Genomic DNA, 525,000 nt, shown 5'->3' with positions numbered 1-525,000 from the left:
ATTTTGTTTTCATCACCCGCATTATTTTCTGCTCTGTCCCATCAGTAATGGTTGGATAGTTGTCCTGAAAAGGTCTTTAACCCTAAACAAACAGATGAAAAGACACGAGGGGAGGAAGAGTCCTTTGAAGCAGATATGAGTGGAGCTGTCAGCAAGGCAAATTTCACTCAGCATGCCCAGCAGATTTATGAGTTTGTGATTGTAATGCATTATCTGGTGAAGGCAGCCAACATGACGATTGCAAGCAGCAGACAGTGTCCCATTATCATGGGAAATCCAGAGGAGCACATGAGAGTCAGACTGGGCAAGGAGACACAACTAGAATGCACACTATACAGAAATTCACACACAGAAAGACATGTGACTGCAGCCACTGGTAAGCATGGAGTTTATACATTATGAGTCATCTTATTCTCTACACAAGCTACATTTGCAATAAGATGTTCCTGTCTGGTGTAGGGGTCAGCAACTTTTACTATCCAAAGAGCCATTTTTAAGCCATTTCTGATAAAGAAAAAAACTGGATGGAATCTCAAAACATATTTAGTAGGGATGTAAGAAAATATCAATACATTGAAATATCGCGATATTTCGTGCAATGATACTGAATCGATATTCAAAATCAGTGTTATCAATTTTTTTTAATTGAAAAATTACATGCATTTACTGTTTATTTCTTTTGTATGTTGCAATTCAAACTCCGGCCACTTGTTTGCAGTTTTTACCGCCTTTACTATGATGGAAAAATGAGGTCTCACGATAACTGTAGAAGCGTCTAGTTTGCCAAAATCAACGAAGTAGAACAGTGGATGTGTGGCCAATTGTGCTAACTAACTGATGACTGAAGAGGAGAGGATACAGCCGGCCCCAGCAGCTTTCAAAGCTGATGTGTGAACTTATTTTGGATTTAGGACAAAAGAAGGCAGTAAAGACTATGACAAGAGCTATGCAGTCTGTAAAATCTGCACCGCCATAGTCAAATCTCATGTACTACAAACCCAAGCCATGCATGACAGTCACACAGGTGAACACACTGCAGCGTTACTAACTGACGCTGTGGCTGAATGGGGATTGAACGCAAAGGACCTTGTTGTTGTTATCGATAATGCACCAAACATGGCTCTCGCGGCTAGACTTGCAGGCATGAAGCACATACAATGTTTTGCACACAGTCTGAATCTCGCCTCACAGAAAGCACTGAAAATACAATACGTGGTGCAACTTCTCGGGAGGATCAGACGTGTAACAGCCTTTTTCAGGCGCAGCACCACAGCCAGCAATCAGTTGAAGCAGAAACAGTGCCTCCTTCAGCTACCAGCTCACAGATTGATCACGGACATAATTACAAGATGGAACAGCTCCTATGATATGATAAAACGATTTTTAGAACAGCAACCAGGCATGTGTGCAGCTCTGCTTTCTGCAGAAGTTAGGAAGAGTGAAAAAGAAATTTTCACATTAAGTGAGTCTGACATCACATGTGCAGAAGAAGTTGTCAGGGCACGCAAGCCTATGAAGGACGCCACCCTGGTGATGTCAGAGGAGAGCATGCCAACCATGTCCATCATTGCTCCTATTCATGCCAATCTTGTGATGGGTGCACAAGAAAGTTTTGATGATACACCGACAGTAAGGGACATTAAGACTGCCATAGCAGAAGATCTGGGAAAGAGATATGTAAATGAGAGGGAGACACTATGGATGGCATCAACTGTTGATCCTCGGTTTAACCTCCTAAGACCCGAACTCTTTCATGGCATGCATTTTTAATTTTTCTTTGGTATTTGGGCTGATTGGGACCTGATGAATAATTAATTTGAATTGAATAAATAATTTTGATTGGACTAGCATACTATCCTATGATGACACTAATAAATGTTGTGATCTATTATAGTCTGCTATTAAAGGGGTCTTGTCACAGTTTAAGAAAGAGAGCCATTTAAAGAAACAAGTTTATTCCTTGCCTTGGATTAATATTGAGTGTAAACAGCTTATGAGACTCAGAGACGAGTTACTTAAAAAATTGTTACAATCTGGATTAAATACCGATCGATTAAATTTTATATCTGCATGGAATAAAGTCACACAAACTTTGAGAATGGCAAAAGCAAATTTTTTCATGACTGTAATTAATAGTGCCAAAGGAAATTGTAAGCTAATTTGGGAAAATATTAACAAACTCCTTGGTAACAGTAAGCATAATGCTGATAAAGACCTTGAACTTAAATCTGCCAATGAACTGGTATCAGAGCCTCTCAGCCTAGCTACTAAATTATATGATTTTTTCCAAAGTACCATTAATGAAACTGCACAATTGTTTTCTAATTCTTGTGACCCTCAACAAAATATTGGGAATACCGACACCAAAGAGGATGTTTCTTCTCAAGATTCAAAGTTCAATATTCAGAAAATTACAGAAAATGAAGTAGAAAATATAATCTCTAAATTAAGAAGTTCTAAAGCAAGGGATGAGTTTGGATTTGATACCAATTTCTTGAAGCATTATAAATCTTGTCTTTTGGTGCCTGTGACCCATCTTATTAATTTATCAATCACGCAGGCAGTCATTCCTCTGAGTTGGAAGGTGGCAAAAGTTACACCAATTTATAAATCGGGTGATAAATCAGACCCTGCTAATTATCGACCTATTAGCATACTCCCTATCTTTTCAAAGATAGCAGAAAAGTGGGTTGCTAATTCTATCATCGAACATCTTAATGACTCCAATCCGGGTTTGCACCCTATGCAATTCGGATTTTGCACTCTTCATTCAACTGAAACGGGTGTCTGTGTTTTTGTTGAGAGAGTGAAATCTTACTTAGACAAGAGCAGTTATGTTGCAGCTGTTTTTCTTGATTTCAAGCGTGTGTTTGACACTGTGAATCATCTTAAGCTCTTGTCTAAACTGTCAACATTTAACTTTAGTAATCACACCGTTAAATGGATACAGTCTTATCTATCAGATAGAAAACAATGCGAGCAAATAAAGAATAGTAAGTCACCCTATCTTTACTGTACGTAAGGTGTCCCTCAGGGTTCAATTCTAGGCCCCCTGTTATTTTCACTTTATGTAAATTACTTGCCCAATGTGTGCAAAAATGTGGACACGATTATGCATGCTGATGATACGGTAATTTTTACACAAGTCAAAACTGCTGATGATGCAGCCCATCAGCTTTCATTGGCATTACATGATTTACAAAAATGGCTGAATGACTCATGCCTGTGCCTTAATGTTAAAAAGACTGTATGAATGTTTTTTAGTAAACCTAAAACAACCATGGCTGCAGTAAAAGTTTGCTTGGGTGCACAAGAACTAATTAATGTTGAGGAATTTAAGTATTTGGGAGTGCTACTAGACTCAAAATTATCCTTTAAAAAACATGTTAAAAAAGTAGTGAAAACTGTAAATGTTAATATACAGAACTTTAGACATATCCGCACATCATTAACAGACAGCAGCGATTACATTCCTGCACTCTATGATACTGGCTCATATTGAATACTGTATTACAAGTTGGTCCTATACAAGCTTTGTTGCTATTGGGCCAATCGAAGTATGCTACAAAAGAGCATTGAAAATATTAGATAAAAAACCTTTTTCATATCACCTTTGTCAAATTTTAGATAAATACAAGTTTCTAAATTTTACTAATTTCAAATTATTTAAATCTGCCTGTCTAATATACAAAGTTATACATGGTCCGGCGCCTCCACCAATGAGTGATTTTATTAAAAAAGTCTAGCAGTGTTGCCGGGTCTCGACTGACTCGAGCCACTGTTAGAGGTAATTGTGAATTGACATTTAGACGGACCATCTTTTCACAGAATGCTCTGTCATATCAGGGAGTGAGCTTCTGGAATAGTCTTTCACTGTCAGTGAGGGAAAGTACAAGTCTACCCATCTTTAAGAGTCACTTAAAAGGGCGGCTGAGGGACACACAAACATGTGATCATGTTTAATAATCATGCTTTATATTGGACGTGAAAAAGAGTTAGTGTATTACAAAAAGGGAAATAACTATTAGTGTAATGGGTCAGTGCAATATCAGGACAGTCGGGGCATGTCCAATACTGGGGTTTGTGCAATATAATTGATGTGTTTCCGTTATTGTTATCTATATTGTCCTCTGTGTCCACTCTTCTTGTCATTGTTTGTTCTAGTATAATGTGATCACTGTTTTTGTCCTTGTCACATGACCTGTAAATAGTGTCTCTGTATGTTTTTACTAACTTGTGTTTAACACCAACCTGTCAGAGGGTCTGCAGATGGAAATTAGCCCAAGGCTATAATCTGGCATATTTACATTTGTTAAAATGTTCATTAACCTCTTAAGCCCCAAGCCTAACTGATCTCCTGCCTTTTGCCCCCGTATCAGGGGGCGTTGGGGCTTAAGAGGTTAATATGTATTGCCCCTCTTTCTAAATAAAATAAAATAAAAAACAAATACATCCTTTCTATTTACCTAAAGTTTTAAACTGATATTATTTTTTAACTTAATCCTTGTGAACTGACTATTCACAGAAATAACCTGAAGGAGAAGCTCTCACACACATCACGTCTTCCAGTCATACATACTATAATCAAAGTGTCTACTGAGAGACACACTGAGTCAATGCAGAGCAGGGTAAAAGAGGCAATGCCGCACTGAGGAGTGAGCAAGCAGACTTCTCAAGGGGGATAAAGTCAATTAAATACTCATCAAACCAAAGAATAGCATAAATTTGATTCTGGCAAGGTAGTAATGTCTCTCTTCCTCTTACCCTCTGCATGTGTGTACTGATGATAATCAATGGGATGGATAAGCTGGAGCAAGTGCTAGAGAAGATACAGTCAAGCTGCTGATGCAGTTGAAATTTCCTGATATGCACAAATAGCAGAGTCAGGACCTACAACAATGAGCTATGAATCAATGGGAGTCTGACTGTGGTGTGTAAACAGTGCCGAACTGGACATTTATAGACGTAAATAACACAACAACACAGAACAAAAGAAAGCTCATTCATAACTGTGCAAAGGACATTAGCCAGGTTGTGACAAACAAATTTTCAGTCGGGTGTGTATCTGATTTTGGAGTTCAGCCCCAAAGCCATGCATTCTTTCTCTGGAGGAAATATAGAGCCTGCAGCCAGAATTGCTCCCCTGCCACACTGTTGTACCTTAATTAGCACAGGGCTGAGTTAAAGCATGGTGTGCTAACCTCCTACAGCAAAAAGGGGAATAACATCTGTGCCAAAGAATCAATTTTTCAACCCACTGCCCCTGTGTTTTCCGCTGATTAGAATTTTGTTAATCAAGCCTGCTCTGGAGACTATTGCAGCTGGACAACAAAGACAGGGGGAGTGTTGATCTCAGATAGACCAAAAATGCCATTTAACATTGATCAAAGCCAATGCAACTACTTAACACAAATTCACATCAAATCATTGATAAACAATGAAACTATGTAGCTTTCTCTCTAAATTTTCTGGAATAAATTCCAGATTTGGCAGTTCTAGCTTTTAATTGTTCCAGCTGATTTCTAAGTTTTTATATAGCTTTTAATTAAATGTTATTGAACTCAAAATACTGAAGGGTGTCTCAGTGGATTCCTTTGTTTAAAGCTTTACATAAGGAAATTACTTAAACATATTTTACTACAGCAGCATTATATTCATTGTTCCTGCGTGACGAGCCCTGTTTTTTGAGTTGCTTTGAAGTATTTGGGTTAAGAGCTTTCTGTTCATTTTTTCCTCACAGTTTTTCATTATTGTAAGGTTGACACTGTCGTGGTCTCCTGTCCTGGCTCACAATATTCTCTTTTTCTCCTTCTTGCTTATATCTCTCTCTATCTCAGTTGTCCTCTTTCCTCTCAGCCTGAAAGTCTGTGTGACAAACCACCAGATAACACCAGCATTTTGTTTCAGGGGCAGGGTCTGTTCCAGGGTTTCATGCCCTCTGATTTTACGCACCTGGGGATAATGATAACACCTGCTTGTAATCACTCGTCACCAGCTATTTAAGTTGGAGGAATTTCTTCAGCTGGTCCCTGAGTGTTGAACTAACCACATTAGTGAATGCCTGCCTCGTTGTGCACTGCAGTTTAGCGCTTGTGTTGCATGGGATGTCAGATGTCTCATGTTTGAGTCCCACCTCACCCACTGGTTGTGCCAGATGTTCTGATTGCTGTTTTAATTGTATTATCATCCTAGTAATCTTGAGTATTTAAGTTCTAGTATTCAAGTTCCTGATTTAATGCCTTCATTGTCCTAATACAGAGTTCAATTTTATTGCTTTATTGTCCAGTCTTTGTCTTTTTACTTTACTTTGTATTTCAGTTCAATTCAGTTTTATTCTTTTAGTGCCAAATCACAACATCAGTTGCTACAAGAGCTTAATTTTTATAAGGTCTGGTTTGTTATTTTAGTATGTTGAGCTTTAGTTTTATCTTAATATTTGATTTCTGATAACTATGTAGTTTTCTGACAGTTTCATAAGCCCATTTTAATACTGTACACCACTAATGCAAGTTTTGTATTTCTGGTCATTAGTGTAGTGATTTACACATTCACCTAACAAGTTAAGGACTCCTTGTTCAATCCTGGGAGGACACAAATTCCCTTACGGTTTGTGTTAAAGAAGGACATCTGTTGAGAAAATCTGGCAAATCAAATGTGTGGAGCTACCTTCTGCGGTGAATAAGGAAGCAGCCAAAAGCAGTAGCTTCGAGTTTATTTGTTCTCTGCTGTTACCTGGTCTCTGTGGTGTTAGTGTAAGTCTTCTTTTATCCATGTTTAATTATGTGTTCTTTGGGTTGTTTCCTAATTTACTTTTCATGGATGGGTTGGCTAGTGTCTTGCTTCGTGTCTGTCTCTTCCTGATTGTCTGCACTTGTGTCTCGTTCCTCCAGGTGTGCCTTATCCCACCAATCCTTCCTCTCTTCCTTGTAATGGTTTCTCTTGTGTAATCCTCGGTGTATCCTCTTATGCTCCTTCACATTTCCTAGTTCACTGGATTTTAGTTTTGTTGGAGTTTTATATGAAGTTTGGTCTTTATCAGCCTCCTATAAACACACACCTTTTGTGGAATATTCTGCCTGGAGTTTTCTGTATTTGGGTCTGCCACATCCACACTATAATCTATACAACAATGAATTTATCATCAAGTTCTGCCACTTATTGGCAAGTTATTACATAAGATGGAAAATACAGCAGTAGTTTACATCATCTCATTTAATTAGCTGTGTTCTTGGCATTGAAGTTTGTTTTGTCAATGACTGCATGGTGCATTTCATTGTCATGGAATTGCATTTTTTTTCCTTAACAAAAATCATGTCTATGTTCAATTTATGAAATGTTATTTTCAGTATAGAAACATGAACAGAAGTTGTGAAAATGGCAGTCGTTCCCATGCTATCAGTTTTTTTTTTTCACTGTTTTTTTTGGGGGGTTTTTTTTCCATGTATTTGGTCATTGAATTTTTCATCGTCACTGAACAAAAAGTCATAGTAACGCTTCCATCTTTTCTGTCAGCAGCCGAGAGTCAGTTTCTTCCCTCTGAAGTCAGTGTAGTATCTCTGGGATTTTGGACTATAGCTGATATCAAAGCTGACTGATAAAATGATATAAACCTTCTACTCGCTTCCATGTATGAGCACACACATACAAACACTCTCTCAAATGCACCAAAATATTTCCTGCCTTAGGCATTAGTCTCAAGCTCACCACACATACCACACAGACCCACAAGTTCAACTTATGTCTTTTTATAAATCTTTTAAATGGTCAACCTTGACAAGCCTCCTGTTTTATAGAAGAGCCCTGTCAGTGGTAAGACATTATGAAAACACATTGAAAGAATACAAAGACAGTCAGAGTTAGTTCGCAGCGCTACGTGCACGGGTGAGTGATCGGATACTCACACCGAGGCGTTGTAGTCAGCTTTATTTATACTCAAGCATGTTTACGTCACAGACACATGTAGGAAGAGATAACATATAACTCACGTTCAACTGTCAGTAAGGAACTGGTCAAGCCTATCTTAAGGGAAACAGAAGCCAGTTGGTTCCTGTTCCCAACGGCAGACTCAGCAAACTCAGCAAAGGTGAGGTTCCCTGTGGCAACCTCCTTATGCCAGTCATTTTCTTAGAAGTCAGCAAGGCTCACGTGCATGTGTAGTGACAAGATACATGTAGTATAAAATATATGAACATCATTGTACATTCACAAGTCTGTTTGGGGAAAACATTAAACAGTTGATTAAATAAAATCTCTTAACATTCCCTGCTGTTGTTCAAATATTTTCTACCTACTTCAACTTCTAGTCACTTGTGTATACATTTTCAACCAGAGTATCATTTAGTAAAATTTATATGATCAACATTTAGGTTTGTTTTCACTTTGTTGACAATAATTAAAAATTGTCTTCTTCTTCAAAGTCTGTGTTTCGGTCCTGATGTGTAAGCAACATCATCGTCTCTTGGTGGAACGTAACATGTGGTGTGATGGCAGTGGCTATGAGTCTGTTAATTAATGCTCTAATGCAGGGAATACAACAACATCCACATAGAGTGAGTATTGCAGCAAATACAGCCATGGACACTAGAACTGATGACACCAAAGTACGGTACTTCCCGAACATGTCCATCCAGCTGTCCCACATCGAAGTATCGATTCCCGAATGTTCTTTCATTTTTTCATTTAGGGTCTTTAAACCTTCCAGGGCTCTGGTGAGGCTTCCATCCGCCGCTGTATTGTTGGGTATGAATGTACAGCATTGTTCTCCAAACATTGAACATACCCCATTCTTTTCACTCAGAAGCATGTCCAGTGCGATCCTTTTCTGAAACGATATTAGGGATGTGGCTCTCAGTTGCTCAGCTACTGCGTGGAGGCCGTTTCGTTACAGGGGTTCAATCCTTTCACCTGGCTCTTGATGGCCACCAACCACAAGAGTGTACATAGTACTGTGATGACAGGTGTCATTGTAGCACTTTTATTGTCTTTAAATATTCTTTTGTTTTGTGAGTGAGTTTCTTCTTGACCCCTTGTCACTCCCAGGGCCCCTGGTGAGTAGACCTCAGCCAGAGGAGTGGGATCCCAAGTGTTGCCACTGATCACCCTACTCCCCACCGAGCGAACACCAGAGGTTAGGGAGGACTGGAATCTAGGCTGTTGCTCACTTTAGTCTGACGTCGATGAATCCTGGAGTAGTTCGACCTTCTTCATGTGGCTTTGGTGGATCCAGGAGGACTTGGTAGGGTCCTTCCCACCTCGGGGAACTCCAATTTTTCTTCTGGAGCACTTTTATCAGGATCCAATCACCTGCCTTCAACCTGGAAAATACTGGAGAAGAGTCACACAGCAGTTTGTTGTTCAACACAGTTTCTGTATTTTCTAGCAACTTTGCCATCCACTCTACTAGAGTAGTCTCTCTAGCTGATTTGTTTACTGGTTTAGTAGTGGGAAAAGGTCTTCCATGAATTATTTCAAATGGCGTCAATTTTTGTAAGCCTGCCATTCAGGCCATGGTCTCCCTGTTACTTCCATGCATTTCCTCAGTCTCTGTTTTATCGTGCCGTTAGTTCTTTCCACTAGTCCGGCACTTTGTGGGTGGTAAGCACAGTGGTGTTTGATGCTGAATCCTAGTGCTTCAGAGACCTTGCTGATTACTTCATTTACAAAGTGTGTTCCATTGTCTCATCTTATTAGGGACGGTATACCATATGTTGGAACAAAATGGTTGCATAGGCATTTTGCTACAGAGATTGCATCTGCCTTTTTCACAGGATAAATTTCCTGGCCATTTTGAGAACACATCTATAATCACTAGAGCGTCTTTTGAACCTTGGCTTCATTTAGCTCAATAAAATCCATGTGAATGGTATGAAATGGGTGAGGTGGTGTGGGAAAGGATGTGGCGGCGTTGGGAAATGGCCTCTCTTTGGCCTTAAATTTCCCTGTGCATATCATGCATGTTCTTATATATGCTTTGGCTGAGTTTTCAAAAATTTTTTGAGTAGAATTGAATTGTTTAGAAAGAATATCTATCTACCCTCCCTGCTGTTGACAAATGGCAATGCCCATGTGTCACTAATGCCGCTGTTTTATGTAGGGATTTAGGTAGAATAGGTTTCCCATTACACGTCATAATATCATCTTTCAGAATTGCGCCATCTTTTAACCACGAGGATTTTTCATTTTGTGGGGCCGCCTTTTGTTCGTCTTTGAGGACTTCTATCGGTATCAGGGAGCACGAGGTTAATGTGAGAACATTTGTTTCTTGCCGTGCAGCCTCTTTTGCTGCGTAATCTGCAAAGTTATTTCCTTTAGTGATGTAAGAGTCATCTTTTTGATGTGCAGCACATTTGCATAGTGCTAACTGTTTTGGCAATGTTATCACTTCCAACAGTGCCTTTAAAAGATTTCCGTGTTGCACTGGATTGCCAGTAGAAGTAATCATACCTCTATTCTGCCAAATTCTTGCAAAATGATGTACTGCTGAAAAAACATACTGACTGTCTGTGTGTCTCTCTGCCTGTCTGCGTCCTTGACACAGTCAGCTCCTTTTATGGGCATGTAGTTCCTGTTACACACACGATTTCCTGTCACAGACATAACACAGGCTCTAGACTAACCAAACTCTTTGTTGAACTTTCCATATAGCGACAATAAGTTTCCAACATTTGAGAGTTGTCTCACATGTGTCAGGTAAGACAAATTGGCTGGGATTTAAAATTGAAGTCACTGCATGGGGCACTTTGATGATTAAGTGTCTCCTAAAACATTGTCAGCTGACTTTTTACTGCCTCTGCTGCGGCTACACCGGTTCGCACACATGTGGGCAGGCCTGACGCAACAGAGTCTAATTTACAGAAGTAAAATGCAAGCATACGTTGTTTTTCTCCAAATGCCTGTGTTAAAACAGCTTTCATGTAACCTGCACTTCCATCTACATGTAAATAGAAAGGCTATTTCCAAGTTACTGAATGCTTCTTCTTTTTTCCCTTTGTAGATACAGCACTACATATTACTTAAGGCATTTTAGACAATTTCTATTTTGTTTTAAAAGAATTCATGTATCTCATACATGTTACATATGTCAAACTTCTAAGTTGGGAAAAACTTTGCATTGCTTACAGCTCATAGCTCACAGCTCTAAAACTAGGCATCAGTAAATCATGTGCCTAATCATTTCGTGTCACTGTGATCCACAAGTATGATCACAAATTTGTTTTTCAAACCAACAAAACAAACAAACAAAAAGAAAAAGAACTGCTGTCAGAAACAAAGCAGAAGTGTGAGGAAAAAACTGAGCTCACAGACTGCTGCATGTGTGAGCTTTAATATCATGCAGCTTCTGCTCTGAAAAACAAAAAATTAATACAATATAAAAAGTGTGTAACTTTGCTCATTAGCTTGGTAGTGTCCACATATCTAATTCAACTTCTCAAACCTGTAGCTTTAGCTTTTGTATACAGGGTTTGGCTTATTAGTTGTTAGTATAGGTTTGCTCTTCATCTTAACAAAATCTCATATATCATTATACTGAGTTTGAGCAAACCTTAAGCTTGAATCAGACTACTTTCAACAATTATCCACCTCACATCATAACTGAATAGGATGCTTCTTCTCATTAATATTATGTCATTATTAATATTATTATTAATAATTATTTTCTCTTATTTCTATATAACATCAATAGTATATTACAATATACTACTATACTACAAATATACAATAGTCTATTATAATATTTCATATATATTTTATTATGTATCCATCGAGGGCTGGGGGTGATCTGCAGTTTCACCCCCACCCAAGCCGGAGACACACTTTCCTTAGCTGAACAATGACACAGCCATAATATACCTTATGGATCTCTCTTTTTTTATTTGATATACTTTCGTGTGAATTATCTGGATTTATGCATTCTATTCATTCTAGGCACGTTCGTCATGCCAACTATATTTCATTGTTAATACCAGTTTACAGGTTGTTATCCTTCCTATCATTAGTTTGAATACATCAGATAAGCTCTAATTTAATTTAACCTTTCGTTTATTCCACTTCATTCCTCTTTACAAATTTTAAAATATTACAGCTCTTATGTACTCTTTGGTTTCTTTTAGGATTATTTTCAGTATTTATTTCCGCTTGGAGGGTTTCTGTTAATTTAGTCAATGCGGAGGGGCTACATTGTCCCTCCCATGTAGGACATTTAGTTTTCTTTTGGATTTCTCCATCTACATGCACTAATTTGTCCGGCGCCTGGACATTTTTTCTCTAACCACTGCTCGTCAGCAGTGAGTTTTGAAGCTTCGTTACCCATTTTAATTTTATTTAGTCGATACAATATTTATATTTTATTTATTAATACAATTTTATTGATTTATTAATACTGCCAGCACACACTGTGAGACGTTCTGGCACTAGAGTCAGAGGAGGTTTATTAAGTCAGCCTTCTACCCTGAACTAAATTCAGGGCGGACTTAATTTTATGCGTTGATGCGCAACCTTTCTCTTCCTCACCATTCAGTACTCACAGGAAAACACTAGGAGTAGTGCAGGAGCCTAGAGTTCCTATTCAATGAAGCACTTACTCCTCAACAAACATACAGCGCGCTTAGAAAAATCCTATTTTTATTTGACACTCTCGTTACCTTTCACTCCCGGAGTGAAATGAAACCACGAGCTACCAACCTTTACTTTTGTTGCGGAATGGGCCCACACAAGGCGAATTATCCCGTCTTACACAGGCGAGCGTTTATGTGCGGGTCCACACAAGGCCCGGTCCACACAGGACGTTTTACAATAGGACACGTCTGTCCTTTTGGTCCACAAAGGACCCTTCTACTTTGAGCAGTGTCAAGCTAAAAATCGATTATTCAACGCAAAGTGTTTCTGGCTGCTTTATATTCACCTTCAATGTTGCGCTGTGTTCTTTTTTCCGGCGTCACCGAGTCCTGGCGTCGTGAACCTGTATAAGACACTGGCTAGTAGGCGAATTTACGACTCTGGGCTTTTCCTCGCTTCGCTGGAAGCGGTGGTTGCAGTGCAGGTACTCACGACGTCAGGATCTGGTGGCTCCGTCTATGAATAGTTAGATGATATAATAATATCAATCAACTATCCGGCTCGAAGGACCAATTAAATGTCAGTGGTAAGACATTATGAAAACACATTGAAAGAATACAAAGACAGTCAGAGTTAGTTCGCAGCGCTACGTGCACGGGTGAGTGATCGGATACTCACACCGAGGCGTTGTAGTCAGCTTTATTTATACTCAAGCATGTTTACGTCACAGACACATGTAGGAAGAGATAACATATAACTCACGTTCAACTGTCAGTAAGGAACTGGTCAAGCCTATCTTAAGGGAAACAGAAGCCAGTTGGTTCCTGTTCCCAACGGCAGACTCAGCAAACTCAGCAAAGGTGAGGTTCCCTGTGGCAACCTCCTTATGCCAGTCATTTTCTTAGAAGTCAGCAAGGCTCACGTGCATGTGTAGTGACAAGATACATGTAGTATAAAATATATGAACATCATTGTACATTCACAAGTCTGTTTGGGGAAAACATTAAACAGTTGATTAAATAAAATCTCTTAACAAGCCCCCTCTTAGCTTTACAGTTTTCTTTCTTTTTTCAAAAATACAGAGTACTTCCCAGATGGTTTATGATGAGGAAGTTTTGAATCCTTCGTTCTGACCTTGACTGGTTGAAACACACTAGGGTTTTTGTTTGTAGGGGAGCTCTCAATCAGTGCTGGATGGTGTATGAGTTCAATTTCAGTTTGTGGGCTGAATTATGTCAGTGTAGTTTCAAATTTGCCGTTGATTGATTTCTTTTTTTGTTAACCATCCTTTAAGCCACATTAACTTTATTACTGTGCTATACCTTCATTTAAAATATTTTTTTAACTGATATATTTATTTTGGCATAAAATAATGAGCATCTAATTTCTTTCATTTCATTTGACTGCTGTAAAAGGCTGGTAAAAAGAGAGGAATTGAGGGTTGATGAGGACTTATTACCAGCCATTCATTATCTTTCATGAGTGTCAAAACTACTAATTTGGTACATTCTAGTTGGCCATCTTATCAACTTAGGCAAAAATTCTAACCGGAAGACTAAAGATTACAACTGGAGGTCTTCCATGCTGACAGCAGTCAGATTGTACAATAAACACATGCTACATAACTCTTTATGTACATATGTAAAATTCTCTGTGTGCATTTACTGAATGTCAATTTGGTGAAATGAATAAAGAATTAAGAAAGAAAACTAGCTTATAATAAAAAAAAATACAAAGCAAAGCAAAACAAATACAAAATCTGGACATGGTCAGCAACAACACTAAGGTATTGTGTGCCAAAGTGTGCCAAGAAAATCTCCCACGCACCATTACTTCACATCCAGCATACTGTCGCTACAAGAAAGGATGAATCCACGCTTTCATGTTGCACATGTCAAATTTTGGCCCTATCATCTGAATGTTGCAGCAGAAATCAAGACCCATCAGACCAGGTAAGGGTTTTCCCATTTTTATTTTCCAATTTTGGTGTGCCCCTGCAAATTGTAGCTTCAGTTTGCTGCTCTTAGCTGATGAGTGGTTATTTGAGTTACTGTTACCTTCCTATCAGCTCTGAAATGTGGTATCAACAAGGCATTTTCCTCCAGAGAACTGCCGCTCACTAGATATTTGATCTTTTTTAGTAAACTCTAGAGATGGTTGTGTGTAAAAATCCCAGTAGATCACCAGCTTCCAAATACTTAAGCGACAACCATTCGATGTTTAAAGCCACAATTTTCTTTGCCAAGTTTAAACATCTGCTGGTTGTCCTGACTATGTCTACATAGCTACATGCATTTAGTGGCTGCAATGAGATTTTATAGATGTTTCACCACAATAGTACATACAAAGTTTAAGAAGAAGTTGCACACCTTTTGGGGGCAAATTAGTTGACACATACTGCACATAGTTTACAGAAGACCAAACATCTGCCCCAAAATGTCCCGAACAGTTCCTTAAACAACTAAAAAGTCAGGCTGACTTTATACAGAGAACAGCGAGAGCAGGTGACTTTATTCCTTCTCAAGTTATTGATTACTATTGATTACTATTGGAGTCCTACTAACAGACTGACCCCTGTGTTTGTGTTGTCCATAAAACATCATTATTGATGGTGTGAAAATGCTACTATTGGTTCAATAAAGACGCACAGTGTTGAGTTCTTTAACTGAAAAGCCATTCAATGGGCTAGCCTTATTGGATGTGTGTTTGCTTTTTTTTAAAGTACAAAATTTTGGGAGAATATTTAAATAAGTCATACAAAAATGATTCACTGAGGTTTGAGGGAAGCGGTGTAATGCTGAATTTCATACTGAAAACAGCATATATTATTGTGATCATGACAGTTAATGGGATTTGTGATAGTTGGAGTGTTCATTTACGGCATGTTTAGAGCTGAGTTGCTTTCTTCCTCTCAATAATAACACCAGTATTTTATTGAAACCAAGCAGAACCAAACTTAACTGAACTGTGTTTCAGGTTTTTAGTCACATTCCTACATGGAAAATGGTACATAATTAAAACGTCTGTGCACACAGAGAGATTTTCATGCAGTTTCTCTTTTTCTTTGCTCTTTCAGAGCCATACACATGTAGGAATGTTTGATGGGTTATGTAATATTGAGTTTAATAAGTACCTCCTGCCTCACACAGCTTACTTTGGGTTGTCTTTGGCTGAAGGTAACTATATAAACATATGGAGCTCAGGATCTGATGGTAAATAATGTTTGTTGTTCTACTGCACATCATACAGGTGAGCTGTTACAAACAGATTTCTTGGTTATGGTGTTGGAATAATAATGCAGCTCTCCTCTGGATAAGCCCTGCACTCCAGCTGAGTCTCAGTCCTCAGGACTACACACAGTCTCCAGCAATTTCAATCAGAAGAGATTTGAAAAGCACATTGATTCTCATTCAGTCACCTCTCATTTATCTTAATTGCTCCACTGTTTTCAGAAAGAAACACATGCAGAACCTGAGCTTCCACTGTATTATTTTTTGTTAGGATATCACTCGCTCCCTTGCTCTCCTTCATCAGGTGTTTTAGTTTTTATGCAACTAATCTACATTGCTCTTGGTAGATAATTACTGAAATGAACAGACTGCATATTCGTATATAAATTAACATGTTGTTAGTAGATCACACAAAGAACTTTTCACTTTCATCATGTTAATTTGTCCCGCAGCTTTCTGTCACAAAACTGACACTGTGGACCATTACTACATCTGTCCCTAAATGTCATGACAACAGCTTGGACCACTCTTTTTTTTTTTTTTCCTTTGGCTTACTTGTACGAAAATTGGTTAAAGTGACAACTGAATTTCAACCACTTACGCCACCTGTAAATATTTTATTTCCTTCCTTGGAACAAAAATTATGGCGTGTCACTCTACACCTCTGTATTTAGTTGAATAGATGTGGAATAGATATGCCTAGGAAAGTGGTCAGTAAATGTAATTTTTAAAATGTAAATACAATAATATAGGCCAACGTGAATTGGTTTTTAGTAATGTTGTTTTATGCACAACATTACTATGAATGATTCTGTATTGAGACTGAAGGTTGAATGTATTTTCTTGGTTTCCATTGTGTGCTTAATACCACGCTTGAAGGAACATGTTTAAACAGCCAGCTGATCCCAACTCTTTGAGGACAATTATTGATTAAGACATTGGCTTAGATTTAGTTCAGCTGATTTTGTTGCTGGATGTGTAAAATAAGAATTTATTGATTAGAAAACACATTGCTGGAACAGCAATTTGTGGGCTGCTTGAGATCAATAATAAAAGATGCTTATGCGCTTCATATCTGCTTTAGTACCTCTGATGTTATTATGTATTGGAAAGGGGAGTGGATTAGGATTGATCGCAAGTATAAGAGGGTAGATAGATGCACCTTTTATGTATTAGTGATAATTTGATCCTGTACAAAGCTTTCTCGTCATCTTCTCTTTAACTGTCAACACTTTAGGTTTACTGATGAAACAGGGGATTTCTTACTCAGAGTAATCATCTGATTAAAATGCCACCACTGCTTAACTGGAAAACACACATAATAGATGTTTATTCTTTTATCAGCTTGAAAAAGATGCATCATTTGCATCCAGTCTGATATTGGACAATTTCTGTGGCCACGGGAATGAAAACAGTGGTAATGTTCAATACTTAATTTGCTGGACATTAAATTGGTGCTATCACGTTATCTTCCCGGAGGCAGTCTCTGTTATTTCATCCCTTTATCATTCCTCTCTGACATCACTGGCTCCAGCGTTTCTCAGTGAAGGAGACTTTATCTCCTCCTGGTCTGGTATTCTTTGAGGTTTTTCATTCTCTCTCTTTTAGTTCTTTTCCATTTTGTCTAGCCTCCAAGGTAAAAGAAAAGAAAAGACAGTTTTAATTTGTTTATAAAGCTCTGAAAGTGATGCTAATTTCATTTAAAAAAAACAAAAAACAGAAATATGTCCTTTGGTAATGGTGGTTAAACCACCTATTTATTTATGTTTGTTCAGTTGTTCTTTTAATCTTTATTTAATTAGACACTTTAATTAACATTAAAGTCTATTTTTCAAGAGCAGACTGAGAATCACAAAAACACAATTAGTACACTAAAACAACAAAACCGTAGATTAAACAAGGAATTAATGAACACAGTTGATTTAAGGCTATTTAAAGAAGCATGCTGTATGAAAGCAATATGCAGTGAAATGTTCATTTGAACCCAGTTCCACCAACTAGTTTCAGGAATTTGCTGTGTGGAGGTTTGGTACAGCAAGAAAGAAGAAACATAAATAGAAGCAAACTAACGACTGCCAAAATTACTTGGAATTACGATAATGGCTTTACTCTGAATGTTTTTTTACTCCTATTTTAAGGCTAAAAGTGTAATCTGTACATGTATGCAAAAAAAAAAAAAAAAAAAAAAGATTTGTTGGTTCTATGACACACTTTTTATCTTTATTATGATTGCAGTTTCCAGGAAGTGAAAAATATTTCACTTTTAAATTTTCTTGTAATTAATTTTTTAAGCTTGTGTTGCTTTTTTTATTATTATTATTTATAGTTTCTGCTGGAAGCCTAATTCATAGTGTTGTTGTCACTAAAAGCAGTAAGCAGTTTTTTAACACTTTAATTCAGAGACAAACAATTGCACTTCTAGCTAAATCACTGCCAGTAATGAGTGTCATCCACATTGCATTGCATTATGATATTATTTAATACCTAAGGTGAAAAAAAAATCTAATTGTAATTACTTTTTTATTCCTTGCCATATAGAAATATTGCATGAATGGCAGATTCAAGAATAATATGTTGAACGGGGTCCGCTGCTTAACGTCAGCAAAAATAAATAATCAAGCAGAAAGCCCCTGAACAACAAAAATAATAATTTGAAAAATAGCAGTTATTGCATGCTGGTATTTTTGTTTGCGTTGCGGTTTGGTGAAGCTGAACAAAATTCCTATCAAATATACTTGATGCCGTTTTTCTTTTCTGCTGTCACTGTGTGTAGTTCTGTTGTCAGCGCTCTACACTTTAGCTAAAATCTATCTCTATATTCCTTCATGTTACTCTGTAAATGTGACCAGTACAATAAGTGAATGCACAGGCCCGCAACTGCTACGCTCCAAGTAAAATCTCCTAGATTACTGAAAGAGACAGTTATAATGCTCCCATAATGCAGGATCTAATTAGTTGCTGGTACTGAAGAAGAAAAAATGCAAACTTGTTGCCTTAGAAAAACTAAGTACAGTTTACAATATAGTTTACAGTTTGCAATATAGAATAATTAGTTCAACTGACATAAACATTTAAATTTCATCTTAATTAAAATATATAATTTGTGGTAACTTTATTTAAATTTTGTTTGATTAAAAATTCTATGCAATTTAATCATCACATTACATTTTGTCATCCTTGAATTTAGAGATTTCTAAATTCTAGTTCAATAACACAAATGTATTAAGTATAATGAAAATAAAAGTAAAATTAATAATTAGAATGTTTCTTGGGCTGATTTAACAACTTTTATTTTCGAATGCAAACAAGTGCTTCCTTATGTAAACCAATACTTGATACTGATCTCATCTGTATAACACTGCATTATAATGTCATGCTAAAAAAGGATTTCAGAACAGCAATAGAAAAAAGAGAAATCCTTGGAATTCTGAAAGTTCAGCGGACTGACAGAATAACAAACAATCACTGAGCTTCTCAGTTTTTGACGTAAAGCATATCACTTCCTGTCAAACATGGTTTTACTATAGCTTGGGTGTGTATGGCTGCCAATGGAAGCAGCATACTGACATGTATTAATGATTTCAAAGCTAACAGCAGCAGCAGGATAAATGTGGGGGTATAGTGGAACATACTGTGTGCACAGATTGAAAATGTATCAGAAAGCACTGGATGGCACTCCCATGGTTCTAGGTCTTAAACCCAAGTTTGGGGGGAGGGGGGGGGGGGTGTTTTTTGGTTTTTTGCTTTTAAATTCTGGTTATTCCAATGTTCACATTTTCATAGTGTTTTTAGTTCTAACTTATGTTAGTAATTTTATTTGTTTCCTCTGTCTCATCCTTCTGTGCCTTTCCCCTTGTCAAGTTTACCCATGTGTCTGTATCTTCCTATTTATTGTTTCTCACTTCGTTTTGTTGTCTCCTGAGTCAAGTTTTACTTTTCTCCTCCTGTATTGTTGTCTTGATTTTTAACATCTGTGTCATTATCCTCTTATTTCCCTGATTAATTTCATGTGTAATAAATATTCTGATTAAACTCCTGTGTATAAATAGTCCTGTCCTATTAAGATAAAGAGGTGGGATATCTTCAAATGAGTCAATTATTTGATCTCAGTCTGACTGAGTGTTGGTTCACCTGTGCACCAGAGAGATCTCCCGTCATATAAAAGTTGAATGTGCCTGCAGTAAAGGCCTGTAAGGGAATCACCATTAAATGAAAATACAATGTGCCCTCCATTAGCTATTGCTCAAAAACTTTAGGCAATCACTGACTGTAAAGGATTTAATATGAAGGCTGTGATAAGCACTTACTATATTACTTTAACTGTAGAGTAGCCACATACTTAGCGGTATCAGCACTATGAGTACAAATAAAAAGTCTACCTTAGTTGGTTCAATCCTGGTGGCAATGGAAACCTTAAAGCTGGAAGCGTATTAATTTAAGGTAATATCCATTTTTCTATTTTACGTTGAATATGCTGACACACAGAGATTAGAAGATCACAAAACCTTTAACAACCCAAGTATTTTCTGTTCCAGGATGAATGGAAAAGGAGTGAAGTGTGGAATTACTGAAAGTGTACGGTAGCAGATCATTGGAGTGATCCTTGCATTACAATTGATTGGTTAATTACCAAGTCAGTGCTGCTCACTTTAGTTCAGAATTGATCAAACTCTTTGCTTCTGTCATTCTTCAAAGGCTCTACTTCCATTTCCTTTGCCCTTTCACTACACTTTCTTTCTACTTCTTTCTTCTTCTCTTCTGACCTCTCCTGTCATCTTCTTTCCTCGTCAGTTGCTGCATCTTTCTTCACATCTCACTTTTGTGATTAAGTCATGCAGTCATTTCTCCTCTCAGCTTTCTTCACTTTTCCTTTATTCAGAGTAACTCTATAATTCAGTCTGAGGCGTAAGATGACATTTTGCATTCGGAATTTTCTGACTCTCTTTTGATTATTTTGGTATTTGTTTCTGAGCAGGTGTGAGTTGATGCATGCCCATCTTAAATTGCCTTTAAATGTGATACTTATCCTCTCATTCCTCTTTTATTTTCTTGCAGGGAAAGAGATGTTGGTCAGATTACATTGAGCACTGAGCTAAAGAGCTATAGACCTAAATTCATAAAAGTTTTTTAAAAATGTGATTTGAGTTTTCACTGTATGCCACAAAAAGATTTCAGCATTTCAGCATTATTGGTGATTTTAAAAAGGCTTTGACAACAAATATGTGTCTCTAATTTTTACTTTTTGTATCTATTCAGCAGTATCTGCTGCCCAGATACAAACACTCTACTACTGAGTAAAAAGCTGTAATTTAAAAACATTATTCATGTGCAGGCTTTTGTTCAGCGATGCATGTTAATTACTTCCACTGAGGAGGTTACGTGATTGGTTTGGTGTCTGTTTGTTTATTTTCTCTTTTAGCTAAATAACTCAAGAAAATACAAAAAATGAATGTGAACTTGAACAATGATGGCGTTTGATCAAACTTAGAAGTAATAAACTTCTGGAATTGATTAATCAGGAAGCATTTTTTTATCACCACAAAATATTTTGCAACAAATCCTCACAAATGCATGTCACAATTCAAATAAGAAAAAATAGGATCCATCATAGGCAGACCAGATCCAGATGCATTTATGGATCCAGGGAATAAATTTATCCATGATGTACATTTTCATTTTTTTCAGATTTATGCAGACTTGGACTGCTGTCGTCTATTTATACTTCATGTGTCATTTCGTCAGGGTTAGAGTTCAAAGATTAAGAAAAAGGGCAACAAGGGATGATGTGATTATTCTGCATGATCAGAAAGAAAATATGTACACTTCTGTAGGAGTAACTTAGCATGTACACAACTGCACAAGGTGTGATCAGGTCAGGGATTAGTTGATGTTTGCATCAGACACCAGCTGTGGTTCAAAAACAACCCATTAGGCACCTAATGGAGACAGGGCTGCTCTCTTTTTCCAAAGTTACCAGCCACATGCTAATGATCTGTACACAGCAACTTAATCTCTAAGTAAGCAACCAAGAAGAACCTTACAGTCAAAAACATGGCTATTTTCTGAGGGTTTTTCCAGTAAAGTGAACATTGTTTTGTGACAGTTTACACCACTGTGCTAATATATAGGGCTGTACCTTGGCTTCCTCTCTGGTAAGCCGATAGTACATCTTACTCTATGGTCTTGTAGCTATTATACATTGGATTTGTGCACCGTTAACAACTACATTTCTGTTTCATCCCCAATCTCGTTGCCGTTTTACAGCAGTTCTTTTCTTCTAAAAGTTCTCTCACCTTCATTTGTTTACTGTATGCCACCTGAGAGTGGGTTTGTGTTGTTAGTCTAGTGAAGGCACAGCAAAATGTGCTGTGCCTCAGTGCCAGATTGAGAAACTTGTGGCGATTTCTGTGGAGGAACATATGTGGAGGTGCTTTAAACAAAATCCTGTAGTTTTATATAATGAAAATAAAAAATAGGGGAAAAAGTTGTTAGTTTGTTAAGGATCAACCAGATGAAAAAATTCTTTAAAAAGTATAACACAGCTAACATGGGACCATGTAATCAAGAGTCTATGTGGGATTTGGAGGGAGAAGAATATGACACACAACAAAGATCACCATGTGGAAATGCATGAATGAATGAATGAATGAACTGGGTAAATCCTTAGGTGTTTGTTTATGAGAATATGAACAAAAAAATACTTATTATGTGTCTCAATTTGGTCTTTGCTATCCCTCTCTAGTATTTAGTCAGACGCATGCCTTTGTAATGTGTAAAATAGTATTAGTTACTGGTAAAACTTGTGAGCATGAATTCACTACCAAAATCTACATAATCAATCTCATCCTCCTTCCTTGAATGTAAATAGGGTTTTTTTTTGCACTGCATATGAGCTACAGTGAATAATAGCATGTCACTGGGCATCTCCGTGTCAAATGATGTGTCTATATGCCTGCATAATGGACGCATCTGTTTATAAAAATACAATCCTATCAATCTTTCTCTTGCCCTTATTCTATGAGGACTTCCCTTTGTATACAGTTTTTATAATGTACATATTAAGATTCGATCCATGGTGTTGCATATTTTTATGCTTAAAGTTAGACTACAGAGTTTGCTTTCTGTAAAAACAGTCTCATGAAGGATTGCATTCATACAATACAAGCCAGTACATACTTTTGTTAAAAAAAAATGTTGTTTCATTTGGATGGAGGTATTTTTGTTTTTTACATTTGTACTATTAACCTAACCATATCCTTATTTAAATACAGCTATTATCCATTACCAGACATGATATGTCTGTATTTATACATATTTGCATGCGTGTATGTGTGTGCAGCTGTTCTTGAACACACCTAATGTAGTGGAAACTCTGTAGATGGGGTTTTGAATACTTTGACATAAACCTGTTTATCTGTTAGCATATTTTGTCAATGAAATCTCACCCATGCAATCATGAAACTCTGCATATGTGTAGTTTGCATTAAAATGAACACTGCGTTCATTAAGCTCATCGCAACCTGGTCTCTAGCTTAAGTGTGATTCTGAAAGCTCAGCATTTGAGCTATTTTACAGTGCAGCTGACTTAAGATCAGTAACTTTGTTTTACAATTCTTCTTTTTTTTTTTCCTTTTTTTTTTTACAAACTGAGCCATTTAAATCAAGTACTCATTCATTAATTAGTTTTTTAGCTTGACTGTCTAAATGCTTCTGGAGATTATTCATAGTGTCATTAGCAGTTGAATAGATCTTTTACTATCTGAATGAACAGATTGGGCTCATATATAGGTAGTTACAACCAAAATCGGTTTGACTTGACTATGTCTGTGCCATAGCTTTATTTAAGTCAGTGGTTCAACCCACTGACCTAATGTGCCCTGCAACTGGTGGACCCCACTAGCAGGGCACAAAGCCAGCGCAGGTGGGGTGGAGTCCAAGTGGTGGAGCAGGTTGTCTACTAAGTGGAAAGACCAGTCAACTGATCCACGACTCCTCCAGTCCATTTAGAGTAGATACTGAACCCCAAGTTGCCCCTGATGCATCCATTGGAGTGTAAGTGTTTGTGAGTGTGAATGTATCATTTAGTTATAGATAAAAACACTGTATGCATGTGTGTTTGAATGAGTGTATAAGATTTATAGTAGAAAGTGCTTTGAGTGCTCAACTTTTAACTAAAATTCAATTTGCCCTCTGTTTTTTATTGCTAATGATAAATAAAAGAAAGAAAAGAAATTAGGTATGTGGAGGATTAACTTTTTTCAGCTTCCATGTGAGTCAACACAGAGTTCTCAAAAGTGATCAAAACCAACATGAGTCAGGTTGTGTCAGTGACTGAGCTGCGTAACATGTTTTCTTTGCTTTGTTTGATGTGATTCTTTATAAACTCAAGTAAACAAAACTGTAAGAAAGAGAAGAGACAGGGGAGTGAGGAAGGTGGAGAGAAGAGAGAAGAAAAGGCAGGAGGGTAATTCCACACTATGATCCAGTGTTTGATATTTAACTTGTGGCTAAAATCAATACTTTATGTTTGATGAGAAACACACAGCCTTCCAGCTTGACTATTTACTACAGCTTCCTCCTAGCTGCCACACAAACAATGACTAAAGACATATTTACTACTCAGTCCAATAAACAGTCTATAAAATTGGCTCTGTAAGTATTTGGTTAGTGATATCATTTCCATAACTTTGCCTCTATTCATCACTACAGTATAAATTAAGCCATCCAGATGGCTTCAGATTTACTTTAATTAAAAATACTGTCCTCACAATTTATTAATCACAGCAACTGTACACATGTAGCCTTGACATTTTCATAGGCTCAAATTTAAATGAACAATTAATGGATGAGTAGCTTCATGGCCAGGTGTTACCTGCTTGTCTTTTGATTTCATGGCACAGCTCCTCAATGAATGCTTCCTTATGAAACATAATTGATGTCAACCATGTAATGTTAGCAACAAAAATTTCTGGCACAACTTCACTTTCTTCCAAGGTGCATGGAGAGGATGAGAAACTAACAACACAGGAAATGACGAAATGCAATATCCCAGAATCCTTTTCATCCAAAACTCAAACGAGGCAGTGGCGGAGAAAAACAGAGTGTCGGAGTTTGATATATTACTCTTTCTGGGTCACAAAATAAACTTTTACGATATTTTCATGCGAGAATGGTGCTGTGTAAACTTCAAATATCTGCTCGATTTATCAAGACTGGTATGCCCAATGGCCAGTCCAGCTATGCGGTCAGCTAGTGGGTAACAGGCATCTCCGATATCGTTAGAGCACTTTTGCAAATATGTGATGTCTTGATAAATCGAGCAGATATTTGAAGTTTACACAGCACCATTCTCGCTTTAAAATATCTTAAAAGTTTATTTTGGTGTACAGAAAGAGTTGAACGCGCACGGGCAGAAATGTTGAGAGTGCAAGCAACACATTGTGAGCAAGCGCAAAAACTGAGCGAGAGGGGTTGCTATTGTGTGTGTGTATGGATAATAGCAAACACTGAAATACATTTTTTGCACACAGCAATGAATTTTGTTCACTCAAATTTAGCATTTCTTCGCTCAAAATAAATTTCTCCTCAAAATGCAACACTTGCACCTGCAATTTTTTTTTACGTGCGCTCAAAATTCTTTCACATGCGCTCAGAATAGTAGCACAAAAATAACGCCATAAAATGGCTATACCTAAGGCCTAAGACCTTACACTATCTGTCATTTTTAGACAATCTGATGCCTTGATTATATAAAGAAAATCACAAAGAGACAGGAGGAGGTGATGACACTGAAGCAAAGGGACCAGGGAGCACTCAAACATGGGCCAGTGCAGTAAGGACTGGGCCTCAGCATAAGAATTTTGCAATCTGCAATCAGAGCCATACAATATTATATATATTCAACATCAAAGTGTTTAGGAAGAGTCGGCAGAAAAGCAGACTTACAGAAACTGTGAATTAATGGCCCAGAGTGCCTTTGTGTACTAGAGGCTGTTTCACTGTCAAGCTTTTAAGCCCTCATGGATATGGGTGTCTGTGAGTGTGGACATTAGAAATGGGACATTGTCTGAAACAGTTTTGTTGATATCACAAAAATCCTGTAGATGTCACTCTTTCTACTGTTGCAATAAAAAAAAAAACAACAGATCAATAAGCATAGCTGGGATCAGATTCATTACTCTGTATATCTATTGTTTAAATATCCCTGCCTCTTTTTCCTCTTCCTCTATAGCTCTACTGCTCCATGCCATCGTCCCCTCTCCTTTTTCTGCTGCATGCTTATTTTTCACAGTGACACTTCTGTGTAAAGGGCAGATGGATGACCTACACATCTTGACTGTAAAGATGAATCACCAGCCTTACCAAATCACTCTTGTCCCATTTTATGAAAGCGCCTTCAAATACAATGTTTTCTCTCTTTTGTCTTTTGTTTTACTGTCAGCACAGTAAAGCTTTCAGAGTGCTTAAGGTTATCAGGCAATATATATGAAAGGTTTACTAAGATTTCACTCTTTCACATAGATGCAAGTAAAACACAGCAAAAAATAATAAAATCAAAGATTTAGTGGCATTAAGTCCTGTCGCTCTTAAATCTATTTTCACCTGTTTAGCAGGTGGAGCTTTGCCTGGTGCTGCAGCGGTCATGTCAGTGGGGGGATCCGAGGGTTTCTCTGTGAATTTCACATTCCCATGGCAGCATACTAGGTGCTTGCTCAGATTTGAAGTTTAATTTTTCACTGTAGAAAGAAGTTTTTTACCCACGCAAAATGTACAGAGGACGCTAATGTTTTTGTCACTTTTCACAAAATCAAACTCAAAGTAATGTCAGTACTTCCAAGCTTTAAATGCTGCATGGTCGTACTCGCTCGCACACTCCATATTGTCCGTTGTTGTTCTACACAGGTGTCTGTTGCTGCCACGGACATCGCACACTCTTACGTCATTGTCATGAGACACTCTCACAAACAAAATTACGGTTTAGTAACACAGTAAGGCAGCGTGCTTACGGGAAAGCAACAGTAATCTAGTTACTTTTTTGCAATAGTAATCCCTTACTTTACTCGTTACTTGAAAAAAGTAATCTGATTACAGTAACACGTTAATTGTAACGAGCTACTGCACATCTCTGAACATAACACACATCTGTTAAGAGTTGAGGATGAAGCCTGAGTATCCAGAGGAAACCCAAACAAGGACAGGAAATGTCCACACATAAAAACAGAAAAGCTCCAGACAATTAGGTTTAAACCAGGACCCTTCTTGCTGTGAGTGCTAAAACACAGTGCCATACTTTTTTAGGGTAAATGAAATATATCATGTGATGCACAATGCTCACATCATTTACAAAAAGGAGAACTGAAAAGCCAGCAGCTTTAAGGAACATTATCAGTGATGGCCCGATCCATAATTAACCTCCTAGGACCTGGCGTCCACATATGTGAACATCACATTTGGGGTTATTTAGACCAAAGTACTTAATTTTGCTCTACAAGGGCCTGATATCCACTTACGAGGACATTATACTGCTACTGTTCTATCGAAATTTTAAACGAATATCCTCATATGTGGTTCTCATTTTGTTAGAAACAAAAATCAGGTAAAAAAAAAAAAAATCTGGTAATTCTTTGTTTTTACATTCATCGGGTCCCAATATGCCCAAATATCAAAGAGAAATTAAAAATGCATGCCGTGGAAGAGTTCCGGTCTTAGGAGGTTAAGTCTATGGTATGGATTTACAAAAATATGTCTTGTCTTTGCTCTGTCCATTCAGAGAATGAGATCAGCTAGAGTGCCTCAAGATGACTTCAGCTTGATAAATGCCTATTTTCACAGGGGTGTCTACTGAAGGAAATCACTAAGCTCCTTGTGCTCTGAAAGTACAAGTGTTCTCTATGTATTCCCGGCAGAGTAACATCAACATTTGTTATGTGTCTGGCTCATCCTTAAGTGGACCTGAGTCTGTAGTGTTTCTGAAACAAACAGTTAACAGGACATTTTGTCTCCTCATATTGTGTTGGTTTGTGTGCATTTCAGAGTGCAACAGTCTTTTCGCTCCAGCTTTCTTATTCACTGCCAAGCAAAATCACTTCCATCACAGGCAGCAGCATTGTCTCTGTCCACAACAATTTGGGTCACAACAAGTGAAACAGGAAAAAAAAAGGCTTTTTTTAGACTCATCAGCCACAGTGCAAAGCCAAAAAAGGACAGAGGCAAAAATGGAGAGAGGCAGGAAATAGCTGAGAATGAGACAAGGAAAGACTAGAGTGCAGAAGTGAACAACTTCTGTTAGTTCTCAAACACCTAAGACCGTCAAAGCAAGAGACTAAAAAAATAAAATGAAAGAGAATTTTAAAGTGAAGACAGACACCAGTCTTTGATCAGAAAGTTGAGTGCACGACTGTACACTTCTGTACACTTATGGTTGCTATCTTGGCTACCTTACAGAAAGGGGGGACCACTAAAACGTTCTGCCAGTAAAATGAGGAAATGGCATTAGTATTTATGATGATACCAGTAATAGCAAAATAAGAACAAGAGATTTTTTCCGACAAACTGAAGATACTTCCGCACACTTTTTATGTGTTGTGATGTTGTTTTGTTTACAATTTACAGTAAGTGTGTGTTTGCTTACCCTTATCTTTTCCCCATTATTATGGGTATTAGTTTACATCTTTTTATGTATACTGTTAGTGTGTATGTAGGAATAAATATGTGGCCCCAGGTGATTATTTGTCTGTATGTTTTATGGCCACTTACCTTGTGTGAAACAATGTTATTATAGTTAACTAAAACTAAAATAAAACCTAAAGGTAGATGTGACAAAAAACATCTTTTTAGTTAGTTTTTTTTTATTTATTTAGTTAACCAATGTAAACGATTTTAAAGAAAACAAAAATATAAAAGAAATATCCTTAGTCTTTGCGTTGGTTAGTTTGGTATCTGTGGTTTTGTGTGTGTGTGTGTGTGTGTGTGTGAGAGAGAGAGAGAGAGAGAGATGCCGCTTGCCTGATGACTCAGTGGTGGATGTGTTAACTGACACTATGGATGTTTGCAAATACTTGCTAACTACTAGCCGAGCAGTCATAAAATTTGAAAAACTGCAATGTAAACTGGATATAATAATAATAATAATGGATTGCATTTATATAGCGCTTTTCGGGACCCCTCAAAGCGCTTTACGATACCACTATTCATTCACTCTCACATTCATACACTGGTGAAGGCAAGCTACAGTTGTAGCCACAGCTGCCCTGGGGCAGACTGACAGAGGCGAGGCTGCCATATCGCGCCATCGGCCCCTCTGGCCATCACCAGTAGGCAGTAGGTGAAGTGTCTTGCCCAAGGACACAACGACCGAGGCTGTCCGATATGGAGAAGGTTTGCTTCAGTGCTGCAGCCAACGTCTTTTATAAGTCACAGTTTTTAAGCATCTTTTACTTTCAAGGTAAACAGTTTCCATTTCCAGTTGCAGTTTGTGTTGCATGCTTTCTCTACCACTACCTGCCTCCAGAGTAGCTAGACAGTGTTTGTAGAAAGGTTAATCACTTCCATTCCAAGTGGGAGGGCAGCAATGTACTTCAACGAAAGCAATCACAAGCAGGTTTTTGCCTGCCAGTTAGAGAATACAGATTTATCCCTAGCAACAGGTGGTTTCCAGGGGATCATTGGCTGCTATGTGACTTTCCCAGCAACTACCAACAACCTCATTTTTCTGTCACAATCGGTGGTTCCCAGATGATCAGGAATGGTCTCTGGATAGGCACTATCTGATATCCTCATGATGGTGTTTTTCCTACATCATCATAACAATCGGGGCTCAACATTGCAGCTTACCAGTTATGTTGTCAGATCATTCAGTTAGCATTAGCCAAAAAGCTAGCCAAATGATCAAATGATCACTTGGCCAAAATAATTTGCCCAAAAAAATGATCTCAAGCAAACCAACATGAGTAACCTAAATTTGATTAACAAACCTAACATATAGCCTAATATAATATTTTTTATATTATATGAATTAATAAAGAAAACACTTGAAACGCATGTGCAAACATTGTCCCCCCCCGACAATAACCTGTACAATTTCCATTGTGTTACAGACACACACATACACACATATTGTGTTTGAGAGAGAGAGACCTCAATTGTGTTCCTATGGTAACATTCAAGACTTTGTATGGGTTTTCTGTTGACAGATTGAGCAGCTGGGTTAGTCCAGTCACATTTAGGAGCAGTTATGTGATAAAGCAAAATAGGGAAAATGGAAAATATTGAAAATGTTTTTCTGGTGAATCTCTTACACAAATGCATTGTTCTCTTGTGGTATGGAGATTGACTTGATGGAAACAAAACAGTCTGAAGTCAATAATGTAGGTAATGCAGAACTGTCCCTTTTGGAAAACAAAAGCTTATTGCATTTTATTGTTATTTGTTCCTTCAGCCTTAATTTGGGCTCGATAAAATGTCATTTTAGAGAGCAGAATAATCAGTTGGGCTTCCTGCAAAAAGCACAAAAGCACAATTGCAGCCCTTAATATGTTTTTTTTTAATCTGATATTGGCAGCTAACCCATTTGAAGTGCCATTACCTAAACAACTATGGGCATAAAGACCTTTAACGCTTGTCACTCTTTCCAGGATGAAAAGCTGTCAACAACAAGGTGTGCTTGCTAATGCTTCTAGAAGCAAGGGGTGTAAGAAAAGAATTTGTTTTCAAAAGCCTGATTAATCTGACAGAGGGAATGATAAAGTTAGGGGTGAACAGATAAGATTTTGCCCAAAACTCAACTTGGGCTCTTTTGTACATCCTAAAATCATCAAAAATTAGGTCTGTGGACTTGGTAGATTTGGTTTAACTGCCTCCCACAGCAGTTAAATCAAATCTACAGATGCAGAAAGAGTTATGGTAAAAAGGGAGAGAAATATACAATTAAAAGAGAGTGAGGAAAGCAAGGCAAACAGGAATGAAACCAGATAATTATACCAGGTTAGTATAATACATTTCATTTGTGTGTAGAATTATAAAAGGCTAACAAAAATGTCTGGTATATCTCCAGTACTAAGCATGCTTCATTGCACCTTCCCTCTTGGTGCTGAGAGAATATAAGTCCCAATGGGTGTCTCTATAGCTTTCCATGGTGTCATTGTGTGTATGTAGAACTTAGCTTGTGTGCAGTGGCGTGTCCAGCGGGGTGGCCTGGGGGGGGCAAAGGCCACCCCGAAGCTAAAACAATAAAATTCAATCAAATATCAAATGTACGATCACGTTTTCACAGTGAAGCTCAGACATCCAAGTGTAAGTGAATCCAGCATCGGCTTCTGTACTATGAGCATCACGTTAGCAAAGGTAGGAGAAAGACGGCACCGCAGAAAACAATTTTTCGGTGAAAGAAAATGAGGAGAGAATAAATGTCCCGGTAAGTAATATTAAGTTTGTTGAGTTTAGTAAACTTCGGTGATTTAGAATACCAAGGAAAAAATAACACTTAAAGAATTATTGCAACCGTCGAATATTTCAGACAGTAGGCTACTGGGGGGAGCTAGCATAAGAGTTATGAGTTATAAGATATAATCCAAGTTGTAACATTGCTGTATGGAGCTGCAGATTTTACTTTTACCAGCATGTCTCGTGTCCAACGAGGGGGGATCGAATTTTGGATCACTGCTACACACCATACAAGCAGGGCTACAAAGCTGTCTCACACCCGGCTTTTGGGAAGTCTGACCACAACGCCATCTTCCTCATTCCCCAGTATAAACAAAACATACGGAGGGAAGAAGTAACCACGAGGGAGGTGAAACGGTGGTCTGCCCAATCAGAAGCTACGCTACAGGACGCACTCGACGACGTCGACTGGGACATGTTCAGAGCATGCGCAGTCGACATCAACGAGTTTACGGAAGTAGCAGTATGCTTCGTCAATATGCTAGCGGAGGTGATTATCCCCACTGCGAGAGTCACCACATTCCCAAACCAGAAACCGTGGATGGACAGATCGATCCGCGCTGCAGTAAACGCCAGGACCGCCACCTACAACGCGGGTCTCGCCACTGGCGATATGAGCGCCTACAAAGCGGCCTCATACGGCGTGCGGTGAGAGATGCTAAACGCCGGTACCGGGAGCGTGTGGAGTCCCGCTTCCTCCAGGGCGACACACGGAGTATGTGGCACGGACTACGCACCATTACGGACTACAAACCCAGGGACACTGCGCCGATCAACGCCGACTCTGCATTCACCAATGAGCTGAACCAGTTCTACGCCCGTTTCGAGGTTAGCCAGGCGGCTAATGCCATCTACCGCCTGACTACCGAGGACAGTGACATCATCAGCGAGAGACCGGTGACCAGCACCGCGGAGCATGACGTCCGAGCGGCATTGAGGAGAGTGAACACAAGGAAAGCGGCGGGGCCAGACGGCATCACCGGCCGTCTGCTGCGCTGCTGTGCTGACCAGCTAGCAGGTGTGTTCACTTACATCTTCAACGAGTCCCTGGCGAAGTCTGTGGTCCCCACATGCTTCAAAAGATCCACCATCATCCCAGTGCCCAAGAACAGCAAACCCTCATCCCTGAACGATTACCGGCCAGTTGCGCTGACCTCGGTAGTAATGAAGGTGTTTGAGAGGCTGCTGAAGAACATCATCTCCTCCTCCATCCCAGACACCACAGATCCGCTCCAGTTCGCCTACCGACCCAACAGATCCACTGAGGACGCCATCGCCCACGTCCTGCACACCACCCTCAGCCACGTGGACAAGAAACAGGGTAACTATGTGAGAATGCTGTTTGTTGATTACAGTTCAGCGTTTAACACAATAGTGCCCTGCAGACTGTTCACAAAGCTGAGGGATCTGGGACTCAACAGCCGTCTGTGTGCGTGGGTGTTGGACTTCCTCACTGGCAGAACTCAGGTGGTGAGGGTGGGTAGGTGTGTCTCCGACAGCATCACCATCAACACAGGAGCACCACAGGGGTGTGTCCTCTCGCCACTGCTCTACTCCCTCTACACTTCAGACTGTGTGGCCACCCACGGCTCCAACACCATTGTGAAGTTTGCTGACGACACAGTGGTGTTGGGTGCCATCTCCAACAGCGATGAGGCGGCCTACATGGACGAAGTGAAGAATCTGGCATCATGGTGCCAGGACAACCACCTCCAGCTGAACGTCGGCAAGACCAAGGAGCTGGTGGTGGACTTCAGAAGGAGTCAGCACAGAGACTACAAGCCCATTATCATTAATGGAGCTCCAGTAGAGAGGGTGCAGTCCTTTAAGTATCTTGGCGTCCACATCTCCTCAGACCTGACATGGGCTGCCCACATTCAGGCCCAGACCAAAAAGGCTAGGCAGCGCCTGTATCACCTACGACAACTGAGGAAGTTCAGGGTCTCTCCAAAGATCCTCAGGATCTTCTATACAGGCGCTGTGGAGAGCATCCTCACACAGAACATGACATCGTGGTTTGGAAACAGCTGTGTGAAGGACCAAAAAGCTCTCCAGAGAGGGATCCGTACAGCGAACGCTGCTGCAGGATTGCTCTCCCCCCGCTTCAGGACACCTACACCAGGAGATACCGGACTAGAGCAACGCAGATACTGAAGGACCCGTCCCATCCTGGCAACAAACTGTTCCAACTTCTACAATCTGGTAGAAGGTTCCGCATCATCCGGGCAAGGACAGAGAGACTCAAGAGGAGCTTCTATCCTCAAGCCATCCGGGCCCTAAACCAACCCCCCCCCCCCCCCCCCCCCCCACACACACACACACACACACACCCGCCCTCTCACATCATCTATAATTGACTGAGACTCTCCTCCAGACACTCAATTCCTTTAACTTTAAATATTTTTATATTGTCCATTCTGTAAAATAGTCAGATGTCTATTCATATTAATGTACAGAATTCACCTGCTTGCTGCTACTACTGCACATTCACCCAATGTGTATACTATATATATATATATATATATTTATAATGTTATTCCTCTACCCCCCCCCCCCCTTTTTTTTTGCACATGTTGAGGAGCGTGTCAGGATACATTTCACTGTGTGTTATACTTGTATAACTATGCATGTGACAAATAAAGAACCTTGAACCTTGAACCTTGAGATTTGGTTGCAGGTTAACATAGCTGGACTGGCCATCGGGCATACCGGGCATTTGCCCGGTGGGCTGATGACTTATTTATTTATTTATTTTGTAACAGCATGAACAATGAGAGGTGGTGGATTGGCCAGATGCTGGCCGATGTGTAAAAATAACTCAGTTGTTTGGTGGTGGCTATGGCGGAGCTTCCACAGAGGCCAGCAGGTGGATGAGGGAAGGGGAGGCAGGAGGAGGAGAGACCCGTCTATCTGGGTCAGATATAAACCAAGTTTAGGTATAGTTTATTTTCGTTGTGCTGACTTTTTACCGTCAGTTACAATAACTCGTACTGTGTACTAGCTAGCGTGACGGAGTTTATATACAGCTGGGCGGGTGCTATGATGTTACTGATAGTGAACTTTATTTTATTCATAAGGTTAGTTAGTAGAGTTGCCAACGGCTCCTTAAAAAATGGAATGGTCCCTCATTCAGAGAAAATATTACGCGTTTCGTATTGAGCTGAGAAGGAACACAGTTTGTCCCGTACTTTAGCTAGAATGGAAAAAGACACAAAGCTGGATTTATTCTGTGTGTTTACGCCGCACAGCTGCCTCTTCTCTCATTCTCTCTCTCTCCCTCTCCTGTTGCTACTTCAATCATGAAACTGATCGATGATCAGCTGATCGGCTTTTCTCTCTTGTTTATTTATCGCCCACTTTGCGCCAGAAAGAGGAAACCAGCGGATGTCAGCTGTTGTTAGAATTTATTTAATATTAATTTCTAGTATCATCTGATGTTTGCTGGAGCCACAGCTGTAAAGCTGCTGGTCATGATGTCAGTTTGGATATCCTGGTGAGAGGGGAACATGAAGATAAAACCAGGAGATGTCCTTTATTGAATCATCAGAGCTGAAAAGGTGATGGAGAAACAGTTTTACCTTTTAGGTGACATGAATGAGTTGAAGGGACGTTATGAACTGTTTCTGAGAGACAAATAACACCAGGATCCTTTTCTATGTAGCTGACAGCTGGTAACTGTGCAGGGGCGGGTCTAGGAAAGTTTTGCCAGGGGGCCAGGTAGGGCATTAACAGGGAAAGGGGGGGACAAAAAATACTCTTCTTTCTTATTCTCATTTAAAATATCTAGCTTTTATTAAATAATTATCTGAATCTTGCGAACAAAGTTGTTATCTGACGTAAAATGTATAGAAATCATACATATACCAACAAGACAGTGTACATCACTGTCTCAACAGCGTTTGTTTTCATTCAAAGGCTTTATGGCTTTAATACCTAGTGGGCCGGTCTCTAGTCAAAATGCCCGGGCCGATTTTTTGTCCCAGTCCAGCCCTGCAGGTTAATACTGGCAGTGTCACCATGCCAGCTGACTGTATTTCATCATCAGCCAGGGTTGTTCTTTATAGATCAGTATTACCAAAGTTTATCATAAGGCAGCATAGAAAGTATTTACTTGCTTTCAGGTTTCATTCAAATGTTAGTCTTTTCATTTGTTTCCCCTCTTGTTTCCTGTTTCACAATCAAACACCAGTTTGTGAGAAGATTATCTTCTTTTTTTAATAGGCAGATAAAGTTTTGCATTGGCATTGGCTAATTTGCCAGTTGTATGTTAAAAATGTTCGTATAGGGACAACAACGTCACATTAGAAAGGTATAGTAATCATCCACAACTATTTTCAGTTGCAGATGGGGTGGCTGTAGCTCAGGTGGCAGAGCAGGTCAGCCACTAACCAGAAGGTTGGTGGTTCGATCCCAGGCTGCTCCAGGCTGCATGCCAAATATCTTTGGGCAAGATACTAACCCCATGTTTGCCTACTGGTGGTGGCCAGTGGGCCTGGTGGCGCCAGGGTCCGGCAGCCTCGCCTCTGTCAGTGCGCCCCAGGGCACTAGCTACAATGTAGCTTGTGCCCTGGGGTGTGAATGGGTGAATGACTGAATGTAATATGAAGCGCTTTGGGGTCCTTAAAGCGCTATACAAATGCAGGCCATTTACCATGATAAAGGATTCAGAAAGTTTATTCATGCAGGCCTATATGACAGAGAATGTGCATCTTCTTTTTGTTTTAAATATTTTAATTTATATTTAATTTGTTGTGGTTTGCAGTAGTGATGTGTCGGTCGCGAACGAAGCGGCTCTTAGAGCCGACTCTTTGAAGTGAACGACGCGAGCCGGCTCGTTATTGGGAGCCGTGGGTTTTTTTTTTTCTTCTTTCTCTCACCCTCTCTCTCGCACTTTTTTTCGCTTCACTCCGCACGCGAGCCTTGTGCTTTGCGCTGGGAAGAGGGGCGGTAGTTACACTGTAGTGATGGGATTTCCGGCTCTTTTTAGAGAACCAGCTCTTTTGGCTCGGCTCACTAAAAAGAGCAAGCTCTTTCAGCTCCCAACCAGCTCTTCAGGTTGTTTTTGTTGCTTTAATTAATTTATTATTAACAACAATATAAAATTATGCACAAAAGGAATTACTAATGTAAAAAAAAACGTTTTTATTTATATATGTTTATATATATATATATATATATTTATATATGTTTATATATAAATATATACAGCGGCCCCTAGAGACAAAGCACGTACAAATTCCAAAGCATGTACAAACTCCAAAACACATTTCTAGCGTTAACTGAACTTCCAAAACAGAGCTACCTAGATCACTTAAATTACACAATTGAAAGCATATGTGTATTGTTTGTGTATTTATACACAAGCACTCATATATATTCAAATAATTTAAAAAAAAATGTTCATTTACCTGTTGCTACCACACACCAAATCCGGTCGTTGGTACTTCCTGGCTTGTGTAGCCACTAGGTAACAAAAGCTCAACACTGCTCCTAGCATCCTGGAGCACTTCTGTTGTCTTTTGTACGTGCTTCGGGGTTTGTACGTGCTTCGGAGTTTGCACGTGCTTTGTCTCTAGGGGCCACCGTAAATATACTTTTATTTATTCACTCCACATAAAATGTAATAAATAAATCATATAATACAAAAAACAACTATTTACATTTCAACTTTTAACTATTTAAATTTTCAGCTTTTCCCTTTTAAAGCAATTTAAAGTGAAACAACACAAAACACTGCAAACCACAACACAATTAAATATAAATTAAAATATGAAAACAAAAAGATGTACATTCTCTTTCCCTCCTGCTCTGTTCCTGTGCTACTGTGAGTGTAACTACCGCCCCTCCCCCCTCTTCCCAGACAGAGAAAGAGAGCCAGGGACAACAATGTTACATTAGAAAGGTATAGTAATCATCCACAACTATTTTCAGTTGCGGATGATAAAGGATTCATAAAGTTTATTCATGCAGGCCCATATGACAGAGAATGTTAAAAGTTGAAATGTGAATGTGAATAGTTGATTTTTGTATTATATGATTTATTTATTACATTTTATGTGGAGTGAATAAATAAAAGTATATTTACGGTGGCCCCAAGAGACGGAATATGGTACAAACTACATTTTGGGGCATGTATTCTGTAATCTGTAGTGGAATACATTTTAAAAGTAACCTTCCCAACACTGGATGATAAGCAGCGTCTCCATCGTAGTTTCACATGTTACCATGCTAGTGTTTCCATATTAGCTCTAAACGAGTTCATTTTATCCTTAACCAATGTTTGTAACTTTCAACAAGTGCAAAATAAACTCCCCTAGAAAGAGAGGAATCTGTCATATCTTACCTATTACCCCACTTAAAACTGAAGAGGAAATGGACATGGACTTGGTCTTTTCTGTCACTTTTATAAATATTTTTTTTTCCATTTTGGTTGTGTATCATGGACAAATCTTCTGGTATTAGTCAAAGCCATAAATGTTCACTTTCTGTCCAGATAGTTATAAATATTGTATGTTTCTTCCAGGAAGCCCAGATGCTGATTTATATTGGCTGTCTTTCCATGAGAAATTCACTCTATATTTCAACATTGGGCTTCTAGGGTTTCACAGTAGTGTTGATCTTGGCCCCTATTTCCTCAGCAATTATGTATTTTTTTTCTTCCAGTGCACTGCCTGCTAGCATAGGTGACACTCAGTGTTGGGGAGTACATGAATACATGTACCAGCGTTACATATTTAAAATACAAAATATGAGTAACTGTATTCCGTTACAGTTGCCGTTTAAAAAGTGGGTATTCAGAATACAGTTACTTTGTTGAAATAAATGGATTACACGGCGGTCTTTTCCTGTTTGATATGTTCGGCTATGCCCTCTCTATTGTTGGTAATTCCACGCTGACGGAAACCCAAACAAAACACGTATTAAGAGGCTCTAATGCCTGTGTCTCAATCTCGCGGGCCATGTCACCTCTACTTGCATATTGAAGAAATATTTCTAAAAAATTATTATTCAAAAAGTTATTTAATATGAAGGCAATAGGCAGAGTGTTACAGGAATAGCCCTAAAGAATGTAGCCTCATGCACAGTGTAGTCCGTGCTGCAGGGAGAATGGACTGCCATACCCGTTATGTGTCTGTGAGCGCAAGGGAGGGAGAATCGAAAAGTACGAGTTGTCACCGACCAGAAACGTGCCTGACGAGCCCAGTTGTAAGTAAGCTATTAAGACTCGACTGCACACTGTGTTCGTGTTTTCCTCCGAAACACTAAGTTCAGTTGGAGCAGCCTTTCAACGCCTCTCTCTGTCTCTTGCTAGCAAAGTTGACCCAGACAACAAAGTAAAGCTATTTTTCGGCTACGAGGCCCAACACGGAACCCGACGTATTAGCCAGAGGTCCCTTTAGGGTTTTACGGCTTTGCGGTTCTGAGCCGCGGATGTGTTTTATAAACGCATGGAATAATTTTCTATATGATATCGCTGCAAAAAGTGCAGCCTTACCTAATGTCCACCCTACTGTTACTCATTTTATATTAAGATTTAAAAATCTAGTTGGTATTCATATGGCGGGTAACCTTCAGTAATACTAATAAATCACACAGCAATAGCACATTCATGTAGTTGTAAAAAGCATGATAATATATTAAGTAATCCAAAGTATTCAGAATACGTTACTCTCATTGAGTAACTTAACGGAATACATTACAAAATACATTTTGGGGCCTGTATTCTGTAATCTGTAGTGGAATACATTTTAAAAGTAAGCGTCCCAACACTGGTGATACTACAGTTTTGATACAGTCCTGCATTTGGGAATTTCTCATACATATACTTTGCTTCAGCTATCTGCTCCTGCTCCGCACAGTAGATGTCTTAACAATTCATCTTTGATTCCTGTATGAACAGATGCAAAGACCTTCATTTAGTAGTTACGTCTAACAACTGTCTTTATGTTCTCTTCTAAAAATTCTAATTCTGACATCTTTTTCTTTGACGTCATCTGCTGGGATGCATAGTGGTGGAAGCATCATGACATTTCCTAGTGTCCTGACGATTTTGGCCTTCCAACTATTAAATTCAGCCGGACCAGGCGTGATTCTAGGTTAAAACTTTTAGGAGGGCTCAGCTCCCAATCATAGTGTCATGCATGCATTGCTTGCAATTAATATTAATGGAATATGCTGTTTGCAAATGTAGTCAACCCTTTTCACATTTGCAAACCTAAAATCAATTGATTAAACATTACAATGTTACCTTCAAAAGCAAGCTAATTAATAATTCTAGAATCTAGAATTTTTCTAGAATGTTAGAATCAGAACAGGAACAGGACTTTTTTTTTTTACAAACTAAAATAATAATATACATCATTTCCTTGGCTGGCAACGCCCAGCAGACTAGTGGATCAGAAGGTGAAAATTAGCTAATAATCTCAAGTGATTCAAGCCACATTAGCTAACATTTTCAGCTGTTTAGAGAACAAATACAAATAAGCAGACACTTTATAAGTCACAGCAATGTCCCCACATTATCAGAACAGTTTGACCTTTTGCTATATTTCAGTAAAGTGTGTTTCAAATCTGCATCACTGATTTGTGCCATGAAATGACCTCTTTAATAACAGTTTAGGCTAGTGATGACAAACCACACTCTGTGTGAGCGGACCGTAACATGACACAAACAACACTGGGCATACAACCTGTTTTCATTCTATCCTTTACTGTCATCAGTAGAAATGTTAGAAAAAATAACATTTGAAGATAATTCAGGAAAATAATAAAATACGCTATTATTATTAATATCAATAGTTATTTTTGGGGTGCTCTGAAAAGGGTCTAAACTCGCCTATGAGCTGGACTATTATAAAAAGCAAGAATGAGTTGGCAAAACAGAATAGCTGCATCACCCTGTATGCTCTCAACACAGTATCCATCGGGCATGAGTGCACACCCCAGAATACACACATCTGAGCAGGCAGTCAGCCCCACTCTACCTGCTTTACTCCACATAATGTTAGACAAGTCGCTAATAAATGATCAAAAGATAAATATCCAAGGGAGAGAAATCAGTTGCAAAATAAACAAAAGAAAAAAGGCACACTTAACTTATTAATATTGTTGTAAGTTCAATTTTTTTGATACTTTTGCTTGCTGCAGGAATATAAAGATAGCCATATGAACATTTTATGTTCCATCTAATTCTTTGTTTAAAAAGCTAATCTAATGGCTGTTTATGTAGTTTGTCTTATGCAGAAAAAAAAATCCAGCATAACTATGCCGATTACATAGAAAATAACACACTATGTCAGACTCATTTCATGCATATAATATTTTGCTTGTCATACATTAAATGACATGCCAAAAGGGTGATTTTTTTAAAAAAAAAACTGGAGGTGTGGCGTGTGCTAGGTGCTGTTGTGTGCACTCTAACAGCATGCTGGACATTCCAAAACAGTAACCTAAACATACTCACCAGTCAGCTTCACGTGGATGCTGTCTGTAGAAAAATTCACCAGCTAATGCGCTTCATTTGCAAAAGTTGAGGTTTCTACACTGACAGCACCTTTATATTGTCTTCCTGTTTTGTTAAATCTGTCCACAACTCTCTTTTGTCAGCCTTACCTGAAATATAATAACAGATTAAAAAGTGTGGCTAGAGTGTTTAAAAAATTGACATGTTTGACCTTGAAAGACTTTTCTTATCTGTGTTGGTTATGACAGATAAGTCTTTCCTAGATGATCCTAGCCACCCCTTGTCTAAGGACTTTAAGTTGTTGCCATCTCACCAAGGACACATTTTGCCAAATATGCTTGATATTTGACTATCTATTAAATTAAGTTTAAGGATCCCAATTTTGGCACACACGGTGAGCCAAAGAATTTCAGACATACGAGGTACAGTGTTATTAAGTATAATGGCACAATATTTAGCCTAACAATATTGTTTCAGTACAGGGACACTAAATATCATTATTTAAATATATAAATTACAAATACAGATTTAACCTTTTAGTATTAGAATAATAAAATATGCTACTTTTTCAGTCCATCAGATGGTGCTGTTGAGTCTTTTTGTTTGTTTTTTCTAGTGAGGTCACAAGAGGTGATGGTCAACATGGAGGAGGAAGTTAGTAACACAAAGATTGAGACGTTGGGGAAGAAATCTAAAGAGACTTCCATATTTAAATGAAACAGTTGGGCATATTTCCAATTTGAATATGAGAGAAAGGGTGTGATACATGGGATTTCCGAGCAGTATCATATGAATACTATGAACACGATGGTTCATCTGAGCTAACTTAACCAACGATGGAAAAGTTAGCAGCTAGCCTCAGTCAAAAAAATCCAACCAACATTGGATACACTTAGCTTGACAAAGCTACCCCCCAATTCAGAGTGACCTAAGAGCGACCTAACACAATCCATCACCTATTTTGTGTGCAAAGACCTGCATCCATACAATGTTGTGGAAAATTCGGTACGTGCCACTGCAATGTATTTTAACAGAAAAAGCTGTACCCAGGCTCAGCAGAGTAGTGAAATATAAAGTACAACAGAAGCAACTGCATTAACCTGCAATGTGTAGACATTGCAAGTAAGCACTGCAAGTTATAATCATACGTGATGACAACACAGCTCATGATCTAGCGACTGATATCTCACATTCAGAATATCTGTAATGGTATAGTAGTCCACACATGTCTGCAATCAGTTAAGCTAGATTAGAATGTAATATTAACTGTTTGCCCAGTTTGTCAGGTTCATGCAACTGTAATGATTGGCTTTAGTGACAATATTGGTCAGTTTGTCTGTTACACAATGACAGTTTCCACCAATAAGACGACTTAAGAATTACCTGCAAACTTATTTTCATCTACAGGCCCTGGGTGGGTCAAACAGCAACTGCAAAATCACATCATCAGGGAACAAGTTATGCTAATACAAATGCAGATAGGCAACCAACATAATAGGCTAAGCGCTTTAAATAAAATTGCGCGCTTTAAATAAAATTGCTTTAAAACTTAACAGACTCTAACAGCACCCCAGTCATATGTAGCAACTACATCACAGATAAATATAATACAGCATAATAATAATAATAATACATATTATTACAAATATAATATATGTCATAAAATATAAAATAAACATAAGAATTTAAAAGTGGTAGGTGATTAATGTTGGCAGGTATGATTTTGCAAAATCTGCCTTTTAATATTGTGTGAGGAAAAATGAAAAGATGTGTTAGTTTTTAAATATTCGCGAAACCTGTTCTATTGCCTTATAGCTTTATAATATTACATAAAACAAATACTGAAAATGTTTACCTTTGAGGACATAATTTACAGCTGATAAAAGCTGACAAATTGCATTATTTGTTATTGTTATACTAACCACAGTAATATAGTATTGTGACTTAAAAAGAGGACACAAAACACTACACTCAACATAAAATATTTCCTCTTTTCCCAAACACAACCAAACAGTTTGCTACATAACACGTTACTACATGCATATCACACCAAAAAAATAACTGTTTCTCACCAAAGACAATTGGAAATCCTAACATCCATCAGTATGTCTGCAGGAAAAAAAATCTCCATGTTACAGTCTCCTTCACTGGTTATGTGAGATGATGCGAGGGAAAAAGGTCTCTAAAAAGTGTTGCATCTCTTCCTCTGAGCTTCCGCTTTGTTTTTTGTCCATCGCACATATCAACCTATTTTTCCTGCAGACATACAGCTAATGAGATTCCCAGTCCTGCTTCTGTAAAAAACGTAGTCTTGTTTGTGGTGTTGTGTAGTTATGTATGTAGTAAACTGTTTCAATGTACTAGGGCAAAGAAAGATTATTTTATTGCATAAAATAGCACTGATCGCATGAGCACTGACTCCAGCCTGCCGGTCTGGTGAACAACCTGTTACCTGACTCAAACAGGCTGTGTACCACACAGTCTTCATTCATAAAGTGTTTTGCAAAGTCGAACTTTACGACTAACAGGTGGATTTTCCTGTTTGAGTCCAGCTAGCCAAACAACAAACAGTCAGTTACTGTTAAAGAGACAGAGAGTGAAAGTGGACAATATATCCTCAGTTTCTTAGCATAAAACTCATTGTTTCAGCCATGGGCAGCACAAAAGTGATCCACTTAACCTGATTTTTAGTTTTAGTGTCCATATTTTCCTTTGAGTTATCGATTCTGCCTGTAGTTAGCAAACATAAACTAAGGTAAGTCTATCCGGTCTTTAAGTGATGATGTATGAGCCCTGCTTCCGGGTCCAAACTACTCTGTGTTTATTAAGTGTGTTGTGTTTTTAATATGTTTTAATGCTTTGTATCTTGTTCTATTTAATCTAAACAATCCCCTAAAAAATTGTCCCTAACCATCTGGAACCTTCATGTTAACTTTGAGTGAGTGGAAAAAAGTTTGCGTTCATCCTCCAGCTTCACTGTGTTTATATTATGCTAACCATAGCTGTGTAGCTAGTGATCACGTAGCACATTATATAGCAGCTAGCCCAACTTCAGTAACTCTACAAACATACAAACATCACTGCTGTCAACTTCTCTGTCTTCATTTATGTCTGAAGTGATAGCAGAGCTGTACGTTTTCATTTTTCAGAAATCCCTCACTCAGAACATGGTATATCATCATTAGATGGAAACTAGTGAGCTAACTCCCTGCTAACTTCTAACTCCGTTAAACTTCATAAATCCTGTTTTCATGGATGCCTGGATGTTAAATTTAATTTTTTTTTATTAGAGAAGAAAGAATTTAGACAGTTTTAACTCTCAGTGATGCTGCAGTGTTTGTTTGACTTTGGACCCGGAAACGGCTAATAAAGTCAGCCTTAAAGACCGGATTACGTTAATACCAACAACCAACCAACCGCATGATGTAACATTTTGTACTGACAGAAGATGGCGCGACACATGTTCTCAAAACTTAAACTTTAAGCACTCATTTCTTAAGTCCAGCTTCACAGACAGTGTTACAGCTATGCCAGTTTTTGAGAGCAGGGCTCCATGATGCAAGTTAGCCTTTATATGTGTAGTGTTTCATGTCTTTATTAAGTATCATGATAATAAATTATGGGATTTTTGGTGATGTTCACCTTTAATTGGCATTCAAGTGATCAAACTGGGATTTCCACTGAGGCTCAAAACAGTAAGTGTCTGGAAGCAGGGCAGAGCTCCACAAAGACATGACCGTGATCAGGGTCACTACACCAGCTACAATTCAAAATGCTACATATCTTGTATGATACAATGAATGCGAGGAATATTTTAGGTAAGATTTGTACCAATAATCTGATACTAAGATGTGTGCATGTTACCCAAACGACATCCACTTTTGATCATTCCCATTATCATCTTTCAAAGTAAGTTTGCCTCATGAGACACGCCTTTGTCTTCATTTAATGCACTATATTAAATCCTTTGAACTGATAATGCCTTTTCTCTAGTCAATTTGATTAATGCAGCTCGAAGAAAATCAATTTTCCACCATCTTTCTGCCCTGTTTCATCCCCTTCCCCCATCTTCCATTCCCTATCAGTCTATCTGTGAGGTTGTCATGGTGGTGGCTCCAGTATAATGATTTCAGACTGGCTTAAAGCTGCACTGCATGAGTGAGGGCATGGATTACTGTATGTACCAAACTCACTGACATGAAAACTTGATTTTCCGGGGGCGTTAGAACCAGGCTTTCACTCTCTGCAACAACCAGGAATGCCGTTACAATAGATAAAAATGGTTATCTTTGTTGTGTGCATAGATCACAAATGTTAAAATAACAATTCAAAATAATTTCACTCTTCTTTATGTATTGTTTTAAGGCATCAAGAAATCTTGGTATATATGCAAATTGCTATGATATTTCTTTTGAACAGCAGATATTTATGCAATAGATGTTCCAAAATAGCTGCATTTGGTGCATGTTTGCAGCCACTAATATGTATTTCAATGAATGTTCACATGAGTATATTAAATTTTCCAAGGTTATATTGCTGGTAAACACTGATATACCATCAGACTGTAGAAAAACTGAAAAATTTATGAGAGGACCTGTAAATCCCTCCTTTGGGAATACTATCCAGGCTTTGTTTGCTCTAGCTATTCCAACTTCCTTTAATATTTATCAGTTTATGTTATAAAAACAAAAATAAGAGTCTAAGTTAAACTACAAAATAATCTAAAATTCTCACTCCCTGAGGTTTGAAAGACTATTGAATTATGCCCTGGGTCAGTGAGTGGTATAGGCAGGCCAACTGGTCCATATTACCTTTGGGCTTAACCCCTTCCCAATACATCATTAAGACTGGCTGTGTGTCCTGGCCTCTAAATTGAGGTTATTGGTCTTAATTCACTGCGCTGATAAACTCCTAATAGCCTACACTGTGTGGACATGAAGCATGTCTTGTCCTATGCCTCAAAAGACCTCATTTATATTTATGACAACCTTGAGTTTCCATTCTCGATTAATCCACTTAATATGAGAACGCAGATCCGTAAATGTCCTTCTTCCTCTTTGGTGGAATGTAAGAGAGCCAAGGATGTGACAAAAATGTCAACTCAGAGATTTGCAAGACCAGAAAAGACATACATGCACCCAAATACCCCTTGTATTGCAATCCCAAATTTTTGCGCTTGTCTCAGAACCAGAAACTCAGAGGCACAGCAGATGGCTGGCAGACACCAACATATATCCTCAAACCCATGCAGCTCTTCCTAAGAAGATTGGTTTAAGTCATAAGCAAGCTATTGAAGTGCTGATGATCATGATCCTCTCTTTCACTATGGAGAACAGAGAAAGAGAGCCTGAGAGACAGACACATACTGAGTCACAGATTAGCTAGTCAGCAGAGAATAAGTGCTGCTTAATTCCCTGTGAAGAGTTCAGAGGTTTCTGTCTGTTGTGAGCTGCAATGCACTCAGTGGACGAGCAAATGTTTTTCTGGGTGGAGAAGCATCAACTCTTTTACATTTCAGTGACAGCAAGGTTACAAGAGTCATAGAAACAGGTGTCATAGCGCTTTGATTTGTTTTATGCTTTTAGAAGTTTCTTTTAAGGCTGATTATGTAACTGCCTGATTTTGATGCATCCCCACTCCTACTGTATTTGCGCCCCACTCACATCTTTTAATGATGACAAAGAAGTCTGTGCCCTTCAATACCACTGAGAGTCCTTCATCCCACCTTCACATTCCTTTTTCCCTTCAATTCAACTTAAGCAGATGGCCACAGATGGGAATTAAAGCCCCAATAAACCTGGTTGCATCTGTTTTAGCCCGCAGTCCTGGTAAAAAGAAAGTACACCCCTTTTCATTTCTAAGGTTTTATGTATCAGGACATAATTGAAAGTCGTCTGCAGTGTTGGGCAAGTTACTTTGAAAAAGTAATTCAATTATAGTTACTAGTTACTTCTTCAAAAAAGTAACTGAGTTAGTAACTGAGTTACAATATCCTAAAAGTAATTAATTACTTGAAAAGTAACTATTGCGTTACTTTAAAAAAAAAGTTTAACCCTCTGGGGTCCAGGGTATAACTGGCCATTTTAACTACTTTTGATTTTCCCTCCACATTTTACCTTTAAAAACTATTTACTTTGCCTTGTTTGGTATCATCCTTTTCAGAACAACCTCACGTGTCTGAATTTACAGTCATGTTTTCATTTTGACATACTGTATTAACACAATTGATCTAAAATCAGACAAAAACCATAAAATCAGAGTAGAAAAAGTTATATTTTTTACTGTAACAACCACAAACATCTTTAATGAATCATATTTCATAACTTTAAATGCAACTATAAATTGTCAATTTTAAAATCCTATGCACAAGTTTACTTTTACCCTTTTTTTAAATAACCATTTCAAACTATTTACAGAACAATCAGCTGTTCTGCATTCAATATGATGCCACACAAATTATTTGTACCACTCCAAATATTTCTGTCCACTATAAAGGAGAACATCACAGCCTGATACCTGCAGGTCTGACAGCAGCAGGTGTATCACTCCTTTTTCTACCTGGAGACAGCAGTCACCTTATTGTTCTGACACACAACACAAAACTATCCACAACACTACACACTAACTACACAAGACAACATATTAACTACACACTCCAAACACGCTAAACGTCACAAATCTCTCACATCTCAAAACTCGCTCTCTCTCTTTTTCTGCTCTTTCTCTCTCTATCTCGCCGTCACTCCTAAAACTTCCGCTGTTTTTTTTGTTTTGGTCATAAGCAGAGAGTGCTTGCTAGTGCTGTCCTTAGACAGTAAACGTGACGAAACTATTGAGGAAAAAACGCCGCGTATATATTGTTTATCATGACTCTGGTTTTACGTGGCCTATCAACATAATTTATAAACTGGTATATATCACCTTGTTGCTTTGTCTTTAAGTGGTCGTGTGATTAGCTTACCACGACTACTTTATTCTTCCTCAGTCAAACAGCAGCACTCATGCGATTGTTTTGCCCCCTTAGCTCCAGGTGTTGTGCTAGACAGTGATCGTGATTTTCGCGTCCGCGGGAGTGCGCGCAGCTGCTTAAAGCTGTAGCGTCCAGATCACTTACGTAGTCAGCTACTTCCGTGCTACTGATATAAGATGCGGTAAGCTGAACACAGCTTCAACCGTCTATTTGTTGAAAAATAGTAACGGACCGCGTTTCCTTGTTAGTAACTGTAACAGCGTTGTAACGATAGGAATAGTAATTAGTTAGATTACCGGTACTCGTTACTGAAAAAAGTAACGCCGTTAGTAACGCCGTTACTTGTAACGCCGTTATTCCCATCACTGGTCGTCTGGTCCTCAAAATTAGGTGATTAAAACCTCAGGTCACACCCACATTTATTTAACTATATCTAAGCAAAAATACAGAAGCTTTGTGCAAAAAACTAAGTACACCCATACTGCTTCCAAAGACTTCAGATGGTAAGTAGATGCCAGGTGCTGCTAATCAGATGCACTTGACTGATTAGTCATTAGCAAAACCTTTCTGCTTTCATAAAGTGTGTTAACACAATACCAAGGAGGAAAGACATCAGAAATTATCTTGATGTTGTCCATCAATCTGGGAAAGGTTATAAGGTGTTTTTCTAAACAGTTTATAGTCCATCATCCTGCAATGAGAAAGGTTATTTGCAAGTGGAAAAAACATTTAAGACAGCTGCCAGTCTTCCCAGGAGTGTGTGCACCAGCAAATTCACCCTGCATATTGCAGTGCAATATACTACATTCAAGAACAATATCCTTTGGACAGATTAGACCCAAGTAGAGATATTTTGCCATAATGCATAGCATGATAAACCAAACACCATATCAGCGCAAACACCTCATTCCAGCTGTCCAACACAGTAGTGGAGAAGTGATGATCTGAGGGGTTTTTTTTATAGCCACAGAACCTGCAGTCAGTCAGGTGACCATGAACCCTTTTGTATTCCAAAGTATTCTATTGTCAAATGTGAGGCCAAGAATATCTGTTTAAGAGCTAAAGCTTGGTCAAACAAACAAATTTATTCTACAGTGATGTGAGAGACTGATCAAATCTTAGAGAAAATGATTTCTTCAAGTAATTGCTGGTAAAAAATAGTTATACAAGCTATTGTATAACATCAGGTGTGTTTAGATTCCACACACTGCTTCTGCATTTTGGCTTAGATGTTGTTAAATAAATATTGACACACTGTAAAATGTCATGTGGTGTTGCTTATCAGAAGTTGATTTTAAGACATGCTAAGCACTAGATGATTTTTTTATTAAGTCCTAATGTGTAAAACATATTAAATCCTAATATGTAAAAATGACAGAGGATTTGCATTCTTTTTTACCATGACTGTGACTTATCCAGACTTATGCCTACTTACACTGGTAACTATAGGTCACTAGTACATACACAGATGTCACTATGACAAAACAGACTGTTAGTCTTTCCCTCTATGACATTATTACCTGCATAGGGTAAATCTTGCTTTAAATACATTAACTTAAATGTTTTAATGTCCTGGAACTCTCTGGCTCTATGTGAAAAATGTCCAAGAATCCAAGGTCAGAAAAAGACTCATTATCCATTTTGCTTTAAGTGTCAACTTGGTTTTAATTTACAACATTAAGGCTACATACAGTGTTGTCTGATTTATTTAAGAGAGAACAAATTCTTCATTCAGAATTCGGATTTTAAACTTGATAAAATGTCAGAAAAGACAGCAAAGAAAATTGTTAATTTATCCTTATACTTATAGTAAATGCAGTAAAAAAAAAAAAAAAAAGCATATTTTTCCCCTAAATGTATTATGCTTAATATTTAACACTGTGAAAATTAGCATAATTCTTGATCATATTATTTTGTGTAGTGCACTGTACAACCCAGCTTCAGGGGGGAACACAAGCCAGTGGACTCCTGGTGCCATTCCCAAGCCTACATAAATGGAGTCTGGAAATCAAAGGCATGATGTTGAATGTTGTCAGTATGCATGACCCACAAGTTGGATATAAGTTAGAAAAAGAAAAGGAATTTTAAAGTAAGTTAGATGAAGTGGTGGAAATCAACAGAGACTTCAATCGACATGTAGGGTGAAGGGAACAGGAGTGATGAAGAAGGATGCTGAATAGGCATTTTTATAAAATAGTATTTTGCACATTGCTTTCATACAGTAGGTTATTCTCGGCATATCTGTGCTTATGCTCTTTTATGAAATACACAGAAAACCAAGTAAAATTAATTGATCCATACCATGATATGTTGTTGGGTGTTGATTTATCTTTTAATGATTTCACTGAATTATGAAATAATAAAAATTATTTCAAACAACATGTTTTTGAAATGTTTTTGTTTACTTTTAGTCAGTATGGTGCTTCCCACATCCCTGAAAATCAGAAATACAAACTTATGATTTAAAAATATGAAACAGAATTAGAATCATTAAAACATTAGAGCATGTGTCATGATGTAACTTTCTGACTGGTAAAACCCAATCATAAACCCTGAAAAGTAGAATCACAGGGGAAAAAAAGGTTTCAAAACCTGAATTTGCCACTATTATCATGATTTAAAAAATCTAATTTTTAAACAATTTAGCTAAAGTATAGGGAATCAAAAACCTGTCAGCCTTCTGTCCTCATCTTATCTCCTCATAATGCTCATATGTGATGACCAGGTGAAATAAGGACTAGCTTGCCTGGCCAGGAGAGCTCCCATTCACAGCACAGCAAGCACCATCCATTTCCAAGTGACAGATCATTACAGCTCTGATGGTCGACAGATGGTGATGAATTGGCACTGATACCAGAGCTGGACAATTTTAGAGGCAGTCAGTTGCGCAAACTGCTTTATCACACTTTCTCCATGATGTTGCCATCCAGTGGGTGCCAAATGATGTCGGAAACACCACAAACCTCCTCCCACTCTCCAGGCTCCCAAGAGAGTAATACTGAAGGGATCATCCTTGAGCTTGTTATTTGAAGCACAAACAGATGTTTGATTGGATAGAAACAGTCACAATTCACTAAAGATGCTGAATAACATCCACCATATGGCAACCTAATAACGTCTAACAAATTGCATGCCACACTGATAATACAAACACACAACAAAACCTGACCTCATCCCGCTGAGTAATGCAAAGAAATAGAAGCTCTAATGATCTCATGTAGTTCACCAGTTAAAAGGAATAAGTAAGACGGTGTGGAAGCCATTTATTTATGTATTAACCAATGCTGTCATCTAGTGGTCTAAATCTGTTTAGGCTTGAGTATTCCTTAACTTCTATTTATGTTTTTTTTTCTGTGTAGATCTTGTACTGATGAAGGAAAAACCTCAGATTAACTATCCTGCATCCATTAATGTATTTATATATATGTCATTTAGGATTTCTTTGAGACTTTTATTGCCGCTCAGTTTTCATATATATTGTTTGTAAATACATGGTCTTTTTAGAACAATAGTGATGATGTCACGGTGACACATCATATCTCATTTCTGCTACTGGACTATACAGATTGGATTACTACTACAATACATGCAATACACTGATTGTAGAATTTGTTGTAGAACATATTTTAACACACACACAAACACATGCACACATGAATATGAACTTGCTGGCTCAGTGATTAATCAGTGACTTGACCTAACCACACAATGGTTACTCTGCATTCACACTACAATTTTAGGCTTAAACATAGCTCACCCAGTAGCCTACACCTGCGTCATCAACCGAAACGGCAGAAACAGATGAGGTGACTGACTTGACACACCATTTTTTTAATGACATTATTTGGAAAAACACTTCTGTACTACCACTCACGCTAACTGAAAGCCAATCTCTCTCTGGTGCACGCAATGGGTGTCATTACCTATATGGGTCATTATCCATATGGGACAGCATTGCTGCAAAATTGCTAAGGGAGCCATCTTAAGCCAAAGTGGCAGTTAAACGTAATATCTGGTTGATGAGTATCAACACTAGGACTGAAGACAATGAAAATACTTCTGATGTTCATTAACTGTATTACCTATGTACTTACCAAAGTGACTTACTTAAACACTGATAAACAGCATGTGTGGACAGTCTTTTTATGGAGTATGTGCGGTGTCAAATCATAAACTACCATCTGAATCATGATATTAAGCTTTATAGAAGAAAGTGAATAAAAATGTAATTGTTTTTGTTCCTTTTTGAGTGTAAAATGCAATTAAAAGTCAAAGGACTGCTGTAAGTAGAATACAGTGGCAGTATATAGTAAGAGTTTCAGGATAAAAAAGCCCAACTGAAGAGTACATTTCTTCTTTTTTTGTTAACTCCAAATACAATTCTTCAAACCTAAAGTCATCAGAAGGCTTGTGCTTAGCAAAAGGAAACATTTGATTATAAGGTTTTAGTTGAAAATCTATCCTATCCTTTAAACACCCCAGTCGGAGAGATAAATGTAGGTTAAGTGGCATGTTGTTATGTAATTTTCTGACTGGTAAAATCTAATGATTATGATTAAAGTTGCAATATGTAGACTACCGGACAAGGGGGTCGCTGTTGTTTCGCACCAGTGTGCAGTGGCCACTCTGGATTTGAAGGTTTTGTTTCTTAACCGTAACTGGAAGCAAAACAGGGTGAGGATTATATCTGGTGCTGGACATGGGCAGTTGCAGATACCACAGGCAAGTCCTTATCCCTGTTCTATGCTTAAAGTCAGCCTGAAAGATGGATGCGCCGATGTCCACACAGAGCTTTACACCCACCATCTGCTGATAAAATACACATTATTCGAAACCAAGTGGACACTTACAGATGTGGCAAGTGCTGGTAGGCTAAAATCAGCCACTGTTAATTCTGGTCTTGAAGTAACTAGCCAGAGGGTAAGTCACTCAATGCAGTTATCCACCTACTATACAAAGTGCACCTGTCACCATTTCTCTGCAAACAGGTTAGCAAGGAGAGAGAAGGAGACACATACTGTTTGTAAAAGATAGAGCTAGCCATCAATATATCAACCATTAGCTGGTAAAGTCCCACTATGAAGCTTTAGTCTGAGTGGTTTGACCATCACCATTTGCATTTGGCTGAGAAGATGAGAAAATCTATCCTTGACTTGTGTATCACAAGGTAGATATATTTTAAGCATAACATTTACTTTTGATTGAAAAACCTCTTGCACTCTCTTGCTTTGTACCTTAGTATAACAACTCCTCTGTAGCCACTACACTGCAATAAAACATGTTTCCCCTGTCTTGCAATTTTCTATACTGTCCTGTATTATGTTTTCCTACAAGCTAAATAGTTGAGTTTAATCCTATGACCCATTGTTAACCCAGAAAATATGATTCCTTCCCTTCCTTTTCTCCTTATTGTCTTGAATTGATCATTTTTTCCTGAATACTTTTTGTCCCTGTTTCCCACCTGTGCTGCCATTTCTTTTTAATAATATTAGTGCATTTACTTCCAGTTTACAAAATGCCACCTCCACCTTATCTCATTTAAGTTACTCCTTGGCCAAAGCAGCTGCCATCTGATTTCCCCTAATACCGAAATGTGCCAGTACCCAAATAAATTTAATTTCACTCCCCTCCTCCACTAGGTAGAAATACAGCAGGAGTGCTTCTGTAACAGGCCCTGTTGTTGTGAGCGTGAAGACGGATTACAGTCCTGTAAAACTAGAGAAATAATGAGCAGAGGAGACGTGCCTCCGCTCGCCTGGTCAGTCTTGCCAGAATTTATTACACAGGCACCAGCAAACATCTTTGCTTCCTTTGTTACTTAATTTAACTACAGCTGTCTGGTTTCCATCAGTTTTGTTCACCATCAATCAACAGTACGAACAAAGAAGGCAAATTTGGTTTAAAAAAATCCATCCACTCTCCTCTGCTTATCTGTGTCAAGGTCACAAATACAACAACAAATACAAATACAAAAAGGAACCCACATTATCATGCTAATGGTTTGTTATGAAGGAAGAAATCTACATCCTTATATACTGAACTTTCTAACGTTTCTCATGAAACCTAGAAGAAATGAACCAAGTGCACTGAAACTAAACATTAAATGAACTGAAGCTTTGGATCGTATGGGAGTGACAGTGAATACTAAAGGACAATAGTGTCTGCCATTACCCACACCTATAGTGTACTTACTCAAAGTGGAAGAGCCGACGTAGCCTAGATAAACACAGTGAAATGCACTGCACGTCATAAACTCAGCCTCAATTAACATGAGATAAACTTCACAGTATTCAGTTTCTGAGTGAAGTCACTTGGGTGAGTAATGAAATGTTTCTCCCATCTAAAAGAAGCTGCACAGTTCTGAAAATAAATAAATAAATAAATAAATAAATAAATAATAAAAATCCTTGAACAGAGGAAAACAAGAGTTACTGAAGACAAAACTAAAGGAAGATAGACACACAAACAAGCAGCAATTAAAAGAAGCTGGAGTAAAGGCTTGGCACGAAATAAAGCATTTTGGTGCTGTCCATAGGTTCATCCAGTTATTCAAAACCAGGGGCGATTCTAGGATTAGAGCTTTGGAGCTGCTGAGCACCCAGAGAGCTGCCCAGCCAGGCAAGATAAACTTTACACGTCACAATGAGACTTCTTCCCTGTCTCTGTCAGTCCCTGCATCCCTAAATGTCTCCAGTTGTCCCAAGTTCTCTCTGACTGTCTCCTGGGTGCATTTAAACCCCTGTTCCTCCCTGTCCTCATCGTCTGTTGTCTTCATCTCCGTTATCAGTCATCATAATTTTACCATCTCTGTGCAAGTCTGCAAATTTCTTTCTTAAATAATAAGATTCTTAAATTCATCAAGTCTCTCTGTGCCTGGGTCCTCATCTCGAACATGACATCACTGTTTTGTACATTTTAACACAATTTAATCCCCACATTTGAGAAAGAAAGGCAAAACACTTTTTTTGAAAAGTCTGTAACAAAACCATCAAATCTGATAAAGGTTATTTAAATGCTGCAAAAGAAGAATCAATTGGAATTAAAAAAAAATACATATCCTAATCTTAATTACTGCGGGAGAATAATGAATGATGCTCATAGTAAGTAAGAAGTAAACTGAGTGCATTTGGACAGAGATTCACTTTTAATGTGTATGTATAATATAATACAGATACATAAAAAACACTCCCAAAACAGAATAAATTATTAAAAATAAAAATCTTTACTGCAGATACTAATTTTACTAATTTAATAATACTAATTTTGTGTTGTAAGATTTATGAGTTTCATGCTTTCATAGTGGTACTTGGGAGAGCTTGACATTTTTATCAGGTGGTACACACTGTAAAAAGTTTGAGAAACACTGATAAGTGTATGTGTGCTTTTGGAAAACATTTAAAGCTGCTGTACACAATCTTTGAAACAAGCTAGCTTAAAACACTTTTAGAATATAAACGGAGCACTCTGCTTCTCTTTACAGCTCCTCACTCCACCAGGGCACCGTTTGGCACTTTCTGATACTGTAATGCGGCAGTCATACAGACAACTGGACGGTCCACAAGTTGGCCTACCTATTACTGGCTGAGGTTTTAGTAGAGTTGTGGCTGAACCACATAAAAATATATCATTAATTTTAATCTCCCCAATCAATTATAATGTTATGTTGGAATGTTGTTAAAGACGGTCAAAAATGTTTCAACCCAGTTTGTTTTGCAGATTCTGTATAGCAGCTTTAATATAGGGAGAATGCAACTTCCAGATTGTATAAGTAAAATCAGGTTTTTTCTCTTTGTCAGTTTAACAGTTTCTGTTTTGCCTGTCACTATTCCCTGTCTGTTTTCTTACCTGGTTCTTCCTGACCTTGTACTTTCTCCTCAAGTTCCCCTCTTTCCTCTCTCCCTCTTTGGACTGACAATCATACACAAATAGATTGTATTCAATTAGATGAAAAATTACATTACTCATTGGCCGTTTATCAATGCCCAAGTACGCGAGTACGTACTCGCGTTCTCGGTGAGTACGTACCCGCCGAGAACGCACGGGAGTACGTACCCGCCGAGAACGCGAGCACGGACTCGTGGGCCGTTTCTCAATTCTCAAGTACGCGAGCACGGACTCGTGATTTGTACAGTCGGAACACCAGCGTACGTGATGATGTCACAGGTCCGGAGTTTTTACTGCCGTCCCCTCTTAATTTAACTGTAAGTAACATGTTATGAAGCTTAACTTTAATCACAGCCAAACCAGTTTACTCAGGAACAAATAAAACACTGAAATAAACCAAACATTAACATTTAGAAGTGATCTAAGTGACTTATATATCATTGTTAACCTCAGTAGTGAAACCTCTATTAATAAAAATAGTGTACATGTACATACGTGTACATACCTTAATAAAAACAAGCAGGTGAGATGTTAGAACGCTTTTATTTCTATTCTAGTGGACACTCAATACTATAGACAGCTGCTGGGGTTTCTTTAACCTGAGTAGTGAGAAGTCCGCGAGCGGTTTGGGGGGGGGGGGGGTGTTTGGAAACGATGTGCCGGGAGTCTGCTGTTGAGTTTTGGACGAAATGCATTCTGGGATATTTAGCTGTCCCAAGTCTACACCGATGCATGCTCGATAAAACAGGCGGATCGAGAACACATCCGGGACTTTTTCGCGTTCTCGGCGTGATGCGTACTTTGAATTGGAACAGTACTTGGTCTCCGACTGATGACGTATCACGAGTACACGAGAACGCAAGTACGCACAAGTACGCATATTGATAAACGCCCATTGACTGTAGAAAACATGGACGACGCGACCCCGCCTCCTACCATTGTGCAAAATGAAGCCAAAATACCCCACTTGTGGAGGCTGCCATCTTGCAAATTTGGAGCCAGAGTCTGCGCCGTAGTGACTTGAGGTGGAGCGACTGTGTAACGCTCCCGCCCACATACCCGCTGGACGTGACCGCAAACACGCCCCTCTACACTTTTTACGTAGCCCGGCTGCTCGAGTTTTTTTGCTAGTTTACCGCAACTGACGACTCGTTTAATTAAGGTAAATACAACCATCTCACTGTTATAAAAAAGACACACAGCTTATCATCTTATAGTTCTAAAATCACTTTGTTGTTAATTCGTTAGTTAGATTAGCCGCTAGCATACGCACTGTGTTGGAGGCTTGTTGCTAGCTAGTTAGCGATGCTACACACCTGCTACTCTTAATAGTCTTCAACACTTATGTTTTTTTATCCATTTTTAGACAGCGATGAGATCAGCTGCACACTCTACAGAGGCCCAGATATACTGTTAATATCAAAAATATAATGCTGTCCTTTGAGATTTTAACATAAGACTGTGAGTGTAATGGATCTAAAACTGTTTAAATCTTCAGAGCCCTCTACAGCCTGGTAACATGGAGACTTTAAAAACATCAGCAGAACGTTTCAGTAGTGTGGTCTAATTTGTTCTTTTCATTTAATAATAGAGTCCATATTATATCAACAGCTACATTCACCCTGGAGAGAAACTAGTGAGGGAGACCATCAGGACCAAGCTGGGTTTCCTGGGTCCAGAGGTTTGGAGAAACTTCTTCCCTTTCTTTCATCACAGCTGTCCTGTGCCATAAGTTCTGTTGACCCGCTATAAGAGGCATCATTTAAGAAACACCAGGAAGACTGAAACTCATCGCATTGATCAAGCAGGACTCACGATCTTCACCAGCAGCTCCCTCACAGGGAAATCTTCAGCACTCCTCCTTGGCCCGCCCCAGGAGATGGATAAACCCAGCATTTCATGAACACTGTGATGGAGACCTTTGGTTTGTGTAATGTTATAAATACTCAGATACTCCCCAGAGGCTCCGGACTTTTACATAAAGATATTATATTCAGTCCTGTAGAAAGTTATATATTAAAAAAGATGTGATCCTCTCTGGTTACTCTGGTATGAATAACTCTGCATCACTTTATGGTAAATAACACACTATGTGCAAAAAAAACCTGAAAAAATTCCAGATGACAAGTTTGTAGTTCAACATACAAGTGACGACCTTTGACCTTCATCAGGTTTTATTTAATTGTGTTAGAGAAAATCTCATGTGCTCTTCATGCAGCTGAGTACATCAAGTGTTTAAAACAGAAGCTGTGCAGGTCTGAGATCAGCATCTTTATGAAACACCAAACTGAGGTCCTGGTAATGCTGATATATAGTGACACAGTTACATGAGTGATTAATCCTTTTGTTTTTTTGTCTTTAACTTTATCAATAAAGCTGCAGCTTTCACTACAGCACGTGTGGTACTTTAACCTTTGCACTGTTTTCATCAGCTAATTTTGCAGTTAACATGTGAACATGTTGGATGATCTGTCTGCTGTCACTGGGTGGTGCTGAGGTCTGAATCTGAGGGCAGCTCCTGTAATCACAAAGAGAACAGAACCATCAAACTCAAGTATACATTTTATCCCTCAAAATTGAAATGAAGCTGATTCTTCTGTCCTCACACACTCAGGATCTGAAGTTCTTCTCTTACATTTTTTTCAGTATTACAGTACACTACAGTACTTTAATCCATAGTTCCTGATTAATGAGGAGTTACTGAAGTACAAGCTTTTAAAAAAATGTTACTGTCTTTACAGATGTGGCAAGAGACTGAAAACATGCTGTTGTTTGCATATTTAATATTCAGCTCTGCACAGGAGCTGAAGCTACAGCCTGTTGCTTTTACAGTATAATACTTGTAATAAAAGTACAGTAACAGTAATTAGTGACTGAGTAGCCCGGGGAGTTTCTCTTGGTTTCTTTAGTAAATTCATTCACCTGCACAGATTAGCTAAACGAACCCTGACAGCCGAGTGCTCATTTTAGCTAGCTAGGTCTCAGGAGCTAGCTAAGGACGGTAGTTACGGAGTAGCTTACAAACACGTTTAACTTACCGAAAAAGTGCAGCGGGGCCTCGGGTCCTTCTGTCGTGTAGTCCAGTTTATTGAAGAACACCTCAGGCTGTCAAGTTAAAACACTCGGTCGTGTTTTCGTAACGTAAACGCTGGCCCTCCTCTCAGAGCCTACGCTCTATCTGCTATTCCCGAACAGAGATACGCAAGTTTCTCCGTGACTGCAGCTGCCAGTCAAAGCTGCTATGATGACGTTTCACCCCAATTTAACATCACCGCGGTAGCAATTAGAATCAAACTTATGGGAAAGGAGACCCCTTGGACATCAATCAGTGTGATGAGAACTATTGATAACAAAAGAAAGAATCTTTGGAAAAAAAAATTATCTGAGGAGAATAAATTTATTTTAGTCTGACCCCAGTCCCATCCGCTAACATGTAGGAGGCGGAGTTTATGACCTATACTGCAGCCAGACACCAGTGGGCGATAGAGACGTTTTGGCTTCATTTTTGGGGAGCTGTGGCGTGGTCCATGTTTTCTACAGTCAATGATTTTACTACAGAGCAGGACGGATTGTAGGTTAGCAAACATTGTCGGAAAACATGTTTTCAACACACCAGGTTACCTGGGTGTAAGGTTTTTCAGCTAAAAAGAAACATGTTATGACTCCTACCAAACTATATAAAGAGTAACTGAAGGTTAAATGCAGCTAATATGTCCTATTTTAAGCCAGGCACTTACACCTCCGCTCCGCTGCGTCTCAGCCACCATCTCTCTGGCAGCAACGGACTGAACGGAGCCAGAGCAGCGGAGAGCGAGCTGGAACAAACCATTTTGGGAGGGGGGGGTTATCTATACTTTTGTTGTTAAAATGTTATGTCTCAACCAAGTACTGTATGGTTTTTATAGTTTTAACAGTGTGTCACACAGACAGCAAATATTGTCCAAAAAAAGTAAGAAATCTTTGGGGGTGCTTTGATTCATTTTGGGGGTGCTGAAGCACCCCCTGTTCAAAACTATCCTTATATTTAAAATTATGTCATGTTCATTTACTTTTAAGCCCCTGGAAAAAGAGGGCAGTGTATAACAAATGGTTAGAACTTCTAAACAACAAGAGTCATGTATGGACATATTAGTTTTGCAAAATCAGGTAACTTGTTTTGCAAATCAAGTTCAACTGGCAACTAGAAACTGCAACTGTAGTCTTCGGGTTTTACGACTTTGACTACAAGCCCCATAATCCACCTATTACCAGCTTTGGCGATATTCTTTAGGTTCCGTCCAATTGTTATTGAGATTCTACAATTGACACGGCAGCTAAGGCATGTCATTGGTTTCTAAGTGGTTTCCAGGAAGTGAACGCCACCGATCTAACCACCTCCCACATGTGAGCCCCCGTCGTTAGCACCACGCGCAGCGTGTAGAGGAGAGAGAAACCGGTCGGGAAAGCAACGTCATTCCTCGGACCACCGACTTGACGTAGCGCAGCAGACAGAGAGCGGAGTGGAGCCGCGTTGTCCGAGGCAGGTAAAGTACCATCCAGTATATGCCAATATTCATAGGGTCTAAAAAGCTGGCAGTTGGTTTCCATATTGTTTCCAGGGGAACACGAGGAAAGTAGGTCGTATTAGATAAGAACAGGGTGGACACTAGGGCCTGGTAGACTGTAGGCCTGGTTTCCCCCGCGCTCTGCATTGAGCGACACATCCCGGTTAGAGTCTTTCCTTTACGGTCAGTCCAGCTGCCAGCACTGGCAAGGTGCCTTAACGGACACCGCGCCACTAGTTTGGAGAGGTACACGGTTCAGCGATAGATAAATTAACCTATCCGATAACACTGTAAACGATAGTCAGTTTGTTAACCGGCGGGTTCAGCGCAGATGTTTAGCTCTTCTTTTTCCACGTCTTTCAGGTGCTGAAGCGATCACAGCAGAAAGATGGCGGACGACCCCAGCGCGGCGGATAGGAACGTGGAGATATGGAAAATCAAGAAGCTGATCAAAAGTTTAGAAGCTGCCCGTGGGTAAGTAATACATTTTTGTCGCATTTCGAGGTAATTGTCTGGTCGGCAGTACTTGAGTTTAAGGGTTCGGGTGATTGTGTCAATGTATACCGCAGCAGCAGCTGGAAATGGTATAAATGGGGCCGAATTTGGGAGTGGTTAGCTTAGCATAGCTAACTTAGCTAACCGTTGCTTTTGCTTGTCGCTAGTTAGCCAATTGCTAGGCGCTAACGGATGTCGCATTTAATCTCCCTGGAAGTTGAAAACATGGTTTATTTTGGACAAAACACATTTTGTTTTTGTCAGTGTTTATATGTTGTAGCTGGCATTCTGAAGAATTTTATTCAGTTCAAGCTAGTAAGGTTGATGCTAGTTTTGTTGCTAATGAGAACCGCTAATAGACGTCATCTTTGGAAAGAGGCCGGCATGGGTGTCTTAAACAAAAAAAAAGCAGCACGTTGACGAAAAAGGGAAGGCCGGCTAGCTTGTAGTTACAGTTTCACATGCTGTTATATAGTCCAAATGACGTTCGTCTGCTCTTTTTACACGCAAATCATACGACAGAGCCTCTTAATTTCCTCTAGAGTCCACTAAGTTAGTCACCTCATGGCAGCCGAACTGCTTGACGGTTCATTACAGCGTTACTGGTTTCAAACTGGTCAGGTCAAAAAGAATTCGACATCAGTTGTTGGCCGACAGGGACATTGTGGGCCTCTTGAATTATCAAACAAGGCATGTGAATGTGGGTGTTACTTCACTGGCTTGTAGCTTGCTCTGCGACAGTTTGACGTCTAGTGTTGCGCAGAATTTGCTGTCCTGTGCTCCCCTGCCTGCCATGTTACACACTCAGTTGACTGTTTGCCCTACATCTATCCAGCCTCTTCTACCTGGCTGTGTGCGTGTCAGCCTGTACTTCTGTGATTCATCTGTTGATTGGTTGTAAATGAAAGGACAACAATGCAAAGTAGCAAGACTTAAACTTAGTCCTTGTTTCAAGGACAAAGATTGTGTACTGTGTAACTGAAAGCCCATACCATTTGTCCCTCAACCTGCCAGACCTTGTCAAGGTGATATTTTGCCAAGAACTGTTGTGTATTTACAAAACTAAATTAGAGCAAACAATTACGCTATCTTGGAGGTAATTACATGGCTCAACTGGTTTGGCGTAATCAAAGTTGATTATTATATGGCCTTGATATTAGATGCCAGTTTCACCATGGCATACCTAGGAGTGGCATAATTGTCAGTTATTCAGTCTATTTCATCACTTCTATGGCTTCTTGGCTGTGTACAAATGCTGTTATATGCACTAACATTACATCCTCACTCTCTCTATAGTAATGGCACCAGCATGATCTCTCTGATCATCCCTCCAAAGGACCAGATATCAAGAGTGGCCAAGATGTTGGCTGATGAGTTTGGCACTGCTTCCAACATTAAGAGTCGAGTCAACAGGCTCTCTGTTCTCGGGGCCATCACCTCTGTACAGCAAAGACTAAAACTCTACAACAAGGGTATGCATGTAAAAGAATGCCCATTTTCTTTTGGGAAATGGTAGTGGTTCTTGGGGCCAACAGAAAAGAAATTCATTTTGGCATATCATTGTATTATTGTAATATTTTCAGCTATAATTTTTCCAAGGGTTTTTTTTTTTGAAAAAAGAGACAACTTAAAACATAGGATGTATTTACTTTCAAAACATTCAGCTCCAGTCCTCCTTTGAATATTTATGGTCTCTGGCTTTTTTCTTCCCTTCCCAGTGCCACCCAATGGCTTGGTTGTGTATTGTGGCACAATTGTGACAGAGGAAGGCAAGGAGAAGAAAGTCAATATCGACTTTGAGCCTTTTAAACCAATCAACACCTCCCTGTACCTCTGCGACAACAAGTTCCACACCGAGGTGAGAGAATTTCCTTAGTATTTTGATGCACATGCAAAATATTTTTTTTTTAGAGAAACTCTGTGGTATGTAAACCTCGCCTTGGTCTTTTTATTTTTCTTTCTGTCTTCCACATTCTTATGATCCGTTCTTGCCTCACTAATGTCCCAACACAGGCATTGACAGCCCTGCTGTCTGATGACAGTAAGTTTGGCTTTATTGTGATCGACGGTAGTGGGGCACTCTTTGGCACACTGCAGGGCAACACCAGGGAGGTGCTGCACAAGTTCACTGTGGACCTACCCAAGAAGCACGGTACTGAACTGGAATGTTTAGAAAATACATTTTACGTTGTTTGTTTTGTTTTTGTTTATTTGTTGTTGTTTTTTTTTTTTTATCTTTGCTTTGCTCTTTCAGGCAGAGGAGGACAGTCTGCTCTGCGTTTTGCTCGACTGAGAATGGAGAAGAGACACAACTATGTGAGAAAAGTAGCTGAGACAGCTGTCCAGCTCTTTGTGTCCAATGACAAAGTTAATGTGGCAGGAATGGTCTTGGCTGGCTCTGCTGATTTCAAGACTGAACTCAGCCAGTCTGACATGTTTGATCCAGTAAGTATGATGTATTGAAACAACTTTTTTTTTTTTTTCACAAACTTCTCACTGCAGTGAATAGATGTCCAAAAGAAGGCTGGTGACCTTTTAAGTTTTTGTTCCGAGTTGTATAAATATGTATATTTAATAACTATCTAATATTGTAAGAAATAAACACTGGTATTTGGTAGTAGTGATGAAATAGTGACATAGCGAGTTTATTTTAAACTTGGCACATGATGTGTGCAGCCATACTGTAAATGGAAAGTGCCGCCTTTTATTTGCCAGTAAGCCACTGATTTAGCTAAATCTTATGTCTTTACAACCAATAATGGAATGTGGTTGCACAAACAAAGAAAGAGACAGATATGAAAATCTGCATATCCCACACTTTACTGCAAGCTTTGGTTAGCAGTTAATGAGTTTGAGGGACTTTCCAAGGCTTTGGGGAATATAACCAGCAGCATAGTCTATCATTATTGTCAGCATATTTATTGTGGTAGCTTTCTCCATTTTCTTTATCTTGTCAGCAGGTTTATTTGGTTCCTACTCTGTCTGTAAAAGTTACTAACAACTGTTTGATTTCTACAGAGGTTACAGGCAAAGGTTCTGAAGCTAGTGGACATCTCCTATGGAGGAGAGAATGGTTTCAACCAGGCTATTGAGCTTTCAGCAGAGGTCCTGTCGAATGTGAAGTTCATCCAAGAAAAGAAGCTCATAGGTGAGTGTGTGTGGTTTTCTTTTTTTTTTTTTTTTCTTTTTTTTTTGTTAAAGGTAAAATCTTCAAACTTTTTCCTGATGATTCTTCTGTATTTACAGGGCGGTACTTTGATGAGATCAGTCAGGATACAGGGAAGTACTGCTTTGGTGTAGAGGACACACTGAAAGCCCTTGAAATGGGAGCTGTGGAGATTCTCATAGTCTATGAGAACTTAGACACCATGCGTTATGTTCTTCGTGTGCATGGGGCAGAGAGCAATGGAGCAGAGAATGGTAAACAAACGACTACAGTGTTATCTGCAGTAGCTGAGACAAAAAGCAGTAAATGAATTCTAATTGTGGTCCTACAATTCAAAAGTTTCTTCTTTGTTCTTCAGATGAGAAGACTTTGTACTTAACGCCAGAGCAGGAGAAAGACAAGTCTCACTTCACAGACAAGGAGGTAAGTGCTGCAGAAGAGGAACTGATCTCTGGGAGTTAAGTTGGACCCATTCCCTGTGATGTGATGCCTTACTAACGCTGGTTGTGTTTCTAGACGGGGCAGGAGCATGAGCTGATCGAGAGCATGCCACTGCTGGAGTGGTTTGCGAACAACTACAAGAAATTTGGAGCCACGTTGGAGATAGTAACAGACAAGAGTCAGGAGGGGTCCCAGTTTGTCAAGGGCTTTGGAGGCATTGGGGGTGAGCACACTGTTGTTTAATAACAGTTGAATGTTTGATCAAAATGAAGTTAGGAATATATTTGATATATGTGGTTCAGTGATGATTTCATCATTGGGTTGTTATGATGATCTAGTAATTGTACTCGAGTATAATTCATGTATTATGCACTTGAAGATAGTAGCAGTAGAGAAGACAAACAGTTCCTCTTCTGCTTATTCTGATTCATGCTTCATCTTGGTACAGGTAAGGCCTCATATAGACATTGTTGTACAGTAGAAATTTGTATTATAGAGGGTTTCACCATGTAAAATAGGAGAATTGGGGCAGAGGCACTGTTGAATTGTTAGTTGTATAAAAAGTAGAGATACTTGTGGCAATTTAAATCGGTTTAGTGGTGTAATACATTTTAATGAGGATCTTAAAAGGATTTCAGGACTTTGTGCTTTTCACAATAGAAACACCATCATTCCAGGACCCCTAAAAGCACTTTTTGTTTTGTTTTTTTGAAGAAGTAGTAGTTAAGTTGTTAATTTTCACCTAATATTTTAAATTAGAAGTAATTTTAGACAAAGGAAGCATTTAACTATTAGGGGTTTTATTAGTTACGCAAATGATTTAGGTTATTTAATTATAGGTAATAAACATAAAATATATTTTAGAATTCAGTAATAAACAAATGGTACGAAAATATAATACCCAACACATCTAAATAATTGAATTATTGTAGAAGAAAACTGTTATGGACAAGTTAAAGGAATTTTGAGTAACAGGTTATGGTCGTTATGCTAAAACAAGCATTTATTAGGAAAAGAGCACTATTGTGAAACAATTTGAATTTGACTGACGTCACAGTTGGCTGAAATAAAACAAAACACAATTTCATTAATTATTGTGAAGTTTTATCACAGTGCACCTACACCTCTTATCCATCATCCACACTGTTCCACCTCAGTTTGTAGCTCAGCAGGCCTTGGACTCGTTCATTTTAGGTATTCTGCTCTGGACTTTGCTTTTTATTAGGCCTGAGTAGATCGCCACACTCAGGGTTCTCTGCTCAGTTCAGCAACCCGCCTGGTTCTCCACATTCCACACTTCTCCGGCTCCATATCCCATCCATGACCTGTTCAGCCTGGCAGAAATTCCTCGTCTTCTATCCAACTACAGTCCCCTGTATATCTATCAATGTTATCTAGCCAGCTCTGGCTTATGCAGTCTTCATATCAAAATGAGTGTAAATGATACATGTTGCTAGGCAACCAGGCAGGGTGAGTGGATTTTACATTAATTTCTGTGGGGTCAAAGTGACATGTGGTAAGTATATCTTTTTATTCCACACACTTCTAAATGATAAGTGAATCCATTTTTAGTTAAAGTCATGAAATATTTTTGTCTTTAGAGGTTTTTTTGTTTGTTTGTTTTTTAACCCCAAAATGACCCCCTTGGCACTTCTAATACTAAAGTCTAATACTTTCAGAATTCATGTTTTTCCCTGCCACTGTTTAGCCAAAACAAGTTGCCATCATACCACACTACTTAATCAATCATCTTTTGTATTCCTCAGGTATCTTGCGGTACAGGGTGGATTTCCAGGGCATGGAGTACCAAGGAGAGGACGATGAGTTCTTTGATTTGGATGACTACTAGGTAGTCTTGGACTGATATTGGGAGAAAAAAATGAATGAAGAAATAAGGAAATAAAAATGCCACCTCTCTTGCAGCAAGCGAGAGGTGCAACTGTGTTGACCATATATATATGACAGACACACCTTCCAGTTCACCTGTTGCATACACAAACTTGCACATACTTACACAACAAAATGCATCACACAGGCCGAAGAGGAGTGAGATTTTCTTTCATCCAGAGAGGGAGAAAGCCCTTCCTGAATAAATCCCTGCCTTAGAGTGCTGGTTCCTTCCCCTAGTTGGATTGGACTTGACTCATTTTTGTTCTTTTCTTTTTTTCTTTTGTTTTTCTTCCTCCCCTCGATTTTGAATGAACACAACAGCAAGTTCCCAGATTCCTCGTTGCCGCTGACCCCGGTCCTAAGATGAACTTTGGATTCACTCCTGACATACAGAAAATATATTTTCCTTTAATGCGTCATCATGTCCCTATCCTCTCTCCCTTCCTTCTATGCTTTCTCTCTCTCTCTTTTTTTTTTCTTTTTTCTTTTTTGCATTTCATTTTTTTACTGGTAACTGCTGCTGTTGTATTTTATGAGAGTGGGGGATTTTTTTTACCTGGGTTTCTGTAGAGAAAGGGGGGACAAAGTATTAAATTTCAACTGCTGAAAACCATTGCTACCTCCTCATCTGCTGTGGTCTCACTCCTGTGCCATCTCATTTACTTAAAAGGCTGACCTTTTCCTGACAACAAAATTGATATGTTTTATGAGTGACGCGTGCATGACTTTTACAGAATTTAGTTATCTTATTCAATCGTCAGACTTGCCACATAATGTTGAAATTTTCTACATTTTAAATTGCAAAAGGCAGTAAAATCACATCTTTAATATAGCTATTCATTATAAATCTTGGCCTTTACATGTAGTCATCTCTTTAAATGAACTTCCCTTAAATGAAATATCCCGTGTACACATTGGATTGCATTTGTACATTTATCTGACCGCTTTTATAAATCTAAATTAATTAAAAATCTCAATTTGTCATTGCATTCCTGCCGACAGTTTTTATAGGATGTGTTGGTCTAGAAAGTTGGTTTTGACATTTGCGTGTCGAATAGGGGAACAAAGGTAAGAACAAATGGCCAGGTTCTCATTCATAATGCAAAGAGCAGAATTCGTGAAGACGTGTTCCCTAAAGATTTGTAGAGAATGACCTTGGTAAATTATGCCTTAAATTATAAATATAGCAAGCTGAGGAAGTAAACCTACACTGGTGAATGATGAGTTTTCTGGCTCCAGTTGCTGAGAAGGCAAACAAACTGACCTGCTTATTATGGTATTAAAACAATGATGGCGTAATAGACCAGAGGGTTGGGGATGTGAGTAATTCAAACCCATACACTTCAGTGCCTAAGGAAAGCAACAACAGTTCAGCTAAGGTGAAGTTATCCCAAAGATCCTGGTTTATTGCGTTGTCTGGATTGCTCCGCTTAAAAGACGAAACAAAAAATCTGGACCAGGCTTTCCTGCATCTGTATTGATGGAGTTTCAGGTTTTAAGCTGCAATGCTAATTCATCATTTATTGAACTGGTTTCTGGTTGTTATAATGGTTGTTAGTGGTTCTTGTTACCACTTTTGATTATCTGTCACTACTTAGTTGAATTTGTTTTACCCATGCATAATCCTGAGTTTGCTAAAATGTGTATTTGAAAACTTTAAATTAAGCTTCATAAAGTATCTGTTTCTGTCATGTCGCATATTTAAAATAGCCAACATCCTGCAGCATCTCAGAGAAAAGCTATGCGGATGATTGATTTTGCCTTGGTGTATTCCTCTTCAGGATAGCAACAGCATCTTCATCAGTTTGCCTTTTTGTTTGGGGGAGTCACCGGGGAAGCCTTGGTAGCACGGCAGGCCAATCAATAAAAGGCAAAGAGGCGAAACCACGCCCACTTAGCCAAAATCTATCCAATCGGCGTGTTATTAAAGTCCATGGGCGTTACCATCCCCCCACCCACCCTTTTGACACTGCCCTACCAAAGCTGTGTGGCTGAGCGAAGTGGATGACGTCTCTGAATTTGCGGGCCGCCGACGCAGGGCTGGGTTTCCATTTTCATAGCGAGTTTCGGGGGGGATCGTCAACATGGAGCAGGAGATGGAGGACAAAACGGTGGAACTGGTGGTAAGATCTTTTTCTATATGGCATTATGAACAACCGAATTGATCGCTGTCAGTGTTTTATTGAGGAAATCGCCGAGGCTCTATTCGACGGCGGCAGGAACGGGCTGAAGCGACTTGTCGGGAGAGGTGGAGGAAAAAGGAGGGGGAACCAGAAATCAGAGGGAGGGCCTGAAATTATCGATACATTTTGCTACGAATGCTCCACATACTGGTTGGATTGATTAACAAGTCCCAGACATCTCTCTCTGTTAAATTTAAAACCTGTGTTGGTTTGGGTACAGTTTGTACATAATGGGAAAAATTAAGAGGTTGATGTGCAATCGTCGGTCGAAGGCAGACGAGAATTCTTGGGGTAGCGTTTACTGCGGTGACGCTGCGCCACTTTAACTGGGCCCTGTCTGATTCTTAGCTAGCCGCCATGCTAATACTGACTAGAATGTCGTGAACTACGTAAATTTACGGGCAACGCGATGTTATATCATGTAGTTTTAGGGTAAGACGGCTTACTCGGTAAATGATGTGTCAGTCACATCTTTATATTTTATGTGAACATAGCTAAAATCATAACAATGCGTTGCTTGTGTGTTTATATTTTTTAAAGTGCGTAGAAGGAAGTGTATCGCTTTTTCATTCACACAGCGTTACCTCCACTAGCGAGCATTAGCAATTAGCTTAATAGCTAGCTTGCTAAATACGCTGCTTGACACCAATTTCTACATTAAAAACAAACGGCTGACTATGTCTAGAAAAACTATTTTCGTAACCACAAACATAAATTAAGACGACGGTATTATTTTCATTTTTACTCAATTAGATTTTGCCAAAACTATTGGGTTTATTGTACATTGATTTTCTGCCTCGATAAACTAGCCAGCTAGGCTAATTGTAGCCTACCAACCGCTAACATTTACTCTGTGGGGTCAAAGTGGTCGTAAGGAAGACGTCAATTAATACGAGGATTTGATCTGTTATGTCAGCGAAACTGACCTTTTAAAAGAATTTCAGTTTACACGTGTTTGGAAGATCTATCAGTTTGTGCAAGAAATACAGTGGAACTGTACAAATTAAAGGTTGAAAGCCGGGCCTAGTAAATAATGTCTTGTATTCCTTAATAGAGATGTAAGATGTAGTCCTGTTAAGTTGGGAAAAAAAGTTTCGTAAAAGAGCACCTAATATGTACTTGTACTAAAGAGTCATTTGCTTAAGCATTACAGGTGTCTATAGCCGCTGTCTGCCAAAAAGCGATTCCCCAGATGTTTGCATTCGTTTTTATGTCTAATATACTTGCTAAATGTGATGTAATCAATGAGATTTACGAAGGGGCTATTATAAAATAAAGAAATTGTGTGTTTTGTAAGTGTATATAACTCTACAGTATTGTACCTACTCTTCGTTCTAAATATAGTCAAGCGAGTTCTTTTTTTCCACTTAAAACATATTTCTAGAGCTGGTATGTTGTTTGTTGTAATATCTGTTGCTTTCTTATCCAGATGTCTTAAAAAAACGTTTTGTTAATCTCAATTAGACTTTTTAAAGGAGGGATAAAAATCACAAAATTGATGTCAAAAATATTTCATGAATGATAAACTATATTTTAACATGCCATTCACAACAGTTTGAGAATCCGCAGTATTTATTTATTTTTGGCAAATAATCACTTTTTGGTACAACATCTATGAATGGCCTAAATCATTCCTCAGTAATTAAGAGCGAGTTGTCTTAAATTGGTAATCTCACCAGACATCACTAAGGGACTTAAAAGTTTATCAGGAAAAATTGGAGGTTTAAACTGCAATGTGGGTAAATAAAGTGAAATTTTTGTATGGTTTGAGTAGTAATTTGGCCTTTCAGTTGAAGTAAATGGTAAAATCTAAAACAGATTTTAAGTGCTTGAACAGCCTTAGAATATGTGTCTAGTAATAAAAGCTATTATCATATATTCAGCCCATGGATTTCAATTCAACGCTTGGTCATAATTTTCTTGACCAAGGAAAAAAAGCTTAACATGGGATTAAAGTCATTAAATTACACTAAAGGATAAGACAAAGTGGAGCATAAATTGTTTACCCTACACAGAAAATTGAGAATTTTGTCTGGGTTGTGTTCATGTATTTAATTTAATTTATTTATTTGTCCCAGTGTTATTCACTAACCTCTCATGAGAGTGGGGATGGCAGAACAGTGGGTGGGGCTCATGTCAAAGCGAGAGTGACATTAATTGACGATTAATACCATTGCCCCTCCCTCTCCTCTACCTATCCCCACCCAGTTCATGTCTAATAATGCTTCCGTGTGTATGTTTATCAGTCTGTATCTGTGTGTGACGGGGTGTGTGTTCCTGCGCTCACCGTGCCAATGTGTGTAGCTCTAATACTGGTTTTTCCCCCTCACTATCCCCCACCTCCTCTCTTCCTCCTCTCTCTCCACCTTTGATGGTTACACGCTCACTTCCTCTCAATTTCAAACCAAACCATATTTATTTATCCATTCTTTTTGTCCCGTTACACACATTTACACTTCACTTGTCCTGCTCCTCACTCCCCACCACTTCCATCCATCTATCCATTCATTGATCCATCTATTCACTCACCCTTTTTGGTTTCCAACTTCCCAACATCCCCCCCCCCTTCCTTTACTTCCCACGTCTCTCTTGCTCTTCCCTTTCTCTTCCTCCCTCACCCTGTCCACTTCGTTCTCCTCCTCCCTTCCTCCCTTCCTCTCTCTCTTTCACACAGTGCTCTGTGCCTCGCTCTCTCTGGCTGGGCTGCTCCTCGGTGGCTGAGAGTTTGTGTGCACTCAGGTGCCTGCAGAGCATCCCCTCCACCCGGGCTCACAACCAGGTTCTGCCTCTCTCCTCTTAATTCTGCTGCTCCTCCTCCTTTCCCCTCCTCCCTTGCCATCTCCTCACCCTTTACTTTTTCTTTGCCCACCCCACACAACTCCTCATACCACCTTGGTGCACACAGCACCCACTCACCCCCTCACCCTCCTACCTTCTCACCTTCCGTTGTCCTGTCCTCCCTGTTCGAAGCACTCTTGGGTTCTTCTTTGGTGCCTCCTCAAACACTCTCTGCTTAAAAGTAATTTTATTTATACAAAGTATAACATACTACTTTCAGATCTTTTGAAACAGAACAGTGAAAACGATAAAGTTGCCAGTGCTTTGTCTTGTTTAACCAAAAAAAAAAAAAAAATCTGGATATGCCAAGTTTGAATAGTAAACTATTTCCTGAGTACTTTGGTATGGTAAGAGAAGGGATGCAAGGGTACCAGAGAATAACCATGCACTGAGGAGTATTGTTTTCTCTCCTTCTACCTGGAGGTGTGAGGGACGAGGTGGGGGTCCTCCTTCAAGCTCTGAGAGGCTACATGTTTGCTTGCTTGCCTGCCTAGCTAAACCTGGTGTCTTTTTTGTTTGTGAATTTTATTTCTTTTTGCTTCTTCTTTTCTTCTATGCATGATCATTAACACTAGTAAGACCACCATGGCTTCTTATCCTGTCTGCTTTGGTAATTGAGAAGACCATTATGGCTTCTTATCCCATTTGACTTGGAACTTGAAAAAATCCAAGTACAAAGTCTTGGTATTTGGATCTTTTTGTTTGTGTGGTTGTACTGATTGCAGCCACTCAGTTCTGTTGATTTTGCTCAAGCTCTTCCTGTAGCAGCATCACCAAAAGATGGTTATCTGCACTGAGCAAACTTGCAACAGCTCACACTTGAAGTATAAAAAAAGTAAAATAAACAACAGTGTCTACATGACCGTGCAAGCAGCTTTCAGGATAGAGCTTGTTTATACTGCAAAGAAAACTTTTCAGCTCCTGAAAAAAGCTTTAACAGATGGGCTTTTATAATATATGGACCAACAGGTACACACTGTAGATTTGTTTTACCCCCCCCCTGACATTACTATTTTCAGATGATACCTATGGGGTCATTCATCACCCACACATGTATACAATAGCTCTGACCCTCTCTGAGGTAAACCTCTTTTGTATCCCCAGGTTCCCAAACAGGAAATGTATACATTAAGAAGTATAGCAGTAAACCTATAAATTACATCGATGAATTGGTGTGTTTCAAATGTAGATATGATTTAGATGGTTTTTGCTTTTTTATTTTTGCTGAGTGTACAGTTTGTTGTGAAGGCCTGTTAGTTCAGGAATATGCTCTTTTAAAAAAAAAAAAATAAAAAAATTTAAATTTATTTTTTTTAAACTGTTAATCTTACAGAGTAGAAACAAGCCTCCTAACATCAGCAGTTTGTATTTTTAACAACTCTAAATGATAAACCTAAGAGTACAGTTGGTCTGTGAATTTCCTTTTTTTTTTTTTTTCTTTTGCTGGATGTGTCTAATTAGGAATAACAATTATTGTTGTCTGCCGTTGGCTTCCAAACAAGTATACATACTCTAAGGAGGCTAATAGTTTTAGTTGAATGTACAGAACATGTCAGTACATGAGCTGTGGATAACAATGTTAGTATTAAAGTTTCTATAGCATGTTTGCAGTCCATTTACAAAGGATGCTAGAAATGGCTTAGATCTTATTTTCTTTCTATCATTTGTATCTCTAAGACCAATATCTCTTTTATTACAGTTATACCTGAGCTGAGTACCAGTGACATACCAAGATTTTGCCCTTTAATTTCCTGTCCAGACTATTTGACCCACATCGCAGACAAGCAAGAGGATAGATTCTCTGTTGCAGCGCTTTGTTTTCTCTTTTCTCATTTTTTCTTCTTTCCTCACTTTGTGTGTGTGTGTGTGTGTGTGTATGCAAGGCTGTTTGTGCGTGCACGTCTCAGAAACTTGATGGTTACCCCCTCCTTGGCTGTGTTTGTTGCATTCTTGCGTCAAACGCTATCCACACTGCTGCCCCAGCTCTCAAAGTGCCTTTAAACACAGACTGAGTGAGAATGAAACACTAACCTGTGGCACGTCTTTGTTTTGTTCTTTATCCACAGAACACATCAGGGATGGAGTCACAGAACCTTGTGGACGATCTGTCGCCAAAGAAGAATACAGTTCTCAAGGTGTGCTTTATTACAGTATTTCAAATGTACATACAACATTGGTATGGTTTATTATTTAAGAATTAAATAATAAATAAAGCTTTAACAAAATAACTTTTGTTAAAGCTTCAGCTGACTTTAAAACTATTGCGATTTGGACCTTTTTGGATTCTTAAAATACAGTAACCTTTGATATTTACATTAAAGGTTTTGTTGTCTCCTGCTGCACTTCAAATGAAAACACCACTAATCAGTCTCTCTCTCTTTCTCTCTACTGTGTGTCTGGAACTTTATTGCGTGGCAGTAAAAAATTTATTTTGAACTTTCGGCAGCATTAATCCCCTTCGTTCACGCCTATACATGGGCTTCAATAAGCACAGCAACTTTGAGCTTCAGTGTCTCCCCCACCTTTTTTTCCTCAGTGTATTTATTTTTATTTCTAGACGGGAAAAATAAAATCATTTAGTAACATTAGATTGCATTACTTGAAAAACTACATTTGAGTTCAAATCGTTTTTAATGCCATGGTGTTAGCTGGGAAACTATGCACTGAAGAACTTCAAGTAAGTTCACCAATCCACAGGTGACACTCCCAGTCAGCATTTTCTCTTCATACAAAAATGAGCTGCTGCTCAAAGTTTGGTATACAGTTGAAATGATTTCCTGTGTCACAGCGGGAGCCTAAAAGATTTAACTGACTGGATTTGCGTTATGTGACTATTTATCAACATCTTCTCAGTCTAACACAACTAGACATTTAATCTTCATGTGCTCCTGATATTTACAGCTTAGTAACGGTCCTGTTGTGGGATCTCGTAAACGCCCGTCAGAGGGGAACTATGACAAGGAGAAGGAGCATTGCATCGCCCTGTTTGACCAGTGGTCGGAGGCCGAGCAGGTGGAGTTTGTTGAGCGCCTGATTTCCCGTATGTGCCACTACCAGCACGGCCACATCAATTCCTACCTCAAACCAATGCTGCAGAGGGATTTCATTACTGCGCTGCCAGGTACCAACAGAGATTAGCGGATGTTTGTTACCCACAGGTTTTGCATGACGTACATCTTCCCTAACTGCATCGTAGCTCAACAAAGTTGTGTGGTCAAAAAGTCTTTGACCACCCAACTGTGTGTGTATATGTGTATAAATTTTTAATTTTTTTTTATTTTAAAAGGTAAACAGAAACATAAAACCCTTTTTAACCTTTTATAAGCATTTTAAAGGAATAAACACAACTTGATTTATTGATTGTCTTTGAACAATTCAGAATAAATGAGCTCTGGGGACAGATGAACTAACGAGGTGAGATAATGTCACTGCTTGCACTTGGTCACCTCTGTTCCCCCTCTGTCTAGCCCAAGGCTTGGATCACATAGCGGAGAACATCCTGTCTTTCCTGGATGCACGCTCGCTGTGTGCAGCAGAGCTGGTATGTAAGGAGTGGCAGAGGGTCATCTCTGAGGGTATGCTGTGGAAGAAGCTCATTGAACGCATGGTCCGAACTGATCCGCTCTGGAAAGGCCTGTCCGAGAGACACCAGTGGTAAGAACGAATGCAGGCACTCCCAGATGCAGGTTAATAAGAAAATGATATTGTAATGTGTATTGAAAGAAATCTGTTTAAAATATGGGTAAAAAAATTTAAAAGGTTAATTTTACATACAGGAAAGCTTGAGGATAAAGTGGGAAAGGTTATCCTTGGTTGGGCTTTAGTGTCTGCTTCACATGCAGAAATTCCCAGTGCACAAAGGCGAGTGTCATTCTCTTTTTTTCCCCCCAAGGGAGAAATATCTGTTCAAGAACCGCACCTCAGAAATCCCACCCAACTCCTACTATCACTCCCTCTATCCCAAGATCATTCAAGATATAGAGGTAAGTCATAACGCCTAATGTGATTACATTCTCATTATTTTTATGACTTTCGATTTTTTTTAATTAATTTATTTATTTTTTATCAGTTTGTATTATTGCACCAGATATCATTTGTCATCATGATTTTAAAAAATGGACTTAAGTAGGCAAACCATTTATAGGCATAACTGTATAAGTTTGAAAATAACAAAATTAGTTACTGAGCTTCACATGGATTATTATTTTGGATTCAGCAAAGAGCAATGTGAATGTAATTATCCTCTCGAATGATTAACGTCTAAAGTTTTATTTTCATGTTCACATTTTGCTACACTCGTACAAATACTTCTTGATTATGAGTAATAAATGAAAAGATGATTATTGTTTTCGTGTTAAATTATCATCACAATAATGCTGAAACCATTTTGTAGCCTGGTAGATGTTGCATCTGTTACAGACCTCTTTGTTTCTCTTTCCATCTAGACTATTGAGGCTAATTGGCGATGTGGCAGACACAACTTGCAGAGGATTCAGTGTCGCTCAGAAAACAGTAAAGGGGTTTACTGTCTCCAGTACGATGACGACAAGATCATCAGTGGCCTTAGGGACAATTCCATCAAGGTAACCGAGACTTGGTTATAAATAAAACATTATTTTTGTGTTTTGTTTTTTTTTTTCTCTTTATGGCTTACCATCTTACTGTGTGTGGTGTTGGTCTGAACCAGCAGAGAGTGAGACAGAGAACAAGTGAATTATAGGAAAGAAAGTCTTAACTCCAGACATGCTGTGTGTTCCACTTATCTGTCTGCCTGTGAGGGGCCTGCGAGAAGATGAGGATGAAGAGAAGGGGTGGATAGAGGGAGGAGAATAGCAGATTTGTCATCTTATTGTTATGTAGGAGGCTGACGCACAGCAAGGGAACAGCTGAATGGCTCTTACGCACATCAGTGCAGCAGTAGGGAAATGGGGCATGAACAGTGCATGAACGCTGCTGTGAGACTGGGCCATTCTTAGCATGACCCAAATCTGCATTCTTTTAAAAACCATTTCTTTCTTTGTCTAAATCTTCCTGTGCTTCACTCATCTCTTCAATTTTATTTTATTTTTTTTTTGCTCCTTTTAGATCTGGGATAAACAGACTCTGGAGTGTCTGAAGATACTGACCGGTCACACAGGCTCAGTATTGTGTCTCCAGTATGATGAGAGAGTCATTGTGACCGGGTCTTCTGACTCAACTGTCAGGTACAGCGCATCTTTTTCCAGAAATAACACAGGGTGTTTTTGGAGTAGGTCAAAGCTATGTCAGCAAGATGAACAAATGGTTCAAGTTACTGAAGAGAAAGTTGTGGAAGTCTGAATAAAGCAGAGGATACCACTCGGTATGAATATATCGTATCACTATATTTACTTCTGCTTTTGCTACATTTGCATTTTCATTTTCAACACTCATAACTTTAACATTTTAAAAACTGTCTCAAAATGCAGGCAAGTATCTGAAAATATCCATGTCAGGGGATTGTAAAAAAAAAAAGGTTATCTATGTAGATAATTGGAAGTTGGTTTAAAGCCATAGGAGATCCTATGTGGTACAAGGATTTTTTTTTTTTTTTTTTTTTTTTTTTTTGTCTGCATTTTCTTTTAGATCTCTTAGACTGGTTACTGATGCATCCAAAGTAAAACGTAAAATTCAACAAAGTGTAAGAACATGACCTAGAACCTGGACTTTTTTCCAGCAAAGAGCTCCAGTTGGATTAGAAAGAAAAAGCAACCACTCAGAATCCTTTACACTGTTCTCCCATCTACACAGCAGTTTATGCTATGAGCTTGAAATGCTTGTCTCATATCCACACTTACAGCCAGGTTAATATTGCCAGCTAACATAACTTGCATGTCTTTGGACTGCAAGAGGAAATGAGAGCACCTGGAGATTTTTAGTAGTCTTATTTATGTATTTATTTATTTTTATTTTTTTTACATTTGACATCATTTAGTAATATGTTTGGTAAATTTGCTTTTCTAACAGCATCCCATCCGTCTTGTAAAAGCTTATAATGCTCAAAATACTTTATGCATGTTTTGAGGAATCCTAATGTGTGATTGTTTCACAGCTGGTCATGACTACAGCCGGTGTTGTGCATTTAAGAAACTGAATATAAAAACGTTAGCATATATCCTATCAAAATGAATTAGATTTACTGTCATTATTGGAGATAGTTGGATGCATTTCATTGCAGATATTGAACATCTTGGCTTGTTGTGTATAGGTTAACGCTTGTTTGGCTACTGCACACAGAAGCTCAACATTATTTCTCTTATTACTTCACACTTCAGGCGTACTCACTGGGCAGTATCCAAGGAAAATGTGACTTCACTTCCTTAGCAACAGTTTGACAGGCACTTTGTTTGTGGGTTTGGTTGTCAGCTTTTCCAGAGTGTTGTGCGTTTGACTCTTGGCGCCTTAGTACAGCTCACTGTGTGTACATGTATGAAGTGTGAGATACTCTCTATTACAAATCTAGAAAAAAAATAAAATCTCTTGTGTCTCTATTGTTTTTCATTTTCCTTTGTTTTACTTCCATGTCCTTTCCATCTCCTTTTTGACCTCTCTTCCTGTTGCCCCCATCTCATTTTTCTTTCCTTCAATCATTTTCCACTGTGTCATTTCTTCTTTCTTTGTTTTTACACCCCGTCCCTTGACATGTCTGTTTTTCCTTTTTGCCATGTTCTGTTTTCTTCCTCTTTCTGTCACCTTTGCCTTTAACATTCGACCCTGCTGACATCTCCCTCCACTCTACAGGGTGTGGGAGGTAACGACGGGTGAGGTGCTGAACACATTGATCCACCACAATGAGGCAGTTCTTCATCTGCGTTTTGCAAATGGGTTGATGGTCACCTGCTCCAAGGACCGTTCAATTGCAGTCTGGGATATGGCCTCGCCTACTGACATCAGTCTACGCCGCGTCCTGGTGGGACATCGGGCTGCCGTCAATGTGGTTGACTTTGACGACAAATACATTGTGTCTGCCTCAGGGGACCGCACTATAAAGGTGACGACAGTTAGAGAAATGTTCCTTTACAGATCATTTCATTTTTTTTTTCTTTTCCAGAAATATTATCCATCTGATAAAATTTGGATTAATTTGATGTCAGAGTTTTAGTTTTATTTATCAGTAGAACAGATGTACATGATTAAAAACCCTCTGACTAAAAATTTCCTTAAATGTTGTAAACTTTCTGTGTTGTCCCCCTGTGTAGGTATGGAGCACCAGCACCTGTGAGTTTGTTCGTACTCTAAATGGTCACAAGCGGGGAATTGCCTGTCTACAATACAGAGATCGTTTGGTGGTTAGTGGCTCATCTGACAACACAATTCGGTATGTGTGTGTGAAATTCATGGCTAAACTAGCAAACATATGTCCTCAAATTTAAAATTCAGTAGTCAGTTAAAACCATAGTCTTTGTTAGCAGATAAAGTCATGCTATGTAATACAGGCAAGCAAAGTAATTTTGGATTATGTAGAATACCTGTCAATGTTTCACTATTAAACACCTCTTAAATAAATGAAATGTCTGGCTAACGTGTTCAGCCTCCTGATGGGGCAAGATTACAGTAGCTGAGTTTATGATTGATTGAATATGCAAAAAAGAATATCTAATATGTTTGTTCAGTTATGTTTACATCTTCTTTTATTTGTATTCACCATCAAATGACAGCATAAGTGTAGAGGGCAGCCAGTGTAGTAAAGATGCCAGAGATGGCTTGCTTATGCTCAGTTTTGGCAACAGACATATTTGTTAAATACTTCGATGTGGCGTCATTCTGTGAGCAGCCATCAGCATTATTATTTTTGTGGTGTACATAAGTGGATATCTTAGGTACCTCTTGGAGATGTGCCCCCAATCACCTGACTCTTACCTGCAACCTGTCACCTAACAGCTCAGTCTAGTCGCTGTGTCTTATTTGAATCCCTGCAGTACTACAAACTGATTGCAGTTGAAAAATCTTTGAAGCTTTGTTCTGTTATTTTGATGGATTTTTGATGTACAGTAGAATTTGGTTCCAAAGCTCAATGTCAATAATGTGTTGCATTTCTATTTCTCAACTTGCAGTTTTCACAGGTAAGATTTTTACGTGAAGGCGCAGCGAAAGGAAATGCAATTGCATCAGCATAATACACAATCAGCAGACACGTTAGGGCAAATGGATAAATATTGAGTCTTTGGTCTTAGCAGTCACTTTATTTGGCAACTAGATTGTGCCTTTGTGACTGACTTAATCATAAGGAGTTATGCACAACTGTTAGTTGTCTGTTTAAAGTCTGTCAGTTTCAAAGGTTGTAATATTTTAGCTGAATTTAACATGAACACTTTTTATTTACAAGCATTTGCAGTTTCTTTTTCTCTCAACAAATGAGCTGAAAGTTTAAAAGTCCCACTTTGACTTGTCAGTGTTTTGGAATGATATTTTGGCACAGATTGCTGTGTAAACACTGCAGGGTCTGGATCTTGGTGTTTGTTTACAAAGGCTTCTCTTTCTGCAGGTTATGGGACATAGAGTGCGGGGCATGCTTGCGAGTGTTGGAAGGTCACGAGGAGTTGGTGCGCTGCATTCGCTTTGACAACAAAAGGATTGTCAGCGGCGCCTACGACGGGTAAGTCATGTAAATACACAGTTTTGTGCACAGACTTTTGTTTTGGGTTTGTTTTGTGACATTTTGATTTGCCGTGCAGGAAAATTAAGGTATGGGACCTGCAGGCAGCCCTGGACCCACGAGCCCCAGCCAGCACATTATGTCTGCGCACTCTAGTGGTGAGTAACAGTGATTTAGCATCCCCAAGTGTCTGACTAATGAAGTGAGTGCAGCGTCTCTGGGGGAGGGGAAAAAATGTGGATGTTTGCTTTTTTCTTACTAAAAATACAAGGAAATTTTAATTTTGATCGTTTTAACTACCAGTAGTCACTACATTTAATGTGCACATTTGTTGATATTCAACGTAATCACCATCCAGATATTAGCTTGTACATTCACCTAAAACAAACAAAAAACATTATGAATGCTCTTGAAAATACTCTCCACTAAATCTTATTGCTCTTTATTAAATAATTGTGTATATAGAGCACTGGGCATGGATGATTCATTACAAATTAACTGTGTGACTCTGGTGGAAAACCCATTGTTTGAACTTCTAGTCAGGCCTCTTTAATTTATGGAAACAGTAGTTCTTTTAATAATCTAGTTCTGTGTGCTGATTATGTAAAAATTATTTCCTAATTTGTTGTGTTTTCAGGAGCACTCTGGTCGCGTGTTCCGTCTGCAGTTTGATGAGTTTCAGATCATCAGCAGTTCTCACGACGACACCATTCTGATATGGGACTTCCTGAACGTCTCAACCAACGGCCAGTCAGAGGGACGGTCTCCTTCGCGTACCTACACGTATATTTCTAGATAGCAGGTACCTAGATACACCTGGCACTGTAAAACCTTTCTATAAAAATCCAGCATTCTATGTTTACCCTTGTGGTGCAGACCCACCTGTGTGACACTCTGGCTTTCTCACCCAGGTGTCACCATCAACTGTACCCTTTCTTGGAGGAACCCAGGGCTGATTGGTTGATGGGTGCTTCCGTCATGGAAAGGAGCCCATCTCTTCTCGTTCCTCCTTGTCATCTCTCTGTCCATCTCCCACTCAGACCCCACCACCTCCTCCTCTCTGCCAGTTCTGACAGACTCTAAGCTTGTGCCCATTGCCTGCCAGTAAAGCGACATATACACACACAGGTCAACACTGATGAGGATTCCCTACTACAAAACCAATGCAGCGCTCCCAAGAAGCTCACTTTCTACTACTAATTTATGTTTTATAAAGTACACTAATGACAGTATTAACTTAGACCTTATATAAGTCACAAGCTTCCCCCCCTTTTTTTTTTTTAATTTTTTTTTTTTTTTTGTCCCCTTGATACAAACTTAAAGCAGCTTCTTCTCCTCAGTTTTCAGTCCCAGCCAAAACTGGTTTCCACTGATATGGAATCGCTTATAGATATATATTTATAAATATATATATTACATAGACACACACGCGCACACACAGACACACATATGTACACGCACAGTGGCACAGTTGGACAGAGGATGACCGGAGCTGTGATGCGGGAGACAGAGACTCTTTACTCAGCTCTAGGAAAGAGGGGAAGGATGGGAGCTGGAGGGAGTGAATTGGGGAGGGAGAAGTGTTTGGGATTGCATCCCTTCCTCCCTTTCACTCTCTCTTATGTCTCCCTGTTTCTCTCTTTCTCTCCACCCACCCCACCCTTCCTACGCTCCCTCTCCCCCAACCTCCAGAGATGCACACTCGTTTGGAATATGGGGGTGCGCGCGCATACACACTCAAAGTTTGCAAGAGTGTGTGTGTGTATGTGGACTTGTGAAATGGCAGAACGGAGCAGAAGCGTCACAGACATGCATGTGAGGGTGCCTTGGATACAGCATCCTGGCACACCTCTGCTCTTTTTTTTTTTTTTTTTTTTTTTTTTTTTTTTTTTTTTTTTTTTTCTTAAACTCTTCTCTTTTCTTTTTTTATTACTGTTATTTTCTAATTTTATTTGAGTATTTTTGGTTCTTAGTACAAAAAAAAAAATCATACTAAGCGTAGTCCTTTCTTCCCACCCTCTTGCTCTTTCTCTGTCTTCTTCCTCATTCTTTCTTCTAATCTTGACCTCTTGTCCATCTGTCCCTTTCACACCATCTTTCTCTCCTTACATCATCATCATCATCGTGCTTGCTTTGGTTATGAGAGAAGCTGGAATTCAAGAGCTCAAATTTAGCTGTAAACGGAGTTGTCTTGTCAAAAATTGTGTTGTATATTAAAAATGATTTTTTAAAGAAGAAAATGAACTTATTGTGAATAAAGTACTTGACAGTGGTGGAGTGTTGAGCCAACTGTAACATGAATGAGTGTCTAGTTGTCTATCTGTTCTCGTCTGTGTGGATGGTACGTGTGGTGTATGTGTGTGTTGCACTGCCTCTCCATCTGACTGAAAGTTCATTAGGCCTTTATCTGAAGTATATTGTAAACAGGCTAGATGGGAAGGAAGTAGCTGTTGTTACCTACAAGAAAACAGTTGGACCGAAAATACCCTTACACACGACACTTAATGTATTCTATCAGATTGCTTGCAGACACACATTGTTTGGAGTACATGCAAATCTGAAAGAATGCTGCATGTAAATGCTGTCTGTCAACATGGAACATAGCCCGTTGGCAGGTACTTATCTTTTACCCTATTGCGTTTTCTAAATAGAAATGGCGGGTTTTTTTTTTTTTTGTTTGTTTGTTTTTTTTCACGTTATTTTAAAAATTAAAAAGGATGGCAAGCATTATAAGAGCACACCTTGTCCTGAACATGTACATTAGGACCTGCACAAAATTTGAGTACAAAATGTTTAACATAAAATCCATGGGGAAATTATCAGTTCTCCCTACTAGTGATCATCAATTTCAGTCTCCGATTAATGAATACGTTCAGAAAATGAGTGCCAGTGGCTGAGAGTTTGAATTTAACGGAAGCCAGTTTGCATCTTGGCCTCAATCGTGAACTATGAGATAGAGATATATACACACATATATGAGAGACAGATATAGATTTTTTTTGTTTTGTTTTGTTTTGTTTTGTTAAAGAAAGGAATACATGCTGGTGAGGTTGTATTCCCTGTTGCTACTGTTCAAGTATTGAATGCAGCCACCAGGTGGGGGTATAAACTCAGCTTTCTCCTACAGGCCGATCTGTTTATGAGTCTGTGCCTCTCTGACTGTTGGGTAGCCAGGTTTGGAGTCTAAACAACCTGTTACAGCAGATCACATGCCCACTGTTGTAAACACTAACTGTGAAGGAGGGATGTATACTTTAAAATGCTTACAGTGGAGGACTTCTAGCAAAGCTCTGGGTAGTGTAGTTGAGTTCTATAATACATTTGTTATTGTGCAGTGTGTTTTCTCTAGGAGGAAGAGAAGGAGGGGAGGTGGCCTGCTGAGGGGGTTGGTTTTCTTCATTTCTGGGTTTAGTTCAGTATAGTAGAATGTTTCAAATTCTGGGAATAAGTTATGTGGGATGGATTTGTGCTTGGTGGAGCACCATTAATATATGATGTGTGTATGTGTTGGATATGGGTGTGTGTGCTTCCTCTGGGTCTGTGGGATTTTGGCCCATGATTCCTGCAGCTCTCAGGTCACAGCTCCGTTCTCACGCACATATTTGGCATTCCTTCCTCGACATGATTACCATACACCTTCCACTCCGGGTTTGGCTATGCGGAATATTTCCATCATTCCCGAGTGGAACTGGAGCAACGTTCCAAAAATGAACAGCTCGCCCCACCGCCACCACCCCCTACTCACTTGTCTTTATCCTATCCCTCCCACCTCACTGTCTCCTCCTTGTACAGCCCCCCAGTACAGATTCCTGCTGCTTTGCAACAGGAATCCTCTGGTACAACCCTTTCCCCCCCTGAGTCAGCTGTTTGTGTCTGCAGACATGATTGGGTCATTTGGCAGTGACATCTTTTCACTGACCTCCTGCTAGGATAGGGAAGGAAGGGGAGGGATGGGGGATAAGATGAGCAAAGAAGCAACTATGAAACTGTATCTCACTACTGCTTGTTGTCTGATCCTCCATGATGGAAATTGACTGCAAAACTTTACAGCAGGGAAGTGACTGCTGGTTTCTGCACAGCAACTAATGCTCAGTATTTTTTTTGAGTATTTTCAAAGGGTTCCTGTGTTAGGCTGGTAAATCTTAGAGATGTATTTTCCATGCATTTTAATGTCTGCGCTACAGTGACTAATTCAGCCCATACTGACTATGAAAACTTGAGAACCTGTTCTGCCAAGGTCCCCTGCACCTTGACTCCATTAGAAATCTGCTGGTAAAAGAACTTCTAGTTTGGACGGTGTATTTTTGTTGCTGTATTTCAACTTCCATTTCAACTTCACAGTACCTCCCAAACCTGGCTGGTGAAAAAGAGGCAGGTTTTTGCCATTACTCAGCATTCCTGTGGTATTTGCTCAGAAACCGTTTCAAAACTTTTATACAGTTTAACAAAAAATGAATAAAATAATGTGCTATCAACAAATTTTAATTTGCACCCAGTATCTTGTTATTAATGCAAAAAGTAAGCCTCATACAAATGGGCAAAATTGGTTGTTGTAAGTTATAATTTTATATCAAAATACTCAATACTGTTACTGTGATATTTATCTCCTGCATGCTTAAAATATTAAGTTAGATACTGCAAACCCTGCTTGTCTCAGATTTACAGCATTAGATCACGAATTCTCCCACAAACATAAAAAAGAGATTAAACCTGCGACTACTAGTGGTTTACACATTTGCCTAATAAATGAAAGATAGCTGGTTTGATTCTGGTAGGACACACAAATCCCTTGAGGGTTGCAAAAAGCAGGGCATCTTACATAAAAAACAAGCATAAGGATTGATCTGATCGTAGCTTATGGAGCTCAAACCTAATGCCTTCTAAAGCTTTTCAATCAAAGGTGATGTCTTGAGATTTAGTTTTTTCAATCAGTCCAAAAACCAAACAGTGATGAATCTGCTATTTAAATCAATTATTTTATCACAGTTTTATTTAGACCATTTTGTCTTTGTGTGTGTGTGTGTGGGTGTCATGGTGTGAATATTCATCTATAAAGAACAGAGCTCTTACTCAAATTGTTAAATTGTCTCAGAGGCTGATTGGTGACCCACAGTTGAACCCAGATACCTGTAGATGTGGCCTAGACAGTTACAGCGGTTAGCTGGGTACTGGTGTTACTTAACCAGTTTGCATAGTGAGTTTCTCTTCCTCTTGTTGAAAGGCTTCTAATGCCAAAGCGTAGAACAACAAAAAACAGCTTTATTCCAGCAGCTACCACTCAGAAGTCACAATTTTGCAATCCTACATGATGCTGCATAAGTTCTATTATAATTTATCTATCTCAGTGTGTTGTATTTAGCTTATCTTTTGTCTGCTTGTTCAGAAGATCTGCATGTGAGGACCCTTAATGCAGACCAAATCTACGTAGAGGTGAGCCTGAACCTGAAAAAACAAGTTCTAAATGATATAAAACACAGAAAGCTATCGACCCATTGTATTACAGTAGCTAGAACTTACAAAACTTTTAATATTTGGCCAAATAAATTACTTCGACATTTAATCTTTAAATTAAAACAAAAAGGCTGCCAAGTGATAGGTTTTTGAACAACGTATTAATCACTAGAAGGTCAGATCAGGTGTGTCTGTGAAAGTGCCCCTTTAAACAGAACGGAGCAGGTGAAGAAGTTGAATGAGGACGGGAGACAAAGAAAATGTTTCTGTAAGGTTTACTGAGTCGAGAAAGACTGCTGCACACAGAGCTGAAATAAATAAATGAAATAATTTTATCATAATAATTATAGTAACCATCATAGTAAGATTGCTTATTTAGGGTTTCTGTCTTCTTTTATATATATAATATATATATAGAACTTTCAATAAATTGTTCCCTTTAATATTTTTTTCTCCTGTGTTTATGCATGAGACTTTGGTTTGTTCCACTGAATGTCCTGGTAGCAGCACTCTGTATCCACGGTATCGCACAGGAGCATCATCCCCTGGGTCGTTTCCATAGCGATGCTAAAAGAAAAGGCACCCTCCCCGGCGGGCTCGGCCCCAGCACTCATCATCCTCTGTGCCTAAAGGCTGAGGATGTCATGTCCTGTTGGGGGGGAGGATTCATGAAGAAGGTTGTCTTCCAGTTGTCTTTGGTCAGTTGTTAGTTTGGTTTTGCTGTGATTTTGCTGGCTGTTTTTGGTGCAGCTTGTTTTTTTTGTGTGTGTATTTTTTTCTTATACATTCCAGTTCCTAAAGCTTCAGTCCCTGCGGTGAGTTGTCACAGGTTCATGCAGGGACTACATGGTCCCTTTCCAGAGTCCCCCGTGATCCAGCTTCACTCATGGTTGTTGCACTCGCTCACTCACTGACACACACACTCTAACATACATTTTCTCATTGACTTCTTGCAAACATGCAATTATTCAGTAAGCCACTCACTCGAACATTCCCTCATTCACCCTGCCATTCACCCAATAGCCTCACAGGATGGTACTAATTTAGCAGTGAGACAAATAAGTGCGACACATGTCAACAGTCCATCACTGGTCCATTTGATCTGAGCAGATCACTATATCCCTTTTGTCCATTCCACCATTTTCATGTCTTCTCCATCATTCTTTCCCTTTTTCTGCAGGCTAAGCACCCACTCTCTTGTTCAGTCAGTCTTTCTCACCCTTGTCTGTTTTGCATGGTCCAGTTGTAATCCCATACTTGACATTGTCCAGCTGGTACAGAACAGGAGACACAAAGGCCTTGTGGTTTTTGTGGTTGTGAACTAAAGGCCTTTGTAGACCCCAGGGACTCTGGCTGCCCTTCAGGTTCACTGTCAGTGTATCTAGAAAATGAAGGGAAGCATACCAGGTCCAAAGAGCTTCCAGCATTGGACCAATTATTGGTCTCGTTGGTCCAGTAAGGGGAACTTAAACTGAGAGGAATGATCATTAACTAGGGAGGCTGTAGTGGCAAATCAGGTGTAGAGCTAAACCCCATGAATGATTCATTAATATTCTGGTCAATGTTTTTCCCAACAAAGGGAAGTGTTCAGTCATGTGTGACAGAAGGAATGAAAGGGTTAGCTATTGGCAGGCTCAGGTCAAGGCTTTGGATGACAAGACAGTGGGTGCTAGAGTTAGCCACAACTAGCGGGGCCCAGTAGCGCGAACCCTCTTGCCCCGCTTGCTGACGGTGGTGAAGCGAAATGGAGTGGTGAGGTCAGGCTGCTCTCCCGGTGGGAAGCGTTTCATGAAGTGTACATCCTGCTGGTTGGGAAGCGTCTGCGGACCACGGCGAGGACGCCCTTTTTTAGTAAAGCCAACATACCAGCCCGTGTAGCGCGCTGACATTAGAGCTGTGTAGTGGTTTTCTAGGACCTTTTCCACAAAGACACAGTCTGCACTTCGATTACTGGCCTTCTGAGAGAGCAGAAAAACCACAGGTATACACACACACACACACACACAGAGGGAGAGAGAGAGAAAAAAAGGCTGGTCAGAAACAAGTAAGAAGATAGTCTGGATTAACATGTGTCTAAAAGAAGAAGTCTCACCTTTCCTACCAGCTTCCCACGGCGGTTCATGCACAGGTAGAAATTAGTTTCTTTGCCACGGATTCTCACCTGGCTACCAAAGGTATCAGCCTCCACTACAAGCTGGGCTTGTGAAGGGACATACAAAGGAACATACAGACATTAGAGCCATAGGTAGTGTGGACACATTATATACTTGTATATAGTCAAGATTTAAAGACTTTCACCCCACAAATAACAAGACAGAAAGCTAACGGCGTCCTAAATTTAGGGCTTGTTTAGTTTTGCATATCGGCCTAGCCAAGAACAACATTCAAACTGACACTGACAGACCTTTTGTTGAGCACCGTAGATTACTGACTGCTGTTAAATCTAAACCAGCCCTTTAAAGCAGATAAGGCATTCATACTGAATCACAGTTGTAGGATTCATAGTTGCTATTAAACACACTGATAAATCACAGACAGATGTAAATGTCTCTGGTTGGACAGATGGTTGTCAGATAAGCCTGGTCACACACATGGATGTGAGGCCGCTGACCAGAAATGGGCCTTGTAAAAAAGATAAGAGCCAAGACTAGATGGAGCACCGTGAGCAGAGAGGAGCGGGAAAACACTCAGACTGAATGTCTGTGATATTGTTGTTTTAAGATGTGTGCATGTGCGCTTCTGCCTCTGTGAGTGTGTGCAGGTGCATGTGTGTTTATCCTTCATCCTTCCAGGCAACAGCGCTTCACTAACTACACATCTTTAAAGAGCGTTTGTGCCTGTTTAAAAATAAAATCCCTAAAACGGTTCCTACATGACCTTAGTCAACAAAGGGGTCAAGAGAAATCAATACCTCCCTCCCTCTTGCCCCCTTCGCCTCTCTTCCCCCAACTCTCTTCTCATCTCCCTTCTGTTCTTTCACTTAATGTTTAGACTTTCGTGCACTTGCTTTATATCTTCTCTCTCTGCGCTTGGTTCCCATGTGTAATGCCTCGATGCCACAGTTGGTCGGATTTAGGTGGATTTGCTGTCTTTACGGGTAGTATTTGTCCAAAAAAAAAAATCCTCCCTATCTCTTGCATCTGGAGTCTAGTTCCTAGCTTGACATGGTGTGTTTGTGACCTGGCACCCTTATCAATGCAAAGGATGTGCTGCTGAGCCACATGCAGAAATGTGAACTCCACTTTTATGGCTTGGCTTTCTTCTTCCCATTGATTCAGGGGGGGGTTAAGAATGGGTTAGCCATCATTACAGACAGAGGAGGAAGTGGGGGATGGACAGGGACAGTGTTAGAGGATGGATGGAAGAAGAAGGGGGGTGGGTGGGGGTGGGGGGGGGGGGGGGGGTTTCCTGCTGTTTTAAATCCAGAGGAGATAACAGTGAGGATGCAAAATCAATGGAGGGATCGATGAAGGAGATGAGTTTCTAACACTCAGCCAGTCACTCTACCTGGCAGGCTTCTCCATCTAACTCACACTTTATTTCACACACCAACTTCTCTCTCTCTTTCACTCTCTCCCTCTCTCTCTCTCTAACTTTCTTTTTCTCTCTGGTGAATCATTGAGTCAGCAGCCAGTCGATGAGGTCTTTGTACTCCCAAGACAAGCTCCACTGCCCCTCTGCCAAAGCCTGGGGAGATGTGTGTGTGCTTTTGTGAGTGTGGCTGCACAGTTGCATTCTGTCTCCATTCATGCATGCACTTGGTCAACCTTTAAGTCTTTGTACTTGCAGCTGTTAGATAGTGTGAGTGTGCACTTCGGTGCGAGTAAGCATCTTTCTCAGCGTGCATACACACATAACATTTAAGCTTGTCCACGTTACACCGTACCCACATGTTTGTGTGTGTGTATTACCATATTTGTCTCCATCTTCACCCCGGGCACTGATTTTGCGTCCCAGCACCTGGACGTGCTTGCCGCTGGTTCGGCTGTAGAGCTGGTATACTCTGTGGTGTCGCCGACTCATAGTGTCTCGCACCTGTGTCTGGTTCTCCACATGCACACTGAAGTTGACTCCATCCATACCAAGTACCTGCTGGAACACCCACACCCACCCACGAGTAAAGATCAATATACAACTTTCATGCCGCACAATCACTCTTTGTCATGCCTGCTGTTTCTCACCTGTAATGGATTGCACATCACCAGCAACATCTGGATACATCTGAAATAATATAAAACAGATGAGCTTAGAAGAATGTAAGCAACACTGAATGCTGGAAGAGTCAAGCATGACACCATCATTTCCATCTCTTTCTTCTCTGCCGTTCTTTCTGTTCAACATCTCATTTCCTTATTGGGTCATTACTCACAGTGCTGGGTGTGCTGCTGGCGCAGCAACTTGACATAAAGACAGGCAGATGTCCAAGGATCAGCAGACAGACAACACCCAGAGCAGTGTTTATTGTAACGCTACCAGCCTTCTGCCCGAACCCAATTTCTGACCCGTCTGTGACTTTTGCCACACCAAAATCTGGCCTGCAAATGACCTGATTGGAGCATAGCAAAAAATGGCAAACATACCAAGACAGCTAGAACATGTTTTGGTTTGGACATCTAAGGGAGTGGGCTGGCATATTTGGCTGCTCTGCATATGTAGACAGCTGAGTTGGACTACAGGTGTACATTCTACTGTGATGTGGCTTTTAAGAGCTGTGGACTGTGGTTAAATTTAGAAATGAATAGACGAGAGCAAGAGCTACTGAAACACGTGGAAAGATAATTTATGAAGGAATTGACTGGTGGTGATGCAGCAGGCAGAAATAATAAATACTGCACAGGTAGAAGTATACTTTTGTGTGTTATTTCTTATTTGTTATCGCTCTCTAGCTAAACATTTAAATTATGTTTAGATTTAAACACTTAGTTACAGTTACAATTATAATTTTTCTCACTTCATCACATTGCCTAATTGAAGCCTGGACCTTGACCTTGGATATATTGAATGTTATTTACAGCCTCAGAAAGGGAGTGATTGTGTTGCGCAAAGCCTACTTTGGCAGTTCTTGAACTGCTCTAAATTAGTGGCTGAAGACTTGATGAAGTTCAGAACCCAGTGTGTGGGCTGAAAAGCAATTCTACGAATTTTGTCTTTCCCCACCTCATCTTATGCTATCTCTCTGTGTGCCTCTTCTCTCTTTCTGCTCCGCTCTTTTTCTCTCCTCCCTATCTCTCTTCAAACTTCATGGTTTCTCTGCGAACTCTACCTATTCCTATCCATGCCTGCCTCCTATCTTCCTTTATGTTTAGAGTTAGCGAGGTGACTCCTCCACACTATCATGGGCATGCACACAGATGTGCAGATGTGTGCATGGTGTATGTGTGTGTACAGGAGAAGCAGGCAGCTGACAGCTGGGCTAAAGCAAAAGGCATACACTCTGCTGAGAGAGGAAGAGAGCAAGGAGATGAGAGAAGTGCACGACGACAGAGGAAGGGAGGAAGGTGAACTGAGAAAAGAGAAAGAGAGACAAAGTCAAAGAAGGCTGACAGAGAATAAAAGAGGTGGGAGATAAAATCAGAAAGAACAGGCAAATGCGCAGATGTGAGGTGGAGGAGACACGCTGAAAAAAACAACACAAGGTTATGCATCTCAAAATGAGAGACAGACGTGTAACCACAGTGTAGACTGATGTGAGAAGTAGACAAAAAGATAAATAACAGGAAAGAGAAGAGGTGTTCAGCTCATGCCCATGGTAACACGCTACTGCCTCCTGTCACACACACATGTATAAACAAAACGTCATCACAATCCTTTTGTTTCCTTTCTCTTTTCCTTCTTTCTCAGTATTGCCTTGCATTGGCTTCTAAATCGTTCTAATAGATGCAGACATCCCGGGAAATGCAGTAGAGCATTGGCCCTCACATTTTGCCTGCGCAGGCGAAAAAACCTGAGCGCCTGTGCATTGTGAGGACTCTCAGCTGTTAAAACACCACGGCTGCACTGCTGCCGAGGACACTGTAGGAAAAGTGCCTCAGCACTGGATTCTCCCGCTCCCACAAAAACCACAGACACTCCATATTATGCCAGCCACAGAGAGAAAAAGAAGCAGAGAGGAAAGAGGGAGACAGGATCAGCCAGGAGTGGGGGGAGGGATGAGAATAGGAGAGAGTAAAAGTTGGGGAGAGTAAAGACAGAAGGAGGTATGGAGAGAGGGAAAGCCCGGTACACCTTGGCCAGTTGCCAAAGCAAGCAATGATCTGACATCATAAATGTGCGTCCCAGCAGATCTACCATATGGAGTCTGTGGTTAGACGAGCAGGCCTCAGTATCGAGGACTGGGCACCGGTGTGGAGTGAGAGTGGTCGACCTGGTGGGACTTAGCACAGAGCAGCGGTTTCAGCTGTGTGTAGCAGTGGTTAACGTGGTAGGCCAACGCTGGAGCAGTGGGCTTCAGCACAGTGCAAAGAGTTTCAGATGTTCTGCGGCAGGCCTTCGTTAAGAATACTGGTTCAGCGAGTGGGTGTGTGAGTGGTATTGGCAGTAACAGGGCTTACAGCGCAACATTTGTGAGAAAACCAGAGGGCTTAGACATTGTTCTGTGGCTTTAGCAGAAGAACAGTAACAGGTTGTTGTGGCTAAAGGCCCTTGGTTCTTCTCACTGGCTGAAGAATTATGATGAAGTTGGTTAAACAGTATGTGGATGAATAAATGGAGCTGTGGTAAAAATGATAGGTGAGGCAGAGATGAGTGGAGAAATGATTGGCTCAGGGAGACCTAAACTAAAACCAGCAGACTAAACAGTGAGCCTGCTCATCTTCAGACACTGCCAGGGGCGTCATCATTCATCAGTTATTAATTCATACTTTTTTTTTTTTTAACTGAGCAAGTATCTATGGAAAAAGAATTATAGGGAAGAAAGCAAGACAGATGTATGTAGTTAGATGGGTAGGTGGAGAGAGGGTGAGGGAGACACACAAAGAGAAGGAAAATCAGGAAGACACCAGCAGCAGCAGGAGCACACACCCTGTCCAGGTTGTGTGAGGAATGAGAAGTATCTGGAGATGACTGCCATCTGGGAGACACAGCCGACACAAAGAAAGAAAAATAAACTCCGGGCTTTTAGCAAGACACACCTCCAATGGGCAAACTCGAGCCCATATCCTCCTCCCTTAGATTTGCTCTTGGCACTTTATAATTTTCCTATCACACTAGATAAAGCTTGTGTTATTTGACTTCTGAAATATTTTCAATAGGAAAAAACATTTTCTTGGAGATGAGAAATGGTCTTTTCTAAGCCAGCCTGGCCATCCCTGAAGTAAGTGCAGATGGTGATGGAGATGTTTATGGCAGGTTTTATGAGTTACACGGCCCTGACTCTGACCCAGTGACCCTGAACTGTCAGCCAATCAAAACAGGGCTCTATGGCATGTTTTCTATGGGGACTGATTAGGAGTGATGTAATCGCTAGATTCTGCAACCTTTCTCTCCATCATCTTCTCGCCTACCCAGAAACTAGTTTAAACAATTGAAACACAATAGAACCTGAGGAGTGAAGCAATAATATTTGATGATAAAGTGATAGAAGTGACTTACAAGACGGTCAGCGTGGAAAGAAGGGACCACATTGCTTCCCCCCTCCACTATGGAACTTGTCCCAGAGACAGTCTCCTCGCTCGGTTTGAGCCAGTCCGACAGAGTGGCTCAGAGTCCCCCTCTGTGTTTTGAAACCGGTGGATGTTGTGCAGAGTCAAAGAGTGAGCGGACACTCCTGTTGGCATCGGCGGCGTTGTGCCCCGGTTGCCCCGGCGTAAGTAAATGTGCGGGCACGGGCAAGTTGGGGTCTGAAGCTGGGTGAACTGTGCCACTGTGACCGCCGGGCAACCTCTAACAGCTGTCCAGACCGGGGAAGGAACGGATGGGCGGAGGAGCAAAGAGTTAGAATTTTAAACGCTCGCTGCGCGTACCCGACAAGGAGAGGAACAGGTGAAAGCGCGCTCACGCCTTACAGCTAGCCAATTCCAGTCGACCCTGTTGACCCTCAGAGTGATGCTTGGCCGAGTGAACAGATGCGGCGCGTGCGTAATCTTTTGTGTAATCCAATGCGTAACGTTTAAGCGTAACAGCAGGCTCCTGGACACCAAAATGAGTTATGTGGTTGCTGGGATGAGACGGGTTGTTTACCACGCCGCAGACGGGAGCAGGAGGCAGGTTTAGTCCCAGTAGAGCAGGGTCAGATGCTGTTGGAGGTGGGGTACCTGGGCGTGCTGGTGGAGGAAACTGCGACCTGGAGAAGGTTGCTCTGCGGGCCCAGGGTAATGCAAGGCGGGCACGGTCATGTCTGCGTCCCCACGCCGACTCAACTGGTCTGTGGCTCAGGTGACACCGACCAACAGCGTTTGACAAAGTGGGTGATAAGGTCCCGGAGCGGTCCAGCTCAGAGGGGTATATGGAGAGTGCTGAATGAAAATCGGAGGGGAAAATAAAGGGGAAAGAAAGATGAGGAAGGGAGGGGTGGCTGGAGATGATGGGAACAGCTGTGACTGGGTGGCGGACTCAGCCACCCGCGACACGGCGAGGAAATGACAGCCGCACTTTGCACCTGATTTTCCGGACTTCCCCGCTTTCCTCAGCCGCTGGTTACCGCCTGGCTGCAGTAGTCCTCCCTGCGCCCTCTCGACACAATACCTGCCAAAACACAGCACGATGACATCACCTCCAAAATGTTTGAAGGGGGAAAATGCAATCCGATCTTTTTATTTATTTATTTTTTTCAAACGCAGAAAGTTTAAGCAGTTTCTCTGAAGGGGGGAAAACACCAAAGTCTCTTCGTTCCGAGAAAAAACAACTCCGCGGTGGAAGAGGAACGGAGTCGAGTTCACCAGTTTGAGAAGGACTAAAAGTTAACGCGAGCTCGCAGGAAACATGTTTACGCAAAATCTCACTGACAGATCGACTCCCAGTGCAAAACCTGCACAGCTCCTCTTTCCCATATATCTGTTTCTGTTTCCCTGTTTCATTCAGGCACCAGAGGAGGAAACGAAAGAGGGAACGCAAAAAGAATCCAGCAGTGCGCTTTTATCCACTTCACTGGTATTATGTAGATTCTTCTCCCTTTCAAAAATTCCAAGGTTTCTTTTCTTAAAAAAAAAGAAGCTCTTCTTGAGGGGGGCTGCACAGGAGAGGCGCGTCGGCAGGCACAGACCTCACTCCAAGAAAAACCAGAACAAGATTTTAACAGACGCGGATCAATCCTCCCTCCCTCCCTCCCTCCCTCTCTCTCTCTCTCTCTCTCTCTCTCTCTCTCTCTTTCTTGCTCTCCTTCACACACACACACACACACACACACACACACACACACACACACACACACACACACACACACACTTATTGGATCAAAATGGGATTAGTTAGTCGCTCTGCCCTGCCGACCAAAACTTACACTGCACAAATATCCATTTTAACAAGTGCTCCGTTCCATGTGAAAACATCTGGTAATGAGGTGAGATAATTTCAGTTGTTTACAATACAAACCGTCTTGTTTCAATAATTTTCTCGAATCGGGCACTTTTCCTCTGTACTTTGTCTGTCCTGTTACAGCTAATATTTGTTTGTGGCAATTCTTGAATCAAGCTAAATGCATTGGAAACAATTAGAATGATGTCATAGTACCGGGAGTAATTCGCTTTTCACAAAAAAGTCCCTTTCAGAACAAATGGGCTTGTGAAAGTATTTTTGGCCAAAGAGAATGTAAAATAAAAAAGTGCATTTAAAAGAAATCTCACAACACAAACACCTGCCTTAGCCAGGTGAACAAATCTCTGATCACCAAAGCAGACTTCTTGCCCTCCGTTATCTCTCCAAAAGATAACATCACCTCCGTAGCCTCAGTGGCCCCGGATTTTGGATAAAGGTTGTAAGGTGGAGAGGGCAGAGCTCTCTCTCTCTCTCTCTCTCTCTCTTTTATTCTCGCTCAAACACGCGCACGCGTTCACACACCCTTCAGAGTCGCCGCACTTTTAAGTGATGTATTTTGACTCCCAATTTCATAACTTTTAAGTTAAACCTTAAGAAGGAAAAATGAAACGGAGAATGAGAGACAGTCGGGAGGGCGGTATGTAAGCACGGACACGGATCCAAAACGAACATTTCTCAGGGATTTCGGCAGCAACGCCCGCTCTGCGCTCCCAAAACTCCCTCTCACCGCCGCACAACCGCAGACGGTCAGCCAAGCCAACACAACACTCCTGCCATACCTTACACACACACACACACACACACACACACACACACACACACACACACACACACACACACACACACACACACACACACACACACACACACACACTCATAGGGAGATAATAGAGAGACAGAGTAAATTTATCCTTGTGTGTCTGTATCTGTGTGTGTGTAACAGAGGTTGGTGGGTGTTGGCTTTATACATCAGGGACACTTATCTTGGCTCCAAGTGCAGGCTTATTCTTTTCAACATTGTAGGCTACTTTCAAATCACACACACACATGCAGAGACTTCTGCAACTGGACAGAGTTGAGCTGGGCTGGGTAGGGGTTGACTGTGGTTGAATGCCTTTCCAGTCATGCTCCATAGACAAGCCTCTGGCCTTCTTTCCTACTACTGGCTCTCTCTGTCTTTGCACCTGTGTCTGGGCTCTTTTTCACCACTCACCACAATGCTGCAAGGGACACGAGTGTAAATGTTGTGAAGAGGGATTTGAACCACATTTTGGTGATGAGGTATGGGCCTGTCTGGTACTCTTAAGCCCAGATGGAAGGGTTCAAAGCAGGAACTATAGCACATCTTGAAGTAAGAAAAAGAAGGCAGAGTAGCTCAGCTCTGTTCATTTACAGTATAAAAAAAGCCTAAGCGTAGTAAGCCTTTTGGCTTAACAGTAGAAGGAGATTTGTATTTTTTAGTAACAGATTTTTCCAAAGGCTCTCATTGTGAAATGAAATTTATGTTACACAAATGATCTATTGGAAACGAGCAATAATGTATCTTAGGTAATCAGTACAAACTGGGTGCAAAGAGAAAAACAAAAGACAACTAAAAGGCAGTAGAAGGCAAATCTGGGGTATGTTCCCCAGTTTTTTCAGGTTTGATACTTTCACTCATCAAACACTGGGACGATTTCATGTTCTCCTTTCACGTCAGGGACCAAGGGAGATGGAGCTCTGTATGTCTGTATGTTCCCAAACTTTGGACCTGTCACTCTCTTCTGACATCAGAAATGTTGACATAAAAGGACAATTTTAGTCATTACTCAAAATCCGCATTTTAAGACTACTTTGGTGTCCCCCAGAACTTTGCATTGTCTTAATTTCACTTTTATTTACATTGTGTTTCACACAATAGGCTTAAACCTATGTTGATATTGTTAGGAACTTCCTGTATGTTAGGCACTTTAAAAAATATAAAAAAAATAAGGCCAGTCTTCACAATAAGCAGTTACATCAATGCACATTACCTCTGCATGCTGCTGAATAATAATTAAAAAAAACTACATTGACAACCTTTAAAATAACAAAGTTCAAGAAAACGTCACATGAAGCCAACCAGACCTTTTCTTTGCTCGTCTCTCCTTCTGTCACCTTTCTTTTGCCCATTCATTTTCTGCCTGCCCTATCTGTCTCTTTAATCTCTCTGGCTGTTTTTTTTTTTTATCTGCTCGCTCTGTCCCTCCCTCTGTTTGCAGCCAGCATATTGATTGCCCATGTCTTTGCCTCTGCAGCTCCTGCTTATTGATCCTTAACTAAGACACACAAACTTGTATACACTAACATCCTCAGATACATGGATGTACCCTTCCCATTTCCCAATAGCCCAAAAACCATCTTACTTTGCAGCCCAGCTTTGTCACACACATTATTCATACATGTACATGTGCCTGTGCTCCCATGTGCATAAACAGAACCAAAGCAGCACTCACCAGGACACCAGATATTTTTTGCATATACCCTCTGTTGTGTTGAATAGACTTGGCATTGATGGACGTTATGCCTTTGTGCTCCTCTCATGACTCATTAAAGTGAATGAGACCCGTGTGTGTTTGTGTTGGTGTGAGTCTGGGGCCCTGTAGCTGCTGTAGGTCTGGGCCCAGCTCTCTCTTCGTATTTTTCTCTTTCTCTTTGACTGGGCCTGCAGGCTTCTTCCAGGGAGCCTGGTCAATATGGTCATTCTGTCAAGCAATTAACATCGATCAGCGCTCGTCAATACCGTCAGCACCCAGACAAAGACCCAGGGTGCATTGCGTGCGCTCGCCCTTTCTCTATCACAGTCCAACAAATCCCCAAACAGCACTCTCATTATATGAGGGCATTCTGCCCTGACCCCAAGGTCATCATGCAGGATTCAATGTTATGGGTGACTGGAGTACAACCTAATGCAGAGCTCAGAGGGTTCTGAGCCGCAGGCCAGTTGTTGACTCATTATTGCAGTTGTGCATACATGTGTGGAGGTGTGGAGAGGGAGTCAAATAGTTTGGTTTAGATATAGGCAAAGACAAGTTGGCAGGCATGCAATATCGTCCCCCTGCTGTTTATTCCAAAGCGCTAGACATTTTGAAAACTTTGAACAGTATAAATGCAATCCATCATTCTGGTGACATACTGTGCGGACTTGGAAATTTCAGATGTGTCAAGTGCAGTGGATTGTGTCCAGTTAACTTTGTCTATAAGATATGGGCTGTATATGTTAGCATGTGAAGAGGGATCAGGCCTGTGTGTATGCGGGATCTCCAAAGGGAGAAGAAGACTTGTGGCTTTGATTAATACCTGCAGACATGGACCCTAAACTTCACATCAGATGTTGAGATGTCAGCCTAACATTGGTTTCTGGTATAGATATCCCTACTCTGTTAATCATGGGCCAAGTTTAAACTGTTCCCCAATGTGTAAATGTATGAGACACTTAATAAAGGCCCTTTGATGACAGGGGGCCCATGCAAAGTCAAGGAATGTGTACAGTGTGCCTGGCTTTGAAATGAGAACCTGTTCGCCACTTGTCTGCATCTGCAAGATGAGAGAATCGACAGCTGCAACTAAGCAAGAGCAGGAATTAATTAGTGGAGAGCAATAGCGAGCCATGGCTGAGATGAAGAGAAGAGCAAAATATTGTTTTTATTAGCAGCGATGTTGGTGGTGCACAGCCTGCTCCCCTCTCTTGCTTAGGAAGATTAATCCAGTGAATATGAACGTTTACTCTGCTCCATCTCGGAATCCATTGCAGCTGTTGTCTCTATACATAGCCCAGCTGAGGCACTGGAATAACTTTACTTTGACACTTTCAAGTAGGAGGGTTTGATGCTGCTTTGGACTCATGTCAGGGTAATTATTCACACAATCTATCTTGTCACCGTTAGGCCAAGTCCTAGTCCTACAGAGTGAATTGTGCTCAGGTAGTCGAGTTTCTCAGACAACACCTGTATTCTGGTCAGCAGTACAATTTTAATTATGTAAGTTATTTAGTGGTTTATTGTCATTATTCTGAGTGAGGTTTGACAAAGTACGTAATAATACAAAACATCTGTACCTTGATTAACAAAGAGCATAAGGCTGCCTCTACAGTATATCCAGAAACATATCAAATCCAGCAGGGGGACTGTCTCATCTTCTGTGCCATCTGGCAAGACCACTTCTTGAAGTTTGGATATTTTGCACTGATGAAGTGGTATGTGAAAAAAAGCATAAAAAAAACAAAACAAAACAAAACAAATACATAAAGACATCAAACTTGGAAGGCGCCATCTTTATGCACCTGGATCATATATCAATAACATAAGGAACTCATGACAGAAACTCATACCAGAGGCCAACTATTCAAAAACGTTTGACCATCCCAATAGAATTAAACTGGAGGCTGAAATGAATTTCATCAACAACAAGGAACAGCTGAACATTTAAATTGACATTGATGTCCAAAACTAGCGATATATGCTACAAAACTACAAGATAAACTAATAAAAATCAAACGGCGAGATGTAGAGATGTACGACAGGAGTGGCACTGCACTCTGTGACACAGCTGGGGCTGTTTTGTGTGCTCTGCGAGGATGTACAAGTTAATTGCTTTTGACCAATGATGTTTTACATAAATATGCAATGCTCTGCGACTGGGTGGATGTTTGTTTAATTATGGTCCTTGTGGTTGTGTGTGTTTGGTTGAGGGAGTGTGCCATGACCCTCAGTGACAGCCTGTGCACAGCTGAGTGCGTGGGGTTTGTGGCTATAGTGTGAATGGTTACTGGTTATATGAAAAGACTGTGTCAACAGGGGTATGCACAAAGTTGTACGTTCCATGGCTGAAATGTGTGTAAGAGAGTTCTCCTGCTTCCCATTCACTGTGATGTGAATTGCAGCTGTGGTTTGTGTTGGACGCTGATGTGGCGTGGCTGTTTTTTTTCTTCCCGTTTCATGTTCAGATGCTCAGTGATGGAATCCATGAGCATGGTAACCTTCACTCCTGTCATCTTTTTCTGTTCATGTCTTCCACACTCCTCCCTTTTCTCTTCCTCCCCCTTGTTTTCAGTAAGTGCCCTTTACTCTTCCCTTCTCCTCTGCTCTGCTCTCCTTTGTTCTGCTTCAGCTCCTGCTCAGTGGGTCCATTCTGTTTTTTCCCTTTCCCTGCCTCTTTAGCCTTGCCACTGGGCAGAGGAGGAACTGTAATGTTTATGAAACCCTTTAATGTGCTATGTAATTACCCTGGCAACACCTCCCATCATTACTCATGCCAATAAAGCACCTTCAAATTGACATGTCAGAGTCGGAGAGAAAAAGAAAGAGCGAGGGGGCATAGCACACACTTTCCATCATCTGCCCTCTTTTACCATTAATCTCTCTCCTTTTCTGGTCTTTCCGCAGTCTCCATTTGTTCATCTTTGTTTTGTCATTTCTTTCATTCTTTCCATCCACAGTTCCTTCCTCTCTGTCTGCATTGCCTTCACTCTGGCTATCTGTGACTTCTTCCAGATGCCCAGGTGGCGGGCAATTACAGGAATAATTACAGGAATAATAATAATAATAATAATAATGATAAAAAAAAAAACATTCTTAAACTTCCTCCACTGAGTCTGTTTTAAGAATACTTCTCTGCATGTTGGAAAGAGAGTGAATGGGCAAGAAAGGAGAAGAGGAAAGTGCAAATTATAAAAAAGAACACTTAAGGTAGGAGTGTAAATGAGGATGCATAAAACAGGCAGGGAGCTGCTGAAGCAGGCATGAATGATGCATTCCAGAAACTAATTGTTGTGAGTAATGCAGAAATGTTTGTTTATGCTAAAAACTTCCATATGCAATTAACACATAGTCTTACAGCAGTCCCTCCCTTTCCAGTGCACCCACCCATACTAGTCCTCCGGTCACTATACCTCCCACTTAGACAGCTGAGGCCCTAGCCCTTCTTGTGTTAGCACTTATGCTAAGACCCCAAGCTTTTCCCAAACTGTAATGTGAATGCTAAAGCCCCCTTTAAGCTCTTACTCTAATACCCTTTGCACACCTTCTTTTCATTATTGTCTTATTCTTTCTTTGTCCTGGCAAAAATCATCATTTGTAAGACAAATATTATAACAAATTAAACAGCAAAACAATGGGTGGGTGTCTGCCTGACGTCAGCCTGCATTTCATTAGCATTCGCTAGGCTAACACAATCCATATGGAGTAGCCTGCAGGGTAGCCCCCTGCTGCCCAGGCTCAGCCCAGCCCAGCCCAGCATGGCCCAGCTCAACTTGGTTGCCACAATCTGCCCCCACCCTCATTCTCAGTCGGCCCCCAGTTTGGACCCCATCCGGGCCCCCGCCATTATGTCATCTTTAATTTGGACTTGTCACACATCACCTGACACCTACCCCCGTCATGCTGTAACCTTTTGTCCCGTTGGAGCAAAAAAGCACTCCGGAGGATTTCTCCCCTCTCTTTTTCTCTCCCACTTTGCCTGTTGTTTTATTCTCCCTTTTCTTCTCATTCTTCCTCTTTCTCTCACGCTCTCTCCCCTCACTCACACTCTCTCTGTTGCTTCTGTCACTTTCTCCCTTTCTCTCCTCAGCCTCTCACTCCATTTAGGCCCACCTGCCTTTCACCATTCAAACACAGGTCTGATGTGTGCCCATGTGTGTGTTAGAATTGGTGGGAACAATGAAGAAAAATTGAGACAGGATTTTGATGACACATCGGCTCAGTCACCCAGAGCCCTTTTTCCTAGACCCCCGACAAATGAGCTGAATGACGATGATGTATGGGAAGTGACAGTCACAGGAAAGTAAAGTGTTCTGGAGAGAGCTAAATTATAGAGCATGACAGGATTCTGGAGTGAGACGAGTGTGTTGGACAGAGCGGTGGACTTCTGGAGAGCGGCACGGCCATGGAGCTGTCTCCTGTGATGGAAACATGGAATGTGATGGATCTCTGGAATTTGCTTGAGGAAGAACAATAGACAAAAAAAATGCAAAGAAACATAGAAATAAAGAAGAGATGCATGACAATAATCAGGAAGTTATGTGTTTAGTGTGTTCTGAAACAAAGCTGTGCTTATAGCGCATTGTTCTTGGGTCTGCACATACTTATACATACTGAGCATCGCTTGTGTGTGTGTGTGTGTGTGTGTAACCATGTGTGTTCCATAAGGCCCCAGTGCACTAGCGTTGCCTTGCACACACCCATGTGACTTGCTGGGTGTCTCTGGTAGCCATCCCTCATCACTGCTCTGTCCCCTCAGGTTTCTGTTTTGGCTTAAATCTCCAGTTCTGCTGTGCTGCTTTACTCTTTGTGTTAAGCACTATTCTATTGTACTCTAATCTATTCTAGTGTTTAAAGCATAACTACCTGGGGCACTTTGATATAGTTTGTTACAAATGATACGATACGTTTTTTATTATCTTTGACTGCTTTGAAAGGCTAAGAAGGACTGATGGAGGATTAAACTGTAGTGACAATAAACTGAGTTTTTAGAGCTCTATTTTTGTAGCGTGCAAGTCATGGGTTCAATTAGCCTCTGTAATAAAAGGATGAATGAATCAAGTAGTGACAGCTGGTAGACAACCATTAGGTTAAATTATTCTCTTCAGCTCAACAGCCTGTATTCAGCCGCATTGGGGGAAAGTAATTTTTATTATGAAGGAACTATTTTGGACCCTAATGATCCTGTGAGAACTGCGCTGACCCAAGTGAAAGGAAACTTCAGAGGCTATAAATACCCAAACAGCTACACATTGGATTAAATACTGAAAATGGAAAAAGAACAGAGAAACACATAACAAAAACATCAAATTGACTTGTTGTTTTGACGTAATTCTTAGTCTGGCTATCAACCAAAGCCAAAAAATATTCCCACACAGCCACCAAATGCTAAAGAAATCAAATAAATAGATGCTTTCATATAAACCCATGGTTCACAGCATGGAAATCATGGCCTTTATAGGCATGATTTCTTTGAGAGGCTTTTGTGGAATAGGGTAACTTGTTACTACTGAGAAAACAAAAAATGAGAATAACCTGCAAGAAACTGTATACAGGTATGTAAAAAAGAATGTTTTTACTCTACACTTCTTCTGTTAGTTGCTGCTTTTAGAGGTCACCACAGCGGATCATCTGCCACCATCTCATTTTATCCCTCTTCTGCCACACCAACACTCTGCATGTGCTCCATCACTACATCCATAAATCTTCTCTGTGGTCTTCCTCTTTTCCTCGTGCCTGGCAGCTCCATATTCAGTATAATTTGCTCAGTATATCCACTAACCCTGCTCTGCACATATCCAAACCACCTTAACCTGGAAAACTAAGTACATCCCATGATTCAGTAGCTTGCAGAACTGCCTTTAACAGCAGTAAATTTAAGTAATTGGTTTTTGTTTGGCTTTATCAGTCTCTCATATCTTTGTGGAAGAATTTTGGCAAACTACCCTTTACAACATTGCTTCAATTTTTTTTGCAAACATTCATTTATCCACAGCTCTGTTATGGTCCAACCACAGCATTACATTTGTGTTGATATGTAGACTTTGACTAGGCCTGTAGTCAAGTTATTTTTCCTTTTACTGCTGTAGTTGGGATCATTTGACTTCCCAGTTTAGGCCAAGCTTTACCTGCCAGACAGATGGCCTCACATATGATTCTGGAATACTTTGGTATAAAGACAAGTTTATGTTTCACTTAATGGCTGATGGTGTCCACATTCTGTGGCTGCAAAACAAGCCCAAATCATCACCCCTCCACCACCATGCTTTATAGTTGATAGAAGATGTTTGTGTCCTTATTCTGTGAATGGTTTTCTTCAAATGTAGCACTGAGCATTATGGGCACACATCTCGACTTTGGCCTTGATGTCTCCAATGGGCACTGTTCCAGAAGTCTTGAAGTTTGTTCAGATGCAACTTTGCAAACCTAAGCCCTGCTACCCTGTTGTTTTCAGAAGAGTTCTTAAAGGCTCTTTCAAAGGAGATTTTCTCCTTGAACTCCTTCCAAACAAGCCATACTTGTTCAGTCTTTTAATATTTGTGATGTCATGAACTTTAACATTTAACATGCTGAGGCCTGTAGAGTCTTAGATGTAGCTTTTGGCTTTTTTGCAATTTCTCTGAGAAATGCACTGTCTGACACTGGAGCGTATTTGCTGGGACGTCCACTCCTGGGAAGATTGTGGTATTTAGGTGTGCTAACAAACACACCAGGCCAGCACCCTGCCAAAATGTCTGTTTTTATAGGGCTGCTAACACTTGCTGATGATAAGTTAATCAAGTGGTTTTGATTAGCAACACCTGGCTCCCACTGACCTTTTTAATTCCTGTGGAAGCTGTAAGGGTGTGCTTAATTTTTCACAGAACTGCAAAGAATCTTATGAAAAGTTTCTTTTTAAGATGAATGAACAAATGCATAAAAGAGGAATTTAAAACAAATATGTTCCAGCAGTGCAGGCTTTAGAATGTACAGCATAGGTAGGTGGTTACAGACTGGTCCAAAAAAACAACTCTATTGCTAATTTTCTCACTCATGACAACTCATCACACTGGATAGACTTTTATGTTACTCACTTTTTTGAACTGGCTGCTTTGATTGACAGGTGGTATCAATCAAAGCAGCTTGCAAATGTTTACTGAAAACTTAGCAGTTTGCTCTTTTATCCTAAGATGTTTACTTTTGATCCCAGTGATGGCCATGGGGTTTCCAAACTACTGGGTGATATCATGGTGGCTTTTTGCACCTTTTAAAAAAAAAAAAAAATCCTATCATATACCATAAACGGACCCAGGACAACTGCTTTCAATTCACAATTCCAGTATTTGGACTGCAGTACACTGAGTTGTCTTTTCACATAAAATAAGACAATGAATATGAATCTGTTTTTCTTTTTTTGTATCACTAGTTTCTGAGTTCTGTTTTGTCTACATCACACTTCATTTATAGATCTCATATAGATAATACATGAAGGTTTTCACCTTTTTTCTGCAACGAAACAGAGATGTAGCACTGCAGCTGTGTTTCCAACCAAGAACTGTCACATTATGTGAGCTGTACTTTCAGCACACAGCTAAAATCACAATGCTTACGTATTCAAATGCGACTGGCTTATAAAATGACAGTGGTGGAATGGTAAATACCAGAGTGACAACATCAGACGTTTGTTTAGTGAGTTTCGAGTGTCTGGTTGCACAGTACGCTCAGTAGCAGAGTGTTTTCAGTGGCTGTGGTCTGTGTGTGTGTGTGTGAGAACGTACAGTTTGCTCATATGAGTGCACTTTATAATAAGCGTGTGTGTATGTTTGTTAATCGAGTCAGTAGCTTGTTCATCCAGTAGCTGTGTGTGTGTGTGTGTGTGTGTGTGTGTACGTGTGTGTGTGTGTGTGTTGGCTCTCTGTGGGGTTGTCGGTTTTTCATGCTGGTTGGAAGTTTATGATCAGTATTTTCCGGCTTGCATGACTTAGCGTGTGAAAATCCATTCACACCCAACACAAACACACACACACACACACACACATGCCTACACACAAACACCCACACATAGACACACACACAGTAATGGTGTGGATCTTGATGATATTCCATGTTGTGTCCCTTACAGTATGGTAGTCTTGGTAGCGGTGCTTTGTGGGGGGAGTCAGTGCGTGTGTATGTAACTTTGTGTATTTGTGAGTGCAGCTGCATGTCGGTGTGTGTGGAATGAGTGTAAAAGACATCAGACACCGCCGCTAATGGGTTTAATCAATGACAGATGAAATTCTTGTTGTTTTTCTCACCGCAGCACTGTCTGCTCCAATAGGAACAAGGCACAGAATGTGCAGAGAGGTTGATGGGGAGGACTGAGTTTGGAAATCTCACTTATACGTTCAGCCCCTACACATATACTTACAAACACTTGCACACATATTCATAAACCCAGAGAGGAAAGTAGCTCTATTGGCATGAACCTGCTTGCATTTTGCTCTGCCATAGAGTTTACGAACTGCATGAAATATGCATATTACAAATAAACTATGCATAGACTGGTTACTCATATATGTCCACACACACTCACTCACATACACGCACTTGCCAAAGTCTTTTCTGTGCTCCAGCTGGGGACCCAGCTGCAGTGATGTCATTGCTTGCTGCCACTTTGCTGATTGTGACTCTTATTGAAAGCAGAGCAATTTGATTCAGCTTCAAGAGCGGTCACAGTGCAAAGACATGCACATGCATACACACAATGCACCAAAACTAAAATAGATTATACACGTACGCCCCTGTCGGTTCATTCCATCAGCATATTTTGAGTGTGCGCACACACGGACACACAAAGTGCTTTAATGTTGGATCATAGTGGCCACATCACTTTCACAGCACTTTTCCAAAGTAGACAAACAGATTGAATGCTCAGGAGATGAGATGGAAAGCAGGGTTAGAGAGAAGGAAAGAAAAAAAAAATATGCCCTTGAAGACTTGATTTTGACAAAGAGAAAGATAAGAAGAGAGAGAGGTGGGAACGCAGTATTGACAGTTTACTTTGAGAGCTGAGATAAGAGAGATGAATTTACGCAATGAGGGAATGTCTCCTTCTCCTGGCTATCCCCAAATACATCCATCTCCTTCACACATACACGTTTATGCACACAAACAGCTACCACACTGCACACTGACAAATAAAATCTCATAACTGTGTGCAGATTTGCGTACGTACAGGCACACCCCCCAAATAGTTCACCAGAACTTTTTTTAAACGATCAAGCTTTTCTTCAAAACATCATTTTGTTCTTAACCTTCTCATCACACACACACACACACACACACACACACACACACACACACACACACACACACACACACACACACACACACACACACACACACACACACACATTGACAAAATCAGTTACAAGGCTCTCTGAAAGTCCTGCCAGTGTAAAACCTGCAAACATATGAGAACAGGCCTGAACATCTGGAGTTGTCCCAGCAACCCCCCCCCCCCCCCCCCTTTCTGGTCTTTGCACTGTGTCCTCAATGCCAGTGGCACAATTTCAAGTTCTTAACCCTGCATCAGCTCCTCCGTGAGACCTTTCTACCCATTCATGTCCTTTTCGCCTGGTCCCCTTCACCGTCCCCCTTTTGCTGCCACCCCACCCCACCTATCCCCTCCTCCCTCCCTCTGCCTTGTATACACTCGTCTGTTGGCATGTCCTCTGTCTTTCCAACCTTTGAAGGCTTTTCAGGCTGCTAATAAAAGACAGGTCCCCACCACAACAAAAGAGCTCAGCGCTGCCTTTGAATAAACAGTTTATCCCCCCCCCCCCCCCCCCCCCATCAGCCCCCCACCACCTCGCCTCCCATGCACCCTACCCCACCCCTGTGTGTGCTTTTTCACTCTTGGCTAAGGGGGAAATATGTGCACTTGCTATGTTTTTTTTCCATGTGATCACAATGCTCTGGAACAGATTAACAGAGGACGAGGGAGGGAGAGAGCAATGAAAAAGAGCAGAAGAACAGAAAGAGAGAGCAGGTAACTGTGGCAAAGTTGGCTTTTTTGTATGTGTGTATGTCTGTATCTATCAGTCTATCAATTGCATATCGGAACAGATGCTCTCCTCCCATCTCAGCATCTTATCTTCAGAGCATGACAGCACACTCCTACAAGCACCTGTAGTCTGCACTCTGAGGTAAACTCCCTAAACCACATTAGGCCTGTGTACACTGGCAACACCTGGCTTTTCCCAGTGGGATTCAAATAAACATCTAGTTGAAGAGAGACCTGTTTTGTTGGATAAACTGGAACAACCTAGCTTTGAATCTGAGCGTAATCCACCACATCCAGGAGAATCACGTCAAAGTTAAGTTGACAATTTGTGCTGTTTACATGTGTAGAAATATTTCTCTGGCTAGAAGTGACTTGTAAGGCATATTTGAAAAGGCGTATTTTCCCCCAAATGTAAATAAGTTCTCAGTTTGTTGGACCTGGACCGAGTGTGGCCCTGCAAGCTGGAAAGACACTCAGCTACTGAACGGAGCCCCAACAGCTGGGCCAGGAGCAAGCTGGGTAGGACAAAATGCTCACTCCAGCAGACCTGTACAAACATAAATATGATTCAAAATATTTGAACTGCTTGAGGTGAACCTTAATTTGCCTCATCAAGACACTTACAACCTCAACATGGCTGAAAATCACTTGGAAGATAAGTTTATTAAGCACTTGTTATATGTGTTTTTTGAGCAAATTCACCTACTTTTTCCCCCCCTACTCATTGCAGCCCAACCCACACAAGCCACAGCCAGACTGTAATACAACCAAATGCTGCACTGGACCAAACCACAACTCACTACTTAACATCCACCAGCAAACTCTTTCAGTGTCTCATAACCTTTAGCTCTTTAGGGCTCTTTCTTTTCTTGTTTGTCCACTGCTCCTCCCTCTGCCCGCTTCTGTTTTAGCCTACCTTTGGCCTTCCTGTCCTCTCCTCTGGTTCACTCTTTGAGTCTTTCTGTCTTTCTTTATAGGGTTGCACAAGAACACTGCCAGTTTTCCCAAAATAAACTTTTTTTTGGCTATTTTGACACTATAATCAAACCCATAAAGGCTAATGCTCTCAAATAGCCAGATGCATTTCTTCTTTAATGAGCGCAAAAGTTTTCAGCTGTGCTAACATTGCTGAAGAGGGGTTTTCTAATGATCAATTAGCCTTTTAACATGATAAATTTGCATTCGGTAACAGTGTGTGCCATTGGAACACAGAAGCAATGGCTGCTGAAAATGGGCCTTTGCACAGCTACATAGATATTCCATTAAAAATTATAAATGATTTATAAATAATTATGTCATTAATCATTGATTGCCATGTACATGTCTGATCAATTGTATGTTATTTTAATTAAAACCAAATGTGTGTTTCTTTCAAAAACAACAAAATTTCTCAATAAGTAGTTTTCAGTGGTACCATACATACTTATATAAGTATGTGTTCGTGTGTGTGTGTGTGTCTGTATGAGCCACCACAGGCTTGTTGGATCTATTAGAGTGCTGGCTGAGGAGCACAGCATAGAAGCTCCAGATGGGCAACTTGAGGTAGACACATGTAGATTCATATAACACATACACACCGTAAATACACACAAAAGACATACAATGTCCACAGACACACTGTGCATATTAATGATGACAGAGTGACTGGAGGAAAATTAATACCTACAATACACACAAGTTCATAAACAGACTTTGAAATGTATGCAAGCAGTTGATTGCACACACGTTCACTTGCACACAGCTGGTATGCACAGCTGCTGCACACTCGCCCCATGATGCTCGCAGTGAATGATGGACAGAGTGAAAGTGAGGACGGGTGACACAAAAGAGCATCCCTTCATCTCTGTCACTCAGCTAATCCCTCTCCTCTCTCGCCCATTACTTCACTCTACTCCTCGCCAGCGAACCCCCTCCCCCAAAACCCTTGCCCTGTTCTGTGCGTCAGCCGCTAACTCTTTTCCTTTTCTGTTTTCCTACTTTCCTCTCCAACATCTATCTTTTTCACTCTTTTCCTTTTTCCTACTCCTACTTTCCTTTGTTTGGTGCTATATTAAAAAAAAGAAAAAAAAAGAGGGGAAATTTGGCTTAAAACCAAAGTAAAAGCAGTGATGTACTACAATGGTAGTGGGCAACATTTCAATACTGTAACTGCAACATTTTTAGCTACTATTTTATAGAAACATTACATTCAAACTAATTAGCAAATGCAGCTGTCAAATAAGTTAACTTCTATTGAAAGTAAGATCGCTCTTATGAATTTAAAGTATACAGTACAGTACTTGAGCAGATCTCATTTTCCACAATGGGTTACTAGCACCTGCACAGACAGGGATGTTTTGAAATGCTTAAAAATCAGTGTGTTTTTCTCTGTCCTATAATTTGTAACAATTATTTGCCTCTATAACCCAATCTCTTACAGTTGTGCTCTATGATTTGTTGCATAAGGCATTTTTTTTTAAACCAAACGTTTTTGAAAATATGATTCTCTCCACCTTTGTGCTTTACAGCGTTCATTGTGTTGGTGTAAACTTTTTTAACTCAGCTTTTTTACTCTCATTAAAAAAATACTACAGCTCACACTTATTTTTTGCACAGCAGCCTGGTTAGAATTTCATATTTTCCCAGCAACATTCATTTTGCATCTCCCTCTTGGCCAACAGGAATTTACTGCTAGCTCCAGTGTTACCCCTATGGTTCTCCCATTTGTCATCCGTCAGGCCCAGCAAAGTTATTGGAACGTTGCAGTTGCGCTTCCCGTGGCGTGGATGCGGCTGGCGGGCACGTTCTTGGGGTTACAGTAAAACAAGCATCTAATGACACCCCCTGTAACCACAGCAAAGGGGGGGCACGCGTCACCAGTGCTAACCCAGGAAATGCTTTGGTTGGCCACAGGGTAATTGGGACTGTCCCATGTAATTTGGGCAGAGAGGCAGGCAAGTCTGGCCAAAACTCTTGCACTTGTCTCTCCCTGGCTGTTGGTCAACCCCACAGCACCACAGAAATGACAAAGAGATGGAGAGCTGAAGGAGATAGGGTACCGAAAAGAAATTGAAAGAACGAGTTGAGACAGAATACTGAGAGGCTGCATGAAAAGAAATCAGTGAATAGAGCAGAAGGAAAGTGCAGAGATTGACAGACTGGATTAGTAGTGTGTTGATGTGTGTGTGTATGTGTTTAAAGAAGTGTCACAGCAAAGGAAGAGAAAGTGAAGCGTGGCGTGTGTATGGTGGGCATTATTTTTCCCTGTGCAGGTTCCCCTGCGCTGAGGCAGATGGAAAATAGGAAAGGGGAGCAGGGGGAAATTCAGCTTAGTCAGGTCTTCTGCTCCAGCAATGTACTCATCAGTGTGTGTGTGTGTGTGTGTGTGTGTTTTCTCTGTCTGTCAGGTCCTCTTCACAAGCTCCGCTCACTTTAAGTGGGACAGACAGCTCAAAGACTAAAGAGCTCTCTGTGTGCTGGCCTGAAACCACAGGTGTGTGTTTGTGCACAGACACTTGTATCTACTGTATGTGTGTGTAAAAATTTTATGTGCATATATTTCTATTTTCTGTGTGCAGGTTTAAATGTGGTTATTATGCATCTGTGTGTATTTAGACATTTTTTTGTAGTGTGTCTGAGTGTGTATGCCTTCATTTAACACTGTTTAGCTTTGATGTGGCTAGTTATCAGGTGTTTCTGTGTATGTGTGCATAGCTGTCTGCATGTGCACCTACGTATGTGTAGCCTTAAACCTCACTAAACACAGAACTACGTACTAGAGTGTGTGTAATGTCTCTCTCTGTGTTTGTAATGGCTACTGTGTTATACCTGTCTGTCTCCAAAGATCTTTTCGTATTAGTGGAATTAGACGGCTTCTTCCGCATGTTGTCTGCGTGTGTGTGATCTGTCTGTGTTTCTTTAGTTCACTTGTGTATGTGCTTGTGTAGCTAGGGAGCAATATGTCCGCTTACTGCGTATGCATGTGCATGAGTGTGCATATAGAAATGTGTGTTTCAGGCATCGGGGTCACCGACAGGTCCTCATCTGCTCAGACCAGACCAGACAATGAGGAGGGGAGAGGCATGGTGTGGTGCAGAGTACACCGGTGTGTCGTGGAGCAGCCTCCAATCTGGGACATGGCCTTGGGCTGCAACTAAATGAAAAATCAAAGAGCACAGCAGCAGGGCCTTAAATGTTTGCAAATCTGAGACTGACTAAACCGTGCTAAACATAAAAACATACACAGAGGAGACTTTAAGCAGATCTCCCGCAGAACAGCACCCCATGACCTGCTTTCCGGGCCTCGTTTTGGCTCAAGTCCAAACCCGGTCAGGTACACACCGAAGGCAAATTCCCCACTAGCAGGCTCCCTTTATTTACCTTTCCAATGCTGCTTTGTTTTCAAGATTAATCAGAGTGTAGCATTCATAAGAAGAATCCATGACTGTAATTGAATGCATTTTTAACTTCAATAAACAACATATTTAGCAAGTGTTGTTGTTGTTTTTGCCCCAGATGCTTGCGTAACAGTAATATGTTTAACAAAGCACAGATGCTGAATTAGCCTGAAGACATAGGTCTGCATTACAGAGGGAGAAAGACAAGGAGACAAACTTTTTAAGAATGTCCCTACCTTTGCTACAAAACACACTACCTCATCAAGCCAAGGCCAAAGGCTGAGTCTAAAGAAAGAAAACAAACAAACAAACAAACCCCAAAACACCCTGACCTTTCTTGAGATCAGGCTGACCTATTAAACTGGTATCATGTTTTGTTTGTGACATTTGGGCTATGCGCTCCACATGTAGCTCATGGGGGAGGGGGGGGGTATTACAGGAATAGGCTTAAGTGAAAACACAGGGGAGGCGGAGAGAAGGACATGGTGTAAAATGTGATGAAAGAGGAGATGAGAAGGAACACAAAGGGAGAAATATACAGAGTGAGAGTCTAAATGGGTTGGGATGAGGCAAACGTGTTCTGTCATACAGAGGGAGTATGAGGTACTAATAGAATTTTAAGCCTTTTGTGCTGCAGTTGAGGTTTCAATTCAGGAAGGACTCTCCAAAACTGTTCCAGTACTCCTGCACCAGTACAGCAGACAACGCCAAAGCTCTGCACAGCTGGGAAAGTCCAATCTGACTCATTTGTGGACTTCATTCAAATTCTATGCATCTACAGATGGAGAAATAGTGCTGCAGTGCAAATAAGTTTGGAATACTGAAATGCAACGGTGTGCAGCTCACATTTTCTTCTCGTTTATTTTGATGGTTAACCCCGGTGATGTGAAACAAAAGCAGTAGCATCTTTTACTCTTTTTGGTTTTTTTGGCTTGGGTAAAGAATACGAGGAAAACATAAAGGAAGCAAGAGTAATTACTAGAACACACTATATGCTTTGCAGATGAGACTTAGTGATTATGTGGACACATCCATCCATCCATCCATCCATCCATCCATCCATCCATTCATTCTCTTCCATTTCTCCTTTACTCCTCTTTCTACACTCTCTTCCCTCCCTCCTTCTCCCTCATTCACTGTCCTCTTTCATCTCAGGCCAGACATGCCCAACTGCACCCAATTAGCATTTTTCTCCCTCTTTTCTTTCTCCCCCTTATCCCCTCCATTTTTGCCCTCTCTCCTCTCCTCTCTGTTTGTTGTGTAAATTAGATTTGGGGGCTCTAGACAGATTTTGTACTGTTTAAGCTCTCTCTTTCTTCTGCTCTCTCTCTTTCTTAACATGTATAAACCTGCTGGCAATTAAACATTTATAGAACTGGCATGCCCCCATTTATCCCATCTCACTCCGTCTTTTCTCTCTCTCCCGCCCACCCTTCTGAGCCATTCACCTCTAACCTGCTTTTATCTTGCTCTGACACTCTCTCTTTCTTCTTGAATTTTCAGCCTGACACTTGTATTGTGTCCTGCCTCCTCACCTTTCAACACCTGCTATACAGGTCGTGCAGTCCCCACGTTGGTCCGTCCTCATCCTTTAGTTCTCCCCATCGCTCTCTCTCTCTGTGGGTGGAATAGGGGACTGATTAGTGAGAACACATTCAGATTTTCCTTCCATGTGTCGTGCCAGTGAAACGCCTGTGTGCCCGCAGCATTTAGGACAGCTGTGCCAGGGAAGAAGTGGTGTTTGTGTGTGTACGTGTGTATGTGTGTGAATGTGTAGGCAAGCATGATAGTGTGGATCTTAAGCGTTTGAGAAACAAGGGTTAAAAAGCAACAGGGCACTAAAGAGCAGTTGCATAAATGAGGAACTATGTAACTGGTTGTACAATGTGTGTGGTAGCTGAATGTGTGTGCATAAAAACTGTATGTTGCACTGGTGTTTATGGTGGAGGATATGCACATGCTGACTGCTTACACATCACAGATGTTTGTGTACCAATAGTGGTTTATCAAGGTGTTTGTCAATGCATGTGAGTAGGTGTAGGCTACGTGTTTTCAATTGTGGGAACTTTCATTCAGCCCTTGCAGCGCATGTAATGCACGGTACTGTGAAATCTGACCCCCCCCCCTCCACTCGATGCACACACACTCACTTACACACCAACTATAGCAGCCCTTCTCCTTGCTTGTCCTCCAGAGCAGCCCAGAACTCTGCATTAAGACACATGTGGAAACAATTCAGTCAATGCTCTGAGCAGGGTAGCCCTCACACACACAAACAGACATATACACCCCCACCCCCCACACACTGACACAAGAGACACGCTCATTTCACGCTCACCCTTTACATATACTACACGCAGACATACACACACTCAGCATGCGATCACATGTTACTCTTATCTGTTCCTTGTTGAGGTGCTCATTGCTTGGCATTTGACAGTGTGTTAACTCTACTGTGATCCTAAACTGCTATCAGGTTGTCTTCACTCAATCACTGAGTCATGTGTATCCCCAGGATTTCTCAGGGTTTATGGCGGAGGTGAGGAAGAGGTCTACACATTCAGAATCATATGTGCCGAAAGAAAACTATAGATTTTAAACGATGTTCTAACACTGTAATTGTTGCTAGCTATGCTATGCTAGTTTCCTGGGTCATACTGCAGTCTTTGAGATTAGCAAGTTTTCTGCTATGGCAGAAAAGGTATTTCTTTATTGAATATCCACATCATGTGCAGCAGTGTTGTGCCTGAGATCATTTGTTTGAGGGGTGGTCTCATTTTTGGGGTTTCCTTCCTGTTCCAGGCTTCATCATCATCAAAACAGATGATGTCACATTTCTGTGTAATCTCATAATGATCAGTTCCGATAACATAGAATAAACCTCCACTCGCTATGTCATCTATCTTTGCTAATACTCGCATGCTTAAGGTGACAAGCACTGTACTAATAGACAAAACTGCAAGCAACAAAACATTATTCAGAGGAAGCAAGTGGAGATCTAAAGTGGTTTAAAAAAAGGGTTGTGAAATGTTCAAAACTCTGTCATTCTGGTTTGTTATTTTTTCTGTTTTTGTATTTTTAAATTCTGCTGTTTGACTTCAAACTCTATTATTTTACTCTTGTGTCTAATAAGTTTCACTGTGGATGTAATTGCCTAGCCTTCCTGTGTTATGACACTGGATTTATAACTTATGCGATATGCTGAGTTATTGTAGCATGCTGAGTTTTGAAGACATGATCACTAACTACGTGACATTAACTATCCCACCATTGCACGTGTAACAATGTAGACATTGTAACACACAAACCTAGAGAACCTCTACTTTGGTTTGCATCGCACTTTTTTATTACCACTGGCCTAGTAGTTGGCAAATATGGGCAGACACACATGAAAAACTAAAAGCAACCAATGCAAACAGGTTTTTGATGCAGCACTTTCTTTGCAACTGACTTCACCCAGTGACAACCAGCAATCTACATGAATCACTGCCAAGCAACCAGTGATTGTATCATGTTCTATATGTTACTGCCTCAAAAAGTGGCAGTTATGAATTTGATTTGATTTGAATTGATCTGATCTGATCTGACTTTAATTTGATTTAACTGATGGCACCTCCTTTAAACCTGATATAGACACATTCTGGCCATGGTGATTCTAGCGTACACTGTAAAAACTGTGATTGGGGTTAATTAGTATCTAATAGGAAAGTAATAGTAACTATTACTCAGTAAAAACCTGTATGTGTCGTTTTAATTAAATCTAAGCATAATCAAGCATTTTTGAGATTTTCATATATTAAAATTTACACACTTTTGTTTGGGGTAAATTAAGCAATGGTTTGTTGAGCAGATTTAACAAAAACGTATGAGTACCGTGAAAAATTAAGAAATCTAACAGATTTAACTGATGAAAGCATTTTCATTCTAGTCATTGAACACTTCCGCCCATAGTTCGTTGTGCCACATGCAGGACACACACGCTTCAGCAGTGGACAATCTCCAGTTTGTCCGAGGTAAGACAATCTTAATTTGTTCGAATATACCACACGTTTTAAACAATAACGTATAGCAGTTTTGAGTAAAAGTTCTAAACAGTATGATATGTCAAAATTAGATTAATAATGATCACTGTAATGATAGTATTGTATTTTTAAGCAAAATGACACAAAAGACACAGCAGTTAGCTAAAGATATCAACCAGTATCTTTGAAAATAGAATTTCTCGCCTTTCTAGCCTCTAAGCATCAGCCAGCTGCTAACTGCTAGCAAGCCTGCCTGTTAACTAGTTCAGTAGTTTCTTTTGCCCATATTATACTACTGAAATGTATCAATAAAATTTAAAAAATAATTCTTACGATTTTATATTGCTTTATATACTAGCAATGCCGTTAGCCACTAACCATTAGCCCTGAAGCACTTGGAGATTTCTCTGCACAACTGGTTATGCACTTCTTTGCTGGAAATCAAATCTGATTTACACATTAGCATCACATTAGTTGGCATCTCTAGTGTTAATACGCTTATTCTTTTATTATTATTTTTTATAAAGTAACAGAATTCACAAGATGTTTTTTGTTTGTGGATGTTTCTTCTTAATTTCTAGATCACAGATTATTTTGGACTGCTATTGATAACCGCAATAGTTAGCCACGTGGATAATGCTAACAATACTGCACAAAGCAATATCAAATCCCAAGAAAGCCCTTTTAAACTCCAACTACAAATTTCAGTAGTATGGTCATATGAAAATACTAAGCTTTTTTAATGATAGAGCTCATACTACATTTTTCAAGTAACGAGTAAAGTAAGGCATTACTATTGCAAAAAAAGTAATTAGTTACTTTCTCGTAAGTACGCTACGTTACTGCGTTACCAAACCATGATTTTGTTTGTGAGAGTGTCTCATGACAATGACGTACGAGTGTGTGACGTCTGTGGCAGCAACAGACGTGTGTAGATCAATAATAATAGTGGAGTGCGGGAGAGAGTATGACCATGCAGTGTTTAAAGCTTGAAAGTACTTAAATTACTTTGAGTTTGAGTCGGTAAAAAGTGACAAAACATTAGCGTTCGCTGTACACTCTGCGTGGCAAATAAACTTCTTTCTACAGTGAAAAATTAAACTTCAAATCTGAGCAAGCACCTAGCACGCTGCCACAGGAATGTGAAATTCACAGAGAAACCCTCGGATCCCCCCACTGACATGACTGCTGCGGCAACGGGCAAACCTCCAATGGCCCCACTCTTGCTAAACAAGTGAAAATAGATTTAAGAGCGACAGGACTTAGTGCCGCTGAATCTTTGATTTTATGTATTTTTTTGCTGTGTTTTACTTGCATCTATTTGAAAGAGTGAGTGTGAACACAAAAAATCATTTTATTTTATATGCTGGAATATGCAGAAAATAGTTTTAAATGTTAAACAATTTTCTTCAAGTCAGAGAATGTTGCGTATAATTTAATTTTTTGCTTGATGCATAAAGTTAAAAGATTAAAACTAATAAAACAATTTTTAAAAAGAGACTTTTTCATTTGATTCAATTTTATATGGTGGATTATGCAGAAAAAATAGAATTGGGCTGAAAGGTCTACTGCTTTATTACGTGTTCAGGTTTTTAAAAATATTCATAAGTAACTAATTACTTTTGAAAATAAGTAAACAGTAAAGTAAAAGGATTACTTTCCTGGAGAAGTAATCAGTAATTAGTAACAAATTACTATTTTCAAGTAACTTGACCAACACTGCTCATAAATCACAGAGTTGGCATTTTCACTGGCTTTCATTATTGATTTCAAATAGGCTAAACTTATTATAAACTTTCATAATAGGAGCTCTTTTCCAGCATTATTGTCCAAAGCCCTTAAAGTGCACGTCTTTAATACTACTCTACAGTGTTTTTAATGCCCCCCACACTACTGTATTGCTTTCAGTCTGTTCAGTCTGGATGTTCAACCTCTTTATATTTTTCCCAAATTATAGTTTAATTTTGAGCTGAAAAATCAGGAGCTCTGTTGCCAGTACACACATCAATAATTGTGAATGGTGTTGCTGTATCTTTAAAGTTTATTTTTTTTGTCACGGAAACAGTATTATGTCATTGCCATTGCGCCTTTTTAGTTTCGGACAAAATGCATCCTGGGATACTTGGCTGCACCTGTTACACACAAGTCACTACCAATGCATCCTCAATAGAATAGGCGGTGCAACAACACATCTTTTCATTGTGAACATTTTCTGACTTGAATTGGAACTGTACTTAGGTTGTGACTGGTGACATTTCTCAAGTCCATAAGATCACAAGTATGAATTTTGAGAAACCAAAAGGTACCCTGGGTGCGTTGAACTTGTTTTGTAGTAGAGGCCTCTCTTTAGCAGGCAGACATGTTTTGTGACTGATCAGTAGAAATAATGCCAGTTGGCTGTCTGTTTTGAAGCACCTTAAAACCCCAAATTCATCATGTAAATGCTTGTCCCAGATTAACTGTTTCTTTGTCCCATCTTCTTTCACCCTCCCACTTCTCGTTCTTTTGATAAAGCAGCTCTTTTTCTTTGGGGTGGTTGCATTTCTAACAGTAGAACTATTCATGTATCTGTAAAGCAAATTAACTAAAGGTAGCAAATGTACCAGTATCTGTACAATGGACTATCTAGCAGCTTTAAGAAGTAAACTAGCTACAGAGATTTAAAGCCATAACCAGTCACTGTAACAATTAGATAGCCTGACTGTTAACCAACTCTGTAATTTCATATGGCAATAGCATACTGCTGAATTGTATCTGTTGAGTTTAACAGAGAATTATTAGGGTTTTGTGTTGCTTTTTACAGTAGCAAAACTGCTAGCCACTGAGCGCTTGTTAGCTTCGAAGTGCTAGCTAGCCACTAAATGCTTTGAGATTTATTTGTGCACTTGGTGACACTTTCTTCTTTGCCATAAATTACATCTGATATAGTGCAGGGATATTCTAACCTGGCAATCTGATGGCAGCTCTGAGAGAAAGATTTATGGGGAACTAATCTAATGATGTCATTTTTCTGATGATGTCATTTTTCTATGCCGTTTACAAAAACAAACGCCAATAGATTTCATTAAAGACAGGTTTGACAAAAACTGCTACTTAAAGCTTCTTTAAACTGTGGCCTGACTAGGCTGGCCCCACTCCACCTCCAGCTGTCAACAAGATAGTGCCATACTAAGCAGTACTGTGGCACTAACAGTTCGTATAATCATTGTTATTGTAGCCATGAGGGATATCTACCCTTATCTACCTGAATGCATAAACAATTCTATTTGGACTGTAATTCTGTTGTGGCAAAACCTTTTGTGTTACAATCAAGTTTCTGCTTGGCTGGGTCATAGCTATTATAGTCCTGCATATTCACTGTCTTGTCTTATTTGTCTTTTCTTGTAAGTTAAACAGTTATAGCAATTAGTACTCATTATGAGAGACTGGACAGTCTGGAAAGTCTTACCTTTTGAAATGTCCTTGACTTGTGATGTTCATCAATTAGCTGCTTTTGTTAAACATACTGACAGTGACATTGATTTTGGTGCAGAAACAATCACTAAACAAATTTCTATATTATTTTTAGCTTTATTGATGAGTAAAACTATATATTTTTATGTGAAAATTTGTCATGTGTATATTTATTATCATAACCAAAAGAATCTATGTCATAGTACATTATGTATATCTGGAGAATTCTATGTTCCATTGTTATTTTGTTATTGTAGTGTTCACCTTCAAGGCGTGTTACTGTCAGCAAGGGTAAATGAGTGGTTAATCTCTGATGTCTTTAACTTCAGGTAGTGTTCTGGACTTTAACTGACTATGATCCCAGTTATAAGTTTAAAATTTATACTGATTGATTGATACTACTATTAAAATGTATTAAAAGTAAATAATTTGAATAAAAGAATTGTCTTAGACTGCACTTCATAAAATTTTGTGTTATATTTTGCAGTGATAAAATCTATTTAAAACATGAAAAAGGTATTTTAAAAACTTTCAGAAAAGTGCTGAAGGGAAAATATTCCATGTATCAAGAAATCTCTATCTATTTGCATACAGTGCTTTATCTTGCAAACATTGATTGCCCATCTGAGTTAGTTTTGTGGGGTTCACTATCTAACCCAAAGTTTCTGACAGACCTTATGATTAGTGAACAGCCCACTCTCTTGCCAAAGTCACAGCCTTCCCAGGAGGAAGCTAAGTAGCGTAAGGGCAATGTCAAGTTGGTGGTCTCATTTTTGAAATATTCTATTTTTTTGCTAGAAAAAAAGACTTAATTATTAATATAAAGGCTCAACAAGAAAAAAAAAAGGAAATCCACAAAATCTAAAATTATCCTCCTTAGAGTTTCACCGAGTTCATCTGACTTTCCTATTGTTCTGAGCAATGTTCCCTCTAATTTTTCATGTGTCTGAGCGAACACACAAACTCCCTGAGCGGACACTTGGACCACTGTGAGCAACAGCAGACGTGTGCACTGTGGTCACGCCAGCATCGAATCCATCCAAGTTACATGGTTTATTAAAATAATCAAATTACAGCATTTATGTTAGACTACTTTTAATTGCTTTAGCCCACTTACAATGAAAATTTAAAAAAATCTTGTTCATGACCTGTGTAGTATGTTAACACTACTGGAAGTAAAAAAAAATTACTTGAACTCCAATTTTGAAAACACAACTTTCTTTTTTATTTTATTTTATTTTATTTTATGTTTTTTTTTTTTTTTTTTATAAAGCTCTGACTTGTATTATTACTATGAGCCTGTGGTCTGGGAGAGAGTCCTGTAACTCTCTGTCTGTGAAATACAGTATATAATGACCAATGTTGGGCAATTAATTATATAGTTACTTCTTCAAAGAAGTAACTGAATTATGCAAACAACAAAGTTTTTTGCAGCTGTTTACCTAAAAATGCAGCCAAGGCGTTTTTTTTTAAATAAACATTTAAAACTATTTACAGAACAATCAGGTGTTCTGCATCAAATTTGATGCCACACAAATTATTTGTGCCACTCCAAAAAATAATTTCTGTCCACTATGAGATAAAGGAGAACATCACAGCCTGATACCTGCAGGCCTGACAACAGGAGATGTATCACTCCTGTAACACCTGTAACATTCAGTAGTCGCCTCATTGTTCTGACACACACAACAAAACTATTGACTACACTACACACTAACTACACAAGATTTGCGCTAAATGTCGCAAATATCTCACATCTCAAAACACCACCGTCACCCCTAAAACTTCCCTCTTCCTAAACAATAAATGCCATGTTGCCATATCATTTTTTTGTTTGTTCGACACGGTACATTTTTCGACCAATAGGAAAGGGTGGGATTTTTTTGGTTTTGTCTTTGCTCACAGGCAGAGAGTGCTTTCAAGCGCTTTCCTTATAAAACGCCGTTTTTACGGTTTCTTCCCGCAGTAAATATAAACAACGATATTAATCAGGAAGAAAACCAAACATTGTGTATATTTTTATACACATTCATAACTTACGTGGCCTATCAACACAATTTAAAAACTGGTATAAAGTCCACACTTTTTCCGTCAATTGTTCCATCTGTCCTGCTCACATCTCCAATGGTTGTACACGTTGTCATTAACTTCACGCCACATCAGCCACGCCGCTTTGCTAGCTAAAACACCGGTGTCGGCACATAAGGACGCTGTCACAGCCTGTCAACGACATTGATTAGCTGCGTATATATGAATATGAATCGCATTATTGGCTGGACTATGGGATAAGGTGGCATCGTTCTAATCCCATACGGGAGCAGCCAGTCACTTACTGACTAACACTGCAAAACAGAATTGTTAAAGTTTTCATTTTAATTTCAATTCAGGTTAGATTTTTTTTTTTTGTGCGCAACACAGATTTTCTGTGCGCAGAGACCGTGCCAGCAGTGCGCAATTGCGCATGCGTGCACCTTAGAGGGAACATTGGTTCTGAGTATTGGTCAGTTTAATGAGTGCTGTCAAACAAATCCTGCTTATGCTGGCAAAGTTAAACTACTAGCTGTAGTCAATCATGATCGCTAACGAGAAGCTAGCCCTTGGCCCTTTTCAAGTTAAAAGACATTGTATGTATATATTTAAACCTGTATGTATACTTTTGAGCCTGTGTTCATTACAAAAAATCAAATATAAATTCAAACCTGTCCACCCAGTTCTTGTTTTTTAAAGTTATTAAAGGTAAAGGTGTATCATTTGACCCTGGAGAAAGAACTTTTCAAAAAAAATCATTAAAAGCCCTGAATTACCAAGACATCAATACCCATGATACATTTATGTAAATTCCATCCATAACTGTAAATAATATATGAATTAATACATTAATAATGAAGCCTACCCAGACATCACCCTCCATCACTGCAACATTGGCAGTATTCATTCAATCACGCTCCATCCAGCACAGCGCTGTGACATGTTGTAGACATAGCATGTTTGCCCTGTGTGGGTGGTGTTAGCCCCTACATAGCAGTGACATGTGTTTGCTCATTGGGAAGTTTCTACATCACTTAGCACTGCTTTGCCTACATTCTACCTCTCTCTGCATGACCCACATGAAGAGGATTTGGTAGTGCACTCGGTAGCTTGGAGATTGCTTGGAGCTCATAAATACTGTATTTGAAACAACAGATTGGGGTTCGGATCTCAATCAGGGAATCCAACAATGGCTCCCTCCATGTTACCCAAGGGTACTTGGGAATATGAGCAAGAGATAACTAAAGCTTACCAGCTTGGACATCACCCAGATTAACAAGGTTTGTGTCAGGTGTTGAGGAACAAGGATATACAGATGAGAAATGGGCTACTGGAACAAGGCATACATGGAGAGGGGTTATATGTAACACATGTGGGAAGTATGGCTGGATAGATCATTTTTTAATACTGAACAGATGTTTGTAGTAGCCTACACATTGAATTTTAAGATGTAACTGTAAAGTATTTAGGTGTTATATTTCTCTATTTGTCCAATTAATATTTAAAGATTATTACCATTTATGTAGATGGCAGAATATAGGAAAGCTTGATGCATTTTAAAGCATACATTAGACAATAATTTTGGTGAGATACAAGGAAGATCATTGGCTTTTGAATATTACATAGAGAGCAGTAGGAAGTTGCTGTTACATGTTACATCTTTTTAGTGAGAAAACAATGTCAGTGCTACCTGATGCCTCCCTTGTCAGATTGCGCAGGCAGCGTCAGTGAAGCGGAGGTAGGTGACACTGCCCCAACGTCTTGCCCATTAAAAAGATACATTAATGCTACCGAATCTCTCTCTATGTGGGTTGCGCAGAGAGAATTGGAATGTAGACAAAGCAGTGCTAAGAGGTAAAGAAACAACTTCTTTCCAATGAGCAAACACATGTCACTGCCATGTAATTCCTACCACTACCCACATAGCAGATATATGTCAGTAATACATTGTTGTGCTGTCTGGGTAGGCATACTACTTCCATATACGGATCAGTTACAATGGTGGCCTGATGTTGCGGTGGTTGTCTCACAGCAAGAGGGTCCTGGGTTTGAATCCATTGGCTGACTGGGGCTTTTCTTGTGTGGAGTTTTCATGTTCTCCCTATGCCTGTACGTTCTCTCTCTGGGTACTCCTCTTACAAAGACATTTGTAACCGTTGTTCGGTGATTCTAAATTGGCCGTAGGTGTAAATGTGAGTATGAATAGTTTTCTGTCTCTTTGTATTAGCCTACATGACAGCCTGTCCAGGGTTGTCCTCTCTCCTCCTTTGACAGCTGGGATAGGTTCTAGCCCTCTCAAAACCCCTGAATTGGATAAGCAGAAGAAAATGGATGGTTACAAATGAAAGAAAAACCTAGTGAGGGGATGGATCCATTAGCTAGAGTATGCTGTCTGGGATCATTTTTGCTAAAATGGTTTGGGTCCGCTTGTCCCCTTAGAGAGGCAGTTTGAATGGGTTCTTTATCCATGATGAAACTCTTCTCTCCTGATATAAATTCCAGGATAACAATCGATCCACGAACAGGTCACCAGGGGTCAGTGAGCAGTTCACTGAGTGTAAAAATGATGTGAATCATATGCCATGGCCTTCCCAGTAACATCCCAACCCAACTGAACACCTATGAGAGTTTTGGGACTCATGTGTGAGCCAATACTCGCCACTCCCAGCATGTAAGATGATCATCGAAAATGATTAGATGCTGGGGATAATATTCTCAGTGAGGGAATATCTTTGAGAAAAATAGTGCTCAATCTCTCAAGCTGTGTTCCAGAGACCTGGAGAATTAATAACAAGGCTCAGTGAAACTGTTCTGGTGGCACACGGCAGGCCAAAACTTTATGTTGGTTTTTCCTTCAATTTGTCACCTATCCCCATATACAATTTCATCTGAAATGAATTGGCTTGAAACACACAATTTTAGGCCTAACTTTATTTCCAGAACCTCCCAGTTCTGGGAATAAACATGAAGTAAACTTTCAATGATGTTTCATTTCATGTTTTTGTTCCAAACCTGCAACGATGAAATGGTCGTTTGACTTAAGCTTAGTAAGCGCTTACATGGAGCTGGCATTTAGAGGGACTGCATTTCAATATACTTTTTCAACTCCAAAATCCGTGCAATGATTGCTGCTCGTCTCTGATTTTGAGCTATGTCAAATGAAAGCTTGAACACATAGTGATAGCTCTGTTTTCAAACAAATGATAAAGGCCCTGGACACAAGAATTGCTACACTTTGCACTTTTACCTGTGTTGAATAGTCACACATATTTCAAATGTTGTTATCTAAAAGTGTGAATGTGTGTGTGGCAGGTCAAGAAAGAGCAGAGGCTGAGTTGTTTTTTGATGTAGCCAAAGTGCAGAAACAAGCCAATTTCTATAATTTTATATTTCACTGCCTTCACATCTGGAGCTGCATGTAAAAATGGAAAATAGAGGGGTGGGATAAAAGACTGACATGAAGAGAGGGAGGAAGAAAGAGTAGAGAAAAATACACCCGCTTCTCCAGCACACACACCCCTAACCTCCATTCACTCACCACATGCTTGTCTGTGCACACACTTTTCACAGTAACAGAGGATGCATACGTGCTGCATATACTTCTTATATTTCGTTTTTCTTTCCCTCTCTCAATCTCAGTCTGCCTTTTTTTTTTTCTTAGACACACATACACACACCACTCTGGAGTGACTGGTGTTGTAAGTTGGCGTGAGCGTGTAGGTGATCTGGGTGTGATTACTGCTTGGCTCCCCGACAACTCTGATGATGACATTCAGGGCTTTGAGCTCCTCTGGCCTGGGCCTACTCCAAACACAACCGGGCAGAACAGTCTCTCTACCTCACAACCATGCATACATATGGCCTACATACTACTGAAATGCACATTCTCTGTCTGAAAGCTATAACGTTTAGATGTCCTTTCAGGTTTTGGCATGACAGTGTGAAGTTAGGCGGTGACAAAAAGAGGGAACAAAACAAAACAAAATGGCAACAACAACAACGAGAAAAAAAAATCGTGTCACCCTTCTCTGTCTCAAACTTTACTCTCTATGCACATCGCTGTTTTGTTGTTTACTCAAGTTCAACCTGCTCTTGAGTCTGCTGCTGCTCCTCAAATCTCTTCGATCTGTCTGTGTTGTCACCGCCTCTGTCTGTATTTCATTTGCTTCAAGTGTCTGTTTGCCTCATTGAAATGCCAAGCTCAGAGAGCAGCTGTGTGTTGGATCGTTGCTATCAAGACAGAGTCATTATATGTACACACACACACTACTCTCTAAGTTGTAGGGCTTTATGCCCAGATTGTGTTAATCCTCTCTGTCCTCCACACATTTCTCTACACCCATCAACGTCAACGCCGCTTTGATGAAGACACACACGCGCGCACACACACACGTACTACTCTCCATCATTATCATTGTTTCAGCTGGAGAAGAGTCAGCGCTTTTGTTTGTAATTACAGGGGTTTGAAGTGAGAGGGAAGAATTTTCAAGAAGAGAGAAGAGGATGGATGGAAAAGAGAAAAAAAGAAACAGCAGGTCAGAAAAAAACACACACCAGTATGTCTGTGACATATTAGTCACATTTTACCGTAATTGTTGTTCGACCCCATCCCACACTTGTAAAAAGAAGAGAAATACTTTGGGAATGTGCTTTGCAGTGGATGGCTTCCAAGGTTTTGTCTGGTGTGTTTCTGTACAAAGGGCAAAGGAGCTTTGTGGCTGGCTGGTATGGCTTTAAAAACATTACAGCTAAGGGTAGAGGCCTTTTCGCTTCCTAAGCCGAGGGCTTCAGTTAGGATTGACCCCATCAAAGCAGAATAGATTGTACCATTTGTAAAGGTACTAAAGAGTTTTCAGCGTTTGCTTTCCCTAAAATCTAAATGAATCCCTTAGTGCAAAACCCAAGATAAAGGAAACATGAAACCAGCTTGGTTCTTTTCCATCTGGACATGAAGAGATAAGCCAACCTGAGGATCTTGAAGACAGAAAATCCAATTGATTGATGAACAGGGTGATTTTTCAGCAAATCTATTGATTCATCCACAGAAACAGTCTGTTTGGCAGGAGCATGTTTGACTGAGCCACAAAAATGTTCAAAAACAATACTGCTGAATGATGACAGGCACGTGGCACAGTGCAACATCCACACAGCTTGTTGCGATCCCTCAGGGTTCATAAAACACAAGCCTCGTTAAAGCCAGCGCCCCCACTGTGACAAGCAAGCCAAGTTCACAGTTGAGGAATAAGGGTCGCCATGAGTAAAATCAGAGGACAAGGGGGAGACTTACTGTAGTAAACACTACTTGTCAGTCCTACCACTAATCCATCTCTTTGGGATTTTCCTGCTGTGAATATAACATCATGCCAGATTTCTGCACTTGGTGTGCCTTTGCTCTCTTAGATCTTTAGTTTTTTTGGACAGTTTTGCACACTGCTATGCTACATTCATCGTGCAACAATTCGTGCAACATTTTGTAAAATAAGCACCGGTTTCACTTTTTTTTTGCATGAGCACTGTTCTAGAAAGTGTAACGTGTTATGCAAAAGCACAACAACGTACAGCAGAAGCATATGTACAAAATGCATACATTCACACATGCATCTGCTTTCGAACTGGGGAGGTGTGTGACCGATGTACGTCCTCTCCTGACTCCCGATGTTGCCCAACAGGGAGTGTTTGTGTGGTTTCCAAAGGCAACGGTTAGAGAGGGTGGGGGAGGCTGAAGCAGAGAGGCAGGGCTGCAGCCACACGTTCTACTCTGGTTTGTTTGCATGTTTGATTGCTGTATGCATGCATGTGTGCCTGTAGAAGCTGCAGGTGGGCTTTTTGCACGATGTCACTGAATGGCTGTGTTTGTGTATGGTTGTATGTGCATATGTTTCTATGTGCATGTGTGTGTGTGCCTGAGCACAGTGTGGAAAGTGTTGTTGTCTACAAGCTAACTGTTACTGACAAGCACACACTGACTACTGGAGTCAAAAAGTTAAATGCACTCTATGCTCTTTTCTTTCCCCGGAGGCTCCCTCTTTTTGCCTCTCTAACTTTCTCTCCTCCCATTTTTATTTTCTATATTTTTCTCTCTGTCATTCTCTCCTGCTTTTTCTCTCTCCCTGACGATTTCTTTCTTTTCCTCCCTCCCCTCTCCCTCCATCTCTGATGATTTTAGCAGAGGTGTGACTCATTGGGCATCGAGCCACAATGTCAGGTAGTGAGGGGAGGGCGGGAATGAGGTGGCAAAAAAGAAAGAGAAAAAGAAAGAATGGGGGGGGGGGGGGGGGGCAAGTTGTGTTAAGAAGTGGTGAGGTATAGTGGAAGGGGGGGAGTCAGAGATATGCAAAATGGAGTGGAATGTGCAAGAGGAAAAGAGTGAGAGTGAAAGAAAGAGACTGGGGAAAGGGAGGGGTATAGAGTCAGCATAAGGAAAACATAAAAAAGGAGGGAAATGAATAATTTCTGCAAACAGTTTCCATCACAATTGAGTTTTTTCTCCTCCTTGCATGTTTTCTCGATTGCTGTGCATGTTTTGGCCATGCAGCGCACCCTCTGAGCTGACCAACGTGTTTATGTGCAAACCTGTTCATAGCTTAGTCTCCATTCATGACTTTTTTATGTTTTAAAGTAGCTAATTACCATGGGGGTCATTAATATACTCTCAGTAAAGTAGGCCAAGAGGAAGCAGAGAGGTGGTCAAAAGAGTAAGAGGGTAGAAAATGATGGGGACTGGAAAGAGGGGAGCTGGAAGTAGGGACAGGTGGAGTGGAAGCACAAAAGAGGAAAGGTGGTGTGAATACAAGAATTTAATACAGAGAGGTTTACACAGGCACATTCATGTTCATGCGGCTTGTCAATCAACTGTCTTTGTTGCCCCTAAGGCAGGGGCTCTCCACTCTCATCTCTGCCTTGGCACTCACCCACCGACATACACGCACATGCACACCCAAACACAGACACACACACAATCTTGGCTGATGTAACGGACATTCTGGAATTTTCTGTTTTGTAATGAAACATTGTACTGAATGATTTTTTTTAAATAAGTCCTTAAGTTCAGGTCACCCTGAGAACACACACATAAGAGGGAACAAACACACACATACTTAACCTTTGGCTTCTGTCCTCAGTAGACACTGCATTTGTGCCAGCTCTGTGTCTCTGCCTCCTCTCTGTCTCTTCCTTGTTTCCTTCCTCGTGTTTTTCTTCCCTCCCTCCAACCTCAGATCATCTTGTTGACAATCTTGGGAAAAATATAAACATTAAAAGATCAAAGTCGACTGTGTCAACACTGCTGTTTTATTTCACCTATTACACTCCTATTAAGGTATTTGTAAAGTTTCAGGTGTAACCCAACTCAGCTCCCTTTGGGTTCCCTCAACACTGCCCTCTTCAGACAATTTTCTCTCACTGAAAAAAGCTCCCAAGACTCTGATTTACTTTGGCAAGAAAACGCAGGGAAGAGTGGGTAGAAAAACATTAAGCATAGTATAAAAAGAATTCCTTGCCACTTATTTTCATCTTGCTCCACAAAAGCAACATTTTTACTGTGCAATTATTTTGCTGTGGTGCTGTACATATTGGAATAGATATGCATTATGATTAGCATGTTCTGATCCATCCACTGTACTTCAGTGGTGGTGACAGAGGCACGAGGAAGATCAAAGTCATCCTAATAGATTTCTATCACCACTCCCACCTGTTCCCTCCGGAATTTCCTCTCTTCGCAGCATGTGTGCATGCGTGTGCACGTCTGTTATGTCTATCAGACTGTTTGTGTTTCTGCATGTGTGCCTGAGTTTGCATCTGTTACCAAGTGGTTATGGACCTGTATGCCAGTGAGTGTGCATATATCTGTGTGTGTGTGTATGCATGTGTATGTGTGTAGTCTGTTTCAACACGTCTACTACTTGCGGGAATCTTATAATCTGGAACTGGAATATGTGCTCATGTCTGTGTCTGTCTAGCCTTGCTCCACCTCTCTCTTTCTCTTCCTTTCTCTTACTCTCACTCCTTGACAACTCTAATAAGTTTGGTAGATCAGGTTACACCCCTTGATACAACATGCCAGCTTCTCCCTTTTTTCCCCCTGTTTTCTCTAATTTGGTCTTCTTTTTCTTGCCCATTTCATATAACTGCTCTGTCTCAACAACAGACAGTTTCTCACGAACATGAGGAGACACACGCACAGCAGACGCACACAGACACTGACGGGGAGTGAGACAGACTACATGCACACGTCTGTCTCTGTAGGCCTCTCAGGTTGCTGACATTTTCCATTTTTGCGCATATAAAGTAATAATAATAATATTAGTGGGTGTGACAGAGGAAGGGTCCATTCACTACCGCTGCCAGCCTCCTATAAATATCCCCCTTCTTCGGGGGAATCCGAGAAGCAGCAGAGACCTTCAGTTTACACAGCTGAGGAGCATGTGGACGAAAATCTCTATTCTTTCTCTTTCCCTCTTTTTCCTGCCTCTCCTTTCCCCTATCCCTACTCTTCATTTTCCCATCACTTCACTGCTTGGTTATGTGACCATGTGTCTTTAACATTTTTTCTGATCTCTTTGTCCTCGCTTGTCTCTTCTCACCTGTCTCCCTCCCTCATGATTTCATGCTCATATCTCTTAATCTCGCATGACCTCCCACCTTTCCTGTCACCTTTACATCTGCACTTTTCTGTTAGTCTTCGCTGATGGATATTATGGAGAAGCACCAGACAATATACAGCAGGTTATTATGGGAACTGCAGAGTGATGAGGTGAAGCTAACTGCAGGTGGAAGTCATCCTCCCTTTCATCACATCTCTCTATTTTGTCTCCTGACTCACCCACTTCCCTTTGCCCCCCAACACACGTGCCGACACTTGCTGAGCAACATCTGCTTAAGTAATCAAAATAATCTCTCTCTCTCTCTCTCTCTCTCTCTCTCTCTCTCACACACACACACACACACACACACACACACACACACACACACACACACACACACACACACACACACACACACAAGACTTATAGTAAGATGTCCAAATATGATATGTATTGGCCTTATTTCACGTGTGTGTATCAGATTGGGAGACAAAATCTGGAAAATAGACTTCGCAGGTACTTTGTTGGTCTTTGGCTCCTCCTAGTGGATATTTGGTGATAACGTGGCTCTATTGTTTCGTTCACTTTCTGAAAAGGAAGACGTCATTTAAAGCCCACCTGTGAAATTTCATCACTCACGTCCCGGTTTCACCTTTAAAGAAACTAGCAGTAAAGGGGAGTAGAGAAATTAATGAACCATTGTGATACCAGTAAATCAACCGAAACGCTAACTTGTTTGTCTGCGCTCAGTTACGTGATCACCCTAACCCTGGCATTAACCCCGAAAATCAGTTCAAACCAGCCATGACACAGCCCGAGACGTGCTCACACTGATAAAGAAGTTGTAGGGTACTCATAAATCCGTCGCATTCATAAGCCTGACGACAATATTTTTTCATCTCTGTAAGGTTTTTTTTTTTTTTTTTTTTTTGCAGTGCCTAACTTTATATTTTTGTCGTTGAGCTTCTCTTTAAAACTGCACTAAAATTCCTTAAATGTGTAACTTTGTGACGTAAAACACAGATCCTATACAGTTCTCCTTGACAGCGTATATAAATCATTTACACCATGCGTACATCATGCATGACAAAACAGCGTGACACCAGTATAATTAATGATTATAGACATAGAGTGGTTAAAAAATGATACCTAAAAATTTATAAAATTATTCTCTGACACACACAGATTAATGAATCAGACAATAAATAAGATCAAAGGAAAGTAAATCTATAAGGTGTATACAGTTTGGTGCTCTTTTGTTCGTGTTTCTCTGACTGTTATGCTGATGAATATCCGGTAGATGGCCCCCTAGGATCACAGAAAAAAGTCTCAAGCCAGAAAATAATGGCTTCTGGAGCGAAGTGACATGGCTCCAGAAACCTAAGTTCTGTGAGAAGGACACCCATGCAATAACTCTCATGTAATCCTGTTCAATATGATCATTTCACTTAACCTTCAGTGTTGACTAATAGTCACATCCAGCTTCAGCTCGTTGGGTTCCCCAGTGATGGAGAATACAGGCGGAAACACGTTGGTTTCATTAATAAACTCCTTTAGTTAAAACCATGAACTGGTGTTTGCTGAGCCAACTTATTAATGTGGTATTATCTTTATCACCGAAACACAGATTGTTTTGATGATTGAAGCAAATATACTTAAAAGATGATGCTATGCTTTAGTGGAAGGGTGATTTGGGGTCCATTATTACCTAAAACACACAAGATGAATAATTAATGTTTTATGCTTTAGGGTGAAATGTGCAGAATTAATTGTATAGAGTAGATACTGATAAGGGTTCATTTTTAATACATCTAAAGCTATGTGAATAACACTGTGAGCAAATGTGAGCACTTTAAGACTAAACGCATTATGGTCTCCACTAGTAAACTTATGTTCAGTCTTCCTTGTGTTTCTCTTGATTTCCTGTGTGGTGCAGAACTACAGATAACCTTATCCGAGTTAATTTTGTATCAGCAAAAAATTATCCAGTGCTGTTAAAGAGAAGCAACACTTTGGCACACCATAAATTTTAAACCGTTCCATTTATTGCGGTATCGCATATTGTCCAATAGATGGCGCCACAAGATCACGAATGGAAAAGAAATATAGCGTTTTAGGTGCACTTACATGTGGACATTATGAGCCAAATAAAACATAGACTGCACTAAAGTGGAACTGAAAGCGCTTATAGAGAAAACAGCCCCCTTTATTTCAAGTGCATAAAATAACAAATGAGTTTCTAACCACTTTACCATCCTTCATCCACTCACCAGTACTTTTTCATTCTGTGGGGAGGAACGGGTCACGGTCAGATGGCTTCTGAGCGGTAGTTCAGAGAAAGTAGTCATTCTGTCGGACAACTGGGTGAGCGAGGCGATAGGGGCGGATGAGTCCGGCTTAATGCTGCGTGTAATGCATGTTAATGTTACAGGCACCGAGGGACCGCCGGCCCGAGTGCTCTGGGATTATTTATCACAAAACATTTGTATTCTTCCGTCGGAGAACGGTTGATCCCGGATAGCTGCACACTAATCCTTCACTCCGTTAATTAAAAAGAAGGGAAAAGCAATGGAACTGGTGGTGGTGGTGATTTTTTTTCTTTTCCAGAAATGTAATCATTTCTGGAGAAGCTTAACCATCTGCTTGAGGTTAAGTCTACAAGCAGATTGTATTTTCTGCTTATTTAAACCTGGGGATTTTAGTTTTTCCTGAAAAGGGGAGGGAAATGCATGTCAGTGCTGCTTATTGGAGAGATAGAAGTGCACCAACTTTAGTTCTCAAGGGAAGTAAAAGTAATGCTTTTTTTCCTGCGATATCTTCCTCCGGGATGAGGATTTATGGTTTGATAGCATTGCGGTTTTATTCAAAAATAAGTAGTGACCTTTGTTACCTCTCCTTTAAAAACCCAGCTGAATATGAAGAGGGAACGTTATTCTCTCAGTTGCTTAAGAGAGAAATGTCAGAAACAACCACTGTCTTCTAGTGGAAGTATTCCCTTTGGCCCTGTTCGATTTGTTTTGAAAGTGAAAAGATCGCAGCAACATTAGACTTTGTTTCCCTGATCACCCTCAAAGAGGACCAACCATCAACACGATTTTCCACAGAGGTTTCAGTCCTCAGGTTGTTGGGAGCAATTTATAGAAAAATGCAGCGTCTAGTGTAAAAGGAAATGCTGCCCCTAAGAAGCAGAAATGTTTGTTTCTTGTTCTTTCTCTCTCATCTCCTTCTCGCTTCTTTTCCTTTTTAGTTGCTAACAAGCCCAACGCTGCCCGGGGGCCAAGGCTGTGTCGTCAGTCCCATGAAGAGACTTTCAGATTTCCACCATTTTTTTGGCATTAGGATGCTAGTCGTGTCTGTCTGGAGAAGAACCTGAATTCACAAAGGCAGCCTTTGGTCGCACTCTAACTCTGTCTTTAACTGCTCCCTGCCGCTCACTGCTTGTCTAACTGACCAGGATATACAGGAAAGCGATTAGATGTGAACAAACATGCGCGGTGCTCTAAAGAGTTGTTCTCTTTATCTCAAAACTATAATGGCACTCTGATCCAGCCTTTTCTGTTTATGCCAGTCTGTAAACAAATCATCTATGAGATATTTATCTAATCCCAACCACAGTATAATACCTGATTAGAGACAAGTATGATTGAGGCTTTATGACACTGCTTTTACGTTGATTATGTTGATACATGTACAGACCCACTTAAGTGAATTAAAGCCGTGTAATGCGTATTTGTATGGGTCTTTTGTCCGTTTATGATTCTCAAAGTAATCGTTTTAAGTTCCAGAACCTGTAGCTCACACTCATTTAAACACTGATTAAAAATGAATACTCTGACCTATCAAAGATTCTTTTTGTAAAACCCAATTTCGTATGTGATGATTAATGAATGGGACTGTTTTATAGTGTTTGTATTCATCTTCAAAGAGCTCTAATTAAAAAGCATTATGAAGTCCCAGGAGCCTACTGTTAGTGGCCACTGGGCCATTTGAAGCAGAGCGAGTGAGTGCTTAAGCTTGTGTGTTTTGTTTACTGTATTTCAACACGTAGTCATGGGACCTCAGAAGAATAGTTTATTATTTTTCTGAAGGTGCAATGAGGATTGCAATAAAACAATAACACGATGTTGGCTATTACCACGGTCCTGGCGCAGTAAGGCACTGGGAACACCAAGACAAATCCTTACTCATCCTCATCTAGTAAACCCAGCCTAGGAAAGGACACCCGTGACACACTTTGACTCCTAATCCAAATCTGGCTCTGACGTCTGGTATCAAACTTACGCCCTGTCCTCACTTTAATGGGTCAGGCGAACAGACACGCGGATGTGAAAGGGTTAAACGTCTACAGTAATTAGAGTCGCATTTCGCGTCGGCGTCCTCCAATACGGAGCTGCGAGAAGCCACGTCCACCCCCTCCATCTCTCTTTCCATCTCTCTCTCCCTCTCTCTCTCTGTCACACACACACATACACACGCACCTCCCCACCGGCTCCTCCAAGTGCCTAATACACTGTAAAATCAAAGCGCGAGCCTCCCCCGTTCATACCGGTGTTGCGCGTGGAGCACAACACCGAGAGAGGTGCTTTCACTCTGCTCCCGCTCTCTCATTCTAAGTATTCGGCAAAGTTACCCATACAAATAAATGTGACTAACTTCAATCTTAGGACAGGCTCCTTTTCTCTATTATGTACAGCTGAATGTCTTTATAAGGCGAAAGATGTCCGTGTGAGGTGCTTTTACGCACGGGGCTGAAATGGATCACATTCTCTCCAGAGGCAGCTGGGTGCCGGTGACGGGCCTGGTTATATGTCTGCTTCTGTGCGCGTGTGTCGTGGACTTGGTTCTCGCGCAAATTCGCTACTCCATCCCAGAAGAGCTGGAGCATGGAGCTTTTGTGGGCAACATCGCCGAAGACCTGGGTTTGGATGTGGCAAAGCTGTCAGCCCGTCGGTTTCGTATCGTTTCTGGCGCAAAGAAACAGTACTTGGAAGTGAACTTGGAGAACGGGATTCTCTTCGTCAACGAAAAGATAGACAGAGAAGAGCTTTGTGAACGAAGCCCAAACTGTTTTTTGCACTTACAAGTGGTCATAGAAAACCCGTTAGAACTATACAGAGTTGAAGTGGAGATTTTAGACGTGAATGACAACTCCCCCAGTTTCCCGTGGAGCGAGTTTAATCTTGACATCACAGAGTCCGCTGCGCCCGGCTCTCGTTTCCCGTTGGAGAGCGCCCAGGACCAGGACGTTGGCACCAACTCTCTGCGCTCATACCTGCTGAGCGCAAACGAGCACTTCGCACTGAACATTCAGACGCGCAATGATGGAAGCAAGTTTGCTGAGCTCGTGCTGGACACCCCACTGGACCGGGAACAGCAGAAAAAGCACGAAATGGTTCTGACTGCTTATGACGGGGGGTCACCGGAACGCTCCGGGACAGCTCTGATAACTATTACAGTTTTGGATGCCAACGATAACGTGCCTGTGTTTGACCGCGCAGTTTACCGCGCGAGCCTGGTGGAGAACGCACCGAGAGGGACGCTGGTGCTGAAACTGAACGCCACAGACCTGGATGAGGGCTCAAACGGGGAGGTTACTTATGCGTTCAGCGGACACGCACCACTCAAGGTGCGCGAACTGTTCAGCGTGGACCCGTACATGGGTGAAATCCGAGTGAAGGGTATTGTGGACTACGAGAAAGCAAGTGTGTATGAGTTGTATGTGCAAGCGAAAGACAGGGGACCCTCGGCCGTGGCCGTACACGGCAAAGTGCTGGTGGACATCCTGGATGTAAATGACAACGCTCCCGAAGTTATCCTCACATCAGTGTCCACTCCCGTTCAGGAAGATGCGCCAGCAGGTACGGTGATAGCGGTTATCAGTGTTATGGACCGGGACTCGGGAGAGAACGGAAACGTTGACTGCCAAATTCCAAACAATGTTCCCTTTCAGCTCCACTCATCTTTTAAAAACTATTACACTCTAGTGACAAGCGAGTTTCTGGACAGAGAAACCGTGTCCGAATACAACATCACCCTCACAGCACGAGACCTGGGCTCTCCTTCGCTCTCTACCAGGAAAACCATTCTCGTTCAAGTGTCTGACATTAACGACAACCCCCCGCGGTTTTCCCAACCTTCATACACAGTTTATGTGACCGAGAATAATGCCCCAGGCGCTTCCATTTGCTCTGTAACTGCATTCGACCCCGATTCTAACCAGAACGCCTATCTGTCTTATTCTATTCTGGAGGGTCAGATTCAGGGCATGCCCGTGTCCACTTATGTCTCAATCAACTCTGACAACGGCAACATCTACGCACTGCGCTCCTTTGATTACGAACAATTAAGAAACTTTCAGATTCTGGTACAGGCACAGGACGCAGGCTTCCCCCCTCTCGCGAGTAATGTCACAGTTAACGTCTTTGTCTTGGACCAGAACGACAACGCACCTGTTGTCATATCCCCACTGCCGAAAAACGGCACTGTGGCCACAGAGGTGGTTCCGCGGGCAGTAGACGCTGGTTATCTGGTTACCAAAATAACAGCGATAGACGCAGACGCGGGGCAGAACTCCCGCTTGTCCTATCAGGTGTTACAGGCTACAGACCCGGGGCTGTTCAGCGTAGCTCTGTACACGGGAGAAATCAGGACTATTCGTCGAATAGTAGAAAAAGACGCAACAAGACAGAGACTGGTAATATTAGTCAAGGACAACGGGCAGCCACCGCTTTCCGCCACTGTCTCCATTGTCCTCACAGTGGTAGACAGCGTGCCCGAGTCCCTGTCAGATTTCGGGGACCTCACACTCAGCCCGCAGCCCCCTTCAAACCTCGCTCTCTACTTGATCGTGTCCCTGAGCACGATATCCTTAATATTCCTGGTGGCTATCATCGTGCTGGCTGCAGTAAAGTGCTACAAGGATAGCGAGACTCTCAGCGGGTACAACCTGCCCCCCCTATCCTGCTGCTGCTGCGGGGGGTTTCAGCCAGAGCCGCCCCCGGAGATGTTCAAAAAATCCAACCTCAACCTGCAGATTTCATCCGCCGCCAAAGTGCCCACGAACTGCATGGAGGTGAATGGAAATAGCAGTCTCTCTCAATCATATTGTTATAAAGTGTGTCTAACCCCCGAATCAGCCAAAAGTGACTTTATGTTTCTGAAGCCGTGCAGCCCGAGCAGCACACCGAGGAACAACGAGGCAAAGAGCGCGGAAAACTCGTGGAACGCGCAAAGCCGGAGCGCATCTGTGAACAACGGAGCAACTACTCCCAGTGAGGTAGAGTGAAATCAGCATATAGTATAAAACAAAGGAGAGCGAGCTGCTCGTTTAATTCCACCCCATTCCACACACTGACACAATAACAACTATCAACTCAGTTTCCATCAGATGTGAATCTAGACTGTGACATTCTCCCATGAAGGTCAAATCGCGCATGCCATACAGGCTTGTACTCAACTTGAGGAAAACCTTCAGTAAAGTCACTCTTTTCTTCTATCACTCCCTCGTTAGTGTTTTCGCACAGCGTGTCGTCTCCACAGCGTTTTAATATAATTGTGGCAATAATGAATTCTAATTGTGCTGCCCATGTTAATGTTTTGCACCCGGGAAATGAAATGAGACGACGTGAGATTACATTTTAATTGACATGTTAATGAAAGTGTAAAGCCCCATCTTGCGAGGAGCATATGCTGTTCAAAAAACCGTGTCTGCGAACGAAGTGAGATGTCAATTACTGCGCGAGAGGAAGATGAGATGTAGTTCAGGCAGTCTCCTCTGTTCAGTCTTGGTATCAATTCAAGCATTTAATAATAATTCGAGAACTAATTATAGAGATTGTGACCTGCGAGAACAATGTCTACATCATCCAGCGTTGTTGCCACACAGTTTTTATGCAGTGACGTGGCGCCTGCACACACCTGCTTCCAGCGTATCTACCTGAACAAAAAGTCAAGGTTACAAACATGAAGGTGAATGGCAGCTGTTTGGAATTGTCAGCCTTGGGTTCAGGCAATCCATGTCACGGGCACTCGGGTTTGTGAACACGCCTTCTTGTTTTCAAACTAACAATATAGGGCAGATAACCTCACTAACTATGCCTCAAGGGCACAAGGACGACCGAACCATTATACCAGACACAATGTGGCGTATTCGCAAGAGGGGGGTGGCTGTCCATTATTGATGAAAAATGGCAAATGGTCGGTTTTGGGGAGACAGGGGAGGACATCGCGAGGGGAGGGGGCAAGGAGAAGGAGGGGGCGCAAGGACATGGCTGGACTGAGACGTGGACAGCCTGTAGATCGGCCCCAGCACTGTCCTCTGAATGCGAGGAGAGAAAGAGAGATGTGGCTTCATATTTGTCGAGCAAGGGTGGGGAAGAGGAGGGGGTGAAAGGGAAGGAAGGAGAGGGGAGAAAGGAGACGAGGAAGGGGGTAGTTTACAGAGGCAGGGTGTCTACGCCCGTGGTTTTTTTTTTTGGTTTTTTTTTAATAATCTTAATAGACGGAGCAGCAGACCATAAATGTGTGCGTAGTGCCGATTCCGGTATGAATCGGCCCTGACTCTTTGTCCCCTCCGCGCTTTGATTAATAGCGCGGAGGGGACAAAGAGTCAGGGCCTTGATACCAGACTCCACCAGGCTGACTGAGAAATGTCAGCCCGGTCACTGACACATACACCTCTGGCCACAAGAGGGAATTCGAGGTCACAGTGAATGTGCCGCCTGTAGCTAAACTCCTTCAGGAGAAAGTGTCCTTTTTGTTATTAATTGGCTCCACCAAATCACCCGGTGGTGCCCCTCGGCGTGCTCACGTGAGTCACAGTGAGGTTGTCTCTGGCGCGTCAAAGACAAATCACAAGGAATCACAAATACTCGAAGCAAGTGCATAACCGCGCTTAAGTTGACGAATTGAAGGTGAAAAGGGAGATTAAACACACATCGAAGCGTGCACGACACACAGGACAGGTAGGCGAATGTGTGCCACGGTGTGAATGCGTGGCGAGACGTGCTGGGTTGCTCCATTTACAGCTGCGAGGGCCGCAAACTTTTCAAGGCTCTCTGCGAGACTTTTAATTAAAAACCTTGCTCGAGGAGCGTCAGGCAAATATTAATGTAAAATGATGCATAAAATCCACAAAACAATGACGTGTGTAATTTTCTTAATTTCCTCCCTGGCACGGTTCCCTTTGAAGATTAAAATCATGTTTCGTTTCATCCCGGTGGGGTTCTAATTGGTTTTGTGCATAGCTGGCTGAGGAGAGTATTTTGAATACCGATTCTAATAATAGCTTACGTCGCATTCTTCTCGTTAACAACTTTAGGTGAATTAATGGAGCGTGGAATCCATACTATGAGAATCAAACTGGAATAAATATCACTCGGGTGCTCTCTTTCACCCTTCCCGCTGCGCCACGGAGGATAAAAGCAAAACTAAGTGACAGGCGAATCGTAGCTGGAGGCGTCACCACCTCCACTCTTGAAATGAGCATGTTCTGCCAAACATCCACGGGGCGGCAGCCACGATCCATCTGAAAAGAATCGTGTCTTCAATTCAGGAGGGATCCCAAGAAAGTCTACTCCTGTCAGCTATCAGTGACCTCTATCATAACAGACATCGTTTAGATGAAATTAAAAATAGAGCCACACGGAACTGATCGTTAACATGAATACCCTTCCTTTAACTCTGACAATATCTTCCCTCTGCAGCTAAAGCAGCCAAACACAGACTGGACTCTCACGAAGAACCAAAACTCCTCTATTAAAAGGTATAGTTCTGAACTTTGACCTGATTTCTGTAGAGCAGCATTATGCCCCCCCCCCCCCCCCCCCCAAACACACACACACACACACACACACACACACACACACACACACACACACACACACACACACACACAAGTATGTGCTCAATAAAGCTCTAAAGCATACAGTCTGGATAAAAATGCTCATGTCAATATGATTTGCATTTCATAAATATGAGTCAACGGTGAAGTTACACAGACTTATTTCATTTGTAGTTACAATTCCATAAACATGGATGGCACCCTCATGCGAAAAGCCATGCATGCAGACCCAGAAAACTATGTCACCTCAATGGCACCTGGACAATACTGGACCTGGGGTACTCACATGAGAGGCATGAAAGGTGAGAGAGGCTAAATGCATTCCTGCTTATGTATGCATATGGAGTATTTCATCTACACTACTTTAATATTCCACACGCAGCGCATCCTCGTTCTTTATTTTTTGACTTTTTTTTGTTATTCCCTTAACTCACTTGTAGCTGACGGCTTACCTCATCCTCACTAAACTGACCACTAAACAGATCACTGCTCCTTTTACTGCATTTAATCGTTAACAGTCCTTACAGCATTTTTTTTTTAAAAAGCTGTAAGGACATGAGTCAGTATTGAATAATAAGCAGTTGTTTCTTCTCTCCTTTCTCCTCATGTTATAGATTATAAGATGTCTCCTTCACCCAGTGGGATCCCCTCTCGCCCCTGGACTCCTCGGTGTACACCTCCTCCCCAGCAGCAGCAGCCTTCAATCCCCTCCCACCCGCACCCACACCCACCACCCGATTACCACCACAATGTGTACATCCCTGGGACGCCATCAGGCTTTTGCACCCTGAGGCCTGCTGCACAGCGAAGCGACCTAGATGTCCACAATTCATTTTCTACTTTTGGAAAGAAGCGACGTCTCCAGATGTCGCCCCAGGGAGAGACTGCGATCATAAATAATGACCTGTACAATGACTGACTTTTCAATAACTGCCCTAGTGGATGATTAAAAAGATGGATATCCTTATATGAAAACAGAGGTAGAGCCCGGCCAGTACATAAATTAATGAACATATGATTTATAAGTGGTATGAAAATAGAAAGAGAAAGAGAAATAATGAATGGACAATCTGTTTTGAAGAAGGATAATGAAGGTCTGATGGCTATTTATTTGACATGCCACTGCAACATTGTCAGCATATGTGTCTGTTTTTATTATTAGAATTATCATTATTATTATTTAGACAATCAAACTGGAGCAGCAGTTACATCCAAAATAGTTTTCGAAAAAGCATTCGTGGACAATAATTTTGCACATCCTTATATGAATTTATATTTTTTGGTTACATGAAAAAGAAGACGTGCTTTTCCTTTTTGTATCTTTGTTTGCTAACAGAGCTTGTGTGAATATGACAAACAGTAAGTATGTATATGCAAGCTGCACCATGAAGCAGACTACTGTAATGACAGGGGAGGGTTCCTTCCTTTACACATGTACTGTATACATTTATGAAAATAAAGTATTTTTTTCATATGGCCTTCCTCTTTTCTTTCAAGCAAGCATTTGTGACCTGCTATAATTCATAAAACATAATCCCTGCACCAAAATGCAGATTCAGTCGATGTGCACGCATAAATGATTTAGATGTAAGTTTTCCAGATCTATGTTTAATTAGCCTGAGTTAATTATTTTGAGGTGAAAAAGTTCCAGAGCTACTCGTACAAGGGTGAAAAGCTTTTCGCCTTGGTAAGCTGTTTTCCACGGTGAGGAATAAACATAGTAAAATGCTAACATATGCTAATTGGAGTGCTTGCATTTCCATTTGCCCGCAGAGAATAGTGGGGTTCATTAACTGAACAAACAGAACCTCCTCTCTCGAAATATCACTTTAATTAAGACCACGAACAGGAATACAAGGGAGGAAAAGGAAAGGATGGCGTGGGGTGGGGGGCTCTTAACTCCAAATGCCACACCTGAATCTGAGCAAGGGGGCCTGTGGCTTCTCTCTCTCTATGTATGCCCTTTTATTTCTTTCTTCTCTGGGAATTAGTTCACAGCATCAACAGATGGGAGCTGGCCACTGGCCAGAAATGAGCAGGGTAATTAGGTTGTCCTATGGCTCAGATTGAAAATAATGTTGTTAATAAGGAAACGGGTGTCCATGGAGAGCATGGAGGGGAGCAGACTAACCTTCTCTGTAGTAAGGTGATCCACAGGGACAGTGGAAGGGGCAGCCATTTTTAGATCGGCTTGGCTCATTTTCAGGTTTTGATCCTTGAAATAAAGTGGAAGTTGGACATTGTTTTTTTCTTTCTGTTTTAAACACGTTCAGAAACGCCAAATTCATGTATATAAAACAGATCACATACATATCAGCTTCCTTTAAAGTCAGCAACTGGTGAAATTGTAGTGAAATGATAAAATATAGAATCTCAACGTTTCTTCTCTTACAGCATAGCAGGACTTGTAACGCAGACAAACTCGCTTCATTTCCACATCATTTAACCATTACTGTCGGTCGCACTGGGAGCTGTCCATTGTCATAGTGCTGAAACTGCTTTGTCCATTTGTTCCTTTAAATCCAACTGCAACGTTTCCTGTTGTCCACCAGAGGGCGCTTCGAGCACGGTGCAGCAGGCTGGATTTAATGCTTTCACAGCAGCCTCTCACATACATAAATCATGACCTCTTAAAATGTTTTGTTTTTTAATTTTATAAGTAGTGATAAGAAAACAAACTCATGAGGTGTAAATTATGCTCGTAAAATACAAATAAATTACATATCCCCCCTAATGTCAGTGGTAGGTTTATCCAAAAAAACAAAACAAAAAAAAAAAACAACCAATAATGCAACAACATAACATAAGATGAAAACACTGTTACAACAACCTTGCATTCATTAATGTCAAAAATGCACTACTTAGATGAAGCAATTGAATGTTGCAGGTTGTTGTGGTGAAAAGCTTTAAATACTGTTGATTACATTAATCTCTGTTTGTTTGTTTTCTTTAGTTAACCACATCTTACTCTGCAAACTAACTACTACAGTTTCCCCCAAAATATAAATACATAAATAAAGTAGTTGAGTGAAAAACACACAATTACACAAAGAAACATAGATGAAATGTGGTTTAAATACTCAAGTAAAGGACAAAAAAAGGACAAGTGCCTCCAAACACTACTTAGTAAACTGTAAGTTAAGTTATTTATATATTATAGATGTTTAAATTTGATTAATTTATGATCACAACGTTTTCACAGTAAATATACTGACCAGTTTTTCCACAAAATAGTTCCCCGGTAGAGGGCATCATTGAGTAAAAATTATTTTAGTGATCCACTTTTTTAAAACTCTTATCCAACCCAGGGAGAATTGTTCCCCTCCAAACAAAACTTGTTGGACAGAAAATATAACAGAAAATATTTTATTTTGTAAAATTATTAAGTGTGGGGCTGGGCAGGTACAAAGGACTTAAGGTAGAACTATAGCAAAATCAAAATAAAAAACAAAATAAAATCTGGCTAAATGCATTAAGACAGGAGGGTGAGGACACCATGTAATGTACAAACAAAACAAACAAACAAAAACAAAAAATCTGGTCGAATCTCAGTGGGAGTCATACTGTCTGTTGCATGGGCCCCCACTGTTGCTCATTTTTTGTGTCTCTGAAGCCCTTTATGACTCTGTCTGTTTGCTTAGGGTTGTTGTCATATGGGGAGATCAGATTCTTCATGAATGGTCTCATGTGTGATAACATCTGAGCCTATATTGCAAAGTCTAGTGCGTTCTTGTGACAAAGCATAATGAAAAAGTAATTTAAAAAATTGTAATAAAATGTAATAAAACCTTGGAGGTCGAGGATTACTACCAGTACTACCACAGATATTAGTGAGCCACCATTTTATGTGTAAGATGGCTCCATGTACATTTTTAAACTTAATTTTCAATCTTTAAGATAATTAAATAAATGTAACAATCATTTCCATCAAATCTCACTTTTTATATCAGGTGTGCATGGATTTTTTAAATGTAAAGTTGTGGTTTCAGATAATAAAATGTTTTAAATTAAGCATTCCAAACCATGAAGCTACATAAAGTAGTGACTCAGACACATTCACATTCTAGTGACCAGTGCTGTTTCCAAATTAGTTTCATCTTCAACAAATCTAAAATTATTTTGACCAAGACTATTAATTAGAAAAAGTCAGGTTTCACATTTTTAGAGGCATTTTCTAGCCAATCCTTACAGTGTATGTACAAAGGCAATGGCATTTTAAGCAATGATTGATTAGAAAATAATACATGTTGAATTAACACAAAAAACTACAAAAAGTGAAGATTACAGTTGGGTGTGACCTGCTTAAAGCATCCATAGATACAGGCCAGACTCACCTAGTCCACTTGTGGGACCAGAAATAATAGATAATCAGATAACTGAGGTTAGAGTGTTAGAGGCTGTGATGATCACTGGCACTCCTTTTGGCTCTTTTAAACACAGGGTTCTCCTCATCATGACGAACTGTCAGCTTAGGTCTTCAAGGGAAACTTCAAGGATTCAAGGAGCTTTATTGTCATTCGCATCACATGTTTACATGAGGTGGAACGAAATTACGTACACATGGTCCTGGAGCGAAAAGAAACAGAATAACAAAGAAACAGTATTTAAAATAGTGAATAAATTAATAGTTTAAAAAAACAAAAACAAATACCTGCACCAGTCGGGAGTATAGATATAGAAATGTAGGTATAAATATAGGTATAAATACTTTAGCAGCAAAAGGGCATAATGACCAGCATTGATAAAGTGACAGTGTCAGTAAGTGTCTTATTGTAAACTGTGATGTAATCCAGTTGCAGTACAGAAGGTAAACCACAATACCCAGGCCGGTGATGTGTAGCTCTCTCTCTTCTGTGAACATGACGATCCATATACAGTGGAAGTCCCCAGTGAGCTTTTTATTACATTTATCAATCCCATTGTCCTTTGCCTTAAAACTATTGCACAATAACACTTTTCCTTCTACGGGCTTGTCACAAGAGCAGTTATGAGTGTACTTTAATGAGCAGATAATAATTTTATTGCAGCCTGGAAATACTTCCAGGCACTAAGTGTACTGAGTGTATCCTTGACTAGCATAGAGCTCACACTAATTAGAACATTGCATAACATATTTTTTCCATCAGTGAGAGCTGTCTGTGGATCGCAGCTTGTACTCTGGCTTGCAGAGTACAACAGTCAGACTGAAATCAGGAACATAACGGTGCATGATAACTGTGTGCAAACATTTCACATACACAGCCAGTGGTGGGAGGTAAAAAGCTGACCTTAATTCCCCTTTTTGTCAAGAACTTTGACAAAACAGTAATCTAAAAGGAGACGAATTGCATGGTGAGAGATTATGCTAAGGCAGCTGCAGTAAACTCTGACACATGCTCTCTATCTTTCTCTCTCTTTCTCTGCCAGCTGTAAACATCCTTTGATTGAGAGTATCACTCTTTCCTGATTCCAACCAGTCAGATTTTGGCACTACTCTTTGCTGCTGTCAGCTGTCATTTAGGTGTCAGATCAAGGAGGGACGCACGTCTCCTTAACACAATTCACCTCCAGGTTTTATCACAGTGTCCTCTCACTGATTACATCACACCCACCCACATCTTCATCATTGTTCTTCACCCCTACTGCACCTCTCAAATGTGTAGCCTTGTGGAGTATATGTGGTAAAATCTAGTAAACACTATACTCCACTTACACTTCAACTGTTACTTATTGTGGATGTTTACCCTGAAAAACTTTCTGTTACTTAATCCTCCTTAGACTGAATGCTTTTCCCCCCTAAACTACTATAAAGTTAAATGCATACCTTGTGTTTGTTTTAGTCCAATACCTACTTCAACTTCACTACAATTTGGCTGCTATCTTGTAGAGACCAACTACATGCGGATTTCTTGACTGTTTCCATATTACAGGCAAAACAAAACAAAACATGGTTTAAACTTTTAAAAATCAATATAAAAGTGTTAAGAGATTTTGTTTAATGTTTTATTAAATAACATGCTTTCCCTAAATAGGTTTGCGAATGTACAATGATGTTCATATATTTTATACTACATGTATCTTGTCACTACACATTCAGGTGAGCCTTGCTGACTTCTAAGAAAATGACTTGCATAAGGAGGTTGCCACAGGAAACCTCACCCTTGCTGAGTCTGCCGTTGTGAACAGGAACCAACTGGCTTCTGTTTCCCTTAAGATAGGCTTGACCAGTTACTTACTAGCAGTTGAACGTATATGTTTTATGCTTAGTAAGGAGTTGTATGTTATCTCTTCCTACATGTGTCTGTGACGCAAACATGCTTGAGTATAAATAAAGCTGACTGCAAAGCCTCGGTGTGAGTATCACCCGATCACTCACCCGTGCGCACGTAGTTCTCTGAACAAAACTCTGACTGTTTTTGTATTCCTTCAATGTGTTTTATAATGTCTTACCACTGACAAAAAGTAAATGAAAATAAAAGTCACAAACTACAAACTGTAAAGTAGCATCTACCAGCACAGGTCATTTGCCAGCTTAGGTCAGACAGTAGTAGGCTGGCGTCAAGTAGTAACAGCGCCAACAGGCTTGTGTGTGAGAACGTGTTGTATAAAGGCACAGAAAGCTAGAAAGGTTTATGTCTTTATTATACAATCATATACCTCAGTAATGTAGGAGCTGTTATAAATCATCTAGTGGCATGTAAATAAGATAAAGACATGCCAACTTAAGGATAGTAGATTGTTTTATCCTCCATGATTTATTCCCTTGTTATAAAGAGCTTAGACAATAGTTGAAATTAATCCTTTACTATTACAAAACAAACAAACAACTGTCTTTTGAAGACATGCCCAATGAATGAGAGATGTTTTCAGGATAAAGCACACAGTGCTGCTCGTGCGCCTGTGTGTGTGTTTGGGGATGTCCTTCCATGCGTCACTGCCTTGCGAAGCCGCAAAGCTGATTTCAGAGCTGAAGAATTCAATACACTATGTTTAGCGTGTATCACACGGTGTCACTGTTGACCACTAGAGCACACTACCTCTGCTTCTCTGAAGTCATGACACACCCATTTGTAAAGGCAAAGGACACTGCTTTCTTAAATGGGCGCTTATGATTATTTACACACAGAACCTTAATTCATTCATTTCTATTGTTTTTCTGGATTTTTTGCAAAGATATTCTGTGAAATCTTAAGAATCACAGACATAAAACGGCTTTTAGGATCTGGCTTATTTTTTTGCTGCAAAGGAAAGGATGAGATTTTGCATTGCCGTCTTTGTCTTGTGTGCAACATGGCCACCCGCTTTGTCGGTGACACGGTACTCCATACCCGAGGAGAAGGAAAGGGGATCTGTTGTGGCTAATCTGGCTGCAGATCTGGGACTTGAGCCTGGAGGTTTGGCGCAACGAGAGGTAAAACTTGATATTTTTTCCAACAAAAAATACCTGGATTTTAACAAAAAGACGGGCGAACTGTACATCGTAGAAAAAATGGACAGGGAATATCTTTGTCCGGCGAAACCCGCGTCCTGCTTTTTAAAGCTCGATGTGATCATAGAAAGCCCCTTACGTATCTTCAACATCGAGCTTGGAATAACGGACATAAACGATAACGCTCCACATTTCCGACGGGACAGAGTAGAGCTTGACGTTTCAGAATCTGCAACGCCGGGCGAGAGGTTCTCCCTGCCCAACGGCGTGGATCCAGATGTTGGTATAAATACAATTAAAACGTACAAACTCAGTGTTAGCGAACACTTCACAATCGAAATTCAGACAGGTAGCGACGGAACTCAGTATGTAGACTTGGTGTTGACCAAATCGTTGGATAGAGAACAGACTGCTGTTCATAATTTAATACTGACTGCAGTGGATGGCGGTGTCCCAGTGCGCTCTGGCACTGCTAATATTATTGTAAGAGTACAGGACACAAACGATAATCCCCCACGGTTTGATAAGCAGACTTATACAATTAACATGACGGAAAACACCCCAATAGGGACCTTAGTGATGAAGCTAAACGCCTCGGACCTTGACGAGGGTTTGAATTCAGAGATTGTGTACTCATTCACCCTTTACACGTCGGAGAAAACACAAGAAGTATTTTCACTGAATCATAACACTGGAGAGATAACTGTGAAAGGAACTATAGACTATGAAGATATGAAATTCTATGAGATGCACATCGAGGCCAGAGATAAAGGCACGCATCCCTTGCTTGGTCAGTGCAAAGTGGTCGTTAATGTGAAGGACATGAACGATAATTATCCGGAAATCATCATACAGTCTGTTAAAAACACAGTGGAGGAGAACGTAGCAGTAGGGAGTGTTATTGCACTTGTAGATATAAGTGATAGAGACACGGGAGATAACGGAAAAGTAAGCTTAACTATACATCGACCCATGCCCTTTACAATTAATACATCTTCAGATCGACCCATGCATTACAAGCTCATTGTGTCCGAGCCTTTAGATCGCGAAACAGTACCTGAATATGACATTACTCTAATTGTAACAGACGCAGGGATGCCACCTTTATCTGATAATGAAACAATAACTGTCCATCTGCTGGATGTTAATGACAACGCGCCACAGTTCCCCCAGTCATTTTATACTATACGTGTCATGGAGAATAACGCACCTGGGGCCTTGCTCAGCTCACTCACTGCCTTTGACCCCGACCTCCATGAAAACCAGTATCTAGTTTATTTCATAATAGAGAAGGAGATAGCCAACACATCCATGTCCATGCTGTTCTCCATCAATCCAGAGAATGGTAATCTTTACGCACTCAAAACCTTTGATTATGAGATTGAGAAGGAGTTTCTGTTCCACATCGAGGCCAGAGACTCTGGCTCTCCTCCTCTCAGCAGTAACGTGACCGTCCACATCATTATTGTGGACCAGAACGACAATGCTCCAGTTATTGTGTCTCCGTGGCGTGCACAGGGCTCTGTGGTGGAGGAAAAGATCCCCAGATCCACTGATAAAGGATCCCTGGTTGCCAAGGTGATAGCCTTAGACACAGACTCTGTGCACAACTCTCGGATCACCTACCAGTTTCTACAAGTGACTGACGCCACCTTGTTCAGTCTGGACCAATACAATGGAGAGATCCGGACTATGAGGATGTTCAGTTACAGAGATCCACGCCACCAGAGACTTGTTGTTGTTGCCAAGGACAACGGAGAGCCTGCTCTCTCTGCTACAGTCACCATCAAACTGATCACAATGGAGACTGCTGTTAAAGCCTACTCTGACATGACTGAGGAGCCTCTGGAATATGACATCTTCTCAGACATCAACCTGTATTTGGTCATCGGTCTGGGCTCGGTGTCGTTTCTGCTGCTCATCACCATATTGGTCACCATCGTGATCAAGTGTCAGAAACCCAAGCCCAGCAAAGCAGCTCCTCCCTCCAGGAACAGTGTGATCAGTGAGAGGAACTCCACCATTGCAGACTCCACTCTGGTCTCCAACGATGCCTACTGGTACAGTCTGTTTCTAGCAGAGACCAGGAAAGGAAAGTTGGTGGTTAGACAGCCTCTGCCAAAGGGCTCCAGGTACATTGTGTCCAGCATACCGAGAGGGACAGGGCTGACAGACACTAGTGACTCAGCAGCTTCTACTCTGCAGGTGAGAGTTCAGTGTCGATATTTGTATTTATGTTCATGATTTTTTATATTCATTATTCATTCATCATATACAGTAGACTTCTTTCACAATGTAAAATTCAGGAGTGATTTACTGTTATTTAAGCTCATTAATAGTATTATAGTATTTCTAAACGCACCTGTTATTTTTTGTACTCTATCTATCTATCTATCTATCTATCTATCTATCTATCTATCTATCTATCTATCTATCTATCTATCTATCTATCTATATATAGATATATATATTTATACAACAAAAACATTCAAATCTCTGATATAATATTATATATTATCGGTGTCGCTGTTCCGTTAGTAAAAGGTCGAACTACGAGCGTAACCAGCATTCACTGTGGAAGTCGGGATACGACCGGATAGCTCAGTGGTGCTGAAAGTGCAATGCGAAAAGACGTGTGGCCATTTTACTGCGGGAACAACATAGCGGGAAACTTTTTGTGTGAAAATATTTGTAGTCAAATCCGTTACAGGAAATTTTTATATTATTGGAAAGTAAAGAATATCATTTAAAGTGCTGCAAGTCCGTGAACAACAAAGGGTACCTCATAACAATGGAGTCAGAGAAATGGTACGTGCTGTTCATTGCTCTTCTGTTTTCGATTGTGTGTCAGATATCGGGTTCAGTAACTCATTATTCAATGCCCGAAGAAATCAAAGAAGGATCCGTTGTGGCTAATCTCGCCACCGATCTCAGTCTGGATGTTAAATCACTGAATCAGAGGAAGATGCGTCTTGATATCATCGCGAACAAGAAATATCTGGATGTGAACAAAGAGACTGGTGAGCTGTATGTTGTTGAGAAGATTGACAGGGAAAATATCTGCACCACCAAGTCGTCAGCGTCTTGCTATCTTAGACTGGAGGTTATATTAGAAAACCCTTTACGAATATTTAATATTGAAGTAGAAATTCTTGATATGAACGACAACGCCCCGCAATTTCGAAGAGACGCCATACATTTAGATGTATCTGAAGCGACGCCAAAAGGAGAGAGATTTTCTCTGAGTAATGCAGTCGATCCTGATGTAGGGTCCAATTCAGTGAAAACCTATCATTTGAGTGAAAGTGAATATTTTAATATAGAAGTTCAGACCGGACGAGATGGAACGAAATTTGCGGATTTGATCTTAAAAAAGAAATTAGATCGAGAGCAGCAGCCTGTTCATAATTTGATACTTACAGCTGTAGATGGAGGAACACCTGCTCGTTCTGGCACTGCTAGTGTTATTGTTCATGTTCTGGACACAAATGACAATCCACCTGCCTTTGAAAAAGAAAATCTTAGTGTTAAAATATTGGAAAACTCTCCGATTGGAAGTCTTGTTGTTGATCTTAATGCAACAGACTTAGATGAAGGATCAAATTCTGATATAACATATTCGTACAGTTTATATACATCAGAAAAAACGCAGGAGACATTTAATCTGAATCCTGCCACTGGTGAAATTACAGTTAAGGGAATGCTGAACTATGAAGATTTCAGGATTTATGATATGGAAGTTATAGCTGCTGATAAAGGAGCCAGCAGCTTAACAGGACAATGCACCATAAAGATTCTAGTAGAAGACATGAATGATAATCACCCAGAAATATCAATTAAATCATTTCAGAGTCCAGTGACTGAAAACATGGAGTTAGACACAGTGATAGCTGTAGTTAGTGTCAGTGATAAAGATTCAGGTGATAATGGAATAGTTGATCTTCATATTCCAGATAATATGCCTTTCAAACTGAGGGAGTCCTCTGATAACTATTATGAATTAGTAGTGTCGGAGACATTAGACCGTGAGAAGGTGCCAGAATATGACATCACTTTCACTGTGACAGACAGAGGCTCTCCTCCTTTATCTGACAATGAAACTATGACTTTAGAGCTGCTGGATGTAAATGACAATGTCCCGCAGTTCCCCCAGTCATTTTATACTATACGTGTCATGGAGAATAACGCACCTGGGGCCTTGCTCAGCTCACTCACTGCCTTTGACCCCGACCTCCATGAAAACCAGTATCTAGTTTATTTCATAATAGAGAAGGAGATAGCCAACACCTCCATGTCCATGCTGTTCTCCATCAATCCAGAGAATGGTAATCTTTACGCACTCAAAACCTTTGATTATGAGATTGAGAAGGAGTTTCTGTTCCACATCGAGGCCAGAGACTCTGGCTCTCCTCCTCTCAGCAGTAATGTGACCGTCCACATCATTATTGTGGACCAGAACGACAATGCTCCAGTTATTGTGTCTCCGTGGCGTGCACACGGCTCTGTGGTGGAGGAAAAGATCCCCAGATCCACTGATAAAGGATCCCTGGTTGCCAAGGTGATAGCCTTAGATACAGACTCTGTGCACAACTCTCGGATCACCTACCAGTTTCTACAGGTGACTGACGCCACCTTGTTTAGTCTGGACCAATACAACGGAGAGATCCGGACTATGAGGATGTTCAGTTACAGAGATTCACGCCACCAGAGGCTTGTTGTTGTAGCCAAGGACAATGGAGAGCCTGCTCTCTCTGCTACGGTCACCATCAAACTGACCACAATGGAGACTGCTGTTAAAGCCTACTCTGACATGACTGAGGAGCCTCTGGAATATGACATCTTCTCAGACATCAACCTGTATTTGGTCATCGGTCTGGGCTCGGTGTCGTTTCTGCTGCTCATCACCATATTGGTCACCATCGTGATCAAGTGTCAGAAACCCAAGCCCAGCAAAGCAGCTCCTCCCTCCAGGAACAGTGTGATCAGTGAGAGGAACTCCACCATCGCAGACTCCACTCTGGTCTCCAACGATGCCTACTGGTACAGTCTGTTTCTAGCAGAGACCAGGAAAGGAAAGCTGGTGGTTAGACAGCCTCTGCCAAAGGGCTCCAGGTACATTGTGTCCAGCATACCGAGAGGGACAGGACTGACAGACACTAGTGACTCAGCAGCCTCTACTCTGCAGGTAGGAATTTGATATACAGATATGGTATTTTATCTACATAACTAGAACATTTAAATTAATTATGATTATTTTTTCTATTTTCCCCTTTACCTTAATCCACAAAAAAAAAATTCGTTGAATTATTCAAAAATCTCATAAATTATCATGAGGTACCACTATCAAATGCACTACTTAGTACATAACCAACATAGCAATAATCCATCATCATGATTTAGCAGCTTTTAATTGTGTTCAGGTCTTGTCCTCAAATGTCAAGTCTGCAGTTAAAAGAAAAATCTAAAAACCTGCGTTGTAATAGCATTATAAATAATGTATATTTAATAAAAGAAATGCAGTATTCAGGATCCACAAAGCTTAAATTCTTCATGACTTATTCACGTTTATTGATTTTTATATACTTTTTACGTTAGTACTGTTAGCACAGGTTTTTGTCCTCTTATTTAACAATCAGTTTTAGGTGCGCCGTTATCTTCATGTTGTTAGAGTAACTTAATCTCAACTAACTTCTCTGGCTGTGGGCATTCTTTACAGCCATTTCCTCCCTGTTCTTGTTTTTGTGTAAATAAAATGTAATATCATGTATTTTCAATATTTTTCCTGTGCATTCTGTATATGCAATATTGACAACTCGTGCATTTATGATTAATACAATTGAGTACTTTATTATCTCTAATAATTTGTATTTATCAGTGGTAAAGAGCGACTAGATCACTACGTCATCTAAAGTACCATGGTCATAAAGATATGGATACAGAATCATTAGATCTATAATGAGACATTATGCAAAGTTAATGATAACTCGAAGTGCTACCATATTTGAAAATCGTCTGCAGCATTTTAGTGATATCTCGTTTTATACTGTAGAAATCGTGAAGTCATTAAGGTTCATCGTTTTGACTCGTGGATTGTGTCTGAAATTTGATTGTTTTTTCAGCAATAATCAATTTGAACTGATTACGTTTAGTAAACGTCACCTTTTATGTTTTGGGACCACCATTAACGGTACCCAGGTCCGTGTGTATTAAAAACAAAAATATATGCAAAAACCAACGAAAATCAAGAATAATTTGAAGACGTGTGGTGTTCGTTACGGCTCAAAGGCTCTGACAAAATCTCAGGGGTGGCGCTATTCTATCAGTAAATTGCAAAGCAAAGAACATAAAAGCAGAAAAGCGTGATGGTCTTCGCACGTTTAGAAGCAAGCGGACAGCGTCGTGGTGCTGAAACTCCGCTGCGAAAAGCGCTGGCCAAGATTTAGCTTAAATGTGCTTGGGAATTCATACAATGTGTATTTGGCTCAGAAGAAAGAGGGGAATTCTTTTAAATGAAGATTGCTAGAAACAAACATTATATCGTTTGAAGTGTGATGAACTCCCATACAACACGGCTTTCCAGAACAATGGAGTCTTACGAGAGGTACGTGATCCTCGCTATTATTTTTTCTTTTGCTCGGTACACATCGGCCTCCGTGACTCATTATTCAATACCAGAAGAAATGAAAGAAGGATCCGTCGTGGCTAATCTCGCCACCGACCTCGGGCTGGATGTGAAAACACTGAATCAGAGGAAGATGCGTCTTGATATCATCGCGAACAAGAAATATTTAGACCTAAACAAAGACACTGGTGAGCTGTATGTTGTTGAGAAGATTGACAGGGAACATATTTGTCCTTTTAAGTTATCAGCATCTTGCTATCTAAAACTAGAGGTTATACTAGATAACCCAGTAAGAATATTTAATATAGAAGTAGAAATTCTTGATATGAACGACAACGCCCCGCAATTTCGAAGAGACGCCATACATTTAGATGTATCTGAAGCGACGCCAAGAGGAGAGAGATTTTCTCTGAGTAATGCAGTCGATCCTGATGTAGGGTCCAATTCAGTGAAAACATACCATTTGAGTGAAAGTGAATGTTTTAACATAGAAGTTCAGACTGGACGAGATGGATCGAAGTTTGCGGATTTGATCTTGAAAAAGACTTTAGACCGAGAGCAGCAGCCTGTTCATAATTTGATACTCACAGCTGTAGATGGAGGAACACCTGCTCGTTCTGGCACTGCCAGTGTTATTGTACGAGTTTTAGATACAAATGATAACGCACCGGCCTTTGATAAAGACAGTCTGAATGTAAATGTAATGGAAAATTCTCCGATTGGAAGTCTTGTTATTCGTCTCAGTGCGACAGATTTAGATGAAGGGTCAAATTCTGATATAACTTATTCATACAGCTTATATACGTCAGAAAAAACACAGGAGACATTTAATCTGAATCCTGCCACTGGTGAAGTTACAGTTAAGGGAATACTGAACTATGAAGATTTCAGGATTTATGATATGGAAGTTATAGCTGCTGATAAAGGAGCCAGCAGTTTAACAGGACAATGTACCATAAAGATTCTAGTAGAAGACATGAATGATAACCACCCAGAAATATCAATTAAATCATTTCAGAGTCCAGTAACTGAAAACATCGAGTTAGACACAGTGATAGCTGTAGTTAGTGTCAGTGATAAAGATTCAGGTGATAATGGAATAGTTGATCTTCATATTCCAGATAATATGCCTTTCAAACTGAGGGAGTCCTCTGATAACTATTATGAATTAGCAGTGTCAGAGCCATTAGACCGTGAGAAGGTGCCAGAATATGACATCACTTTCACTGTGACAGACAGAGGCTCTCCTCCTTTATCTGACAATGAAACTATGACTTTAGAGCTGCTGGATGTTAATGATAATGTCCCACAGTTCCCCCAGTCATTTTATACTATACGTGTCATGGAGAATAACGCACCTGGGGCCTTGCTCAGCTCACTCACTGCCTTTGACCCTGACCTCCATGAAAACCAGTATCTAGTTTATTTCATAATAGAGAAGGAGATAGCCAACACCTCCATGTCCATGCTGTTCTCCATCAATCCAGAGAATGGTAATCTTTACGCACTCAAAACCTTTGATTATGAGATTGAGAAGGAGTTTCTGTTCCATATCGAGGCCAGAGACTCTGGCTCTCCTCCTCTCAGCAGTAATGTGACTGTCCACATCATTATTGTGGACCAGAACGACAATTCTCCAGTTATTGTGTCTCCGTGGCGTGCACACGGCTCTGTGGTGGAGGAAAAGATCCCCAGATCCACTGATAAAGGCTCCCTGATTGCCAAGGTGATAGCCTTAGATACAGACTCTGTGCACAACTCTCGGATCACCTACCAGTTTCTACAGGTGACTGACGCCACCTTGTTCAGTCTGGACCAATACAATGGAGAGATCCGGACTATGAGGATGTTCAGTTACAGAGATCCACGCCACCAGAGACTGGTTGTTGTAGCCAAGGACAACGGAGATCCTGCTCTCTCTGCTACAGTCACCATCAAACTGACCACAATGGAGACTGCTGTTAAAGCCTACTCTGACATGACTGAGGAGCCTCTGGAATATGACATCTTCTCAGACATCAACCTGTATTTGGTCATCGGTCTGGGCTCGGTGTCGTTTCTGCTGCTCATCACCATATTGGTCACCATCGTGATCAAGTGTCAGAAACCCAAGCCCAGCAAAGCAGCTCCTCCCTCCAGGAACAGTGTGATCAGTGAGAGGAACTCCACCATCGCAGACTCCACTCTGGTCTCCAACGATGCCTACTGGTACAGTCTGTTTCTAGCAGAGACCAGGAAAGGAAAGCTGGTGGTTAGACAGCCTCTGCCAAAGGGCTCCAGGTACATTGTGTCCAGCATACCGAGAGGGACAGGACTGACAGACACTAGTGACTCAGCAGCTTCTACTCTACAGGTAGGAATATAATAAACAGATATGTTTTTCTTCTTCCCCCCCCCCCCCAATTATTGACATTGATGGTTTCTCATTCATTGTTTCTTTTATTTGTGGGGGATAATTAACAAAAATAAGTGAGGTCATGAACAAACTTTTTCATTATCTTAAAAAGCAAATGGAGTCAATCAGTCACACCTGACAATACAAGAAAGACATTGAAATATTTATAATTTATCTTCATGCCAAGCATTTCAAAACACTATAAAATCCAAAAGGTGGCGCTGTTTGGTCAGGAACAGCTCAGACCATAACGTCATGACTGTGTGTCGTCGCCATTATTTCGTATAGTAAGAGAAGCGACAGTTTCCAGGTGCCGAAACACCCCCGTTAAACGCGTCTTGCTCTGGGATATAGCTGGGAGTGAATCGGCTGCATATTTTTTAACCAAGGAGGGAAGCGAAATACTGAAAACTGCTATACACGTACAGTATATCTCTTGAAATGCAGTGAACCCTCAAATAACGGGAAAAACGGGTCCCACGGAACAATGAGGTCATTTAAGAGGTATGTTCTGCTCGCCGTTATTTTTAGTTCTTTTCATAGCGTATGGGCCTCAGTGACTCATTACTCCATACCCGAAGAAATGAAGGAAGGGTCAGTTGTTGCTAACCTTGCTACTGATCTCAGCCTAGACGTTAAATCACTCGGTAAGAGGAAGATGCGGCTTGACCTTATCGCCAACAAAAAATATCTGGATGTGAACAAAGAGACTGGTGAGCTGTATGTTGTTGAGAAAATTGACAGGGAATATCTTTGTACACAAACGCTGACGGTGTGTTACCTAAAAATGGAAGTAATACTAGAAAATCCTTTGAGAATATTTAATATTGAACTGGAAATTTTGGATATAAACGACAACGCCCCACAATTCCGAAGAGACGCCATACACTTGGACATATCTGAATCAACGCCTACAGGAGAAAGATTCTCTTTGAGCAATGCCGTTGATCCCGATGTGGGCAGTAATTTAGTGAAAACGTACCATTTAAGTGAAAGTGAACAATTTACAATTGAAGTTCAAACCGGAAGAGATGGGTCGAAATTTGCGGATTTGATCTTGAAACAAACATTAGATCGTGAGAAGCAGGCTGTTCATAACTTGATACTCACAGCTGTAGATGGAGGAACACCTGCTCGTTCTGGCACTGCCAGTGTTATTGTTCATGTTTTAGACACAAATGACAATCCACCTATATTTGATCAATCAATCTATAATGTTAAAATAATGGAAAATTCTCCGATTGGAAGTCTTGTTATTGATCTTAATGCAACAGATTTAGATGAAGGATTAAATTCTGATATAACATATTCGTACAGTTTATATACGTCAGAAAAAACACAGGACACATTTAATCTGAATCCTGCTACTGGTGAAATTACAGTTAAGGGAATGCTGAACTATGAAGATTTCAGGATTTATGATATGGAAGTTATAGCTGCTGATAAAGGAGCCAGCAGTTTAACAGGACAATGCACCATAAAGATTCTAGTAGAAGATATGAACGATAATCACCCAGAAATATCAATTAAATCATTTCAGAGTCCAGTGACTGAAAACATCGAGTTAGACACAGTGATAGCTGTAGTTAGTGTCAGTGATAAAGATTCAGGTGATAATGGAATAGTTGATCTTCATATTCCAGATAATATGCCTTTCAAACTGAGGGAGTCCTCTGATAACTATTATGAATTAACAGTGTCACAGACATTAGACCGTGAGAAAGTGCCAGAATATGACATCACTTTCACTGTGACAGACAGAGGCTCTCCTCCTTTATCTGACAATGAAACTATGACTTTAGAGCTGCTGGATGTTAATGATAATGTCCCACAGTTCCCCCAGTCATTTTATACTATACGTGTCATGGAGAATAACGCACCTGGGGCCTTGCTGAGCTCACTCACTGCCTTTGACCCCGACCTCCATGAAAACCAGTATCTAGTTTATTTCATAATAGAGAAGGAGATAGCCAACACATCCATGTCCATGCTGTTCTCCATCAATCCAGAGAACGGTAATCTTTACGCACTCAAAACCTTTGATTATGAGATTGAGAAGGAGTTTCTGTTCCACATCGAGGCCAGAGACTCTGGCTCTCCTCCTCTCAGCAGTAACGTGACTGTTCACATCATTATTGTGGACCAGAACGACAATGCTCCAGTTATTGTGTCTCCGTGGCGTGCACACGGCTCTGTGGTGGAGGAACAGATCCCCAGATCCACTGATAAAGGATCCCTGGTTGCCAAGGTGATAGCCTTAGACACTGACTCTGTGCACAACTCTCGGATCACCTACCAGTTTCTACAGGTGACTGACGCCACCTTGTTCAGTCTGGACCAATACAATGGAGAGATCCGGACTATGAGGATGTTCAGTTACAGAGATCCACGCCACCAGAGACTGGTTGTTGTTGCCAAGGACAATGGAGAGCCTGCTCTCTCTGCTACAGTCACCATCAAACTAACCACAATGGAGACGGCTGTTAAAACCTACTCTGACATGACTGAGGAGCCTCTGGAATATGACATCTTCTCAGACATCAACCTGTATTTGGTCATTGGTCTGGGCTCGGTGTCGTTTCTGCTGCTCATCACCATATTGGTCACCATCGTGATCAAGTGTCAGAAACCCAAGCCCAGCAAAGCAGCTCCTCCCTCCAGGAACAGTGTGATCAGTGAGAGGAACTCCACCATCGCAGACTCCACTCTGGTCTCCAACGATGCCTACTGGTACAGTCTGTTTCTAGCAGAGACCAGGAAAGGAAAGTTGGTGGTTAGACAGCCTCTGCCAAAGGGCTCCAGGTACATTGTGTCCAGCATACCGAGAGGGACAGGGCTGACAGACACTAGTGACTCAGCAGCTTCTACTCTGCAGGTAAGAATATAGTAAACAGATATGTTTTTCTTCTTTTTTTCCCCCCAATTACTGACATTGATGGTTTCTCATTCATTGTTTCTTTAATTTGTGGGGGGTAATTAACAAAAATAAGTGAGGTCATGAACAAACTTTTTCATTATCTTAAAAAGCAAATGGAGTCAATCAGTCACACCTGACAATACAAGAAATAAATTAAAATATTTCAAACTTATCTTCATGCCAAGCATTTCAAAACATTATAAAATCCAAAAGGTGGCGCTGTTTGGTCAGGAACAGCTCAGACCAAAACGTCATGACTGTGTGTCGTCGCCATTATTTTGTATCGTAAGAGAAGCGACAGTTTCCAGGTGCCGAAACACCCCCGTTAAACGCGTCTTGCTCTGGGATATAGCTGGGAGTGAATCGGCTGCATATTTTTTAACCAAGGAGGGAAGAGAAATGCTGAAAACTGCTATACACGTACAGTATATCTCTTGAGATGCAGTGAACCCTTAAATAACGAGAAAAACGAGTCCCACGCAACAATGAGGTCATTTAAGAGGTATGTTCTGCTCGCCGTTATTTTTAGTTCTTTTCATAGCGTATGGGCCTCAGTGACTCATTACTCCATACCCGAAGAAATGAAGGAAGGGTCAGTTGTTGCTAACCTTGCTACTGATCTCAGCCTAGACGTTAAATCACTCGGTAAGAGGAAGATGCGGCTTGACCTTATCGCCAACAAAAAATATCTGGATGTGAACAAAGAGACTGGTGAGCTGTATGTTGTTGAGAAGATTGACAGGGAATATCTTTGTACAAAAACGCTGACGGTGTGTTACTTAAAAATGGAAGTAATACTAGAAAATCCTTTGAGAATATTTAATATTGAACTGGAAATTTTGGATATAAACGACAACGCCCCACAATTCCGAAGAGACGCCATACACTTGGACATATCTGAATCAACGCCTACAGGAGAAAGATTCTCTTTGAGCAATGCCGTTGATCCCGATGTGGGCAGTAATTCAGTGAAAACGTACCATTTAAGTGAAAGTGAACAATTTACAATTGAAGTTCAGACCGGAAGAGATGGATCGAAGTTTGCAGATTTGATCTTGAAACAGACATTAGATCGAGAGAAGCAGGCTGTTCATAACTTGATACTCACAGCTGTAGATGGAGGAACACCTGCTCGTTCTGGCACTGCCAGTGTTATTGTACGAGTTTTAGATACAAATGATAACGCACCTGCCTTTGATAAAGACAATCTGAATGTAAAGGTAATGGAAAATTCTCCGATTGGAAGTCTTGTTGTTGATCTTAATGCAACAGATTTAGATGAAGGATTAAATTCTGATATAACATATTCGTACAGTTTATATACGTCAGAAAAAACACAGGACACATTTAATCTGAATCCTGCCACTGGTGAAATTACAGTTAAGGGAATGCTGAACTATGAAGATTTCAGGATTTATGATATGGAAGTTATAGCTGCTGATAAAGGAGCCAGCAGTTTAACAGGACAATGCACCATAAAGATTCTAGTAGAAGATATGAATGATAACCACCCAGAAATATCAATTAAATCATTTCAGAGTCCAGTAACTGAAAACATCGAGTTAGACACAGTGATAGCTGTAGTTAGTGTCAGTGATAAAGATTCAGGTGATAATGGAATAGTTGATCTTCATATTCCAGATAATATGCCTTTCAAACTGAGAGAGTCCTCTGATAACTATTATGAATTAGTAGTGTCACAGACATTAGACCGTGAGAAGGTGCCAGAATATGACATCACTTTCACTGTGACAGACAGAGGCTCTCCTCCTTTATCTGACAATGAAACTATGACTTTAGAGCTGCTGGATGTTAATGATAATGTCCCACAGTTCCCCCAGTCATTTTATACTATACGTGTCATGGAGAATAACGCACCTGGGGCCTTGCTCAGCTCACTCACTGCCTTTGACCCCGACCTCCATGAAAACCAGTATCTAGTATATTTCATAATAGAGAGGGAGATATCCAACACTTCCATGTCCATGCTGTTCTCCATCAATCCAGAGAACGGTAATCTTTACGCACTCAAAACCTTTGATTATGAGATTGAGAAGGAGTTTCTGTTCCACATCGAGGCCAGAGACTCTGGCTCTCCTCCTCTCAGCAGTAATGTGACCGTCCACATCATTATTGTGGACCAGAACGACAATGCTCCAGTCATTGTGTCTCCGTGGCGTGCACACGGCTCTGTGGTGGAGGAAAAGATCCCCAGATCCACTGATAAAGGATCCCTGGTTGCCAAGGTGATAGCCTTAGACAATGACTCTGTGCACAACTCTCGGATCACCTACCAGTTTCTACAAGTGACTGACGCCACCTTGTTCAGTCTGGACCAATACAATGGAGAGATCCGGACTATGAGGATGTTCAGTTACAGAGATCCACGCCACCAGAGACTGGTTGTTGTAGCCAAGGACAACGGAGAGCCTGCTCTCTCTGCTACGGTCACCATCAAACTGACCACAATGGAGACGGCTGTTAAAGCCTACTCTGACATGACTGAGGAGCCTTTGGAATATGACATCTTCTCAGACATCAACCTGTATTTGGTCATCGGTCTGGGCTCGGTGTCGTTTCTGCTGCTCATCACCATATTGGTCACCATCGTGATCAAGTGTCAGAAACCCAAGCCCAGCAAAGCAGCTCCTCCCTCCAGGAACAGTGTGATCAGTGAGAGGAACTCCACCATCGCAGACTCCACTCTGGTCTCCAACGATGCCTACTGGTACAGTCTGTTTCTAGCAGAGACCAGGAAAGGAAAGTTGGTGGTTAGACAGCCTCTGCCAAAAGGCTCCAGGTACATTGTGTCCAGCATACCGAGAGGGACAGGGCTGACAGACACTAGTGACTCAGCAGCTTCTACTCTGCAGGTAGGAAGTTAATGCACAGATATGGTACTTTATTTACACAATAACATATAAATATTAATTTTTATTACATTTTTTCTTTTAACCCTTGACTTCATTTATTAAAACATTCTAGTGAATTATAGGAAAATCTCAGAAATTATCATGAGGTAGTATTTTCAGATGCATTGCAACCCTAATATTTTAACTATTCTACTAATTTTTCTAAATGAATTATTATTATTATTATTATTATTATTATTATTATTATTATTATTATTGTATTAATTCGTGTTCATGCATAACTTAGTTTCAGTGAATTCACATAAACTTTCAAAACCGTCCAGGAGGCACCAGTGTCGCATGCACAACCTACTATACAACGAAGGAATTAATAACTGCAATAAATACGTTTTTTTTATTCATGTTTCTTCAATAGATATGAATAACACTTTTCTAAAAAATATATATTTATTTTTATACTTGGTATTGATTAGTGGTAAGAAAAAAAAGACAAACAAGAAAACAAAACAAAAACAGGAGTGACTCACTGCTTTATCTAAAGGGTCACCAACATGAATAATTAGAAAACCATAGAACACAGAAGAATAAGTGGAAAAGTAAATAATCTGAAGTGAATTATATTTGTAAATAATCTGCACATTTTCAGTGACATGTCGTTTCCACTGTTACATTTTTGAAGCGATTGGATGTAATAATTTGCACGCATAAACTTTGTATTAACTATGAATGTAATTTTCAAAATTACTAAATTTAAGCCCACTGAAAGGGAATAAACGAATTTAACCCAAGTGATCCCGCCTCATTAGTTGTGATATATATATAGCAAGGCCTGGTTGTTTACGGTCCGCACTGCATACATACATGAAAAAAGTATGAATCGAAAATAATTTTTTGGCATATCATGTTCAACGTAGTTAGGAAGACCTTGTAAAATCAAAGGGGTGGCGCTATTCTATAACTAAAAAGCCAACACACAGACGTCATGTAGGAACACCGTGGTGGTCTGAGAAAAGAGATAAACAAGCGGACAGCTCCGTAGTGCTGAAGGTCCCCTCCGTGGGGCGCTGGCATTTTTTTGACAAGGAAAAGGTTGATATTGAAATGCCTGTTTGCCTGTGATGAAAGACAGACTATCAAAATTGAATATTGCTGGAATCATATACTTGATCATTCGAAGAGCAATTAACTCACTTAAAAGACGGGTTTCCAGAACAATGGGGTTCCATAAGAGGTATGTGCTGCTTGTTGTTATTTTCTCTTTTGTTCGATACACATCAGCCTCAGCGACTCATTATTCAATACCAGAAGAATTGAAAGAAGGATCCGTCGTGGCTAATCTCGCCACCGATCTCAGCCTGGATGTTAAAACACTGAATCAGAGGAAGATGCGTCTTGATATCATCGCAAACAAGAAATATCTAGATGTGAACAAAGAGACTGGTGAGCTGTATGTTGTTGAAAAGATCGACAGGGAACATATTTGCAATACCAAGTCCTCAACGTCTTGCTATCTAAGATTAGAGGTAATACTAGAAAGTCCAGTACGAATATTTAACATGGAAGTAGAAATTCTTGACATGAACGACAACGCCCCGCAATTTCGACGAGAGACTATACATTTAGACATATCTGAATCAACGCCTACAGGAGAAAGATTCTCTTTGAGCAATGCCGTTGATCCTGATGTGGGCATTAATTCAGTGAAAACGTACCATTTAAGTGAAAGTGAACAATTTACAATTGAAGTTCAGACCGGAAGAGATGGATCAAAGTTTGCGGATTTGATATTAAAACAGACATTAGATCGAGAGCAGCAGGCTGTTCATAACTTGATACTCACAGCTGTAGATGGAGGAACACCTGCTCGCTCTGGCACTGCCAGTGTTATTGTACGAGTTTTAGATACAAATGATAACGCACCCGCGTTTGAAAAAGAAAATCTTAGTGTTAAAATAATGGAAAACTCTCCGACTGGAAGTCTTGTTGTTGATCTTAATGCAACAGACTTAGATGAAGGATTAAATTCTGATATAACATATTCATACAGTTTATATACGTCAGAAAAAACACAGGACACATTTAATCTGAATCCTGCCACTGGTGAAATTACAGTTAAGGGAATACTGAACTATGAAGATTTCAGGATTTATGATATGGAAGTTATAGCTGCTGATAAAGGAGCCAGCAGTTTAACAGGACAATGCACCATAAAGATTCTAGTAGAAGACATGAATGATAATCACCCAGAAATATCAATTAAATCATTTCAGAGTCCAGTGACTGAAAACATCGAGATAGACACAGTGATAGCTGTAGTTAGTGTCAGTGATAAAGATTCAGGTGATAATGGAATAGTTGATCTTCATATTCCAGATAATATGCCTTTCAAACTGAGGGAGTCCTCTGATAACTATTATGAATTAGTAGTGTCACAGACATTAGACCGTGAGAAGGTGCCGGAATATGACATCACTTTCACTGTGACAGACAGAGGCTCTCCTCCTTTATCTGACAATGAAACTATGACTTTAGAGCTGCTGGATGTTAATGATAATGTTCCACAGTTCCCCCAGTCATTTTATACTATACGTGTCATGGAGAATAACGCACCTGGGGCCTTGCTCAGCTCACTCACTGCCTTTGACCCCGACCTCCATGAAAACCAGTATCTAGTATATTTCATAATAGAGAAGGAGATATCCAACACTTCCATGTCCATGCTGTTCTCCATCAATCCAGAGAACGGTAATCTTTATGCACTCAAAACCTTTGATTATGAGATTGAGAAGGAGTTTCTGTTCCACATCGAGGCCAGAGACTCTGGCTCTCCTCCTCTCAGCAGTAACGTGACTGTTCACATCATTATTGTGGACCAGAACGACAATGCTCCAGTCATTGTGTCTCCGTGGCGTGCACACGGCTCTGTGGTGGAGGAAAAGATCCCCAGATCCACTGATAAAGGATCCCTGGTTGCCAAGGTGATAGCCTTAGACACTGACTCTGTGCACAACTCTCGGATCACCTACCAGTTTCTACAGGTGACTGACGCCACCTTGTTCAGTCTGGACCAATACAATGGAGAGATCCGGACTATGAGGATGTTCAGTTACAGAGATCCACGCCACCAGAGACTGGTTGTTGTAGCCAAGGACAACGGAGAGCCTGCTCTCTCTGCTACAGTCACCATCAAACTGACCACAATGGAGACTGCTGTTAAAGCCTACTCTGACATGACTGAGGAGCCTCTGGAATATGACATCTTCTCAGACATCAACCTGTATTTGGTCATCGGTCTGGGCTCGGTGTCGTTTCTGCTGCTCATCACCATATTGGTCACCATCGTGATCAAGTGTCAGAAACCCAAGCCCAGCAAAGCAGCTCCTCCCTCCAGGAACAGCGTGATCAGTGAGAGGAACTCCACCATCGCAGACTCCACTCTGGTCTCCAACGATGCCTACTGGTACAGTCTGTTTCTGGCAGAGACTAGGAAAGGAAAGCTGGTGGTTAGACAGCCTCTGCCAAAAGGCTCCAGGTACATTGTGTCCAGCATACCGAGAGGGACAGGACTGACAGACACTAGTGACTCAGCAGCCTCTACTCTGCAGGTAGGAATCCAGTGTCCGCCTTTGCAGTAACTTCTGTGCTTTATAAACCTTATTATTTGTATTTGTAACATGTACAAAACAGCGGATTCTCGTTTTACATGCTAGACTTTTTCAGGTAAATAAATATAATTGACGTTGGTAAAAATGCAAAATAAAATTGCTTTATTATCAAAACTAATCTCACGAAATCTAAAATGAATAATTCAATATATGTATATATATACATATATATATATATATATTTTTTTTTTTTACTTTTTCCGCTTCCTTTAACATAGGTAAAATGTGGTGTGATATTTTCGGTGGCGCTGTTCCGTCCATAAAAGCCCAGCCCATCAACGTAGTCACAATGCTAACTACGTCTGAGCGAATCGGAAAAAGACCAAACAGCTCCGTGGCGCTGAAAGTGCGAAAACGCACTCGCAAACTTTACCGCAGCAAAAACGGTGCGATAAAATTATGTTTGAACGTGTTTAGGGTAGAAGAGGTTTCAGCGCAAATTAGTATTGCTAGAAACGTCAAATATTCCGAGTGAAGTAATATGATTCGATAGAAAACCAGGGGTCCTTTTGTAACAATGGAGTCATTGAAAAGGTACGTGCTGCTCAGTCTTTTTCTGTTTTCGATCGCTAATCCACTGTCGGCCTCCGTGACTCATTATTCAATACCAGAAGAATTGAAAGAAGGATCCGTCGTGGCTAATCTAGCCACCGATCTGACCCTGGATCTTAAAACACTGAATCAGAGGAAGATGCGTCTTGATATCATCGCGAACAAGAAATATCTGGATGTGAACAAAGAGACTGGTGAGCTGTATGTTGTTGAAAAGATCGACAGGGAATACATGTGCAATACCAAGTCCTCTTGCTATCTAAAACTAGAGGTAATACTAGAAAGCCCGTTACGAATATTTAATATAGAAATAGAAATTCTTGACATGAACGACAACGCCCCACAATTTCGAAGAGACGCCATACATCTGGATATATCCGAAGTTACAGCAAGAGGAGAGAGATTTTCTCTGAGTAATGCAGTCGATGCTGATGTTGGATCCAATTCAGTGAAAACATACTATCTGAGTGAAAGTGAATATTTTAATATAGAAGTTCAGACCGGAAGAGATGGATCGAAGTTTGCAGAATTAATTCTAACAAGGACATTAGACCGAGAGCAGCAGCCTGTTCATAACTTGATGCTCACAGCTGTAGATGGAGGAACACCCGCTCGTTCTGGCACTGCCAGTGTTATTGTTCATATTCTGGACAATAATGACAATCCACCTGCGTTTGATAAAGAAAATCTGAGTGTAAATTTAATGGAAAACTCTCCGATTGGAAGTCTTGTTGTGCATTTAAATGCAAAAGACTTAGATGAAGGATCAAATTCTGATATAACATATTCATACAGTTTATATACGTCAGAAAAAACACAGGAGACATTTAATCTGAATCCTGCCACTGGTGAAATTACAGTTAAGGGAATGCTGAACTATGAAGATTTCAGGATTTATGATATGGAAGTTATAGCTACTGATAAAGGAGCCAGCAGCTTAACAGGACAATGCACCATAAAGATTCTAATTGAAGACATGAATGATAATCACCCAGAAATATCAATTAAATCATTTCAGAGTCCAGTAACTGAAAACATCGAGTTAGACACAGTGATAGCTGTAGTTAGTGTCAGTGATAAAGATTCAGGTGATAATGGAATAGTTGATCTTCATATTCCAGATAATATGCCTTTCAAACTGAGGGAGTCCTCTGATAACTATTATGAATTAGTAGTGTCGGAGCCTTTAGACCGTGAGAAGGTGCCTGAATATGACATCACTTTCACTGTGACAGACAGAGGCTCTCCTCCTTTAACTGACAATGAAACTATGACTTTAGAGCTGCTGGATGTTAATGATAATGTCCCACAGTTCCCACAGTCATTTTATACTATACGTGTCATGGAGAATAACGCACCTGGGGCCTTGCTCAGCTCACTCACTGCCTTTGACCCCGACCTCCATGAAAACCAGTATCTAGTATATTTCATAATAGAGAAGGAGATATCCAACACCTCCATGTCCATGCTGTTCTCCATCAATCCAGAGAACGGTAATCTTTATGCACTCAAAACCTTTGATTATGAGATTGAGAAGGAGTTTCTGTTCCACATCGAGGCCAGAGACTCTGGCTCTCCTCCTCTCAGCAGTAATGTGACTGTTCACATCATTATTGTGGACCAGAACGACAATGCTCCAGTTATTGTGTCTCCGTGGCGTGCACAGGGCTCTGTGGTGGAGGAAAAGATCCCCAGATCCACTGATAAAGGATCCCTGGTTGCCAAGGTGATAGCCTTAGACAATGACTCTGTGCACAACTCTCGGATCACCTACCAGTTTCTACAGGTGATTGACGCCACCTTGTTCAGTCTGGACCAATACAATGGAGAGATCCGGACTATGAGGATGTTCAGTTACAGAGATCCACGCCACCAGAGGCTTGTTGTTGTTGCCAAGGACAACGGAGATCCTGCTCTCTCTGCTACAGTCACCATCAAACTGACCACAATGGAGACTGCTGTTAAAGCCTACTCTGACATGACTGAGGAGCCTCTGGAATATGACATCTTCTCAGACATCAACCTGTATTTGGTCATCGGTCTGGGCTCGGTGTCGTTTCTGCTGCTCATCACCATATTGGTCACCATCGTGATCAAGTGTCAGAAACCCAAGCCCAGCAAAGCAGCTCCTCCCTCCAGGAACAGCGTGATCAGTGAGAGGAACTCCACCATCGCAGACTCCACTCTGGTCTCCAACGATGCCTACTGGTACAGTCTGTTTCTAGCAGAGACCAGGAAAGGAAAGCTGGTGGTTAGACAGCCTCTGCCAAAGGGCTCCAGGTACATTGTGTCCAGCATACCGAGAGGGACAGGACTGACAGACACTAGTAACTCAGCAGCTTCTACTCTGCAGGTGAGGCAGTTTTTTGAGACACCGTGATTGGGTAGAATATCATTCAGAAAATGTTCATTTTATAACCCAGTACTAGATTAAATAGCTTTATTCCCAAGCATTAATTTTAGAAATGCTCCCTTTGTTTGAGATGCAAATCTTATTAAATGTCATCCTTATTATTCACACTCATGTTACTCTTTTATATGCAGCACAGTTCAGTGATGTCCTATCCTAAAATCTTTATTCGACATTTAGTTCCGTGTAGTTATTTAAAGCAAACTGATGAAACATACTATTTTAGGTGAAACAAACGTTTTCCCTTTTTGCAGTTTATATAAAACATTTTGGAAATGAAACGCGAGGTTTTACAGAAAATGATATGAATATAATTATTCTATGTGGTGCAGCGACCCATTCAAGTGAAAATAAAAAAGTGAAATACTCCCATGAAAACGCATCTTCCACATCAGCCGTGTAAATCATTACCAATAAACTTCCTAAGCATTTATTAGTGTTTAAGTTTAATCTCGGGCAAATTAGTAAATTATTTTTACATTAAAAAGTATTGTGTAATGGCCATTTTATTTCAGGCAGGGGCGCTGTTTCCCAATCTAACTTACTGGACAATAGTGACATCTCGATCGCACCACAGTAAAATTTTAAATAAGAGGAAGAGAACGGAAAACGAGCAGCGCCTGGTGAATTTGGATTTCAAGGATTTCCAGACACTGTACTTGCATTTTGGGGGGAAATTTAACTGACGCCTACCTCTTCTTTAAAGCCCACTTATTTTAAATTGCTTAAGAAAAAAAAGGTCGTAGTAAGAATGAAGGGTTTTGTCTGTTTTGGACACTGGAGAAGGTATGTGCTGATATTCATTCTTTTCGCTTCCAATATAAAGTACACTGCAGCTGTGACACACTACTCTGTTCCCGAGGAACTTGAAGAAGGCTCTGTTGTAGCAAATCTAGTCGGGGATTTGGGAATAGATGTGAAGACACTGGTCGAACGGAAAATGCGTCTAGAGATCATTGCAAATAGAAAATATCTGGACGTGAACAAAGAAACAGGGGAGCTGTACATTGTTGAACGAATTGACAGAGAATCTCTCTGTCCCGCTAAGACTTCATGTTATCTGAAAATGGAGGCAATAATCGAAAATCCCAAAAGAATTTTTTACATAGAATTGGAGATAATGGACATAAACGATAACGCGCCCCACTTCCGAAGAGACACCATAGATTTAGACATTTCAGAAGGGACAGAGGCTGGAGAGCGTTTTTCAGTGAGCAACGCAGTTGATCCCGATGTTGGATCGAACTCCGTGAAAGCCTACCACTTGAGTGAGAGTGATTATTTCACTATCGAAATTCAAACAGGAAGAGATGGATCAAAATTTGCTGATTTGATCCTTACAAAAAAACTAAATCGAGAGGAACGCGCTGCTCATAATTTAATTCTTACGGCCGTAGATGGCGGTATACCGCCTAGTTCAGGAACTGCTACTGTTTTTGTTCACGTTTTAGATACAAATGACAACGCCCCTAAATTTGAAGAAGACAGTTATCAGGTTAGTGTAGTGGAAAATTCTCCAGTTGGAAGTATTGTTATTCATCTTAATGCCACAGATTTAGATGAAGGCTTAAATTCAGAAATAGTATATTCATATAGTCTGTATACATCTGAAAAAACACAGGAAACCTTTAATCTAAACCCTACCACGGGTGAGATTACTGTAAAGGGGGTGTTAAATTATGAAGATTTCAGGATTTATGATATGGAAGTTATAGCTACTGATAAAGGGGTTAGTGCATTATCAGGCCAATGTAAAATTAAAATTATTGTAGAAGACATGAATGATAATCATCCACAAATTTCTATCAAGTCATTTCAAACTCCAGTCACTGAAAACATTGAATTAGACACAGTGATAGCTGTAGTTAGTGTCAGTGATAAAGATTCAGGTGATAATGGAATAGTTGATCTTCATATTCCAGATAATATGCCTTTCAAACTGAGGGAGTCCTCTGATAACTATTATGAATTAGTAGTGTCACAGACATTAGACCGTGAGAAGGTGCCAGAATATGACATCACTTTCACTGTGACAGACAGAGGCTCTCCTCCTTTATCTGACAATGAAACTATGGCTTTAGAGCTGCTGGATGTTAATGATAATGTCCCACAGTTCCCCCAGTCATTTTATACTATACGTGTCATGGAGAATAACGCACCTGGGGCCTTGCTCAGCTCACTCACTGCCTTTGACCCTGACCTCCATGAAAACCAGTATCTAGTTTATTTCATAATAGAGAAGGAGATATCCAACACCTCCATGTCTATGTTGTTCTCCATCAATCCAGAGAACGGTAATCTTTACGCACTCAAAACCTTTGATTATGAGATTGAGAAGGAGTTTCTGTTCCACATCGAGGCCAGAGACTCTGGCTCTCCTCCTCTCAGCAGTAATGTGACCGTCCACATCATTATTGTGGACCAGAACGACAATTCTCCCGTTATTGTGTCTCCGTGGCGTGCACACGGCTCTGTGGTGGAGGAAAAGATCCCCAGATCCACTGATAAAGGATCCCTGGTTGCCAAGGTGATAGCCTTAGATACAGACTCTGTGCACAACTCTCGGATCACCTACCAGTTTCTACAAGTGACTGACGCCACCTTGTTTAGTCTGGATCAATACAATGGAGAGATCCGGACTATGAGGATGTTCAGTTACAGAGATCCACGCCACCAGAGACTGGTTGTTGTAGCCAAGGACAATGGAGAGCCTGCTCTCTCTGCTACGGTCACCATCAAACTGACCACAATGGAGACTGCTGTTAAAGCCTACTCTGACATGACTGAGGAGCCTCTGGAATATGACATCTTCTCAGACATCAACCTGTATTTGGTCATCGGTCTGGGCTCGGTGTCGTTTCTGCTGCTCATCACCATATTGGTCACCATCGTGATCAAGTGTCAGAAACCCAAGCCCAGCAAAGCAGCTCCTCCCTCCAGGAACAGTGTGATCAGTGAGAGGAACTCCACCATCGCAGACTCCACTCTGGTCTCCAACGATGCCTACTGGTACAGTCTGTTTCTAGCAGAGACCAGAAAAGGAAAGCTGGTGGTTAGACAGCCTCTGCCAAAGGGCTCCAGGTACATTGTGTCCAGCATACCGAGAGGGACAGGGCTGACAGACACTAGTGACTCAGCAGCTTCTACTCTGCAGGTATGGAGAAAGAAGGAGTGAGATTTTTACACTTAACATTTCTATGGTTTTACTTCTGTTTCTCTGCTTAGTCAACACCATTAACAGTGTTTATCTATATTTTTTTAAAACCACTCAACCAAATACCAACAAGAAAACAAATTATGTGTTTATTAATGAAATTAATTGTCTTGCTGTGCTTTTGTTGGCATGTAGTAACTGCAGTTGAATGCTACAAATTATCTACATTTTAGTCAAATTAGGAGGACAGCTGTAGGAGCAACGACACTAATAACTATAACAACTACCTTTGTAAAGCATATCAGCATTATACTTTCGAACTCGGTTAATTCAACCGAGAGATAACACAACGCGTCGCTCTTTACCACAAAAAGAAAAATCAGGTCCACGTGACATCACCATCCAGATAACCGAGGAAAGTAACAGAACCTCCATTTTTACATGGCTCTTTCTTCTAGCAGCCCGAGGTCATAGTACATAACCTCTTTGTTGATTTTCATAGAGGTCTGCTTTCTTGGAACCGAGACATCGATTTTGCGCATACAGAGGCGTTTTATTTGTGAACGAGACGAACTAATAATCATGGATTTTAAATTATGTCATCGCTCTGGGATGAGGTACGTGTCGATGCTCATTTTTTTCTGTGTGGCCGTCTCCGTTATATCTGCTGTTACACACTACTCAATCCCCGAAGAGATGGAACAAGGTTCCGTGGTCGCTAATCTAGCATTGGATTTGGGTCTGGACGCAAAATCACTGGGTAGACGCAACATGAGACTGGATGTCATCGCCAATAAGCGATATCTTGAAATCAATAAAGACACAGGAGAGTTATTTGTTTCTGAAAAGATTGACCGTGAATACATATGTAACAGCAAGAATCCATCGTGTTTTCTTAAAATGGATGTAACGATCGAAAATCCAATTCGTCTGTTCAACATTGAGGTTGAAATAATGGACATCAATGACAATGCGCCTTTTTTTCGTAGAGACACGATGCATTTAGATATATCCGAATCGACCTCACCAGGGGAGCGCTTTTCCCTACCTAATGCTGTGGATCCCGATTTCGGTTCAAATTCAGTAAAAAATTACCATCTGAGTGAAAATCAACACTTTGCGCTTGAAATTCAGACCGGGAGAGATGGTTCAAAGTTTGCAGACTTGATTTTGAAAACATCTTTAGACAGGGAGAAGCAGGCTGTTCATAATCTAATACTCACTGCTGTGGACGGTGGAGTCCCCACCCGCACAGGTACAGCCAGCATCATTGTTCGAGTGCTTGATGTCAACGACAACGCCCCTTCTTTTGAAAAAGCAAAATATGTCGTAGATGTGGTGGAAAACTCTCCAACTGGGAGTCTAGTAATTAAACTGAATGCCACTGATTTAGATGAAGGATCCAATTCTGAGATTGTTTATTCATACAGTTTGTATACATCAGAAAGGACCCAAAAGATGTTTAATCTCAATCCAGAAAATGGTGAGATCAGAGTCAAAGAAATGATAAATTATGAAGATTTAAAACTTTATGAAATGGAAGTTATAGCCAGTGATAAGGGACCTAACTCATTATCTGGACAGTGTAAACTTACAATACAGGTGACAGATATGAATGATAATCACCCAGAAATTTCCATTAAGTCATTTCAAAGCCCAATAAAAGAAGACACACCCACAGACACAGTGATAGCTGTAGTTAGTGTCAGTGATAAAGATTCAGGTGATAATGGAATAGTTGATCTTCATATACCAGATAATATGCCTTTCAAACTGAGGGAGTCCTCTGATAACTATTTTGAATTAGTAGTGTCACAGACATTAGACCGTGAGAAGGTGCCAGAATATGACATCACTTTCACTGTGACAGACAGAGGCTCTCCTCCTTTATCTGACAATGAAACTATGGCTTTAGAGCTGCTGGATGTTAATGACAATGTCCCACAGTTCCCCCAGTCATTTTATACTATACGTGTCATGGAGAATAATGCACCTGGGGCCTTGCTCAGCTCACTCACTGCCTTTGACCCAGACCTCCATGAAAACCAGTATCTAGTTTATTTCATAATAGAGAGGGAGATATCCAACACTTCCATGTCTATGCTGTTCTCCATCAATCCAGAGAACGGTAATCTTTACGCACTCAAAACCTTTGATTATGAGATTGAGAAGGAGTTTCTGTTCCACATCGAGGCCAGAGACTCTGGCTCTCCTCCTCTCAGCAGTAACGTGACCGTCCACATCATTATTGTGGACCAGAACGACAATGCTCCAGTTATTGTGTCTCCGTGGCGTGCACAGGGCTCTGTGGTGGAGGAAAAGATCCCCAGATCCACTGATAAAGGATCCCTGATTGCAAAGGTGATAGCCTTAGACACTGACTCTGTGCACAACTCTCGGATCACCTACCAGTTTCTACAAGTGACTGACGCCACCTTGTTTAGCCTTGATCAATACAACGGAGAGATCCGGACTATGAGGATGTTCAGTTACAGAGATTCACGCCACCAGAGACTTGTTGTTGTTGCCAAGGACAATGGAGAGCCTGCTCTCTCTGCTACAGTCACCATCAAACTGACCACAATGGAGACTGCTGTTAAAGCCTACTCTGACATGACTGAGGAGCCTCTGGAATATGACATCTTCTCAGACATCAACCTGTATTTGGTTATCGGTCTGGGCTCGGTGTCATTTCTGCTGCTCATCACCATATTGGTCACCATCGTGATCAAGTGTCAGAAACCCAAGCCCAGCAAAGCAGCTCCTCCCTCCAGGAACAGTGTGATCAGTGAGAGGAACTCCACCATCGCAGACTCCACTCTGGTCTCCAACGATGCCTACTGGTACAGTCTGTTTCTAGCAGAGACCAGGAAAGGAAAGCTGGTGGTTAGACAGCCTCTGCCAAAGGGCTCCAGGTACATTGTGTCCAGCATACCGAGAGGGACAGGGCTGACAGACACTAGTGACTCAGCAGCTTCTACTCTGCAGGTATGACAAAAAAGGCACTTAAAGACACTTTCAGCACATATATATAAATCTTTTGTTGCACTTTTATGAAATATAGGCATTAAGGAACATGTTGAACAGAAAATTTCAGAATTTCATTTCTTTTCTTAAAACTTTGAAATGTTAAAAACCGCAGCTATGTCGTCTTTTTAGCACCCAAAGGTGCATCTATTGTGTATAGAAAAAACTTCCAAAACTTATAGCTTTAAATTTTAGAAATTTGCACTGAGACATACTGTCTTCATTCTGATTCTGGTTAAAGCTGTCATTTAGATATAAGTTGAGCATTATCAAATTTATTTTTAGTAAGAGTTGATATTTATAACCTTTGCATTTTTGGATAGCACTTAAACATGGATGGATTATAATAATTTCTCGAAATTTAACTAAATGAATTCCAGAGGTCCATCACTTACACCAGAAAGTCATATTAAATTGTTTGGATTGTATTTTTCAGAAGTCGCTGATTGAAAGCCTAATACAGAGTCACTTGTTGTGTCTTTATGTTTTACATGATGCAATTTAGCCTAAGTTTAAATAAAATTATATATCATTATAACAAACAGGAAGAATAAAAACTACAGTGAGAAAACAGAATAAAGAGGAAGTATATTCGCAGTATGAAATTCAAATCTTAAAGCAGGCAAAAACATGATTAAAGTATTTCATAATATTATTTTTTTTTGTTTTTATTAAAAATACATTTCTAGTTGGTTACGACTCGGAAAAATTCTCTAAATACTGTTGATGTCGCTGCTCTTCAGTAAAACCTAATCACATGTGACGTCATAATTCTCACGATACTTCATTGTAGGCGTTGTAGACGGCATATTTACACCAGGCTCGGAAGACAGCGGCATAAAGATATTTTCTACAGAAATTACCGTGTTGCCTTTCGTCAGAGATTTGAGGATTATTTCACCTTGTCTGAACATAGAAGAAATTACAAGATTTTAAATACGCATTCTTTTCCTCAATGGCTCACCGTAATCTCAAGTGTTCCCGAAGATGGTATGTCTCAGTATTTCTTTTTCTTTATCCCATCATGAATCCGATATCGACAGTCACCCATTATTCGGTTCCCGAAGAAATGGACGAAGGTTCTGTTGTTGCGAATTTAGCAACAGATTTGGGTTTAGATACAAGAAGTCTGAGTAACAGAAAAATGCGCGTTGACGTTGTAGGCAATAAAAAATATCTTGACATCAAAAAGGACACAGGAGAGCTCTTTATTCTGGAAAGGATAGACAGAGAGTTCTTATGTCCTCTAAAGACCACCACGTCTTGCTTTCTTAAATTAGACGCTTCCGTTGAGAATCCAGTGCGAATGTTTAACATTGAAGTGGAAATCGTGGACATTAATGACAACGCTCCACATTTTCGAAGGGGGACGATGCATTTGGACATTTCTGAATCGAGTCCAGTGGGGGAGAGATTCTCACTGAATAATGCTGCAGACCCAGATGTCGGAACAAATTCTGTGAAAAATTACCATCTGAGCTCAAGTGAACATTTCTCAGTTGAAATTCAGACCGGGAGAGACGGAACAAAGTTTGCAGACTTGATTTTGAAAACATATTTAGACAGGGAGAAGCAGGCTGTTCATAATCTAATACTCACTGCTGTGGACGGTGGAGTTCCCACCCGCACAGGTACAGCCAGCATCATTGTTCGCGTGCTTGATGTCAACGACAACGCCCCTTCTTTTGAAAAAGCAAAATATGTCGTAGATGTGATGGAAAACTCTCCAATTGGGAGTCTAGTAATTAAACTGAATGCCAGTGATTTAGATGAAGGATCCAATTCTGAGATTGTTTATTCATACAGTTTGTATACATCAGAAAGGACCCAAAAGATGTTTAACCTGAATCCAGAAAATGGTGAGATCAGAGTCAAAGAGATGATAAATTATGAAGATTTAAAACTTTATGAAATGGAAATTATAGCAAGTGATAAGGGACCTAACTCATTATCTGGACAGTGTAAACTTACAATACAGGTGACAGATATGAATGATAATCACCCAGAAATTTCCATTAAGTCATTTCAAAGCCCAATAAAAGAAGACACACCCACAGACACAGTGATAGCTGTAGTTAGTGTCAGTGATAAAGATTCAGGTGATAATGGAATAGTTGATCTTCATATTCCAGATAATATGCCTTTCAAACTGAGGGAGTCCTCTGATAACTATTATGAATTAGTAGTGTCGGAGCCATTAGACCGTGAGAAGGTGCCAGAATATGACATCACTTTCACTGTGACAGACAGAGGCTCTCCTCCTTTATCTGACAATGAAACTATGACTTTGGAGCTGCTGGATGTTAATGACAATGTCCCACAGTTCCCCCAGTCATTTTATACTATACGTGTCATGGAGAATAACGCACCTGGGGCCTTGCTCAGCTCACTCACTGCCTTTGACCCCGACCTCCATGAAAACCAGTATCTAGTTTATTTCATAATAGAGAGGGAGATATCCAACACTTCCATGTCTATGCTGTTCTCCATCAATCCAGAGAACGGTAATCTTTACGCACTCAAAACCTTTGATTATGAGATTGAGAAGGAGTTTCTGTTCCACATCGAGGCCAGAGACTCTGGCTCTCCTCCTCTCAGCAGTAACGTGACCGTCCACATCATTATTGTGGACCAGAACGACAATGCTCCAGTTATTGTGTCTCCTTGGCGTGCACACGGCTCTGTGGTGGAGGAAAAGATCCCCAGATCCACTGATAAAGGATCCCTGATTGCAAAGGTGATAGCCTTAGACAATGACTCTGTGCACAACTCTCGGATCACCTACCAGTTTCTACAAGTGACTGACGCCACCTTGTTTAGCCTTGATCAATACAACGGAGAGATCCGGACTATGAGGATGTTCAGTTACAGAGATTCACGCCACCAGAGACTTGTTGTTGTTGCCAAGGACAATGGAGAGCCTGCTCTCTCTGCTACAGTCACCATCAAACTGACCACAATGGAGACTGCTGTTAAAGCCTACTCTGACATGACTGAGGAGCCTCTGGAATATGACATCTTCTCAGACATCAACCTGTATTTGGTCATCGGTCTGGGCTCGGTGTCATTTCTGCTGCTCATCACCATATTGGTCACCATCGTGATCAAGTGTCAGAAACCCAAGCCCAGCAAAGCAGCTCCTCCCTCCAGGAACAGTGTGATCAGTGAGAGGAACTCCACCATCGCAGACTCCACTCTGGTCTCCAACGATGCCTACTGGTACAGTCTGTTTCTAGCAGAGACCAGGAAAGGAAAGCTGGTGGTTAGACAGCCTCTGCCAAAGGGCTCCAGGTACATTGTGTCCAGCATACCGAGAGGGACAGGGCTGACAGACACTAGTGACTCAGCAGCTTCTACTCTGCAGGTATGACAAAAAAGGCACTTAAAGACACTTTCAGCACATATATATAAATCTTTTGTTGCACTTTTATGAAATATAGGCATTAAGGAACATGTTGAACAGAAAATTTCAGAATTTCTTTTCTTTTCTTAAAACTTTGAAATGTTAAAAACCGCAGTTATGTCGTCTTTTTAGCACCCAAAGGTATATCTATTGTGTATAGAAAAAACTTCCAAAACTTATAGCTTTAAATTTTAGAAATTTGCACTGAGACATACTGTCTTCATTCTGATTCTGGTCAAAGCTGTCATTTAGGTATAAATTGAGCATTATCAAATTTATTTTTACTAAGAGTTGATATTTATAACCTTTGCATTTTTTGGATAGCACTTAAATATGGATGGATTATAATAATTTCTCGAAATTTAACTAAATGAATTCCAGAGGTCCATCACTTACACCAGAAAGTCATATTAAATTGTTTGGATTGTATTTTTCAGAAGTCGCTGATTGAAAGCCTAATACAGAGTCACTTGTTGTGTCTTTATGTTTTACATGATGCAATTTAGCCTATGTTTAAATAAAATTATATATCATTATAACAAACAGGAAAAATAAAAACTACAGTGAGAAAACAGAATAAAGAGGAAGTATATTCGCAGTATGAAATTCAAATCTTAAAGCAGGCAAAAACATGATTAAAGTATTTCATAATATTATTGTTTTTTGTTTTTATTAAAAATACATTTCTAGTTGGTTACGACTCGGAAAAATTCTCTAAATACTGTTGATGTCGCTGCTCTTCAGTAAAACCTAATCACATGTGACGTCATAATTCTCACGATACTTCATTGTAGGCGTTGTAGACGGCATATTTACACCAGGCTCGGAAGACAGCGGCATAAAGATATTTTCTACAGAAATTACCGTGTTGCCTTTCGTCAGAGATTTGAGGATTATTTCACCTTGTTTGAACATAGAAGAAATTACAAGATTTTAAATACGCATTCTTTTCCTCAATGGCTCACCGTAATCTCAAGTGTTCCCGAAGATGGTATGTCTCAGTATTTCTTTTTCTTTTTCCCATCATGAATCCGGTATCGACAGTCACCCATTATTCGGTTCCCGAAGAAATGGACGAAGGTTCTGTTGTTGCGAATTTAGCAACAGATTTGGGTTTAGATACAAGAAGTCTGAGTAACAGAAAAATGCGCGTTGACGTTGTAGGCAATAAAAAATATCTTGACATCAAAAAAGACACAGGAGAGCTCTTTATTCTGGAAAGGATAGACAGAGAGTTCTTATGTCCTCTAAAGACCGCCACGTCTTGCTTTCTTAAATTAGACGCTTCCGTTGAGAATCCAGTGCGAATGTTTAACATTGAAGTGGAAATCGTGGACATTAATGACAACGCTCCACATTTTCGAAGGGGGACGATGCATTTGGACATTTCTGAATCGAGTCCAGTGGGGGAGAGATTCTCACTGAATAATGCTGCAGACCCAGATGTCGGAACAAATTCTGTGAAAAATTACCATCTGAGCTCAAGTGAACATTTCTCAGTTGAAATTCAGACCGGGAGAGACGGGACAAAGTTTGCAGACTTGATTTTGAAAACATCTTTAGACAGGGAGAAGCAGGCTGTTCATAATCTAATACTCACTGCTGTGGACGGTGGAGTTCCCACCCGCACAGGTACAGCCAGCATCATTGTTCGCGTGCTTGATGTCAACGACAACGCCCCTTCTTTTGAAAAAGCAAAATATGTCGTAGATGTGATGGAAAACTCTCCAATTGGGAGTCTAGTAATTAAACTGAATGCCACTGATTTAGATGAAGGATCCAATTCTGAGATTGTTTATTCATACAGTTTGTATACATCAGAAAGGACCCAAAAGATGTTTAACCTGAATCCAGAAAATGGTGAGATCAGAGTCAAAGAGATGATAAATTATGAAGATTTAAAACTTTATGAAATGGAAATTATAGCCAGTGATAAGGGACCTAACTCATTATCTGGACAGTGTAAACTTACAATACAGGTGACAGATATGAATGATAATCACCCAGAAATTTCCATTAAGTCATTTCAAAGCCCAATAAAAGAAGACACACCCACAGACACAGTGATAGCTGTAGTTAGTGTCAGTGATAAAGATTCAGGTGATAATGGAATAGTTGATCTTCATATACCAGATAATATGCCTTTCAAACTGAGGGAGTCCTCTGATAACTATTATGAATTAGTAGTGTCACAGACATTAGACCGTGAGAAGGTGCCAGAATATGACATCACTTTCACTGTGACAGACAGAGGCTCTCCTCCTTTATCTGACAATGAAACTATGGCTTTAGAGCTGCTGGATGTTAATGATAATGTCCCACAGTTCCCCCAGTCATTTTATACTATACGTGTCATGGAGAATAACGCACCTGGGGCCTTGCTCAGCTCACTCACTGCCTTTGACCCCGACCTCCATGAAAACCAGTATCTAGTTTATTTCATAATAGAGAGGGAGATATCCAACACTTCCATGTCTATGCTGTTCTCCATCAATCCAGAGAACGGTAATCTTTACGCACTCAAAACCTTTGATTATGAGATTGAGAAGGAGTTTCTGTTCCACATCGAGGCCAGAGACTCTGGCTCTCCTCCTCTCAGCAGTAATGTGACCGTCCACATCATTATTGTGGACCAGAACGACAATGCTCCAGTCATTGTGTCTCCGTGGCGTGCACACGGCTCTGTGGTGGAGGAAAAGATCCCCAGATCCACTGATAAAGGATCCCTGATTGCAAAGGTGATAGCGTTAGATACAGACTCTGTGCACAACTCTCGGATCACCTACCAGTTTCTACAGGTGACTGACGCCACCTTGTTCAGTCTGGACCAATACAATGGAGAGATCCGGACTATGAGGATGTTCAGTTACAGAGATCCACGCCACCAGAGACTGGTTGTTGTAGCCAAGGACAATGGAGAGCCTGCTCTCTCTGCTACAGTCACCATCAAGCTGACCACAATGGAGACTGCTGTTAAAGCCTACTCTGACATGACTGAGGAGCCTCTGGAATATGACATCTTCTCAGACATCAACCTGTATTTGGTCATCGGTCTGGGCTCGGTGTCATTTCTGCTGCTCATCACCATATTGGTCACCATCGTGATCAAGTGTCAGAAACCCAAGCCCAGCAAAGCAGCTCCTCCCTCCAGGAACAGTGTGATCAGTGAGAGGAACTCCACCATCGCAGACTCCACTCTGGTCTCCAACGATGCCTACTGGTACAGTCTGTTTCTAGCAGAGACCAGGAAAGGAAAGCTGGTGGTTAGACAGCCTCTGCCAAAGGGCTCCAGGTACATTGTGTCCAGCATACCAAGAGGGACAGGGCTGACAGACACTAGTGACTCAGCTGCTTCTACTCTGCAGGTATGGGAAAAGTTTACATTCAGCATTTTTTTATACTGATGTACTCTGTCAATGTCCACCCCTCCGCTTACAAGTGATTAGTGTTGGACTAAATCATTAATTCAGTTTTGGAATTTGAATCCATCCCAGTCCAGTCAGTTTACTTAAATCTACCTACCTCTATTTGTTTTTTAATTTCTATATTTGGTGTTTGGGTCAATAAGCAAATCAGAGATTCTCTCCATCGTCATTAATGTGATCAAAGGAATAACTTTGTTAATCTGACTAGATATCTGCTAATGGAATATTTGTTGGGAAGAATGAAAAATAGCTTATTGTTCAACTGTACATTTTGTGTGTTCAGTTTTTTTTAAAGAATTACACCCAAAACATGTAACAAATGAAGATGAGAGAGTAAGAGTATACAAACGTTGTCTAAAAAGAAAAATTAGACATGTTTTGAGGAAATTAAATGTGCCATAAATATGATATTTACATTTTGTTTAAATACTTGAAATATTCTGACCATATAGCAAACACCTCATGGTGAAACCTGTCGACTATGATTTTTGGGAGGAAACTTCTACACAGTATAAATGCAGAACCACAGAGACTTACAAATGAGCCTATGTGAGAACTGAGTTTTTAAGTAGGCTGTGCCAATAGAGGTAAGGTCCAAAACTTAGAAACACTGCAAATAGAGTGCATAAAACCACAGACAGTAACATGCCCTCCCCCCCCCAAAAAAAAAGAAAAGATAAGAAAATATTACATAGTCAGTTCAAGCGTTCAAATAAATATGTTAATAATCGAGCATACACAAACATTTAAGAACGAAAACCTACATAAACTACAAAAATACAGACATGCTTGGTGTGTTTGTTTAGTTTTGTTGACTGGTCTGATCACTAACTGGCACTTACTTTTCTGTACTTGGCTGAAATTATTCTTATTCTTATTTTTATTGTTATTATTATTATTATTATTATTATTATTATTATTATTATTATTATTATCTTAACTCTTTCCATTGTCTCTTTGAGTGCACACTATATCGATTAGCTTGCCTAAATTTTATGTGTAAAGTAGTAGGCAGGCATTGTGTACCTTGCCAATAGCGAGAGCAAACAGTCTTTAGGTGAGTGTGATACAGACCCGGGTGATGCATACAGTTTATTAAATCGCAATAAAGTTTTATGGCACAAAATATGTAATATAATTTTAGCGCCGTTTCAAAAATAGATGTGTCTTGCAATTTAACCGGCCTTTATATCATTCCTTAGGCACTGAAAACAGACAGAAAAGACGGGAAAATCGGTAGCACATCATAACAGAGTAACCGCCATTCGCAATGCGCAGTGATACATTTGATGTCATTACTTGTCCAGTACTGTTTCACGCATCAGCACAGGAAACCTCGCACTTCGCCAGGCAAACGGGATACTGTGTTACAAACTCGCTGTTTTCTTCATGGTAATTGCGTAATAAAGAAAAAAAGTGCATGAAGAAATGGAAATATGCCGAAAACTGGGAAGTACTTCGCGTGCAATCACTAATTCACGTCCCAGTTCGCATCAGCAACTTCTTAAACGGGAATTGAGATGCCCTGATTCTGTTGTTATTTAATGAAAACAACTGTATTTTATTTTTATGTTTTTTTTTTTTTGAAAAAGTTGCACAATTGTTTCCGTCGCTGTTTTGCAGAAAAACACACCCATTAATGAGGTCATCGATTTCACGTAAATTTATTGGAGGAAGGAGAGTAGGTGGTCCCATTTAAAATGTACGTCACTCGTGAGGAAGAAACATTTTCTCTGGTGATGTCCGTTTCGTGTGTTTAGTCAACAAGAGGACGATTTACCTGCGTTTCCGCACATTTCAAGGTGTTTCAGAGTTACGGAAGCTTCACGATGATGCACCATCTCAAACAGTCATGCGGGACAGGGTACGTTTCCCTGAGTTTCTTTCTTTCTGCTATCGTGAATACTGCGTCTTCAATCACCCATTATTCTATTCCTGAAGAAATGGAGGAAGGTTCTGTTGTTGCAAATTTAGCAACCGACCTGAGGTTAGATGTGAAGACGCTGAATGAAAGAAAAATGCGCGTGGACGTAGTAGCTAACAAAAAATACCTCGACATTAACAAGGTAACGGGGGAGCTGTTCATTTTAGAAAGGATTGACCGTGAGTTTTTCTGTCCATCGAAGACAACATCATACTGCGTTCTTAAATTAGACGCTACTATCGAGAATCCAGTGCGAATGTTTAATATTGAGGTGGAAATAACGGACATTAATGACAACGCTCCACATTTTCGGAGGGGGACGATGCATTTGGACATTTCTGAATCGAGTCCAGTGGGGGAGAGATTCTCACTGAATAATGCTGCAGACCCAGATGTCGGAACAAATTCTGTGAAAAATTACCATCTGAGCTCAAGTGAACATTTCTCAGTTGAAATTCAGACCGGGAGAGACGGGACAAAGTTTGCAGACTTGATTTTAAAAAAACCTTTAGATAGGGAGAAGCAGGCTGTTCATAATCTAATACTCACTGCTGTGGACGGTGGAGTTCCCACCCGCACAGGTACAGCCAGCATCATTGTTCGCGTGCTTGATGTCAACGACAACGCCCCTTCTTTTGAAAAAGCAAAATATGTCGTAGATGTGGTGGAAAACTCTCCAATTGGCAGTCTAGTAATTAAACTGAATGCCACTGATTTAGATGAAGGATCCAATTCTGAGATTGTTTATTCATACAGTTTGTATACATCAGAAAGGACCCAAAAGATGTTTAACCTGAATCCAGAAAATGGTGAGATCAGAGTCAAAGAGATGATAAATTATGAAGATTTAAAACTTTATGAAATGGAAATTATAGCCAGTGATAAGGGACCTAACTCATTATCTGGACAGTGTAAACTTACAATACAGGTGACAGATATGAATGATAATCACCCAGAAATATCAATTAAATCATTTCAAAGCCCAATAAAAGAAGACACACCCACGGACACAGTGATAGCTGTAGTTAGTGTCAGTGATAAAGATTCAGGTGATAATGGAATAGTTGATCTTCATATTCCAGATAATATGCCTTTCAAACTGAGGGAGTCCTCTGATAACTATTATGAATTAGTAGTGTCGGAGCCATTAGACCGTGAGAAGGTGCCAGAATATGACATCACTTTCACTGTGACAGACAGAGGCTCTCCTCCTTTATCTGACAATGAAACTATGACTTTAGAGCTGCTGGATGTTAATGACAATGTCCCACAGTTCCCCCAGTCATTTTATACTATACGTGTCATGGAGAATAACGCACCTGGGGCCTTGCTCAGCTCACTCACTGCCTTTGACCCCGACCTCCATGAAAACCAGTATCTAGTTTATTTCATAATAGAGAAGGAGATATCCAACACTTCCATGTCCATGCTGTTCTCCATCAATCCAGAGAACGGTAATCTTTACGCACTCAAAACCTTTGATTATGAGATTGAGAAGGAGTTTCTGTTCCACATTGAGGCCAGAGACTCTGGCTCTCCTCCTCTCAGCAGTAACGTGACCGTCCACATCATTATTGTGGACCAGAACGACAATGCTCCAGTCATTGTGTCTCCGTGGCGTGCACACGGCTCTGTGGTGGAGGAAAAGATCCCCAGATCCACTGATAAAGGATCCCTGATTGCAAAGGTGATAGCGTTAGATACAGACTCTGTGCACAACTCTCGGATCACCTACCAGTTTCTACAGGTGACTGACGCCACCTTGTTTAGTCTGGACCAATACAACGGAGAGATCCGGACTATGAGGATGTTCAGTTACAGAGATCCACGCCACCAGAGACTTGTTGTTGTAGCCAAGGACAATGGAGAGCCTGCTCTCTCTGCTACAGTCACCATCAAGCTGACCACAATGGAGACTGCTGTTAAAGCCTACTCTGACATGACTGAGGAGCCTCTGGAATATGACATCTTCTCAGACATCAACCTGTATTTGGTCATCGGTCTGGGCTCGGTGTCGTTTCTGCTGCTCATCACCATATTGGTCACCATCGTGATCAAGTGTCAGAAACCCAAGCCCAGCAAAGCAGCTCCTCCCTCCAGGAACAGTGTGATCAGTGAGAGGAACTCCACCATCGCAGACTCCACTCTGGTCTCTAACGATGCCTACTGGTACAGTCTGTTTCTAGCAGAGACCAGGAAAGGAAAGCTGGTGGTTAGACAGCCTCTGCCAAAGGGCTCCAGGTACATTGTGTCCAGCATACCGAGAGGGACAGGACTGACAGACACTAGTGACTCAGCAGCTTCTACTCTGCAGGTATAGGTCTTTAATGTTTTTGCATTTTCAACAAACTCTTTTTAAAAAAGGATACCTACTACTTATTACAATTTCTTGTTTAACAAACTTCAAAGTGAAAAAAAACATGTAAACCTTTAATCGCTGGTACATACTTGAAATATCTGCAATGGAAATGTTTTTCTCTTTGCATGAGAGACTTTACAACCGTTAGAAAATGACTACAGATTAAAAAATGCCAACAATAATGTTTCACATGTGTGAAACCCAAATATGTTTTTGCTCTGGTGTCAATGTGTTTAGTTTTATGTTAACTGGTCACAGGCACATGAGCAAAGGCACACGAGTCAAATAAGATTTATTTTAAAACAAACAGGAGAAATGTATTTTGAGATCAGATAGGAGTGTGACTTTGTTTGCAGGTTTAGAAAGAGTTATATTGTCCTTACTATTTTCTTTTGTTTGTTTGTTTTTTGCTGTTGATGACATGACCTTTCAACATGAAGAAGATACAGAATATGAGATTGCTGGTCATCAGAACAACTTCAAACTTAAGTCTGCACTATGTTTGCAGGAAACTATGACCTTAGGGCAGGCACTTCATCTCCAGTAGTTGAGATGAACAGGTTTTGAGAGAAGAAACAGAAATCTCTTAATTTATTGGTTAGAATAAATAACCTAAATATGATACAATTTTGCCATTATTCTATGTCATATCTGTCTGTCTGTCTTTCTTTCTTGGTAAGTATGGTACTCTAAATGTAAAACTGTGTTTTGACCTACTTCTGTAGCACACATTGTAACAGTATTCCCTTCTAAGGTTCACACTAACCACGCTTATTCTGTTAAATTTATAAGTCATAACATTCAGTTTATAGTGCCAACTCTGTGATCACTGGATTCATACACACATACACAAAGAATCCTTCTGTGCTTGTACTGACCTGACCACTGAATTGCTTTTTTTTTCTCCCCACTCTAAAGTACCCTAAATGAAGGAAGTCCGCTCTGCAGTTGGAGGTATGCAGAAGTCTCACTCCCCCGCCCTGGATAACTTTTCTATTAATTATTACAGAACTATTGTTTCAATTGTTTTTGTGTTTGTTTTGTTCTCGGTGGATGTTAGTATTATTCAGTGTCTTGTATTTCATTTTCTTTGAGGAGGAGATGTTTTTTTTAACTGGCTAAAGATCACTTGACTTACTTAACATTACATGCATTTTGCCACTTTTGTGTCAGCTTTAATGCTTACAGTCTCATCCATTAGGCCTAATGAAAGCTTCTTATACAGTCTAACCAGCACAGTGATTAACAGCATGCTAATATATTTGAGTACTATGTTTTCTCCCTTAATACTTTTATATTATTTTGGTGCATAAAACATTACTATCATGACCTTTATTGACCTCAGACAAGAAAAAAGATTAAACAAAAATAATCGTAATGGCTTACAGTCTTGCTTACATTTCAGCGAATACAGTCATCCAAATTAAGTAGTATTAAATTAGTATTCCTGTCATAGTCATTGCTTTTGGTGAACAAAGTGACAATCATGTTGAGAAACTAAACAAAACAAACGAAACCGAAGCAAAACAAAACAAACAAACAAAAAACCCTTCACTTCAGTCAACACTGTTGTCATTTGCTGGCTTAGGTTCTGGCCTTTGCTGTTACAGGTTTTTCTCAGTTGCTTTGGTAGATTTCTCAAAATATTTTCAACACTCTCTGCATTGAAGGTTAATTACCAAGAGCAGCACATGCATGCAGCAAAAAAACAAACAAAAAACAAACCCTACAGTGAAGAGGCTGTAACTCACTCAAAACCTATGTGAAAATTAACTTCACGTGCTAGCAAAAATACCTCTGACATCAACATGAAAAGTGTGAACCAGGGATATTTTGACCGAAGACAGTGGGTTGTTATTTCGAATTTCCTCACTTCTAGTCTTTTCCTCCAATTTATTTCACTTTGTATCAAAGTGAAAATTCTGTGTTTGTAATGAGCCACTTACATTTCCATGTAGTGTGAGGGTAAACTATGTTTTTCCTGCAATTGTCACAATATAAACTATACTAAATGGGGGGGGGGGGGGGGGGGGGACAAAACTCTGGCCCCAGGTTTTCATACTTCACATATTTTTCTGACAGTTCAGCTCCATTTAAAAAAAAAAAAAAAAGTTTAAAGTTTCATATTTGTAACATACACCTATAATAGTTTAAGATTAAAAACTATTCCACGAAGAAAAAGAATAATTTATATTGATGACAAAGACAAATACAACCCATGAACATTCAAATTGTCTAGACCTGCTGAAAGATTTACAAATTTAAAGAATAATGAAAAATTCTCCTTATGCTGTGGATAAGCAACACAGTGCTGTGAATGATTCTGTATATTGTTTTGAGAGCATTAACTCTAATTCAGGAACTGAGCCTAAGCAACTGAGAAAAACTGAAATATATGCCAAAAAAAAAAATGCCCTTAATTCAATCACTATGTTCTCAAAAGAATGATGTGTGTGCATGTCTGTTCATCCCCTAATGATCCATCACTTATATATTAGGACTATTTCCTGTTTTTGAATTTTTGTAAGTGGAATTGGGCTGTGCTGTTAAACCGGTGATTCTACTAAATGTTTCTGACTTCACAGAATGACACGTTTGAACATGAATGACACAATGTCTGTTGTAGACTGAATTGTGACCTAAATCTTTGTGCAGGAGACACGCAAAGAGAAACCGGTCACCCAGTTGCCTAGCAACCACTCTCCTTCACATAATTTTGCAGCACGGTATTCATAGATCTGCCACCTCCCCACTACATGTTCAAGGATCTGCCCAATCCCTCAACCCAGTCTGTCCTCTGCTTGAAGCCCCGTATAAGCGACAGACGTCGGCTGCATGAGATGTGTCAGTTTGCCCAGTCCCAAGTGCTCTTGTTCTTTTCTTGAAATTTGTCTAATTTTCATCTCGTTGGCAGGCATCCACAACCAGCAGCAGCAGTTCCACATAAGACCCCCATCCACCTGCAGCGTACAGGATTAACACTGACAAGAATGGCTTCACAGAGGAAAGAAGAAACCTCTAACCATATATCCCCCTCCAGGTCTGTCCTGCTGAGTCTGTAAAAACATGGCCCAGTGCTTTGTCTTTGAACCCATGAAAAGACAGTCAACAATGCATCCCTGTCCATTCAGTATGCATGATAAGACAGCATGGTTTCAACCACACTTCAACTGTCATATATTAAAAAGAAAATTTCAAGAGGAGATGCAATGAAATGGACTATCTGAAAAACTGTGCCAGTGGATATTAAAAGAAGCCACATCAAAGAGTAAAAAAGTGGACATGGAAATGTTGAAATGCCTTGAAAATACACTCTCTCTCTCTCTCTCTCTCTCTCTCGCTCTCTTCAAAAAATGAAACGCATAAGATATCATATTTTTAACTGCTCTGCTTTGTCTTGGTCCACTACAGCTTTGTTGTATGATAAATAGGGTAACTAAGGCGTGAAATAGCACAATTAACTAAACATCAGAAAAGCACCAACCTACAGTTTCAATGTATGAAATAAGAGAAAATCAGTATTTTGTAAATGTGGTAACTTTGAGTACTTTTATGTTTTGTACTTGACTTTGTGCTTTATATGTGAACTGGGCCTGAAGATACTGTATGACTTAGAGTGCTGAGAGATAAGATCAATAAGTGTACAGAACAGAAAAGATCAAGGCCTTTAGCCATTATGCCTTTAAGTTGTTTTTGCATGGAAGACTTCAAGTACTTTTGACAGCTTTAGTTATTTTATTATATTAAGCAACATTTTTGCAGTTAAGTCTCACTGTTTCACTTGATTTTTCCGAACAATATGGAAAGATTTTAATGGGACAATAATGGCAGTAAATCAGTATAACACCTTTTAATCATGATGTCCTAAGAGGTTTAGAAGATGTCAAAAAAATCTATAAAACAGCACAATGACATTGCTTTGGACTCAGAAAATGATTTAATCAAAGCCTAAATTAAAATGTGCAATGTCGCTTATTATTTATTTTATGTGCTCCTCCAGAATGAGGCTTGGATTTTAAATGCAACGTAAGTGAATACAGTGAGCCTTTAGCACTCTGTACAGTATATGCACCACAAACATGAACATGTACAGTCACCTGTCAATGTCTAGATCCAAGTTCTGGCTGTTCCTTCATTTTGATGTCTTCTGCAGTGTTTAAAACCGAAGAACCAAACATGTTCGTTTAATCCTTACACTTCAGAAACAATGTTGTTATGGTTGATTTCACTCAGTGAAAGCTGTTCTAATGTTTATCACTGACTAACTGTATGTATATGGATATGCATATGCAGCACCTTATCTAGGATACAGATATAATTCATATATAAAGTATCTCATTTGTATGTATCTATGAATATGCCTTTCATTTTCAGTACCAGTGCTTTTGCAACTTTTAATGTGAAAAAAGTGGAACTCCTGTGCCATAAGATTTATGACCCCAACTAGTATGTTTAGCACAGCTCATAAAGCATTACTTTTGAGAAGCTCAAATATCTTAAAAACATATGCAGTAAGGGCCTTTGTACAGTGGTACTTTTATGGTGCAATATATGGTAACTTGTGTAATGTGAGCTAACTGTGATCTGTGGTTTGGTCTGTAAGATTCATTAAATACGAAACAGAATAAACTAAAAGGCATTTAGTACTCATTTTGGATAGCTGGATTATTTAATAATTTTTTCAAATGTAATACATTTTAAGCAACACTCGTCTAACCATCTAACTGGATAGTATCGAGAGAGAGAGACACACACACTCGTCTGTTATAATTAAATGCATTAAAATGCCAAAGTGCAAGTTCCTCTCCCATCTTTGTAAACTTGTCAACCAACTCAGTCAAATTTCTCTACAGTAAAACCTGCTTGTATTAATGTATTAATACTTATTGAATTGACTGTATTAATTTCAGATTTATTTACCTTATTAAGATAATTGCTCTTTCACATTTTATTTTACCATTCTATTAAATTAATTATATATTTGTTGCTTTTTCACTTCTTTAAAAAAAAAATCAGTGGCGTATTAAGACAGGTTTAGTAACAAAACCCCATCTTTTCACAAGACAATGTGGGAGGATATTCTACAGATAAGTTTTGCAGTCATTCTTTCACTGTCTCATTTGCTTGCAGTTCAGTTTCCACAAAAACTATAAAAGCATGGTAAGATTTGCACAAAGTGCTGTTTCTGTTTCTGTAGGCTGTTTGTTTGTTTTTCTTATCCCTAATATGGATGGTGTGAAGAAAAATATCATGAATGTGAGTACCAACAAGACAAACAAAAACTGAAAAATCTCCTAAAGTAAACCATATACATACATTTCCATAGGTGGGGGGGGGGGGCTATCCCAGCTGTCTTAGGGCGAGAGGCAGGGTACACCCTGGACAGTCTGTCGTAGGGCCAACATATAGACAAAGACAACCAATCATATACATATACATACATATATATATGTGGTGGTGATACCTGCACTAGTGCAGCAATGCTTTTTCTACAACAAGCATTGCTGCATAAATAACTGAGAAACATCACTACGGCATATGTTAGTTCAGCTCAACAGTCTTATCCTAAATTTTCTAGGAGCATGTCACGGGGCACAGATGGATGCTACAGATACAGAGCATTTAATTGTATTTCCAGATTGAAAAACCTAAACTATTAAAAAGTTAAATCTGTCTTTAATGGAAAAATGTCACAATGTACTTTGATCTTTTTGCTTTATGGTATTTTTGTACTAAACTAACCAACTTTTCTTGATTTAATCTATCTATCTATCTATCTATCTATCTATCTATCTATCTATCTATCTATATATATATATATATATATATATATATATATATATATATATATATAAAATGCAAACAAACAAAAAACTTTAGATATTTGAAGAATATAACATGTGAAGTGAAAGCAAGAGGGACATTTTGACAGGTAAGTATTTCAGGAAATCTATGAGGGTTCCTGTCTGTGAAGGTTCTCAGTCATCCGGGTCATCGTAGACTAAGGAGCTTGGAAAGAAAAGCGTCTGGACTTCTTGAGTTGCTTGAAGACGTTTCACCTCTCATCCGAGAAGCTTCTTCAGTTCTAAGGGTCAGTGGTGGAGAGTCCCAGATTTAAACCTAGTGGGAGTTTCCCCACCAAAGCGGGACAAAGGACCCCCTGATGATCCTCTACCTCATGTGATTAGGTAGAGGATCATCAGGATCATCATGAAATCTGGGACTCTCCACCACTGACCCTTAGAACTGAAGAAGCTTCTCGGATGAGAGGTGAAACGTCTTCAAGCAACTCAAGAAGTCCAGACGCTTTTCTTTCCAAGCTCCTTAGTCTATGAGGGTTCCTCTGTCATGATGGCAAAGGAAATGGCTCCAGCTATGTGTCTGTACTGTGCTTCCTTCTATGAGCCTATATATGCACGATATGTTATTATATGGCCAAACAAACAATCATAAGAAAAGAGCAATCACATCATGGGTCTTCAGTATATGAATCTTTAAACAAAGCCTTATGAATCGTGATAAATGCCATGAGCTGTGTAATAAATTAAGGGCATATAAAACATTTTGTTACAATGCAAAATGTTTTGTTTATCATGAACACTGCTTTAAAGATAATGAGTGTATTTGTATTTTATTCAGTGGCTGGCTGAAAGCATAAGGCTGTCTCTCTTTGAGACTCTTTGTGTGCAGACATGACCTCATCTCCCCTGAGAGATGAGGTCATGAGGAGGTAATAATAGTATTCAGGCCAACAGCACTAGTTATTTTAGCATCTTCTATTCACACTTTAATTTCAGAATCACATTCTAGCATAACCAAGCAAAACCTTCATATATGTCTGCGTCTATATATGCAAAACAAGAACAAAGGCTTCTAAATTGACTATAGTTATGATTAAACTGTGTTGGAGCAAATTGAAGTAGGAAACAGGATAAGAAAAGAAACATTTCTCTGCCTCTTTCTTCATTCATACGGTTTCTGTTGTCCGCTGCTCTGCTCTACTAACAGACTAGCACAGTGGTGCATGACACAGCAATGCACCAGTGTGTAACAAAAGCGCTGGAACAACAACCAGCTGGCACTAGTAGGTTAACACATGCACACCAAACATCAGTGTTTTTTTATGTATGTCTGGTGTCTCAGTTGCTCTCTCTCTCTCTCTCTCTCTATATATATATATATATCTATACATATATATATATATACATATATATACACACACACACACACACACACACACACACACATGAATTAAGACTATTTAGGTACATGGATGCAGTGTATATTGTCCGCAGAATTCACAGGTTCCGCACCCCTCCCCCTCTCCTTCTCGTGAGGGCGCCTGCTTGCTGTCAGCACCACGGACAGAGACCCACCTAAAAGAGCTGCGTTGCCATGGCGACCTGCTCTGTTCACTGGAGTTGTGAAGGTGCCTGTAATACAATATCCGCAAGACTGCACCACTCCCTCAACTTAAGCATGCACAGCTTCCAGGCTTGGCTGTGAAAATATAACTGCAACCTTCGTTTAGCAGGGGTTTATAATAAAACAGAGAAAATATGTGCTTTGTAACACTCTGCATCACTGCTGCAGCAAGGAGGGGGTGATCGAGGTTGAAAAGGGAGGAAGTGATGCAGAATGCTGCAACACTCGTGCACGCGCACGTATATATTTAGCGTAAATCCAAAACCAATACGTGGGTAGCAAGTGGGAGGGGTGCGAATATCTGAGGCTATATGTAGGTCACTTGCTTTTCTAATTGTTGCAAGGAGGATTGTTGTGTTCTTCTTTCTCTTATAATTCCCCACGCATTTTTCTATGCACTGTGGTAGAGAAGCAAGACTGCTGTAAGGGAAATGTGTTATTATCAGATATGAACAATGTGTTCCACGTGAATGGACTCCTAGCTGTACTTGCAGGTTGATTCCATGCGATGTCACTGCTCACATCTGAAATAGGCTAAAGACTGTGGGTGTGTGCTGGAAGGCCGCATGCAGTGTAAGCAGAGAGAATGTGTTCAGGTTTAACAATAACACACTAAAGTAGTTAAACCTTTGTATTACATATCAGTCTTTGTAGAATGTTTTCCTATTGTTTGCATGGAGATTTCCTCCCCAAAAAAGATGTAGTTTGCCAGAAATCTAGAAGGGAAGAAGAATCTAAAATGAGAAGAAAAGCTCAGATTAAATAGTTCAACTTACTATTTATTGAGAGCAGTTAAATGTAGGGATAACAAGAAAATCTATTGGTTATTCCATGATGGTCAGCTGAAACGCAAGAGGGTGAAATCTGTCAAGGCTATATTCAGGACTTACTGGGAGTAAAACTTTCAATTCTTAAGAACTGGGGCGGGGAGACTTCCTCTCTCGACTCTCTTGAGTTTGTACTTCAGAATGTGCTTGTACACTTTAAAAATAAAAAGGAAATATTCAAAATGTCGGCTCATAATTTCTATTTAGTATTGTGTAAAATGCTGATGTGGGCTAATGTTTGAGCAACAATATTCGGGCTAAACTGAAAGGGATAGGTTATATAGTCAGTGCAGCATCGTTACAGTGACAGCGGGTGGTGCTATCACACTACATATCACCACACTGATGGCGTATGAATGGCCATCTTCTCTTCTATATGTATACTCAGTAACAACCAAAGTGACGGGTTGACAGAACGACCTAACAGACGCCCTGCTGCTAAAATTATGGCTTTCGCAGACTTTTATACTTTATTTTTCATTCGAGGGAATTAAAACTTCCTAAATAGGCTTGTTTAAGGATTTTTTTCCACCACCAATTAAAAAGCTTTTGTCAAACAATGGAGATCACGGACGTGAAAGCACGATGGAAGGATGTGTGGTTTTCCTTTTGTCTGGCGCTGCTGATTCTGACCAAATTAGAGGGAATCTCTGCTCAAATAAGGTACTCCATTCAGGAAGAATTAAAACCGGGGACAGCGGTTGGAAATGTAGCCAAAGACCTCGGACTGGATCTTGGGAGACTGGCTGATAGGAATCTTCGTGTTGTGCAAGGAACAAAGCGAGATCTGTTCGAGGTAAATCCAAGGGATGGAGTTTTGTTAGTGAACCAGAGATTAGACAGAGAGGAGCTGTGTGCAAAAACTGCCCCATGTGTCACGAATTTAAAAGCAGTTGTAGAAAATCCACTCGAAATGCACCAGGTCGTAGTTGAAATCCTCGATGTAAATGACAATTCGCCGAAATTTCCTGAAGAAAATTACACACTGGAGGTGCTGGAGTCTGCCTTAGTGGGGTCTCGATTTCAGCTGGAAGGAGCACACGATTTAGATGTGGGTTTGAATTCATTACATTCATATAAGCTAAATCCGTACCAGTATTTTCGTTTGGAAACAGAGGAATTTGGGGATGACGGGAAAGTTCCGTTCCTAATATTACAAAGACCTTTGGATAGAGAACATACAGCTCAGCATTGGTTGCTGGTAACAGCTACAGATGGAGGAAAACCATCAAAATCTGGAACGATTAATGTCACGGTAATTGTATCAGATGTAAATGACAATCCACCAGTCTGTGAAAAACAAAAGTACACAGTAACAATAAAGGAAAACGCACCCGCTGGAACATTTCTGCTGACGGTAAATGCATCTGACTCAGACGAAGGGCTGAACGGTGAGATTGAATATTCTTTAAAGAGTAAACTTAGAGGACTCTCGTCCGATACGTTTGATTTGGATAGTAAAACTGGAAAACTAGCTGTAAAAGGACGCCTGGACTACGAGGAAACCCAAGTTTACGAGATTAAAGTACTGGCTGCGGACAAAGGTGCTGTGGCTCTGTCCACACTCTGCAGCGTAGTTATTAGAGTGGAAGATGTGAATGATAACCCACCAGAAATAGAAATCACATCTTTTTCGAGTCGCATTCCAGAAGATGCGCCCCCTGGAACCGTGGTGGCATTGATGGGTGTGACGGATCTTGACTCAGGTGTGAACGGACAGGTGGTTTGCAGCGTGCCCCTTCATTTACCTTTTGATTTGAAGCCCTCCCCTGATGGTCAGTCATACTCTTTGGTTACCAAAGATTACCTGGATAAGGAAACAACGCATATGTATACTATTATAGTAACAGCCAAGGATTTAGGAAGCCCAACTCTGTCATCAACGAAGGTAATACAGGTAGAGGTGCAAGATGTTAACGATAACAGGCCTCTTTTCACTGAAAGCCCGTATACCTTTTATGTACTTGAAAATAACAAGGCAGGAATGTCAATTTTCTCAGTCAGTGCTACTGACGCGGATGGAGGTGAAAACGCGGCAGTGACATATTCACTTGTCCGTATGAGCCCGGGCCTCACTATAACCACGTTTTTAAATATAAACGAAGCAAACGGAACGATTTCAGCACTAAAAAGTTTTGACTTTGAAAAGCTGAAAACTTTCCAGTTCCAAGTTGTTGCCTCAGATTCTGGAACTCCGTCACTAAGCAACAACGTCACAGTCAACGTCTTCATCCTGGATCAGAACGACAACGCTCCAGTCATCCTGTATCCACTCAGCTCCAACGGTTCTGCTCAAGGTGTGGAGGAGATTCCCCGAAACGTCAACGCAGGACACTTGGTGGCTAAAGTCAGAGCCTATGACGCTGATATAGGATATAACGGCTGGTTGCTCTTTTCCCTCCAGGAAGTTACTGACCACAGTCTCTTTGCTTTGGACCGCTATACAGGACAGATCAGAACACTTCGCTCATTCACAGAGACAGACGAGACTGAGCATAAACTGCTCATACTGGTCAAAGACAACGGCAACGTTTCTCTCTCAGCAACAGCTGCTGTGATTGTCAAACTTGTGGAGCCCAAAGAGGCTTTTGCAGCTTCTGATGTTAAAAGCGCAGCAAAAGATGATGAGGACAGTAATGTCATATTTTACCTCATGATAACTTTAGGCGCAGTTTCTGTGCTTTTTCTCATAAGTATCATCGTGCTGATTACAATGCAGTGCTCCAAATCCACAGACTATACTTCTAAATATCTGCCAGAGACTAATTATGATGGGACACTGTGTCACAGCATCCAGTACAGATCAGGAGAGAAGCGGTACATGCTAGTTGGACCCAGAATGAGTATAGGATCTACTATAGTACCGGGCAGCCATGCAAATACACTTGTGCTTCCCGACAGAAGAGGTGCTACTGAAGAGGTAAGACCTTAATACCAATCTTATGCACAACCACGTTTATCCTTGCGTTCCTCTAAATTTTTTGCTGTAATGCTGTCTCTGAAACTCTTGTCACAATGTGGTCTTTTAAAGCATGTGTTTCACTTTTGTTCAAATGTTCCAATTATGTAACTGACATATATGTATTGAGGAACATCGGTTAAAGTTAGTTGTAAAAAATTTATATGCTTCCGAAGCCAATCTGTTCTCTTCAAGAAAGTCCCACTGCTTGTCTTTCTTGCTGCTGACAAACATTAATCAGTTTAAGTAAGTGAAGACAGTGTTATTAAAAATAGAAAAACAAAAACGATAAATGCAGTTATCGTTATAGACATTTCCTCTTTTGACTGTGTCAGCGTAACTGCGCTGTCCAATGTGCTGAAATTGTTTGATTCTAGGGAATTCACAATTTAAGACAACAATCACTTCACCGGTCTTTCAAATACCGTTTAGATGTCCATTTCTCTCAGCATTCTTACGCTCGGCTTCTGTGGAACATACAGTATATCTCTCCTGTCTGCCCTGACTTTTAATTATACACTATCAGAAAGTCTGTAGTGGGCGGGATTGCGTGCCCTTTAAGTATTTTCCACTGAAGGCATTATTATTGATCCTATTTACTTTCTAATAAAAGACATTTGACTCACAGTTTTGAGTTTCTGACAGAATACCAGATATGACGGCGACCAGCTGTAGCAGGCAGGCTTCAGTTTCCTCCAAAGCGTTAGACTTCGAAAAGTCAAAAGTAAAGTGGCGGGAAAAGGGAACAGGTGAATTGTAGTGGTTTCGTATCATACTGTAGTGACCACTTGGTGTCAGTATGGCATAGGGAATGGTTGTGCGCTTCATTCTATACACGCCCTGCCCATCTGTGGTTCCTATCTGGTGGAGGTGTACACAGGGAGTGTGCAAAGGAGGCTAGATACAGCGGCTAATTTTCGTCAATGGAATTTCACCATTTAGAGATTCGTGAACATATTCTAATAAGACTGACTCCATAAGCGATGGGATCATTGAGTTTGTATCCGAGAAAGCACTTATATATTTACCTCGGGATGAAGGAAGGAGGACAAAGACACCGTGCGAATTGCTGGTGGGTCGCCGGGATTGTGTTGCTGTGCTTTGCGGAGAGGATTTTGGCCCAGTTAAGATACTCCGTTCCAGAAGAAGTTCAGGTGGGATCCCCTGTTGGAAATGTTGCAAAGGATTTAGGACTAGAGATCAGCAGTTTAACTGGCAGGAAATTTCGCATTGTTTCGGGTCCAAATCGCGATCTGTTTCAGTTAAATCAGAACAATGGAGTGTTGTTTGTTGGAAAAAAGATGGATCGTGAGGAGCTCTGTGATAGAAGCAAGGTTTGTTTGATAAACCTGAAAATTGTTGTTGAAAGCCCACTGGAAATACATTATGTTGGAGTTGAAATAACCGATATTAATGATAATTTACCGACCTTTCCAGAAAGCGAACAGCGACTGAAAATCGCGGAGAATACTCCTCCAGGTAATCGTTTCCAAATTCATGCCGCCCGAGACCCCGATTTTGGTGCACATTCAGTTCGACAATACATACTGAGTCACTCGGATTTATTTGATATTGAAGTCAGAGACAGTGAAGAGGACAAGATGCCGTTTTTAGTGCTAAAAAAGCCTTTGGATAGAGAGCAAAAGGCAGAGCATCGTTTACTGTTAACAGCCGTTGATGGGGGGAGTCCAGCGAAATCAGGAAGCCTTAATTTAACCATCACCGTGCTAGACGCGAATGATAACCGACCTGTGTTCAGCAAAGATGTATATACTGTGTCACTGGATGAAAATGCACCAAAAGGAACATTTGTTGTAAAATTAAACGCTACAGATTTGGATGAAGGTTCCAATGGCAACATTGAATACACCTTTGGTAAAATACAAAAGAAAAAAGTGCACGACACCTTTGAATTGGACAGCATAACCGGTGAGATTCGTGTAAAGGGAAAAGTAGACTTTGAGGAAATTGAGCTTTACAGGCTAGATTTGCAGGCTTCAGATAAAGGTCAGCCACCCTGGACAGCCGAAAGTAGAGTAATGATTGAAATAAAGGACATGAACGACAATAAACCAGACATTGAAGTAACGTCACTGTCCAGTTTAATCCCAGAGGATTCAAAGCCCGGTACTGTCATCGCCCTCATCAGCGTTGTGGACAAAGATTCAGGCGTTAATGGGAAAGTTATTTGTAAAATCTCGCAGAATGTTCCATTTGATCTGACGCCATCACTTGAGGAAAACATGTACTCGCTCGTTACAAAGGGCCGTTTAGACAGAGAAACTGTTTCCCGCTATGATATCACAATAACAGCTACTGACTGCGGTGAACCTCAACTTTCAACAGTAAAAACACTGAGTGTTCAGGTGTCAGATATAAATGACAACAGACCAGTTTTTAGTCAGAATCCATTTGAGTTGTATTTGATAGAAAACAACACTCCGGGCGCACCAATATTTTCTGTGAGGGCAGTTGATGATGATTTGAATGAAAATGCAGTGATTACATATCACATCGTGAGAGGTGATGGTCTACAGGATGCTATTACATCTTTCCTGAATGTACATTCGGATAATGGACAAATCACTGCCCTTAAAAGTTTTGACTTTGAAACGCTGAAAACTTTCCAATTCCAAGTTGTTGCCTCAGATTCTGGAACTCCGCCACTAAGCAATAACGTCACAGTCAACGTCTTCATCCTGGATCAGAACGACAACGCTCCAGTCATCCTGTATCCACTCAGCTCCAACGGCTCTGCTCAAAGTGTGGAGGAGATTCCCCGAAACGTCAACGCAGGACACTTGGTGACTAAAGTCAGAGCCTATGACGCTGATATAGGATATAACGGCTGGTTGCTCTTTTCACTGCAAGAAGTTACTGACCACAGTCTCTTTGCTTTGGACCGCTATACAGGACAGATCAGAACACTTCGCTCATTCACAGAGACTGACGAGGCTGAGCATAAACTGCTCATACTGGTCAAAGACAACGGCAACGTTTCTCTCTCAGCAACAGCTACTGTGATTGTCAAACTTGTGGAGCCCAAAGAGGCTTTTGCAGCTTCTGATGTTAAAAGTGCAGCAAAAGATGACGAGGACAGTAATGTCATATTTTACCTCACGATAACGCTGGGCGCAGTTTCTGTGCTTTTTCTCGTCAGCATCATCGTGCTGATTGCAATGCAGTGCTCCAAATCCACAGACTATACTCCTAAATATTTGCAAGAGACTAATTATGATGGGACACTGTGTCACAGCATCCAGTACAGATCAGGAGAGAAGCGGTACATGCTAGTTGGACCCAGAATGAGTATAGGATCTACTATAGTACCTGGCAGCCATGCAAATACACTCGCACTTCCTGACAGAAGAGGTGCTACTGAAGAGGTAAGACCATGTTTTCAATAAAACTGTTTCGGGAATGAAAAGAAAATTCCCTCCTGGCAACCACGACTCTCTATGGAGATAAAACATGAGACCCATTTTTGCTATGCAAAGCAAATAAGTCTAATCAGTTTTCTGTATGTCCGTATTGAAGTTGTGTAGTGCAGAAAAGTAACATGATATATATATATTGTAGATTTTGTAATGGTATGTTTTAAAAACGGTACATGGGACTGTGTTGTCAATGATGTCAATAGTTTTGCTCGCTGGGTTAAGTAGACGACTCAGGTGCAGTAAGCCCATTGCAGAAGGCCGCGTACGAAGCCCAACTATCTTATCGTACAACCCCCCCCCCCCCCCCCCAAAACAACAAACAACAACAACGATAACAACACAAATCAAACAAAAACCTTCAAATAATGAGAAAAGTCATAATTTAAAAAAATTGAGTCCACGTGGTGTCAGTGTCATATCAGCATCCAGTTTTTGTGTTATAGCACTGGCCCTGCCCCTTCCACAGAGGTTTTGTTCTGGTGAACAGAGAGGAGACGGCATCTTAAACAGACACAAGTGTAGCGGAAATTCTTACGTGGGAAGCTTCGGAATATGGGGTATATTTCTGACTGGATGTTTTGTTTTGATAATTTAATGTTAGTCCATTATCTTGGATGTAAAGACCTGTGAGTGGATGCGCTGTTTGTTGTCTAATCGAAAGATGGAGGCAGGAGGACAAACACGAGGAACGCAGTGTTGGTGGGTTGCTCTCAGCTTTTCTCTGATGCTAAGCTGTGTGGAGCGGGTTTCAGCTCAGATAAAATATTCAATTCCAGAGGAAGTAAAGGTGGGAAGTGTTGTTGGGAATATGGCAAAGGATCTGGGACTGGACATCAGTTCACTGGAGGAACGACGGTTTCGTATTGTCTCTGGAGCTGAAGATGCTCAGTTTGAAGTAAATCCGAACAATGGTCTATTGCAGGTTCATGGAAAAATCGACCGAGAAGAGCTCTGTGAAAACATTTCCCCATGTTTGATAAACCTAAAAATGGTAGCTGATAACCCCATGGAAATACATTATGTAGGAGTGGAAATCATAGATATAAATGATAATTCGCCCACCTTTCCTGATGATGAAAAAGTATTAGAAATTTACGAGTCGACTCTCTCAGGTAAACGATTCCAGTTGCCAGCTGCACACGATGCAGATGTTGTTAGTAATACTGTACGCATGTACAAACTAAACGATAACGATCACTTTAGTTTGCAAATTCGAGACAGGGGAGAGGACAAGATACCATTCTTAGTTTTACAGAAGCCTCTGGATCGGGAAAAGGAGAATGAGCATAAATTGATCCTGACAGCAATTGATGGCGGAAATCCACCGAGATCAGGGACTCTTAATGTCACAGTCATAGTCCTCGATTCAAATGATAACCACCCTTTTTTTAGCGAAGAGGTTTATTCAGTAAAGATACCAGAAAATGTAGAAAGGCACAGAAGTGTAATTGTGATAAAGGCGAATGATCTGGATGAGGGTGTAAACGGAGAAATTGAGTATTTTTTTGGAGGCGAACTTGACCCTAAATTATATGATACATTTAGCTTAGATAAGGACACTGGTGAAATTCAAGTCAAAGGAGAAATTGACTTTGAGAATATGGAGGTATACAAGTTGGACGTCCACGCCACTGACAAAGGACAACCTCCGATGAGTACCGACTGCAGGGTGATCATCAAGGTGCTGGACGTAAATGATAATAAACCTGAGATAGAGGTGACATCTTTGTCAAAGATTGTATCAGAAGATTCCAAACCTGGGACTGTGGTGGCTTTGATCAGTATTACAGACCAAGACGCGGGTTTAAACGGTAAAGTAATATGTAGTCTTTCAGACAATGCCCCATTTGATTTAAAACCGTCATTTCAAGATAACATGTACTCTTTAGTTATTAAACATAAATTAGACCGAGAATCAGTTTCCCATTACGATGTCACAATAACAGCTACAGACTGTGGCGTGCCTCCTCTGTCTACATCCAGAACTTTAAGTATTGATGTGTCAGACGTGAATGATAATGCGCCACAATTTGCACAGAATCCAGTTGAACTTTACCTGGTAGAAAATAACGAGCCTGGGAAGCCGATATTTTCTGTTTCTGCCTCAGATAAAGATTTGAATAAAAACGCGGCTTTAACGTATCGTATAATCAGAGAGGAAAGCAGTCAACAGAAAAACGCAGTATTTTTAAATATTAATTCGGATAATGGACAAATAACTGCCCTGAAAAGTTTTGACTTTGAAACGCTGAAAATTTTCCAGTTCCAAGTTGTTGCCTCAGATTCTGGAACTCCGCCACTAAGCAACAATGTCACAGTCAACGTCTTCATCCTGGATCAGAACGACAACGCTCCAGTCATCCTGTATCCACTCAGCTCCAACGGCTCTGCTCAAGGTGTGGAGGAGATTCCCCGAAACGTCAACGCAGGACACTTGGTGACTAAAGTCAGAGCCTATGACGCTGATATAGGATATAACGGCTGGTTGCTCTTTTCACTGCAAGAAGTTACTGACCACAGTCTCTTTGCTTTGGACCGCTATACAGGACAGATCAGAACACTTCGCTCATTCACAGAGACAGACGAGGCTGAGCACAAACTGCTCATACTGGTCAAAGACAACGGCAACGTTTCTCTCTCAGCAACAGCTACTGTGATTGTCAAACTTGTGGAGCCCAAAGAGGCTTTTGCAGCTTCTGATGTTAAAAGTGCAGCAAAAGATGACGAGGACAGTAATGTCATATTTTACCTCATGATAACTTTAGGCGCAGTTTCTGTACTTTTTCTCGTCAGTATCGTAGTGCTGATTGCAATGCAGTGCTCCAAATCCACAGACTATACTTCTAAATATCTGCCAGAGACTAATTATGATGGGACACTGTGTCACAGCATCCAGTACAGATCAGGAGAGAAGCGGTACATGCTAGTTGGACCCAGAATGAGTATAGGATCTACTATAGTACCGGGCAGCCATGCAAATACACTTGTGCTTCCCGATAGAAGAGGTGCTACTGAAGAGGTAAGGCCTTAATACCAAACTTTTGCACAACCATGTTTATCCTTGTGGTCCTATCAATGTTTTGCTGCAATGTTTTCCCTGAAACTCTTGTCACAATGTATTTTTTAAAGCATGTCTTTGTTCAAATTTTCCTATCTGCAATATGTAACTGAGGTATAAATATTAAGAAACATCGCTTTGGTTAGCTGGATGAAGTTTTCATGCTACCGAAGTCACTCTGTTCCCCTTGATAAAGTCCCATTGCTTGTCTTTTTTTGCTACCGACAAACATTAATCAGTTTAAGTAAGTGAAGAGGTATTGTTTTTAAATTAATTACACGAAGAAAGCTTTCTAATAGTGTTATTAACCTTCCTATCGTGTTCGGGTCAAATCTGACCATTTACAAATTAAAAAAAACCTCACAAATATTTTGTTTTACATCCGATTGCCTCGAGTCCTGATGACATCCTCCACACTATGCACCTGAACATATAAAAGTTAATAGCACCTCTTTCGTTGAATTTTTAGTTTTTTAATCAACTTTGTTACATCTGTGGTGTTCCCGGTCAAAAGTGACTGCCATAGCAAATGAATGGGAATCAGGAGAACTGTTTTGGTTTCGTAACATACTATAGTGACCACTTGGTGTCGGTATGGCATAGGGAATGGTTGTGCGCTTCATTCTGCACAGGCCCTGCCCATCTGTGGTTCCTATCTGGTGGAGGTGTACACAGGGAGTGTGCAGAGCAGGGTAGATATCAAATAAAACGAACAGCGGTTAATTTTCATTGATTGAATTTCATCTTTTGGAGAATCGTGAAAATGTTCTAATGAGACTGACTCCATAAGCGATAGGATAACTGAGTTTGCCTCTGAGAAAGCCCTTATACATTTACCTCGGGATGGGGGAAGGAGGACAAAGACACCGCGTGAACTGCTGGTGGGTCACCGGGATTGTGTTGCTGTGCTTTGCGGAGAGGATTTTGGCCCAGCTAAGATACTCTGTTCCAGAAGAAGTTCAGGTGGGATACCCTGTTGGAAATGTTGCAAAGGATTTAGGACTAGAGATCAGCAGTTTAACTGGCAGGAAATTCCGTATTGTTTCGGGTCCAACTCACGATCTGTTTCAGTTAAATCAGAACAATGGAGTGTTGTATGTTGGGAAAAAAATGGATCGTGAAGAGCTCTGTGATGGAACCAAGGTTTGTTTGATAAACCTGAAAATTGTTGTTGAAAGCCCACTGGAAATACATTATATTGGAGTTGAAATAGCCGATATTAATGATCATTCGCCGACTTTTCCAGAAAGCGAACAGCGACTGGAAATAGCAGAGAATACGCCTCCAGGTACTCGTTTCCAAATTCATGCTGCCCGAGACCCTGATTTTGGGGCACAATCACTTCGAAAATACACACTGAATCCCACGGATTTATTTGATATTGAAGTCAGAGACAGTGAAGAGGACAAGATGCCCTTTTTAGTACTAAAAAAGTCTTTGGATAGAGAGCAAAAGGATGAGCATCGTTTACTGTTAACAGCCGTAGATGGGGGGAGTCCAGCGAAATCAGGAAGCCTCAATTTAACCATCACCGTGCTAGACGCGAATGATAACCGACCTGTGTTCAGCAAAGATGTATATACTGTGTCACTGGATGAAAATGCACCAAAAGGAACATTTGTTATAAAATTAAACGCTACAGATAAGGATGAAGGTTTGAATAGTGAAATTGAATACAACTTTGGAAAAACACAAAAGAAAAAAGTGCACGACACCTTTGAATTGGACAGCATCACCGGTGAGATTCGTGTAAAGGGAAAAGTAGACTTTGAGGAAATTGAGCTGTACAGGCTAGATTTGCAGGCTTCAGATAAAGGTCAGCCACCCTGGAAAGCCGAAAGTAGAGTAATGATTAAAATAAAGGACGTGAACGACAATAAACCAGACATTGAAGTAACGTCACTGTCCAGTTTAATCCCAGAGGATTCAAAGCCCGGTACTGTCATCGCCCTCATCAGCGTTGTGGACAAAGATTCAGGCGTTAATGGGAAAGTTATTTGTAAAATCTCGCAGAATGTTCCATTTGATCTGACGCCATCACTTGAGGAAAACATGTACTCGCTCGTTACAAAGGGCCGTTTAGACAGAGAAACTGTTTCCCGCTATGATATCACAATAACAGCTACTGACTGCGGTGAACCTCAACTTTCAACAGTGAAAACACTGAGTGTTCAGGTGTCAGATGTAAATGACAACACACCAGTTTTTAGTCAGAATCCATTTGAGTTGTATTTGATAGAAAACAACACCCCGGGCGCACCAATATTTTCTGTGAGCGCAGTTGATGATGATTTGAATGAAAATGCAGCGATTACATATAACATCGTGAGAGGTGATGGTCTACGGGATGCTATTACATCTTTCCTGAATGTAAATTCGGATAATGGACAAATCACTGCGCTGAAAAGTTTTGACTTTGAAACGCTGAAAACTTTCCAGTTTCAAGTTGTTGCCTCAGATTCTGGAACTCCGTCACTAAGCAGCAACGTCACAGTCAACGTCTTCATCCTGGATCAGAACGACAACGCTCCAGTCATCCTGTATCCACTCAGCTCCAACGGCTCTGCTCAAGGTGTGGAGGAGATTCCCCGAAACGTCAACGCAGGACACTTGGTGACTAAAGTCAGAGCCTATGACGCTGATATAGGATATAACGGCTGGTTGCTCTTTTCACTGCAAGAAGTTACTGACCACAGTCTCTTTGCTTTGGACCGCTATACAGGACAGATCAGAACACTTCGCTCATTCACAGAGACTGACGAGGCTGAGCATAAACTGGTAATACTGGTCAAAGACAACGGCAACGTTTCTCTCTCAGCAACAGCTACTGTGATTGTCAAACTTGTGGAGCCCAAAGAGGCTTTTGCAGCTTCTGATGTTAAAAGTGCAGCAAAAGATGACGAGGACAGTAATGTCATATTTTACCTCATGATAACTTTGGGCGCAGTTTCTGTGCTTTTTCTCGTCAGCATCATCGTGCTGATTGCAATGCAGTGCTCCAAATCCACAGACTTTACTTCTAAATATTTGCCAGAGACCAATTATGATGGGACACTGTGTCACAGCATCCAGTACAGATCAGGAGAGAAGCGGTACATGCTAGTTGGACCCAGAATGAGTATAGGATCTACTATAGTACCGGGCAGTCATGCAAATACACTAATGCTTCCTGATAGGAAACGTCCTTCTGAAGAGGTAAGACCATGTTTAAGTTTTAACTATCTTACCAGACGTGATTCTCTTTAGAAGTAAAACATATAATGCTCCTGATTTAAAGATAATATTACACCTGAATTGCAGCATATTTGTTAGCACTGTCCATGGTCCTGGCAAGTGGTTAAACTGCTGAAATTTAAATTAGTTTGTTTTCTTCATAATATGAGAATTCGATTTTCTGTGTTGTTGTTTTTTTTTTACTAAACATTTCTCGTGTTTATTTGTGGATTAAATTACACGATTCAGTAGCTATATTAATTTAGGCGTCTATGAGTTTGTTTGTTTTTATTAGAAATCCATAGGTCCCTTATAGTTGATTCTTATTTGTTTTCCTTAGAAAAATGTTGTTAATTGCCTTCAAACCCTGTCATCGTTTCACTTAATCATCATTCAATTTCGTCAAAGTCACACTTTTTTCTTTTAGGGAAATCATCGCACACGAAGCTAAATTGCTTTGATCTAAAGAGAAATACAACACTTGCATATACTAATACAAATATGATGTTCACTAGTACGATTAGGGACGATGATATGAAAGCTTTGAAGTGGGTTAACTGATCAACATACTCTTTTGAAAAAAACTGAAAATTTGCTGCCTTTAATTCGTAGAAGTAAATTGTTATTCGGATGTATTACTTTGAAACACATACGTTACTAGCAAAAATTAGAACAATTTTCTAGACACGAAGCGACAACTTGCAGACGGGCTGATATTGCAGTTTATGTGGTAGTTTTGTTTATGAACATATACTCATGTGTTCAGTCCACAAGATGTCAGTGTCATATCAGCATCACACTGGTATATTTTAGTGCTGGCCCTGCCCCTTCCATGCAGTTTTTGTTCTGGTCGACAGAGAGGAGACGGTACCTTCCACAGAAACAAGTGTAGCCGGGATTAATACATCGGTTGGTTTGGAATATGCAACATATTTCGCACTGGATTTTTTGTTATTTAAACTACTTCCTTTGCTCAAAGGACTTTTAAGTGGGTATATAATTGGAAACATAAAGCGAAACGATGGAACCAGGAGGACAAAGACGAGGAACGCAGTGCTGGTGGCTTGCTCTCCGCTTTTCTCTGATGCTCAGCTGTGTGGAGCGGGTTACAGCTCAGATAAAATATTCAGTTCCAGAGGAAGTAACGGTAGGAAGTGTTGTTGGGAATGTGGCAAAAGATCTGGGACTCGACATCAGTTCACTAGAGGAAAGACAGTTTCGTATTGTCTCTGGAGCTGAAAATAATCAATTTCTAGTAAATCCGAGAAATGGCGTCCTCTCTGTGCAAGAGAACATTGACAGAGAAGAGCTTTGCAAAAACATTTATCCTTGTCTGATAAACCTAAAAATGGTAGCTGAGAATCCCATGGAAGTACATTATGTAGGAGTGGAAATCATAGACGTAAATGATAATTCACCCAGCTTTCAAGAGAAAGAAAGCATACTGGAGATTTCAGAGTCTACTTTCCCAGGTAAACGATTTCAGTTGCCAACTGCACATGATCCAGATGTTGTTACTAATACAGTACGGATGTACAAATTGATCCATAACGATCATTTTACTTTACAAATTCGAGAGAGGGGAGAGGACAAGATACCATTCTTAGTTTTACAGAAGACTCTGGATCGGGAAAAGGAAAATGAACACAAACTGATCCTGACAGCAATTGATGGCGGAAATCCACCGAGATCAGGGACTCTTAATGTCACAGTCATAGTCCTCGATTCAAATGACAATAACCCTACATTTAGTCAAGAAGTGTATTCAGTAACAATACATGAAAATGTAGAGGTGAATACATGTGTAATTACCGTAAATGCAACTGATTTGGATGACAGTTCAAACGGAGAAATAGAGTACGTTTTCGGTGGTCAACTTGACCGAAAGATTTATGAAATGTTTAGCTTAGATAAGGACACTGGTGAAATTCGAGTAAAAGGAAACATTGACTTTGAGACGGTGGATGTTTATAAACTAGATGTACACGCCACAGACAAAGGACAACCTCCGATGAGTACCGACTGCAGGGTGATCATCAAGGTGCTGGACGTAAATGATAATGAACCTGAGATAGAGGTAACATCTTTGTCAAAGATCGTATCAGAAGATTCCAAACCTGGGACTGTGGTGGCTTTGATCAGTATTACAGACCAAGACGCGGGTTTAAACGGTAAAGTAATATGTAGTCTTTCAGACAATGCCCCATTTGATTTAAAACCGTCATTTCAAGATAACATGTACTCCTTAGTTATTAAATATAAATTAGACCGTGAATCAGTTTCCCATTACCACGTCACGATAACAGCTACAGACTGTGGCGTGCCTCCTCTGTCTACATCCAGAACTTTGAGTATTGATGTGTCAGACGTGAACGATAATGCGCCACAGTTTGCACAGAATCCAGTTGAACTTTACCTGGTAGAAAATAACGAGCCTGGGAAGCCGATATTTTCAGTTTCTGCCTCAGATAACGATTTGAATAAAAACGCGGCTTTAACGTATGGTATAATCAGAGAGGAAAGCAGTCAACACAAAAACGCAGTATTTTTAAATATTAATTCGGATAATGGACAAATCACTGCCCTTAAAAGTTTCGACTTTGAAACGCTGAAAACGTTTCAGTTCCAAGTTGTTGCCTCAGATTCTGGAACTCCGTCACTAAGCAACAATGTCACAGTCAACGTCTTCATCCTGGATCAGAACGACAACGCTCCAGTCATCCTGTATCCACTCAGCTCCAACGGTTCTGCTCAAGGTGTGGAGGAGATTCCCCGAAACGTCAACGCAGGACACTTGGTGACTAAAGTCAGAGCCTATGACGCTGATATAGGATATAACGGCTGGTTGCTCTTTTCACTGCAGGAAGTTACTGACCACAGTCTCTTTGCTTTGGACCGCTATACAGGACAGATCAGAACACTTCGCTCATTCACAGAGACAGACGAGGCTGAGCATAAACTGGTAATACTGGTCAAAGACAACGGCAACGTTTCTCTCTCAGCAACAGCTACTGTGATTGTCAAACTTGTGGAGCCCAAAGAGGCTTTTGCAGCTTCTGATGTTAAAAGTGCAGCAAAAGATGATGAGGACAGTAATGTCATATTTTACCTCATGATAACTTTGGGCGCAGTTTCTGTGCTTTTTTTCGTCAGCATCATCGTGCTGATTACAATGCAGTGCTCCAAATCCACAGACTATGCTTCTAAATATCTGCCAGAGACTAATTATGATGGGACACTGTGTCACAGCATCCAGTACAGATCAGGAGAGAAGCGGTACATGCTAGTTGGACCCAGAATGAGTATAGGATCTACTATAGTACCTGGAAGTCATGCAGATACTCTCGTACTCCCTGACAGAAGACGTCCTTCTGAAGAGGTAGGTCCATTGTGCGATTTTAAATCAAGGTTGTTTTGGTTGTCAAGACGAAGTTTCTTTTACGATGTATCATTAACTTTTGAAACATATGAAGTACATGATGTAAATGTGTTTAAGGTTTTTAATCGTTTTATTTCATTCTTCTCTTCTTTTTTTACACACTTTATTTTCAAACAGTATTTTAATTGTTATCACCATCATTTTGAAAGACTGCCCATTATATTCTGTAGTCTTTTGACACTGCACAAATTGCTGGGATATCCACGTATGCATGGGGCGAAGATTATTAGTTTAGAAAAGATAAGTAACTAAATAAAGAAAGGTCAAGCCACTCAGACTGGGAAACTGTGGCAAAACACGTGCATATTCATTAGCGTTGTCCATGGACAGGTGACGTTCAGACATAAACTCGTGGTCTTCACGTTCAAATCTATTTTGTCGTTTCAGACCTTTTTGTATTTAGCGCTAATCCTATGTTTTCTATAACACTTATTAGAAATCATTAATTGTGTTACATATTACTGCGTCGTGGAAATAGTAATATACCTATCCACTGTTCGAATGGGATCCTGTTAATTCATCTGAAACGTAAAACTGAGCAATACAAGCCTGCAAGTCGCGTGTGCTGTGTCCTCGATTATTTTTCATCCAGTCTGCGCGCAGTTTTATCAGAATCGCTTGTGCGTTTGGCTAATCCTGCATCATTACACAGCATTAATGTAATACTGACAAATATCAGAATTCACTGTTGCAATTAGTCATTATGATATACTGTAGGCGTCTATCAGCTAATCATCATATGACGCAAAAACACATGAAATTTGCTGCCTGAGACTCTGAAATATGTGACAAATTAAATCCATCACGGTACAGAAAATTCTTAAGAAAACATTTTTAGATTTGTTTTAATAGTGACTGGGACACATTTGGAAACATACTTGTATATTACATGTAGATGTTTGCTCTGAAAATGAGTCACAAGATGTTCAGTCCACAAGGTGTCAGTGTCATATCTGCATCAAACTAATATGTTTTAGCTCTGGCCCTGCCCCTTCCACAGAGGTTTTGTTCTGGTTGACAGAGAGGAGACGATACCGCAGACAGAAACAAGTGTAACCGTGATTTTTCCATGAATACGAGGGAATATGGGAAGAAGTGTTGATTTAGGCTACTTCCTTTACGGTAGACACCTGTGAGTGGATACAGTATTTATTATCTAAACGAAAACGATGGAGGCAGGAGGACAAAGACGAGGAACGCAGTGTTGGTGGGTTGCTCTCAGCTTTTCTCTGATGCTAAGCTGTGTGGAGCGGGTATCAGCTCAAATAAAATATTCCGTTCCAGAGGAAGTAAAGGTAGGAAGTGTTGTTGGGAATGTGGCAAAGGATCTGGGACTGGATATCAGTTCACTGGAGGAACGACGGTTTCGTATTGTTTCTGGAGCTGAAGATGCTCAGTTTGAAGTAAATCCGAACAATGGCGCTCTGTATGTTCACGGAAATATCGACCGAGAGGAGCTGTGCGAAAGAATACATCCATGTATCAAAAATTTAAAATTGGTAGCTGAGAACCCCATGGAAATACATCATGTGGGCGTGGAAATCGTGGATGTAAATGATAATTCACCCAGTTTTCAAGAATATGAAAAAATTTTGGAAATGTCTGAATCCACTATAACAGGCAGACGATTTCAGTTGCCAACTGCGCGCGATCCAGATGTTGTTACTAATACTGTGCGTATGTACAAATTAAACCATAATGATCATTTTAGTTTACAAATTCGAGAGAGAGGAGAGGACAAGGTACCATTTTTAGTTTTACAAAAGTCTCTGGATCGGGAAAAGGAAAGTGAACACAAACTGATACTAACAGCAATCGACGGCGGAAATCCACCGAGATCAGGGACTCTTAATGTCACAGTCATAGTCCTCGATTCGAATGATAATCACCCTACATTTAGTCAAGAGGTTTATTACGCTACAATACGTGAGAATACAGATGCGGGTGTGTTTGTAATTAAGCTAAATGCGACTGACCTGGATGAGGGACTAAATGGACAAATTGAATACTTTTTCGGTGGAGAACTTAAGGGTAATTTATATGAGATTTTTAATATGGATAAGGACACTGGTGAGCTTCGAATCAATGGGGAAATTGACTTTGAGAAAACTGATATTTTTAAGTTGGACGTCCACGCCACGGACAAAGGACAACCTCCGATGAGTGCGGATTGCACAGCAATCATCAATGTTTTGGACGTAAATGATAATAAACCTGAGATAGAGGTGACATCTTTGTCAAAGATGGTATCAGAAGATTCCAAACCTGGGACTGTGGTGGCTTTGATCAGTATTACAGACCAAGACGCGGGTTTAAACGGTAAAGTAATATGTAGTCTTTCAGACAATGTGCCATTCGATTTAAAACCGTCATTTCAAAATAACATGTACTCCTTAGTTATTAAACATAAATTAGACCGAGAATCAGTTTTCCATTACGACGTCACAATAACAGCTACAGACTGTGGCGTGCCTCCTCTGTCCACATCCAGAATTTTGAGTATTGATGTGTCAGACGTGAACGATAATGCGCCACATTTTGCACAGAATCCAGTTGAACTTTACCTGGTAGAAAATAACGAGCCTGGGAAGCCGATATTTTCTGTTTCTGCCTCAGATAACGATTTGAATGAAAACGCGGCTTTAACGTATCGTATAATCAGAGAGGAAAGCAGTCAACAGAAAAACGCAGCATTTTTAAATATTAATTCAGAAAATGGGCAAATCACCGCGCTGAAAAGTTTTGACTTTGAAGCGCTGAAAACTTTCCAGTTCCAAGTTGCTGCCTCAGATTCTGGAACTCCGTCACTAAGCAACAACGTCACAGTCAGCGTCTTCATCCTGGATCAGAACGACAACGCTCCAGTCATCCTGTATCCACTCAGCTCCAACGGTTCTGCTCAAGGTGTGGAGGAGATTCCCCGAAACGTCAACGCAGGACACTTGGTGACTAAAGTCAGAGCCTATGACGCTGATATAGGATATAACGGCTGGTTGCTCTTTTCACTGCAGGAAGTTACTGACCACAGTCTCTTTGCTTTGGACCGCTATACAGGACAGATCAGAACACTTCGCTCATTCACAGAGACAGACGAGGCTGAGCATAAACTGGTAATACTGGTCAAAGACAACGGCAACGTTTCTCTCTCAGCAACAGCTACTGTGACTGTCAAACTTGTGGAGCCCAAAGAGGCTTTTGCAGCTTCTGATGTTAAAAGTGCAGCAAAAGATGATGAGGACAGTAATGTGATATTTTACCTCATGATAACTTTGGGCGCAGTTTCTGTACTTTTTCTCGTCAGCATCATCGTGCTGATTACAATGCAGTGCTCCAAATCCACAGACTATACTTCTAAATATCTGCCAGAGACTAATTATGATGGGACACTGTGTCACAGCATCCAGTACAGATCAGGAGAGAAGCGGTACATGCTAGTTGGACCCAGAATGAGTATAGGATCTACTATAGTACCTGGAAGTCACGCAAATACTCTCGTACTCCCTGACAGGAGGCGTCCTTCTGAAGAGGTAAGAACATATCTTGAGTTAAATTGAAGGTCTATTTGCTTGTAAAGATTATAAAGATGAAACTTCCTTCTACCAGAATCATTTTTCCTTTTAAACATATAATATGATTAGTGTTTAGAACATGGAAGAAATGTGCTCAAGCTTTTTGATTTGTATTTTTTTTTTTTGGAACTGAAAGTATCCAAGAATTATATTCAGTTACAATACCTGAAAATGTTGATAGGGATACTAGTGTAACTACGGTAAAGGCGACTCTAAAAGTTGTCTCGCGAGGCTAAAAGTTGTCTCGCGAGGCTACCCATTATCATAACTAGTAGCACAAATTTTTGGAATATAAATTGTTAATAAGGCGGAAATTGCTTCATAAAAAAACCTCAATAAATAAAGAAGATAACCCATAAATCGGGAAATTATTCTCAAGCGCTGTCCGTGGTTCTGATAAGAGATCACGTTTAGTCAGCTAGTGGTGGTGTTCAAGTTCAAATCTGATGGTTTCACATTAATTCATTTGCACTGTGAAAGTGATTAACAGAGCCCTTACATTTACTTGAGTCATGCTATCTTTTATTTTCATCCAGTCTGAGTGTAATTTTTTCTAAGTCACATTTTTGTTAAGGAAACAGAGTGCGCATTCGGCAACTACTGCGTTACTAAACAATAATGCCACAATAACAAATAGAGTTCCCTGTTGCAGTTAGCCCTGCATGATATATTAGTATGTTTACTAAATGTCACAAAAATACTAAGATAAACAAAAAGGGCTCCAGAAAATGCAAAAGTACTCCATCATTTGGACATATTGCTGTACAAATAACAAAGAAACAGCAAACAAAAAAAAAGTTCAGTAAGAGAGAATGTTAATTTTTAGTAAGCAGACTACATGTTGAAAACATATTTGTGTAACACATGTAGCTGATTGCTTTAAAAATGAGTCACAAGATGTTCAGTCCACAAGGTGTCAGTGTCATATCTGCATCAAACTAATATGTTACAATAGTGGCCCTACCCCTTCCATAGATGTTTTGTTCTGGTTGCCAGAGAGGAGAGGTATCGTCCAGAGAAACAAGGGTAGCCGTGATTTTTCCATGAATACGAGGGAAAATGGGAAGCATTTCAGACGGGATATTTTGTGATTTATGCTAATTTCTTAACGATAAATACCTGTGAGTAGATACAGTATTTGTTATCTAAACGAAAACGATGGAGGCAGGAGGACAAAGACGAGGAACGCAGTCCTGGTGGGTTGCTATCAGTTTTTCTCTGATGCTCAGCTGTGTGGAGCGGGTATCAGCTCAGATAAAATATTCGATTCCAGAGGAAGTAAAGGTGGGAACTGTTGTTGGGAATGTGGCAAAGGATCTGGGACTGGACATCAGTTTACTGGAGGAACGACGGTTTCGTATTGTTTCTGGAGCTGAAGATGCTCAATTTGAAGTAAATCCGAACAATGGCGTTCTGTATGTTCACGGAAATATCGACCGAGAGGAGCTGTGCGAAAGAATACATCCATGTACGAAAAACTTAAAACTGGTAGCTGAGAACCCCATGGAAATACATTATGTGGGAGTGGAAATCATAGATGTAAATGATAATTCACCCAGCTTTACTGATGAAGAAAAAATAGTAGAAATTCCCGAATCAACTCTTCAAGGAAAACGTTTCCAGTTGCCAGCTGCACGGGATCCAGATGTTGTTAGTAATACTGTACGCATGTACAAATTAAACCATAACGATCATTTTAGTTTACAAATCAGAGAGATGGGAGAGGACAAGGTACCATTTTTAGTTTTACAAAAGCCTCTGGATCGGGAAAAGGAGAATGCACACAAACTGATACTGACAGCAATTGATGGCGGGAATCCACCGAGAACGGGGACTCTTAATGTCACAGTCACAGTCCTCGATTCAAATGATAACCACCCTACATTTAACCAAGAATTATATTCAGTTACAATACCTGAAAATGTTGATAGGGATACTAGTGTAACTACGGTAAAGGCGACTGATCTGGACGAGGGTGTAAACGGAAAGATTGAATACTTTTTTGGTGGTGAACTTAACACTAAATTGTATGATACATTTAGCCTAGATAAGGACACTGGTGAAATTCGAGTGAAAGGCGGAATTGACTTTGAGAATATGGAGGTATACAAGTTGGACGTCCACGCCACTGACAAAGGACAACCTCCGATGAGCACTAACTGCAGGGTGATCATCAAGGTGCTGGACGTAAATGATAATAAACCTGAGATAGAGGTAACATCTTTGTCAAAGATGGTATCAGAAGATTCCAAACCTGGGACTGTGGTGGCTTTGATCAGTATTACAGACCAAGACGCGGGTTTAAACGGTAAAGTAATATGTAGTCTTTCAGACAATGTGCCATTCGATTTAAAACCGTCATTTCAAGATAACATGTACTCTTTAGTTATTAAACATAAATTAGACCGAGAATCAGTTTCCCATTACGACGTCACAATAACAGCTACAGACTGTGGCGTGCCTCCTCTGTCTACATCCAGAACTTTGAGTATTGATGTGTCAGACGTGAACGATAATGCGCCACAATTTGCACAGAATCCAGTTGAACTTTACCTGGTAGAAAATAACGAGCCTGGGAAGCCGATATGTTCAGTTTCTGCCTCAGATAACGATTTGAATGAAAACGCGGCTTTAACTTATCGTATAATCAGAGAGGAAAGCAGTCAACAGAAAAACGCAGCATTTTTAAATATTAATTCAGATAATGGACAAATCACTGCGCTGAAAAGTTTTGACTTTGAAACGCTGAAAACTTTCCAGTTCCAAGTTGCTGCCTCAGATTCTGGAACTCCGCCACTAAGCAACAACGTCACAGTCAACGTCTTCATCCTGGATCAGAACGACAACGCTCCAGTCATCCTGTATCCACTCAGCTCCAATGGTTCTGCTCAAGGTGTGGAGGAGATTCCCCGAAACGTCAACGCAGGACACTTGGTGACTAAAGTCAGAGCCTATGACGCTGATATAGGATATAACGGCTGGTTGCTCTTTTCACTGCATGAAGTGACTGACCACAGTCTCTTTGCTTTGGACCGCTACACAGGACAGATCAGAACACTTCGCTCATTCACAGAGACAGACGAGGCTGAGCATAAACTGCTCATACTGGTCAAAGACAACGGCAACGTTTCTCTCTCAGCAACAGCTACTGTGATTGTCAAACTTGTGGAGCCCAAAGAGGCTTTTGCAGCTTCTGATGTTAAAAGTGCAGCAAAAGATGATCAGGACAGTAATGTGATATTTTACCTCATGATAACTTTGGGCGCAGTTTCTGTGCTTTTTCTCGTCAGCATCATCGTGCTGATTACAATGCAGTGCTCCAAATCCACAGACTATACTTCTAAATATCTGCCAGAGACTAATTATGATGGGACACTGTGTCACAGCATCCAGTACAGATCAGGAGAGAAGCGGTACATGCTAGTTGGACCCAGAATGAGTATAGGATCTACTATAGTACATGGAAGTCACGCAAATACTCTCGTGCTTCCTGATAGGAGACGTCCTTCTGAAGAGGTAAGAGCTTAAAAGTGTGATGTCACATGTTTTTGTGCATTCTTTTCCATCAATTTGACTTTTCATATAATCTAAATTGTCTTTTCTTTTTTGAAATCGCAATTCTAAAGTATCATACCTAAAGACTACAGTGCTCACAATAAAGTTAGTTTCATTGACATTTTGGTCACGATAAATGGTGATTCATAATGCTTCTACTGAATCAAATATGGGTCTAGGTAATGCGGGCGATCCTCATGAAAAACCGTTGGAATTGCACGTTACCAGATATCTTGCATGCTACTTTGCTGAACGGCACTGGCACTTTTTTTCTTAAATCAAATATGTGCTGCTGAATAGTGTTGGTCCGGGCTGATCTTCTTTATTCAGAAGCGGGTTAAATAACATCTTCTGAGATAATCGGCATATGGAACAAAATTTAAAACTCCTGATAACGTGTTTAATTGTTGGAATAACGGTTTATTTTTAAACACTGTAATTTATGACTCTGTACTTCTCCAGTAACCTCTGGGTGTCAGTATTACATTGACAAACTGGAGACCACTTTACCCATCCTCTCACAAAGCTTTTGTTTGCCACTGCTACAAGCAGAGAAGACGATTGAATCGAGCTCGCAATCTTTCCAAATCGCGCTTTATACATTATATACAACAGGCAATGAGCTAGGTAGTCCAAACATTGTTTTTTAATCTGTTGTTTGATTACAATGGAGAACGAAAAACGAAGTCGTGGAAGGAATGGGGTCTGGTTTATTCTCCATGTAGCTTTGCTGCTGTTTGTCGGGAAAGGGGCTTCGGCAGAAATAAGATACTCTGTTGCAGAAGAGGCGAAAGATGGAACTGTTGTCGGAAATGTTGCAAAGGATCTTGGTCTTGATATCAGCTCTTTGACCAGCCGGCGGTTCCGTGTTGTGTCTGAATCCAAGGATGCGTTTTTTGATGTAAACGAGGACAACGGGGATCTATATTTGTTTAAGAAAATCGACAGAGAGGAGCTTTGCCTGGGCAGTGGGGCATGCCTAATGGAGCTAAAAATTATAGCAGAAAGCCCTTTGGAAATACACTACGTAGTTGTAGAAATTATTGATATTAACGATCACTCCCCTGTTTTCCCCGAAAAAGAGCAGAGGTTTGAAATTTCTGAACAAACCATGGCAGGAAGACGATTTCAGCTGCACAGTGCTCGGGACCCCGATTCTGGAATTAACGCAATTCGTACATATACTTTAACCTCAAACGAACATTTTGAAGTAACAATCCGACAGAGCGATGAGGATATAATACCATTTTTAGTGCTGAAGAAATCGTTGGATAGAGAAAAAATCAACAAATACACATTAACTGTCACTGCAGTTGATGGAGGAAAACCTCCGCGATCAGGCACCATAAATGTTACTATAATCGTTCTTGACACAAATGACAACCGTCCAACATTTAGTCAAGAGAGCTACCAAATAGAAATAGATGAAAATGTTCAAGTAGGGACTTCAATATTTAGAATGAATGCGACAGACCCAGATGAAGGTTCCAGTAGTGAAATTGTATACAGCCTTGGAAAAACACTCAAGAAAAAAGTCTATGATATATTTGAACTGGATAAAATAAGTGGGGAAATAAGAATAAAGGGAATAGTGGACTATGAAGAAAACGACGTTTATAAACTGGATATCGAGGCATCAGATAAAGGAACACCTCCATTAACCGGTGAGTGCAGATTAATTATAAAGATAAAAGACATCAATGATAATCCGCCAGAAATTGAAATCACATCGCTTTCAAATACAGTGTCTGAGGATTCAAAGCCCGGCACAATGATTTCACTCATCAGTGTGCGAGATAAAGATGCTGGTGTGAATGGAAAAATTATTCTCAGCCTAACCTCAGACTTACCTTTTGAATTAAAACCATCATATAAAGAGAACGTTTATTCCGTTGTCACTAAAGATCTTTTGGACCGAGAGGAGGTATCTCAATATGAATTGACAATAAAAGCGACAGACTGTGGAGAGCCCCCTTTATCTACTTTTAAAACCTTGAACATCCAGGTAGCAGACGTAAATGACAACAGACCACATTTTCCCATAAATCCACTACACTTTTACCTGTCCGAAAATAACGTTGCTGGGAAATCAATATTCTCCGTAGGCGCAGTGGACAAAGACTTAAGTGACAATGCAGCCATTTCATATCGCATCGTGAAAGAGGGGAGCCAAAATAACATTATGTCATTACTAAGTATAAACAGTGATAACGGACACATTTCCACGCTGAAAAGTTTTGATTTTGAAACGCTGAAAACTTTCCAGTTCCAAGTTGTTGCCTCAGATTCTGGAACTCCGCCACTAAGCAACAATGTCACAGTCAACGTCTTCATCCTGGATCAGAACGACAACGCTCCAGTCATCCTGTATCCACTCAGCTCCAACGGTTCTGCTCAAGGTGTGGAGGAGATTCCCCGAAACGTCAACGCAGGACACTTGGTGACTAAAGTCAGAGCCTATGACGCTGATATAGGATATAACGGCTGGTTGCTCTTTTCACTGCAAGAAGTTACTGACCACAGTCTCTTTGCTTTGGACCGCTACACAGGACAGATCAGAACACTTCGCTCATTCACAGAGACAGACGAGGCTGAACATAAACTGCTCATACTGGTCAAAGACAACGGCAACGTTTCTCTCTCAGCAACAGCTACTGTGATTGTCAAACTTGTGGAGCCCAAAGAGGCTTTTGCAGCTTCTGATGTTAAAAGTACAGCAAAAGATGATGAGGACAGTAATGTGATATTTTACCTCATGATAACTTTGGGCGCAGTTTCTGTACTTTTTCTCATAAGCATCATCGTGCTGATTGCGATGCAATGCTCCAAATCCACAGACTATACTTCTAAGTATTTACAAGAAGCAAATTATGATGGGACACTGTGTCACAGCATCCAGTACAGATCTGGAGACAGGAAGTACATGCTAGTTGGACCCAGAATGAGTATAGGATCTACTATAGTACCTGGAAGTCACGCAAATACTCTCGTACTCCCTGACAGAAGACGGCCATCTGAAGAGGTAGGATAAATTCATGATGATCATTTTAATGCAATTGCCTAATTTTGCTTCACCTATTGGATAACCTTTACGACTCCTTGTCGTTTTTAAGATAACGGAAGTGCTGGCACGTGGTATTGGCGAGGCATCTTAGTAGTTTTGAGTGATGTCCTTCTATTTGTGTTGTAAATGTGTTAGCAATGTTACCACTAAACACATTTTGTATTCCTGCCCACGATACCGACGTGGTTATTGATCATCGAAGAGAGAGAGCATCGAGCACGCTGTTGTTATCAATGTGATTTTAAGACTTTTTCCACTGTCCATGGTGCTGAAAAGCTCTTATTAAAGTATTTAACTATGCTCGGTTATCACAGGACACTGAAGCTCTTTAACTACTACATTACAAAGTCAGTGCTTGTGATGATGCCCTAGGATATTTTTGCCTTGTCACACGGATAGTCATTTGAATAAAAAATTTAATATATTAAATGACAAAAGTTTCTGTTTAGTCGAATCTATTTTTCCCCATTTCCTACTAAATGTAAGCGCTGAATGATCCTGTGGGTGTCAGTGTTACTATAAGGAAGTGCGAAATTCCACTCAGCCCCTTGTAATGTGTGTGTTTCCACCTCGGCCACAAAGAATATCAACGTTTGGGTTTTCGCCTGTGTATTTTTCTTTTCACGAAAACGGATGTCTGGAGTAAAATCTCAGGAAAACTGGATGGTTACTAAGTGGACAAATACGCGTGGATTTTATTACATATGATTTTGCCAAAGGACAAAGAGGCAGAATGATAACCTGTCCGCATCCTCTGGTTTTCGCCGCGCTCTTCTGTTGTGTGGAGGTGATTTTAGCTCAGATTAAATATTCGACTCCAGAGGATGTTAAAGTGGGAGCTATTATTGGAAATGTTGCCAAAGATCTGGGGCTCGATGTCGGTACATTGATAAGCAGGCGTTTTCGTATTGTCTCTGGAGCCCAGGGTACGCTGTTTGAGGTAAACCCGAACAATGGGGCGTTGTATGTTCACGAAAATGTGGACAGGGAACAGCTGTGCGATAGAAATGTTGCCTGTTTATTAGATCTAAAAATTGTTGTTGAAAACCCCCTTGAAGTCCACTATGTTACTGTTGAAATAATAGATACTAACGACAATAGACCCAGTTTTGCTGAGAAAGAAAAGGTAATAGAAATAGCAGAGACCACACTGCCAGGAGCACGATTTCAGTTACCAGGCGCTCGTGACCGAGATGTTGGAGTAAATGCGGTGCAGATTTATAAACTCAGTCAAAACGATCATTTTCATCTTGAAATTCGAGACAGAGGGGAAGATAAAATCCCTTTCCTCGTACTGCAGAGAAACTTGGACAGAGAGCGGAAAACAAACCATAGCTTGATTTTAACCGCTATGGATGGGGGGACGCCGCCAAAATCCGCAAATCTGAGCCTTAATATAAAGGTTCTTGATAACAACGATAACAGACCAGTATTTTCTCAAGAGGTTTATTCCGTTACATTGCAAGAAAATGCCCCATTAGAGAAGACTATAATCAAAGTCCAAGCAACAGATCTAGACGAGAGTATTAACGGGGACGTCGAGTATACTTTTGGGGGTGATATTACTTCCAGTGTGTTGCGACTATTTACTTTAGATAGACTCACGGGAGAAATTCGAGTTATCGGAGAAATTGATTATGAGACAGCCAATGTTTACAATTTAGATGTCCAAGCCTCAGACAAAGGTCAGCCGCCGATGACGACTGACTGTAGAATTATAATAAAGATTCAAGATGTCAATGACAATAAACCAGAAATAGAAGTGACTTCAATATCGAGCATAGTCCCCGAGGACTCAAAACAGGGTACCGTGGTCGCTCTCATTACTGTTACAGATGCTGATTCTGGTTTAAATAGCAAAGTCATATGTCATCTAACAGAAAATGTACCATTTGAATTAAAACCGTCATTTAAAGAAAACATGTACTCGTTAGTAACAAAAGAATCACTAGATAGGGAGACTGTGTCACATTATGACATTTCAATAACAGCTACAGACTGTGGTGAGCCGCCTCTTTCCACCTTTAAAAAGTTGAACATTGATGTGTCAGATGTGAACGATAATTTTCCGGAGTTCTCACATAATCCTCTAGAATTATACTTGACGGAAAATAACGCGGCTGGCGCGTCAATATTCTCTGTCAGTGCATTTGATAAAGACTGCAACGAAAATGCAGCCGTATCCTATCATATACTCAGGGGGGGAGCTGGCCGCAATGTTATAGCATCCTTTGTGAATATACATCCCGACAGCGGACAAATCACTGCGCTGAAAAGTTTTGACTTTGAAACGCTGAAAACTTTCCAGTTCCAAGTTGTTGCCTCAGATTCTGGAACTCCGCCACTAAGCAACAACGTCACAGTCAACGTCTTCATCCTGGATCAGAACGACAACGCTCCAGTCATCCTGTATCCACTCAGCTCTAACGGCTCTGCTCAAGGTGTGGAAGAGATTCCCCGAAACGTCAACGCAGGAAACTTGGTGACTAAAGTCAGAGCCTATGACGCTGATATAGGATATAACGGCTGGTTGCTCTTTTCACTGCAGGAAGTTACTGACCACAGTCTCTTTGCTTTGGACCGCTATACAGGACAGATCAGAACACTTCGCTCATTCACAGAGACAGACGAGGCTGAGCATAAACTGCTCATACTGGTCAAAGACAACGGCAACGTTTCTCTCTCAGCAACAGCTACTGTGACTATCAAACTTGTGGAGCCCAAAGAGGCTTTTGCAGCTTCTGATGTTAAAAGTGCAGCAAAAGATGATGAGGACAGTAATGTCATATTTTACCTCATGATATCTTTGGGCGCAGTTTCTGTACTTTTTCTCGTCAGCATCATCGTACTGATTGCAATGCAGTGCTCCAAATCCACAGACTATACTTCTAAATATTTGCCAGAGACTAATTATGATGGGACACTGTGTCACAGCATCCAGTACAGATCAGGAGAGAAGCGGTACATGCTAGTTGGACCCAGAATGAGTATAGGATCTACTATAGTACCTGGAAGTCATGCAAATACTCTCGTGCTTCCTGATAGGAGACGTCCTTCTGAAGAGGTAAGACATTAACACCCTTTTGTAAAAGCATTTTCCCTTTCCGTTTTCGGCTTGCTTTACAATATCAGTTATAATGGCAGGAAGTAGCATAGTGGTGCAGTGGTTCGCGCTATTACTTCAAAGCAAGAAAGTTTGGGTTCGTCTGGCTGGGTGGAGTTTGTACGCTTCCCGAGCCACTCTGTTCAATGTGCTATGTTTTCCTGCTGTTTGTTTTTAGATCACATTCACCGATAAACTATAAAGCCATACATGTACAAATAATAATAATAATAATAATAATAATAATAATAATAATAATAATAATAATAATAATAATAATAATAATAATAATAATAATAATCCTTTGTAGTTTTGCGAACTATTCGCTGCCCTTGGTGCTGATTGTTTTTTTTCCCTTTCTTTCTTTTTTTTTTTTGTCTTTGAGCATGTGTTGGGAGCCTTTACTGGCTCTCTTGGTAGTTGTTTATATGTCACTTTTTGCAATTAAAGTTCTGTGGGAGAGCCTGTGATCGCTATCCATGCCGCCAAAAACTATCAGGCTATCAGGTGAAGGAATGTTAAAGAAACACAATGATTGATTAATGCCATTATCTGTTGGAGCAAGTTCTCAGCAGGTTTTTATGGGGTAAATCGAGAAAAAGAGGGAAGAGACTAGAAAAATGTTAAAATACTAAATTTCTATTGGTTGTTCGAGATCCAGTCAACTTTAATTCAGTTCTCAAGCCTAAAAGAGGATTCAATCGATGGGAAAAAGAAAAAAAAAGAAAAGAAATAGCATATGAGGTTCTTTCTCAGCACAGCCTCTGGGTGTCACTATGAAATCAGAAAACCTTTAAGAACATTGTCCCTCCCCTTGCAAACCCTTTGTCTGAGCTGAGCAAAGCACTTGGACCAAATATACCAGCCGACAAAACCCTGTTGTTGGTTTTGTAAATATGCGGCGGTAAGCGAGTCGGTTATTGCTCTTGGAATTAACAGCTCCTGTGGATTTATATGCTGTTGAAAAATGATGGAGACTCCAACAAGTCACTACTCCCGGTTTGCCTTTTATTTGGCGTTGATGCTATTTTCCGGAAGAGAAGCTTTGGCTCAAATAAGATATTCTGTTGCAGAGGAGGTGGAAGATGGCACTGTTGTTGGAAATGTTGCGAAGGATCTCGGGCTTGATGTAACCTCTTTGGCTGACCGACGGTTCCGTGTTGTCTCTGGAAGTGAGGACGGTATTTTTGAGGTAAACCAGAATAGTGGGGCATTGTATGTTAGTAATCATATTGATAGAGAGGAGCTCTGTCAGGGCAGCGGTGCTTGCCGCATGGAGGTAAAAATTCTTGTAGAGAACCCTTTGGAAATACACTACATAATCGTAGAAATTACTGACATAAATGATAATTCTCCTAGTTTTCCTGCAAGAGAGCAGACATTTGAAATAGCTGAACAAACACTGCCAGGGAAGAGATTTCAGCTGCACACTGCTCGCGATCCCGATGCTGGATTTAACTCTATTCGTACATATACTATAACCTCAAATGAACATTTTGAAGTAAATATCCGTCAAAGTGATGCAGGAAAGGTACCGTTTTTAGTGCTTAAGAAATCACTAGATAGAGAACAAAATAATGAACACAAGCTAGTGATGACAGCTGTCGATGGAGGAAAACCTCCAAGATCAGGCACATTAAATGTTACCATAACTGTTCTGGACAGTAATGACAATCGTCCAATATTTAGTCAGGAGATTTATCACTTGTCTATAAAAGAAAACATACCCGTCGGTGCATCAGTATTTAGAATGAATGCGACAGATTATGATGAAGGTGCTAATGGAGAAGTTGAATATACTCTCGGAAAAACTTTATGGCAGAAAGTTTATGATATTTTTGAACTGGACAAAATAAGTGGAGAAATTACGGTCAAAGGAGTAGTGGACTATGAAGAAAACAACGTGTATGAACTGGATGTTGAGGTATCGGATAAAGGAACGCCTCCATTGATGGGCGAGTGTAGACTAATTATAAAAGTACTAGATGTCAACGACAACCCGCCTGAAATCGAAGTTACATCGCTTTCAAACACAGTGCCTGAAGATTCAAAGCTTGGCACCGTTATTTCACTTCTTAGTGTGAAAGACAAAGACTTCGGTGTGAATGGAAAAATAATATCAAGCATTACTAATGAAGTGCCTTTTGAATTAAAACCTTCTTATAAGGAAAACACATACTCAGTGGTCACTAAGGATGTTTTGGATCGAGAGGTGGTGTCCCATTATGAAATAACAATAAAAGCCACCGACTGCGGTGAACCTCCACTATCTACTTTTAAAACTCTGCGCATTGAGGTATCAGACGTAAATGACAACAGTCCACATTTCAAACAAAGTCCTTTAGAGTTTTATCTCGTAGAAAACAACGCAGCTGGAAAGTCTATATTTTCTGTGAGCGCTTCAGACAACGACTTGAATGACAATGCAGCAATTTCATACCGCATTGTGAGAGAGGGGAGCCAAAATGACATTATGTCATCCCTAAGTATAAACAATGATAACGGACAAATCACTGCGCTGAAAAGTTTCGACTTTGAAACGCTGAAAACGTTTCAGTTTCAAGTTGTTGCCTCAGATTCTGGAACTCCGTCACTAAGCAACAATGTCACAGTCAACGTCTTCATCCTGGATCAGAACGACAACGCTCCAGTCATCCTGTATCCACTCAGCTCCAACGGTTCTGCTCAAGGTGTGGAGGAGATTCCCCGAAATGTCAACGCAGGAAACTTGGTGACTAAAGTCAGAGCCTATGACGCTGATATAGGATATAACGGCTGGTTGCTCTTTTCACTGCAGGAAGTTACTGACCACAGTCTCTTTGGTTTGGACCGCTACACAGGACAGATCAGAACACTTCGCTCATTCACAGAGACAGACGAGGCTGAGCATAAACTGCTCATACTGGTCAAAGACAACGGCAACGTTTCTCTCTCAGCAACAGCTACTGTGATTGTCAAACTCGTGGAGCCCAAAGAGGCTTTTGCAGCTTCTGATGTTAAAAGTGCAGCAAAAGATGATGAGGACAGTAATGTCATATTTTACCTCATGATAACTTTGGGCGCAGTTTCTGTGCTTTTTCTCGTCAGTATTTTCGTGCTGATTGCAATGCAGTGCTCCAAATCCACAGACTATACTTCTAAATATCTGCCAGAGACTAATTATGATGGGACACTGTGTCACAGCATCCAGTACAGATCAGGAGAGAAGCGGTACATGCTAGTTGGACCCAGAATGAGTATAGGATCTACTATAGTACCTGGAAGCCATGCAAATACACTCGTGCTTCCTGATAGGAGACGTCCTTCTGAAGAGGTAAGACATTGCCCATCATTTTTTAATTCGTTTAATTTTTATTTCACAAACAGACGCCCTGAAACAGTACTTACTGGGGTATTTTAATATCTATACAAATACAAATACACGTTTTCTTTTAATTGTCTTGGTCTTAGCCTTTGAGAAGTTTCCCTTACAAAGTTGAAAAAAAAGTAAAAAAATGTATATTTTTTACGCGTGGGTCTTATACGTTCCCAGCTTTAAATCTAGAATTAGTCAACTTATGGGCAGTATGCATCAGCTTTGTTGTTTTAACACATATCTACTTTCGCTGTGTGAAAGAAACTCTGTATAACTACTTGATGCCCATGGCGATCAAAGTATGTCAAAATGAAATTCATCCCTATAGAATCAATCTGAGTACTATCAGATCCATGTTTCCTAATGCTTCTTCGAGTGCATTAAGTTCTATGGCAGGAAAAAATAGTATAGTCGCTTTAATTTGTAAGGCGGAAAGAAAGCATATAGAGAAGACAAAATATATGTATAATGTGAATCACGTTTTGTAACACATCTCCTCTGGGTGTCACTCTTACATCGGAAGAAAAAAATGACTCCGTCCCTCCTCTTTCAAGGCTTTTGTTTCAGATTGAGGAGGGCAAATTGCGTGTTAAAACCAAACCCACCAGCTGATGGACGGTTGATATTTTGCAAATATGCGATAACTTGCTGTTTGTCGACGCAGGGAGCTTCTGTGTATGTAGGTACTGTTAAATAGTGTCGACACGTCTCCAAGGCACAATAGCTATGAAGATCACTACAGGATCACGAACGATGAAGGGTTACTGGTTTGTTTTTCATGTGGCCGTATTGCTGCTTTTTGGGAAGGAGGTTTTTTCTCAGATACGATATACTGTTCCAGAGGAGGTTGCAGATGGAACTGTAGTTGGAAATATTGCGAAAGATCTGGGCCTTGACATCAATTCTTTGGCTGATCGACGTTTTCGTGTTGTGTCTGGAAATACGGACGCCTTTTTTGAGGTAAACCAGGACAATGGGGCTCTCTATGTTCGCAAGAAAATCGACAGAGAGGTTCTCTGTCAAGGAAGTGGCGCATGCTTACTGGAGCTTAAAATTCTTGTTGAAAACCCACTGGAAATGCATTATGTAGTTGTGGAAATTACTGATGTAAATGATCATTCTCCTATTTTCTCCGAAATAAATCAGAGATTTAAAATAGCCGAACATACACTGCCAGGAAGGCGGTTCCAGCTACACACCGCTCGTGATCCTGATGCGGGACTTAATTCCATTCATACCTACACCTTAACACCAAACGATCATTTTGAATTAGATGTCCGCCAAAGTGACGAGGACAAAATACCATTTTTAGTCCTAAAAAAGTCGCTGGACAGAGAGCAAAAATGCAACCATTCGCTTGTGGTTACAGTAGTTGATGGGGCTAAACCTCCCAGATCGGGAACCCTAAATGTTACCGTTATTGTTCTAGACAGTAATGACAATCGCCCAATGTTTAGTAAGGAAATTTATGAAATTTCAGTCCCAGAAAACGTTTTGGTTGGCACCAAAATATTTAAAATTAATGCGACAGATCCAGATGAAAACTTAAATGGAGCAGTTGAATATAGCCTTGGAAAAACTCTAAAGAAGAAAGTGTATGATATATTTGAACTGGACAAGTTAAGTGGGGAAATTATAGTAGAGGGATTGATTGACTATGAAGAAAATGACGTTTACAAACTTGATATTGAGGCGTCCGATAAAGGAACACCCCCACTGACGGGTGAGTGCAGAGTCATCATAAAAATCACAGATGTTAACGACAATCCACCAGAAATAGAAATCACGTCACTATCAAATTCAGTATCTGAGGACTCCAAGCCTGGCACAGTTATTTCTCTACTCAGTGTAACAGATAGAGATTCCGGAGTGAACGGAAATATTATTACAAGCATAATCTCAGACGTGCCTTTTGAATTAAAGCCTTCGTATAAGGAAAATATATATTCAGTTGTAACCAAGGGACTTTTAGATCGAGAAAAAGTGTCTTATTATGAAATAACAATGAAAGCCACGGATTGTGGTGAGCCTCCACTATCTACTTTTAAAACCCTTAGCATTCAAATATCAGACGTAAACGATAACATCCCACAATTCTCTCAGAATCCACTACAGGTTTACCTGTCAGAAAACAACGTTGCTGGAAAGCCAATATTTTCGGTAAGCGCGACGGATAAAGACTTGAACGACAATGCAGCCATTTCATATCACGTTGTGAGAGAAGGGAGTAAAAATGATATAATGTCTTTCCTAAGTGTGAATTCAGATAATGGACAAATCATTGCGCTGAAAAGTTTTGATTTTGAAACACTGAAAACTTTCCAATTCCAAGTTGTTGCCTCAGATTCTGGAACTCCGTCATTAAGCAACAATGTCACAGTCAACGTCTTCATCCTGGATCAGAACGACAACGCTCCAGTCATCCTGTATCCACTCAGCTCCAACGGCTCTGCTCAAGGTGTGGAGGAGATTCCCCGAAACGTCAACGCAGGACACTTGGTGACTAAAGTCAGAGCCTATGACGCTGATATAGGATATAACGGCTGGTTGCTCTTTTCACTGCAAGAAGTTACTGACCACAGTCTCTTTGCTTTGGACCGCTATACAGGACAGATCAGGACACTTCGCTCATTCACAGAGACTGATGAGGCTGAGCATAAACTGCTCATACTGGTCAAAGACAACGGCAACGTTTCTCTCTCAGCAACAGCTACTGTGATTGTCAAGCTTGTGGAGCCCAAAGAGGCTTTTGCAGCTTCTGATGTTAAAAGTGCAGCAAAAGATGATGAGGACAGTAATGTGATCTTTTACCTCATGATAACTTTGGGCGCAGTTTCTGTGCTTTTTCTCGTCAGCATCATCGTGCTGATTGCAATGCAGTGCTCCAAATCCACAGACTATACTTCTAAATATCTGCCAGAGACTAATTATGATGGGACACTGTGTCACAGCATCCAGTACAGATCAGGGGAGAAGCGGTACATGCTCGTTGGACCCAGAATGAGTATAGGATCTACTATAGTCCCGGGTAGCCATGCAAACACATTAGTTCTACCCGACAGGCGGAGAGCATCTGAAGAGGTAAGACCTCAACACCCTTTTGTAAAAGCATTTTCCCTTTCCGTTTTCGGCTTGCTTTACAATATCAGTTGTAATGGTAGCAAGTACCATAGTGGTGCAGTGGTTCGCGCTATTACTTCAAAGCAAGAAAGTTTGGCTGGGTGGAGTTTGTACGCTTCCCGAGCCACTCTGTTCAATGTGCTAAACACCAGCTGTTTTCCTGCTGTTTCTTTTTAGATCAAATTCACTGATAAATTATAAAGCAATAATAATAATAATAATAATAATAATAATCTTTTGTAGTTTTGCGAACTATTCGCTGCCCTTGGTGCTGATTGTTTTTTTCCCCTTTCTTTTTTTTTTTCTTTGAGCATGTGTTGGGAGCCTTTACTGGCTCTCTTGTTAGTTGTTTATATGCTACTTTTTGCAATTAAAGTTCTGTGGGAGAGCCTGTGATTGCTATCCATGGTGCCAAAAACTATCAGGCTATCAAGTGAAGGAATGTTAAAGAAACACAATGATTGATTAATGCCATTATCTGTTGGAGCAAGTTCTCAGCAGGTTTTTATGGGGTAAATCGAGAAAAAGAGGGAAGAGACTAGAACAATGTTAAAATACTCAATTTCTATTGGTTGTTCGAGATCCAGTCAACTTTAATTCAGTTCTTAGCTTGTAGTTTGTTCTCAGTAGCAGTGTTACTCATCTAGTCACACTCAGGTTATACATTTGCTGCATGTGTTACCGTTTCCTTGAAATCAAACTGCAGCAAAACAGTCATCTTTATGACGCAGTATATTTCCCGCTTTGCATTGTGGTGGTTTTGAAAATGAAGTGCTTTAAAACATGATTAAATTTTCATTTTTCACTGTAGTTACCTTTGAGACGGTTTAATTACCAATACTATTACCAATATTATAGCTAAGCTGCAATAACCAGAATAGTTTCTTGTGAATAGGAGAACAGTTTTTGATATTACTATGTTACATTTTCCGGTTACGTTTGTCAACCTCCGCTTTCTGTTGGTGTTACAATTACAGGTATCTTTGGTAACGAGAGCAGCTATGTTAAGAGCAGCTATCGCTGTCTGTAGTGCTGAACTATACTGTGGCGCGTTGCCGGTTCCATTCAAAGTAGGGTGTCAGATTAATATACTGTTATGTAAAAGCAGAAAAATAAAATCTTTCTTCAGTACTATTAAAAAATGAATACAAAATTCAACTGGTGAAATTCAGGGGAAAGAAATACCTCAAGTATCCTTAAGTAAGTGGATAGAACTCTTTTATCGCTATTGTACTCAGTGACAAATTTTGCACATAAAATACATACCTGTAATGGTCCTTACTTAAAATAATCAGAAATAAACATACAGAGTTGTCCTCTTGGTGTCACTATAACATAAATGACCATAAAAACACAGTCCCTCCCCTAACAAAGCTTTTTGTCTGGTGGTTCACAGCAACGAATGCATAATATCTAAAAACGGGAGTCGGATGAGACCGTGAAGTGATCGTAATCGCAAATATAATTATTATAGAAACAGATTCAGGTGTCATCGTGTACAACTGGACAACAATGAGGAATGGAAGACGGTATCGATGCTGTGAGTGCTTCTGGGTTGCTTTTTATTTGACACTGCTGCTGGTTTTCGGAAAGCGGGCTTTGGCTGATTTGAGATACTCTGTTCCGGAGGAGGTCAAAGAAGGAACTATTGTTGGAAATGTGGCCAAGGATCTTGGTATTGACAAAACCTCTTTGACTGATCGTCGGTTCCGCGTTGTTTCTGGATTTAAGGACGCGTTTTTCGGGGTAAACCCGGACAATGGGGCTTTACAGGTTCGTAAGAAAATCGACAGAGAAAAGCTTTGTCACGGTAGCGGTTCATGCCTTATTGAGCTAAAAATCCTTGTTGAAAATCCCCTGGAAATGCATCATATTGCTGTAGAAATTGCTGATGTAAATGATCATTCCCCCAGCTTTTCTGAAAAGGAACAGACCTTTGAAATGGCCGAGCATACATCTCCGGGAACACGATTCCAGCTTCACGCGGCTCGTGATCCTGATGCTGGAATAAACTCTATCCGCATATACACACTAACGTCAAATGAGCATTTCGATATTGAGATTAGTCAAAGTGATGAGGACAAAATACCATTTCTAGTGCTGAAGAAATCTTTAGACAGAGAACAAAAGAATAAACACTTGCTAACCGTAACAGCAGTTGATGGAGGTAAACCTCCAAAATCAGGCACGCTTAATGTATCCGTTATTGTTCTTGACAGTAATGATAATCGCCCGACATTCAGTCGGGAGACTTACCAAATTGAAATAAAAGAAAATGTCTCTGTTGGTGCTGTTGTTGCAACTGTAGCTGCTATAGACCCAGATGAAGGCACTAACGGGGAAATAGAGTACAGCCTGAGCAAAACATTAGCGCGTAAAGTTTATCAGATATTTGAACTGGATAGTGTAAGTGGACAAATTACGCTAAAAGTAGCATTAGATTTTGAGGATTCTGAGATTTATAAACTAGACGTTGAAGCATCTGATAAAGGACAACCTCCATTAATCGGAAGGTGTAGAGTAATAATAAAGATACAAGACATTAATGATAATGCACCAGAAATAGAAGTCACGTCACTATCAAATATAGTAACCGAAGATTCAAAGCCTGGTACAGTTATTTCACTTATCAGTGTAACGGATAAGGACTCTGGACTTAATGGAAAAATAATTACACACATGACCGACAATGCACCTTTCGAATTAAAACCTTCTTACAAGGAAAACATATATTCCGTGGTCACGAAGGGAGTGTTAGATCGAGAAACTGTACTAGAATACGAAGTAATAATAATAGCTACAGACTGTGGTGAGCCTCCTTTATCCAGTTTTAAAACTCTTAGCATTCAGATAGCAGATGTAAATGACAACAGTCCACAATTTCCCCAAAACCCATTACAGTGTTACCTGACAGAAAATAACTTCGCAGGTGCGCCAATATTTTCTGTAAGTGCAGTAGACCTCGATGCAAATGAAAACGCAGCTATTTCATATCATCTTCTGAGAGAAGGTGGTGAAAATGATGTAATATCTTTTCTAAATGTGAATTCAGATAACGGACAAATCACCGCGCTGAAAAGTTTTGATTTTGAAACACTGAAAACTTTCCAGTTCCAAGTTGTTGCCTCAGATTCTGGAACTCCGCCACTAAGCAGCAACGTCACAGTCAACGTCTTCATCCTGGATCAGAACGACAACACTCCAGTCATCCTGTATCCACTCAGCTCCAACGGCTCTGCTCAAGGTGTGGAGGAGATTCCCCGAAACGTCAACGCAGGACACTTGGTGACTAAAGTCAGAGCCTATGACGCTGATATAGGATATAACGGCTGGTTGCTCTTTTCACTGCAGGAAGTCACTGACCACAGTCTCTTTGGTTTGGACCGCTATACAGGACAGATCAGAACACTTCGCTCATTCACAGAGACTGACGAGGCTGAGCATAAACTGCTCATACGAGTCAAAGACAATGGCAACGTTTCTCTCTCAGCAACAGCTACTGTGATTGTCAAACTTGTGGAGCCCAAAGAGGCTTTTGCAGCTTCTGACGTTAAAAGTGCAGCAAAAGATGATGAGGACAGTAATGTCATATTTTACCTCATGATAACGTTGGGCGCAGTTTCTGTACTTTTTCTCGTCAGTATCATCGTGCTGATTGCAATGCAGTGCTCCAAATCCACAGACTATACTTCTAAATATCTGCCAGAGACTAATTATGATGGGACACTGTGTCACAGCATCCAGTACAGATCAGGAGAGAAGCGGTACATGCTAGTTGGACCCAGAATGAGTATAGGATCTACTATAGTCCCTGGAAGCCATGCAAATACATTGGTGATGCCAGACAGGAGGAGAACATCTGAGGAGGTAAGGCCTTAACATATAGCACATACTGTGCATCCTGCTCAGATGTGTCTCAGCTGTTATTTGGTCTGCAAGATTAAATCTTTTGATAACTCATGATGAATGAAATAATGGGTTCGTTGCTTTTTGTATCCATATCAATACAAAAATGTGTACAAATTCAAAATAATTACCAATACTATAACGTTTTCTTTCATTATCAATATAAAGAAGGCCTATGAGTTTGTTTGTTTTTAGATTTCTTTTAGTAGAAATATCGGAGAAATATATACAACAACAACCGCTACTACTGTTACTAACAGCAACAAAAACAACAACAATAATAATAATGAGAAGAAGAAGAAGAAGAAGAAGAAGAAGAAGAAGAAGCAAACATTGTGCAGCGTTTTGTCTCTGATCCTCCATGTACATCCTTCCGACATGACGTGACGTGTTAAATTGTTACTGTGGCGGAGTTTACTAATATACACCGTTTACGTTTATTTTCTCAATAACACATGAGACTAATAAAAAGTCTCTGACTGTAAAGATGGCGGAGCCCTGCCCTTAGCATATTATAGTGTGTTTGCTGCAACTTGAGTTTATCTGCTGACTTATGTTGAGGAGGCTGTTGTTACTAACGTATAGGAAAACCTTTCAAAGTATAAATCGTCTAAAATGTTGTCCTCTTGGCGTCACTGTTACACCGAGCATTCCATAAAGGAATTAGGTCCTCCCCTAAGAAGGCTTTTGTTTGATACCTCACAGCAAAGCTGATGTGAGTCGGATGAGACGGTGCCATATGTTTTCTTTACATACTTTACGAAAAGCCAAGGATATATAAACTGAGCTTCCTGGAGAAATAGGTTTTATGTGTTAATGTGTTGTTTGAGAAGGATGGCTGAGAGAACACGAAGCAGATCAGGCAACCGCTGTTGCTTTGCTTTTCATTTGTCTTTGCTGCTGATTTTCGGAGAGCAGGCTTTCGCTGAACTGAGATACTCGATTCCAGAGGAGATGAAAGAAGGGACTATTGTTGGAAATGTTGCTAAGGATCTTGGTCTTGACAAAACCTCTTTGGCTGATCGTCTGTTACGTGTTGTATCGGGCTCTAAGGATGCGTTTTTCGAGGTGAATCCGGACAATGGTGTGTTACTGGTTCGTAAGAAAATCGACAGAGAGGAACTGTGCCATGGAAGTGGTGCTTGCATGATAGAGCTAAAAATGCTTGTAGAGAACCCACTGGAAATCCACTATGTAGCTGTAGAAATTACTGATGTTAATGACCATTCCCCGAGTTTTTCTGAAAAACAACAAGCCTTTGAAGTAGCAGAACAATCATCCCCGGGAACACGATTGGAACTGCATGCGGCCCGTGATCCTGATGCTGGCATAAATTCTATCCGCACATATTCATTATCTTCAAATGATCACTTTAATATAGAGATTAGTCAAAGTGATGAGGAAAAAATACCATTTCTAATTCTGAAGAATTCCTTAGACAGAGAAAAAAAACATAAACATTTCCTCTTTGTAACCGCGGTTGATGGAGGTAAACCTCCGCGATCAGGCACGCTTAATGTTTCCATTACTGTTCTTGATACTAATGATAATCGCCCGACGTTTAAACAGGATACTTATCAAATAGAAATATTTGAAAACGTTTCGGTTGGAACGACTGTTGCAAACGTAAATGCAACAGATCCGGATGAAGGGACAAATGGGGAATTAGAGTATAGCCTTAGTAAAACATTAGCGCGTAAAATTTATGAAATATTTGAACTGGATAGTGTAAGCGGAGAAATTACACTGAAAGGAGGTTTGGATTTTGAAGATTCTGAGGTTTATAAACTAGATGTGCAGGCGTCAGACAAAGGAACGCCTCCATTAACAAGCAGGTGTAGAGTGATTGTGAAAATTAAGGACGTCAATGACAATCCACCGGAAATAGAAGTCACGTCACTGTCAAATACAGTAACCGAAGATTCAAAGCCTGGTAAAGTTATTTCACTTATCAGTGTAACGGATAAAGACTCTGGAGTTAATGGGAAAATTATTTCACGTATAACACAGGGCATTCCTTTTGACTTAAAACCATCCTATAAAGAAAATACTTACTCAATTGTTACTAGCGGGTTTCTGGACCGAGAGGTGGTGTCACGTTATGATATTACAATAGAAGCTACAGACTGTGGTGAGCCTACTTTATCCAGTTTTAAAACTCTTAGCATTCAGATAGCAGATGTAAATGACAACAGTCCACAATTCCTGCAAAACCCATTACAGTGTTATCTGTCAGAAAATAACTTCGCAGGTGCGCCAATATTTTCTGTAAGCGCATCGGACAACGATGCAAATGAAAACGCAGCTATTTCATATCATCTTCTGAGAGGAGGTGGTGAAAATGACGTCACAGCTTTCCTAAATGTGAATTCAGATAATGGAAAAATCACTGCGCTGAAAAGTTTTGATTTTGAAACGCTGAAAACGTTCCAGTTCCAAGTTGTTGCCTCAGATTCTGGAACTCCGCCACTAAGCAACAACGTCACAGTCAACGTCTTCATCCTGGATCAGAACGACAATGCTCCAGTCATCCTGTATCCACTCAGCTCCAACGGCTCTGCTCAAGGCGTGGAGGAGATTCCCCGAAACGTCAACGCAGGACACTTGGTGACTAAAGTCAGAGCCTATGACGCTGATATAGGATATAACGGCTGGTTGCTCTTTTCACTGCATGAAGTGACTGACCACAGTCTCTTTGCTTTGGACCGCTATACAGGACAGATCAGAACACTTCGCTCATTCACAGAGACAGACGAGGCTGAGCATAAACTGCTCATACTGGTCAAAGACAACGGCAACGTTTCTCTCTCAGCAACAGCTACTGTGATTGTCAAGCTTGTGGAGCCCAAAGAAGCTTTTTCAGCTTCTGATGTTAAAAGTGCAGCAAAAGATGATGAGGACAGTAATGTCATATTTTACCTCATGATAACTTTGGGCGCAGTTTCTGTGCTTTTTCTCGTCAGCATCATCGTGCTGATTGCGATGCAGTGCTCCAAATCCACAGACTATACTTCTAAATATCTGCCAGAGACTAATTATGATGGGACACTGTGTCACAGCATCCAGTACAGATCAGGAGAGAAGCGGTACATGCTAGTTGGACCCAGAATGAGTATAGGATCTACTATAGTACCTGGCAGCCATGCAAATACTCTCGTGCTTCCTGATAGGAGAAGAACATCTGAAGAGGTAAGATGCCTTAAATGGCCAAAACTCTAGTTTTGCTTTTAGTAGAGATTCAGAACAAACTTGTCTTGATTTGCCATTTAGAGGTGTTGGTGAATGCTGTCAGTGGTGCTGAAACCACGCGCTATTTATCTTCTTCTTTCTTTCCTAACACCATGAAATTTGACATGTCCTTCTTAACACAAGTGCAAGTATTAACTTAAAGATTAGATACTTTAACATGTACTATTATCCGGGGGAAAAAATCTTTGATAGTCACTTGGTGTCACTATCTGAGCAGAAAAGTGTTTAAAGATAAGCTCTTTGTCAGCAGTATGGGACCTCCTATTTGTGGGATGGGTTTCACTCGATGCCTCATCTTCATTTAGAGCATATATTCAGCTTATGTGAACCTGATACTGCACGGTAGCCTGTCTGGTGATATGAATATTTTTTAGTATTTTTCTCAACTCGTGGAAAACTCGGTATTGTAAATCACAGAGGAACATTTTATCTCCTAATTATGGAGCGAAAACGACCTGGAGCATCAAAAGACGAATTGCGGTGTATCGCTTTCATTGTTGTAGTTATTCTAGTGTGGAGCCGCGCTTCGGCGCAGATCAGATATTCCATTGCCGAGGGAGTCAATGAAGGAACTGCTGTTGGAAATATAGCGAAGGATTTGGGATTGGAAAAGAATACATTGAAAGAGAGAGGATGTCGCATTGTTGAGGGTTCATCTGAGTCGTTTTTTCACGTGGACCAAAGCGATGGAATACTATATGTTGACCGTATAATTGACAGAGAGAAGGTTTGTGAGAGAAACATTGCGTGTTTGATCAACCTAAAAACAGTGCTTGAAAACCCTCTTGAAATTCATTATGTGACTGTGGAGATTCAGGATGTGAACGATCATGCTCCTAGCTTTTCAGTTAAACAGTACCGTCTCGAAATTTCGGAGTCAGTTTTACCAGGTTTGCGCCTCCAGCTGCAGGCAGCGCATGACCCCGATGTTGGTCAGTTTTCTGTTCAAGAGTATAAGCTCAGTTCCAATAATCACTTTCGACTAGAAGTTAAAGATCGCGGAAAAGAGGGGAAAATACCGATTTTAGTTTTACTCAAGACGCTAGACAGGGAAACAAAGAAAATTCATAAGCTACTTCTTTCAGCTATTGATGGAGGGAAGCCAAGTAAATCTGGAACAGCTGAAATATTTATTGATGTGTTGGACGTTAATGATAATATGCCAGTTTTCAATGAAGACACGTACTCGGTACTTGTGAACGAAAACACTCCCACCGGTACAACAATAGTAAAAGTAAATGCTTCTGACTTAGACGAGGGATCAAATGGTGAGCTTATCTATTCTTTAGGTAGCAATGTAAACCACAGGATACGCGAACTATTTCGTGTTGATCCAAACACCGGTGAAATTATTATTCAAGATGTGCTAGATTTCGAATCAGAGGAAAGTTATGAAATTGATATACAAGCGTCTGATAAAGGCTCGGCTCCGTTAAGGACAGACAAAAGTGTGTTGGTGAAGATTGTTGATTTGAATGATAATGCCCCTCAGATAGAGGTCACTTCATTTTCAAAGGCAATACCCGAGGATGCAAGACTGGGAACTACTGTGGCATTAATCAGTGTTATCGATAAAGACTCTGGTCTTAACGGGAAAGTAAGTTGCTCATTTAATGAAGAAGTCCCTTTCAAATTGTCACCTTCAACACACGACAACATGTATTCCATAATTACAAAATCGCCCCTGGATAGAGAAAGGCAGGCCATATATGATGTAACAATAGTTGCAAAAGACGCAGGCACACCCTCGCTGACTTCTCTAAAAAGCATTACTATTATTGTATCGGATGTGAATGATAACAGGCCGGAGTTTTCAGCGAACCCTTACACTTTTTATGTTACTGAGAACAATTTACCAGGGGTTTCACTGTTTTCTGTGAGGGCATCAGACCACGACGAGGGTGAAAATGCCCATATTTCATATCATATCCTGAGAGACGAAAAAGAGAATAGTAAACTTTCTTCATACAGTCTTAATATCAATTCTGATAATGGGGAGATTTTAGCGCTGAAAAGTTTTGACTTTGAAACGCTGAAAACCTTCCAGTTCCAAGTTGTTGCCTCAGATTCTGGAACTCCCTCACTAAGCAACAATGTCACAGTCAACGTCTTCATCCTGGATCAGAACGACAATGCTCCAGTGATCCTGTATCCACTCAGCTCCAACGGCTCTGCTCAAGGCGTGGAGGAGATTCCCCGAAACGTCAACGCAGGACACTTGGTGACTAAAGTCAGAGCCTATGACGCTGATATAGGATATAACGGCTGGTTGCTCTTTTCACTGCAGGAAGTGACTGACCACAGTCTCTTTGGTTTGGACCGCTATACAGGACAGATCAGAACATTTCGTTCATTCACAGAGACAGACGAGGCTGAGCATAAACTGGTAATACTGGTCAAAGACAACGGCAACGTTTCTCTCTCAGCAACAGCTACTGTGATTATCAAACTTGTGGAGCCCAAAGAGGCTTTTGCAGCTTCTGATGTTAAAAGTGCGACAAAAGATGATGAGGACAGTAATGTCATATTTTACCTCATGATAACGTTGGGCGCAGTTTCTGTGCTTTTTCTCGTCAGTATCATCGTGCTGATTGCAATGCAGTGCTCCAAATCCACAGACGATACTTCTAAGTATTTACAAAAGGCGGATTATGACGGGACACTGTGTCACAGCATCCAGTACAGATCAGGAGACAGGAAGTACATGCTAGTTGGACCCAGAATGAGTATAGGATCTACTATAGTTTCGGGCAGCCATGCAAATACTCTGGTGATGCCAGACAGAAGACGCCCACCTGAAGAGGTGAGTAATAACTTGTTGCCATGTATTCTACCCCGAGTAATGATTTTTGTCATTATTCTCAATGGTGGTGAAACTGGATTTGGATAGAATTTCGACAATGACCTCAAACACGTCAGTTTAGTGATGCAGTAGCCATAACTATTTGTCAGCTTGATATCATAAAATGTACTATTACACATATTCACAAGGTGGCGGTACCTTGTCAGTATAACGCCTTATAGCGTCTCTGCACGTCATACCCGAGTCCAACCACGCTACATGCAGTCTGGTTTGAGAGCGTTTAGTTGAAAGACTTGCTCTAAGCGTGTGGTGACTATTATTTTATACTGACAAATAATATACGATAAGTGGATTTATTTCTTGCTGCTATGGAGACAAAAATCTAAACATGTGGCGAATGATGGAAGCGTTTGGATTTTTACGTTTACCTCACAGTATGAAACAAAGGCGACGGGAATCATGGCGACAGCGATCACCACTCATCAGCGTTTTTGTTGCGCTTTTTTTTTTCACAATCGCTTCGGGACAGCTGAGGTACTCTATATCAGAAGAGCTAACAGAAGGGAGTGTTGTTGGGAATATCGCTAAGGATTTGGGAATAGATCTGAATATAATGAAGCAGAGGGGATTTCGCATTATATCTGGCTCGACTGAACCTCTTTTCAATGTAAATGAGGATGATGGGGTCCTTTACGCAAACCACAAAATAGACCGTGAGGAAGTGTGTAAGGATAATAATGTTTGTGTAATTAGTCTCAAAACTGTGCTTGAAAACCCACTAGAAATACATTATGTCACAGTGGAAATAGCGGATTTAAACGACCACTCTCCTGCATTTCCCGACAAAGCACAGAAACTAGAGATCTCCGAGTCTGCATTACCAGGAGCACAGTATCAGTTACAAAACGCTCACGATCCGGATAGTGGCACAAACTCTATCCAACAGTATAAAATAAGTCAGAACGACCATTTTCGTTTAGAGATTAAAGATAGAGGCAAAGATGGTAAAACTCCAACTTTAACGTTAGGTAAACAGCTAGACAGAGAGGTTAAAAGTAGCCATAAATTGGTGCTCATGGCTATAGATGGTGGAACACCTCAAAACACGGGCACAGTTGAAATATGCATAGATGTTTTAGACGTTAATGACAACATGCCAGTGTTTATCCAAGACACATATTCAGCAGTACTACAGGAAAACACCCCGGCTGGCACAACAGTCATTCAGGTTAACGCAACCGATTTGGATGATGGTCCCAATGGGGAAGTAGTTTACTCATTTGGCAGTGGCGTAAAAGGTAAAATTCGAGAGCTTTTTGATATAGACTCTGTTACTGGGGAGATAATTGTCAAAGGTCACATAGATTTTGAAGAACAAGACAGCTATCACATTGATATACAAGCCTCTGATAAGGGAAGCATTCCATTTAAAACTTATAAAAGTGTGATAATTAACATTGGAGACATAAATGATAATCCCCCTGAGATAGAAGTGGCATCGCTGTCAAGTGCAGTTTCAGAGGACTCTAGACCAGGAACAACGGTCGCGCTTCTCAGCATTACAGATTCAGACTCTGGGTTAAATGGAAAAATAATCAGCTATATCGCAGGGGACAGCCCTTTTACGCTAACTCCGTCAATACAAGATAACATGTTCGCCGTGGTCACCAAGTCACAGCTGGACAGAGAGCAACAATCAACATATGATTTAACAATAATCGCAAAGGACGCTGGTGAGCCAGCCTTAACATCGGAAAAGACAGTAAACGTGTTTGTGTCAGATACGAATGATAATAGTCCGCAGTTTTCAGCGAGTCCCTATACGTTCTTCATTACCGAAAATAACCCACCGGGAGCTCCTGTGTTTTGTATAACCGCATCCGACGGTGATGAAGGAGATAATGCGATTATCTCATATCATATTCTTAGGAATGCGGGTCATGAAAATAAAGTTACATCATTTCTAAATATTAACTCCGAAAATGGGGAGGTTTCAGCCCTGAAAAGTTTTGACTTTGAAACACTGAAAACTTTCCAGTTCCAAGTTGTTGCCTCAGATTCGGGAACTCCGTCACTAAGCAACAACGTCACAGTCAACGTCTTCATCCTTGATCGAAACGACAATGCTCCAGTCATCCTGTATCCACTCAGCTCCAACGGCTCTGCTCAAGGTGTGGAGGAGATTCCCCGAAACGTCAACGCAGGACACTTGGTGACTAAAGTCAGAGCCTATGACGCTGATATAGGATATAACGGCTGGTTGCTCTTTTCACTGCAAGAAGTTACTGACCACAGTCTCTTTGCTTTGGACCGCTATACAGGACAGATCAGAACACTTCGCTCATTCACAGAGACTGACGAGGCTGAGCATAAACTGCTCATACTGGTCAAAGACAACGGCAACGTTTCTCTCTCAGCAACAGCTACTGTGATTGTCAAACTTGTGGAGCCCAAAGAGGCTTTTGCAGCTTCTGATGTTAAAAGTACAGCAAAAGATGATGAGGACAGTAATGTCATATTTTACCTCATGATAACTTTGGGCGCAGTTTCTGTACTTTTTCTCGTCAGCATCATCGTTCTGACTGCGATGCAGTGCTCCAAATCCACAGACTATACTTCTAAATATCTGCCAGAGACTAATTATGATGGGACACTGTGTCACAGCATCCAGTACAGATCAGGAGAGAAGCGGTACATGCTAGTTGGACCCAGAATGAGTATAGGATCTACTATAGTGCCGGGTAGCCATGCAAATACACTCGTGCTTCCTGACAGGCGGAGGACATCTGATGAGGTAAGATGAACAGTTTACCTCTGTGCTGTATTTTAACAGCTCAAAATGGTGATTTTTACTTTAATGATATGTTCACGGACCAAAAATTAAATCTATTATAATCTAATCATCGTCCTCTAGTTTATATTTTTCGAATTGAAATTATTAAAATCACCTGCCTTCATACAGTTGTTAAAATCTTCTTTGCCACTATATATAGAACTTGTTTCAAATATACAACTTTTTTCTCGTTATATACTATCAATATTGGAACAATGGGTCATGATTATAGGTCCTTTATGTACAACACTTATATTGCTGCTATGTTGTAGCTAGCATTAGCATACATGAGGATCCTAGTCTCGTTAGCTTCACAGCTTCAGCTTATCTGTCCGTTTTATTACCGTCTAAATATGCCAGTGTAAATACTCCTGGTATTTCAGTCGGATTTGTATTTGTTTCGTGTTTGTCTGGAAGTTTACCTTTTGCATTGTCGCTTTCCGCGGTGCTGAAATTTTCTGTGGCAAGTTCGTGTCCCTCTGACTGGAATTGCATTACAACAACAGGCAGCGTAATCATGAACAGCAACAGCACATGCATGGAGTAACGCCAAATGAAATTTGGATAGAACGGTTTTGCTTATCTTTGTTTTAGAATGGTGAAAGTGGAGTAGGGTGAATGTTTTTCTTTTGTTTTTTTCTAAATTTGGTTACAACATTTATTATCTCGACAAGTTTGCTATTTCTAATGCATGCTTCTTTTTGAAGTCTGCAGTGTGATTGTTTGTCACTTGGTGTCAGTGTAAGGACAAATAATGCTTCCACAAGGTTACAATTATATACACAAGAGCCATGCCCTTCCTTTAAAACAGTCGAATGGAGGACGTTTCTGTGTGTGAAGGACTAGACACAATTTAATCGCTAAGAATTTTTATTCTGAGAAACTGTCAGATTGTAATAACGGGTGTGGCGGAACAATCCTATTTGAGTGTATGAGTGTAGCGATTTGAAAGTTGCTTCATTTCGCTGTTTTATCTTTACGCCATGGAACAAAGGCGATGCCTAACGTGGAGAACGAGGACAATATGGATTGTATACATTTTGGTTTTGGTTCTGGTCTGGAAGACCGCTTTGGGACAATTTAGATATTCAATTTCAGAGGAAGTTAGAGAAGGAACTGCTGTTGGAAATATCGCGAAGGATTTAGGTCTCGATAAGGCTACACTGAAAGAGAGGGGGTACCGCATTGTCTCCGGCTCAGCAGAGCCTCCTTTCCGAGTAAACACAGATAATGGGATCTTGTATGTGAACCGAAAAATCGACAGAGAGGAAGTGTGTGACCGAAACAAGATGTGTGTTTTCGACCTAAAAACAGTGTTAGAAAATCCACTCGAGGTGCACTACGTGGCAGTGGAGATTCTGGATGTAAACGACCACGCACCGATCTTTCCTGAAAAAGAAAATACGTTGGAAATTTCTGAATCTGCACTACCAGGAGCACGATTTCAGTTACAAGCAGCCCGTGATGCCGATAGTGGTTCGCTGTCTGTCCAGCAGTACAAGCTGAGTCACAATGAACATTTCCGTTTAGAAGTGAAAGACCGGGGCGAAGACCGTAAAACACCGAGTTTAGTCCTTCAAAAATCACTTGATAGAGAATCTGTTAAAACGCATGTGTTGCTTCTGACAGCCTTTGATGGAGGTAAACCTCCCAGATCTGGTAACATGACAATAATTGTTAATGTTTCCGATGTTAATGACAACCCTCCTGTTTTCAGTAAGGAGGCATATAGTGCGCACCTCAAAGAAAATTCTCCTTTTGGTACGACTGTGATTCAAGTTAATGCGACAGACCTGGATGAAGGATTAAATGGTGAGGTTGTGTATTCATTTGGAAATGACGTGGAAGCACGGGTACGTGAACGTTTTGACTTAAATCCGGTTACTGGAGAAATTATAGTGGCGGAACTCATAGACTTTGAAGAAAGCGGCAGGTATGAAATCGACATTCAAGCATCCGACAAAGGAGCAGCTACAATGACAACAGACAAAATCGTCATTATTAATATAATTGACGTAAATGACAATGCACCAGAGATTGAAGTGACATCTTTTTCTCATGCACTCCCTGAAAATTCAAAACCAGGAACCACAGTGGCGTTAATTAGTGTCAAAGACTCCGATTCTGATTTGAATGGAAAAGTAGTATGTTATGTAAGCAAAGATGCACCCTTTTTGCTCGCACCTTCTTTACAAAGTAACATGTATTCTCTAGTAACGAAACAGGTTTTAGACAGAGAACAACAATCCCAGTATAATGTCCTGATAGTTGCTAAAGACGCAGGCGAACCTTCCTTATCATCGGAGAAAAGTATAAATATTGTTATTTCAGATGTGAATGACAACAGCCCTGAGTTCTTACAAAATCCATATACTTTCTACATAACTGAGAATAACAGCCCAGGGGCGTCGATCTTCTCAGTGGCAGCCCGAGACAATGATGAGGGAAGTAATGCTCTTATTTCATATCTTATCTTAAGAGAAAGGGGGGGAGAAAATACGCTCACCTCTTTTCTAAACATTAATTCTGAAAATGGAGAAATTGTGGCACTGAAAAGTTTTGACTTTGAAATGCTGAAAACTTTCCAGTTCCAAGTTGTTGCCTCAGATTCTGGAACTCCGTCACTAAGCAACAATGTCACAGTCAACGTCTTCATCCTGGATCAGAACGATAATGCCCCAGTCATCCTGTATCCACTCAGCTCCAACGGTTCTGCTCAAGGTGTGGAGGAGATTCCCCGAAACGTCAACGCAGGACACTTGGTGACTAAAGTCAGAGCCTATGACGCTGATATAGGATATAACGGCTGGTTGCTCTTTTCACTGCAGGAAGTGACTGATCACGGTCTCTTTGCTTTGGACCGCTATACAGGACAGATCAGAACACTTCGCTCATTCACAGAGACAGACGAGGCTAAGCATAAACTGCTCATACTGGTCAAAGACAACGGCAACGTTTCTCTCTCAGCAACAGCTACTGTGATTGTCAAACTTGTGGAGCCCAAAGAGGCTTTTGCAGCTTCTGATGTTAAAAGCGCAGCAAAAGATGATGAGGACAGTAATGTCATATTTTACCTCATGATATCTTTGGGCGCAGTTTCTGTACTTTTTCTCGTCAGCATCATCGTGCTGATTGCAATGCAGTGCTTCAAATCTACAGACTATACTTCTAAATATCTGCCAGAGGCTAATTATGATGGGACACTGTGTCACAGCATCCAGTACAGATCAGGAGAGAAGCGGTACATGCTAGTTGGACCCAGAATGAGTATAGGATCTACTATAGTTCCGGGCAGCCATGGAAATACACTCGTACTTCCTGATAGGAGACGGGCACCTGAAGAGGTAGGGATATTTTACATTAGCTAACAGTGGCTTAATGAGTTTTTTGAATGGTATATGGGAGAATTTGATTTCATTTAAAGGGTTTTTAGTTCAATTTTTATTACATTTAACAAGAGTAATACTTTTACCAGTACTCTGTGTTCACTCTCCATGGTGCTGATTTGTTACTGGTGCCACAAATGTCGGGCATTAGTAAACACTGCAAACCGTTTTCCTCTTCCACTTGTGGGTTTTTGGTAAGGTTATTTGTGTGGTATTTTTTGCTGATGTTTTCTACTTAGTATATGCTAACTACACAGTTACAGTAAAGTACAACACATATTGTGTATATTTCCAAATGCATTCGAGTGTCCAGAGTTGGGCTTTGTGCAAAATCCGGTCCTATCGGTCAATAAAGACCTGTTTACGTCAGCGTAAGAATATAACTCATCTGGGGTATTTTAAAAAATTTTTTAACTGTAGTCTGTGTAAATAACAAAACCTAACGCTTGATGTCAGTGTAGTTCAGTGGTTCTCTGTATTTGGCAGTACCTTACGTCACGAGTGGTATTTCAACCGAGCCGATATGCTATTTTTCTCTCAAATAGCAAATTTCAAGGTAAGATCGTGATTCACGGCAACGAGTGTGCTTTATTTTCAGAGCATTCCCCCAAAACAGATCCTGGTTAACGTACAGGATCATCGGACACTGGCTGGCTTTGCAAGCAGGGATTTTATGGACTATTTTCAGTCATCTTTCAGTCATCTTTGTCATGGAACAAAGGGAAGGCAAAGCACGGAAGGACCGGCGGTGTTGGTTCGTCTTCATAATTGTTTTGGTTATTTTATGTAGCGGAGCTTTTGCACAGATCAGATATTCCATATCTGAGGAGGTTCAAGATGGAACCATCGTGGGAAATATAGCTAAGGATTTGGGGCTTGATAAGAGTGCACTCAGAGGCAGAGGATACCGCATTGTAACAGGCTCAACGGAATCACTGTTCCAGGTGAATCAAAACGATGGCATCCTGTATGTGAAAAGAAGGATAGACAGGGAAGAGGTGTGCGAACGAAGCAGTGCATGCACCATCAACCTAAAAACCGTGCTAGAAAACCCACTAGAGATTCACTATGTGGCAGTGGAAATACTAGATATAAATGATCATTCTCCCGTTTTTCCAGAGAAAGAGAAAAGGCTCGAAATTTCCGAGTCGGCTCTACCAGGAGCGAGATTTCAGCTACAGGCCGCGCGTGACCCCGATGTGGGCCAATTCGCAATTCAGCAATATAAACTCAGTCATAATGAATATTTTAGAATAGAAGTAAAGGACCGTGGCAAAGACCAGAAAATACCATTCTTAGTTCTGCAGAAGCAGTTAGACAGAGAAACAAACGAGAAGCACAAGTTACGTTTAACAGCCGTTGATGGAGGGAAACCGGCGAAATCAGGCGATATAGAAATCACTGTGGATGTACTTGATATTAATGACAATTCCCCAGTGTTCACCAAAGAGCTGTATTCTGCTACACTTAAAGAAAACATCCCCACTGGCACTGTCGTCATTCAAGTGAATGCAACAGATTTAGACCAGGGAGCAAACGGTGAAATAATATATTCATTCGGTAACGAAGTCGATCCAAAAATAATGGAGCTTTTTAGTATAGATGCAAACACTGGCGAAATTCATGTAACAGGTAAATTAGATTTCGAGAAAAGTACAAGTTATGAAATTGATATTCAGGCATCTGATAAGGCACATGTTCCATTAAAAACTGGTAAGAGTGTTGTGATAACCGTTGCTGACGTGAATGACAATGCACCTGAGATAGAAGTGACATCATTTTCTAGTTCTATCAAGGAAGATTCAAAGATAGGAACTACAGTGGCCCTCATTAGTGTCACTGATTTAGACTCTGGAATCAATGGTAAGGTCATTTGCGCAATCAAACAAGGAGTCCCGTTTACATTATCTCCATCATTACAAGAAAATATGTACGCTATAGTTACCATCTCCCAGTTAGACAGAGAAATTACTTCTCAATATGATGTCACAATTATTGCAAAGGACTCAGGTGAACCTACCCATTTAACTGAAAAGACTATAAGCGTGGTTATATCAGATGTAAACGACAACAGTCCAGAGTTTTCAACAAGTCCTTACACGTTTTATATCACAGAGAATAACAGTCCAGGAGCCTCCGTATTTGCGGTGAAAGCCTCTGATCGTGATGAAAATGACTGTGCACGCGTTTCCTATCATATCATCAGAGACGGAATCGAAGATAATAAAATCAGTTCATTTCTAAATATAAACTCGGATAATGGGGAGATTTTAGCGCTGAAAAGTTTTGACTTTGAAACGCTGAAAACTTTCCAGTTCCAAGTTGTTGCCTCAGATTCTGGAACTCCGTCACTAAGCAACAACGTCACAGTCAACGTCTTCATCCTGGATCAGAACGACAACACTCCAGTCATCCTGTATCCACTCACCTCCAACGGTTCTACACAAGGTGTGGAGGAGATTCCCCGAAACGTCAACGCAGGACACTTGGTGACTAAAGTCAGAGCCTATGACGCTGATATAGGATATAACGGCTGGTTGCTCTTTTCCCTCCAGGAAGTTACTGACCACAGTCTCTTTGGTTTGGACCGCTATACAGGACAGATCAGAACACTTCGCTCATTCACAGAGACAGACGAGGCTGAGCATAAACTGCTCATACTGGTCAAAGACAACGGCAACGTTTCTCTCTCAGCAACAGCTACTGTGATTGTCAAACTTGTGGAGCCCAAAGAGGCTTTTGCAGCTTCTGATGTTAAAAGTGCAGCAAAAGATGATGAGGACAGTAATGTTATATTTTACCTCATGATAACTTTGGGCGCAGTTTCTGTACTTTTTCTCGTCAGTATCATCGTGCTGATTGCAATGCAGTGCTCCAAATCCACAGACTATACTTCTAAATATCTGCCAGAGACTAATTATGATGGGACACTGTGTCACAGCATCCAGTACAGATCAGGGGAGAAGCGGTACATGCTAGTTGGACCCAGAATGAGTATAGGATCTACTATAGTACCTGGAAGTCATGCAAATACACTCGTGCTTCCTGACAGGAGGAGAACATCTGAGGTAAGGCATACCTTAAAATATGACGTTCTTCCCCTAAGTCCCCTAACTTTAATCACTAGTCATACAAAAATGCATCCCTTTCATCTCCCTCACCTCGATCAGAGCAGCTGTGATATTTTAAAGTGTCTCCTTGGACATGTTGAAATTCCACTGCTGCAATTTGTTGACATGTGATTATATAGTATTACTCTTTTGCTCCATTTATTATAATACCTAGTTATTCTGAAATTATTGAGCAACAAATCAAGGTTGATTTATTTCAGATAAGTGAGTGTTTTTACCAGTCAATTAATGAGATGCAAAAATGTGCGGGACTCACTCAGTGAAAGCAATTTGCAAACTAAGTAACTATCCTTGGTGCTGAAAAGTCCTTTGCTTCGTTTCAAGGTAATTCTGCAGTGACACGATTTGCTTAACTCGTGAGATAACAACAATACAAATTTAAAATACTCGCTGGTACTGCGTGAAATAAAGAGATTATAGTTTTTTAATTTGTGTTGGATTTGTAATCTTCTGATGGACACTAAGTCTCTTCTTCGCTTTTCATAAACCGATCATACTGCTCTAATAATCCAATATGAAGCCAATTTTCTGTAATGACAATAAAACTCGCATGGTGTCAGTGCGATATAGAAAACCTTCCACCCACAAGCTTGTCCATACTGCTTTTTGGTTCCACCTCTTAACTATTTCACATCGACAAGGGGAGCATCGTTTCGCGGATTGTTCTCTGGGTTTACACCAGTTTTTGCATGTACAAATATCACAGGAGTGTTTGCTAGAACGAGGTTGTTATTTTTTGCATTTCCAACAGATTTATAGTCATTGTGATGGATTATTGAAAAATTTCGTTTTCACCATGGAACAAAGAAAACGCCAGTCGGAAATGAGGAGAGGATATCTGGTCGGATGCGTATTTGCTGTGCTTTTGTGGACTGTAGCATCAGCGCAGTTGCGATACTCGATCTCCGAGGAGGTTAACGAAGGAACTGTGGTTGGAAACATAGCAAGAGATCTGGGATTAGATAAAAACACGTTGAAAGACCGGAAGTATCGGATTGTTTCAAGTAATGCGGACCCCCTTTTCTATGTGAATCCAAACGATGGTGTTCTGTATGTGAGCAGAAAGATTGACAGAGAGGAAGTGTGTGCAGAGAGCAGTGCGTGTGTAATAAATGTTAAAACTGTGCTAGAAAACCCACTGGAGGTCCATTATGCTAGAGTAGAAGTGCTGGATATAAATGATCATTCACCCAGCTTCCAAGACAACCAGACAACCCTTGAGATCTCAGAGTCAGTATTACCCGGGACACGATTTCAGCTGAAAGCAGCACGTGACCAAGACAGTGGAGAGTTTTCCGTGCAGCAGTATAAACTTAGCAACAACGATCACTTCCGATTGGAAATTAAGGATAAAGGAGATGATGGAAAAATACCTATTTTAGTTGTTCAAAAATCCTTAGACAGGGAAACTGCAGGAAGCCATGTATTATCACTGACGGCGCTGGATGGGGGTAAACCTCCGAAATCAAGCGAAATGAATATTCTGGTAAATGTTCTTGATATTAATGATAACGCTCCTGCTTTCTCTAAAGATGATTATTCTGTTACACTCAATGAAAATACACCACTTGGTACAATAGTCGTACAAGTAAATGCAATAGACTTAGATGATGGACCTAACGGAGATGTAGTTTATTCATTTGGTAAGAGTATAAATCAAAAAGATTTAAATCTCTTTGCTATCAGTCCATTAACAGGAGAGTTAAGCGTTAAAGGATTGATAAACTATGAGGAGAGGGAAAAATACGAAATAGAAATCCAGGCGTCAGATAAAGGTATGGCTCCTCTAACTACAGAAAAGAGCGTAAAAATAAAGATTGTTGACTTGAATGATAACACACCTGAGATTGAGGTAACATCACTTTCAAGCTCAATACCAGAAGATTCCAGACCTGGAACTACAGTAGCTCTTATTAGTGTAAACGACTTGGATTCTGGTCTTAATGGAAAAGTTATTTGTTTCGTAGGTGACGATGTTCCGTTTGCTTTATCACCATCTTTACAGGATAAGATGTTTTCATTAGTGACCAAATCCCCTCTGGACAGGGAAAAACAGTCACAATATGAGTTGACAATAACGGCAAAAGACGCAGGTCAGCCTCCGTTATCATCTGAAAAGACAATAAGCGTTACGGTGTCCGATGTGAATGACAACAGTCCAGAGTTTTCACTCAGCCCATATACTTTCTATGTTACTGAGGGGAATAATCCAGGAGCTTCAGTGTTTTCTGTTAAAGCCTCTGATCGTGATGAGAATGACAATGCGCGCATTTCCTATCATATTATCAGAGACGGAAGTGAAGATAATAAATTCACTTCATTTCTAAACATAAACTCTGAAAATGGGGAAATTTTAGCGCTGAAAAGTTTTGATTTTGAAACGCTGAAAACTTTCCAGTTCCAAGTTGCTGCCTCAGATTCTGGAACTCCGCCACTAAGCAACAACGTCACAGTCAACGTCTTCATCCTGGATCAGAACGACAATGCTCCAGTCATCCTGTATCCACTCAGCTCCAACGGCTCTGCTCAAGGTGTGGAGGAGATTCCCCGAAACGTCAACGCAGGACACTTAGTGACTAAAGTCAGAGCCTATGACGCTGATATAGGATATAACGGTTGGTTGCTCTTTTCACTGCAAGAAGTTACTGACCACAGTCTCTTTGCTTTGGACCGCTATACAGGACAGATCAGAACACTTCGCTCATTCACAGAGACTGATGAGGCTGAGCATAAACTGCTCATACTGGTCAAAGACAACGGCAACGTTTCTCTCTCAGCAACAGCTACTGTGATTGTCAAACTTGTGGAGCCCAAAGAGGCTTTTGCAGCTTCTGATGTTAAAGGTGCAGCAAAAGATGATGAGGACGACAATAACGTGATATTTTACCTCATGATAACTTTGGGCGCAGTTTCTGTACTGTTTCTCGTCAGCATCATCGTGCTGATTGCAATGCAGTGCTCCAAATCCACAGACTATACTTCTAAATATCTGCCAGAGACTAATTATGATGGGACACTGTGTCACAGCATCCAGTACAGATCAGGAGAGAAGCGGTACATGCTAGTTGGACCCAGAATGAGTATAGGATCTACTATAGTTCCGGGCAGTCATGCAAATACACTAGTGCTTCCTGATAGGAGACGCACATCTGAAGAGGTAAGGAATATTCAACATTTTCCAATTAAATAAATGCACAGTACATTCGCATTCATGCACTGATTATAGTTTGTGGAAATTTGTGTTTACAACTAATACTTATGGAAACAACTTTAGCGATACCCGAGAACATCTGCCAAGATTTTATTTGTAAGAATTATTATTCTCTCTCTGTGTCAGTATAAAATTAAATGAGCTAGGCTTTTCTTTAAAATACGAGAGATAAGTCATTTTAGACATAGAGTATGTTTAATATATTAAATGCCATTCTAAAGTCAAACAACTTTTAAAAAACATCCAGCTGCAAAGACAGATTAAGGAACTAAAACAAATTTTAAAAAATCAGGCTTTTAATTAGGGGTGTTTTTACTTTTTTTTTCTTTATAAAAAATACGAACGATAACAACGCATAATTCAACTGGACCAAGGTGAAGTTTCTGACTATCGCTATCCATGGTGTTGAAAATCCTGTTTCAAGGATGTGTAGTTGTAACTCATATAACGAACCAGGAATCTGAACTTGTTCTTGGCAACAATTGTAACGACACAGAGTAAACATTTAATATTCCTACATGATGAGAATACAACAAAAGAAGCATTGGGTTGGTATTACCCCAGGGTACTCATTTTACTTATTTTTAACTAATGCATTACTAGTGTGTTGTCTGCAGTTAGACTTTTGGTCATGTGGTGTCAGTATAATGGAAGTAAAGTCAGGATTAATCGTTTGTCGTTACTGTGTGTATGTTTTAGATGTTTGGACTCATAATTTAAGCACACAAGAAGGAATAGCCTCAGCCACAGTAGTGTGTGATTGAAGGTGAAGGCTTGTCTCTTTTCAACTATCGATCGCGTTTGGTCAGAGATTTACAGGCAGATACAGAACAGTGTACCATTTAGCTGGTACGCTAATACTTCGTTTCACCGAAGAGAAACACTTGGTCTCATGGTGTCAGTACAATATCACAAATCAGCAGTGTGTGACGTTGTCTCATTGTAATGTGGTTCCTCCTCCTGGTAAGGCTCTCACTTCGACGTTACCGCATTCTCTTCTGTTCTCATTCTTCCCTGTAATTGCGATCATTTTATTCCTATTTTTTTCCTATTTTTTAAGAACAGGATTGTTTACAATAGGGAAAAACACTGTGTTCTATCACGACGTCGCGATGTTTTCTGTGATAGATCTTTGAACATTAAGGATAAGACCATGGAACAAAGAAAACGTGAACGAGAAATAGCGAGAGGATATCTGGTTGGATGTGCAGCTCTTGTGCTTTTGTGGACTGTAGCATCAGCGCAAATACGGTATTCGATCTCTGAAGAAGTTGAAGACGGAACTGTGGTTGGAAACATAGCAAGAGATCTGGGATTAGATAAAAACACGTTGAAAGACCGGAAGTATCGGATTGTTTCAAGTAATGCGGATCCCCTTTTCTATGTGAATCCAAACGACGGTGTTCTGTATGTGAGTCGGAAGATTGACAGAGAGGAGGTGTGTGCGCAGAGCAGTGCGTGTGTAATAAATGTCAAAACAGTGCTAGAAAACCCGCTGGAGGTCCATTATGTGGAAGTGGAGGTTGTAGATATAAATGACCATGAGCCCATTTTCCACGAAAAAGACAAGAAATTGGAGATTTCAGAATCAGTGTTGCCCGGAGCACGAATCCAGCTGAAAGCTGCGCTTGATCGAGACATTGGTCAGTTTTCCGTGCAGCAGTATAAACTTAGCAACAACGACCATTTCCGTTTGGAAGTTAAGGATAAAGGAGACGATGGTAAAATACCTATTTTAGTTGTTCAAAAATCTTTAGACAGAGAAATAGCAGGAAGCCATTCACTAATACTGAGGGCCCTTGATGGGGGCAAACCTCCGAAATCAGGTGACATGAATATCCTGGTAAATGTTTTGGATATTAATGATAACGCACCTGCTTTCCCTAAACATGATTATTCTTTTACACTCAGTGAAAATATTCCCCTCGGCACAATAGTCGTACAAGTAAATGCAACGGATTTGGATGATGGCCCTAACGGAGAGATAGTTTACTCATTTAGCAACAGTATGAATCAAAATATATTAAATCTATTTGACATTAATTCAATGACAGGGGAAATAACGGTTAAAAATGTAATAGATTACGAAGAAAGGGACAAATATGAAATAGAAATCCAGGCATCAGATAAAGGTTTGGCTCCTCTTACCACAGAAAAAAGCGTCATAATCAAGATAGTTGATGTGAATGATAACGCACCTGAGATTGAGGTTACTTCGTTTTCAAATTCCATCCCTGAAGATTCCAGGCCTGGAACTACAGTAGCTCTTATTAGTGTAAATGATTTGGATTCTGGTCTTAATGGAAAAGTCATCTGCAGTGTAAATGAAGATGTACCGTTCATTCTATCAACATCCTTAAAAGACAAAATGTTTTCATTAGTGACCAAATCCCCTCTGGACAGAGAGAAACAGTCACAATATGAGTTGACAATAACGGCAAAAGACGCAGGTCAGCCTCCGTTATCATCTGAAAAGACAATAAGCGTTACGTTGTCAGATGTGAATGACAACAGTCCAGAGTTTTCACTCAGCCCATATACTTTCTATGTCACTGAGGGAAATAATCCAGGAGCTTCAGTGTTTTCTGTTAAAGCCTCTGATCGTGATGAGAATGACAATGCGCGCATTTCCTATCATATTATTAGAGATGGAAGTGAAGATAATAAAGTCACTTCATTTCTAAACATAAACACTGAAAATGGCGGCGTTTTAGCGCTGAAAAGTTTTGACTTTGAAACGATGAAAACTTTCCAGTTCCAAGTTGTTGCCTCAGATTCGGGAACTCCGTCACTAAGCAACAATGTCACAGTCAACGTCTTCATCCTGGATCAGAACGATAATGCTCCAGTCATGCTGTATCCACTCAGCTCCAACGGCTCTGCTCAAGGTGTGGAGGAGATTCCCCGAAACGTCAACGCAGGACACTTGGTGACTAAAGTCAGAGCCTATGACGCTGATATAGGATATAACGGCTGGTTGCTCTTTTCACTGCAAGAAGTTACTGACCACAGTCTCTTTGCTTTGGACCGCTACACAGGACAGATCAGAACACTTCGCTCATTCACAGAGACAGACGAGGCTGAGCATAAACTGGTAATACTGGTCAAAGACAACGGCAACGTTTCTCTCTCAGCAACAGCTACTGTGATTGTCAAACTTGTGGAGCCCAAAGAGGCTTTTGCAGCTTCTGATGTTAAAAGTGCAGCAAAAGATGATGAGGACAGTAATGTCATATTTTACCTCATGATATCTTTGGGCGCAGTTTCTGTACTTTTTCTCGTCAGCATCATCGTGCTGATTGCGATGCAGTGCTCCAAATCCACAGACTATACTTCTAAATATCTGCCAGAGACTAATTATGATGGGACACTGTGTCACAGCATCCAGTACAGATCAGGAGAGAAGCGGTACATGCTAGTTGGACCCAGAATGAGTATAGGATCTACTATAGTTCCGGGCAGTCATGCAAATACTCTAGTGCTGCCTGATAGGAGAAGGACATCTGAAGAGGTAAGAGATATTAAAAGTTTTTATTTTATTTTACGAAATAAGCATATTTCTATTCATGAATTTGTGATGGCTTAAGAAAGCTTACGTATTCATAACCAGACCTCTTACAAAAAACCTTAATGTGTTTCTGGAAACATATGCAGTATTTTATGTCCAGAAACATTTTTCCACGTTTGTCATATTTTGAAGCTTCTTAACCTGACACTTAGCAGTTTATAATATACTTATGTTTATCTAATATATGTAAATATCAATCCTTACGCAACCATCTTAATGGGCCGTAGTTTTCCTTGTGGTTTGTAATTGCTGTCCATGGTGCTGAAAAGGATTCCCATGCTTTCTCTGTTCCTCGAATATTACAAGTACAAAAAGACAAACGTACAGTTTGTAGATAATTTAACGTATTGTTTTGGCTTTAGAAAACAATGTTAGATCATTTTCTGAAAGGCCTTGTTTTTGTTTTTTGTTTTGTTTTTTATTAGGGGAAGCATTGAGATCTCTTATTGACTCTGGACACCACGCCTTTATTTTGTCTTGTGGCTTGACAGTATGAGTTGTAGCCAAGTATAAAACAATTTTGCATTAAACAGATGTGATAAAAACTGGACGAATTCTCTGCTGTGAGACACCTGCTCGCATGGTGTCAGTGCGATAACAAAAATCAGCAGCTCAAGATATTGTCGTCATAACTTTGTAATCCGTCCTCCTCCTCACACCAGTCTCAGTACAACATTAGCGCAGTTTTTCTGTTCTTATTCTAGTCTGCGTTTGCCTCATTTTACCTGTTTAAAAAGGGAGTATTTGTAATCAGGTAACCCCTGGAGTCTTTTTTAAACGTCAAAAAACTATTTGTGATGGATTACTGGTGATTTTGGATAGAACCATGGAACAAAGAAAACGCCAGTCGGAAATGAGGAGAGGATGTCTGGTAGGATGTGTAGCTGCTGTGCTTTTGTGGACTGTAGCCTCAGCGCAATTACGATATTCGATCTCTGAAGAAGTTAAAGACGGAACTATAGTTGGAAACATAGCAAGAGATCTGGGATTAGATAAAAACACGTTGAAAGACCGGAAGTATCGGATTGTTTCAAGTAACGATGATCCCCTTTTCTACGTGAATCCAAACGATGGCGTTCTGTATGTGAGTCGGAAGATTGACAGAGAGGAGGTGTGCGTGCAGAGCAGTGCGTGTGTGATAAATGTGAAAACAGTGCTAGAAAACCCACTGGAGGTCCACTATGTTGAAGTGGAAGTTTTGGATGTAAATGACCATTCACCTACTTTTTCGGAAAATAGTGCTACACTGGAGATTTCAGAATCAGTGTTGCCCGGGACACGATTTCAGCTGAAAGCCGCCCGGGATCGAGACAGTGGTCAGTTTTCAGTGCAGCGATATATAATTAGCAACAACGAACATTTCCGTTTGGAGGTTAAGGATAAACGAGATGACGTAAAAATACCTATTTTAGTTGTTCAAAAATCTTTAGACAGGGAAACTGCAAGAAGCCATTCACTAATAGTGACAGCACTTGATGGGGGTAAACCGCCGAAATCTGGTAACATGAATATTCTCGTAAATGTTTTGGATATCAATGATAACGCGCCTATTTTTTCTAAAGACGTTTATTCAGTGACACTAAATGAAAATGTTCAGGTAGGAACACCAATTATTCAGGTAAATGCAACAGACTTGGATGATGGCCCTAACGGAGATGTGGTTTACTCATTTAGCAACAGTATGCATCAAAACATATTAAGCATTATTGATATTAATTCACTAACAGGACAATTAACTGTTAAAGGTTTAATAGATTATGAGGAGCAGGACGGATATGAAATAGAAATCCAGGCGTCAGATAGAGGCCTGGCTCCTCTAACCACAGAAAAAAGTGTAAATATTAAGATAATTGATGTGAATGATAACGCACCTGAGATTGAGGTAACATCATTTTCAAGCTCAATACCAGAAGATTGCAGGCCTGGAACTACAGTAGCTCTTATAAGTGTAAATGATTTGGATTCTGGTCTTAATGGAAAAGTCATCTGCAGTGTAAATGAAGATGTACCGTTCATTCTATCAACATCCTTAAAAGACAAAATGTTTTCATTAGTGACCAAATCCCCTCTGGACAGAGAGAAACAGTCACAATATGAGTTGACAATAACGGCAAAGGACGCAGGTCAGCCTCCGTTATCATCTGAAAAGACAATAAGCGTTACGGTGTCAGATGTGAATGACAACCGTCCAGAGTTTTCACTCAGCCCATATACTTTCTATGTTACTGAGGGGAATAATCCAGGAGCTTCAGTGTTTTCTGTTAAAGCCTCTGATCGTGATGAGAATGACAATTCGCGCATTTCCTATCATATTATCAGAGACGGAAGTGAAGATAATAAAGTCACTTCATTTCTAAACATAAACACTGAAAATGGCGACGTTTTAGCGTTGAAAAGTTTTGACTTTGAAATGCTGAAAACTTTCCAGTTCCAAGTTGTTGCCTCAGATTCTGGAACTCCCTCACTAAGCAACAATGTCACAGTCAACGTCTTCATCCTGGATCAGAACGATAATGCTCCAGTCATCCTGTATCCACTCAGCTCCAACGGCTCTGCTCAAGGTGTGGAAGAGATTCCCCGAAACGTCAACGCAGGACACTTGGTGACTAAAGTCAGAGCCTATGACGCTGATATAGGATATAACGGTTGGTTGCTCTTTTCACTGCAGGAAGTGACTGATCACAGTCTCTTTGCCTTGGACCGCTATACAGGACAGATCAGAACACTTCGCTCATTCACAGAGACAGACGAGGCTGAGCATAAACTGGTAATACTGGTCAAAGACAACGGCAACGTTTCTCTCTCAGCAACAGCTACTGTGATTGTCAAACTTGTGGAGCCCAAAGAGGCTTTTGCAGCTTCTGATGTTAAAAGTGCAGCAAAAGATGATGAGGACAGTAATGTCATATTTTACCTCGTGATAACGTTGGGCGCAGTTTCTGTACTCTTTCTCGTCAGCATCATCGTGCTGATTGCAATGCAGTGCTCCAAATCCACAGACTTTACTTCTAAATATCTGCCAGAGACTAACTATGATGGGACACTGTGTCACAGCATCCAGTACAGATCAGGGGAGAAGCGGTACATGCTAGTTGGACCCAGAATGAGTATAGGATCTACTATAGTACCTGGCAGCCATGCAAATACACTTGTGCTTCCCGATAGGAGGAGAGTATCCGAGGAGGTAAGACATTTGCATCACATTTCCTGGTCTCAATCCTTTCTTACATTTGTTTTATTAGTAGCTCGTCTGGAATGAAATTAATGGCATGCTTCGTAACGAAATAACCATTTATGACGACGACAAGGTCGTGAATATTTACTATTCTTAAAGTAATCAAAAAACAACTTGTGCAATTTCTCTTTGAACAGTGATGAACGTGGGATTTTTTTTCACAATCTCCACTGTTTCTCTTCTTTTAACAGTTTCCTTCTCTTCTATTCCCAACCTTCTTTTGCTTAAAATACTGGCATAAATGAAATAAGGCGCCTGAGCAATCCAAAAGCCTCAGCATGTGTCAGGCAGCACTGTAGCATTAGCAGTTCTTTATTGGACTCGCTTGATTGAATTTCTATTGAACTGAAATATTCTTTTTTAAACTTACTGATGTTAACGCATCGTGTTGACTCATATCACTTAATTTTGTTGTATAATAACTGTTTCTTGTATATTGTTATGCAGACCCTTCTGATGTTTTTGAGATTTGTGTCACTTTTTTTGTCAAACATGAAAAAATCTGTTATAGTATTTTTCCCTGCAGTGAGAACGCAGATCGCGTGGTGTCAGTGTAATCCAAACAGGAAGCCTTGCACGAGTTTCCCACCAGGGTTTTTGGTTCCATTTCTTTTTTCGCGGCCGTTGTTGAGCTTACTACCGTCTTTCTTTGGCATTATGTCCGTCATTGCAGACGGAAGATGAGTATTTTCATATAAGGAACGTTTGGATTTTGTCGTTATGTTGCAGCAATCGATTATCTGAAGATATATTTGTGATCTAGGGTGTAACCATGGAACAAAGAAGACACGAGAGGCGAAGTGGGAGAGGATCTTTCCTTGGCTGCATGGCTGCTGTGCTTTTGTGTACTGTGGCTTCGGCGCAGATGCGATATTCAGTCTCGGAGGAGGTTAACGAAGGGACTGTGGTAGGAAACATCGCAAAAGATCTGGGAATAGATAAAAGCACGTTAAAAGAGAGAAAGTATCGGATTGTTAATAGTGATGTAGATCCCCTTTTCCATGTAAATCCAAATGACGGCATCCTGTATGTGAGCCGGAAGATTGACAGAGAAGAGGTGTGCGCGGAGAGCACTTCGTGTTTAATAAATCTGAAAACTGTACTAGAAAACCCGCTGGAGATACATTACGTTGCAGTGGAGGTGTTGGATGTAAATGACCACTCTCCTCGTTTTCCACAGGAAGAGAAAACGCTGGAAATTTCAGAGTCTGCGTTACCCGGTGTACGTATACCGTTACAGCCCGCACGAGATCCAGACGGCGGTCCTTTTACCATTCAGCAGTATAAACTTAGCTCAAACGACCACTTTCGGTTAGAAGTAAAGGATAAGGGAGAAGATGGGAAAATACCAATATTAATTGTGCAGAAATCTTTGGATAGGGAAGCAGCGGGAACCCATTCATTAGCACTGACGGCCCTGGATGGGGGCAAACCTGCTAAATCTGGAGAGATGACAATTCTAATATATGTTTTGGACATTAATGATAACGCACCTGTTTTCTCCCAAGATGTTTATTCTGTTACGCTTAATGAAAATGCTCCTGTAGGTACAGTAGTCGTCCAAGTGAATGCAACGGATTTAGATGACAGTCAAAACGGAGATGTCGTTTACTCATTTAGCAGTGTTGTTCATTCTAGGTTATTGAGGCTTTTTAACATAAACCCTGTGACAGGTGAGATAACTGTAAAAGGGCAGATAGACTTTGAGGAGAAGGACAAATATGAAATTGAAATTCAGGCATCAGATAAAGGTCTTGCTCCTCTATCAACACAAAAGAGTGTAAATATTAAGATAGTTGATGTGAATGACAATGCGCCTGAGATTGAAGTTACTTCATTTTCCAGCTCCATTCCAGAAGATTCCAGACCTGGAACTACAGTAGCTCTTATAAGTGTAAATGATTTGGATTCTGGTCTTAATGGAAAAGTCATTTGTTCCTTAGGTGACGATGTTCCGTTTGCATTGTCACCATCTTTACAGGACACAATGTATTCATTAGTGACCAAATCTCCTCTGGACAGAGAGAAACAGTCACAATACGAGTTGACAATAAAAGCAAAAGACGCAGGTCAGCCTCCGTTATCATCTGAAAAGACAATAAGCGTTACGGTGTCAGATGTGAATGACAACCGTCCAGAGTTTTCACTCAGCCCCTATACTTTCTATGTTACTGAGGGGAATAATCCAGGAGCTTCAGTGTTTTCTGTTAAAGCTTCTGATCGTGATGACAATGACAATGCGCGCATTTCCTATCATATTATCAGAGACGGAAGTGAAGATAATAAAGTCACTTCATTTCTAAACATAAACACTGAAAATGGGGACATTTTAGCGCTGAAAAGTTTTGACTTTGAAATGCTGAAAACTTTCCAGTTTCAAGTTGTTGCCTCAGACTCGGGAACTCCGTCACTAAGCAACAATGTCACAGTCAACGTCTTCATCCTGGATCAGAACGATAATGCTCCAGTCATCCTGTATCCACTCAGCTCCAACGGTTCTGCTCAAGGTGTGGAGGAGATTCCCCGAAACGTCAACGCAGGACACTTGGTGACTAAAGTCAGAGCCTATGACGCTGATATAGGATATAACGGCTGGTTGCTCTTTTCACTGCAAGAAGTTACTGACCACAGTCTCTTTGCTTTGGACCGCTATACAGGACAGATCAGAACACTTCGCTCATTCACAGAGACTGACGAGGTTGAGCATAAACTGCTCATACTGGTCAAAGACAACGGCAACGTTTCTCTCTCAGCAACAGCTACTGTGATTGTCAAACTTGTGGAGCCCAAAGAGGCTTTTGCAGCTTCTGATGTTAAAAGTGCAGCAAAAGATGACGAGGACAGTAATGTCATATTTTACCTCGTGATAACTTTGGGCGCGGTTTCTGTGCTTTTCCTCATAAGTATCATCGTGCTGATTGCGATGCAGTGCTCCAAATCCACAGACTATACTTCTAAATATCTGCCAGAGACTAATTATGATGGGACACTGTGTCACAGCATCCAGTACAGATCAGGGGAGAAGCGGTACATGCTAGTTGGACCCAGAATGAGTATAGGATCTACCATAGTACCTGGGAGCCATGCAAATACTCTAGTGCTTCCTGATAGGAGAAAGACATCTGAGGTAAGGCATATTTAAAGAACCTTTTTTCCCAAAACCTACTCTAAATGCATCAATATGCACCAGGCACAAACTGATTTGTTTAGTGTGAACCTTTATTTTATGACAAATGTATGTCAGAAAAAAGACATCATTATTTCAACACAGACTAACAAAAAAAGAAAAAGAAAGAAAGAAAGAAAGAAAAAAAACTTTTTTAAATTTACCTGAATCTATAGGTTTCACTGAGTCTGACTGAGTTGGATAACTTTTTAGTTAAAATGATGACGAGATTGTGATCATGGTAAAACTAAGAATTCTTTTGATGATTTGGCATGACATGGATTTGCTGCTTTTAAGTAAAACTTTGAAAAGTATGCAGAATAGTGTTTATTTCTTTGACAAAGCATACTCTATGGTATATACTTTTCTATGGCCTTAGCATACTTTTAGAAAAAGGGGTGCTCATTTGTTTAACTTGGCAAACTTTGTGTGTTGGTCATTACATTTTTCTTTATGATTAGGAGGTTAGTAGGTCTCAGTTGCTTGAACTGGACAAGAACAAATAGACGAAAGGTCATTGTCTGTCTTTTCATGCTGTCTTGCCACTTTTATGTCCTTTTTCTTGAACATTATCTTTCATAACCCAATATGACCATATTTTGTCTGGTAGTAGCAGATAAGATCAGTCTGCAAACAAAACTGACTGAATGTACTGTAGCAATAGACTACAAAAAGTTAAAATTCCTCTGGTGACTTGTGTAGGAAATGTAATATTGTCACAAAATGTAGCTAGAAATTCTTGAAGTTTATGGCAAGGCTGTCCATGGTCCTGACCATGTTTATGCTCACTTCACAGTAAACAGTCCCAACAGAGCTCTATTAGCTGTAACTGATATGACATATAAATCAAATTTAATGACATGAAGTAATTTAATTTACTGGTGATTTAGAGGGAATCTTCTCCACACTTTCAGATACTTTTTTTCTTTGAGCGTTTTTTCAAGAGTGCACTACCTTATAATTTATTTACAAATACCCCTAAATTTATGTCGAGAACTTCAAAATAAGAATAACACATGGTTTGAACTTTCGATTTAAGTTTCACATAGTTCTGATTTTCTGTAGTGATTGTTTTGCTCACAAGGTGTCAGTATAGTGAAAAGAGGCAGCATTAAATGTGTTTTCTGTCGTTGCATTTTGGTTGAGCCTCTCGATAGCGTCCCGGTTTGGATATTACAGCAGTCGTTTCTGAGCTTGGGAATACGCTGTTCGTGCTTATGCTCGTTTTAGGAAAAGGGTGATTATTCTTTACTCATGGACGATTTGTATTGGATCGCTGCAGTGCTGGATTGATCTTATAAGTGACACTGATGCTTTCGGGTGTAACCATGGAACAAAGAGGACACGAGAAAGGAATGGGGAGACGACGCGATGTCATCTGCATTGTTGTCCTGTTTTTGTGGAGCTTGGCGTCGGCACAATTGAGGTATTCGATCTCAGAGGAAACTAACGAGGGAACGGTTGTTGGAAACATTGCAAAAGATCTAGGATTAGATAAAAGCACACTGAAAACAAGGAAGTACAGGATTGTTTCTAGCGGTGCTGAACCCCTTTTCCACGTAAATCAGAACGATGGTATCCTGTATGTGAGCCGAAAGATCGACAGAGAAGAGGTGTGCGCGAAGAGCAGTACGTGTGTGATAAATGTTAAAACTGTGCTAGAAAACCCACTGGAGGTCCATTATGTAGGAGTAGATGTGCTCGATATAAATGACCATGCTCCAGTTTTTCCAGAGGAAAATAAAATACTGGAGATTTCAGAATCCGTTCTACCTGGAGCACGATTTCAGTTAAAACCTTCACGGGATCTAGACAGTGGTCAGTTTTCTGTGCAGCAGTATAAACTTAACCACAACGACCACTTCCGTTTAGAAGTGAGGGATAAAGGAGATGATGGTAAAATACCTATACTGGTTTTACAAAAAGCACTAGATAGGGAAGCAGCGCACAGTCACTCATTGGTGCTGACCGCACTAGATGGGGGGAAGCCACCAAAATCTGGAGACATGAACATTTTGGTAAATGTTTTGGATGTGAATGATAACACGCCCATTTTCTCAAAAGATCTTTATTCGGTTAAGCTCAATGAAAATGCTCCAGTAGGTACAGAAGTCATACAAGTGAATGCAAGTGATCCAGATCACAGTCAGAACGGAGATGTCGTTTACTCATTTGGCAACAGTGTGAGTAATAATGTGTTTAACCTTTTTGATATTGACCAGTCAACAGGAAAGATAACTGTAAAAGGTCTGCTAGATTATGAGCAAAAGGATAAATATGAGATTGAAATTCAGGCGTCAGATAGAGGTTTGGCTCCGTTAACTACGGAAAAGAGTGTAATTATTAAGATTGTTGATGTAAATGATAACGCACCGGAGATTGAGGTTACTTCATTTTCCAGCTCCATCCCAGAAGATTCGAGACCTGGAACTACAGTAGCTCTTATTAGTGTAAACGACTTTGATTCTGGTCTTAATGGAAAAGTCATTTGTTCCTTAGGTGACGATGTTCCGTTTGCATTGTCACCATCTTTACAGGACAAAATGTATTCATTAGTGACCAAATCCCCTCTGGACAGAGAAAAACAGTCACAATACAAGTTGACAATAACAGCAAAAGACGCAGGTCAGCCTCCGTTATCATCTGAAAAGACAATAAGCGTTACGGTGTCCGATGTGAATGACAACCGTCCAGAGTTTTCACTCAGCCCATATACTTTCTATGTTACTGAGGGGAACAGTCCAGGAGCTTCAGTGTTTTCTGTTAAAGCCTCTGATCGTGATGAGAATGACAATTCGCGCATTTCCTATCATATTATCAGAGATGGAAGTGAAGATAATAAAGTCACTTCATTTCTAAACATAAACACTGAAAATGGGGAAATTTTAGCGCTGAAAAGTTTTGACTTTGAAACGATGAAAACTTTCCAGTTCCAAGTTGTTGCCTCAGATTCTGGAACTCCGCCACTAAGCAATAACGTCACAGTCAACGTCTTCATCCTGGATCAGAACGACAACGCTCCAGTCATCCTGTATCCACTCAGCTCCAATGGCTCGACTAAAGGTGTGGAGGAGATTCCCCGAAACGTCAACGCAGGACACTTGGTGACTAAAGTCAGAGCCTATGACGCTGATATAGGATATAACGGTTGGTTGCTCTTTTCACTGCAGGAGGTTACTGACCACAGTCTCTTTGGTTTGGACCGCTATACAGGACAGATCAGAGCACTTCGCTCATTCACAGAGACTGACGAGGCTGAGCATAAACTGGTAATACTGGTCAAAGACAACGGCAACGTTTCTCTCTCAGCAACAGCTACTGTGATTGTCAAACTTGTGGAGCCCAAAGAGGCTTTTGCAGCTTCTGATGTTAAAAGTGCAGCAAAAGATGATGAGGACAGTAATGTCATATTTTACCTCATGGTAACTTTGGGAGCGGTTTCTGTGCTTTTTTTCATAAGCATCATCGTGCTGATTGCGATGCAGTGCTCCAAATCCACAGACTATACTTCTAAATATCTGCCAGAGACTAATTATGATGGGACACTGTGTCACAGCATCCAGTACAGATCAGGAGAGAAGCGGTACATGCTAGTTGGACCCAGAATGAGTATAGGATCTACTATAGTACCTGGGAGTCATGCAAATACTCTAGTGCTACCTGATCGGAGACGAGCATCTGAAGAGGTAAGACATTTATGTTGGAGAACGGAATAGTTTGCAGTCATGTGATATTACTTCATTTATCTTCTATAACGTCACAGAAAGGCATTTTACCGGCCGTTATTCACTGTCCGTTTTCCTGACATAGTATTCATGTTCCGATTTGAAAATTATTTAAAAAATAAATTTAAATACTATAAATATTTTGTATAAAAATATCAGAGTATTAGTATTTAAAGTTATTATCTGGAAACATCAATCTAATTCTACTGTCTCCACTTAGAACCTTCTAATTAGCTAATGAGGAAAAGTGATTTTCAGATTACTCTAAGCCTGTAAGTCAAAGTAAATAAACATGCTCCTTAGAATTACCTGGAAACAGCTGCAGTATTTTGACTTTCTTGCAATACGCAACGAATTCGCACGGTGTCAGTGTGCTGGCAAAAGACAGACTGTGTCTTGTCGTCATTGCATTAGGGTTCCACCTTTTTGTTATCTTCTCGGTTCCCTACAGACAGAATAAGTTGAATGGGTGCTGCGATCGTTTTACAAATTGTCCGGATTTGTTACGTCTTTTGAAATAAGCATCTCATAGGTATGTGCGTGTTGGACTCTTTTCTTATGACACTGTGACTGAAACCGCGAAGAGTTGGTTAATTTTATTTTAATGATGGGACAAAGAGGATGCGAACGAACGTGGATGAAAGGACGGAGTGTTGTTTGCTTGATCGCTATGCTTCTGTGCGATGTGGCATCGGCTCAATTAAGATATTCCATTTCTGAGGAAGTTGAAGAAGGAACTGTGGTTGGAAATATAGCAAAAGATTTGGGATTAGAGAAAAGCACACTAAAAGGCAGGAAATACCGGATTGTAACCAGTGCCATAGATCCTCTTTTTAATGTGGATCAAAATGACGGGATCCTGTACGCAAGGAGAAAAATCGACCGGGAAGAGGTTTGCGAGCGGAGCAGTACTTGTACAATAAATCTGAAAACGGTGCTAGAAAACCCACTGGAAGTCCATTATGTTGCTATAGAAGTGGTGGATTTAAATGACCATTCTCCCACATTCCCTGAAAAAGAGACAACACTGGAGATTTTTGAGTCTGTGCTACCAGGCGTGCGAATTCCGCTGCAACCCGCACGAGATCCAGACAGTGGCCCCTTCTCTCTTCAGCAGTATAAACTTAGCTCTAATGAACACTTTCGTTTGGAAGTTAAAGACTCAGGAGACGACGGTAAAATACCTGTACTGATTGTTCAAAAATCTTTAGACAGAGAGACTGCAGGAAGCCACACGCTCATACTAACGGCCATGGACGGGGGTAAACCTCCGAAATCGGGTACTATGAATATTCTAGTCAGTGTTTTAGATGTAAATGATAATGGCCCCGTCTTCTCTAAAGATGTTTACACAGTGATGCTTCATGAAAATGCTCGGGTAGATACAACAGTCATTCAGGTAAACGCAACAGATTTAGATGATGGACCCAACGGGGATGTGGTTTATTCGTTTAGCAATGGCGTGAATCGTAAATTCTTTAAGCTTTTTGATATTAATCAGAAAACAGGTGAAATCATTGTAAAAGGTTTAATAGACTATGAGGAGAGAGACAGATACGAAATTGAAATTCAGGCATCAGACAAAGGCCTGCCTCCAATGGCTACACAAAAAAGCGTGATTATTAAGATAGTTGATGTGAATGATAACGCACCTGAGATTGAGGTTACCTCATTTTCCAGCTCTATCCCAGAAGATTCCAGACCTGGAACTACAGTAGCTCTTATCAGTATAAATGATTTGGACTCTGGAGTCAATGGAAAGGTTATTTGTAGTGTAATTGATGATGTCCGTTTTCTTTTATCACCATCTTTACAGGACAAAATGTATTCATTAGTAACCAAGACAACTCTAGACAGAGAGAAACAGTCACAATATATAATAACAGTAGTTGCAAAAGACGGTGGCCAACCATCGTTATCATCTAAAAACACAATAAGTGTTACAGTGTCCGATGTGAATGACAACCGTCCAGAGTTTTCACTCAGCCCATATACTTTCTATGTTACTGAGGGGAACAGTCCAGGAGCTTCAGTGTTTTCTGTTAAAGCTTCTGATCGTGATGAGAATGACAATGCGCGCATTTCCTATCATATTATCAGAGACGGAGTCGAAGATAATAAAGTCACTTCATTTCTAAACATGAACTCTGATAATGGCGAAATATTAGCGCTGAAAAGTTTTGACTTTGAAACACTGAAAACTTTCCAGTTCCAAGTTGTTGCATCAGATTCTGGAACTCCGTCACTAAGCAATAACGTCACAGTCAATGTCTTCATCCTGGATCAGAACGACAACGCTCCAGTCATCCTGTATCCACTCAGCTCCAACGGCTCTGCTCAAGGTGTGGAGGAGATTCCCCGAAACGTCAACGCAGGACACTTGGTGACTAAAGTCAGAGCCTATGACGCTGATATAGGATATAACGGCTGGTTGCTCTTTTCACTGCAGGAGATTACTGACCACAGTCTCTTTGGTTTGGACCGCTATACAGGACAGATCAGAACACTTCGCTCATTCACAGAGACTGACGAGGCTGAGCATAAACTGGTAATACTGGTCAAAGACAACGGCAACGTTTCTCTCTCAGCAACAGCTACTGTGATTGTCAAACTTGTGGAGCCCAAAGAGGCTTTTGCAGCTTCTGATGTTAAAAGTGCAGCAAAAGATGACGAGGACAGTAATGTCATATTTTACCTCATGATAACTTTGGGCGCAGTTTCTGTACTTTTTCTCGTCAGCATCATCGTACTGATTGCGATGCAGTGCTCCAAATCCACAGACTATACTTCTAAATATCTGCCAGAGACTAATTATGATGGGACACTGTGTCACAGCATCCAGTACAGATCGGGAGAGAAGCGGTACATGCTAGTTGGACCCAGAATGAGTATAGGATCTACTATAGTTCCGGGTAGCCATGCAAATACTCTCGTGCTGCCTGATAGGAGACGCACATCTGAAGAGGTAAGAAAGGCTTTATTTAAACAGTTGTTTTGAGAGTAGTTCACAATTCTCAGACATTCCAAAAAATACTGACTCAACATATTTAGAGCTTGAATTCCGCTAAAATGTTCAAAGTGCTGTGTTAAACTTTCTCTTTATAACAGCTGAATAGAAATAGAACAGAAATTTGTAGTGTGTATTCATCACCCAAACTAGCTGTGTGTGTGTGCTAACCCGTTCTCACTCCCAAATCGTAACATTTTACGCTAGGTGACAAATCCTCAACATATTACGTTTTCGGGCACCCAAGGCGTTCCTACGTCACGACATCGGAAAACTGCGGACACATGAGAACCGTTTGGACTCAATCTACACATCTTCGCTTTTTCCCTTAAAATCGCTTTAGAAAACACTATTTCACCTCATTAAAGTGCTGGTTAAGGTTAGGAATAAGGTTATGGTTAGGTTTAGCGATAAGGTTAGGTTTAGGCTTAGGTATACGGTTATGGTTAGGTTTAGGCATAAGGTTATGCTTAGGTTTAGGGATAAGGTTAGGTTTAGGCGTAGGGATACGGTTATGGTTAAGGTTAGGAATAAGGTTATGGTTAGGCATAAGGTTATGGTTAAGGTTAGGCATTTTCCAAATGAGGAAACCACAGTGATGACCTTTTAGAATGATGGGCGTGCTCAGAGCAAATTATGGCGCAATTTCTGACGTTTAAAAGACATTATCGATAATGACACCGTGTTTTAATACATATAATGCTGTCTTATTGTCGTTGAATAGTTAAATCTATAACGTGCATGTTTATTTAGTTCCCATAACATTTATGTGTGCTGAAAGTGTATCAGACTTTGTCGGTGTGGGTCTGCCTGTGGTCGGTAGTGTTGCTGTCCGTGGTGCTGAAAGTTGTTTCAGTACTACAAGCGTTTTTATTAGAAATAATACAGAAATAGCTCATATAGATTTCCAAAGAAGGAACCTTACAAATCACCGATTATATATCTTATTCTTAGCAGAACGTTGTTTTTTTTCCTACAGTTGCCAAATAGTTTTGTTGCTTGAATGTAGTTGATTTTATTTTATTTCTTTGGTTCACGGTGCTGCAATAACGTTATATATCGCATGGTGTCGGTGTAATTACAAATGTTTTCTCTAGTGTCTTTTTGTCGTCACCAGCTGGTCCAACCCTGTATTTTGGCATTTCGTGCATCGAGCTTAAATAAGAAATCAGCTGTTTATCGTTCTTGGTGGTGTGCACAGATAGGTTTAAATTATGGAGAGCAGGTTAAAAAGGAACCCTGCTGCACTTTATTTGTAAACGACACAATAATTGTTCCTGAAGTCATAATTTTATTCTGCACATAATGGAACAAAGAGGACGGCGGACGTGGATCGAGCGATGGAGATGCATAGTCTACGCGGTGGCATTGGTGATGTTTTGGAGCGAAGCCTCGGCTCAGATCAGATATTCCATCTCTGAAGAGGTTAAAGAAGGAAGTGTTGTTGGAAACATTGCGAAAGACGCGGGGATTGATAAGGTTACGCTGAAGGAAAGAAAGTACCGCATTGTTGGCAGTTCAAAGGAACCCCTTTTTCATTTGAATCAAGACGACGGTGTTCTGTATGTGAGCAGGAAAGTGGACAGGGAAGAGATTTGCGAACGAAGACTCGATTGTGTAATAAACCTTAAAACAGTGCTAGAAAATCCTCTGGAAATCCATTATGTGACCGTAGAGGTGGTGGATGTAAACGACCACTCCCCCATCTTTCCAGAGAAAGAGAAACGACTTGAAATATTTGAATCGACGATACCGGGTGCAAGATTTCAGCTCCAACCTGCACGAGACCCAGACGGTAGCCAGTTCTCTGTTCACCAGTATAAACTAAATCACAGTGATCACTTTCGTTTGGAGATAAAAGATAGAGATGATGGTAAAATGCCATTTCTAGTTTTACAGAAGCAGTTAGATAGAGAGGCTGCGAGAGAGCACAAGCTTCTCCTTACCGCTATTGATGGGGGGAGACCGCCAAAGTCTGGGACAACGCAAATACTGATTGAGGTACTTGATGTTAACGACAATGCACCTGTTTTTACACAAGATGTATACTCTGCTATGCTGAATGAAAACGCAGCCCCCGGCACGCTAGTCATTCGGGTGAATGCCACAGATTTAGATGAGGGAGCAAACGGTAAAATTGTTTACTCTTTTGGTAAGGAAGTGGAAATCAAACTGCAAAAACTGTTTTATATAGACTCGAGCACGGGGGAAATTAAAGTGACTGGTGAAATTGATTACGAAGAAAATGAACGCTATGAAATTGATATAAGAGCGTCTGATGAGGGGACTATCCCTTTATCAACAGACAAAAGTGTGATAATAAAGGTAATCGACCTGAACGATAACCCACCCGAGATTGAAGTCACGTCATTTTCTAAGTCAGTTCCCGAAGACTGTAGGATTGGAACAACAGTAGCTTTGATCAGCGTGAATGATTTAGATTCAGGTCCCAGTGGGAAAGTCTCCTGTTTCATACCTGAGGATGTTCCTTTTGCTATATCGCCATCCCTCCAAGATAATATGTACGCCATAGTGACCAACTCACTGCTGGACAGAGAAGAAAGGTATTTTTATGAACTTACAGTTGTTGCAAAGGATGCTGGTGTTCCATCACTCTTAAGTGAAAAGACAATAACTGTGGCGATATCAGACGTGAACGACAACAGGCCTCAGTTTTCAGTCAGTCCTTACATATTTTACATCACTGAAAATAACGATTTAGGTGCACAATTATTTTCAGTAAAGGCGTCCGATTGTGATGATAGTGATAATGCGCGTATTTCATATCACGTTTATCGGGACAACAGCGAAGGCAGTATGGCATTGTTTTTAAATATTAACTCAGAAAGTGGAGATGTTACGGCGCTGAAAAGTTTTGACTTTGAAACGATGAAAACTTTCCAATTCCAAGTTGTTGCCTCAGATTCTGGAACTCCCTCACTAAGCAACAATGTCACAGTCAACGTCTTCATCCTGGATCAGAACGATAATGCTCCAGTCATCCTGTATCCACTCAGCTCCAACGGCTCTGCTCAAGGTGTGGAGGAGATTCCCCGAAATGTCAACGCAGGACACTTGGTGACTAAAGTCAGAGCCTATGACGCTGATATAGGATATAACGGCTGGTTGCTCTTTTCACTGCAAGAAGTTACTGACCACAGTCTCTTTGCTTTGGACCGCTATACAGGACAGATCAGGACACTTCGCTCATTCACAGAGACAGACGAGGCTGAGCATAAACTGGTAATACTGGTCAAAGACAACGGCAACGTTTCTCTCTCAGCAACAGCTACTGTGATTGTCAAACTTGTGGAGCCCAAAGAAGCTTTTGCAGCTTCTGATGTTAAAGGTGCAGCAAAAGATGATGAGGACGACAATAACGTGATATTTTACCTCATGATAACTTTGGGCGCAGTTTCTGTACTTTTTCTCGTCAGTATCATCGTGCTGATTGCGATGCAGTGCTCCAAATCCACAGACTATACTTCTAAATATCTGTCAGAGACTAATTATGATGGGACACTGTGTAACAGCATCCAGTACAGATCGGGAGAGAAGCGGTACATGCTAGTTGGACCCAGATTGAGTATAGGATCTACTATAGTTCCGGGTAGCCATGCAAATACTCTAGTGCTTCCTGATAGGAGACGCACATCTGAAGAGGTAGGAAAGGCTTTATTTTAACAGGTTTTTTTTAGAGTAGTTCACAATTCTCAAACACTCCAACAAATACTGACTCTACATATTTAGAGTTTGAATTCGGTTGATATAAATATGTTCAAAGTGCTGCGTTAAACTTTCTCTTTATAACAGCTGAATAGAAATAGAATACAAATGTGTAGTGTGTATTCATCACCCAAACTGAGTATGAGTATGAGTATAGGATCTACCATAGTTCCGGGTAGCCATGCAAATACACTAATGCTACCTGATCGGAGAGGGACATCTGAAGAGGTAAGAATGTCTCTCTTAATTGGAATATCTCATGAAGTAAAATTAACATTAATATATTTTGGAAGTGCTTGAACGAGATGATTTTATTTATGTTGAAATGATGTCGAGTGCACTTTTCCCGTGTTTTGCTTGACCCCTCGACACGAAGTTGAAGCTTTTAAACACTATTTTTATTTATCTGCATTGTAACGTCAGCTCGCATGGTGTCACTGCTTGTGAAAATTAACGACTCCCAACTGTACGTCTTCTACGTCAGTAGTTTTGCGCTACAGTATTTCTCGACAGGGTGCACTTGCGCTTTGGGGGGCAATGGCTTTAAATCTTTGATACCCTCGGAAACATTATGTTTCGGAATCCTCGAATATTTGGTTTTCATCAGTTCCAGTGTTTCGGTGTAAATTCATATTTCAGTGTTTAACCGTCCTGTTCCTAGTATTTTGCTTATTCTGTGAATTCGCCATGGCACGACGGGGATGCGGAGTATTGTTGGAGCGCCTGGTCGTCTTTATTGTTTCGTTGGCTCTCACTATGAATTCTTCTTCCGCACAGCTGCGATACTCTATTCCCGAAGAGCTAACGGTGGGTTCTGTTGTTGGAAATATCGCTAAAGATTTAGGGATGGATCACAGTGCTTTGCATGCTAGAGGATTTCGCATCGTTTCTGGATCGACTGAACCCCTGTTTCAACTCAACAGCAACGGCATAGTACACGTTAACAGAAAAATAGACCGAGAAGAGGTGTGTGAACGGATAACCACCTGTATTCTGAACATAAAGACTGTACTGGAGAATCCCTTAGAGGTCCACTACGTCGGCATTGAGGTTTTAGATGTAAATGACCATTCTCCCACCTTCACGGACAACCAGACGCATTTAGAGATATCCGAATCTGCTTTACCTGGGGCGCGATTTCAGCTACAAGGCGCCCGTGATCCAGACAGCGACATGTTTTCTGTTCAACAATATAAGCTCAGTCAAAATGACCATTTTCGTTTGGAGGTTAAGGATAGAGAAGAGGATGGCAAAATTCCTGTTTTGTTTTTACATAAAGCGCTGGACAAAGAGGCTGCGCGAAGTCACAGATTGCTTCTGACAGCAGTTGATGGAGGAAAGCCCGCAAGATCAGGGACGATGGAAATTATTGTTAATGTTCTGGATGTGAATGATAATATGCCAGTTTTTGCCAGAGACTCATACACTGCTGTTCTTGATGAAAATTCACCAATTGGCACAACTATCGTACAAGTAAATGCCACAGATTTAGATGATGGTTTAAATGGGGAGGTGGTTTATTCATTTGGGAATAATGTAAATAAGAAATTACGTCAACTTTTTAAAGTCGATAGCAATACAGGTGAAATTATTGTGAAAGGGCCCATAGACTATGAAGAAAAAGACCGATATCAAATTGATATTAAAGCTTCTGATAAAGGGCCAGTCCCCCTGGCAACAGAAAAAAGTGTTAAAATAACTATTGTGGACTTAAATGACAACACACCTGAAATTGAGGTGACATCCTTTTCAAGTGCAGTCCCTGAGGACTCCAAACCAGGAAGGACAGTAGCACTGATAAGTGTGAATGATAAAGATTCAGGTGTAAATGGAAAGGTGATGTGTTCTGTAAGTGAAGGTGTACCTTTCACATTAACGCCTTCATTACAAGAAAATATGTACTCTTTAGTCACCAAGTCACTGCTGGATAGAGAGCATCAACCCAAGTATGACATAAGAATTGTTGCAAAAGATGCTGGTAACCCGCCACTGTCATCTCACAGGATAATAAGTGTGATAATATCAGATGTGAATGACAACAGTCCAGAGTTTTCAACAAACCCATATATGTTTTATGTGACTGAAAACAATGCTGCTGGAGGATCTTTATTTTCTGTCAGTGCTCATGACTGTGATGAGGGTGATAACGCCCATATATCATATAATATTATGAGGAATGCTGATGAAAAATTGACATCATTTCTAAGTATAAACCCTGAAAATGGAGATATTGTGGCACTGAAAAGTTTTGATTTTGAAATGATGAAAACTTTCCAGTTCCAAGTTGTTGCCTCAGATTCTGGAACTCCCTCACTAAGCAACAATGTCACAGTCAACGTCTTCATCCTGGATCAGAACGACAACACTCCAGTCATCCTGTATCCACTCACCTCCAACGGTTCTGCTCAAGGTGTGGAGGAGATTCCCCGAAACGTCAACGCAGGACACTTGGTGACTAAAGTCAGAGCCTATGACGCTGATATAGGATATAACGGCTGGTTGCTCTTTTCACTCCAGGAAGTGACTGACCACAGTCTCTTTGCGTTGGACCGCTATACAGGACAGATCAGAACACTTCGCTCATTCACAGAGACTGATGAGGCTGAGCATAAACTGGTAATACTGGTCAAAGACAACGGCAACGTTTCTCTCTCAGCAACAGCTACTGTGATTGTCAAACTTGTGGAGCCCAAAGAGGCTTTTGCAGCTTCTGATGTTAAAAGTGCGACAAAAGATGATGAGGACAGTAATGTTATATTTTACCTCATGATAACTTTGGGCGCAGTTTCTGTACTTTTTCTCGTCAGCATCATCGTGCTGATTGCAATGCAGTGCTCCAAATCCACAGACTATACTTCTAAATATCTGCCAGAGACTAATTATGATGGGACACTGTGTCACAGCATCCAGTACAGATCGGGAGAGAAGCGGTACATGCTAGTTGGACCCAGAATGAGTATAGGATCTACTTTAGTGCCCGGTAGTCATGCAAATACACTTGTGCTTCCTGATAGGAGACGCACATCTGAAGAGGTAAGAAAGACAATTTTATTTCTAGGCAGTTATGCTATAATTTTTATCAGAAATAAGAAGCTGATCCTACAAAATAATCTACTCAACAGGAACCGTCAAGAAGCATAAAAAAATATTCACTGTGTGAAATAAGTAGGCTGTGTGTTGATAAAACACCTTACATGTGGTTTTCTGGTTGGTTCTCACACAGTCCAAACTGCTAATTCATAAGCAAATTGAACTGTTGCTTCTATGCCGTGTCTATACCATAATATGGTGCTCTGCTTTTGAAGTTTAACATTATTTATAATACTAATATCACCCAAATATCCAGACAAACACTTATTGTGGTTTGCATGTATTTATGTCTGAGTCTGAATGAAAAACTGTGAGCTTTGCGCTGCATACACTTGTTTTTTTTGTTTTGTTTTTTCATCTTTAATTGCATCTATATATCCTTCCTGTCTATGAAGTTTCTTACATGGGCTTAAAGCAACTGAATGACTGGCTATGAGATTTCTTGTGGTTTGTGCTTGCTGATGCTGTTGAGGTGATTCAATGGGCCATGAATGGCTGGAGCTAAGAGAGAGAAGAGCAGAGAGTGCCTGAGGCGAGTGTGCAGTGCATCACAATGTGCAGCAAGTCAGGTGGGGTTGTTTCAGCAGGGATGTGAATTCATTCCAGGAGTGAAAAACAAGCAATATAATTTTACAATTTTTTATTTGATTGGTTTGTTGTGCTTTGGAATTGAGAAATACTGATGTAGAAGACTGTATATTTAGCACACTGCACGCAAGCTTCAGAGTGCATGATCCCCTTTGACTTACTGAAAGTAGGTCACATTCTATGACATGTGTGAAGGTCTGCAAGCTAGAGTCTGAGAGGTGATTCTCTATCGAACATTGTGTGTTGCCCATAGCAACACACTGGGAGATCCACCTCTCAGACTCTACTGGTTTCCACAGACTAGCATGCACTCAACGGTCTTAGCAACAGCAGTGGAAGAGGATGAACGAGGGAGGGATGGAGAAAGCAGTAGAGTAGGGGGAGGGGATGTGGCTTTTGTACAGCTCATCTATAGAAACCTCACAATATTTGATAAGAATTGGTTTATTTCTATATAAACTCGTGGTTTATAATGCCACATTCAGCACTGTAAACTAGGAAGCACATGCTGCAGATAGTAAAGGAATAGCAAAGGCAGGAATATTCTAGCTTTTAATTAGATATTTTATAGTATGGAGGATAATCTATTCACCCAAAAAACTGGGTCAACGTTAGATTCCCTACACAGGAAACTGACAGAAAAAAAAGCATATTTTAAATGATAAACATATATGTCTGTGCTGAAAACTGGTGCTGTATGAGAAGCTACTGAGCAGCATGTGAAATAAAGCAGCAAGCTAAAGCTTGAATACAGGAAGGTAAAGGATCGGTTCAGATTCAGAGTAAGACAGGCTGGCCACACTTTCTCTGCAGTTCATCTGTCCAGATTTATTTAGCTCTGCTAGCAATAACTGCCCCTCTGAGCGTATGTGTGCATGAATGAATATTTTATATGCACGTGTCCATGCGTGAGTGTGAGAGAGATAGAAATCAGGCTTTGTGTGTGTGTGTGTGTGTTGCAGTACAGCAGCAATGCTAAGCTGTGCCTGGACAGCAGATGCCCAGAAAAGATGTGATTAAAAATGAGAGCATCTCATTAAAACTAATAAGTGCTTGGAAATGTCATTGCATCACACAGACTGTGAGTTGATTGCATGTCTTTTAAAGAATTATAGTGTATTTTTATTTATTTTATTCCTGCGCCATCATAGTTTGTTTTTTAATAGTTAGGAAAAAAACAGATGGAAAGAGGAGTGGATGAGCTGCAATTACTTTAATGCAAGCACATGGGATGCACCTTTGTTGTACAGTAAATAAACACTTTTAATATGTATATTACTATTGCAAAAACAGATGAAAAAAATTACTCCTGCATTTTAAACTTGCTGATCTTAATTTAGTTTGATGTAAGAAGATGTAAACTGTTCACAGTTTTCATTCTGTATGCTCTCCTCTGTGGGGGTGTGGCCGCTTGCTCCAGTGGCTTTGTCTGTTTGCTTGGCTGGCTCAGCAGATCTCTGCAACTGTGTTTGCATGCGGTATGTCTACACAAAATGTTATCTACAGTGCAGTTACCTAAGTTTGTCTGTATACATTGCTTTTATTAAATAGGTGGCAGCACGTTCCTCATTAAACTGCATTCATTGCAGTTTGGGAATGTTGTAAGAAGCCAATCATGTACAACAGTAGTGTGTAGTCATTTCAGCAACTTTCCTCCTATTCACCTTTCTTTTTGTGTCTTCTCTTCTGAAGTAACACATAAAATGCTGACAGCTAAACACACTCATATCATGCTTCACTCTACTTGCCTTTGCGTTTTAACTTATTCTGCACGTCATCCCTCTCTCAAATTTTATGAAAAATAACCTGCATTCTTTTTTTTTCACTGTCAATTTGCTGTAAGTTTTATTTTCTGCTTTTATAGCAATGAGTGTTCCACCAATATACTACTCCATGCAGTACTCACTGTTCTGCCTCTGCTCTGAGGACTGCTTATCCTCCCCTTTTTTTGCAGCTTCTCTCTCTCTCACACTCTCTCCCCTTTCATACTGATTTTGCTCTCAGTAGTTCCCTTCCCCCTTCCCACTCTTGGCCTCCTTTTCCCACTTCCTTGTCTCTGTTCTTCCTCTTCTCCTTCATATGGTGCACTTCTTTATTTCCCGGGTGATATCTGACTTGCTTTCTGCAATCTTTCTCTGGTTATGCCACATGCTCTTAAGCTGTGTGCTGCTGCGCCTCATGCCTGTAGGGTCATAGCAGTGGATGCTGAATGTGCTGTTGTATGTCAGTAGGGCACATTCTCCCTTATTGCTCCAGCTTTGTATGAGGATGCCGCCACTCACATTGAGGTCAGCAGCAGTGATGGTAATCTAATTTTGGACACATAGTGCAGTACAGCAAAAACAGCTACCATCTTCATGTTCACACTTCACACATGCACACTTGTCCCCATAGATGCACATGCAATATCACGTCACCGAAATCACATACTGTGTCTAATCCTCTTTATTCAAAGGCACTTTCACAGATAAATTGATTGGTGTGTGTGTGTGTGTGTGTGAAGGGGGGGGGGGGGGTGGTAGTGTGTGTGTGTGTGTGTGTGTGTGTGTGTGTGTTGGGGGGAGGGGGGGTTAGAAACTTAGTGAGTTTCCTTCCAAGTAAGCTTTCATGTTCTTTATTAACTTCCGACTTTTCTCAGGTGCTGCTGTTGTGGAAAGTCATATTACAGCACACAATTCTTTCTTAATAACAGCCTTTATTACAGAAAGGCAAGGTGTGAGTCTTCACCAAGTGCCATTACACTACTTGCGTGTTTTACCCCAAAATGGAAAGGGGGGACAAAACATGATCACAAATGTTTGTTTGTTCAGGAAATAAGAAGGCATGCACAATTTTAATTTTGCTAAAACTGAATTGTGAAGTTGAGTAATGATAAATGTATTTTATGTTTAGCAAAAACTTAGGTACCTGGAACTGTATTTAAAAAAAATCAGGTTAACTTATGACAACTTCGGCCTTTTAAACTGATCAAATGCATCTAATATTTTTGTTTAGTTAGACTTTTCTTGAACTAGTGCAGACAAAACTCTGCGACAATACCTAAAATACAATACAAAAAATAACTTTCATGCTTGTTTATATTTTGTGATGAGCATACTAAGTAGATTCACATTGCTATTGAACTTTTTTTACTTTCACTGGACGTTGATTTTTATTTTTAAGGTGCAATCACTCACTGTTGATTGGAGATTTGTTTTTCACTACAGAAAAACTGATGTGGCTCAGTGGAAGAATTCAAGCAACACACTGACTTTGACAGTCTGGTTTTCATTAGTGTTGAACTGAAGCACGTGATTTGTAGATGTTTCCAAACAAGTTGTTATCTGAGCTGCTATTTACTACGTATCTCTGGTAATAGTGAGTGCTTGTGTTCATATCTGTACTTCCTCTTAGTAAACATTTAGGCAATATGGTGCTGGTTAATCAGGAGATTAATGTCAATATCAACAAGCATTGCAGCAATGCATCTTTTAGTGTTCTTGGTAAATAATCTGTTTGTTGACCTCTGTGTGATGCACTTTGAACACAGAGTGGCAGAGGAGGGCTGAATGAAGATGTGTTTTGTGTCAAGATGTTTTTATGTCAAGTTAAACTCAATTATTTAACTTTACCTTTGAGTCTTGTATATTCAATTTTAAATTTTCCACTTTGTATGTTTAATGCATGACACTCACTGCAGTTTCAACCACATGAACCACTCACACAGTACAGAAAATGCCCTTATTTGATTAAGCTCATTTAAAAAACACAATAAATCAACTAGAAACATGACAAGAAGATGCCCTGGATTTTTTCAGTTGCTTCTGGACTAACAGGGCAAAAATAGAAGTCAATGGGAAAAAAAATTTAATTGCAGGCTGCACTCACATCTGTGGGGCAACACTGCTTGGCACAGCTCCTTTAGCTCTTGTCATTTGCACTAGGACATGACTGATTTAGAGCCATGTGTAGCTTTAATGTCAGCTGGCAAAAGCAAGGCAGTACTCGTCAGTATTTGGGTCAAAATTTCTTTAGTGTTGATAAAGATACAAATAGAATTTATCGGGTGTCAAGCAAAATTTGACACAGCAAATCATAAAGAATAATAGCAAAAAGAAAAAAAAATCTACATAATTCCTATGTCTTTTATTTTTACTGTTTGAAAAGGTCTGACCCTTTGCTATCTCTACCACTTGGTTATATAAGCCATCAGTTTCATTATCTCTCAGTCCATTGACTCATGAGTCCCATAGATTGGTCCTTGCTACTCTTATTTTAGAATCACTCTAGTGCAGCTGAATCAGTCCACAGAGGCCTTTCTCTGGAGCTTTAGCCGGGTCAACTTCTCTAAGCATTAAAAACATTGGACCAAAAAAAGGCATTTGCATACACTATCTCCATGTGTCCCTTTAACTCCTTGATGGATGATATGAGCCTAGCTTAGTGTACTGCATTGTGATGATTTGTTCACTGTCTTTATGTCAAGCTCTCTTTGCAATGCTTTACTTTCCTAACAATAGTCATATTAATAGTATCATAATGCTTAACAGTACTTAAGTCTAGACATATATGTCTGTGTGTTGTAATGCAGAGTGATTGGTAGGTTTGTTAAGTGCATTTAGCCATGTGCAGTGTTTACAAGTTGTTGTTTTTCCTCTTTTTTTCTGAATCAACAGAGATAAGAACAGATGCTGGTCTGTGCTGCTCTTGTTTGGCATCAGTGCTCATACAGCCAGAACATCTGCTGTTGTGCTTAGGTCATCATGCCATGCCCGGAGGATTGAACTGACTGACGGGTCAGGGCAAGGATACACGCAAGACAGCCAGCCATTAAGCAGAAAACTAGTAAAGACACATATGGCTTAAAAAACACTTTTAATTTATCCTGTACCAAAACCTAAAAACAGCATAATGAAGTGTCCTGAGATCTAGATTTAGGAAATAGGAATTTAGTGAATTGTGAGAGAAAGCATGAATGAGTGAGGGAAATTCAGAGTCTGCTGTTTAGATGCTGGGTGTAGCCTTGCTAAGAGGATTGCCTTCTTATCCTTGCACTGCTCACTGCGGGGTAAATGGGGTAAATGAGGTATATGGTCACAAATGACATATACTTGTCTAATTAATACCGTATTTGTTGCCACACATGGATGGAATCAAATGTTGGCCGTTAGAGGGATTGAGTCTGTAGCTGCAGGGTTCCTCTTCCCCGTGTGGCTATTCGGCCTGTCTAGTTCCCCTACTAAACATCTAGAGTAAAGTCAATGCCTTGTTTATTCTTATCTTTCTGAATGTTCCAGCCCAGCTTTCAATGTGCTAATGTTTTATTCAATGTAACCAAATCACAACACTTTTTGTTCCTGCAATGTAGATCTGGCAAAGCTCTGTGTTGCATGTCACACCCCTCTTTCACTCTAAATGTTCTCAATCTAATTTCTTTTAAAATAAAAGTTCTACAATGTTTAATACAACACAAACCACACATTATCCCATTAAAATATGTCTTATTAGTTATATTATTAAAACTTTTCCCAAAGAAAACCAATGAGACAAACTCAAACTAGATTTTTTATTATTATTATTATTATTATATTATTTCTCTTAAAGGTTGAGACTTGAAGGTTCACGTGATATGGAGGAATAGTATGTGTATGTATGCTGCAAACAAAAATACAGCATATACCGCACAGCCTGGGTGGGTACATGTATATCATACATTAATCCATGGTATCTGAAAGGATGCACAGTGTGTATGTGTTTGTGTTTATGTATGATCACATGACACTGATATGGTCATGCAGACACATGAGAAAGCCCATTTTAACAGTGATTAAAGCTACAGTGTAAAAAAGTCTCCTTGTATTCTCTGTGTTCTCTGTGTTAAAATGGACATTCAGCTCCTCCAGGTCATTTTTCTTAGTGTGTGATGCAGTGAGTTTTTCTGTTCAGGACGTGAGTCATCTCATCCCACATGTAGCTTTTCATTTTGCGAAGTTGGTCTGCTGGGTTTATTTCAGGATGAACCATCTGTCATAAAAATGAATCAGGAATGTGGGCATTTAGGGTTGGTGCTAGTATTATTTTAACATGATATCAGAAAGATGATAGGCTATGTCATTCCCTGTAGTACACAGACACACAGACAAGCATACGCACACACAGAGCTGTGTTTTTGTGTTTACATGTCTGTTCATTCCTAGACCTTTCTCTGTGTTTCCCGCCATCCAATCTAGTAGTGTATGAATAAAACAATGACACAAGGGTGTGGAAGACCCGTGATGATGCTGTGGCTCATACCACACGTTCTCCTCCCACTGACTGCTCCCCCCCCACCCCCACCCATCTTTGTTCTCTTGATTACTACCCCACTTTTCTCAGCCTCATGTGCTTTCCTTCTCATCTTCATCTCTCCCTCATTTCCTTGCCATTTCTAGCTCGATTCTTCAATCAGTGTATTTGTCTTCGTATTTCTTCATTTCATTTCTTAAACAAAGAATCTCTTCTCCTCCTCCTCCTACGCATCCTGATTTATTTTTGCTGATACTCTTTCTTATGCCCTCTCCTGTCGCTTTGTGCAACTGCAGGCTCACAGAAAATGGCTGACACATTTTGTAAGCTTGTTTACTCTTTCTTTTGTTATACCCCAGTTCTCTGTTTTTTTGCTCAACCTGGTGTTCGCTTTGGTTTGACTTGGTTGCTAACTGCTATTACAAAGCTTAGTTGAAACTATACAATCCTTCCTTGCCTCTGAAAACATAGGTGGCCTCTTTTCTCAACTCTACCTCCTCTTTCTCTATAAACTGGAGCTATGAGCTGAGTTTGTTAGAAAACCTTTTTCTCTCTCTTCCTTATGGCTGTAGTAGAGACACGTGAAGCATAGCCAAGTCTAGTGTTGTTTTTCAAAGCCAGAGGTCCTAGAGGTAAAATAATAATAATTTTGCCTGCATATGAATCCAAAGTAACAATTTTTCAGCTTGTTGCTGTTGACTTGAGTTAAATACTTCTTATACAGGAGGATGAAGGATGGGATTACATGAACAATGTTCTTAGAATTTGAAGTTGCTATTTTTATGTGGCTATTTGCTGTGGAATTGAAGTAGCATGCTTTCCAAGTGAAATATCCTGCTTGTTAAACATAATATAATACGAAAGATAAGAAAATTAAATAACCCAAGTTTGTTTCTCTCTCTACAGCTACAAATCACTACAAAAAGTGACCTCTGGCATATTGTTATTCAATTTTGTTAGATTTAAGGTAAGGATGGGTATTTTGGTTAATGTTAGGGAATATTTTGGTCACCGCATTATTTCTTCGGTTTGTTCGCGGTCTGCATAAATAATCATTATGCTGTTCACAATTACTATTTTTCCTGTTTTCAGGAAACAATACATTTAACAATAATGTGTTTCAATTATTATTTTGTGGTTCATAAACCTACAGCTATCCCTTATTTGGGGGAAATGGCTATCAGAATTTATTAATTACATTTGTGTCATGCTTTTTCATGCTTGTTGCTATTTACATTTTATCAAAATGATTGGTATAAGTGTTGTGTTCAGTCAGACATTACCTTTCTCATTATTTTGTTTTTAGTCACAAAAGCATGTCACTCATTCAGAGACTATGAGCCTAAGGGCCTTTAAAACATTAATCTCACAAACTGAGCAACAGCAGCTGTACAAGGGCTAGTGCAATGAATTTCTTATTTATATTATATTTTAATTGCAGTACCACATAATTGAGACGTACCATTAGTTTCAAAAAGAGTGTTACTCTGTGTACCTCTGCTTCATTGCTGATAGTGTGTCAAATTATGTTAAGGCTTGATTTTATAGTAGATAGTGAGATCAGGTAGCAAGGGATTTAGCAAACAGATGAACTCAGTCTTCTATACAGACCAAAACTCACAGTAGATACTGGGCCAGATAATCTATGCATCGCATTACAGATAATGAAGTGAGAATCTGCTTAATGGGAATGAGGGGAGCAAAGTTGTGCAGAGACAAAAAATGTGCTAAAAATATGATACCAACATAACAAAAGATGTTTATTCTGCTTGTTAACAGACTGCTATAAATGAGTTGCTCATGATAAGGCTGGAGTGAATTGCTCCCTAAGCCCTTTACTGCCCGATTTTTGTCACTTTGCTTTGTCCTCTAGCAGAGAACTAAAGTAATGAATTATAGTGATAATGCTTCTAATAGAATAATGATAGAAATAGACAGAAAGTGTGAAATGGCATAAAAATTCTCAGTACTTTGTAAGCAGTATATTAGAAACAATCCAGTGTAAACCTGCAACGCATGACCTTTGTGAAAGCATCATGTTAGATCTCCATGCATTATATAAAAAGCTGTACTTTTGGCAGTTTGTCATGCCAAATGTTTAAAAGTGCCAAAATATTGCTGCTGTTCCTTTAGGTGTTTTCAAAAGAGAATTCCTATCCAAGCATTTTTTCATCTGCTATAACTGTCACTATCCCCATTTGTGTTGGATTAGGGCTTCTGTAAAGTATGTAAAGTAATAATTCTACTATGTTGGTCCTCCAATACGATTAGGTGGAATCATCTTAACGATGCCATGAAGAGCAGCTTTGAAAGACAGCAGCGCATAAAGTAACCTAGGATTTCACTCAGCTTTAAACTTCAGGCTAATGGCTAGACAGCATTATTATTATTATTATTATTATTATTCATGCATCCATTCTCTTCCGCTTATCCTTGTCAGGGCTGTGGGGGGCTGGAGCCCATCCCAACTACCATAGGGGGAGATGCAGGGTACACACTGGACAGGTCACCAGTCTGTCACAGGGCTAACACATAGAGATAGACAACCATTCCCACTCACATTTACACCTTTTGGCAATTTAGAATTACCAGTTATGTAATTCTAGCTGTCAGTAGCCTACATCCCCATCTAACCCAACCTCACTAACTGTATGTCTTTGGATGGTGGGAAGAAGCCGGAGTAGCCAGAGAGAACCCGCACAAACACAGGAAGAACATGCAAACTTCACACAGAAAGGCCCTGGCCAGGTGGTGGAATAAAACTCAGACCTTCTTGCTGTGAGGCAACAGTGCTAATCACCATGCCACCATGCTGCCACCATGTTGTTTTCTTTAATTTGTTATGTATTTGCTTTGTCCTTGACTTTAAACTTTGCATTCTTATACCCACTTAAAAAAATCTGTCCTATTAAATTACTTTTTAAAGCTGCATATATTGTATGCTAAACATATGGTATGAGAGGACTGTGAATTCAACTTTACAGTCTGTAAGAAGCTGTAGTTTGTGTTGCTGTTGGATTGTACTAAACAATACGGAGGCATGTTTTTGATATTTAATCTGACAAAAAGGGCCCGACATATTAAAAACACAATAGCCACATATATAAAAAACACAGCTTCAAAAAGGCAACTGAATTGAGTTACACTAAAGCAGAATGCCATAACAATAATGAAGGTGGCATTTATTTCAGCAGTCATGTATCATTGAGTCTTAGACAGAAAACATGTGGGTAAACATTAAACTAGCAACTGGCAATAGGTTTTTCTTCCCTCACTGTTCAACACTCCTCAGCCAAAAACACACATGCATGCAAACTAACATGAACACTCAAACAATATGTGACACTTAGAGCATATCATTTATATCCCTATCATCACACCTTAAGAAGGAACATTATTTTGCTGCTGCACAAGTAGATGTTTAAGTTTTGATGTTAATGAGAGTGGAAATTGGTGTTTGCTATTCTCGGTAAACGAAAGTATAGGAGCCTATGCTTAAACGATTTGTAGGCAAGTTATTATTTTATAAATAGTTATCTTCATTTCTGTGGAAAGTGGAGCAACCTCACAGAACCATCTCAGTCATTTCTCAGTGTCAGATTCTCTGCAGGCCAGCGCTCTCCTCTATAATTCATTCTTTTTTTATGCTCTTCCACCAAAGCTCTGCACTTCGAATGCACCACTGAATGATGCATGTTTCATGCTGCATGGCTATTAAGAATGTAAAAATAGATATTACACAAAGCTGAAATGGTGTGCAGGTGTAATGTGTGTGTAAAATATATATGAGACACTTAAGTATGGATAAATTATGCCTTGCAGCTCTTTGTGTGTAAATTGTGTACAGTAGAAATGTCCAATGCTTGCCATATGTTCTGCATAATCTTTACTTGTTTTAATTTGTAAATGATAGAAGAATTTCTCTGTTTTCTTCTCCCTTTTCTTTGTTTTGATATGTATCAGGCTGGATGAGATTGTGCAGGTATTGTTAGACTCAGTAGCTGACATCGGCATCTTCTTTCCCATCTGGGACAGTTGACATTTTAATTTCCGCAGGCAGAGGAAATGTGTAGTAGAAACACAGCCTGCTAGTGTATCTTTAGCACTGATACAATTTTGGAAGTGTGTGAGAGTGCTAATCTAATTTAAGGCTTTATATCTTTGCCTGCCTCTGATATCAGTGTCTGTCTGTGGATATGGAAACTGCAATGGAGAACAAAGAGAGTGATTTTTTAAAAGGCTCCCCCTTGTGGCAACAAGTGGATACTACCAGCCTGTCTAAATATCAATGCATTCAATTATTTAACGTGTTACCACTCTGCATGTGGTAGTATATTGAATAGTATTTTTTACTGAGTTTCTCATGCAGTATTGATCTGCAGATAGCGGGTCTGTCCCCAATTTCCAGCCAATAACAGTACACTGACCTATTCCCCAGTGAACCGTTTGATTGACAAATCTAGGTTATCCATGCATATAAAGCTAGATTTATTCTTAATCCCACTGAGAATTGTTTGAGTCAAGCTATTTCAGTGTGTGAGTGAGGAAGAAAAAAAGAAAAGAGGAGGAGATGACAGAGACAGACTGTACCAGATGCTTTCTGTGCTCTGTGTTACACTCCATGGTTGAATTTAATGTATCACTGTGGACAGTGTGAAAAAAATATGATTTTTAATCTAACACAATCCATTTTTTTTTAGTTTGTATGGTTGTGTTTAAATGCCTTGTCCTTGGCTTATGCACTGACTGCTCATAAAGAAGGGTGTGGTGGAGGTAGAGGGGGAGGCAGGGTGGGGCATAGACAGGGGCTGCATCTGCGTCACCATGGGTACCAGAAGGGAGATAGTAAATCAATTCTGGGTGCTTTCTATAACACTGCCGTTGTCGCTAGGCACAATACTGAGCCAATCAGAGAGTCCATTTCAGCCACAGTGACCAATCAGATTTCTGTGCTACCTTTGCTGTTACCAAAGCCTGTTGAAGCTCCTGTTTATTGACAGCTTTGATTGATGCTCTGTTTTTGCAAAGTAATCCATGGCTGTTTTACTGCTTGCACAACCAGTTGCTGAATTACACATTTTAAAATTTGAGTCACAATGTTGAACTATATGTGAATGGAATTCATGCTGTCTCTCATACCTTTTATATTTCTCACTCTCACACAAAGCACATAAACCACACAGAGCCTGATCAGCCCTTCATGTATTTGAACTCCAAACTGCAATGTTGCCATTCATGCTGTGCTGATGCTTGTTACTAATTAGATACAGTATCACAGATTCAATAACACATCGTCTTTGATCAGCCCTGCTCTGCACATTAGTGATCATTTCCTAACTGATCAAACTTACGGAGGTTCTTACACTAAATGAAAACATTGCTAGTGTAAATGAATTGTTGAATACATTAAAACATAAAATGAAGAGTGAAGTTTTTTTACATTTTAAAGAAAAATACACTATATGGAAAATGTTTTCTAAATACTAAAGAGTATATGGGATCCCTAATCCTTAGGGATTAATAAAGTATGATGATTATGATTATGTTTAATATTTACTTAGTTGATAGGTCACTATACTGTTTTAATTCCCCAGCTAGTCTGTGATAAATCATGACACAGACAGAAATAATCACACTGTAGCAGTGGCAGGATGTTGCTCCTGTCTGTTGTTTTACAGTAGAGTAACTAATTATGTGATATTTGGGCATTGTGCCATTGTTTTCCAAATGAGTGAACACTGTGTTCTATTGTATTGGTGTGCCTCTCAGGGCTGTGTGCATGCGTATGTTTGGGCATGCTCCATATTGCTGTGTCCCGGTTTTGATCTTGCTCATGTTTCCGCGGACCCGCCCCTGTCCTACTTAGTCCAGAAACCAGTGAAGGCAGGCGCAGATTTGGAAATAAATGATTAAGTGGTAGTTGGTTTTAAAACTAGGAGTGATTCATCTTTTCTTGCATCCTTCCTCTCTTTATTATATTAGTCATAGATTATTTCACAAATTGTGTAAGTAGGTAAACAGCTGATTGCATGCCCAGCTTTCCAGTACATAGATATTATTACAGTTACGCTGATATGCACATAATTGTATGCACAGTTGTCTAGTAAGTGGATATTATTCTATATAATGAATTTGCATCCGCATATGTCAGAGCTAAAATGCCTATAAGATCATTGAAAAGTAATTTTTCCATTATTGTATTATATTACCCTATTGCAATAGTCAAGTGCTGGATAATTCATATCACACCTGCTTTTCTGAGAATAAGCAGACACTGCATATTAAATGGGCCCAGTGCATAAAGTGCACAAAGTGAAAAGGATTTGAAAAGTGAAAAGCATAATATAGTAGTACTAGAAGTACTAAAGACTTATACACAAGGAGTAGGTTGCCCTCTTGTGTCATGATAAGATATATGCCACATAAAAACCCCACTATGACATCAGTATCTCATCATATGAAAAGGATGTAATGTGCAAATGGCAGGAGGGACTATGTGTGTGTGTTTGAGGTCTCCAGAGGCCTGGCACCAAGAAGGTAGGATGTGCATGGCTGAATGCAAAGGTCAGGCTCTCTGAGGGTTTGTGGGGGGTGGAAAGAGAAGCAGACACTGTAAAAGTGCTGTGACAGTGAATGTGCTGCTGCAGTGCTACATTACCTATGTACAACTGCAACCCTGCACAGTCTGGTGAGGTATGCGCAAGAGTATGGTTCGTGTGTGCCTGAGTGAGTTTGTGTGTGTGTGTGTGTGGGGGGGGGGGTTAAGAAACTTAGTGAGTTTCCTTCCAAGTAAGCTTTCATGGGGGGGGGAGGAGGTGGCACAAGCAGATAAAATGTGGAAGTAGATATGAAATCTAATGTTTCATTTTTGTGCTATCTGATGCATTCTGAAAGCTAAACCCACAGGCTACTGCATTAGTGTGTGTCTGTGTGTGTGTGTGCACATATGCATTCATGCCTGTGCCCAAGATGGCGTTGCTATGGAGACGAGAGCTGTGCAGAGGGAGAGAGGAAAAGTGGGGGTAGGACTCGCCTTGAAGCATGTTTAGTTCACACCCTTCCCCTATCTACTCACGCACACAGATCAACAGTACAGTATACATCCTTGGGACACACACACACTTACTCATGAACACGCACACAAAACCGATGGCTATGTGAAGGCATGAGATGCTTAGATGCAGGCAATATAGAAGCTAATGTGGTGGCTGTACTGTATGTGGTAGTATCCCTTTAATAATGCAGTGAACACGCCTAAAACAGTGCTGCTGACTGCTTCCGCCCCTGCAACCCCCTCCCTTCACCTACCTCTCACTGCTTTATCTGACCCTTTCATCACACTGCCAGTGGTGATTCTAGTTTCACCTCTAACATTATCATGTTGTGGGCAAACAACAGACAGAGAAGAAGGTTAAGTACATGTGTACTTAACCACTAGACTTATTTTTAACAGCTCTCATATTTTAGGAAGCAAATACTGTAAATTTTTCTATACAACAGTTTAGTCACTATTAATTATTCAGAAGTTTCAATTATTATACCCAGAGGAAGAGTGACTTTTATCAATGCATGCATGCATCGGTTTTAAAAACAAACGCACATCTCTCTCGCCTATGGGGTGCCACAGCATTCTGTCTTGGGACTGTTACTGTTTCTGTTGTATTTAGTCCCTCTTCTTCAATTTCTTATTTTTCATCTTTTACGGATATTTCGTATCATTGTTACGCAGATGATATTCAGCTATATATCTCTTTTAGGCCACCTGATGTTTCTAAGCTTCAAATCTTGCAGTCCTGCTTAGATTCCAGCAGAGATTGGATGGCTGGTAATTATCTTCAACTAAATGCTGATAAAACTGAAGTCATTGTCTTTGCTCCTGAGAAATTTGTTCCCCTCGTGGTTAAAAATCTAGGCCCTCTTGCTTCTTATATTAAACCCTCCATTAGGAACCTTGGTGTTACATTTGACCCAGCTCTGACGCTGCACACACACATTAAATGTTTGGTTCGCTCTTGTTTTTACCATTTAAGAAATATTGCTAAGCTTAGTCCCATTGTGTCATGTTCCGAATTGGAAATGATTATTTATGCTTTTGTTTCATCTCGTTTAGATTATTGTAATTCCTTGTTTACTTGCTTAAGTAATGCCTCCCTGGAATGACTGCAGGGTGTTCAAAATGCTGCTGCTAGGCTTCTGACAAAGTATCCCAAATACTCCCATGCCACTCCCCTGCTGATTCAACTGCATTGGCTCCCTGTCAAGTTCAGGGTCCATTTAAAGATTATAATCATGACCTATAGGGACCTGCACGGTGTAGCTCCAACTTACATCAGTGATCTTCTTCTTCATTATCGCCCCAGCGGGTCCCTGAGGTCTTGTGACCAGGGCTTGTTGGTTGTCCAGCATACACGGTTAAAAACAAAAGGTGACAGAGTGTTTATATCAGTGGCTCCCAGACTCTGGAACTCACTCCCTTTGAGTTTGAGATCTGTGGACTCAGTCATTTCTTTTAAAAAGCAGTTAAAACTTATCTGTTTAAACTTGCTTTTGGTTGATTTTGTTTGTTTGAGGTTGGTCTAGGTGTATAGGTGTTAAAAATCAATTGTTATTTTTGCATTACTGTTTAAACAACTATGTTTTGATTAACTAAACATTCTGCATGTTTCCCTAAGTAACTCTATGACCGAATGAAGAGGTGTGGATGGCCTTATGGATATGCTCAGTAACCCACCACTAATTCCGGGGTGTATTCAGAGCTGCTGGCTAATATACTGTGTTTCATCTATGTGGAACTAGGTTTTCCATAATTACAGAAACCATGGATTTGTTTCTTTTAAAAATGTATTGTTTGTTTAGAATAAGAAAAAAATTGTTCATCCTCTCACTGGACAGCAAAGAATACCAAGTGTGAAATTTATGCAACATTCATATGTGTTTCATGGTGACTTTAGGAGAATGATAATCCAGACTGAAGTCCTGTAAGGTCAAAGTAGTGTAGTCTGGCCCTAAAATAAACCATGAATAATTGAATTTCATCACGGGTTGCATAATTGCGATGGTGGATATGTATGCATTTGCTTGTGTATGTTAATAAACCGCCAGAGCACTATACTCTCTCTTCTCTACCTACTGTTTTCTATTACATGCATTAGGAAAATGAACACACAGATCATCCTATGTGAGCCATTATTATTATTATTAATATTGTCTATGGGGACTGACAGATGATTGTAGTTGTGGGATAATATTTTCAAATCAAATCATGTTTTCTGAGGAATGGAAATAGGGCAGGAGTTTCTGAATCTAGGGCTTAATCATGGGATTACAAACAACGGAACTTTCATAAGCTCATGACTACTGTCTCTGTGGAAACGTGGAGTAACACTAAAATGCACCAAAAATACAACACGAGACGCAGACACCCCCTCCTGTGCTCATATGTGCAGAAGAATAACTAGGTACGATTAAATATAATTATTGCCCAAAAGGCTGAAAGAGAAAAATTCATTAAAAGATCAATAAAGAAGCCATTGATGTGGGTGCAGAAGAAGAAACTGTACTATTTTTTATGGTTTGGGGAGGGGTTTTTTTGTTTGTTTGTTTGTTTGTTTGTTTTTTTACTGTTTTTTTTACTGTTTTTGTTTGTTTGCTTGCTTGTTTGTTTGTTTTTACGCACTTTTAGGGGAAAAAATACATACAAATTTGTAGACATGATAAAACTTGTGGTGCAATTCACACATTGCTATATAGGCATGGCTGAATGCTAAAAATTTCAGGCAGCCTCCAACTTTTTATTCGTTTATTAAGCTCACATTAGTAGTTAATAGAATCTACAAATAACTCTTAAATTGAATGGAACAAAGAGGTTTAGTGGAAAAAGGTAGAGTAACGTGGGATGCGATGTATTTGATACTATCACTTTATACAAGGACACTCATTCAGGTGTTGTCCATGGAGTTGTTCCGATTTCTGATGTCAGTTAAGCTTTTCAGATACCTTTGGTGTGACCTGATGGCTGCAGGAGAAGCAACTGTTTTCACTGGCCTCTGCATTGCGCTCTTTTCACCACGTGGCGTCGCTGTTGATCCATTAGTTACAGCCCTGCTCTTTAATAGAACTTGGCCCCTCCCGTTTACAAGCGATATGAACAATTTCTGTCTTTGTTATAAGACTCAAACGACGGTGGAACAAACAGAATACTACAGTCAAAAAGCTCCCTGATCGTCCATTCTTTCCAAAATATCTGAATGCCACTGGAGCTCAAATTTATGCTTTGTTCATATTGAACAGAGATGTCGCCCTTTAAATTGAGCTATTTTGGGATGTATTTGTGCCTTTTTCTACTGGATGTTTACTGGCAGACTGTGGCTGGGCAGCTCTCCTATTCCATCTCAGAGGAGGTAAACCCGGGGACTCCTGTTGGGAATATCGCTAAGGATCTAAACCTAAATTCACAAGAGTTGGAATCTCGTATGTTTCAAATCGTTACTGGATCAAAGAGAAAATTTTTCGAGGTAAATCTAAAGACTGGTGTTCTGTATGTCAGTGAGAGAATAGACAGAGAGGAGCTCTGCTCGGAGGAACTAAAATGTCCAGTAAGTGTAGAAGCCGTAATACATAACCCATTGAAGCTTTATCGTATTGATGTAGAGATCTTAGATGTAAACGACAATGCTCCTTTGTTTACAACCAAACTGCAAAATTTATATATTGCAGAGAGCACATTGCCTGGAGTGAAATTTGAATTATCCGAAGCAACTGATGCGGATATGGGGAAAAACGGAGTAAGCACTTACAAATTAAGCCAAAATGAAAATTTTTCGTTGGCCGTGCACAAAGCAGGTGACCGTGTGTCTGCTGAGTTGGTGCTGCAGAAAGCCTTAGACCGAGAAAAGCAGGCAGTCATCACTATGACACTGACGGCTGTAGATGGAGGGACCCCACCGAAATCCGGCACCTCTCAACTCGTTATTAATGTATTAGACAATAATGATAATATTCCGATCTTTAGTGAATCCTTGTATAAAACAAAAATTCCAGAAAACATCCCCCTGGGGTTAAACGTAATCACAGTGAACGCCACTGATGCAGATGAGGGTTTAAACAGTGAGATTGTATATTCGCTGAGAAGCAAAGACCAAGATCACGTACTTGATATATTTGAAATTGAACCTCAGACTGGTGTCATTAAGGTCAAAGGGAAAATAGACTTTGAAGAGAGGGGGGCTTTTGAGGTACGTGTTGTGGCCAGTGATAAAGGGAATCCTCCGATGTCCGCTCACTGTAAAGTGCTGGTAGAAGTGGTGGACTTAAATGATAATGCTCCTGAGATCACGGTGACGTCATTACATAGGAAGGTAAAAGAGGATGCTCCTGTAGGCACCGCAGTTGCACTTGTATCTGTCCTCGATAAAGACGGTGGAAAAAACGGTGATGTGGAGATCCAAATTAAAAACAAAGTGCCATTCAAACTCGAAACTAACTACAAAAATTATTATTCGCTGTTAGTTGATGGACCTCTGGACAGGGAGACATTCTCTATTTACAATGTCAATATAATCGCTAATGACAAAGGGATTCCACCACTTACCAGCACAAGTGTAGTTTCCATACACGTTTCTGATGTCAATGATAATGCACCTCTGTTCACGGAGGCCGTAATTAATATTTATGTGAATGAGAACAGTCCAGTGGGAGCAGTCATTAAAAGAGTGACTGCAACTGATGCAGACATAGACCAAAATAGCCAAATCAGCTATTCATTGTTAAAAATTGGCAATGACCAGCTGCTGTTATCTACAATGATTAATATCAACTCGGAGACAGGAGATATAATAAGCCTGCAGTCTTTTAACTACGAGGAGTTAAAAACATTCCAGTTTAAAGTTCAGGCCACAGACTCGGGTGTTCCTCCGCTCAGCAGCAACGTCACTGTCAACGTTTTAATCCTGGATCAAAATGACAACAGTCCCACGATTCTCGCGCCATATTCTGAGCACGGCTCCGTTAACAGTGAGAGCATCCCCTATTCTGCTGAAGCGGGATACTTTGTGGCAAAGATCAGGGCTGTAGACGCAGACTCTGGATACAATGCGCTGCTTTCTTATCACCTGTCTGAGCCCAAAGGAAACAACTTGTTCAGGATCGGAACCAGCACCGGGGAGATCAGGACTAAGAGGAGAATGAGTGACAATGACCTCAAAACTCACCCCTTGGTGGTCTTGGTCTCTGATAATGGAGAACCCTCCCTGTCAGCGACTGTGTCTGTTGATGTGGTGGTGGTTGAAAGCACGGCTGAAATCCAGACTCAGTTCAGACATGTGCCTGTAAAGGAGGACAGCTTCTCGGATTTGAACCTGTATCTGCTGATCGCCATTGTGTCGGTGTCCGTCATCTTTCTGCTCAGCCTCATCACTTTAATAGCAGTCAGATGTCACAGGACAGACGCCACTTTCAGCAGATACAGCGCCCCCATGATCACCACCCATCCTGACGGGAGCTGGTCTTACTCTAAAGCTACTCAGCAGTATGACGTGTGTTTCAGCTCAGACACGCTCAAGAGTGACGTGGTGGTTTTCCCCGCCCCGTTTCCACCTGTAGATGCAGAACTGATCAGTATTAACGAAGGAGACAATTTTACTAGGACTCAGACTTTACCTACCAAAGAAAAGGTGAGTCCATGAAATTTTAAAATACTTGCATATTGTCATTCCTCGTCATTGCAGATTAAACGGTACCATTTTTTCTTATCTTAGCATGGTGTATCTTCTGATTTAAACTAGATTCCAATTATATATATATATGCTTCATCTTTAAAATGTTTACTTGTGCCAATTTAATAATATCCATCATTTGGACAGCATTACAGTGCGTTTATGTAGCTGTCCATGGTTCTGGTGTAGGCATTCTGGTATAATAGATGTGATCTGAAGGCCGCAATAATTATAAGTCACCTTTCTGATATGTGCATTGCTCTTTGTCTCTGGTTACCCAAAGGATAGACAGATAACACATTAAGCTGATATACGCCTTGACAATTGTCAAGGCGTATATCAGCTTAATATTTGCTCATATTTTCATGTTTTGTGAAAAGGAGATAAGGCAAGGTTTAATTCCATTTGGTTTATATATATTCTACACCTGTCTTTAAATAAATATATGAGGGACCTGGACATTATTTGCCATTACCAGACTGGCATCTTGATGCATTTATCTTGAAGGCTTAAACGAACTTATGAGATTGTTTTGTGATAATGTAGTATTTTTAAATAACCACATGGGGACATTGTAGACCATCACATTTTCATAGTGCTCTTGGTTGTTCGAAGCTCCTCCTAGATTTAGATGATGGTGACGATGATGCTTTGCAGGGCTTTGTTACAAGAGGGGCAGTATGAGAATACATTGTGCGATCATCGCTTTGTCCTTTACTTCTTATATACACGGAAATCTGGATTCTTCCACTCTATTTTCACCTTGAAGACTACGATCCATATGCTGTGCTCGCACAGGATAGAAAATGTCGACAGGGAGGATACGCAGTTCTTTTGGGATTTATGTAGTCGTTGTTCTTTTGGATTGCTACTGGCAAGTGGTGACTGGGCAGCTGTCTTACTCTGTATCAGAGGAGGTAAACCCGGGGACTACTGTGGGAAATCTCGCTAAAGATCTAAATCTTAACGTGCATGACTTGAGGACACGTATGTTTCAGATTGTTAGCGGATCAAAGAGAAATTATTTCGATATAAATTTGAAAACGGGTAGTCTCTATGTCAGTGAAAGAATCGACCGTGAGGAGCTTTGCGCAAAAGCTGCAATATGTACAGTTAGCGTAGAGGCCGTGATCAACAATCCACTGAAGCTTTATCGTTTAGATGTAAATGTAGTCGATATTAATGATAATGTGCCACATTTTCCTGAGAATTTGCAGTATCTTAATATTGCGGAAAGTACTGTGCCAGGGGGGAAATTTGGATTTATAGGGGCGTCGGATCTCGACGTTGGAAAGAATGACGTTAGTTCATACAAGTTGAGTCCAAATGATTACTTTTCTTTAGAAGTCCACAAAGGAAGGGATAGTGTGTCTGCCGAGCTGGTGCTACAGAAAGCTCTAGACCGAGAAGCACAACCTACTGTTAATCTTACCGTGACTGCTGTCGACAGCGGAAACCCACCCAAGTCAGGAACATTGCAAATCATTATAAATGTCTTAGACATTAATGACAACGCTCCGGTTTTCAGTAGCGCTTTGTATAAAACACAGATTCATGAAAATCTACCAATGGGTAAAACAATTATATTTTTAAATGCAACAGACGCAGATGACGGATTAAATGCTGAAACTGAATATTCTTTTAGAAGTAAAGGTCAGGATCATGTTTTAAATGTATTTCAGATAGACTCTAAAACGGGAGCGATTTCAATTAAAGGTAAAATCGATTATGAAGAAAATCCTGCATTTGAGATTCATGCTGAGGCCACTGACAAAGGCCAGCCTCCGATGTCTGCTCATTGTAAAGTGTTGGTAGAAGTGCTGGATCTAAATGACAATGCTCCTGAGATCACGGTAACGTCACTACTAAATACAGTGAAAGAAGACGCGGAAGTAGGTGCAGCCATTGCACTTGTCTCGGTTTTGGATAAAGATAGTGGGAATAACGGGGCAGTGAAAGCTGTGATTGCAAGTAAGACTCCATTTAAACTGGACACAAACTATAGAAATTATTACTCTTTAGTAGTTAATGGTCCGCTTGACAGAGAAACTACAGACGAGTACAATGTTACTATAATAGCAACTGATGAAGGAGCTCCTCCTCTCTCCAGCACCAGCATAATTAGTGTTCATGTCTCTGATGTCAATGACAACTCGCCTCGCTTCTCTGATTCGATACTTAATATTTATGTTAAAGAGAACAGTCCAGTAGGAGCAGTCATTAAAACTCTGACTGCAACTGATGCTGATGTCGAAAAAAATGGTCAAGTGAGCTATTCTTTTTTAAAAAGTAGCAGTGACTCACTACCGTTTCCTACAATGATTAACATAAACTCAGAGACAGGAGATATAATCAGTCTGCAGTCTTTTAACTACGAGGAGTTAAAAACATTCCAGTTTAAAGTTCAGGCCACAGACTCGGGTGTTCCTCCGCTCAGCAGCAACGTCACTGTCAACGTTTTAATCCTGGATGAAAATGACAACAGTCCCACGATTCTCGCGCCATATTCTGAGCATGGCTCCGTTAACAGTGAGAGCATCCCCTACTCTGCTGAAGCGGGATACTTTGTGGCAAAGATCAGGGCTGTAGACGCAGACTCTGGATACAATGCGCTGCTTTCTTATCACCTGTCTGAGCCCAAAGGAAACAACCTGTTCAGGATCGGAACCAGCACCGGGGAGATCAGGACTAAAAGGAGAATGAGTGACAATGACCTCAAAACTCACCCCTTGGAGGTCTTGGTCTCTGATAACGGAGAACCCTCCCTGTCAGCTACTGTGTCGATTGATGTGGTGGTGGTTGAAAGCACGGCTGAAATCCAGACTCAGTTCAGACATGTGCCTGTAAAGGAGGACAGCTTCTCGGATTTGAACCTGTATCTACTGATCGCCATTGTATCGGTGTCCGTCATCTTTCTGCTCAGCCTCATCACTTTAATAGCAGTCAGATGCCATAGGACAGACGGCACTTTCAGCAGGTACAGCGCCCCCATGATCACCACCCACCCTGACGGGAGCTGGTCTTACTCTAAAGCTACTCAGCAGTATGACGTGTGTTTCAGCTCAGACACACTCAAGAGTGACGTAGTGGTTTTCCCCGCCTCGTTTCCACCTGTAGATGCGGAGCTGATCAGTATTAACGGAGGAGACACTTTTACTAGGACTCAGACTTTACCTAGCAAAGAGAAGGTAAGAAATTAGCAAAAACAATGCAATGCATAAATTCATGCCTAAGACCTTAGGTAATTTCCCTGTTTTGTTTGTTTGTTGTTGTTTTTTTAAGTGGAATATGTTAGTAGTAACTTCACAAACTGTTTAAAGATGTGATTTTTTTATCGGTTTGGAGTTGAGTTGAAATGTACAGTTGTTAATAAGCCAAAATAAACAAAGTTCATGAGCCTGTCAAGTTTAGACAGAACGTTATTGTCGTTATCCGTGGTGCTGAAATCAGAAAGGTGCGTGTTGTCGGTCATTTGGAGGGTGCATCAGGGGACTAAATTGGAGCACTTTCGACAAAGACAAGTGTTTTTCCCTGGAAACTTGACATACAATTCATGATAGATCTATTTATTTAGTGGAGAATGGTGTAAAATTTGTTTTTATCACATTTAGGAAGGTTATTCGACCGCTTATCCAATCACCTTCGCTCTCATACTTTTAGAAATTAGGAAAATGTGTTTATTTTATGTCATAATAGTAGTAAGTTCTTGCTGTATCTTTCTGGTGTCGAAATATTTTCAATAAGGTCTGTCAATTCTAACTCGTGTACTTTTAGGCGGGGTATCACCAAGAGGAAACTTATGATTTTCTTTCTTTGTTAACTGAGAATTAATCAGAATGGGAAAAGGGGAAAAAATCCTTTGAAATGCACCATAACATATAAGTTAACAGGGTTATGTTCATAATTAATGAGAAGTTGATCGCCTTGGACGGTTTGGTAGTCATTTAATTGTTGCTGTTCCTAAAGCTTAAATGCAGTTATTTTACATTACCAGATGGCGGCACTGAAGACCATGACATCTAGATGTTATTTCTAAAGGCATAAGACTCCACCCAGAAACAGAGGATGATCTTTCTCTGGGCTTTGTAACAAAGAGGCGCAGAGCGAGAGAGAAAGGGCGAAAAATTTATCAGGCTGACTTGTTGTGGTTGCCTTTGTTTGCGGATATCTGACGGTTGCTGGTGGACACAATGTGTGCCTGATTTCGGTGGATTTAATCATGCATTTCCCAACAAAAATAGATATTTTGCGGGCTTATTCTGTGGCCGTGCTGCTGAATTATTGCTGGGAAGCGGTGTGTGGACAGCTCTCGTACTCTGTATCGGAGGAGGAAAATATTGGGACATCTGTTGGAAATATTGCCAAAGATCTAAATCTCAATGTACATGATTTAGAGTCTCGTAGGTTTCAGATTGTTAGTGGATCACAGAAGAAGTATTTCGATGTGAATTTAAAAACTGGTGTTCTTTATGTCAGCGAAAGAATCGACCGCGAGGAGCTTTGTGGTAGGGCTTCAAAATGTACTGTCAATGTAGAGGCGGTGATCAACGTCCCGCTGAAGCTTTATCGCTTAGAGATAAATATAAAAGATATAAACGACAACGCACCTGTTTTCTCTGAGAAGCTGCAGTCGCTTGATGTTCCAGAAAATACTTTACCGGGAGTCAAATTTGGACTGATAGAGGCATCAGATTTGGATGTCGGTAAGAACGGTGTTAATACATATAAACTTAGTAATAACGATTATTTTACATTAGATATTCATAAAGGAGAAGGCGGCGTGTCTGCTGAGTTAGTACTGCAGAAATCGTTAGATAGAGAGCAGGATTCTGTTATAAAACTCACGCTGACTGCAGTAGACGGAGGAAACCCACCCGAGTCAGGGACATCGCTTATTATCATTTCCGTGATGGATACTAATGACAACCATCCCGTGTTCAGTAAGTCTTTGTACAAAATTAAAATTCCTGAAAACTTGCCCAGTCAGTCGACAGTGGTTACGCTGAATGCAACAGACACAGATGAGGGTTCAAACAGTGAAATTGAATACTCTTTGAGAAAAAAAGGCCAAGATCATATTTTAGATTTATTTGAAATTAATTCAAAAACGGGAGTGATTTCAATTAAGGGTAAAGTCGATTATGAAGAAAATCGTGCATTTGAGATCCATGCGGAGGCAAGTGACAAGGGTCAGCCTCCGATGTCTGCTCATTGTAAAGTGTTGGTTGAAGTACTGGATCTAAATGACAATGCTCCTGAGATCACGGTAACATCACTACTAAATACAGTAAGAGAGGACGCGGAAGTAGGTGCAGCCATTGCACTTGTCTCGGTTTTAGATAAAGATGGTGGGAATAACGGGGCAGTGAAAGCTGTGATTGCAAATAAGACTCCATTTAAACTGGACACAAACTATAGAAATTATTACTCTTTAGTAGTTAATGGTCCGCTTGACAGAGAAACTACAGACGAGTACAATGTTACTATAATAGCAACTGATGAAGGAGCTCCTCCTCTCTCCAGCACCAGCATAATTAGTGTTCATGTTTCTGATGTCAATGACAACTCGCCTCGCTTCTCTGAGCCGATACTTAATATTTATGTTAAAGAGAACAGTCCAGTAGGAGCAGTCATTAAAACTCTGACTGCAACTGATGCTGATGTCGATAAAAATGGTCAAGTGAGCTATTCTTTTTTAAAAAGCAGCAGTGACTCAGTGCCGTTATCTACAATGATTAACATCAACTCAGAGACAGGAGATATAATCAGCCTGCAGTCTTTTAACTACGAGGAGTTAAAAACATTCCAGTTTAAAGTTCAGGCCACAGACTCGGGTGTTCCTCCGCTCAGCAGCAACGTCACTGTCAACGTTTTAATCCTGGATGAAAATGACAACAGTCCCACGATTCTCGCACCATATTCTCAGCACGGCTCCGTTAACAGTGAGAGCATCCCCTATTCTGCTGAAGCGGGATACTTTGTGGCAAAGATCAGGGCTGTAGACGCAGACTCTGGATACAATGCGCTGCTTTCTTATCACCTGTCTGAGCCCAAAGGAAACAACCTGTTCAGGATCGGAACCAGCACCGGGGAGATCAGGACTAAGAGGAGATTGAGTGACAATGACCTCAAAACTCACCCCTTGGTGGTCTTGGTCTCTGATAACGGAGAACCCTCCCTGTCAGCTACTGTGTCGATTGATGTGGTGGTGGTTGAAAGCACGGCTGAAATCCAGACTCAGTTCAGACATGTGCCTGTAAAGGAGGACAGCTTCTCTGATTTGAACCTGTATCTGCTGATCGCCATTGTGTTGGTGTCCGTCATCTTTCTGCTCAGCCTCATCACTTTAATTGCAGTTAGATGCCACAGGACAGACGGCACTTTCAGCAGGTACAGCGCCCCCATGATCACCACCCACCCTGACGGGAGCTGGTCTTACTCTAAAGCTACTCAGCAGTATGACGTGTGTTTCAGCTCAGACACGCTCAAGAGTGACGTAGTGGTCTTCCCCGCCCCGTTTCCACCTGTAGATGGAGAACTGATCAGTATTAACGAAGGAGACACTTTTACCAGGACTCAAACTTTACCTAACAAAGAAAAGGTAAGCGCATATTGGTCTTAAATATTCTGGAATGTTATTTATTGTACAAAACTACGGTCGAGAACCGAGTATGAATCAATAGGGTTTCACCCGAATTAAATTGAAAGAACTTAATTGCCACGGAAAAAATGGGGATAAATCCAGTTCAAGTTACCTAATAAAATAAATCACTTGGATATATTTTGTTAGACTTCTTTTACACATACTCATAGTTTGTGGTATTTACGTCTAGCAAAATATGTGCAGATTTTGAATCATACCCTACACGTTGTTCTTCATAGTACTGAACGGACGATTATGCACGATGCCAACATGCTGGGCAGTTATACTGTACTTTAAATAATGTCTCGCTAAACATGTGTTCGAGTATTCATATCCTGGCTTTGTTAATCTTAACAGGTTGTAACAATGTATATTCAAAACAATTCTGAAAAAAAAAACTATTTTTACTTAGCTTGATTCTGTTAATTTCTGAGTTTTGTATTGTAAATATTTTAATTGTCTGAATCATGTAGAAGGTATCCTTTATTACACTATGTGTCTATGAGAGTTCATTCATAATTTTTATGAATGTATGAATTAAAAAAACACTGAATGAGAACAGTATTCAGAATCATGCCAGAATGGCAGCACGTCATGGTTATTGTTCCGCAAAACACACAACTGTTTAGCTAGATAATTAAGGAAACTTAATTTCCTGATATTGAATGTACTTCTTGAAAATGTCCACACGGGGACATTGTAGACCATCAGATTTGAGTTTCATCTTTGGTGTCTCGGACTCCTCCCAGAGTATATTTCTCTGGAATTCAGACAAAGAGAATCAGAGGGCGAAAGAGAACGGTGCGACAACCATTTTCTGGTTCATGGGAGATGAGTCTAAAGGCATCACTCTCATGTCTTACCATGTTTAATTGCCTGAATTTCTTAATGTACTATGCGGGTTTGAATTAATCCGCTTCCCGGTGAAAGTAAGAATGAATATACTGGGCAAATCGAGCTGTATATGGATATATCTCGTCTTCGTGCTGCTGGATTGTTACTCTGAAACGGTTTCTGGGCAGCTCTCTTACTCCGTCTCAGAGGAGGTGAATCTGGGGACTGTTGTCGGAAATGTCGCGAAAGATCTGAGCATCAATGTCCAGGATTTGGAGCCCCGCATGTTTCAAATCGTTGCTGGATCAAAGAGGAAATATTTCGAGGTAAATCTAAAAACTGGAGCCCTCTATGTTAACGGGAGAATAGATCGAGAGGAGCTTTGTGGTAATGACGCCAAATGCTCACTCAGTGTAGAAGCTGTTATTAATAATCCACTGAAACTGTACCGTATGGAAATTACGATTTTAGATGTAAATGATAATTCCCCTTCATTTGAGAGTACGTTGCAATCAATGAACATTACTGAGAGCACAGCGGCGGGAGCGAAATTTCCTCTGCATCAAGCTCAGGATGCCGACGTGGGTAAAAACACTGTAAACACCTACAAGCTGAGTCAAAATGAACATTTCTCTCTTGATGCACACAAAGTTCAGGGTGTAACTCCTGAGATGGTGCTTCAGAAAGTTTTAGACAGGGAAAAACAGTCTGTGATTACGCTCACATTGACTGCCATCGATGGAGGAACACCTGCTAAATCCGGAAGCATGACAATAATAGTTAATGTATTGGACAGTAATGACAATCCTCCTGTTTTCAGCCAAAGGTTGTATAAAGCCAGAGTCTACGAAAATGTTAAAATAGGCACATCAATAATCACATTAAATGCGACTGATTTAGATGAAGGACAAAATGGAAAAGTGATTTATTCATTTAGTGAAGTTGGTCAGGGGAAACAAACTAATTCATTTGTTATAGATGAGAAAACAGGAACTGTAACGAATAAAAGGAATATTGACTATGAAGAAAGTAATGCTTTTGAACTTCGAGTACAAGCCAATGATGGAGCCTCTTCCCCTCTCACGTCACATGCCAAATTACTGATTGAGGTTTTAGATGCTAATGACAACGCACCTGAAATTTCACTCACATCGCTGTTGAACACTGTTAAAGAGGACGCATCAGTTGAAACAGCCATTGCCCTTGTTTCAGTATTTGATAAAGATGGAGGTAAAAATGGGATGGTGACATGTAAAATTTCTAATAATGTTCCTTTTAAATTGGAGTCAAACTACAAGAATTCATATTCATTAGTTGTGGACGGTCCACTTGACCGAGAGACTGCACCTCAGTACAACATCAGCATCACTGCTACTGATGAGGGCAGCCCACCTCTCTCCAGCACGAGTGTTATAACTGTTCATGTGTCAGATGTAAATGACAACAAACCTCAGTTTTCAGAAGGTGTGATCAACATCTACGTGAAAGAAAACAGTCCAGTAGGAGCAGTTATTAAAACAGTGACAGCAGCTGATGCAGACATTGATCAAAATAGTCAAGTGAGCTATTCCTTTTTACAAAGCAGCAGTGACTCAGTGCCGTTATCTACATTATTAAACATCAACTCAGAGACTGGAGACATAATTACTCTGCAGTCTTTTAACTATGAGGAGTTAAAAACATTCCAGTTTAAAGTTCAGGCCACAGACTCTGGTGTTCCTCCGCTCAGCAGCAACGTCACTGTCAACGTTTTAGTCCTGGATGAAAATGACAACAGTCCCACGATTCTCGCGCCATATTCTCAGCACGGCTCCGTTAACAGTGAGAGCATCCCCTATTCTGCTGAAGCGGGATACTTTGTGGCAAAGATCAGGGCTGTAGACGCAGACTCTGGATACAATGCGCTGCTTTCTTATCACCTGTCTGAGCCCAAAGGAAACAACTTGTTCAGGATCGGAACCAGCACCGGGGAGATCAGGACTAAGAGGAGAATGAGTGACAATGACCTCAAAACTCACCCCTTGGTGGTCTTGGTCTCTGATAACGGAGAGCCCTCCCTGTCAGCTACTGTGTCTGTTGATGTGGTGGTGGTTGAAAGCACGGCTGAAATCCAGACTCAGTTCAGACATGTGCCTGTAAAGGAGGACAGCTTCTCGGATTTGAACCTGTATCTGCTGATCGCCATTGTGTCGGTGTCCGTCATTTTTCTGCTCAGCCTCATCACTTTAATAGCAGTCAGATGCCACAGGACAGACGGCACTTTCAGCAGGTACAGCGCCCCCATGATCACCACCCACCCTGACGGGAGCTGGTCTTACTCGAAAGCTACTCAGCAGTATGACGTGTGTTTCAGCTCAGACACACTCAAGAGTGACGTAGTAGTTTTCCCCGCCCCGTTTCCACCTGTAGATGCAGAACTGATCAGTATTAACGGAGGAGACACTTTTACCAGGACTCAGACTTTACCTAACAAAGAAAAGGTAAGGAAGTACTAAATTTCGTATTCACTGCTGCAATTCTTTGTTTGGAAGTCTTAAAAGCCGAATGTAATTTAGCTTCATATCGTAGTTTTCATCATCTTTAGCAATACATTTACACACTTCTTAGCTGTGACTAAAATAATACAAATGGGAAGAAATCACTGTTGCTGAGTTTACAGCACGACAGGATCTTCTCCAACGCTGTGTTGTTGTTCTCTTTTCTGTTGTAACGTGAATTTTTCATGGCATATTCGCATTATCACGCATTCGTCCTTGTCGGGTTCACGTGCACGGTTATGGATGTGTTTTGGCATATTTAGTCGACGTTAAACAACGTATCACAACATCGATAACGTGTTTAAACATACCCCTATATATTTAACATTTGTGCTCGCTTCTCTCTTCACTTTAAACAAACAAGAGTATTTGCCCAATTATTTTTTAAATTTAGCATTTAAAATATCACATACCTTAATATCTTTCCATAATAAAATGTTAATTGTAATCATCCGTTTAACTGATGAACTATTATTTCTAACCTCTAATCTAGTGATTTATACTACCCTTTTTAAACACTAGGAATATACAGTGCACCATTGTCCGCTGGTTTTGCTGACGTGTAATGTAGTTAGAGCAAGTGACCACGTAGGGACGGTACAGACCGTCACATCTAGACGTTGTGGTCGATGACTTCGGGCCCCTCCCATCCTACATTCAGCAAACGATGCATTTGTGTGCTTTGTTACAAAGAGAGCTCGGACGACAACGAACGGTGGTCTTTATTCGAGAAGATAGAGAAGATTGCTTTGGAATAATAATACATTCATTTCCATTTCTTGGTTGTTGTGACATATTATCTGGAGTTTCGATTGTGCCTTCGCCTGCTGTGTAAATATGCAGTTACCGCATAGAAGAAGCTTTCTGTGGATTAATCTGTTATTCGTGCTGCTGGATTGTTATTGGGAAAAGGTTTCTGGGCAGCTCTCTTACTCCGTCTCAGAGGAGGTGAATCTGGGGACTGTTGTCGGAAATGTCGCGAAAGATCTGAGCATCAATGTCCAGGATTTGGAGCCCCGCATGTTTCAGATCGTTGCTGGATTGAAGAAAAAATATTTCGAGGTAAATCTAAAAACTGGAGCCCTCTATGTTAACGAGAGAATAGATCGAGAGGAGCTGTGTGGTAATGACGCCAAATGTTCACTAATTGCAGAAGCTGTTATTAATAATCCACTGAAACTGTACCGTATAGAAATAAATGTGTTGGATGTGAATGACAATTCACCCTCATTTCTCAGCACATCCCAGACAATTAATATTACCGAGAGCACAGCGGTAGGAACAAAATTTCTGCTGAAACGAGCTCACGATGGAGACGTTGGAAAAGACTCTATAAATGCCTACAAACTGAGTCAAAATGAACATTTCTCTCTAAATACACTTAAAGGGGGTAGCATAACAGTCGAATTGGTGCTTCAGAAAGTTTTAGACAGAGAAAAACAATCTGTGATCAAACTCATACTAATTGCAATTGATGGAGGAACACCTCCTAAATCTGGAAGTATGACCATTAAAGTAAATGTCTTAGACATTAATGATAATCCTCCTGTCTTTAGTCAAATGCTGTATAAAGTCAGCATACATGAGAATGTGAATATTGGGACATCAATAATCACACTGAATGCGACTGATTTAGATGATGGAAAAAATGGGCAAATATCATATTATTTTATGGAAATAGACGAAGGGAAACAAACAGATGTGTTTTCTATAGATGAACAAACAGGGACTGTAACAAATAAAAGGAATATTGATTTTGAAGAAAATAATGCTTTTGAACTTCGAGTACAAGCCAGTGATGGAGCTTCCTCGCCTATGAGTTCACATGCTAAATTACTGATTGAAGTATTAGACGTTAATGACAACGCACCTGAAATTTCAGTCACATCACTGTTGAACACTGTTAAAGAGGACGCATCAGTTGGCACAGCCATTGCCCTTGTTTCAGTATTTGATAAAGACGGGGGTAAAAATGGGATGGTGACATGTAAAATTTCTAATAATGTTCCTTTTAAATTAGAGTCAAATTATAAGAATTCATATTCATTAGTTGTGGACGGTCCACTTGACCGAGAGACTGCACCTCAGTACAACATCAGCATCACTGCTACTGATGAGGGCAGCCCACCTCTCTCCAGCACGAGTGTTATAACTGTTCGTGTGTCTGATGTAAATGACAACAAACCTCAGTTTTCAGAAAGTGTGATCAACATCTACGTGAAAGAAAACAGTCCAGTAGGAGCAGTTATTAAAACAGTGACAGCAGCTGATGCAGACATTGATCAAAATAGTCAAGTGAGTTACTCTTTTTTACAAAGCAGCAGTGACTCAGTATCTACATTATTAAACATCAACTCAGAGACTGGAGACATAGTCAGCCTGCAATCTTTTAATTACGAGGAGTTAAAAACGTTTCAATTTAAAGTTCAGGCCACAGACTCTGGTGTTCCTCCGCTCAGCAGCAACGTCACTGTCAACGTTTTAATCCTGGATGAAAATGACAACAGTCCCACGATTCTCGCGCCATATTCTGAGCACGGCTCCGTTAACAGTGAGAGCATCCCCTATTCTGCTGAAGCGGGATACTTTGTGGCAAAGATCAGGGCTGTAGACGCGGACTCTGGATACAATGCGCTGCTTTCTTATCACCTGTCTGAGCCCAAAGGAAACAACCTGTTCAGGATCGGAACCAGCACCGGGGAGATCAGGACTAAGAGGAGATTGAGTGACAATGACCTCAAAACTCACCCCTTGGTGGTCTTGGTCTCTGATAACGGAGAACCCTCCCTGTCAGCTACTGTGTCTATTGATGTGGTGGTGGTTGAAAGCACAGCTGAAATCCAGACTCAGTTCAGACATGTGCCTGTAAAGGAGGACAGCTTCTCGGATTTGAACCTGTATCTGCTGATCGCCATTGTGTCGGTGTCCGTCATCTTTCTGCTCACCCTCATCACTTTAATAGCAGTCAGATGTCACAGGACAGACGGCACTTTCAGTAGGTACAGCGCCCCCATGATCACCACCCACCCTGACGGGAGCTGGTCTTACTCTAAAGCTACTCAGCAGTATGACGTGTGTTTCAGCTCAGACACGCTCAAGAGTGACGTAGTAGTTTTCCCCGCCCCGTTTCCACCTGTAGATGCAGAACTGATCAGTATTAACGGAGGAGACACTTTTACCAGGACTCAGACTTTACCTAACAAAGAAAAGGTAAGAACACAGTGTTTATAACAGCTTACAGTTTTACACAAAAGAAGCGCGTCATCTTACACTGAACTTGTTTACATGTGGTTAATTTCTCCTGCTTTCAAAGATTACCCTTTACAACTGTCCGCAGCTTTAAGCCAGTCTTTTCCATTTAAATACTCGTTGTATAAATGCCGCAGAAGAGAAGCCAGTATGCGGATAAGGAGCTTTTGGTGGTTTTGTTTAAAATTAATATAATCACTGCATGTGACAACATTTATTTGATTTTCCTTTCAGATTGTTTCATATATATTTGCGCAATTCATGATTGTTTTTGGGTTCGTTTCCTTCTGGTTTGCGTTTTTTTTTTCGTTCATCGTTGCCTTGTTGCTCTTTAACAGTCATTTCAGTCGATGCTGTAATAACTCACATTTTGCTTGTGTCCTTACAATTTCTTTCAATATACCCTTTGCATATACCTAAAAGATAGCGACATTTTGTGAATACGCCGTTTTCGACACACCGCAATGGGTTTCACGCCTTGGGTGGTATATTTCAATTAAAGGCTGAAACAAACGAAAAACAAACAAATATGTTCTAAAATTAAAACAAATAAATAAGACAGTGTTACACACTAACAATATAAACAGTGTTTTCTTTTCCTAACAAATCAACCTGATGTTTTCTGGTGCTGTAAAACTGGACTGATGACATTTATTTTATTTTCCCTTGATTTCTGTTGTAATTGGTGTATAGAGCCATAAGAGGGCGGTGTAGACCATAAATCAGAGACATAAGTCCCGAGGCCCCTCCCAGATTAATAACGTAATGATGTCTTGTTGGGCTTTGACACAAAGAAACACAGGAGCACGGAGAAAAGGCTCGAGCATGATCTGCGCTGAGGACGAAACAGAAGAAAATTGATAACATTTCCTGTCAATATTTGACATAAACGGGACACATTTAAAGTTGGTTTGATGTCCTTTTGGATTATGGCTTCAATTAACACAAGTCCTGTGGTGATATACTTGGTTTTTTTCCTGCTGGATTTTTATTCGGAAACAGTGTCCGGGCAGCTCTCGTACTCGATATCAGAAGAGGTGAATCGAGGGACTTCTGTAGGAAACATAGCCAAGGATCTAAACCTAGATGTCCAGGAGCTGGAGTCTCGCATGTTTCAGATCGTTAGCGGATCAAAGAGAAAATATTTCGAGGTAAATCTAAAGACGGGCGTTCTCTTTGTCAGTGATAGGATAGACAGAGAGGAGCTCTGTGGAAAGGCCACGAAATGCACACAGAGCCTGGAGGCTGTGATAAATGCTCCACTTAAGCTATATCGCTTAGAAATAAATATTCTAGATGTTAATGATAATTATCCAGCTTTCAGTACTGACTCGCAAAGTATTGAAATAGCAGAAATCACATTACCCGGGACTAAATTTCTTGTATTGTCAGCCTTTGATGCCGATGTGGGGAAAAATGGCATGAGTATGTACAAATTAAGTGCAAATGAACACTTTTCATTAGCAGTGAATAAAGGAGAGAGCGTGTCTGCTGAACTAGTCCTCCAGAAACCTTTAGACCGAGAAAAACAACCAGTAATAAGACTCACGCTGACTGCTGTAGACGGCGGAACACCACCGAAATCCGGAACCTCACAGTTAATAATCAATGTCTTAGACAATAATGATAACGTCCCAATATTTACCAAACCACTGTATAAAACAAGTGTCACTGAAAACACACCGCCAGGCACATCAGTGATAACTGTGACGGCGACGGACAGTGATGAAGGGCCAAACGGGGAAATTTCATATTCACTAAGCAGCAAGGACCAAGACCATGTTCTCAATATATTTCAAATTGATGAGCACACGGGATTATTGACAGTTAAGGGGAAGATTGACTTTGAAGAGCACCCGGCTTTTGAAATCCGCGTGCAAGCTTCTGATAAAGGCTCTCCTCAAATGACAGCACAGTGCAAAGTATTAATAGAAGTAGTGGATTTAAATGACAATAGCCCTGAAATATCTGTAACCACCCTCAGTAACACTGTAAAAGAGGATGCAAAAATAGGTACTGCTATTGCACTTGTGTCAGTCGTGGACAGAGATGGGGGTAAAAACGGAATAGTCCACTGTGATATTAAAAGTGAAAGCCCCTTTAAGTTGCAAACGAATTATAAAAATTACTACTCCTTGGTAGTAGATGGTCAGCTAGACAGAGAGAGTCATTCCCAATATAATATCACTATCACAGCTACAGACGATGGAATCCCAGCTCTCACAAGTACGAAGGATTTTAATGTTTATATTTCAGATGTTAATGACAACCCCCCTAAGTTTTCAGACACTGTGTTCAATTTGTATTTAAAAGAAAACAGTCCACTGGGAGCTACTCTGCAACGAGTATCTGCACTGGATGTAGATATTGATCAAAATGGACAGGTAAGCTATTCCATTGTTGAGAGTAAAAGTAACTCCTTGCCAATCTCGACAATGGTAAATGTAAACTCTAAGACTGGAGATATAATCAGTCTGCAGTCTTTTAACTATGAGGAGTTAAAAACTTTCCAGTTTGAAGTTCAGGCCACAGACTCTGGTGTTCCTCCACTCAGCAGCAACGTGACTGTTAACGTTTTAATCCTGGATGAAAATGACAACAGTCCCACGATTCTCGTGCCATATTCTGAGCATGGCTCCGTTAACAGTGAGAATATCCCCTATTCTGCTGAAGCGGGATACTTTGTGGCAAAGATCAGGGCTGTAGACGCAGACTCTGGATACAATGCGCTACTCTCTTATCACCTGTCTGAGCCCAAAGGAAACAACCTGTACAGGATCGGAACTAGCACCGGGGAGATCAGGACTAGGAGGAGAATGAGTGACAATGACCTCAAAACTCACCCCTTGGTGGTCTTGGTCTCTGATAACGGAGAACCCTCCCTGTCAGCTACTGTGTCGATTGATGTGGTGGTGGTTGAAAGCACAGCTGAAATCCAGACTCAGTTCAGACATGTGCCTGTAAAGGAGGACAGCTTCTCGGATTTGAACCTGTATCTGCTGATCGCCATTGTGTCGGTGTCCGTCATTTTTCTGCTCAGCCTCATCACTTTAATAGCAGTCAGATGCCACAGGACAGACGGCACTTTCAGCAGGTACAGCGCCCCCATGATCACCACCCACCCTGACGGGAGCTGGTCTTACTCTAAAGCTACTCAGCAGTATGACGTGTGTTTCAGCTCAGACACGCTCAAGAGCGACGTAGTGGTCTTCCCCGCCTCGTTTCCACCTGTAGACGGAGAACTGATCAGTATTAATGGAGGAGACACTTTTACCAGGACTCAGACTTTACCTAACAAAGAAAAGGTGAGTCCATAAAATCTACAGATCCCTTCTCTTGGTCCTGATTGCATCAGTTTCCATAGCGTGATGCTTTTCAGTTACTGTTTTTAACAGAAAATATTTAACAACTGACATAAGAGTGGTCTTGACTGTTTCATTATTTTTTTAATCACTGTTGTTAGAAATTCTGTACCTTTAAATTCATTTGTGCAACAGAAATGTGTGAAATATTATACCTTTGCTCCATTATTTTGTCTGATTTTATATTTTACTATTAATTTTTCTGTAGCTACTTTCCTTTAGCTACACAGCATGTAGTCTCTTCCATCGAGATGAAAAGTCAAACGGTGCTCTCCGTGGTCCTGAAATGACAACTAGTTTAGTTTTGCGATCATCTCATTGATTGAGCATCTGGGCTTTCTCTGGGTTGTCTCTTTGTACGATGTAATGCAATCTTAACTATCTTTGTATCACAGAAAGAAAAATTATATCAATTTTGTTCTTTTTCATGAGCCAGTAGGTGTGGATAATCACAGTCACCACAAGGAGACGGTATAGACCGTAACACGACAGCTTCCGTTTTGTGTTTAACGCTCCTCCCAGAGACAGTCCACACGGTGTTGTAACAAAGAGAGTAGTAGGTGTGGGTACATTGCGACAGCCACCCGTCTGGTCTGAAAATTGGTGGTATATGTACTACATTTGTTCGAATTTTTTATAGGAATTTCGAATTCGAATGTATGCCGTGTTGTGCTGAACGGAATTATGCCTTTATCGTGTCGCAACTGCTTTTCGTTGATATACTTAATACTTCTGATACTGGATTATTGTTGTAATGAAGCGTCTGGGCAGCTCTCTTACTCCGTCTCAGAGGAGGTAAACTCGGGAACAGTTGTTGGAAATATCGCCAAGGATTTACATTTAAACATACCAGATTTGGAAACCCGTATGTTCAGGATTGTTGGAGGATCTAAAAGAAAATATTTCGAGGTAAATACGAAGACTGGAGTCCTCTACGTGAATGAGAGAATAGACAGAGAGAAGCTCTGCGGGAAAACTGTGAGATGTGCCGTAACTGTCGAGGCTGTGATAAACGAACCTTTAATGCTGTACCGTATAGAGATTAATATTCTTGATGTCAATGACAATTTTCCGCATTTCATTGCAAAATCACAGAATATAGACATTCCCGAAAGCACATTACCCGGGATAAAATTCCCCCTACTGCAGGCCTACGATGCTGATGTTGGAAAGAACGGCATCAACACATACAGGCTGAGCTCGAATGAACATTTTTCATTAGCAATAAGCAAATCAGGAGAGAGTATTTCGACTGAGTTAATGTTACAGAAAGTCTTAGACAGAGAAAAGGAACCTCTGATTAAGCTCACGTTAACAGCCTTAGATGATGGAAGTCCACCGAAGTCTGGAACATCAGATATTATGATTAATGTTTTAGACATTAATGATAACACACCAGTGTTTGCAAACTCGTTGTATAAAGTGCGTGTGTTTGAAAACGTACCGACAGGCACTACAGTCCTGACTTTAAATGCTACAGATGCAGATGAAGGAACAAATAAACAAATCATATATACACTTAGCACAAAGGAGCAGGACCATGTGCTGCAGATTTTTAAAATCGATCCGAACACGGGCACACTGACGGTGGAAGGAAATGTGGATTTTGAAGAACACCCCGTCTTTGAGATTCGTGCACAGGCCAGTGATAAAGGCCAACCTCCGATGTCCGCTCATTGTAAGGTGCTGGTTGAAGTGTTGGACCTAAACGACAATGCGCCTGAGATTTTTGTGACGTCACTACTGAATACTGTGAAGGAGGATGCAAAAGCAGGCACCGCTGTTGCACTTGTTTCGGTGGTAGACAAAGATGGCGGTAAGAACGGTGAAGTGCATTGTATAGTAGATGAAGATGCTCCCTTTAAATTGGAAACAAACTATAAAAATTATTACTCATTAATAGTGGTTGCCCCCCTAGACCGAGAGATGGTCTCTAGCTACGACGTCACCATAATAGCAAGCGATGGCGGTAGTCCCCCGCTCTCTAGCACCAGTATTATCCCTATTCAAGTTTCTGATGTTAATGATAACGCGCCTCAGTTCTCATCACCGATAATTAACATTTATGTTAAAGAAAACTGCCACGTGGGGACAATTCTCAAAACGGTAACCGCCTTTGATGCAGATATGAACAAAAATGGTGAAGTGACTTACAGTTTTTTGGAAAGCAAAATTAACTCAGTCGCACTGTCTACATTATTAAACATCAACTCAGAGACTGGAGATATAATCAGCCTGCAGTCTTTTAACTATGAGGAGTTAAAAACGTTCCAGTTTAAAGTTCAGGCCACAGACTCTGGTGTTCCTCCGCTCAGCAGTAACGTGACTGTCAACATTTTAATCCTGGATGAAAATGACAACAGTCCCACGATTCTCGCGCCATATTCTCAGCACGGCTCCGTTAACAGTGAGAGCATCCCCTATTCTGCTGAAGCGGGATACTTTGTGGCAAAGATCAGGGCTGTAGACGCAGACTCTGGATACAATGCGCTGCTTTCTTATCACCTGTCTGAGCCCAAAGGAAACAACCTGTTCAGGATCGGAACCAGCACCGGGGAGATCAGGACTAAGAGGAGATTGAGTGACAATGACCTTAAAACTCATCCCTTGGTGGTCTTGGTCTCTGATAACGGAGAACCCTCCCTGTCAGCTACTGTGTCGATTGATGTGGTGGTGGTTGAAAGCACGGCTGAAATCCAGACTCAGCTCAGACATGTGCCTGTAAAGGAGGACAGCTTCTCGGATTTGAACCTGTATCTGCTGATCGCCATTGTGTCGGTGTCCGTCATCTTTCTGCTCAGCCTCATCACTTTAATAGCAGTCAGATGCCATAGGACAGACGGCACTTTCAGCAGGTACAGCGCCCCCATGATCACCACCCACCCTGACGGGAGCTGGTCTTACTCTAAAGCTACTCAGCAGTATGACGTGTGTTTCAGCTCAGACACGCTCAAGAGTGACGTGGTAGTTTTCCCCGCCCCGTTTCCACCTGTAGATGCAGAACTGATCAGCATTAACGGAGGAGACACTTTTACCAGGACTCAGACTTTACCTAACAAAGAAAAGGTAAGAATATGGATGAATTAAGTATTTCTAATTGCGCATCTTGTGTGATGGGTGTAAATTAACGGTCAATGGATAAAGTTTTCTTAGCTATCTAATTTTTGGTCTATCCTGCCCAAGTAGGGAAAAAATCTGCAATTTGACTTAAATACAGAAATACTACGAGTGTAGTACCTTGGAATAAAGTGTAACTAGCTCTGGTTTCTTGTGATGCTTTTCCCATCTAAATTAGTGGTGCATGCTGGATCATATTTTTTTCCTTGCAAATTTCAGAACACTTGGGGATTTGGTGCATCCATCTGTCTTGTGGGGTTTGGAACACGGTAGTCTTCAACGTAGCACAGTAGAATAAAACTCTACTTTTAATGTCTCACATTGGATTTTTAAATTGATTTTTGTGTAGCCAGAGTGACGTTCTAACTGAGAACGGTAAGGAGCATCGAGAAATCATGCATGTTACTCCCAGAAACGTGTGGAATACATGTTAATTAATGAAATTTTCAATCAGAAAATAATGAGGCAGATGTGGGGTTTTTTGTATTCATGTAGAGTATTTTCAGATTAAATCGCAATTTTTATATTCAGTATCCCTGGACTTTGTGTGTGATAGGACTCCATAGACGTGAAAAAAGACTGATTTGATGAACCCTGAAAAACGGAAAACAAACGTTTATCGATTTTATTTGTGTCGGAAATTGTCTTCGAATTTCAAAGCTCTTTAGTTACAGGAAAATCGCTCAGCAGTTTCCTGTGTTAGCTTTAGCGTGAAAAGACCTTCCTGAAAAATGAGTGGAATGACATGCGGTCACAATGTTTCCGTGGTGAATGTTTCAGCGTAAAGGCAGTAGGACTGGCATCTAAACTACTGTAGAACTGAAGTGTAATGACATATTGGAAGTTGAGTGCAGTCCTTCCAATTGTCCACACGGGGACATTGTAGACCACCACATTTAAATTCTCTCTGTAGGGTCTCGGGGCTCCTCCCAGATTCAGAGGATGATAATGTCTCTCAGGCGATTCAGACAAAGAGATTTAGAGGGCGAACGAGAACGGGACTGAACACTGATTATGTTTATAGGAAATGTGCCAGAATAAACGTGGGCGCCTTTCGTTGTTTCTGAGGTTTGATTGTTTCATGATAAACGCCGTGACTATTTTATACCTTTTCTTGTTGAATGCAATTATGACTGGACCCGGCAGATCGAGCTGTGTGTGGATATATCTCGTCTTCGTGCTGCTGGATTGTTACTCTGAAACGGTTTCTGGGCAGCTCTCTTACTCCGTCTCAGAGGAGGTGAATCTGGGGACTGTTGTCGGAAATGTCGCGAAAGATCTGAGCATCAATGTCCAGGATTTGGAGCCCCGCATGTTTCAAATCGTTGCTGGATCAAAGAGGAAATATTTCGAGGTAAATCTAAAAACTGGAGCCCTCTATGTTAACGGGAGAATAGATCGAGAGGAGCTTTGCGGTGATGAGCCCAAATGCTCACTCAGTGTAGAAGCTGTTATTAATAACCCTCTGAAACTGTACCGTATTGAAATTATTATTTTAGATGTGAATGATAATTCCCCTTCATTTGAACGCACGTCGCAAGAAATCGACATTTCTGAGAGCACAGCGGCAGGAATGAAATTTCCTCTGCATCAAGCACACGATGCAGACGTTGGAAAAAATTCCGTAAATACCTACAAGCTGAGTCAAAATGAACATTTTTCATTGACTACACATAAAGAAGAGGGTGTAAGTCCTGAGCTGGTGCTTCAGAGAGTTTTAGACAGAGAAAAACAGTCTGTGATTACGCTCACACTGACTGCAATCGATGGAGGAACACCTGCTAAATCCGGAAGTATGACTATAATAATCTATGTATTAGATATTAATGACAATCCTCCGGTTTTCAGCCAAAGGTTGTATAAAGCCAGAGTCTATGAAAATGTTAAAATAGGCACATCAATAATTACACTGAATGCCACTGATTTAGATGAAGGACAAAATGGAAAGGTGATTTATTTATTCAGCAAAGTTGGTCGTGGGAAACAAATAGATGTGTTTTCTATAGATGAACAAACAGGGACTGTAACGAGCAAAAGGAATATTGATTTTGAAGAAAATAATGCTTTTGAACTTCAAGTACAAGCCAGTGATGGAGCTTCCTCGCCTATGAGTTCACATGCTAAATTACTGGTTGAAGTATTAGACGTTAATGACAACGCACCTGAAATTTCAGTCACATCACTGTTGAACACTGTTAAAGAGGACGCATCAGTTGACACAGCCATTGCTCTTGTTTCAGTATTTGATAAAGATGGAGGTAAAAATGGGATGGTGACATGTAAAATTTCCAATAATGTTCCTTTTAAATTGGAGTCAAATTACAAGAATTCATATTCATTAGTTGTGGACGGTCCTCTTGACCGAGAGACTGCACCTCAGTACAACATCAGCATCACTGCTACTGATGAGGGCAGCCCACCTCTCTCCAGCACGAGTGTTGTAACTGTTCATGTGTCGGATGTAAATGACAACAAACCTCAGTTTACAGAAAGTGTGATCAACGTCTACGTGAAAGAAAACAGTCCAGTAGGAGCAGTCATTAAAACAGTGACAGCAGCTGATGCAGACATTGATCAAAATAGTCAAGTGAGCTATTCCTTTTTACAAAGCAGCAGTGACTCAGTGCCGTTATCTACATTATTAAACATCAACTCAGAGACTGGAGACATAATCAGCCTGCAGTCTTTTAACTATGAGGAGTTAAAAACGTTCCAGTTTAAAGTTCAGGCCACAGACTCTGGTGTTCCTCCACTCAGCAGCAACGTGACTGTCAACGTTTTAATCCTGGACGAAAATGACAACAGTCCCACGATTCTCGCGCCATATTCTGAGCACGGCTCCGTTAACAGTGAGAGCATCCCCTATTCTGCTGAAGCGGGATACTTTGTGGCAAAGATCAGGGCTGTAGACGCAGACTCTGGATACAATGCGCTGCTTTCTTATTACCTGTCTGAGCCCAAAGGAAACAACTTGTTCAGGATCGGAACCAGCACCGGGGAGATCAGGACTAAGAGGAGAATGAGTGACAATGACCTCAAAACTCATCCCTTGGTGGTCTTGGTCTCTGATAATGGAGAACCCTCCCTGTCAGCTACTGTGTCTGTTGATGTGGTGGTGGTTGAAAGCACGGCTGAAATCCAGACTCAGTTCAGACATGTGCCTGTAAAGGAGGACAGCTTCTCGGATTTGAACCTGTATCTGCTGATCGCCATTGTGTCGGTGTCCGTCATCTTTCTGCTCAGCCTCATCACTTTAATAGCAGTCAGATGCCACAGGACAGACGGCACTTTCAGCAGGTACAGCGCCCCCATGATCACCACCCACCCTGACGGGAGCTGGTCTTACTCTAAAGCTACTCAGCAGTATGACGTGTGTTTCAGCTCAGACACGCTCAAGAGTGACGTAGTGGTCTTCCCCGCCCCGTTTCCACCTGTAGATGCAGAACTGATCAGTATTAACGGAGGAGACACTTTTACCAGGACTCAGACTTTGCCTAACAAAGAAAAGGTGAGTCCATGAAATTTTTAAATACTTGCTCATTGTCATTGCTCGTCATTGCAGTTTAAATGTTCCATTTTTTTTCTTATCTTAGCCGTGGTGTATCTAGTGATTTAAACTAGAACTGTCAGATGCTGTGTATTTGATGATGAGTTCTCATCTAAATCGCAGCTGTCTATCTGTTAGATATTTCAACGTGTAGTCCACCATTTGTGGTCCTGTTATTTTTCCTTTTTCTTTTTTTCTTGAAGATCTTAGGATATGTGTGTACTTTGACTGATAAATTGATACATATCTTTTGCAGTGTAGAAAAGGTTATCATTGCTCTTCAAGGTTGAATTGTGATTTACATATTCAATTGAGCATTTTGAACAAAAAATTTTCAGTTATTCGATTTAATTAAAGAAAATATAGAGAAAATATTAACAAATACTGAATGTGTATAAAAATGCAACGTTTTTTGTTCGTGTCATTTTTAAAAGGGAGATTATGCTAATGTGGGCTTGCTCCACTTTTATGTCTAAATTAAACTGGTTTTGCAACGTGAAAATCACTCTCCATGTAGCTGTGATGATGCTCTAATAAACACAGAAACATTCAAATTAGCAAAAGAATATAGAAACAAAGTGTTCGGATGATTAATTAATATCCCTCTTTAATTTTTTTTAGTTGTTTGTTTGTTTGTTTTAAATCTCCTTAATCGCAATAAGATGATTCATTTTTTACCTTTACTTCGAAGTTAGCTTCCAACAGAAATAGTATTCATAAAAACACAGAATAGCAGAATGGCATACATAATCATGATGGCAACGTCTTACACTGGGGTTAATATTTGACTGTTCGTTTAGGAGGGTCAAGTGTATTAACACGTTTGATAATGTGTGTAGTTTTCGCAAATGTCCACACGGGGACATTGCAGACTTTTACATTTGAGCTTCCTCTTTGAATGGCTCGGGGCTCCTCCCAGATTCAAATGACGATTATGTTTATCAGGCGATTCAGACAAAGAGAATCAGAGGGCGAAAGAGAACGGTACGAGAAACGCTGATATTCTGCCATAGACCTATTGTTTTTTTTCTATTTATGCCGTTACACACCGTGTCGATTTTTATGCTTTTTCTCCTTGAACATAATTATGACTGGGCCGAGCAGATCGAGCTGTGTGTGGATATATCTCGTCTTCGTGCTGCTGGATTGTTACTGGGAAAAGATTTCTGGGCAGCTCTCTTACTCCGTCTCAGAGGAGGTGAATCTGGGGACTGTTGTCGGAAATGTCGCGAAAGATTTGAGCATTAGTGTCCAGGATTTGGAGCCCCGCATGTTTCAGATCGTTGCTGGATCAAAGAGGAAATATTTCGAGGTAAATCTAAAAACTGGAGCCCTCTATGTTAACGGGAGAATAGATCGAGAGGAGCTTTGCGGTGATGAGCCCAAATGCTCACTCAGTGTAGAAGCTGTTATTAATAACCCTCTGAAACTGTACCGTATTGAACTGTTAATATTAGATGTCAACGATAATTCCCCTTCATTTGAACGCACGTCGCAGGTAATCAACGTAACTGAGAACACGGCAGCAGGGGCGAAATTTCCTCTGCATCAAGCTAACGATGCGGACGTGGGGAAAAATTCCGTAAATACCTACAAGCTGAGTCAAAATGAACATTTTTCATTGACTACACATAAAGAAGAGGGTGTAACTCCTGAGCTGGTACTTCAGAGAGTTTTAGACAGAGAAAAACAGTCTGTGATTACGCTCACACTGACTGCCATCGATGGAGGAACACCTGCTAAATCCGGAAGTATGACTGTAATAATCAATGTGTTAGATATTAATGACAATCCTCCGGTTTTCAGCCAAAGGTTGTATAAAGCCAGAGTCTACGAAAATGTTAAAATAGGCACATCAATAATTACACTGAATGCCACTGATGTAGATGAAGGACAAAATGGAAAAGTGATTTATTCATTCAGTGAAGTCGGTCAGGGGAAAAAAACTGATTTGTTTTCTATAGACGAACAAACAGGAACTGTAACAAGTAAAAGGAATATTGATTTTGAAGAAAATAATGCTTTTGAACTTCGAGTGCAAGCCTTTGACAGCGCAGTTTTTCCCATGAGTTCACATGCTAAATTACTGGTTGAAGTATTAGACGTTAATGACAACGCACCTGAAATTTCAGTCACATCACTGTTGAACACTGTTAAAGAGGACGCATCAGTTGACACAGCCATTGCTCTTGTTTCAGTATTTGATAAAGATGGAGGTAAAAATGGGATGGTGACATGTAAAATTTCCAATAATGTTCCTTTTAAATTAGAGTCAAACTACAAGAATTCATATTCATTAGTTGTGGACGGTCCTCTTGACCGAGAGACTGCACCTCAGTACAACATCAGCATCACTGCTACTGATGAGGGCAGCCCACCTCTCTCCAGCACGAGTGTTATAACTGTTCATGTGTCAGATGTAAATGACAACAAACCTCAGTTTTCAGAAGGTGTGATCAGCGTCTACGTGAAAGAAAACAGTCCAGTAGGAGCAGTTATTAAAACAGTGACAGCAGCTGATGCAGACATTGATCGAAATAGTCAAGTGAGCTATTCCTTTTCACATAGCAGCAGTGACTCAGTGCCATTATCTACATTATTAAACATCAACTCAGAGACTGGAGACATAATCAGCCTGCAGTCTTTTAACTATGAGGAGTTAAAAACGTTCCAGTTTAAAGTTCAGGCCACAGACTCTGGTGTTCCTCCACTCAGCAGCAACGTGACTGTCAACATTTTTATCCTGGATGAAAATGACAACAGTCCCACGATTCTCGCACCATATTCTGAGGACGGCTCTGTTAACAGTGAGAACATCCCCTATTCTGCTGAAGCGGGATACTTTGTGGCAAAGATCAGGGCTGTAGACGCGGACTCTGGATACAATGCGCTGCTCTCTTTTCACATATCTGAGCCCAAAGGAAACAACCTGTTCAGGATCGGAACCAGCACCGGGGAGATCAGGACTAGGAGGAGAATGAGTGACAATGACCTCAAAACTCACCCCTTGGTGGTCTTGGTTTCTGATAATGGAGAACCCTCCCTGTCAGCTACTGTGTCTGTTGATGTGGTGGTGGTTGAAAGCACGGCTGAAATCCAGACTCAGTTCAGACATGTGCCTGTAAAGGAGGACAGCTTCTCGGATTTGAACCTGTATCTGCTGATCGCCATTGTGTCAGTGTCCGTCATCTTTCTGCTCAGCCTCATCACTTTAATAGCAGTCAGATGCCATAGGACAGACGGTACTTTCAGCAGATACAGCGCCCCCATGATCACCACCCACCCTGATGGGAGCTGGTCTTACTCTAAAGCTACTCAGCAATATGATGTGTGTTTCAGCGCAGACACACTTAAGAGTGACGTAGTGGTTTTCCCGGCCCCCTTTCCACCTGTAGATGGAGAACTGATCAGTATTAATGGAGGAGACACTTTTACCAGGACTCAGACTTTACCTAACAAAGAAAAGGTAAGGCTGGACCTTAGATAATGTAAGGTGAGCTGTAACATACAATAAAAATTTCTACTTCATGTTTTGTTCAAAAGTTTTATTTAATTTTCCATTTATTAATTTTATAGTGTATTCATATTTCATAGTTTTTATATCTGTGTTTTATGTCAAAGGGTAAAAAACAGTGTTACTGTAGAAACCTTTACTTTAAAAGCGTAGACATGAGCTATACAATATATTTTGAGGGTTTCTGGAGAAAACAAATAACTTTTAGCTTGTTGTCATTCAAATGGTCTGTAAGGGACTGTTCGCTGACATTTCCCCTGGGCTCTTTTTGCAGTCTTTAGAACATCTAGCCTTTGACATGATAATTTTGCCAACAATCACCAGTCATTTTGAAACAAATCACACAAAAGTGAAATGTATCAAACAGTAACTAAACTCACTGTACCTGAATCAAAATGATCAAGATTTAAAATAAGCACTTCCATTTAACAAAACCTTTTTCCTGGATTAAAGCTGTGGCTAGAAATTAAAAAGGTTGAAAGCATAACAAAAAAAAAATTCACATTTTCAACTATGTCTATTTGTTGACTTATGAAGCCTGTTTATGTTATCATTTGTAATTTGTTTAGAAATAACCAAGGCTCGGTTCTGAAAGTCTTTTAACAGCGTGTCCCTTCGTATAAGGTCAAATAAATAAGGTCTAATGACTGCCTGCATCAACATAATGATACTGTCTCCATGGTTCTGAAATATGTGGCGATTACATTATACTGTACTATTAGGATCTCACGATATAAAGGAAGAAGGTGTGAGTGACTCGATTAAGAACAAGTCTTATTATTTATAACACAACAGCAGGATTTGATTGCATTCATTCCTTAACTGTAGTTACTTAAAATGACCATGGGGAGACAGTCTAGACCGTAATACCGCCGGCTGATCGCTGATGGTTGAAGGCCCCTCCCACAATAGAAGGATAATTTTGTCTGTGCTTTGTTAGAATGAGAGGCAGGACGAAGTGGGGAGGCTTGAGAAAAATGCACTGGCATTTACTTTAGTCTCACAAAATACATTTCGCCGCCAAAAAGCGAAAAACAGATCGACATAAGGATCTATGTTGTATGGAATTATGCATCTGCCGAGAAGAAAGGCGTCCTTCGGGATATATCTAATGCTTGTTGTCTTGGAGTATAACTGGGGAGTGGTATCCACTCAGCTCTCATATTCCGTGTCTGAGGAGGTGAACCTGGGGACTTCCGTTGGAAATCTCGCCAAGGATCTGAACCTAAATGTACAGGATCTGGAGTCACGTATGTTTCAGATTGTTACTGGATCAAAAAGGAAGCATTTCGATGTAAATTTGAAGACAGGTTTTCTCTACGTGAGTGAGAGAATAGACAGGGAAGAGCTCTGCGCTAAAGCTACAAAATGCACAATAAACGTGGAGGCTGTGATAAACAATCCGCTGAAACTTTACCGTATTGAAGTCAATATTCTTGACGTAAACGATAACCCCCCGTCTTTCAGTGCCAAATCTCAAACTATAGACATTGCAGAGAGCGTGTTGCCGGGAGCTACGTTCCCCGTGCTGTCGGCTTACGACGCCGATGTGGGGAAAAATGGTGTTAACACTTACAAGCTGAACCAGAATGAACATTTTTCTTTAGCGGTGCACAAAGGGGACAGTGTTTCAGCAGAGATAGTTCTTCAGAGAGCGTTAGACCGAGAAAAGCAGGCTGTAATTAAACTCACACTGACGGCTATAGATGGAGGGACACCTATTAAATCAGGCACGTCAGAGATCATAATTAATGTGTTGGATATAAATGATAATATCCCAACTTTTAAAAAATCACTGTATAAAACAAGTATAAAAGAAAATGCACCATCAGGCACTACAGTAGTAACAGTGACTGCAACTGATGCTGACGAGGGTGCAAACAAAGACATCGTATATTTACTTAATTCGAAAGATCAGGATCGTGTATTAGAAATCTTTGAAATTGATTTCCAAACAGGAATAATAACAGTTAAAGGAACTATTGACTTTGAAGCAAACCCTGCTTTTGAAATCCGTGTGCAGGCTACGGACAAAGGCCAACCTCCGCTAACAGCACAATGTAAAGTACTCGTAGAGGTGGTGGATCTAAATGACAATGCCCCCGACATCACCGTGACGTCACTGCTCAGTACAGTTAAGGAGGACGCTGAAAGTGGCACTGCTATTGCACTTGTTTCGGTTCTCGACGAAGACGGGGGCAAAAACGGTGAAGTCAAATGCGAGATATTGAATTCGGTCCCCTTTAAATTGGAGACAAATTATAAAAATTATTATTCTTTAGTCATTGGTGGCGTTCTAGACAGGGAACTTATGTCGCACTACAATATCACTATTAAAGCTACTGATGAAGGCAGCCCCCCTCTCTCTAGCACCAGTGTAGTTACTATTCAGGTTTCTGATGTAAATGATAACGCACCTTTGTTTGGAGATACCGTAATTAATATATATGTGGCAGAAAACAGTCCTGTCGGGACTGTTTTAAAAACAGTATGTGCAACTGACGCTGACGCTGGCGAAAACGGGCAGGTGAGATATTCATTAGTCAGTGATAACGCAGGGCCGCTCTCTACAATGATCAGCATTAACTCAGAAACTGGAGGCATAGTCACTCTACAACCTTTTAACTACGAGGAGTTGAAAATGTTTCAATTTAAAGTTCAGGCCACAGACTCTGGTGTTCCTCCGCTCAGCAGCAACGTGACTGTTAAGGTCTTAATTCTGGATGCAAATGATAATAATCCAACAATTCTCGCTCCTTACTCTCAGCACGGCTCCGTTAACAGTGAGAGCATCCCCTATTCTGCTGAAGCGGGATACTTTGTGGCAAAGATCAGGGCTGTAGACGCGGACTCTGGATACAATGCGCTGCTCTCTTATCACCTGTCTGAGCCCAAAGGAAACAACCTGTTCAGGATCGGAACCAGCACCGGGGAGATCAGGACTAAGAGGAGAATGAGTGACAATGACCTCAAAACTCACCCCTTGGTGGTCTTGGTCTCTGATAACGGAGAACCCTCCCTGTCAGCTACTGTGTCGATTGATGTGGTGGTGGTTGAAAGCACAGCTGAAATCCAGACTCAGTTCAGACATGTGCCTGTAAAGGAGGACAGCTTCTCAGATTTGAACCTGTATCTGCTGATCGCCATTGTGTCGGTGTCCGTCATCTTTCTGCTCAGCCTCATCACTTTAATAGCAGTCAGATGCCACAGGAATGACGGCACTTTCAGCAGGTACAGCGCCCCCATGATCACCACCCACCCTGACGGGAGCTGGTCTTACTCTAAAGCTACTCAGCAGTATGACGTGTGTTTCAGCTCAGACACGCTCAAGAGTGACGTAGTGGTTTTCCCCGCCCCGTTTCCACCTGTAGATGCAGAACTAATCAGTATTAACGGTGGAGACACTTTTACCAGGACTCAGACTTTACCTAACAAAGAGAAGGTAAGGCCAATGGCTAATTTACGTTTTAGTATTATTATTATTATTATTCCCCTCCAATTATTATGATAATTAACAGTGAAATAAAACTTTACAGACTGTACTACAAAATATTCTCTTTGTAGTAGGCTGGTTTAAGTTACAATAAAACGTCGCTGTGGCTGTAGTTTAGACTTTTGCGATGTCCTTTCTTTTGACTGCATATTTTGCTGTCGCTGTCTATGGTACTAAAAAAGTTTACAAAACTTGCCCCATGACATATCCGTAGCTGTAGGGAGTTATTGTCTTTTTCTTGACAACAAATCCAGGTAACAGTGTCTGTTTTGTTTTGGGGGTTTTTTTTGGGGGGGGGGGGGGGGGGGGGTATTTTTTGTTTTGTTTTGTTTTAATTTTGGCAGTTTTTAAGTTTACTTACTATAAGTCTGTAAGCCTAATTGCAAACGACTAAGTGTAAAGAAAAACTGGATTTCTTGCTTTGTCATTTCAGATGAATACAATTAATAATTTGAGATTTGAAACCTGATTATCTGTCTTACTTTGAAAATGGAGTGCAAACTTTAGCACCTGCAATACTGCTTGGTGATTTGAAATGTAAAACTTGCGGTGTTTCACCTGAATGAGAATACTGACCTTACTGAATATATATTGTTTGGATGATTCAACAAAGAAATGCGACAATAAATACTACAATGCCAGTGTCGGTGATGGCGTAACTTCAAATACAGCGTTATTTTATTAACGTACGTATAAAAATCTTTTAAATAACTCACAGTATTTTGGAATTATGTGATTGTGGGCGTGTCTGAGTGAACAGGAATAATTTAGTCCTTACCAATGTGTGTAGTTTCTTCATATTACCACGTAGCGACGCTGTAGACCGTGGCACAGAAAGGTGGACGCTCCTCCCAGTGTAAAAGCGGAATAGCTGTGGTTTTCATCACAAAGGGACGAGGGAAGGGAAGGAGCGGCATAATGGAGCATTTCTCTTTAAAAATATCACAATCGCCTTGATTTTTGTAACATCCTATCATCTACCACTGGGAACGGATTTGTGGATACATTATTTGCTGTATTCCGGCGGAAGTATGCATTTAACGACGAGAAGAAGCGCTATTGTCACATTTCTTTTGATTATGCTCTTGGCTTATTATTGGGAAGCGGCGGCTGCACAGCTCTCCTATTCCGTCTCAGAGGAGGTGAATCCGGGGACTAATGTCGGAAATATTGCAAAGGATCTAAACCTTAACGTGCAGGAGTTGGTCTCCCGTTCGTTTCAGATTGTTGCATCTAAAAAGAAATACTTTGAGATAAATCTAAAGACCGGATTTCTGTATGTCAGTGAGAGGATAGATCGAGAGGAGGTTTGTACAGATGAGCCCAAATGCACGGTTACCGTAGAGGCTGTGATAAACAATCCGTTAAAGCTTTACCGCGTGGAGATAGAAATTAGAGATGTGAACGACCACTCTCCATCCTTTAACACGAAATCTCAAATACTGGAAATTGCAGAGAACACACTGCCTGGGTTTAGATTTGCGCTATCGGAGGCAAGCGACGCTGACGTGGGTAAAAACAGTGTTAGTGTATATAAGCTGAGTACTAATGAATATTTCAGTCTTGCCACACATAAAAGAGGAAAGAGCATATCTCCGGAGTTAGTGCTGCAGAAAGCCCTGGATCGTGAGAAACAAGCAAGTATACAACTTTTGTTAACTGCAATAGACGGAGGGTCTCCACCAAACACGGGGACATCAGAAATTGAAGTAAGTGTGTTAGACAGTAATGATAACGCACCAGTGTTCAGTAGTAGTCTTTACAAAATTAAAACACTCGAAAATAGCCCGATTGGCACTACGATCTTCACCTTAAATGCGACTGACGCTGATGAAGGAACAAATGGTGAAATAGTGTACTCCTTACGAAGTAAGGATCAGGATCATATTTTGGATATTTTCGAAATTGACCCTGAGACAGGGGTTATTTCAGTCAAAGCCAAAATCGACTATGAAGAAAGAAAAGCTTTCGAGATCCGAGCAGAGGCTAGAGACAAAGGCCAGCCTCCCATGGCAGCCCATAGTAAGGTGCTGGTTGAAGTAATAGACTTAAATGACAACGCTCCTGAAATCAAAGTGACGTCACTTCTAAATGCAGTGAATGAGGACGCTGAAATAGGCACTGCTATTGCACTTGTTTCAGTTCTAGATACAGATAGTGGTAAAAACGGTGAAGTTGAATGTGTAATCTTAAATAAAGTTCCGTTCAAACTGGAGACAAATTACAAAAATTATTACTCTTTAGTTGTTGACGGACATCTAGACAGAGAGGAGACCCCTCAGTACAATGTCACAATTTCAGCTACGGATGAAGGGAGCCCACCACTTTCTAACACTAGTGTTATCACTGTTTACCTTTCTGATATTAATGACAACGCGCCACATTTTTCACAGTCTTTAATAAATGTTTTTGTGAAAGAAAACAGCAAGGTAGGAACAGTTATAAAAAGGGTGACTGCAGTCGATATTGACATTAGCAACAATGGTCAGGTGAGCTATTCACTATTAGATAGTAATAGTAAATCACTTCCTCTCCCCACAATGGTAAACATCAACTCAGAAACTGGAGACATAATCAGCCTGCAGTCTTTTAACTATGAGGAGCTGAAAATGTTTCAATTTAAAGTTCAGGCCACAGACTCTGGTGTTCCTCCGCTCAGCAGCAATGTCACTGTCAACATTTTAATTCTGGATGAAAATGACAATAATCCAACAATTCTCGCTCCTTACTCTGAGCACGGCTCCATTAACAGTGAGAGCATCCCCTATTCTGCTGAAGCGGGATACTTTGTGGCAAAGATCAGGGCTGTAGACGCAGACTCTGGATACAATGCGCTGCTTTCTTATTACCTGTCTGAGCCCAAAGGAAACAACCTGTTCAGGATCGGAACCAGCACCGGGGAGATCAGGACTAGGAGGAGAATGAGTGACAATGACCTCAAAACCCACCCCTTGGTGGTCTTGGTCTCTGATAATGGAGAACCCTCCCTGTCAGCTACTGTGTCGATTGATGTGGTGGTGGTTGAAAGCACAGCTGAAATCCAGACTCAGTTCAGACATGTGCCTTTAAAGGAGGACAGCTTCTCGGATTTGAACCTGTATCTGCTGATCGCCATTGTGTCGGTGTCCGTCATCTTTCTGCTCAGCCTCATCACTTTAATAGCAGTGAGATGCCATAGGACAGACGGCACTTTCAGCAGGTACAGCGCCCCCATGATCACCACCCACCCTGACGGGAGCTGGTCTTATTCTAAAGCTACTCAGCAGTATGATGTGTGTTTCAGCTCAGACACACTCAAGAGTGACGTAGTGGTTTTCCCAGGCCCTTTTCCACCTGTAGATGCAGAACTGATCAGTATTAACGGAGGAGACACTTTTACCAGGACTCAGACTTTACCTAACAAAGAGAAGGTAAGGAAATGCTGCTCTGAATAAGTGAGATTTTTGTACATCATTGAATGTCGGATAATGAATTAATAGATGTGTTAAATATGTGTTAAATATACGGTGGCCCTGAGAGGCCAAACGGACTGCAACTTAAGAAAACACCAGCAAAAAGAAAAACACTGCAAAAGCACACAAACACAACGGAAATAGGAAAAATGACAACGGAAATAGGAAAAGACAGATTTCCAAAAGCACAAGGGAAGTGTTTCTGGGGAGACAAGAACCCGACGGTCCAGTTGGAGGAACCCAAAACAAGCTAGGTGTGTTTTATCATTATTCCTATAGTACTGATGACAGATTTTTAGGCTAATAGTTAGGCTAACACACTTACCTCTTATCTTTTCTTTCCTCACAAAACCGATAGATCCTCCACTTCTTTTAAGTGTCTCCCAGCGCAATTCTTAGTATATTTTGGTTCCTGCAACTGGTCCGTCGGGTTATTGTCTCCCCAGAAACACTTCCCTTGTGCTTTTGGAAATCTGTTTTTTCCTATTTGTGTTTTCTTTTTTCCTATTTCTGTTGTCGTTTTTCCTATTTCTGTTTTGGGTTTTTTTTTCCTATTTCCGTTGCCGTTTTTCCTGTTTTCTTAAGTTGCAGTCCGTTTGGCCTCTCAGGGCCACCGTATAAATATCAAAAACGTGTCAGAGTAAGTCGGTAAATTGTTCTTAAGAACGTTTACAACTTTTAAAGGGCATCCTAAGATTTTTATTGGCTTACGACCACATAGAGATTAGTGGCATATGGTTTAATAGCTGTATTTTGGTAAATTGGGTACTAATTATGTTTAGCAGTTGAACCGCATGCATTGAAAGTGCACTGAACCGCTGTCCATGGTGCTGGCAGCAGCTTTCTTCTGTTTTGTGTCGTTATAGTCTGGTGCTGTCCGTTGTGCTGAATATTGGGCGGTGTACAAAAATAAAGATGAATAATAATTTTAAAAAAAGATCATTAATAATGCAAACGAATTTATTAAACTGTATATGTCATCCAAAAAAAACGTAACTTGTGGATTATTCTGCATGGATTTTAATTCGGTTATACCTTATATTAAAAAAAAACATCTTATATTTCGGGCCATGTAACCGAATACAGAAATGTCACAAGATGCCGCTAGAGACCATGCAAAAAATATAGTCGTTGGCGTTTAGAAACTCCTCCTCATTTAATGACGAAAAGATGAAACGTCACCATCTGGCATTGCTTTGTGAAAGAAGCGCACAGACGATCAAGGCCCTAATGAGTGAGGATCCTTGGCGAGAGTGGATACATGAAGGGATATTTTTCATATTTGGCGTTTCTTTCCAGGAAGTATAAATCAGGATTTCATACTTTTGTACAAACAGCGATGGCTGCTCGAAGACAATGGGATAATATTTGGAGTCTGTTGTTCAGCCTTCTTTGTCTCTGTGAATGGTCCGTGGCTCAGATATCCTATTCCATTTTTGAGGAGGTGGACAAAGGCTCTGCGGTGGGAAATCTAGCGAAGGATTTAAATCTTAGTGTGCAGCAGCTTCAGTCAGCGGGTCTTCAGATTACATCTGGGTATAAAAACCCGTATTTTGATATCAATCTTGAATCTGGAGTACTTTTCGTTAGCGAGAGAATAGATCGGGAGGAGCTATGTCCTAATACGGTAAAGTGCTCTTTAAATATCGAGGCCATATTGAGTAACCCTCGCAGTCTTCATCGAATTGAAGTTGTAATCAATGATATTAATGACAATGCCCCGTCTTTTCAAGAAGATATATCTACAATTGATATGTATGAGTCCTCATATGTCGGAGAAAGGCATCCATTGCCGATAGCGCATGACGCAGATGTTGGCGCTAACTCAGTGAAGACTTATAAATTGAACGCGAATGATTATTTCTCTTTAGATATACAGAGTACTGGCGACCAGAGTGTGTCTGCTGAGTTGGTGCTGCAGAAAGCCTTAGATCGAGAAAAACAAGCTGTTATTGAGCTCACTCTGACTGCGATAGACGGAGGAAAATCTCCCAAAACGGGGACTTTGCAAATACAAGTTAATGTTCTGGATGTGAACGATAATTCACCCGTGTTCAGTAAATCTCTCTACAAAGTCCAAGTAATTGAAAATGCAAATATTGGCACACCGTTACTAACACTCACTGCGAGTGACTTAGATGATGGTATTAATGGTCAGGTTGTGTACACATTTACAGAAAGAGGACGTTTAAACCCTGATGACAAATTTTCCCTGAATAATATTACTGGGGAAATTACTGTGCGAGGAAATATTGATTATGAGGAAAACCAGGCATTTGAGATCCGCGTTCAAGCCCGAGACAGAGGAACTCCTCCTCGCAGTGCACATGGCAAAGTTTTAGTTGAAGTCATTGACGTTAATGACAATGCTCCAGAAATCTCAGTGTCTTCAATCATGAGTTCAGTGAAAGAGGACGCTGAAATAGGCACAGCTGTTGCTATGGTGACTATCACTGATCAAGACGGGGGTAAAAATGGCCTCACAAACTGTAAGATAACAGGTTCTGTGCCATTTAAATTAAAATCCAACTATAAAAACTATTATTCTTTGCTAGTGGACGGGCTTCTTGACAGAGAGACTGGTTCCCGATATGATATATATATTGTAGCTACAGATGAAGGGACGCCCTCTCTGTCCAGCACAACTGTTATCACTATTCACGTTTCTGATGTAAATGACAACCCTCCTAAATTCCCGAACTCTCCAATTACTCTGTATGTGAAAGAGAATAGTCCGATTGGAACTACTATTCACAAACTGACAACGACAGATCTGGATTTAAATGAAAACGCAAAATCAATGTATCATTTAATTAGCAGCTCTTCCAAGACCACGCAAATGGTTTCAATGGTAACTGTTAATTCAGAGACAGGAGATATAGTCAGCCTGCAGTCGTTTAACTACGAGGAGTTAAAAACTTTCCACTTTAAAGTTCAGGCCACAGACTCTGGTGTTCCTCCGCTTAGCAGCAACGTCACTGTCAACATTTTAATCCTGGATGAAAATGATAATAATCCAACAATTCTCGCCCCTTACTCTGAGCATGGCTCCGTTAACAGTGAGAGCATCCCCTATTCTGCTGAAGCGGGATACTTTGTGGCAAAGATCAGGGCTGTAGACGCAGACTCTGGATACAATGCGCTGCTCTCTTATCACCTGTCTGAGCCCAAAGGAAACAACCTGTTCAGGATCGGAACCAGCACCGGGGAGATCAGGACTAAGAGGAGAATGAGTGACAATGACCTCAAAACTCACCCCTTGGTGGTCTTGGTCTCTGATAACGGAGAACCCTCCCTGTCAGCTACTGTGTCGATTGATGTGGTGGTGGTTGAAAGCACGGCTGAAATCCAGACTCAGCTCAGACATGTGCCTGTAAAGGAGGACAGCTTCTCGGATTTGAACCTGTATCTGCTGATCGCCATTGTGTCGGTGTCCGTCATCTTTCTGCTCAGCCTCATCACTTTAATAGCAGTCAGATGCCATAGGACAGACGGTACTTTCAGCAGGTACAGCGCCCCCATGATCACCACCCACCCTGACGGGAGCTGGTCTTACTCTAAAGCTACTCAGCAGTATGACGTGTGTTTCAGCTCAGACACGCTCAAGAGTGACGTGGTGGTCTTCCCCGCCCCGTTTCCGCCTGTAGATGCAGAACTGATCAGTATTAACGGAGGTGACACTTTTACCAAGACTCAGACTTTACCTAACAAAGAGAAGGTAAGGGTAAACTTTCTTTTGTGAAGCTTTTAGGTCAACCGTAGCATAAAGAAATTTGCACCTGTACTTCACGGAGACACTTACAAGGACCCAGGCTGAACCTGTTAAAGCGGTATTTAACATTTCCAGTTGTGTTATTTCATTACAGAAATTAACTAGTATATTAAGTACAGTTTGGAGAACATTTTATATTTTCTGTTTTATTTTCGTTTTATACATAAACAGTGTGGATTCGGTGGTGTGTATATGTGTTTTTTCTTCTGTTCATTATCAGACGAAATCAATCAACTTATGAATTTAATTTACATATAGTATTAAATTAATTTAGTAACATTTCAGATGCATTTTACCAACAGTAAAAACGAAGGTGAAATACTAAGAATCGCTTTCAAACATCCGTTGACTATTTATGAAAGAGATATTGTGACAGTTGTGGCAGATGTCCACGTGGTGGCACCGCAGACTGTGACACTGAGATTTCTGTGTTGTAGTGTCGTGCTCCTCCCAGTAGTACAAGAGGATGTGGCTCTCCGGGCTTTTTGACAAAAACGGCAAAGACGGTGCGAAAGGACCGAGGGTGTATATATTATTTTGTACATGTACGTGTACACTATAATTTAGCGCATATCTGAAAGTGTATTTTTAGTAACTATAGAAATTGTGAAAAGGTGACCTTGTTGGGATCTGCGTTTCAATTACGTTGTGGATTTATGCATGTACCAATGAGGATGTCTATTGTTTCATATCTGGTGCTTGTGCTGCTGGAGTGTTGTTGGGAAGCGCAATCTGTGCAGCTCTCCTATTCCGTGTTTGAGGAAGTGGATGTGGGGACTTCTGTGGGAAATATCGCTAAGGATTTAAATCTCAGCCTTCAGGAATTGGAATCTCGCATGTTTCAGATTATCAGCGGCTCTAAAAGAAAATATTTCGAGGTAAATCTAAAAACCGGTGCTCTCTATGTTAATGAGAGAGTAGACAGAGAGGAGCTCTGTGCGAAGACCCTAAAATGCACAGTCAATGTAGAAGCTGTGATAAACAATCCTTTAAAGCTCTATCGCGTAGAAATAAATATTCTAGATGTCAACGACAACGACCCGTTATTCACGGAAAGGTCTCAGATTATAGACATAGCAGAGAATACTCTGCCTGGGATGAAATTCGCTTTGTCTGAGCCTATTGATGCAGATGTGGGGAAGAATATGGTTAACGCTTTTAAGCTGACGCCGAATGAATATTTTTCTCTCGCTACAATCAAAGGCGGAGAAAGCGTCTATGCCGAACTAGTCTTACAGAAAACGCTGGACAGAGAGAAGCAGCCTGTGATAAATCTCACAGTGATTGCTGTAGATGGAGGGACTCCATCCAGATCTGGCACGTCACTAGTTATTATACATGTTTTAGATATAAACGATAACCCACCAGTGTTTAGTACCCCCTTGTACAAAACTCGTTTATTCGAGAATACACCAATCGGGACAAATGTGATTACGCTAAATGCAACAGACGCAGATCAGGGAACAAACGGTGAGATAATGTATTCTTTGAGAAGTAAAGGGCAGGATCGTATATTAGAGATTTTTCACATTGATCCTGTAATGGGGGTGATCACAGTCAAAGCTAATGTTGATTATGAGGAATATACAGCGTTTGAGATCCGCGCAGAAGCTAACGATAAGGCCCAGCCACCGATGTCTGCTCACTGTAAGGTGCTGGTTGAAGTAATAGACGTAAATGACAACGCTCCGGCGATAACAGTGACATCACTCCTCAGCAGCGTAAAGGAGGACGCAGGTGTAGGTACTGCGATAGCACTTGTATCCGTACTCGACCGCGATGGAGGTAAGAATGGTGAAATTAAATGTAAAGTAAAAAATGATGTTCCCTTTAAACTAGAAACCAACTACAAAAACTATTATTCTTTAGTCGTTGATGGGGTCATTGACAGAGAAATTACCTCCCAATACAACGTTACAGTTTCAGCGACCGATGAAGGGAGGCCGCCCTTAGTGAACACAACTGTGATTACTATTCGCGTTTCTGATATAAACGACAATTCGCCTAATTTCTCAGAATCGGCTGTTAATGTCTACGTCAAAGAAAACAGTAAAGTTGGGGAGATTATTAAAAGGGTAACTGCACATGATGCGGACACTGAAAGGAATAGTCAGGTGAGATATTCATTTTTAGAGAGTAACAGTAAATCAGTGCCGGTGTCTACAATGGTAAACATTAACGCAGAGACTGGAGACATAATCAGTCTGCAGTCTTTTAACTATGAGGAGTTAAAAAGTTTTCAGTTTAAAGTTCAGGCCACAGACTCTGGTGTTCCTCCGCTCAGCAGCAACGTCACTGTAAACGTTTTAATCCTGGATGAAAATGACAACAGTCCCACGATTTTGGCACCATATTCTGAGCATGGCTCCGTTAACAGTGAGAGCATCCCCTATTCTGCTGAAGCGGGATACTTTGTGGCAAAGATCAGGGCTGTAGACGCAGACTCTGGATACAATGCGCTGCTCTCTTATCACCTGTCTGAGCCCAAAGGAAACAACCTGTTCAGGATCGGAACCAGCACCGGGGAGATCAGGACTAGGAGGAGAATGAGTGACAATGACCTCAAAACTCACCCCTTGGTGGTCTTGGTCTCTGATAACGGAGAACCTTCCCTGTCAGCTACTGTGTCTATTGATGTGGTGGTGGTTGAAAGCACAGCTGAAATCCAGACTCAGTTCAGACATGTGCCTGTAAAGGAGGACAGCTTCTCGGATTTGAACCTGTATCTGCTGATCGCCATTGTGTCGGTGTCCGTCATCTTTCTGCTCAGCCTCATCACTTTAATAGCAGTCAGATGCCACAGGAATGACGGCACTTTCAGCAGATACAGCGCCCCCATGATCACCACCCACCCTGACGGGAGCTGGTCTTATTCTAAAGCTACTCAGCAGTATGACGTGTGTTTCAGCTCAGACACGCTCAAGAGTGACGTAGTGGTCTTCCCCGCACCGTTTCCACCTGTAGATGCGGAACTGATCAGTATTAACGGGGGAGACACTTTTACCAGGACTCAGACTTTACCTAACAAAGAAAAGGTAAGATGCTTTCAACCACTAATTCCAGTTCAAGGGATACCACCCCTGTCTGTATTTTGATACCCGCACATAGCATAATACTGTAATGTCAGTGTACATGGTTTAATGCAAAATTCGTACATTCATACAGAAAAGTAGATTACATACGTTTTTTATTAGGGTAATGCTGCAAATATGACTTCCCTCACTGAAGTATTTTCTTAATCAATCGACTATATGAAAGTGCTGGTCTAATACAGTAAATAACTAGTAATTATATGGTCTGAAGCTGCATAATGGGAAAGGCGCTCTCCGCGGTGCTGATTTCTCTTTGTCTGCGAGCCTTTCGTGTTTAGCTTCATGTCCTGAAATAGCTTATTTGTAAGTCTCAACACCATAAGCTTGTATAAATAAAATTTTGAAGTTACATGCCCATAAATGATCAGCTGGTCCATAATTTATACCATATAATTTACAGTACCTAATATGTTCACCTGGAAAGGCAAAATCGTTGGTTGTATAACTTGTAATGTTTTAACTGAATGTGAAGATTTTCTCTTTTCTACTTAACAAAACTCTTCTCTGATTGCGTAGTTCCAATTTACCTGGCTTCTTTTAGTGTGCACGACGTTTTCTGCAACAAAGAAAGTTAATATCTTATGACATCTGATATTCGTGATCCATTTCTGGTGTGTTTGGGAATACAAACAATCTCTAAATATTAAACTGTTGTCGATAAAAGGAACACTAGATGTCGCCCTAGACCACAAACTCACTGATGTAAATTATGAGTTAAAGCTCCACCTTCACTGTTGGTGAAACAAGAGACAGCCTCTGCGTTTCTGTCCGGGTTAGTAAATCGCCTCGTCTTGAACGATGGTATCTACGTGTAGAGAGCTTGGTAGTCTTTCGGATATTTGTCTGCATTAGTGAATGAAATGCGTTTATTTCCCTGGAATAATATCTATAAAACAGAATGAGTCTCCGACAACACAGAGAGGGGGGATGGATGTTGTTCGCCATTACTCTTTGTTTATCCGGCTACTGTGTAGCTCAGATTTCCTACTCCGTTTCTGAGGAGGTGGACAAAGGCACGGTAGTGGGGAATATCGCGAAGGATTTGAACATTAATACACAACAACTGGAGGAACGAGGATTTCGGATTGTATCGGGATACAGTAAGGCATATTTTGAGGCTAATTTACGGACAGGAGCTTTGTTCGTTGGCGAAAGAATAGACCGAGAAGAGCTTTGTCCTAATTTACCAAAGTGTTCTTTAAATATAGAGGGACTGTTAAACCACCCCATGAATATTTATCGCATTGAAGTCAGCATTGTGGACGTCAACGATAACGCTCCGACATTCCTTGAACAAATCCATGTGTTTAATATCTCCGAATCGTCTTCAACGGGAGAGAGGTATCCGCTCCCGGCAGCTCAGGATGCAGACACTGGCAGCAATTCAGTGAAATCCTACAAATTAAGTCCAAACGAGCATTTCTCCATAGATGTCAGTAGCGGAGGAGACCATTTGTCTGCTGAGTTAGTGCTGCAAAAAGCTTTAGATCGAGAGAAACAATCCGTTATTGAATTAACATTGACAGCCGTTGATGGGGGAAAGCCTGTGAGATCTGGCACCATGCAGATTTTTGTGAATGTCATAGACGTTAACGATAACACGCCTTCATTTAGCAAGCCGCTTCATAAAGTAATCGTCAGTGAAAGTGTGCCTATAGGTACAACAATACTCAAATTAAATGCAACAGATTTGGACGAGGGTTCAAACTCAGACGTCAGGTATTCTTTAATGAAAAGAGGAAATGTAGATTCCCCTGAAAAGTTCATTGTTATTCCTGAGAGCGGTGAAATCATTGTGAAGGGTAATCTGGATTACGAGGAAAACACCGCATATGAATTACGAGTGCGCGCTACAGACCAAGGCGCTTCCCCTCGTAGCGGTTATTCTAAAGTGCTGTTAGAGATTGTTGATGTCAATGACAATGCACCACAGATTTCAGTAACTTCACTTATGAGCCCAGTAAAGGAAAATGCTGAAATTGGAACAGTAGTTGGACTTGTGACTGTAACGGATAAAGACGGGGGGCAAAATGGCCTCACCACTTGTAAATTGAAAGATTCCGTCCCATTTAAGTTAAAGTCAAATTACAAAAACTATTACTCACTGATAGTTAACGGTCAGCTTGACAGGGAGACTCTATCAAAATACAGTGTAACTATAATCGCTACCGATGAAGGCAGTCCGCCTCTTTCAAGCACTGCTGTAATCACTGTGCACATTTCTGATGTTAATGATAATGCACCGAGTTTTCCAGATGGCTATATGAATATTTACGTGAAAGAGAACAGTAAAGTGGGAGACATAATCACAAAAGTGACAGCATGTGACGCTGACACAAATGAAAATGCTAAATTAACTTATTCGTTAATGGAGAACTATCCGAAAGAATTTTCGATTTCAACTGTTTTAAACATAAACTCAGAGACTGGAGACATAATCAGTCTGCAGTCTTTTAATTACGAGGAGCTGAAAATGTTCCAGTTTAAAGTTCAGGCCACAGACTCTGGTGTTCCTCCGCTCAGCAGCAACGTCACTGTTAAAGTTTTAATCCTGGATGAAAATGACAACAGTCCCACGATTCTCGCGCCATATTCTGAGCACGGCTCCGTTAACAGTGAAAGCATCCCCTATTCTGCTGAAGCGGGATACTTTGTAGCAAAGATCAGGGCTGTAGACGCAGACTCTGGATACAATGCGCTGCTTTCTTATCACCTGTCTGAGCCCAAAGGAAACAACCTGTTCAGGATCGGAACCAGCAGCGGGGAGATCAGGACTAGGAGGAGAATGAGTGACAATGACCTCAAAACTCACCCCTTGGTGGTCTTGGTCTCTGATAACGGAGAACCCTCCCTGTCAGCTACTGTGTCGATTGATGTGGTGGTGGTTGAAAGCACGGCTGAAATCCAGACTCAGTTCAGACATGTGCCTGTAAAGGAGGACAGCTTCTCGGATTTGAACCTGTATCTGCTGATCGCCATTGTGTCGGTGTCCGTCATCTTTCTGCTCAGCCTCGTCACTTTAATAGCAGTCAGATGCCACAGGACAAACGGCACTTTCAGCAGGTATAGCGCCCCCATGATCACTACCCACCCTGACGGGAGTTGGTCTTACTCTAAAGCTACTCAGCAGTATGACGTGTGTTTCAGCTCAGACACACTCAAGAGTGACGTAGTGGTTTTCCCCGCCCCGTTTCCACCTGTAGACGCAGAACTGATCAGTATTAACGGAGGAGACACTTTTACCAGGACTCAGACTTTACCTAACAAAGACAAGGTATGTGCTTTTGAGTTTTTATTTGAGTGCTTTCTGTTTACAATTTAGATTTTATATTCACTGCATTTCAACAAGTCATCAGACTCTCAAATTAAAGCAACAAAAAGTAAGAATCCCCCGGTTGTCATAGCCGTTAATATCAGCGCTTATTGTAATATCAGCACTCACGATTAACCTTCTTATCTACCACACCTCGAGAACAAAGCGATCGTGCCCATTTTTTCCCTTGTTTTTTTAGATTCCTGTCTGCTTAACAAAACATTGTTCATGCTGGTGGCTACAGCGCTATCCGTGGTGCTGAAACAAAGATGCAACGTTACGATTGAACTCTCAGTGCCAGTATACTCAGAATCTTTTTTTTTTTTTTAAATTAAAAGTAGTTAAAAGCACAAGCTCATATGTTGGCGAAGAGGTGTTTATTATTATTATTATTGTATCACTTCTGTTTTATTTCATTTTAATTTGCTGTGAATTCACCTTCTTTCTAAATACACTGCACCACTGAAGTAATATTCTAGCCTTTAATGGCTCTTCAGAGTTTGGAATTTATGTCTAAAAACGGATATGCGCAAATATTTAAGTATTATATATAAAAACTGACAACTGACCAAGACAAAAACTCCAAGACTGCAAATGTAATTGTAAAATATTTGTAATGCAACAAATCATGGGGGCTTAATGTTGCTCATATTTCTATTGAGTCGTCTCACATTTGCCACACGGTGTCGTTGGAGACCGTAGAAACAATTGTATATCTATAACTCCACCCTGTACGGGAATATTGAGGCCGTCATTGGACACCAGTTTAAAGACACACTGGGACTGTACTGTGGCGAGAAGGGCTGCTGCTGCTGGATGATGGTGTTTATAGCGGATATTTACAGGATATAGAATCATCTGGATTTACAGATTTATGCGTTGACTGTTCAACTATGGAAAACCGAGATTGTGCATGGATTCATATGGTTATACTTCTTTGTCTCTGTCACTGGTCTGCTTCACAATTATCGTACTCCATTTCCGAGGAGACGAACAAAGGCACTGTGGTGGGGAATGTCGCAAAGGACTTAAACCTCAATGTACAAGAGCTGGAAACCAGGGATCTGCGTATTATTTCGAGTTACAGTAAGAAATATTTTGACGTGAATTTAAGAACCGGAAGCCTCTTTGTTAACGACAGAATTGACAGAGAGGAGCTTTGTCTGAGCACGGTGCAGTGTTCCCTAAGAATACAGGCTGTTTTAAGCAATCCAGTGAATGTGCATCGCATCGAAGTGACCGTGTTAGATATAAATGATAATTCACCAGAATTCATTGAAAAGTCATTTTCGTTAAATATATCCGAAACAGTCTCAGCAGGAGAACGGTACCTACTGCCTATAGCGGAAGATGCAGATTTAGGCAGTAACTCGGTGAAGGCCTACAGGCTGAATCAAAATGAACATTTCTCACTTGATGTACAGAGTGGCGGTGAACATGGAATTTCTGCTGAATTAGTGCTGCAGAAAGCTTTAGATCGAGAAAAACAGTCGGTAGTTAATCTCATTCTGACCGCTGTAGATGGAGGAAAACCTGCCAAATCAGGCACACTTCAAATAACAGTAAACATAGTAGATTCTAATGATAATGCACCGGTGTTTAGCAAATCTCTATATAAAGTGAGAGTGACAGAAAATTCTACACCCGGAACCCTTGTGGTTAAGTTAAATGCCACAGATTTAGACGAGGGCATGAACAGTAAACTACTGTATTCTTTCATCAAAAGGGGCAGCAGTGATCCATCAGATACGTTTGATCTCAATTCAGAAACAGGAGAAATTACAGTGAAAGGTGGATTAGATTATGAAGGGACGCATGCTTATGAAGTGAGAGTACAAGTAAAAGATCACGGCGTCTCTCCTCGTAGTGCGCATGCTAAAGTGCTTATAGAGATATTTGATATGAATGATAATCCCCCACTGATATCAGTGACGTCACTCATGACACCGGTAAAAGAAGACGCAGAGCTGGGGACTATCGTTGCTTTGATTATAGTAAGTGATAAAGATGGAGGGAACAATGGTGTAACTAACTGTAAGGTAGTTGGATCTGTTCCGTTTAAACTAAAGTCCAACTACAAAAATGATTATTCTTTAGTTGTAGATGGACCGCTGGACAGAGAAACCACTTCTGTTTATAATGTCACCATTACAGCCACAGATGAAGGAAATCCACCTCTGTCCAGTAAAATGGTAATTACTGTTCATGTTTCTGATGTTAATGATAATGCACCTCGATTTACGCAACCTGTTATTGATGTGTATGTGAAGGAAAACAGTCCAACTGGCTCAGTAATTTATACAGTAAATGCCTTCGATGCTGATCTAGATGTTAACGCAAAAGTGACTTACACACTGTTAGATAGTTCTCTTAAAAACATTCCAGTTTCATCTGTTTTAAATATAAATTCGGAGACTGGGGATATAATCAGCCTGCAGTCTTTTAACTACGAGGAGTTAAAAACGTTCCAGGTTAAAGTTCAAGCCACAGACTCTGGTGTTCCTCCACTCAGCAGCAACGTGACAGTTAAAGTTTTAATCCTGGATGAAAATGACAACAGTCCCACGATTCTCGCGCCATATTCTGAGCACGGCTCCGTTAACAGTGAGAGCATCCCCTATTCTGCTGAAGCGGGATACTTTGTGGCAAAGATCAGGGCTGTAGACGCAGACTCTGGATACAATGCGCTGCTTTCTTATCACCTTTCTGAGCCCAAAGGAAACAACCTGTTCAGGATCGGAACCAGCACCGGGGAGATCAGGACTAAGAGGAGAATGAGTGACAATGACCTCAAAACTCACCCCTTGGTGGTCTTGGTCTCTGATAACGGAGAACCCTCCATGTCAGCTACTGTGTCGATTGATGTGGTGGTGGTTGAAAGCACAGCTGAAATCCAGACTCAGTTCAGACATGTGCCTGTAAAGGAGGACAGCTTCTCGGATTTGAACCTGTATCTGCTGGTTGCCATTGTGTCGGTGTCCGTCATCTTTCTGCTCAGCCTCATCACTTTAATAGCAGTCAGATGCCATAGGACAGACGGCACTTTCAGCAGGTACAGCGCCCCCATGATCACCACCCACCCTGACGGGAGTTGGTCTTACTCTAAAGCTACTCAGCAGTATGACGTGTGTTTCAGCTCAGACACACTCAAGAGTGACGTAGTGGTTTTCCCCGCACCGTTTCCACCTGTAGATGCAGAACTGATCAGCATTAACGGAGGAGACACTTTTACCAGGACTCAGACTTTACCTAACAAAGAGAAGGTAGGCACCAAAACACCAACCTTAATCCATCTTCACAAGACTTTTTGACGTTGATACATTATTTTGAACATGAGAGCAATTAAGCTTTGTTTTAGCTTTCAGTACTTTCAACATTTAGCCAAAAAATATTTTAAGTGAATTGCTGGGCGCAAAACTTCAATGGTTAATGATATTTTGAGATGTAGTTATTAATTTATGTATTAGTCTTCACAGTTCATAAGAAAAAATAGCTGATCTTTTGTGGTCCTTGATGCGGTGCTATCACCTCCTTTCTTGGAATAATTGTCAGTCATGTTTATGTAATCAACACGGTTCGCCATGTTGACCAAAACCACAAACTCAAATATGTGACAGCTGCTGTCGTTTTCTAGTGATGTGAAAGACGTGAAATTTTATGTGGTGAAAACTCACTGTCCGTGGTGCTAGACGTTGTGCACCAAGCTGAATACGAGGTGATTGTGTAGGATCATTCAATAACACGCTTGTAGTTATTATATCTATATATATATGAGAGACAGAGAGAGAGAGAGAGAGAGAGAGAGAGAGAAAGATAGATAGATATAATTAGGTTTAAAGAATGCCTAGATTTAAAAACAGAGTTATGATCTTTGTTAGTGTAAATAACGAATTACTTTAACTGTGTACATGCTTGTTAACTCACTGAAAAAATCGAGCTTTTCCACTAACAAGATTGTCCCCTTACATTCTAAATGCAACAAGTTTTTATTTCCAAACAAAAAATGAAACATTCACTATTGCTTAAGATATTCGGCTATGTGGAATGCTGTTAGTAGTTTTTGTCCACATGATGTCGCAGGAGACCATAGATGAATGTATTCAAGTAGTTAAAACTCCTCCCTGCACGGGAAGAAAATGAAATCCTCATCGGCCATTGCACACCCGCGGAAGGTGCTGTGACGATGAGAGCAGGAGCTCCTTATAACATTTATGGCTTCGGGTGTACATTTCTCGAATGAGGATTAATGTTCACTTGTGTTCACTTCTTTTTGTGGATCAACAATGTATATTCGACCAAAGGAGGAACACGTCTGGATTCGCATTGTTGTGTTTCTTTGTCTTTGGCACTGGGCTGCTTCGCAGTTAGCCTACTCGATTTCCGAGGAGGTGAACAAAGGCACAGTGGTGGGGTATCTCGCAAAGGATTTAAACATCAATGTACAGGAACTAGAAAACAGGGATCTACGTGTGGTTTCCAGTTACAGTAAGACATATCTTAACGTTAACTTACGGAGTGGGAATCTCTTAGTTGAGGAGCGGATAGACCGAGAGGAGCTTTGTCCACTGACTATAAAATGCTCCTTAAAATTACAAGCTGTTCTAAGCAATCCAATGACTGCACATCGCGTAGAGATTAATATATTAGATATAAACGACAATTCGCCTGCATTTCTCGAAAACAGGTATTACTTAAATATTTCTGAATCATCGTTAACGGGAGAGCGATATCTTCTCCCTGTGGCCGTGGACGCAGACATAGGAAGCAACTCAGTGAAGACCTACAAGCTCAGTCAAAATGAACATTTCTCACTTGATGTGCAGAGCGGCGGAGAGCACGGTGTGTCTGCTGAGCTGGTGCTGCAAAAAGCTTTGGACCGAGAAAAACAGTCAGTAATCAATCTAATACTGACCGCTGTAGATGGAGGAAAACCTCCAAGAACGGGATCATTACAAATACATGTGAATGTAATCGATGTAAATGATAATATTCCCGCGTTTAGCAAGCTGCTTTATAAAGTGCGTGTCAAAGAAAATGCCACTCCCGGAACACTTGTTATCAAGTTAAATGCCACAGATTTAGATGAAGGCATGAACAGTAAAATTTTATATTCCTTCATCAAACGAGGGAATATTGATCCATCAAATATTTTTGATCTCAATTCAGAAACAGGAGAAATCACAGTGAGGGGTGGATTGGATTATGAGGAGACGCCTGCTTATGAAGTCAGAGTACAAGCAACAGACCAGGGTCCAGTTCCTCGTAGCACACATGCTAAATTACTTATAGAGATAATTGATGTGAATGATAATCCTCCACAAATATCAGTGACGTCACTGATAACGCCAGTAAAAGAAGACGCAGAGCTGGGGACTATCGTTGCTTTTATTACAGTAAGTGATAAAGATGGAGGGAACAATGGTGTAACTAGCTGTAAGGTAGTTGGATCTGTTCCGTTTAATTTCAAGTCCAACTACAAAAATGATTATTCTTTAGTTGTAGATGGACTGCTGGACAGAGAAACCACTTCTGTTTATAATGTCACCATTACAGCCACAGACGAAGGAGCTCCACCTCTGTCCAGCAACAAAGTCATTACTGTTCATGTTTTTGATGTTAATGATAATCCACCCCGATTTACGGAGCCTGTTATTAATGTGTATGTCAAAGAAAACAGCCCAACAGGCTCAATAATTTATACAGTAAATGCCTTCGATGCTGATCTAGATGTTAATGCAAAGGTGACTTACACACTGTTAGACAGTTCTGTTAAAAACATTCCAGTTTCATCTGTTTTAAATATAAATTCAGAGACTGGAGATATAATCAGCCAACAGTCTTTTAACTATGAGGAATTAAAAACGTTCCAGGTTAAAGTTCAAGCCACGGACTCTGGTGTTCCTCCACTCAGCAGCAACGTCACTGTAAACGTTTTAATCCTGGATGAAAATGACAACAGTCCCACGATTCTCGCGCCATTTTCTGAGCACGGCTCCGTTAATAGTGAGAGCATCCCCTATTCTGCTGAAGCGGGATACTTTGTGGCAAAGATCAGGGCTGTAGACGCGGACTCTGGATACAATGCGCTGCTCTCTTTTCACATATCTGAGCCCAAAGGAAACAACCTGTTCAGGATCGGAACCAGCACCGGGGAAATCAGGACTAAAAGGAGAATGAGTGACAATGACCTCAAAACTCACCCCTTGGTGGTCTTGGTCTCTGATAACGGAGAACCCTCCCTGTCAGCTACTGTGTCGATTGATGTGTTGGTGGTTGAAAGCACAGCTGAAATCCAGACTCAGTTCAGACATGTGCCTGTAAAGGAGGACAGCTTCTCGGATTTGAACCTGTATCTGCTGATCGCCATTGTGTCGGTGTCCGTCATCTTTCTGCTCAGCCTCATCACTTTAATAGCAGTCAGATGTCACAGGAATGACGGCACTTTCAGCAGGTACAGCGCCCCCATGATCACCACCCACCCTGACGGGAGCTGGTCTTACTCTAAAGCTACTCAGCAGTATGACGTGTGTTTCAGCTCAGACACGCTCAAGAGTGACGTAGTGGTCTTCCCCGCCCCGTTTCAGCCTGTAGATGCAGAACTGATCAGTATTAACGGAGGAGACACTTTTACAAGAACTCAGACTTTACCTAACAAAGAGAAGGTAGGTAATTTGAACTTAAGTCTTGTAAAACCTCACAGTGCGATCATAAAATTATTATGTCATTTCCTGTTAACAGTTGTAACACATTTATAAATTATACAGCTTCAAGTGAACAATCGTAAGAATCAAAACACTAAGACTGACTTCTTCTTTTTGAGTTTGCTTGACAGAACTTTGGAGCATTTTACTTAAAATGAGTGACATAATCTGTCGAATAGTGTTTAACCCTTTCATTCTTTTACGAGCGATTTTTAAACTTAAATTAGTGCGTACAAAACTAGGAGGCGTCAAGACTACCTTTAGTCACTTAAATAAACAATTCATGTCCCACAGTGGGTGATTGCTGTTGGTACTTGTCACTGTGCTAATAGGCTTGTTTAATCTCGTTGAAATATTTATATTTTACTGTTTATATAACCTACAGTGGCTGCCATGGTGACTCAAAGTGCAACACAGGGTGTAATACCAGATATCTTATTTTTATTCAAGACGAGTATAGAATGTCATGAAAAGTCGCTGTCCGTGGTGCTAGATTGTATGGCGTCATATTTTGAATACGTGCATTTTGTGACATCATTAAGTGAGCAAAGGTTTTGTTTTTTCTTCTTCCTCTTCCTTTTGATTTTAATACATGTGTACGACTGAAAAATAAGCAATAATGGACTTTGAATAAAAGACATTATGTGTGTTGAATTGTTATAACGTCAGACGTGCTCGTTAGCTCACTGAAATACCGATTTTATCTTTTTTATTGACCGGGTTTCACACAACACAATCTAATTTTTAAATATTTTCATGTTTACACTGACACTAAATATTCACGGTTACTATGTAGTATGCTGTTAGCAGTCTTTCGCCACATGATGTCGCAGGAGACCATGGACCTGAATTTGTTTTGTATTGTTAAAACTCCTCCCTGCACGGGAAAAAATGAAATCCTCATCGGCCATTGCACACCCGCGGAAGGTGCTGTGACGATGAGAGCAGGAGCTCCTTATAACATTTATGGCTTCGGGTGTACATTTCTCGAATGAGGATTAATGTTCACTTGTGTTCACTTCTTTTTGTGGATCAACAATGTATATTCGACCAAAGGAGGAACACGTCTGGATTCGCATTGTTGTGTTTCTTTGTCTTTGGCACTGGGCTGCTTCGCAGTTAGCCTACTCGATTTCCGAGGAGGTGAACAAAGGCACAGTGGTGGGGAATCTCGCAAAGGATTTAAACATCAATGTACAGGAACTAGAAAACAGGGATCTACGTGTGGTTTCCAGTTACAGTAAGACATATCTTAACGTTAACTTACGGAGTGGGAATCTCTTAGTTGAGGAGCGGATAGACCGAGAGGAGCTTTGTCCACTGACTATAAAATGCTCCTTAAAATTACAAGCTGTTCTAAGCAATCCAATGACTGCACATCGCGTAGAGGTTAATATATTAGATATAAACGACAATTCACCTGCATTTCTTGAAAACAGGTATTACTTAAATATTGCTGAATCATCGTTAACGGGAGAGCGATATCTTCTCCCAGTGGCCGTGGACGGAGACATAGGAAGCAACTCAGTGAAGACCTACAAGCTCAATCAAAATGAACATTTCTCACTCGATGTGCAGAGCGGCGGAGAGCACGGTGTGTCTGCTGAACTGGTGCTGCAAAAAGCTTTGGACCGAGAAAAACAGTCAGTAGTCAATCTAATACTGACCGCTGTAGATGGAGGAAAACCTCCAAGAACGGGATCATTACAAATACATGTGAATGTAATCGATGTAAATGATAATATTCCCGCGTTTAGCAAACTGCTTTATAAAGTGCGTGTCAAAGAAAATGCCACTCCCGGAACACTTGTTATCAAGTTAAATGCCACAGATTTAGATGAAGGCATGAACAGTAAAATCTTATATTCCTTCATCAAACGAGGGAATATTGATCCATCAAATATTTTTGATCTCAATTCAGAAACAGGAGAAATCACAGTGAAGGGTGGATTGGATTATGAGGAGACGCCTGCTTATGAAGTCAGAGTACAAGCAACAGACCAGGGCGCCTCTCCTCGTAGTGCACATGCTAAATTACTGATTGAGATCGTTGATATGAATGATAATCCCCCACAAATATCAGTGACGTCACTCATGACACCGGTAAAAGAAGACGCAGAGCTGGGGACTATTGTTGCTTTGATTACAGTAAGTGATAAAGATGGAGGGAACAATGGTGTAACTAGCTGTAAGGTAGATGGATCTGTTCCGTTTAATCTCAAGTCCAACTACAAAAATGATTATTCTTTAGTTGTAGATGGACTGCTGGACAGAGAAACCACTTCTGTTTATAATGTCACCATTACAGCCACAGATGAAGGAGCTCCGCCTCTGTCCAGTAACAAAGTCATTACTGTTCATGTTTCTGATGTTAATGATAACGCACCCAAATTTATGGAGCCTGTTATTAATGTGTATGTCAAAGAAAACAGTCCAACACGCTCAGTAATTTATACAGTAAATGCCTTCGATGCTGATCTGGATGTTAATGCAAAGGTGACTTACACACTGTTAGATAGTTCTGTTAAAAACATTCCAGTTTCATCTGTTTTAAATATAAATTCAGAAACTGGAGATATAACCAGCCTGCAGTCGTTTAACTATGAGGAGTTAAAAACTTTCCACTTTAAAGTTCAGGCCACAGACTCTGGTGTTCCTCCACTCAGCAGCAACGTCACTGTAAACGTTTTAATCCTGGATGAAAATGACAACAGTCCCACGATTCTTGCGCCATATACTGAGCACGGCTCCGTTAACAGTGAGAGCATCCCCTATTCTGCTGAAGCGGGATACTTTGTGGCAAAGATCAGGGCTGTAGACGCGGACTCTGGATACAATGCGCTGCTTTCGTATCACCTTTCTGAGCCCAAAGGAAACAACCTGTTCAGGATCGGAACCAGCACCGGGGAGATCAGGACTAAGAGGAGAATGAGTGACAATGACCTCAAAACTCACCCCTTGGTGGTCTTGGTCTCTGATAACGGAGAACCCTCCCTGTCAGCTACTGTGTCTATTGATGTGGTGGTGGTTGAAAGCACAGCTGAAATCCAGACTCAGTTCAGACATGTGCCTGTAAAGGAGGACAGCTTCTCGGATTTGAACCTGTATCTGCTGATCGCCATTGTGTCGGTATCCGTCATCTTTCTGCTCAGCCTCATCACTTTAATAGCAGTCAGATGCCATAGGACAGACGGCACTTTCAGCAGGTACAGCGCCCCCATGATCACCACCCACCCTGACGGGAGTTGGTCTTACTCTAAAGCTACTCAGCAGTATGACGTGTGTTTCAGCTCAGACACACTCAAGAGTGACGTAGTGGTTTTCCCCGCCCCATTTCCACCTGTAGATGCAGAACTGATCAGTATTAATGGAGGAGACACTTTTACCAGGACTCAGACTTTACCTAACAAAGAGAAGGTAGGACATTTGTACTTGTCTTGTAAAACGTCATAGTGCAATCATAAAATTATAGCTTCTGCAATTTCTTGTGTAGTTGGTGTAGACATACATACACATTCTTCAGCTTTAGTTGAGCATCAGTTAGGCACTAGTACACCAAGTCTTATTCCCAGTCCTCCAGACTTCCAAACAGTTTGAATAACCTTTGTGGCATTATGCTGAAGATGAGTAGGTCACCTTAAGCATCGCTTTTAAGCTTTTTCAGCATTAAAGACAGCGTCTTATTTTTTTCGTTTTGGGTTGTTTGTGGGGGTTTTTTTATTTTCTGTGTTTTGTTTATCTTTAACAATTTTTATTTTCGTTTTGAACTTCAATAACAAAACAGAAAACAAACAAATAAACAAAAAATAAAAATGATCATATTCTTTCTTCACACACCAAACCCCACAGCAATCACTCTCTCATTATTCCTCTGTCCCTCAAGTTACAGAAAGCCAGTTAGTGAAGGGGGACCAAGTACAATTATATTGGTACAATTTATCTAATAAATCATAAGTCACTTTTTCGTAAGATGCCAACTTAACCATCGTCATTAGCCACTCCTCATAGTGAGGGGGTTTCTTTTTCCGCCCATGTCTCAACAAGACCCGTTTTGCCGTAGTAAGAGCCAGGATAATCCTTTTTTTTTTGTATTGCAGGAAAAATCTCAATCAGAAAGTTCTGTAGTTATACCAAGTATGGACAATTTCGGTGAGATACCAAATCTTTTCAAACACTGAAAATGACCTCCATTATGTTTTCCCACCAGTCCCGAAGTGTCAAACAGCTCCATAGGATATGTAAAATCAAAGCATTTTGACCGTCATATCTCCAGCAATCGTCTGTGGGGGCCAAGTTCCATTTATACAATTGTTGCGGTGTTCGATGGCACCTATGGATTATCTTAAGTTGGATAAATCTACTGCCTATTTCTTTATACATAGTATTAACATTATGGAGACATGAGTCCCATTCAACTGAAGATATATCCAATGCCAAGTCCTGGGCCCAATAGCCCTTAACTTTAAGAAGAGGTTCAGCTAACTGATCCTGCAATAAATGATAAAACTTAGAAGTGATACCTTTACCCAAGGATGATCTCGAGAGCAGTACTTCCACAGGACTGCCCACAGGACAACACAAGGGGGTTCCCAGCCACTTCGATAGTGAGCTGTGTATTTGAACATATCTCCAGAACTGATTACGCTGCAAATTATCTCCACAACTTGATCAAAGGTTAAAAAACATTTGGTCCCACAGTCAACCATCATCTGATAGAGAATGCCTGACTTACGCCACTGTAGCCAGTCAACCGGTGTCCCTCCAATTAAAATTATTTTATTCCCCCATAAAGTTGCTAAAGGAGATTTAATAAAATCCCAACGACCCAGCTTTTGTAATTTACACCACAATATCTTCGCATTTGCAATCATAGGATGGGTAAGTTTGTGGCTGGTGTCAAACACCTCCTTTCAAGGAGAAATACCGCCATTAACTTCTGTCTCTATTTGGGACCAAGTGGGTTTGACTGCTGCAGTAGGTAACCAAGCTCTAAGTTGTTTCACATTCATCACCCAATAATACCATTTGAAGTTAGGCAGTGAAAATCCTCCTCTCTTTGCACATGCTTGCATTTTCTTAATTATTTTGTTCTTTTTTTAATGTGACATGGTGCGTGTAAATTTACCAGGCTTTAAATGCCTATATGTTTTCTATCACTTCTGTATTTACATAAACTGTTCATTTATTACTGAGTGATAGAGGTTCGTGGCACTATACTAATATGCAACTTTTGACTGCTGAACGACGTTTCAGTGACATTTTATGATCTACGCTGATTGCCATGGTGACTGAGCCCTAAACGTTGACTTTTTGTAGCAGTTGTCATTTTGTTGTAATGTTCAGTGGAATGTGGTGAAAACTCGCTGTCCGTGGTGTTAGACGGTACGTTGCCCTGTTTAGGACGTATGGATGTTGTGTTTTCATACACTAAAAAACAAAACATTTTCCTTTCATTGTTTTAAAATTTCATATTAATACAGAATAACTATTTCTGGAATTTGAATCAAAGTAATCATTTACGTTGAATTTTCATAATGTTACAGATGTTCCTTTACTCACGGAAATAGCGAGCTTTTTATCAACCAGATTTCTCGCTTACAATCGAAATAAGGTATGTTTTTATTTCTATACTGAACTTCAATATTCATAATTTTTAACAGGAATTTAGTACTCTTTATTGTGTTTTGTTATCAGTCTATCACCACATGATGTCGCAGGAGACCATAGACCTAAATATATTTGTGTAGTTAAAACTCCTCCCTGCACGGGAAAAAATGAAATCCTCATCGGCCATTGCACACCCGCGGAAGGTGCTGTGACGATGAGAGCAGGAGCTCCTTATAACATTTATGGCTTCGGGTGTACATTTCTCGAATGAGGATTAATGTTCACTTGTGTTCACTTCTTTTTGTGGATCAACAATGTATATTCGACCAAAGGAGGAACACGTCTGGATTCGCATTGTTGTGTTTCTTTGTCTTTGGCACTGGGCTGCTTCGCAGTTAGCCTACTCGATTTCCGAGGAGGTGAACAAAGGCACAGTGGTGGGGAATCTCGCAAAGGATTTAAACATCAATGTACAGGAACTAGAAAACAGGGATCTACGTGTGGTTTCCAGTTACAGTAAGACATATCTTAACGTTAACTTACGGAGTGGGAATCTCTTAGTTGAGGAGCGGATAGACCGAGAGGAGCTTTGTCCACTGACTATAAAATGCTCCTTAAAATTACAAGCTGTTCTAAGCAATCCAATGACTGCACATCGCGTAGAGATTAATATATTAGATATAAACGATAATTCACCTGCATTTCTTGAAAGCAGGTATTACTTAAATATTTCTGAATCATCGTTAACGGGAGAGCGATATTTTCTCCCTGTGGCCGTGGACGGAGACATAGGAAGCAACTCAGTGAAGACCTACAAGCTCAGTCAAAATGAGCATTTCTCACTTGATGTGCAGAGCGGCGGAGAGCACGGTGTGTCTGCTGAGCTGGTGCTGCAAAAAGCTTTGGACCGAGAAAAACAGTCAGTAGTCAATCTAATACTGACCGCTGTAGATGGAGGAAAACCTCCAAGAACGGGATCATTACAAATACATGTGAATGTAATCGATGTAAATGATAATATTCCCGCTTTTAGCAAGCTGCTTTATAAAGTGCGTGTCAAAGAAAATGCCACTCCCGGAACACTTGTTATCAAGTTAAATGCCACAGATTTAGATGAAGGCATGAACAGTAAAATCTTATATTCCTTCATCAAACGAGGGAATATTGATCCATCAAATATTTTTGATCTCAATTCAGAAACAGGAGAAATCACAGTGAAGGGTGGATTGGATTATGAGGAGACGCCTGCTTATGAAGTCAGAGTACAAGCAACAGACCAGGGTCCCGTTCCTCGTAGTGCACAAGCTAAATTACTGATTGAGATAATTGATATGAATGATAATACCCCACAAATATCAGTGACGTCACTAATGACACCGGTAAAAGAAGACGCTGAACTGGGGACTATTGTTGCTTTGATTACAATAAGTGATAAAGATGGAGGGAAGAATGGTGTAACTAGCTGTAAGGTAGATGGATCTGCTCCGTTTAATCTCAAGTCCAACTACAAAAATGATTATTCTTTACTTGTAGATGGACTGCTGGACAGAGAAACCACTTCTGTTTATAATGTCACCATTGCAGCCACAGATGAAGGAGCTCCACCTCTGTCCAGTAATAAAGTCATTACTGTTCATGTTTCTGATGTTAATGATAACGCACCCAAATTTACGGAGCCTGTTATTAATGTGTATGTCAAAGAAAACAGCCCAACAGGCTCAATAATTTATACAGTAAATGCCTTCGATGCTGATCTAGATGTTAATGCAAAGGTGACTTACACACTGTTAGATAGTTCTCTTAAAAGTATTCCAGTTTCATCTGTTTTAAATATAAACTCCGAGACAGGAGATATAGTCAGCCTGCAGTCTTTTAATTATGAGGAGTTAAAAACTTTCCAGTTTAAAGTTCAGGCCACAGACTCTGGTGTTCCTCCACTCAGCAGCAACGTCACTGTAAATGTTTTAATTCTGGATGAAAATGACAATAATCCAACAATTCTTGCGCCATATTCTGAGCACGATTCTGTTAATAGTGAGAACATCCCCTATTCTGCTGAAGCAGGATACTTTGTAGCAAAGATCAGGGCTGTAGACGCAGACTCTGGATACAATGCGCTGCTTTCTTATCACCTGTCTGAGCCCAAAGGAAACAACCTGTTCAGGATCGGAACCAGCACCGGGGAGATCAGGACTAAAAGGAGAATGAGTGACAATGACCTCAAAACTCACCCCTTGGTGGTCTTGGTCTCTGATAACGGAGAACCCTCTCTGTCAGCTACTGTGTCGATTGATGTGGTGGTGGTTGAAAGCACGGCTGAAATCCAGACTCAGTTCAGACATGTGCCTGTAAAGGAGGACAGCTTCTCAGATTTGAACCTGTATCTGCTGATCGCCATTGTGTCGGTGTCCATCATCTTTCTGCTCAGCCTCATCACTTTAATAGCAGTCAGATGCCATAGGACAGACAGCACTTTCAGCAGGTACAGCGCCCCCATGATCACCACCCACCCTGACGGGAGCTGGTCTTATTCTAAAGCTACTCAGCAGTATGATGTGTGTTTCAGCTCAGACACGCTCAAGAGTGACGTAGTAGTTTTCCCCGCACCGTTTCCACCTGTAGATGGAGAACTGATCAGTATTAATGGAGGAGACACTTTTACAAGAACTCAGACATTACCCAACAAAGAGAAGGTGAGTTGATTTTAGTCTTTTAGTCCATACTACAGATTTTTACACAAACAAATGGACACATTCCTTGTCTAACTTCCTTTTAAAACATCCTATCTGTAGTATGTGTAAAATTAGTCTCTATTCTTGCTTTTTGCAAAAATTAACTGGCAGAAATTACAATGGTAACTAAAGATTCCTAACTAAAATACTAAACTAAAAAAGTTTCCTGGATGACAATAGCCTAGTTTCTTTGTTTTTGTTAAGGAACACTGACATAAATCAACCAGTGCTCTGTCTTGGGGTTTTTAAGTAGTATAACAGTTAAACTTGCTTGATGTTAAGATTTTTCTTTTGTTTTATTCTATGTACAATAATCTCGCCCTGTTTTATTTAGTGAAATTGGAGGAATTAATGGTAATTCTTCACACTTCTATATCTTAACAGAGTTATTCATTCTGTGTTGTTAGCCCGTTTAAAGGGTGTTTTTGGTAAGTAAAACTGCATCTGAGTATAAAACATACTGGTTGTGCTCCTCTATTTTTAAACCATAGTCATATCTAATTTGTAACGCATGGGGTCGGTATTGACCACATGTTTTAGAAAGCTGGGATTTTTTTAAAGTCTCCTCCTTTACGTATGAAGCGTCAGCAGGGTGGTAGTGCTTTGTGCAAAGGACAGGAATGGCGATAAAAAGCAAAAAACCAGAGAGGATAACATTTTACACGTTGGCTGGTTCTGTGGTGTTTTGTAGATGAAAGTAATTTGAATCGCGTCTCCGTCTTTGAAAGCAGCGATGGGAAGTGGAAGGAATAATGAAATTCTGTGTTTGCCGATCGTCCTGCTTTTATCCGGCTGGTCTGCGGCTCAGATATCGTACTCTATTTCTGAAGAGGCGGACAAAGGGACTGTGATTGGAAACCTCGCAAAGGATTTAAACGTCAATGTTCGAGACCTGCAAACGAGGAATCTAAATGTTGTGTCTGGATACAGTAAGAGATATTTCGAGGCTAATTTTAAAACAGGGGATCTTTATGTTAATGAGAGAATAGACCGCGAGGAGCTCTGTCCAAACGTGATAAAATGCACACTAAACTTGGAGGTTATACTGAGCAATCCTATGGTGCTCCGACGCATCGAAGTCACGATTGCTGATTTAAATGACAACGCGCCGACCTTCGTAGAGAAATCATTTTCACTGAACATTTCTGAATCTTCACCCGCGGGCGAGCATTTCTTGCTTCCGCTGGCTCTTGATTCAGACACAGGCAGTAATTCGGTAAAGACTTACAGGCTGAGTGCAAATGAATACTTCTCTCTAGATATACAAAGAGGCGGAGAACACACTGCATCCGCTGAACTAGTGCTGCAGAAGGCTTTGGATCGAGAGAAACAAGCCGTCGTTAAACTAACACTGACCGCTGTAGATGGAGGCAAACCTCCTAACACCGGAAGCGTACAAATTGTTGTCCATGTTCTGGATGTAAACGACAACACACCAATGTTTAGCAAAACACTTTATAAAGCACGTGTAAATGAAAATGCTCCAGCGGGATCATTAGTAATTCAACTCAATGCCACAGACCTAGACGAATTGGACAACGGGAGAGTAATTTACACTTTTGTCAAACGTGCAAACTTCGATCCAGCTGATTTGTTTTTTATAAATGCCGAAACTGGTGAAATCACAGTTAAGGGTCATTTGGATTATGAAGCACAGTCAGCATATGAAATTCATGTGCAAGCAACAGACAGAGGTCCGTCACCTCGAAGAGCAAATGGGAAGCTATTGGTTGAGATAGTTGATGTAAATGACAATGCCCCAGAAATTGTGGTGACGTCACTCATGAACCCTGTCAGAGAAGATACTGCAATAGGAAGCGTTGTAGCTTTGGTGACAGTGACTGATAAAGATGGAGGGAAAAACGGTCAGACTCGCGGTAAACTTGCTGGTTCCACACCTTTTAAGTTGATTTCAAATTACAAAAACTATTACTCATTAGTTGTAGACGGACCTCTTGATAGAGAGCAGCGGTCTGTTTACAACGTCACAATTATAGCTAACGATGAAGGTATCCCGTCTTTATCCGCTTCCAGTGTTGTTAATGTTGATATTTCTGATGTCAATGATAATGCGCCTGGTTTCGCTGAACCTGCAATTAATATTTATGTAAAAGAAAATAGACCAGTTGGTGCTCGTCTCTATACTATCAATGCAGTCGATCCCGACATAAATGAAAACGCTAAAGTAACGTATTCGTTGGAAGGCGATTCAAACAGTATCCCAGTAAATTCATTTGTAAGCATCAATTCAGAAACAGGAGATATAATCAGCCTGCAGTCTTTTAACTATGAGGAGTTAAAAACTTTCCACTTTAAAGTTCAGGCCACAGACTCTGGTGTTCCTCCACTCAGCAGCAACGTCACTGTCAACGTTTTAATCCTGGATGAAAATGACAACAGTCCCACGATTCTCGCGCCATATTCTGAGCACGGCTCCGTTAACAGTGAGAGCATCCCCTACTCTGCTGAAGCGGGATACTTTGTGGCAAAGATCAGGGCTGTAGACGCAGATTCTGGATACAATGCGCTGCTTTCTTATCACCTGTCTGAGCCCAAAGGAAACAACCTGTTCAGGATCGGAACCAGCACCGGGGAGATCAGGACTAAGAGGAGAATGAGTGACAATGACCTTAAAACTCACCCCTTGGTGGTCTTGGTCTCTGATAACGGAGAACCCTCCCTGTCAGCTACTGTGTCTGTTGATGTGGTGGTGGTTGAAAGCACGGCTGAAATCCAGACTCAGTTCAGACATGTGCCTGTAAAGGAGGACAGCTTCTCGGATTTGAACCTGTATCTGCTGGTTGCCATTGTGTCGGTATCCGTGATCTTTCTGCTCAGCCTCATCACTTTAATAGCAGTCAGATGCCATAGGACAGACGGCACTTTCAGCAGGTACAGCGCCCCCATGATCACCACCCACCCTGACGGGAGCTGGTCTTACTCTAAAGCTACTCAGCAGTATGACGTGTGTTTCAGCTCAGACACGCTCAAGAGTGACGTGGTGGTTTTCCCCGCTCCGTTTCCACCTGTAGATGGAGAACTAATCAGTATTAACGGAGGAGACACTTTCACCAGAACTCAGACTTTACCTAACAAAGAGAAGGTGAGTTCACCATAACCTTAGACTGGGTTTGGTCTTTGATTTAATCGTAATACGGCAAATTTATTTGTATAGCACTTTTTAGCACACAGCTTATGAAACGGTTACTGAATGGTACTTAAAGCCAGGATTCAGTCGAGCTCCTAAATGACTTAGTACTGAGTACGCTGTCTATGGTGCTGAACTGACCATCGACCATAATTTCTTTGCCAACCGTTTGTTATAAAAAGTTGAACAATATGTTGTGAATTTTACATTTATATTTTCTACTGCTTTGTCTATTTTTACAAAATATACCGTTTCAAAGATCCAATTACGACAAATGTACTAATATTTCTTATGCTTGCTAAATATCATACATATCTGGACCAAACAAACAGTTGGTGTCGCTCGAGGCCATACATTTATTTATGGGTCAGGGTTTTGTTTTTTTTGTTGGTTTTTTTCCCCCCCTAGACTCCTCCTCTCCCTGCGAGTCTGCCGTGGTCCACTAGTGCTTTGTCAAAAACAGAAAAATTGCCACAAGACGGAAACGGCTTTCTCTGTTAGTCACCTCTGAAGTGGATATGTTCCGAAATTATTATTCCGTTCATTGTGTGGCAGCGACGAGGCGTGGAGGACAAAGACTCACAATGTGGATAAAAATCATAGCTTTGCTCTGTTTGTGTGACGCGTCTGCAGCGCAGCTCTCGTTCTCCGTTGCCGAGGAGGTTGACAAAGGAACGGTGGTTGGAAATATCGCAAAGGATTTACACATTAACGTTAACGAGCTGGAAAAACGGGACTTACGAATTGTCTCTGGGAACTCAAATAAATATTTTGACGTGGATTTAAAAACTGGTGCTCTGTATGTTTGCGATAGGATTGATCGTGAAGAGCTCTGTCCAAATACTGCGAAATGTTCCCTGAGCGTAGAAGCAATTCTGAACAACCCGATGCATCTGCATCGCATAGAGGTGCAGGTTACTGATATTAACGATAATGCTCCATCCTTCATTGAAAATGAAAAAATTTTAAATATTTCAGAGTCTTCTTCCACTGGGGAGCGATATCTGCTCCCAGTGGCAAACGATGCAGACACGGGCAGCAACTCGGTAAAAAGCTACAAGCTTGGTCCAAATGAATATTTCTCATTGGACGTGCAGAGCGGCGGACAGCACAGTGAGTCTGCTGAATTAGTACTGCAAAAATCTTTAGACAGAGAGAAAAAATCTGTTATTCACCTTGTTTTAACAGCTCTGGACGGAGGAAAACCTCCCCGATCTGGAACATTAAAGATAGTTGTGCATGTTATGGATATAAATGATAATTCTCCAGTATTTAGTCAGCCTCTGTATAAGGCCCAGGTAACTGAAAATACCCAGTTTCAGACCTCTATAGTCACTGTAAGTGCCACAGATTTAGATGAGGGAATAAACAGTGAAATACTGTATTCATTTATTAAAAGGGGAAATTTCAAACCAGAAGCTTTATTCTCAATAAACCCAGGCACGGGGGAAATAACTGTAGTAGGAGAAGTAGACTATGAAGAGAATACAGCATATGATATTCGTATACAGGCAAGAGATAAAGGTATGCCATCACGAAGTACGCATGGTAAATTGTTAGTGGAAGTAATTGATGTGAATGACAATACGCCTGAAATCACTGTAACTTCTCTTATGAGCCCAGTTAAAGAAGATGCAGAGATAGGTACAGTTGTGGCTTTGGTGACTGTAACAGACAAAGATGGGGGCAGTAATGGACTCACCAGTGCTAAACTTCTTGGGGTGGTGCCTTTTAAACTCAAGGTAAATTACAAAAATTATTATTCATTAACAGTTGATGGGCCTCTTGACAGAGAGAGTATTTCTCAATATAATGTAACCATGATAGCCACCGATGAAGGCACTCCACCTCTTTCTAGTACTAGTGTTATTCCTGTTCACATTTCTGATGTGAATGACAATGCTCCTTTATTCTCAGAACCTGTTGTTAATGTATATGTAAAAGAGAATAGTGCAGTGGGAGCTATTATATCAACAATTACTGCCGTCGACCCTGATTTAGTGGAAAATGCTAAAGTGACATATTCCCTGCTCAGTGACTTTTCAAAAAGTATTCCAATAACCTCTGTTGTAAATATAAACTCAGAAACAGGAGATATTATCAGCCTGCAGTCTTTTAACTATGAGGAGTTAAAAACGTTCCACTTTAAAGTTCAGGCCACAGACTCTGGTGTTCCTCCACTCAGCAGCAACGTCACTGTCAACATTTTAATCCTGGATGAAAATGACAACAGTCCCACGATTCTCGCGCCATATACTGAGCACGGCTCCGTTAACAGTGAGAGCATCCCCTATTCTGCTGAAGCGGGATACTTTGTGGCAAAGATCAGGGCTGTAGACGCAGACTCTGGATACAATGCGCTGCTTTCTTATCACCTGTCTGAGCCCAAAGGAAACAACCTGTTCAGGATCGGAACCAGCACCGGGGAGATCAGGACTAAGAGGAGAATGAGTGACAATGACCTCAAAACTCACCCCTTGGTGGTCTTGGTCTCTGATAACGGAGAACCCTCTCTGTCAGCTACTGTGTCGATTGATGTGGTGGTGGTTGAAAGCACGGCTGAAATCCAGACTCAGTTCAGACATGTGCCTGTAAAGGAGGACAGCTTCTCGGATTTGAACCTGTATCTGCTGATCGCCATTGTGTCGGTGTCCGTCATCTTTCTGCTCAGCCTCATCACTTTAATAGCAGTCAGATGCCATAGGACAGACGGCACTTTCAGCAGGTACAGCGCCCCCATGATCACCACCCACCCTGACGGGAGCTGGTCTTACTCTAAAGCTACTCAGCAGTATGACGTGTGTTTCAGCTCAGACACACTCAAGAGTGACGTAGTGGTCTTCCCCGCCCCGTTTCCACCTGTAGATGGAGAACTGATCAGTATTAACGGAGGAGACACTTTTACAAGAACTCAAACATTACCTAGCAAAGAGAAGGTAAGAATGTTGACACATTCAGTGCAGAAAGGTGAATGATTTTTTCCCCTCCCAAATTATCCTGTATCAGCTTTTTACTTAAAAAAAATCTTGCAACACATATTAACTTCAGGTAGGTAGGTAGGCAGGCAGGTAGGTAGGTAGGTAGGTAGGTAGGTAGGTAGGTAGCTAGATAGATAGATAGATAGATAGATAGATAGATAGATAGATAGATAGATAGATAGATAGATTTATTTTATTGCTGTCCTCTTTAAATATGTCCAGTGGGGCTGTAGAACTGCTTGTGTCTTTTTAGCAGGTGGTAAATCAAAATTTTATTCCATTAAAACCCTGCGTTCAGCATCTCTTTTTATGCTGTTTTTTATTGTTTATGATTACCACAAGATGTCGCCAACGGCTCATGGCGATTAAACGGGGGGGGGGGGGGGGGGGTCTGTTCGACGCTCCTCCCTTTACAGCGGGTTTGTAATTCTTTCTTTGTCACAGCAGGAGCAGAAAATCCTCCCTGTATTTAAGGGCAATAGACTGGACGTACTCTTATCGCGCAATGTTACCGTCTGCGTGATTTTTTTTTCTAATTAACTTGGTTAGTAGGATATGACGAGAATGCTACAAGGGACTATTTTCCGGAACTGGATTTATTATTTGTCCTCTGTATTTTACATATGGAGTGAAGCGGCAGCACAGATTGTGTATACTATTACGGAGGAGTCGAGCCCGGGTACCAGTGTGGGAAATTTGGCAAAGGATTTACATCTAGATGTTAATGAACTGGAAGCCAGAGGTTTTCAAATTTCAGGACCTAATACGAGGTATTTCCAAGTAAACGTTAAGACAGGAGTACTGTTGGTGAAAGACAGAATAGACCGAGAGGAGCTATGTTCTCGAAATGTGAAGTGCTCACTGGAAGTAGAAGCCATTGTGAGCTCCCCGCTGAATCTATATCGATTCGAGGTTAAAATTTTGGATGTAAACGACAATGCGCCCTCGTTTCGGATACCGGAGGTTGTTTTGAACGTCTCCGAGTCAGCATTTCCTGGTGAGAAATTCGCTCTCCCAAAGGCATTTGATGCAGACGTCGGAAGTTATTCAGTGAAGAGCTACAAGCTGAGCCAAAATGAGCATTTCACACTGGATGTGCAGAATGTTGGAGAGCCCACTATGTCTGCTGAAATGGCACTGCATAAAACCTTAGACCGCGAGAAACAGGCTGTTATCAAATTAACACTGACGGCTACAGACGGAGGAAAACCTCCTAAATCAGGCACGTTATACATCACCGTTAATGTGCAAGACGTCAATGACAATATTCCAGAATTTGACAAACCCCTGTACAAAGCCACAGTGGTCGAGAACACACCGCGCGGTGCAAGCGTAATTTCCGTGCATGCTCGAGATTTAGATGAGGGTCTTAATGGAGAAATACAATATTCTTTTATTAACCAAGACAATGATAACGATGTCGACAAATTTGCCATTAATCCCATAACAGGGGAGATCACAGTAAATGGGGAGCTGGACCACGAAAAACACAGTGCAGTTGAAATTCGAGTCCAAGTGAAAGACAAAGGGCAAAACCCTAGAGCATCTCATTGTAAAGTTCTCATTGAAATCACAGATGTTAATGATAATCCACCAGAAATTACAGTTACATCTTTAGCCAACATGGTGAGGGAGGATGCACCCCTAGACACAATGGTTGGGCTTTTAACGGTGAAAGACTATGACGCAGACAAAAATGGCATCGTTCAGGTTAGAGTACTTGATTCTGTGCCCTTTAAAATTAAGAACACATATAAGAATCATTACTCTTTAGTCGTAGACGGAACTCTAGACAGAGAACGGGCTTCTCAGTATAATTTAACAATAATGGCGACAGATGAAGGGCTCCCGCCTCTTTCCAGCACGAGCGTGATTACGGTTCACGTTTCTGACGTTAATGATAATGCACCGCGTTTTACAGATCCTGTGATAAACATTTTCGTAAAAGAAAACGGTCCAGTCGGCGCTGTTATTTATAGCATGAGTGCAGATGATCCTGATGTAGACGAAAATGCAAAAGTAACATTTCAAGTCATGAATAATAACAAACACAATGTTATAGGGTCAGTTATTAACGTGAACTCTGAGACTGGAGATATAATCAGCCTGCAGTCGTTTAACTATGAGGAGTTAAAAACTTTCCACTTTAAAGTTCAGGCAACAGACTCTGGTGTTCCTCCACTCAGCAGCAACGTCACTGTCAACGTTTTTATCCTGGATGAAAATGACAATAATCCAACAATCCTCGCGCCATATTCTGAGCACGGCTCCATTAACAGTGAGAACATCCCCTATTCTGCTGAAGCGGGATACTTTGTGGCAAAGATCAGGGCTGTAGACGCAGACTCTGGATACAATGCGCTGCTTTCTTATCACCTGTCTGAGCCCAAAGGAAACAACCTGTTCAGGATCGGGACCAGCACCGGGGAGATCAGGACTAGGAGGAGAATGAGTGACAATGACCTCAAAACTCACCCTTTGGTGGTCTTGGTCTCTGATAACGGACAACCCTCCCTGTCAGCTACTGTGTCGATTGATGTGGTGGTGGTTGAAAGCACGGCTGAAATCCAGACTCAGTTCAGACATGTGCCTTTAAAGGAGGACAGCTTCTCGGATTTGAACCTGTATCTGCTGATCGCCATTGTGTCGGTGTCCGTCATCTTTCTGCTCAGCCTCATCACTTTAATAGCAGTCAGATGTCACAGGACAGACGGCACTTTCAGCAGGTACAGCGCCCCCATGATCACCACCCACCCTGACGGGAGTTGGTCTTACTCTAAAGCTACTCAGCAGTATGATGTGTGTTTCAGCTCAGACACACTCAAGAGTGACGTAGTGGTTTTCCCCGCCCCTTTTCCACCTGTAGATGGAGAACTGATCAGTATTAACGGAGGAGACACTTTTACAAGAACTCAAACTTTACCTAACAAAGAAAAGGTAAGATATAAAATCGAGTATTAAAATCGCTTACTGCTCTATCTGAAGGCGTTTGGTATGAGACATTATTATGAGCACTGTCCTTGGTACTGAAATCATGGGCGCCCGTTAGAACTGTTTTGCAATATTTACTGCATCACCCTACACTGGGGTACATAGCCATTTAAAACATTAGAAATAAAAAAAATCGATATAATTATTATATTTGTTGGTACAAAGACGATAAATAGACTAATAGCGTAAATTAAGCAATTAGACTACATTGCATTGCAGAGGGAATTCGTTTAAAAGCTCACGAGAGCCGAAGAAGTCTAACGTGGATACAGGAAGTGTTACTGTTGGTGTTGTGTGGAATCTCAGCACAACAATAACATTCAGTGAACTCACTCCATTCTCAATGCAGTGCTCCGACTCGGTAAGAAGGGAGCGTTCACTGACCATATACATTTTAATACCGGTTTTGCCACAGTTTTTAAGGGTTTCACGAGAAATTACGGGATCAGGATCTAGCAGGACCTTATCCATAACAAAACACGTGGGGAACAATGATGTCATAGTCTCCGCTACCGACGTGGACATTTACTAAATCGGTTGCTAGCACCCAGGTTACGAAAAATTAGCCAGAAGAACAATAGTAACAATATTCACAATCTATGGAGCTTGAAATGTCCTTTCTAACGTTGTTTGCTTATTCACAACAGGTAGACAGATAGCCACAGCAGCCGCAAAAGGGATCAAAAATCTATTTAACTATAAGACAACTTATAAAAACAACTAATATGCCGTAAACAGCTTTGATTTAAAAAAAAAAATGCTTATTTGAGACTTCGCTGCTACCAAAGAGAGCAAAGAGAGTTTTAACACACTTACTGTTTTCTTGGAGTAGAAAGTGATTTTGCAGAGGTGGTTGTGATGAGTTACTGTCCTGACAAGTCTGAAGCAATCTTCTGATAATCCAACATAGTTCGCGGTCATTCGGTTACTAATGGAAGCAAAGAGGAGACAAAAACTTATCGGAGGAACTGAATGAAGCAGAAACTCGACTGCTTTTTTCTGTCATGCAGAGAAAATATTCTCCGTGAGCGCGAATACAGTTCGTATGTGAAATTTTTAAAAACTTCTTCGCTTGGCAACACCAGGTTAGCAGAGCAGAGCTGACCGGCACTGAGCTCAGTGCTGCCGCTGGTGGCTACAAGCTGTATTGCAGTCATTCTCTCAGCTAATGCTATTTAGAAAATGTCTAAGTTGAGATCCACTATTGCTGATCCGACTTTCTTCAGTTTAGCTCAGTAACTCCTGCTTCTGTGTGTATATTTACTTTCATTCCACTCAGTTTAGTTCCATTTGGAGATGTACCCTGTCCTGCTTTATGGCTGTTCTATAATTAAGATTTGGCTATAGAATCAAATCAAAAGCATTTTGATTTCATGATTTTGCATTACCCAAACAGATCGAAAAGGGTGATGCTTTTATGGAAATGTCGCTATTTCCTGATGATGATATAGATTATTATTAGCCTCATAATATTTCTTTACATCTTTACAGAATGTTTAAAGAAGTTTTGAACTTAATATCTGCTTCCAGAGTGTAGTTTCAATGTTTTGGGGGGTTTTTTCCGATGAGGTGTATTGTTTTGTTTTTTGTTTTGTTGTTGTTGTTGGGGTTTTTTTGCTAGGCAGTTAACAGGTAGAGTCTGTCACTCCTAGCACTATTCATCATCAATAAAACTATTATTTAAATGTATGAAGTCAGGCCATGATATTACTATTCAGATAGTATTTTTGGCTTTTACCATGTCTGTGACTGATGTTGCTACAAAATGAGATGCCAGAATAAGAAGACTTTAGCTGAGAATAAAGAGACAGTAGTTAGATCTAACAGCCAGAGGAAAGGGACTCTGTATAGTTCTATTTGCACCGACATCAAAGTTTAAGCACTAAGTGTTACATCTGCCTCTGCTGATGCTAACATGCCCAAAAATAGCCATGCCAGGTAGAAGCAGAAATGTCAATGGCAAGTTACAAGGATGTAAGTTCTCATAAACACAACTGAATCACATCAGTAATGTATGCCTGCACCAGCAGCACTGTACTGATAGGTATAATCAAGACATTTGTTTTCTTGCCTGCAATTCATTAAGCTCTCTTTGCATTTTGTTCACCTTTTGTCTAAAAATATCCACAAACTTCCACACTTCCACACAGATGTTTACTTTTGGAATTTGCTGTTAAATCTGATGCCTTAGTGGATTTGTCAGCCTTTTCCATAGTTGACATTTAGACTGGTAGCAGCAAAAGCACGGGTGTTACTCATAACTGTCTGTCTAATCGTCTGTTATGTTCAAGTATCTATAAGAATGTTGCATTAGCATCGTCAAGAGAGGAGGTTAAACAAAAGCCAATGTGAGTAAAAATACCCACAGAGGATTCTAGACATGCATGGCCTTTAATTCTCTTGGGCTGTCTCAAACATTTCAGTCAGTCACTCTGTCAAACATTAGAGCTCTTAATTTTCCACTGTTTGTATTCAAACTGTCACTGCAATATACCCAAATCAATTGTTTATTAGATATTTTGAAAAATTAATATGGCTACTTTTTAATGGATTGGTATGCAATGTGTTATTGCCCTCATACTACTGTCATACCTCCTTGCTTTAATATTATAGCTGTCAAGCTCTGCACTTGCACTCGATGAACTGTTAAACACAGTTATGCTTTTATAGGCCACTGTGATAGTTTGTTTAATAATAGATAGGCGTTTAACTGTGTATATACACAATAGTATATATACTCATGAAGCAAGATCCTCTTTCCCCTCCTCCGTCTTCCTCTTCTCTGAACAATCAGAGAATTACCGTCCATCTTTGCAGACATGTGGAGCACTGCAAATACGATCTAATATATTTTCATAAACATCCATAATGTGTGCACAGAGTCCTTATCAGCTCGTGTCAAGCAGCAAAGAAGCGCATCGTATTCTTTGATCCTATTAGATTTTTTACATCTATTCGTGACATTTGTATGCATTTGATATCGCTGTTGCTTTAAACTGGTGGAATATGTTCAGATAATGTAGGTTACGTTTGGTAGTACACTGTGTAACGCCGGATCCGTGATCCTTTGAGTCACTGAGACGGTATGACCTCATTTCAGGGAGTGGTTCAGCCCAAACAAGCGTGGCCTGATCTGTCAAAACTCCGTTCGTTGGCTGGCTCACCGTGAAGACGACTGATCCAGGGTTTTCCCTCCCTCTTTTTCAAATCTGTTAAACACACTTTGAATACTGTGAGCGACTAGTATGGGCTGTGCAGCTTATAAGTGGGTCAGCGTGTGATTTAAATATGACAGCGCTATGTGACTTAACCTGGGATTTGTGATTGCGTTGCTCTGTGTGCGACACAGTCTCTGCTATATGCACAAACTCTCTGCACAACGTGGATCCTGAAACAATGTCTGAAGCTGTTTCTCTGCGGTAAAGGAATCCACTAGCTTGTGTGCTCTGTATGCTGCAGCTCTCTGTGAATGTGTATGAGAGAGGAAGAGATGGGGGGAGGGGCAGGTAATTTTCCGCTACTCGTTGCAGTGGCAGTAGCGGCAGGGAGCTTCAGTACCGATCGAGGTATCAGCTCCGCTAGGCTCAACCCCCCCTCCCAACTCGGCTCTGCGGCTGGGCGGGGCCGACAACACCTAGTGTCAATCACAGCTAAATCGGTTGGTTGGGGCAGAGGCTCGGGGAGGATGAGGAGGAGAGGCTTTTATTCAGGCAACCATCAGAACATTTATCTGTACTCCCTGGTGCTCCAAAATCTATTAAATTATTGATTTTGAAGTGCATTATCGTTGTCGAAGCTAAGCATTTATGGCTTGCAACATGACAACAACTCATGCCTGATGAGTTCAGCAGTTGGAGGCATTACAAAGAAATGCCCTCACCTCAGTTATAACACAGGGTGACTGACCAGCACAGATTCATTCGTTGTTCTTTATTGTTCTCTCTTTGTCTGTATGTCACGTTGTTCTTTATTGTTCTCTCTTTGTCTGTATGTCACACAGACACACATCTTATGTAGCACTTCCTGTTTGTCTCCTTTGCAAGGGTGTGTCCTTTGTGACAGAGTGAGGTTAGTGCTGCTATCTGTGGTTACCATGACGACTGTTCGAGCCATAATGAAATGATGAACTAGTCTGTTTCCAGCGAGCTGCCAGTATACACCCGCCCCCACCCAGGCATCCTTCCCAGCATGTGTTACGTAGATGCAAGCACAAAGCAAACATGGTGGATATGTTGAGAGAAACAGAGACAGAGAGAGAGAAAGGGAAGGATGCAGTCCAAAGATGCAGTGCTTCTTCAGCACAAATGCCTAGTCAGGCAAAGCAGGGAGCAAAACGAGTGAGGGAAAAGTGTGTGAGATTAGAGAATCTGTTCCAAAATAGGACAGGATTTTGAAGGAAGTCACATGCAGCAGCACAGACAAGAGCCTTGAGCGTGAGATGGTGAAAAGAAACGGGAGTTTATGAGGATGTGATGGACAAAAAAAAGCACATATAATAAATGCCCTGCAGCTAACTGAGAACATCACAAGCTTACAATTGGTCACAGATAAAAGGAAGAACTTATCACCACCCCTCCCCTACTCACCCTCTTCCGCTAACCCATCTTCCCCACATACTCCCTCTTAGTGGCATTTGGATGTTTTTCACTGTCGTTAGATTAGCTTTGTCATGCTCAGAACCATGGCTTCCATCCTCCCATATGGGAAGGATAGAAAGCCAGGGCATCCTGAGAGGGAAGTATCCAAAGCCTGCCTGCATTTTCTGATAGCTTTGTTCAGTGCCACAAGGAAAATCTATTTGATTTATGCACAGCCTGAATCAGGACAACCAAGAACCCTTGCAGGGTCCCACAGGGATGGATTGGTGTTCTCTCAAACCCTTTATTTTTTAGAAAAAAGGTACACAAGGGATCATACCCAGAGAATGCCTTTTACACCCACTTACTGTGTCCACCTGAGGAAGAGGATTGGCTTATCATGGGACTTTTGTTTTGAAGATTTTATAATGGGAAAGTTCTTGAGCACTGGGGAGAGAAAGCACGAGAATACAATTTTGTCACCGTGTGATAAGCCCATATATTCAGCAGTAGCACTCATCAGCCTTTGCTTTTTGTATTTTTGCATTTTATAAAAAACACACAGCATGAGCATACGCGTGTGTGTGTGTGTGTGTGTGTGTGTGTGTGTGTGTGTGTATTTTGAAATCTTTTTAATTATGTATGTGTGAGATTGGCAGTCTCTGCATTACTATATCTCATTTTACCTCTGCAGGGTGCCTTGGCTTTATAGCTTGCTTTTTTCCATTGAGGTCACTATACTGAAAATGATAAAGAAAATGACTGCCACTGCAGCTTGACATCTGTGCCCTTGCTCCCTCCCTCTCTCTCAAACACATGCACACTCATATATGGGATTAGACTCTAGTGCTTTGGCTTAATGAGAAAGCCTGGGGATGTGCGGTGGGGCGATAGTCACGTGTCCTACCCTTGTACTACCAGTTTATTCCAACAGAGGGACCAATTTCACTGTCTTTTCCACCTCTATTCCCTCCTGCCCAGATTTCCTCTTCCGCTTGGGGAAGGTTTAAATGTGTAACACTAATGACCTTGCCTTTTAACCTTCCTTCTTTTACTAAGACAACAAATGTAAAAAATATCCTAAATATACTGTTTTGTTTTTTAATTTAATCAGTAGAAGAAGATATTCCTTTACTCACTTCCTCTGTGTTAAGGGTGTATATTTTTATTTTATACACCCACCAAAGGCAGTCAAAATCGTTTAGAATAATATTCTTTTAGACACAGGCTTATGATACTCCCTCTTCTTAAAAGAGCTGTTTGCCATATTTATTTCAGAACATTTTAAAAATTCATGACAGACATCTGCTCTGTTTTTTCTTCTCACCTTCTATGTGAACAAGCATTAAGAAAAATGAAAATCTTATAAGTGTCTTGCCTCCGTCTGCAAATACTAATACAGTGTGACTGCTTTCATATTTCACAAAGAGACTTCAAAGCAAAGCTTTGCACCATATGAATTTGCCCAGAATAACAGATTTTAATACTTTAGGATTTCTTTCTCTCACAGTGGCATTACACTGGGGAGCATTATGGTCGAATTTTTTGTTAATAAAGTCTGCAATGCAATCAGTGCGGCCAAGCTTTTTAATTACTGCATGCAGGAGAGCTAACACGCATACAACATCACAGTTCTACAGTCATGAGAGCTCTGTCTTTGGGATCTCTCAGCTCCTCTTTTATACCCTCAGAAAACAACTCTCTGTATCTCTTCAGTTATGACAGTTGATTATCCCACCCGGGCTGTTGCTGGATAGGGAGGACTCCCACTCTTTCTCCAGGAAGCACCTGGGCTGGTCTTCTTGGGAGTTTCCTCTTCAAAGCAAAACAGTTAGCAGATAACACAGTTGAGCATAGCAAAACAGTTACACTAGGTCATATTGACACACACGTGTCCTTCACCTAAGAAATAAAAGGTTATACAAAATTCTACAGTGAAATTCTAAGCACCTGAATCTAAATGTGAGAATAAACTTGATTTTTTCCAATTACAATGTCCTGAACTTTATTAGAGAACCACTATTAGAGAACCACTAGGTAGGCCTAAGAGTGTCAATGCACCAATTTTCTAGTAAGGTCATATTGTCAATGATACTTTTCTGGCATTTAAAAAAAATATGAGAGAACAGCATCAACAGATCTTCTGACATCCCTTCAGACACAGCCATGTTATTATACAGTGGTATTTTCGTTGTAAATGCCTACAGCCACAAATGCCCTTTAAGTTGGAATGACTGCCTTTGTTTGTATGTGTTCACGGAGGGAATGATGCAAGGACTTATACTTAATGATTGCCCAATTGTGACCATTTTCTGTGAGGGTCTCTGTTGTCAGCTCTAACTCACTAAAATGGGGTGTGCCATATAAAAACCTCTTAGGGCAAGTAATATGAATGGTTTTTAGAGTACCCGCTTACAGTAGTAATGAGGTTGAAGAGAATGTTATTAATATCGTGATCATCTTGCATAATTGATGTAATGGGGCTGTTAATATTCTGCTGCAATAAAAGGAACAAAGGCAAAGTCAGAATATTTCTCTGTCACAAGCTCGCACGTTGAAAACTGCTGCAAAAGTCACGAAACGCGTAAGAACCCAGTATCTCCCTCAGACAGTCATCAGCTGGAACAGCGGCTGCCGGACAGAAGCGCAGCTTGAGACAGTCCAGATTGGAGATTGCAGAACGTGTGAATATTTAAGGAGAAATAAATGAAAACATAGATGAGAACCGAACCTTTGATAACCTGTGATTTTTAAAAAACTGCGCAAACTGCAGTAAAAGGAAACACAAATGAGCCAATTAGCGCTTTGAAATCAGTATTTGTTTAGGCGTGACAGGCGTCTGTTTGCAGGTGGGACATTGTTGATAACTTTATCTGCAGCACCCTTGAGTGAAAAAAGAAAGAAATAATCTAGAGCTCAGAGGCACGCAATTAACGCTGAAACAGATGGGCGTATATGAAGCAGGAATGAGTATTAGACAGCTGTAGAAAAAAATGCGCTGGGAAAAATAGCGAGGAGGGCGGAAAGGAATGCAAAAGATCGGTGCAGAGAACACGTGTAAATTCAGCTCTGTGTTTGTTGTTTATAAGATAAACGTCGTCTCTCTCTATTTTTGTATCATTGCCAGACTCGAAGGTTTAAACACCCCAGCGGGAAAATCTGCTAAATGTCACGGTTAGTGTGGCAGACCCATATAAACCCAGTGATGCTGCTCGCTCTGTTGATAATGCACATGTAGAAATCCACGAAGGATTTAGCACTAAAAATAATAATATTCAAATGACGTAATGTGAAAACACATTTTTTAACAGAACGTCTGACTTTCGTACATAACATTTGCCTGCTTCTCCAATTACGCCACCTATTCGTGTCGCCTTGGATTGTGAAGAATCGCTTTGTATCCGTTCATCCACTAGCAGCATCCCAGTGAGTCACTGTCTTCTCTTTGTCTCCCGAGATGCCAAACGCTGTCATCGCCGTGGGCAGACCGGGCGTGGGTGACAGTGGCAGAGCACCAAGGAAGAGAAAAGATTATGTGGGCGGTAGACGCTCATCTTGGCCCAGTGGCCGTGTTGAAGAGGATTCGGGGTTTCACAAGGCCAGATCGTCACAACGAATAACTTTACACAAGTTAGTGTTTAAAGAGTGTGAACAGATCACATTAGCACTTTTTAGATATCGGTACTCTACTGGATGCATCACCGAATTTGCTGAAAATTACTTTTATTCTTGGTGGCCTTCACCAGGACGTTTCAACACGAATCTCCGCTGTTAGTCGTCATCCAAACACGTGACAAAAGCGTCCAATACTGTCTGTCCTTTTGATTCGCGTTTGGCCCAAGGCTCCAGTTAGCTTCAGTTAACTTGTATACTGGGAACCAGAGGTGAGCAGATCGAGCCAAATATCATACTGATTCCAACTGGTATTGGTATCAGATCCATACTAGCGCGATCGATACTTCTCATCTTCTAATCTCAGTAAGTAGCCCACTGAATTGTGGGCTACTTACGTCGGTTAAAAAAAATACACCACGTAAAATACACACTGCTCTTCCCGATATAAATTGCCTTTATATGTTAGAAATATCGGTCTCACTACTGTTATTGGTAGTATTGACATTTGTTTACTTGGTATTGGATCGATACCAAAATATGCAGCATTGTACTGCGCTACTGAGCACCGAGCAAGCAAAGTAATTTAAGGGCACCCCGCGAAAGATGTTAACGTTACCACCTGCTACACATGCGCAATTTAATCCATTTAATTTAATGGATGAAACTTAAACTGTGTTTTTGGTGTAGCGTTTTAGTAGCTGCAAGATTTATGCGCTATTAATTAAGGACGTGATGCTGATAACCGAGGGAAGGCGTGCATGTTGGCAAGAATCCTTCTAACGCTGTAAGTGCTTCACCAAATCCTTATGTGATTACTCAAGAATACTGTAGTTTAATTGTGCACATAATCTGTACTGCCTATTAGGGGAAAGCCCTGCCTTGTCTTTTTGCAGATGTGGAATAGGTTAACATCTGGAGCATTTGCCTGTGACCCGGTTAGTCTGGTCACCATTTAACAACGTTATTATGTCATGTGCTTTTTCTTTTATGTGGGACTGAACCAGTTCTAATGGCTCTGCAGCTCTGATGTTAAAGTGCAAAGCATTGTCAGCTGTCACTGAAGGGCAGAGCGGTATCATGAAGGAACAGAAATGTGTTTGTTCTGACAGAAGTCACCTGTCTCGCAGCACTTAACACGTGTTTAGTACGGGGTTAAAAAGACAAATCGTGGTCAGTTCACTCGTCACCTCCTCTTACCCCCACTGCGTTTTCTGTGATATAAAACTGGAGTTAATAAAACCCTCTTTATATTGAACAAATACGCTTAACATTGTGTCACACCTTTATGTGGAGCCCTTCCTAAATTATTGCATTTATGTGTTTCTTTTATTCCAAAACACATCTCTTTTCGTTGGAGTAAAGCGTTTTTGTGTTGTTCTGGATTTGCATCAGCGAGGAAGTCTAATTTCCAGGCTGCTTCATAAATCAGTTTCCCAGCACACAATGAAAAGGGCGGTGGCACTCACAAAAAAGAGGGAAAACGATTGTGTTCATTTCTTCGAAATCAGTACACAGATGCCGCTGCAGGTTTATCTTGATTTGTAGATAGATATATCGATAAAACTCCCGAGGTCTGGTCTTTTGAAGTTTAATTTTATTAGACGGTGTTTGATTATTTTTGTCGGAGGTGCTGAAATGCAGTCAGCGTCGTTTGAGCGAGAAGCTGGCCCTCCCCCTTTGCCCACAGACAGCATCGCCACATCGCAGAGAGAAAGAGAGAGAGCAATAGGCGGCATCTGTGAAAGGAGTCACGCTTGCTAGAGGGATAGATTCGTTTAATAACACCACTCGGACAGACAAAGCAAACTATGGATGCGGAGGAAAAATTTTCATTTATGCAGGCACCTGTGAAGATGCGGTTTTTATCCTGCACATAGTCGGAGTTATGCGCGGTCTGTTCCCTCGTTTTTAATGAGGCGGGTGGGGACCAACAGTAAGCTGAAAAGGCGGAAAGATTTCTCCAACCCGTCCGCAAATTCTGCCTGCCTGCGATGGCTGTGACGGCGCGATGCTGTTACAGTGTAAAAGGGAATGTGCCTTTTTCTTTATATTTGGTTATCGTCGTACTCAGTGGCCTTACAAATGCACAAATTCGATACTCCATTCCAGAGGAGCTGGAGAACGGAGCACTGGTAGGTGACATTGTTCGAGATCTGGGTCTGGATCTAAGAAAACTTTCCACTCGACGCATCAGAATTACATCGGACAGTGGACGGAGATATTTCACCATAAACCACAAAACTGGGAAACTGGTGGTGAGTGACCGCATTGACCGAGAGACATTTTGTGAATTCAGTGGCACCTGTTCACGCAGCCTTGAGGTAGTATTAGAGAATCCGCTTGAGGTGCACAACGTGGAGGTTGAGATTTTGGACGTGAACGATAACGCGCCACAGTTCCCTCGAGATGAATATCAGCTTGAGGTGTCCGAGTCCGCTGTGCCCGGGTCTCGTTTCCACATCGAAGGCGCTCAGGATGCAGATGACGGCTCCAACTCTGTGAAGCAGTATCGACTCAGCCCAAGCGAGCACCTCACTCTAGACGCAATTAAAGCCTTCTCTAATAATAAGCACATTGAGCTCATTCTCAAAAAGTCCTTTGATCGGGAGCAGATGCCCTCTCATCAGCTTATCCTGACAGCAATGGATGGAGGCACCCCACAGCGAACTGGCACGGCCAAAATTAATGTCCGTGTGCTCGACGCTAATGACAACTCACCCACATTTGACAGCTCTGTGTACAAAGTAAAACTGTCTGAAAACTCTCCAAAGGGTGCACTTGTAATCAAGTTAAATGCAACAGATCCCGACGATGGCTTAAATGGCGAGGTTTTTTACTCTTTCAGCAGTTACACGCCAGAAAGAGTCAGACAGATGTTTTCTATGGACACAGACACAGGGGAAATTAGGGTAAAAAACAACATAGACTACGAGGAGACAAACTCTTATGAAATGTATATACAGGCAATGGACAAGGGGCCAGCCCCCACAGCAGTACACTGTAAAGTAGTTGTAGAAGTTTTGGATGTCAATGACAACATTCCTGAGATTGTACTGTCTTCACTCTCCAGCCCTGTACGTGAAGATGCCCGGGCTGACACAGTGGTAGCATTGATCAGTGTGATTGACCGTGACTCTGGACCAAACAAGCAAGTAACCCTGGAGATCATGCCCAATTTGCCTTTTAGGATCAAGTCCTTCCGCAATCACTATACTATTGTCACATCAGCTTTCCTGGATCGTGAAACCATCTCATCCTACAATGTCACAGTCAATGCTGTGGATGGAGGCACACCACCCCTGTCATCTCAGATGACCTTTAAAGTGGATGTTGCAGATGTTAATGATAACCCACCTCGTTTTGAACAGACGTCATATACTGTTTATATTACAGAGAACAATGCTCCTGGTGCATCTCTCTGTGTTGTTAAGGCCACAGACGCTGATGCTGGAGAAAATGCACGGATCACCTATACCGTCCTCAATGACAACAACCATGGCATCCCTATCGCCAGCTATGTCAGCATCAAACCTGATAAAGGTGAGGCCTATGCCCTGAGAGCCTTTGACTTTGAGAAGCTGCGAGAGTTTCACTTTCAGATTAAAGCCCAGGACAACGGTGTACCTCCCCTCAGTCGTGTGGCCACAGTTTATGTTTACGTTATGGATCAGAATGATCATGTGCCCAGGATAGTGTACCCACCTGCCAATGGAAGCCGCACCATGGAGACACTAATGAAGAACGTTGAAGCAGGAGTGTTGGTTAGCAAGATTACTGCATGGGATGGTGATGCTGGGCAGAATGCTTGGTTGCTTTATTCCCTGGAGCAGACCAACACAGATGTTGATCTGTTCAAGGTGCATGAGTACACAGGTGAGATCCGCACCACACGGCGTGTCATAGAAGATAACTCCACCTCCTTCATTCTGACTGTACTGGTGCGCGATAATGGACTACCCCCACTCTCCTCCACCGCTACAATCTATGTACATGTGATGGAGTCCCCTCCGAAGTTGGCACCTGAAACCAAACGCATCATCAGGGCCGACAGTGGCCTAAAGCTTTCCAGTGTCACTATCTACCTCATCATTGCCTTGAGTGCCACAACCTTTGTATTCCTGGTCACTGTCTTTGTGCTGGCAATTGTGCGATGCCATGCCTATTGTACCCAGCCTGGCTCCTGTTGCCCTTGTTGTGTGTCCAAGAAAAATGTGCCAGAAGGAGGCGCTACAGCAGCTGGAGGTGGGGGTGCAGCAAGAGCTGCAGGTGGAGGGCAGCAAGCCAACAATGTGGCCCTGCGACGTGACCTCAAAGTGGAACCACATTATATTGAAGTGCGGGGAAACGGGTCTCTCACCAAAACATACTGTTACAAGACATGCCTGACTGCCACATCAGGAAGTGACACTTTTATGTTCTACAACACTGGACGGCCACATAGTGGCACTTGGGGTTCAGGCTACGTCACCAGTCACAGTGGACAGAGCCAGATATTTGTACGGCGTCTCAGTATGCCAGATGCAACAGCAATTCAGGTGTGTTTGTGGTCTGATCTCTGTGTTTGTTATTTTAGATTTCTTTAACACTAAATGAAGCACACCATAAAAAGAAAATTCTCAGGGTTTTCTCTTCGGCAGTGTTTTAGCAGTGGGCTTGAAGCTGAAATTTGGGGCTGTGGGGCTGTGATGTTTTAAAAATATATTGCATGGTGCCACTCCCTGTGATTGGTTAGTTCTCTTAGACTAACTTTTTTTTTTATCTATGTCTGCTAGGATGAAGAAAGTGTTTTCATCATGATGTTAATGCACGTAGTTTTCATCTTCACATTCCTTATCTTTAGGTGTTGCATCTTGATAATGGCTTGGTATGACAATGTGGATTGCTTCTCTGGATTGTGTTGTTATTTGAGTGAATGGGTGTTAACATTTTTAATTGAATATTTGGTAGACTACTTATTGTTTTTCTGTGTGTCACAATGTTTGATGATTCACGGTTTAAAATCTTGAAGTGTGTCTGTCCTCCACAGTAAACACTGAGTCTGTATATCAAGGTGCAAATCCTCCTCTCACTCACTGTATCTTTCTTTCCCTTTACTTATTTTGTTTTCAAAACAAACTGGTAGATTTAGCATTGCTTGTTCACCTGTGACCCCACACAGCCTGTGCTGTTTGTCTAAGGTCATCTTTGTGCCACAGTATTCAGTAGTTTTAGAGGGCAATGGGTGGTCATCTCTAAAGACAGAAAAAAGGAGAGAGAGAATCTGTGAAATAGTGCAGTTTGCCAGCTGCAAGAGCCCCCAGTCCCACTGCACCAAAATATCCGCTTCTGGTCACGTACTTCTTTGGTACTAAAGAATAAGCCAGGCTCTGTGAATTAGTAAAGAATACAGAAATGAGGCAGAGACTGAGTTTCATTCAGCATAGAGCTTCATTTTATACATTTATTTCTTTTCTCTTCTTTCTTTTTGTTATGTGGAAGTTTGAACTGTTTGCCTCATTTGTAGTTATAGTGAAACGGCATTATTTTGGATGCACATTATTTTTTTATTTTTTATTTTATTTTTTTATTTTTAGTAATTATGTTTATCCCAGAGCCTGTCTGAACAGTGCCGAGAATGCAGGAGAGATTAGGTGATAAAAAGAGAGCTGGAGAAAAAGGTAATTGTTCAGCTATCACTTGAAGTGTTCCTCATTAAATGCCAGTCATGTTCGATCTTGATATGTAATTAAATGGAAGCGATGTGTTTCTCAGTGCTGTCCGTGGATTGGCTGCCTCCACACAGATGAGGCGGGGGATAAAAGGTGATTGGACACAGAGTTGATGGCGGAGGTGTGAGCTCTGTATCCATGCTAGGAGTGTTCACTCAGAAGGAGAGGGAAGAATGAAGGAAAAGGCGAGAAAATGGGAGTACGACACTATTCCCATTCCTTAATTTATCACGTATTGTGAGGCAAGGAAATTAATATACCGAAAAACCCCATGGGAATTTTGTTTTTTCATCTTCACTTAATTCATATTCTCCCTTTCAAATGATGAAATAGGATGCGTTGATTTCTCATTCTCTTAGGTTTTTATTTCTTTGTTGTGTTTGTTTTTGTTTACATTTACTATGTGAATGCTTTAGTTTTGTGGGTTTGTTTTTCCTTAGGAGGAATACTAACTAAATTACCAACATATTTATGTTCCAGATGTTTCTCTCTAATGTGTGTATAGTCTACTGTGTGTGATTTCATTTACCCCCATAAACACCATACGGCCAGGCAGACCAGTTTCCCTTTGGCCACTGCTGTGTAGCAACAGGGCGAACATTAAGCAAAGCTGTTTAGTTCCATTTGTGGACAATCTGGTCTTATTTGTAGATGTTATTTATTTATTTATTTATTTATTTCTTGTTCCACCCTCTTTATTTCAATTGTTTACAAAGTAAAATGAGCAAAATAACCTGCGTTAACTGTGTATTTAATGCCAAGCTAATGTCTTTTACTTCCTTCTAAATTACTGATCTGTTCACTGATTGCTTTTTGGTGAACAATTGTCTCCATATAATTAAGTTCACCTTTAGTTCCTAGTATGAAAAGATGCTACAGCACTCTATATCCCTGCAGACATTATCCTCTGTTTGAAAGACTCCAGGAGGAATACCAGGCTTCTCTCATTAAGACCAAATATTGGATTTCAAGCGTGATGAATGTCCACTGCAGACTCATGGAGGTCAATGCAGCTTCAGTAGCAAGTGAACATCTGTCATATTTGAAAGGAAATGGGATTGTAAATGGGTCTCTTATGAGCTGCATGGCCAGGCAGGGGGAATTTGGTGTCCTTGGTCAGGTTGGTTTGTCTTTGTCAGTGGTTTAGGATAAGATCTGAGAAAATGCTATCTCATCTCGGTTATGTGGTTGCTGCAAACAGCCCATTTTGACGCATTGTGAGCCTCATCTTAGGAAGCTGCAAACAAACAATTAGTATTATAATCGCTTTTTTCAGGATATATGATGTTTTACCTGTCTGAAGTCTCATAATAGGATCTCATTAACAAATTGCACCACTGACAGTTAATCAGAGATCGTGGTGCTCATTTATCCCTCTTTTGTAGAATTGTCTGAGTCTAAATACAGAGGGACTTAATCTGATATCTGCCCTACCCTCCCTCTTCCTTTCTCCACCTGTGACCTTCACTGGGCTGAACTAACAGAGGGAGGTGGGTGTAGAGTAAAATATACACTGGGCTCTTCACAGTTACCATGGTGAGATGTGTCAGACTCACTCAAGCAAATTGTGTGGCAGTGAAACTCAAGGTTTTGATCAGCGTAAACAAGACAGAACAGAAGGAACTCAAATACAGAAGAGTAGGTGGTGAATATATAGAGGCAGGGTAGAGAAAGGGTGGGTCTTTGGTGAGAAGGAAAAATCTAGCTGATGATACTGTCTTAAAAAAAATACTGATTAAGCATTGCTGAAAAACATGCCCAGTAATGGTCTGGGAATGGAGAGGAAGCAGAAGCGACATTGGGTTAACAGCTGAAATTTGAGTCCATCATTAATATATAAAACGAAATAAGAGTTCTAGTGGTGATAAACACACAACACCCAGCTGAGTTCAAGAGGACTTATTCTGGCTGTGTGGCTTCAGGTTTTTTGTGAAACACTACAGGGTTGGTAGGCTGCTGGAGTTAAATCTCTCAAAGTCATTTTTCCTTCAAATTGATGGATGAGAGTAGGGAGGGAGGGGGGAAGAAACTAGTGTGTGAGGATAGGAGGCCATGAGCACACCTACATGATTCAATTCATCAGTCATTTTTCTGCAAACGAAGAGGCAAGCTATCGCTGCTATAGATTGTGGTTGGGTGCCTTAGCTTGTGTGTTAATGTGTGTGTACTGCACTAGGAGTTGTTGCCATGACTTATTAATGAGATGGTATTGGCTTTCACCTGTACTTAAGACTAAATTTCTCTCACTCTCTCTTGCAGCCCAAGGCACCGAATTCAGACTGGAGATATTCAGCCTCCCTGAGAGCAGGAGGTGTAATGCAGAGGTAAGGATCCAATTTTACTTTGTGACTTTACACTAAAAGTCTCTTCATACCTCTCTAGTTGATTTCCAATGTTTGGTGAAAAACAAAAGGCAAACAAAGAAAAAAAATCATATTTTTCAAGATTTAAGCCAATAATTAATTCCTGCACAGTTTTATAAATGACTGATCTGAAACAGTTGACAAATTTTATTAATCCCTATATATGGAAGTTGTATAACCTATTCCCAAATAGTATATAGAAAAAGATTAGTGTCATATTTAAATTCTATCCGATGTAACATCTAAACATTAAATAAATGAATTCAAACCCAAGTTAAACTCGTCTTTTTCCATCAGATGCCAAAAACAAGTTTTGCTGGTGTCATTATCCCTCCAAATATCTGCATATACAGATATTGATCTAGCATGCTTCCGCATATTATGCGGAGTAATTTTAAAATAAACAAAGACCTGCAAGTACATTGGGGTTATTTACAAGTTTATTAGTTGAAGGCAGTCTGTTATTTTACTTAGAGCAGGCTGTTATTTAAACATTATCTTAGAATTGAAGCAGAAAATATATGCATAGACAATAATGTATATTTAAAAAAATAGCTTTTTTTGGGCAATGATACTGAGTTGACATTGAGATCTGTCGTAAACGGTATGGAGTTTTCCCATTCCAATGGCTAACAGGCAAAAATTTAAAATATTTAACAAAGCCTACCCAGCTACATATCAAACACTTAGCCAGGTGAGGCATTTGCATTCATTAATAGGCCTTTTCCAGTAAGGATTATCTTTGTGCATTCTTTGCAGTGATGTGAGTGCTGCCTTAAGTGGAAGGATTTAATCTTAACATCACCCATTAATTACCATTTTCCACTGTACATTATGTTTATTAAACATATAGTTAAGGTAAATTTAGAGAATTTAGAGAAGTACCTTAGATTTGATTTAGGCATTTTGTTCAAATAAGCAGAAATAATTAATCTTTAATACTCTATAGGAGAAGAGAGACACAGCAATAAGAAATACACTCAGGAATTGCTTTCGGTTACCATGCCCAGATGGAGACTGGATGGGAGGGTTAGAAGCAGAGAGGGGTCAGTGATGTATGAAGGGCAGGTTTTTTGGGTGGAAACATAGCTACAAGGAGACAGGGAGTGTACTGCATGACCACACTAGTGATCACATTACAAATTACAAAATCGAGGGTCATGCTTATGAGATGGCACCATAATTACAAACAGTTACATGTTTAATGAGGTAGGAAAGTTATCTCTATCTAACTATCATATTTATTGCTTGACTAAATTAATCTGTCCACATCTTACAGATGGTGGCATTTAAAAAATATCAGAAGTGTTAATGCCAAACAACTAGAAACATTGCTTAAGACACCCATGCTGAGAAACACTTTGCCTTTGTCACTTTGTCTCTCCTAAGGCCCTTGTGCATATGTATATGCATGTCATAGAGTGTATAATTAAAACAGCTCCAATCATTATTTATACTCAGTGCTATTGTCCCATCTGTATTTGAATGGAGTGGCACATCTGTCTTAACACAGATGCAACCTGAAACACTGAATCCAGTGTTGGTTTCTTTTCATTATTCAAACATCATCTCTGTAGATACAATGTGCTCATGTATGCGATCTGATGCCAGATTATTAACATCGCATCATCTGAGTGTCATTAATGTTCCATAGATTCCCTCATAATTACAGCAGGGATTATTGAAGTTAATGTGTCTGAGTGAAACAGTCTAACATAGTTAATCTTTCTCGTGACTGACTCTCTCTGATGTGTTTCAGGTTGATTATCACTAAGCATCACGGAATTTTCATCTGTTTATATAGTATCAGAATCATATCTTGTGTGAGAGGTTTTGGATGCAACACCCGAAAAACCATTTAATAGAAGTGACCTATTTCATTTTTTTAATCTAATCCCTGGGGAAAGCACATTTTCCCCTGTGTGTTATAAAAGTATGAGAGTATGAGTTAATTTTGTGATCATAGTAGTTATGAAATAAAACAATAAGTGGCTGAAAAATCCTGAAAATTGATAAGACAGTGGTTGCAGACAGTAGGAGAGGGTTACAAGGGAAATGAGAAAAAGAGACTATCATTAGCTGAAATATATACTGTCTGCCTGTTGCCCCTGTAATGTGCTTTAATATTTAATCAGTGTACCCGATAATGCTGTTTCTTAGCAGCGCTTAAAATTCCACCCATCACCAAATCGCTTCTTGTAATGCATCAATGCATAATCTAGTTCTAGTTGTATACTATTTTAACTGTTCACAGTATTAAAAAGAAAAGAAAACTACAATATAATCAGTTGCAAAACTTTACTTTATTACACTGGTTCTGGTTCAGATTTCTGACAGACATTAGATTTCTTGTTTTAAAACACAATCACTGACAGGTTTTAATCACAGAAACTGCACATGGATATTTGTAAAAAGAAATAAATAATTTTCTACATATCTATTTTTTAAGCTGATAATTGTGAGAAGAACTATAGTCAGTGCCAAAATTTGTATGGATCAATGAATTGAATTAAACTAGAAGCAGGTTGAGAAGCAGAATAAAACGATGCTTTAGAACAGCAAATTAAGATGGTATGTATATTTTTGTAAAATCATTTTATATTGGTAACTGCATGCTGTGATAGCCTGCCATGGGATAATGAATCACAGGTATATAATTGTACAGTTTAGGTGAATTTTAGGTGAATTCACCTTTGAACAGAGGCTCTCTCATCCTCCCATCCTTAGATAACAGATATTTGGGACACCTTTTAAAGACATGTAGATATAACCAAAATGTGCCCTCTTTTTTAAATAATAATTTTTTTTTTTACTAAAACCACAATGTCTGAGCCAGACAGTATAATCTTCCACTTTTCAAGACAAGGCAGACACAGTGAGATTGGACCATGGTTTGTAGTAGAATTTCTGTTGCTGCTGTTTAACACTACACAGAATGTGGTGTTTTTCAGTAGAGCAGAGGGTGTTGGAGTCCCACAGAGTTGGTGTGAAAATGTAAGAACAGCCATCTGTAATCCATAATCCAGAAAATGTTGGGAAAATGTAGAGTAACTACTTTAATCCTAATCTGAATGAAGCTGTTCTGGGATTTCTGCACCATTAACCAACCCCGACTGTTATTATAGTGTGTATTAAAAGAAACATATGGAGATAAGAAAACTGGGTTTTGAATCCATACCTTAAGCTGTGAAATTCAGATGTGAAATCTTAACATACTATTAGAAAAAAATTATCTTAATGGATATTGTTTATAATATGTGTGCAAAAATACTTTTGTGGTCTTTAATATGCTGATGTGTGTGTGTGTGTGTGTGTGTGTGTGTGTGTGTGTGTGTGTGTGTGTGTGTGTGTGTGTGTGTGTGTGTGTGTGTGTGTGTGTTTCAGTTCAGTGCATATGGAGGAGTCCTCAGTTATGCAGGGAGCCCAGGGGGTTCTGGTTCAGAACTGGCCCACTGCATCCAGTGCTGCTGGTAAGAATCTCTCAAGCTACTTCCACCTAGAATAAGCACAGTTAATTATACCTCTGGCTAAAGATTAAAAAATTAAATATACATATACTTGGAGGTCTCCATGATACACATAGTGCTAGTTTAGTCCAGAAAGTCTAAAACAATGCTCAATGATTCTGTGTCAAGCACAATTCTTGACACAGGTTCATACAGTTATGATGGAATTTTCTGTTAATAAAGTATGCAATGCAAACATCCCAGTTCTACAGTCATGAGAGCTCTGTCCTTGGGACGTCTCAGCTCCTCTTTTATACCCTGACAAAACAACTCTCTGTATCTCTTCAGTTACGACAGTTGCTTATTCGACCCAGGTTGTTGCTGGGCAGGGAGGACTCGGACTATGTTTCTCCAGGAAGCACCTGGGCTGGTCTTGAGCATAGCAGTTGAGCATAGCTAAGCAGTTACACCAGGTTATATTGACACACATGTGTCCTTCACCTAAAAAATAAAAGGTTATACAAAATTCTAAAATGAAATTCTAAGCACTTAAATCTAAATGTGAGAATAAACTAGAATTTTTCCCATTACAACATGCAGTTAAGATTGTCATACACCAACAACAGCACATCATTTAAAGCTTATCAAGGAGTGTGTACAGTGGTTATCAAATACAGGACTGTAATAAAATGATCAAGACAGAGATACCATCTACGAGATTGCCTGACCATCTCCTACCACTTCCTGCTGCCAAAGGGAAAGGAAATGACATGTGCTAGGTAGGTGGAGATGGATATCTCTGCTCTCTTGTAGCAGGAAGAGAAAAAATTTAGAGAAGGAGAGGAAGTGAGAGTGACAATAGTTGATTGAATTATCAGCAAGACGTTTAGGGAAGCATAAGCTACTGATTCACAGAGGACAAACATTAACATAAACACATTAGTGAAGCGTAATTATAAATGATTACAGTCATCCTCCTTTAAATGTGGATTAGGGATGAGCTAAATGTAATAGCATTTTTCAATATTTAAATGCATTTGTAATCTTTTAAAATTGAGATAAAAAAAAATCAGATTGTATCTGTGCATTGTTGCTTGCACTGAATGCAATCATATGCAAGTCATCTATTGTTGTTGTCAGGTATTATGCAGATCCTGCAAGAGTGAAAAAGCCTCAAAAGGGCCACTATGACATTGTGACTCATAAAGTTAGGGATTTATCCTTAATGTGCAACACAATTATGACAATAGAGTGTTCCACTCAAAGATAGAAGTCCCTTTACTTACAGAAAACAGGAAATTATACATTTTTAATATCTGGCCTTCATTAGGGTGAAAAAGACCTTGTTAATTATTAAATGAAATACTGCAAAGAAGATTATAGGGAAACAATTCCTGCAAACAGTGACACCACGAAAACAAAAATGCTAAATGACAGCTTTTATGTGAGCTCTTACAGGTATTGTAATACCAATCGCAGTGCATTTCCACTGCCCATAACTAAAATTTAGAAGACAGAATTAGCACCCTCAACAGAGGGATTTCAGTTGTGAACTCTTGACTTTTGTCATGATCATGGGATCCAAAAAGATTAGGAGTTAAATAGAGAAATGGTGGAAAAAAGTGCAAGTGAAGACAGGCGAACAAATGAGACTGGCATATGTACATTAAGAAGGTTGTAGCAAGGATGAAATTGCAATTAGATTTAGATAAAGAGGTGATTTGTAGTAATTAAGAATGTGGAGCTGGCATGGCCTGGTATCTTTTATAGACAGGAGGCGGTGGGCTCAGCAGGCAGACAAACTACCCACACAGAGACTACTGTTTCTTCCTATCCACACGCACGTATGCACAGCCTCCTCCGCTCTGCCATCGATTTCTTGCCTTGGCTGAGGACTTATAGCCTGCTGGCACTTAAAAACCTGCGAGATAGAATAGAGAGGAATAATTCAGGGATAAAAATGTCAGATAATATTAAAAACATTTTGTTTTAGTGGAGGAAAATAATGAGAATGATTCGTGTTTTTACTTTCCTGTTGATTCTGTTTATAATATCTCAGAAATGAGACAATGTGAGATAGGGATTTAATGTGGCCTGTCATATCACTATGAGTCATAGGCTGTACTGTTTATAATAAAAATCATGTTTGTTAGGCCAGCTTTAGAGTTGATTGTTAAGAGAATATTTTGGGTGGTGAAAGTACAGGATGCTGTTCTACCACAAAGTCCGTTTCATTGCTCCAGTGTGAGACGCAGAGGGACAGCCGACAGCACCCCTGTTTTTTTCTTTTTTATTTAGTATATACGGATTTGCAAAGTGGTATCAATTTGTGTGTCTGTTTTGTTGTCTTGTGTTTTCATGTGTATGTGAATGTGTCTGTGAGTCCTTGGCTGTGCTTCTAAGTGTGTTTTGGCTGCCTGCTTTGTGTGCTGCTCCTGCTGTGACAGATGGAGAACAGCCCACGCCCAGATTAACAGGCCCATATTAATGAAATCAGGGTTCTGCTTGGTGCGTAACTCTCCCTCTTCCTCTCCTTTGTCCATTCCCTCTCGGTCTTTGTCTCCTGCCCCCGTCTATTTCACAGCTTAGTCACTAAACCAAGCACTCATTGGGACTGCACAGAGAGCTGCACAGCACTGCAGCAAGGGTGATGGGAAGGAGATGGGTAGGTTGTAATGCAAAGGGTTTGAAATAAAAATCCTATCAGACAATAATGGACAAGGTGAAGATGAAGGTAGGATCAGAATGATGGAGAAGAAGTGAGAAAGAAATATGAGTCTCATGTTGCTGGGGAGTGGTTTGACTAGACAGAAAGGGAGACAGAGTGATTCCAGTATTATTCTCCATCACCATAAGCACTGTCACCATGGCTCCTTCTTATGTCCTACTGCTTCACTGGAGGATGTAGTTTCCATAGCAACCATTCAATGGCTGCTAATATTGGCAGGGCAGGCAGGAAGGTGGGGAGAGCTGTTATGTTTGGGGGGGGGGGGGGGGTGCAAACATATGGTATGGGACAAAAGATAATGGAGAAGAGAAAGCACGCTGGGGGCAAAGGAATAAAGCACCCTGTAGCATCAGGTGAAGGGCAGTGGGAGGAGGTGAAATCTCCATGAGCAAAAGGGAACCACAGAGTTAAAGGAGGAAGGGATATGTTTAGATAGTGAGAGTTGGAGTGAGGAGGGTGACCTACATTCATTGGGGCGGTGGTGTACTGCAGAGGTGGATGCAGGTTTTGTGTTTTCTGTATTACACTAGAGCTTGCATGCAAACTGAAATGTCCCATATACACAGAGGAACAGAAAAATGTTTTAGACTTAATAGTGACCAACTACAGTGGCAACAATTAACTGAAGAGTAAAGTAAAAAGGACAAATCCGAGGGAGACAATTTAAAGAGACAAGATGCTGCATTATACTCATTTAGTGCCTCTTCCCTTAATCCTATAATTGCTCTCCAGAAAATAGGAGCATAAAATCGTCATTTACATTCACTTTGTTAGTCAGTCTCATTTGAAAGGAAGTGTGAATTTGCATAGGTGGTAGGTAAAGAAGACTTTCCAACAGACTAATGGTCAAATTCAAGGCCACGTGCCATAATTTCTTGATGCAGTTTTTTGGTTAAGGGAGTGGTCTTAAAACTATAATATAATAATCAGAGAAAAATATGTAGTGAAACTAAGTTGACTTAATATGAGTTTAGTATGAAAAATAGGAAATTTGCTGATAGTATTATACTGACCATAAAATTAGGCTAGACTCCTTTGTTCTGCAGATTTTTGGATTAAAAAAACATATGGCCTTGGGAGTTGGGGACTGAAAGGTGGCATGCCATAACACTGTAAGAAGAACTATTTTAAGGTGTATCTAATGTTTTTTTTTTTTTTTGTTTTTTTTTTTTTGTGTGTGTCAGATTAAAGGTAAGGTAGAACAGTCTAGAAGCTATGTGGGACTGTTTCTGAATTTCTACTCACCATCTGCCTTCTATTCCTAGCTCAGATATTTGCTTTCCTTTATTGTCAGTCTGTTCTTTTATTCCATCCCATATTTAAATATCTTGCCAGTTCTCTTACTTTTCTCCCTCTCTCTGGAGAATAAATCGATCTCCACTTTCTAAATGTTGTTGTTATAGCACCTGCATGGCTACATAAACCCTATACAGACATTTAGGAATATCTCAAACTTCCACTCATACACTGAAAATTATTGTCATTTTACATTAAACCCTGTCTCTGGGGACTTGTGTCCACCATCTGCCACATGATCTAGGTGGGAGCAAATAGCAAGGTGATCAGTCTGGCATGAAACCCAAACAGACACATCCACACACATACATACTGTATATTAATGCATAATTGTCGTTGAATACCTGCAAACACCTGCAGTTGCATAGTATTTTTACCCTTAGCTGTATCCTTATTTCATTTGCCATCAGCACAGTTTAGAATGTATGGTGATTTATTCAGCTACCCAAATGTATTCTTCAAAGGCAGTAAAAAAACTGGATGCATGAATTAGAATTAGGCTTTTAGGTATACGGTATTATCACATTTTGTTTTTATTAAAATGTACACACACTCAATGCTCAGCACAGAACAGTAACAGAGACTGGTGCTATTTTGGAAAAGGGTGTGGTCCCACTGCAGTATGGTAAAAGCAAAACAAAATACACCTTGAGGATCTTTTAATCCATTTTTTTCTCTGCTCCCACCCTCTGTTTTGGTGGTGAGTGCTTCATATCTGCATCCATCCTTGCACATTCTGGCTCCCTTTTCTTCCTCCTCTTCCTCCTCCTCTTGCTTCTCAGCTCGTTATGTAACGCTGCACTGCGCTCCACTGCGCTTCTGCCCGAGTGGCCGATGGTAAGGCAGGACAAGCGGATGAATAAAGTAGATGTGGCAAAATGGAGCTGGGGTGATTTGAGTGGCTGTGAAAACCTTTGGCTGCACAGGGGGAGCAATGGGACATTTGCATGCAGAGAAGCTGGACTGGGGACTCCAGAGATCAGCTCAGGAGAGCACCGACAGTAACCCAGACCTCTAATCCAAAATTATTAATTGGAGTGGCTTGTATCTTTCTAGCAGTGCAAAGGCAGGAGGTTTGCAGACAGGGGCAATAGTCATCACTATGAAATACATGAACATCCTCATCTCTAATGTGCCTGGTAGTTATCACTGATGGACAAACTGTTTAATACCCAGTCACATTGATGTTACTATAAACACTGTTAGACTTGATTAAGACTCTTGTCATTAACTGGAGGGATGGCAGTTGGATGACTGAATTTCCATGCTACATTAGTTGAAAGGTCAAGGGGAATGAGAGATAGACAGAGGAAAGAGGGTGTGGAGTTTTAGTCTGCAAAAAAACATGAACATTTAATATTGATGCAATAATGTTGAGATCAGTGTTGAGTGAGGCGAGTGTGTCACCACTGTGAAGTAAAAGATACAAAAAAGGTGGAATGAATAAAAACAATTGAAGAGACATACAAGCACTTTTATATTTAGCACATCAAAGTGCTAAATATAAAAGTGACAGATGTGCAGTTACATCTCAGGTCTAATACACATCACTGTCTACTGTAGTTAGTAACATCAAAATGACCTATGAGCCTTACAGAGTTGGGATTCTGTTATGATATTACCTTTTTAGTTGCACCAGAGCCGATCATGACCAGACTATAGTCTCACTTGACCCCACATCCCTATAATCCCACATAACACAGTGTCTTTTTTTTTATTAGCGTCACTCTGCTCAGCCTTACTGTTTCCCATCTGCGTGCTCCCAGCGTGACTCATCACTCTCCAGGGTGTTATTCCGTTTATGATTGTAACTTTGCATGGAGGCACTGCTGTCTCATCAAGTTCACACATTGAATTAGACAGGTAATTTCTTAGAGGCAAGAGACTGGACACTTTAGAGCAAAGCTTTGCCAGTATTTCAGTGTTATGCATTTTCATTTAGTGCTTCAGTTTTTCTTTTCTTTGTTTCTCCTCTGCTTTTGCGATTATAAAATCAGTCTTATATTTCTGCTGGGGGAAAGGGACAAGGGCTTATCCATGGGAGAAAGGCTGTCATCTTAATGAATGTGACTTTTTCTGTCTCTCGGTCTACATTTAGAGAAAGCCTGTCTGCCCTGATCTTCTCAGTCTGTTTGTCAAGTTCAGTCTTCTCTCTATAGCTCTTACAGCTGTGTTGTCACAGTCAATGAAAGCACGATATTTGTGGGCTATAGCAATGGGGAATGATGCAAATACATGGCCCACTTAATTTTTTTCATTTTTATTTCAATGATTATTTTTTAGTGTATTACTATTCAGTGTTTCTTAAAGCCCAACCAACTGTCTAAAACACATATATTCAAATTCCAGTGTAATAAAGTGCAAATGAATATACAAGTGTTTACACTGGAGAAGGTAAAACTTTAAATTGCTCATTTGTTTCGCTTGAAAATTACTGAAATGTTGAACCGATTGTTAGTAGGTGCCTGGTAGTTTCTCTATTCCACCTAATCATGTCAGCTATTATTCAAATTTGAAAAAAAAAATTCCTGTTTTCTGATTCAGCTTGGGCAGTTTCCCTACAAGACAAGCTTTAGAGGAGTACCCGCCTCAATCAGTGGGACACATCTCATCCCAACTATTAGCACATGTCGCTCATAGTTGGTAATGGTAAATGGTATAAGTTTAAAGGAGGGAACAAGTCTAAGGAACAACAAAGACATTTTTTAAAAATTAAATAGCACATAAGAATTGGGTTTAGTTTATTATTCTTCAACTTGATGGAACCCGAGAGTTTGGGTGTATCACTCTTTCACTATAGCCACTATAATTCCTGTCAATGTAATGTTTATGTGGGTTATCCGAATTTATTGAAACTGTTCCTCCAGTTCTGCCTTTGCTCACGTCTACTGTTACATTCATGAAGTGAAAATTATGTTTTTATGTCTGAGGTTCTTTTTTAACTACACAAGATAATCATAATAATCATACACTGTTAAAAAAAAAATCCTAGAAAAACAGTAATACAGTACAGTAGCAGCTGGGGCGCCAAAATAATACCAGAAAATAACAGAAAATAACTTTCTCGTAAAAATACGGTTATTTCCAGTAATGACAATACAGTTTGTTGCCCTAATTTTACATGGGATTTTGCCTTTTTCGACTGCTTTTAAACATTAAATTAGGAACATTTTAACGTGATTAAACAATGAAATTACCTATAAACAAGGTCAATGGAATACACAGTAAAACACTTTTATATTAGGACTTGCCAACTAAGTAAGGATGTGATCATGCATTGAAGCATTGTCAGGCTGGCTGTCCAGGCCTTTCGAAATACAGCTGTTTGTGACTGAATAATGGTGTGTTATGTCTGCATCCATTCATAAACATGCTACCATTTCTAGCAGTGCAGTGTATAACCCAAGAGCTGGATGCAGCAGCTAATACATTATCTAATAAAATTTAAATGTTTCTCCAAGGTAAATTCCTCTCACAGCTTCAGTTCAAGACCTTTCCCAGCTTTTAACATAGTAATTAAAGTCATATTAGCTTGGATAGGTAGGGAGATTTTGATTCACTGCCCACTTTATATTTTCTTTCTTTAAACCTCCCACAAAGTTCAACCACTTCCCACCTTTTATATCATGTCATGTCTGTTGTTACCAATAATTATGTACCGATAAAAAAATTTTTATTGACTGCTGTGGAGATCATTGACATTTAACTGCATTTGGACTTTTAACCTAGTAAATCTGATTAATGTATATGAATGCGAAGGACAGATTTTCCCTGTGCTTTTCATTTACTTTGCAGTAGCAGATTACACAGTGATTGCCTCTTATAGGCATGCTTTATAAGCTAAAATGATTACTTTTATCTGATATCGTTAAGAAATTAAGAATCAAAAATAGAAATCTGATGACATGAAAACATTTGAAGGACACAGAATAATGGAAAGGATGACCATAAAATACCACCATAGTTTACCATTATTGTTTTTTTTTTTTGGTAGTAAACCTATAGTGTGGTTGCACACAGCCACCACGGAGTCATTTCAAGAAAAAAAGAAATGTGATATAAACTATTATTCCATCTTTTCTTTTCTTTCAGATGGTGAAGGAGGAGAGGTTTCGCCCCCGATGGGTGCTGGCGTAGACAGCAACAGCTGGCACTTTCGCTATGGCCCCGGTGGTCCCGGTGCACCTCCACAACACCTAAAACCTGGAGAAGTTCCCCCAGAAGCCTTCATTATCCCTGGCTCCCCTGCCATAATATCTATCAGACAGAACCAAGGAGGAGAGGATGACAAGAGTGATTTCATTACCTTTGGAAAGAAAGAGGAGGCCAAGAAGAAAAAGAAGAAGAAGAAGGAAAAGAAAGACAAGAAGGATAAAGGAAAAGATGATGGAGATGAGTAGACGAGAAGAAAATTAAAACTACAAAGTGGAAAAGGGTGTTGTTAAAACAGAGGTATCAACTAAAGTCCACTGGGAAAAATACATTGTCAAAACTATTTCCTAATTTCACATTTTGATCATAATATTAATTAAAAAATCTCTCTCCTTTGTGAACCTGGCCTTTTCAAGATTTATTTTACCTTCAGTTCCTGATTGTGGTAAATTACAGATCTTGCCTTGATTGAACAAATAATGCAATACCTAATAAAATGATAGCGTTTTCCCCACACCCCTATGTGCCTACACACCCCAAGTCAACTCACGACATCCTTTCAACTCCTTTAACCCACTGGGCTTATTGGCACCTCTGTCTTACCCCATCCAAACTAAAGTGTATAAATCACTCCCTCTCTCTCTCTCTCTCTCAGAGGAGATGAGATGCTTTTACGAGAACAACTAAAAGCTGTGCCAGCAAAGGAAAAGAAGAAACATAAAAAAAAGACTGAGACAGATTTCTGCAGTCTGGAGCTGGACACACTCTACTTGTAAATATCATGGGCGAGAGTCACCTAAATTAAGGCTAACAAGAAACTGCTGCAGATTCCTCTGGTAATTACCAACAGTGTTTCCTGAGATCTCAATGAAACCACATGCACATACGCATGCTCACATATTCAAACATGCAAACACAAACTTATCATGAAAAAGTGGACACAGAAAGCACTTGACACTAAGAGAGAGGGAGCAAAAAACAGCTGGCATAAAAGAAAAGTGCTTGAAACCAGACACTGCAAGCTTTTTGCCCTGCACAGTTGCCTATGAGGTGCACATCAACTCTCTCAGGATTGATGCAGCATGATTTGCAATCACTCTGTATTTACTCACTGCATTGAAAGAACACATCTTCTGCCAGAACCCCAACTGAGGAATGCAGAGAACACTGGAAAGATGGAGAGAAGACACCTCACATTCTCCTCAGTATCACCAAGGGGAGAGTCCAGCAGGGCTGGCACACGACTCCATGCTGAGTCAGTGGACTCTAATGAAAACTTTGAGTTCATCAGGAGAGTCTTTGATAACACCATCTTCCCTCCCCCCGCTGCAGCAAAAGCCTAATGCTTTCTGCTTTGAATGTTTGGTAGCAACCAGTCCTTACCCAATACCTTGAGTTTACAAATGCTCACCTGCTTGTACTTGCCCCATGCTGCCAGGAGCCATCTTCTCCTGCCCAAACCGCCTTTTTTTGTGACAATGAAGTTTGTAAACATGTTATGTTTTCATTCATTTTCTGAAGAGATTCATTATAACATACTCTTTTTTTTCTTCATAGCTTTAAATGATTTTTGCTTGACATACCCATCACCATTTACCCTCGAACACTGACCCTAATCCCCACTCTAACCCCCTGCCCAGGATCAGTCCTGGGAGTGGCCCGTTCTGAACATTGTGGTGTGCTGCTGAGAGCAGCATGGAGTAATGTGGATGAGGCCTGGGGAAACCCAGTTGGGGAGAGGGGCTATGCCCTGAACTCTTGTCAGATGTTTCTTAAGTGCAAAACGGTTCAGCGCTTTTAACTTGTGAATAATACACTATGTGGTTCATTTCCTGTTTGTAGCCACTAATGAGAGAGGACCAGGTGGGATGAGGCTGATTACAGGGACCCTGGAGGACTGGGATAGAGTGAGGAGACAGGTGCCGTGGGCTGGCCCTCCCTCTCCATGTACAAGAGAAGTTCTCCAGCTGATTGTTCACATATTAGCTTGTATGTACGCTGTAAATGTAGCGTAGACTAGATTGTCTCTACATTAGCAATTGAAACTTGATAAGAATATGGGCAACTAAGGACTCCGATCCCAGAGCTATATCCCACCAATCCTCTCTCAAGAGGTTTTGAAGTAGGGGCACACACACTAGCCTCAAGGCCTGCTTCTGTTGGTTCCCCTGCCCCTGCCTGTAACTTGTTGCCACATCCCCAGAGTTTTGCGGCTCAGTATGACGTCACTCCATTAAGTGGCTGCTGCATGTACTGCTCTAAGGAAACACATACTATATAGAGAAATATATATATAAATAGATAGATGGCTATGATTTTATTCTTTTGTATTATCATTTTTCTTCATTACTCGCACAGGAGATATTTGTATGTACTTCAGTCTCTGCCAAACATCGATGTACTAAAATCTTCACGCTCCACAGATGTTGTATGGCATCCACTAAACCTCTTTAGATATTTGTAAATGCTATAGTGTGATACCTTTCAACGCAAGTTTATTATTTTTCTTTCACCAATGATAATTTTGTTTTGGAGAACAAACAAAGCAAGAAAAAATGAAAAAAAAAAATCACTCTGTGTCTGGCTTTGACATGATGACCTAACTAACACTGTATTATTGTAACTGAAATATGTATGATCCTATGATGAGCTATCACTTCCCTTTCACTCTTAAAAAAGAAAAAAGAAAAAAATCCAGTGTAAAAAATAAAAGGATATATGTAGTGTATGCTTGTGTTTAGTGAGTGTTCATGCTGTCATTCTTTTCCAATGTATGGTGGTGAATTATGGTGGCTATGTGCTGTTCTGATTGGATCAGCCAAGATCTGTTGTAAAACCCTTTTTTGTACACCCTCTCATCAACTGTGACAGTGACGTAGTGAATTTCATTTACTTCATTTATTTTTTTGACTTTTTATTTTCCATAAATGGATACAGTGGTAATGTGTTTGGTTTATAAATCACTAATAAAATTTGCTTTATAAAAATACATGTGAATATATTGTCTTGTGTGTGTGAGAGAGATAGCTCTGTGCTTTTCCCCTGTCATTTGAAGGTCAATTAAATAGTGACTAAATCTATTTCAGGTTTTAAGGAAAAAAAATCTATTTCTTAGCACCCAGTTCATGTGCACGTTTAAAATACTACACCTATTTAAAAGTTGCCTTTACAATTACAAATTTTTGGCAGGCAATATAGAAAACAAGTGCATCTCCTTACAGAGGGCAGGGCGAACAAAATATCTGCAGGCAGCTCTTCTCTGTCACACGTGCTCACATCCTTCTTTCTCTGAACTGACATGCAGTCAGGTACAAAGAGTCGTTCCCTGCAGAGATGAAAGACAAGCACATTGAGGTACTTAGTTTGGGTGCCTAATTTCTCCTCATTAAAAGCATGGTCACAGATGATCCAAATGGTCCCATGTGAAAGTAAGCTTTCAGATGCACCATAATTTAATAGAGTGGCTAAGTAGATTTGTTGTATCCCAGTGTGTGAGTTTGTCGAAACACCTACACAGTAGTGAGCCATTACTCATTCTGGCCTAGATAAAATGCAGCATTGATAATCAATACGTTTATCCAGTTTGTCAGGATGTTCAATAGTTTCCTACTTTAGACTGTTTAAAAAAATCAAATTTCCTACTTTGCTTTTATCCGTAGTCTCGGTTGAACAAAATGTAAGACTTTTTCAATGCTGAGTTAATAGCCCAATACTAATGCTAATAAAGTCTCCTTCTTTCCAGTTTTCATCCAAAAAGGGGAGACTGTGATGAGAGAGGTTCAAGAGTTCATGTTTAAAAAAAAAATGCTTGCAAAGATGCAACATCCTTTTCTTTATTTCATTCTCTCCGGGAGACAGTTTCCATGGTTACGGCTATTTGGGGAATAGTCTCTATAGCAACAGCCTTATATACTTAGCAAGCACAGGAGGGTTGAAACAGCAGGGTGCCCTGGATGGGTGTGTCCTTTTATATGCCACAGACAGCATTTCAGAAATGACTATAGCTACTGATTTGAAGATTCAATACAGTATCTCAAATTCCTTTGCTGACAGGAACAACAGATAAGAAAACACTTTAACCAAAAGACCTACGCCCACACATTCAAAATGCCTACAGTAACACATTCCCATGAGGATTTACAAGATATGTTGTGGTATTTGTATATTTTAGCTCATTTGAGGTATACAAACAAATTAGCAAACAAAACAATTGGATTGGTTGCAGAAAAGTAGCCCACAGTGTTTGGTCTGCAGAGCAGTGAATTTCTGGCTAATGAATATGGATATATATTATGACATAGCAAACAGAAAGAAGCACAACAGAGGGCCACTTGCTCACACTATTTACACGCTGTACCTTTCAGACACAAATGTGAACGAATTAAAACACAACATAAACACAGACTACACAATATTTTTTAGGACATGTAAGGAACTAATGGATGAAGGCCAGAACAAAAAAATGTCTAAAACATAACAGAAAGGAAATGCCATATAAATGTGCACTAAAACTGCAGTGACTCAGGAAAATCATCCTGTCAAGGAAGCAAAATTGAGTGACTTGAGTTAAGATGGTGAGATTAATGTGCGGAATAATTTTGGCCTGTGGCAAAAACAGAACTACAAGTTATAACTTGGAAAGGCAATGCCTCTGAGAAAGTGCAAAAGAGTTAAGGAAACTGGATTAGACAGTAGGTTGAGAATTAGGAAAAGAAAATTTCAGCCTGATTAAGACAAATGATCTTGAAGGGCTTACTGGTAGCTGAAACATTGCACCCAAGTTGCAATTTGTCCTCAATAGGCTGCGTTTCTCACAGCATTTACCCTTTTACTTTAATTTAATTTATTTATCCTTCAGTCCTGCACCTTACACATGGCTCACATGCACAGACCACAAGTCGAAATCAATCATCCAGGGCCAGCACTGAATCTCATAAAAAGCATATAAACATTACATGAGCTCCCATCAGAAACCGTAGCGATTTGCAAGTGTAATAATGGGAAAAAAATGCTTCAAAACAATAACTGATCCCCATCAGTCACAGGACACAGACAATCATAGATCACATGATGGGCTAATATGCCAACAGCTGTGCTCTATGTTCTGTAAATTTGTGAGGGTAGGAGCCTGATTCACCTTCTAATAAAAACAAGCAAGAGTATATAATCAACATTACTGCTATATGCAGAAGCAAAAAGCAATTCATATGTGAAATATGTGCAGAGCATAAATAGAACTGCTGGACTTCACTAACCATCATGCAGTGCGTGTAGAACGTGTCAGTGATTGAGAAAGTCCAGCATGAAAATGTTAATTTCACCTAAATGCATAGACTATTATATCTTGGCAATGTCAGACATTTCCAGAATTTTTTTTTTTTTTTTTTTTTTTTTTTTTACAGTGAGGACATATGAAACATATATGAGCACATAGTGGGGAAACACTACACGAATAACCCACTGCACTTGCCACTTATTCATTAGTGTTGCATTCTTTTCATAGGCAAGAGTACTAAGTAAAAGGCGCCATCTACTGGTTAAAATATGACAGCACGTTTTACCACAATTCAACCAGACAGGTAAATAAAGCAAGGCATTTTTACATTATTTGAAATTTCACTCCTCTCATAATCAAAATTGGCATTCATTATGGAAAGATAATTGTTAGTATTTCTAACATTCATGCAACTGAAGGGTTTCAGTTCAGTTTTGATTTTAAATCATTATTTAAATTATTTACTTGCTGTTACCTTTTTCTTTCTTATTGAACAAAAAAATCCACCCTAAAATGTGGTTGTTTTCTTTTGATCAATTTGCCATCTATTGTTAGTGTATTGTAGAATATCAAAAAAAAAAATAAGCAAATAAAAAAAGAAAAAAGAAAATGTTTTAAGAAAAAGGTTGGGTCAAAATGCACGTATTTAGTGTAAAATCAAGCACAATGTCTACTAATATAGATAATATCATTAATTTTAGGAATAGACGTGCATGTTCCGTTTACTCCTTTCCATATAATTCCATATACCAATAATTTCCACATTTTACATGCAATAATATTTGGCTTACGTTATCATGTTGCTCCAGTCATCCCAGAGCAAGTGGGTTTTTTTTTTTGTTTTGTGCATGCATCTGCCTCTCACTTCTGACCCATATACTTCCTTCTACTGCCAAGAAGCATGCACATTTCATAATTCTGCTATAGTGACAGTGGTACTTTGGCCAGCTCCATGATCTGTAACTCTCTTTTTCACTTTCAATCGTGATAGAACATTTTTAACAATGCTAACTTTCAGCCATATAACTGACACTATATATATATAGCACAGTATACACTGATGCAATTATAATCATAAAATGCCTCTATCGCCCACTGGTGTCTGGCTGCAGTATAGGTCATAAACCCCGCCTCCTCGGATGGCACCGGGGACAAACTAAGATAAAAAAGTTCTCCTCAGACATTTTTTTTCCCCCCTAAAGATGCTTACTTTCATTATCAGTAGTTCTCATCACGCTGATTTGTGTTTAACCCCTTAAGACCTACCATAGAACCAAGTCCGCCATAGCTTATATTATATTTTTACATGCTGTGGTGCCATTTATGGGAGCATTTCAAGTTGCTATACATCAATACAACCATTATAGCCCCAATTTTAATAATATGTATGTACTAAGTGCATAGTAATTACATAAATTGCAAAAAAGTGCAGTAAACTACAAAAAAATTGAAAATCGTTTTTGCTTTTTTAACATATATTTCTAGTTAGAGAAATGTAAGAGGTTAATCCCTCAAAACTGTAAATACAAAAAAGTTGCACAAAATAGTTTCCCACCACAGGAAATTTGTTTTGAGTGTCTTCATAGTGTAGCGGGCCAGGGCTGTTCGGGGATGTTATGGACATTTATGTTCTGTTTTGCAGTTATGTTTCTTGTTATGTTGTCATGGTAACAGGTGACGCTCCCTCTGTGTGTGTTTTTCCGGTGAGAGAGCGCCATTTTGTGTTGTTGTTTTTGTTGCCGCGCTGAGGAGTTGCTAGCGGCAGTGTTCTCCAGAAAAGGCTTAATAAACGGCTGTGCTTTCTGGCTAGCTCGCCGAAAGCAAGACCAAAGGAACCTCTGTCTCCTCCGTTTCCTGAGCTCGCCACATTGGTGTCAGAAGTGGGATGCTCACCCTCGCCGGAATGGAGGGAGACATTCGGAGGCTAGAGCAAGCTATCGAGGAGAACATTACTCGCCTGGGAGGCTGGCGATTGAGGAGAGAGGAAGCTAGCGGCCATGTAAGTCCCCCGACGGGTCCCGACGGCGCGAGTGCACCGCGGCGGCGGCCCGCCGCGACCGATGCTAGGGCAATGCTTGATGGGCTGCCTCCGTCGGCCGACACACCGGGCCCCCAACAGCGAGCAGTGACGCCTGCAACGCCAGCTAAGGTACCGAAATATAACGGGCTAACCCCGCTAGAGCCCTACCTCTCACAAGTACGGCTAGCCGCGAGACATAATGGCTGGAGTGACGGCGAGGCTGCTACACACTTAGCGCTAGCATTGGAAGGAGATGCACTGCAGGTACTCCTTGACCTAGCCGCGTCCGAGCAGCATGAGCTCCAGGCCCTCACCATAGCACTCGAGAGGCGATTTGGGCAGCGGCACTCCACTGATCAGAGCAGGGAGCAGCTGACCAACCGGAGCCGTAGGCCGGGGGAGAGCCTGGGCACCTTTGCAGCGGATGTGTTGCTGTATGCTCGTCGTGGCTACCCAGAGTTCCCAGCAGCAGCCCGTGAGGAGCTTAGCCTGCATGCTTTCCTGCGTGGACTTTTTCCAGAGCGACTGCGCCAACACGTCCGCCTGGCCATGCCTCAGACTCTCAGTGAGGCGCTCCTTCAGGCTGAAAGGGCCGAGCTGGTGCTCACCTCGCCACCTAACCAGCAGGTGCACCCCCCAAACTACCCTCAAATCAGAGCCGCAGACTGCGACGGGGAGGGGGCGATCGCGGAGATATGCCAGCTGCAGCCCTCGGTGCCTCGGAGGCGTCGGCGTCGTCCCACCGACCGCTGTTACTGGTGCGATGAGCCTGGCCACGTGGCGCGTGACTGCCCAGCACCTGCCCCGACGGCCAGAACTACGAAGCCACAGGGAAACGGGGTGGGAGCGGTGTAGTGAGGGGACCACCGCCCCAGTTTCCTGCCCCCCTCCAAGGACGATGCACGGTGGTGGGCCGGGTTGGGCACCTCAAGGGACTCTACCTGAGCTGCTGCGTTGAGGGCCAGCCATGCCGGGCCCTGGTGGACACGGGGTCTACCATCTCCCTGATACGACCTGGCGTGCTTCCTGGAACATCCGGGTCGTTGGTCGAGGGTTGGTCGCCCACCGACACCCAGCTGATGACAGTGACGGGGGAGAGAGCTGATATGCGGGGGAAGAAACCGTTGCAGATCCGAGTGAAGGATCTGGAGCTGATTCACGACTTCTGGCTTGCGGACATCCAAGACCAGTGCATCATCGGCCTTGATCTGCTGACCCGCTGGGGGGCCTGCGTCGACACCGCAAAGCGGGCTATCACTCTTGGCACAGAGACTCTCGCCCTCCAGTGCGGTCAAAAGCAGGGAGCGGAGGGGGTCAGAGCCAGACGAGACAGGCGTCAGGCAGCTGCCGCTCAGCAGATTTCGGGTGCCGGTGGCTCCGGGTCATCTGTACTTACCTCAGCCCCGGCCCCTCAGCCCAACAAATCTCCCTCGACCGAGATAACCGAGGCTGTTGGTGACCTGTGGCAGCGCAGCAGCGTAGGTCTCAACGGTGATCAGCGCCAGCGGTTGAGGTGCCTCCTGGACGAGAATGCGGACATCTTCGCCGCCAGCGACAAAGACTGCAGGCAGACAGGGCTGGTCCAGCACACCATCGACACCGGCTCTGCCCAACCCATCCGTCTGCGCCCATATCGGCTGCCCCTCTCAAAACGGCAGGTGGCGGAGGAAAAGATCCGTGAGATGGCTGCGGCTGGGGTGATCGAGCCGTCCAACAGCCCATGGGCGGCACCCGTGGTCCTGGTGGGGAAGAAGAATGGCAGCCCGAGGTTCTGCGTGGACTTTCGCCGTCTCAACGCAGTCACCAAGAAGGACTCGTACCCGCTTCCACGGATCGACGAGGCCCTAGATTACGTCAGCGGCTCTAGCTGGTTCAGCTCCCTCGACCTACGCAGCGGTTACTGGCAGGTGGAGCTAGCCCCCGAAGCAAGGCCTAAGACTGCATTCGCCATTGGACAGGGGATGTGGCAGTTCAGGGTCATGCCCTTTGGGCTCTGCAATGCGCCAGTGACGTTTGAGAGGCTGATGGAGAGGGTGCTCGTGAACATCCCTCGTAGCCGCTGTGTTGTGTACCTGGATGACCTGTTGGTACACGGTGGCGACTTCGACAGTGCACTGTCCCACCTGAGCGAGGTCTTCGGTGCCATCCGTCAAGCTGGGCTGCGGCTCAACCCTGCGAAGTGCCGGCTGTTGACAAGAGAGACTACGTTCTTAGGCCATGTGATCAGCGCTCAGGGTATCGCCACCGACCCCGCAAAGGTGGCTGCGGTCCGGGATTGGCCGACTCCCTCGAATGTCAAAGAACTGCGGAGCTTCCTGGGCCTAGCCTCCTACTACCGTCGGTTCATTAAGGGGTTCGCGACGACAGCCAGCCCCCTCCACCGCTTAACCGACAAGGGCCAGCCGTTTGGCTGGGGTGATGCCTGCGCTGCGGCCTTCGTACGGTTGAAGGAGGCCCTCACCAGAGCCCCAGTCCTGGCCTACCCCGACGCCCGGCAACCCTTCATTGTGGACACTGACGCTAGCAATGTAGGAGTTGGGGCAGTCCTTTCCCAGCAGGACGATGCTGGAGAACGAGTGGTGACATACTTCAGCCGAGCTCTGGGGCGAGCCGAGAGGAACTACTGTGTGACCCGGCGGGAGCTGCTGGCTGTGGTGCTAGCGGTGCGGCACTTCTGGCCATATCTGCACGGCTGCCGGTTCCTCCTGCGCACCGACCATGCATCTCTGACTTGGCTCCTGAACTTCAAACACCCCGAGGGTCAGGTGGCCCGCTGGCTGGAGGTCCTTCAGGGTTACGACTTTGAGATCCAGCATCGGGCAGGTCGACAGCATGGCAACGCTGATGCCCTCTCCAGAAGGCCCTGCATGGCCGTCGAGTGTCGCTACTGTCTGTGACAGGAGGAACGGGCCCAGGAGGCGCTGGGGGTGGCTGCTGCTCAGGCCACGGCCAGCGGAGGGGGATGGCTCCCATTGACCCCGCAGCAGCTGAAGCGGGAGCAGGAGGCCGATGCAACGTTGGTTCAGGTGGGGGCCTGGCTGGAGGTGGCGCAACGCCCGGACTGGACGGGGGTGTCGGGGCAGGAGCCCGAAGTGAAGGCCTACTACTCCCAGTACAACAACCTGGAGACCCACGACGGCCTCCTGTACCGGAGATGGCGGGCCCCCGGGCAGGGCAGAGATCTCCTGCAGCTGTTGGTGCCTCGGTCGCTGCGGTCGCAGGTGCTCGAGCTCGTCCACGGCTCGGTGGGGGCCGGCCACTATGGGAACGCCAAAACTCTCCGCCGTCTCAGAGGACGGTTCTACTGGCCTGGCTGTCGACGGGATGTGGAACTTCATGTGCAGTGCTGTGACACCTGCACGGCACAGAAGGGCCCAACTCAACACTCCACTGCCCCCCTTCAACAGTACCTGGTGGGGGCCCCGATGGAGCGAGTGGGAGTGGACGTCCTAGGGCCTTTCCCTGTTACGGAGTCAGGGAACCGGTACGTGTTGGTGGCCATGGATTATTTCACAAAGTGGCCGGAGGCCTACGCTGTGCCGGACCAGAGTGCATCGACGACGGCGGAGAAGCTGGTGGAGGAGATGTTCACCCGTTTTGGGGTCCCGGCTGAGCTCCACAGTGACCAGGGGCGTAACTTCGAATAGAAGGTCTTCGGGGAGATCTGTCGGCGGCTGGGGGTGGAGAAGACGAGGACCACACCGCTTCACCCGCAAAGCGACGGCTTGGTCGAGCGCTTTAACCGCACGCTGGCCACCCAGCTCGCCATTCTCACCAGCCGCCACCAGCGGGATTGGGACCGACATCTGCCCCTGGTCCTTTGGTTGTATCGGACTGCGGTTCAGGAGTCCAGCCAGTGCACACCTGCCGCTTTGATGTTTGGACGGGAGCTCCGGACGCCCGTGGATCTGGTCCCCCCCTGAGCCGGAGATGGACTACTACAGGAGGCTGAGGGAGCGGCTGCAGGTGGTTCATGACTACACCCGCCAGGCCCAGGCCAGCGCCGGAGCACGACAGAAAAGAAAAAGAGCCTACGACACTAAGTGCCGGGGGGGGGGCTTTCGTGCCTGGCGACAAGGTTTGGGTGTACTGCCCGTTTCGCAAGAGAGGAGTGTCCCCCAAGCTCTGCAGTCACTGGCATGGGCCGGCGGAGGTCGTGGAGCGGCTAACAGAAGTGGTGTACCGTGTTCGCATGCCGGGCCCGGGGCGCCTGGTGGTGTTGCACCAGGACAGACTCTCGCCGTATCGACCGCTCGCTCCGGCAGATGCCGGGGCAGGGGATGCTGGCAGCGTCCCATGTTCTGACCCGAGCGACTTTTCCCCCGCCTGTCGAGACCGGCCGGTGCGCCAGAAGAAGGCACCGGGACGTTTGCAGGACTTTGTGTGGGGTAATGGGGTTGTCGGGGATGACTGACCCCTTAGGTGGGGGCTATGTAGCGGGCCAGGGCTGTTCGGGGATGTTATGGACATTTATGTTCTGTTTTGCAGTTATGTTTGTTGTTGTGTTGTCATGGTAACAGGTGACGCTCCCTCTGTGTGTGTTTTTCCGGTGAGAGAGCGCCATTTTGTGTTGTTGTTTTTGTTGCCGCGCTGAGGAGTTGCTAGCGGCAGTGTTCTCCAGAAAAGGCTTAATAAACGGCTGTGCTTTCTGGCTAGCTCGCCGAAAGCAAGACCAAAGGAACCTCTGTCTCCTCCGTTTCCTGAGCTCGCCACAATAGTTTTATTTTTGAAATACACCAATTTTTATATAGTGCAGGAAAAACGAAAAATAAATATTATAATGCAAATTTGCAAAAAAACAGCATATTCATCAAAATAAACTATTTCCAGCAGTGCAATTTGAGTTCTAAGCATCCCAGGAACTATACAGAATATCATAAAGTCAAACATAACCTTTAAAAACACCAATATAGGCTTATGAGGCCCTGAAAGTAAAAAACTACATTTCCGCGAACATGACGTCACTTCCGGTTTCGGGCAGGTAATGGCGGACTGCGATAGTTCGCGCTGACGTCTATTCCAACGTAGGAAGTGTTACGAACAGCTGATCGGATTGGCAAAGCGTGTTTATGGAATATTATGTTTTTGTTGCTGCAAGTGCTTTTTATGCAATTTTTGCAAAGCCATATGTGGAAGGAAACCGTGACCTAGGGCAAGCTGATGGCATAAGATGTAAGTACAACTCCTCATATGCAAAAAAAATTATTGCGCTAGCTTACGTGGTTGCAGTTCTACCAGGATTTAAAAATAGTTACACAAAACGGAACGTGCCCGCTCTGACCGGCTTTAAAAGGATGTCCTTTCTTTCTCTCTCCACTGGGTCCAGAGGACATCCTGGAACAGAGCTGACCCTCTGGATCACCCTGTTCAGTCTTTTTCTGTCTCAGTCTCAGCCTGAAAGACCCTGACAAGTAACTGCGTAATTGGTTCGAACACAGTGTAATTTAATGATCACATTGTTTTGAGGCAACATGGGCTAATTTGCTGAATTGTGATAATTTCCATAATAAAAAAAATTGTAATGCCTTGATAGAGTTATTGTGAAAAGTTTTCAAATGACTCATGAGTATAGGACTGCTTTGATTTAGATTTAGGATTTTATAGTGGATATATAGACTTATATATAGAAATACTGTTTACATTTGAAGCAACCATGTGGTGAAATTTCTTATTTTGGCATTCAAAGGTCATTATGAATACAGTAGTGCTATTCAGGAAACTTGCACAGCCTGAGGGATTGATAGAGAAATGTAACAAAAATATAACTATGAGAAAGTGAATGAGCTGCTTTCTTTTTGTTTGTACTGAAGCTAGAAAAGCAAGTAATGAAGAGTGGATATGGTAGAAAAACTGCTACATTGAGTTTAACTCTAGTAAGCAGTATGAAAGACAGTCACGGGGCATACTTGTGACATCCAGAAGCAAGAACAGAAAACAAAAACACAACAGGTGAATTGGTCATGTACTGCACAAATTGAAACTGCCATATGATGCCAGAGAGGCTTACTGTCTGCTGTCCTTTGTTATAACCTTAAATACTGTTAAAGGGGAACTTGGGGAGTTTCATAAAAAGCTACAAAAATGATTCATTGTTGGCTTGTAGAAGACTATAAATCTGAAAAAAACAAATCTGTCTGTGGGTGGACTTAGAAAGTGAGTAAGGTTGCCAGACTCATCTTTACTTAAAACTTATGTAGCTGCTAACACCAGAATTTAAGATTCAAAGAAAATATTTTTTTTACCCTCAATAAGCAACATTAAGCAATAATTTTGAATAAAATGCACTAAAATATATAAAATCAAGGGTTTATTTATCCAAATACTTAATGTTTGGGGAAAATGTGTCAGGTATAAACTAAATTTATATCAATAAAATAAAGTTTATTTGATCAGATTCCATTAAATTTAACATTTTAAATTTTAAATTTAACTTTTGTTTTAACTAAATATATATCTTCTTTATTTATTTAAATGACTTATTCTTATGATTTAGAATCTGTTCAAAGGAGGATACAAAAGGGAGCACAGAAAGGAGGCAAACAAAAATGTTGCAACAAAAGGTTATTTCATTGAACTTATGGATGACAGAAAAAAGTTACAGAGGGGGAGAAGAATGAGTCCAAACAAGAGTCCAACGAAGATGATTCAAACAGAAGAACAATGCAAATCCGGAAAGAGAACAGTTGGACAAAGACAGCGGCAGGAAGTAAAATGAGCTAAAACATCTCATATTTATTAAATTTATTTTTGCCTCCTCATCACCTCTTTCCTCCATCCTGTGACCCCAAAATTACTCTTAGTACACCATGACAAACAATGTTTCAGTTCCTGAAATGCATGTGGAAGACACAGGAGAGAGGAGGCATGCATGCATCCATTTGCAAAGTGTTTTTACCTGGAGTGTATAAAAGAGGTGTGACACACAGCTGAAATAGACAATCCATGATGGAAGGAGGACTCTTCATACTACTACTTCTTTGTATTCAAAAGTAGTTTCAGTTATTTGACCTCAGATCAAAGTTTTCTCCTTCAATCTTTGTGTGTATGTGTGTCTCTGTTAAAGCTGTAGTATCTACTCCTTTCTCATTGTCTCACTTTGTGGCTCCTTCTGCTCACATTTCTAGTGCGAGGGACCTAAATAAGAAGAGAAGATGCACAAGCGCAATCGAGAATGCAAAAAGTAAGAAATAAGAGAGGGGTAGATTGAAAGGTTAACCTAAATACTAAAGACAAAATAGTTAGCATCACCCTTTAATTGAGTCCATAGTGCCATCTAGTATTTAAATGAATCTTCAGACTCTCCAAAGGCAATTTCAGTGCTGTCAGAGTTTAGTTTTCTGTTTTTAAATTTACTAGATGACAACTAGTATTTAGGGGAAGGAGGAAGAAGAAATGTTTTGGCATGGTGAAGCTGACATGGCATTAGAAGCAGCTCAGAGAATTGTTTCACACACTGTTTTCTGTAGAGAGAGAGAAAGAGAGACAGAGCGAGCAAATCTCATTTCTCATTATGGAACCTGGCATTCTGTAACAGCTAAGGGCCCCAACTGGGACAAAGTGTAAATTCAGAAAACGCAGTACTGATATTTTTATAGTGTCAGTGGCTGCCAGTGCTACTCGCTACTCGGCACTCTGCTGTCTCTGTCCATGGTCCTGAAACAACTAGGCACATTTTTTTATTTTCTAAATGTGTTTTTATCTTTGATATTACTACTTCCACTCAGTTCTATTACGCAAGTCTTTTGCTGTTCCTGCTTGTAGTAATAATCGTTTAATATTTTAAATGTTCATTCAATCAAGTCATGTGAACACTTTATTCAAAAATGGAAATGGAAAAGTAGAATTCCTTAAACACATCATACATATCTTTTATCAGAAGATTTTTACTATAAATATATTACCTAGATAACATTTCAGGAACACAATATGATTTCATAGATTTCTCAAGAGTTAACACTTGTAATAAAATGATTCAAAGTGAGCACATTTTGCACATGATTGTCTCGGGATCCGTAATCAGTCAAACCTACGGAATAGAGAGAGCTGTAACCGTGGTGCTGAAACGTTTAGTTTTGCGCCATAATTAAGCCTTAATATTTGACACCATAATGTATGCGATGCTCATCAATGATGAAAAAGCATTCCGAGGAAGATTTGTTTTTCGTATGATAAATGAATATGGGTTTAGAGACTCTTGATATGATGACATGTAAGTGTAACTAGATAGAAGCAACTCTTGGTGCCGCTGTGGGCTAGCACAAAAGCAGCACATTCATCTCCACCCACTATTACTGCATAAATATCAGTTATAGTTGTTCAGAGGAATCCGCTCGTTGCACGAATTCTATTTTGTTTCCATCTTTAATTTTTTTTGGAATAATACTTTGTTTTTGTGCACAGCAATTTCTTTTTCTTCTTACGGGTCTTTTGTCCCATGATGGCAGACGGCAAAAGATTTCCGGCGGTAGACCCGATCTTCTGCTTTGCTTGCTTTATTATAACACTGCAGCTCGCTTACGGAGATCTGAGCTATTCTTTTCCCGAGGAGATGAAACGAGACTCCGTGATTGGAAATATAGCCAAGGATCTCGGTTTTGATCTGATGACTTTATCTTCCCGGAAAGCTCGTGTTGATTTTGAGGGATCTCGTAAAAGCTACTGTAATATTAATCTGAGAACGGGGGATCTGATCACAAAGGAGAGAATCGACAGAGAAAGCCTTTGTGGCAAGAAACCTTCATGTGTTGTGCAAGTGGATCTGGTGTTAGAAAATCCTTTAGAGCTTCATCGTGTAAGTCTTCATATACAAGACGTGAACGACAACTCGCCAAAATTCAAAAAGAATTTGATTGAGATGGAAATACGCGAGTCGGCAGACAGAGGTAACCGCTTCTCAATAGAGCAGGCCCATGACGCAGATATAGGTCAAAATGCTGTGCAAAGGTACGAGCTTCAAAAGAACGACAACTTTATTCTGGCTGTTGATAGCAACAAGGTTGAACTCGTACTGGAAAACACTCTTGATAGAGAGAAACAAAGCGAGATGAATTTACTTCTCACAGCTTTGGACGGTGGATCTCCTCAGAGATCCGGTTCCGTAGTCATACACGTCACTGTGCTGGATGCTAATGATAACGCACCAGTGTTCAGCCAGGCCGTTTATAAAGCCAGTCTGCCTGAAAACTGTCCTTTAGATACAACAGTGATTAAGGTCAGTGCCACAGACGCAGACGAAAGACTGAACGGAGATGTAACGTATGACTTAAGTCACGTGTCTGACGACGACATAAATGTATTTTCCATTGACCCTAAAACGGGAGAAATTAAAGTAACTGCTGTGATTGACTTTGAAGAAAGAAATTCTTTTGAAATGAGAGCAGAAGCGAAAGATGGTTTAGGTCTAACTTCTTACGCCAAAGTGTTAATAGATGTAACTGATGTAAATGATAATGCCCCAGGGATATTTGTAAAATCACTCACTAACCCCACACCGGAGAACGTGCCAACTGGTACAGAGGTGGGCATCATTAATGTTCAGGACAGAGACTCTGAGAATAACGGGCAGGTCCGCTGTTCGATCCAACAGGGTGTCCCCTTTAAGTTGGTTCCGTCTATTAAAAACTATTATTCTCTGGTGACCGCAGGACAACTGGACCGTGAACTAGTGTCTGATTACAACATTACAATCACTGCCACTGACGAGGGCTCTCCACCTCTGTCCTCTTCTAAAAGTGTTCAGTTATCTGTAGCTGATATCAACGACAACTCGCCTGTGTTTGATGAGCAGTCGTACAGTGCATATGTGAGTGAGAATAACAAACCGGGCTCCACTTTATGTTCCGTTAGTGCTCGAGACCCCGACTGGAGACAGAACGGTACAGTGGTTTATTCTCTGTTAGCTGGTGAGGTGAACGGTGCCCCGGTGTCCTCCTATCTGTCTGTGAACGGAGACACGGGTGTGATCCACGCTGTGAGGTCGTTTGATTATGAACAGTTCAGTAGTTTTAAAGTCCACGTGATGGCCAGAGACAACGGTTCTCCTCCTCTCAGCAGCAACGTAACTGTGAGTGTGTTCATCTCAGATGTGAATGACAACTCTCCTCAGATCCTGTACCCCTCCCCGGAGGGCAACTCCTTCATGACCGAGCTGGTCCCCAAAGCTGCACACGGAGGCACTCTGGTGTCCAAAGTGATCGCGGTGGACGCGGACTCCGGACAGAACGCCTGGCTGTCCTATCATATAGTCAAATCCACTGATCCGGGACTTTTTACCATTGGTGTCCACAGCGGAGAGATCAGGACAGTGCGGGACATTTCTGAATCTGACAGCATGAAACAGAACCTTGTAGTGGCTGTGAAAGATAACGGACAGCCCTCTCTGTCTGCAACCTGTTCCATGTATTTACTTATTTCTGATAACTTGGCTGAGGTGCCAGAACTGAAGGATCTGTCTTATAATGAGACCAATTCCAAACTGACCTCTTATCTGATCATCGCGCTGGTGTCTGTGTCCACGTTTTTTCTGACTTTCATTATCATCATCCTGGGTTTGAGGTTTTGTCGCAGGAGAAAGCCCAGACTGTTGTTTGACGGAGCAGTTGCCATCCCCAGCGGTTATCTCCCTCCTAATTACGCAGATGTTGATGGCACAGGAACTTTACGCAGCACTTACAACTATGACGCATACCTGACTACAGGTTCTAGAACCAGTGACTTTAAGTTTGTGACATCATACAATGACAACACGCTGCCTGCGGACCAGACTCTGAAGAAAAGTCCATCAGACTTTGCTGATCCGTTTGAAGTTGTGGAGGCATTTGAAGAGGTAGGGATGCTCAGAACTTTTCCATTTAAGTTAAACGTCTTTAATATTTCTCTGGCTACATTGTTCTCTTACGAAGTACAATCTAATCTTACACTGTCAATCGAAGTTGTTTGTCGCAACACGAGGGTATGAAACAGTGTATTTAGTGTTTGCCCTTTAAATTCACTATTCCCACAATAGTTATGGCAGCAAAAAGTTGCCAACATCGCCAGCTCGGGAATTTCACCCAACGAAATAACTAAAAGCACCAGTAAGGCGCACAGGTTCGTTCCACTAAAGATGTGGCAGGAGACAAGCTTCCGAAATTCGGAAATGCAACCTTAGTATTCTAAAACAAAGCAATACACCCCCCCCCCCCCCCCCCCAAAAAAACCCCCAAACCAAAACAAACAAAACAAACAAAAAACAAACAAACAACCAAACAAAACAAAGCTAGTTTTTAAATTTCTATACATTCAACCATGGGGGGTAGGGAGAATGCTTTAATGTAACTTTACACCAAGGAATCCTATAATAGGCTACATTAACGTAACAACAGTTCTAGCGAAATAAATTAAACGATTCTTGGTGAAATAAATATAATTGCAACATTAACCTTACATCAGATATGTACAGAAACTTACATAAATTAAAATAATTAAGGTCTCAATTAGGATGTCGAACAGTGGCAGAGCGAGGAGCGAAGCACCGCTGAATGCCGCCGACGCAAACAATACCAGTGAACAAATCATAACATAACAAAAAAAAAAAAAAAAAGAAATAAAGCAGCATAAACGAGAACCAAAGAGAAATACAAAACGGAGAAACACAACAGCGAGGCATCCCGAAGAGAGGCAGCTGCTTTCATATATGAAAAGTGACATATTACATTTAATAAATCGGCAATTTAAATTCAAAGCCAAACGCAGAGGAAAGGTTAGCTAATACATACCAGGCCCACTGAACTACTCCACCTAGACAGGAGAGGAGCGCTTCCCGACCCAGTAGCAACAGATGACACAACATGCCAGCAATTTCTACCTTGCAACCAGTTCGAGGCAGAGAATAGTTTATGTCCAAAACTACCAATATTGAGAAGAGCGCGATACATACCTCTTCTGTTGTATCATGCTCGCCTGGGGGGTGGGATGGTTAACTGTGGTTAACTTCACACCCCAGCACAAAAGGAGATGCCACAAGTAACAGGCTTCTGGACTGATGGAACATTTTTACAAGACTTCGCCATGTTTAATCGATGGTAAGGTCTTAGGAAGTGTAATTAAAAACGGGCTATTGTCTCTGTGTCAGCCCAGGCATGGTTTTCGCTTCATGACTATGAATGGACAATTATTATTATTATTATTACTACTACTACATGCTCTTGAAACAGTAGGCCCTAACAACATAAAATGTAAAAACAGCTCTGTGTGGCACTGAAAGGCTCTTCTGGTGTTCTCGCGCAGCCCAGTAGGAAAATGTATTTTTGTGTCTCGGCTATTCAGAATGCATTTCTGTCATATTAATTATTTTCATATATAACAAAATTTATAATGTATTGTAACTCATCCAAATGCCCTGACGCACTTTAGGATAACGTGTTCTTTTACTGTTAAAAATGTACAGTGTTTATACACTCAAAGTTAAGTTGGCAATCTCTTTTGAAGATTTAAATATTTCGCAATAATAATGTTTAGGAATACGGTTTATGCAAACTTTTACCTAGCAAAAGCAAAGGCAATATATGTATAAATTACAATCCACATCTCGTTTACACGGACAGGCATACGGTATACCTGTGAAGTGAAGACCTTCATCCCGTGCTTAGTCTATTATATTGCAGAAATCACACGGAAGTTTTAAGATGATAATCACAGGTAATTTAAATATGATGAATTGCTGCCACAATCCGGATTTAAATTGCGAAAATATTCCAATACGTTCTGGTGTGAAGATGATAAAGTAACTCGTGGTGTCGCCCTTGTCTAACAGAAAATAATCTCTCGCCACTCCACCCACTATTGCATCGAAATCAGTTGTAAAGTGTCTGGATAATCTGGTAAAATCCCGGATAGAGATGGCGCAAATTGTTTCCAGATAACCGAACATTTAGTTGTCTTGGTCCGACCTTCTTTTTTTTTGTGCTGCACAGTACATTTTCTTTGAAATTGACGGTCGATTTTTGTCAGGATGCGGGACAAAGGATTTTCAACGCAAGGCCCGATCTTCTGCATTTCTTCCATTTTTGTAACACTGCAGCTCGTTTGTGGAGATCTGAGCTATTCCTTTCCCGAGGAGATTAAACGAGACTCAGCAATTGGAAATATAGCCAAGGATCTCGGTTTTGATTTGAGGACTTTATCTTCCCGGAAGGCTCGTGTTAATTTTGAGGGCACTCATAAGCGTTACTGTGATATTAATATGAGAACGGGGGATCTGATCACATTGGAGAGAATCGACAGAGAAAGCCTCTGTGCCAAGAAACCTTCATGTGTTGTGCAAGTGGATCTGGTGTTAGAAAATCCGTTAGAGCTTCATCGTGTAAGTCTTCATATACAAGACGTGAACGACAACTCGCCAAAATTCAAAAAGAATTTGATTGAGATGGAAATAAGCGAGTCAGCAGTTAAGGGTAGCCGCTTCTCAATAGAGCAGGCCCGTGACGCAGATATAGGTCAAAATGCTGTGCAAAGGTACGAGCTTCAAAAGAACGACAACTTTATTCTGGCTGTTGATAGCAACAAGGTTGAACTCGTACTGGAAAACACTCTTGATCGAGAGAAACAAAGCGAGATGAATTTACTCCTCACAGCTTTGGACGGTGGATCTCCTCAGAGATCCGGTTCCGTAGTTATACACGTCACTGTGCTGGATGCTAATGATAACGCACCAGTGTTCAGCCAGGCCGTTTATAAAGCCAGTCTGCCTGAAAATTCTCCTTTAGATACACCAGTGATTAAAGTCAGTGCCACAGACGGAGACGAAGGAGTGAACGGAGATGTAACGTATGACTTAAGTCACGTGTCTGACGACGACATAAATGTATTTTCCATTGATCCTAAAACGGGAAAAATTAAAGTAACTGCTGTGATTGACTTTGAAGACAGAAATTCTTTTGAAATGAGAGCAGAAGCGAAAGATGGTTTAGGTCTAACTTCTTACACCAAAGTGTTAATAGATGTAACTGATGTAAATGATAATGCACCAGTTATATATCTAAATTCAGTGTCTAACCCCACACCGGAGAACGTGCCGCCTGGTACAGAGGTGGGCATCATTAATGTTCAGGACAGAGACTCCGGGAATAACGGGCAGGTCCGCTGTTCAATCCAACAGGGTGTCCCCTTTAAGTTGGTTCCGTCTATTAAAAACTATTATTCTCTGGTGACCACAGGACAACTGGACCGTGAACTAGTGTCTGATTACAACATTACAATCACTGCCACTGACGAGGGCTCTCCACCTCTGTCCTCTTCTAAAAGTGTTCAGTTATCTGTAGCTGACATCAACGACAACCCACCTGTGTTTGAGGAACAGTCGTACAGTGCATATGTGAGTGAGAATAACAAACCTGGCTCCACTTTATGTTCCGTTAGTGCTCGAGACCCCGACTGGAGACAGAACGGTACAGTGGTTTATTCTCTTTTAGCTGGTGAGGTGAACGGTGCCCCGGTGTCCTCCTATCTGTCTGTGAACGGAGACACGGGTGTGATCCACGCTGTGAGGTCGTTTGATTATGAACAGTTCAGGACATTCAAAGTCCACGTGATGGCCAGAGACAACGGTTCTCCTCCTCTCAGCAGCAACGTGACCGTGAGTGTGTTCATCTCAGATGTGAATGACAACTCTCCTCAGATCCTGTACCCCTCCCCGGAGGGCAACTCCTTCATGACCGAGCTGGTCCCCAAAGCTGCACACGGAGGCACTCTGGTGTCCAAAGTGATCGCGGTGGACGCGGACTCCGGACAGAACGCCTGGCTGTCCTATCAAATAGTCAAATCCACTGATCCGGGACTTTTTACCATTGGTGTCCACAGCGGAGAGATCAGGACACAGCGGGACATTTCTGAATCTGACAGCATGAAACAGAACCTTGTAGTGGCTGTGAAAGATAACGGACAGCCCTCTCTGTCTGCCACCTGTTCCATGTATTTACTCATTTCTGATAACTTGGCTGAGGTGCCAGAACTGAAGGATCTGTCTTATAATGAGAGCAATTCCAAACTGACCTCTTATCTGATCATCGCGCTGGTGTCTGTGTCCACGTTTTTTCTGACTTTCATCATCATCATCCTGGGTTTGAGGTTTTGTCGCAGGAGAAAGCCCAGACTGTTGTTTGATGGAGCAGTCGCCATCCCCAGCGGTTATCTCCCTCCTAATTACGCAGATGTTGATGGCACAGGAACTTTACGCAGCACTTACAATTATGACGCATACCTGACCACGGGCTCTAGAACCAGTGACTTTAAATTTGTGACATCATACAATGACAACACGCTGCCTGCTGACCAGACTCTGAAGAAAAGTTCATCAGATTTTGCTGATCCGTTTGAAGACATCACCACATCTTCTGAGGTAGAAAAACGCAACTTCTTTCCCACATATATAAACTTAGACTTAGAACTTTTATTGTCATTGTTCAGTTTCTTGCACAACAAAATTAGGTAGGAAGACCACAAAGGTGCGAAAAGGTTTTTCCCACCAACTGTGTTCAGGAAAGCACAGTTTTAAGTTTATTTTTTTGAGTGAAAACAGTCACATTTAACTATTCCACTGGCCCACATAAAACTGCCTTTCAGGGTCTGAGACAACAGCAACATCAAAGTCCATATCAGAACTCAATCAGTATAGACAACAGTAGTGACCTGTCAAGAAACAAATATACAAAAAGAAAAATTGTTCTTTGGAACCCATAATTCACATTTCAACTGACACAGAAGTGCACTGTAAACTCTCATTTTAACTTGTACATTTTTAAGGGAGAACATCATGAACTCACTTTGATTTCTCTACACAGCCGAAGTACACACGCAGGAATCACACAGCAAGTGATCTCCCCTCTGAATCAGACAGAAACATAAAAAGTTGTGCAAAGTGAACAACAGTATAAACTTAACAACTTTGAAATCTGTTAGGACACTCTGTCATTACTCACGCCAACCCGCTCTTCAATCCTGCTCACAGCACGTAACGAACATACACCCGTCGCACGTTCAGAATTCTACAAAAATCATCACAAACACTGAGTCATCGCATAATAAACTTAGCTTCTTTGGCTAATTACTGTCTCCGACAACACTGACGACAATATTTTGCAGTATTTTACACTTTTCTAGCACATTTACCTCACGTGTAGATAGCCACGCAAACTTTTGCAGCCTCTAACTCTCTAGTGCTCCCGCTTGCAGTGCGCAGTGCGTGATGCGAACCTGAGTACATGCATGCTCTGGCTTAAGGTGGCTCTTAAAGGGACGGTGTACCCCCAAAACGCAAGGTCTAGTCATCACCATGACAACTCTACAAACAGACTGTTAAAACACAATCACCTCTTCTTAAACCTTTTTTTATGTGTAGTGTTAGTTCTCTTGGCTACAGTCTCCCCTGCTACGAGTCAACGTCCTCGGTGACCCCCTGCACATCCACCATTCCCCTAAATTTGGTGGCGTAGAGAACCATACCAGCTGAGACCTGGGAGACTACATCTGGACTTCAAAAGTCAACTCCCAGCCCATTGTTCCTTCAGTGGTGCTAGTTTCAGTCATTATGCAACAGTCATTAAGAACAACTCAGTGTTTAAGAAAAAAATTGGGGCCATTTTAGCATTAATTAAACCCACAGACAAATAACTCAATTTATTTTCCAAGTAATCTAACAGTTTTTGGCTTTGCTAACATAACTGAATTTGGGATGAATTTGAACTGGGATTTATGAGCAACAGGTGAACACATGCAATTGAAACAGATATTTTTGCTTGCAGGAAATGGACCTTTGAATAGCTACACAGAAATTCCAACAACAACAAAAAAAATCTAATTATTTCCAATAATTCATTTTTTAAAAATAAAATAAAATTTGTAACATTTCTAATTTAAAATTATAATAAATGAAAAATAATTTGCTTTTCATTCAAGCAAAACGACATTTCAACATGACACTGAAACTTTTGAGCAGTGGCATTGAGCGCCAATGACATTTTGTTTAAAGAAAAGTGGAAAAGTGTATTTAGAGTGCAGTAGTAGCCTGCTCATTCTTTTATAATGTCGTTTCCAGGTCTCGGCAGGGTCAACTGGTTCACTTTTTAGGCAATGTGATGGAAACAAAGCTTCAGTTTTGCAGTAGTTAGCTTTGGGTAGAGTTTTAAAAATAAATTAGTCTTTATAGTTGTATAGTTATCTCTCATTGATTTTAGGAGACAACACGTTGCGCAATAACCATGCCAAATCTTACAGTACCCGTCCATGGTGCTGAAATACGATCCAGGGGTTCTTGGAGTAACTGGATCTGGAGACTTGTTTGGTATCTCCGAAATTCCATGTGAATTTCAGTAATCAAAACTGTAGGTTTGTGTAATTCAGTTACCTCAGCTTATTGTCTCAAATAGGAGAACCTTAGGACTTTTGTGTATTACAAAAATGTAAAATAAAATCAAGAATGTTAGGGTTTGTTGAGGCTCAAACAGTATACATTTGAGGGTAACAAACCAAATGTCATTTTAAATAACTGTTGTGGCATAACATCGGCATCTTACTCAGGCACAGTTAGCAAAGAATGCTTCATGTGTTTTAAATAATATTCACAACTGTTAAATACGGCCGAGAGCGGTCTTGGAGTGATTTACTTTTTTGTGAATAATATTTAATTGAATACTAAGGAGATTAAAAGGTGACTCATGGTGTCGCTGTTGACTAACGGAAAATAAACACTTGCCACTCCACCCACTCCACTTACTGATTAGATATCAAAGGCAGACTGTTGGAAAAACGCATATATCCGAACCTTCAGGACCCCGTACCTTGCTGTAAAGTTCTAAGGATTGCTGTGTATTTTGGAATAGATTTCACTTTGCCACTGTTTACAGTATAATTGCTGCAAGATGGGCTCTTTTCGAGTCAGGGTGGGAGACAAAGGATTTTCAATACCAGGGACGATCTTCTTCTTTGCCTCCCTTATTATAACGCTGCGCACCGCTCATGGAGATCTAAGTTATAATATTCAAGAGGAGATGAAACGAGACTCCGTGATTGGAAATATAGCCAAGGATCTTGGGCTTGATCTGAGGACTTTATCTTCCCGAAAGGCTCGCATTGATTTTGATGGATCTCGTAAGCGTTACTGTGACATTAATCTGAGAACGGGAGATTTGATCACATCGGAGAGAGTCGACAGAGAAAGCCTTTGTGGCAAGAAACCTTCATGTGTTGTGCAAGTGGATCTGGTGTTACAAAATCCTTTGGACCTTCATCGTGTAAGTGTTCATATTCAAGATGTGAATGACAACTCGCCAAAATTCAGAGAAAATTTGATTGAGATGGAAATAAGCGAGTCAACCGAGAAGGGTAGCCGCTTCTCAATAGAGCAGGCCCATGACGCAGATATAGGTCAAAATGCTGTGCAAAGGTACGAGCTTCAAAAGAACGACATCTTTATTCTGGCTGCTGACAGCAACAAGGTTGAACTCGTACTAGAGAATAAACTTGATCGAGAGAGACAAAAAGAGATGAATTTACTCCTCACAGCTTTGGACGGTGGATCTCCTCGGAGATCCGGTACCGTAGTCATACACGTCACTGTGGTGGATGCCAATGATAACGCCCCAGTGTTCAGCCAGGCCGTTTATAAAGCCAGTCTGCCTGAAAATTCTCCTTTAGATACACCAGTGATTAAAGTCAGTGCGACAGACGCAGACGAAGGAGTGAACGGAGATGTAACGTATGACTTAGGGCACATATCTGATGATAATATGAATGTGTTTACTATTGAACACAAAACGGGAGAAATTAGAGTAACTGCTGTAATTGACTTTGAAGACAGAAGCTCTTTTGAAATCCCAGTGCAAGCCAAGGATGGTTTAGGACTAAAATCATATGCCAAAGTTATACTAGAGATTACTGACATAAACGACAATGCACCAGCAGTTTCTCTGGAATCGGTGTTTAACTCCATTCCTGAAAACGTGTCGCCTGGTACAGAGGTGGGCATCATTAATGTTCAGGACAGAGACTCTGAGAATAACGGGCAGGTCCGCTGTTCGATCCAGCAGGGTGTCCCCTTTAAGTTGGTTCCTTCTATTAAAAACTATTATTCTCTGGTCACCACAGGACAACTGGACCGTGAACTAGTGTCTGATTACAACATTACAATCACTGCCACTGACGAGGGCTCTCCACCTCTGTCCTCTTCTAAAAGTGTTCAGTTATCTGTAGCTGACATCAACGACAACCCACCTGTGTTTGATGAGCAGTCGTACAGCGCATATGTGAGTGAGAATAACAAACCGGGCTCCACTTTATGTTCCATTAGTGCTCGAGACCCCGACTGGAGACAGAACGGTACAGTGGTTTATTCTCTGTTAGCTGGTGAGGTGAACGGTGCCCCGGTGTCCTCCTATCTGTCTGTGAACGGAGACACGGGTGTGATCCATGCTGTGAGGTCGTTTGATTATGAACAGTTCAGGAGTTTTAAAGTCCACGTGATGGCCAGAGATAACGGTTCTCCTCCTCTCAGCAGCAACGTGACCGTGAGTGTGTTCATCTCAGATGTGAATGACAACTCTCCTCAGATCCTGTACCCCTCCCCAGAGGGCAACTCCTTCATGACCGAGCTGGTCCCTAAAGCTGCACACGGAGGCTCTGTGGTGTCCAAAGTGATCGCGGTGGACGCCGACTCCGGACAGAACGCCTGGCTGTCCTATCATATAGTCAAATCCACTGATCCGGGACTTTTTACTATTGGTGTCCACAGCGGAGAGATCAGGACACAGCGGGACATTTCTGAATCTGACAGCATGAAACAGAACCTTGTAGTGGCAGTGAAAGATAACGGACAGCCCTCTCTGTCTGCCACCTGTTCCATGTATTTACTAATTTCTGATAACTTGGCTGAGGTGCCAGAACTGAAGGATCTGTCTTATAATGAGAGCAATTCCAAGCTGACCTCTTATCTGATCATTGCGCTGGTGTCTGTGTCCACGTTTTTCCTGACTTTCATTATCATCATCCTGGGTTTGAGGTTTTGTCGCAGGAGAAAGCCCAGACTGTTGTTTGACGGAGCAGTTGCCATCCCCAGCGGTTATCTCCCTCCTAATTACGCAGATGTTGATGGCACAGGAACTTTACGCAGCACTTACAATTATGACGCGTACCTGACCACAGGTTCAAGAACCAGTGACTTTAAGTTTGTGACATCATACAATGACAACACGCTGCCTGCTGACCAGACTCTGAAGAAAAGTCCATCAGACTTTGCTGATCCATTTGAAGATCTCGATACTTCAGTAGAGGTAGGATTCTGAAATAACCAGGTTATCAAAATTGCAGTGTTTTGTTATTTCTTTAAGTTTTTACATTTATAGTATTGTCTTTGATAAGTAGAACCTGAGGCTTCTTGTTATTTACAGGGTCTTTCCTATATAGTATCTCCCCTTTCTTGCATTTTTTGTGTGTTTGTGTATGAATTCAAATTTTTTTCAAAATAACGCCTTTCATCATATTACAAACAAAGTCAATCTTGGGGGGTTGCTTATAGCGAAACGTAGCTATTAATATTAAACTGGAACGTAATCAATTTCCTCTTATTTCCAACCCGAAACTTTCAGTGTATTTTGTTAGACTCTTCTGATGACGAGTCAAGTTTCACTCTGATTTCTGGTCAGCTTTTACAACGCTGCAAAGTACCTCGAAATAAACAACGGCATTAAATTAACAAGTAATGATTAGTAAATTGGTGATACACTTTGTCGCATAAACCATCTGATTTACTGAAGGCGGCACCAGTACTGTTAATGATCTTTCACATGAAAGACGAACAAAGGTCCTATACTCAAGATTTACTTATTAGTTCAAGTAATTTCGAAAGTCCCCGTGTTTAATTCGTGGTGTAGTGGTTAACGCATTCGTTGTTTAAGGAACGGATCCCTCCTTCTATTTTTAAAGAGGCACAGAGGGGAAACCCCCGTCTTGCGTCAGGAAGTGCATCCGACGTCAAATCCGTCAAATCAAAACGTTTAGCCACCCACTGTAGCGATAGTCGGGGAAGTAAGTGACCAGTCGAAGGGACGTTCTGTGCGTAAATCACAATTATGTTTAATGGGTGTTATTATCATCAATGTAGCATTAAAATGACTAAATCACCTTTTTAACTACCGAAACAATAGCTATCAGATATTCATCACTTCCTGCTGTCAGTATTGATAATCTCATTTCTTCTGCTCAATTCTTTGTCATCTCATGTACATCCACATTGCACCTCGGTATACATTAGTGTTACCGCATGTTACAATGCTGTTCTCAAAGGTGTGTTGACAGTCTGTTGGATGGTGAGCGCTACATGTTTATTTCTATCCCATTGTGGCGCCAGAGAATTAAACTGAAAATGTAACTCAACTGATAACGCCACCTGGTGTTGGAGTTGCACCCCAGGAAATTTCACATTAACCAGTGCAAAGGTTTTACCAGTTACAAAGACACACGGGCTCGTTATTGACAAAGAAGAGGCGAGGCAAGTCATTGTCAATAGGTTTGTTTAATGCATTATCTGAATAATGTGGAGATACAAAGACAACAGCAAATTTAGTGGCAGGACTTCCAATACCACTGTACCTTTAACTAAAACACCACTACCAGACATTGCTTAAAACTACAAGACTCACTGTTACTGTGTTGCTCCAAGTAAAATAGCAGCTCAACAAAAAAGCCAATTAATATAGTTAAATACAAGTCCCTTTGGGAGGCAACCTACAGGGAGTAGTGCCCAAGGACTGCCACCAGTTACTCACTCGTCACCTCGCATTGCAGTTGTCACTGCAACTAAAGGCGCTTTATAATCGTATCCCGGCGTTTACACTCGCATGCATAAGAGGCAACCTGACCAAACGTGCCTAGCTGCCCAGCAAGCGTCCGTCTCTAAACCTAAAGTGAAATAAACCTATAAATCAAGCAAGAAATAGGGAACGACTCAGTGAAAAATAAACAGAAGAGGAGTGTATGCATCTACATATAAAACCTTTAAAATACCACAGAAATGCAGCATCAGGCGCACCCACCCTGGGCCCCAACAAAGTGCGGTGTGGCACAAACGGCACAGGACAAGATTAAACATAATAAAACAAAGCAAAGTTAAAACAAAACAAGGCACTAGAGGACACTGAAAACAACAACGAGAAATAACAAGACTCAACAAGATGGCAGCAGGGTACCTGTAACAAGAGAAAAGAACAGTTATCCTCTGTCCACGCTATTATTAACCAAACTGCAGACTTCATACGAGGATCGTACTAACCACTCGACTGAATTTGATCTGCAACATTAAGATCAGGGTGTGATCGTCACCATATATGGGAGAAATGAGTACCAAAAGCTAAATCAGTGAATAGGCCATTAAATGTTCACGCTGCGTTCACAGACACCATGTAGGAACAAAACATCGTCTACAAAATCTGACCCACTACACTAACATGAAACTTCAAACCAACAAACACACGGATTTGTTAGGTGGTTGTCAAATGCCAGCGAGCTCATTAATACTGGTTAGCTACTAACATTTGCAGCACTGACTCAGTAAAAATGAATAGTTGTCGTGTGTTCCCGGTGGGACTGTTGTAGTCCACAACTCATGGATGACATTAAGAAAGAAGTTCAGTTTCAAATTCAAAGAAGTGCAGTGTTGACTGACTTGTACTTTACTTTGATATTTCCTTTGCTGCTGCTTGGATATGGAATGCCAGGACTGACATAATGAATTAATTAAATACGCCATTAAATAATTAATTAAATGTGGCAATAATTATTTAATTAATTAAATGTGTCAAAAATATTTATTTAGTTAATTATTTCCAATTGTAATTAATTATTGCCACATTTAATTAATTATTTAATGGTATAATTAATTTATTATGTCAGTCCTGGCGTTCCATACTTGGACAAGTAGTATTTTGTTTGCTTTTTGTCTCAGATAAAGAAATACCATATGAAGCTTGTACAACACAGTGTATTATTGCAGATTTCATAAAGGGACTGTCTTGTCTTCATGGTTATGAATAGCTGGAGTTTAGCCATTAAGAGATTTCCCTTTCAACGCTTCATGCTGTTTGTGCTCAAAGTGGTGTCATCACTTCAGTATTTAAAAAGTGAAACATAACACCAAGTTCACATATAGATGTGTATGTGTGTGTGTGTGTGTGTGTGTCCGACCGCGTGCTTGCGTTTCCGTTTTAAGTTACACGACCTCATGTTTATCTCGTGACCTCCCGAACGGTGTTGAGCATATGTTATAAAGCTGTGAGTCAATGTGCAAAAATGCATGTAATGTGTTTAATTATAGTCACGTCCATCAGCAGTAAGATGACACTTGTACATCGATGCATCATTCTAATAATGTCTACTCTAGTATAAGGACTGACTTTCCTCAAAAAGACTGTCTACTTCTGATTTGTTACTTATCTATATTTTAATGAACATAGTTGCTATAAATCGGAAATAAATTATTGAAATCGCCATTTCAATTGCTTTTTTCTAACTGTGTGTGTGCGAGCGTTGCGGCATTTGTCTTCTTTTCTGTCTAAAAACGGTCTCAGTATTTCCTCTGCCGCTGTCCATGGTTCTGAGCCTTGTCATTTGTATTCTGTAGCTATACTTGCTGATATTTCATGTACTGTTTAGTTTATTTTCATTATAATATACCGAGAACATAATTCGCTCTTCCAATTTAGTGTATCGACGGGAGTAAACACTACCTTCATGTGATTTCTGTCTTTCTTTCTTTTTTGACTTGAAGAAGTTTTATTCAAATGCGGATGTGAAGTTAAAAAGACACATGGTGTCACTGTTGGCTGGAAGAAAAAGAACATGCAGCACTCCACCCATCATGAATTCAGTTTTTTTTTTCCATTTATCAGAAACACTAAATCCTGGGACATAGTTCTGTATAAACTGGTGTGGACTATTGGATTTCTGACTGATTTGGGATACATATGTTGTTTCGCTCTGAATAGCCAGATAAACAAGTGGAAGACGTTGTTTCATTTCAGGATGAGAGACAAAGGATTTTCAGGCCCGATCTATTGCCTTGCTACGTTTATTGTAACGATGCGCCTCGTAAGCGGGGATCTGAGTTATTCTTTTGCCGAAGAGATGAAACGCGACTTCGTTATTGGAAATATAGCTAAGGACCTCGGTATTGACCGTGGAAGTTTTTCTTCACGACAGGCCCGTGTTGATTTTGAAGGATTTCGTAAAATGTATTGCGAGATTAACATTAGTACTGGGGATTTTACTACGATGGACAGAATTGACAGAGAGAACCTTTGTGGTAAGAAACCTTCCTGTGTGTTAAAAGCAGATCTAGTTTTGGAAAATCCGTTGGAGCTTCATCGTGTAAGTCTTCATATTCAAGACATAAATGACAACTCTCCACAATTCAAAGATCATTTAATTGAAATGGAAATAAGCGAGTTAGCAGATAGGGGAAGTCGATTTCCAATAGAGCAGGCCCATGACGCAGATATAGGTCAAAATGCTGTGCAAAGGTACATCTTACAAAAGAACAACCATTTCATTTTATCAGTTGACAACAACAACGTCGATCTTGTACTGGAAAATAAACTCGATCGAGAAAAGCAAAAGGAGATTAATTTACTCATCACAGCTTTGGACGGTGGATCTCCTCAGAGATCAAGTACCGTAGTCATACACGTCACTGTGCTGGATGCTAATGATAACGCCCCAGTGTTCAGCCAGGCCGTTTATAAAGCTAGTCTGCCTGAAAACTGTCCTTTAGATACAACAGTGATTAAAGTCAGTGCCACAGATGCAGATGAAGGAGTGAATGGAGATGTAACGTATGACTTCGGTCATATATCTGACAACGATGATAAAGTTTTCTCTATTAATCCTAAAACTGGAGAAATTAAAGTGTGTGGTTTGATTGACTATGAAGAAAAAAAATCTTTTGAAATGAAAGTGCAGGCTAAAGATGCTTTAGGGTTAACATCTTATGCTAAAGTGTTAATAGATGTTATTGATAATAATGACAACTCGCCAGATATATACTTGAAGTCACTGTCAAATCCCATTCCTGAGAATGTGCCACCTGGTACAGAGGTGGGCATCATTAATGTGCAGGACAGAGACTCTGAGAATAACGGGCAGGTCCGCTGCTCCATCCAGCAGGGTGTCCCCTTTAAGTTGGTTCCGTCTATTAAAAACTATTATTCTCTGGTAACAACGGGACAACTGGACCGTGAACTAGTGTCTGATTACAACATTACAATCACTGCCACTGACGAGGGCTCTCCACCTCTGTCCTCTTCTAAAAGTGTTCAGTTATCTTTAGCTGATATCAACGACAACGCACCTGTGTTTGAGGAACAGTCGTACAGCGCATATGTGAGTGAGAATAACAAACCGGGCTCCACTTTATGTTCCGTTAGAGCTCGAGACCCCGACTGGAGACAGAATGGTACAGTGGTTTATTCTCTGTTAGCTGGTGAGGTGAACGGTGCCCCGGTGTCCTCCTATCTGTCTGTGAACGGAGACACGGGTGTGATCCACGCTGTGAGGTCGTTTGATTATGAACAGTTCAGGAGTTTTAAAGTCCACGTGATGGCCAGAGACAACGGTTCTCCACCCCTCAGCAGCAACGTGACCGTGAGTGTGTTCATCTCAGATGTGAATGACAACTCTCCTCAGATCCTGTACCCCTCCCCAGAGGGCAACTCCTTCATGACCGAGCTGGTCCCTAAAGCTGCACACGGAGGCTCTCTGGTGTCCAAAGTGATCGCGGTGGACGCGGACTCCGGACAGAACGCCTGGCTGTCCTATCATATAGTCAAATCCACTGATCCGGGACTTTTTACCATTGGTGTCCACAGCGGAGAGATCAGGACACAGCGAGACATTTCTGAATCTGACAGCATGAAACAGAACCTTGTAGTGGCAGTGAAAGATAACGGACAGCCCTCTCTGTCTGCCACCTGTTCCATGTATTTACTTATTTCTGATAACTTGGCTGAGGTACCGGAACTGAAGGATCTGTCTTATAATGAGAGCAATTCCAAACTGACCTCTTATCTGATCATCGCGCTGGTGTCTGTGTCCACGTTTTTCCTGACTTTCATTATCATCATCCTGGGTTTGAGGTTTTGTCGCAGGAGAAAGCCCAGATTGTTGTTTGATGGAGCAGTGGCCATCCCCAGCGGTTATCTCCCTCCTAATTACGCAGATGTTGATGGCACAGGAACTTTACGCAGCACTTACAATTATGATGCGTACCTGACCACAGGTTCTAGAACCAGTGACTTTAAGTTTGTGACATCATACAATGACAACACGCTGCCTGCTGACCAGACTCTGAAGAAAAGTCCATCAGGCTTTGCTGATCCATTTGACACTCTGGGTCAATCTATTGAGGTAAGACCCTCACAAATCTTTCATCTGGTTCCTACACTTTTTTTGTGTTTCTTTTTCTTTTTGTAAAATTTAATTGTAAGACCGTTGTTTATGTCTTTATCTTGCACAGGTAGTATTGTCGTTTACTATGAATTGCTTATCACATGATGAAAACTTTCTTTCAGAAATAGCGTACTGCATGTTGATCTCGACTATTTTTCTGTTTTTCTTTACTTATCGTGTAACTTACATCTTAGTTTGTTATTTGCTCGTGCTATTTTACGTGATTTTGTATGTTGTTGTTATGTGTTTTTCTGGGTCCTTGTGTTAAAAAGATTTAATGAAATAACTCACTCTTTAGCAAACTATACCGTATAAAACAATGCGGACTTATGCCATGGTTAACTTATTGTAATTGTTTGCTTTTATCAAAATAACTGATTCACACTATTGAAGAATACGTGGCTGCGCGTATAGCAGAAACACATTTTGTATCTTTGCGTGGTTGGTCCTGCCAAATCTCAAATTAACTGTCTTTGGTGCTGAAATGTTCCTCAGGGCCCCAGAGACCCACTCACTGTAATTGTTCTCTCTCTCTCTCTCTCCCTCTCTCTGTCTTTCCCTCTCTGTCGCGCGCACTCTCTCTGTAGTCGTGTTCTTTCATTTAAATCGACGTCATTTCTAGTAATTGTCTGCGACCATGGATATTATTAATAATATTGATAATAATTATAATAGACATTCGTGTTGTTACTTACGGTTTATACTGAATTCTTTGTATTTTGCCGAGCTCAGCTCTGAATATGAAGTAGTCAAGTATACCATTTTACATTTGAGTTTGATTTTTAACCTGGTATTAGCGTACGTAAAACAGTCTTAACAGAATTTTCTGTCAGGTTTATCTATGTGACCTTCAAAATAATAGCAATATCTACATACAGTTTGTTTTTCATTTCTTCTTCCTTTGACAACGATGAAGAAACATTAGCTCAATTGTATCTAGAACGTTCGGCCCGCAAATCAAATGCTCTTCAGTTCAGTTGTGTTCTGTGAACGAAGAACACAAGATGTGTTATATGATGAGCCTGTTTATAGGTTATGTGCCTGAGGTAAATGAATGACATTTTATCACATACAGCACATGTGTGTAGACATTTCTTGTTTGCCAGTATATACACTCGTTAATTGTTTGTAGTTACAAACTGATTATAAAATGGTTACTGGGGAGGTACTTGTTACCGTTCTTCATGCACAAGTGGTATGATGTTCCTTGTCATCAGTAAATCGTGAAACACTTTTTTTTTTCTTTTAGTTAGCGTTCGACGATTTCTCGTAGTTTTGGTGTTTTCAATAAGCTTGGTGTTTCAAAACACAATTCAAAGTTTATTTAACGATAAGTGAACATGACTTGTGTTTTCAGACATCGACAAACATATTTAATCACCTAGTGTGAGGATAAAAGGCAACTCGTGGTGTCGCTGTTGGCTGATAGCACACTGACACACACCACTCCACCCACTGCTAATACACAGATGTCGACTGTAATTCCCTGAGAACCAGTTACGTTTGCAGACATGTTTCACCGTGTTTCATCGTGATATTACACTTTGGATTGTTGAATCGTTTACGAATCACGTTGTTGTTTTTGCTCTGGAAAGTGCCTCAGAAGCACTGCGGTCACGTTTTTGTATCAGGATGGGAGACAAAGGATTTTCAGGGTTAGGACTGATTCTCCGCTCTGCTTTGTTTGTTGTAACGCTGCGCCTGGTTTATGGGGACCTGAGTTACTCTATTCCAGAAGAAATGAAACAAGACTATGTCATTGGAAACGTCGCGAAGGACCTCAGTGTTAATTTTGGAACCTTAGCTTCACGACAAGCCCGTGTTGATTTTGAAGGATCTCGGAAAAGGTACTGTGATATTAATATGAGAACCGGAGATTTGATCACATCGGAGAGAATTGACAGGGAAAGCCTTTGCGGGAAGAAACCTTCTTGTGTTTTAAAAGTAGATCTGGTGTTAGAAAATCCTTTGGAGCTTCACCATATAAGTCTGCATATTCAAGATGTGAACGACAATGCACCGCAATTTAACGAAAATTTGATAAGAATGGAAATAAGCGAGTCAGCAGAGAAGGGTAACCGCTTCTCAATTGAAGAGGCCCATGACGCAGATATTGGTCAAAATGCTGTGCAAAGATACAGCCTACATAAGAACGACAACTTTATTCTGGCTGTTGATAGCAATAGAGTTGAACTTGTTCTACAGAATAAACTTGATCGAGAGAAACAAAAGGAGGTGAATTTACTCCTCACAGCTTTGGACGGTGGATCTCCTCAGAGATCAGGTACCGTAGTCATACACGTCACTGTGCTGGATGCTAATGATAACGCCCCAGTGTTCAGCCAGGCCGTTTATAAAGCCAGTCTGCCTGAAAACTGTCCTTTAGATACAACAGTGATTAAAGTCAGTGCCACAGATGCAGATGAAGGAGTGAACGGAGATGTAACATATCAGTTTGGCCATGTGTCTGACAACGACATAAATGTATTTTCCATTGATTCCAAAACGGGAGAAATTAAAGTAGCTGGTGTAATTGACTATGAAGACAGAAGTTTTTTTGAAATGAGGGTAAAAGCCAAAGATGGTTTAGGACTAACATCTTATGCTAAAGTTTTAATAGATGTGACTGATGTAAATGATAATACACCATTTATATACCTGAAGACACTGTCAAATCCCATACCTGAGAATGTGCCAACTGGTACAGAGGTGGGCATCATTAATGTTCAGGATAGAGACTCTGGGAATAACGGGCAGGTCCGCTGCTCCATCCAGCAGGGTGTCCCCTTTAAATTGGTTCCGTCTATTAAAAACTATTATTCTCTGGTGAGCACAGGGCAACTGGACCGCGAGCTAGTGTCTGGTTACAACATTACAATCACTGCCACTGACGAGGGCTCTCCACCTCTGTCCTCTTCTAAAAGTGTTCAGTTATCTTTAGCTGACATCAACGACAACGCACCTGTGTTTGAGGAACAGTCGTACAATGCATATGTGAGTGAGAATAACAAACCTGGCTCCACTTTATGTTCCGTTAGTGCTCGAGACCCCGACTGGAGACAGAACGGTACAGTGGTTTATTCTCTGTTAGCTGGTGAGGTGAACGGTGCCCCGGTGTCCTCATATCTGTCTGTGAACGGAGACACGGGTGTGATCCACGCTGTGAGGTCGTTTGATTATGAACAGTTCAGGAATTTTAAAGTCCACGTGATGGCCAGAGACAATGGTTCTCCTCCTCTCAGCAGCAACGTGACCGTGAGTGTGTTCATCTCAGATGTGAATGACAACTCTCCTCAGATCCTGTACCCCTCCCCGGAGGGCAACTCCTTCATGACCGAGCTGGTCCCCAAAGCTGCACACGGAGGCTCTCTGGTGTCCAAAGTGATCGCGGTGGACGCCGACTCCGGACAGAACGCCTGGCTGTCCTATCATATAGTCAAATCCACTGATCCGGGACTTTTTACCATTGGTGTCCACAGCGGAGAGATCAGGACACAGCGGGACATTTCTGAATCTGACAGCATGAAACAGAACCTTGTAGTGGCAGTGAAAGATAACGGACAGCCCTCTCTGTCTGCCTCCTGTTCCATGTATTTACTTATTTCTGATAACTTGGCTGAGGTGCCAGAACTGAAGGATCTGTCTTATGATGAGAAGAATTCCAAACTGACCTCTTATCTGATCATCGCGCTGGTGTCTGTGTCCACGTTTTTTCTGACTTTCATCATCATCATCCTGGGTTTGAGGTTTTGTCGCAGGAGAAAGCCCAGACTGTTATTTGATGGAGCAGTAGCCATCCCCAGCGGTTATCTCCCTCCTAATTACGCAGATGTTGATGGCACAGGAACTTTACGCAGCACTTACAACTATGACGCGTACCTGACCACAGGTTCTAGAACTAGTGACTTTAAGTTTGTGACATCATACAATGACAACACGCTGCCTGCTGACCAGACTCTGAAGAAAAGTTCATCAGATTTTGCTGATGCATTTGAAGAATCAGATGGGTCTGTAGAGGTATGACTTCTTTATTGGCGTTTTATGTCACTATCATGCATTTTAATTTTCTCTTTGAACTATGAACTTCAGCACGTTTATTAAAAGCTGCAATTCATTGCATAATAGAAAGATTTAAGGGAATGATAATTAAAAAAACCATTTGGCTATAGAAATGGAAAAAGAATTCACTTTATTTGTCAGGTTTTCCTTTTTCGAAGTCCAGAATTAGAAATGACCTTTTACCATTTGAAAGGATGTAGAGAGACTCCAAAGTGATGGAGTCTTTCTCTTGCATTATATGGTTAGTACAAGTTAGTAATAGATATCAAAAGCACAAAATTCTATGCGGAAAATATTGATGATATATGAACTATCATAACTCAGATTGACATGTTAATGTCCAAATTGCTGTTTGTTTGGTATTCTGAGGTTCTTAACTTAACAAATTAAAAAACAACAAAGTAACAAACACTCACCTTGGCATGGACTTCATAACCTTCCACCAGGTTGAAAAAGTGCTATCACCCTGTCCTTTCAGAGATTCACTTACAGTACAAGGATCCTTGCTGTCTTTAAAATTACGGTATTATTCAGACGGTAATTCTCAATAGTAATCATGGGTTATTTCCTTTCCAAGGAGGTTACATTTGCCCGTACTGATAAATGGACCCCGATGAATTAGGAAAACACTTGATTAAGCTCAATATTGTCATTCATTTTATTTGTCTGATTAATATTTGCGCTGGCTTGTGATTTTTCTTATTGCATAATTGAGTTTGTGGATGATATTTAAAGCTTCTTAATTTGATTTTTCGTGTTTTTATACTTCTTACTCTACCCGAAGATGAGTGCTTATGTTTGTATTTACTCTACTTATGCATTTTCCATTTTTTAGGGAGAATGCGCACCAGTGAAATGGTAATTGAACGTGGACGTTACTGGGACTACTAATTTTCTTTAGTAATGAATGTTTTGACCAGTCGAAAATGTTGCATACCCAGATCGGTATTAAAATATAAATTGACAATACGTTTAGCTGTAACCCCCGCCCCCCCTTTTTAAGTAGTGTGCTGTGTGTGCTGTGGTCATAAAGGAAACAAATGCGTTGTCTGCAAGTTAAATATTTCACGTGCAGACAATGCATTTGAACTCAGAGAGTCGCTGTTTACCAGCAGTGGAAACATACCTCCACCCATAGCTCTTGGTTTGTTAGTGTTAATGCAGTCTTATCATTGTCAAACTGTCCCTTTGGGTGTGCTTTTGTCCACCATTCTCTGGAAATATTTTTCGATTATAACTGGTGTTAAAAGAGCGCACTTGTTTTCGCAGTGATACAGTTTGGACTGTTAAACGTTTTCGAGTGTTTTTCTTTGTATTTTTTGTCCAAAGATGGCACACAGTAGAAATTCGGTGGCGGGCCTGCTATACAGCTTTGCTTTCTTTCTTCAATCCCTTCACTTCGGCTATGGAGATGTGAGCTATTCTTTTCCCGAGGAAATGAAGACCGGATCTGTCATAGGAAATGTAGCAAGGGACCTCGGACTGAACGTGGGGGAATTATCTGTTCGAAAGGCCCGCATTGACAGCGATCTGAACCGTAAACGGCATTGTGACATAAATCCAAGCACTGGCGATTTAATTGCAGGTGAGAGGATTGATAGAGAGGCTCTTTGTGGCGAAAAGGCATCTTGCATCCTCAAATCTGAATTGGTCTTAGAGGCACCACTTGAGTTGCATCGAATTTCATTACAAATACAAGATATCAATGACAATCAACCTGTTTTTGCGAAAGATGAAATAAAAATAGAAATCAATGAATTGGCTGTAAAGGGATCTCGTTTCCGTATTTTGGAAGCACACGATCTCGATATTGGACAAAACGCTGTTCAAAGATATGTGTTGCAGACTAACAGTTATCTAGTGCTGAAAATGCAGACTAAATTAGATGGAGGCAAATTTGCTGAACTAGTGTTGCAAAAGGAATTAGATCGCGAGGAACAGCGGGAATTCCGATTACTGCTTACTGCATTGGATGGGGGCAATCCTAAAAGAAGTGGCACGACTACCGTGCATGTAATTGTATTAGACGCAAACGATAACGCTCCGGTTTTTAGTCAAGCTGTGTATAAAGCCAGTCTTCCTGAAAATTCTCCTCTATATACTGTAGTGGCTAAAGTGGCTGCAACTGATGCAGATGAAGGTCTAAATGGTAAGGTGACTTATGAGCTGAGTCGTATATCAGAGACTGGTAGCAGAGCATTTGATTTAAATCACATCACAGGAGAAATAAAAGTCATCGGACCTTTGGATTTTGAAGAACAGTCCGTGTATGAGATGCGTGTAGATGCTAAAGACGGATATGGTCTTACCTCAGACTCAAAAGTAATAATTGAGCTGTCAGATGTAAATGACAACCCACCTGGGATTAGTTTAAAATCACTATCTAACTTCATACCTGAGAACGCGTCACCTGGTACAGAGGTGGGAATCATTAACGTGCAGGACAGAGACTCTGAGAATAACGGACAGGTCCGCTGCTCCATCCAGCAGGGTGTCCCCTTTAAGTTGGTTCCATCTATTAAAAACTATTATTCTCTGGTGACCGCAGGACAACTGGACCGCGAACTAGTGTCTGATTACAACATTACAATCACTGCCACTGACGAGGGCTCTCCACCTCTGTCCTCTTCTAAAAGTGTTCAGTTATCTGTAGCTGACATCAACGACAACCCACCTGTGTTTGAGGAACAGTCGTACAGCGCATATGTGAGTGAGAATAACAAACCTGGCTCCACTTTATGTTCCGTTAGTGCTCGAGACCCCGACTGGAGACAGAACGGTACAGTGGTTTATTCTCTGTTAGCTGCTGAGGTGAACGGTGCCCCGGTGTCCTCCTATCTGTCTGTGAACGGAGACACGGGTGTGATCCACGCTGTGAGGTCGTTTGATTATGAACAGTTCAGGAATTTTAAAGTCCACGTGATGGCCAGAGACAACGGTTCTCCTCCTCTCAGCAGCAACGTGACCGTGAGTGTGTTAATCTCAGATGTGAATGACAACTCTCCTCAGATCCTGTACCCATCCCCAGAGGGCAACTCCTTCATGACCGAGCTGGTCCCCAAAGCTGCACACGGAGGCTCACTGGTGTCCAAAGTGATCGCGGTGGACGCAGACTCTGGACAGAACGCCTGGCTGTCCTATCATATAGTGAAATCCACTGATCCGGGACTTTTTACTATTGGTGTCCACAGCGGAGAGATCAGGACACAGCGGGACATTTCTGAATCTGACAGCATGAAACAGAACCTTGTAGTGGCAGTGAAAGATAACGGACAGCCCTCTCTGTCTGCCTCCTGTTCCATGTATTTACTTATTTCTGATAACTTGGCTGAGGTGCCAGAACTGAAGGATCTGTCTTATAATGAGAGCAATTCCAAACTGACCTCTTATCTGATCATCGCGCTGGTGTCTGTGTCCACGTTTTTCCTGACTTTCATTATCATCATCCTGGGTTTGAGGTTTTGTCGCAGGAGAAAGCCCAGACTGTTGTTTGATGGAGCAGTGGCCATCCCCAGCGGTTATCTCCCTCCTAATTACGCAGATGTTGATGGCACAGGAACTTTACGCAGCACTTACAATTATGATGCGTACCTGACCACAGGTTCTAGAACCAGTGACTTTAAGTTTGTGACATCATACAATGACAACACGCTGCCCGCTGACCAGACTCTGAAGAAAAGCCCATCAGACTTTGCTGAAATGTTTGATAATCCAGATGAGTCTGTAGAGGTAGGACACTTTTTTTTCTTTTTAAAAAATCTAATTTAACGTTGCAGTGTAATGTTATGCACTTCAGCTTCTTTCTTCTCAGTTTTTAAATCTGTTAGAGGTGTTGATTCATATGAAGGCATTCACTGTCACGCATTTTCTTGATATTCCTTTTTTTGGCACAGCCCTTTTGAAGTGAGTGATGTGTACGTTTTGTTTCCAAATGTCACAGTTAAGCAGTTATTTTACTGGCTTTTGCCATTTTAAAAAAATATTAAATGATTACAAAAATATTTTACGATAATTACTTGTCTGCAACTAGTTGAGTTATAACTTTAGTCATGTTTAAGTGAAAATTGTAAGTCATCACAAATTGACATTCTGAAATACTGAGTGGTCAATAACATTTATCAATTCAATTATCAGTTAATTCTCTCTAGGACAGTGTGCCTAAGGAGTCCGTTGCTTGCTGTTAGATATGAAGTTCCACTAGTCAGTTTGATATTTTGAATGATGTAATTGGTGTAATCACGAGCTCGTTAAACTTGTACTTGTGCTACAGAGGAAATGTTTTAAAAATAATTTTAGTACATTTATAGCAACTGTTGTTAAGTGGTGTTCACTAACTACGTTTAACACACGTCACATTTACTTAATTGATGGAAAAATAAGCAAATTCTCTCTCAAATTTCAAGAACACTTAGAATATTGATTAGTTTTGTCCGTGGAAATTGTGTGTCTACTGCAAACGCCTATTAGATGTTGTAGTTCCAGGCGTTTTCTAATCATCAAACAATAGACTAAATAAAATTATTCTTTTATTCTTCGTTAAAAATGTCTTTCACTCATTTTCTATGCCTTATGATTAAACACCCTTTTTTTCTTTTGCGGGACTTAAGATTCTCCAATAAATATTCGTTTTTTAAAACTATAGGACTAGTGTTATTTTAATGTGTTTTTAGAAAAGTCCATCATGTTGTCACTTTCAGAAAATTTAAATGAGGGAACTATGTATGCCTTTTCCTCACCCTTGAAGCGCTGTCTGAGGTGCTGAATGAAACTTTGTGTTTTTTTTGTACTTTAACACAAAATCCAAGTCCAAACTTGCAGGAAAAAGCGGTTTCTTTTGTGAATTAAAATTGGCAACAAAACGATTACGGTGGTCGTTGTGGCTGTAACTGTGGCATTTTATACTAGCTTATAACATGTTTATTTGTAATATCTCAAATTAACTCACAGCGTCGCTGCTCACTAGCAGATATGAAGAGGTTCAATTCCCCACCCACTACCAACGAAGATATTAGTCTAAAACTAGAGCTACCATTGTTGTAGTCGCGGTATACGCTGTTTTATCACTTTGTGTAATATTCCCAGCGGAAGGGGCATTTTTGTATTCGTGTCTTTTTTGGGTGAAAAAATGGCCCTAAAAAAACAAGCCTCGTTCTGTTTTGTGTTCGGCTTTGCTCTGTTTTTCGAGATAACCGCTGCAGACCTCAGCTATTCTGCACCGGAGGAGATGAGACCGGGATCCATTGTTGGGAATATTGCCAAGGATCTCGGCCTGGAAGTAGCAAAATTGTTCACTCGTAAAGCCCGGATTGATACAGAGGAAAACTACCAGCATTACTGCGACATTGACCTCAAGACTGGAAATTTTGTCATCAGGGAGAAGATTGACAGGGAGGAGCTGTGCGGGGAGAGGGTTTCGTGCATGCTTAAATTTGAATTAGTCGTGGAGAGCCCTTTGGAGCTGCACCGTATTTCACTGCTTATTCTGGATGTAAACGACAATTCACCTGTTTTCCCTAAAGATACAGTTAAGTTGGAAATAAGAGAATCAGCAGTTAAAGGAGCTCGATACCGCGTTAATGAAGCACATGATGCAGATATTGGGCAGAACGCAGTCAAACAATACAGTTTACAAAAGAATGACCATTTTGTTTTATCTGTTCGAGAAGATGCTGGTGGGACTAAGAGCGTCGAGCTGGTGCTAGATAAAGAGCTAGACCGCGAAAAGGAGCACGATTTAAATTTCATCCTGACTGCAGTCGATGGTGGGAATCCACAGAGGTCAGGAAGTGCCGTTATACACGTTACTGTCTTGGATGCTAACGATAACGCGCCAGTGTTTGACCAGGCCGTTTACAAAGCCAATCTACCTGAAAATTCAAATCTTAACACTTTAGTTGTAATTGTAAGCGCAACTGATGCAGATGAGGGGGTGAACGGGGAGGTGTCGTACGAATTTAATCGCATCACAGAAAGAGCTAAAAAGGTTTTTTCACTGGACAGTAAAACAGGAGAGATAAAAGTCACAGGAATGCCTGATTTTGAGACAAAATCAAAATATGAGATGCGTATAGAGGCCAAAGATGGTTATGGGCTTTCATCCGACGCTAAAGTAATGATCGATATCACCGATGTTAATGACAATGCACCAGTAATATATATAAAGTCACTGATGAACCCCGCTGCAGAGAACGTGCCAACTGGTACAGAGGTGGGCATCATTAACGTGCAGGACAGAGACTCTGAGAATAACGGGCAGGTCCGCTGCTCCATCCAGCAGGGTGTCCCTTTTAAGTTGGTTCCGTCTATTAAAAACTATTATTCTCTGGTCACCACAGGACAACTGGACCGTGAACTAGTATCTGATTACAACATTACAATCACTGCCACTGACGAGGGCTCTCCACCTCTATCCTCTTCTAAATGTGTTCAGTTATCTGTAGCTGACATCAACGACAACCCACCTGTGTTTGAGGAACAGTCGTACAGCGCATATGTGAGTGAGAATAACAAACCGGGCTCCACTTTATGTTCCGTTAGTGCTCGAGACCCCGACTGGAGACAGAATGGTACAGTGGTTTATTCTCTGTTAGCTGGTGAGGTGAACGGTGCCCCGGTGTCCTCCTATCTGTCTGTGAACGGAGACACGGGTGTGATCCACGCTGTGAGGTCGTTTGATTATGAACAGTTTAGGAGTTTTAAAGTCCACGTGATGGCCAGAGACAACGGTTCTCCTCCTCTCAGCAGCAACGTGACCGTGAGTGTGTTCATCTCAGATATGAATGACAACTCTCCTCAAATCCTGTACCCCTCCCCGGAGGGCAACTCCTTGATGACCGAGCTGGTCCCCAAAGCTGCACACGGAGGCTCTCTGGTGTCCAAAGTGATCGCGGTGGACGCGGACTCCGGACAGAACGCCTGGCTGTCCTATCATATAGTCAAATCCACTGATCCGGGACTTTTTACCATTGGTGTCCACAGCGGAGAGATCAGGACACAGCGGGACATTTCTGAATCTGACAGCATGAAACAGAACCTTGTAGTGGCAGTGAAAGATAACGGACAGCCCTCTCTGTCTGCCACCTGTTCCATGTATTTACTTATTTCTGATAACTTGGCTGAGTTGCCAGAACTGAAGGATCTGTCTTATAATGAGAGCAATTCCAAACTGACCTCTTATCTGATTATCGCGCTGGTGTCTGTGTCCACGTTTTTCCTGACTTTCATCATCATTATCCTGGGTTTGAGGTTTTGTCGCAGGAGAAAGCCCAGACTGTTGTTTGATGGAGCAGTTGCCATTCCGAGCGGTTATCTCCCTCCTAATTACGCAGATGTTGATGGCACAGGAACTTTACGCAGCACTTACAATTATGACGCGTACCTGACCACAGGTTCTAGAACCAGTGACTTTAAGTTTGTGACATCATACAATGACAACACGCTGCCCGCTGAACAGACTCTGAAGAAAAGTCCATCAGATTTTCTGGAGGCGTTTGGGGAGTCGGACGACCCTCCCCAGGTAAGAAAAGACTTAAATAAGCTTCTTTCTGACAAACGTGTGATGTCAATCTCTACACGGTATTTGCCAATTTCGAGAAACCGTCTATTTCAGCTACATTTTTTTATTGCTATTATATCAAATGTTCTTAACTAACATTTATCAAATGAAAACATTTAGTTCACACCCCATTCACAATTAACTTGCCAGAACATATTGTCAGAAAATACTCAACAATTATTATTATACTTTTAATCTTCTTCTGCACTATTTTTTTTTTTTTTAATTAAGTCTCAAGTTACATGACGGAGGTTGTAAATGAAATTGCCGCCAGTGACACTTGATTTGTCTTTTACAGCTGAAGTTTCACAGTTAGCCCTGTTTTAACTTATGCATCCCATGTTCCAGTCAGAAATTACTAATTACTACTTTGTTTTGTATTTACTTTCTGTATATTTTATGTTTTAACTTATCACATTTTACAACAATAGAATGCAGACCTTAAAGATGTACAGTACTGTCTTATGAGCATAAATAAGTTTTTCTGCCATCAACCCTTATTTCTTATCTATCAGATCAGTTTTCTTTTAGGTGTTGTTGCTCCACTGGCATCAATTTATTGTTTTATCTAATAACTTAGTATGTTATATGTCAATTAGAAATAGTGGAATTATATTGTTTTGCCTTCCTAATATTTTTCTCATTGAAAGATGAAAAAGTTTAACTGTCTACTTACTTTTTAGAACCCCATCCCTTCTTTAAGATGTTACTTGTTTTCCTTTCAGCAATGGATCATCTTCAGATTGATTATTATTGCACTCTCAGTAGATAATTATCTGAGTAATAACTCACTTTGAACACATACCGTAAGGCCATAAACAGACATAACAAAAGCCAACAGGATTTACCCAGAAAGTTTTAGCTCATCTGTTTATGGAGAAATGTTAAAAACAATAGTCATTGTGCTTTCAGAGGAGCATCATTGGTTAATACAAGTATATTGTGTTTCTTTTTTGGCAAGTCTGCTAAAATGGCCCTATAGCTACATGCATCCCTTGAATAGTTTGATTCCAAGTTAGTACAGTATTCCAAGTTTATTAAAGTTATGTATTAACTGCGACCAACAGTAATGTGCATGCTCTTTGGACTAGAGGTGCTGCCATATGACTAGTGATTAGTTACTTTGACTTTTCTTCATTTAAAATGTTGTAATATACTGACAAAGACTGTATTTTTCTTTTATACAAACTGAGCGTAAGGACTCTTTTGAGTAGACTCTGTCCATGGTGCTGAACACTTAGAAGGCGACCATATGGAAAGTAGTTTGGAGACAAATTTTACATGCTGCTATTTTCATTAAAATGTACTTGCAGAGAAAATATTAAGTTTAATCGCAGTTTAAGCTAAATAACACAATATTGCAATTTTGTAGATAAATGCTAAATACTGCGTTCACTGGCGTTAAAACAACGTTATAAGTGTGCACTGCAACATGGTTTTACTTACTTCCATCACAGCACTTAACAGATTCTTTGATCCTAGCAGAAACTGTGGCTGTAGTTACTTGCTTTAATGAAATTAATACAATTTAATATATTAAGGTGCTTAATTGTGTTTTTATGGGAAATAGTTGCATTACGTCATTAACCTGTCAATCTGGTATTTTACCAGATGTTCTGTCTGAAATGAACACATCGTGTCGCTGTCTACCAGATTACTTTGAAACACTGTAACGTCAACGCCATCGTCTCCACCCATTGTTCCTACGCTTTGTGTTGGAAGGAACCATTGGATTGCAGTGCTGATTTCTGTATTTGGATTCTTTTAATTCACTCCATCGCAAACGCGTTCGAGAGGTGAACTAACTCCGTTAAATCTTTTCTTTGCTGGCAGATGTTTCTGTTTTGTAATTATGGAATACCGTGGATTTTTAGAGCCTGGCCTGATTACCCTCTTTGTCGTCTGTATACTTGCGCTGCAATCCGTGTGTACTGAAGTAAGCTATTCTATCCAAGAGGAGCTGAAACCAGGAACTGTCTTTGGAAATATAGCTAAGGATCTCGGTCTGGATATTACTACATTGTCATCTCGCAAGGCCCGTGTGGACGCAGAAGGAGATAACGAACGATTTTGTGCCGTTAGTTTACAAACGGGAGATTTGAGCGTTGCAGAGCAGCTTGACAGAGAGAGTCTTTGTGGCACGAAACCGTCATGCATTTTAATTCAGGAACTTGTACTGGAGAATCCTTTAGAACTACATCGTATAAATCTACATGTTCAAGATATAAACGACAACTCTCCACAATTCAAAAGAAATTCAATTAAAATGGAAATAAGGGAGTCAGCAGAAAGGGGGACTCGTTTCCGAATAGAGGGCGCGCACGATGCGGATATAGGCAAAAATTCTGTTCAGAGGTACAGTCTACAAAAAAATGATAACTTTATTTTAATGGTTGATGCAAACAACGTGGAGCTTGTTCTTGATCACAAACTCGACAGAGAAACACAGCGAGAGATTAATTTACCTCTCACAGCTGTTGATGGTGGTTCACCACAGAGATCAAGCACTGTTATGATACATGTCACCGTACTGGATGCTAATGATAATGCTCCAGTATTCAGCCAAGCCGTCTATAAAGCCAGCATACCCGAAAACTCTCCTCTTAATACTGTAGTGGTTAGAGTCAGCGCTACAGATGCTGATGAGGGAGTGAATGGCGAGGTGTCCTATGACTTTGGCCATGTGTCAGATATCGATGAAAAGGTGTTTTCTATTGATTTTAAAACTGGTGAAATCAGAGTAATTGGTACAACTGATTTTGAGAAAAAGAATGCATTTGAACTGCCAGTCATAGCCAATGACGGTCTGGGATTAAGTTCGTCTGCAAAAGTTTACATAGAGCTAACTGATGAAAATGATAACGCCCCTGTAGTTTATTTAAAATCACTGTCTAATCCCATACCCGAGAACGCCCCACCTGGTACAGAGGTGGGCATCATTAACGTGCAGGACAGAGATTCTGAGAATAACCGACAGGTCCGTTGCTCCATCCAGCAGGGTGTCCCCTTTAAGTTGGTTCCTTCTATTAAAAACTATTATTCTCTGGTGACCACAGGACAACTGGACCGCGAACTAGTGTCTGATTACAACATTACAATCACTGCCACTGACGAGGGCTCTCCACCTCTGTCCTCCTCTAAATGTGTTCAGTTATCTGTAGCTGACATCAACGACAACCCACCTGTGTTTGAGGAACAGTCGTACAGCGCATATGTGAGTGAGAATAACAAACCGGGCTCCACTTTATGTTCCGTTAGTGCTCGAGACCCTGACTGGAGACAGAATGGTACAGTGGTTTATTCTCTGTTAGCTGGTGAGGTGAACGGTGCCCCGGTGTCCTCCTATCTGTCTGTGAACGGAGACACGGGTGTGATCCACGCTGTGAGGTCGTTTGATTATGAACAGTTCAGGAATTTTAAAGTCCACGTGATGGCCAGAGACAACGGTTCTCCTCCTCTCAGCAGTAACGTGACCGTGAGTGTGTTCATCTCAGATGTGAATGACAACTCTCCTCAGATCCTGTACCCCTCCCCGGAGGGCAACTCCTTCATGACCGAGCTGGTCCCCAAAGCTGCACACGGAGGCTCTCTGGTGTCCAAAGTGATCGCGGTGGACGCGGACTCCGGACAGAACGCCTGGCTGTCCTATCAAATAGTCAAATCCACTGATCCGGGACTTTTTACCATTGGTGTCCACAGCGGAGAGATCAGGACACAGCGGGACATTTCTGACTCTGACAGCATGAAACAGAACCTTGTAGTGGCAGTGAAAGATAATGGACAGCCCTCTCTGTCTGCCACCTGTTCCATGTATTTACTTATTTCTGATAACTTGGCTGAGTTGCCAGAACTGAAGGATCTGTCTTATAATGAGAGCAATTCCAAACTGACCTCTTATCTGATCATCGCGCTGGTGTCTGTGTCCACGTTTTTTCTGACTTTCATCATCATCATCCTGGGTTTGAAGTTTTGTCGCAGGAGAAAGCCCAGACTGTTGTTTGATGGAGCAGTTGCCATCCCTAGTGGTTATCCCCCTCCTAATTACGCAGATGTTGATGGCACAGGAACTTTACGCAGTGCTTACAACTATGACGCGTACCTGACCACAGGTTCAAGAACCAGTGACTTTAAGTTTGTGACATCATACAATGACAACACGCTGCCCGCTGACCAGACTCAGAAGAAAAGTCCATCAGATTTTCTGGAGGCTTTTGGGGAGTCTGAAGACCCTACCCAGGTAAGAATACCACGTTGACGCCGTTACACCTACGTCATGCAAAAACTTTCAACCTGACTACTTCGGAAACACATCTTCGGTGTTATTTTCTTCTAATCAAATTAACTATTTTCATAAAAACTTTTTTTCATATATGAAAATATTGTATATTACTGTACGCATGAACTTGAGTTAGTAAAGCTCCCAATAACATCATTAACCGAGAATTTTACTACAAATTCGTCGTTTTTGTTTTAATATCAGTTCATGTCATTGGCCCGATTTCAACTGAATGAACATATTAATTAATTAATTAATTAAAAGGAAACAAAAAAAAAAAATCACAGAGATAAACGATACGTAATCCGTCAGATTGAATACTGGATTTTTCACTGTGAATGTTCCTAAGGTTCAACTCTTAGTTTGGTAGAGTGAATACCTGTAAAGGTTTGCCTTCATACATCATAAAACTCCGTTCTGTTTGTTGTGATTATTATTAGAATTTTGTCTTGAATTTACTCACAGTCAAATATGTTGTGTTAATTATTCAACGAAATTCTGCAGCTGGATTTACCCATTCTTTAAAAATAAATAAATAAATTAAGCAAAACAAAAAACAAAAAACTTTGCAGAATAATTTAATATAATAATGAGAAAAAAATATTTTTTCCTTAATAATAGTTTCGACTTTTGTTACAGAGCTGAATTGGGTATTCAGCAACTCTTTCTTTTAGGCGGAATCTTTGCTTGGATGTTGTTTCAGGTTGACGCTTTCAGTTATGAGTTTTTACAGGTTTTTGCTCAATTACATTTATAAACAAGAAATGCATGTTTGTAGCAACAGTATCATACAATCTAGTACTACATTTTATTGCTAACGTACCGTGGGGTAGATGGCATTGAACAGATAAAACAGAACCGAATTAATCAATAGAAAGCGCCTTTTGTCGTCTGTCATTCTTCTTGGGATGAAGTCTCTTTCGATTAGCTAAGTTTCTTGCTTTTCGTCAACTTGAGGCTATTTTGTAATCCTTTTAGGATGCAGCGAGTGTCGCTGTCTACCAATCGAAAATTGTAAAACAGGCTACAGATGAGACAATCAAGCGTCTCCACCCACAGTGTTAAAGCTTATTGTTTGCCACTGCACTGTACTCCTTGAATTACTCGCACATGAACACATGATTTTGTGTTTCTGAGGAATGCTGACCACCTCCTTCTTTTTCATTCAGTTTATTTTTTGAGTGATGGCATATTTCGTGTTTTCGGTGAACCTTGTCTGCTCTTTCATGTGTTTTCTTCTGGCAGTAGAGCTGTGTTGTGGCGATGTGAGCTATTCTTTCCCCGAGGAAATGAAACACGGATCGGTGATTGGAAACATAGCCAATGACCTTGGGCTTCAAGTAAGCAGTCTTTCCGCTCGGAAGGCTCGGATTGCTCTCGAAGGAAACCGTAAACGTTACTGCGAGATAAACGTTGATGCTGGAGAACTGGTTGTTGGTGATCGGATTGATCGAGAGGAGCTATGTGGAGCTAAGGTTTCTTGCAATTTAAAATGTGAACTAGTACTCGAAGATCCACTCGAATCGCACCGGATATCTTTGCAAATTCAGGATGTAAATGACAATCCACCAGTTTTTGTTAAAGACGTCGTTAAATTGGATATTGGTGAATTAGCTCCGAAAGGTTCTCGCTACAGAATAAATGCAGCACGCGATGCAGACATCGGACAAAATGCTGTTCAGAATTACATTTTGCAAAAGAATAATTATTTTGCTCTGAACGTACTAACGAATGCCGTCGGCACAAAATACAGCGAGTTAGTTTTAGACAGGGAATTAGATCGCGAAGAGCAGCAAGATGTGGCTTTATTGCTGACAGCCGTCGATGGTGGTAATCCTCCGAAATCAGGCACAGCAGTCATTAAAATCACCGTACTGGATGCTAATGATAACGCCCCAGTTTTCACTCATACAATCTATGAGGCTTCTCTTCCTGAAAACTCCCCTATAGATACAGTAGTTGCAACAGTGAGTGCTACAGATGCAGATGAAGGAGTTAATGGTGAAGTAACATATGAATTCAGCGGAATAAGTGATATAGCAAAGGAAATATTTTCTTTAAATGAAAATACCGGAGAAATTATACTCGCAAGAAATGTTGATTATGAAGAAGAGTCGAAGTTTGAAATGCTAATTGAAGGGAAAGATGGTTATGGCCTTTCTACAGAAACAAAAGTTGTAATAGATATAACTGACGTCAATGATAACGCCCCAGTCATCCATATCAGTTCGTTATCAAACCGCATACCCGAGAGCATATCATCGGGTGCAGAGGTGGGCATCATTCATGTGCAGGATGCAGACTCTGGGAAAAATCAACAGGTCCGCTGCTCCATCCAGCAGGGTGTCCCCTTCAAGTTGGTTCCTTCTATTAAAAACTATTATTCTCTGGTCACCACAGGACAACTGGACCGTGAACTAGTGTCTGATTACAACATTACAATCACTGCCACTGACGAGGGCTCTCCACCTCTTTCCTCCTCTAAAAATGTTCAGTTATCTGTAGCTGACATCAACGACAACCCACCTGTGTTTGAGGAACAGTCGTACAACGCATATGTGAGTGAGAATAACAAACCGGGCTCCACTTTATGTTCCGTTAGTGCTCGAGACCCTGACTGGAGACAGAACGGTACAGTGGTTTATTCTCTGTTAACTGGTGAGGTGAACGGTGCCCCGGTGTCCTCCTATCTGTCTGTGAACGGAGACACGGGTGTGATCCACGCTGTGAGGTCGTTTGATTATGAACAGTTAAGTAGTTTTAAAGTCAACGTGATGGCCAGAGACAACGGTTCTCCTCCTCTCAGCAGCAACGTGACCGTGAGTGTGTTCATCTCAGATGTGAATGACAACTCTCCTCAGATCCTGTACCCCTCCCCAGAGGGCAACTCCTTCATGACCGAGCTGGTCCCCAAAGCTGCAAACGGAGGCTCTCTGGTGTCCAAAGTGATCGCGGTGGACGCCGACTCCGGACAGAACGCCTGGCTGTCCTATCATATAGTCAAATCCACTGATCCGGGACTTTTTACCATTGGTGTCCACAGCGGAGAGATCAGGACACAGCGGGACATTTCTGAATCTGACAGCATGAAACAGAACCTTGTAGTGGCAGTGAAAGATAACGGACAGCCCTCTCTGTCTGCCACCTGTTCCATGTATTTACTTATTTCTGATAACTTGGCTGAGGTGCCAGAACTGAAGGATCTGTCTTATAATGAGAGCAATTCCAAACTGACCTCTTATCTGATCATCGCGCTGGTGTCTGTGTCCACGTTTTTCCTGACTTTCATCATCATTATCCTGGGTTTGAGGTTTTGTCGCAGGAGAAAGCCCAGACTGTTGTTTGATGGAGCAGTTGCCATCCCCAGCGGTTATCTCCCTCCTAATTACGCAGATGTTGATGGCACAGGAACTTTACGCAGCACTTACAATTACGACGCGTACCTGACCACAGGTTCAAGAACCAGTGACTTTAAGTTTGTGACATCATACAATGACAACACGCTGCCTGCTGACCAGACTCTGAAGAAAAGTCCATCAGACTTTTTTAAAACTATTCAAGATTCTTTGGACCCCCTGGAGGTAGGCTTTGTGCTTTTGAATCCGAATTAAGTAACTTGTTCATGTTCCTCAGTGTTCAGCAAATTGGTATCAATAGTGTTGAAAGTCTATAATATTCCACTGTTAATATGCTAATTTATTTATTTATTTATTTATTTTTAAATAGGGCTGATACAGAAACAAAAACAAAAAAATGTCTTTACTTTGAACTGGCCTTGAAACTTAACGGCCAGTTTCAAACTTTCAGTTATTCTTTTGTGTTTTTTAAAATGGGGAAAAAATTAGGAAAAAAATAAAAATGAAAAGCTTTATAAACTTTTGGGGATATGAGATGACATATCCATATAGTTTCTCTTGTGGCTTTTTGGTTTAGAATGATTAAAGACACCTTATATCTGCTCATTCAAGCGCTGTTTTTTCTTCTCAGTACTGTTTTTGAATGCCACATTTCTTGTTGAGTTGTCACTTAAATCTAGCAGTAAATATAGTCTATATTTGAATTTCTTTCTAATCACTTAAGAAGTATGAGATTCGATTGACATCAAATTCATCTACAGCTGAATATATACAGCTTTAGTCCAAATAAATTGCAGTCAGCGTATTGATGTAGGCCTTGTAAAGTGTACAGTTCAATTTTTTGTTTGTTTTTAATTTTGGTTGAACCGTTATATTCCCCTCCCTCGTGTAATTCTTCAGTGCTGTCACCAATGCCCATATTATCTCCCAATGAGCATTTGGAATGCTACTGCAGTTGTTTTTATTATTCTGATTTCACCATCGTCGCAAATAAGACCGCTATATATTTTTTTTTTTTATCATTACGTTAATTTGTCAGTATTCAACTTCGTATGACAGTTTCTTCAAGCATGGCCCTGCTGCCACGCAGGCGTTGATGTGTATCTGTCCATGCTGGTGAAGCTAACTTAGATTCACCTTCTCCTCTTTTGTTTTAACTACGTGCTTTCCAAACATGCCAACATTAGTATGTACAGCAGAAATCTCCTGCCTGAAGGTTATGTGCTCATAAAATAAAATAAAATAAAATAAAATAAAATAAAATAAAATAAATGTGTTTGTAGGGCGGGATACATTTCTTCTTTATCCTGAGAGGACTCTCATGATTTAATGCGTTTGCAATACTAATATTTCTCTCATAGCGTCGCTGTCCACCAACATACATAGTAGGGTCATTTTGTTATTCTGCACAGTGTAAACGTTTCTAGATCTTGACCGATTTTTCAAAGACAAAAGCAGCGAGGTAGCAACGTTTCTAGTTGGAATTGCATACGTAGTCCGAAGAGGATTCCGGTGACTCCTCATTTTTACTCCAAAAGGCTTGCCCTTGGCGAATTCCTTATCGATTTAAAAGGAAAATGGAAAACAAAGCATCTCCGGAGCTCTGGCTCGTCGTCTTCTCGGGAGTATTTCTACTGGCGCTGCAAACGGTTTGTGGAGATGTTGCTTATTCTTTTCCGGAAGAAGTTAAACGAGGCTCTGTTATCGAAAATATCGCAAAAGATATAGGAATTGAGGTGGGAAAACTGGCTCCTCGAAAGGCTCGTATTGATGTTGACAGGAACAGCAAAGGGTATTTTGATATTAATACGAGTACTGGAGATGTGATTGTTACCGAGAGGATTGACAGAGAGGGTCTTTGTGGCAAAAAATCTACTTGCATTTTAAAACAAGAGCTTGTTTTGGAGGAGCCTTTAGAGCTGCATCGCATTAGCTTCCACATTCAAGACATCAACGATAATTCACCGCAGTTTAAGAAGGATACCATCAAATTTGAAATAAGTGAATCTGCAGCTAAAGGAAGTCGCTATCGTTTAGATGAAGCCCATGATGCTGATATCGGACAAAACGCAATCCAGGGATATAGTATTGAAACAAATGAATATTTCCGATTGAATGTTATTGAAAAAGGTGGAGGAGGAAAATACAGCGAGTTAATTCTACAAAAAGAGTTGGATAGAGAACAAAAAAAAGAGCTAACGATTGAGCTTGTTGCAACTGATGGGGGCACGCCTCAGCGATCGGGTACTGCGGTTATTCATGTTAGCGTGCTGGATGCCAATGATAACGCACCAGTATTTAGTCAGGCTGTTTATGGAGCCAGTCTACTTGAAAACTCCCCGTTAGACATAGTTGTGATCACAGTAAGCGCGACTGACGCAGATGAAGGAGTCAACGGAGAAGTGACGTACGAATTTGATCACATTTCAGATGAAAGTCATAACGTGTTTTCTATTGATCAGAAGAGCGGTGAAGTCCGAGTAAGTGGGCCAATAGATTACGAGCACTTGTCGTCATACGAAATGCAAATTACTGCCAAGGACGGTCTTGGGTTGGTCTCATACTGTACCTTAATTATTGAAATTACAGATGTCAATGACAACGCCCCCATAACAAATATTAAGTCCCTGAAAAATCCAGTACCAGAAAATTCACGACCAGGTGCAGAGGTAGGAATCGTTAACGTGCAGGACAGAGACTCTGAGAATAACGGGCAGGTCCGCTGCTCCATCCAGCAGGGTGTCCCCTTTAAGCTGGTTCCATCTATTAAAAACTATTATTCTCTGGTGACCACAGGTCAACTGGACCGCGAACTAGTGTCTGATTACAACATTACAATCACTGCCACTGACGAGGGCTCTCCACCTCTGTCCTCCTCTAAAAGTGTTCAGTTATCTGTAGCTGACATCAACGACAACCCACCTGTGTTTGAGGAACAGTCGTACAGCGCATATGTGAGTGAGAATAACAAACCTGGCTCCACTTTATGTTCCGTTAGTGCTCGAGACCCCGACTGGAGACAGAACGGTACAGTGGTTTATTCTCTGTTAGCTGGTGAGGTGAACGGTGCCCCGGTGTCCTCCTATCTGTCTGTGAACGGAGACACGGGTGTGATCCACGCTGTGAGGTCGTTTGATTATGAACAGTTCAGGACCTTCAAAGTCCACGTGATGGCCAGAGACAACGGTTCTCCTCCTCTCAGCAGCAACGTGACCGTGAGTGTGTTCATCTCAGATGTGAATGACAACTCTCCTCAGATCCTGTACCCCTCCCCGGAGGGCAACTCCTTCATGACCGAGCTGGTCCCCAAAGCTGCACACGGAGGTTCTCTGGTGTCCAAAGTGATCGCGGTCGACGCGGACTCCGGACAGAACGCTTGGCTGTCCTATCAAATAGTCAAATCCACTGATCTGGGACTTTTTACTATTGGTGTCCACAGCGGAGAGATCAGGACACAGCGGGACATTTCTGAATCTGACAGCATGAAACAGAACCTTGTAGTGGCAGTGAAAGATAACGGACAGCCCTCTCTGTCTGCCACCTGTTCCATGTATTTACTTATTTCTGATAACTTGGCTGAGATGCCAGAACTGAAGGATCTGTCTTACAATGAGAGCAATTCCAAACTGACCTCTTATCTGATCATCGCGCTGGTGTCTGTGTCCACATTTTTCCTGACTTTCATCATCATCATCCTGGGTTTGAGGTTTTGTCGCAGGAGAAAGCCAAGATTGCTGTTTGATGGAGCAGTTGCCATCCCCAGCGGTTATCTCCCTCCTAATTACGCAGATGTTGATGGCACAGGAACTTTACGCAGCACTTACAACTATGACGCGTACCTGACCACAGGTTCTAGAACCAGTGACTTTAAGTTTGTGACATCATACAATGACAACACGCTGCCTGCTGACCAGACTCTGAAGAAAAGTCCATCAGGGTTTGCTGAAGCTTTTGGAGATTCGTTGGAGACTCTGGAGGTAGGAGGAGATGTTTTGAACTAGGCTCTTGTGTGCATGCCTTCCAGCCTTACTAAGTTATATAAACTTTTTTCCCACCATCAAATATCACTTTAAATAACCAGTTTAATGGGGCAGGCTGATACTGAAAACAAGGCAGGCTAAGCTCCTGAAATTCGGCTTTTAACTGAAAAATGACAAATTAAATCCCCCTAAACTGAGGTGTTTGTGTTCCTGAAAAGAAAAATATTAAGAGGATTATAAACTTTTCTGGGACATGCACGTACATTTTTCTACTCTGTGTGGCTTCTTCCTGGATTGTTTTATGCATAAGAACAATTAAATTATTAGTTTAAGTGTATAGGATATTGTTTCTACAGAGATTCGTATTGCATCATCGATTAAATGTTAAGCATACTTATCTAAACACTTAACTGACTTTTCAGTGCTATCTATGAACATCACACTGCTTGTTAAGTTGTCTGTTGAAGTTACTACTGAATGTAAATTGGATTCAGAATTGTTTCATATGCACCTGAGACATATGAGACTTGGTTGACTTTAGAGTTTGAATTTTTCATGTGTTACAACTGCAGTCTGCTGACCAGACTCTGAGGAAAAGTCCATCAGAGTTTGTAAATTATTTGGTTAAGAACAAGATTCCCTAAAAGTAGGGCCCTGTTATGTTTTTGTGATTGAGGACACATCTTTATGCTTCTCTATTGATTTGAACTCTCTGACTTTATACAAACATTTAGATGTTCCTTTAGAGCAGGGGTCGGCAACCCTGGGCACGCGTGCCACAGCTGACACGTAAAGGGTTAACTGATGGCACGACCATAGCTGGACTGGCCGGTGATTTTTCGTTTTTAATGGGCCGATGATTTTTTTTTTGGGAACAGTATAAAGAATGAAAGGTGGTGGATTGGCCAGATGCTGACCGATGTGTAAAAATAACTCAGTTGTTTGGTGGTGGCTATGGCGGAGTTTCCACAGAGGCCAGCAGGTGGATGAGGGAAAGGTGCCGCCGGTCCAAGTGTCAGGTGAACTGAACTTCAGGTAAGAAGTTATGACCTGCAGTCTATCTGGGTCAGATATAAACCAAGTTTAGGTGTAGTTTATTTTCGTTGTGCTGACTTTTTACAGTCAGTTACAATAACTCGTACTGCCTACTAGCTAGCATGATGGAGTTTCTATACAGCTGGGTGGGTGCTATGATGTTACTGATAGTGAACTTTATTTTACTCACAAGGTCAGTTTGTAGCTGCCAACCGTCCCGTAAAAAACGGAATCGTCCCGTATTCAGAGAAAATATTACACGTTTCGTATTGAGCTGAAAAGTAACGCAGTTTGTCCCGGACTTCAGCTAGAATGTAAAAAAGACACAAAGGTTGAGTTTTTCTGTTTTTACGCTGTCAGCTGCCTCTTCTTCTCTGATTCTCTCCCCTCCCTCTCCTGTTGCTACTTCAATCATGAAACTGATCAATGATAAGCTGATCGGCTTTTCTGAGGCAAGTCCTGGCTCTCTTGTTTGTTTATCTCCCACTTTGCGCCAGAAAGAGGAAACCAGCGGATGTCGCGCTAAACAACAGCAGCACGTTTAAGCTTGATCAGCTGTTGTTAGAATTTATTTAATATTAATTTCTAGTATCGGTTGAAGTTTGCTGGAGCCACAGCTCTAAAAGCTGCTGATCATGATATCGGTTTGGATATCCTGGTGAGAGGGAAACATGAAGATGAAACCAGGAGATGTCCTTACTGAATCATCACAGCTGAGCAGGTGATGGACAAATAGGTTTACCTTTTAGGTGACATGGATGAGTTGAAGGGAAGTTATGAACTGTCTCTGAGAGACAAATAACACCAGGATCCTTTTCTACGTAGCTGACAGCTGGTAACTGTGCAGGGGCGGATGTAGGAAAGTTTTGCCAGGGGGCCAGGTAGGGCATTAACAGGGAAAGGGAGGCACAGAGAAATACTTTTCTTTCTTATTCTCATTTAAAATGTCTAGCTTTTATTAAATAATTATCTGAATCTTACAACCAAAGTTTTTATCTGACATAAAATGTATAGAAATCATACACATACCAACAAGACAGTGTACATCACTGTCACAACAGCGTTTGTTTTCATTCAAAGGCTTTATGGCTTTTCTTATAATACCTGGTGGGCTGGTCTCTAGTCAAAATGCCCGGGCTGATTTTTTGTCCCAGTCCAGCCCTGGGCACGACACGCAGTGAATTAATCTGAGAAGGTGCATTAAAAAATAAATGGCCGGGCCAGCGGTGCACATCGCAAATTAGCTCGCATAGACACATTAGTTGTGCCGCTTCTTAATGATGGTATCTTAGCTAACAACGCCAACTATAAGATTCAACTTGTAATTGGCTAAAAAAGCTTTAATGAGCAGCTGGATTCGTCTCGCATTAACTGGCTGAGTTAATGCCAGTTAATGCGACATCGAAATGCAGCTGATTGAACTAAAAACCTCGACTCTGTGGGGGTCAAAGTTTGCAGAACTTCAAACGCAGCTGGAATCCATTGCTGTGCGTGTTCATGGAGCTTGCATTTTCACCTGCTGGACATCACTACCTGACAAGGTTAACTGTCTTCAGAACATTGCAGAGACCTTATTGACAGTATTTGGTTCTACATATCTGTGTGAGCAGATTTTCTCTCATATGATGAGTGTCCTCAGGTAGCCGTCTGAATGCTGGACACTCGGAGACCTGTGTCCCTGAGTGGGAGACCAGAGATCACATTAACATGTGTATCTCTGTATTAACAAACATGATATATTAGCCCAGTTTATTTTTCTTATCATTGTTGTGAGGAGACCATAAATACCATTTGCATTTGCTCTTGTACAGTTCATTTGCTGTTATGTAGTTCTTGTTATGAATAAAAAGTGTCTTTTTTTTGTTTTTGTTTCAAAATAGCTGATAACTATTCGCTGATAGCTGCCAACATCTGCAAACAAATATAATTCTATAAAGTTGTTCTATATAGTGTGTAACTGTTAATATAGAGTGTTATTAAATTTATTGCTAATGCAATCATATGGCACATTGACTTCTGAGGAAATTTCAGATGGCACTCATCATCAGAAAGGTTAACTACCCCTGCTTTAGAGTAGTGTTCTGATATCATTTCATGGTGTTTATTAATTTGATGTTTTGTTTATCCTCTCTGCTAAGAAAGTTAAGAGGTTATGAGACAAGTTTTTAATATGCATCTACATTAGAGTTGTATTTGCAAGTACAGCTTTCAAATACATATGAGAGAAATCATTCTTAAATTACTGAATATTTGATATTGCAATATGTGTTTTTATAGCATAATGTTCTTAAGTAGATTCCTAGTACTGAGGAATTATTCCTATTCTTCACTATACTAAATCTATTTTCAAGGGTAAAGTTTTGTTAAGATTTCACAAATACAAGGTCTCTGTTGTTTTAAATAGGCTCTCCCTGTATTTATTTATTTTAAATCCACCCAGTTAAAAGCTATTTGTTCATGCTTTGATCATCCCTGAATAAAAAAATAGCTCCTGATCCACAAAAGTATGTTAGGTGTTGAGCTAGTTTTTCATTTCTTGGTTATATATGACATCTACATACAGCAACAGCCATTTCAAAATAGTGCTATTGTCGTCATTGATTTAGTCTTGTAACCTAACTCACCACGCAGTGGTCATATAATTGAACTTAGGCTATACAATCGAATATTGCAGTAGGTTCAAAATGGCTTTCGAAGTCGTTTGTTTCCAGGCCAGCGACCTTAACACTATTACAGTATACTATTGCTATTGGCTGCATAAATGCTCATAGCAAATATTTAGGGGTAGTTTTTATGCCTTGCCAATTTAAAATCTTTAGATGCAAAATTTGGCTTTTGATGATTACTCACTTTTGTAACAGCAGGTGCATAAAAGTTCTGACCTCTGAGGGTACAATGAGTTGGATCAAAATTATGCCATTATCAGTGGTGTTACCTGACTTTGTGTAAAGTCTCAGTTTTCACCCAAATGACTAATCACTGCAATGCAATTGAAGCTGAACTGTCAGTGCATTAGTTTTTCATACTTTTATGCTACAAATAAAGTGCAACAATTGTATTCCTCTATATTTTTATCTATTCTGTAAGAACAAATTAAAAACAACAGATGCATAATTCCAGTATCAGCATGCCATACTTTGAGAATGCACAGTCTTGTCTGGTGGTTGGAGAACTATATGACAATGCAAACTGCTAAATAATATAATTTCAAATCACATGCTGAAAGTTAATCCCTGTTGGAAATCTCAATAGCAGCTTTTCCTTTTCTACTCAGTGACCAACCCTGACATTCAGACCACTGAATAGCGCTGGTGCTGTTAAATAATACTTTGATGTTGTGAAACTTTTATTTTTTTTATACATATAAACTGGTAAGTTATGATGTTACACCAAAATCTTGCATAGGAAGGTTTTCATCATTAACAGCACAGAAAAACAAACAAACATACAAAAGTCTTAACTCATCCCAGACCTGCAGACATTATTTTACTGTTTAATGCTTGGTGTTTTTACATTAGGTTATTACCAGACATTGAGTGAGACAATCTGTGTTTACTAAGAAAAGAAGATACTTAAGTTATTACAGGATCTAATCTATCTAATCTAATTTAAGATGTACAAAAAATAAGGATGTATTTCTCTTACTTGTTGGTCTTTTCTTTGTTGAATACACATGGCAACGGCTTTGGTTCATTCCTACCTGCTTGAATTTAGAAGTGGATTTAAGAATTAATACCCTCACAAATCATGAACTTTATGTGAGATATTTGTTTCTCTAAGGTATTACCTTATTCTGATGGTGATAGTGGAAAGTCATTGTTCTTTGTCCAGATATTTTAGGTTGTTTGTTAAAGAAATTCAATGAAACAAGTTATATGGAACATCCTTGAGCTACTAAATTTGATTCTGCTGTATATTATCCAAGGGTATTGCTTATAATATTTGTTTTTGGCATTTTTGAATCAAATGTCTTATTTTTCTATACGCAAAAAAATGATGAAAAAAGAAAAGAAAAATGCAACATTGATTGAATAAGTAAAGCAGTTTACATTAGGGCAATATTTGTGGTTCCCTTATATTAATTTCTCAGGAATTTATTTTATGTCTGATGTAGAAATGGATACTAGAGGTCTTCCTTGAAGTGTGCTTGAGAGATGGTTGATAATGAATATAGTATATTGCCACTATCCCTTAAGGTCTTTGATTTTGGCTCATGTGCACACAAGTTGCTTTCTATAGACTTAGTAACAGCCCTTGCAGATGGATTAGTATCTGTTTGAATTTGTAAGCAACTATAGCTTTTACTTGTCTTCTGCAGGATTACACATGGATTTGTCTTACATATGGTTTATTATTTCATTGAAAAGCGCACCACAGGTGGAAAAGAAAAAAAAAGAAATCAGTATAAATGACCAAATAACACCGAAGTCCCTAGATTGTCATTATTTATATTGATTAATACCGGCGTTATAACTCGAAGCTGGCCTCTTGTTTGGGTTTGCAGTGCTATAATTTAACGAAACTCTTGGTGTCACTGTGCACCAACAAAGACAGGAGGTCTCTATTCTTCATCCATTCTTTTCTGCCATTGCGAAGCCTTATTTTGGTGTGGCGTGTCTAGGTTAAGTACGTTACAAAAGGCAAACGCTGGGATTAATTAGAATATTCAAAAAGAGCACTATTTTTGATCACTTTCAAGGAAATTTCCAGGAAAAGATTAAGGTTTGATTGATCATGGGAAGTGCAGTATACGGAAGATTGGCTATGAATTGCTATTGTGTGGTTTTCCTTTTCGTGGCCTTGCATTTCGCCCATGGAGACGTGAGCTACACTATCGCCGAGGAGATGAAAGGCGGATTTGTGATAGGGAATATCGCCAAAGATCTGGGTCTTGGGATTGCGACTCTTTCCTCGCGTAAAGCCCGCATTGACACAGACAGGGACGATAAAAGGTATTGTGATATTAATCTGAGCACCGGAGATTTGACTGTCAGTGACAGGATCGACAGGGAAAGTCTTTGTGGTAAAAAAGCCAGCTGCCTTTTAAAAGAGGAGCTTGTGCTGGAAAACCCTTTAGAGCTTCATCGCATCAGTATCCATGTGCAAGATATAAATGATAACGCCCCAGAGTTTAGTGAGGATCTGATTTCATTTGAAATAAGAGAATCGGCAGTCAAAGGAGCGAGATTTTTACTTACGGAAGCCCGCGATGCCGACATAGGCACAAATGCTGTGCAACGGTACAATTTACAAAATAATGAGCATTTCACCATTAATGCAAACACAGATGTTAGTGGAAGGAAACATTCCGAATTGGTTTTGGTAAAAGAATTAGACCGAGAAAAAGAGAAAGAGCTGAAATTACTGCTTACAGCTGTAGATGGTGGATCTCCTCAGAGATCAGGTACTGCGATTATTCACATCACTGTGCTGGATGCTAATGATAACGCCCCAGTGTTCACCCAGGCCGTTTATGAAGCCAGTGTGCCTGAAAACTCTCTTTTAGATACCGTAGTGGTTACAGTGAGCGCAACCGATGCAGACACTGGCCCAAATGGTGATATTACATATAACTTCGATCATGTCTCTGATGAACATGTATCTTTGTTTTCACTTAATCATAAGACAGGAGAGATAAAAGTTATCGGGTCACTTGATTATGAAACGGAGACTTCAATAGAGCTGCGAATAAGAGCAAAGGACGGACCGGGTCTTACCTCTTATTGTACAGTAATTATAGATATAACTGATGTGAATGACAACCCACCAGCCATCAATTTGAAATCACTAACTAACCCTATACCCGAGAACGTGCCACCTGGTACAGAGGTGGGCATCATTAACGTGCAGGACAGAGATTCTGAGAATAACGGGCAGGTCCGCTGCTCCATCCAGCAGGGTGTCCCCTTTAAGTTGGTTCCTTCTATTAAAAACTATTATTCTCTGGTGACCGCAGGACAACTGGACCGCGAACTAGTATCTGATTACAACATTACAATCACTGCCACTGACGAGGGCTCTCCTCCTCTGTCCTCTTCTAAAAGTGTTCAGTTATCTTTAGCTGACATCAACGACAACCCACCTGTGTTTGATGAGCAGTCGTACAGCGCATATGTGAGTGAGAATAACAAACCTGGCTCCACTTTATGTTCCGTTAGTGCTCGAGACCCCGACTGGAGACAGAACGGTACAGTGGTTTATTCTCTGTTAGCTGGTGAGGTGAACGGTGCCCCGGTGTCCTCCTATCTGTCTGTGAATGGAGACACGGGTGTGATCCACGCTGTGAGGTCGTTTGATTATGAACAGTTCAGGAATTTCAAAGTCTACGTGATGGCCAGAGACAACGGTTCTCCTCCTCTCAGCAGCAACGTGACCGTGAGTGTGTTCATCTCAGATGTGAATGACAACTCTCCTCAGATCCTGTACCCCTCCCCAGAGGGCAACTCCTTTATGACCGAGCTGGTCCCCAAAGCTGCACACGGAGGCTCTCTGGTGTCCAAAGTGATCGCGGTGGACGCGGACTCCGGACAGAACGCCTGGTTGTCCTATCAAATAGTCAAATCCACTGATCCGGGACTTTTTACCATTGGTGTCCACAGCGGAGAGATCAGGACACAGCGGGACATTTCTGAATCTGACAGCATGAAACAGAACCTTGTAGTGGCAGTGAAAGATAACGGACAGCCCTCTCTGTCTGCCACCTGTTCCATGTATTTACTTATTTCTGATAACTTGGCTGAGGTGCCAGAACTGAAGGATCTGTCTTATAATGAGAGCAATTCCAAACTGACCTCTTATCTGATCATCGCGCTGGTGTCTGTTTCCACGTTTTTTCTGGCTTTCATCGTCATCATTCTGGGTTTGAGGTTTTGTCGCATGAGAAAGCCCAGACTGTTGTTTGATGGAGCAGTCGCCATCCCCAGCGGTTATCTCCCTCCTAATTACGCAGATGTTGATGGCACAGGAACTTTACGCAGCACTTACAATTATGATGCGTACCTGACCACGGGATCTAGAACCAGTGACTTTAAGTTTGTGACATCATACAATGACAACACGCTGCCTGCTGACCAGACTCTGAAGAAAAGTCCATCAGACTTTGTTGATGTGTTTGGAGATTGTGGTGGTTCTCCTCAGGTAAGGGTGTCAAATGTTCGATACGATATTTTAACAGATAAAACGTTCACTCTTTCCTCCAGTCAATCTTTTTTTTTCGCTCTTCCTAAAATACCGTTATAGGATTCATCACACTTTGCCTATTGCCTCTGATATTATTTTTACTGCTACTTTTGAACGGAAAGTTTCTTGATGTTGTTGAAATCATTTTCTCCTTGTTTTTTTTTTTTTTTTAAATGGGCTGCTGTCTTTACGGTCCTCTACATCAACGAAAAGTTTACATTTTGACATAGGGGAAAATTAGTATGTCTTACAAAAGTAAGTATTAGTTGTACAAAAATAAGTAGTTATAGCACTATTGTGTTTAGACACGCTCCCCCTTTGTTTCAGCTTTTCTGTTTCTTTTGTCATCGTATATTACGCAGATGTTCCCATGATCTAATTTTAAAAGTGCAGTCGCTCACATGTTAGCTACAGTTGCTTCCTAATGTACACATGCTCTTCAGATTCGAGTTTTCGTGTGTAACATATTCTGAAAGTTTCTTTTGAACTTGTTTTCTTGTGTTTAAACCTACACATATATGAGCTACATAATATGTCACCCATATTTTAGCAAACCGTTTGTGACCCGAGGTAGGTACCCATTTCAATAGGGATTAGTCGTAGGCATACAGTCAGTTTGCGGGGTTGTTAATGCTAATACAAAATAAAATCTTTCAAAAAATGTAACAGTAGCACCCAAAACAATTAAAAGCTCTACTTTATTAAATACATTTAAAACTATAAAATTGTACGATTGTAAGTGGAAGACAGGATAAGCGCTGCGGGGATTGTATTTAAAACTAGTCACTCAGACAAACAAACAAACCAAATAAACAAACAATCACAACCGTCAAAATAGTCCTCAGCGCTTTGCTGTCAAGTTAAACCAGTTTTAAAACAAATTACAACAGTCACCGGTGTATAAGGACCTCGGCCCAGCAGCCAGAAATCCCCCCCCCCGCCAAAGCAGCAGCTTGGCAATCTGTAAATTAAAACAGGACATCACTTGCACAGAAAAATCTACCTCAGAAGGAATATCCCCCCACTTCTCTTCATGTATGTGTTTCAGTTACCTGTCTCGAGGTTAGGGTCGCACCCTAATAAGTATCGGCAAGCGGAGGCGGAGTCCACTAAAAGTTTCTCCATAGGAATAAAACAATGGTTTCCTCCTAAAGCGGTAAATAACTTTAAACCTCTACCAAACTACCAAAACTCAAGCGGAACATTTTCTGTGACCTACCACTCATATGCAAGGCTATGGGACCCACATCTAGCCTTCATAGAAAAGTTAAAACAGTGAAACAGCACGGCTTAGACCAGGGAGTCACACAGCTCCAGGTTCACACAAGAGATCGACTAATTACCTGCACCTGCCCCAGCCCCGCCTCCCAGGTTTGGTTCCCAGACTCAGGTCACACCTCTCACACCTTTATCAAGTTGCTTTCACGAATAGTGGAAGTGCAGGTCTTTGTTTAACTTTCTCCTCTTTCTTTTCTTTTCTTTTTTCAAATCTTGCAATTATTGACTTACATTTTCACATTTTTATTGGAACTGATCACAGAGATAAAGTTCTTGAATATTATAAAACGTTGTGGCCATTAAAATCTTCTTGCTTTTCCTTCTCGAGTCTCTGTTCTGATACAGAAATGTCAATTGAGATTAATGCTTAATTTAAATATTTCGAAAATTACTCAAGCATTTTTAGTAGCTTAAAAAACAAATAAAAATAAAACTATTTCAGTAGTTTGAAGCATTTTTAACGCTTTTCCACCGTCTACAAACATTTAATTGTTTTTCAAAAGTTATCATGTAAATCGTGGTCACACATTTTCAGTGAACACAGATATTTAAACTTTAATTTGTATCACATTTTGTATACAATAATGATCTAAACTTTCGCAGATATGAGTTTCCATCGGCAGCATTGCTCAGTATACAGCGACCTTTCGGATTAATGCAATTTTTTTTTTATCTGTCTGCACACTTCAATATATACTTTTACTTTTAAATTAAGGTTCAACTTTCGTCCATAAACGCTTCCATGCGCCTTGTACAAGGCTGCTGCTCATTGCAATTTTTAAATTAGACTCACGATGTCGCTCTCCACCTTGCCTATCTTAAAATCCACACCTATTTGTCGAGGCAGAATGTGTTTTAATGTGCTGCAGTTGGTCATCGAAGGACACGCAGACGTGGTTTTAGATTGTGCTGATTTTTGCTTAAATAATATTTGTGTGTTTGCTGTATTCCTGCGCATAACAGAGGAAAGATTTACATGTCATGATGGTTAACGCGACATTTGGAATACACACCCTTGTCGTTGCTTTACTCTTCTTTTATTTGTATTTTGTCAGCGGCGATATAAGCTACTCTTTTACAGAGGAAATGCGACACGGGACTGTGATCGGAAATATCGCCAAAGACCTCGGCATCGACGCAAATACACTATCTCTTCGAAAGGCTCGTATTGATACTGAAGGAAGCGACAAACGATTCTGTGAAATAAACCTCCGTAACGGAGATCTGATTGTTGCCGAAAGGATTGACAGAGAGGGCCTGTGTGGAGACAAAGCATCCTGCGTTTTAAAACAAGAACTCATGTTGGAAAATCCATTAGAACTGCAGCGAATCAGCCTACATGTCCAGGATATAAATGACAACTCCCCACAGTTTGATAAGAATTTGATCCATATAGATATTAGAGAATCTGCGTCAAAAGGTGCTCGTTTTCCAATAGAAGAAGCGCACGATGCCGACATAGGTAAAAATTCAGTTCAATCATACAACCTACAGACGAATGAAAATTTTTTCCTTGGAGTTGGAACCAATTCTGTGGAACTTGTCCTTAACAAAGAGCTCGATCGTGAAACATTAAAAGAAATCAATCTACTTCTGACCGCTTTAGATGGTGGTTCCCCTCAAAGATCAGGTACCGTGGTCATTCACATTACTGTTTTGGACGCTAATGATAACGTGCCAGTGTTTAGCCAGGCCGTTTATAAAGCCAGTCTGTCAGAAAACTCTCCCATGGGTACTGTTGTGCTGACAGTAAAAGCAATTGATGCAGATGAGGGACTAAATGGAGAAGTTACATATGATTTTGGACACGTTCCAGAAGACGTTAAGTCAATATTTGCCATAGATTATAAAACAGGGGATATAAAATTGTCCGCCACAGTTGATTATGAAACAGTGAGATCGTTTGAGCTTCGCATAACTGCGAAAGATGGTTTAGGATTAACTTCCTATGCTAAAGTCATAATAGATGTAACTGATGTGAATGACAACCCACCTGTAATATATCTAAAGTCACTGTCGAACCCCATACCCGAACACTTGTCACCTGGTACAGAGGTGGGCATAATTAACGTGCAGGACAGAGACTCTGAGAATAACCGACAGGTCCGCTGCTCCATCCAGCAGGGTGTCCCTTTTAAGTTGGTTCCTTCTATTAAAAACTATTATTCTCTGGTAACAACGGGAAAACTGGACCGCGAACTAGTGTCTGATTACAACATTACAATCACTGCCACTGACGAGGGCTCTCCACCTCTGTCGTCGACTAAAAGTGTTCAGTTATCTGTAGCTGACATCAACGACAACCCACCTGTGTTTGAGGAACAGTCGTACAGCGCATATGTGAGTGAGAATAACAAACCGGGCTCCACTTTATGTTCCGTTAGTGCTCGAGACCCCGACTGGAGACAGAACGGTACAGTGGTTTATTCTCTGTTAGCTGGTGAGGTGAACGGTGCCCCGGTGTCCTCCTATCTGTCTGTGAATGGAGACACGGGTGTGATCCACGCTGTGAGGTCGTTTGATTATGAACAGTTCAGGACATTCAAAGTCCACGTGATGGCCAGAGACAACGGTTCTCCTCCTCTCAGCAGCAACGTGACCGTGAGTGTGTTCATCTCAGATGTGAATGACAACTCTCCTCAGATCCTGTACCCCTCCACGGAGGGCAACTCCTTCATGACCGAGCTGGTCCCCAAAGCTGCACACGGAGGCTCTCTGGTGTCCAAAGTGATCGCGGTGGACGCGGATTCCGGACAGAACGCCTGGCTGTCCTATCAAATAGTCAAATCCACTGATCCGGGACTTTTTACTATTGGTGTCCACAGCGGAGAGATCAGGACACAGCGGGACATTTCTGAATCTGACAGCATGAAACAGAACCTTGTAGTGGCAGTGAAAGATAACGGACAGCCCTCTCTGTCTGCCACCTGTTCCATGTATTTACTTATTTCTGATAACTTGGCTGAGGTGCCAGAACTGAAGGATCTGTCTTATAATGAGAGCAATTCCAAACTGACCTCTTATCTGATCATCGCGCTGGTGTCTGTGTCCACGTTTTTTCTGACCTTCATCATCATCATCCTGGGTTTGAGGTTTTGTCGCAGGAGAAAGCCCAGACTGTTGTTTGACGGAGCAGTTGCAATCCCCAGCGGTTATCTCCCTCCTAATTACGCAGATGTTGATGGCACAGGAACTTTACGCAGTGCTTACAATTATGACGCGTACCTGACCACAGGTTCAAGAACCAGTGACTTTAAGTTTGTGACATCATACAATGACAACACGCTGCCTGCTGACCAGACTCTGAAGAAAAGTCCATCAGATTTTGCTGATGCTTTTGGAGATTCTTTGGAGACTCTGGAGGTAGGAGGACATGTTTTTGAACTTGGCTCTTGTGTTCATGTCTTCCAGCCTTACTAATTCATATCAACTTTTTTCCACCACCAAATGCCACATTAAATAACCAGTTTAATGGGGTAGTATGACACCAGGCAGATTATGCTCCTGAAATTTGGTTTTTAATTCAAAATCGACAAATTAAAACCCCCTAAACTGAGTTTGTGTTCTCTTAAAATCAAAAGAAAAATGTTAACAGGACTATAAACTTTTCTGGAACATGCAGTTATATTTCCTACGCTGTGTGGCTTCTGGCTGGATTATTTTATGCATAAGAACAATTAAATTTTAGTTGAAGAGTATAGGATCTGGTTTCTATAGAGATTATATTCCATCATTGATTAAATGTTAAGTATACTTATCTAAATACTTAACTGACTTTTCAGTATTATCTATGAACATCACAGTGCTTGTTAAGTTGTCTTTTGAAGTTACTACTGAATGTAAATTGGATTCAGAATTGTTTCATATGCACCTGAGACATATGAGATTTGGTTGACTTTAGAGTTTGGATTTTTCATGTGTTACAACTGCAGTCTGCTGACCAGACTCTGAGGAAAAATCCATCAGAGTTTGTAAATTATTTGGTTAAGAACAAGATTTCCTAAAAGTAGGGCCCTGTTATGTTTTTGTGATTGATGACACATTTTTATACTTCTCTATTGATCTGAACTCTCTGACTTTATACAACCATTTAGATGATCCTCTAGAATAGTGTTCTGGAATCATTTCATGGTGTTTATTAATTTGGTGGGGGGTTTTTTTGTTTGGTTTTTTTTTAAATCAAAGGCAGTTGGATGCCCGTGATGTTGAAGCCTTTACAAAAGTAACATTTTCCGAAAAACTATACAACCAGTAACTACATACTCTGAATAAGCAAGGTAGCTAATTCAGTTCAAAATAAGATAAAAGCAGGGTTTGTTCAGACTCATCATATGAGATTGTTTTGCATTTTGATGTTAATGTTTTGTTTATCCTCTCTGCTCAGAAAGTTAAGGGATTATGAGACAAGTTTTTAATATGCATCTACATTAGAGTCTTATTTGCAAGTGCAGCTTTCAAATATATATGAGAGAAATCATTCTTAAATTACTGAATATTTGATGTTGCAATATGTGTTTTTATAGCATAATGTTCTTAAGTAGATTCCTAGTACTGAGGAATTATTCCTATTCTTCACTATACTAAATCTATTTTCAAGGGTAAAGTTTTGTTAAGATTTCACAAATACAAGGTCTCTGTTGTTTTAAATAGGCTCTCCCTGTATTTATTTATTTTAAATCCACCCAGTTAAAAGCTATTTGTTCGTGCTTTGATCATCCCTGAATAAAAAAATAGCTCCTGATCCACAAAGTATGTTAGGTGTTGAGCTAGTTTTTCATTTCTTGGTTATATATGACATGTACATACAGCAACAGCCATTTCAAAATAGTGCTATTGTCCTCATTGATTTAGTCTGGTAACCTAACTCACCACGCAGTGGTCATATAATTGAACTTAGGCTATACAATCGAATATTGTAGTAGGTTCAAAATGGCTTTTGAAATCTTTTGTTTCCAGGCCAGCGACCTTAACACTATTACAGTATACTATTGCTATTGGCTGCATAAATGCTCATAGCAAATATTTAGGGGTAGTTTTTATGCCTTGCCAATTTAAAATCTTTAGATGCAAAATTTGGCTTTTGATGATTACTCACTTTTGTAACAGCAGGTGCATAAAAGTTCTGACCTCTGAGGGTACAATGAGTTGGATCAAAATTATCCATTATCAGTGGTGTTACCTGACTTTCTGTAAAGTCTCAGTTTTCACCCAAATGACTAATCACTGCAATGCAATCGAAGCTGAACTGTCAGTGCATTAGTTTTTCATACTTTTATGCTACAAATAAAGTGCAACAATTGTATTCCTCTATATTTTTATCTATTCTGTAACTTCTAACTGAGAGAACAAATTAAAAATAACAGATGCATAATTCCAGTATCAGCATGCCATACTTTGAGAATGCACAGTCTTGTCTGGTGGTTGGAGAACTATATGACAATGCAAACTGCTAAATAATATAATTTCAAATCACATGCTGAAAGTTAATCCCTGTTGGAAATCTCAATAGCAGCTTTTCCTTTTCTACTCAGTGACCAACCCTGACATTCATACCACTGAATAGCGCTGGTGCTGTTAAATAATACTTTGATGTTGTGAAACTTTTATTTTTTTATACATATAAACTGGTAAGTTATGATGTTACACCAAAATCTTGCATAGGAAGGTTTTCATCATTAACAGCACAGGAAAAAACAAACAAACAAACATACAAAAGTCTTAACTCATCCCAGACCTGCAGACATTATTTTACTGTTTAATGCTTGGTGTTTTTACATTAGGTTATTACCAGACATTGAGTGAGACAATCTGTGTTTACTAAGAAAAGAAGATACTTAAGTTATTACAGGATCTAATCTATCTAATCTAATTTAAGATGTACAAAAAATAAGGATGTATTTCTCTTACTTGTTGGTCTTTTCTTTGTTGAATACACATGGCAACGGCTTTGGCTCATTCCTACCTGCTTGAATTTAGAAGTGGATTTAAGAATTAATACCCTCACAAATCATGAACTTTATTTGAGATATTTGTTTCTCTAAGGTATTACCTTATTCTGATGGTGATAGTGGAAAGTCATTGTTCTTTGTCCAGATATTTTAGGTTGTTTGTTAAAGAAATTCAATGAAACAAGTTATATGGAACATCCTTGAGCTACTATATTTGATTCTGCTGTATATTATCCAAGGGTATTGCTTATAATATTTGTTTTTGGCATTTTTGAATCAAATGTCTTATTTTTGTATATGCAAAAAAATGATGACAAAAGAAAAGAAAAATGCAACATTGATTGAATAAGTAAAGCAGTTTACATTAGGGCAATATTTGTGGTTCCCTTATATTAATTTCTCAGGAACTTATTTTATGTCTGATGTAGAAATGGATACTAGAGGTCTTCCTTGAAGTGTGCTTGAGAGATGGTTGATAATGAATATAATATATTGCCACTATCCCTTAAGGTCTTTGATTTTGGCTCATGTGCACACAAGTTGCTTTCTATAGACTTAGTAACAGCCCTTGCAGATGGATTAGTATCTGTTTGAATTTGTAAGCAACTATAGCTTTTACTTGTCTTTTGCAGGATTACACATGGATTTGTTTTACATATGGTTTATTATTTCATTGAAAAGCGCTCCACAGGTGGAAAAGAAAAAAAAAGAAATCAGTATAAATGACCAAATAACACCGAAGTCCCTAGAGTGTCAATAATTTTATTGATTAATACCGGCGTTATAACTCGAAGCTGGCCTCTTGTTTGGGTTTGCAGTGCTATAATTTAACGAAACTCTTGGTGTCACTGTGCACCAACAAAAACAGGAGGTCTCTATCCTTCATCCATTCTTTTCTGCCATTGCGAAGCCTTATTTTGGTGTAGCGTGTCTACGTTGAGGCAAACGCTGGGATTAATTAGAATATTCAAAAAGAGCACTATTTTTGATCACTTTCAAGGAATTTTCCAGGAAAGGATTAAAGCTTGTTTGATCATGGGAAGTGCAGTATACGGAAGATTGGCTATGAATTGCTATTGTGTGGTTTTCCTTTTCGTGGCCTTGCATTTCGCCCATGGAGACGTGAGCTACACTATCGCCGAGGAGATGAAAGGCGGATTTGTGATAGGGAATATCGCCAAAGATCTGGGTCTTGGGATTGCGACTCTTTCCTCGCGTAAAGCCCGCATTGACACAGACAGGGACGATAAAAGGTATTGTGATATTAATCTGAGCACCGGAGATTTGACTGTCAGTGACAGGATCGACAGGGAAAGTCTTTGTGGTAAAAAAGCCAGCTGCCTTTTAAAAGAGGAGCTTGTGCTGGAAAACCCTTTAGAGCTTCATCGCATCAGTATCCATGTGCAAGATATAAATGATAACGCCCCAGAGTTTAGCGAGGACCTGATTTCATTTGAAATAAGAGAATCGGCCGTCAAAGGAGCGAGATTTTTACTTACGGAAGCCCGCGATGCCGACATAGGCACAAATGCTGTGCAACGGTACAATTTACAAAATAATGAGCATTTCACCATTAATGCAAACACAGATGTTAGTGGAAGGAAACATTCCGAATTGGTTTTGGTAAAAGAATTAGACCGAGAAAAAGAGAAAGAGCTGAAATTACTGCTTACAGCTGTAGATGGTGGATCTCCTCAGAGATCAGGTACTGCGATTATTCACATTACTGTGCTGGATGCTAATGATAACGCCCCAGTGTTCACCCAGGCCGTTTATGAAGCCAGCGTGCCTGAAAACTCTCTTTTAGATACCGTAGTGGTTACAGTGAGCGCAACCGATGCAGACACTGGCCCAAATGGTGATATTACATATAACTTCGATCATGTCTCTGATGAACATGTATCTTTGTTTTCACTTAATCATAAGACAGGAGAGATAAAAGTTATCGGGTCACTTGATTATGAAACGGAGACTTCAATAGAGCTGCGAATAAGAGCAAAGGACGGACCGGGTCTTACCTCTTATTGTACAGTAATTATAGATATAACTGATGTGAATGACAACCCACCCGCCATCAATTTGAAATCACTAACTAACCCCATACCCGAGAACGTGCCACCTGGTACAGAAGTGGGCATCATTAACGTGCAGGACAGAGACTCTGAGAATAACGGGCAGGTCCGCTGCTCCATCCAGCAGGGTGTCCCCTTTAAGTTGGTTCCTTCTATTAAAAACTATTATTCTCTGGTGACCACAGGGCAACTAGACCGCGAACTAGTGTCCGGTTACAACATTACAATCACTGCCACTGACGAGGGCTCTCCACCTCTGTCCTCTTCTAAAAGTGTTCAGTTATCTGTAGCTGACATCAACGACAACCCACCTGTGTTTGAGGAACAGTCGTACAGCGCATATGTGAGTGAGAATAACAAACCGGGCTCCACTTTATGTTCAGTTAGTGCTCGAGACCCCGACTGGAGACAGAATGGTACAGTGGTTTATTCTCTGTTAGCTGGTGAGGTGAACGGTGCCCCGGTGTCCTCCTATCTGTCTGTGAATGGAGACACGGGTGTGATCCACGCTGTGAGGTCGTTTGATTATGAACAGTTCAGGAATTTCAAAGTCCACGTGATGGCCAGAGACAACGGTTCTCCTCCTCTCAGCAGCAACATGACTGTGAGTGTGTTCATCTCAGATGTGAATGACAACTCTCCTCAGATCCTGTACCCCTCCCCAGAGGGCAACTCCTTTATGACCGAGCTGGTCCCCAAAGCTGCACGCGGAGGCTCTCTGGTGTCCAAAGCGATCGCGGTGGACGCGGACTCCGGACAGAATGCCTGGCTGTCCTATCAAATAGTCAAATCCACTGATCCGGGACTTTTTACCATTGGTGTCCACAGCGGAGAGATCAGGACACAGCGGGACATTTCTGACTCTGACAGCATGAAACAGAACCTTGTAGTGGCTGTGAAAGATAACGGACAGCCCTCTCTGTCTGCCACCTGTTCCATGTATTTACTTATTTCTGATAACTTGGCTGAATTGCCAGAACTGAAGGATCTGTCTTATAATGAGAGCAATTCCAAACTGACCTCTTATCTGATCATTGCGCTGGTGACTGTGTCCACGTTTTTTCTGACTTTCATCATCATCATCCTGGGTTTGAGGTTTTGTCGTAGGAGAAAGCCCAGACTATTGTTTGATGGAGCAGTTGCAATCCCCAGCGGTTATCTCCCTCCTAATTACGCAGATGTTGATGGCGCAGGAACTTTACGCAGCACTTACAATTATGACGCGTACCTGACCACAGGTTCTAGAACCAGTGACTTTAAGTTTGTGACATCATACAATGACAACACGCTGCCTGCTGACCAGACTCTGAAGAAAAGTCCATCAGACTTTGCAGATGTGTTTGGAGATGGCGATATGTCTCCTAAGGTAGGAAGATATCGCATGTCCTATTTTCACTAACTGTACAGCTTGTAAATATTGGTTAATTTCGAAGCGTTTGGAGACTGTGATACTTTTGCCAAGTAAGGAACTTGAATATTTTCATTTTTCTTTTTGATAAAACACTCATACTGAGCAGTTTTTTTTCGCACGTGGTTCTTAAACTTTGCTTTTAAATAAGAAACAGACCGCTGTACAAGTAAAATATAGATACTTTCACTTGATGTTAATCCTGTGTTTCTTGATATGGTCGTGTTTTTTCTTGTTAGTTTTTATTCTTGTACTTGTACCTTGATTTTCTTAACACTTACTTGGTGTGGTGTTATGTTCTTGAGAGCTACGGTCTGTCCATCATAACGTATTGAATAGAAGAGTTAAAAGGTGTTCTCTTTACTTGACAGGTTTCTGAGTATGTGTATGATAGTATTAAATTAAATAATATTAAATGTAAAGTTTGGTTAGGCATTCTTTCATCATTTTGCTCTAAGGCCAGACAAAATATTACCTTGGGCAGTTAAGCTGTTAAGGGTTTCTTAGAGGAAAGATCCCAAAAAATGCTCTAATGTTCTTACTTATCACCTTCAGTATTAAACAGATTATGACACATGCCCATGTCCTCTGTTGTCATCGGATATCAGCTTAGATCTCCTGTAGGACATTTAGTATATTTTAGACAGTTCCATCACAACAATAAATAAAAGAATAACTTTTGTAAAAATTTGTGTTTTCTGACACTAGGACAATTCTACAAACCTGTCTAATGAATGGCATGGTTCGTTGAACTTATACTGTTGGTACATGTTGACTCAACAGCTTTGAAACACAGTCTATGTTGTCTTGTTTTATTGTTTATTTATTTATTAAATTGGCCAAAAGTATCTGTGTTTCAATTAAAGTTAGCCAGCATGGGTCAAACTTGAAATACTTTTCTTGTTCTTCTGTTCGAGAGGCAGAGAGGCGTTTGGAATTGCTGTTTTTCCACTTTGCAATGAGTTTATCAGTTGCCCCTGTCTGTGTCTTTGGAGCCGACATGCAGCTGGTGCTCTGTGTCTCTGTCCTTGGTGCTGAGCAGGCCTAGTCATGCTATCCTTGGTGCTGAACCTTTTGTTTCCTCTTGTTAAGTATTTTCATGGGGAATGCGCTGCTATGCTGCTATGTTTTATGTATAACTTTTTTTTTTTTTAATTTTTAGGTTACAGTTTAACAGTTTCATTTGTTTTTATGGAGACGTGCGCTCCATTTTCCTAACAAGATTTTGCTATGACATCACATCTATTCTTAACTACGATTAAAAATAAAGAAAAGTAGAATCACAAGTGTAACCGGATAAAATTGTTTGTGGTCACAGAGTGACAATTCACGTTATACATGACTCTCGGTAGCGAATAGTACATATTTATAGAAGTTGTTTCTTCATGAAAGAAGTAGTAATATCCCTCCTTTATTTTAAATCTTATGGTAACTGAGGTAATGCTTGTATTGACATATTTTACTGAAACACTGAAAGCACTGGTTTAGTTCTTTTTTATTTTCTGTTATTATTCATTGCATATTTTTAGTGAACGAATGTTTCTTTAATGGTCTTCGTATAAGTCAAGGGCAGGGGTTTTTGTGCGTCTCAAGACAAAATTCTAAAAGTTATCCAGACTATTTAGGGAGAGTTAAACAGGAAAACCAAGACTGATTTTCAAGCAACGGCAAAATATTAAAAATGCAGCCATATTGTAAATGATGCGTGGAAAAATATACGAAGCATTTGTATGTTTTCAAAGTTTTGATTTGGATGAGAGATAATGCCATTTAATGGAGCCTTTAAACGTCAATGAAAATAAAAGTCACATAACAAGTAGTGAAGACAAAATTACACAATCCTGCCTTCATACAGCTGTGTATGAATACCCGCGTTGAAATATCTTTGTTAAAGTATGAAAGAGAAATGATATCCTCACGGATCAAGCAAAAAAAGTTTTCTGCAAAACTGTTATATGCTATTTATGCTCAGGGTGTCACTATAGACCAGCAAAGCAGGAGAATTTCAACCTACTTTGCACACCACCCATCAGTGGGTTCGACCATTCTATTCTCTGCAGTGTACAATACCAGCGACAAAAAATAGAAATATACTGATCCACGGACTTGTTTTTAAAGATTTAAAATAACGTGTTTTAACTTCTGTAGTGCTGTCATAGGATGGCGCACAGACAGCGTCTTTGTCAAAGCCTTTGCTTTGTTTTTCTCTTTGATATTGTCCAATACGCACACGGAGATCTGAGCTATTCTGTACAGGAGGAGCTGAAACGCGGATCTGTTATTGGAAATATCGCTAAAGATCTCGGGCTGGATCTGGGTCGACTGTCTGCTCGAAAACCTCGTGTTGACTTGGAAGGAAGCGAAAGACAGTATTGTGGAATAAACCAGAGAAGCGGAGAGTTTTTCGTTGCGGAGAGAATAGACCGAGAGGAGCATTGTGGAGAAAGGCCTTCGTGTGTTCTCAAATTCGACTTGCTGTTAGAGAATCCGCTGGAGCTGCACCGGTTGTCCCTGCAGGTGCAGGACATAAACGACAATGCGCCAATCTTTCCGAAAGATATAATAAAGCTGGAAATTGGAGAATCAGCGGCCAAAGGAGCTAGGTATCGCATTAATGCAGCACAAGATGCAGATGTAGGTCAAAATTCTGTTCAAAGCTACATTTTACAACAAAACGCTCATTTTGTGTTCAGCATTCAGACGACAAGTTCTGGCAGTAAATATGGTGAACTGGTTTTAGATATGGAGTTAGACCGAGAGGAGAAGCAGGAAATGAAATTACTGCTCACAGCCGTGGATGGTGGCTCCCCTCGGAAATCAGGGACAGTGGTCATACACGTAATTGTTCTTGATGCTAATGATAACGCCCCCGTGTTCACAGAGGCCGTATATAGAGCCAGTATACCGGAAAACTCACCACTGAAAACCCCAGTTATCAGAGTAAACGCATCAGATGCAGATGAGGGCGTTAATGGAGAGGTTACTTATGAATTTAGTCGACTTTCTGATAAATTACAAAATCTTTTTTCACTTGATCCGAAAACTGGAGAAATTCTTGTTACAGGTGAAATCGACTATGAAGAGGGGTCGAAATACGAAGTAATTGTTGAAGCAAAAGATGGTTATGGCCTTTCTTCAGAAGCAAAAGTTGTTATTGATGTTACTGATGTGAACGATAATGCACCATTTATAAATCTGAAATCACTATCTAACCCCATACCAGAGAACGCGTCACCTGGTACAGAGGTGGGCATCATTAACGTGCAGGACAGAGATTCTGAGAATAACCGACAGGTCCGCTGCTCCATTCAGCAGGGTGTCCCCTTTAAGTTGGTTCCATCTATTAAAAACTATTATTCTCTGGTGACTACGGGACAACTGGATCGTGAACTAGTGTCTGATTACAACATTACAATCACTGCCACTGACGAGGGCTCTCCACCTCTGTCCTCTTCTAAAAGTGTTCAGTTATCTGTAGCTGACATCAACGACAACCCACCTGTGTTTGATGAGCAGTTGTACAGCGCATATGTGAGTGAGAATAACAAACCGGGCTCCACTTTATGTTCCGTTAGTGCTCGAGACCCTGACTGGAGACAGAACGGTACAGTGGTTTACTCTCTGTTAGCTGGTGAGGTGAACGGTGCCCCGGTGTCCTCCTATCTGTCTGTGAACGGAGACACGGGTGTGATCCACGCTGTGAGGTCGTTTGATTATGAACAGTTCAGGAGTTTTAAAGTCCACGTGATGGCCAGAGACAACGGCTCTCCTCCTCTCAGCAGCAACGTGACCGTGAGTGTGTTCATCTCAGATGTGAATGACAACTCTCCTCAGATCCTGTACCCCTCCCCGGAGGGCAACTCCTTCATGACCGAGCTGGTCCCCAAAGCTGCACACGGAGGCTCTCTGGTGTCCAAAGTGATCGCGGTGGACGCGGACTCCGGACAGAACGCCTGGCTGTCCTATCAAATAGTCAAATCCACTGATCCGGGACTTTTTACTATTGGTGTCCACAGCGGAGAGATCAGGACACAGCGGGACATTTCTGAATCTGACAGCATGAAACAGAACCTTGTAGTGGCAGTGAAAGATAACGGACAGCCCTCTCTGTCTGCCACCTGTTCCATGTATTTACTTATTTCTGATAACTTGGCTGAGGTGCCAGAACTGAAGGATCTGTCTTATAATGAGAGCAATTCCAAACTGACCTCTTATCTGATCATCGCGCTGGTGTCTGTGTCCACGTTTTTCCTGACCTTCATCATCATCATCCTGGGTTTGAGGTTTTGTCGCAGGAGAAAGCCCAGACTGTTGTTTGATGGAGCAGTTGCAATCCCCAGCGGTTATCTCCCTCCTAATTATGCAGATGTTGATGGCACAGGAACTTTACGCAGCGCTTACAATTATGACGCATATCTGACCACAGGTTCTAGAACCAGTGACTTTAAGTTTGTGACATCATACAATGACAACACGCTGCCTGCTAACCAGACTCTGAAGAAAAGTCCATCAGACTTTGCTGATATCTTTGGGGACTGCGATACTGCCACTGAGGTATGATGCATAATTATTCAATTTAAAGTAGTTCCAATGATACAGCCACGGTTCTTTCAATCTTGTTATTTGCAATTCAAGTTTTTTTTTGGTGTTTACTTTGAGACGTTCGAGGACTGTTCGTTGAAAATTCGCATTGCTGACTCAAGATTTCCGATATTCTTTCACATTTCAACTTTTTTCTGCACTTATTTGGTAGTGTTCACGCGGAAGAATTTCATGGCGTTTATATTATTTTAAAATTATTTTCTGCTGCCATACAGGTTAAGTTTGAATAGAGAAAGTCTTTTGTGTCTCTCTTACTCTATCCATGGTGCTGAAGGTATGGGTTTGTTTGTTTGATATTAGTAGACATTGAGCAGAGCTGATTTTTATACATAAGTCTTTGTGCATCTTCAACAAGAAGACTGAATGTCTTTGTTTGCTTCGGTGTAGTATGGGTTTGTTTATCTGTGATTTTGTTAAAGAAATTGCCTCCCTCCAGTGAGAGTGTTTCTTTTAATAGGTGCCAGTTGTACATTTTATGATGATTTCCTATTTATTTGTTTTCTTCGCGCATGTCATTCCTATGTATGTTACGCGATATTTGAAATACCAGAAAGACCCTCCCCACATACATCATGCCCTTTGTGCTGTATAAATTAACGTTTCAACCATAAGCTTTGTCTTACAGAACTTGATGGTGTTAAATGACATGTTATGACCTCAAGTTTCACTGACAGCCAGCCGGTACCTTAAATGAAGAAACTTCCAGCCAGCATATGAATTTCACAAATGCACTGTAATTTTTGGTTAAACTAAACATCTTATGTGATGCATTTGCTGTATCCACGCGGTTAGTGAAATGATATGGTCTCTTTGCTTAGACTTATTAAAGATTATTGATCAGTCTGTCTTTAATTATGTCTAGCATCAGCATTAAATCGGTTCGTAGTTTCACCACATGCAAACCTTCATCTGAAAAACACAGTCCGCTGTCGGAAAAACCGCAACAGCTTAAACATTTTATTCATCAGGACAGATTTAAGCAATCAGAGAAAATACTTTTTTCCCTACACAAATGTATGACTGATGTTTCTACAGCTTCCACGCTGTTAAAATGCTCGCTGAACAGTAATTATTTAAATGAAATTTGTCTTTAACTGCAGTGTTTTAGCAGAGTAAAAACTACAGTGGTGAAAATGTAAAATCAGGATTTACAGTCTACAAAAAAAGAATAATACGGGTTAGTTTACTTTTAAAGGAAAATCCTTACATTTTATTTCTGATATTTTGCACCTCTACAAGCAGAAACGTGTTGTTGTTTTAAATAATGTAACTGTTACAGGCTATACATGAACATAATTATTACAGTTTTTTCTCAGTGTTACTTAATACATTTTTTAAACAGGAAGGTGGAAATGTAAAACAGGAAAGTGCATTAAGAATGAAAATGAGCATCACAGTTTCATTAGTGAGAGAGAGAGAGTCATGACATCATGGAATATAGGTTTGGCACTTCATACAATATCTATAATTTAAATGCTCCAGCTTATAGTTTTTTGTGGAATGACCCGAAATACAAAAATAATTTGAAAACATGAAACTCTTGAAGGAAAATGGTTTAGTTTGGTGTTGACCTACCCTGGTAGCAGTTGTATATAATTATCTGGCAAACTTAATTTATCTCTTTGTTCTCACAAAGTTTTTGTAGATTCGACTGGCAAATTTCTCTGAATGTGTCTCTGTTTGAAATTAAATCATACTGTTGTGTTGTTATACCTAGAGAAATACTCATGGTGTCAGTGTGTACCAGCAAACGAGAGACTGCAATAATACCCCACCCCTCACTATCTACGACTTTCAACCTCGGATCTGTAGTTGCAGTTATTTTTCGCAAAACGTTCGGTGATTTTTTTCGCGTATGGAAGGATATTGGTCATTGTAGATCTTACTATAAAAAACTGCTTGCAGAATTTGTTTTTTTTTTCCCGCAGTAACAATGGGATACAGCGTATATGCGCTGCACTGCGGCCTTGCTTTTATGTACATTGCCTTCGGGACCGTTAGTGGAGACGTGAGCTATTCTGTGCCAGAGGAGATAAAACGTGGATCTATAATTGGAAATATCGCTAAGGATCTTGGACTTGATTTGGGCAGACTGTCCGCTCGAAAGGCTCGTATAGATACAGAGGATAGCGGTGTCAAGTACTGCAGCGTAAATCTCAATACTGGCGAGTTAATTGTACAAGAAAGGATCGACCGAGAGGGGCTTTGTGCGAAAAAGGCGTCGTGTGTTCTGAAACAGGAGCTAGTGCTGGAAAATCCTTTAGAACTGCATCGCATTCATATCCACGTTCAAGACATCAACGATAACTCACCACAGTTTAGAGAGGAATCACTTAAGATTGAAATACAGGAGTCAGCGGATAAAGGCGAACGTTTTCTTGTCGGAGAAGCTCACGACGCGGACATCGGAGAAAATGCTGTTCAGGGTTATTCACTTCAGCAGAATGATCATTTCAAACTAAATGTGAACACAAAGGCGAGTGGTCGCAAATACTGTGAACTAGTCTTATACAAAGAACTAGACAGGGAAGACAAAAAAGAGATTGTGCTGTTACTTACCGCCTTCGATGGAGGCTCTCCACAGAGATCGGGTACTGTGGTCATACACGTCACTGTACTGGATGCTAATGATAATGTACCAGTCTTTGGTCAGAATGTCTATAAAGCAAGTCTGCCTGAAAACTCTCCTCTGGAAACATTAGTAACCACAGTGAGTGCCACTGATCCAGATGAAGGTTTAAATAGCGAAATTACTTATGGATTTGATCATGTCTCAGATGAAAACAGCGATGTGTTTTCATTAAACCCCAAAACTGGAGAAGTGAGAGTGGCTGGAGCAATTGATTACGAGAAAGTATCATCATATGAAATGCAGATAAGCGCTAAAGATGGCTTAGGGTTAGTTTCATATTCAACATTAAGTATTGAAGTCACTGACGTGAACGACAATGCACCAGTAATACATCTTAAATCAATGTTTAACCCGATACCAGAGAACGCGTCACCGGGTACAGAGGTGGGCATCATTAACGTGCAGGACAGAGACTCTGAGAATAACCGACAGGTCCGCTGCTCCATCCAGCAGGGTGTCCCCTTTCAGTTGGTTCCTTCTATTAAAAACTATTATTCTCTGGTCACCACAGGACAACTGGACCGTGAACTAGTGTCTGATTACAACATTACAATCACTGCCACTGACGAGGGCTCTCCACCTCTGTCCTCTTCTAAAAGTGTTCAGTTATCTGTAGCTGACATCAACGACAACCCACCTGTGTTTGAGGAACAGTCGTACAGCGCATATGTGAGTGAGAATAACAAACCGGGCTCCACTTTATGTTCCATTAGTGCTCGAGACCCCGACTGGAGACAGAACGGTACAGTGGTTTATTCTCTGTTAGCTGGTGAGGTGAACGGTGCCCCGGTGTCCTCCTATCTGTCTGTGAACGGAGACACGGGTGTGATCCACGCTGTAAGGTCGTTTGATTATGAACAGTTCAGGAGTTTTAAAGTCCACGTGATGGCCAGAGACAACGGTTCTCCTCCTCTCAGCAGCAACGTGACCGTGAGTGTGTTCATCTCAGACGTGAATGACAACTCTCCTCAGATCCTGTACCCCTCCCCGGAGGGCAACTCCTTCATGACCGAGCTGGTCCCCAAAGCTGCACACGGAGGCTCTCTGGTGTCCAAAGTGATCGCGGTGGACGCGGACTCCGGACAGAACGCCTGGCTGTCCTATCAAATAGTCAAATCCACTGATCCCGGACTTTTTGCTATTGGTGTACATAGCGGAGAGATCAGGACACAGCGAGACATTTCTGAATCTGACAGCATGAAACAGAACCTTGTAGTGGCTGTGAAAGACAACGGACAGCCCTCTCTGTCTGCCACCTGTTCCATGTATTTACTTATTTCTGATAACTTGGCTGAGGTGCCAGAACTGAAGGATCTGTCTTATAATGAGAGCAATTCCAAACTGACCTCTTATCTGATCATCGCGCTGGTGTCTGTGTCCACGTTTTTCCTGACTTTTATCATCATCATCCTGGGTTTGCGGTTTTGTCGCAGGAGAAAGCCCAGACTATTGTTTGATGGAGCAGTTGCAATCCCCAGCGGTTATCTCCCTCCTAATTACGCAGATGTTGATGGCACAGGAACTTTACGCAGCACTTACAATTATGACACGTACCTGACCACAGGTTCTAGAACCAGTGACTTTAAGTATGTGACATCATACAATGACAGCACGCTGCCTGCTGACCAGACTCTGAAGAAACGTCCATCTGACTTTGCTGATGTATTTGGGGACTGCAATCCTTCGCCAGAGGTAGGAACAGGCGTTTTATATTCCTTGTCTGTCTTCCTGACAGTCTTGCAGTGATGCAGAAAGTACCTTTATGAACAAAATCAATCTACTTTTCTTGCACTTTTTTTAAAAATAATTATTTTAAGTAACATATCACATGCCAGATTAAACAAAAATGCCTTGGGTAAGTTCCGTTAGCAGTTTGGGCACGCTTCACTGTGTCTTTCACGTGTTCTAAATGCGCGGGGTGTGATAGTTCATTACTAATTCATTTGATACTTTATTATTTTAATTATCTTCAGTAAAAACTGTTTAGCTTATTGCGTTTTCTCTGGTTTGATCTTTTGAGCACTATATCCGCTTGTTCATCCTGTCTCTGACCTTGGTGCTGAACAAACTGAACTGGCTGCGCGTGGTATTAATATTCAGGAAAAAATTTCTGCATTTTTAGATTTGTATTCCATTTTGAAAACACTTTAGATTACAGTGAAGTTATTTCTCACCAACACATATGTGCCTCATTTATTGTGTTGCAGTTTTCCTTTAAAAAAAATGACCTTTTATTATTAAGAAAACATCACATCATTGGAGTGACTAAAGGAAAATGGTCATCGGCGGCCTAGTGGTCAAGCGTCTGTAACTGAAGTATTACATGTATACTTTGTTTTCTACGCCGTTAACCGCGCTTTTCTGAATGTTTATAATTGTCTGTTACTATTTAAGATCCCACGGCAATCATAATGTAAACATCTCTTTTACCTTTTTATACGGAGTGAAACATAAACACCTAAATAGCCCTCGTTTAGGTCAGTTTGTAATGTATCACTCATTTTAATTACCTGTGAGGTCATATTCGTGGCCTTCGGTGATATCGGTGAACACTTTTTTAACTTGTCATGGGAAATTTATTGGAACTTTTTTTTTGGGGGGGGGGGAATTGTTGCAAGACATAGAGAGAGAGAGAGAAAGTGTTAAAGAGGGTTGGAGAGTTTTTGATTTCGATGTGATTTTGAAATACCTTACGCTAAAACTAGAGGAAATGATCTGCAGAAAATGTTGTATCGCACGTCAAAGTTTTCTATGATTATCGCATTCTTTAGGAGGACCACTTTAGAGAGAGACATTATTTTCAAAACCTTGTAACACATGATATGAGCATCGCCGTTGAATTAAACATATAGCACAAAATAAATAAATAAATAAACATCAAAGTAAAATAAAAAAAATAGCGCAATATTACACTTTCTTGGGATTTTATTAAAGTTTACTTTTGAACAACCACTTCGTCAAAACAAAAACAACAACAACAAAAACAGCAGAAAATTCTTTTAAAAATACTTTCTAATATTGTTATATATCCTTTGCACTCACGGTGTCACTATACACCAGCTATGGACTTAGTGTTGAACCCATGTTGCACACTACCCATCAGAACGAGCACCCTGCTTTATTTAGTCATCAACGGCATCGACAGTTGCTTGAAAGGCTCATATACTGATCCAGGGACGTATTTCTTAAGGGTTCAAATAGCGTGTTTTAAACTGTGTAGTGCTTTCTGAGGATGATGCAGAGCCGAAGTATTTGTCAAAGCCTTAGTTTTGTGTTTTTCTTTGTTATGGCGCAATACGCACACGGAGATCTGAGCTATTCCGTACAAGAGGAGCTGAAACGCGGATCTGTTATTGGAAATATCGCTAAAGATCTCGGGCTGGATCTGGGTCGACTGTCTGCTCGAAAACCTCGTGTTGACTTGGAAGGAAGCGAAAGACAGTATTGTGGAATAAACCAGAGAAGCGGAGAGTTTTTCGTTGCGGAGAGAATAGACCGAGAGGAGCATTGTGGAGAAAGGCCTTCGTGTGTTTTCAAATTCGACTTGCTGTTAGAGAATCCGCTGGAGCTGCACCGGTTGTCCCTGCAGGTGCAGGACATAAACGACAATGCGCCAATCTTTCCGAAAGATATAATAAAGCTGGAAATTGGAGAATCAGCGGCCAAAGGAGCTAGGTACCGCATTAATAGAGCACATGACGCAGATATAGGTCAAAATTCCGTTCAGAACTACATTTTACAACAAAACGCTCATTTTGTGTTCAGCATTCAGACGACAGGTTCTGGCAGTAAATATGGTGAACTGGTTTTAGATACGGAGTTAGACAGGGAGGAGAAGCAGGAAATGAAATTACTGCTCACAGCCGTGGATGGTGGCTCCCCTCGGAAATCAGGGACAGTGGTCATACACGTAATTGTTCTTGATGCTAATGATAACGACCCCGTGTTCACAGAGGCCGTATATAGAGCCAGTATACCGGAAAACTCACCACTGAAAACCCCAGTTATCAGAGTAAACGCATCAGATGCAGATGAGGGCGTTAATGGAGAGGTTACTTATGAATTTAGTCGACCTTCTGATAAATTAGAAAATCTTTTTTCACTTGATCCGAAAACTGGAGAAATTCTTGTGACAGGTGATATCGATTATGAAGAGGGGTCGAAATACGAAGTAATTGTTGAAGCAAAAGACGGTTATGGCCTTTCTTCAGAAGCAAAAGTTGTTATTGATATAACTGATGTGAACGACAATGCACCATTTATAAATCTGAAATCACTATCTAACCCCATACCCGAGAACGCGTCACCTGGTACAGAGGTGGGCATCATTAACGTGCAGGACAGAGATTCTGAGAATAACCGGAAGGTCCGCTGCTCCATTCAGCAGGGTGTCCCCTTTAAGTTGGTTTCATCTATTAAAAACTATTATTCTCTGGTGACTACGGGACAACTAGACCGTGAACTAGTGTCTGATTACAACATTACAATCACTGCCACTGACGAGGGCTCTCCACCTCTGTCCTCTTCTAAAAGTGTTCAGTTATCTGTAGCTGACATCAACGACAACCCACCTGTGTTTGAGGAACAGTCGTACAGCGCATATGTGAGTGAGAATAACAAACCGGGCTCCACTTTATGTTCCATTAGTGCTCGAGACCCCGACTGGAGACAGAACGGTACAGTGGTTTACTCTTTGTTAGCTGGTGAGGTGAACGGCGTCCCGGTGTCCTCCTATCTGTCTGTGAACGGAGACACGGGCGTGATCCACGCTGTGAGGTCGTTTGATTATGAACAATTCAGGAGCTTCAAAGTCAACGTGATGGCCAGAGACAACGGTTCTCCTCCTCTCAGCAGCAACGTGACCGTGAGTGTGTTCATCTCAGATGTGAATGACAACTCTCCTCAGATCCTGTACCCCTCCCCGGAGGGCAACTCCTTCATGACCGAGCTGGTCCCCAAAGCTGCACACGGAGGCTCTCTGGTGTCCAAAGTGATCGCGGTGGACGCGGACTCTGGACAGAACGCTTGGCTGTCCTATCAAATAGTCAAATCCACTGATCCGGGACTTTTTACTATTGGTGTCCACAGCGGAGAGATCAGGACACAGCGGGACATTTCTGAATCTGACAGCATGAAACAGAACCTTGTAGTGGCAGTGAAAGATAACGGACAGCCCTCTCTGTCTGCCACCTGTTCCATGTATTTACTTATTTCTGATAACTTGGCTGAGGTGCCAGAACTGAAAGATCTGTCTTATAATGAGAGCAATTCCAAACTGACCTCTTATCTGATCATCGCGCTGGTGTCTGTTTCCACGTTTTTTCTGACTTTCATTATCATCATCCTGGGTTTGCGGTTTTGTCGCAGGAGAAAGCCCAGACTGTTGTTTGATGGAGCAGTTGCCATCCCCAGCGGTTATCTCCCTTCTAATTATGCAGATGTTGATGGCACAGGAACTTTACGCAGCGCTTACAATTATGACGCATACCTGACCACAGGTTCTAGAACCAGTGACTTTAAGTTTGTGACATCATACAATGACAACACGCTGCCTGCTAACCAGACTCTGAAGAAAAGTCCATCAGATTTTGCTGATGTCTTTGGGGACTGCGATACTGCCACTGAGGTATGATGCATAATTATTCCATTTAAAGTAGTTCAAATTATACAGCCACGCTTCTCTCAATCTCGTTATTTGCAATTCAAGTTTTATTTTGGTGTTTACTTTGAGACGTTCGAGGACTGTTCGTTGAAAATTCGCATTGCTGACTCAAGATTTCCGATATTCTTTCACATTTCAACTTTTTTCTGCACTTATTTTGTAGTGTTCACGCGGAAGAATTTCATGGCGTTTATATTATTTTAAAATTAATTTCTGCTGCCATACAGGTTAAGTTTGAATAGAGAAAGTTTTTTTGTCTCTCTTGCTCTATCCATGGTGCTGAAGTTATGGGTTTGTTTGTTTGATATTAGTAGACATTGAGCAGAGCTGATTTTTATACATAAGTCTTTGTGCATCTTCAACAAGAAGACTGAATGTCTTTGTTTGCTTCGGTGTAGTATGGGTTTGTTTATCTGTGATTTTGTTAAAGAAATTGCCTCCCTCCAGTGAGAGTGTTTCTTTTAATAGGTGCCAGTTGTACATTTTATGATGATTTCCTATTTATTTGTTTTCTTCGCGCATGTCATTCCTATGTATGTTACGCGATATTTGAAATACCAGAAAGACCCTCCCCACATACATCATGCCCTTTGTGCTGTATAAATTAACGTTTCAACCATAAGCTTTGTCTTACAGAACTTGATGGTGTTAAATGGCATGTTATGACCTCAAGTTTCACTGACAGCCAGCCGGTACCTTAAATGAAGAAACTTCCAGCCAGCATATGAATTTCACAAATGCACTGTAATTTTTGGTTAAACTAAACATCTTATGTGATGCATTTGCTGTATCCACGCGGTTAGTGAAATGATATGGTCTCTTTGCTTAGACTTATTAAAGATTATTGATCAGTCTGTCTTTAATTATGTCTAGCATCAGCATTAAATCGGTTCGTAGTTTCACCACGTGTAAACCTTCATCTGAAAAACACAGTCCGCTGTCGGAAAAACCGCAACAGCTTAAACATTTTATTCATCAGGACAGATTTAAGCAATCAGAGAAAATACTTTTTTCCCTACACAAATGTATGACTGATGTTTCTACAGCTTCCACGCTGTTAAAATGCTCGCTGAACAGTAATTATTTAAATGAAATTTGTCTTTAACTGCAGTGTTTTAGCAGAGTAAAAACTACAGTGGTGAAAATGTAAAATCAGGATTTACAGTCTACAAAAAAAGAATAATACGGGTTAGTTTACTTTTAAAGGAAAATCCTTACATTTTATTTCTGATATTTTGCACCTCTACAAGCAGAAACGTGTTGTTGTTTTAAATAATGTAACTGTTACAGGCTATACATGAACATAATTATTACAGTTTTTTCTCAGTGTTACTTAATACATTTTTTAAACAGGAAGGTGGAAATGTAAAACAGGAAAGTGCATTAAGAATGAAAATGAGCATCACAGTTTCATTAGTGAGAGAGAGAGAGTCATGACATCATGGAATATAGGTTTGGCACTTCATACAATATCTATAATTTAAATGCTCCAGCTTATAGTTTTTTGTGGAATGACCCGAAATACAAAAATAATTTGAAAACATGAAACTCTTGAAGGAAAATGGTTTAGTTTGGTGTTGACCTACCCTGGTAGCAGTTGTATATAATTATCTGGCAAACTTAATTTATCTCTTTGTTCTCACAAAGTTTTTGTAGATTCGACTGGCAAATTTCTCTGAACGTGTCTCTGTTTGAAATTAAATCATACTGTTGTGTTGTTATACCTAGAGAAATACTCATGGTGTCAGTGTGTACCAGCAAACGAGAGACTGCAATAATACCCCACCCTTCACTGTCTATGACTTTCAATCTCGGATCTGTAGTTGCAGTTATTTTTCGGAAAAGGTTCGGTGATTTTTTCGCGTATGGAAGGATATTGGTCATTGTAGATCTTACTATAAAAAACTGCTTGCAGAATTTGTTTTTTGTTTTTTTATCGCAGTAACAATGGGATACAGCGTATTCGCGCTGCACTGCGGCCTTGCTTTTCTGTCTATTGCCTTCGGGACCGTTAGTGGAGACGTGAGCTATTCTCTGTCCGAGGAGATAAAACGTGGATCTATTATTGGAAATATCGCTAAGGATCTGGGACTTGATTTGGGCAGACTGTCCGCTCGAAAGGCTCGTATAGATACAGAGGATAGCGGTGTCCAGTACTGCAGCGTAAATCTCAATACTGGCGAGTTAATTGTACAAGAAAGGATCGACCGAGAGGGGCTTTGTGCGAAAAAGGCGTCGTGTGTTCTGAAACAGGAGCTAGTGCTGGAAAATCCTTTAGAACTGCACCGCATTCATATCCGCGTTCAAGACATCAACGATAACTCACCACAGTTCAAAGGGGAATCACTTAAGATTGAAATACGGGAGTCAGCGGATAAAGGCGAACGCTTTCTTGTCGGAGAAGCTCACGACGCGGACATCGGAGAAAACGCTGTTCAGAGCTATTCGCTTCAGCAGAATTATCATTTCAAACTAAATGTGAACACAAAGGCGAGTGGTCGTAAATATGGCGAACTAGTCTTAGAGAAAGAACTAGACAGGGAAGACAAAAAAGAGATTGTGCTGTTACTTACCGCCTTCGATGGAGGCTCTCCACAGAGATCGGGCACTGTGGTCATACACGTCACTGTACTGGATGCTAATGATAATGTACCAGTCTTTGGTCAGAATGTCTATGAAGCAAGTCTGTCTGAAAACTCTCCTCTGGAAACATTAGTAACCACAGTGAGTGCCACTGATCCAGATGAAGGTTTAAATAGCGAAATTACTTATGGATTTGATCATGTTTCAGATGAAAACAGCGATGTGTTTTCATTAAACCCCAAAACTGGAGAAGTGAGAGTGGCTGGAGCAATTGATTACGAGAAAGTATCATCATATGAAATGCAGATAAGCGCTAAAGATGGCTTAGGGTTAGTTTCATATTCAACATTAAGTATTGAAGTCACTGACGTGAACGACAATGCACCAGTAATATATCTTAAATCAATGTCTAACCCCATACCCGAGAACGCGTCACCGGGTACAGAGGTGGGCATCATTAACGTGCAGGACAGAGACTCTGAGAATAACCGACAGGTCCGCTGCTCCATCCAGCAGGGTGTCCCCTTTAAGTTGGTTGAGTCTATTAAAAACTATTATTCTCTGGTGACCACAGCACAATTGGACCGGGAACTAGTGTCTGATTACAACATTACAATCACTGCCACTGACGAGGGCTCTCCACCTCTGTCCTCTTCTAAATGTGTTCAGTTATCTGTAGCTGACATCAACGACAACCCACCTGTGTTTGAGGAACAGTCGTACAGCGCATATGTGAGTGAGAATAACAAACCTGGCTCCACTTTATGTTCCGTTAGTGCTCGAGACCCCGACTGGAGACAGAACGGTACAGTGGTTTATTCTCTGTTAGCTGGTGAGGTGAACGGTACCCCGGTGTCCTCTTATCTGTCTGTGAACGGAGACACGGGTGTGATCCACGCTGTGAGGTCGTTTGATTATGAACAGTTCAGGACATTCAAAGTCAACGTGATGGCCAGAGACAACGGTTCTCCTCCTCTCAGCAGCAACGTGACCGTGAGTGTGTTCATCTCAGATGTGAATGACAACTCTCCTCAGATCCTGTACCCCTCCCCTGAGGGCAACTCCTTCATGACCGAGCTGGTCCCCAAAGCTGCACACGGAGGCTCTCTGGTGTCCAAAGTGATCGCGGTGGACGCGGACTCCGGACAGAATGCTTGGCTGTCCTATCAAATAGTCAAATCCACTGATCTGGGACTTTTTACCATTGGTATCCACAGCGGAGAGATCAGGACACAGCGGGACATTTCTGAATCTGACAGCATGAAACAAAACCTTGTAGTGGCTGTGAAAGATAACGGACAGCCCTCTCTGTCTGCCACCTGTTCCATGTATTTACTTATTTCTGATAACTTGGCTGAGGTGCCAGAACTGAAGGATCTGTCTTATAATGAGAGCAATTCCAAACTGACCTCTTATCTGATCATCTCGCTGGTGTCTGTGTCCACCTTTTTCCTGACTTTTATCATCATCATCCTGGGTTTGAGGTTTTGTCGCAGGAGAAAGCCCAGACTATTGTTTGATGGAGCAGTTGCAATCCCCAGCGGTTATCTCCCTCCTAATTACGCAGCTGTTGATGGCACAGGGACTTTACGCAGCGCTTACAATTATGACGCATACCTGACCACAGGTTCTAGAACCAGTGACTTTAAGTATGTGACATCATACAATGACAACACGCTGCCTGCTGACCAGACTCTGAAGAAAAGTCCATCAGACTTTGTTGATGTGTTTGGGGACAGCGATGGTTCTCCTGAGGTAGGATCATTTCATTGTCACCAAAAAATCTTTTCCTCGTCCTAAAAATAAATTCGAATGATTCTGCAACCTCATTTGATTTACCTTGTTGCTTTTGTTCATTAGTGATGTAAGCATCTTGCAATATAATTATTGTTTTTCTCTGTCCTTGGTTCTGAACTGCGTTTTTTCGCTGTTCCTAGAATTGTTTTATGTGAGTTTTAAGTCCGTTTTTCTTTTTTTTTTTCGTGATGCATTTTTTAATACAGTTACAAATTTGAGTGACCACCGATTTGTTTTGTCCAGAGTTGCGTTGTTTCTGGTTTGTGTAGTAGTAGTATAAACACTGTCTTATTTACATCATTCTTGTCTGTCCTTGGTCCTGAACTCGGCTTGACATTTTGATGTTCTTCTAAAGATATTTTTTGTTTTGTGCTTTCTTCTTCGCTTTACCTTTCTTTCTTTGTTTTAGAAACACAGTCATCGTTATATCACACCTAAATACAATATTTTTAGTATTTAGGTGTGATAATAATTTTCGTATAAATAAGGATTTCTAATTGATAATAAAGCTGTTCCTTTTACGTTTATGTTGGCCATTAAAATATTATTCTTTTGTTCATTTTTTTTAATTGTTACTGAAAAGAAGAAGGTATGGACATGTCTTTATTGTTCATGTTCTAAATGAACGTGATAAAGAGCGCACATTCTATTACTCTTTGTTCTAACTGTCTTACATTTTAAATTTTTACATATTTCATTTAAAGAAATCTTCTTTCAGTCATGATTGTTCCTTACTTATGAATCCTTTACGTTAAGTACTCAGCGTTGATAGAAATCGGACCTTTCAACGGTCTTTCAAAATTCTTGCAGCAGTGTTTATAGTCACTTTGTCGTTTTTGTTTCGTTTTTTTATTCGTTGTATCAATTTTAAAATGGTTACGAATACTTCTGAAAGTGCACTGTGTGGATCACCGTTTGTTCACCCTCAGTTAATTGGACGAATACATTTGTGCCTTTTTTTGACCCTCTCTATCTATTACATTGAGAATCCCAAGACTCTTCAGAAATACAAAACGATTTCACAGCATGTCATCAAAAAGTAGTGCTACGTTTTTGCACATAAAACATCACGAAGAACTTAGAATTTTGATAAAAGAGAATCTAACAGGGATAAAAAAAAAAAAAAAACGAGAGAGAAAAAGCTCTCTCCCCTTTCAACTTAAATCATAGTGCAGAGTCTGTGTCTAGGATCATTCTTTTGACTCGTCAAAGCTGTCTGGAAACAGAGAAACGGTTATTTTACCTTTTTTTTAGTTTCCATCGCAGCTGGATCATTACCTAATTGCATTATATATTTTATAACTACCTATGTTTTCAGCCATTGAAAGTAATAATAAAATAGCAAAGCAATTATCTATATATTTTTTACTCGTCCGTTCACAGTGAATGGCTCTACAGAATATCTAAATTTATTACATATTAAATTAAAAAAAAAACTTCACGTTGCCATACCTCAGTAAATACTCATGGTGTCAGTGTGCGCCAGTAAACGTGAAGACCTGATCATTCTCCACCCTTCTGTCTCAGCGAATTCAAAGCCCGGTTCTCCTTTTGTAACGCAGTTGGAAAAAATCTCCTCGCGTATGACTCCAGTTTCACAGTGACTTTAAAGATTCTGTGGACATTTTTACTGTCTTGATTTTAAGTTTACCTCTCATGTGCCATTTCTGATGGTAACAATGGGATACACCATATTTGCGCTGCACTGCGGCCTTGCTTTTATTTTTCTTTCTCTCCGATTTGTCATCGGAGACATGAGCTACTCTATCCCGGAGGAGATGACACGTGGATCTATAATTGGAAATATCGCTAAGGATCTGGGACTCGATTTGGGCAGACTGTCCGCTCGAAAAGCTCGTATAGATACAGAGGATAGTGGTGTCAAGTACTGCAGCGTAAATCTCAATACTGGCGAGTTAATTGTACAAGAAAGGATCGACCGAGAGGGGCTTTGTGCGAAAAGGGCGTCGTGTGTTCTGAAACAGGAACTAGTGCTGGAAAATCCTTTGGAATTGCACCGCATTCATATTCGCGTTCAAGACATCAACGATAACTCACCTCAGTTTAAGGAGGAGTCACTCAACTTTGAAATACACGAACTGGCAGTCAAAGGTACAGGCTTTCCCCTAGATGAAGCTCACGACGCAGACATCGGAGAAAATGCTGTTCAGGGTTATTCACTTCAGCAAAATGATCACTTCAGATTAAACGTTAAATCTAAAGGTGGTGGGAGAAAATATGGCGAACTAGTCTTAGACAAAGAACTAGACAGGGAAGACAAAAAAGAGATTGTGCTGTTACTTACCGCCTTCGATGGAGGCTCTCCACAGAGATCAGGCACTGTGGTCATACACGTCACTGTACTGGATGCTAATGATAATGTTCCGGTGTTTAGTCAGAATGTCTATAAGGCTAGTCTCCACGAAAACTCCCCTCTGGATACTGTTGTTCTCACAGTTAGCGCCACAGATGCAGATGAAGGTGTAAATGGTGAAGTTAATTATGGGTTTGACCACGTCTCTGAGGAAAGACAAGATTTTTCTTTGGACCCTAAAACAGGAGCAGTGAGAGTGGCTGGAGCAATTGATTATGAAAAGGAATCGTCGTATGAAATCCAGATTACTGCGAAAGATGGTTTGGGATTAGCATCATATGCTACTCTGTTAATTGAGATTACGGATGTAAATGATAATGCACCAGTTATAAATCTGAAATCACTATCTAACCCCATACCAGAGAACGCGTCACCTGGTACAGAGGTGGGCATCATTAACGTGCAGGACAGAGACTCTGAGAATAACCGACAGGTCCGCTGCTCCATCCAGCAGGGTGTCCCCTTTAAGTTGGTTCCTTCTATTAAAAACTATTATTCTCTGGTCACCACAGGACAACTGGACCGCGAACTAGTGTCGGATTACAACATTACAATCACTGCCACTGACGAGGGCTCTCCTCCTCTGTCCTCTTCTAAAAGTGTTCAGTTATCTGTAGCTGACATCAACGACAACCCACCTGTGTTTGAGGAACAGTCGTACAGCGCATATCTGAGTGAGAATAACAAACCTGGCTCCACTTTATGTTCCGTTAGTGCTCGAGACCCCGACTGGAGACAGAACGGTACAGTGGTTTATTCTCTGTTAGCTGGTGAGGTGAACGGTGCCCCGGTGTCCTCCTATCTGTCTGTGAACGGAGACACGGGTGTGATCCACGCTGTGAGGTCATTTGATTATGAACAGTTTAGGAGCTTCAAAGTCCATGTGATGGCCAGAGACAACGGTTCTCCTCCTCTCAGCAGCAACGTGACCGTGATTGTGTTCATCTCAGATGTGAATGACAACTCTCCTCAGATCCTGTACCCCTCCCCGGAGGGCAACTCCTTCATGACCGAGCTGGTCCCCAAAGCTGCACACGGAGGCTCTCTGGTGTCCAAAGTGATCGCGGTGGACGCGGACTCCGGACAGAACGCCTGGCTGTCCTATCAAATAGTCAAATCCACTGATCCGGGACTTTTTACCGTTGGTGTCCACAGCGGAGAGATCAGGACACAGCGGGACATTTCTGAATCTGACAGCATGAAACAGAACCTTGTAGTGGCAGTGATAGATAACGGACAGCCCTCTCTGTCTGCCACCTGTTCCATGTATTTACTTATTTCTGATAACTTGGCTGAGGTGCCAGAACTGAAGGATCTGTCTTATAATGAGAGCAATTCCAAACTGACCTCTTATCTGATCATCGCGCTGGTGTCTGTGTCCACCTTTTTCCTGACTTTTATCATCATCATCATCCTGAGTTTGAGGTTTTGTCGCAGGAGAAAGCCCAGACTGTTGTTTGATGGAGCAGTTGCCATTCCCAGCGGTTATCTCCCTCCTAATTACGCAGATGTTGATGGCACTGGAACTTTACGCAGCACTTACAATTATGACGCGTACCTGACCACAGGTTCTAGAACCAGTGACTTTAAGTTTGTGACATCATACAATGACAACACGCTGCCTGCTGACCAGACTCTGAAGAAAAGCCCATCAGACTTTGCTGATGTTTTTGGAGATAGTGATAGGACTCCTGAGGTAGGAGGATGCCCTTTGTCATATTTTCATTTTTAGTTTTTTTTCTCTCACTTGTATTAAATTTTTGTTGATAGATATTTAAATAAGTCAACTTTCTTTCCTAACAATAATGGTGTTAATGTACAAAAAACTACAATCCTTTTATTTTGGTTCTACTTTCATTGTTATTTAGCCTGTGTGTTTCATATTGTCTCTGTCTCTCTTTGTTGCATTCTCCCTCACAGATGTGTCCTTCCTTGTGGTACAATTTTCTAGAAGAGTAACATTTTCGGTTAACATTTTCATGTTTTGCTTTATTTTGGTGTTTTGGTCGAATCACAGCCATAAAGCTGGTTTTTAGCATTTTTGGTCCAACTTCTGCCTCCCACAAAACCTACCTTGAGAGAAAGTTTCATCATATTGCATTATATCTATAGGCTTGACTTTTGTGTTGGTATTCATTTTCCTGGTAGTCCAGCAGTTTTTTTACTGACCAAGTGTGTTTGGACTTCCACAGGTATTTTTTTTTTTTATCTAATTAGAGACTTTAAAGTTATGTGGTTGAAACATTAACTTCTATATAAGTTTTTTTTTCTCATATAGATGATGGAATTTATTATTTTAATTCCTTTGCCCTACATAAAAGTTGACAAGTTAACAGTCACTTTTTAAAGTTTAATATGTTTTCATATTGTTTTCAGTTTGTCGTTATCATTTTACTGCTCAATCACTTAGAAGAAAAAAGATTGGAGTCACATGTTTAGGAAAAAAGACAAATGCAACAGGTCTGAAGACTTGACAGAAAGAAAGGCTTCTCTACTAACAATATAAACTAGTGATTAATAGGCTTAGTAACACCATACAATGTAACTCAGTGTAAGTAATCAGCTTCACTATACTGCTAAAATTGTTAATACATTCTCCTCAATAGTCCTTGATCATTATTGAATAGAAAATATTATCATTGGCCATATTTACAAAAGTATATTATTTCTCATAGATGACACAGTTAATAATCATTCTATTTACTTATTTTATATAACCATAATACTGAGAATTATGTTTTGTTTTGTTTTGTTTTTGTTTGTGTAGCACATTGTTATATACAGCATGGTCCAAAAGATGGATGCATACACCTTCTTTTTTGTTAGGAAAAGTTGGTCTTTTAGTGGTCTTTCAAAGCTTTGGTGTTGACAAAAATAGTTATTAACATTTCTCTTGATAGTGGCTTAATATTTTTCCTTTGTCAGCGTGGAGTTGGTTCATCACAGGTGTCCTACCCCAGAGTAGGCACTCCCACAGAGTTTATATTATTCTCACTCATATTGTGCTGTAAATATGATATACTGCATTATCATTTTCTCTCTTATTTTGATACTTACACACTCTTCTTTTCCTGAAAGAAATACCACACTTAAATTAACTTAAAAATAGGACTTTTGCCAGTTGTCCAATACAAAATGTATTTATGTTTGAAACAGACCCAAACTGTGTATCCTTGTCTTGCACTTGCTCTCTCTCTCTCTGACTGTATGCTTGTGTTTTACTTAGCAATTCTGCATCTGATGAAGTTTCTTTTCTGTCTCTCAGCTGAGTGTAATAATCTTCTGATGATACGGTCAGTTTAGTGATCAGGCTTAATATGCAACTTGTTAACATCTAGTTCAAAGTGTTTTTGAGTGTGGTTAACTGTTCTAGAAAAACATTCAGCCTAGCAACAATTTCAGTGCAGTTAAATCCCCACTTTGTTTTAGAATTTAAGTCTGACTTGTGACACTTTTACTCAGTTCTGATATTACCTCAAAATCACAGTACTAATAAGTAAATTCTGGCCTAATGTAAATTTGAGGTACCATCACATTTATGAGATTAGCAAAGGCTGCAGGGAATTTGTTCGTTTATTTTAAAAAGTCCAGATGACTCAGTAAAATCCACATAAATTTCTCCTTAATGCATGCAATAGAAGCTGGGATACAACTGAAAGAAATCTGACTTCCAACAGAAGAATTTACTGAATAATTGCTTAGTTGCTAACACAAAACTATTTTTTTTATGAAGGGATACTAAATTTCAGACTGCATCCTCTGTCTTGATTCAGTTATTTAAAAAACAAACAAACAAACAAACAAACAATTTTCTTTTGTCTGGGAAGAAAAAAAAAACAGGTGAATCGGCCAGTTTCCATTTCAGTGTACTTAAACTTTGTTTAAGCAGTCATAAAAATTCAGTTTGATGTTAGTATACTGAACTTGGATAATATGGGTTTTTTAATATTTCTGTCTTGATTTTTCATGTAATTTCCATTTTTATTTATTTTTTTCCTGTGCTTTGTGTCCTATGGGACATTAACAACGTTAACCTTGGTCATAATTTAAATAGGTAAACTCAATGCGTGTGATTACGTTGGAACCAGCAACATGAAATTTTTGTTAATACACAGTTAGGCTGATTTCCGAAAGGCTACAAAGAGGGGGAACCCACAGTTTGTTGTTCAGTCATAAACATATAGTGATATCAGTATTTCTAGGCCCTACAGACATAGATTTATGCCATGTGCCATTAAGTAATAATATAGTCACTAAACGTGTATTAAAATAAAACACTCCGATCTTGCAGTATCTATTGAGTGCATTTAGGCATTTAACTTGGATAAGCTTGGGTCAGTGTCATTTTTGAACTCACGGTGTCGCTATACACCAGCCCTAAAAGACTTACACTTTTCTTTGTGGACTTTCTGCCTTGCACGCCCGTTGCCTGCTCTAGGTTTAGCACGAGACGCGCTGAATTGCAGTTCCTATTTCTGTCATGCTTGGGTGCTATCTTTGCTGCGTTATTGCTTTAACATATTAGAGGAGTATCATTGAAGATGGAATTGAATATTATCGCGTTTCAGGCTTGGAACATTTATTTCCTCCTTCTGCTGCATGTCGCTCATGGAGACATGAGCTATTCTTTACCAGAGGAAATGAAGCGAGGATCCGTTATTGGAAATATAGCCAAAGACCTCGGGATGGGAACGGGCGCGCTGTCCAGCAGGAGAGCCCGCATCGACGCCGACGGTACCGACAAACGTTACTGTGACATAAACATGAGTAACGGAGAGCTGATTGTTGCAGACAGGATTGACCGCGAGGGGCTTTGTGGAGAAAAGGCTTCGTGCATCCTAAAACACGAGCTTGTGCTGGAGAATCCGCTCGAACTTCATCGTATCAGCCTTCACATTCAAGATATCAATGACAACGCACCGCAATTCAACGAAGAACGGATTAATATAGAAATTCGAGAATCCGCTGGCAGAGGAGCTCGTTTTGTGATAGAAGAAGCGCACGATGCGGATGTGGGGCAAAATTCAGTGCAGCAGTACAACCTTAAAAAGAATGAAAATTTTATTTTGTCTGTAAACGGAAACACCAGAGAACTCGTTCTTGAAAAAGAGCTTGATCGTGAAAAACAACAGGAAATGAATTTAATTCTCACAGCTTTGGATGGTGGATCTCCTCAGAGATCAGGTACATTAATGATACACGTCACTGTGCTGGATGCTAATGATAACGCCCCAGTGTTCAGCCAGGCCGTTTATAAAGCCAGCCTGCCTGAAAACTCTCCTTTAGACACTGTGGTGATTACAGTGAGCGCAACCGATGCAGATGAGGGAGTTAATGGAGATGTGACGTATGACTTTGGACATGTTACTGAAGAAGTGAAGAAGATATTTAGCATTGATCGTAAAGTAGGTGACATAAGAGTAATTGGTTTTGTTGACTATGAAACTACTATATCATTTGAAATACGCGTCAAAGCAAAAGATGGGCTGGGGCTGTTATCCTACGCTAAAATTATGATTTCTATCACTGATGTGAATGACAACGCCCCTGTAGTTAATCTGAAGTCACTGACCAATCCGATACCAGAGAACACCCCACCTGGTACAGAGGTGGGCATCATTAACGTGCAGGACAGAGACTCTGAGAATAACCGACAGGTCCGCTGCTCCATCCAGCAGGGTGTCCCCTTTCAGTTGGTTCCTTCTATTAAAAACTATTATTCTCTGGTCACCACAGGACAACTGGACCGTGAACTAGTGTCTGATTACAACATTACAATCACTGCCACTGACGAGGGCTCTCCACCTCTGTCCTCTTCTAAAAGTGTTCAGTTATCTGTAGCTGACATCAACGACAACCCACCTGTGTTTGAGGAACAGTCGTACAGCGCATCTATGAGTGAGAATAACAAACCGGGCTCCACTTTATGCTCCGTTAGTGCTCGAGACCCTGACTGGAGACAGAACGGTACAGTGGTTTATTCTCTGTTAGCTGGTGAGGTGAACGGTGCCCCGGTGTCCTCTTATCTGTCTGTGAACGGAGACACGGGTGTGATTCACGCTGTGAGGTCGTTTGATTATGAACAGTTCAGGAGTTTTAAAGTCCACGTGATGGCCAGAGACAACGGCTCTCCTCCTCTCAGCAGCAACGTGACCGTGAGTTTGTTCATCTCAGATGTGAATGACAACTCTCCTCAGATCCTGTACCCCTCCCCTGAGGGCAACTCCTTCATGACCGAGCTGGTCCCCAAAGCTGCACACGGAGGCTCTCTGGTGTCCAAAGTGATCGCGGTGGACGCGGACTCCGGACAGAATGCTTGGCTGTCCTATCAAATAGTCAAATCCACTGATCCGGGACTTTTTACCATTGGTGTCCACAGCGGAGAGATCAGGACACAGCGGGACATTTCTGAATCTGACAGCATGAAACAAAACCTTGTAGTGGCTGTGAAAGATAACGGACAGCCCTCTCTGTCTGCCACCTGTTCCATGTATTTACTTATTTCTGATAACTTGGCTGAGGTGCCAGAACTGAAGGATCTGTCTTATAATGAGAGCAATTCCAAACTGACCTCTTATCTGATCATCGCGCTGGTGTCTGTGTCCACCTTTTTCCTGACTTTTATCATCATCATCCTGGGTTTGAGGTTTTGTCGCAGGAGAAAGCCCAGATTGTTGTTTGATGGAGCAGTTGCCATCCCCAGCGGTTATCTTCCTCCTAATTACGCAGATGTTGATGGCACAGGAACTTTACGCAGCACTTATAATTACGACGCATACCTGACCACAGGTTCTAGAACCAGTGACTTTAAGTTTGTGACATCATACAATGACAACACGCTGCCTGCTGACCAGACTCTGAAGAAAAGTCCATCAGACTTTGCTGATGTCTTTGGAGACCTGGACGGGTGCTCAGAGGTATGGCCCCTTCGCAATAAGCAAGTCATGTTTTAATCTTGTGCCAGATGAATATCAACAGTTCAGTTTTCTTCTAATTTGTCATCACAAAATTGTTTCTTTAAATGCTTGGAGCAAAAATTGGTTTATTAATTCTAACATTTTCTTCTTTCCTCTAAAATGTTTCCTAGAGGTGTAGCTCTCTTTCTCTGGTAGTGGCTAAAATATGTTTAATTTCAACATGATAAATTTCATACTTTCAAACTTATAGATTTAGTGTGATATGTTATTTTTGTGTGTTCAATTTAGTGTAGTTTTGCAAGCTCATATGATGTATGTTCATCAACACAATAGGTATTTCTGCATCGTGCTTGCGGTGGTTATTTGTCTGTACATGTTATTTGTTGTTTGTTTTGTTTTTTAACTAATTGATTACTTTTATCCTCTATCTGAAGCTGTGAGAACAACTTTTACTCTTAGGAAGATATAGTTGCATAATGTAATCAAAGTTTCATCTTATTTTTTCCCCTACTACCATTTATTAAATAACACATTGTGAATATACCACGTTCCAAATTATTATGCAAATTGTGTTTAAGTGTCATGAAGATTAAATAAGTTGATTTTCAATTAAACCCATGGATGGAATTGTGTCTCAGGGCTCTTCGGATGACTGAACTCAATCTCGGACACCTATGATCATTAGTTTGCCAGGTGAGCCCAAATGAAGGAAAAACTACTAAAGAAGGATGTTCCACATTATTAAGCACACCAAGATTTTCAAGCAATATAGGAAGGAAAAATGATCTCCCTGTTGCTGAAAAGCGTGAAATAGTTGATTGCCTTGGACACGTAATGAAAACCTTAGATCTTTCACAAAACTTAAGCGTGATCACCATAATGTAAGAGACATGTGGGTGAGTCAGAGCACACATGGGTTCGTGCAGATAAAGGCACAGTGAGGAAGGTTTCTGCCAGACAAATACATCAGATTAAGAGAGCAGCTGCTAAAAGGCCATTACAAAGCAGCAAACACATATTTGAAGCTCCTGGTGCCTCTGAAGCCCTGTGAACATCAAGGTGTAGTATCCTCCAGAGACTTGCAATTGTGCATTAAACTTATATTTGGCCACCGCTAACCAGTGCTCACAAGCAGAAATGGCTGCAGTGCACCCAGAACTGCAAAAAGACTAATTTTCAAACAGTCCTGTTCACTGATGAGTGCATTGCAACCCTGGATGATCCAGATGGATGCAGTGGTGGATTGTTGGTAGACAGCCACCATGTCTCAACAGGGCTGCAACGTCAGCAAGGACATGTTGGAGTTTCTGACTGACCACTCTCTTCCATGGTAGAAAGAGAAGAACTGTGCTTTCTGCAACAAAACCATCTTCATGCAAGACAATGCACCATCTTATGCTACAAGGAACACCTCTGCATAATTGGCTGCTCAAACAAAAAAAATATGAGGGTGGGAGGCAGTTCACATCCAAACAGCAGCTCTGCGAGGCTATTCTGACATCCTGCAAAGACATTCGAGTAGAAGCTTTCCAAAAACTCTCAAGTTCCGTGGATGCAAGAATTGTAAAACTGCTATCAGATAAGGGGTCCTATGTTAATATATAACTTGACCTGTTAAGATGTTTTTGATTGAAAAAGCTTTTGATTTCAGTAAAATTTATCTACTAATGCTGCAAATTCAATAAATGACCATTTTCAATTCTCTACACCCTATAAAATGTTTTGAAACTCTGTGTGCATAATAATTTGGAACAGTCCATTTTAAGTTTTTTACTTTTGAAAAACATACTGTTTTCACTGGCAGTTATATTGAGTAACATTTGAATTATACTCTAATGGCTGATGACTCGAAAATTATGCTGACTGTCATTTGAATCGACTATTTAGGAAAATCAGAGAAAAATATCATTTGCATAATAATTTGGAACGCGGTGTATATGCCCAGTGCTTTAGCTATGTTGTTACTGATATTTTATCAGTAGTTCTACTCCTCTGGTTTGTTGATACACAGAAGGTCAGATGCTGCAGAATTTTACAGTTGGTCTTTTCAAGTAGTGTATATTTGTCAGCTACATGTCATACTGTAAGTTTATCTCAATGCTAAAGCACATATTTATCTTTAGCACAATATTATCAGTGTAGTAATAAAGACAGTGATGGGAATAACAGGCGATACAAGTAACAGCGTTATTACCGGCTTTACTTTTTTTCAGTAACGAGTAATCTAACTAATTACTATTTCTATCGTTACAACGCCGTTACCATTACTAACAAGAAAATGCGTTGCGGTCGTGTTACTATTTTTCAAAAAACACGGTTGAAGCTGTCTTCAGCCTTATATCAGTTGCACGGAAGTAGCTGTCTACATAAGTAATCTGGGCGCTACAGCTTTAAGCAGCCCCGCGCGCTCCCGCGGGTGGCAATCACTTTCTGGCACAACACCTGGAACTAAGGGGGCAAAACAATCGCATGAGTGCTGCTGTTTGACTGAGGAAGAATAAAGTACTCGTGGTAAGCCAATCACATGACCACTTAAAGATGACAAAGCAACAAGGTGATATATACCAGTTTTTAAATTGTGTTGATAGGCCACGTAAAACCAGAGTCATGATAAACAATATATATGCAGTGTTTTTTCCTGAATAGTTTCGTCATGTTTACTGTCTAAGGACGGCGCTAGCAAGCACTCTCTGCTTATGACCAAAAAAATTTAAAAAACAAAACAAAACAAAAAACAGCCCGTTGGTGTTGGTGGAAAAATGCACCATGTCGACCAATCAAAAATGATATGGCAACATGACATTTGGTTGTTTAGGAAGAGGGGGAAGTTTTAGGAGTGACGGCGAGACAGAGAGAGAGAGAAAGACAGCAGAAAAAGAGAGAGAGCGAGTTTTGAGATGTGAGAGATTTGTGACGTTTAGCGTGTTTGGAGTGTGTAGTTAATGTGTTGTCTTGTGTAGTTAGTGTGTAGTGTTGTGGATAGTTTTGCGTTGTGTGTCAGAACAATGAGGCGACTGCTGTCTCCAGGTGGAAAACAGGAGTGATACACCTCCTGCTGTCAGACCTGCAGGTATCAGGCTGTGATGTTCTCCTTTATAGTGGACAGAAATTATTGGATTGGCACAAATAATTTGTGTGGCGTCTTATTGAATGCAGAACACCTGATTGTTATGTAAATAGTTTGAAATGGTTATAACAAAGGGTAAAAGGTAAATGGCTGCAAATAACTTTGTTGTTTGCAAAACTTGTGCTTATGATTTTAAAATTAACAATTTATATTTGCATTTAAAGTTATGAAATATGATTCATTAAACATGTTTGTGGTTGTTACAGTAAAAAATATAACTTTTTCTACTTGGATTTTATGTTTTTGTCTGATTTTAGATCAATTGTGTTAATACAGTATGTCAAAATGAAAACATAACTTTAAATTCAGACACGTGAGGTTGTGCCGAAAGAATGATACCAAACACAGCAAAGTAAATAGTTTTTAAAGGTGAAATGTAGAGGGAAAATCAAAAGTAGTTAAAAATGGCCAATTTACCCTGGACCCCAGAGGGTTAAACCTTTTTTTTTTTCAAGTAACGCAATAGTTACTTTTCAAGTAATTAATTACTTTTAGAATCTTGTAAGTCAGTTACTAACTCAGTTGCTTTTTTGAAGAAGTAACTAGTAAATATAATTAATTACTTTTTCAAAGTAACTTGCAAAACACTGAATAAAGATCGTTGCCAATTCTTGCTATCATGTCACATTTTCAGTATGAGACTCATGTCCCAACCTGTATTTGTTCCTATGTCTACCTTATCTAAAATAGGAGATGCACAAAAAGCATCTATAAAAGCTCACTTATACATTTATTTCATACTTCTCATACCTGTGATGTTTTCCTATTATATGTCAGACTGAGTAATTTTGTGAAATTTTGTAATCTGATGGCTGTCATTATATATTCTTAGCACTGGATAGAAGTAGCTGTCAAATGATGGAATGCATTTCATCTTAATTGCAAGCAATAGCAATTTAGATTCTAATTACATTTTTTCAAACTAAAGGAGTGAAAACATGTATACCATTATTACCCAGTGGGGGGGTACTATCTGTTTGTAGGTATTTATATTTAAACACATTCCATCACACTTTACTGGTAGAAGTGTTTCCTTAACAGCTTTGTCTTTGATCTTAATTTTAAAATACGTGAAAGTTGATTTCTAATTCATGTGACTGACGAGTTGTAAAATGAGGCAGTGTGTACTTTAACTGGAGCTCTTGAGTTTGCACTGTCTCAACGGAGATTTCTTTAGCGACTCTGGTGACCGCATGGCACACTTGTTAATTTTTTAAAAAGCAACAAATCAAACTAGTTAAATCATTAGACTGTAAATTTAGGAGCAATTCTGAAATCCAAATGTGACTCCTGCTTACTGGATAACAGGATTTAATCCCAAAAATATCAACAAAGCAATAGTAGACATAAGAGCAAAAACATACTGAAAGCACATAAACATTTTACTGCACCAGTCTTATACAGGTAGCTACATTTGAACCTTTGGGTTGAGAAGGTCTAGTATGAAAACAGTTATGCAGAGAAGCAGATTAGCAGTATCTACTGGATGGAGACAAAAAGCATAAAATAGAGTCATCTGGAGTACAGTAACTGACTCAGTGTAACTAAACAACCTGCATGTGTGTGTGGTGATGAGAACAAGGCAGTGATCACTATGTGAAGAACAGTCCACAGCACACAGCCAAGTCTGAATCCTCTTAGTAGAAACAACAACAACATACAATTAAAAATATTATAATTTTATGAAGACAAATAAGCACATTTATAGTTGTCTTACTGACTGAACGTTTTTCTTCTTCTTTTTTATTTTGTTTGTTTTTACAACTGTTTACTTCATTCACAATGTAAAACTCTTTTCTCCAATTGTCTCTTTTATAGTAACTGAAGTTTTGCATATTTATTCTACATAAAAATACTTTATTTTTTAAAAGAAGATAAAAATCAAGCATTGAAAATTAGCTGTAGTTTGCTTAGATTTAGTGTTAAGGTGTTTCCGCAAAACCTAACTCACGGTGGCGCTAGACACCAGCCGTAACAGTTTTAATTTCCTGTATTCATTGGTGTGGACACGCATTCTTGCGCTCTTGTGTCAACATTAGGGCGACCTCCCGAGAATTGCAGTTGTGATTCGCGTTTTGGGGTTCAGGTCATTTTTTTGTTATTCTTGAGCCTCTTAATAACTCATCTCTTATGATGGATTCGAAGATATTCGTGTTTCATTCGCGTGAGTTTTCTTTCTTCCTTCTTTTGTTCCATGTCGCTCATGGAGACATGAGCTATTCTTTACCAGAGGAAATGAAGCGAGGATCCGTTATTGGAAATATAGCCAAAGACCTCGGGATGGAAACGGGCGCGCTGTCCAGCAGGAGAGCCCGCATCGACGCCGACGGTACCGACAAACGTTACTGTGACATAAACATGAATAACGGAGAGTTGATTGTTGCAGACAGGATTGACCGCGAGGGGCTTTGTGGAGAAAAGGCTTCGTGCATCCTAAAACACGAGCTTATGCTAGAGAATCCGCTCGAGCTTCATCGTATCAGCCTTCACATTCAAGATATCAATGACAACGCACCACAATTCAATGAAGAACGTATTAATATAGAAATTCAAGAGTCGGCTGTGAGAGGAGCTCGCTTTGTGATAGAAGAAGCGCACGATGCGGATGTGGGGCAAAATTCAGTGCAGCAGTACAACCTTAAAAATAATGAAAATTTTATTTTGTCTGTAAATGGAAACACAATAGAGCTCGGTCTTGAAAAGGAACTTGATCGTGAAAAACAACAGGAAATGAATTTAATTCTCACAGCTTTGGATGGTGGATCTCCTCAGAGATCAGGTACATTAATGATACACGTCACTGTGTTGGATACTAATGATAACGCCCCAGTGTTCAGCCAGGCTGTTTATAAAGCCAGCCTGCCTGAAAACTCTCCTCTAGACACTGTAGTGATTACAGTGAGCGCAAGTGATGCAGATGAGGGAGTTAATGGAGATGTGACGTATGACTTTGGACATGTTACTGAAGAAGTGAAGAAGATATTTAGCATTGATCGTAAAGTAGGTGACATAAGAGTAATTGGTGTTGTTGACTATGAAACTACTACATCATTTGAAATACGCGTTAAAGCAAAAGATGGGCTGGGGCTGTCATCCTACGCTAAAGTTATGATTTCTATCACTGATGTGAATGACAACGCCCCTGTAGTTAATCTGAAGTCACTGACCAATCCGATACCAGAGAACACCCCAGCTGGTACAGAGGTGGGCATCATTAACGTGCAGGACAGAGACTCTGAGAATAACCGACAGGTCCGCTGCTCCATCCAGCAGGGTGTCCCCTTTAAGTTGGTTCCGTCTATTAAAAACTATTATTCTCTGGTCACCACAGGACAACTGGACCGCGAACTAGTGTCTGATTACAACATTACAATCACTGCCACTGACGGGGGCTCTCCACCTCTGTCCTCTTCTAAAAGTGTTCAGTTATCTGTAGCTGACATCAACGACAACCCACCTGTGTTTGAGGAACAGTCGTACAACGCATATGTGAGTGAGAATAACAAACCTGGCTCCACTTTATGCTCCGTTAGTGCTCGAGACCCTGACTGGAGACAGAACGGTACAGTGGTTTATTCTCTGTTAGCTGGTGAGGTGAACGGTGCCCCGGTGTCCTCCTATCTGTCTGTGAACGGAGACACGGGTGTGATCCACGCTGTGAGGTCGTTTGATTATGAACAGTTTAGGACCTTCAAAGTCCACGTGATGGCCAGAGACAACGGCTCTCCTCCTCTCAGCAGCAACGTGACCGTGAGTGTTTTCATCTCAGATGTGAATGACAACTCTCCTCAGATCCTGTACCCCTCCCCAGAGGGCAACTCCTTCATGACCGAGCTGGTCCCCAAAGCTGCACACGGAGGCTCTCTGGTGTCCAAAGTGATCGCGGTGGACGCCGACTCCGGACAGAACGCCTGGCTGTCCTATCAAATAGTCAAATCCACTGATCCGGGACTTTTTACTATTGGTGTCCACAGCGGAGAGATCAGGACACAGCGGGACATTTCTGAATCTGACAGCATGAAACAGAACCTTGTAGTGGCAGTGAAAGATAATGGACAGCCCTCTCTGTCTGCCACCTGTTCCATGTATTTACTTATTTCTGATAACTTGGCTGAGGTGCCAGAACTGAAGGATCTGTCTTATAATGAGAGCAATTCCAAACTGACCTCTTATCTGATCATCGCGCTGGTGTCTGTGTCCACCTTTTTCCTGACTTTTATCATCATCATCCTGGGTTTGAGGTTTTGTCGCAGGAGAAAGCCCAGATTGTTGTTTGATGGAGCAGTTGCCATCCCCAGCGGTTATCTCCCTCCTAATTACGCAGATGTTGATGGCACAGGAACTTTACGCAGCACTTACAATTATGACGCATACCTGACCACAGGTTCTAGAACCAGTGACTTTAAGTTTGTGACATCATACAATGACAACACACTGCCTGCTGACCAGACTCTGAAGAAAAGTCCATCAGACTTTGCTGATGTCTTTGGAGACCTGGACGGGTGCTCAGAGGTATGGCCCCTTCGCAGTAAGCAAGTTATGTTTTAATCTTGTGCCATATGAATATCAACAGTTCAGTTTTCTTCTACTTTATCATCACAAAATTGTTTTTCTAAATGCTTGGAGCAAAAGTTGGTTTATTAATTCTAACATTTTCTTCTTTCCTCTAAAGTGTTTCCTAGAGGTGTAGCTCTCTTTCTCTGGTAGTGGCTAAAATATGTTTAATTTCAACATGATAAATTTCATACTTTCAAACTTATAGATTTAGTGTGATATGTTATTTTTGTGTGTTCAGTTTAGTGTAGTTTTGCAAGCTCATATGATGTATGTTCATCAACACAATAGGTATTTCTGCATCGTGCTTGCGGTGGTTATTTGTCCATACATGTTATTTGTTGTTTGTTTTGTTTTTTAACTAATTGATTACTTTTATCCTCTATCTGAAGCTGTGAGAACAACTTTTACTCTTAGGAAGATATAGTTGCATAATAGAATCAAAATTTCAAATTATTTTTTCCGGTACTACCATTTATTAAATAACACATTGTGAATATATGCCCAGTGCTTTAGCTGTGTTCTTACTGATATTTTGTCAGTAGTTCTACGCCTCTGGTTAGTTGATACACAGAAGGTCAGATGTTGCAGAATTTTACAGTTGGTCTTTTCAAGTAGTGTATATTTGTCAGCTACATGTCATACTGTAAGTTTATCTCAGTGCTAAAGCACATATTTATCTTTAACACAATATTATGAGTGTAGTAATAAAGATCTTTGCCCATTCTTGCTATCATGTCACATTTTAAGTATGAGACTTACGTCCAAACCTTTTTTTTGTTCCTATGTCTACCTTATCTAAAATAGGAGATGCACAAAAAGCATCTATAAAAGCTCACTTTTACATTTATTTTCATACTTCTCATACCTGTGATGTTTTCCTATCATATGTCAGACTGAGTAATTTTGTGAAATTTTGTAATCTGATGGCTGTCATTATATATTCTTAGCACTGGACAGAAGTAGCTGTCAAATGATGGAATGCAATTCATCTTAATTGCAAGCAATAGCAATTTAGATTATAATTACATTTTTCACACTAAAGGATTGCAAACATTTATTACTATCTGTTTGTAGGTATTTATATTTAAACACATTCCATCACACTTGACTAGTAGGACTGTTTCTTTAACAGCTTTATCTTTGATCTTAATTTTAAAATACGTGAAAGTTGATTTCTAATTCATGTGCCTGATGAGTTGTAAAATGAGGCAGTGTGTACTTTAACTGGAGCTCTTGAGTTTGCACTGTCTCAACTGAGATTTCTTTAGCAACTCTGGTGACCGCATGGCACACTTGTTAATTTTTTAAAAAGCAACAAATCAAACTAGATAAATCATTAGACTGTAAATTTAGGTGTAATTCTGAAATCCAAATGTGACTCCTGCTTACTGGATAACAGGATTTAATCTCAAAAATATCAACATAGCAGTAGTAGACATAAGAGTAAAAACATACCAAAAGCACATAAATATTTTCCTGCACCAGTCTTGTAAACGCGACCGGGGTTCAGGGAGTTGGGAAGCTCATGTTGTAACCAGAAGGTTGCCGGTTTGATCCCCAGCTCTGTCTGTCCCGGTCGTTGTGTTCTTGGGCAAGACACTTCACCCTACCAACTACTGGTGCTGGCCAGAGGGGCCGATGGTGTGATATGGCAACCTTGCTTCTGTCAGTCTGTCCCAGGGCAGCTGTGGATACAACTGTCGTTTGACTCCACCAGTGTGTAAATGTGAGAGTGAATGAATAGTGGAATTGTAAAGCACTTTGAGTGTCTAGAAAAGTGCAAAATAAATGCAATTCTTTATTATAAACGTAGCTACATTTGAACCTTTGGGTTGAGAGGGTCTAGTATGAAAACAGTTGTGCAGAGCAGCAGTCTTAGCAGTATCTACTGGATGGAGACAAAAAACATAAAACAGTCACCTGGAGTACAGTAACTGACTCAGTGTAACTAAACAACCTGCATGCGTGTGTGGTGATGAGAACAAGGCAGTGATCACAAAGTGAAGAACAGTTCCAGGCACACAGCCAAGTCTGAATCCTCTTAGTAGAAACAACAACAACATACAATTAAAAATATTATAATTTTATGAAGACAAATAAGCACATTTATATTTGTCTTACTGACTGAACGTTTTTCTTCTTCTTTTTTATTTTGTTTGATTTTACAACTGTTTACTTCATTCACAATGTAAAACTCTTTTCTCCAATTGTCTCTTTTATAGTAACTGAAGTTTTGCATATTTATTCTACATATAAATACTTTATTTTTTAAAAGAAGATAAAAATCATACACTGAACATTAGTTGTTTTTTGCTTAGATTTAGTGTTAAGGTGTTTCCGCATAACCTAACTCACGGTGGCGCTAGACACCAACCCTAACAGTTTTAATTTCCTGTATTCATCGGTGTGGATGCGCATTCTTGCGCTCTTGTGTCTCAGTTAGGGCAACCTCCCGAGAATTGCAGTTGTGATTTGTGTTTTGGGTTCAGGTCATTTTTTGTTATTCTTGAGCCTCTTAATAACTCATCTCTTATGATGGATTCGAAGATATTCGTGTTTCATTCGCGTGAGTTTTCTTTCTTCCTTCTTTTGTTCCATGTCGCTCATGGAGACATGAGCTATTCTTTACCAGAGGAAATGAAGCGAGGATCCGTTATTGGAAATATAGCCAAAGACCTCGGGATGGAAACGGGCGCGCTGTCCAGCAGGAGAGCCCGCATCGACGCCGACGGTACCGACAAACGTTACTGTGACATAAACATGAATAACGGAGAGTTGATTGTTGCAGACAGGATTGACCGCGAGGGGCTTTGTGGAGAAAAGGCTTCGTGCATCCTAAAACACGAGCTTATGCTAGAGAATCCGCTCGAGCTTCATCGTATCAGCCTTCACATTCAAGATGTCAATGACAACGCACCACAATTCAATGAAGAACGTATTAATATAGAAATTCAAGAGTCGGCTGTGAGAGGAGCTCGCTTTGTGATAGAAGAAGCGCACGATGCGGATGTGGGGCAAAATTCAGTGCAGCAGTACAACCTTAAAAAGAATGAAAATTTTATTCTGTCCTTAAACGGAAACACCAGGGAACTCGTTCTTGAAAAAGAGCTTGATCGTGAAAAACAACAGGAAATGAATTTAATTCTCACAGCTTTGGATGGTGGATCTCCTCAGAGATCAGGTACATTAATGATACACGTCACTGTGTTGGATGCTAATGATAACTCCCCAATGTTCAGCCAGGCCGTTTATAAAGCCAGCCTGCCTGAAAACTCTCCTTTAGACACTGTAGTGATTACAGTGAGCGCAAGTGATGCAGATGAGGGAGTTAATGGAGATGTGACGTATGACTTTGTACATCTTACAGAAGAAGTGAAGAAGATATTTAGTATTGATCGTAAAGTAGGTGACATAAGAGTAATTGGTGTTGTTGACTATGAAACTACTACATCATTTGAAATACGCGTTAAAGCAAAAGATGGGCTGGGGCTGTCATCCTACGTTAAAGTTATGATTTCTATCACTGATGTGAATGACAACGCCCCTGTAGTTAATATGAAGTCACTGACCAATCCGATACCAGAGAACACCCCAGCTGGTACAGAGGTGGGCATCATTAACGTGCAGGACAGAGATTCTGAGAATAACCGACAGGTCCGTTGCTCCATCCAGCAGGGTGTCCCCTTTAAGTTGGTTCCTTCTATTAAAAACTATTATTCTCTGGTCACCACAGGACAACTGGACCGTGAACTAGTGCCCAATTACAACATTACAATCACTGCCACTGACGAGGGCTCTCCACCTCTGTCCTCTTCTAAAAGTGTTCAGTTATCTGTAGCTGACATCAACGACAACCCACCTGTGTTTGAGGAACAGTCGTACAACGCATATTTGAGTGAGAATAACAAACCTGGCTCCACTTTATGTTCCGTTAGTGCTCGAGACCCCGACTGGAGACAGAATGGTACAGTGGTTTATTCTCTGTTAGCTAGTGAGGTGAGAGGTGCCCCGGTGTCCTCCTATCTGTCTGTGAACGGAGACACGGGTGTGATCCACGCTGTGAGGTCGTTTGATTATGAACAGTTCAGGACCTTTAAAGTCCATGTGATGGCCAGAGACAACGGTTCTCCTCCTCTCAGCAGCAACGTGACCGTGAGTGTGTTCATCTCAGATGTGAATGACAACTCTCCTCAAATCCTGTACCCCTCCCCGGAGGGCAACTCCTTCATGACCGAGCTGGTCCCCAAATCTGCACACGGAGGCTCTCTGGTGTCCAAAGTGATCGCGGTGGACGCGGACTCCGGACAGAACGCCTGGCTGTCCTATCAAATAGTCAGATCCACTGATCCGGGACTTTTTACTATTGGTGTCCACAGCGGAGAGATCAGGACACAGCGGGACATTTCTGAATCTGACAGCATGAAACAGAACCTTGTAGTGGCAGTGAAAGATAACGGACAGCCCTCTCTGTCTGCCACCTGTTCCATGTATTTACTTATTTCTGATAACTTGGCTGAGGTGCCAGAACTGAAGGATCTGTCTTATAATGAGAGCAATTCCAAACTGACCTCTTATCTGATCATCGCGCTGGTGTCTGTGTCCACCTTTTTCCTGACTTTCATCATCATCATCCTGGGTTTGAGGTTTTGTCGCAGGAGAAAGCCCAGACTGTTGTTTGATGGAGCAGTTGCAATCCCCAGCGGTTATCTTCCTCCTAATTACGCAGATGTTGATGGCACAGGAACTTTACGCAGCACTTACAATTATGACGCGTACCTGACCACAGGTTCAAGAACCAGTGACTTTAAGTTTGTGACATCATACAATGACAACACGCTGCCTGCTGACCAGACTCTGAAGAAAAGTCCATCAGACTTTGCTGATGTCTTTGGAGACCTGGACGGGTGCACAGAGGTATGAGTTGTTGGCAGTAACCCAGTTATATTTCAATCTTGTGCCCACTTCCTTCCTGAAAATCATTTTTTTGTTTGTACTTCATCTTTACATAATTGTCCTTTTGTTTGACTTGTACAAGAGGTAGTTCATTACATTTCAAGTTGTCTTAAAGTTTTCCCATTTTTATCTTCCTTTAAAGTGGCTAAAACTGGTTTAATTTCACCATGGTAATGCTTCTATACTGGGTGTGTGATCATATTTTTCATACTTTAGATTTAAGTCTTGTTTAGTGTAATTTCGCATTCTGTCCTGACATGTTTTCATCACATAAGGTATATTATTGCATCTTGCTTGGACTTTTTTTCATCCATCCATGTCATTTTTCAATTGTTAGTCAGTTTTAACTACATTTATTGTTAATTGAAATTTGTGAAAGTGCCTTTTTTTCCCAGGAAGATTATTCTCATATTATAATCAAAACCTCAATCTTAACCTTTAAGCTAATTTTGTTTATTAAATAACACTATTTGGAAAAAAAAAACCTACATAAAAGGAACGGTGTGCTTTAGCTGTGTTGTTATTATTGTTTTTATGCCATTTAGTTGTGTTTTGGAGTAAAACAGGTTCAATGCTGCAGAATTTAAGTGTTGACTTTTAAAAACCATTACACATGTGAGCTGCATTTCATAGTGTAAGTTACTCTTATTGATTAACCACATCTTGATTTTTAACACAACATTATTACACTAGCAGTGAACGTCTGTGGCCATTCTTGCTAACATGTGTCATTTCGGCATGAGATTTGTGTGCCAAACTGTATCCATCTTCAAGTCTAGCCCATCTAAAATAACATGTGCCTAAAAAGCAGCTGTAACAGCTTGCTTGCACGTGTTATTCGTATGTATTGCACCTGCAATGTTGTGCTACTGGGTGTCAGACTGAAAGTCTTTGTGACATTTTTGTCACAAAGCTGTGAATCTTTTGGATGTCATTTTTCATCCTTTGATTTGGACAGATGTTTTTGTCATATGATGGAATCCAATTCATCTTACTTTTCAGCACTACAAATATGTTGCGTAATTATATTTTTAGATTCACTGATGTATCCACTAAATGACTGAAAATGTGAATACCATTGTTTCCCACTGGTGTTTCTTCGGAAGATGATACCATCCGAATGTAGGTCTTTATATTTTTGCACATTTCATCGCACTTTATTAATAGCAATATTTTATAACAGGTGTGCAGTTGGTCTTTATTTGAGTTTTTGTGACAGCTGATTTTAGTCTCTCCTGCTTTCTGTGATTGTAAAAAGGAGATTTTGCTTGAGAAGAAAAATACAAAGAATATATAGCGTTAATTGCAGCTTTTCAATGTGCACCCATTGTGACTGTGCCATGGTGATCTCTGTAGTGATTGCACTGAGAGATACACTTTATAAATGACCTTTGTTTTACTTTTAACATTAATTACAAGTTCGCTGTTTTAACAGAAAAGATTCATGCTTTGACTTTTGATGTCCATGAAAAACTTTTTTCTTTAACTTGTGATTTTACCAGAATATTGGTCATATTGTTTATCATAACTGAGTTTGATTTTTCACAAATACAGTCTAGATATGTGTTATTAACACACTGTTACACTTATTACAAGTCATCCAAATAACATGTCTGTTAAAGACTGATTTTAGACTAATTTTACTTTTATGATGTTGTGTATTTTTTTTTGGATTAACTTGATTTAAAGTGATTGCTTTTCAGTGTGTGTGTCAATGCTTTGCTGCTTGTCTGGTTGCTTATTGCACTCTGACAATGATTGCTGGATGTAGAGCATAGTTGCTGTCTTGGTCATACTCAGTGACACATTGTATGATGTATCTCTGTTGCCATTAATTGAGAGGATGTTGCTTCATCTTTTCAAAGTAGTGCAAAGTGTGGTTCAGGGCATCCTTCACTGTATATGGTACTGCAAGGTGTTGTAATCACTTTGAATCGCCATAGTTTTTTTAAAATATATGCAGTAATAAGCAAGTGTGTCATAGTAACCGTAATACATGTTATCATAAGGATTTGTGGCAATTTTTAAAATGCATCAGCAAATACAATGCGACACATGTCTCCTCAAAGCATAAGGATGCCATTGATTGAAAACATACATTCAGTTTGTGTATTTAATAAACAGTTTGGCCCCTGCAGTCTCTAGGCGCAGTATGGATTCTTCTATAATGAAAGAGTAGTATGTATGATCTATTTTTTTAGACTATTTTGAGGTCATGCTTTATGCATATGCATAGAATCATATACATCATGGCATCTGTAAATGTTTTTCCTATTAGGAATTTAAAATGAATTGAAACAAGAGAGACACCGAACTGAATGTCTCTCAGTCTGTATATATATTTTTGTAATAATTCACTGACTTTGGTGCAACAAAGGCAAAAAAGTAGAAAAGAAAAAGAGTCAACTGGTACCATTTCTATAGTGTTTTAAACAGTGATTAAAATGTTTATTTTTTTAAACACCCTAAAAGCACATGAACACGTTTCCATACTCTCTTTTGGCAAATGCCTGAGGTTGAATATTTAGGTCCAGACTGAGCAGTGTGAAAATATTAATTCAGAATAGCAGATTAGCATAACATGCTGAATGAAAACTAAAACAATCCTAATAGTGTCACTTGGAATACAGTAGCTACTAAATTTATCTTAACTACCTGGCTGTGTGTAAGTGTGTTGGTTATTATAAGGTAGTGTGACTGGATGATCGCTGTGTGAAGAACAGTCCACAGCACACGACAGAGGTCTGAATCCTCTTAGAAACAATACATGAGATTACATTTTCAAAAACTTTTTGTGAAGACAAATAAGGACATTCAGAGTACTCTCACAGGCTATTTTTAAACAAAACTCTATCTAATGCACACTGTAGGACTCTTTTCTCTCAATTTGAACGTCGCGGATAACTACATGCAAAAATAAAGCACTTGAAATTTGTTGTCGTTTGCTTACACTTACTATTTAGGTGTTTCTGCATAACCTAACTCACGGTGGCGCTGGACACCAACCCTATGAGTTTTTATTTCCTGTATTCATCGGTGTGGACTCGCATTCTTGCGCTCTTGTGACTAAATTAGGACGACATCCCAAGAGACCTCCCGAGAATTGCAGTTGTCATTTGTGTTGTGGGGTTCAGCTTCTTCTTTTTCGTTATTCTTCAGCATTTTAATAACTAATCGCGTATGATGGGTTCGAAAATATTCGTATTTCAATTGCGTGAGTTTTCTTTCCTCCTTCTTTTGTTCCATGTCGCTCATGGAGACATGAGCTATTCTTTCCCAGAGGAAATGAAACGAGGATCCATTATTGGAAATATAGCCAAAGACCTCGGGATGAAAACGGGCGCGCTGTCCAGCAGGAGAGCCCGCATCGACACCGACGGTACCGACAAACGTTACTGTGACATAAACATGAATAACGGAGAGCTGATTGTTGCAGACAGGATTGACCGCGAGGGGCTTTGTGGAGAAAAGGCTTCGTGCATCCTAAAACACGAGCTTGTGCTGGGGAATCCGCTCGAGCTTCATCGTATCAGCCTTCACATTCAAGATATCAATGACAATGCACCGCAATTCGATGAAGAACGGATTGATATAGAAATTCGAGAATCCGCTGACAGAGGAGCTCGCTTTGTGATAGAAGAAGCGCACGATGCGGATGTGGGGCAAAATTCAGTGCAGCAGTACAACCTTAAAAAGAATGAAAATTTTATTTTGTCTGTAAATGGAAACACAATAGAGCTCGTTCTTGAAAAGGAACTTGATCGTGAAAAACAACAGGAAATGAATTTAATTCTCACAGCTTTGGATGGTGGATCTCCTCAGAGATCAGGTACATTAATGATACACGTCACTGTGTTGGATGCTAATGATAACGCCCCAGTGTTCAGCCAAGCCGTTTATAAAGCCAGCCTGCCTGAAAACTCTCCTTTAGACACTGTAGTGATTACAGTGAGCGCAAGTGATGCAGATGAGGGAGTTAATGGAGATGTGACGTATGACTTTGGACATGTTACTGAAGAAGTGAAGAAGATATTTAGCATTGATCGTAAAGTAGGTGACATAAGAGTAATTGGTGCTGTTGACTATGAAACTACTACATCATTTGAAATACGCGTTAAAGCAAAAGATGGGCTGGGGCTGTCATCCTACGCTAAAGTAATAATTTCTATCACTGATGTGAATGACAACGCCCCTATAGTTAATCTGAACTCGCTCACCAATCCGATACCAGAGAACACCCCAGCTGGTACAGAGGTGGGCATCATTAACGTGCAGGACAGAGACTCTGAGAATAACCGACAGGTCCGCTGCAACATCCAGCAGGGTGTCCCCTTTAAGTTGGTTCCTTCTATTAAAAACTATTATTCTCTGGTCACCACAGGACAACTGGACCGTGAACTAGTGTCTGATTACAACATTACAATCACTGCCACTGACGAGGGCTCTCCACCTCTGTCCTCTTCTAAAAGTTTTCAGTTATCTGTAGCTGACATCAACGACAACCCACCTGTGTTTGAGGAACAGTCGTACAGCGCATATGTGAGTGAGAATAACAAACCTGGCTCCACTTTATGTTCCATTAGTGCTCGAGACCCTGACTGGAGACAGAACGGTACAGTGGTTTATTCTCTGTTAGCTGGTGAGGTGAACGGTGCCCCGGTGTCCTCCTATCTGTCTGTGAACGGAGACACGGGTGTGATCCACGCTGTGAGGTCGTTTGATTATGAACAGTTCAGGAGCTTCAAAGTCCACGTGATGGCCAGAGACAACGGTTCTCCTCCTCTCAGCAGCAACGTGACCGTGAGTGTGTTCATCTCAGATGTGAATGACAACTCTCCTCAAATCCTGTACCCCTCCCCGGAGGGCAACTCCTTCATGACCGAGCTGGTCCCCAAAGCTGCACACGGAGGCTCTCTGGTGTCCAAAGTGATCGCAGTGGACGCGGACTCCGGACAGAACGCCTGGCTGTCCTATCAAATAGTCAAATCCACTGATCCGGGACTTTTTACTATTGGTGTCCACAGCGGAGAGATCAGGACACAGCGGGACATTTCTGAATCTGACAGCATGAAACAGAACCTTGTAGTGGCAGTGAAAGACAACGGACAGCCCTCTCTGTCTGCCACCTGTTCCATGTATTTACTTATTTCTGATAACTTGGCTGAGGTGCCAGAATTGAAGGATCTGTCTTATGATGAGAAGAATTCCAAACTGACCTCTTATCTGATCATCGCGCTGGTGTCTGTTTCCACGTTTTTCCTGACCTTCATCATCATCATCCTGGGTTTGAGGTTTTGTCGCAGGAGAAAGCCCAGACTGTTGTTTGATGGAGCAGTTGCAATCCCCAGCGGTTATCTTCCTCCTAATTACGCAGATGTTGACGGCACAGGAACTTTACGCAGCACTTACAATTACGATGCGTACCTGACCACAGGTTCAAGAACCAGTGACTTTAAGTTTGTGACATCATACAATGACGACACGCTGCCTGCTGACCAGACTCTGAAGAAAAGTCCATCAGATTTTGCTGATGTGTTTGGCGACCTGGAAGGGTGCACAGAGGTATGACTTAATATAGCAATTATTTTGTCAACAGCCTTTAATTAAAAAAATAAAAATAAACAAACAAAAAAGAAAATAAATAGTTAACATTTAAAAAAATCGTTTGAAACCCTCGCATAATTTCCTTGCCTAATAGTTAAACTTAAAGAAGATATTTTATGCAAAATGTATTTAGTATTCGGTTTCTATACACACATTTGTCCAGTCTTTTTTTTTCTCTCTGCCTAGGAAAATGTTTGAAAACTGTTGCTTTTTTCTATCTCTTTGGTGTTACGTGGTTTCTTGGCTATGGTTTACTCGTATTTTTTTATGTTATGTTGTTATTTTACTTTATTTTTCAGTTCATCTCATCATTATATTTTATTTTATGTTGTTGTATTTATTATTATTATTTTTTTTTAATTTTGTTTATTTTTAATTTATTAGGCTTTCAGCTGCACAAAAAAAATAATACAGGGGTGTCGAACTCCAGGCCTCGAGGGCCGGTGTCCTGCAGGTTTTAGATATCACCCTGGGTCAACACACCTGAATCAAATGATTGGTTCATTACCAGGCCTCTAGAGAACTTCAACACATGTTGAGGAGGTCATTTAGCCTTTTAAATCAGCTGTGATGGATCAAGGATACATCTAAAATCTGCAGGGCACCGGCCCTCGAGGCCTGGAGTTTGACACCTGTGTTATAGAATAACACAAGTTAGTTACTGATGAAAATATGACAACTTCACAAAAATGTCTTGCCCACTGACACAACACTGTTCACTAATATTAAAATTTAATTTAATTTAATTTAATTTAATTTAATTTAATTTAATTTAATTTAATTTAATTTAATTTAATTTACACCGACTAAACCTGTACAACGTGAAATTGCATTGTTGTAGTGTTATTTAGTTTGAGACTTCATAGCTGCATGATCATCCTATCCAGCTACTTTTTGTGAGATTAGTTTATTTTGTATATATGCCTTTGTTTTATGCCCCATGAAGCCAAATTCTCTTTTGAAATATTTTAACACGTTATGAACCCTCATGTATCAAGCTGTCATATTTTTCACAGTGCAGAGAGGGAAAAAGCCCTTTGCTACTGCATTTCCCTCAGACTTGCCATCTTTTAATGCTAGACTTCCCTGTTTATCTGAGATAAGCATGTAATAGCTACTGTTCTGTGATGTATGGATAATCAATTAGTCACAGTTCTTTTCATATGTGGATATATTATTGTTAATCTGTAGCTAGAGTTGCAGTGCCATGGATATGTTTATGTGTATGTTGCTGGATGGTGTTGCTGTTTCAGCAAGAGGAAGTAGAGTGATTCATCTGTCTCTTAGTGTCATTACTTATGGAAATAAACTGGATTCTGGAGTGCTCCGTAGCAGCCACTAGAGGGATTAAGTTGAACAAAGTAACGCCAAGCGTGCGAGATCATCAATAACTTCTTTTGCTTTTCATTTCATGACTTTGTGTGTGTGTGTGTCTGTCTGTGTGTTTAAGCCCAAATGATTTGCCATAAATAACATTTTGTGTAGAAATAACTCCTGCCCCTGTCCTTTTGGGACAATGTGTTTAATAAATAGAGAATAAATTGAGTGGTTGTAGGTCAGAACTACTTTGTCTATCAAAATACTAATCAATCACATAATCAATCGGGTCCTGGATCCCATACTAGACTCTGTTACATAATATAAATATTGCTTTAAGTGTGTCCATATCGTGTTGTTTCAAATACAATGATTGTATTTGTCTTATTAGTAGTTATAGCAGTTAATGTCCAGATCCCAACTTGAGCTCACTTTGGTTACGTGGTGCAAGGTGATATTACAGACAGCTGCAGTTATTCTCTCAGTCTCTTGGTGACGCTCTTTTATAAAGTCTGAGTCATGGATGCTCATGTCTACCTCTATCTGTGTCAGTGGAACTAGAGTATTGGGTTAGGACCGGCGGCTGTGTATGCATGCGCATTTCTCTTTTTATCGTGTGTGTATGAGGGGAGAAAAGGAGAGCGGCTGTATGTGGAGCTGTCTGAGAGAGGGAGTTAGAGAGAGGGGGAGAGAGAGATGAAAAAAGAGGTTAGAGAGAGAGAGAGAAATCCGAGCCGACAGCTTTCTTAATAGAGCATGATTAACTCAGCCAGAGAAGCAGGAAATCGTAGGATTGCAGTTGCATTTTCAGTTCGGTATTTGGATGTATGTTAACGACTTAGCTATAATGTCGACAGAGCATCCATTTCTGAAAGAATGTTTATTGATGATGCATCGACTTCAGTTAAAGTGGTGGCTGCATTTTTCATTTCTTAGTCTCTTTTCCGCTGTTTCGTTTGGAGAAGTCCATTATGTTCTTCCAGAAGAGATGCAGAGGGGCTCTGTGATTGGAAACGTTGCGCGGGATCTGGGGCTGGAGGTGAAAGAGCTTGATGCTCGTCGAGCCCGTGTTGTTGCAGAAGGAACAAGCCAGCTGTGTGAACTGGACACTGCGTCAGGCAATCTTTTGATCAGCCAACGGATAGACCGAGAGGAGCTCTGCGCACAAGCCACTGCCTGCATTTTACAGTATCAGCTTTTACTTGAACAGCCCCTTCAAGCATTCAGCATAGTTTTGGACATTACAGACATAAATGACAACAGCCCAGTGTTTCCTACGGGGGAGATAAAACTGGATTTAGTGGAATCCACAGTTCTGGGGAGGCGCTTTCCCTTAGAGAGCGCACATGACCCCGATCTCGGCACGAATTCTGTCCGTGAATATACACTGAGCCAGAATGACAATTTTGCACTGGAAATGGGTAACCAAATGAACGGAAATGCTTATCCTGAGCTAGTTCTTAAAAAGGCATTGGACCGGGAGGCACAAGTTGAACATGTACTGAAAATCAATGGAATTGACGGGGGAAATCCGGCTAGATCAGGAACTGCTTCTATCCTTATCCGTGTTTTAGATGCCAATGATAATGTCCCAGTTTTTAGCCAGCGAGTTTACAAAGCCTCTGTGCCAGAGAACTCAGCCATAGGGACTGTCATAGCCACGCTACAGGCAACGGACCTGGATGAGGGGGTGTATGGGGAGATAACTTATTTCTTCAGTCATCTGTCTGACAAGTTGGGAGGTGTTATTGAAATTGACCCTTTAAGTGGAGAAGTTCGCGTATCAGGTGTCATTGACTATGAAGAAGCTAGCTCACACGAGCTAGATGTTCAGGCTAAAGATGGCGGTGGCCAGGCCTCACACTGTAAACTTATAATTGATGTGATTGACGTGAACGACAATAAGCCCGTGATAGAAATAAAGTCGGCCTCTTCTAACGTGGCTGAAGACTCCAAACCAGGGACTATGGTTGCTCTGATTAATATATATGATATGGACACTGGGAGCAGTGGGCGTGTCACCTGTACGATCTCAAAAAATGTTCCTTTTAAATTAGTATCGGAGGTCAAAAACTATTACATGCTAGTGACTGATGGAATATTGGACAGGGAAGTGCAACCAGAGTATAACCTCACAGTAACTGCCACTGATGCGGGCTCTCCCCCACTTACTAGTGTAAAAGTTATACCAATCGTGATTAGCGATATAAATGATAACCCCCCGACATTTATGCAAAGCGAGTACAATGCCAACATCTTGGAAAACCAACCCGTTGGCACGTTTGTCATTAAAGTCAAAGCGGAAGACGTTGACGACGGGTCTAACGCTAAAATCCAATACCAAATATCAAAGGACACAAACTCAGAAGTGTCATCTTTCTTAAGCATCAACTCAGACACGGGGGAGGTCTTTACCTCACGCATGTTTGACTACGAACAGTCAGTTTACTGCCAAATTAAAGTGACAGCTAGAGACGGCGGTGGGCCTTCACTTTCCACCACCTGCATTATAAATGTGTTTATTAAAGACCAAAATGACAACGCACCTGTGGTCTTATATCCTGTGCAAAGTAGCGGTTACATTGCTGAAGATATGGTACCAGCTGAAGCGCCTAGAGGTTACCTGGTTACTAAGGTGGTGGCTGTGGACGCTGACTCAGGTCATAACGCATGGCTTTCTTACAGAATAATCAAAGCAACACGGCCTAACGTGTTTATGGTAGATCTGCATACAGGGGAAATCAGAACAACGCGAACATTCATAGAGGACGATGAACCAAAACATACTATTGTTGTATTAGTAACGGATAACGGGCTCGAATCTCTCTCTGCCACTGCGACAGTCAGCATAATGCTTGGTGACGGGCTCCCCGTTTTAAGCGAACTTTTAGAGTTTGCAGATGAGTCACAAGAGAGCGATAACTTAACGCTCTATTTGATAATCGCTCTTTCAACCGTGTCTTCTATGTTTATCCTTCTAATCAGCGGAGTGTTTTATTTTAAGCTCTGTCGGCGTGGCTATGTTTACCGTTCAACCACAGCCAGTCTGCCCGTTTTCCCCACGACCTATTGCCCCTCTAGTTTTGCAGATTTTAGCCGTTGCGGCACCTTGCTGAATGATGAGCGATATGATTCCTTTATGACCACCGGGTCGTGGAGAGGTGATTTTCGTTTCGCATCAAATACAGACACCGACACTCTTAAGAAAAGAAGTGCAGCTTATCAGAAAAACACACTGAGGCGCCTCAGTGCAGACAGGGCCACGCTGAAGGTGAGGGCAGGTGCACCGCATCCCTGTTATGTGATCAAATGAGAGTGTACCATAGCATGTTTTAACATGTTGAATTTGAGATGGACCTTTTTAACAAAAATGTTGTAACTGGGGTTTCTTTAAAAACTAAATAAATAAATAATGCTTCTATATAATTACTTAAAATATACACGTAATGGTTCTCCGTGATCCAGTGGTTCTAAAAGATTTTATCTTATATATGGGTGTATTTGTGCACGAATATGTTGTCTTTTATATATAACCTCAACTTCACCGCCACGTTGACACATTGGACACAGGTAGCAGTCTCGAACTTATAGGTGTTGATCTTTTGACATATTATTAGACATAGTATCACAGAAGTAACTAAAGTATGTATTGTATTTATCGATATTGCCTGTGACAGTTAAATGTAGCGTTTAGTAACTTTAAAAATGTTCTGTAATTTTTTACATTTATTTTCTGTTTTTAATCTAAGAAAAAAAATATTCTATGGTTGATCCCCTTTATCTTATCTGCACAAGTAACAGACACAACATAATATTTGTAATACCTTTCAGTGTGGAAAAACATATAACTGATTAAATACATTAGTTGAAATGTCTCATTTTCTGCATTCAAAATGCAGGGCAGACCGTTGTGACTTCTTCATTCATCCCTATGTCTTCTGAGAGTGATATAGTTGAAGAAAAGTAGTCTTAGGTCTAAGTCTTTTGCTTTGTCTGTGGTATTTTTGTTTTTGCCTGAGTAAAATTGTAATTTTCCATATTCAGACTGTTTTTTTCTTTCTCTTTGTTCTACTGTAGCCAACTTTTGTCATTGTTTTCATCCTTCATTTGCCCATCTATTATGTTAACCACTTATCCAGCTTGGGGTCTCGGGGCTTGAACCTATCCCAGCTGACATAGTCAAACATGAGTACACCCCTGTGAGGTTGTCACTATTTTTATTTATTTCTGGGGAGGGGGTTTACCACAAAATTATTGTAACAGAGATCAAATAAAAGCTTTGCACTACATACCTTTTATTGAACCATATGTCAACAGGTTTTGTGCATTTGATGAAAAATAAACTTTTAGAAAAGCATCCCTTTTCCTTTTTGACTAATTTCCCCCCCATGAACAACAACAATAATAATAATAACAGAGCAGTTTGTGCTTATAGTGGTCACAAGTGAGGTGATCAGAATAACAAGAAAAAGAAAATTCCCTTTGTGTGTCACTAGAATAACTAGTTCCTGATTTGTTGCTTCTTAACTTCTGCTTTCAGGTACCCGTTTTATTTTTATTTTTTTTAAATTTACTCCTCTAAATGGAAGTGGGTGACCGCTTGCACACTCTCAGAATTCATGAGAACATATAGTCACATATTTTAAATTTAGCTTATGGGAGATTGCCTGCCTTTTTGTGTGACTCTTTTTTTTCCTCCTGTGCCTTTTTCTACCAGATGTGCATTAGTCTATGTAAGAGCTTTACAGTTGCCCTTCATAGTTCTTCATTGCCTTTGGTAGACTGTATATCAAGTGCAGGAACTTGTAAAAGAAGGAAGTGGGGGATTTGGGCACAAGAGGGTAGACTGGACAAAATAATATTATTATATTCTTAAAAGTTAAATGCAAATTTAATAATAAAATACATGTGGATAACTACATACTGTTATAGTTTAGACTTTATTTGGATGTATTTGAATGATTTGGTAATTGTCTAGTGACAGTTATTTCTCAGTGTGAAAGATGATCAGTAGTCATCAGTGACCATATTATACCTGTCTTTTGATTATCACTCTGATCGCTTACATGATATGGCCACTGCTGAACACATCAAAAGGAAACAAAGTAGTGTTAGTGGTGTTTTTCTTTCTTTTTTCCCCCTTTTTTTGTTATTAGACTCTACCTTGGCCTACTTAACATTAAGTTTAAAACATAAAACAGTAAACACACAACAGTAAAAGCAAATCATTTTTATTCTTACATTAAAAAACAAGTATATATATGTTTAAATGTTTAGCTGTAAGCTTTATTCAGGTCAGTAGTTAAAATCTTACACAACACCTAAACTGTGAAATGTGTGCATGTGTTTCTGTGTCGCATAAGGTGCCTGAGTGTGCTTACTCCTGCATACTGCAGAGTGCCATGATGATGAAGAAAGGAGGTTTTGTCGTGAAAAGAATACCCTCATGAATTCAATATGTGTTTCTCTTATAGCTCTAGGCCCATTTGTGCTCTTTTTTCCCCTCCGCTTAGTAATAATTCAGCGGGTTGTCTCGTCTGATCTGAGGTCGTAAGGGGGGGTGGCTGTAGCTCAGGTGGGTCACCTACTCACCGGAAGGTTGGTGGTTCGATCCCAGGCTCCTCCAGTCTACATGCCAAATATCCTTGGGCAAGATATTAACCCCATGTTGCCCTCCGATGCATCCATCGGAGTGTGAATGCGAGTGAATGTGAGATAGAAGCACTAAAAACCTTAGATAAAGTGCTTGTGTGAATGGGTATGATTGGGTGAATGCACAAGTTGTATAAAGCGCTTTCAGTGCTCAGTGAGAGGAGAAAAGCGCTGTATAAGAACCAGTCCATTTACCATTTGTGCTCCTAGTTTCATCTGTGCTAGGAGTGGAGGAGTACCCAAGATGGCGGCGCGAGCAGTCGCAGCGGCCGGTGGTCTCTTCAACTTAGCGGTTTTCTTTGTATTTAGTGTATTTTTGTTTCACTTTTCCTCCGACATGCAGGAGCACATATGCAGTACAGCAAAACTGAACTGCTTGTGGTTCTAAACCACAAAAACCTGCACACCTTCGCTGATAATGACTGGGACTCAATTCCCCCTGAGATCCGGAGGGTCACTGACTCCAATTTCACCATACCACCGCTGAAGTGGCGTAGGCGACGGAGGCACAGGAAACAGAAGAGAGGGAAGAGAGAGGGGCTGAGGGCTAGGCTACGTGCTAACGCACACAGACCGGCTATTCCGAGCCTCTTCCTCACCAACTCACGGTCACTAAATAACAAGATGGGTGAGCTACGACTGCGGATCGCCTCATGCTGTTTGGATTACTGTGTTATGATCATCACAAAGACTTGGTTGGACTCTTTTACCCCAGACACTGCGATTGAGCTAGCGGGCCACGCTACATTCACAGCGGACAGGAACAAAGAGTCCGGTAAGAAACGTGGAGGAGGTCTGCTAGTGTTTGTAAACTGGTGCACCAACAACACAGTTAAAGTCGTCCACTGCTGCCTGGACATAGAATACATGATGGTGCAGTGCAGACCCTTCTACTTGCCGAGAGAGCTCACAGCGATCACAATAATAGCAGTTTATGTGCCGCCGCAAGCTAATGCTAAGTCAGCCATGGAGCTACTGGAGCGCACCATAAATAAACCGCTTACAAAGCACCCGGCCTGTGCTGTGATCGTGGCAGAAGATTTTAACCACGCAAACCTGAAATCTGTCCTGCCTGGATTATTTAAAAACGTGAGCTTTCCGACGAGGGAAAACAACACACTAGACCAGGTCAACGCCAACCTCCCAGATGCTTACAAAGCCTTATCTCGGACTCTCTGACCATCTCTCTCTGTCCCTGATCCCTGCTTATAGACCTCTAATTCAAAGGTAAAAAACCAAATTGGTAAAAGCAGTACGAGTGTGGACTGCGGAAGCCACCACGGCCCTACAAGACTGTTTTGATAACACAAATTGGAGTGTATTTGCAGAAGGATCAGACTTTGAGGGCCACACATCTGCCGTACTCTCATACATACACTTCTGTACTGAGAGTGTAACAACAACAAAGACTATTAATGTGTTCCCGAACCAGAAGCCATGGCTCAACAGTGAGGTGAGAGCCCTACTAAGAGCACATGACAGCGCCTTCAAATCAGGAGACCAACAAGTCTACAAAGAGGCATGCCAATCTCTGCTTAAAGGCATAAAAGAAGCCAAGTGCAAATACAAACAGTGCATCGAGGAACACTTTAACACAACAACGATGATTCAGCCTACAGAGAGGAGGTTCAGCATCTGAAGCAATGGTGTGACGACAACAACCTGCATCTGAACACAGCCAAGACCAAGGAGATGGTAATCGACTTCAGAAGAACAAAGCGATCTGAGCACTCTACCCTCTACATTGATGGGGAGGAGGTAGAAAGGGTAGAAAGCTTTAAGTTCCTTGGAGTCCACATCTCGGCCGACCTTACCTGGTCCACAAACACCTCCCACCAGGTAGGGAAAACACAACAAAGGCTGTACTTCCTCAGGAAACTACGTCAGGCCCAATTACCCCAGAGACTGCTAATAAACTTCTACCGCTCCACCATTGAGAGCCTTCTGACCTACTGCTGCACACTCTGGTTCAACTGCTGCACCGCAGAGGACAAGAGGAAACTGCAGCAGGTGGTGAGGACAGCAGAGCGGGCAATCGGCACTTCACTAACTCCCCTCGGAGACACTATACTGGCAGACTTCAGCAGAAAGCCAGTATCATCATCAAAGACCCCTCGCACCCTGGACACTCACTTTTTCCCCCCCTTCCCTCTGGTAAATGCTACAGGTCCATCAGGTCAAAGACAAACAGACTCAACAGAAGTTTTTACCCACAGGCTGTCAAACATGCCCTACCTCGACCCTGATTGGAGGATAACTGCACTGCCAACACTCATGGACATTACACCTTATTTATAAACTGTATTTGTATTTATACTTCAGTGCAACCAACACCCCTATCTCTTTAAACTGTATTTTGTGCAATATCACTGATCGCACTGCACCTGTCAATGCACCTGCTCCTCAGATGGCATGTATGTGTATTTATATATATGTAAGTGTGTATTTGGAAATGTGTGTGTGTGTGTGTGTGTGTGTGTGTGTGTGTGTGTGTGTGTGTGTGTGTGTGTGTGTGTGTGTATGTACGCATGCATGCATATATGTATATATACATATATGTATGTATGTGCGTGTAGGTTTGTATGGGTGTATCCGCATGTTTCCAGGTGCATGTATAACTTGTACATATCTTTCTTGTGTACATGTAAATTTGTTTGTTATTGTGTAAATACTTAAGCTGTTGTGTACTTCACACACACGGAGAAATGCCAAACTGCCTTTCATTGTTCTTGTAACAGTGACAATAAAAAGCTATTATATTCTATTCTAAATGCAGCGCATATTTTTTTGTTTATGTCTATCTAGGTCACAAGAACATTGTTCAAAGCTCTGTTTCAGCAGTGCTGCTGTAAGATAGGAAAGCATTTCCAGTTTACATAAGGGCTTACTTTAAATATTGAAAGTCTCACTAAGATTTCAGTGATTCTAAAAACTGAGGGTAATCTTGTTTTGTCTTGCTTTGGCTTTTAGAATCATCTTGTCCAGAGGGGACATCAACGTTTTAGTTGATTAGTTTTAGTTTGTGTTTTTTCACCAGGTTCTTAAATCATGACCTTCTTAAATGTTATCACATACTGTCACTAAAATATCTAGATTTTGCACCAAATCCTTAGTGTTTTATGTGATAAATTGTCACAGTTTTTTTTTTTTTGTGCACAGTAGTTGCACAACAGTGTTCTAAACATGAGGAGGAACAATCAGTGCAATTAAATTCTCAAACACTAGATTATTAAATCTAAAATATTTTGGTAAAATGCTGCTTTAAAAACTCAAAAGATCAAATTATGGTATTCCATTGTATCAGTATTGCACTTGCAGTGTGTAAAACCACATGAATTTTATTTTATTTTATTTTATTTTATTTTATTTATTTATTTATTTATTTATTTTATTTTATTTTATTGCTGTTGTTCATCAGGATACATACTAACTACTGTCTTTTTTTCTTCTTTCCCTTCTTGGTGCATGTCCTGGATGAATCTTCCACTTCAATCTAATAGGTAAGATTATTTTGATTTCCCCTTTTCCCTGAAATCTCACCCCAAACACTGTAATCCTTATCATTGCAATATACATCCACAATTAATATGAAATTCACAGTTTCCTTTACACAGTGCATGATAGTATTTCACCACAACCCATGATCTACATTTCCACTAGATATGAAATGTTATCAGTGTTTATACAACAAATATCCCCAGAAATGTTTCATTGAAAGTCATATTGGTGCAGGACTGAGACTGCAGGTAGCAGTCTTGAAACACAGCAGCAACATTACTCTAATTTGTGTGCGTTGTGTAGTTCTACCCTAGGCTTTATGCTACATGAATATTAATGTGAATATTTCTGGCTTCTGCTGTGGAGTCTTTGCCTAAATAATGCTCAATCATGGTGCACAAAATATTTTGCTCTTCAGCAGGATGCTAACATGTGTGAGGAGGGAAACATGCAAGAAAGTATCAAAACCTATCAAATTTATCCATTCCTTTCAGCTCTACAAAAAAGAAACCAAACCAAAAAAAACCCATACTGCTCTGAAATGTGTCATTATTTTTTCATGCCTCTGGATGAGTGTAGCAGTACTTTCAATGTTGATTCCACTGCTCAAATCTAGGTCATTGGACTCATCAGTTAGATTAGATCAGATTATCTATCTGTCTATCTATCCACTCATTCTCTACTGTATCTTTGTATACATTTGTTCATTTATCTATGTAACCATCTGTCAGCCTGCCTCTCTGTCTGCAGATATGCAGCTCAGTATGGTTTTACACAGAATCTGTGTGTTTGTCCACACTTCAGTCTCAACATAATGTTTGTCAAATGAATTCGCTCAATCTCTTATATATTTTAGTCTGCTGGATATATTGTATCAGAAAACTTTGTCGTTGCTGTCAGCCCACTCCATTCACGGCAAATTTTGGACCTACTTAGGTGGTCATAAGATGACTTGTAAACAGAGATGATAATAAAACAGACAGTATATTAATCACCTGTTATGGAAAAAATATGCTTCATTTATTTAACTTATTCGTTTATCTTTTGACTTGTCTATGCTTATCGAGATTTTGCTTTCTTTTGCATGAATAAAGGTTGGGTGTCGCTAAAAAACAATGCATGCAGTAGTCAGGAAAGGCTAAACAGTGGAGCATCAGTGCTCAGACACCTTCGATGATGCCGTTTTAATTCATCACTGCTGGTGGTGCTGTTGCCTAAGCAGACTTGTGCAATGCGTATTAAAGACACAAAGTCACCACCCGTCTTTAAAGGAAATAGGCGATGGCGTTTAAGCTGTCGTGGCTTTGGGTAAATTTAAAAGAAGACTGTACACACTGCAAAGCCTCTATGATAAATAGCTGGAGCTGTCTGTACCGAGGACTGTGTTGTTTTGGACCTGATATTACTGGGAAGAAATGGATAATATGAAGCACAACGGTGCCCTGCGTCAGTGGAAGGTCTCCATTTTGCTTTTCTTTGTGGTTGCTGCGGTCAATGGACAAATCCGCTATTCTATACCAGAAGAGATGAGGAAAGGACTCTTTGTCGGAGACATTGCAAAAGACCTGGGCTTGGATGTCAGACGGTTGGTATCTGGTCGAGCTCGACTGGTAATAGAAGATGACAATCAATATGTCGTGCTGAACCAGAACAAAGGCCATATCGTTGTCAATGAACGAATTGACAGAGAAAGATTATGCGCTAAGAAATCTCCGTGCAGCTTTAGTCTGGAAATTGTTCTTGAAGAGCCACTCGAATTGTTTTCCATTACTATCGAAATACAAGATATAAATGATCATGCTCCCGTTTTCCCAAAAAAAGAAATTAATTTAGAAATTAGCGAATCGACGCCGACTGGGACTGTGTTTTTGCTTGATAGTGCAGCTGATCCTGACGTAGGGACAAACTCACTGCAGAGTTATTCTTTAAAAGCAAACGAACATTTTGTTCTCAAACAACATACTCGAGCAGATGGGAGTAAATATGCCGAAATGGTGCTTCAGAGTGGTTTGGATCGCGAGAAGCAAAGCAAACATGCGCTCATATTAACGGCTGTCGATGGTGGGAAGCCGCAGATGTCCGGAACGGTAAAAATACACATATCTGTGCTGGATGCAAATGACAACTCGCCTGTTTTCACACAGTCCATATACAAAGCCTCTGTACTTGAAAATGCTTTACGAGGCACAATTATTTCCACAGTCAGTGCAGTAGACGCCGACCAAGGTTACAATGGTAACGTTACATATTCATTCACACACCTAGAAGATGGTTCCGCTTGTCCTTTTGAAATAAATTCCAACACGGGTGAGATTAAACTCGTCGGGGATATCGACTATGAGGCTTCTCCAAATTACGAGATAAACCTCCAAGCAAAAGATCCATGGGGTGTCACAGGAGCCAGCAAGTTAGTGATCGAAATAGTAGATGAAAATGATAACAGTCCAGTAATCACAATGGCTTCATATTCGGGGAAGATTTCAGAAGATTCTCCTCCTGGCACAGTTGTGGCGTTAATTAGTGTCCAAGATA

The 525,000-nt window shown here is 40.7% G+C and overlaps 23 protein-coding genes across 87 annotated transcripts in view; 22 read left to right on the top strand and 1 right to left on the bottom strand.

Moving 5' to 3' along the window:
- The first annotated feature begins 59,910 nt into the window (after positions 1-59,910).
- LOC134644934 (eukaryotic peptide chain release factor subunit 1) lies at positions 59,911-66,692 on the top strand. Its single transcript, XM_063498129.1, has 11 exons — positions 59,911-60,066; positions 60,451-60,561; positions 61,879-62,054; positions 62,301-62,440; positions 62,596-62,734; positions 62,837-63,027; positions 63,601-63,730; positions 63,829-64,002; positions 64,107-64,171; positions 64,265-64,412; positions 65,956-66,692. Exons 2-11 carry the CDS (start codon positions 60,476-60,478, stop codon positions 66,036-66,038), a joined length of 1,332 nt encoding a protein of 443 aa, XP_063354199.1. The 5' UTR covers positions 59,911-60,066; positions 60,451-60,475; the 3' UTR covers positions 66,039-66,692.
- A 1,369-nt stretch (positions 66,693-68,061) lies between these two features.
- fbxw11a (F-box and WD repeat domain containing 11a) lies at positions 68,062-82,162 on the top strand. 2 transcript variants are annotated; one of them, XM_063498107.1, is made up of 14 exons: positions 68,062-68,202; positions 70,937-71,041; positions 73,167-73,235; positions 74,002-74,221; positions 74,568-74,754; positions 74,993-75,083; positions 75,546-75,683; positions 76,186-76,304; positions 77,860-78,109; positions 78,318-78,436; positions 79,604-79,714; positions 79,794-79,872; positions 80,352-80,516; positions 80,626-82,162. In XM_063498107.1, exons 1-13 carry the CDS (start codon positions 68,164-68,166, stop codon positions 80,511-80,513), a joined length of 1,689 nt encoding a protein of 562 aa, XP_063354177.1. In that variant the 5' UTR covers positions 68,062-68,163; the 3' UTR covers positions 80,514-80,516; positions 80,626-82,162. The 2 variants fall into 2 exon arrangements, with proteins under 2 accessions (XP_063354177.1, XP_063354187.1); XM_063498117.1 differs by lacking the exon at positions 70,937-71,041 and having other exon boundaries at positions 80,626-82,161.
- A 3,365-nt stretch (positions 82,163-85,527) lies between these two features.
- fgf18a (fibroblast growth factor 18a) lies at positions 85,528-94,326 on the bottom strand. Of its 3 annotated transcripts, none has more exons than XM_063487003.1 (5): positions 92,756-94,326; positions 89,347-89,386; positions 89,077-89,257; positions 87,258-87,364; positions 85,528-87,123 (listed from the first exon to the last, which is right to left on the bottom strand). In XM_063487003.1, exons 1-5 carry the CDS (start codon positions 92,785-92,787, stop codon positions 86,851-86,853), a joined length of 633 nt encoding a protein of 210 aa, XP_063343073.1. In that variant the 5' UTR covers positions 92,788-94,326; the 3' UTR covers positions 85,528-86,850. The 3 variants fall into 3 exon arrangements, with proteins under 3 accessions (XP_063343073.1, XP_063343083.1, XP_063343093.1); XM_063487013.1 differs by having other exon boundaries at positions 85,528-87,120; XM_063487023.1 differs by having other exon boundaries at positions 89,077-89,254.
- A 39,813-nt stretch (positions 94,327-134,139) lies between these two features.
- On the top strand, positions 134,140-140,932 carry si:ch73-233f7.1 (uncharacterized protein LOC100537710 homolog). Of its 2 annotated transcripts, XM_063498093.1 has the most exons (5): positions 134,140-136,691; positions 136,782-136,895; positions 139,324-139,382; positions 139,635-139,762; positions 140,075-140,932. In XM_063498093.1, the coding sequence occupies exons 1-5, from the start codon at positions 134,373-134,375 to the stop codon at positions 140,377-140,379; spliced, it is 2,925 nt and encodes a 974-aa protein (XP_063354163.1). In that variant the 5' UTR covers positions 134,140-134,372; the 3' UTR covers positions 140,380-140,932. The 2 variants fall into 2 exon arrangements, with proteins under 2 accessions (XP_063354163.1, XP_063354153.1); XM_063498083.1 differs by having other exon boundaries at positions 134,140-136,895.
- Positions 140,933-146,513: 5,581 nt separating this feature from the next.
- Positions 146,514-149,112, top strand: pcdhb (protocadherin b). Its single transcript, XM_063483319.1, has one exon. It carries the CDS (start codon positions 146,692-146,694, stop codon positions 149,110-149,112), a length of 2,421 nt encoding a protein of 806 aa, XP_063339389.1. The 5' UTR covers positions 146,514-146,691.
- Positions 149,113-149,454: 342 nt separating this feature from the next.
- LOC134636797 (protocadherin alpha-C2-like) lies at positions 149,455-152,065 on the top strand. Its single transcript, XM_063486991.1, has one exon. It carries the CDS (start codon positions 149,660-149,662, stop codon positions 152,063-152,065), a length of 2,406 nt encoding a protein of 801 aa, XP_063343061.1. The 5' UTR covers positions 149,455-149,659.
- Positions 152,066-153,156: 1,091 nt separating this feature from the next.
- On the top strand, positions 153,157-155,855 carry LOC134644902 (protocadherin alpha-C2-like). The gene has a single exon (XM_063498057.1). The coding sequence runs from the start codon at positions 153,420-153,422 to the stop codon at positions 155,853-155,855; it is 2,436 nt and encodes an 811-aa protein (XP_063354127.1). The 5' UTR covers positions 153,157-153,419.
- Positions 155,856-156,180: 325 nt separating this feature from the next.
- LOC134636789 (protocadherin alpha-C2-like) lies at positions 156,181-158,772 on the top strand. Its single transcript, XM_063486979.1, has one exon. It carries the CDS (start codon positions 156,373-156,375, stop codon positions 158,770-158,772), a length of 2,400 nt encoding a protein of 799 aa, XP_063343049.1. The 5' UTR covers positions 156,181-156,372.
- A 331-nt stretch (positions 158,773-159,103) lies between these two features.
- Positions 159,104-161,687, top strand: LOC134636784 (protocadherin alpha-C2-like). The gene has a single exon (XM_063486965.1). The coding sequence runs from the start codon at positions 159,288-159,290 to the stop codon at positions 161,685-161,687; it is 2,400 nt and encodes a 799-aa protein (XP_063343035.1). The 5' UTR covers positions 159,104-159,287.
- Positions 161,688-162,584: 897 nt separating this feature from the next.
- LOC134644875 (protocadherin alpha-C2-like) lies at positions 162,585-190,451 on the top strand. Of its 5 annotated transcripts, none has more exons than XM_063498019.1 (3): positions 162,585-165,280; positions 186,513-186,548; positions 188,509-190,450. In XM_063498019.1, exons 1-2 carry the CDS (start codon positions 162,794-162,796, stop codon positions 186,522-186,524), a joined length of 2,499 nt encoding a protein of 832 aa, XP_063354089.1. In that variant the 5' UTR covers positions 162,585-162,793; the 3' UTR covers positions 186,525-186,548; positions 188,509-190,450. The 5 variants fall into 5 exon arrangements, with proteins under 5 accessions (XP_063354089.1, XP_063354081.1, XP_063354115.1 ...); XM_063498045.1 differs by lacking the exon at positions 162,585-165,280 and adding an exon at positions 165,620-168,245 and having other exon boundaries at positions 188,509-190,451; XM_063498037.1 differs by lacking the exon at positions 162,585-165,280 and adding an exon at positions 181,262-185,549 and having other exon boundaries at positions 188,509-190,449.
- On the top strand, positions 168,832-171,492 carry LOC134636778 (protocadherin alpha-C2-like). Its single transcript, XM_063486954.1, has one exon. It carries the CDS (start codon positions 169,054-169,056, stop codon positions 171,475-171,477), a length of 2,424 nt encoding a protein of 807 aa, XP_063343024.1. The 5' UTR covers positions 168,832-169,053; the 3' UTR covers positions 171,478-171,492.
- LOC134636771 (protocadherin alpha-C2-like) lies at positions 171,743-174,564 on the top strand. Its single transcript, XM_063486940.1, has one exon. The coding sequence runs from the start codon at positions 172,039-172,041 to the stop codon at positions 174,448-174,450; it is 2,412 nt and encodes an 803-aa protein (XP_063343010.1). The 5' UTR covers positions 171,743-172,038; the 3' UTR covers positions 174,451-174,564.
- Positions 175,173-177,853, top strand: LOC134644910 (protocadherin alpha-C2-like). The gene has a single exon (XM_063498070.1). It carries the CDS (start codon positions 175,439-175,441, stop codon positions 177,851-177,853), a length of 2,415 nt encoding a protein of 804 aa, XP_063354140.1. The 5' UTR covers positions 175,173-175,438.
- A 3,939-nt stretch (positions 190,452-194,390) lies between the features above and the next one.
- Positions 194,391-394,275, top strand: LOC134644677 (protocadherin alpha-C2-like). 37 transcript variants are annotated; one of them, XM_063497868.1, is made up of 4 exons: positions 194,391-196,766; positions 379,561-379,625; positions 383,049-383,134; positions 391,227-394,275. In XM_063497868.1, exons 1-4 carry the CDS (start codon positions 194,406-194,408, stop codon positions 391,532-391,534), a joined length of 2,820 nt encoding a protein of 939 aa, XP_063353938.1. In that variant the 5' UTR covers positions 194,391-194,405; the 3' UTR covers positions 391,535-394,275. The 37 variants fall into 37 exon arrangements, with proteins under 37 accessions (XP_063353938.1, XP_063353973.1, XP_063354026.1 ...); XM_063497903.1 differs by lacking the exon at positions 194,391-196,766 and adding an exon at positions 200,904-203,261; XM_063497956.1 differs by lacking the exon at positions 194,391-196,766 and adding an exon at positions 204,144-206,495.
- On the top strand, positions 249,791-252,216 carry LOC134637848 (protocadherin alpha-3-like). Its single transcript, XM_063488377.1, has one exon. It carries the CDS (start codon positions 249,823-249,825, stop codon positions 252,214-252,216), a length of 2,394 nt encoding a protein of 797 aa, XP_063344447.1. The 5' UTR covers positions 249,791-249,822.
- On the top strand, positions 270,244-272,622 carry LOC134636766 (protocadherin alpha-6-like). The gene has a single exon (XM_063486927.1). The coding sequence runs from the start codon at positions 270,244-270,246 to the stop codon at positions 272,620-272,622; it is 2,379 nt and encodes a 792-aa protein (XP_063342997.1).
- LOC134644868 (protocadherin alpha-3-like) lies at positions 296,007-298,519 on the top strand. The gene has a single exon (XM_063497999.1). It carries the CDS (start codon positions 296,126-296,128, stop codon positions 298,517-298,519), a length of 2,394 nt encoding a protein of 797 aa, XP_063354069.1. The 5' UTR covers positions 296,007-296,125.
- On the top strand, positions 302,794-305,291 carry LOC134637838 (protocadherin alpha-10-like). Its single transcript, XM_063488367.1, has one exon. It carries the CDS (start codon positions 302,898-302,900, stop codon positions 305,289-305,291), a length of 2,394 nt encoding a protein of 797 aa, XP_063344437.1. The 5' UTR covers positions 302,794-302,897.
- Positions 309,347-315,868, top strand: LOC134637828 (protocadherin alpha-10-like). The gene is made up of 4 exons (XM_063488355.1): positions 309,347-311,887; positions 313,586-313,760; positions 313,863-315,010; positions 315,842-315,868. Exons 1-4 carry the CDS (start codon positions 309,497-309,499, stop codon positions 315,866-315,868), a joined length of 3,741 nt encoding a protein of 1,246 aa, XP_063344425.1. The 5' UTR covers positions 309,347-309,496.
- Positions 394,276-406,975: 12,700 nt separating the features above from the next.
- LOC134644348 (protocadherin gamma-C5-like) overlaps positions 406,976-525,000 on the top strand; it is a 306,637-nt gene continuing 188,612 nt past the window's right edge. For 2 of the 21 annotated variants that reach the window (XM_063497668.1, XM_065469908.1), the window contains exon 1: positions 422,511-425,005. In XM_063497668.1, coding sequence (XP_063353738.1) covers positions 422,627-425,005 — 2,379 coding nt within the window. In that variant the 5' untranslated portion in view covers positions 422,511-422,626. Of the gene's footprint in view, positions 409,407-411,443; positions 413,958-416,375; positions 418,882-422,510; positions 425,006-434,154; positions 436,623-438,382; positions 440,899-442,035; positions 444,519-458,695; positions 461,129-473,635; positions 476,120-477,609; positions 480,054-482,003; positions 484,428-486,104; positions 488,540-499,002; positions 501,400-509,562; positions 511,960-525,000 lie in introns of those variants that run through there. The other 19 variants (XM_063497665.1, XM_063497569.1, XM_063497500.1 and 16 more) reach the window with 18 other exon arrangements.
- LOC134644655 (protocadherin gamma-A11-like) lies at positions 426,539-429,070 on the top strand. The gene has a single exon (XM_063497739.1). It carries the CDS (start codon positions 426,680-426,682, stop codon positions 429,068-429,070), a length of 2,391 nt encoding a protein of 796 aa, XP_063353809.1. The 5' UTR covers positions 426,539-426,679.
- On the top strand, positions 491,279-493,796 carry LOC134637817 (protocadherin gamma-A11-like). Its single transcript, XM_063488346.1, has one exon. The coding sequence runs from the start codon at positions 491,385-491,387 to the stop codon at positions 493,794-493,796; it is 2,412 nt and encodes an 803-aa protein (XP_063344416.1). The 5' UTR covers positions 491,279-491,384.
- The window catches only part of LOC134637808 (uncharacterized), a 12,513-nt gene continuing 1,480 nt past the window's right edge, over positions 513,968-525,000 (top strand). Inside the window, exons 1-5 of the mRNA XM_063488336.1 lie at positions 513,968-516,619; positions 518,682-518,739; positions 519,314-519,745; positions 520,583-521,137; positions 523,882-525,000. The exon at positions 523,882-525,000 is cut by the window's right edge and continues 1,295 nt beyond it. Of these exons, the coding sequence (XP_063344406.1) occupies positions 514,142-516,619; positions 518,682-518,739; positions 519,314-519,745; positions 520,583-521,137; positions 523,882-525,000 (4,642 nt within the window). The 5' untranslated portion in view covers positions 513,968-514,141. The remainder of the gene's footprint in view (positions 516,620-518,681; positions 518,740-519,313; positions 519,746-520,582; positions 521,138-523,881) is intronic.

The sequence above is a fragment of the Pelmatolapia mariae genome, linkage group LG2 (assembly GCF_036321145.2).
Source record: "Pelmatolapia mariae isolate MD_Pm_ZW linkage group LG2, Pm_UMD_F_2, whole genome shotgun sequence".
Classification (NCBI taxonomy): Eukaryota; Metazoa; Chordata; class Actinopteri; order Cichliformes; family Cichlidae; genus Pelmatolapia; species Pelmatolapia mariae.
The sequence above is the reverse complement of the archived record's forward strand: the minus strand, read 5'-3'. Positions and strand labels throughout refer to the sequence as shown.

Coding starts and splice junctions, on each gene's coding strand:
- pcdhb (XM_063483319.1), top strand. CDS start 146,692: ATGAGATTTTGCATTGCCGTCTTTGTCTTGTGTGCAACATGGCCACCC.
- LOC134644677 (XM_063497741.1), top strand. CDS start 373,585: ATGGCTGTGACGGCGCGATGCTGTTACAGTGTAAAAGGGAATGTGCCT. Junction 376,129..379,560: donor CAGATGCAACAGCAATTCAG/GTGTGTTTGTGG, acceptor TCTCTCTTGCAG/CCCAAGGCACCGAATTCAGA. Junction 383,135..391,226: donor CACTGCATCCAGTGCTGCTG/GTAAGAATCTCT, acceptor CTTTTCTTTCAG/ATGGTGAAGGAGGAGAGGTT.
- LOC134644875 (XM_063498011.1), top strand. CDS start 162,794: ATGAAAGACAGACTATCAAAATTGAATATTGCTGGAATCATATACTTG. Junction 165,281..188,508: donor CAGCAGCCTCTACTCTGCAG/GTAGGAATCCAG, acceptor TCTCGTTGGCAG/GCATCCACAACCAGCAGCAG.
- LOC134644868 (XM_063497999.1), top strand. CDS start 296,126: ATGTCGACAGGGAGGATACGCAGTTCTTTTGGGATTTATGTAGTCGTT.
- LOC134644655 (XM_063497739.1), top strand. CDS start 426,680: ATGGGAGACAAAGGATTTTCAGGGTTAGGACTGATTCTCCGCTCTGCT.
- LOC134636789 (XM_063486979.1), top strand. CDS start 156,373: ATGAGGTCATTTAAGAGGTATGTTCTGCTCGCCGTTATTTTTAGTTCT.
- LOC134644934 (XM_063498129.1), top strand. CDS start 60,476: ATGGCGGACGACCCCAGCGCGGCGGATAGGAACGTGGAGATATGGAAA. Junction 62,441..62,595: donor ACAACAAGTTCCACACCGAG/GTGAGAGAATTT, acceptor GTCCCAACACAG/GCATTGACAGCCCTGCTGTC. Junction 62,735..62,836: donor GGACCTACCCAAGAAGCACG/GTACTGAACTGG, acceptor TTGCTCTTTCAG/GCAGAGGAGGACAGTCTGCT.
- LOC134636771 (XM_063486940.1), top strand. CDS start 172,039: ATGGATTTTAAATTATGTCATCGCTCTGGGATGAGGTACGTGTCGATG.
- fbxw11a (XM_063498107.1), top strand. CDS start 68,164: ATGGAGCAGGAGATGGAGGACAAAACGGTGGAACTGGTG. Junction 79,715..79,793: donor GTCAGCGGCGCCTACGACGG/GTAAGTCATGTA, acceptor TTTGCCGTGCAG/GAAAATTAAGGTATGGGACC. Junction 79,873..80,351: donor TATGTCTGCGCACTCTAGTG/GTGAGTAACAGT, acceptor TTGTGTTTTCAG/GAGCACTCTGGTCGCGTGTT.
- LOC134637848 (XM_063488377.1), top strand. CDS start 249,823: ATGGAACAAAGAAAACGCCAGTCGGAAATGAGGAGAGGATATCTGGTC.
- LOC134637828 (XM_063488355.1), top strand. CDS start 309,497: ATGTCCTTTTGGATTATGGCTTCAATTAACACAAGTCCTGTGGTGATA. Junction 311,888..313,585: donor CTTTACCTAACAAAGAAAAG/GTGAGTCCATAA, acceptor ATTCGTGCACAG/GCCAGTGATAAAGGCCAACC. Junction 313,761..313,862: donor GGTGGTAGACAAAGATGGCG/GTAAGAACGGTG, acceptor TTGCCCCCCTAG/ACCGAGAGATGGTCTCTAGC.
- si:ch73-233f7.1 (XM_063498083.1), top strand. CDS start 134,373: ATGGATCACATTCTCTCCAGAGGCAGCTGGGTGCCGGTGACGGGCCTG. Junction 136,896..139,323: donor GAGCAACTACTCCCAGTGAG/GTAGAGTGAAAT, acceptor TTCCCTCTGCAG/CTAAAGCAGCCAAACACAGA. Junction 139,383..139,634: donor CAAAACTCCTCTATTAAAAG/GTATAGTTCTGA, acceptor TTTCATTTGTAG/TTACAATTCCATAAACATGG.
- LOC134636778 (XM_063486954.1), top strand. CDS start 169,054: ATGAAGGGTTTTGTCTGTTTTGGACACTGGAGAAGGTATGTGCTGATA.
- LOC134636784 (XM_063486965.1), top strand. CDS start 159,288: ATGAGGTCATTTAAGAGGTATGTTCTGCTCGCCGTTATTTTTAGTTCT.
- fgf18a (XM_063487003.1), bottom strand. CDS start 92,787: ATGTGGTCCCTTCTTTCCACGCTGACCGTCTT. Junction 89,258..89,346: donor TGATGTGCAATCCATTACAG/GTGAGAAACAGC, acceptor TGGGTGTTCCAG/CAGGTACTTGGTATGGATGG. Junction 87,124..87,257: donor GTGGGAAGCTGGTAGGAAAG/GTGAGACTTCTT, acceptor CTGCTCTCTCAG/AAGGCCAGTAATCGAAGTGC.
- LOC134644910 (XM_063498070.1), top strand. CDS start 175,439: ATGGCTCACCGTAATCTCAAGTGTTCCCGAAGATGGTATGTCTCAGTA.
- LOC134637817 (XM_063488346.1), top strand. CDS start 491,385: ATGGAATTGAATATTATCGCGTTTCAGGCTTGGAACATTTATTTCCTC.
- LOC134637838 (XM_063488367.1), top strand. CDS start 302,898: ATGAATATACTGGGCAAATCGAGCTGTATATGGATATATCTCGTCTTC.
- LOC134636766 (XM_063486927.1), top strand. CDS start 270,244: ATGGAACAAAGAGGACGGCGGACGTGGATCGAGCGATGGAGATGCATA.
- LOC134636797 (XM_063486991.1), top strand. CDS start 149,660: ATGGAGTCAGAGAAATGGTACGTGCTGTTCATTGCTCTTCTGTTTTCG.
- LOC134644902 (XM_063498057.1), top strand. CDS start 153,420: ATGAACTCCCATACAACACGGCTTTCCAGAACAATGGAGTCTTACGAG.